Source organism: Falco peregrinus, chromosome 21 (assembly GCF_023634155.1).
Source record: "Falco peregrinus isolate bFalPer1 chromosome 21, bFalPer1.pri, whole genome shotgun sequence".
Taxonomy (NCBI): domain Eukaryota; kingdom Metazoa; phylum Chordata; class Aves; order Falconiformes; family Falconidae; genus Falco; species Falco peregrinus.
The window spans coordinates 1,880,051-2,402,550 of record NC_073742.1 but is presented as its reverse complement, the minus strand read 5'-3'; the positions used below and the strand labels follow the sequence as shown (position 1 = coordinate 2,402,550).

The 522,500-nt window shown below is 63.0% G+C and overlaps 16 protein-coding genes, 6 long non-coding RNA genes, 18 other non-coding genes and 1 pseudogene across 77 annotated transcripts; 14 read left to right on the top strand and 27 right to left on the bottom strand.

The window, feature by feature from the left end:
* Positions 1 to 72: 72 nt before the first annotated feature.
* Positions 73 to 145, bottom strand: TRNAV-AAC (transfer RNA valine (anticodon AAC)). Its single transcript has one exon. It is a non-coding gene; the product is annotated as a tRNA-Val (tRNA).
* A 1,422-nt stretch (positions 146 to 1,567) lies between these two features.
* Positions 1,568 to 1,639, bottom strand: TRNAP-UGG (transfer RNA proline (anticodon UGG)). The gene has a single exon. It is a non-coding gene; the product is annotated as a tRNA-Pro (tRNA).
* Positions 1,640 to 1,814: 175 nt separating this feature from the next.
* On the bottom strand, positions 1,815 to 1,887 carry TRNAT-UGU (transfer RNA threonine (anticodon UGU)). Its single transcript has one exon. It is a non-coding gene; the product is annotated as a tRNA-Thr (tRNA).
* Positions 1,888 to 2,527: 640 nt separating this feature from the next.
* On the bottom strand, positions 2,528 to 16,139 carry LOC101921500 (E3 ubiquitin-protein ligase TRIM7). 2 transcript variants are annotated; one of them, XM_027781916.2, is made up of 7 exons: positions 15,433 to 16,139; positions 14,496 to 14,591; positions 12,874 to 13,104; positions 10,786 to 10,808; positions 10,091 to 10,206; positions 9,238 to 9,273; positions 2,528 to 6,004 (listed from the first exon to the last, which is right to left on the bottom strand). In XM_027781916.2, the coding sequence occupies exons 1-7, from the start codon at positions 16,027 to 16,029 to the stop codon at positions 5,490 to 5,492; spliced, it is 1,614 nt and encodes a 537-aa protein (XP_027637717.1). In that variant the 5' UTR covers positions 16,030 to 16,139; the 3' UTR covers positions 2,528 to 5,489. The 2 variants fall into 2 exon arrangements, with proteins under 2 accessions (XP_027637717.1, XP_027637722.1); XM_027781921.2 differs by lacking the exon at positions 15,433 to 16,139 and adding an exon at positions 14,783 to 15,129.
* A 146-nt stretch (positions 16,140 to 16,285) lies between these two features.
* LOC129782933 (uncharacterized) lies at positions 16,286 to 17,746 on the top strand. 2 transcript variants are annotated; one of them, XR_008745036.1, is made up of 3 exons: positions 16,286 to 16,377; positions 16,494 to 17,150; positions 17,637 to 17,746. It is a non-coding gene; the product is annotated as an uncharacterized LOC129782933 (long non-coding RNA). The 2 variants fall into 2 exon arrangements; XR_008745037.1 differs by having other exon boundaries at positions 16,286 to 16,640; positions 17,062 to 17,150.
* Positions 17,747 to 24,184: 6,438 nt separating this feature from the next.
* Positions 24,185 to 24,257, bottom strand: TRNAK-CUU (transfer RNA lysine (anticodon CUU)). The gene has a single exon. It is a non-coding gene; the product is annotated as a tRNA-Lys (tRNA).
* A 311-nt stretch (positions 24,258 to 24,568) lies between these two features.
* On the bottom strand, positions 24,569 to 24,640 carry TRNAE-CUC (transfer RNA glutamic acid (anticodon CUC)). The gene has a single exon. It is a non-coding gene; the product is annotated as a tRNA-Glu (tRNA).
* Positions 24,641 to 26,708: 2,068 nt separating this feature from the next.
* On the bottom strand, positions 26,709 to 26,781 carry TRNAV-AAC (transfer RNA valine (anticodon AAC)). The gene has a single exon. It is a non-coding gene; the product is annotated as a tRNA-Val (tRNA).
* A 672-nt stretch (positions 26,782 to 27,453) lies between these two features.
* On the bottom strand, positions 27,454 to 27,527 carry TRNAV-CAC (transfer RNA valine (anticodon CAC)). The gene has a single exon. It is a non-coding gene; the product is annotated as a tRNA-Val (tRNA).
* Positions 27,528 to 28,234: 707 nt separating this feature from the next.
* TRNAV-AAC (transfer RNA valine (anticodon AAC)) lies at positions 28,235 to 28,307 on the bottom strand. The gene has a single exon. It is a non-coding gene; the product is annotated as a tRNA-Val (tRNA).
* Positions 28,308 to 28,855: 548 nt separating this feature from the next.
* TRNAE-UUC (transfer RNA glutamic acid (anticodon UUC)) lies at positions 28,856 to 28,927 on the top strand. Its single transcript has one exon. It is a non-coding gene; the product is annotated as a tRNA-Glu (tRNA).
* Positions 28,928 to 29,433: 506 nt separating this feature from the next.
* Positions 29,434 to 29,506, bottom strand: TRNAV-CAC (transfer RNA valine (anticodon CAC)). Its single transcript has one exon. It is a non-coding gene; the product is annotated as a tRNA-Val (tRNA).
* A 410-nt stretch (positions 29,507 to 29,916) lies between these two features.
* On the top strand, positions 29,917 to 29,989 carry TRNAK-CUU (transfer RNA lysine (anticodon CUU)). Its single transcript has one exon. It is a non-coding gene; the product is annotated as a tRNA-Lys (tRNA).
* A 200-nt stretch (positions 29,990 to 30,189) lies between these two features.
* Positions 30,190 to 30,297, top strand: TRNAL-CAA (transfer RNA leucine (anticodon CAA)). Its single transcript has 2 exons — positions 30,190 to 30,227; positions 30,252 to 30,297. It is a non-coding gene; the product is annotated as a tRNA-Leu (tRNA).
* A 387-nt stretch (positions 30,298 to 30,684) lies between these two features.
* On the top strand, positions 30,685 to 30,757 carry TRNAV-CAC (transfer RNA valine (anticodon CAC)). The gene has a single exon. It is a non-coding gene; the product is annotated as a tRNA-Val (tRNA).
* A 658-nt stretch (positions 30,758 to 31,415) lies between these two features.
* TRNAE-CUC (transfer RNA glutamic acid (anticodon CUC)) lies at positions 31,416 to 31,487 on the bottom strand. Its single transcript has one exon. It is a non-coding gene; the product is annotated as a tRNA-Glu (tRNA).
* A 762-nt stretch (positions 31,488 to 32,249) lies between these two features.
* On the bottom strand, positions 32,250 to 39,984 carry LOC101921152 (E3 ubiquitin-protein ligase TRIM39-like). Its single transcript, XM_027781940.2, has 6 exons — positions 38,000 to 39,984; positions 37,004 to 37,099; positions 36,037 to 36,267; positions 35,306 to 35,328; positions 34,441 to 34,556; positions 32,250 to 33,872 (listed from the first exon to the last, which is right to left on the bottom strand). Exons 1-6 carry the CDS (start codon positions 38,417 to 38,419, stop codon positions 33,358 to 33,360), a joined length of 1,401 nt encoding a protein of 466 aa, XP_027637741.2. The 5' UTR covers positions 38,420 to 39,984; the 3' UTR covers positions 32,250 to 33,357.
* A 46-nt stretch (positions 39,985 to 40,030) lies between these two features.
* LOC101920985 (E3 ubiquitin-protein ligase TRIM7-like) lies at positions 40,031 to 46,244 on the top strand. Of its 2 annotated transcripts, XM_055792496.1 has the most exons (8): positions 40,031 to 40,542; positions 42,176 to 42,708; positions 43,400 to 43,495; positions 43,833 to 44,063; positions 44,261 to 44,283; positions 44,534 to 44,649; positions 44,854 to 44,883; positions 45,439 to 46,244. In XM_055792496.1, the coding sequence occupies exons 1-8, from the start codon at positions 40,347 to 40,349 to the stop codon at positions 45,951 to 45,953; spliced, it is 1,740 nt and encodes a 579-aa protein (XP_055648471.1). In that variant the 5' UTR covers positions 40,031 to 40,346; the 3' UTR covers positions 45,954 to 46,244. The 2 variants fall into 2 exon arrangements, with proteins under 2 accessions (XP_055648471.1, XP_005234130.3); XM_005234073.4 differs by having other exon boundaries at positions 40,031 to 42,708.
* Positions 46,245 to 46,820: 576 nt separating this feature from the next.
* Positions 46,821 to 50,715, bottom strand: LOC114011242 (E3 ubiquitin-protein ligase TRIM39-like). Its single transcript, XM_055792589.1, has 6 exons — positions 50,711 to 50,715; positions 50,456 to 50,471; positions 49,904 to 50,020; positions 48,989 to 49,011; positions 48,734 to 48,849; positions 46,821 to 47,740 (listed from the first exon to the last, which is right to left on the bottom strand). Exons 1-6 carry the CDS (start codon positions 50,713 to 50,715, stop codon positions 47,220 to 47,222), a joined length of 798 nt encoding a protein of 265 aa, XP_055648564.1. The 3' UTR covers positions 46,821 to 47,219.
* A 1,880-nt stretch (positions 50,716 to 52,595) lies between these two features.
* Positions 52,596 to 57,969, bottom strand: LOC101920812 (E3 ubiquitin-protein ligase TRIM39-like). Of its 2 annotated transcripts, XM_005234072.4 has the most exons (7): positions 57,330 to 57,969; positions 56,110 to 56,202; positions 55,577 to 55,807; positions 55,298 to 55,320; positions 54,851 to 54,966; positions 54,180 to 54,209; positions 52,596 to 53,680 (listed from the first exon to the last, which is right to left on the bottom strand). In XM_005234072.4, the coding sequence occupies exons 1-7, from the start codon at positions 57,744 to 57,746 to the stop codon at positions 53,085 to 53,087; spliced, it is 1,506 nt and encodes a 501-aa protein (XP_005234129.1). In that variant the 5' UTR covers positions 57,747 to 57,969; the 3' UTR covers positions 52,596 to 53,084. The 2 variants fall into 2 exon arrangements, with proteins under 2 accessions (XP_005234129.1, XP_013152016.1); XM_013296562.3 differs by lacking the exon at positions 54,180 to 54,209.
* A 193-nt stretch (positions 57,970 to 58,162) lies between these two features.
* Positions 58,163 to 61,450, top strand: LOC129782932 (uncharacterized). The gene is made up of 3 exons (XR_008745034.1): positions 58,163 to 60,241; positions 60,949 to 61,036; positions 61,318 to 61,450. It is a non-coding gene; the product is annotated as an uncharacterized LOC129782932 (long non-coding RNA).
* LOC101920639 (E3 ubiquitin-protein ligase TRIM7) lies at positions 60,621 to 71,387 on the bottom strand. 2 transcript variants are annotated; one of them, XM_005234071.4, is made up of 8 exons: positions 71,253 to 71,387; positions 67,429 to 68,113; positions 65,661 to 65,756; positions 64,108 to 64,338; positions 63,436 to 63,458; positions 62,946 to 63,061; positions 62,251 to 62,283; positions 60,621 to 61,914 (listed from the first exon to the last, which is right to left on the bottom strand). In XM_005234071.4, exons 2-8 carry the CDS (start codon positions 67,843 to 67,845, stop codon positions 61,403 to 61,405), a joined length of 1,428 nt encoding a protein of 475 aa, XP_005234128.1. In that variant the 5' UTR covers positions 67,846 to 68,113; positions 71,253 to 71,387; the 3' UTR covers positions 60,621 to 61,402. The 2 variants fall into 2 exon arrangements, with proteins under 2 accessions (XP_005234128.1, XP_027637739.1); XM_027781938.2 differs by lacking the exon at positions 71,253 to 71,387 and having other exon boundaries at positions 64,108 to 64,335; positions 67,429 to 68,318.
* On the bottom strand, positions 70,467 to 70,539 carry TRNAK-CUU (transfer RNA lysine (anticodon CUU)). The gene has a single exon. It is a non-coding gene; the product is annotated as a tRNA-Lys (tRNA).
* Positions 70,820 to 70,892, bottom strand: TRNAV-CAC (transfer RNA valine (anticodon CAC)). Its single transcript has one exon. It is a non-coding gene; the product is annotated as a tRNA-Val (tRNA).
* Positions 71,070 to 71,142, bottom strand: TRNAK-CUU (transfer RNA lysine (anticodon CUU)). The gene has a single exon. It is a non-coding gene; the product is annotated as a tRNA-Lys (tRNA).
* Positions 71,388 to 71,856: 469 nt separating the features above from the next.
* Positions 71,857 to 79,398, top strand: TRIM41 (tripartite motif containing 41). The gene is made up of 6 exons (XM_005234096.4): positions 71,857 to 73,065; positions 74,840 to 74,935; positions 75,349 to 75,579; positions 76,269 to 76,291; positions 76,998 to 77,125; positions 77,768 to 79,398. The coding sequence occupies exons 1-6, from the start codon at positions 72,136 to 72,138 to the stop codon at positions 78,283 to 78,285; spliced, it is 1,926 nt and encodes a 641-aa protein (XP_005234153.1). The 5' UTR covers positions 71,857 to 72,135; the 3' UTR covers positions 78,286 to 79,398.
* A 953-nt stretch (positions 79,399 to 80,351) lies between these two features.
* On the bottom strand, positions 80,352 to 84,422 carry RACK1 (receptor for activated C kinase 1). Its single transcript, XM_005234070.4, has 8 exons — positions 84,207 to 84,422; positions 83,425 to 83,596; positions 82,686 to 82,833; positions 82,261 to 82,356; positions 81,958 to 82,068; positions 81,412 to 81,552; positions 80,840 to 80,950; positions 80,352 to 80,501 (listed from the first exon to the last, which is right to left on the bottom strand). Exons 1-8 carry the CDS (start codon positions 84,313 to 84,315, stop codon positions 80,436 to 80,438), a joined length of 954 nt encoding a protein of 317 aa, XP_005234127.2. The 5' UTR covers positions 84,316 to 84,422; the 3' UTR covers positions 80,352 to 80,435.
* Positions 84,423 to 84,453: 31 nt separating this feature from the next.
* Positions 84,454 to 104,079, top strand: LOC106112285 (tripartite motif-containing protein 10). Of its 23 annotated transcripts, none has more exons than XM_055792509.1 (45): positions 84,454 to 84,535; positions 86,407 to 88,390; positions 88,704 to 88,724; positions 88,988 to 89,008; positions 89,101 to 89,121; positions 89,234 to 89,254; positions 89,604 to 89,630; positions 90,294 to 90,314; positions 90,945 to 90,965; positions 91,230 to 91,250; positions 91,489 to 91,509; positions 91,813 to 91,833; positions 92,143 to 92,163; positions 92,356 to 92,376; positions 92,533 to 92,553; positions 92,987 to 93,007; positions 93,383 to 93,403; positions 93,509 to 93,529; positions 93,821 to 93,841; positions 94,177 to 94,197; positions 94,332 to 94,352; positions 94,451 to 94,471; positions 94,582 to 94,602; positions 94,928 to 94,948; positions 95,401 to 95,421; positions 96,037 to 96,057; positions 96,303 to 96,323; positions 96,864 to 96,884; positions 97,142 to 97,162; positions 97,448 to 97,471; positions 97,811 to 97,831; positions 98,176 to 98,196; positions 98,300 to 98,320; positions 98,952 to 98,972; positions 99,247 to 99,267; positions 99,557 to 99,577; positions 99,995 to 100,015; positions 100,291 to 100,311; positions 100,435 to 100,455; positions 100,595 to 100,615; positions 100,727 to 100,747; positions 101,201 to 101,221; positions 101,786 to 101,806; positions 101,906 to 101,926; positions 102,159 to 104,079. In XM_055792509.1, the coding sequence occupies exons 2-45, from the start codon at positions 88,378 to 88,380 to the stop codon at positions 102,668 to 102,670; spliced, it is 1,416 nt and encodes a 471-aa protein (XP_055648484.1). In that variant the 5' UTR covers positions 84,454 to 84,535; positions 86,407 to 88,377; the 3' UTR covers positions 102,671 to 104,079. The 23 variants fall into 23 exon arrangements, with proteins under 23 accessions (XP_055648484.1, XP_055648485.1, XP_055648506.1 ...); XM_055792510.1 differs by having other exon boundaries at positions 84,456 to 84,535; positions 88,333 to 88,390; XM_055792508.1 differs by lacking the exon at positions 84,454 to 84,535 and adding an exon at positions 84,667 to 85,693.
* A 130-nt stretch (positions 104,080 to 104,209) lies between these two features.
* Positions 104,210 to 109,745, top strand: LOC106112284 (E3 ubiquitin-protein ligase TRIM7-like). The gene is made up of 8 exons (XM_013296563.3): positions 104,210 to 105,232; positions 105,911 to 106,372; positions 106,828 to 106,923; positions 107,009 to 107,239; positions 107,356 to 107,378; positions 107,783 to 107,898; positions 108,071 to 108,130; positions 108,440 to 109,745. The coding sequence occupies exons 2-8, from the start codon at positions 105,956 to 105,958 to the stop codon at positions 108,952 to 108,954; spliced, it is 1,458 nt and encodes a 485-aa protein (XP_013152017.1). The 5' UTR covers positions 104,210 to 105,232; positions 105,911 to 105,955; the 3' UTR covers positions 108,955 to 109,745.
* Positions 109,746 to 112,573: 2,828 nt separating this feature from the next.
* Positions 112,574 to 115,588, top strand: LOC106112283 (zinc finger protein 883-like). 4 transcript variants are annotated; one of them, XM_027781913.2, is made up of 3 exons: positions 112,574 to 112,626; positions 113,191 to 113,308; positions 113,507 to 115,588. In XM_027781913.2, exons 2-3 carry the CDS (start codon positions 113,230 to 113,232, stop codon positions 115,093 to 115,095), a joined length of 1,668 nt encoding a protein of 555 aa, XP_027637714.1. In that variant the 5' UTR covers positions 112,574 to 112,626; positions 113,191 to 113,229; the 3' UTR covers positions 115,096 to 115,588. The 4 variants fall into 4 exon arrangements, with proteins under 4 accessions (XP_027637714.1, XP_027637715.1, XP_013152011.1 ...); XM_027781914.2 differs by lacking the exon at positions 112,574 to 112,626 and adding an exon at positions 112,633 to 112,809; XM_013296557.3 differs by lacking the exon at positions 112,574 to 112,626 and adding an exon at positions 112,633 to 112,839.
* On the bottom strand, positions 115,327 to 121,917 carry LOC114011223 (uncharacterized). The gene is made up of 3 exons (XR_008745038.1): positions 121,407 to 121,917; positions 117,157 to 117,302; positions 115,327 to 117,055 (listed from the first exon to the last, which is right to left on the bottom strand). It is a non-coding gene; the product is annotated as an uncharacterized LOC114011223 (long non-coding RNA).
* Positions 119,082 to 121,191, bottom strand: LOC129782572 (zinc finger protein OZF-like). Its single transcript, XM_055792538.1, is given in 3 exon segments — positions 119,082 to 120,400; positions 120,402 to 120,674; positions 120,676 to 121,191. Coding segments are annotated over 3 exon segments (1,281 nt in total). The 5' UTR covers positions 121,177 to 121,191; the 3' UTR covers positions 119,082 to 119,893.
* A 150-nt stretch (positions 121,918 to 122,067) lies between the features above and the next one.
* Positions 122,068 to 140,175, top strand: LOC101912267 (zinc finger and SCAN domain-containing protein 2-like). 6 transcript variants are annotated; one of them, XR_008745030.1, is made up of 3 exons: positions 122,068 to 122,229; positions 133,650 to 134,149; positions 134,799 to 136,954. XR_008745030.1 is itself a non-coding variant. In XM_055792502.1 (3 exons), exons 2-3 carry the CDS (start codon positions 137,714 to 137,716, stop codon positions 139,533 to 139,535), a joined length of 1,602 nt encoding a protein of 533 aa, XP_055648477.1. In that variant the 5' UTR covers positions 122,106 to 122,229; positions 137,712 to 137,713; the 3' UTR covers positions 139,536 to 140,175. The 6 variants fall into 6 exon arrangements, 4 of the variants coding, with proteins under 4 accessions (XP_055648477.1, XP_055648478.1, XP_055648476.1 ...); XR_008745031.1 differs by having other exon boundaries at positions 122,070 to 122,229; positions 133,650 to 133,896; positions 133,995 to 136,954; XM_055792502.1 differs by lacking the exons at positions 133,650 to 134,149; positions 134,799 to 136,954 and adding exons at positions 137,712 to 138,515; positions 138,736 to 140,175 and having other exon boundaries at positions 122,106 to 122,229.
* TRNAL-AAG (transfer RNA leucine (anticodon AAG)) lies at positions 123,483 to 123,565 on the bottom strand. The gene has a single exon. It is a non-coding gene; the product is annotated as a tRNA-Leu (tRNA).
* Positions 125,421 to 132,377, bottom strand: LOC114011243 (zinc finger protein 501-like; annotated as a pseudogene).
* Positions 132,983 to 137,113, bottom strand: LOC114011233 (uncharacterized). 2 transcript variants are annotated; one of them, XR_008745035.1, is made up of 3 exons: positions 136,966 to 137,111; positions 133,507 to 133,694; positions 132,983 to 133,389 (listed from the first exon to the last, which is right to left on the bottom strand). It is a non-coding gene; the product is annotated as an uncharacterized LOC114011233 (long non-coding RNA). The 2 variants fall into 2 exon arrangements; XR_003553091.2 differs by having other exon boundaries at positions 132,983 to 133,694; positions 136,966 to 137,113.
* A 1,520-nt stretch (positions 140,176 to 141,695) lies between the features above and the next one.
* LOC129782931 (uncharacterized) lies at positions 141,696 to 143,818 on the bottom strand. Its single transcript, XR_008745033.1, has 3 exons — positions 142,953 to 143,818; positions 142,356 to 142,442; positions 141,696 to 141,853 (listed from the first exon to the last, which is right to left on the bottom strand). It is a non-coding gene; the product is annotated as an uncharacterized LOC129782931 (long non-coding RNA).
* Positions 143,819 to 143,870: 52 nt separating this feature from the next.
* On the top strand, positions 143,871 to 145,507 carry LSM2 (LSM2 homolog, U6 small nuclear RNA and mRNA degradation associated). Of its 2 annotated transcripts, none has more exons than XM_055792563.1 (5): positions 143,871 to 143,971; positions 144,063 to 144,130; positions 144,359 to 144,389; positions 144,624 to 144,683; positions 145,202 to 145,507. In XM_055792563.1, the coding sequence occupies exons 1-5, from the start codon at positions 143,969 to 143,971 to the stop codon at positions 145,274 to 145,276; spliced, it is 237 nt and encodes a 78-aa protein (XP_055648538.1). In that variant the 5' UTR covers positions 143,871 to 143,968; the 3' UTR covers positions 145,277 to 145,507. The 2 variants fall into 2 exon arrangements, with proteins under 2 accessions (XP_055648538.1, XP_055648537.1); XM_055792562.1 differs by having other exon boundaries at positions 145,151 to 145,507.
* A 1,869-nt stretch (positions 145,508 to 147,376) lies between these two features.
* On the bottom strand, positions 147,377 to 161,089 carry LOC106112287 (endoplasmic reticulum-Golgi intermediate compartment protein 3-like). Its single transcript, XM_055792588.1, has 7 exons — positions 160,895 to 161,089; positions 158,583 to 158,645; positions 157,691 to 157,738; positions 157,273 to 157,453; positions 153,352 to 153,445; positions 152,062 to 152,218; positions 147,377 to 147,855 (listed from the first exon to the last, which is right to left on the bottom strand). Exons 1-7 carry the CDS (start codon positions 161,087 to 161,089, stop codon positions 147,733 to 147,735), a joined length of 861 nt encoding a protein of 286 aa, XP_055648563.1. The 3' UTR covers positions 147,377 to 147,732.
* Positions 161,090 to 161,376: 287 nt separating this feature from the next.
* LOC129782944 (uncharacterized) lies at positions 161,377 to 161,921 on the bottom strand. Its single transcript, XR_008745040.1, has 2 exons — positions 161,788 to 161,921; positions 161,377 to 161,689 (listed from the first exon to the last, which is right to left on the bottom strand). It is a non-coding gene; the product is annotated as an uncharacterized LOC129782944 (long non-coding RNA).
* Positions 161,922 to 161,951: 30 nt separating this feature from the next.
* On the top strand, positions 161,952 to 382,821 carry LOC129782996 (vigilin-like). Its single transcript, XM_055792586.1, is given in 13 exon segments — positions 161,952 to 161,970; positions 162,050 to 162,087; positions 162,648 to 162,863; positions 164,503 to 164,709; positions 165,184 to 165,399; positions 166,237 to 166,443; positions 379,155 to 379,262; positions 379,824 to 379,928; positions 380,433 to 380,512; positions 381,446 to 381,599; positions 381,905 to 382,009; positions 382,271 to 382,384; positions 382,717 to 382,821. Coding segments are annotated over 13 exon segments (1,674 nt in total).
* The last annotated feature ends 139,679 nt before the right edge of the window (positions 382,822 to 522,500 follow it).

The following is a 522,500-nucleotide window of genomic DNA, read 5'->3' as shown; positions in this document are numbered from 1 at the left end:
GTTTGTACCCACCAGGAGAGCAGGGAAAAGAGAAAGACAGACAGACAGACAGACAAAAACAAACCAGGGCGATGTTTCTGCCCGGTCTCGAACCGGGGACCTTTCGCGTGTTAGGCGAACGTGATAACCACTACACTACAGAAACCCCCACGCGGGAGCTTTTCGGCCTCCTGCACCCCAACACTCGGCAGAGGGGATTAAGCCTTATTTTGACTTTTTTTCATCCTTTTTTCGACGTGTTCCTCCCCAGCTGCCTGTTTTGGGAGGGGAAACACACATGTGCAGGCGCCTGTGCACTCACGTGGCTTGTGCGTGGACAAGTGACACCTGGGTCTCTAAAACAAGGCTCATAACATCACGCTCAGCATGGGAAAAAATGGGAATAAAATTAATTTTTCGCGTCCAGGATAAGAAATCAGCAGCTGGCATTGCCAAAAGGAGCTGCAGGGTTTGGCTGAGCTGGGGAACTCCTTGCTGCTGGGTGTAATGGAGATTCAGTGGGTTCAAGGGGCAGAAAAAAGTTTGTTAAGGTAGGATTTTTGCGTTATATCTGGCCGTAACTTTATTATTTCTCTGCAGTTTCCACCTTCCCGTGAGGCTGGTGGCAGTGAGGGTGTGCGCACAGCCATACGCAGGCACTGGGCTGTCCTTGATCCTGGGCTTTTGCTTGAGAAACAATATTCTTTATCATTCCCTGTAGATTACTTCGGAAATAATTAATAGTACATTCCGTATGGGAAGAAGAGAGGGTTCTAACGCAACTTGCTCCTGCTCATCCTTCTTTGGCAAAGCTGTTAAAACGAGTTGGATTTTTGTGTGTTTCTTGGGGGGGGGGGGGGGGGGGGAAGGAAAAACACTCTTGTTTCTCTCACATACCTCGTGTCCTGACCTTGATTCACCCCAGCTCCTGAACAATTTTTATTTCTTGAGTTACACACAGCAGGAGCTGCTTATTCACGGCTGCTATTAATAAATTTTTATTTTTATTTTTTTGCACAGGGACTGAGCCAAGATCAGCACAGGAGAGGTAACAGCCCACGAGGGAAAGATCTGAAAAGTTTCTGTGTATCCACAGTGGTTGTGCAACAGAAAATGCTGAACTTACGCTGCTGTGCACAAACTATGAGAATATTTATGCCAGAGCAGAGGCCTGGGGAGGCTGCGTGCCTCTTCTTTATGTGGTTTGGGAGGGTAATGAAAAATCTTAGCAGGGCAGAGCTGATTTACAAGCGACAGGGAAACTCAGATGCCTGCCTGAGCTGTGTAACTGCAAAAAAGGTCCTGAAACCTGGGTGGTTTGGTCCTTGCTGGGAGGTTTTTCCCAGGGAGCTGCTGAGAACGCTGCAGGTGGAATGGGACTTCAAAAAGCTGTGGAAGGATGGGGGAAAAAAATAATTACTTAAAATATTTAATTTTGAAAGTATGATAAGACACGGGGGGGAACCAAACCAAACCAAACAAAACCAAAACAACAAAAAAAAAAAAAACCTGAAACAAACACAAAAGGAAAACAAAGAAAAAAAGGGAAAAGAGAGGACGCAGGGGTGGAAGGCAGGAAGTAAAAGTAGGGCTCGTCCGGGATTTGAACCCGGGACCTCTCGCACCCAAAGCGAGAATCATACCCCTAGACCAACGAGCCGCCGTGGCGAACACTTGCTGGGTGTTGCTCTCCCTGCCCGGAGCGGGTCCGCCCGGGTCGCGGCCACCCCCGGCCGCCGTCCCTGGTTCCGCCCGGTCCCCGCCTGCAGGAAAACGGCGGCACTTTTTAGGAGAGGGGGAAATGAAATTTAATGAAAAAAGCAAAGAAACCCGCGAGGCCCCAGCGAGATTTGAACTCGCGACCCCTGGTTTACAAGACCAGTGCTCTAACCCCTGAGCTATGGAGCCAGCCCAAAAGAAACCGGCCTCGCGGTGGTCACCGGGCGGAACCCCGAAACCGGCTGCATCGCCCCAAATCGCCATCACCCCCCAAAACCCGGCCCAGGCACCAGCCTGGGCCAGCTCCGCTAAACACGAGGACAACCAGCAGCAGCAAGGAGCGCGGCACGGCCAGAAACCATCCTGCATCCCTAGAACACCAAAAGTTGGGGTTCAGCCCTTGGCACCTCCAGCATTTATTTTTTTTTTGTTGGTGTCGGTTTTGGGGGGTTTTTTGTTTTGGTTTTGCAGGAGGTTTGGCCAAAGTACGGGCAGCGAGGAAAGCTCTGCGCTGCTGCCAGAATAACCTGGGTGGTGATGCCCATTTCTCTGCTTTAAGGTTGTACCAAGGCAAAGGTCAACTCGGTTTTTATCTTCGGCTTTCTATTGCAGCCCTAATTTCAGGAATATGCAAAGGCTGGGTTTGTGCTTAACAAACAGACGTGGGGGAAAAAAACGCCAAACCCCTCCCCTATATATATACACATGCGCTTTCCCTTAAATTCTTTCTTTACACTTAAATTCCAAGCAGGACAGTCCTCCAACTCACAATCCTGATGTTCTCCAGCCTGTTAGCAGTTGGGAATAATAAACAGGAGATGAGCACAGGTAGCACCTTCACATTTTATTTCTAGCACATGGGCTAGGAACAATCTGGGAGGTTTCAAATCCACTCAGGTGATGATTTTTGCTCCCCGTGGTTTGTAGAAGACTCATTTCTCATGTACAGATAAAAAACCCCACTGAGTCACAACATAAGAAATACCGTGGCTTCTGCTAATACCTTTTTTGTTCTAGGGATTTTTATTTATTGATGTAATTTCTACAGTGGCATAGCTTCAACAATGGAGGGAGCTCAGGAAATTCAGGCATTTTGCTCACCTGTTCATGGCCTGACCTTTATAAGAGTTGCTGCAGCTTTAAATAATGTGGGTTTAAAGCCAAACTCATTAAACAAACAAAAACAAAAAGCAGACAAAGTAGGAAAGAACCCACCCACTCAAAATGGAGATTGTCACACCTAAACCAGTCACCCCCAGCTCTTTTTATGACTAATGGTATCTGAAATTCACCTGATCCTGCATTAATTCATCTCCTAGAAGATGGATTGTGCTTCATCTCCAGTAGTTCCTGGGCAGATTTCCATTATTTGGGATAGAGCTAAGGGCTCAGCCGTGCACAAAGAAAACCTTCAGCCATGCATGGGAAGATACACCTGTAACACTGGGAGTAAAGCACCTCTTCAAGTCAGCAGCATCATGACGTTCTCGCATGGATTCACCTCACTTCTGGTCGGTTTGGGTTTTGATGTCACCTTTTGCATCAGTCAGGCCACTTTCTAAGGCAGCGGTCGATGGGCAGCACGTCTTCACCACCAAGGGCACAAGCTGGTGGAAGCAATCGAAGGTGTTGGGGGCAACCACCCACCTGCACACACAGCATCTGTGGGCCCTGGGAGAGGACCACAGCCTTTTCATTTTATTCTGCTGCTGTGACACGGATTTACTGCAGAGGAGTTTAAACCCCCGAAGTGTAGGAAACGCACAGATTGCTGGAGTTGATCAGGGGTTTGCCAGTAGGTTTGGGCACGTATGAAGATTAGCTACACATAGAAATGCCTTTTTCTCATCTTAGAATCAATGAGGAAATGTTGTTCTTCATTAAAAAAAAAGCTCCCCGCCTCATCCCAACTGTGTATTTCCTTAAAAGTATTTGCATGTTCTCTAGAAAAGGTTAAGAAGCCAACCAACAACACCCCCGAACCAGAAACTGTATTTTTTATCACTTCAGACGATAATATGCCCGTTATTTTTTTAACAGCTGCTTTGTTTTGGCAAAAGCAACAGTGAACAAAGCAAGCTGCATGTTGCACTTTTGTTGTCTTGGTAGTGAGGAATTCCAGAAAAAGAAAGCAGGAGATGAAGGTAAATGCATGTTTTTTCTGAGAGCTGAGCAGTAAAGAGAGTCTGAGGAAATACAAGATTGAGCACCTAAAGTCTAGGTTACTACAGGTAAAGGACTGTAGAATAGTTTGGGTTCAAAGGGACCTTAAGGACCATCTAGTTCCGACGCCCCCACCATGGGGACACCTTCCACTAGACCAGGTTGCTCACAACTCCGTCCAACCTGGCCTTGAACACTTCCAGGGATGGGACATCCACAGCTTCCCTGGGCAGCCTCTTCCAGCACCTCACCACCCTGACGGTGAAGAGCAAATAGCCATGAGGGATTGTTTTGAAAACACCATCTTCTGCAGAGAGGGCACCTCAGGAGGAGTCACATAGGAGCACCAAATTTCAGAAACATAGTTCTTGCTCACATCCAGTAGGACAAACACACCTGAGCAACATTAATATTTGTTGCTTAAAAAAAAAAAAACCGCAAAAAAAAAAAAAAAAGCACCTTTCAGCCTTTTCCAGGGCAGCAGCAATACCTCTCCCTCCTCCCCAGAGGAGCCGTAGACAGAAAAGCAAAGTACAGAGCACTTACACAAGCTGATGGAGAGGGCAACCAAAAGTCCACAGCAACTCTTCAACCCCAACCGGACTCCAAGGCAGGCCAGATCTTGGTAGCCGTATGGTTTAGATCACTTGGGACAGCTCAGACCACCATCTCAACATTGCAAAAACAGCCTTTGAGGTCCAGCTATTACCCCAGTTTTTAGGGGCACCAGCTAGAATAAGTAACCAAGCACCCACCCTTCACTGGGGACCTTTCTTCCCAGCAGGAGCAAGAGGAAAAAGCCTGAAACTCCAGCTGAGACCTTTATAACCACCCACACAGCCCAGCACGAGGCCGTGAGCATCCTCACCAAGCATCCTGACGTGCTGAAATCCAATTACTCCCCAGGAGCAGTTAATCAGCCTAAATATCTTCTCCTAAATCTTCTAGGAGTGAAGGCACCTGGGCAGGATTTCCACTTTTGGCACAGAGATGGTGGCTATGGTTTGTTGGGAGCAACAGTATAATACAACAATGGGAAAATCCCCATTACATTCACTTCAGGAGGAACAAAACTTTGTAATTTGATTTTACTTGATCAAATACAAATGAGCTTTGCCTATTCTGGCTTTGGATGGATGTCCAAAGTGTCCTACTCGGTGTTACTCTCTCCACCTTTCCCACGGGGCATTTACCCACTAAACATTTTGGTTTTAAGTCATTGGCACTTCTAAAGAGGTGGAGGTTCCACTCCAAAACTTCCACCAGCTCTAATATTGATCCTTAGACCCACATGAGAAAAGAAAAACGCTTGTCCATTACCAGACTTGGAGCCACAAACCAACTACCAGTGGTTTCCTTCTTGCTTAAGAGGTGAGTTGGTTCAGAGATGCGTTTAAGATGGTGACCACGACCTTCTGGGGACTGCTGATGACTTCAATAGCTGTTTTAAGCTGATTGGAACACCTTCCTTGTGATATTTTGCCCTGACTACCTGGTTACCCATCTATCAGCTTGCCTATGAACCAGGCTGCATGGTTGATTGCAGCATCCCTCGTGCTCCTCGCTGCTGCCCAGGCACCATCCAGTGAAGACCACGGAGACAGGTCCTCAGCAAAGCTCACAAGAAATCAGGGGCACAGTTTAATGTAGGTGACGGTGGAGCAGACGGAAAAGAGAGGGAACACCTTCTCCTGGAAGGCGACGTTGAAGGTGAAGATGTGCTGCATGTTGTCGGCGTTGTAGAAGGAGACTTCTTCCCCTTCATAATCCAGGTACACCCTGACCTTGCTGAGTTTCTGGCTGAGGCACAGCGGAGTGCGCTGGGGCGAAGTGACCGCCCAGTAGCGACCTCCATTTTGCTGTACCGCCCAGATGCCTTCTTCGGGGGAAAACTGCGTCAGACCTTTCCTCCTGACGGACTCCTTGGCCACCCCAAAGGCCCAGCCGTCCGAGGCCCCCACCTCCACTTCCCAGTAGTGTCTTCCCGACTTGAAGCCCGTGGAAGCCAGCACCCGCGAGTTCGTGTCGAATCTCTTGGGGTTGTCAGGCAGCTCCTGTTTCCTACAACCCATCCTCACGCTCTTGAGGTCTGCAGACAGGATGAGGAGGTGGTTTGCCGAGTCGGGGTCCAGGGTCAGGTCCTCTGTTGATGACAGCAGTGACAGCGATAATAACTCAGTAAGAATGTTAACAACTTAAAGCTCAAGCTGGAGATGCTTTTATCAGTTGCTGAATCACATCCCAACCTCGATCATCATTTCCCAACCTCGATCACCGCATCCCAACCTCGATCACCACATCCCAACCTCGATCACCGCATCCCAACCTTGATCACTGCATCCCAACCTCGATCATCACATCCCAACCTCGATCATCACATCCCAACCACGATCATCACATCCCAACCACAATCATCACATCCCTATCTCCATAACTGCTCCTTTTCAGCTCCCTGGACAGCCTGTGGTGGAGGAAAGCCAAGTTCAGATATCGGCTCAGCCTGGAGGTCCTTGAGACGTCTCCTCTCACCATTGACTCTGCAGGAAACCTGAAGGCTCAGGGCTAATTTTAAGAGGAGTAATTTTAGGTGTTAACAAATGTGCTGCTTCTCTCTACCAGCACACAGGGACAAGCTACGTGTGCAAGAAAATTGGAGGTGGGTGAGGAAGGTCCCAGTTAAAGATACAGGACAAACACCTACCTCACTTTTTCACATCCTTACTAAGGGGTTAAGTCCCACCAGGTAAAGGTGAAGAAGAATACGGCAAAGCAAATCATGGCCAGTGAGGACCAAGATCTGGCTCAGGATGTCCTAGAGGGAGACCTACAACTGTTTTGTAGTCTTTGGCTCTTTGATGAGCTCGTGATCCTTCAGCAACGCCACCAGCCAGCATCCCTCAAACACTGACCAAGGGGGACTCATCTGTCCTCCCACATGGACACCCCAATTCCCTTCACGGGAGGACAAAACTCATGCTGCTGCTGCTAAGAAACGTAAGGGCATTAGGAGCAAAGAACACAATAAACCCACATGCAATTAGCAATTACATACAGTAAAAATGGACCTTAGATCGAGACTTTTCCCAAATAAATCCATTTTTTCTTTTTGTTTCTGGCTCATCTGATGCACAACACACAAGATGTGATATGCACGCCCCTCAGATTGTAAACTGCTGAGTACCTGTCCCCAAACTACCCCATGATGACAAGGTTTCATGGAAAGCCATGACCTAAGGGCATCTTTACACACCAGGTCACACTGGACAGCTCAAAAGAAACCTGCATGCAGATGGAGTTTGATACTAACATCTTGTCCTGTAGAGAGCTTCACAGGCATCGTGGCCTCCAGCACCTGCCATAAAGCTCTCTACATTGTCCCCTTCCAAAACCAGGCTCAAAAGAAGCAGCGAGCACGTTGGTGACCTCAAATTGTGGTTGTAGTCAGCAAAGTTGCCATGAATGAACGAGACCCTTGGGGGGGATCTAAGATGGGAACTTCAGAGCTGAAAAGTCTTGGATGCCACACCAGAGTTAATTTAGCTAAAGTTCTTTATGCTCTTTCAAAATCCATAGATTCAGGCCTGAAAATTGCCTATGAAGTCCAAAAGGGCCATGATGGGGCTGAAAGCTTCATGGTGTTTCAGAGGGGTCGGAAAAGCGATAGGAACCACAGGAAAGAGGAGGCCCTTTTTTCCTTCAAAACTACGCACCGTGTTCCTCCCCAAAACTGGGAGATTGGTTTTAAAAAAACATCTCCTGCATGTTGCACTATTGCACCAGGCCAAGAGATGGGTGCTTTCAAAGTGTCCATTAGCAAAAGCTAAGGAAAACAGATTGGGTGAGCAAATCTTCTTGATGCTAATCTTTAAAAGTCATTTTCCTTCCTTCCTCTTGCATCTCCAGCTGCTGGAGTCATTAGGATTTGGGTTTGAACTTCAACTCAGCTGCAGAGGTTGTGACTGATGATTTGGCTCGGTTTAAAAAATATATAAATACGACTCCAGGAGCTCAGACATCATATTAAAAAAAAAAAAAAAAGCATTCCAAGCTCTTGGAAAAGATGAACTAAGGCAGTCAGAGCAGTGGGATTCAACAACTGCTATGAGGTTTCAGGGGTCCCATCTTCACACATTGACCCCCCAGCAGCAGAAGCTGTGGCCCAACCTGCTTTCTGAGGGAGTGCTGGTATAACGCACCAGCCGAATTTTACCTCTACACATGCACACACACCACCACGGACATGCAGTGAGGGTCGTTTTGCCAATTTGCTTTTAAACGGCGGTCATCAGCCTTTCTTCTTTTGCTTTGCCAACCCCTTGGCATTTTCCAGATTGCTTTGCCAACCCCTTTTCCAGAAGGGTCTGGGGATGTTTGTGAGCAGAGCCTGGCTCCTCCTAAGCTGGATGGTCCTTGGAAAGGATCCAGCCCATGGCTTGTCCTCCTCTGCCTCCACCAAGGGCTTTGCAAACCCCGTGCTGAAGACCACCACCCTAAAAGCAAGAATAAGCCTTCTCTTCTAGAAGAGGGCTTGGCTTTGCCGGGATAACTCTGGCTGCTCTGGGCATGGCTGTGCAACCTTCACATCAAGGGAGCTGGACGATGGGGGAAGATTTTAACAGCATCTGCCCATGCCTTGCACCATCACAGCGCAAGGTCAGAGGGATCAGGCTGGCAGCAGACACGGCAGAGCCCATCGCCGTGGTTTCCTGGCTCACTGGCATTCCCGTCCCCACCACCATCGGCGAAGCAAAGCAGAAGCTTGTCCGGCACTGAAAGAGTCAAATCTGGGTTTGGGCAGTTGCAAATTCATGACTCCTTTGCCAACCCCAGAGAGCTGCGAGCAAGCCATCTCCAGCAGGGCATGATCTGAAAGCAACCGTCTGCCCCCAGCCACAGTTCCCAACAACCTTCCACAGAATTTAGGTCATCTGAGTTTGCACTGGAGCAGATTACGGAGTGCTCGCACCCCTCCATCCCAAACCCTGGTGGAAATAGGAGGCTGACCACAGGCCACAGAGCAAATCCAGCAGACTTAAAGCAAGTTGTGGCTTGAAAGGGTACAAATCCATTAGGGGGTTCAAATATCTGTTCTTTCTGTTCCGCACTGTAGTTTTGTTAAGTGCAAACAGGCAGAAAGGACCTAGCTTAGCTGTCAGATCCCCGGCGTCAGCTAGAAAAATCGTCTTTTGATTCTTGAACTGAGCAGGCTGGATCTGGAAATCATCGAGAGAGAAGAAATTAAAAAAAAAAAAATCTAGAGTGGCTTTTTTCTTTTTTTCCCCCTTTCTTTGGCTTCGCAAAACCAGCTTTGCAAAATACAACCACAATTTAAAGTCTTTGCTCCAGGGCACTATGTCTTAATTATTTTCCTTTTACCTTTTTCACCTCTTCCCAGTTCATCTTGCAGGTTTTCTGAAAAGAAGAGACAAGCGAATAAATAGCAGCACCGAGAGAGCCAGAGGGAGCCACAAAAATCCCCTTTATGGCGACTTTTACACCCACACCACATCGCCAAAGTGCCATCTTTGCCAACGGGCCTCAACAGGCAGCAAGAGCTGAGGATGGGGCAATGCCAGCTCCCACCAGCGTGTGCAATGGGGACAAGTGACAAGGGAAATTAATCCGAAATACATTTTAATATTAAAAAAAAAAAAAAAAGCTGCTGGACATCAAGAGAATGCAGGATCTGTTTAAGCCTTACTTACCATGCCCTGCCCTATTTTGTTCTCCTCGTATTATGAGTTTCCAACTTTTAGCACAACGCTTTAAGGCTATTGTCGCTCCAGCGCGCAGTTTTGCCTCCGGGATTTTTGGCGCCATCTCTGCCGCCGGGCGCCGGGGGCCTTTCCTGATCCCGCAGCGCCACCATGTGGCTGAGCCGCGTTACTGCACGCGGTTGGCTTTTACCTGCGGAGTTTTGTTATACTGGCCTCAAACTATCCCAGATGCCAAAACTTCCAGGTTTTGTTGCACTAAAGCAGGTGTTCAGGTTTTTCCCTCTTTAAAAAATCCTGCATCTGATTCTCTGCCTGGAAGGGCAAATCTCTTGTTCATGCCCATCTCCAGAAGCTCTTTCCAACACAGTTTATTCTATTTCAGTACTGCTGGCCAGGCACATGCTGAGGGACCTCAAGACATGTGCAGCATCCCCAGCACGCCTCATCCCTTTTCCCCACCACCTGCTAAAGGCCAGGCCTATTTTAAATGACCCAGCTTCATTTCCACATACCTCTGAATTTCTTTAAGACTTTCTCAAGGACGACAGTCTTGAGGGAAAAATTGCAGATGTGCATTTTCATATCTGTGCATACTGGTACAGGCTTCTGGCACTTCACATCATCACTTCTGCAAAGAAAAAAGTAAAAACAATAAGAATATTGTTGTTATTCCCGCCCTTTCTTTTTCATTTGCTGTTGACAGTACACAATGCTCCCTCCCCATCCCACCGGCACTCTGTCCAAGTGCTCGGCATCACGGCAAGGATCATACTGGGATTTCCCTCACCCTGGGCTGAGGATACCAGGATTTGCACATCAGCTTTGAAAACCTTGGCTGGTTGTTGGAAAGGGTATCTCTGCTGGGTTACCCCCACTTGGCTCTTCCTGCTGCAGCTTACATGTAATTTTGGGGGGTTACGTGGTGCCTAAACCATTGCCCTGGCTGAACTGCACATCAGGCAAATAAGATGACTTGGAGTTTCTGGTCTCACTTGACCTTTGAAGAAACTGCCTGGTAGGAAAAGACTTGGTGAGAATGCTAAGTTTTCCAAGAAGCTGGAAGAGACCCCAAAGCTTGTGCCAAGTAGGAGGCAAGCTCCATCTGCCCCGATGCCTCCCTCTGGCATCTGGACTGACAACACTGACCTTTAAACAGTGCTAGCGGAGGGAAAAAGCATGAAAGAAGGGGAGAAGCAGTGCTCCATACCTGCTGATGATGTTCATGACATCCTAGAAAGGAAAAAGAGAGACTGAGTGAAATCCCTGTGCAACATGTGCTATGTCTCCCCTGACGCAGCGTGAGAGAAATTCCCTTTGGTTAAACCCAGTCAGCACATCCATGCCTTATGGCTGGAAAAAATAGGCATGGATCCATGCCTCAGATGTTTGATTTCAGCTTTGGAAGGCCACAGTCCCACCAAATCCCACCCAACTGCTGCAGCTAAAGACCCAGACACTTCTCTGGGGTGGGGGCAAGCTTTCCAGATGGTCCTCCAGCTTTATGCCCGTAAAATAATGATGCGGTTTAGTCTGGAAGATGCCTTTGGAGGTCTCTCATCCATCCTGCTGCTCAAAGCATGTCAGGTTATCCAGCGCCTTGCCCCCGTGAGTTGGGAGTATCCTCAGGGGTGGTGACTGCAAAATGTTCTCTGATCCCTACTCCAGTGTTTGACCATTGTTGTTGTGAACCCAGGTGTAGGCATCTGGTACCCTTTGAGATGTCTGAGGGTCTCTCTGCTGGTCTCCCACTTCTGAGAAGGTCCTGTCAACCTCTCCCATGCAAAGTCTCGAGATACAGAAGGACACCTGCAAGTATCCACCTGCCTAAGAGCCAAAGGGACATCATCTACCATAATGTGGCCAGCTAGAAAGCTGGCATTAAAACTCGCACATCTAAGTCTCTGTAATATCTGGGCTCCCATGGTTTCATCACCCCCAAGAAGAGTTTAAGGTGCCTCCAAGGGGTGATTCATCCCACCCTGGGATGGATGTCCCAACAGTGAAAATTATTCGCCTTCAGGAAGGGTGGGTTATGGAGGTAACTATAGGTTAAAGTACCCTCAATAACTAGTTGTGACATGACAAAAAAAATCACTGAGATGAAACCCATGCTAAGTCCAGTCCATGCCACTATTTGCTCTTTCTGATGCCTTTAAAATAATACAAAGAAGGGCATAAACCCATGGCGAGCACATTGGACGTGGTTCAAAGGCAACACAAAGCCATACCCATCTCCCAGGGAATGGAAAAGGAGCTGGCTTCGAATTTCCAACTTGGCCTTTTAAAAGCAAATTGCCTATTGTTGCAGGATGGGTTTTGCATGCAGTGGTGATGGGTGAGCAAAGACCGCATGAAATAAACTTTCACCCATAGCCAAGTACAGAAACCACCTGCAAATATTTACCGTGCTTTCAGCCCTGCTTTGGAGGGCATTTAACTCCGTGCAGATCCGCATGCACCAGAAGCACAATCTACTTAGTTTAATCAAAGCCCTGTCAATTAAAAGAAGGTCACTCGTTTGCCTTTTGCCATTCGGTGAAGGACAGGGCTGTTCAATTTTGGGGTGGGCAGCTCGGATCTGTTTTTCCAACCCCGCTTCCTCTGCGAAGGAGAGTTTGGGAAACAGGGAGGGCTGGATGGGCTCCAGCTTCTTTCTTTGCAACGCAATCAATACCTGCACTCCATCTGCTCTCTCCCTCATACTTTCCAGCTTGGTTAATAGCTCGTTTTGACTTGAAAACCCAGCTCTGCTTTCAGGCCAACCTTCCACAGCCAGTGCTCTGCTGCAAAAATTGGCAGAGCCTTGTCCTGCTGAGTCCAGTTCCACGTGCCTCCAAACTCAACTGCATTCCAAGCCCTCGCCAACGCCTTTAAGCTGGAGGAGTGGACACCTGTGACCTGGCACGCCACAAGCCTTCTGTGTTGCAAACCCATCAAGACCTTTATTTGCAAAAGGAGTTGCTTGGTTTAAGGACTGAGCCAGTACCGCTGTGGTGGCTCTTCATGCAAGGTCTAATTCAGCTTTGAACACCTTGAAACAGAAATTTATGGGTGCTAGAAGGGTCCGGACAAATTAATGGGAGAAAAATTTATTAGAGGCTATTAAATGTGAAGAGTACATTTCTGTTTCAGGATGTCCCTGAGCCAGAGGGAGTTGCTGCATGCTGGTGTAGCAGAGCTCAGGGTGCTCAGATACTGCTATGCACCATCTACTCATTAAAGGTAGGAAAAAAAATACGGACATTTACCCTCAAAATGCCTCTACACTATCCAGAAACATATTAAAACCTCTCACCTTGAGGAATTCAAGCATGGGCTGCTGGATTTTCTCCTCCAGCTCTGTGATGAGCTTGTTGAGGAGTGTGATCTCCTTGGAGAGGTCGGTGATGTTCTCATTCTGCCTCTTGGCAATGTTCTTCTCCATCTTCTCCAGCTGCCCCAAGAGGATGTGCTCCTGGTCGTGCAGGAACTGCCGCAGCCTCTCAAACTCCAAGAGCAGCTTCTGCCGCTCGTTCTCGATGGTTTTCTGGGAATGAAATGCAGCAAAAAAAGGGTCTTAAGCTGGTGCAATGATTTTGGGGCAGAGAGGGGCCACCCGGTGAATTTGGAGCACCTGCCAGTGTCGTCACTGCTGCTTGCTGGCTTGCTTGTGAGACTGGGTGCCTTCACTTGGGGAGGGGCGAGGAGATGTTGTGTGTGGCATGCCTGGGCAAAGGCCTTGAGGAGGGGTGGGGATGGGAGGCAATTGCTGCACAAACAGCTGTTACCTTCATTGCAGCTGTGTCCCTGTGGCCCTTTTCTGGAGGTAAGAGGTACCAAACCATGCCTGAGGCAGGTACCTCACCTCCACAGCAGATCTCCAGTGGTTTCGCTCTTCTACACTGGACACACAGGCTTCCTTTTTCTCCCCTGGGGTGCTGGGCAGTTAATCAGCACTCAGCAAAGCAGAGGTGGGGACTGGTGGTCAAGAGGTTGTCCTAGTCCCTGTCATCATCTGCTGGTCCCACCACACAAACTGGGAGAAGGGGTTGTGTAGGAGAACCCGCTTGGAGCAGCATTTCTCCCTCCCTGGGAGGCATCTATATCCTCAGACAAACCCCAGTCCCTGCCTTGCTGTGATGCCCTGTTTATCACCCCTGCCAATATCCCAGGTTCTGCTTGGGTTGTATTCACAAGCAGACCAACAAGTCGCCTCTGAGACAAAGCCCAGGGGCAAATCGGAACATTTTGCCCCAGGACACGCACCCTTTGGCAGCATGGGTGAGGCTGAATGCGTTTTGGTTGCTTCACTCCACACTGCCCTTCAGCACAGGTCCAACAGGCCCACCTGGCCCTCAAAACATGGGCTTTCAGGCTTTGCCTTTTTTGTCATGTTTGAAACCATGGCTCTTGGCAGGCTGGTGCTATTTCAAGCCCTGCCGGTGGGAAAAAAAAAACCAACAAACCAGCAAATTGTGGTAAGAACCCTGTTGCACAGGGATGATAGAGCAGAAACATGGGTTGAGGGCGGCCTGGTGGTGCTTGTCTGAAGTAGGGGGGACACGAGCCACTCAAAGCGTCTTGTCTTGGGGGTGATGGTCTGGGAGAGGTGTTCTTAGCAGGGCGGACGGGGGCTTCCCTGCGGCAAATGCTGTGCTGCCTTTTGCTGACCCTGGGACAACCGGCTGAAGGAGAGCTTTATAGCCAGCCTAGGTCTCAGGGATGCTGCAGCACGTATCACTGGGGGCTGCTAAGACAGCGGCTGATGTATTGCCAGTCCCGATGGTGACAGAAGGAGAAAAACATCCGTTTCCCCTTTTCAGGCACTGGCAGAGCGGTGGCGAGGAGGAGATGGAGCAGCTTGGTGGGTCCTAACCCCCTCCATGCATCCCAACCGGGACTCCCCCCCCCCCAGACTGCTGCATTGCAGGAACGCACCAAGAGCTCCTGGGTTTTCTTATCATCATTCACTTTAAACTCCAGCAGCTCTTGCCTCTCCTTTTTCAAGAAATCCAAGCGTCCCTGGATTTTCTCCTAGGAACAAAGAAAGAAGGTATTACTGGGTTTCCTTTCTTTCTTTTGCTGCAATCAATTTCTTTTGCTGTATCACTCTGCCTGCACACGGTTTGCTCTTTTCAGCCGTGCAAAGACAAGCAGGATTGCGAGGGAACCAGCTGAGCACTCTCACTGGGAGAGCACGCTGGCTCAGCACTGCCCACACTCACCCAGTCACCCCCATCTGCAAGCCCCAAGGACTGCCACAAGCTCACAGGCATGCAGCAAACACAAAGAAAGGAGACGAGGACGGCAGGGGAGGGTACATGCACGCCTTTCGTCGGCTCTGCTGCTACCTCCCCAGCCTTTGCTCTCGGCAAAGCAAAACTCAGCCTGGCTTTAATCAGCGTAGCTTCATCTTTGGATGCTCGCTCGGACCTAGAAGAGATGTGGGTGTTTGCTCTGTCAGCTGTTACCCTGCCAGTAAGGTGGGTGCCCTCGGGTAGTCTTTGCAGCGTGACACTCACGTGGCTCAAGCCCAGGGGGTTTGCAGGAGCTTGCACAGAAGCAACTCTGTCTCGCAGCCTCCCGGCTGCCCTCCGTTTAATCCCACGCTCTCCTCAGCTGCAGAGATGATGTGAACACGTGAGGGGGTTTTGCATATCTGGAAAGCGGACAGGTTTTCCAGGTCTTTGAAAAGCTAGAAAGCAGCAGCTGGTTCTCTGCAGGGTGGTTGAGCATGAAGCTGGGCATGGGAAACGCCGGTGACCAAGCGTGCACAAATACACGGCACAACGCGTACGGCCAGGGGGCAGAAAGACCTGGGGGGTCTTCCTCGGGGCGGACAGACAGACAGACAGACAGACAGACAGACAGGTACCTTGTACTCCTCAGATGCCTCGTCCACAGGTACAACAGCATGCGGCCGGTGCTCCCGAGACCGGTCGCACACCACGCAGATGGTTCTCCGGTCGTCCTTGCAGTAGAGCTTGAGGGCTTCCCTGTGCTTTGTGCAGAGCCCTTCCTCCTCGGCACCCTTGGCCCCACGGAGGGTGAACTGGCTGATGATCTCGGACATGTTTGCCAGCTGCCGGTTGGGTCTGAAGCTCTTCTGTTGGAAGACCTCCCGGCACTGTGGGCAGGGAAAATCCATCTCTAGGTCCTTCCAACTCTTGATGATGCACGCCCGGCAGAAGTTGTGCCCGCACTCGATGGACACGGGGTCTTTGAAGAACTCCAGGCAGACAGAGCAAGTGGCTTCATCCTGGAGATTGCCAGGCAGAAACACCGCCGCCATGGCCTCTCTCCTACGGGCAAGGACTGATTTCACCAGGGCTGGACGTGGAACATGAATGCTTGGCATCCAGCCCTGAGTGGGCGTTCCTCTTCCAGGAACAAGCCTGCTGCCCAAGGTCACTTCTGCAGTGTCTGGTTTCTTTAAACCAGTAACGAAGACCTCGACATTAGGGGACAACATGTAGGTGGAAGAGGAAGAAAGCAGGAATAATCCCTACCCTCTGCTGCCCCACAAATCCTGGGCTCATGGCTCTTTTTTTTTTTCTTCAAGGAGGGAGGTGGGAAAAGGGAAATCATTTGGGATACAGCCACCAGATCTGGGTGTCATTGCCTTTTGGCTCATCATGTGCCAAAATGCAAGATCTGAGTCCTGAGGCTTGTGTTCGGCAGCTGCTCTAGGCTCTGATCCAAGTAACCATCTGAGCTCTCGTTAGAGACCCATTTCACCCTCAATGCTTCAGCTGGGGACTCAAATGACTTGGTTGAGCTCCAGAGCTCAACAGGGGCCATAAAAAGCAACAGGAGAAAGGTAATACGCAAGGACACAAAGTCCATATCAAGATCTGGGGGTGGGTTTCCCAAATCCATAAAGATTAAGCTCTGGATGGGGGTCCTGCATCTCAGAAAATACTTTTTGTCTTCCAGGAAGATTGTGTGCAGCTTTGGAGGTCTTGCATTAAATGGGAGTGATAATTAATATGTGAGGACCTTCCGTGGCTGAAGTTTGTCTATAACATGTCAGGTTGTCTCCACCTGAGCTGCTCATCACAGCTCTGGTTATGGAGATAAAAGGTGAGTGACAGTCATCTAGTTACTTGGGGAGGTCACATTACCATCAACAGAGAAATGTAGGCACTTCTGGAGACTGATTCATCTTCTCCTAATGAGGACTTGAACACAGACCATAAATGCTGGTTTCAGAGTCAGCCCAGTTATCTGACACATCCAAGTCGAGATCTTTCCCTTGGAGACATCGGGAGCTAAGGGGAGACAAATCCCGACCCCAGAGGTTGCGTTGCAGGAATTATACTAGCAAAACTAGCCTTGGCGTGCTGATGCCAGTGGTTTGCAAAGGGTTTCTGATTTCTATTACAGGTTGCATCCATCCCGATATCTTTGCAGTTGGGGAAAAAAAGTCACACGGAGGAGGGGTATCCATCCTCTACCTGAACTTCTGTTACTTGAAAACTTTTCTGGCATTTGCATTTTCTAGCATCTGCCAAACGGCAGCATCAGACTTCATGCATGCGGTTACTGCTAATCCAGACTTGCTCATTTGGGACTGGAAATGAGCTTTTTCAGGTCAGTTTAAAAACAATCCTGGGCTTGGAGAGGAATCCCTCATTTTCTCAGAGGAAAATAAAGTCTAAATACTGGCGTTTGCTATGGCCCACCATTTATGATCAGAATTAACAGGACAAAAGACTCAGGCAAGAAGCAGAATATATATATATGTATTTATATGTATATATTCAGACAGAGACTCATATATATGGAGGTCCATATATATGTACACATATATACACCAGACATGTAATTATACCCATTTATATGTACACAATTCCCTATGGGAAAGGAATTTTTCTGCAGACCACCATCTCCACCTCTGTGTAGTTTTACCTACCCACCCTTTCTCATATACAGTGATAAATATACACACATGCACGTCGGTCCCTATGGAAGGAAAATAGCTTTCTCTTCCACTTTCCACTTCTCTTGATCTGTAAATAAACACAAACTGTACGTTTTTCCTATGTCACGCATGCATTTTTCATCCCATATCTGCAGAGAGAAAGGAAGAGGTGGTGGTGTATGAGCTGGAGAGGAATCCATAAGCTATCCAGGGATGCATAAATAGCGAAGAAAGGGAGCGACACCTCAACAGAAACAATGGGCAGCCCAGTGGGAGAAGCAGGAGGGGAACAAGGTGGGTATAGGGGGAAACCCAGGACAGACGATGCCTGGACAGACAGACGAGCGCATCCCACTGCCCTCCCTGTGAGCCCAGGTGACCCCGCGTACCTCGGAGCAGAGGTGTAGGAAAGGGGCATCCTCCCAAATCGCCCAACCTTTTGCGTCGGGAGGGTGCTAGTGGGGGCCAGGTGGGGGACGAGCCTGGTGGCCGAGGGGTCCCAGCGGGAGGTAGCCCGCGGCAGTCGCTCCACCACGCTCTGACGAAGGAAACCAGCCTGAGTCCTGGGTACCTCTGACATTCTGGTGCCGCTCAAGCTCCTGCTCCTTCCTAGGCCTCCGTTGCCCCATTTGTCCCCTCTGTCACCCGTCCACCCCCACTGCATCTCACTTACCATTCCTTCCCCTCCCCCATTGCATCTATCCTGGGCACCCACCGAACTCCTGCCCTCCTCCTCCTCCTCCCCAGCCTCTTCAGCTCTGCTCTCTCCCCCTGTGCCAAAGCTCTTTTCCCTGCCCAGAGCCAGGATCACATTTCCAGCACCTCCCTCCACCTGTCTCCAAGTCCAGACCCTCTCTGCAGCCCTTTAACCCTCTCTAATGCCTCACTTCTGCTTCCAGAGGAGTAGGGCCTCAGGAAAGTGTGAAGCTTTTCATCCCTCCTCCAAAGCCATCGATGAATGATTCACCTCCCAGCTCATATTTGGGGCAGCACCTGTAGAGAAGGGCAGAAACATCTCCTGCAGGACGTCTCCTACCTACCATGGGAAGCTTGTTCAGCTAAAGAGAGGCTGGGGCACCCAAAACAGCAGGGAGGAGAGGGAAGATAAAAAATGCAACTCTAATAATGTGGTTTCTTGCCGGACTAACTGTTGGTGCCAAACCATTGATCACCCTTTGGATTCTGTCCTATGTTAGGCAAGTCCAAGAACATTCAAGCCCTCATGCCTGTGCCTCCAGGTAGGACATGGGTGAGCAATCACCATCCTGCACTGCAGGTCCCGCTGCTCACCCAAAAACTGGAGCCAGCTGCGAGGCTGCATGGACAGAGATTTGGGCTCAGCCCCAGGGCTGGGATAGGTCTCCTCCAAACTCCTCACTCCAGAAACAGGTTCGAAGTCGAACCTGGCTTCAGAAGATACCTGTACCCACACAAATTAGCAGTCCCTACAGCCCCAAGCCACACAGCAATCGCTGCAGCTATCAGTTCCTCAGCAAAACAAACTCTTCAGGAAGTAATAAAGAAAAGGACTATCCCTTCCCTCTGCTGCCCAGTGGAGTAAACAGGATTTTTTTTTATCCTCATTAAAAAATACCGTCTGTCATTTAGCTAAGTAATTTCTTGCTGCACTGAGCTTCCCAGCGGAAAATGCATCAGACAAAATAAACCCCCCTCTTGCCTTTTTTCCTCTCCCTTTTGCTGCAATAAGATGAAATAAAGTCCAGAATATCCATTTTCTTAGAGCAGGCAGTGACAACAACAGAATCAGCACCTCTACAGGATTCCCACACTTTACGCTCATGGTTTCTTCTCCTGCCATAGAAGTTTTGCCCTCAAAAATATGGGTGATGCTAAAAAAAGTCCATTTATTTGAAAACTGCCTGTAATGCATTGCTTTCTCCTCTTCAGGGCCTTTGAGCTGCAGGCAGCAGCTACAGGTGTCCTGAACAGATCAAGCTGTTCCTTTGAGTTTCATCCAAAGTCAGCAGCAGGAGTCAGATACCTCCTGAAGGACCATTTGTTGTCTACCCTAGACGGATGACTTGGCTCCTGTTGCCTGGAATTTTGGGTTAGCACAGGTGATATAAATACCTAATATCTATTAGATATACATGTTCTTTATTTCTCTTGCCTTCCAGCAGCTCCTTGATGCTTCCCTTTACAACCTTTGGTGCCAAGTTCCCAGCCAAGACTTTCCCAGCACTGCACTGTAGGGTAAAATGGGATGCAACCAGGGGAAAGCACCTTGGCTTGCCCTTGGGGCTTTAGCAGCAGGATTATGTTCAGGGCCACAAGCTGCTTCCAGACCACCAGGAATGCTGAGTCTGAAGAGCTGTTAATAGGAGCGTCTGTCTGGAGAAGGAAAACACGCGCACAAGCCAAATGTGGCTGCCAGTTATAAGCCTGCAGGTTTATTGCTAGAGCTGAAACAGAATCAGGCCAGACATAGGGGAGCCCTGCAGGGGTCCAACCATCCGAATTTAGGGGGATAACGGTTCAGGATTAAACTGAGGACTCAGAGTGTTGAAATGGCTGGACCACATCAGTGGCCCTGGTCCTGCCCCTGCTGCAGGCTAGTCCGTGGGATCCTCATCCCACTCCTCGTTGCAGAGGTCTGTCTCACAGCAGGAATACCGGGACGTCAGGCGGGACTCTGCGTCAGACGCCCGTTCTCGGCCGCAGTTCATCACGGAGGTGCAGCCTTGCTGGTAATAAAGGGTCACCTTCCCTGTAGAGGTGGTGGGGAGAGGGGACCGTGGTTAGAAGAAAGCAGCACCAAACTAAAACAAAACAAAAAAATCAGTGGTGGGCTTTGGAAAGGTGGGAAACCAGCCCCTTAAATAGCACAGCCAAATGAAGTCACACCTTGCTTGTTTTAATTAGGACAAAGAGCTCGCTGGGGCACGTGCATACAGACAAAGCTCACATGGGTTCTTCAAGTAAGAGTCTCTCCTTTGCCTAAAAAGGACCCTTTTTTTTTTAACCATACATCATGCAGCCTCCACTGAGAGAAGGAATCTGGCCCCTTGCGTTAGCCCTTTCCCCTGATCGGGTTCATTGTCCCATCCTCATTCATTCTGCAAATCAAACTAGTTTTCCAAAGGCCAGGACAACCCCTGCTGAGCCAAAGGCAACACACGGTTTTGACACCCCCCTGCCTCTGCATACCCAGGGAGGTTTTAATGATGGCACATTTCTCTCTCCGCTCACAAGTAGTTTCATTCGCTCCGCGGAAACACCCGATGAAGGGGATCTTGTACTTGCAGACTTTGCATTGAAGAGCCTGGACTGCAGCAGACAGAAGAGGCAATGAACATGAGGCTCCATTCTGCAGAGCTGTGGGCGGTTTTGCTTCAAACACCCCTACAATAAGATGGGGGTGACCCCAGAGAAGATGTAGAGCCCACCAGGGAAGGGACCAAGTATCACCATCACTAACAGACGTGGTAACGGGAGCCTTCGTCTGTCAGGAGAGGGAGATGATGGACAGTAAACACTTCTGGGCAGAGCTCTGCAGACAGACACAGCCTCTGGTGAGCAAACCAAACTACATGAATGTGGATGTGGGCTTTAGGGTGGGGTTTACCCAGATGAAATGGGGTTCATCCACAGCAAGACCATCACAACAGCTCTCTGGGGCAGAACAGGTGCGCATCCAGCCCAGGACCCAGCAACCTGCCGCTGAAGGTGCTGGCCCAGAGGAGGTCTGTTTGGGTGCAATAGCTCTCCTGGGAAGTGAAAAATTTTCATGCAAGCAATGATGAGAACAGTCGCAGAGATTTCTCGCCACTGGCTGTAGACTCAGAGCAGATGATACCCAGCTCACGCAGAGACAGCGCTGCAGACATCAAGAGCTTGGAAAGACTCATCCAACTACCATCAGATATTCCCTTTATTAAATCCTATTTAACTGTAACCCTCCACTTACCGACTCCGATGCACAAGGCAAGAGTCAGCCCCATGAAGAGCACCTTCATCTTGGGAAATGGGACAGATCCTGACCTTCCAGCTGCACTTCAGCCCAGCACAGGGTTACCTGTGAACGAGAACGGCTCATGCGGTTTATTCATCCCTGTAATGAGTTTCCTCAGTTATCAGCCTTCTAGCAGGAGGAAACCAATCAGGCAAAAACTTCACAGTACAGATGTTTCTGATCTCTGTTTTAGGGCAAAACCAGTAGAGGAACTTGAAGCACATTATTAGATAATCCTCCAGCACCTTAAAAAGCTGAAATACAGACAATTCCATCTTTTTTCTTCTATCAATTTTTACAGCCATGCATTCAAGGCAGAAATCTCCAAGTGAATAAAATGATCTTATGAGGGAAAACAACACATCTGTTTATTTCCTAAGATGCTTCCACCTCTTGCTTAGACATAGCACCAGCAATTGCGTGTATGCAGAAACAGGCAGGTTTAGGCAAATAAAGGGGAAAAATATTTGAACGCCCAACCCTGGCACTAGGAGTCTTATACTCTACCAACTGAACTAGCCAGGAAACCAAAATTATCTAGTTCCATTATTTTTCTCACAGAAAGCATAAATTGGATGCTGATTTAGCAAAATGCCCAATTTTATGAGCATAAAACAAGGGGTATTCAAGTAAGTGGAGGCCCTTTCCTGGGGGATTTAAGAGGGTGTGTTGGGATGGTGCCAGTGGATGCAAGCAGAGAACGAAGACACAGGAAAGTCCCAAAGCAAAACCCCAAGAGAAGGTCCCTTACCAGACTCTGCTTTTCCCTCGGAGCTCCAGGCATCCACGAGCCACGTGTCCCTGCTGCTTTTATTTCTCTCCTGCTCTTGGGCTGACCCAGGACCTGAATGACCTCGGAGCAGGTGGGGGATATTGTTTGGTGGGAACAATGCTTCTGCTCACACCTGGGTAAACACGGCTCCTCCTCGAGCCCAGGCAGACCTTCCATGGCATGGAGTTATTCATTACATGGGCGAGTCTGCAGGCTCTCAGGCCCTTGAATCTCATTTCAATCCCAGCACCCAACTTTGAAGTCAACTCAGGGTTAACTCTGCAGGAAAGACCCAAAGAGGCAGATTTTATAGACAAACGAGTAAGTCTATAGCCCTTCTCTGCTTGTGAAGGCAGCACCTTCACCAGTCCCCTTTTGAGACCAGCTAATTTGGGTTTTCCTCCAATAACAAGGGTAGAAGGATGTGCCTTATCCCACGTAGGAGTCCTGCCAAAAAGCACACCCTCCCATCTCCCTTCTCTATCCCCCTCCCTGTTCAGCATCATGTTTAATCACACTGATTCATCACGTTGGGTGCGGTTTTTCATGGAGCAGAGAAGAGGGAAAAAAAAAAAGCATCAAGGGATGGGAAACTTTCGCCTTATCCTGGAGCCCATTTCTCCTAAGCAAGCAGGACTTTGCAGAAGAGAAAAAGACTTTCAGTACTTCCTATTGTCCCCCCCTCATTGCTGTATTTTTCTTGTTTCGATTTTCTTATCCAGCCTTTCCCTCAGCTGAGCTACTCCAGGCATGGGACCTGGAAGAGCTAAAATGCATCTTTTCACACACCTTCAAGTCAAAGGCTCCTACAGACCAGGAGGTTGGCTTCTTTTAAGACACAGATGGGTGGCAGAGCTGCATGAACTCTTATGTTATTTCTCATGGAGCAAACCAGCTTGTGTCATGGCCTTGACGGGACACAGGTCAATCCAGTTGACAAGCCCCACGGGTGGATGCTTGCTCAACACAACAAGTGCTCCAAGAACTAACACAACCCATGGACTACACATGCTGGAGAAATATGGGTCATAAGAGGGCCTGGTGCCCACAGTCAGACCTTTTTTCTGGAGGGTTGAAGCTGCATGGTTATGGCCTGAAGTAATGACATGTTTAATTAGGACATGATTCTCAGAAACCTGCCTACCTGCCTCGAGTTATTTCCAAGTCCTTTGGCTTCACCTGTACCAACCCAACACGATGTTTATGCAGCTGTTCTTGTGCTGACAGGAGAAGTACAGATGATACCTGCATTTTCTGGAGCATGAAGCCAAGCTCAGCTCCTCCAGGCAGCCAGAACCAAAGAGCAAGTGGAAGAAGTTCCCAGAGGGCTGGGTCCTTGTATGAATTCAACACACATCCTGCTCCGGAGAACTCTGGAAAGAAGCACAGTGTAATACTTTCCCAGTCCAAAGCTCAGCTTGTTTTCATCTCTGCTGCACAGCACCGTTCACCTTGCTCTCACATACGGTGCATCCTCTGCTGTGGAGCAAAAGGCTTTGGTCTAAACCAGAAGGGATACTCTCAATCTAAGGCATTAAACACAAAAAAATAGGTTAGTAAATATTTTTTCCCTTGTGTTTAGAAATGTGCTGTAAAGTGAAGACCGTGGATTTCCTGGGACTTATCAGGCACTCTGAGAGTACCCGGGGTTGGATTTGCTCCAATTTATTACCCAGTTCCAGTCTGGAGAGGTTTACATGGCTCAAAGACTGCATCAAAGCAATAAGGAATAACGTAATGTTAGGGCTTGAGACAGGGGCAAGTAGAAATCACTCTGAAGTGCTAGAGATTGAAGGAGCCAACTTTTCTCCTTTCCGAAAAAAAGGAAAGCCACCCTGACTACCAGATGGCACTGGATTTGTTGGGAGACAGCTCCTCTCTCGGAGTTAGTGATCCACCCTGTGGCAAACATCCCTGAAATTTTGACGAGGGGGAGAAAAGAAGAAAAAAAAAAAAGACGCCCAACGTGGGGCTCGAACCCACGACCCTGAGATTAAGAGTCTCATGCTCTACCGACTGAGCTAGCCGGGCTCTGCCTGCGGCTCTGTGCGGCAGCTTCTTAGTATTATCCCAGGCGCAGGCAGTGACCTGGGGGGGGGGGCGGGGGTTCGTCTCAGGAGAGAGAACGCAGCAGGAAAAGCTCCAGGCCGGCAGCTCCCTTTTCTTTCTCCCGACGTGGTTGCTGGAGCGCCAAGTCCCCTTTGGTCTGTGCCCAACCAGACTCCGCACCCACGTCCGGGAGCACTCGGACAGCGGAGGAGGGCGGGAGGGGGGGCGGGATGCTTTGCATCGCGCAGCTGAATCTGCGAAATGTAAAAAAAAAAAAAAAAGTTAAAACTCTCTTCCCTGACCGGGAATCGAACCCGGGCCGCGGCGGTGAGAGCGCCGAATCCTAACCACTAGACCACCAGGGAACTGCGATAACGTGTTTTCCCCCAATGTGAGACCAGATACGCGGGGGCACAAACGGTTGCACAGGAGGGTGTTTTCCTCTTCCTTCCTTTAGCAGCTAAAAAGGACACCCCCACCCCCCCCCACCCCCCCCTTGTGTTTATTTTCTGCTGCCATCCAGCAGCAAGCCCTTCTCGGTGGTTTCTCCAGCACCTGGGAGTCTGAAAGTCACCAGCCACCAAATGCCTTTTTCCCCCTCCTCCTGGGGACACCTGGTCCCCAAACACATGGTTGGTTGTCTGCTCCCATCAGAACTGGAAGGTCTTCCCAACTTTCCAGCTGCTGGATTCAATCTCAATGCATTCAGCTGGGTTGAAAAGGCCCCAGAAGCCCCAAGTTCCTCCATTTCTTGGGCGCAATGGGTGAAAAAGAGCAGGTTACTGGCATCTCAGTAGCTCTATAAAAATATGCAGAGCTGCGGATGATGATGTTGCTGCAAGGGGATCAGTCTGATCCTTGAGATTCATGATAATTTCAGACCACTTACTGATTTTTAGGCGTTTTCCCCATGTTTGAACACAGTTCAGTTGTTACACAGGCCTCTTTCCCCAGCTACTGCACACAGATCTCCTGATTTTTGAGGGAATTCTCCATTTTCAGAAGAGACTCCCTTCAGCTCCTGATGTGCCACGTTACAAGTCCCATTATTTTGGCACATATCTACACACAGAATAGAAATAAGACGGGAGGAGGATGAGAACAGTTCAGTAGAAAAAGCTTTCTCCTGCCAGGTCCTTTATGGGAGTTTCTGGAAGAGTGGGAATGTGAACAGCAAAGAGCTTTAACAAAAGCTATGTGGTGATGTAGGTCAGCACAGATGCATCAAGGAGGGGAAAGACCAGATTTAACGACAGTGGGTTGTGCTCCAGAGAGTTAATTGAATGAGGAGCCCGAGATCTGGCTGCTATTCTAGGTCATGTCCCAAGAACAAATAATTCCATCCAGAAGCAGGAATGCATGACTGCAAAGTCTCCCCCTCTACACAGTCTTTTTTTTTTTTTTTTCCCCAGCTCATTCATGGGATGAACGAATGCAAAATGTTTTTTGAGGGGAAAGGAACAAACTGGTTTCTTGATTTTGAGGATAGTGGAATTATCTCTGTGGGTACAACATCCAGAAATAAAGCTAAGCCATGAGACAAGCACGGGAAGGAGCTCAACCTGGGCTAGAGACAAGCTGGATGGAGGAGTAAAGATGCAAGAGGAAGAGCCACAAAATATTTAAGCAATACTTAAGTCAAAGAAATAGCAACAACCCAGGAACAAAACCAACATCACGTAGGGACAGCACCAAAGTTGTTCACCATCATGCAGCAGAAGAACCCTACCCCCTTGGTATATAAACCCCCCATGTTGGATAATTCCCATCCTGGGCTCTCTATTCAGGGTTTGCCCTACAATATCTGAGTGAGGGCAGCAGAGAAGTCTGTGGGGCAGGAGGCAGGGCTGAGGGCAAGCTGGGAATGCAGCCCACGAGGTGGATCAGCAGTATCCATGGCCACACACAGATGCTCCTCTAAAGCAGCTTGCAAAAAGGGCTGAAATCTCCAGGACTGAGCTTAAATAGAGCTCCCAGGCATGGGCAGGGTGTCCCAGGTGGGGCTGTCCAGGGCCATTAATTAGTGCCCTCAGCTGGGCAGCTGGCCTTTCCGCTTTAGGAAGAAGGGCTGATGATTGCCACAGGCACAGCAATACCCCTCTGCATGAGCTCAGGATGTGACAGCAGAGTCTGCTTTAGCTCTCTCTAGCCTGGTGATGGAAAAAAAAAAAGAAGAGATCTCATGAAGCAGCAGGGTGTAAATGCAAATTTTTCCTCTCTATCCATGTGGAAAGCAAATGTCTAAAATTACAGATGTAAAAGATGTGCATGGTTGAAGAAGTCATCCCACCCTCTCCACGGGTCCCAGGTTGAAAACCACCCCAAAATAACCACTAAATTAAATCTCAAAGAGCACGTGGGTGTCCTGTATGAGCGCGTTGCAGAGAGGGATGGAAAATGGTAAAAAAGGGAAAAAAACCCTCAAAATAGGAGTGTTTCTGCCTGGTTTCGAACCAGGGACCTTTCGCGTGTTAGGCGAATGTGATAACCACTACACTACAGAAACCTGCCTTCTTGGAGGGGGGGGGTCATGTTTGTGGAAAACCAGAATAAAGGTTGTTCCACCGAATTTTCCCCATTCCTAGTGACGCTCCCTACATCCATTTGCCCCTTTTTTCCTCCTTTTGCTTCTTTGGGGTTTTTCACCTCATCTTCCAAGACCAACAACCACAAAAGCTTCTCTCTCTCCCTTTGCCAACACCCATCCAGGCCACTTTTCTTCACAGAATCATAGAGTTGTGGAATCATTTAGGCTGGAAAAGACCTTTGAGATCAAGTCCAATTGTTAACCCAGAGCTGTAAAGTTCATCACTAAACCATGTCCCTAAGCACAGCCTCTACGTGTCTTTTAAACGTCTCATGGTCTCCTGAGGGTGGTGAAAGCAAAGGACACAACCAAGAGAAACCCAACACATAATACTTTTTGACACCCAGAGGGAATTCTCCGATTAAAACTGCTTTTTCAGGGAGAAAATGCACTATACAATGCCTTCCTCAGATACCCCAAAGAAGGAGTTGGAGTCCCCAGCCACTGCTTTGCAATGGGCAGGGCCATGGCCCCTTCTCCAGCTGGCCAAACCAGAGCTAAATGACACTCTGTGGTCACCCATCTTCACACAGAATGACCCAACTCCTTTAATATCTGCAAGATAGGGAGGGAAAAAAACGTAAAAAGGAGTGTTCTCTGCCCGGTTTCGAACCGGGGACCTTTCGCGTGTGAGGCGAACGTGATAACCACTACACTACAGAAACGGGGTGAGGTCAGGCTTTTGCATCATACCTGGAATAGGGTGATCCCCATTCCCCTCAGCGGGTGCTCCCAGGCACCTCAAACCCCTCTGGCAAACGCACCCCCTCTCCCGTATTGCTCCCCTCAGCCAGACCCCAAACCCACTTCATCTGAACCCATTTTCTCTGCCTGTTGCTCTCCAGCTTCTGGAACATCACCCGGAAACATGGAGCTGTCCTGCTGCCTGCAAGGGGTTTGCACACTCAGTCGCACATTCGCCTCACACACAAAAGGTCCTCGGCGCACGACTGGGCAGAAACAGCCTCATCTTTTTCCTGAAAACACAAAAAAAACCCCAAGCCACTTGTTTCTGCCACACCATCCAGACAGCCTGATCAGGCATTTCACCAAATCTGGGTTTGGGTTGGGTTCCTCCACAGTAAAACCCAGGAGGAAGAAAAGGAGTCAGTTCCTTTGCTGAATATTAATGCATTTTTTTTGAAAAATCAAGGCATTTAGACGTATATTATAGATCTATTTAAAGTTATCCATAAAAGTGTGCATTGTAATATAGAAATTAAGGTTTCAACAGCAGGGACGGCCCTTCATGCTTTTTAATTTGCAGCCCTGCTGCTCTGCAGTTTGGAAGCAGTGTTTTGCTGAAGGTTACGAATGAGTGAAAAACCAAGGAGATGCTTTAAAAATACCCTAAAAAAGCCCCAAAAGCAGATGTTTCTGCCTGGTTTCGAACCAGGGACCTTTCGCGTGTTAGGCGAACGTGATAACCACTACACTACAGAAACCCGACTGTGGGGCGCGGCGGGGGACCCGCCTCTCGCAGGATGGATCTAGGTCTCTACCACCCTCTCCTAGCTCCTTTTCTATCGAAAATTCACCTCAAATTAGCCATCACCATTAGAAAATGAGCATTTTTTGTAGCCACCCGCACTCGAGGGTAAAAAGAAGAACAAGTTTGTTTGAGCCATGGCTCAACACAGAGAAGTCCTGCAGGACCCCCGAGGAAGAAAAGTTGGGTTTTTAAAGAATTAGCTTTTTTCTGGAGACACTTTCCCTGACCGGGAATCGGAACCGGGGTCACGGCGGTGGCAGCACCGGATCCTAGCCATTAGACCATCAGGGAGAGCTGGTTTGGGGGAAAACCAATGGTTTTAATTACTTTTGCTCTTTTTAAAAAAATTTTTGTCGGGTTTAATTAAGTTTGTTAATTTTTATTAGTTTTGCTGTCGAAGCAAAGCAGCTGCTGTTGGTGTGATGAGAAGCAGCAACTCCAGAACAGCCAAATGTGCCGAAATAAAAGATCAGATTGGTAGAAGTTGGGGTATTTATCAGGTCCCTGGTGGTCTAGTGGCTAGGATTCGGCGCTTTCACCGCCGCGGCCCGGGTTCGATTCCCGGTCAGGGAAAAGGTAATCAATCTTTTCTAAAAAAATTAAGTTGAATTTATAAATGCCTTCCCATCTTTGCTAGATTTCTGCCTTTCCCTAGAAAGTAAAAGACAATTCCAAATCCACGTAAGATAAGGCTGACGAACTATTTCTGCAAGAATAATCCTATGGTCTGGTGGGACTAAATCTATCAGAGCATTTTTTCTGCTCCCTTTCCCTTTGTGGGGGGGAATCTCTGGGGACACAGACACTTTAACAGATTCCTGCATGTTCCTACCCAAAAAGGAGACAGGAGCAGCGATACCTCCATGATGGAGTGAGGCTCCAGGCTGTGCTGAACCCCCTGCCCAACTTGTCACTGTGTCCCCATATAAAACTATTAATGTACAGATTAAAATAAATCCCCTTCTGCAACTTGTGCTCTAAATAAAGATTTTTTTTCAAGCGCGGGTATTCCAGACATGAGGGGGAATATTCTTCCACAAATTTAATGACAAGGACTAAAAGCGAAAAAGATTTGAGGTTGTTTCTGCCCGGTTTCGAACCGGGGACCTTTCGCGTGTGAGGCGAACGTGATAACCACTACACTACAGAAACCCTCCACATCCTCACTTTGGGGGCCCCCAGACTTCACCTGTACCCCCATCCTTAACCCCTTTTTGGTATTAAAGTAAGTGTGGGGGCAAAGAAAAAAAAAATCTTTTCCACCGAATTCACATGGAATTCCGCCCCACCCCCCCCCCCCCCCCCCCCCCCCCCCCCCCCGCTTGCTGCTGTCTCTATTATTTATCCGAGCGGGAAGCGTTTAATTTAATATGCAAAAAAATTGCATAAATGTCGCCAAAATTGCATCGGGGGCCCTGGGTGAGGAGATTTTTCAGCCTTTCCAAAAAAATCTCTCTGCTGGGGCGTTTCACTACCTTCTCAGCCAGAATGTGGGCAGAGAAGAGGGTATGGAACCACTCGAATCCCGCACCAAAATGAGGACAGAAAAGAGCTTTCCCAGGGCCCGGCTAGCTCAGTCGGTAGAGCATGAGACTCTTAATCTCAGGGTCGTGGGTTCGAGCCCCACGTTGGGCGGCCGAATTTTTTTAACCAACCCTCAAGTTAGCACGATTCGGTTGAAAATAACTCCCGATTTTTCAGTGCTCCACCGCTGATAACAACTGCAAGCGCCTCCCTTCGCACAAAAATTAAAACCACCAAAAACATACACACAAAAAGAAAAACCTTACTTTTTAGTATCGCTCTATCACTCTTTTTAACAATAGCTAGCCACCGTCAGGATGGCCGAGTGGTCTAAGGCGCCAGACTCAAGGCTCTGCCTTCCTACAGTTGGGTATTCTGGTCTCCGTGTGGAGGCGTGGGTTCAAATCCCACTCCTGACAGGTATCGTTTTATTGGGCACATTCCTGAAAAAATTCATTTTCCTCTTCGAGCTGCTCCCTCCGGCCTGAAAGCAGCCCAACGCTGTGATCACCCCTCAAAAATCATTAGACGGGTCTTTTCACCCACTTACGGAGTACGAAGACTACAGAAGGGCTACTTCTGGGGGTTTTTTTTACCGCGTCCAGGATTTTTTTTTTTTTGCACACCTCCGCGGTGAAACCAGCTTTTCTGGAAATTAGCCACGTAGCCCCCCAGAATCAGGTGGGGGGTTAGGAGCAGCCCCTTGAAAGCAGCGGGTTTGGGGTGTCTCGGCGCTCTTTGTGCAGGGAGGAATGTGCGGGCAGGTGCAGTCACAGTGAGGACAGAAAGGAGCTGCCACAGCCGGAGTTTCTGTAGTGTAGTGGTTATCACGTTCGCCTCACACGCGAAAGGTCCCCGGTTCGAAACCGGGCAGAAACACCTACGTTTTTTTCCTGTTTTCCCTTCCTTGCTCTGGCGAGCTGCTTTTCGTGGTTTTGGGGTGGTTTTTTTTGTTTATTCCTTCTTTAATTTATTCCTTTTCTAATTTATTTCTTTTTAATTTACTCCTTTTTTATTCCTTTTTTCACTTATTCCTTTTTCTACTTATTCCTTTACTTATTTTTTAATTTATCTTTTCTATTATTTATTCTATTCCTTTTTTTAAGTATTATTCCCCCCCCCCCCCCGCCCTTTTTTTTTTTTTTTTCGTAAAATACTGTCTTTCCAATTTCTCCCAGTTTTTTGCATGGTTCAGATAAATACTCCTAGGTACTATCCATATTAAAGAAAACGTCTGTCTAGTAAATAATACTCATAGAGAAATAAACAATACCCTTGCTAAATAACAGTGGCGCGGCTGGGCTGCAGCAAGCTATCAAATGGCTTTAGGGATGCCTGTAACAGGTGTGAAAGTGGGGACATCCTGCCGAGGGAGGTGTGCACGTGTGAGGAGGTATCGAAGCAAAAAGAGGCGGTAAGGAATGTTTGGGGGGGGGGGAGGGAGGGTCTTGTTATAATAGAAAAGGCTTTTTCAAAAAAAACAAGAAAGCAAAAAAAAAAAAAAAAAAAAAGCGGTCTGGTCGGGGGAAAAAGCATCTTCCCTGACCGGGAATCGAACCCGGGCCGCGGCGGTGAGAGCGCCGAATCCTAACCACTAGACCACCAGGGAGGCCGTAAACAGAGCCTCGCACACCCCTGGATCGCAACCAGGACTAACCTTTGCAATTCTTTGACCTGTCTCCCTTTTATTTTCGGTCCTTTTCCCCTGTCCTCACTGCACTCCACCTCATCCACTCATCGATGCAGCTCATGCAGAAAGGTTGGTTGTCCCAAGCAGCCACCCTGTGGCTTCCCTTCAGGGAATGATGGCCACCCCGTGATCCGATTTACCCAAATCCAGGTGTTTCTTGGAGGGAAAGGGAGCAAGGACCACCCCTTGCTCTCCTTGCATGCAGCTCATTACTGGGAACCAGTTTGGAGTTGCTCATCCTGGGTGTGCTCTCCCTGGGGTGCACCACCTCGCTGTTGCACTCTGGCTGTACTGCTCGTGCTGTGGATTCTCCTGCCTATGCAAAGCAAACAAGCGGAGCTGTTCTTTGCATTAAAAAAAATAAAATAAAATAAAATTGTGGGGTGTGCGGCAGCTTCCAGAAGGGTTTTGCATATACCTGGCTGTGTGGAGGCCTGTAAGAACATCTTCAATCATCTGCTGCTATTTAAGGCCAAGCTGCTGAAATGCATTTTGGCTCCTAATTATGAATTATGAATTTGGCTCCTAATTATGAAACTCTTGGGAATTTAAGCAGAAGTGCTACCGTGGGATGCAGGAGCACTTATCACTAACAGAAGACCTTGCCCTGCCCAGCTGGGGATTTTGCAGAGGTTCCCAGTCGCTGCCCTTGAAGTGCCAGACAAAATAACCACACCAGGCTGCAAAGGAGGCAATTCCTTATTCTCATTTCCATAGTTTGCATTTGGCAGCTGAGGCAAACAAAGCTTTTCAAGCGATCAAAGGCACATCCTTACAAGTGGTTTGGATCTCTGAAAACACTGACTCTATCCATTACGAAATGCTCCTGTGAACACCCTCCATCCCTCCCAGGTTCCTCCTTACACCCCTAAATACTCATTATCCAACAGCTCAGCCCAAAGCTGTTGCTCAATAAGAGGTTAAAGCCATCTCTGCCCTGGGGGAGATTTATTTCTCTTGGTTTTGGGCATGTCTCCATGCCACCTAGTTAATCTGGGCTCCCTCTGTAATCAGTGGGGAGAAGGAAATACTCTTACATGCACTCATTGAGCCATTTCTAGGTGAGATAAATTACAATTTGCCACCGTTCTCCACTGACCCTGGAGGGACCGTAGCCTGGATGGATGCATATGAAGAGGTGAGTCCTTGCAACGCCCAGTGGTGAGGACATCATGCAGCACCAAGCACTGATCCAACACAAGCTCACAGGGACAGAGGTACTTTGGATGATTTAAAGTACCCTTCCACCAGATCAGGTCTTGCCTGTCTCACCTGTGATTATTACCACCTTGTCCACATAAAACTAGAAGTCATCATGGAGTCCTCCAGGCTTTTGCATCGCCATCCACAGCATCTATGCTCAGTTGCACAACTGAAAGCTCAGTGAGGCAAAGAAAGGGTCCAGCAAAGAGCAGGAGTGCAGGATCAGTCAGGGAAGGCGGAGGGAGAGGAACTGGGAACCAGTGTGCTAGGCTCAGCTCTATCCCTGTCCTCCAACAGAGAGGTTTTTGGAAGGGGTTTATGGGCATGGATGCACCAGGGTGGCATTGTTGGCAGAGCTGTCTGATGACAGATGTTATTTTGGGGAGCAGAGCAGCCCCTCTCCCATACAAGCTCTGGACCAACCGATGCTTCTTGCTGACAAAAATGATGGAGAAAGGAGAATTTTCCATCCCAGGTAGCACATTCTTTGTGCTCCCAAAAGCCATCTTTGGGGTGGTGACCCCTCTACCATCTCCCTAGACCCTGGCAAGAGTGGCACCCAAGCAGATATTGTCCCATGGTTGGGTCAGGGGGAGAGTGTGAACTGGGACCCCCTCCCCAGGCAGAGCAGAGGGAGGATTTGCTCCCCTGCAAAGGATGTCAGGGGGTAGGTGAAGATTGGTGCTTCATTATTGGAGTCAAAAAACGCCACTCGCCCTGCCTCATAGTCCAGGTAAACCCCAATCACTTTGGGGGCAGCAATCAGGGAGATGGGGATGGTAGGAGAGGTGAGAGCCTGGTACTGGCTCCCACACTGCCCCACCGCCCAGATCCCCACCTTGGGGTTGATGCTGATCCGTCCTTTCCTCCTGACTGACTCCTTGGCCACCCCAACTGCCCAGGCTTCCCCATCGCCCACCTCCACCTCCCAGTAATGCCTCCCCGTGCTGAAACCCTCACAGCCCAAGACACAGCGAGATGAGTCGAAGCGCTTGGGGTTGTCAGGTACAGGTTGGCGGGTGTCTTCCCATCTCACATGCTTGCGATCCTCAGACAGGACCAGCCGGGGATGCGCTGTCTCTGGATCCAATGTCAGACTTACTGGGGATAGAGAGAAGATGAGCATTGCAAGTGCAGCTTATTCCTCAAGGGCATTAGGGACACATTTTCCCCATCTTTCCCCTTGGGATGCTCCAGCTCCCAGTCCTTGTTTGCCAGAGCTGAGCAGGAATGGTTTTATGCCTGTGAGCAAGGTTGGAATAGTAGAAAAGACAGCTGCATGAAGGGAACTTGGTTTAGAGTAAAGGTAAGGCTTTCCATTTTTGCTGGGAGTCTCCCGGCCATTGAAAAGAGGGAAGAAATCCTCAGGTGTCTCATGACTTCCCATTTGGAAATATTTGCAATTTTCATCTTTGGTCTCATTCAGAGAGGTGATTCCCAAACGTGACGCTGAGCCTTTGTGAGATCACCCAGCACCCCAGAGAGCGCTGCCGGGAGGGAAGAATGCCCTCTCTCATGTAATCAACAACAGCAGTTACTTCTTGCTATGCTAATGTGGCTATAGCTCTGCAGGGTGCATTGGGAGTCTCCCTCCACAGCAGTCCACCAGGACTTCTACCTAGCTTCCTTACGCATTCTCAAACCCTCCTCCTCCCCAGTTGCTCTGTACCTTGAAATTTCATCAGCATCTCTTTGAGGGCAATATTTTTCTGAGGAAGACCAGTGGGTTCCTCTCCCAGGTCAGGTGATGTCTCTGCTGGCTTCTGGGCACTGTCCTTCTCAAGCCTGGAAAGAAGGAAGACCTTTCTAATAATACTTCCTTCACTCATAATTGTCATTATGCACTGATCAATTTTCAGCTGGATTTTCTTAGAAGGAAATAAGTAATAGTAGGACTAAAGCAAAGGCTTGGTCCTGAGGCAGTCATTAATAAGCTCCCAGAGAAGAGTTTGTTGACCCACAGTAAGTATGTTGTTCCCAAACACCAGTGAAGAGTCCCTGGATAGTAAAGGCTTTCTCTCATGACCAGTAGCACCCTACATCACGGGGAACCACAGGCAATGAAAAATGCCTTTCCTTGCTTGCTTTTGTCTTTCCAATAACCCACCTTCTCGATCCGTGTCCAAAGAGGACATGAAAAGGTCTGCTATAGGGCTGGAAGTTCATACTGGATTCCCTTCCACCCGGATGCGTTCCTTGGCATTTAAACACCTGTGTATTTTTAGCTGCTGGCTTGCTATTTTTGGTGTGCTTGCAAGGAGTGAAAGCTCAGCCCTTCAGGAACAGGTAGTTTTGCATGGACTATAGAGAAGAAAGCAGCAGCAAGGCTGGAGGTACCATCATCCCATCTGATACCTTTCCCTGGTCTTCAGCATCCTACTTGGACCTTTTGCAGTGTCCTAGTCGTGTCCTATATGTCTCTACGGTCCCTAGCATACAGGGATCATAAGTTGCTGGGGTTTCGGAGTCCATCGGTGTCACCACCATAGAGATAAACATTAACATCACAAGAACGCATGAAAGGAGCTGCAAACCTGCTCAAGATGTTTCTGCTGTCCTACAAGGAAAAGATGAGAGATAGAGCATTAGGTCAGAGCAAAGTCATGATGGTAAACAACAAGCAGCTACCGCAGGAGTGTGGGGTGATGTACTCTAGGCACTGCTCTGTCTGAATTATGGGCCTCAGACGAGTGCCTTCACACTGGTCTGCCTGCAGAGCGTTTGCAGGTCTGCTGGGGAGTTAGGTGAGCTCATGGCAACATCACTTAAAGAGCAGCTCATCGTAGTTATCTGCCATCACCCACCACCTTTCACATCCCCACTCTTCCAGTACAGGTGTTATTACTTCTAATGCACACCACTGCTTCAGCATATTTAAATGTTTCAAAAAAGCGTTAATTAGAGCCTGGAGGTGGGTTCAGGTGATGGGTTTGGATGAAGATGAGATGAGTGCCTGAGTGTTTCTCCACTATGAAGGAACCTGGACAATTGTTTTGTATGTAGACATGTTCAATCAGATGGATGAATCTCATACCCATGTAAATAGTGATTTAAAGAGGCGGCGGTTGATTTCAAATATTCAAGTGGACAGTTGTGATCATTGCAGAAAATAATTTTAAAAAAAGGAAAAAAAAAAAAAGAAGCTTTGAAAGATACATTTTAAAAGAAAATTTTAAAAGGAGTATTTAGAATTAATTTGACTCCTGGACTGGTGACACCGGTGGTGTCCAAAGCCAGTGGTCTTCAGAGGGGCCTGAGGTCTCACCTGCAGGAATTCACACACTGGCTGCTGACACATCTCCTCCAGTTCACAGATCTGCTTGCCAATGGAAGAGATCTCTTCCAAAAGCCTGTTGATGTTCTCCTCCTGTCTCCTCATAATCTCCTGGTCCAGCTTTGTCAGCCGGTCCAAGAGGAGACGTTCCTGTCCCTCCACGAACTGGTGCAGCTCCTTGACTTCAGACACAACCTTCTGCCTCTCCGTTTCCACCTGTTCCTGCAATAAGAACCAATGCACACAAGGGAAAGGCAGGGCTGGGAACAGAAATGGTCAAGAAAAATTGCAACAGAACTGATCTGACATGATGACTCATAACACAGCCGTAAGTTCCAGTGCCCATTGCAGAGCAGAAGAATAATTAATATGATATTAATTTTTTTTATTTGTTAGGGGTTTTTTTGCCATTTCTAGGCTGAAGTTGCTGGCAAGGGACATTTTGCATGGACTACAATCTTTGTACCCGAAATGCTCCAGACCTTAGAACAACAAGGGGAGATAAACCATATCAAAATAAAACCATAAACAGATTAGTCAGAAAAAGACGTCAGGGAAAGGGAAAACAAGACAAAAAGATGCAATTGGGTGAACCCCATTTTCTGTGTGTATTAATAGGGGGAATCTAGGAACATGCCCCACTTGTGAGCAAGCTGGGGAAGAAGATGATCAGCAATAACCCGGCAAAATCCAACACATGCTCCCAGCCTGCTAATGCATACAAGAGGCAGGAAACATGGGGGAAAAGGGAATGGTTTTTAATCTACCCCAGTGACAGGCTGTCACCAGTGCCCAGACCTCACCCCAGTGGAGAGGACGTTCCGTGCATGTGCAAGTGACTGTGGAAATGTGATCTTTGGCCATGGCACATCTTGTGTCTCCACATACGTCATCATGGCCAGAGGGACAACCAAAAGGAGAGGGAGAAAGCCAATGCCGCCCAGGGATAGACACTTACGAGGAAGTCCAGGCTTTTCCTTTCTTCAGCCATCTTCAGCCCCAGCAGCTTTTCTCTCCTGTCCCTCAGGATCTGCACGTGAGCCTGGAATTTCTCCTGAGTGGAGAAGAAACAACTTGTTGGCGCATTTTCTTCCTCTAGCTGGTCTAGCCCTCTACCCTCATCTCAGCTATACAGGTTTATCCCCTACAAACTCAAATTCTTCCTTGCTTCATAACACAATAATCTGGCTCTAGGAATTCATAAACCCTGATTTCTGGCAGAGCAGGGCAGCCAGAACAGCTTGCTTTCTCCAACAACCAGGGTGAAATTCACGGCATAGATTGGAAAAGACTTGGGCAAAGGACCAACTCAGCAGAAAAGGAGCTTTAGATGGCTGGGGACACCCTGCTGGCATCTGCCCAGGTTCAGCTGCCCCAGAAGTTATAACCTCAGGCTGTTTACTCACTTCAGCTGCCCAGGAATGTGCTTATGGTCACATTCTCAAATTCTGGAGGGGACGCTCAAGCCAGTTTATGGTGAGGAGACCATACCCTCCGTCACCCTTGTGCAGTGAGACCCAGGTTACACCACACAGCTCCAGTGAGAACTGGAGCCCAGACCACCGACGTGTTGGAAAAACCAGCACTGTAAGACCAAATTCTGTCCTGTACATCTACACGCAGCATGTCCTGCGCCCCAAATGTCCGAGACAGCATAGCTGATCCTGCTTTGAGCAGGAGCTTGGGTTAGATGACCTCCTGGGCTCCTTTCCAACAGGATTTATATGAGGACACCATTATGATGCAGGAATGGAAGCTTCAAGACAGAAAGGGTGACCAGCAATGTAAATGAGGGGGTGCACAGAGCAGGTAGGGTTGAGGTCACTGTAATTCAATGCTCCAACCACGATGCAGAAAGCAGATATCCAGATTTCTGCAAGCAGAGGAACCCACAGGGCAGTTCTCTGACCTGGTCCCCTCCTCCTCCCTGATCCCCACGCCACGCACGTCCCACCTTATGCTCCTGTGCAGCCTCCTCGATGGGGACCACGGCATGGACCCGGTGAGCCTGGGACTCTCTGCAAACCAGGCAGATGGGGGTCTGATCCTCCTCACAGAAGAGTTTCAGAGCTTCCTGGTGCTTCTCGCACAGCCTCTCCCCCCCTGCCCCTCCTCTGGCTGCCTGCAAGCTCAACTGCTTGGCTATCTCAATGATTTTTGCCAGCTCCCGGTTGGGTCTCAGGTTCCTCTGTGGGGCTGTCTCTTTGCACCGAGGGCAGGCGAAATTCTCCTCAGCTTCCTCCCAGCAGCGGGTGATGCACGCCCGGCAGAAGTTGTGTCCACAATGGATGGAGACAGGGTCTTGGAAGAAGCCCAGGCAGATAGAGCAGGAGGCTTCATCACGGAAACTTTCAGCAGGGCTGTCTGCAGCCATGGTCTTGGCGGCGAGGATGACGGGGTAGCTTTCACTTTCCGCCCCAGCAGGTCTTGCCTGTTGACTGTTCCCCTTCCTGCAGGTGTCTCGGGCCCCGAGGGAGGTGAAAGCAAGCGGCAGAAGAGATTTACTGCTAAGATGCAATGAGGTTTTCTCCAGGTTATGATGGCTGTGGAGCAAAACCCTGTGCTGAGCAGCTGCAGAGGGGAAGGGAGAATCGCCTTTTCCACAGGAATCCTGGTGGGTTGAAAAGAGGTTAAATGGAAAATAAACATCCTTCGTAATTTCCTGGCTTGTTCAAGATCCACCTGCCTCTTTTGTATCACCCTTCTTCCCCCAAAAAATACTCAGGCAAACTGAGAAGAAGCCCCTGCCCCAAGCCTCCCCCATGGGGTCTGGCACTCAGAAGCCACACTGGTTTCATTGATCATTAATAAATGTGCATTAAATTTATTAATTGAAGGGCATGGCCGTGGGGATGGAGCTTAAGCAAGCCCCCTGTCACAAATAAGTCTCCTTTCTTCATGGTAAACCACTGAGGCACATCCTTCGTTGCTCATTTCAGCTCTTTATAATTTAGCACACCTCACTGCTGGCGTCACCACCAGCCCACCAGCATCCTCACTTCTGTGTGTGTATGTGCATCTATAAATACTTTTATCGTTACTTTCAATTCTCCTTTTAAACAGGATGTCATTTCTTCCACGGTTCAGGGCTGAGCCTGGAGTCAAGCAGCAGCTAATTACCATGGCACCCTCTTATTTTTAATTTTCCTTTTGCTCCAAGCTTGCCTGCAGTTAAAGAGAGGAAGGGATTTTCTTCCACGCTGTAAATGAAATAACTTCATGACCAGCTGTACCCCTCACTCAATCTGCTCAGAAACAGGTTCTCCTTCACCCAAGATCCCACTGCACTGCAGGAGAGTATCCTTCAGCCCTCAGCCACTGCATTTTGGGGAAAAAAGGTGACATTTCAGGAAAATCTTTTCAGCAATGGAAATCTCCCCTCCCATGGCTGCTTTTCAATTTGCAACGTCACTTTCCTCCAGCTGTGCTGACCTTGCACAGTCAGTTGGATGCTTTTTGTGCATCATCAGTTTTTTAAATCCTCAGCACCTCTGGTTTTCCTGCAAAGCCCCTGGCCTTGGGCTGTAGCAATGAGCCCCCAGATCCACCAAGACTTCATCCCAAACCAGGATTTATAACATCAAAGCAGTAAACGTCCTCCTTTCCTCCATCCCTCTCCTGGAGGGACAGCAACATCGTTCTCCTTCCTCTTTGACTAGAAACGCCTAAGCCATTTAATCCCACAGACCATCAAGCTATGGCATGTGGAAGACCTGCTCCTGCTCTGAAGCCCTTAGCATGCTGAAGCGAACAGAAGTTATTTGCATTGGGCTGAGGCTGAGTAACGAAGTGACACATTGTCCTGAGCAAATCAGTAAATAACACATCCACCGTTATTTGGTTACAAGTGTTTTTGGGGGTCATGATTTTCCAGTGCAGAGCTCTGTGCACACAAACACTCACACTGAAACCTGTGGTATGGTTTCATAGTCAAGGCATCTTTTTTTTTTTTTTTTTTTTTTTTTTTTGTTAATCTGGTTTTAAGGGTTGATTTAATGGGGAATGAGATCTGCAGAGAGACTGGTGTTGTGACGGATACCCCTGAGGAACTGCTTAACTTTGACTTCTGCATCTAGGACACTGGTTTCTCTCCTGCTCTTCTTCCTGCTGTCTCACAAGCCCTGGCAGCATCAGCACCTCTGCCCCAACACCAAAAGTCACGCTTCCTCCCCAGTTAAATACATGCACCACACAATTGGAGTAATCTCGTGGCAACTGCCTGCAGCAGCTTTGCTTTTTGGGGCTTGAAGCAGAGCTTGGTGTGCCCGGAAAAGGATCTCCAAACCCATCAACATAATTTGATGTTTCCAGGCCCTGGGGCCACTGATGAGCATTTAAGCAGCTCCACTTGGGATGCTCCTACCCCCTGCCCATGGCCTCTCTTTAAGCTCAGTCCTGGGGGGCAGTCCTTTTGCAAGCTGCCTTGGAGGAGGACCTATGCACAGCCGTGGACTTTGCTGATCCATCCCTTGGTGATTCTTTACTGTAGTGCCCTCGGTAAGGAAATTTTATTCCCTGAGAAAATTCAGCAGAGGCTTGGTGCTGCCAGGATGGAGAAAAGAGGGGTGTTGAGGGGGTGTGCTAAGGGAGAGACTGGGACATGGGCAAAAATTTGCTTGCTGTGTCTAGATGATGCTGAACTTGGTCTTAAATATCAACAGGATTTTTTTTTTTTTTTTTTTTTACAGTTAAAATCTTGTATTATAGCTGTCTAAGCAGTAAACTGGGCTGGTCATGAGACGAGTTAAAAATAATGACACTCCTCTCCAAACGAGCCCTTCATCGGCTGTGTGTAACCAACGGGGACTATTAATGAGTGTGGTCCCAAGGTGGAGCTGGAGGCTCTGTTTTGAAAGACAGGAGGACATTTGCTCATTGTCTTTGTGCAAGAGGAAAAAGAAAATTAGTAATCAAGGGTTTTTCTGTGACATTCTGCTGAATTGCTTCAAGGGGTAGATACGGGGCAACCAGAATTAACCATCAGGCACAAACCACCCTGTCTCAGTTTCCTCCTTTCTTGCATTGTGTGGTTTTGCTTCTGCCTCCTTTTCCCACAGCTTCAAGGTTAAATCTGGATACAGACCAGGGAAAGGGGTGTTTTTATCCCTGTAGGTCTGGCTTTCAGGGGAACAGTTTGGGCTGAAAAATAGGTCCATTGGGAAAGGTTGGGTGTTTTTTTTCAGGCTGCTTGATGCCTGACTGTGCAGAGGTTGGGGAAGGCGAGATGGTGATGGCCAAAGCTGCAAATGGGTCAGTTCAAAAGGATGGCTCAGATGTTAAAGCGGTTCAAAGCCCCACATAGTGCAGACAAGACTTCCCCAGAGGGATGCAAAGACTAAGTGCTGCCCTTCCCACCGGGGAGGCAGGAGATGAGGTTGCTCTTGGCTGTGGCATCTAGCCCCCTTTGTGCTGGAAGTGGAACCCCTGGGGTGCCGGCATCTATCAGTGCCTGGAGAAATACTATGATAATTAGCCGGGACTTGGGAATTGATCCTGATTTGGAATGCAGAAGCAGGGAGCAGTTTGAAGCCTGAAACTGGAGGGAGGTGGGATCTGACAGAAATGAGGAAGAGGTGGCTGCAGATTTCCCGTGATCAGAGGGAGCTGGATGGGCTCCCATTTCCCACCTCCTTTTTCTGCTTTTCCCCCCACCTTGGGCACCCTTTGCTGCAAAGGCAGAACCGATGCTGGCCTCATGCCTGCCAGCAGCATTGATTTGCTGCTGACGGGAGGACCAAACCCCCTCCCCACCCTGGGACCCTTCTCCCACTCCATGTGGGTGCCCATCAGCCCCCACTTCTGGCTTGGTTCCTTCTTCTTCACCCTCCCCATGACATGCAACCTCCTTCCCAAGCTACCCTTCAGCCTCACCTTTTCCATGGATGCTCTTCCCTATCTTTTCCATGTCAAGCCCCCTCCCCAAATGGTCTTTGTTTCTGTGTCCAGCTCCCTGCCAGGGTGTGGGTCTCATCTTCAGACCTGGCAGGGCTCACTTTCCCCAGCCTTCCTCCCTGCCAGGCTGGGGGTACCAGGAAACCACAGGTACCAGCTATTTTGGGGATGGGGACCACCTTGGGGGATGTAACCAGGCAGTCTTTGGCCATCACTGGCTTTCTCCCTTACCACTCAGGCTCAGCTTTGGTTCTGCCCGCCCTGGGGGTGGCAGGAAGGGAAACGCCTTTCCCTTGCTCAGAGGAAAATGAAAGTGGCTGCTGTCTCACAGCTCACATCTTCGGGGGCCCCATGGCTGTGCCAAGCCCCACCACAGGGCTCCCTAGCGAAGCCTTCTGCTCCATCTGCCTAGAGTATTTCCGAGACCCTGTCTCCATCCACTGTGGTCATAACTTCTGCCGAGCGTGCATCACCCGCTGCTGGGAGTGGTCCACGGCAAATTTCTCCTGCCCACAGTGCCACGAAACGGCACCGGAGAGAAACCTACGGCCCAGCAGAGAGCTGGCGCGGGTGCTTGAAATAGCTAAGCGGCTGAGTTCGCAGGCGGCCAGAGGGGAGACGGTTGAGGTGGAAGGATGCGAGAGGCACCAGGAACCTCTGAAAGTCTTCTGCAAAGATGATGAAGCCTTCATCTGTGTGGTCTGCCGGGAGTCCCGACTGCACCGGTCTCACACGATGCTTCCAGTGCAGGATGCTGTCCAGGAATACAAGGTAAAGAGGATTTTTTCCATCTAGGCGTGCGCTAGGAGCCAGACCAGCACCGTCAGGGCTTGATGTTCCCCTAGCAGCATGTCACCATCAGGCTGTGAAACATCTTGCCATCACCCAGGGCAGTAGGCTGGGGGCAGAAATGTTGCCCCTCCTGGGGTGTTTGCCTCCACTCTTCACCCAGAGCGAACTGGCCTTTTTCAAAATGACAGTGTAGACCACGCGCCACTGCTTCCGTGGTCTCAGTTCTCATCTAAGGGCCCGATGCTCTGTGGCTGAAGGGATGAAGTCTTAATCTTCTCTTCCCTGCTGCAAAATTCAAGCCGTTGTCCAGCTCTGGTGCTTTCTGGGTATCTGCTGATCCCAGGATGCTCTCTAAATTGGCAGGAACGTGGGCAAATAAAAAAGAACGTGTTGTCTTGCTGCATCAGTGAGTTATATCAGCTCAGAGAAAGGATCTGACGCAGGCAAGAGCTGGTGCAGAAAGCTTTCTGCACTATGTGGAATTTAAAGCATGGAAAGCTTTAAATCTTCAGCTCAGGACCCTTTCCAACCAAGAGGGACACAAGGAAAAGGTCTGGAGTTGACCACGGTGCAATCTCCTCCCCTGAGGATTTTTTTTATTTTTATTTTTTTTAGGCTATTCCAATCTCCAGTGACAAGGATTCGTTATTATTTTTTTTTCTTCCCTCAGGGACAAATCCAGGCTCGCCTTCAAGCCCTGAAAGAAGACAGAGACAAACTCCTGGGTTTTCGAGATGTTGAAATGAAGAGGAACTGGGAGTACTTGGTAAATGTTTTTATGAGGGGGGATGAGGGCCTGGATGTTTGGCTTTAGATGAGATGCTGTGTGGGAGATTGTCCTGCTTTGCCTTGGGCCTGGGGTCCTTCTCCAGGCACCAAACCAAATGCTGCCCGGCTTTTCCCTGCCTTGTAGGAAAAAAATAACAGATCAAGCTTGGAGCCCTGCCAGGGACTCAATTGCTGAGTGCAAAGCAGTATATATCTCTATAGGATATACCATACTAGAGACATTGACTCTAGATGTGCAGTCACTGGCATGCATTAGACCTTGCTGCACCCTCCCCCCCCCCCCCAATCTCTTCCCTTGTGCCCCCTCCTTGCAGGAGAAGACCAAAGCCGAGAGGCAGAGGGTTTTCTCAACATTCGAAGGGTTGCGCCTCTTCCTGGAGGACCATGCCCGTGATCTGTTGGCTCAGCTGGGAGTCCTGGAGAGGGACATTGAGAAAATGCAGGAAGAAAACATCACGAGCCTGACAAAGGAGATCTCTTGTCTAGACACATTGATCCAGGAGATGGAAGAGAAGTGCCAGCAACCAGCAAGTAAATTTCTGCAGGTGAGGGAGAAGGGAATGGAGCCAGGTTATCACAGCCTGGATCCAAGCTGTGGTCTGGCCCTGGGTATTGCCTGCTGATGCAGGCAAACCTGGACTGTGCTCTGCTCCAAAGCCAGATCCATGCTGTTGGTGTTTCAGTAGGTGTTTTGCTACCAAGACCCATTCACTGAGTTTCCTCTTCCCTCTCTCCTTTCCAGGACATCCGAAGCACCTTGAACAGGTATGGGCCTTCCTGAGCTTCTCCTCTCACCCCAGGCTGGGAAGAGCAGGTTGGACCTTGTGTTTGGCCTCACCCAGAGGCCAAATATTTTGCTTTGTGGACAGATCTCTGAGCAAAGGTGTCTCTACCCATCATTGACCATACATCAGGTTTATGAAAGCCTGCAGCACTTCCTCCAACCTACGGGTTCATTTGGTCTCCCTCAGAGGAGATGCATCCTTACCTCTTCATTCTTGGCCTCTTTCTCTAGGTTTCAAAATGAAAATTTCCAGCAGCTGCCATTGCTTCTTTCAGAGCATGAAAAGAAAATCAGTCACTTCAGGGAAAAAAATATTGCTGTAGAGGAGATTCTGAAGAGCTTCCAAGGTAGTGAGCGTGGGCTGGGGTGGGGAAATGGAGCAATACCTGTGTGAACATGAATTATATTGATTTACTTGGAGTATAAATTGTATTAAATATTATCAATGTGATTATATGTGTGATCTCAGCATGGCAGAATCTCTCTGTTTTAATGTTCATGCTGATACCTGCATGTTGTATCAACTAATGTCTCTCTTCTCCCCTCTTTAGATGTCCTGATGTTTGAGTTGCCTGAAAAGAGTAAGTCCGCACCTCCTGGACATGAGGGAGTGGGAAGGACCAAGGGAAGGCTGAGCCCAACCTGGGATGGGCCATGAGTTGGGGGGTCGTCTGGGGGAAGATGCTGCTGTGTCTGAACAAAACAATGAATGGGAGGGGAGGCCAAAACACCATTAGGGGTAAGAGAATCTTCACCATAATGTTGTTGGATTCATTCCTTTGATGGAGCTGCTAAGCTACATGAAGACTGGCTCTGCCCCTCACATCAGTATGTTCAGGGACCAATGTGTGTTTTGGCATTTTGGGCACACAAAAAAAAGCAGGGGGAGGTGTCTCCTACTCATCTGTCCTGGAGCTTGTTCTCTTGCTCTCTTGGGAAGCTTCTTCTGATGCTCACCCTGAGTCATGTGGGATGGGGAAAGCAACATCTGCCTTTGCTGCAAGGGCAGAGTGTCCCAAACCACGGGATGGGTGATGCTACAGGACCTTCCTGCTCAGCCCCAGCAGTGAAGCAGAACCTGGAGCCATGGGAAATGGTTTGGTTTCCTTTGATGCTCTACTCTCTGCCCCTTGCAGTGAAGGTGACCCTGGATCCATCCACAGCTCACCCCCAGCTTGTCGTGTCTGAAGACAGGAGGAGTGTGAGGTGGGAAGATGCCCAGCAGGACCCATCTGCTGAGGGGTTTGGCACAGATCCCTATGTGCTGGGCTGCGAGGGCATCACTTCGGGGAGATTCTGCTGGGATGTGGAGGTGTCACCCCCAGGCTCCTGGGCCGTGGGGGTGGCCAGGGAGTCCCTGAAGAGGAAGGAGGAGACTGCTGTGAGCTCTGAGATGGAGCTCTGGTCTATGGGTCTCTGTGAGGGTCAGTTTTGGGCGCTCACCTCCCTCGAGCGTATCCCGCTATACCAGATCCAGGTCCCCAGAAGGGTTCGGGTCTCCCTGGACTATGAAAAGGGTCAGGTGGCATTTTTCGATGCAGATAAGAGGGCCCTGATCTTCACTTTCCCAGCAGTCTCATTCAAAGGGGAGAGTATTCATCCCTGGTTCCTGGTGTGGAGTGAGGGGTCCCAGATCACACTGTGTCCCTGAAGCTCTCCCAAACACAAGTTTCATGTCTCAAACATCCCTATTTCCAGCACTTTGGAGGACTTCTGCCTACTGAAGTCCTAGTTGGCCTTTCTGGCCTTTCCTTCCATCCTTGGTGATGCTGAAGGGTTGAGTGTCTCTGTGGGTCAGTGTCCCACGTGGTCACCCCCAACCTGGGGTATCAGTGGCTGACAAATGGAGCCACATCTGCCCCACAGCATCTTGCACCAGCTTGACTGCTTTTCTCTCTTCTCTTACGGTTTTAGATGAAGTAAAAATATTTATGTGCTGTAACATTCTCTGTCTGGTTATTTGCTGCTTCTGGGTGTCAGGTGCAAGGGGGGGAAGCTGGACTTCTGCTTGACTAAAACTCATTCCTAATATTCACACAAAGCCTGTGAGTTGGCTGTGTCTACACCGAGAAAGGTCCACAAGCCCCGCGTAGTGACCTAGGGCCATCCCTAGAAGCCATGTGCCACACTGCTCTCCTGTCTGCTGGCAGTGCCATCCAGAGGGAAAGACACAGAGGAGAAAAATCATGTATTTTTTTATTACTTAATGGTATAGAATCATTTAGTTTGGAGAAGACTTTTGAGACCATCCAACCACACATCATAGATGTTTCAAATATAAATTGTTGGAGGAGAAGAGAGGAAACAGTTGAGGCTCAGGAACAGCTTTGCCATGCATGAACTTCCCATTAGCAGTGGTATCACCTTGGTGAGACCCCATCTTGCAGCCCTGAAGAATGGTGTTGATCTCATCTGATATGAGAAATTCATAGAGCAGATGTTTGCATCTGACCCGGTCACCACAGGATCCTTTATCAGGGAGAAACTGACTGGTTTAGGGCAGCTGCACCCACTGGGAGGTTTGGGAAAAAAAGAACAAAAAAAAGGTAATGTTTGGACCCCCTTGGTTTGGAGGTGACTGTCTCAGATGGGGACATCTATGCTTAAGTAGGCAAACCTTGGGAAAACTTGCCTTTTCCTTGCCACCACTCTAGATTTTCCCCCTTTTCCCACTATTTCACATTTCTATGCCCCAGCGTCCCCTCTCCAGAGCTTTTTCACCCTCTTTGCCTTCTTTTTCTCAGGTTTATCTCTTCTTTTATTCCCTGTGCATCAATCACCCAGTTTCATGGTGAAAAGGAAATGCAAAAGCCAAAGTCCCGATTTCTCCTGTTCCCCATGATCCCAAGGGCAGCAAGAAGGCATGTGTTTTTCCCCTGAGGCCATAAAACGTGGGGAGGACACTGCTTCCCATGTCTCAGGGACACAACCTGAGCTGGGACCTGGCCCCCACCACCCAGAGCCATGGACGGACCCTTTCACCAGTGAAGGAAGCATGAGAAAAAATGAACATGAGCCTCCCTTCATCTGCGTCAAAAAACGCCACCGTCCCTCCACCATAGTCCAGGTGGATGCTGACCCTCCGGGGCACCCAGCGGAGGGGTAGGAGGGTGACCTTGTGGGTGGTGAGTGCCCGGACTTGCCCCCCCCATTTCTCCACCCCCCAGATCCCTCCTTGGGGGCAAAGGCTGAGATGCCCCTTCCGACAAATGGACTCACGGGCCACCCCCACAGCCCAATCCCCCCCGTCCCCCACCTCCACCTCCCAGAAGTGTCGGCCAGCCATGAAACCCTGGCAACCCAGCACGAAGGGCCAGTAGTCAAATCGCTCAGGGTTATCGGGCAGGTCCCGTCGTCCTCCCCCACGTCTCACGCTCTTACAGTCCTCGGAGAGGATGAGGTCAGGATGAGCTGTGTTGGGGTCCAGGGTCATGGTGGCTGTGGGGTAGGGGACAGGGGTGTCAGAAGCAGGGCTATGCCCCCCAGGGATGCAGGGGATGTGGGGGCAGCCAGCAGAACCCAGGATAGCATCCAAGGGGCAAAAGCATCCCCAAGACAGACACATCCCCAGGATGGGGAATAGTGCTCTCCTTGAAGTAGAAAAGCTGTTTTTAACCCAAAAAGACAAGGCACACAGTAATGGTAACAGGCTCGTGCAGAAATCCCTGCAGACTTTATGCTACGTCAGGCCAAAAATAAATGCTGGGGGAAGTTAAAAAAAATGAAGGGAAGCAATCCGTGGGATGTAAACCAGTGAAATCTTGAGCTGATTGTCTCCTACAGCAACCACAGGACAAGACCAGACTGGTTTGGCTGAGCCTGTGGTTTAAAAAAAAAAAAAAAAAAAAAAAGCGCTAAAGCCTGAAGACAGGGTGATGAATTAGGTCACTCTGTTTCCATGTTTGTTTCAGGGAAATAGTTAGGTTTCAAGGCAAGGGCTCTACCCTGGGGTGGGTTTTCCTCCAGCATTATGCAGAGGCTCCAGCTGCAGGGCTTCGAAAACTTGCTGGGTTGCCCTAATTTTCATATTCTTCCCTTAGTATCTATTTTTGGCTACTTTGGGCTAGGTGCACCTTCACCTAACAGGTACGGCTGCTCTGGTGTTCCCACGCTCAGCCAAAGCCAGTTTGGGGAAAGGCTAGGCTGGAGGGGGAGACAAACCAGAGAGCAGCCCATCCATCATACATGAGCATCCTTCAGGAATTAGGGCAAAACATGCATAATTAAGAGAGTGATAAATGTGGCATTAAGCGAGTTTCAAATTGTCATTTCTTCTGACCAGGAAAAGCCCTTTGCTCTTCCTCTCCTCCATCTCAGGTATTTCTGTTCCCAAAGGATATCCAGAATGAGCTACAGGCAGCTCAGCTCTTCCAGCTAGCCCCAAAATATGGCTAGTCTATTTTTTCCTCCTCCTCAAGACCTTCTCAGTACCTTGTAGCTTCTTCAGAGTTTCCTTCAGAGCATTGTTCCTCCATGAGAAGCGACAAACTCTCTCTTCTGACTCTGAAGAAACACCTACTGGCAGCTGGAAAGTCACTTTCCCACGCCTGGGGAAAAAAAACCCAAAACCAAACAACTCACGCTTTTCAGAATGATCGTCCTCATTTCAGGAAATCTGATGCCACCAGAAATGAGGTGATGGTGTTTAAAAAGCTCATGAAAGAGCATTTCAGAGAGTCCATGTACCTGCTGATGGTGCTTTTCACATCCTAGTAAAAGAAGAGAGAAAGAGAAAAGGAAGCTCAGTGTGAGCTTTTCTCCTTAAATTGTAGCAATGCTGCAATTATTTCATTGGGGACAGACTTCTTGGGTCTCTGTTCCAACCCTTTGCTCAGCGCCGTGTCCAGGCAAAGATCTGAATATGTGGAAGGATGGAGATACCCACATCTAGAAAGACCCTGAATGAGGGAGGCACCATGCTCACAGGGAAAACATTTTTTCCCCTAAATGTAGAAAAAATTTATCTTGTTGCAACCTGTGCTAGCTGCCTCCCACCCTTTCACTGGACACCTCTGAGATGCGGGCTCTGTCTGCTCCATAATCCCATTAGACCACCGCAGATTACCAGGGCCCCCAGCAGCCTTAATAGACATTAATGACCCTCTCAGCACCACCTAAGACTCCACCCATGGCCCAGGGGCTCTCGGGTGGATCAGTCCTGGGGCATTTAGTCCTTTTGTAAGGAATGTGGCCATGGACCCTGCTTGATTCACCCTGTGGGCTGCGTTCCCAGCTCCTGCCTATGGACCTACCTGGTGCTCTGGGCTGCTCTGCTCCCCTCTCTCAGGTACTGAAAAGGTGGTGGGAAGGCTGGTGATGTTCTTACTCCCTACACTACCATGCTTAGTTCCACACACTGTAGGGAATCACCAGCCCTCACTATTCCTTCCCACAGACAGTGATTTTATTCCCTTTTTTTTCCATCTTTCCAGGTTGTAGATCTCCCTGTCCTCATGCCCTTGGGGTTTTCATATCTACAGAGGGAACAGCAGCAAGGTGGAACCAGAAAAGCCCAAGTAATTAAGCCAGCAGCTACATGGTGGGGAGGACACTCCCTACAACATTCCCTTGAAAAGCTGTAAACTGCAAAAATTTGCTCACCGATTGCTGATTCTTCTCTTCTTGCCATTGTGTCGGGGTGTCCAGCTGGGAAATCTCTGAGAGTTTGGTGGCATTTTTTGCCTGCCTCTTCTCAATCTCATTTTTCAGGTCTTCCAGCTGTGAAAGTAAGGAGAGCTTGTGTCCTCCTGGGACCTGCAGTGTCCCTAAAGTCTGAGTGCAGTCTACGAGTGCTCAGCTTCTATCCTCCCCTTTTAAGATGCAAAGGAGCAGTGGGATGGAAAAGAGCATGAGGAAAATGCCTTTCCATTTCCCACAGGACGAGATCACCCATGAACCCAAATCCCTACTAATTTGTCTTGAATTCCTGGAGAAATTTGGATTAAAAAAAAATCAAACCTGATGCAAAAAAGCAACATGTGCTGATAAAAGCCACGAACACACTTCCGTGAACTTGGGCAGAAAGCCATGATATTCCCGCACTTAAGCAGCACAGCAGTGGTGCAAAGCAACCAAAAAGGATCTAAAGAAATTACCCTAATGCCGGTTTATTACTGCCCAGGGACTTGAGAGGTCAGGGAGGTTGACACCTACCAGATCCTCCAGCTTTCTGCACTCCAGAGTAGCTGTCCCTCCTCAGAGACCTTCTCTCTCTTCCTTTAGAAAACTTAATATCTGCCTGAATTTCCTCCAAGGTGAACTTAAAAAAAAAAAAAAAAAAGAACAATCAACCAAACAAAAAAACCCTGTTGCTTCTACCCCTTTGATAGGGTTGGGTCTTTCTCTTCCTGTTCCTTCCCAGTCCTGGGTAAAACTGCGGCAGGGATGTGTTGAGTCTGAGAGACTCACGCCATGGCTCCTGGGCAGGAGGTGGTGATACCCTTGGCCTGATTTGCTGGGAGCATCATCTTTCTCCCTTGTCAGCCTTCCAGCTTTTTATTCTGGGAAGCTGCTGAGGGCTGTCACCTCATTTCTTTTGTTTGTTTGCTGGGGTTTTTTGGTTGTTTTTTTTTGAGTTGGGCACCAGGTGAAACCATCAGCCCTCCCAGAAAAGGGCTGGAGGCAAAAGAAGACATTCAGGCTGCCAGAAAGATACGGAGCTCTTTCCCACCAGGAAGAACTGTGGGGGGAGTTGCTCTCCCTGGGAACAGCAGGACTTGAAGTAAAACCACTTCCCAGGGAAGAGTGGCCTGGGGTGGACAGTTGGGAGGCAACCTGTTCTGGCAGACGCAGGAGGTGGGCGCAACCAAGTGAATGTTGGCATCTAACCAGACACCTCCATCTGAGCTGGGCTGCTTTGGTCTTCAGCGGAGATTGGCTCTGCACTGTCGGCAGAGCCTAGGGCACAGCTCCTTTCATCTCAAAATCAGGTGCCTACGGTTGGGCAAATGAGTCGCACCCTAAAATCGTCTACAGAGCCTGGAAAACCAGCTGGGGTGGAGATATCTGCATTGCATATTTCTAGAGCAAAGGGACACCCTGGAAGAAAGCTGGAGCTGGGAGGGAGCTGGATGGATATCACAGATGTGGAAGGGACCTTGTGGTCCTGAAAGAGTCAGAAAAACATTGATTTCTACCTCTAAGGAAAGCACAGATTTACTGGGACCTGGGCTTTGTGCCTTGTGTTTCTCAGGAGGTGCCTCTGAGAGGAGCATGGTGGGACCATGGTAGTTCGGGGTTTGCAGACCAGCTCAAGAGCTTTTCCCTTCATTCACCTTGGTTTTCTTCTTTGGTCCTTCCTGCACTGTCAGCCTGTCTATTTGTATTCCCTTCTGCCTTTCCCAGCTGGGTTTGGATCCATGTCTGGATGTGGACCCAGCATGCAGGATCATACTCCTTCCTGACAGAGATGTGGTAAAGGGAAAGAGGATGAGATGGGAGAAAGAGCAAAAAAATACTCAAGGCTGTTTGCTCAAAAGTGTTTCCCAGTAGCCCTGATTGCCCTTTTTTTTCATAAATACTCATGCTTGAGCTCCTGCAGTGATTTCAGGTTGGCTTTGCAGAAAGATGATGTCTATCCTGCAGCAGGATCCCCCATGTTTCCCAAATGATGTGACCAAGTGACAGCGATGCACCAGACTGAGGAGCATGGATGGAGGGGAGATGTCACAACGCAACAAAGAGCACTGAAACACCAGCCATAAGTTTGCCCCCAGTGGGACCTGTGGGGATGGTGAGATGGGGCTTCATCACAGGGTGGCCACTCATATCTCGTCTGTTATTCTGAGCCCAACATTGCCTGCGCCCTCCCACTCTTGCTTCTGGTTCCTCTTCTCGGTTCTATAATCAATAACATGTATTTATTTCAGTGATGCCTCTTCCTCTTTTGGGTTTCCTTAGAAGAAAATCAGCAGGTTTTGAGGGAATTAATCTAAGTGAGCCTGGCAATAATGCCAGAACTTGTATCTTACCAATCCACTCCACCTGCTTTTATAGTCAAGGAACATCTAACCAGGAGCCTCCTATACCACTTATCTCGGCTTGTTCCTCCTGAATACCAACAGTGAGGAACAGGCTTTTCTTAGGAATTATCCAGGAAGCTAGATGTGTATAATGGTGTGGAAAATCACATTCCAGGTGTGTTTGTTTCCCTTTGCTGCCTGCAAAGAGGGCTTGAATGGCCGGAGGTCCACAAGGTGTCATCCTGTGCAGCTTTTCTTAATCCTGCTGACCCAAAGGCTAAGAAATCCTGAACAATACAACCATAACAAGGCAGAAAGTGGAACATGCAAAAAAAAAAAAATGTTCTTTTATTTAAAATAAACATCAGAAATGTATACAGAGACCGGCTCCCCAAACCAAGCCAGTCTGTCGTAAAAGGCTACCTCCCTTGGCAGAACAGACTCTAGATGTGCTTTGCCATTGATGTCAGAAAGAAAACACTTTGGAAAGAGATATAAACCAGGGAATATTCAGTCCATTAAAGGCAAAATAATTTTAAAGAGACCACATCTCAAAGTTCTGAGTGCTCTCCACCCTTGATCAACGCCTCAATGTTCCCTTCCTTCCGATGTGCTGACTCCATCACCTTGTACTGGCTGGTTTTTCCTCTTCACTGGTGTACCCACCTCCCCATCCTCATCATACAGGTGCCGAAGCTCCCATGTCCTCCACTGGGAAAGGAGCAGCAAGTTCCTTCAGCACAATGTTTTGAGCAACCACAGCAAACAGCTGGCATCACACAGGACACGTCCCTTTTGTTAAGGTCAGTCTGGCAGATGTCTCAAGGGCAGATCCAGAGGGGAAACCTGAACCCTACCCAGTCCAGAGGGGATATCAGCTGCCTGGTCATGGACTGGTCCTCTGAGGGTGGGGTTTGGGTGATTTCTTGCAAACGAGCCCCTATCCCCATCTTGAACCAGGGGAGGACCCTCTCCCCATTGAATGACGCTCTAGTATAAACCAAGATGGGAACATCATCATCTGTGCTGAAAAATGCTACCCGCCCCCCTTCATAGTCCAAGGCAACTCGTATCCTCCTGGGAAGCTGGTTCAGGCGCAGGTTGGCACGGGGGGATGTGAGAGAATGATAAGCCTCCAGTGCCCAGACCCCCTCCTTGGGAGTGAAGCTCATCGGTCCCTTCCTCTTGACTGATGCTCGGGCCACCCCTATGGCCCAGACACCCCCCTGCCCCACCTCCACCTCCCAGAAATGCCTCCCCGAGGTGAAGCCCTGGCAGCCCAGCACACAGGGTTCAAAGTCAAATCTCTCCGGGTTGTCCAGGAGGTCCTGCTGTGTCAACTGGCCCCTGGCTTGTTTTCGGTCCTCAGAGAGGTGAAGGTTGGGGTGAGCCGTGACTGGGTCCAGGGTCACATCGGCTGCAGGACAAGGGAGAACCAGAGTACCAGAGGTAGGGCTTGGCCTTAGGAGAGGCTGGAGATGTTTCTTTTCCTCCCAGCATCTGGGACCCGCCCTGTTCTGCTTCTCCCAGCTCTGGATGTTTCATGGGGATCATGGGCCGGGCTGGGGCTGGCACTAGACTTGGGGTTCCCCAGCAGAGATGCCCCTGGGTAGAAGGAGCAGAGGGAGAGGACAAAGCATAGAGCAGAGGCATGGGAAAGGGATAGGGGGAAATTCCTGGGGAAGAAAGGGGAAGCACAAATGCTCTTCTCAGGTGTTCCCTTTCTTTGGTTCCCATGGCGGCATTTGGCTTTATTAGGACCATATCTCAGCCCCTGGATACACCAGGAGTATCAATATCAGGATGCTGTCACCCTTCCCTTCCTTCCCCCTGTGGGGATTGCATTGTTTCTTCCATGGAAATCTCTTCCACAAGCCAAAACCCCATTTTTCTCCCACCCACTACCATCGACTTACTTGGCTCTTGCAATTTAAACATCAGGCTGTCTAAAGAGGAAAGAGATTTTGTGGTATCAGGTTTGTGTGTCAGACAAACTGGCTGCAGCTTAGCTTTATCATGAAGGCTGGGGAGGCAAAACAGCTAATAGGGGACTTAGAATTGGAAATATTGAGGGTGTGAGGGCTTGGCTGGCTGCAAAGGCTCTGAGTTGGCTTGCTTTGGTGCAGGTATTGATGTTGTGATAGCTATACAACTCTCCCAAAGCCAGGGGAGATGAACCTCCTGGCCAAGCTAAGCTCATCTCATCTCCAAGAGATTCTGCAACAGATTTCTCCCCTTGTAGCATCCTCTCCCTGGCTTTGTACCCACGTGAACTTTAATTTTCCCACCAGCTTGGAAGTAATGGGAACAACTGCATAAGCAGCACTGTTTGAATTTGCTTTTCACATGAGACATGGGAGAGGAGACTCTTTTGCTGAGCTTGTTTTTTCTCTTCTCTCCACTTCCCAAGTAATTTTTCCCCAGGAAAAACTGTCAGTGTCCTTCTCCAGTTAAAAGTTTCAGCCGCATTTATTTACAATGGTTACTAGGTGGGTTTTGCATTAGCAGCCAGCACACAAGTACCCAGTTTCTCCCAGATATCAAGTACACAAGGCAACGTGCCCTCTCCTAACCCTGGTCAGTGTACCTTGGCATCTCCTCAGTGTGTCTCTCACGAGGATGTTTCTCTGAGCAAAGTCCTCAAGCCTTCTTTCCAGATCAGAGGAAATCTCCACTGGAGGGTTGAACTTCATCATCTCACAACTGCAAAGAGAGTGAAAGAGGGCCAAACCCCCCCATGTGTGATATATTTGATTGCTCATTTTGTTCTCTTCGAATAATCTGGGAGAATCTATGGGATGGGATGGGGATACTTATCCAAGCACAAATAAAACCCCGCTTTTCCCTGCCCTGTTTCTTTGCAGTTTGTTTCCCCCAGGCAATCACTGGACAGATGTTTCTGAACACAAAGCACTGTCCTGGGAGGCTGAGCTATCGACTGGATCCATCTGGTCTGAAAGCCCGACCTCAGGATTCACTCAGGTGACATCCAGACCTCTCCAAGTGTGGGTGAAGTGAAAGGGAACCACATTACCTATTCAAGAGTCTTCTGATGTCCTAGAGGTGAGAAGAGAGAGGAGAGACAGTTGAGGAAGAGGAACTACAAGTGTTGGGTGTTCTAACAAACTTTACTCTTTTTTTTTTTTTTATCACAGTGGAGTAGCAAAGAAGGACCCTACCCATGTGATGATCCCACCTGCAGCAATGCTACAAGACACCAGGGAGTTCCCATGGAGCTGAATTTGGGTTCCCAGGTCTCAGGCTTTGCTCTATCCCTCCTTTCCCCACCAGCCCTGATGCTTTGGGCTCTCACCTGCAGGAATTGGCTCGCCGGCTGCTGGAATTTGCCCTCCATCTCCCAGATCAGCGTGTCGAGGTGGGCCATCTCCTCTGAGACCTTCGCCACTGCTTCCTCCTGGACCCTGGTGATGGCCTGGTCCAAGTTTGCCAGCTGAGTCAGGAGGAGGCACTCTTGGTCCTTCAGAAATTGGTGCAATTGCTCAAATTCCCACACTATCTTCTTTCCTTCATTTTTGGTTTTCTCCTGCCAGGATCAGAGATGAGGGCAAAGGGGATGATGAGGGCAAAGGCTGTCTGTCCCCTCCCCCCATCCCCATCCCGCCCCAGCTCCCTTTGCAGAGGAGCTGCAGTGTTATCTCCCCAGTGCAGGCTCCAGCTGATGTGAAACCCCAGCAGATAAAACACACAGGGCTGACCGGTTCCCAGAGCAAATAGCACAACACTCTGCAAACCAAATAAACAAGATCCGACCTCAAAATCCACCAGTAATGCTGGGGTGGGTGGAGAGACTCCCACTCCCCCATGTTCCTGCTGGAAGGCACCTACCAGGTACAAGCTCTTCCTTACTCCAGTTTTTCTGCTTTCCAGGTATTTTTCTCTCTCCTCCTTTAAAGCCTGTAGGCAGGCTTGGATTTCTTCCTGAGGAAAAACAAAAGATGGTCTTGGAGGAACTGAGAAAAAAACCCTTTTTCCACTGAAATTCCTTCTGCCCTTATTTTAGATGGGTGAGCCTTTGCCTAAACACTGGCTCCTCTGCAAGGGGCAAAGCTGGGGGAGGAGGAAGGTCCACAAGTGACCAGCAGCGCTCTGAAGATCTGTGCAAAGCAAATGCAACCTTCAAACACCATCCTTGCTGCCAGCACTGGGAAAAACTTTTGCAGAAGAGCAAAACACCGACACTAATCAATAGTTAGCGTCCAGGGAAGCATGCAAAAGCAAGATAAGTGCCTTTTGCTTATCTCTTGCTTGAGATTTCCCTCAAAAACACTTGCAGCCTCCAGAAATTGGTAGCTCTGGGATAAATACCTCTGTACCTGATAACCCTCAGTGGATTTATTCAGTGTGCATTTACGTAAGTGTTTCTCAAACCCACAGAAACCTTTAGCATCAGCAACATCTGGCAGCAAGGAGTTCCTCCTGTTAATGCTGCACGATACTGCACTGTGTTTGTATGGCTCTGCCAAGTGCTCAACTTCTAGGTAAGAAAGATGATGAGAGCAGGTCTGGACCAGCAGGAAAAGAGGGAAGGAGCAGGGAAGGGGAAGAAATAGAAACAGTTATTTCTCTGTATTCGAAACTGAAGATACAGTGGATAGTGGAACAAATTTGCAAAATTGCCCTCAATGTAACAGTTAAAAACCAAACCAAAACAAAACAAAAACAACAAAAAACCCCAAAACAATTCTTGGGTATTTTAACATGTTTTGAATATTATCGCTATTAGTATTTCAGTTCAGCCAAGTCAACAGCAGAGTTCAAAGAAGAAAAAGACTAACAAGGTATTTTTTTTTATTTCTCCCAGGCTGTTGGTAAAGATGAATAAATTAAAGAGGGGGGAAGAAAACCCCTGATAGGAACATTGCTAAAACCAAATGTCCATGCAATAAAATGCAGGCAGGAAGCACACTGGTGACACCCAAAGATCCCTGTTTGCAGCTGTGCCACAAAGGGGCACGGAGAGTGGATGCACCCGAATGGCTGCACTTTGCCCCTGGAAATGGATTTTCCATGAGATGGGAAGATGCAAGCACATCCCTAGGCTTTACCTTATATTCCTGGGCAGCTTCTTCAACAGGGACCACAGCGTGGAAGCGGTGAGCCTGGGACCTGTCGCACACCACACAGATGGGCTGCTGGTCCTCCTTGCAGAAGAGCTTCAGAGCCTCCTGGTGCTGCTTGCACAAATTCCATCCCGCTGCTTCTCCTCCTGCCCGCAGGCTCAGCTGCCTGGTGATTTTGGCAATATTTGCCAGCTCCCTGCTAGGACGGAAAATTCTCTGCAAGGCAGTCTGCCTGCACTGTGGGCAGGAGAAAGGTGCCTCCAGCCCTTCCCAGCAGCGGGTGATGCACACACGGCAGAAGTTGTGCCCACAGTGGATGGAGACAGGGTCTTGGAAATAACCCAAGCAGATGGAGCAGGAGGCTTCACTCTGCAGGTTTTCCACCGGGTTCTGCATAGCCATGGCTCTTCCCAGCCTATCTCTGGGACAGGATCAAATAAGCTTCGCTTTGCAGGAAGAAGAGGAGGATGTTGCTCCTTCTGGCTTGGCTGGTTTCTCGTAGTGAATGGGGGAAAATCAGCTCCCAGCCCTAACACCATGCAATGACCACCACGGGAGGTGTGGAGAGGAGAGAGAAGAGGGTAAGCATGTGTGATGCTTCCTCCTCACCTCCTGTCAGCCTCCCACAAGTTTCAGATCAGTTAACTTTGAGCCAGATGTGGGTTAGCAGATAAGAGGCTGGAGGGCAGGGCTGCTCTTCAGCAGGGCTGGGATGGGCGGGAGAGGTAGCTGGGGAGGAATCTCATGTAAACTGGGGCGGGATATCCTCCCCACACCAGGACCAACTATGGAACGGGACCTCAGGGTCCTGGAGGTGACAAGCTGTCAATGGTGGTGGGATTGTGCACCAAAGGTATCAACCCCATGTGGGGCTGCATTAGCAAGAGTGGTGGTGGTGGTGGGGTTGCTCCCCTCCATCAGCACATGTGAGGACATATCTGTGTACAGGGGCCAGTTTGAGCCTTCCCAGTACAAGGCAGACAGGGTCAGGCCACCAAACTGAGGCCCAGGATAGGTGGAGAGAGACTGGGAATATCCAGCCTGGAAAAGAAAAGGATGGAATCGCTGTCTGAAGCTGCTCAAAAGGGTTAGAGAGAGGACAGAGCCAAACCACATCTCTCCATGCCTCTCATTATACCTTTTTAATTGTTTAATTACCCATTTAGGCTGCTTAAACAGACCTCCTGGGCCCATAGTCATCCTTGCCCTGCTTTTTTCGGCTTTCCTAGGCATCTACTATTGAGAAACAGGGCAAGGACTTGACGGACCTTCACCTGAACCCCTGTGTCTGTTGTATATTCTCAAGGAAAAAGTCCATTCTCCTGCTTGACTAAAATGCAGTACATCAGGGATCATGTGGAAGCACCACCAAAAGGAGCGGTCCCGAGAGGGCTCCACGCCTCCCCACCAAGAAGCACAGTGGCATTTTCCTTTCCAGACCTGCACACAAATTTCTCCATAGCCTCCTTGACAACTGCAGTTTGTGAAATCACAGAATTTCTTTTCCAGCTAAGGGGAAACATCAAGTGACTGTGAGGATGTTTCCCTCTTGTACCTGGAAGGAAAGAGGGGATGTATTTACACGTAGTTGTAGTTTGCTCCTCTGTGTTTTATCAGCAGTCGGGATTCGTGGAGGGAAGATGATGGCTCAGCACTGTATCGTGCATCTTAGCAAACTATACAATGTGATCACACATCACCCTTGCAGATGTTCACTGATCTGCTTCAGCTGTGAAAGGATGAGGTTGAGGTGGTTGTGTCAGGGTCCTAATGGCAATTAACAACCCTATGCAGATCCACTTGGGACCCCCCACCCCCACCCATGGTCCAGGGGCTCTATTTAAGTTCAGCCCTGGAGCATCCATGCATGGCTATGGTTGCTGCTGATCCACATGAGATTGAAATGCCTCTTGCTCTTATTTCAGAAGCTGCAGCTGGGTCTGAACTTGTTCCTGAGAAGAAAGAACTGAGTCCTTTGTTTAATGATATTGCTGTCTGCCATCAGATCCGGCTCATTACTATTGCAACGCCAATGATGCTTCCTGATGCACAGCTGGCTCAAAACTCATCCTGGGTCTTTCTAGCTTCTCTGTTGCAGGAAGAAAGAGATTTCAGGTTGGTCTGAGCTGCCCATAGTGGCATTATTGCTGGAAAGTACCTTGTGAGGTGTGAAGCCAGGAGATAAAAATAGCTCAATGCCAAATTAGAGCAATGCAAGCAGGCCAGCTGAAGAGTTTTCACATCTAACACCAGCCAGTCCGCAGCAGCAGGAGACAGATAGGTCTGGCACTGGCATCTGCTGCTGATGTAAGGAAGTTTCAGTCACTGGAGGATGGCATTTTGCTGCTGGGAAGTAGCAGTTAGACAGCTGGGAAGGAGGAGAATTGGAGATGCCCATCCCATATTTACCCTTTCCTGAAGGCACCGGGATTTTTCAGTCTCCAGAGCCTGTCTCTCAGATCAGTGGAGACCTGTGGATTTGATGACTTGACAGCAGCCAGAACAGGAGTTTCACACTCTACTAGCACCTAAGAGAGGTTGTGCTGCAGCTGGGGTGGGAGACAACAACTGGCTGAAAATGATTCTGAGATATCAGAAGTGACAGGACCTGGCTAGGACTTGGGAAGGACCTGGGCACCCTTCAGGACAGCATCTGTAGAGGTGTTTGGGAGGACTCAACATCTCCCGGGTGACCCTAAACATTCAAATGTACAATTCACTGCAGGGCAGGGCCTTCCTGGCTGTCAGAAGAAATTTCTGCTGCTCCTGACCCCTGGGACATCAGCTTTGCCCTTTGGGTAAGGTGGGACATCAGACTAACATCCCGCAGAGACTGCTATGGATCAAAAATGCTCACACTTCCCTGAAGACTCTTGGTGCCTCCAGAACCTTGCAAGGTACCAGCAGGTTTCTCTGACCTGCAGCAACATAGCTGAGAGCCTGGACTGATTGTCTTTCCTTTGTTTTCCTGCTCTTTAAATGCCTTTTCTTTCAAAAATTGGTGTTGTCCCTTCTTTCCAGCATCCTTCATTTCCTATGGCAAATCAACTGATTTCCAGTCCAGGTGGGTTTTCAGGCACATAGGCAGGAAGAGCTGGTGCTATTCCTTTCCATCACAGCAGCGATGAAGTAAGAAAGGCTTCATTAAGTGCTTTCATTTGAGGTTTACAAGAAAGAGGTCAAGGGAGGGCAGCAAAGCTACCAGGGTTTGCCATGCTAGCAGTGGCACAGCACCATTTTCCCAGTTTCTCTCTAACAAGAAAGAGAAAACAGCCCTTGAAATACAGAAAGAATCTTTAATACAGTCATTCTGCGTATAAAAATGTATATAAACCTGCTTACTAAGCTTCCTGTCCCAAATGTATATATATAAATTGCAGAAAGGTAGAGTTCAAGCTCTTTCTGTTCATCTTTATTCCTCCACCCTCTGATTTCTCCCACCCCACAACTGAGAAACACGGCTGAAAGCCATAGGGTTCAACACCAAAGCCTTAAAATGTGTATGTTCTTGCCAATACTGTCAGGTTTTTGGCTCCTAAGAGGTCTTGGTGAGAAAACAGCACATATTACACTTAATTCACTGATATACTCTTTTCCTTTCTAGTAACTAAACCAGGAACCAAAGTCAGCTTCTTCAGCCCCACAGGAACATCATTACTGAATGTCAACAGGCAACACCATTGAACGTCAGGGTAAGGAAAGATGGGAAAGGATGGGAGAAGAGTAGAAGAGATTTAAAGCTGTGAAATTGGTGTCCCAGGGGCTGTTGCACAAATTATAGGCTTCATTTCCCTGCTTGTCCCAGGGTGATATTCCCCAGCAAAATCTTGGAGAGTACCCAAGTGTTAACAAATCCAGAGGTCTGCCCAAGATGGTCCCTTCTTAGTCTGCTGCTCTTGAAAACCCCATGGGAATGAGATTCCAAGTGGACACCGGGACTCATTTGCTCTGCTTTATTCTTTACCATCCACAGAGTCCCAAAAAAATGGTGTGGTTTCCTGGATCAAACCAAAGGCTTGTCCAGAGCATGTGATGTCCATCTTGCTGCCCATGCTGTCTTAGGGAGCCAGCTGGATGCTGGACTCCCAAACCCAGAAGAAAGGCAGGATTTTCTCTCCATTGAAAGAAGTCAGAGGAAAAGCAAAAGCCAAGGTCTCGTTATCAGCATCAAAGAAAGCCACGTGTCCCTTCTCGTAATCGAGAGAGACCCGGATAGTCCTTGGTCTCCCATTCAGAGGCTGAACAGTTTCAAAAGAGGTGAAAGCTTGAAACTTGTCCCCACAGATGCCAACAGCCCATATCCCCTGGGAAGGGTCAAGATTAATCCAACCCTTTCTCCACGCCGAGTCTCTGGCCACCCCCACAGCCCAAAATCCCCTGCTCCCCAGCTGCACTTCCCAGTAGTGCCTCCCCACCAGGAAGCCTTCGCAACCCAAGACGGAGCAGTAGGTATCAAATCTCTGGGGATTGTTGGGCAAATTCTGGGGTGTTTCATCCCACCTCACACTCCTCCGGTCCTCGGAGAGAATGAGGTGGGGGTTTGCTGTGTCTGGATCCAGAGTCACGTTCGCTGATGGGAAGGAAAGTGCAAGAGAATAAAAACAGCATGTCAGAGGGAAGGTGGCGGATATTTCTCTCCATCTGGACCCTCCTGGTTGTTTTTTTTTTCCAGGAATGAAACCTTGGCCTGACGGAAGCCATTCAGTAAAGGCTTTCTCCATGAAATACTCCATACAGATCTATTTAAAGGCTGTAATGATTTGTGCTATTTTTACCTCCCATCAAAGGGGAATAGGAATCCATCTTGCCAGCCCACCAGGAAAGTGTGAATTCCCTGCTTTTGCTGTCTTTTTTCACTTGTGCCCCCTTTTTCACTCCAGTATACCTCCAGTCTCCCATGACTTACCCCATTGCACATCCAGTTCAACTGGGAGGCTCTCTGGAAGGAGAGAGAAGTGCTATTAGTTTGTTTAGGGGGGAGAGGAAGCGTATTAGACAGGGGTAAATAGAAGGGAGTGCTCTTTTCCTCCTGCAAAACAAGCAAAACCACCAGGTGAACAAGCCCAGCTCATGGATAGACGGACCTTCAAACCCAATATACCAGTTTTATGAGATTATTTCTTGAATTCAGAGTTCACTCCACCAATTACTAATTGGAGATCAGAGGAGGGAATGGGGCAGTTATCTGAACATGGAGAACGGTCTCAAAATAGCTCATTCAGGGTTTATCTATGCATACACCACCATCTGTCTGCAACAAGTTGGCTTTTCACGCTGACTCCCTTGCGGATGGCTAGATGCTACCTACAGCCTCTTTGGTTTAAATAGGATAGGATGGGAACCAAGAATGTGATTAATTTCCTTCTGTAGCCAAAGGGAGGGGCTTGCTCTCTTCCTTCCCGTTACTCAGGCACTCAGACCTGTGTGCCAATAGGCCTGAGAACACAGTACCCTTCCCTTTTCCAGCTCCAGCCCCAGATAAGAGGGTTACTGAGTAACTCATCGTTAGCATTCCTTAGCTGGGGCTTTATGCTGGCAACTGGCTAGTGTTCGCTCCTTTCCAGCTGCAGAATGGTGTTTAATTTTCCCCTTCTTTTGTACCTTTGAATTTCCTCAGGGCTTCCTTCAGAACAAGGTTTTTCTGAGATAAATCCTTGAGTCTCTTTTCCACTCTGGGAAACTTCTCTGTCAGTTGCTGGGAAATCCTTGCTTCACACCTGGAAGGAGAAGACTTTTGTATTCCTTTCTTGCTGAACGAGCTACGTAGAGACACTGTTTAGAAAACCTGCTGGGTAAGCTTATTTCTCCCCAGGCATCAGATTGGGTCAGTTGAGAGATTGCTGGGCATATCAGTGGTCCCAATGTCACTGTGGAGGACACCCACTTGCTCTGGATGTCCTCAGTGATGGATATTAGCTTCCTCCAGCTGAAGGGAGGAGGTGATGGGGACATGATCTCAGCCCAGGGCCATCTGCTCCCTGCTGGGGACACCGGTAGAGAGGATAACCCCTCCTGCACTCCACCTTTTGTGTCTGCTTTGTGACATTGTGCTGGGGACAACTGTCCCCTCTGGAAAGGGAGAGCCACGTACCTGGTCAAGGCACTCCTGGCATCCTAAAGGAGAAAGAAGATGGGAATTAAACTTTGTGTGATCTTCAGGCCCATTTCTATCTCCTGTCTCCCTCAGATGTTGTTTGCAAGCACATTTTGCTTGGTTTAGATTTTCTTGTGCCAGCACAGAGCAAGATCAGGGATACCTTGTGCTCATCCAATGGCCCATTTGATTGGTCCCTGGCTAGAAGAAATGCTCAGGCACAGCTGGTGGAATATCATATCCACTTCTAAACACTGCTTCTGCTGATTTACTGCCTGCCATTGTCTCTTGGGGAGGGAAAGTGTGGTCCTATGCTAGGTAGCCTCCTCGTCCTGGTCTTAAGCCAGGATTCATTTATTAGCTCTTGCCATAGTCACGCAAGATATGCATCAATCTTTCTGGCTTTGCTTGGGGTTGGGAGGGAAGCGGTGGACACTTCCAAGATGCTGAAACAATAATTCTGTGGTACTTCTCTCCATGGGTTGGATATGACATAGCATAGCTCATCAATATGGATATATGATGTACAATACTTCTTCATTAAATCAGCATCTGAAATAAACTCCTCAAAATGTCAAGGCAAAGAGGCTGAGGAGAGGGGCAGAGAGTACCGCCTCAACAGCACATTCTGAGTGCCACAAACTCTGCTGCCCAGCTCCTCGCTCTCACCTGCAGGGATTTGTTCTCTGGCTGTGGGCTCAGACCCTCCAGCTCATGGATGAGGTTGCCCAGGTGGGAGATCTCCATGGAGATTTTCCTGTCATTCTCCACCTGGGTCTGCACTATCTGCTTCTCCACATCTTCCAGCCACATCAGGAGGAGATGCTCCTGCTCATCCTGGAACTGGTGCAGCTGCTTAAACACCAACATGATTTTCCACCTCTCGGCTCTTGCCTGCTGCTACAAGGAACAGATGGGGAGGGAAGAGAATGGAACAAATCAGAGACGTACAAAACCTGGTTAAATAAAGCAGGAGCGAGGTCTTTAGCTTTGAGGCTAGTCTAAGTCCATAGCGTGTGGCTCTGGGTCCCCTCTGAGCTTCATGTGATGCCCTGTGGAGTCATAAAATACGCCCAGTCTTTTTAGGGGGTTGGTTTTATTTTACTGCTCTAGAACTACTACTGCAGGCAGTGTTGCTTCATGTTTTTCCCACAGCCTAGAAAAGACCAGGCATTGCATGCAGGCATCTGCGAGTATTTGGTGGAACAAATCCTGCTGGGAGAGTGATTGAGGGCACTGGGCTGAGAGAAGGATTCCAAAGTGGTGAGATCCTGTGGAGGCTGTTGGAAATGGTCCCTGGCATGTGCAGTTCCCCAGAACTCCCAGGTGTTGGCACTGAGGGCAGTAGCTGGATGGGATGGATCCAAATCCAGGCCAGGGACCATGAGCACGAGCAACCAGCAGCACGTTCTTGGTGCTTTCCTTCCATCCCCACTTTATTTAGCAGGAAAGCCATTGCCTATCTCTGTTCACCTTCACCCAGCAGCCCGCCTGTTCTCATGAAGCTGCAGTGAAACATCTGCCATCCTTTCTGCTTTTGAGGAACTCACCATCTCTCACTTCCTTAGAGCCACAGATACATCCCCCAACCTCTGGTAGGCCAAAACAGGGCTGGGAGGTGGTGGCCGTGGAAACCTCTGGCATGTGGTGCACTCTCCAAAGGAGATGTGTCTGTATCTGGCTGCCCCAAGGTGCCATGAGAGCCACCACCTCACCAGCACTCAGACAGCTATACAGCAGTAGAAAAGCCCCATCAGGGCCCAAGTTGGACACAAGCACCCGCATAGACCTCATGCTCAGTGTGGCTGACCCATCTCCAGGGCTGGGCTGGTAGAAAGCACTCCCAGGGTGCAGCAATCTGCAGCAGAGATGAAGTCCTGGAGCACCATCCTACCACCCCACGGTGTAAATCTCCCCAAGGGGACCCACATGCTCGTCTCCTCTGTCCCAAGGGTGGCTCGGCTGAGCTGCAAGCACCTCCCTTCAGCCATTCGGAAATCACCTCGCTCTCCATTACCCTTTTGCGGCTTCTGATTTCCCCTCAAGAAACATCTGCGTTTCGTTCACAGGGTGCCACACCAAGATGGAGTAAGTGCAAGAGGGCCCTGTCTGGGTAGAGCAGCTGGAGGCGTTTTCCTCCTCACTGCAAATTTAGGTGATGACCGAACATCTTTCAACTTGCAGAAGACTCATCCATGCATCCAGCAGTGGTAAGTACCTACCAGATACTTCTGGCTTCTCTTCTCCCTGGTCAGTTTTAATCCTTGAAGCCTTTCTCTTTCATCCTTGAGGCTCTTCAGTTTGCTTTGGATTTGCTCCTGAGCACAAAAACAAAAACCAACCAAACAAACAAAATAATCTGCAAGTTGCTGGGGAGAGGGATGCACAGCTCCAATGTTGCTGTAGCAAAATCCTGGTGTATTTGAGCATGAGGCCTCCAGAACTTGGGAATATTTAAATATTCTTCACTCTGTTGCCCTTCTTCACCCCTAAAACATTTCTATGAAGCATCTCATGAATGAAGAGTCATGTAAAGGTGATATTTAATATTGCTGCCTTGTTTATACCCCTGTTCTGGTCTTTGCCAGTTCCATCTCCCAGTCTATTTGTGGCCAGTTATTTTCTGCACTCACAGTAATCTGTTCTGTCTTCGATGACTCATTTTATCCCCTCATAAGCATAAAATCAAATTTATTTATTTTTTTAACCCTTAATTAGGTCCCCCAAATTGCTGCAACTTCCCATCATCTGCAGAACCAGTGTTTCTGCCCAAACTTCAGCTCCTTCTGCAGACCAAGGAATAACGAGTATGAATACTGTCCCCAGAGTTTGGTTTTAAGGAGGAGATAGAGCACACCTTAGGAACGCCCTTTTTTTTAACATCTGCTCCTAGAAGACCCTCCCATGACAAATACTGATGGAAGTTTGCAGTGCGCACATCCTGCCCCGACCCCCTCTTATTTTTTAGCAGCTTATTTTCTCCCTGCTGCTTATCACTTCTTCCCCACCCCCCCCACCCCCCATCGTGTTTCATGCTCACAGCATGACTAATGTCACCTTTCACCTCCCCATTCCCAGTCACTTCTTCCCCTGTGGGCAGGACAAAATGTCACTGAGCTTCCTCTGCACAAGCACTGACTCAGACTCCTCCTCCTGACCCCATCCTCCCTCAAGGGAATTAAAAATACCTCCCAGAAGCACCACAGTTATCCTGAAATAGTTGCTCAGAATAAACTTCCTTCAGGGAGAGATTTGCAGCAGAAAGAAAAACTCGTCCGGGTTTTCCAATCCAATTCTTGCACAAAAACTAGCAGCAAGAGCCCTGCCTGTGCAGAAGGGAGTGAAGGTGGGGTCCAGCCCTGCTAATTTGGGTATTTTCTATGAGCTACCAACCTCAGCTTCCTTTGTAGTTCCCTTGTAGGGTGACAGCAAATAAAGTGGTGGGTTTTTTGTGAAGGAATCCAAGCTGGGTCACCCTGAGCAGCTTAAATTTAAATCCCTCTTTGGAGATCGTGGTGAAAAAAACCAGGCTTTAATCAATTTACGCTGTCTGGGACTGACCCTGTGAGTGGATTTTGCTGGTGGGCCAGGTCTGACCCAGTAGCCTGAAGTCTCTGCTTGCCCCTGCATGCCCCCAAGCTGAGCTGTGCCCCTCACATCTGGTGCATCTGGGCACCTGCAGACCCAGGGTGGCTGCATCACATCCAGGCAGGGCTGCAGCAAAGACAGCAATGCCAAGTAACCCCAGCTAGAGGATCAGCCAGTTCAGCCCAAGCTGCTACATCCCAAATTTTGGGAAATTCTATGGGACATCTTTCCCCGTATCCTCGGGAAAGTGGAGAAGCTGCTGGCTAGCAGACCTCAGCCTCTGATGGGCCAAAAAATATACAAAATAGCCCCCCAAATGAATAAACAAACAAACAAAGCCAAAGAAAAATACCAGAAACAAAATAAAAAATGAGAGCAAAGCACAGCACTGTGATTTCTTACTTTGCACTCCTGGGCAGCTTCTTCGATGGGTGCGACGGTGTGAGCGCGGTGAGCGTGGGAGCGGTCGCACACCACGCAGATGGCCACCCGGTCCTCCTGGCAGAAGAGCTTGAGGGGTTCCTGATGCTTCTGGCACAGGCTGCCTGCTCCGGCCACGTACCCTGCCCGCGAGCTCAGCTTCTTGGCAATTTCTGCCAGGTTCCTCAGCTCACGGTTTGGTCTAAATTTTCTTTTCTGGGCAATTCCTCGGCACTGGGGGCAGGTGAAGCGCCGGTCTGATTTTCCTGAGCATCGCGTGATGCAGTCCCGGCAGAAGCTGTGTCCACAGTTGATGGACACAGGGTCACGGAAATAATCCAGGCAGATAGAGCAAGATGCTTCTTTCTGCAGACTTTCCAGTGGGTCACATTCAGCCATGGCTGAAGAAGAATGACACTGTTACTTTCACTTCATTGATTATTTTTTTTCTTTTGGCAGCAGCTGGGAGTTTTCTTCTTGATTAGCTTTTACTATCTGAACTGGGAGGTCTTGTTTGAAAAGTGCAGACTCGTAAAGGATGTAAAAGGAAGGAGGGGCGGAGAAAGGGGAATTTCAGTCTGTTTTCTGTGTGAAATGCAGATTTGCAACACCCCTCTGAAACCTGAGTCACTCCAAAAGGAGTTTCAAGGTCTTCATGAGTTTTCTGCTAAAGAGAGAAGAGGGAAAAGAAGTTCCTCTTCCTGACTCATGACCTCTGAGTCCCAAATAATGAGTTGACGACAGGGAGTGTTTGGCAGAAAGAACAGCTTATGGATGCCACGGATCTCTCCCTGCTGCTCACCAGCACCTCTGTGCAGCCAAACCACAAAATTACAACAAGGAAAGCCCTTTTTCCCCTCTTTTTCCCAGGTGTTTTTGAGCCCAGCTGTGTGGTCCACCCAGCAATACCCAAGCCCAGCCCTGCTGCATGCCCCATATCACAGCGGTCAGCATCCGCACTGCTCATTTAGGAAGTGATCCCAGCCCAGAGGAGGGCAGGATGCTCCCACATAACTACCAGGACCGGGAATAAACCCAGCCTGAGGGATCTCCAGGCCAAACCCTGCCCAAGCTGAATCAGCTCGGTGTATATTTTAATTTTCAGCCAGGGCAAATCACCCAAATCAGGTTACAGCCCTGCGACACATTTGTGCATCGTCGTGTAGCTCTTCCCTTCCTCTGTACGTGCTCAAATGAAGGAGTCGCTGGTTTAATTGCAAATGAGTAATCTAAGCTTTGCTTGCTTTGTGGCCACCTCTGCAGCTGCAAGCTGTGGCCATGCAGGACGCTTGCAGCTCCCGAGCTGCAAGAAGTGACTCGACAGAGGAAGTGAATCATGTAGCACCAAAAAAAACCCACCCCAAAACCAAAAGCCAGATTAATGCTTCAGGCATCCTCAGTGAGCTAAGTCAGGGTCACTGCAGTCGTTCCCTGCCCCGAGGTCAGGCACCAGGACTGAACCCTGCTTGACAGGGTTTTGGTTGAGATGCTTTCACGGACACCCCTGTGCTCTCCTCCAGCAATGGGCAATTTTCCACCTGGGGGAAAGGCTTTTCCTATGTCAAAAATACTCTTGCCTGCACGTTTGGGCATGGGATCTGCATTCCCTGGTACCAAATTAATGGTTGGACTTGATGATGTCAAAAGTCTTTTCCAACCTAAACGATTCCATGATTCCAAATAAATGTTCATCCAGTACCCACCCATGTTGCCCACTGATGCAAATGCTGATCCCAACCTTCAGCATCCTCCCCTGCACCCCTGACCTGTGAAGCCAACAACCCCACCTCCTTCAGCCAAAGCTTTGGGGAAGTATTAATTAACACCAGGCTCGCAACAGGCTTGTGGACAACCCAACCCTCACCAAACCTATCCAGCTGGATGCCAGGTTTCAATACTCAGCATTGAATTATCAGCAAATCCACAGTCCCCTCATTTGCTGTACGGGAGTTTCAAAATCCTGGTCCATCCAGATTTTAAAATCTCCATTTTTTTCTCCTCCCCACAAGGAAGGAACTCAATGTGCTGCAAAGCGTCCTTGGTTATTTTTCAGGTGATGAATGAATTAGCTATTTTTTCCAGTACATCGCAGGAAATGAAGCTACGCTGACCAATCTAAATTCACCGCTGTCTCCCTCCTTCCCCCTTTTTAAGATGAGCAAACTTGACACTTTTTCCCGCAGCTTCCCCACCACCCTCCACCACTCCTGATGCCACCTTGGCTGCTCCTTTGATCTCATGGCTCATTGCCATTGAAAATCTCTAGTCCAGCTGAGAAGATGCTGATTTCCTTTCCTTGTTTGCCATTGCAGCCATAATTTTGACCCCTGGTGTGGTACCTGTGGTTATTATACACGGTACCAATCAGTATCTATGGGTGGGGTAACTGTAAGATCATAGCAAGCCCTTTTCAGGAAGGCTAAAGTAAAATAAAATGCCCTTTTCCATTTTTCACAAGTGTGGTAACAATTTGGCCTCAGTTCAAGCTCTGGGGTCTCTCCAGAACAGCAGGTTTTTTGTATACCTCATATATATATATATATATATGTATGTATGTATGTATATATATAACTGCTACGACGCTGCAGCTCTTGCTTTCCTCGGGCATTGACTTTGCGCATCAGTGTGAGCTCTTTCACCTCACAACTTCTCTAAATTATGAGTGAAAAAAGCGGTATGTACCTCTAAAACTCAGAGAGGAAGATGAAGCAAAAAAAACCCCACCAAAACCCTCAGGAAATGAGTGTGGAGGAAAAAAAAGTGGCAGCAAGGGGAATTCACACTGCAGTCCTTTCTGCTTCAAAAGGGAGTAAGAAACGGGCTGTGATGGGGCCCTGATTCCCTGTGTGATGGGAAATGGGCTCGGAAAACTTATATAAAGGAAAAATGATGGAAGAAGGACTGTGATTAAAACGTATACAATGGGGAAATGGTGGAAGAAGAGCTGTGATTAAAACATATAAAGGAAAAAGGATGGAAGAGGAGTAGTTTGGTGCCCTAAGAGGGGAGAAAAATTCAAGCGCCCAACGTGGGGCTCGAACCCACGACCCTGAGATTAAGAGTCTCATGCTCTACCGACTGAGCTAGCCGGGCTGCTGCTGACCGACCTCTCTCATAAACCGTCCTGACACTGCAGCCATAACGCTGCAGCAATCGCGGGGATTTAATGGCACCGGGAGCCGGTACCGGGAACCCTCACGGCCCCGGAGCACAGCCGCTCCCCGGTGCGGGGGGAATAGCCGTGTGTCACCCAGCGGCTACCGCCCAGCCCTGCTGCAAGCCGCGAGAGCAGGGTGTGTGTAATCGTTAAAAGTGCTTGTGTGAAGGTGGGGAAGAGAGAATAAAAAGGAAGCGGGAGAAAAATAAAATTCACTGTTTCTGCCCGGTTTCGAACCGGGGACCTTTCGCGTGTGAGGCGAACGTGATAACCGCTACACTACAGAAACACGGTGAAGGATGTATCGCCCCGCGTGGCTGCGACCGTGCAGCCTGCTTCTGGTGTGGGGGCAACCGAGGGTTGTGGGTCTCGCCGGGGACTCCGCGGCTCCGTCGGAGGGAAGAGTCCAGTGTGGCAACAAAAAAAAGTATACGGGGAGGGGGGGAAATTTAAAAAGCTTTCAGGCCGCCCAACGTGGGGCTCGAACCCACGACCCTGAGATTAAGAGTCTCATGCTCTACCGACTGAGCTAGCCGGGCTCCGCGAGCATTGCGCGCTCGCACCAGAGGTACTGCCCCAAGCAGCCACGCCTCCTCCCGCGGAGGCCCTGCCCACACCCTCAGCGCCGATTCGTCCCCCGCTTCCAGACCTCCAAGAGCAACGAGATGGGTGGGCACACAAGCCCGACGCCGGGCGGAAACCACAGAGAGCGCTGGGTCGCCGTAACCTCTGTCGCCGCTTCCCTCCGCGCTAGCTGCACGGACAACGGGGCCCTCGGAGCCCCATGGCAACACGGGTGGCGGTGACAGCGACGGCCTCCCCGTACCTTAGCAACTGACTGCCCGTGCCTAGAGCGCCACTTCCGGTCATGTGGCGCTAAAGGGGCGGGCGTTGCGGTGGGAGGCCGGAAAGCGGAAGCGTTGCGGCGTTTCCCGTCTGTTGGCGAAGCCCGCACTATAGAGAGCAGCGGCGGCGGGGGCGGGAGAGGGGATAGAGCGTCTTCTCCGGGCTCGGGCCGGGGCCCGCGAGCAGCGGGGCGGGTGGCGGGGCAGCGGCCTAGCGCGGGAGGCACCTGCGGGCCCGGTTGGGCTGAGGCTGGGGCCGGGCCCCGCGGCGGGGAGCGCTGTAAGGTGTAGTGAGGCCTAGAGCCTGGCCCTGCTGGGGGGAACGGGGTGCTTGGGGCAGGAGCCGGGCCTCTACCGGGTCCCAGTTGGGCCTTGGGGGTGTTGTGGGGTGGGCAGGAGGGTCAGGCCCGGCTCCAGGGTGCCGGGGCAGGGCAGGATCGGGGCCAGCCCCCGGTTTTGGGGGGACGAAGGGGTGCTGAAGGGAAGCAGTAGCGAGGGTTAGAGCAGTGCTGGCCCTGGAAGGTGGGGAAAAATTGGAGGGGGTGAAGGAGGAAGTGGCATCTGGGTGGGGACCGGCCACCCTTCTGGGTTCGAGCTGGTGCCCACCCAAGCATAGGAGAACTTAAGGGGTCGACAAGGAGCTTAGGGTCCTGTGAGGAAGAGGTGACTCTCCTCCCCACTCTCCCCATGGCAGCCACAGCGGTTTTAGGAGATGGGGACCCTTCAGGGGGCTCCAGTGGGCAACTGAACCCAGTGGAGACACTGCAGGAGGAAGCCATCTGCGCCATCTGCTTGGACTATTTTGTAGATCCCGTTTCCATCGGTTGTGGACACAATTTCTGCCGTGTCTGCATCTCGCAGCTGTGGGGTGGTGAGGCTGAGTACGAGGTGGCCCCGGGGGCTGCAGCAGTGGGTGGCGGAGAGGTGGGGATGGGCGATGTGCTGGAAGAGGATCTGGAGGATGAGGAGGATGAGCTGGATGAGGACGAGCTGGATGTGGAGCAGGAGGAGGAGGAGGAGGATGGTGGTGCAGAGGAGGAGGAAGATGATATGTGGAGCGAAGAAGAAGATGACACTGACCTGTGGGAAGATCCCGTGGAGGAGGACATGTGGGACGGTGGGGTCGGGGGAGAGCTTTACTTTGGGGATGAGGACTATGATGAGGATGTGATGGAGGAAGATGTGGAGGAAGAGGAGGAGGTGGAAGAGGAGGAAGAAGAGGTGCAGACACCTCCTCCCCCTGTTCTGGCCACACGGCCTCGACGCCTCCAGACCTTCACCTGCCCACAATGCCGAAAAACCTTTTTCCAGAGGAATTTCCGCCCCAACCTTCAGCTGGCCAACATGGTGCAAATCATCCGCCAGCTCCACCCACACCCCCAGCGCCTTGCACCACCTGCTGCTGGTCCCTCAGTTTCAGGAGCCACAGTGGGTGTCCCAGGGGCCCTGGTAGCAGTGGGAGGTCAGGGGCCACCAAATTTGTGTGAGAAGCATCAGGAGCCTCTCAAGCTGTTCTGTGAGGTGGATGAACAAGCCATCTGCGTGGTGTGCAGGGAGTCACGGAGCCACAAGCATCACAGTGTTGTCCCTCTCGAGGAGGTCGTGCAGGATTACAAGGTATGAGGGTTTCGGTGTCAGGGTAATGGAGTGGTTTGGGTTTTTTTTGATGGGGGAGTGGGGAGGAGAGTGGGGTGGGAAACAGCTGTCAGCACCATCAGGAGCCAGTGGCACGGGCTGGGTCCTGCTGGCGGCAGGCAGATGGCGTTGGGTGGTTGGAGGCGGCATACAGGTGGGTCTCGCTGGGCTGGTTCAGTGAGCGGAGAGGGGGAAGGAGATGAACGGGCTGTGTGGGTTGGGGTGCAGGAGGCTGGGAAGCCACAAAGCTGGTGGCTGGCTTGGCTTGGATGGGAAGAGTCTGGTTAACCACGGGGAAGGAGATTTGGGGATCAGGCAGCAATGGTAGCGAAGGATCGTGGAGACATTATCCTGGTGAGGAGTGGGTGAGCTCAGCTGGTCCTGCTGGCCTGGGTTTGGGTGAAACCCCTCTGGGCTGTGGCAAGTTGAAATGAGCACCCATGTCATGGTGGCTCCACAATTTAGAAAGCTCTTCCCAGGGTCTGTCTGGCCTCCCTCAGCTTGGGTGATACCTGCCTGAGGGTCTGCAGAGCCTGACCCCAAGCGTCCAGTGGTGGAGGCCCTTCATTAGGGGTTTTGACTGAATAGCTTTGCTGTCTCAAAGGTGTCGCTTCCCACTTGGGCATGACTGGAGAACCCCCCCCAAAAAACATGGCGGGTAGACAGGGGATGGTGGTCGCTGAGCCCTTCAGGCTGCTACTTGCCCTGCTGCTTGTCGCTCTGGTTTCTCTGCAAGGTCATGTCTCGCTTTTTGGGGCCTTCTGGAAGCAAGGAGTTGGGGTTTTGGTTCCTGTAATATCCAAAGGTGTCTTGGAGGAGTTGCTGCTGCGAGGTCATGTCTCGCTTTTGTCTTCCCTCACTGGAAGCTCTCTGGTGCTCTGGTCTTGGCTGCTCCCATCAGAGTCAACACCCTTGGAGCCCCTGGAGACTTTTGGGTGGGGTTTGGTAGCCAGGAGGAGGCTTGGAGAGGTGGAGGTGGTTTGGAGGGGAAAGGACAGTGCTGGGGTGTCTCATCCCTGTGTCAGGCTGTTTTGTGGTGGGCTGTCGGAGCGTGGCCAGCAGCACTTTTTGCTTTTGGGTTGGCTCAGTCCGTTTTCGCCTTTTCTTGGCAGTAGGAAAGCTGCTGCAAACACTCAAGGAGGCAGAAAAATTAATTGCTAAAGGGAGAGCTCTTTGTGAAGGGCAGAGGGAGTGTCCTGGGAGGACAGCAAGGCAGAAACAGTTGGTTTGTGGGTTGGTGGTTTGGTTGTGTGTTTTTTTGGAAATGCCAAAGCTTATTCAGCACAGGGAGTCATGACCAATGAAGCAGGTACTGGTTTTGTCATTGGCTTAAGCTGATCTAGGACCATGCCGCTACCGAAAGGCGCAGCCTGAAAGGATGGCCTAAGTCTGTCCTAGGTCTGCACTGAGTTTAGGAGCACAGATCCCTCTCTGGGTCCTGATCCCCACCCAGTGGGACATGTGCGTGATGGCCGCAGCCGTGCAACAGACAGTAACAGTCTGTGCTTGGTGACTGTGTATCTGGCCTTTGCAGATGTTCCCTGATCTGAGCAGGGCAGGGTTTTTCACTTTCTAATTAAAAGTGGCTCCCAGAATGAGCAGTTACGGAAAGCGGAAGGGAAATGGTCTGAGATCGGGGCAGGAGGTTTTGTTTTCAGCCCTGCTGTGGAGTTGGGGACTGGAGGACTGAGAGAGGAGAGGAAGGCAGGCAGGCATTACCTGAGGCAGGGATGACAGAGATGCATTTCTTTCGCAGAATAAGCTCCAGAGCCATCTGGAGCCACTGAAGAAGAAGCTGGATGTGGTCCTGAAGCAGAAATCCAACGAGGAGGAGAAGATCACAGAGCTGAGGGTAAGAGCCGGCTGCCTCTGGCACAGCAGATCATCCTGTGCATGATTCCTTTCCACGCTTATTTATTTCCCCATTTCTCTGTCTTCCACCTTTCACGCTGCCAAAAAATAATCAGCCCTCTGCTAAAGAGTGTTTCTTGGCCCGAAGTCTGGTGAGGGGGATGAGCAGGGAAACTTTTCCCCCTCTGCCTTGCAGATTTGAGCTCTCATGGAGGCGTTGCGGTCCCTTTGCTGCAGTTGTCAGGATCACAAGGGCTGGAAGCTATTTCCCTGTTGAATTAGAGCTTAATTAAGGGGGTTTTGTACCTGAATGTGTTGTGGGAATTGGTAGCCTGGGAGAGAGAACAAATTTGTGTCCTTTGGGTCTGCTACTTGAGCTAAGGATACCTCTCCTCCCTCTTCACCACTCCGCAGGACAAGATGAAGCTGGAGATCAAGGAATTCGAGTCTGACTTCGAGCTGCTGCACCAGTTCCTCATTGGGGAGCAAGTCCTGCTCTTACACCAGCTGGAGGAACGCTATGAGAGCTTGTTGGCCCGTCAGAGCAGCAACATCAGCCAGCTGGAAGAGCAGAGCGCTGCCCTCAGCCGGCTCATCGCTGAGGCAGAGGACAAGAGCAAACAGGATGGGCTGCAACTGCTCAAGGTCTTTCCCAACCCACTCACCCCACCCCCATTCCTGGGGTGGGAAGAGGGACAGTCGCAATCGGGGATCCCAGCAGGAGGGCAGAGCCCAGGTGCCCTGCCAGGCAAGGCCTCTTGCATATGTTTTTGAATCTTCCCAAAGAGCTGTAAGCTCAGATGATTCACGTAGTTTATCTCTGGACCATGAACCCTCGCTCAAGCTCTCTGCTGGCAGCTGAGGAGCTCTGGCCCTGTTTTATAGCAAGGAGAGAATGTTAGCGGCGAGAATTAAGCAGAGCTGCCAAGAGGGGAGCAGACCTTACTTCAGAAAGGGTATTCCTCATGGGAAAGCATCCTTACCCGATTACTAGATCCTTCCCTGTCCCGCATCGTCTGTGGGACCACAGGGGGGAAATCGGGATGCCACAAGAGATTTGAGGTTTGATAGGGTGTCTGTATTAGTGGGAAAAGCCTCTACCGAGGGGTGAATCCATGGAATGTGCCTCTCTGTGGAATATTCCCCTCAGCAGACTCATGGGAGGGGACTCATCCTGGCCATCGGGGTGGTTGGCTTGATGTAGATCAGCACGGTGCTGAGCCTTGGCTGCTAAGAGGATTTAGTGCGAGCCACAGTGTGATCAGCCCCCATCCTCCCTAATCTTTTCTTTCTCGTTCTTCCTCGCTTCCAACCTGGCTGCTTCCTTTTCGCAGGACATCAAAGGCACTTTTATCAGGTCAGTGACTTTCCATTGGCATCTTCTCACTGTAAACAGCTTCGGGGGGAGGAGAGGGCAACACAAAACCAGAAAACCTTGGGCTTTTGTTTCAAGCCTCGTGTGGTGGGCGTTTTTCCAGGCTGGGGTTGGGTAATGACAAGGGACAGCTTGGTTGTGGCTGGTGCCAAAACGAATGTGATGGTGGGAACTCCTGCCTGATGGCTTAGTGGGGTATACATGGAATAACTGGGGGTGCACAGGAGAAGAGAAAGGCTGGGAAGAGATCTCAAGAGTCCCTTGCAGCACCTGGCAGCTGCTTTTTGGGAGCAGAGCTGGGTGTGCCTGTGCAGACCTCATGCCCCGAGGAAGCAGGAGCTGCTGGTAAATATGGAGGGATCATTTTGTTTCCCGTCATCTTTAAATCAAACAAGCGGCTGCTCTTCTACATCAGCCCCCAGCCACTCGTTGGCAGGTAACAGGGCTGTGCCGGAGCAGGGCCTGGCTGTCACCAGCGCTGGGTGGATGCGGCTGCACCTCTGCCAGGAGTTTGGCTGCTTCCTGCGGCTGAGACGGGGTGGGGACTGCAGCTGTGCCAGTGTAACCGGTTGGGCTGATCTCTGCCCCGCTCTGGGTTTTTTGGCTGTGTGCAGGGCACCTTGTTTCTCCTGTTGTGTCATTGCCTCCCCCTGAGCATGCTGAATCCCCATTTTCTTTCCCCTGGCAGATGCGAGAACATCAAATTTCAGGAGCCTGAGATGGTGCCGGTGGATGTGGGGAAAAAATATCGCAACTACTTTCTGCAGGATGTGGTGATGAGGAAGATGGAGAAAGTCTTCAGTAAAGTCCCTCAAGGTGAGTGAGACCTAGGTCCTCTGCCCAAGGGGACACAGCAGCTTCTTGTCGTGGTCCTAGGGAATGGACACTGGGATGTCTTGCATATCCCCAGCTGTGTTGGGTTTCCCTCTTTACCTCTGCCTTCCCAGATTTCATGCCCCCTTTTAAAGTCTGCCAGTCCCCTTAATACCAGCCTCTTCCCTTCTTCCTCCCCACGCCTTGCTCTGTCCGTTGGTCTTCATTTTCCCCTAACGTGGCTGTCACCTCTTTCCACCCTAAAAGCACAGCTGGATCCAGAGTTGCTGACAGCTCTGTGTGGGGCTGAAGCCAGACCTGCTCCAGGGTTAAAAGGGAACTGGGGGATTAAAGGGGTTAAAATGGAATTGGGGTTAAAGGAATTTGGGGTTTAAAGGGAGTTTTGGGGGTTAAAGGAGTTTGGGGAGGGGTTAAAGGGGTTGAACTCTGTTGCAGTCAAAAGCAGGCCCACAGTGGGGGCTGTCACCCACTGGTGCTGCGGGTATGGACAGGGTTGAGGATTTGGGGTTGGAAACTAAAAGGAGGGGGGGAAAAAACAGACCAACAAACCCTGGGATTGGGAGCCCAAGAGACGGGGGTGACCAGTGACACACACACCCTGTAATGTTGCCATCTCCCTTCCAGCCGACGTGACTCTGGACCCTGACACAGCCCACCCTCGCCTAAGCCTCTCCCTTGACCGACGCAGCGTCAAGCTGGGCGAACGCCGCCAGGACCTGCCCGACAACCCCAAACGTTTCGATTCGGATTACTGCGTCTTGGGTTCCCAGGGCTTCACCACTGGCCGCCACTACTGGGAGGTAGAGGTGGGAGGCCGACGAGGCTGGGCAGTGGGTGCAGCCCGTGAAACAGCTCGACGCAAAGAGAAAACCATGGGTCCTCACCAAAAACGAGAAATTTGGTGCGTGGGCACCAATGGGAAGAAGTACCAGGCATTGACAGCCACAGAGCAGACAGCCCTGTTGCCCAGTGAACGGCCCCGGCGCTTTGGCGTCTACCTGGACTACGAGCGAGGCCAGCTCTGCTTTTACAATGCCGAGAGCATGACCCACATCCACACCTTCAACGCCTCCTTCCACGAGCGCATCTTCCCTTTTTTTCGCATCTTAGCCAAGGGTACGCGCATCAAAATCTGCGCCTGACCAGCCATCCCTCACCCTCCCTGCCAGCCACCTCTACCTGTGCCAGATCCGGCATCGCCCCAGGATCCGGCCTTGCACACAGCCATGCTCTTTCCCCCTTAATCCTGCAGATCCCATCTTGGGATCCAACGCTGCACTTGTCTTCTTGCACCTGCTTGCTCACAATGCCTCTTCCTTCAGCCTCCTGTCTGCTCCTCCCCAGGATCCCACTGCTGCCACCATGCCGATCCGAATCTGGTTTTGTTTGGAATAGGGAAGGATCCACCTCAGAGGTGTAGGGGTTTTTTTTAGCGTTTTATGTCTTTTTGGAGCTCCTCTCTCCCAGTCAATGCCTAAAAGCTTTCTGGCACGCTCTCCACTCCCGGACTGCATTTTGAAGTGCATCTGCTCTCTTCGGATGCAGAGCTTGATGCCTTGGGGGCATCTCAGGGGTCTGCACAGTGGGGAGCAAGTGCTCTTGGCTTTTTGAAATCCCCATCGTCACCCTTCCAAAAATCATTGGCTTGCGTATCCCAGTTGCACCAAGGTGCCTGGATCTCTTGGAATTCACCTGACCATCTTCCAAGACCCCAGCTGGTGTTTGGACCCAGAGTCAAACCTGCTTTAATGGCCCGTGTTGTTTTTTCCTTGCTTTCCCCATCATTTTTTTGGGGGGTGGGGCCACGTCTGAGCTTTCCTGACCCCCACCCCTTCCCTTCGTAACCATTGCTTGTGGGCCTGGCACTTTACCGGGGGCAGAGGAGGGTGCAAGAGCCAGTTTCCGCCCCCCAGAGCCAGCACAACCTGGCTGCAGTGGCAGGAAGCAGCCTCCTGTTTTCCCCTCACAGCTTGAGAGCTCTCAGAGATGGGGGATATTTATTTTTTCTCCCCTTTTTTCTTTTTTCCTCAGCTGCTAAGTTTCCAGCTGAATCCTGTCCCACTCGAGAGACTCTTGACTGCACCGGTCGTGGGTTTTTTTTGTTTGTTTATTTTTGGTTGGTGGATTGTTTGTTTTTTTTTTTTCCTGTTGGCATTACAGAGCTAGTTCAAAATATTTTTGGGTAAAATGAGAATTAAATGGAGATTTAGTTTTATGAAATGTCAAGAAATAATAATAAAGAATAAGGTTGTAAACCTGAGTCTCTAGGTTATTGAGGCTTGAAAGGTCTGGGAGCTATTTCCAAATGAGTCTGGCTTAAATCACACATCAGGGTCCAGATCCCTCACAGCCTGCCTGGCCTTGCTGTCACTGCATCACCTCCTGTTAAACAGATGTGTTTTAAATCTTGCCTTGTTAATCTTGACCTAATCCTTCCTAATTAGATTAGGTCAGACCCAGAGCCACATGTCCATATCCCTTCCCAAAGCTTTTTATCGGCAAGAGGCTGTTGCCAGCATCATCCAGCGTCACTGAGGGGCCGAAGTCCCTTCCAGTTTGGTGGCAGGGGTGGCTCACAAGTCTACCAGCCAAGAAAGAGCCCCCCCCACCTCTCAAATCTGTAGAAAAGGGCAGTTTGTATGTGGACTCAGTGCCTGGAGGCTGCTGGGTTACCAAGTTTCACGTTAAAACCTCTCCTTCAACAGCACCACTGGTGGGCAACAAGGCTAACCATGGCTGCTGCTTAAATGTATCTACTTTCTGGGTTCTCTTCGGAATAGTCTTAAGTTTTCCCAGATCTGCAGCAACACCACATGTAGGAGAAAAAAAAACCAAACCACGATTCCCTCATTAGCCAGAAGGACAGAGAACATCTTTCATGTCCCACCACGCTGCCTACAGTAGAGTATCTCCATCTGCTATAATTATTCTGCCCTCAGGGGGTTTTAACTCATGAGGTGAGTACCGCTCAGGGCTCTCAAAGTTCTGCCAGTCACCCCATCCTCATCGCCAGGCCCTGTCCTACTGCGACATCTCCAACCTTGAAGGTGTGGGGACAATTACTTGCAGACATAAAGCTCTCTGCATCAGGAACACTGGGCTTTTGCCCCTCTGACGTTCCTGATGTGGCACCTGCCAGAGTAAAGCCCCGACCCCACATCTTCCATGAACCTCCAGGTTGTGGGATGACCCAACAGTGGACACAAGGTGGCTGCAAGCTCAACAGAGCATTATTTCATTGACTTTATTTTTTTTTGTACACAAAAATCTATGGTTTCTCACTACCGCATCTTCATCTGGTCCCAATGGTGACTTGCCACACCCGGACAAGGTTATCTGTGTAGCCAGCAAACAGTGTCTGTGGAGAGAAACGAGTTGGGTCACAGGAAGGGCTGGACGGGTCCAGCCTCAGGACACGAGGGCCTATGGTCCTCAGAAAGCAAATCCCAAAGCAGAGAGGGACAACTACCAGCCCCAGGGGTTAGGAAGATGAAGGAGACGAGCTCAGGGGTTGAGAAGGGACCCAGGGATGGAAGGAACCCAAGGAAGTTCTTTCCCTTGCTGGCAGAGAGCTCGAGGAGTGTGGCACAAGTGTCTCTTCATGGTTCCTGTGCCCCAAAAGCAGCAGGAAGATCCCTCCAATCCTCATTCCCCAGGGCTGGGATCCTGGGACAGCAAGGAGGGAATGGTTTTTACCTGCCCATCTGCAGACCAGGCCAGGGAAGTGCACTGGGGTGGTTCAGCTTTGCTGCTGGTGCTGATCACCTCCTGCTTCAGTTCGTCCACAATGATTTTGCCTTCCAGGTCCTGCAAGAGGAAAAAAGGAAAAAAAAAAAAAAAAAAAAAAAAAAAAACCACCATGAAGGAATGAGGGGTCCAGCACAAAGATTCCCACAACCAAATCCCAACTCTGGAACAGCACAAGGGAGCAGAGGGTCGCTCAGAAACAGCCTCTGGATTTCCACACAGAGATGCAGTCAGATGGCATTGAAATGTTTCATCATGGCATGGTGGCTCTGCCCTATGGCCACCGCAACCCTCCACGACCAAGGGATGAGGCCACAGGCACCGGTCGCTGCTGTGTAACCCAGAGAACACTCCTCCAGGAGAGCTTTTCCTCCACGATCTGTGGGCTAAGGTGAGGATCTCCACCCAGGAAGGTGACTCCAAACCCAGCACAACCCAGAAACTGAAGGTATTTGCATCTTCTGTAGGCACCCTGCCCAAATGGGACAGAGAGGGGGCTGAGGACTGGAGCGGTGACATACCCAGATCTTGATGCTGGGTCCGGTGGCAGCACAGAGCCAGTAGCGGTTGGGGCTGAAGCAGAGAGCATTGATGATGTCTCCTCCATCCAAGGTGTAGAGGTGTTTGCCTTCATTCAGGTCCCACAGCATGGCCTGGCCGTCCTGCAGAGCAGAAGGAGTTGGAACAAACCCCAGCGCTTGGCACCTGTGCCTTGATTTGTCCTGCCCTGGCAAGGCCCCTTTTCCACAACCACAGTTAAGCTGGAGTACTTTGCTACAAGCCAAGGTGGATACGGAAAAATTAAAGGACACGGAAAGAAAACACATCAAGGGCTAAAACAGAAGAGCTAAAGAGAAGTCCCTGGAACTGGGGGAGCATCTTTGCCATGGTCTTCCCTGCTCTCACTTGACATCTGCCACCAGGCCCCATTTTTAGGCTGTTACCACTCCACTCAAGCTGTGACCAAGATGAGCCCATTCGCATGGTGGGAGACAGAAATGCTGGTAGGATGCCAAGATCTCATCTCAGGGGGGGTCTCAGCTTTCCCTCCACCGCACGACAGATACCTTGCCACCAGAGGCACAGAGGGAGCCATCAGGGGAGACGGTCACTGTGTTCAGGTAGCCTGTGTGCCCGATGTGGTTAGTCTTCAGCTTGCAGTTAGCCAAATTCCAAACCTGGGTGAGGAAAAAAATGGGGGCAGAAGAAAAAGGGGTTAAACACTGCTACTGCACCCCAACTCTGGGGATACAGAGAGGAGAAAAAAACCCTTCCCCAGAGCACTCTGGCTGCTCTGATCCTCCCACTGCCATCACAGGGACCCCAGAGAAGGATGCTTGCTGTTTGGGAAGCCTTTGATCCCACCTCACCTTCACCAGCTTGTCCCAGCCGCAGGAGACTATGATGGGGTTGCTGCTGTTCGGGGAGAAACGCACACACGACACCCACTCCGAGTGACTCTCATCCTGGGGAAGAGGAACGATGCCGGGTTCATGGCGAGGAAACACGGACGAGTCTTTCCTGCCCCATCCACAGGGCACTGCAAGATCAGACCTGCTGCATCCTGTTGTTCCACAGCTTTCCCAGGCCTCCCCCATCCCTCATAATTGCAGGACTTCTCCTCAGAAACCCCCCAGGGAGAGGCTGTCAGGCAACGTCTTGCTTCTAATCATTAGGACAGGGCTGGGAGACCTGGATCCCCAATAAAAGTGGTGGGAACAGATCTAAAAGCAAGTTCACGGAGCTCCTTTCTCACAGAAGTGTGATCTGGAAGCCCACCTTCCCTGGCGCTCACCTGCACGGTGTACTTGCAGACACCCAAGGTATTCCAGAGCTTGATGGTCTTGTCCCTGGAGCCTGAAACTATCTGACGGTTGTCGGAGGAGAAGGCCACACTCAGCACGTCCTTGGTGTGACCCACGAAGCGACGGGTGGTGGTGCCACTAAAGGAAGATGAGACAATAGCAGATCTCACAAATTCCACCAAGGAGGGGGGGAATAATCAAATATTTGGAGGAAAACCCACAGTGTGGTCTACAAAAGGGTAAGGAGTGATCATTTCATTTCTCCTTCAAAAGGAGATTCTACAAAGGTAGAAGGATGGGGGGAAATCAGGATGAGTTTAGCCCGCATACATGCCTGGCTCTACAGATCCCAACCTTCTTCTCCTGGCTGTACCCCCCCCGTTCAGCCCAAAATGACCCCCAGAAAACAGTTTGATCCCCCCCTCCTGCTTCTCTCCCATCATAATTGCAGGACGTGTCTTCAGATCCCAGAGGATCAGCAGACTGTGTCAGATCTAATCATCGGAAGAGGGAGCCAAGGAAGAGCAGCCGAACACCTCCATCCAAAACTGTGGCACTGGCCACACAAAACTACCCCTGCTGCACTGGGATTTATCTTCCAGCCCAAACCCAAAATCGTTCAAGTTCCAAGGTGCATGGGTGACCTCAACCCCCCTCCCAGCACCCAAACAAAGCAGGAAGACATGCTACAGCCCTCCCACCCAAAACACCCTCATTCCCACAGCTCACGTTGTGAGGTCCCAGAGCCTCAGGGTGCCATCCCAGGAACCAGAGAGAGCAAACTGTCCATCGGAAGAGATGACCACGTCACTGACAAAGTGCGAGTGACCGCGCAAAGCTCGCTGTGGGATCCCGTAGTTGGTCTCGTCACGGGTCAGCTTCCACATGATGATGGTTTTGTCTGTGGAGGATGCAGAGAGAGGGATAAGGTGGGGGGAACCGCAGCCTTCTGCCCACACCCAGCCCATCCTTCTAACCCGCACGAATGGGGGGGCTACCAGAGAAAAGCGGGGGTCTCTAAACAGATCAGGTCTCTGCTCCTTTGCCCCCTCCTCCCCATCCCTCTGTCCTCATCGCACAGCGCAGGGCCCTGCCTCTTCCTTGCCCTGCTACACCCCAGTCCCATCCCTAGGCCAGACTGCCCTAAACGAGGGGGCTCTGGCCTGTCCCCCCCTCTAGGCCCATGGTTTCCCCTTGTCCCTCTCCCTCTGCACTCTCCCTGGGTCCCCTAAATCACGGTCTCGCCTCACGCCTCTCTCCTCCCAGGCCCCACGGCCTTCCCTGCCCCACTCCCCTCCGGCCTCAGTCTCCCCGTGCCCCTTCTCCCCCCGGCCGTCTCCCCCGGTACCCTTCCGCCTCGACCTATGTGGTCTCTCCCTGCTCCCCTCCTCACCCAGGCCAACGGCCTACCCCTACCCCGGTCCGACGGTCTCTTCCCGACACCTACGTCCCCCTTCCGATGGTCTCTCCCGACCCTCTCTCCCCCGACCCGGGCGGGATGCGGCCCTCACCGCGCGAGGCGGAGAGAATCATGTCCGGGAACTGCGGCGTGGTGGCGATCTGGGTCACCCAGCCGTTGTGGCCCTTCAGGGTGCCCCGCAGGGTCATCTGCTCTGTCATGGCGGCGGCGGGATGGGAGGATGGTGGCGGATTCAATGGAGGCCACGGCCCGGTCCCGCCCGGCCGCAAACGGCGGCCACCAACACAGCGAGAGAAAGAGACCGAGGCGGCTTCCGGCGGAAGCGGAAATAGCGTTGGAGGGGTACGGCAGCATGGCGGCGCCCAGGGATGCTGGGCAACATGGCGGCGCCCAGGGAGCTGTACGGAAAGAGGGGTAGCGGTGAGTGCTGGTAACGGGGGGGGGCATAGGGAGGATCGGGGGGGGTGCTGGCAATGGGGTAGGGGAGTTGTGGGGGACAGGGAAGGCCTTGGGGGACTGGTAGTGGGGTAGGGGGGCTGTGGGGGACGGGGCAGGCCTTGGGGGACTGGCACTGCGGCAGAGAATTAAGGAAATAAAGTGATTTTATGTTCCTACGTGCTTTAAAATCCAGGCATGCGAGAAAATTGCCTATAAAATACAACTCTACAAGTACAAACACCCTGGGGGGAATACTTTGGCTAGGTAACACCGGTGATAAAAAGCCCTCCACCACTGGTTCTCATGGCCCCCTCAGCCTGGCATCTTAAGTTTCAGCCCAGACATTCCTAACTGGTGTCGTTCAGAGGCCTGAAATGCTAAAGCTGCAGGCGCTTCAGCTCTTCATGCCAAAGAAATGCCTCCTGGCACATCGCATGGATTGCCTTTGGAGGATTTGCTTATCAACGCCAGTGAGCAGTTTAGGAGCCTTTGCCAAGGTGCAGCTGGTGAACAACTTCAAAATGTCTTGGAGGTGCTGCTGACCTTCCTGGATGTACCGTTGTCGTGTTGCAAGGTTTCTCTTTTGGCAGAACCCTCGGGAGCACACTGGTTATTTTGTCTTCTCCAAATACCAGACCTCTGATGCCAAGAAAGAATGGCATCTCCTTCACCATGATCCCCTTTTCCCTTGCTCAGGTTTCCTGAGACAAGCACTGTCTGTTTCTTTACCCTGTGGCTGTATTTGTGGGTTTTTTTTCCTCTTGCAAATCCAGAGGATTTAGTCACTGGAGTTTGGTGTCAGGTCGTGGTCTCTTATCTTCAGCTTTAACCTTAACCCTCATCCTCTCCCATCCTCAGCATTGCCTGCACTTTTCACAGCTCGAAACCAGGGTGGCCGATGCGGCGATGCCCCGTTATTCCAGGGGGGAGCTCTCCTACATTTCCCTTCTTAGCATCATTGCAAGCCTTTTGCCATCAGCCTGTGGCCTTTGACGGGGTTTGGAGATCAAGGAGACCTCTCTGAATTTCACGTGTTGTTCATGTCTTCTTACCTCCTTCATTTTCAAGCTTTGGAAAAGAAGCTGCCAGCCTGCGTGTCTTGGCAGACAGAGCTCCCGGCAAAGATACTATGTCCTTAAGGTTCAAGAACTGGCTTTTACTTCTCCAAGCCTCTGAGCGGGGTGGGGTTTTTGTTTTAGTTTAGCGCATTTTCTCAGCATTTCTGGTGGGAAATACAACTTGGCAGAAGCCAAGCCCAGAATGCTCCTTCCTAGTTAGACATCTGCCCCAGTCTGTGTCGTAATACCATTGAAGTATCTTATTTCTCTTCGTTAACCATCCTGAGAGTTTAGGCAACTGACTCAGATCTGAGAGAGATCACATGAACAGCACCATCTAAAACTATTTTCTCTCTGTTGACTATTAAAAAGAAGTGCCGGGTGACTAATTCGGGGAGAGATCAACAATTTTAGATGTCTTTCACTAACTTCCTGCTGCTTTAAGCCAGTTAACTGGCAAAAATGAGTCTTCTAGGGATATATCTATGGGAGTGGTCTGTGTTTTAATGCTTATTTGTCTGGTTTAAGGAAAAATCATTGCAGAGCTTTTGTAAAAAAAAAAAAATTCAAATCTGTCTCTTGTAGCTGTGGGGAGCTGTGTCTTTGAAGCAAATGAGAGAGTATGGGGAGAGGCATTTGATGAGCTGGCTTTTTGTTTTCTTTTTTAAAATAACCCAAAGTGATGAGAAATCCTGGCCTCAGGAGAAGACTTGCTCTTGCTTGGTCCTGGTGAGCAGGAGCGACAGAAAGGAGGGAGAAACGTACAAGCTTATTTCAAGTCTCTTTTTATTTTAGGGCAATACAAACCAGAAATCAACCCTGTCTCCCTTCAGAGAGGGAAGATTTCTGCACAAACAGAAGCTCCTCAGGATCGCTGCGCATCCAAAATGCTCAGTGTTGTTCACACACTATCTCAAGATGCTGAACCCACAGGTCATTGCTCGCAGACCCAGCTACCACGTCCTCTAAAGAACCCATGTGAGGTGCTGGCACCTCTGGAGGGTGGCCAAGTGTGACCAGGTCACACCTCTGTTTCTATTCCTCTCCTGAAGGATCCCGTTCCTACATTGACTATATAGGGATTCACCACCCCCCGCTTCCATCTCGGCATTTAAACTGGCTAAAATTAGGCAGTGGAAAGGTCCCCTCCCCGCTGCTAGCACAGCTGTCGTACCCGCGACGGCTCTTCCAGCTCAGTGCAGACCCACAAAGCCTCCAGCGCGTCTGGGTTCCTGCTTCCCAGGGCACCACAGTCCCAGGACGAGCTTGGACCTGCCAAAATTTTTAGCACGGACAACCCCCACATACGCAACCATCGCAGCTCGTGTGCCCTGGGAGCAGAACAGCCCCAGTTAGGCCAACTTCAGCATTACAGAAAATCAACTGCAGGTCTCGGTAAGCCTTTTTTTCTTTCCACAAGCACCAGAGAGGCGGGGAAAACATAATTTGTGGGTATCCTATTCCTGGATAGGAAAGGCTGGGAGATGCCTTTAGAAAGCAGAAGAAACATGATATGTTTGTGATAGCTGGAAGGAGCCTAGAACGAAATGATTTTTTTTTTACTCCTATATGTGAATCTGACAATACTGAAAAACAGGAAAAGGATTAAAAGAATGAATTGTATTCAACTTTTTTTCCTCTTAGGAAAATATTGTACAGAAACGATTGGTGCCACTTTCCTTGCTCTGTTTATCCAGTTCTCCATAAATTTATGTCCTTATAACAGTGTTTTTCTAACTTAGCTCCTAATACCACCTGCAGTTTATGGAAGGTGTTAATATAGCACAGGAGAAGCATTCGATAATTTCCTTTCCGATACAATCCGATGCCTTTTCCCGCGCTGGTTTTGGACTGGTCCTTTTTGCCTTTCCACAGCTGCAGCTCAGTTCCTCCAGGAAGGCTTACTGTATTCAGCACATTGGATTATGAACATGAAAATGAAATTATAATGATATCCCTGGCCAGTATGAGTGATTTTGGGGAAGAAAAATTACATTATGCAGTCTGCCCTCTTTGGTGTATCAATAATGAGCAAGACAATGGCACAAAATCTGCATCCCTTCACTCAGCCTATGACATCTCCTGTGGCAATCTAATCCTTTTTTTGTTTTTTAATTAATAAGAATCAGTGCAAAACATTAGCGTGGACTAGAAATCACCACATCTACAGTGACAAGAAACAGAGCAGTAACACAACAGAGGAGAGAAGCTCTTAGTATAAAATTCAGTTCAAAACAGTTTCTGTGGTTTTGGCCAAAAGAGATGGTAACGCCAAGTTCTCCACATATGGGGCTGCCTATAGCAGTGATAAACGTCATTATCAAATAATATATGAGACAGAGAGGGGAAATGAAGCTCACGCTACTTCAGACAACTAAAGTTAGATGTTTTTAAGACTGAGCTATTTGCCCTGGACCCCTTCTGTGATCATTGGGGTGACAGATGCCAAGGGAGGTTCATCGCACCTACAGTAGATCCTTCTTTCCTACCATTCGCCCAGAAAATGTCTCAAGTCACGCAGTCTAATGACTGGGGGAAAATGAGAAATAGCCTCTGTGACTCCACACATTTCTCCCTTATTGTGTTTACTCACATGGGCAAAAATATTCCCGGATCAGCAGGTTTCCTTAGAAAACACTTTTTCCTTCATGCTGCATCACTGTGAAGGCCTGGGTTTCCCTGGACATGATGTTTCAACACTGTTCCCTCTTGTCCCATCAGGTTGCCAAAGCTCTTGAAGGAGGTTCCAGTTAGGAAGCAAACGTGATGATGGAGTCAGGTACGTGAGAACATCTTTATTAACAAAGCATGTGCCAAGTCCTGGCTCCTTTGGCACCCAAAACCCCAGCTTTGCCGTGCTTGAGTGTGTTCAGTCCATGCTCTGCTTGCTTTTGGGCTGGTTTGTGATTGTTTCCCAAAGCCAGCATTTCTAGTTCGATGCTCTTCCTGGCTGTCAATGGGTTGTGCTCATTCAAGAAAGCAATATTAATGTTTAGTCTCAGAGGGATGCAGCTAGGCTAGAGAGCCACTTCAGTTGTAACCAGTGCAGAAAAAAATTTACCCCTTCTTTTTCCCCTTTTCTTCTTTTTAAGGGAGAAGTAATGCAGATCTTGGTAAGTGATTTTCCTTCTGTCAAAACAAGTTTCATTAATATGCATCTGCTATGGCCTTTCTTAGCTGGATGTGTAGGCTTATTAATATTATCATATATTCTAGACCACATTAGATAAACTCATAACCAGTATAATTTTTTGAATGTTATGATCAAAAAAAAGTCAGTACATAATCATGTTTTAATACACCTCCTATAGTACAAACCAAAAATACCACCAAAGGACCCACTAGGGGCTAAATTCTCTCTCTGTCTCTCTTTTAGAAGGATGGAATGCAAAAATCAGTAAGTGTCATCTGTTTCTTTTTTCCTTCCCCTTCCTCCTGATGGTAAAACTTTGGTGCTTAAGGCTTGAACTAATATTAATTTATTTTAAGGGAAGTTAACAGAAGAATTTGGTAAGTCATTTTACCTTCCTTACTCATGCCTGAGTTTGAATGTGTGTGTTTCTGCAGCTGTAGCATTAGCCGTGACCAACATGTCTGTCTGTTATTTTTCTGTTCCATTTAGAAGAAAGCGACACAGAACTTGGTAAGTGGTGTTTTAGGCTTGTTCGGGTGTGGTTTTTTGCTGCTACTGAAGATGGAAAAAGTTATTTTGTATAGAGGATGGACTTATTGAAGCAGATGTGATTCTTCAGATCTGAAATTTATACCCAGATACAGTCAAGGCACACAATTTAAGAAGGGGCCCAAAACGCTCACGCAGTATAATCTATCCCTGTTACGCAAGGCATCCCACTTTGGAGGAGACACGCTGTCTCCCTGCAATCCAGCAGCATTCTCTAATCTCTTCTTCAGGCTCCTGGTCGCTTGTAGAAGCATGTCAGAGGTGGAGAGCTCTTATGACTGACCTGTATTTATTTCTCTCTTATTTTTAGAGGAATGTGACACAGAAAATGGTAAGTGTCTTTCTACAATTTAAAAATTATTCTAAATAATAGTGCCCCTCAAATCAGCCTCAATCACACATTGTTGGAATGAAATATTTTTTTACAATACATACTCTTTTTGTTTTTAAATAAATACTTTTCTCTGTATTTGGGAATTTTTCCTGTGATGCTCCATGAGTCATATTCCTTCCCCAAAGTGCTTTGGGCAGGGCTGCTGATAGAAAGTTGCAGTTTGTTTGTATTTTTTCATTTTGGCTTCATTGTGGAAGGTCTTAAAAGATAAAACTGATTGGCAGTGCCCATTATAAAGAGAATATGCCCAGACAGAGATGAGTAAGAACAAAATAAATAGATGGAAGTGATGCAAAATAACTTAAAGCCATTTCCCTTCTCTTTCTCTTCTTTTTTGGGGGGGATAAAATGCAGAAATAGGTAAGTATCGCTTTCTTATCTTTTGCAAATTGATTCCAATAAGGGAATTTCTTGTTTAACAAACCCTGCGTGAGTACCCAGGATGCCACATATATCTGCAATCCCATCAGCTCTGCTCTAGGGTCTCCCCTTGACCCTGTGTTGTTAGTTAATGCCAAATCTGTAAATGGCAAGCTGAAGGCCAGCCAGAGAACAGATTCAAGCAGTCCTTTAACATGCATCCTGGTTTATTTCTCTGTTTTTAAGGTGAACTTACAGCAGAAATTGGTAAGTCATGATTTACCTCCCATCAAATGTATTTCTGTATAGCTTTGGGTCATGTTTTAGCTGATTTGCCTTGGGTTTCTTCCCTTTCTCTTGCCTGTTTTTAAAAAAGCAGGAGATGTATTCATTTTTTACAAGAACTAATATTTTAAAACAAGAGATTTACAGAAAACAGGGGGCTTGCAGGTTGCTCTGGCTAGGAAGAGAATAAGTAATGAATAAATAAAAATAACTTTAAATAATGAAAATAAATATAACAATGAATAATAATAAAGAGAATAAAGGGAATTTCTAAGCCAAGCCATGTATGAGCATAGATGGTGTGCAGCCCTGCAACATAAGAGACAGCCGTGCTGGATTTGGGGCTGTTGAGATCCAGCATCTGCAGAATATAGGATTTAATCCCTCTCAAGATACTTAAATTTTGCAAAAATGCCTTTTCCAGTTCCAGTTGTCCCATCTTTCATGGTAGGTGTTGCAAATGGGGGAAATGTGTCAAGTGTTGGATGCAGGATAGCTTTATTTTCTGAGCAAGTGAGGGTGAAATCAGGTATGGTACATCCCTGGTGCCAAGAGGTCCTTGTGAAAACCAATATTTATTTTTCTCTTGTTTCCTTTTTTGTTTTCTTTCAGACAATCTGACTGGGGAGCTTGGTAAGTGGCTTCCTTCCTTTTTGTCTTTATTTCACTGTGGGATTTAGGGGGAAGAGGTGGTTATTCCCCCCTCAAAAGGCACATACATCCAATCTGGGCTAGAAATAAAGTCAATGAATTAAAGAAAAAAGTTTATTTTCAAATTATAATCACCAGTAAAAACACAATTTGGAGGCAGAGAATGATGTGAGGTTCACAAGCGTGATGGAGAACGGGCAAGCACTTGTTGACCATAAATGTTTTCTCTTTATTTTTTTCTTTTAGAGGAACGTGACAGAAGAATTAGTAAGTGTCATTTTCCTTTTCTGGTAGAAGTAAAAGCCTTGGACAATGCCAGATCGCCCTGAGGGCGCTTGTGTGTTTCAGATCCAGTTATTAAATTGTTTTTGGAATATGTGGGAGGTTTGGGGTTTGCACCAAGCTGCAGAATTTGAAGCTCAAACCACGTTATCAGCTAGGTGATGTTCATGGAGAAATAAAGGTTCATTTAAAGCTAATATTCATTTATTTCTTTTTATTTAAGGCAAGCTTACATCAGACCTTGGTAAGAAGTTTTATTTCCTTAAAATGGAAATTATCCGTAATTATGCAACAGTGCTGGCTATAAAAAAAAATAAATTAAAAATAGAACATTTTGAGGTTTTGTGAGTTTTTAAGAATGGATGGCTTATGGGGGATTTCTTCCTTAACAAACCTTATTTTTAAAATATTATAGGGGAAGGTGGAATAAAATTTCCATCAGGTTTACATTTTATGGTGTGAAGGCAAAGCGCTGCAGGAGGGGATCGGGTGCAGGAGGAGTTGCTTTGCATTTCTCTGTATTTATTGATTATTTCATGTTTTTTAGGTGAATGCGATGCAAAAATCAGTAAGTAAATTCCTCTTTGGATGGGTGCTGAGGAGCATACGTGCCTGCTGTTTTGTCTTTGAAAATGGGAGCAGAGAGGGAGTTTCCTGCTGAAAACCTTAGAGTTTTTTTCTAGATCGAATAACATTCACAACAAAGTGTAATTTCAAAGTATAATCATCAGTATAGAGGCAGTATTGGGCGGGAAAAACCCAACATTTCTGATCTGAGCACTCTAGGGATGCTGTAGAGCCATGCAGAGGAAAGAAGGAGAAATTTAATAATCATTTTTCTGGTTGTTTTTTTTTTCTCCTCTCCTTTTCTTTCCAGAGGAACGTGATAGAAAAATTAGTAAGTGTCATTCTTCATTGTGCTTTTGGGGTAAAAATTCCTTGTTTTGGGGGAGGAGAAGCCTCTCTGATGCCCTGTCCTTGAAAAGTGGCAAATAAAACGTTTTTCCCCCAAGCTGCGGCCTGGGCTTGTGCATTTCCTGCAGAGAAAAACCACCCAAATAAACACAAATATTATTTTTTCTCTTTGCAGCCAAGCTTGCAGCAGAAACACGTAAGTCCTTTTTCTTGCTTTTCAAAACCAAACCAATGGGTTTGGGGCTTTAGAAACCTCTTTTCTAGGGTAAATTTTTGTCGCTTCACTTCAATTAATACCTCTCTTCCCGCCCCCCCCCCCCCCCCCCCCCCCCCCCCCCCCTTACTTTAAAAGGTAGACTCACTGCACTGCTTGGTAAGTCTGATTTTTGTACAGAACCTTCTGTGAAGTTTGTTGTAATTAAATCTTTGCATGATTTTATGCAATTACGTTGGAGGAACCTCTAGAGGTCCTAGGTCCAGCCTCCTGGTGCTCACCAGGGCTCCTGGCAGGGTAAGACCACATTCCTTGGGGACAACCTCAGCTGGACATCTCCAGTTTCTCCCCAACCTGGGCTGTGTGTTTCTGTTGTTCCTTAAAAAATGTGAACTCAACATGCAGATTTTTGTTTGTTTGTTTGTTTGTTTAAATAAAGTATAATTAGAAAAGTGAGCAAAATCAGTTTTGCAGCAGAAACTTTTTGAGTTTTGGCTTCAGGACCTATTGTCCTGGGGAAGAGGACAAAAAACCCAACAAACAACAAAACAAATGCTGACTTTTCTTCTTTTTCTTTATTTTTTTCATTCAGGGGACCGCGACTCAAGGCTTCGTAAGTAGTGTTCTCCTGACACATAAAATCTTGGTCTAAAAGTGGATCTTCCTCAGTGGGCTGGTGTGTTTCCAAAAGTGTCTTTCATCCTGGGCACCCATTTTCTCCTTTTTCCTGCATTTCTGAATTCAACACCTTATATCTCTCCTAAATATATGTATTGTCCAAATTGGTGGTTTCCCCTATTATATTATATAATAAAATTCCTTACATTCACTACTAAAATACATATGAATTTTGTTATACTACTATAGTACACATTATATTATTTTATAAAACACTGTGTAAGCTTAAACTGGAGAATTATTTACATTGTGTCCAGGGAGGAGAGAGAAACATCTCTTTTAAAATAAACTTATATTTCTCTCTTTTTAGGGAAGCTCACTGCAGAACTTGGTAAGTAAATTTCTTTCCTGTATTAGAGGGAAGAAGGGGGAAAGGGTAGCCAGAGGCACTGAAAACTGATTGATATCTATTTTTTTCTATTATTATTGTTTTTAGCAAAATGTGATACAACGATTAGTAAGTGGCATTTCCTCTTCATACACCTCAGGATGGTTTGGTTGGCATTTCAGCATTGAAGGCATGCAAGAATTTCTTAATTAAACTAAATGTGGGTTGTGGGAAGAAATGATCCCTTGGTTTGCCAGGGTTGGGGGAGCCTGAAGCCAAAGTTCAAGGGGAAAAAGGAAAATATAATGGGCAGGAAAACTGCCATAGGAAGAACTGGGATGGGTTGGAGACGTGAAGGTTTGATTTGTGTTGCGGTGTTTGGGAAATCTAACGGGAACAAATGTTATTTTCTGCTTTAAGGATTATTTACAGTAGAGCTTGGTGAGTCCATTTTCTTTCTTCTGCATTTTTTAATGAATTATTTTTAATTATTAAATTTTTGATAACTATTAAATTGCAAATAAATCATTAGATTGTATTTTTAAAATGCAATTATAGAAGCAAAACTCAGAAGTTGTTTCTGCCTGTTTCCCTGGTGAAAACCAGTGTCTTAAAGGTAGTAGAGAAGTTTTAAACCCCAAAATAATTAGAAACAAGAATAAGATGGGCTACATGGGCTTACTTCGTATTCCAAACTATGCAGACAGGTAAAGATGTGAAAGGCAGAAACCATGAGAAATAACACACACTTGTGGGTTTTTTTCACTCATTTTTAGGAGAGCGGCACACAAAAATAGGTAGGTTTTCTGTTCCTCTGCCCTGAAAATCTCTGAATTAATTTCTGGGGAGGAAATCTGACTCAGAAATCACCATCCATTCCATTTTTTGCTGGAAAATTAAAAAGCTAACTTCCCTCCCTTCTTTTTTTCAGGTGAACTTACTGCAGACATCGGTAAGTCATTTTTCATGTTAATCTCGATTGAGGTGGAAATGATACATGCAGACAGGAACTGAGCGATGCAATAATCATTTATTTCTGTTTATTTTCAGGGGACTGCAACAGAAAACTTCGTAAGTGCCTTTTTTAAATCCTGAGAATTAACCCAAGAATTTTGTCATCTGTTCTGTCATTGAGAAATGTCGCAAAATTCCTGTTTTGTTGTGTTTTTCTTTATTTTAAGGAATGCATGCAGCAGAACTTGGTAAGGAATTTCTCTGTTTTGCTCAAAATGATTTTTTTTACAGTTATCTCTGAATAGCTGAAGTTTTTAAGGGGATAATGACTATTTTGTTCAAGGTTAGCAGCATGTATGCGAAAGCTAAGATATAATATATATTGTAATATGATAGATTCCATGATAGATTCCACAATACATTAAATATATAATATATATTTCACAAAATACAACTTCCAAGCAATTATAGATAGTATAACAGCTCCAGAATGAACCCTAGGCAGAGCTTGACTTCAACACTTGTAGAATGCAACTACATGCTAATTTATTTTTATTTCTTTACCATTTTTAGAGGAACGGGATGTGAAAATCAGTAAGTATCCCCCTGCTTTGCAAGCCATGCAGCCAGGCTTGATGTTTGCTATTTTTATGGATGAGCTCATAGGCAATACAAGATGTAACTGCCCAGCAGGAAGGGAATAAATATAAAATACTGACTGCAGAAAGCAACAATCAGATCTGCAGAGCAGAAAAACCCAAGAGCCAATCAATACTTGCTTTTTTTCCTAGATATGGCATTTTCTTTCCTCCTGTAAAAAAACACATTTGGATGCTTATTGCATCATATTTGGATTTGTGGGATTGCTTGAGCCTATTTTTCTGCTGCAAATACTAATTTCACCAAGGCTAGAGGCACTTTTAAACAGCAGGTGGTAATGGAAATAAAATAAAGACCCAAAGATGTTGCACTGATAATATAGGGATATGATGTGAAGACAAAATCAGTGATTCTGTTATTTATTCCCTTTTTATTTTTCTTTTTAGGGGAAAATGAAGCAGAGATAAGTAAGTGTCATTTTTCCATACCCCACAGTATGGGGAGTCTCTTGCTTAACCCAAATGCTGAACAAGCTGTTGATTTAAAATCCTGCATACAGAATAGAAAAGGATTCTCCCTGCAGAAATTCCCCTAGAAACCCATATATAAGAGTGAAGAAAGCAAGAATTTGGGGCTTTAATGGTCCAAGCTGTTTCAGTTCCTTGCTGAAGAGTAAAAGTGAATGGAAGGGGGGGGGGAATAAAAATTACGGTTTTTCCATGACCGTGTCATGGGATGGGGTTGGGGCTACACGTGGGACCCCAAATTCTGCCGCTGTCAGATTGCCTTCGGGCTCAGCTGAGGAACAACTCCACTATGTCCGAGACCTTTTTAATCTATATTATATAAAAATCATATTTATATTTTATAGAATATATTTGTATTGCTGTTTATATTATTATTTCTATACTATAAATATAGTGTTTCTGTTATAAATGTATGGTTCTCACAATATATTTTTATATTTTTTTTATATATATATACATACACAATAATACTTTTATATTACAAATTGTATAATATGTATAATTCTGGTGTTAAAAAGTTCTGCTTGGAAGTAATACATGTTTTTCTGCTTAAAGGGCGCCTTACTGAGCTGCTTGGTGAGTGGATTCCCTGTCAATAAATCCAGCATGTAGGCAGCACAGCTGGTGCCCTGGGTTATTTGGTTGCACCCCTTTTTTGACGTACTGCTACGCTCAAAAGCAGCTATAATTTATTAAAATGTAATTTGGAAAAAATAACAGCTAGGAAATACAAGATGGTGGGAGTCAGGGCTTTAAGAAAGGTGCTTTAGCAAAATCCCACAGGAAAAAATGGTGAAATAATTTCTATTTTCTGTTTGCAGAGGACCGGGATTCGGAAGTTCGTAAGTCTATTTGTGCACCTTGGAGAAGTGAATCCTCCAAGGGAAGCAGGATCCCCTAAAACAAGTTGTGCTGGTGCTCACTTTCACCAAAGAAGTATGTTCAATTTAATTACTAATTAAAAAAAAAAAATATATATATATATTTGGAGAAAACACTCCGTGAAATACATTGGGTGTTAGAGGAAAATGTCCTGGAGATCTGATTCTCTGTCCTGAATCACTGTAAGAGTTTCTATTTGTTTTTCACTTGCAAGACTCTTATCTCGGAAATTTTTTTTCTTGCCCTTCCATGGAGTGATACGCACAAGTCTCCCCCCACAAATGTCCTGGATGCTAAAAGAAAAAGAGAAACACTTGTAGTTGCATGTGTGGAACCAGTACTTTGGTTTTGTTTTGGTTTGGTTTAGGCTTTTTTTTGCTAAACTGGGTGACTTTCTTCTGCAGAGCTCCTATGTAGTGAAAATCTAATATTGAAGCGAAAAAGTGTTTTATTTCTATATTTGTTATTCACTTCTATTCCTTTTTTTGTTTTATTTTTAGGAAAACAGGATGCTGTCATTAGTAAGTGTCATTCTTATTTTCTGAGAAATGTAATCTCTTGGGGGTCATAAGCAGGATGATGTTGCTGCTGTGGTTTTGGCTTAGTATTTTAGTCAAAATACTGTAAATTAATCAAATTGTTTAAAAAAAAATAATTAAGCATAAAGTATCTGCCCATCTTAGAGGATCTGAGTACCTTGAGTACCCATCAAGTCTCTCTCATATCTTTGGGAAGGAAAAGCCCTGATTAAAACAAATTTTATTTTCTCCTTTTTAAGGAAAATTGACGACAAGGCTTGGTAAGCTACTTTTATTCCTTTTGCAAAACTGATCTGGGGTTTTGGTGGTTTTTTTTGTTTTTTCCCAGAATTCTGGTTAACTGGTTGTATATAGTTTTTGAGATAACTGTAGAAGCAGACGGAAAAAGGACTAGTGCAGGTGACTTCTAAAATAATAACAGATAACAGTAAGGCACAGAAAAAAAAAATAGCAATGGAATAGAAATGAGCTTGTATCCAAATACAAAAAAATCTGGGGTACAATAGGTGTTCCACCTTTTTCTTTTTCTTTTTTCTTTTTCTTAGAGGAATTCAATGACCAGGAAGCTGGTAAGTGATGTTTTCCTTCCCTTCTCAAAAAATTTAGAAAGTTCAAGGGAGTTTGTAATTATGTATTTTAAAATTTATTAATATTTATAATATTTATTATGTATGTATGTTATATATATTTTAAAAGTATGTGTGTATTTATGTATATACACACACATGCATATATAAGTTTCGAGACTAAAATCTAATGTAGTTATGGGACTGAAGCAAAAACTGTAGGAGTCATGATTATTGTGGTTTTTTTAAATGCCTACTAAGTGTTAGGACATAAAAGGCTCGAAGGAAGGTGCGTGTCCAGGGCTGGTGATGCCAAATTCATTCGTCTCATTCCTTTTGCAGATGAATCTTCTGAGGAGCTTGGTAAACCTTTGTTTTCCTTTTAATTTGATAAAAAAGGGATGGATCAGGTTTTGGGTTATAAATCTTGTTACATGCATGTTAGGTTGGTGTGGCTGGACTATTTTCTCTTTATAAAAAAATAAATGGGGTGTGTTTAATTCGAAATGAGTTTGCAACTTAGTAATAAATGGAAATAATATTTGTCAGAAGGATGCAGCTTAAAGGATAGAGGCTAGTAAAAGTTCTGAATTTTTTTCTTCTCTTCGCCCCCCCTTTTCTGCCTTTTTTTTCCTCCTTTCTTTTCCTTTTCCCTTTCTTTCTCTCTTCCCTAACTCCCCTGCTCTGCCCCACCCCCCTCCCCGCAGGGGAGAGTGCTCTGGAAAGGGGTAAGCATTGTTTTCCTTCCTGCCAAGGCAGAAAAACCTTTTGATTTGAAGAAATCCCCCTTCAGTGTGCCACTGTGACAATTTTTTATTTTTCTCTTTTAAGATGAACTCAACAAAGAACTTGGTAAGTCACTTCCTTCCTTTGCCAACACCAAATACCCAACATTTCAATTTTTCTGTTGAATTTTGTTGAGTTTGGTCAGAAGCTTTGTAGTCTGTTGTCACAACAAATAAATGAGGCAAACGTCAGCAAAATTAGCTACTGAAAATTTAAAAAAGAAACTGATTTTACTTCATCATCAGAAGCAGTTTTTTGCATTTCTCCATGTTTTAACTGCAGAAGTGGAGGAAATTTGGGTCTTCTAATAATGAAGGAGATGGATAATAGTAGAGATGGAGAAAATATGTGGGGAATAAACAGATCCTGATGGAAATCTATGTTTTTCTCTCTCTTAAGATGAAGTCGCTGAAGGACTTGATACGTGGGGTTTTTGGTTGGTTTTTTTTTTTGCTTTTTAACCTTTAACAAAAGCTTTTCTAAAGCTTTCTGAAGTTTTATTGTTGCCCAGATACTAACTTTAACACAACAAGAAAATAGAGGCTTGGATAGAGGGTAATGAGTGCCCACAGGCAATGTAATTTCATATAATAAACAACTAACAAAAAAATCCATTTGGGAGAAGTCCTATCTCTGATACAATATCAGCAGATACTTTTAAATTATTTTAATCTTGGTTTTTCCTTCCTTTTTTTAGGGGAACGTGACAGAAAAATAGGTGAGTTTTGTTCTCATTTTCCAGGTCCTTTTGGGCATATTTTGGGTGCTCTGGTGCTCTTCTCAGAGTGGAGGAGTGGTGGCTGTGTTATCCCAGTCCCCAGAAGAGCTCAGGGAGTGGCTTTTCCACCCATAAATACCAAATTTCCCTACAGTTCTTTGAATACTGGGAGAGTTCATGAGATTTCTGTTGAGATCTCGTATTTTTTCAGCCCTCCTGAGGTACCAGTCGAGCAAAGAAATCCTAATTTTTTCATTTATTTCCTTCCTTTAAGAGGAAATCACTGAAGAGCTTGGTAAGTAATTTCTTTCCTTTCCCCCCTCATTTATTTCCGCCCCCCTTCTTACTCTTCTACATACTTTTTAAGTTTTGTCTTTTCTTCTTTATCTCAGTTTAGTGGGGAAAAAATCATGGGCAAAGTGAAAAAAAAAAAATAGTAATAACCAACAGTAAAGCTTACTGGGAAATTGTCAAGTTGCAATCTGTAGGTGATGCAAAGTGACAAAAGCCTATGGAGGACACTTCTGGGATATTGAAATTTAAAGATATTTTTCCTTCTTTTTTTTTTTTTTTTCCTTTTTCAGCGGAACGGACTGCACAGATTGGTAAGCATTTTTTTCTCTCTGAGCCTTCTGACTTTCATAGGATGGGAAAGCATGTAGAGGTGCAAATATTTCTCAGAAATAGAGGTCATCTTATTTAAGATGAGATAAAAAGCCTGTTCCAAAACTTCACGTCCTTGGATGCTACTTGTTTGCTTCTCTCTGTTCTCCCTGGGCAGCCCAGATGCCCTTCTGTATTACATTTTGGATAATAAGGAGCTGTTTTGGTTTGGTTTTCTGTTGCCAAGGTCTCTCTTCAAATCAGTGATGCTTAACTCCACTGAGAGCAATTAAAATTAAAAATCTACACATGTGTTCTTGAAAAGAAATGTAGAAACCCCCAATGAACCCTTAAGTGTGTCTCTATAAGGGTAAAAAAATACTCATAATTAAACCCAGTTTTCCTTTCACTCTTTCTAGATGAACTCAATACAGAGCTGGGTAAGTCCTTTTAAAAAAATAAAATGTGTGTGAATATCTTGTTTCTATTTAGTTTGAGGTTTGGTTGTGATCTTTGCTGTAAGATTCGGAAAGTCAAATAGGGGATGAGTTAATCTATACAAAATCTGAGGCAAAATGGATATTACAATTATAATTCTCTATATGGAATGGAAAAATATCAGATTTATCTCTAGATGATGAACGCACACAGAGAAGGGGGAGTACTTAGGAATAACTTTTTTTTTCCACTTTCCTTTCTATTTTTCCTTTCTTAGGAGAACGTGATACCAAAATTGGTATGTGTCCACCTCCTTCCTGAATCCCATGGAACTTGGTACATGGAATCACAACTTTTGTTTTAATTATTATAATGAAAATCAGTTGGTTTTGGTTGTGGTTTTTTTTTTTTTCCTTTTAAGATGAACTGTCTGCAGAAATTGGTAAGTGTTTTTTCTTTACTTCCAGCAAAACAAATATACAAAGTTTATGGTCTGTATTTTGGTTTTATTTTTTATATGAAAGGAAAAAATAGATTATAACAACTTTGATATTCTTTTTTTCTTCTTTTCCTTTATCTAGAAAAACGCAATAGAAAAATTGGTGAGTATCAAACTTCTTCCCGAGACATGAACTTTGTCTGTTTGTAATATCAGTAAGATCCACCTTGGTGTGAACTGGGATGGAAATCCTTTCTTTTTTTTCTCTTTTCAGATGAACTCACTGCAGAGCTTGGTAAGTCACTTTAATTGCAAGAAAGAAAGATATAAAAGTCTTATGTTTGTCTCCTAGATATACGTATGTATTTATTAAGCCTTTTTCTGAGCTACTTTGGGAGTTTTATGGAAACTTGGTCTAAAGAGGATGAAGTATAAAAGATACATGCATTATAATTTTTTATATATACATGCACACAAATATATAGTAAATTATATGTATTGTATGTTATATATAGCAATTGTATATATCTGTTTTATATTTTAATATATTATATATGTGTATATCTACGTATTTCAAAATATTTTTAATAAGTATTTAATATCATAATAATAATCAGTGCTAACAATAATAATCACTAGGCACAGAAATACATATTTTTTGCTTTGGGAGCCAAGAAAGTCTTAGCAAGCTGTAACACAAAAAGGAAGAGAAATGTGCACTAACCATTTCTATCATTTCTCTTTTCAGAGGAATACAAAGCAAAAATGCGTGAGTGTTCTTCTCCTCACCTTCTGGAGCAGTAAAGCACCTATGAGCTTTTAGGGGTCTTTTGGAATAGGTGGGCTGTGAGATTTTTGTCTCTTTAACCCCCATGGGCTTCAGCATCACAGAGATCACCCGCAAAAGGTGAAAATATTGGTCATGATTTCCCAGAGCACCCATGCACCTTCCTCCCCATGCAAAGTATACAAGCGATGCCCTCTAATTGGAGCAGAAATTCCTGTATGACCTGTTAGAGCTTTTTTTTCTGTGTGGTGACCTCCCTGTTAGTTTTAAGCATCTGTGTTTTTTTCCTGAGGTTTAATCTGAATTATTTAAGTTATTTATCGCATCATTTGTTTATTAGGTTAACATTTTATCTGGTCAAGTTACAGACACAAGTCTCAAGGAGGTCTTATTTTGCAACAGTTGAATTTCATGCTAGAAAAAAACCAAAACACTTTTTTGGGGGAAGAAAGGAAATTAAAAAGTTAGCATGAACTGGAGGCATCTTTGGAATAAAAAAACCCCTCATTAAAATGGCTTTTAAATTTTTAATTATTTTTTTTTAAGGAAAATGCATCAAAGAGCACAGTAAGTGCATTTTTCTCCCTTCTACAAATACCCCTTTGGCTTTTGGATTTAAGTTTACGTCATTGCTAATATTTTTTTATTATTATTGTGCATTTTTAGGGAAAGAGGAAGAAAAAATGGGTAAGTAATTTAGAGAAAGATGAAGGAAAAAAATTGGTAAGTAATTTTGTATGCTGGTTTGCTGAATTGTGTCGTGTCTATGCGTAGTGAAAGCTCCATACCAAGTTATTGAGCCTTGAACTACAGAATGACAAAACACCCTTATTAGATTTCCAAGAGTATCAGTCCCCAGGCAAAAGGAGTGTTAAATAAATTTAATTCTCATTCTCACCCTCTTTTTCTTCTTCCACAGCAAGTGTGACACTGGACCCAGAGACAGCACACCCCCGCCTCATCCTCTCCAAGGACCAGAAGAGCGTGAGATGGGAATACATGCTGCAGGAGTCTCCCGACAGCCCTGAGCGGTTTGACGCCGATCCTTGTGTGCTGGGTTGCGAAGCCTTCACCTCTGGAAGACACTACTGGGTGGTGGATCTAGCTGAGGGACAGTACTGCGCGGTTGGGGTTAGCAAAGAGTCTCTGCGGAGGAAGGGACCCATCAACTTTAATCCCGAGGAAGGGATCTGGGCAGTGCAGCAATGGGGATTTAAGAACCGTGCCCTCACTTCTCCTCCAACCCTCCTTAACCTGCCACGGGTCCCCAGAAAGATCCGGATCTCTCTTGACTACGAATGGGGAGAGGTGGCATTTTTTGATGTGGAGAACAAAATACCAATCTTCACCTTTCCTTCGGCTTCCTTTGCTGGGGAGCGGATCCGGCCGTGGTTCTGGGTGGAGCTGGGCTCACTGTCTCTGGTCCGATGACCCTTGCATGCCTCCTTGCACAGAGAGCTCAGCACTGGTGGTGAGCAGGTGGCTTGAGGGGCAGGAGGAGCGGTGGAAGCACATTACTCCATCCAGACACCAACAGCTAGGTGGTAAACTGCAGCAGGGTAGAGACCAGAATAGAAACACTCTCGGGAAGAGCAGCATCTCGTTCGCCCCCATTCCCAATCGAGTGCCTTAGCCATCATCGTGCAAAGGAAAGACAGCCCATCCTGAGTGTCCTTAACATTAGGTGGCAGAAGGTCTGCCCAGCCTCAGCCCTTGGCTCGGTTGTCTCATGGTTGCAGTTCCAGTGTAGAAGAACATCAAATGACCTGCAGAGAGACCTAGGTTCCTCCTTCATCTGATGGAAAGAGGTGGGCACCAGCGTATGTCACTGTTCATGCTGCCTGCATCACCTGAGTGGGAGCGCAGGCTCCCACCAGCGTTTTCTTCTCATCAGATGGTGGTTGATGTGTAGATTTCAATCATTTGCACCACTTGGATAGCAGGCAGATGGAAAGAAACATTTTTCATGGGCAACTCATCCAGACATAGACATCAAAATAGGACAGGCAAATCATGCTTTCTGTGTGCCTATCTCTCATCACCAACTGTTGGAGGACTCTACACTTGGAAGAGATTAAAAAACTCCCCTTTGCCCAACCTGCATACAAATTCAGGCCCTTTTCCCTTGGCCAGAGAAAGAATGTGGCAAACCCTCCATGACTGTCCACAGAGCTCCCAAGCACCTGGTCAATGCACCAACAGCTCCACAGGTGAAGATACTCCAGCCACCGTGCTGCTGGTCAAAGTATTGGTGCCATAATCCTTTATACTGGAGCTGCGTGCAGCCAGGTCCTTTGGCAGGACTAAATTTGACTCAAATCTGGCCTGGGCAGATGATCTTTTTCCAGATGTGTTAGCCAGAGTCCATGAGTTTTGCTCAGCCTTTGGGAGAAGAGATAAGCCTGGATTCAAGACCAAGCTGGCATGATGCCCTTGGGTGAAAATTGAGGTGACAAACATCCAGACCATATGGATTAAAGGTTTGAAGAGGCTAACACCAGCAAGGAGCTCTGCATCATGTTGCCATAAAGCTTCCAGTGAGGGTACTGGGAGCTCTAAATAGATTAATGGAGGGGATCACGCCAGTGCTTGAGATCAGCATGGGGCCAGCCATGCTGGAAGGTGGGTGATTAACGACATCACTGAAGCTGCTCGAGGGGATGGACACCATGGTCTTCACCTTTCACGACATCTCACTGCGCTTTAATAGCATTGGTGAATTCCTCTTTCATCCCTGCTTGCTCTTAGCCACCTGTAAAGCCTTAAATCTTGTCTTTTGCCCCACCATGGGATGGACAGCTGGTAGTTTCCAGCTGACAATAAACCACTTGAGACTCTTACAGAGTATTTGATTTCTTTTTCCAGCCAGGTCATTCAACATGGGGTCATCCTGGCCCTTTCAGATCTCTCCTTGCAGCATCTTGCCCCACTTTCCCTCATTTTTAGGAGAGTTAGTTGAGGTGGATCCCAGTGTGTGATCCCACTGGGGAGGGATGCTATCATCTCCCACCCATGAGCAATGGTTGGAGCATCTCAGGGTCTCAGCCCTGTGATTTTAAGGTTTTCTTCCTGCAGTTTATTGGACCAGAAACCTTTGTTACTGCCCTTGTAACCCGTATTTGTGGTGGCACTGGTGCAGGGTAGGCAGGAGAAGACCCAAGCAGGGGGAAGAGGGAGGAAAGGGACAGATTATTCATGTTCGAGGGCCTCAAGATGATACCAGCTAAGAAAGCACGTTTGCTGTAGCAGTTCAAAGTACCATTCCTTCTGTCAGCAGACAGAAATTGCAGGGGGAAATATATAATAATATATTAATTTTTTTTAATCCTCTTTTTTAAGTACCTATCAAGGTGGGAAGCACCACAGACAAGAAACTGCCCTTCCTCCATGTTGGAAATCACCACCAGTGACTTTGAAGCACAAGTTTATAAAGCTGTTTTTGCTATAATTAAAAGTAGTGATCAGGAAGGTGTTCCTGTGCTGCTTTTAACCCATGAAAGAGGCTGGACGGAAGATGAGAAAGCTGCCCAGCTCTTTATTTAAAGCAATTGGATGACCACTGTGCTTATTTTTTGCCCTGGTGATGGCCAAGGCAGGTCATGAACCCCTGGGAAGTATCTGTGCTGGCATGAGCCCTGTGTTGCATGGTGGGAGATGCCCCATCTTGCCCAGTAGCCAAAAAATAATTTATCCTATACTATAGCTGAAAACGAGAAAGTATTTTCAACCCAAGCTTTATCTTATATTGAAAAATCCCAGTTCAGGACACTAATCTGCAGCAGGATGTAAATGAGCCTGTCCCTGGCAGGGAGACACCAGGCAGCACATTCCTCTGCATGTTTCCTTAAATAGGGCTGGTATTTTCTCTCTGTCTTCCATGTGATCCAACTTCAAGTTCAAACAGCCCCGGGGTGGCTGGAGAAGGAGCCCTGTGGACTGAATTACCCAACTCTTAAAAAAAGCCTGCAGGGACCCTGTGCTGCTGCCTAATGGGTAAGTGCCTCTTTGGGGACAGTCGGGGGACATCCTGGCACTGCAGAGATGTTTTTCCAAGTGTAAAGATGAAGGGCTATTAAATTTGGGGTTGCTGTGGTCTGTCCTTGAAATGCAAGTTGTCAAGGGGGAGTCGTGTTGTGGAGCCTGCTTCAGGAATGTTTTTAGGTTCTGCATCTCCTGTGTTAATTGATTAAAATTGGTTCCAAATAAAAGGAAAGCAGCAAGAAGAGACAAGAGCTGCCTTCCAGCACAGTTTCTGAACACATCTGCAACATTGGAGGGTTTCTGCGTTGGCCCTTAAGCTTTGGTCCATGCTTTGAAGGGTGGGAAGCAGATGTGGGGGGATGTCAGGTCATGTACCAGCAAGGGAGCAGGTTACAGCCTGAGCTTTGGGGACAAAATGTCAGTTCCTACCAGGTGGGAAGGTTGGCTCCGTCTCCTTTGGCCATCCCAGGAGTGGAGATGCCAACCTGAGGTGGCAGTGCCCATAATGTAGACTTGAACGTAGGCAAGACAAACCTTGATGCCTAAGAGATGGGTGTTAAAGTCCAAGGCTGGCTAGACGGCAACTCATCCCTTCCTAAAATTAACATCTAAAAGAGATTAGAGGTCTCCTCCACTGCTCCTCCTTCCTCCACCCATGCTGAGACCTTTTATGTCTTCACTCCACTGCAGGCAGCAAGGGGAAGAGGAAGCAGGGAGACTGGAGAACGTGTTGCCATGGCTTCTGGTTCATCTAGAGCAAGGGAAGGGGGAAAAGAAAGCACTCACCACACTGTCCTACAGCATTGGCTGGATGGTGGCCATCTGGGCTGTGACCCCACCAGCTGCAGAGGAAGCACAGCCCAATCCCAGCTGCAGCAAGGAAGGCTTGGAGATGCCCAGGCAGCCAGCCACCGAAGCCGGCTCAGGAAAGGAAATTTCCAGCCGAAACAGCATTTGGAGCATTTAGCGGAGAAGCTGAAGCTCTTGGGTTTGGAAGGAGGCAGGGAGGAGAAGGAGCAACTCTGTGTGTGGAGCAAGAGGACAGTCACCTTCAAGGGTGATGCAAAAGCATCTGGCTCCAGCTGTGATGGACCAAGGGCTCATGGAGGTCCCACTACAGCCTGTGTAGAGGAATCTACCCAGGAGGACAGGGTCAGATCCATGACTGAGCTTGCATTAGTCCTTTTCTCAATTTTTTTTCTAACCACCTGAAGGGCTGCTCTGGTTTCTTTGAGCTTCTCAGGATCATGGGCTTCAAGCCAGCTTTGAAGTTCTCTTAGCTGGGGTTTTCTTTGTTCATGAAAATAAATAAATGGAAATAATTGGGGAGAGCTAAATAAAAACAACATGTAACTCCTTTTGGCTAAAAATATGAAAATATTAATTTTGAGACTAAACCCTTTGCCCCAAATCAGTCAACAGGTATTTTCCAATTTATTTCATATGAGAATGAAGCTGGCTGCTCTGTCCTCCTGCATTTGCTCCATCCTCATGCCCATGCTGCATTTTTTTTTTCCCCCAAATTGGGGGAGGAATATTTCTAATCATCCCTCAGCCCTTCCCCACTCCCCCCTGAATACCCTTCCAAATAATTTTTCTTCTTCCAGGACCAAATACGCAGTGACCTGGAGAAGCTCAAGAAACAAAGGAAAGAGATTTTGGAATGGAAAACAAGTGGAGAGAGGCGATGCCAGGACTATTTGGTAAGTAGCTGTTGCCATCACCCAGAAAAAATATAAAAGTGTTGGACCAGTGTGGTCCATGCTGTTGTCTTTCCATGTTCTGCAGACACAGACAGAGGTCGAGAGGCAGAAGATTGTGTCTGAATTTCGGCAGCTGCGCCGGTTTCTGAAGGACCAAGAGCTTGTCTTCCTGGCTCGGTTGGGAGAGCTGGACAGAGAGATGATGAGAAGGCAGGAGGAAGAGGAGACCAAGATGTCTGGTGAGATTGCTCTCCTTGATGTCCTGATCTGCGAGATGGAGAAGAAGCTTGAGCAACCTGTGAGCAGATTCCTGCAGGTCAGGTGTTCTACCAGGCAAGATGGAAGAGGGTCCCATGTCGCCTTGGCTGGAGTCTTCCCCCAATTTTGGAACAGGAGGCTGAGGCTATTTCTCTCTCTCTTTTTCTATTCCAGAATGCCCGAAGCACTGTGGACAGGTACGTGTTCTTCAAGGGTTGGGGGCCGGGGGGGAAAGGGGGGGAGGAGGGCTCACAGGCAGCATCCCCATGGTTTCTACAACAGAGATGGAAATTTTGGCTGTTCAGGCAGGGCTTGAAGTGAGGCTTGGAGAGGTATGGAGACAAGAAGGTGCCTTGAACCCCAGTGTGGGGATGCCACAAGAAGAAGCACCCTAAGACTGCAGGTCTTCTTGGCCATTAAGGCATCAGGGACCACGTGTCCTCCTGTACAGAGCGGGTTGGCATCTCTGAGCCTGGGACAGAGGGGACAGCCAGCTCATCCACCATCCCCAAATTGCCTGGGGGGCAGGGGTTGGAGGAATGGTCCCAGCATCTCCTGCCATTACAAGTCCCATATCTAAGGGGAAAAGGTTTGCATCCAGGTGGGAGATGGGCAGTGCCCGGAGGATGACTGAGACCTTCTTGGACCTGGAAAGGACGCTCCATGTTATTTCTCGACAAAACTCTGTCCTCAGAGAGACGCTGGGGAGATTTCAAGGTACGGTGGAGCATGGCTGGGCTGATGGGGGTTATGCCCCCATTATGGGAAGGGGCAGCTCTACGTGCTGCTGTCTTTCCTTTCTTCCCAGGAAAAACATGGCAGGGGCATGAGTGAGCAGAATTACCAGCCAGAGAGCATGATGTCCAACCTTTGTTCTTTATCTTCCTAGACATTTTGCCATCTGAACTGGAGAAAGAGCAAGGACCATCTCCAGGAGGAGATGGAAAAGGTGAGGCTCTTTGGAGGAGCAGCTGCAAGGGAAGGCTCCAGCAAAGTCAGTTTTAACCCAAATAGTGTTTAAAATGGTTGGGAAATGATGAGCTGAGCTTGCTTTGGGGTTCCTGAATGTACAAAGGAGCTCTGCCCAGTTCTCCAGCATGAGGCAAGGCTTTCCCAAGCAGGAAGATGTAGAGACATCTCTGCTCCCAAGCTCAAGACACAGGCAGACATGTGATGCTGGGGCTTGTCCCAGCCCAGAGCAGGGCTTTTTTTGGGGGGTGATGTCCTCCAACACCACTTTCTTCTCCATCCCCGATAGTGTTTGTGACTCTGGACCCTGACACTGCAAACGCCCAGCTTGTCCTCTCCCGGGACCGGCGGGGGGTGAGATGGACAGATGCAGGGCAGGATCTGCCCACCACCCCGCAGCGATTTGACATCTCCTCCTGTGTACTGGGCTGTCAAGGCTTCACCATGGGGAGACACTGCTGGGAGGTGGAGGTGGCCGGAGGCAGGACCTGGGCACTGGGGGTGGCCCAACGTTCTGTGTCCAGGAAGGGTTGGCTTGAGTTTCAACCAGAGAAGGGAATCTGGGTAATGGGGCGCTGTGGGAGTCAGTACCGCGTCTTCACTTCCCCCATCACCACTTTCCCTGCCACTGGGAAAACTGGGAGGGTGTGGGTGACTCTGGACTGTGGAGAGGGGAAAGTGGCATTTTACCTCGCCAAGCATGAGCCCCCCATCTTTACCTTTCAACAAGTCTCATTTGGTGGGGAGAGCATCTTCCCTTTCTTCTGGGTGGGGAGAGGCTCCCATCTCCGTCTCTGCCCATGAGCTTTCCCTGCCCTCACCCCCAGTCCAGCTGTTCTTCTGCTCATTGTGCACCTTTTTCCTTTTCTATGATGTTGCAAAAGAATCTCTTCCACCAGAATGCACTAAAAAAAAAAAAAAAAAAAAAAAGCAATTTTCTTTCCTTTTTTAATGTTGTCCAGCAGCTCCTGGGGCTGTGGGAAGGGTTCAATAATGGTTTGTAAGCAAATGTGGGGTCTGGCCACTGTGGTTCCTGGGGCCTTTTTCGTCCTGACTCCTTGCTGCCTGTAACAGGGGGTTTGCAGCAGGGTGGGAGCAGGAGCCTGGGGGCGCTCAGAACTCGGGCACACCTCTGCCTTCATTCTGGAGAGCCCTAAACTTTGCCAGCACCATGCGTCCCCTGGGATGCCCCTGCTCCCTGAGCATCCCTCTAGACCACACAGTTCCTTTCTGACCAACACCGATTTTATTTTTATTTTTTAATTTTATTTCTATAATCCCCTTCCTAACCGGCTGCTGGGATGCTGCTGGGGCCGGGAGTGGCCGAGCCCAGAGGGACGCGGGAAGGGGTGGGGGACGCGCAAGAAGGAGCTGGGGCTGCGCAAAGCGAGCGGAAAACGAAACCCGGGTAAGAGGCGGAGGATGCTCTGGGCTGGGTACGGGACATCATGCCCCACCCCCCGGGGCTGGGTACCGGCTCCCCGACAGCCCTCGCGGGAGAGATAGGGTTGCCCTGGTCCCCCTCCTCAGGTCTGGCTGCGGCCCCCACTGGTACTCAGACCTTGCTATAGCTCCAGCCCCCCGCCCCCCGCCCCCCTTCTACTGGGGGGGGCGCCCCCGGTGCGCCCCGTCCCGCGCCCCTTCTGTCGGGAACGGCGCCTCCTGCCGGAGGCCGGGGCGCTGGAGACAGCCCCACCCCCCACCCCGCGGGTGACAGGGAGTGTGGGGGGGGTGTCCCCCTCCCTCCCCAAAGCCCCTGGCTGTGGCACGGCGGCCAGGGACGCCGCCAGCTCCTCTCCGACCTCCAGGAACCGTAACGAACCTCTGAGTTGTACGGGGTCACCCACACGGACATCCTCATTCCTTCCTTCCTCTTTCCTTCCTCCTTCCTTTCTTCCTCCTTCCTCCCTCCTGTTTTCCTCCTTTCCTTTCTTCCTCTTTTCTTCCTCCTTTCCTTTCTTCCTCCTTCTTTCTTCTCTCCTTCCTCCTTTCTCTCCTTTTCTTGCTTTGTCCCCCAGGACCGACAGGCTGCCACATTCTGTTACAGACCACCCTGAAGCACCCAGACAAGCCCCCACCCAGGGGACGGACTGGCTGCAGGTGTGGAAGGTCATTCAGCATCAGATCCTGCCTAGTTAAATGCTGGAAGTCATGTGTGGGATGCAGATGTATAGGATACCCAAAAGCACACACGTTCAAATGTACGAAGAACCTTTTGTAGGTGTGTTTGCACCTATGAAAGCTGGGAAAATCATTCAATAAAAATTATACCCTGCCAAAAATGAGCTGGTCTGCACACAAGCGGAGCTATTAAATACCTCAGAGGTAGGTCACCGAGGAAGCGGAGTTGCTAATTGCCATGTGTAGAGCAGTTGGGCTCACAAAGTGCAGTGGGTTTTGTACAACCTGTGTGGATTTCATACGGAAATAAGCCAGATGACCTGTGGAAAACCAGCTCTTTTTGGTGGTCTTCATCACATTCCTCACAATGGTTTGGCCAGTTGATGCATCTCCTCTTGCATCTGAACCCCTCTGAGTGATGCTGGTAGGGAGCTGGATTTGAGGTGAACTAACAAAAGACAGGGGAAAAAACCCAAGAAACCACAATCTGCAGCCTACGTGTGACTCAGGAGCTGCAGAGCTGGAAAAAACCGTGTGTGTTTCCTGTTTTTTCACTGCAGGAAGCCTCAGGCAGGCAGCACCCTCACCATGGTCCGAGGTGCAAGTGTGATGCAGGAGGAAATGAAACACACAGGCTCGTGCCTGTGCTCCTTAGGCTGTTGTAGCTCTTGCTGTATCAGAAATGTCTTGGAAAGACCTTTTTTGGTTGAAAACCAGGATAATGAATGGTGGGGACCTCCTAAGCAGGCGTAGCCCCAGCATCTCCCTAGGGAAGGAGCAGTCCTGGTATGTCCAGATGCTGCGACCCCCCCTGCGAGGGTTAGAGGAGGAGGCATTTGCTATGGGCCAGGCAGGAGGACAACCACACCATCCAAGGGCAAGAACAAAGACCTCTGGGAACATTTGAGGTTGCACCATGCAGCTGTTTGTTATTTTCCTCTAGATTCCCCCCCAAAAAATTCCCAGAAAGCACAAAAGAAGGTTATTTCCTCCAGTACAGATCCTTGCCTTTCTGCGGGTGTGTGTTGTCTTGCATCGCTGAGCATCTCAAAGATAGAAGGGTTTTCACAGCATGGGCGAGACCACATCTGGGCACTGGGTCCAGTTTGGGGCTCTGCAGTGCAGGGAACCCTGTGGATGCTCAGAGCAGGGCTACCGCTACCCCAGATTCCTATCCAGCCTGAATTTATTCTCTGGTTCCATTCATAGCAACTTCAAGATGACTTCTAACGCTTTCCTTATCTCACGGGGTCCCACCTTCCACTGTGGTGGGCCTCTGGGGTGCTGGCATGTCTCCAGCAGCCACCATGCATGAAGAAGACCAGCTGAAGCTTTGTATGGGCGGGTGGGAGTCCCAGTTGTACAGGATTGACACACTGCATCACGTCAGACCCCTGTGGCGTGGACACCAGCAGCTGGGTGAGCATCAACCCTGCTTGGGTGGTAACTTCTATCCCTCCTCCAGGAGCGGGTGGGAAGAAACAGCGAACGCACAACTGTTATAAATTGAGACCACAACGGATCATAATCCAATTAAAATTTTATTAATTATAGCAAGTAGAATATGAGCAAAACCAGCGCTGGACGACAGGGGAGTCTGCGCTCCGCCAACTGCCGTCCTGAGCAGTTCAAACAGTCCCTTTTTATACATCTTTACTCCCGTGTTCATGAGGTAGTGGAGGTACTCTGCGCATGCTTCAGTTGTTGTTAGGGGGTCGTTTTCTGCCTCCTGGTGGTCGTTGAGGCCGAAGTAAGAAGTCTTCCTCCTTCGTCCCATAGTTGACCCCTCACTCATGTGTCCTTATATGGGGTCGTTTGTCCTGTTTCTGTCGGTTCCTAGACATCTGGCGGTTATCTTGCACAAGCGGTATCTGGTTTAGTTTGTGTAAGCGATTGCGGTTATCTTATCTTACACAAGCGGTGTCTGGTAGCTGTTTGCATAAGCGTTTTCATACCTTTTGTTGCCTAACCTTTACATTGAGCTTAACATAAATCTTAATAAACAATACCCTGGCCCATAGTTTCTCACACAACCCTAACCCTCCACCCCACCCCGCGCTGCTGCTCAGCCACGAAATCCCTTCCGGAGAATATTAATGAGAAGGGGGTGGGGAGAATATAATGTTTTTTAAAAAAAGCCCCGAAGCCTACCCGGGGCTGCTGGTGGCCTCTGGAGCTTCCTTCCCCAGTTTCCCGCTCCCTCCGCCGCACCTTCAGCGCCACGCGAGTTTTCCCCCCGTGGACGCCCGGCCGGTGATGCTCCGGGAGCGAGCACGGGTCGGGGGGGGGGCGGTGCGCAGGAAGGGGCGGGAGCAGCGCGGAGCGGCCGCGGGCAGCGCCGGCGGAGGGGCCGGGGTAGGAGAGGGACGGGACCGGGGCGGGGACCGGGGATAACACGGCCCGGGGAGCAGCGGGATCGCGGAACAGAGGCCGGGGCAGCACCGGGAGCAGCGCTGGGGACGGTACCAGGGCGGTACCGGGGGCAGCACCGGAGGCAGCCGGGAACGGAACCCGGGCACGGGGACATGCGGAGCGACTGTCAGGAGCAGCACCGGGGACCGTGCCGGGGTTGGGGCGGGGGGTAGCGCGGAGGGGATGCGGAGGGGCGGCCCAAGGGCCACCGGGGACGGTTGGGTGGGCGACACTGGGACCGTGGAGGGGCAACTGGGGGCAGCCAGGACTAGAAACTGGGGGGGGGGGACGGACGGGGGACGGGACACGGGGAGATGCGGAGGGGCAGCCTGGGGGGCACCGGGGCCATGAAGGCATGGGTGGGAGCAGCACCAGGGGTAGGTAGCGGGGCATCGCTGTGGGTCGGTGCCAGGGGCTGTGGGGGGCTCTGCCTGCCAAGGGCCAAGGTGGGCTGGGTGCTTGCTGCTGTGGTGATACCAGGGCTGGGGGGGTCTCTGTTGATTCTAGCCCTTGGAGCAGGGGTTCCCTTTCCTGAAGCTGCCTTGGATGGAGCGAGCCAACGAGCTGCTGGACCCCAATCCTCAGCCAGGAAAAGAAGGGGAGACCCTGGGAGACCCCCTTGCAGGTGAGGAGCTCATTCCCATGGTGGAAGGACCACCCAAGCCCCACCACCATGTCTCTCCCCCCACTTTCATCCTCCCTGAATCTGTTGGGGTTGAGGGTGAAGAAGTGGCGGAGCTCCGCACCTGCCCTTCACCATCCCCTGCCATGACATGGTTTCCCTTCAAGAAATCAAGACATTGCTCTTGTTTGCAACCCATAGCAGCATGTGCCGCCAGAATGAAGGAAGAGCCGAACCTGAAGCGAGAAAGTTCTGAGCGAGGGCACGGAGTTGCAAAACAGGAAGGAAATGAGAGCAAGACGAGGCTGGGAGAGGATAAACTCATCACTCACGGAGGAAACCAAAAAATCACCAAAGAATCCAAAGCCCAGTACAGAACCGCAACCAGGGATAAGAAGTACATGTGCAACGAGTGTGGAAAAAGCTTCGGGCAGAGCTCCAACCTTATTGTGCATCAGCGGATCCACACCGGAGAGAAACCTTATAAATGCCACGAATGTGGGAAGTGCTTCAGGCAGAGCTCAAACCTCATCGTCCACCAGAAGACTCACACAGGAGAAAAGCTCTACGAGTGCCCCAAGTGCCAGAAGTGCTTCCCAGACAGGTCACTGCTTATCAGGCACAAGAGGGTCCACATAGGAGAAAAACCTTTTAAATGCCAGCAGTGCAGGAAAAGCTTCCTTCACCAGTCGAGACTTCTTGTCCACGAGAAGGTGCATGTAGGAGAACAACTCTGCCAGTGTACTGAGTGCGGGAAACACTTCAGGGAAAAATCCAAGTTGCTGCAGCATCAGCGGCAGCACATGGGAGAGCGACGCTACAAGTGCTATGAGTGCGGGGAGGAGTTTGGGCAGAGCTCGGACCTCAACCTCCATCAGAGGATCCACGTGGAGGAGAAGCTCTACCAGTGCTCCACGTGCAAGAAGTGCTTCAAGGACAGGTCCACCCTCATCAGGCATGAGACGGTGCACACAGGGGAAAAGCCCTACAAATGCCACGAGTGTGGGAAGAGGTTCACCCGCAGCTCGGACATCATTGTCCACCAGCGGACACACACCGGGGAGAAACCCTTCCAGTGTCCCGAGTGCGGGAAGAGTTTCAGCCACCGGTCAAATCTTTTCCGACACCAGAGGATGCACACAGGGGAGAAGCCGTATAAGTGTGAAGAGTGTGGGAAGCGATTCGGGCAAAGCTCAGAGCTTATCGTCCACCAGCGGACCCACACCGGGGAGAAGCCCTACCACTGCTCTGAGTGCGAGAAGTTCTTCAGAGGAAGGTCAACCCTCTTCAGGCACGAGAGGCTGCACACAGGAATCAAGCCATACGAATGCAGTGAGTGCGGGAAAAGCTTCGGGCAGAGCGGAGACCTCATCGCACACCAGCGCTTCCATACAGGTGAGAAGCCCTACCAGTGCTCCCAGTGCCGAAAGTTCTTCAGCAACAGGTCCAGCCTCGTGCGGCACCAGCGGCTCCATGCTGGTGAGAAGCCCTACAAGTGCCACGAGTGCGAGAAGAGCTTTGGGCAGAGCTCAGACCTCATCGCCCATCTGCGGACTCACACTGGGGAGAAGCCCTACCCCTGCCCGGCCTGTGGGAAGAGCTTCAGCAGGAAATCCAACCTCATCGTGCATCAGAGGGTGCACAGAGGGCTTTGCAAGTGCCAGAAATGCGGGAGAAGCTTCCAGCCCAACTCACATTTTGGCATGACAGTGGGGAAGGACTCTCGCCAGTGCCCCCAGTGTGCAGAGGGTTTTGAGAAGGGATCAAACCCCATCGAACACCAGAGATAACACCAGGGAGAAACAGCTTTGCGAGTGCTCCAAGCAGTGAAGGAGTTTTGGGAAGAGTTGAGATGCTGTACATGAAAGAGAAAAAATCAGCGCTTCTCCTAAATAAAATTCTTCAAAGACTGCAAAAGTGGGGAAAAAAAAATAACCCCACCCCATGCAAATGATCTAAAGTAGGCTGATGACTAAATAATGTACTTTTTTTTAATGCTAATTATTTCCTCTTATTATTGAGTTTACTCAATAGGTCCATGATCCACTCACTCCCACCACTCCTCAGTCAAACCATCTCCTGTTTCAGGCTTTACGTCATCCCATCATCTGTCTTTAAAGCCTTTAAATCACCCTTCCTTAAATCCTTTGACATTTTCCAGGCTGGGTACCTTTCAGCACCTCAAAGATACTGTAGAAGTCCATCTTCCTCTGCACATCCTTCCCTCGCCTTTGTATGTATGCACCTCAATAAAAAAGGGCCCTCTGTTCCTAAGGAATATCATCTTTTCCTTGTATTTTTCTGCTAGCTAAATAGCTAGATATTACATTATTATTTGCTCTTGCACAGCAGGGAGAAGTTGCTGCTGTTAAAAAGCGAAGAGGGGAAAACTGCAAAGAGCTTCATAAAAGATGTTGGTGACCAGGGGATAGGAGCTGCCTGTTTATAAAGTAGGAGAAAACAGTGAGATCTTGGTGAAACCCAGTGTCTGGGAACTGGCCTGGGGCTGGTCCTTGTCCCTTCCAGTTTTGCATCCTGGAGGAAAGCAAGCTTTGGGGAAATTGCACTTTCCCAATAGGTTTTGGGGGAGTTGGGGGTGTGTGGGTGTGGGGGTATGTGAAGGAGTCAGGTGGGTTTCTCTTGTTCCTGAGCTGGGGTTGAGCTTGGAAGCTGCTCAGATTTGGTTAGTGGAGCCAAAACAAGCCTTGGTGCAGGAAGCTCCAACTAAAGCCTGACCACGACTGGGAAATCTGGTCTCTTTGGCCAGACTATTTCTGCCTTGGTTTCCAGAAGAGCCAGCAGCTGCTTGGCTTTGCCGTGCCAGACACAGGCTCACAGGGATGAAGACCACCTTCAAGTCCTTTACCAGGCTTTCATGACCTAGCATGAGAGACGGCCCATAGCCATTGGGGTGCTCCAGGTATTTTATGAAGAGCTTGGTTCTTTGGTTTCATCTTCCTCTTCCCTTTCCTCTTCTTTGTGCAGTGGGACCTACTTCCCATTCCCTTTTCTCTCCTTATCTCCTGCTTTCCTCCGAAATACTTAGAGCTGCCCATGGTGGCCACCACAGCAAAGATCTGCAGGAACACCATAGAAATGGTATCACCGCTGCTTGCTGGCGTGGTTGTTGCCACCTTTTCTGTTGATGTAGCTGCCCTATAACTTTCTGACCTTAAACCAGCACTAATCTCCAATGCATTTAGAACCCAGGTGGTCTGTTGGGGCAGTCAATGTATCACTGATAGCCAAAACTGAGTATCTAAGCTGTAATTGTTACACCACAGTGCTGCTTTGATATAAGATGGTAGTTGGTTTCTCCCGTGCCACTCTGCAGGGTTGGGTTAGAGTTGCATTAATAATGTCCTGGCTGTGAACTGGTGGTGAGGGTCACATCACACAGTTTCTGAATGTTGTGAATGGATAGATGGTCCAGAAGAGGTTTATCTAGGGTTTGGATAGAGAAGTGAGAGTATCACTATCACTTCTTGGCCAAATTCAGGTCTGTGGCTACTTATGTGTCATCACGGCCACCCTAGACCTTAAAGTGGTCTCTGGCAAGCCCAGGCACCTTCCCAGTAGGGATCTCCCCATCTCCTGGGCACCAGCTGACAAGGTGATGGGACCATTCCATATAGCAATGGGTCACCTAGCTGAAAGCAAGAGGACAGGGTTGTCCAGCCACAGCCCTCCTGGATGCAGACAAGGAGATCAGGGTGTCCCTGCTCTCATTCCTACTCTCCATCCCATGTCCTGCAGGGTTAGAAGTAATAATATCATTTACAAGCAGACAGTGCAGCAGAAAGGGGAAAAGACAGAAGATAAAAGATGGGACCCTGGGGTGCAGCTCTCACCTCTGCAAGGGTCTCCTGGGGTCTCCGGTTCCTCTGTTGGGGATTGGCTTTCTGTTACTCCATCCCGTCAGCTCAGTCTGGCTCTGGAGCAGCTGGCTAGAGTGGGCAGGGTCGCTGCCATCCTTGGGAGGAAGAAAACTGCTTCTCTAAGGGGAGAGAAAACAAATATATGATAAATCCTTCTCACACATGAGATGCTGCTGTGTGGTAACACTCCACGTCATCGTACCCACCACACAAATAGCATTTGGGACAATTAATAGGTGGATTTCTTGCAGCAGTAGGAAATCCTGGAGTAGTTCAACCTGGAGGGCATCCCTGGACCATCCCCATGCTCAAAGGCAGAGCCAACACCTTCGCTTCGCTCCGAGCTGTGTCCAGGTGAGGGCTGAACCTCTCCAAGGACAGAGACACCCCCTCCCCATAATCTGGGGAGGTCTCATACATGATGATATTTTTTCCCCTTTGCCATAATTTTCCCTTGGTGAAGGGTGAGGGATCCATCCATGTGCCCCCCGCACCCCTGGCCCCTTCCCCCGAGTGGATGCAAAAAGTGTTGCCCCCCCCCCACTTTCGTCTTCTCTCCAGGCTGTAAAACAGCCGTAAGAAGCTAAAAAACCACCCACCCCCCAATATTTTTTTTTAAACAAAAAAACCACCCTGGAAAAGGTTTCATTTTTTTGCAAGGGGAACTTTTCCCGGCTCTATCCCGGGCCGGGGTGAGCGGGACCACTGGTGCTAAGTGTCCTAGGAGCAGTGCCGAAGACGGCCCTCTCCACACACACCCCCGTCCCCGGTACCAGAGCAGACAGCGATGCCCAGGCAGCTCTGGCGCTGCCTCAGTCCTTCTCCACCTGGGCCCACAACAGCTCCATGAATGCTTCTGCACCTTCCTGTCTGCCACGTCCCCAGCCACCTGGCTACCCCCCTTCACATCCCTGGGTCCCCCCCCTTGGATGCCTGGGTCCCCACCACTGGATCTCTGGATCTCCGCCCAGACATCTGGGTGCCCCCCCACCCCAAACACCTGAGTCCCCATCCCAGCTCCCATCCCAGCTCATTGCAACCCAGGTGTGGACCTCTGTGGTCACAGGAGGGTGGGTTTTGAAGGGGTTGGTGTACCCCACCCCACCTGGGACCACCCTTCACCTGCTGCCATGTGGCTCAGGGACTGCATGTGGCCTTAGCAGGACCTTACCATCCCTCCATGATGACCCTTTTACCATCATGGAGCATCTACAGAGCGGGGGGATCCACCCTATCCTCTTGCCGCGACCTGCTGCTGGATGGGGACAGTACTAGGATGTTGGCGCATCCCTTGGACACTCCCCACTCCAAAAGCCTTCAAGCCTGCTGCAGGCCCACCAGCCTGGTTCTGCTGGAGCAGCACCAGTGTCCAGCTCAACCCTAGATGTTCCCCCACCCCATGGGCTGCCCTCCCGGCTTCTTCCCCACCATATAATCCTTCAGTATCAGTGGGATTGGAGATGTTGGATGCCCACCAAAGTCAAGGGAAAAACCAACCTGCACTGTGGGTCTGAAGATGTAGGTGAGGGTCCACCCAGAATTTTGGGCACAGGCATGGAACTTTTTGGACCGGTACCATCACTGTGGTCTCTGGGCTGTGCCACAGAGCAGCTTCACACCACCAGAAGCTGAAGCTGGTTGCACACTCCAGCCATAACACCAGTACTGGGACCAGTTTGACCCCAAGGTGACAAGAGGCAGGCACAGAGGGTGCCTGGGATGGGGAGAGTGGAGACCTGCATCCCGAGACTGCCACATCCTCCCAGTAAAAACCACCAGCCCCAACACAGAGCTCTCACTGGTGTTTCTCATGGTGGCACGGTTATCCCACCCATGGCACCAGCACAGATGACCACCCTCCTGCAAGCCACAATGATGACCCAGAGCATGCCACCAAAGGCAAGAAACAGGTTATTTATTGAATATTTGATATAAATTGCCTCCAATGGTTTCCTTTTGGGCCACTAATCCTTTTAGTTCATGCTCTTTTCACTGAAATCTCACTCTTATCCCTTGGATTGCCTGGAGGATGCCCTCTCCTGTCCCCAGCAATGACAGTTGTTTTAATTTTCTCCACCATTTAAAACATCTACACCTGCCAGAGGAAAAATGCTTATTCCTCTAATACTCCTCTAGCAATATAAACTTTCCTTATATTTTTATCATATGCACAAATATCTAGTATGAAAATAAAAATCTCCTTAGGAACAGCCAACCCATTTTTTTTAAGTTGAGGTTTAATGCATCAAGGCTGGATGTGTGACAGACACTTGGACAGGAGCATGGACCATGTCTCAGCTAACCTTAAAAAAATGCAACAGCAAGGTGTTAGGGAAAAAAAAGAAGGAATAGGATGATAGAAGGGCTCTCACCATGGAGAAAACAGTTTGGATGAAGCTTCTGGGGGAGCTAAGTGAAGGCTACTGAATGATCTACATGATAATGTGAGGAATTAGGAGGAACTGGCCTTTTTCCATCACTGATGAACCCATGCTGTAGTGTTGAACTCTTTTTTTCTTCCCCTGAGTAGTCTCTGACTTAAAAAAAAAAAAAAAAAAAAAAAAAAAAAGGTTAAATCTCACACAGGAAGATGTCCCACGCTCCTCTCATTTCTTCTTCTTTTGTGTGATCTTGGCGCCAAGCCAAGCCAAGATAAGCCAAGCCATTTCTCCTCTTCCAGGCACTTGGGAGGATTTTTTTCTCCTCTGCATCACCTCTGCTGATCAAGGAGGCCTGATGCCTCCTCGAGGGGCTTTGTACACTCGGAGCACAGGGACAAGCTGTCCTCCATGCCCACGTTCCTGGCAGCACCAGTGCTAGAGTCTTCCTCTGAGCTCTTCCCACATTTTGAGCGTTCTCCAGTTCTGTGTCTTCTGTGTCCCTGCTGATGAACGATGAGGCTGGATTTCCTGGTGAATCTCTTCCCGCACTCGGCACAGGGGTAGGGCTTCTCACCTGTGTGGGTCCGCTGGTGAGCGATGAGGTCTGAGCTCTGCCCGAAGCTCTTCCCACAGTCGTGGCATTTGTAGGGCTTCTCCCCCAGATGCCATTTCTGGTGTTTAACGAGGCTGGATTTATTGCAGAAGAACTTTCCACACTGTGAGCAGTGGTAGGGCTTCTCTCCTGTGTGAAAACGTTGGTGGGTGATAAGGTCCCCACTCTGGCCAAAGCTCTTCCCGCACTCAGAGCACTCATAGGGTTTCTCTCCTGTGTGTAAACCGCTCATGCCTGAAGAGCCCATACCTCCCCCGGAAGGATTTTTCACACTGGGAGCACTGGTAGGGCTTCTCCTCAGTGTGCGTTCGCTGATGGATGGTGAGCTCTGATCTCCGGGCGAAGGTTTTCCCGCACTCGTGGCAGGTGAAGGGTTTCTCCCCAGTATGTACAATCTGATGGGTGAAGAGGTTGGACCGTTGGCTGAACCTCTTCCCGCACTCAGAGCACTCAAAGGGTTTCTCTCCTGTGTGAATCCGCTGATGGACAATGATGTCCGAGGCTGCGGGTGAACCTCTTCCCGCACTCTAGACACTTGTAGGGCTTCTCTCCCGTGTGCACTCTCTCGTGTCTGATGAGGGTCGACCTGTCCTTGAAGAACTTCTCACATGTTGAGCACTGGTAGGGCTTTTCCACCATGTGACTTTTCTGATGGGAACTAAGGTCTGAGCTTTCCCCAAACTCCTTTCTGCACTCTTGGCATTTAAAAGTCTTTACTCCTCTGTGCAACCTCTGATGGCAAATGAGCTCTGACCTGTCCTGGAAGCATTTCTTGCAGTGGGAACATTCATAGAGACTTTCTTCTGCAAAAAGCTGCTGATCTCCCTTGCCATGGGTGAATTCATCCTTCTGCTCCATCCCCAGGCATCCCTCCATCCCCTGGTTGCTCTCAGAAGCTCTTCCATGGTTATTCCCTTTAGATTTTACCACAGTTTCACCCTCTTCAGCTCCACCAGGACATCCCTGGTCTGCACGGTGCCCTTCACCCTCCATCTGCATCTGTCTCCTGCTGGATTAGATGGAAATTGAGTTATGTTTTGCCCCAGGATGGAAACAGTACCCAAATACATTGGTGGCTGTTTCCAGGGTCCACTGAGTTGTGGGCTGGAGGATGACTGCAGAGGGATGATTTTCAAAGGAGCACCCCACCAATATGACCCTCACCCACTGATGGGAGTGAAATGAAAGGAACACCTGGTGGCTCCTCTCCCGTTACCCCAATTTCTCACCTGCATGGATGCGCCCAGAGCCGCCCATCTCCTCTCTCACCATGGGACCAGGTGCCACCGTCTCTCCCCCTTCTTCCATGCAGAGGCCGATTTGGGGCCAGAAAGCCCTATTTTGGGGGCAGATACACTGCTGTCAGTGCTCCCTTCCCCAGGAGTGCACAGCCAAATCACGGGTGGGACACCCGCTCTTCCCCAGGGTGGGAGGATGGTTTTCCACGACCCCTTTGATTGCGATGCCGTCTCCCCCACACCCGAAATCACACAGCACAGCACCCCTGGGCCACTCTTTATCCTCCCCTTGGGGTAAGCGATGCTGTGGGTCGCCTGACCCCTGGGGCTGGGCGATGCGGTCCTGTCCCGCCAGGGTCCAGGATGCTCCGCTCAGCTCTGCCCGCAGCAGCCGCAGCCGCTCTGCGTTGCTGGCCGGGTTGCTGTGCTGAGGCACAGGAAAAAGCCAAGGGGGAGGTGCGGGGGAGGGGAGACAGTTCCGGCTGTGCTGAGGCTGTTTGGGAGATGCCTGTGTTTATTTACCAGCTCCCTTCATGCCTGGCTGATCTCCATCCCTTGGTGGCAGATGTGAGAGGAAATGAGGACCGTCAAGACGGAAGCCTGAAAAAATTTTAAAAAATAAATTGGGGGGTAAGAGGGGGTGGGGGGTGGAAACATGGTAAAGGCTTCTTCCTCTTCCTTGCTGCAGCGTGGGGGGTGTGTGCCGTGCAACAGGGCTTTTGTTCACGGATAAACCGTATGGGCTTTCTCCGGGACCCTTGGTTTTCTGGAAGTGATGAAGATCCCTGTCCCAGACCCTGAGGCTTGGATCAAGGTACAGTGGTAGCTTGCTCGATTCCCAGCGTGCAGTCCACCGACTGGGCTGGTAATGAGTAGATTTCTGTAACTCCTCTCCCAGAGGCATGCCATCGAGGAGAGGCAGGACCAAAAGCATTACGTCTAAATATGTGTGTGCAGGACATGGCTGCTGTTGGCTTCTGCTCTCTCCAGAGGCCAGTTTTTTATAGCACTTGCTTTGTTTTGCACTTATTTAGGATGACCCAGGCTCCTGCCTGTGCTTATCAAAAATGCCTCAGGGCTCCTGAACCAGCAGACATCTCCTGTCAGTGTTTTTCCCCATTATAACCATGTTGTCTTTATGGCTGCTCCCATTGCAGGGGACCCCCCTGCATGTTCCCTGCTCCCCACATCTCCAGGTGGTCCTGGCACTGTCCTGAGCACGTAAGGTGCTCTCAGCTGGCAAAAAGATGAGCTGCACTGGAGGCTGAGCATGCACAAGGGGTACGTGCATGGGGGCATCGTCCTGGGGAGCCACCTGCACGCCAGCCAAAAGCTGGAGAACCTGGTGGAGCTGGGACTGGAGGGCTGGAGGCCCCTGACGGTGGAGCTGGAGGGGATGTGCCCTGCAGGTGGGGTGGCCTTGGGGTGTTCCTGCATGTGGGGAGGGCTGTGATGGGCCCGAATTCCCATGTATCCCTGCATCAAGGGCACGTTGGGTTTGCAGGATGGTGGGGATGGGGTCTGGGATGGCTTCTGCACTGCTGTGGGTCCCACCGTGTGGGACCAGGCACTGAGTCTGTTGTGCTTCCCTTCTCCAGGACATCAGGAGCACCATGAGTGAGTACGTCCCATCCTGGGCACCCTTACTGTGGGATGCCATGGGTGGGCTCCCGGGGAGGTCTTAAAGGGACCCCAAGGTGGGCAGAGGCAGGGTGGTAGGCACCGCGCTGTGGGGATGGGCGAGGGGGGTTTGGGGAAGGTGGGATCTGCTGCGTGGGGGTGGTGTGACAACCACCCATCGTGGTGCCCTGGAGTGTTGCACCCCACCATTGGCAGAGCTCAAAATGAGTTCCCCTAAAATCCTCTGGAGCCAGAAGAATGAACGTGGGGGGAGCAAAGAGGGGAAGGCCCCAGCACACCGGTGCCTCTCTGGTACTGGGAAAGCCCCCAAACTAGCATACAGTACTCCCTCCAGATGTCAGCCTCCCCCCTCCACACACAGGCCTCTGCAGATGTGGCACCACCCCGTGCTGCAGCTGTGCTCCCTGTGGAGCCCAAAAAAGCATCTGGCAGCGGTGGGATTCGAACCCACGCCCCCGAAGAGACTGGAGCCTTAATCCAGCGCCTTAGGACCGCTCGGCCACACTACCCTGCTGGAAAAAGTTCAACTCATTACATGAAACAGGAAGACAAAAATTGGTGAATCCCACAAAATTCTTAGGGGGTTGTGAGATGGGAATGAGTTCTCAGCCCTTTCCTGCCACCCTGGGGGTCACGCTATCCTTGGGTTCATTATGGAAATAATACGAAAAGAAATCGGGAATTCTGCAAAATTCGTAATGGGGGGTTTTAAAGCGAGTTGGGAAATGGGGTCTCAGCCCTGTCCTGCCACCCTGGGGGGTCCCGCTCAGCTCCTTGTCCCTTTGGAAGCCAAAGGACAGAGCTCTGGCTAGGTAACACGAACAAGGGAGCTTGGGGACAGTTCCCAGATGCCCAGAACCTCCTGGTTTTGGTCTTGTCCCCAGTTTTCTGCCCAGCTTCACTGCTGCAACTTACACAAACCCTGGCAGCCTTTTTTTTTTGTTGTTGTTTTTTTTTTTTTTTTAATCAATAAAAACTCTGGCATTTCCAAAGAAAGGATAGTGGATGTTTGTAGAAAATTTATCCCAAACACCCATGGGTTGGGTTTTTTTTTTTTCCTCAAATACAGGTGAATCAAAATTCCATTGACACTCCCAGGGGGAAAAAGCCATTATTTTCTGCAGTGGTCCAGCTGTCATCCTTTTTGGGGATATACAATTGCTCTAACCCTCAAATTCCCCCAACGATGGACTTGGATTTGGATTTGGATTTGCAGGTGGGGACAGGCAGCTGGCTGCCCTCATCCCCACTCCATGGCTAGGCAGACCATGGGGGGCTCAGCATCGCTCCCTCCCTGGGTCAAGCCAAGGATGAAGAAGGATCACAGGATGCCAGCGGAGGCCCCACTGTTGGTGTAGAGGTGGGTCTGGTCGGTGGCATTGCAGAAGTTCATTTATCCACCTTTGCAATCCAGGTAGATCTCCACTCGTTCTCATACAGGAGGAAGCTGGGATAAACAGAGGCTGGGTCCAAGGTCAAGTCCACTGGAAGGAAGAGAAGGTGGTCACAGTTAGGGTATATTGATGCTATGTGATGCCCAGCACCATGTGCCACGCTCGTCCAAAATCCTGCGAGACAACACGAAACTACCTTGATGGGGACATCCGCACAAATGGTTGTGCATCTGCAACCCTTACCTGGTCCAGATGAGTGGAAGCACATCTGGAGCACCATACAGGTGAAAGCACATCTGGAGCTTCGCAGGATACATCTAGAGCACAATGTCATGCCACATCTGGAGTGACCTGGGTTGAGGTGACATCTTGGATGTTGCGTGTTGCCATATCTGGAGTGTGTGGAGGGGTGAGGCCACATCTGGAGAGCTCTGACCACTTCTGGGCAGCCCAGTACCAGACCAGCACTGGCATGCTGAATCCCGGTGGAATGTTGGACCCAGCCACTCTTCCCACTGACATCCAGGGGAAGGATCCAAAAAAAAAACAAACCCAGATCCATCTCTTGCCTCTGCCCCAGTCTTCCTCACTTCCTCCATGTTCTTCTGGCTCCAGAGGATTTTAGGGGAACTCATTTTGAGCTCTGCCAATGGTGGGGTTGCAACACTCCAGGGCACCACGATGGGTGGTTGTCACACCACCCCACGCAGCAGATCCCACCTTCCCCAAACCCCCCCTCGCCCAATCCCCACAGCGCGGTGCCTACCACCCTGCCTCTGCCCACCTTGGGGTCCCTTTAAGACCTCCCCGGGAGCCCACCCATGGCATCCCACAGTAAGGGTGCCCAGGATGGGACGTACTCACTCATGGTGCTCCTGATGTCCTGGAGAAGGGAAGCACAACAGACTCAGTGGCCTGGTCCCCACACGGTGGGACCCACAGCAGTGCAGAAGCCATCCCAGACCCCATCCCCACCATCCTGCAAACCCAACGTGCCCTTGATGCAGGGATACATGGGAATTCGGGCCCATCACAGCCCTCCCCACATGCAGGAACACCCCAAGGCCACCCCACCTGCAGGCACATCCCCTCCAGCTCCACTGTCAGGGGCCTCCAGCCCTCCAGTCCCAGCTCCACCAGGTTCTCCAGCTTTTGGCTGGCGTGCAGGTGGCTCCCCAGGACGATGCCCCCATGCACGTACCCCTTGTGCATGCTCAGCCTCCAGTGCAGCTCATCTTTTTGCCAGCTGAGAGCATCTTACGTGCTCAGGACAGTGCCAGGACCACCTGGAGATGTGGGGAGCAGGGAACATGCAGGGGGGTCCCTCACCCCTGCCTCCAGTTTCCCAACTGAGCAGTCAAATTATGGTCCTGCACTCCCTGAAACCCAGTTCCACTTTAATGTACCTCATTTGAAAGCAGGTACCCACAAACAACGTGTCACAGCCAGGCCAAATTCACATTGTGGTGTATTTTGAAGGTGGCAGTAGAAAAGTCAGGTGAGAGACAGTGAGCACAAGGGGGAAATTGGGGAAGAAACTGTGTTTTTGGAAAATGCTCTATCCGACAAAAGCAATGATCCAAACAGACCAAACCTTCTGGGTATGGCGACCCCTCGCTTTCAGGGTGGGGCCTTTTCTTAACATATTTAAATGTCTTTGAAGGTGGGAGGCCAAAAAGAGGCTTTTTAGCCTTTATAGGAGGACCCTAGATTTCTACTCCAGCAGGTTCCTAATGTGTGAGCCATGTCAAGTGGTCCCTAAACCCCAGGCTCCATACCATCAGGCATCTACGTCCCTGCAGCCAGCCCAGGGGTTGGGGACTGAGCAGCCCAGCGCTGTGCCTCAACCCACTGCTGCATGCCTGGTCCAGAGAACACCCACTGCCACTAAACGTGTGTGGAAGAAGGGTGTGAAAATTATGCTGAAATGCATTTCTGGGATGGATGAGCTGTGGGAAGGGGTATACACCCGTCCATCCATCCATCGCTGAGGTGGGCACCCCTAAGGCTCCTTGAAGAGATTGGGAAAAACAAGTCATTGATTCGGACTCACCAGCAGCTCCTTGCGGAGATGCGTCTGCAGATGCTTCATGAGGGAAGAGCTGGACACGAAGCACTTGGTGCATTTGGTGCATTTATAAGGTTTCTCTCCGGTGTGGATCCTTTGGTGGATGATGAGGGTGGACCTGGCCCGAAAGCTCTTCTCACAGTAAGAACAGTGGTAGGGTTTCTCACCCGTATGAATACGCTGGTGCCTACGGAGTGTGGTGTTCTCTCGAAAAGCTTTCCCACAGTCGGAGCAGACATAGGGCCTAGGTCCTACATGGCTCTTCTGATGGAGGAGGAGGGGCCGACTGGACAGTGAAGCTGATCCCACAGTCAGAGCACTGGTAGGGTTTCTTTTACCAAGTGTTTTTCCTCCGGTGTTGTTTTAGAGCTGAGCTTTCAAAGAAGGCTTCACCACAGTCGGAGCACACATAGCCAGGCTTGTTGTCCCTGTGGGGTACTGAGATGGGGCTATGAAGACTGAGTGTTTGGGGAAGGTTTCCCCACACTCAGGACACTTATAGATCCTCTCCTCTGTATGAGTCTTGCGATGCTTGTTGAGGGGATTTGTTGGCCATGAAGCTTTTCCCACAGTCGGGGGCATTCATAGGGGTCTCTCCCCAGTGTGTATCCTCTGGTGGATGATGAGAGTGGACTTGGAATTGAGTTTCTTCCCAGCAGTCTGGACAGATGAAGACTGCATCTTCTGTGTGTATCTTGCGATGCTTGTTGAGGGATTTGTTGGCCATGAAGGTTTTCCCACAGTCAGGGCACTTGTAGGGTCTCTCCCCGGTGTGTATCCTCCGGTGGATGATAAGAGTTGAGTTGGAAGTGAGATTTTTCCCACAGTCAGAGCACCGGTGCAGCCCATTCTCCAGGTGGAGCTTGCGATGTTTTCCAAGAGACTTGGCAGAAACAAAGTGTTTCTCGCAGCTGGGGCATTTGTAGGGTTTCTCCTGGCAGGGGGTCTTCTGATGGTCCTTTAGTGTGGAGCTGCACGTGAAACTTCTCCTGCAGTTGGAGCAGGTGAAAGGTTTCTCCCCCACATGGACCCTTTTGATGCCGGCTGAGGGACGAACTACGGCTGAAGTTCTTCCCACACTTGCTGCAAGCGTGCTTGTGGTGCCCCAGCTGTCTTCCTGAGGGGCTCTTGGTGTTGGGTTTTCTCTCATTGTGGCTGGAAGAAGCAGATCTCCTTCGCGAGTTGCTCTTGTGGTACTTGTAGCCCAGGGAGATGTCACCTTTGGGTTTCCTCACCAAGCCACCCTGCAGCTCTTTGTCTTCCTCCTGGGAACTCTCCTCTGTCTCACTAGTCCATCCATTGGCTGCCAAGGGAAAAAAAAAAAAACAACAAACCCAAACAACCCAAAAATGAAAGGGAATCCACCTCTGCCTCCACCCTGAATGTGCTGGGGAGGGAGCATGAGGAGGGCTGGAGAGAAGGACCCAAAAAAGTGACTGATTTCATCCCTCAGTCCTACCTGGATCCACAAGAAACAGCACCCTCCTGCCAGGAGAAGCGTTTTGTTACCTCTGGCTGCTGATGCCCAAATGTGTCCTTGCAGCCCTGAACCACCCTCCTCCCAGTCACACCAGTTTGCAGTAGCACCTTGCTTGGTGGAGGCAAGGAGCTATGACTGGCATCTCCATTTTGGGGTGTAAAACAAGTCCCTTACCTGAGTGAGAGAAGTTGGAGCCAGAGGAGCTCCCAGAGTCTTGGCAGCTTCTCCACCATTTCTTTCTCCTTGTCTGTAACCTCAAGAGGGGTCTCACCAGTTGTTCCTCCTCCTCTGAGCTCTGTATGTCGGGGATCCAAGCCTCCTCCTCTTGCTTCAGCTGAGCGAGCAGGTCAGGCTTATTATACATGGGGAAGCCTGCTCAGGTAGACAGTGTTGGATTACTGGGTAGATAATGACCAGTCTGTGATGCTTCATCACAGGAGACAGAGGTGTGACCTCAAAACTCATCCCTCTTCAAAAAGAGAAAGAAAATCCAGGTGCTCAGGTCTCCTGAGGAGGGAAGTCCTAGCAGGGTTTCCTGAGGGTATCTACAGGAGCTTTCCAGGTGATGGAGAAGTCATCCCAGGCAATAAGTGGCTTGAACCAGAGAGGAATCAGCCCCAAGACCACTTTGAGAAGACAGAAAAGCCCAGTGAGATGAGGAGCATTTGAGAAAGGCAGAGATTGTCCATCTGGAAAGACTCGGGGAATATGGAGCAGGAGGAAAAAAAGGAAGGCTGGAAAAACTGAGAAGTAAAACCACACATGCCAACTGTACAGCTTGGATGTGTCTGGCCCAAGTGACCTGCTCCCTGATTTTACTTTCAGAAAAATCTTAGTTCGGGGCACAGTGCACAAGCCATGCTCTCAAATTAAGGGGTTGCAACCTGGTAAATCAGACACTTGGGTCCATTGGAACATCTACTCCAAGAGCAGGATGTTGGAGAAGGAGCATGTGAAGGAGGAGATTATGCTCAAGGACCGAGGCTGCGTGTCAAAGCACGACTTTTATTAGTGCCCTTCAAGGCTGAATCGTTGGCATTAATTATTTCTTAGATGGAGTGGTGCAGCATGCCCGAGGATGGCATGGTCTTCTCACAGGCATCCTCTAGGAAATCAGCACTAACCTGAAAGGTTAAGCTGAAAAGGTTTAAATACTGGTGCTACCCAGACCCAGAATTAAATCAGATTAGAAAAGAGCAAGAAGGACCATTAAAAAAATGGGAAACCTGTGGTACAGTGAGATTAAGTTGATATAAATTCATCTTATGATCAAGCCACTCAAAGTTGTATGAACCAGACCCCCCAAAGCATTCCCCCCCCACCGAAGCACCCTAAAAACTCAACTGGAGAGTCAACGTTCCATCTTGCCTGCTCCCCTCCTGGATCCACAACTCACCATCTCAGGGCTGGAGGAGACCTGGGTAGTTCTCCATCCCCGTGGATGTCCCTTTTCAGATGGGCAGCAGCCATCAGGAGAGGGCACTGTGAGCCTGAAGGAGCTGCCGAGCCCCACCTCCCAGCCAGACATCCCTCTATCAAGTTGCCTCCTGTATTTTAACTAATTACTGGCAGTTTTACTCGTGGCGTAGGTGGGAGAAGAGCATCCATCTGCCCAGGCTGGGATGCTTGGAGCACCTCAGTGGGTGTCTTGAGGGACGTGGGTGTTGAGGAGAGTACCCCGTGATCTCGTTCATCTCCTGTTGAGGATGAAGACAAGGCTTGGGCATTTAAACTAAGTTCTCAGCTAAATTTCTTGGACAGTATTAATTAAAACCACCTAATTATAGAGCATCAAAGCACTGAAAAAGTCAAGAAAGCTCCATGAGTTGCCTCCCAGGGCAGAACAAGGAAAACCTGACAGGATTTAAGGTTGGTCCCACCACTCCCATGACCACTAGCATTACCTTCCCTTTCACTGGTGTTCATATACATCATATCCTGGGGAAAAATTACATTTATCCCAGGAACTGAGGTGGGAAGAGCAAACACAAGCAATTATCTTGGGCATGTGAAGTGGCATGAAACCTGGAAGCCCACCATGACTCTCTGATAGAGACACACGACCTCTGAAACATGAGAAATGAGGAGAAAAAGATTAGTTTCTTTTAAAAGGAGTCTTGTTGGTTGAAAGCAGGAGCTCCTGGAAAAGGCACGCAGGGAACGCCAGTGCTGGGAGAGGGGCTGGAGGGGTCCTCCTGCCCCACGGCCCATGAAGAGCTACGGGGCAGACCACCATGATGTCCCAGAAACTATGGGTGGGGGATGACGTCCTTACCTGCTGGGAGGGCAGGGGGTTGGTTGGAGAATGGCCACGGCTTCCCAGTGGTGGTGACAGTCACCTCCTGGAGAGCCTCGGGCACCTGGGAGGGTTGTGTGTGTTTGTGTGAAAGGAATTAAATGGGCAACAAAGCAGCTACGTTTTAAAAACCAAAAATCTAAAATAAAGTAAGAACCAAAATTTTAAAAAAAGACCCCAAACCCCAAAATATAAAAGAACCCAAATTAAAAAAAAACCCAAACACAAAGAACCAAAATAAGAAAATCACAGAGAAACAAAGAATCACAAAGTAAAAATGAAGAATTAAAGATCAAAAAAACAGTAAGAACTAAATATTTTTTTAAAAAAACCGAAGAACTAAAATAAAAAAAATCAAGTAGGAACTAAAGAAAGCAAGGTAAGAAAGAAAATCTTACAAAAGAAATAAAAATTTAGAAAGAAATAAAAAGTAAGAGATAACATAAAAACCAAAGAAATAAAATAAAAAACCCCAAAAGAAACACATAACCCCCCCAAAGAAATACAATCTTTAAAACCACAGACATAAAAAGTAAGAAATAAACTAAAAAAGACATAAAAATAAAGTAATAAAATAAAAAACTCATTAAAAAACAAAGAAATTAGGAAGAACAAAGAAATAAACAGAAAACACAGACACAAACCCCCATACAAATAAGCCAAATAAATAAAATTTTAAAAACTAATGTAAGAAATTAAAAACTAAAAACCAAAGTAAGAAATAAAATTTTAAAAAACACAAAGTAAGCCATTAAACTCAAACAAAGCAAGAAAAAATTTCAAAAAGCAAAGTGAGAAATAAATTCTACAAAACTACTTTAAAAAAGCAGTGGAAGGTGAGCAGCCCCCGCCCCGTGCGAGATCCCAGCCCTCTGGGCCGGCTCCAGCGCGGCCATGGCCGGTGCCCCGCGGAGATCCCTGGCCCTGCGCATCCCCGGCGGTACCTGCGCGCCCGCCGCTGCCTCCCGCGGGCGGGGAGGGTCGGCCCGAGCCAACCCCGGCACCGCGGGGTGGGCGGGGATGGAGTCGGCCCGCGCCCCCCCGGCACCCCTTTTAGGGAGAAAAACGCCTTTTCCACCTATTCCCCGCTTTTGTCCTTTTGGCCCTTTTTTTCCTTCCCCCCCCCCTTTATCCTTTTCTCCCTTTTTTGGCTCCTCTTTCTAACTTTTTTTTCGCTTTTTTCCACCTTTTTGCTCCTCTTTTACCTTTTTTCCTTTTTCTTTTCCTTCCCCCCCCCCCCCGCTCTTTTTCCTGTGTTTTTCCTTTTTTCCCTTTCTCCCCTTTTTCTCTTTTAACTTTCTCTTTTTTTAATTCTTCCTTTTCCCCTTTTATCTTTTTTTCCTGTTTCCTTCCCCCTTTTTCTTTTTTCCCTTTCTCCCCCTTTTTTCCCTACTTTTTTCCTTTTTTTTTTCTCCTCTCCCTTTTTTCTTCTTTTGTAACTGCAGCGCCTGAAGTTTCTCTTCAGAAATAAGAAATCTGGGGCTAAGAAACCCAATTCGAGCCCAAAATCCACCCGTGGCCAAGGAGGGAAGAAATAAAAATTGAGAAAATATTATTTTGCAGCTAAAAAAAAAAAAAGTGTCAGCCTGGGGATAGATTGCAGTTATTTTAAATCTAAAATGGGGTTTTGTTCCCACACTTCTGTTCTGACAATGAAAATATCCAAAGAAAAGAAAAGAAATTGAAAACAAAATAATCTGTTTCTCAAGCAATTTTTTCATGTCCCTGTGGGATACTCAGTGCAGGATCCAAAGAAATTGTGGAGGAAAAAACCAAAATTTTGGGTTTACAGCGAATTTTTATTTCACCTGGGATTCGCAGTGCAGGATGGGATGTGATGCAGCTCCAAGCAGCAAAAACTCCCTAAAGAAATTACCAAAGGAAATTTATTTATTCCATGCAAGAAAAAAAAAAAATCTTTAAAAAATGTGTAACTGTTCTGCTCCAAATCTTTTCTCCAAGAAAATAAATGCACATTGCTGAAAGTTGGTTGAAAAAAATGAAATTTAGGTCTGCAGAGGGAGATTTTAAATTGCATTGTGGAGTTAAAGGGTTATTTGGGATCTTCCTTCACCCGCCCGCCCCCGCCCCCCCCCCCCCCCCCCCTTTTTTAACACCTTCTTCAGCAGGGCCTACCCTTTTTTTCCCTGAAAAAAGAAAGAAAATCCCCGACAAATGTTTGTCATCGGGAAATGCGGTAATTTCTTTATCCCCTTTGATGAATGGGAGCTGTGGTTTCCCCCCCAGCTCCATTTCCTCCCCCACCACCTGAAAAAAAAAAAAGGGGCCGATCTTTAGATTTTCACTCAAATTTAGGAACAAAACATCCCCATGCACTTCCAACAATGAAGAAAACAGCTTAGAAAAAATATATTTCTCGAGACATGTATGTTCCTTAGATAGAGGCTTAATCAGACATGTATGTTCCTTAGAGGCTTAATCAGACCTCATCCACCTCAAACTGCATAAAAGTATTGCAGCCGCAGAAAGACTAACAAATAATAATATGACACTATAAGAATCCAATAATGTAATAATAAATATTAATATATCATACAAGCATAATTGAAATATAAGGATATAATTAATTATAAAACCTAAGATTCTAATACAATAATAAAAGTAATATTAAATATGTAATATATAAACTTAAGTATATAACAAAATAATAAATAACTTTTCATCATCCTACATTCATGTCAATAAATTCTTTATTCACCATATGAGAAGCTTTTCCATTATTTACCCCAAAATCAAATTAGAAAAGAACACCTCTGTTTAATTTTCAAAGCCCACCCTTTACTAATTGAATAAATTTATTTACCCAAATAAAGTGGTTTGGATTCGTTGCCCATGGTCCAGATTGGTTTCTCCTCATCCTTTTCCAGCTGTAACTATTTATGGAACATTTCTCCCCCATCCAGACCTTAGATCATTATGGCATCACGACTGCACTCATTATATGTCTTTAGGTTGGCCTCCTGGATCAAAAAGAGTCCACAAAGGACCGTCTAACCACCAAGCCATCCCTGGTGGGATGAGGGAGGAGAAAAGCCAGGAGCAGCTCTGTGTTTGAGGTGATGGAGGAGGTAAACCTGAAAGAGGAGCAAAGCAGAATAAGACTTCCCAGGACTGAAAATCAGACCCAACTCCATCCTGTCCTTCTCTGGGATGGTTTGAGGCATTATCATCTCTGTAACAGGGCTGGAGACCTTCATTTGTGGAGAACACATCCCGATAGAGACACTTCTTGCTAAAAGCATGGGAGATGGAGTCTATGCATAACCAGGTTCTCATGCGTGGGAATGTCAATCCATGCCACATTGCTCCACTCATCATCTCCTCATATCCACAGGTGGAGAGCTGATGGTGCAAGAGCCTGCCCTGGAGATGCTCATCCCTGGGGAAACAGGACCAGTCAACACGGAAATCAAAGCCACAGGGAAGAGGGGAACTGGTTTGGGAGGCTAGAGATGGGACATGATGAAGCAAGACCCTCCTCATCAGGGTGTAGGCCATGAGAGATGACCCAGGATGGGTCCGCCTAAAGGAATAAACACCCAGAGAATAGGAGTCAAAACCAAAAAGGAAATCTGAGCTCTGTAAGATGTCCCTTCTCCTGTATCTTGCTGGAAAACCTCCTCCTTTTCCCTGAGGGGAGGAAAACAAATGTATCCACCTTATCACCCCTGGTATCCAGGACCACCCTGCAGGTGCCAACTACCCTTTCTTCCCAAGATCACCCATCTGATGCATCCCTAATTCAGCCATTCAGCTGGAAAGTCTCCAGAGGCTTATTCCAGGGCCAAGGGGAGGGATCTGCACCTGCTCTTCCCCACCCCGCCTCCAGTTAAGGTAAAGTGTACAAAATCCCTCCTGGTTAGATTATTTTCCACCATCAACTACCCCAGAGCAACAAGCATCTTGATTACCTTTAAATAAGGTTAATTTAATTCCTTAAGGAGGCCCTTACAGACACTGTAACTCTTATTTAACATTATTTATCAGCATATTCATCATCATCACAAGATGCTGGGGTGAGATCTTCACCCAATGCACAAGGAAAATCCTCATAACTACATCCCTTCCCTGATGACTATTAATTAATTAGTAGTAAAGCAGCAGAGAAACCCCTCTCCCACCTACCAGAGCTGGGGTTTGACTATTTCAGGATGGGCCATGGGATGCGTTGCGTCGCACGGGGTCTCCAAACCATGATACTCCCCCATGAGATAAACCCACACTCCCATGTTCGCAGAGGCTTAATCCCCTTGCTTTGGTTGCAATTTAAGGACAAGCAGCAGGGGGGACAGGGATGTTTACCTGCATCAGGGTGAGAAGTTGCGGCTGCAGAGCATCTGCACCCCTAAAATCCCTTCCCCAGCTCCCAAAATGAACATGCCCACCCCCTAGAACAGGGTTGATGGAGCTGAATGATTTATTGGGAAGAAAACCTGGGATGATCAACCCCCTGGGATTTTTTTTTTTCTTTTTTTTTTGGCAGGTGGTGATGTCTCTGCCAAATCCCCAAAGCATCCCAGGGACCCCAACACCTCAAGAGTTGTGGGGTTGGGATCACAGGCGGTTTCTACCCCCTCTTGGTGGGGGTCATTACCCCACAGGGGGTAAATCTGCCATCCATCTGGGATATTCCTGCCCATTGTGCAAAGCAAGAGCCCCATTAACCCTCCCAGTAGTCCCTCCGGGAGGGAATGGCCTTAACCCCTTTCCTCCCAGCCAGGATGGTAGGAAAACATCATTGCAACAGCAATCAAATGTGATATCCTTCTGCTCCTCAAAAGAAAAAAAAAAAAAAGCTGCTTTTACCTCAAAATGAGTCCCAGATGCAGCCCCTACCCCAAAGACAAACCCTCCTCTCCCCAAACTAACCTTAATCTCATCCCCTTGGCACAAAAGTATTCACCTGACATGGCTGGGAAAAACAAATCTGGAGATAAACCTATAAATTTAATTACTCCCCTCCATCCATTTACCCTCTCCCATTTCCAATATATATAAAATTATTTGCCCAAATAGCTATATTTTGGCCTGTCCCCACTGCCCCTCTCCTGACATGCAGGGATTTGTCCCTCTAGTAGGAGATGGAGCCAAGAACGAACGAGCATGGAGATGGAGAGAGAAATAGGGATGGAAGGAGAAATAAATAGGGATGGAAGGAGGTTTCTAAGTCCTGAAGAGGGAAAAAAAGTCTCGATTCTTTCAATTTATAGAGGCAGCAGGTTTATTTTCCCTGCAACAGAAATCTGCACTTGACCATGAGAATCCTCTTCTGCAGCCAAGGCTGGAATGGGATTTAACACAACTTGGGAATCAAGTTTGAAAGCTGATGGAATATTCTGTTTTATTATTTATCCCTCCTAAGCGCATTCTTTTCAGCAATTAACTAGGCAGAAAAAAAGCATTCCCTAAAATAACTTCAAAAGACTTAATCATCTACTTCAGACCTTTATTATAAAGTGAAATTACATTTTCTCAGGCAGCAATAATATGAAAGATTTTACAATTTATCTTTACACGATGGCTTCACAGCTATTGAAACGTTTTTATGTGTTATTAAAAGCTTTTCCTACATACTTAGATTTCATCTTCCTGTTGAGGAGGATGGGGTTAACAGAGATGAGAAGGATATTTCCATAAGAATTGAGGATCCTCAACAGTAACTGCAGGCCTGCAGGTGGGTTCCAGCACATCCATTTGAAATACGAAATACTTGAGTTAAAAGGTAAAAAAAAAACCAAAACCACAAACCAGTTTCCTTCCACAAAGTGGGGGATACCTGCCTGAGCCCCAAACCTGCCCTGCTCATGGTTGGCAGCCAAGGAAATACCTGGGCTCTAGAAAAGAAAGCGAGACTCCTCAACTGAGAGGCAGAAGAACCTGTGCTCCCCCCTTTGGATTAGACCATTTCCCCCTGATTTTACACCAAAACATAGGTCTGATGCACAGGTGCAGGGTGAGACTCTCAGGTTCTTGCGCTTAAATCTTCAAATACCTCGCTTGTGGTGGCTTTGCTTCTGGGGTTTATTGTCCAGGAGACAAATTTATTTCCATCAGGCTGGAGAAAAAAAAAAAATATCTCTATTTTGCCTGGGTTTAGCAATTATTTTTTTTCTGGGATTCCCTAGGGGTCTGGCTGCCTCCTGTCAGCAGGACATGGATGGGAGATGTGACCAGCAAAGGGTGTTTTGGGGATGGAGGCACCAAAGATGATTTACCCCAAGTGGGATCCCTCAGGGACGCTGCACGCCCGGGGCGGGGGTGATGCTCTCCTGGGGGATTATACACCCAAAAATGGATCAAGACACCCAGCCGTGGGCTGCATCCTCAGTGGGCTCGCTGCGCCCGTGGGAGATGCTCCACTCTGGCTGTGGGATGCTCCCCCGGGGATGCTGCACGCCCGGGGGTGATGCTCCTCTGGGGATGCTGCACGCCCGGGGGTGATGCTCCCCGAGGGATGCTGCACGCCCGGGGAGGGGGTGATGCTCTCCCGGGGGATGATGTTCTCCCGGGGCTGATGCTCCCCCAGGGATGACGCTTTCCTGGGGGACGATGCCCCTCCGGGGATGCAGGGATGCAGCTCGCCCGGAGGCTGCTGCTGCTCTGCTCGGGGTGGGGGGATGCTGCTACTGCTCCCCCCGCATCCCGCCTACCTTCGTTCCGGGGGTGGAGGGCAGAGCGAGGAAGGGGGGATGCTCCAACCTTCCCCTCTTCAGCTGGAGACCCCCCCGCTCGGCCCCGGCCCCCGCCGCGGCTCGGGGCCGGTTGCAGCCCGGCTGCCTGTGCGGAGACACAGGAAGGGGCTGGGACAAGTGCCGGCGGTGGGAGGGGGTGGCGGTGGCAGCGCTGGGGACCCCCCCGGGCTGCGCAGGGCGGTGAGGACCGGCCCGTGGGCTCGGGGCTGGGGCGGGGGGCGCCCAGCACCCGGGGTCCGCATGCCCCCTAGCGCGGCAGGGGGTGTGGTGGTGGTGGTGAATGCGCAGCCCCCCCACCTGGCGTGGAAAAATCCTTTTACCCCTTTTTTTTGGGGGGTGGGCGCAAAGCTGAAGGCACCTTAGAAGCAAGCGCTAAGGTGGAGCGGGTGGGTTGTTGGGGGGTGGGTTGTGTGCAGGCAGCGGGGGTCGGGCAGCAGCATGGGCAGGGAAATGTGAAACGGTGGGAAGGTCCCTTCTGCCCAGTGGTCTCTAGAGCCAGGGTTTTCCTTAGGGATGTGCCCTCTCCCCCCCCATAGGGGTAGGCCTTCCATCATTGCGGTTCCATCCATCCCATGGTGGCATCCGCCTCACGATGGGGCAGGTTGGATAAGAGCTCTTCTTTATCCCCGGCGTGTGTTGGGTGTTGAAGAGTGGCTGTGACGGTACTGATGACCCTCCTCCCCCGCCCCACATTGTCCCCACAGGTATGGGGTGGGCAAGCAAGGAGAAGGAGGACCCCGAGAAGGTCCAGGTGAAGGTGGAGCAAGACACAGGGGCAGCGGATGATGACGATGAGGAGGCAACACGAGACAAAGGCTGCCAGAACTGGAGGCTGGAAGGACACAGAGCTGGGGAGCACTGGGGAGAAGCCACCAGCCATGGAAATCTCGATGATCTGAGTGAGAGTGAGTCCCAGCCGAAACCGAAATCCAAGAGGAAGCCCCACAAGTGCGAGGAATGTGGCCGGATTTTCAACTGGAGGAACCACCTCATCCGCCACCAACGCCTGCACACGGGTGAGAGGCCCTACAAGTGTTCCATCTGTGGGAAGGGCTTCAACGATGGCTCACCATTGCTCATCCACGAGATGCTCCATCGGGGTGAGAAGCCCTACAAGTGTTTGGATTGCGGGAAGAGCTTCAGCCAAAGTTCCCACCTCATCTCCCACCAAGTGGTCCACACCAATGAGAAACCCTATGTCTGTCCTGACTGCGGGAAGAGCTTCGCCCGGCAGCAATATCTCCTCATGCATCGCCGGGTCCATACGGGTGAGAGACCCTATGAGTGCCGGGATTGTGGGAAAAGCTTCCGGAAGAGCTCTGACCTGGTCAGACACAAGACAGTCCATACAGGCGAGAAGCCCTTCAAGTGTCCCATCTGTGGGAAGGGTTTCACCCAAAACTTCCGCTGTAATGCCCATAAAAAGGCTCACAGCAAGGAGGTCAGCCAGCCAACACCTCCATCCCAGGACACCCAGCAGAGCAGCTGTGGGACCACAGCCCCACCAGGTAACCTTGACTTACTCTAGGTCCTTGCTCCATCCCCTGGTTTGGGTCCATCCATGAAAACATCCATGGGTTGTGTTGGGTTAAAGCTGTGCCGGGCATGGGGTAGGAAGGTCCTCGGGGTGTGGAGGCCCCTATTTTTCCATCTGGAGACATCCCCCACAGTTGTTCCTCCCCCCGTTTTCTGTTGGGGCTGTCACATATTGGCCCTCTTGTCTATCAGCAGGTGATGGTGGCTACCAAGAGGAGAATCCCCAGCCTGGAGACTCCTGGCAAGGAGAACCAAACAGATCCAGCTTGAGGATGGAGAAATGTGGGGGCTGTTGGGCTCTTGAGGAGGACAAAGTCCTAAAAGAGCAGTCAAGAGCAGAGTCTTGGCCCGAGGAGAGGCAGGAGCAGTGGTGTCCTCATGAGGACATCTTGGAGGACCCCAAGGAGACGGTCTGTGCCAAAGAGCGGGTGTATGAATTCCAGAAAACCTTTGATTGTAGGAACAGCCTGAGCCAATACCAGCAGCTTCATGCCCAGGAGCAGCCCCGCAAGTGCCCTGACTGTGGGAAGAGCTTCAGCAACTGCTCTGCCCTCACGTCCCACCAGCAGATTCACCAGCTGGAGAAGCCCAGTGAGCAACCCAGCACATTCATGATAAGCGCGGAGCTCTTCCACCAGGGCCCGCACAAGTCTGAGAAGTCTCACCTCTGCTCCGAGTGTGGGAAGAGCTTCACACGGAGGTTCAACCTCAAGCTCCACAAGAAGCTCCACACCGGGGAGCGACCCCACAAATGCCCTGAGTGTGGCTTGAGTTTCACGAACACCTCCCACCTGATCGTCCACCAGCGGATCCACACTGGGGAAAGACCCTATAGATGCCACGTATGTGGGAAGGGCTTCACCATGAGCTCCAAATGCCTGGAACATGAGAGGACCCACACAGGTGAAGCTCCGTACCGATGCTCTGAGTGTGGGAATTGCTACAGGACCAAGGTCTCCTTGATGTCCCACATGAAGATGCACATGGATTAGGAGGTGGGAGGGTTGGGACCTGCTGAGACCAGTGCCTGCTTGCTCCACCTGAAGACAGGCTGCAAGGTTCTGGCTGAGGTGTCCAGACGCAGAGGTGGACACCCATCTTGCTTTCCTTCCATGAGACAGGAGAAGGGCTGAAGAGAAACCTCAGAGAGTTCCACACAGAGAGAGGACATTTTTCATCTTGACCAAGGGTCTGAGCTGCTTTGCAAGGCAAAGAGCATGTCTTCATCGATGTGGTCCTCACTGCCATGGCCATGCTGTCCCCATCCCGCCCCAGGATGCCAGTCCTCCCACAGAAGCCATGGCCACCCAACGAGGATGTTGCAGAAGAATCACATTCACTGGCACATCTTCCTCACCTTTCTTTGGGGCATTTCTAGGCCAAAAAAAAAAAGGCAGATTTGAGTAACATTCTCCTCTTCCCATCCTCTGACTGAGACAAAACCTCACAGGTACGGCTAATTCTGGAAATCCTGGGCACTGGGGGCAATTTTCCTCTTGCTCCCCGGCAGAAGCCAGGTCCCACGCCCTCAACAGTGCTCAGAGGGGAAGGCTCACTGTTTTTTTTTTCTTTCCTTCTTTTTCCTTGATCATTTTACATGTTTTTTACATTTAATAAAAATCACCAAGAGCATCCATGGGTGTTGGCATGGCTCCTGTGCCCGGAGGGAGTTGAAGCTCTCCAAGTCCTGCTGGGAAGTGGGATAGGGATGGGATAAGGATGAGGATTAGGATGGAATGAGGATGGGATGGAGATTGGGATGATGATGATGAGCAGGATAGGATGAGGATTGGGATGGGATGAGGAGGGGAATTTCTTGGGTGGAAAAACCTGAGAACTTTTTTTTTTTTTTTTTTTTTTTTTTTTGTCCAGCCCCAGGTTCCTGCCATATCTTTGTCCAGCTTCTTTGCCTCCTAATTTCCTCCCATGCCCCTTCCAGCCCCACCTGTGCCCCCTCTTACCCTTGTCCAGCACCAGTCTTGGCAGCAACACAGGTGACCTTGGGGTGCCCCCCCCCTCAACCACCCAGTTCTGGCTGAACTTCTGTCCTGGGGTCAGGGGTCACAGTCAGGGGGGTCTGGCTGAATGTCTGTCCTGAGCTCAGGGGCCATGGTCAGGGTGGTCTGGCCCTGGGGATCCCTCCCTGGCACTTCCCTGTGTCTGAGACCACTCTTGTGTCCGGACACCCACTCCCCACCTGAGACCCACCCACCCCCGGGACCCCCTTTTTCCAGGAGCCCTGCCACACCCACACCCCTCCCGCCAGTGCCCCTCCATGTTGGGGACCCCCAGCAGGACCCCCGTGTTACTGGGATTTGCCCATGTCCAAGACCCCCCGGTGTCCGAGACCCCCTGCCTCCATCTAAGGACCCCTCACTTGCTGGGACCCTCTGTACCTCTCCATCGCCAATCGCCATGGGGCTGCGGGTGCTGCCGGGCCCAGGGGTCTCTGGGCGGGACCCCAGTGACGGGGCACGAAGGGGTTGGTGAGAGGGGCTTGGGGTGTCCCTGTGTCCCGTGAGGGGAGAGGCGTGTGAGGGGGTCTTTGCGCTCCAGGCAGTGGGGAGAGTCTGGGGGTGTTGCATGGGGGTCCCTGTGTCCAAAGTAGGGTGTCGTGGGAGGGGGTCGAGGCCTGGTGGGTTTCCCTTTGTCTGAGTGTCCAAGGTGGGGTGCGGGGGGCTCCAGGCGTCCATAGGGGGTCCCTGTGTCCGATGAGGGGGTAGTGGGGGGGACCCCTTGTGTCCGTAGGCTCCTCGTTGTTGTCAGGCTGAGGGGGCAGTGCCAGTGCCCGAATGGCGCATAAATAAGGTCTGGGGAGGTGACCCCCGCGGGGGGGCTGTAACCCCTTGCCTGCCTGCCCTGTCCCCTCAACTACCACCGAAACTGTGGGGAAACTGAGGCACGGGAGGGTGGTGGTGGGGGGGATCCTCAGCGGGCACCGCTTAGCTCAGGGGAACAGCGTGTGGGGGTGTGGGGCGTGCCCACCCCTACTGGCCACCCCCGTGGGGGGGCGGAGGGGGGAAGGGGGGTGAAAAGGGAGGTGGGGGGCAGACGCCTGGATCCCCGGAGTGGAGTCTCAACCCCCCGCAAAGACAGACACACACCCCCTCCCAAAAAAAGACAGATCGACCCTCCCCAAAGACAGACATGGCCACGGTGTCAAGGTCATTTATTCAGCTGGGGAGTGGGGTGGGGGTCTGGGGAGCCGGTATTGAGGGTCCTCGGGGTGTCCAGGAGGATGTTTGGGGGTCTCAGTCCTCTTTGCCAGGAACCAGTGTTGTCCTCTCAGCTGGTGGGTGCGGGGGGCTCACTGCGGGGGGGGGGGGGGGGGGGGGGCAGGGGGAAGGGAGGTGTGTACCATTGGTGACCTTTGACCCCTGCCCCCCAGCGAGGTGTGTATCATTGGTGACCTTTGACCCCTCCCCCCCCCAGCTGGGCGGGTCGGGCAGCTGGTGTGGGCAGGAAGCGGGGACCCAGGTGTCCTGGCCCTGCCCACACCCCCACTGTCCCCCTGGGGACATGGGTGTCACCCCCTCCTCGCCACAACCAGCTTCCCTGCAGCCCCCCCACCCCCCACCTGTGGGTCCTGCGCACCCTCCATGTGCCCCGCCATCAGACCCAGGTGGCCCTGGTGGGTGTTGCGATCCCCCCGTGTCCCTGTGCCCCCCCCATGGGTGCCGTGCCCCCTGCGTGGGTCCCAGGTGCCCCCCCCCATGGGACCCATACCCCCCTCCATGGGTGCCATACCACCCCATGTCCCCATACTCCCCATGGGTTCCGTGCCCCCCACACGCCCCTGGGGTGCTCCTTACCGCTGTGCCCCCCAAAGAGGCCCCGCAGGACCCCCCAGGCCCAGCGCAGCAGGTTCAGCAGACACTGGGCACCCGCACACATCCTGCCTGGAGCCAGGGGTCAGGGTCAGGGTGGGACACACAGGGTGGGCCAACAGGCCCCAGCCCCCTCGTCCCTTCTCCATACCCCGGTGTCCACATGTCCCCCCAGCATGTCCCTATCCCCACATCCCTGTCCCTGTGTCTGTCCCCCCCATGGTCTCTTCTGTCCCGGCGTCCCCATCCCTGTCCCTGTGCCTCCCTCCTCCTGTCTCCAGATCCCTGTTCCCCCCATGTCCCCCCCCGACTCGCATCCCAATACCTCTGTCCCTGCATACTCATCCTTGTCCTCTTCCCACATGCCTGTCCCCCTCCATGTCCCTGTCCCCCCATGTCCTCTTCTGTCCCTGAGCCCCCATCCCTGTCCCTGTGCCCCCCATCCCTGCATCCCTGTCCCCGTGTCCCCATCCCTGTCCCCGTGTCCCCACATCCCCATCCTTGTACCCATGTCCCCCTCCTGTCCCCTCATCCCTGTCCCCATCCCCATGTCCCCATCCCCGTCCCCATGTCCCCACTCACCACACGCTCCTGTCAGTGCTGTGGGGCTGCGGAACTGCCCTTAAATCCCCAGGGATGGGGGGGACGGTGACAGGGACAGTGACAGGTGACAATGTCGTCATGGGGCTGCACGGCCGGTCTGCCCGGTCCCCACCCGGCCCCAGCCCAGCGTGGGTGGTGGTGGCCTGGGAGGCGACACAGGGATGGGGGACACGGGACACGGGACACACATGGGCTGTAGGGACATGGGTGCCTGTGGGGCATGGGGACAGGGGGTTGTGGGGACACAGCGATAAGGGTACAGGGGGATCTGGGGATGGGGGACATGGGGATGTGAGGACATGCGGATGTGGGGCTAGGGGGACACGGAGCATACGGGATGGGGATGTGGGGACAGGGGGACGAGGGGACATGGAGGACATGGGACAGGGGGATGTGGGACTAGGGGGACATGGGGACAGTGGGGATGTGCGGATGTGGGGACAGGGTGATGTGGGGGCACGAGGACAGTGGGATGTGGATGCGGGGACATGTGGATGTGGAGACGGGGATGTGGGGACGGGGACACAGAGCACATGGGATAGGGATATGGGGACAGCGAAACGAGGGGACACGTGGACGTGGGGCTAGAAGGAATGGGACAGGAGATGAGGGGACGTGGGGACAGCGGGGCTAGGGCAATGCGCGGACACAGGGGTGTGGGGCTAGTGGGACACGAGCACATGAAATGGGAATGTGGGGACAGTGGGAGGTGGGAACAGGGAGCCCAGAGACAGGGGGATGTGGGGACAAGGCGACGAGAGGACATGGATGGCCATGTGACGGCCGGGGGGGGCACACGGGGCACGCAGCACAGTGCTGCCCCTGGCCCCGCCCCTTGACCTTTGGCCCAGCGCGAGGGCGGGTGAGTCACTTCCGTCCCGCTGCCCCCGCGGGGTGGGCGGGGCCTCGGCGGTGTCTCCGGGCGGGGTAGGCGGGATTGAGGTCACGCGGCGGAAGGGGCGAGGCGTCCAGCGCGCGCGCTCCGGGCGGCCGCAATGGTGAGAGCGGGAGGGGGGGTGGGGGTGATACGGGGTCCCCTGACCGCCCCGACCCCCCCCGTGGCCTCTGACCCCCCTGTCTGCCCCCCAGCTGTTCTACTCCTTCTTTAAATCCCTGGTGGGGAAGGACGTGGTGGTGGAGCTGAAGAACGACCTCAGGTGAGGGCCCCCCCGGAACCCCCTCACCCCGTGGGTCGCCCCCAGGGGCTCCTCCAAAGACCCCCCCCCCCCCCAGGATCCCCCCTGGGGCTCACGGACCCGCCAGGGATTCACTCCATGGACCCCCTATGGATCCCCCCTTTAGACTCCCCTCCCACCCACTCCCCGCCATGAACCCCCCCGGGACCCCCCCAGCCCCCCCCCCATGAGCCCCATTTCTCTCTCCAGCATCTGCGGGACTCTGCACTCGGTGGATCAGGTGAGGGGGGCAGGGGGCTGTGGGGCATCTGTGGGGCTGAGTGGGCTCTGTGGGGTAGGGAGAGGGGGCTGGGGGGCGTCCGGGGGGCTTTTGGATCTGTTGGGCATGGGGCTTTGTGCGGCACCTATGGGGCCGGGGGGGACGACTGGGGGGAGGGGGGCTCTGTGGGATATCTATGGGGTCAGGGGTTCTGTGGGGGCTCTGACGGCCCCCCCCTTCCCTGTGCCCTCCCAGTACCTGAATATCAAACTGACAGACATCAGCGTCACTGACCCTGAGAAGTACCCCCACATGGTATGGCCCCCCCAACGCACATGTGGAGGGCAGACTTGGGGGGGGTCGGGGGTCCCACCTGGACACGGATGTGGGTCTGATGTGGGTCTTGGGGGTGGCTTACCTGGACTTGAGGGTCCTGGAGGTTTGGATATGGGGGTCTGGGGCATTCTGGGAGGGTCCCATGTGGGTCTGGAGGTGGTGGTGTTCTTGGGGGGTGTGATGTGGGTTCTGGAGGGTCCCTGGGGGTTGGATACAGGTCTGGGGGGTTCTTGCGGGGTGTGATGTGGGTTCTGGAGGGTCCCTGGGGGTTGGATACAGGTCTGGGGGGTTCTTGCGGGGTCTGACACGGGTCCTGGAGGGTCCCTGGGGCTCTGGGAGGGTTGGATGTGGGTCTGGGGCAGTCCCTTGGAGTCGGGGTGGGGGTGGGGGAAGTGTGTCAGATGTGGGTCCAGGCCCCCCATGGGGCATGCTGACGCGGGGCACAGCTGTCGGTGAAGAACTGCTTCATCCGGGGTTCGGTGGTGCGCTACGTCCAGCTGCCAGCTGACGAGGTGGACACGCAGCTGCTACAGGATGCAGCACGCAAGGAGGCCCTGCAGCAGAAGCAGTGACCCATGGAACCCCTGCAGTCACCCACAGCACATATGGGGACCCATGGGACCCCCCCAGTACCCACCAGGGACCCCAACAGGACACCTAGTGACCCACAGGGACCCCAACAGGGACCCATGCTACCCCCCAGGACCCACATGGGACCTGCAGTGACCCACGGGATCCCCCTGGCCCCCGATATCCATGTCTAGGGGACTCAATAAACCCAATGGCCCCTGCGCTGTGCCAGATGCTTGAGTTCCCTTTCAATGGGGGAAGGGGGGTGGGGTGGCGGACGGGACTTGGGGGGCTGGGAGGGGTTGGGGGGCCCAAACGCCTGGCGCCTTGCCTGTGGGAGCTGAGGTGTTTGCATTTGTGGCTGAGGGTCTCTGGTAGAGCCAAGAACACACTGCGGCCGCTCCCTCAGCTCAGGAGCCAGGCAGCCCAAGCCTTGATGTGCCAGGTTCATCCCTAGAGTCCTTGCCCTTGCTCTGGGTCTGTCCCGGAAGTGAACCGTCTGCATTCTGTGAGGCTGAACAAGAACCAATGAATCCCCATCTGCCTGCATGCAGCATTTAAAGGTCACTGCCAGGAAACAGGGTAATCTGGACCCTGGAAAGCCAGAAGCGTCTGTTCAGTTAGCTCCCATCTTTATGGGACTCAGTCCCAGACAGAAGAAACTTCAAAAGTTAAAAGGGGTGGACTCAAGGGATTTGGGAAAGACATTCGAGGTAGCGTGGACTGTTTTTAATGCCAGGGAAAAGGAAAAGGAGACATGACGCCTCTGAAGGGAAAACCTAAGAGGGGAGATGGATCACTGCTTCCACAAGGGCTCCTGCGGGAACCTACGGTGGCACAGGATGGGGGTACTGAGGAGTGGGAAAAAAGCGGGGTCAGGGGAAAATGACCCACTTCTGTGCAGCCCTGTCTTACCTGCAGAGAGGGGGCACTGGAAAAGGGAATGTACTCAGGCTGGAACCTTGGAACTGGCCCTGCAGCCATCAAGCTGATGAACACAGGACAATGAAACCTGGAAGGGATTGGGGAAATCTACCCTGGTAGAACCCCTGGTTACACAAAGGCTGGGAAACAAGGAGGTAGAATTTCTAGTTGATAGAGGAGTCACTTACTCTGTACTTAATGCTTGTAGAGAAAACCTCAGCCATGAAACTAAGGGAAGTGAGCAAATCAGCCCTTTTTACAGCCGTTAAATTTTAAGCTATGGAAACAATGGGCAACTTTACCAATTTTTATATATGCCTGCATGTCTGATACCCTTGATGGGAAGGGATTTATTGTGTAAATTAGACGTGCAGATAACTTATAATAGAGAGGTGCAACCACTAATACCTGAACCAAAAGCTGTGGAAGCGAGAATTTTTATGTTACAGAACACACAAAAACCAGATTCCTGCAGATGCAGAGGATGCAGTAACACCCTTGGTACAGGCTAGTGGAATCCCAGCTTGGTTTAAATTGGTGAAACCAGCAAAGCTGTTCCAAAATCTGGAACTAAACTGTTAGGACAAAACCAGTAGCCTATTAAAAGTGGGAGGCTTGAAAGGGATTGCAAGAATTAATAACAAACATTTTTGAATTATGGGTTGTAGAGTGCGAATCAGAATATGAACACCCTGATAGTAGCAGTGAAAAAACAACATGGCAAGGAATATAGATTAGTTCAGGATTTAAGAGCCATGGGTCAGATTGTTCAAGATACCAACCCAACAGAGGCTAACCCATATATATTGCTGACATTCTTGAAGGAAAAGCATAAATGGTTTATTGTACTTGATCTAAAGGATGCTTTTTTTCTGCATACCTGTAGACAAAGGCAGGCAGTAGCCAACTTTGAATGAGAAAGCCCCACCACTGGACGCAAAATACAACTTACCTGGATGGTGCTACCTCTAGGGTTCAAAAATAGTCCATCAATATTTGGCAACCAGTTGGCAGAAGAGCTGGAATTGTGGAAAAAGGAAAACCCACAAGGAACAATACAGCAATAAGTAGATGACATTTAGTTGGCTGCAGAGACTCTGGGAGAGCGTCTGCAGATGACTATAAGGCTGTTAAAATTTCTTAGGACAAGAAGGATCTTGTGTATTAAAAAGCAAAGCTCAGGTGGTAAAAATACTGATTTATTTAGATTTTGAGATTTCACGTGGACAACAGAGACAGTGAGCTGACAGAAAATACGTGATCTGCCAAACTCCAGAAGCAAGAACTGAACAAGAGCAGAGGGCATTTTGGGGTGTGGTCGGGTGGTGCAGACTGAATTCTTAACTATGGATTATTGGTAAAACCCCTTTGTGAAACCTCAAAGGGGTCAAAAGAGAACCCTAAATGCCAAGTAGCCTTTAAGGACTTAAAAAAAGGCTCCGATGCCTGCATCTGCATTGGGACCGCTCAGTTTGTCTAAGCCCTCTGAGCTGTTTGTACCTGAATGACAACACCTTGCCCTGGGTTTGAACACTCAAAGACTGGGAACATAGAGAACAGCTGTGGGGTCTTTCTCCAAACAACTGGGCAATGTGAAAAAAGGATGGCCAGGATGTTTGCAGGCTGTAAGCACAACTGTTCTTTTAATCCAAGAAGCCTGAAAATTAAAAATAGGACAGAGAATCATGGCGCGTGTTCTGCATATGGGGATTTCTGTCTTTAGAGCAAAAGGGAGGGCATTAGCTGTCTCCAAGTCACATGCTTAAATATCAAGTTATCTTGTTGGAACAGGAAGATGTGGAACTTAAAACCAGCACAGCCATCAACCCAGTGATGTTTTTGAATTCAGAAGTGAGGGACTCCGAACCCTTGTACTGTGACTGTCTGCAAACTATCAAAGACTTATATTTGAGCAGACAGGATCTAAGAGGTGAAACATTAACTAATCCTGATTTGGAGCTATTTACAGATGGTAGCAGCTTTCTTCAAGATGGGAAAGAGATGGCTGTGTATGCAGCAGTCACAGCTACACAGATAATAGAGGCTGGAGCCCTATCCATTGACACATCAGCCCAGAAGCTGGAACTGGTAGCACTGAGACAAGCCCTGAAGTTAGCTGAAGGGAAAAAAGTAAATATATGGACCAATTCAAAGTATACATTTGGAATAGTCCATGCACATGGGGCTATCTGAAAGAAGAGAGGATTGTTGTCGGCTCAGGGTTCAGCTATTAAATACAAGGAAGAAATTCTCCAACTTCTACAGCATATTAAAAAACTTAAGGAGGTGGCAGTAATGCATTGCAAAACACATCAGTTCGGGCAAACCACAGTAAACGTGGGTAATCGATCGGCTTACAAAACTGCTAAAGAGGTGGCTGAACAAAGCATCCTTGCATTGGTACCACTAAACCAGGTGAAGCTCCCCGTTCTGAAACCTAATTATAGTGAGGCAGATCAACATTTGGCATCACTGTTAAAGCAACCACAGAGAGGGTTGGTTAGTAACTCCCACGGAACGAGTCATTGTTCCACCACAGATAATGCCTGAGATTGTAGAAAAGAGGCATGAGGAAACACTGCGGTAGTGAGGCTATGATTTCTAGTCTTCAGAATTTGATTATATGTGTAGGGATGACTGGAGTAGTAAGGTCTGTAATAACAAAATGCCCCATTTGTTTAAAAAATAATCCCATGAACATGGAAAGATTGTCCCCAGGGGCCGCTAGGCAAAGAAATTCCCCCAGAGATTACAGAGAAATTAATTTTTCTGAATTGCCAACACAAAATGGTTATAGGTATCTCCTGGTATTGGTTGACACCTTCTCTGGATGGCCACAAGCTCTCCTCTGTCGTACCAACAAAGCCAGGGAAGTAACTAAGCTACTACTCAAAGTAGTAATACCAGGGTCTGGGGTACCCATAGGAATGTCGGGATACAGGCCTGCATATTGTGGCAGATTTAGTCCAACAGTTAAGTAAAATCCTTGGCATGAAGTGGAATTTACATATTCCCTAGAGGCCTCAGTTGAGTAGGAAGGTAGAAAAAAAATGAACCAAACCCTGAGCAGCAGATTATTAAAACATGCCAAGAAACTTCTTTAAAGTGGCCACGGGCCCTCCCACTAGCCCTTTTGAGAATCAGAATACAACCAAGGTCGAGGAGTATAATTAGCCCTTACGAGGTATCATATGGAAAACCAAATCGTCTACCTTTAATTGTGTCAGGTTGTACCCAACCGCACATACTGCAAAGCTGAAGATACTATCAGAATTAGGCAATTTAGGTGAGGCTCCCAAAGAAATCTTACTTTGGAAGTCTCAAAGAGGGGAACTGTTACAAGTCAAAGTCACCCATATGTAAATATGTGGTCAAAACTCTGACCATTTAGCAATGCTTAAGGGATATGCTAGCTATACTAACCTTGAGAAGGAGGGCCTGGTATGTTAACAAGGAAGATACGGATGAACATTTGGCCAATGTGGTTGGAAAACATTCAAGCAAGGAAGTTCTGGCCACAAGAGGAGACGAGCTGATAAGGTGTCGTAGTCCACAGCAAGTTAGTTGAGAGTAGGACAAAGGTTAACTGTGGTAGTGGGAGATTTTGTTAGAGAGGTTTAGAACCATCATGAACAAAGAGGAAAGTGTTTTCTGAAGGTGCTGCCACATGGGTGTGGGAGAACCCGCAATTCAAAACAGCCCCTCCAAGAAAGGGCAAGCCCCTGCTTGGGGAGCATGTGGAGTTAGCAAATACTTCACCAGTGCTGTCTAAGGATGCATGCTAGTTTGCATTAGAAGCAAGAAACTTGTAACCAATCCTGTGTCTGAATGAAACTGAAACTGTGTGTAATGCACTATGAATATGCAAGTACTCTACTGCATATAAGGTAAACCCTCAAGTAACTTGGTGTGCACATTGGGTGAAGTGAACCCCTGTGCATCCAGCACTGCAATAAAGAGGATGTCTGTTTCTGAATACTAGACTGGAGTTAAGGGATTTATTCCTGATGTTGGTGACAGGCCCACATCAAGCCCACAATCGCCCTGGAATTTTAAAATCATCTGTTACGAATCCTGTAAAACCCTATTTAAAAAGCTTGCACGGGAAAGTCTGATTGAACACAGTGCACAATCAAATGTACGTGGGGAATATGTTTTTGTTAATTTTTGTGAATCGCCAATATGTTCCCATACCACTATTATTCTGGCCACTGTCTATTTATATATACTTGAGGAAGTCCTTCACAATGGAAATTCTACTACAAAAGTTCTGAATTGCTTTAAAATTCTCACGAGGTTTTCTCCAAGATATCCCTTCCAGACATACTGATACTCAGGTCCTGGACCGAACACCGTACCTGAGGTTGTTTTACAGCAGGGCAGCAAAGTTTTGTAGAACAAGTGAGGCCGAGAGACTGCCCAGACACGTTCTCCTCCATGTTCTCCCACACCCACGTGGCAGCACCTTCAGAAAACACTTTCCTCTTTGTTCATGATGGTTCTAAACCTCTCTAACAAAATTTCCCCAACATCCTCCCCCCTGAAGCAGTGCTGCTGTTATCACGGATAGCAATGCAAAGATATTCAAGGAAAATGGCCACAAACACTTGGAATCTAAAGGTCACAATAAGCAGGAAAAGAAAATACTTTACCATGTACATGAGACTGTTGGAAACTTTTTCCCAGTGCAAAGTGGAAATTTCCAGCTACCTGCTGGAGACAGTATATGGATATTAGATGTCAGTCCTCCCTGACACTTGCTAGCAATCATACACACCCTCCCCTGGAAGATTTCAATGCATCAAGCTCACACGCTACATTACACCTCTGAATGTCCGTGCAAACCTATCGCGTATGTTAACTGCAGACCCGATGAGAATGGAGATGTGCAAAAGTCCAAGTGCCTAACAATGGCCCCCAGAAATTTCCCTAGTGACGCCCACCCACCCTTGGACCCTTGCTACCCACAGCACTCCCCCTTGAATCTCTCCTGCTCATCACGCTTTGTGACAAAGGGTCCTGTAATGGTTCGGCACCCATGATGATGCTCAAAGCACAATGTCTGGCTTCATGAGTGAAAGGGTGGGGTGTGTTTTGGTTTGATTTTTTTTTTTGTTTGTTTTGTTTTTTCTTCCCAGAAATAAAGAATATTGCCTCCAGGAATAGTACACAAAGTTGTAAAAAAACCTTCAGATTTTGAAATAAAAAAATAAAATTAAAAAAACTAGCCTGGGCCTGAGTGCTAGAATGTACTTGGGTACGTGACCTGCACATGCAAGTGTTTTGAGCTCGGTAACCTGCCAAATGACAGGGTAGTTACATAGTCATCTGGTGTATCTTGTACTACATTTTCACGCACCAGTTGCAAAACCTACCGCTTTGAACATCTTCAACCTTGAAAATCAACTCCAAGTCTTGCTTCCACTGGTTTTCTAAAGAAGGGAACATTTCACTCCCTCCAGCACCTCTGCTGACAAGTTGCTGGCTACTGTTATCTCCAGCACCCACAGGTGGTCTCTGTTTTGAGACTAGACGGGCAGATGGGATGACCTAACCTCAAAGAAGCTGCCTCTCCTCTTCCAGAAACCTCGGTAAAAAGACTCACTAGCTAGATGGTAGAAAAGGCTAAGCTTCTCCAGCCAGCCCACCTCATGAAACAGGGAATTAGCCCCTTCCCACCCTTTTCCTGGCCCTCCTACTGAACCCCCCTACAGGCACAGGTACCTCGCTGAGCCCAGGGGTTATTACAGTCCTGTGAACACCTAAAGCTGGAAAAGGAGCGGAATGCCCCGACTGTGCCTTCTGATGCTCATCACCACCATGCAACAGGCTCTTGGTAAAACCCAGCTCTCGCCTTGTTGACCTCTAGGGAACCATACACTTGGCAGCCCTCGTTCTTCCACTCTTGCATTTTCTGGCAAAATCCCTCCCTCTTGCACAGCTTTACGCTATCCAGGTTCTCAAAGGCCCAGCCTCGTCGCCTGTATGCTTCTCTGACATCATCACAAGTATTACACCACCTGCAAAAGCACAAACATCACCTTATCATCTTTACAGCGATACAGAGACACTCCAGCTCAGGATTTGAATCCCTGGTGGATCTTATTTTAACAAATCAATGAAGCAAACATAAGGGACTGACAATGAAAGGTGGTCTAATGCTCCTGAAGGAGCTTAAGCTTCCTGAAGTACTTGCTGAGATTTTGGCACGAGGATACAAGCTGTTTTAATGCAGCCCTTAAATCTGAAGAGGGCTTTAGCTGTCCATTCAGACAGCCAAGTCAATCCTCAGCAAAGAAACTTGCTACAGAAACAACATCAGTGTCCCACAGTTCTGAGCAGCTTGGAACTTCCTCATGTGAACAAAGCATCTACCTGTTTCTATTCCTCCCTTCCTCTGTTCTTAGGGCAAGACTGCCAACATCAGAGGCAGGGTTAACAGCAAACTTCCTTTGTTTCTGGCCAACATCTCGGTCACCAGAAAAAACAATTGTCTATCTCTGTTCCGTGTTGTGCTGGACAAAACAAAAAGTTGAAGGTTCGCATCATGAATCCCTCAAGATGGAAACATCTCTGGGGAAGGATGCAACTTGACAGATGTGACAAACTAAGTTACTACAGAGACAATAATAGCAAAGGATAGTCCAGAACCTGTGGACTATCGTGAATCCATTCTTACACAAATTTGCAGGTAGAAGGAATGAGAAACACCGAATGACACCCGTCATTTGTCTGAGTGATAGGTGTCTGGTCTTTGCTCCCATAAGGACGCAAAGTCTGCAGCAGAAGTGAGAAGGCAAAGTCATAACCGGGTTTTATTCTGAGACAGCTCACAGAACCGTGAAATAATTTACACAGCTCCCCTCTGGACACCAAGTAATCCCAGAAAAGGTTCTGTTTGCTAAGATACAATCTTTGTGCTACTGCCCTTAAACAGGCACGCAGACAAAATAGACAACCTAACTGTGCACGCTCTTTAACAATCGTGAGCGCAGCACAGGCGTACGATAACACAACAGCTCTCACCATTCTCTGAACAGGTGCTCAGGAGGATTTCACTGTACGGACCTTCACAGACATTTTGGAATAAAAGCTCCAACCATATGCCACATTGACTGTACCGATTCAAGCACTAAGAAGATGTAAAGGTTACCGAATGTCCTCTGACTCTGCCCCGTAACAGCTTTCACAGCGATCGGCATCCAAAGCATTTGGATCGAACACCTTTTCTTCTTCTTTCCCCAGTTCTAAGACAAAAGAGGATTCAAAGTGACGAGGCACATCCAGAAACACTATCTTGTATTTCTGCTCTACGCACAGAAACTGTTCTACACATGAATAAAATGATTTTGTGTCAGAATCTGCGCATCCTGCACCCGAAGTTCACCTGAAAGAATGCGCAGGGCCTGTTGAGCTGCAAAGTAAGATCAAGAAGCAGAGTAGCATTTGTCGTCTGAAGAACGCCCTCCACAGAAAGAACCAGCCACCTGTAAGCCTTGCCGGAGCGCCGATCAGATGTTACTTGCACAAAGGCTTCGTTAAAACTTTGTCTAAAGCAGGCCCAAACAGCAAACTGCTACTGATACAGGACCTGTTAGACAAACAACATTTTAGATAGCAGACAGCAGCGCATAGCACATAATCCTGTCCCAAGGTATGTAGGGAACACAGTTATACATTGCTGTGAAACTAGATCACAGCGGGAATCTCCCAAGCGGAAAACTGACACTCAGCTCTCCAGTACAACGATGCTGACAATGCACACACGTTAACCACTGGCTTACTAGAAATCTCCAAGGAATTTCTATCTTTGTCACGATTTTACAATTCTGCAAGTGTCTGTGCCACCTGTGTGTTGAATGCACAGCTGCAGTACAGCTGGGGCACAAACTCATGGAGTTTTATGTTCTTAAATGCAGAAGGCTGCAGAGGGACTCTTAACAGAGGAGATGAGAGCTGGTGACAGCTGAAACCTGCCAAAGGGCAAGACATGCCTCCAGAAAACTCAAACAGGACCTTTGTTTTCCCAAAAACCAAAACAAATATGAAAGGTCTGCAAACTTTGGAGTTCAGAATAAGCAAGCCAAGGAACTGCATGTCTAAAATTTTCAGAAACATGGGTTCTTATTAGAAGAGGCCCCTTAAAAACAGGCTGTTTCGCTCAAATCCTGAAGGACAGGACCAAGTCTGCTGGGTTACAGAAGCCCTCTAAGGCTCACTGTCTAGGCACTGCCGCACTACCCTCTTACGAGCCTCGAAAAGGTGGATTCTTGGATAACTAAGGCCGGGGCAGGTGATAAGTCAGACACTGCTGAGGGGACAAAATGTTATCGGGACCCTCTCTGCTGAGATTGGGAGGTATACCAGGTGGACAGAAATGAGTATTAAAGACATCTGTATTAGCCACAGAAAAAAGAAAGAGATTTTAATTAGAAAGACTGAAACATGCATGAAAATCAATCATTAACCTTGCTTCTTTAATCAAATACTTCATGGTAGTTATGATCAAGCAAATAAAAACTTTCAGGAAAATATACCCATTCTTAAACCACTGTATGAGACTTACTTTCTACAGCTTACAACACTCAAACAAGTTGAAAGTACACTTAAGAATTCAACCAGTATGGGTTTTGATCCTGTAATTACACTAAGAGATAGCGTCAGGAAGAATGCAGCTTAATTCCTACGCTTTGTCAAAGCCATGGTTCCTGCCATTTGAAGAAGAACACCTGTACAACACATGGAGTCTTTCAAGATACAGCAACTAGTAACAGCTTTCTGAATGTAATCGGTAGCCGCCTGTCGAGTCATCTCAGAGAGCACCCAGAGGTACTGCACACAGCTTGGATACTATAAAGAAACCGCAGTACATAAAACCCCACATGCAAAGTTTCGTGCTGTTAACATGGTCCTCGACTTGCATGCAGATATGACACATGACGCTGGAAAACTCGGCCCATGTTAAAAAGGAAGGAAACAGTAAATAATAATAATAATAAAAAAATTAAAAAATTCAATCCTCTATCGCCATCCAATGGAAGTTAATGAGATGACATCCCAGCACAGAATGCAACCTACCATAGAAATCATTAAGCTATTAACTATTTTAATGTAACTATGATCAGGAAATGCCTCCACATACTACTCCATAATATTTATGTATGCTTTACTAAATTTAAGGTTAATGTTAGACAAAATGTATTTTTAACTAAGAAATTTAAAGTGCCGAAGCAGCTAAGTGGCAGAACCAGGCCCCGTCCCTAGCATAGCCCTAATCCAAGGCTGGTTTAAAACCCAGCCCAGTTAATCGGTGGGAGAACAGAGAAGCAACAGATGTTCAATTTGTGGACACAGGTGGTCTCAGAAACACAGGTGTTTCGAGAAAAACTGGTATATGCGAATAGGAACTGCTTGTTCAAAGACTAAGCGTGCTTGAAGGAGCATGCGAGTTAAATCAGGCAGAAAGAAGATCACGATCCAAGGAGGAGCTTGGAACCGAGGCAGACTGGAACAGAGCAGGTGAATCAACTGGGACAGTCAGGTGATGGATTCACAGAACCAACAGGACCAAAGGAAACGCCTAAAAACTTCAGACATTGACTAATGATCTGGTAAGTGTATATAACCTACGCTGTATGCCTTGGTTCTCTGTCACCCACTGGGGGGGTGGCCCAGCTCTGAGTCGTGACTAAAGCAAGCCCGGCGGTAACCACGTCTGTGTGGATTTTCCCTTTACCAGACAATACTGCTATAGTTGCCATTTAAATAACTGACTGAACATCAAGTGCTACTAACAGAAACTGATAATCATAGAGTTTCACAAAGGTGGGTGGACACTTCCAATTTAACTTGCCACACGTGTGGTGGAAATCAAACTAGCCATACACTTTTTCCAGACAGCAGAAGAAATTGCTTGTTGCATGCAATGCAATTTGATCGCTTTCAAAATGCCTCTCCTGGATGAGACTGTTTGCTCCCTGCAAGTTTCTCTTCCTCTCCCTTGATAATATAAGGAGCGAGAGCAACCGGTTCAGACCGAGTAATCCCAGTGGAGGCTGGCAACACAAGTAAGGCAGGAGGCCTACAGGTGTTAACGGAGAATTAGATACAGAAAAGCGGGGTTTGACCCCAGACATTACATTCGTCACGCCACAGCCTCTGAATACAGAAAGGCTGCTAAGTGACACAACAGTAAGAACGCTATCACCTCACTTCTGTGACACCAGGAGAAGGTCTTGGCTTAGCTTACCTACTCACTGTTCAGCTCTTGGCTTAGTTTAGTCTTTCAGCTTTTAAGAAGAGAAAAGTTAAATCTGAGTTACAACAAATCAGCAAATTTGTTCATGCCAATACACAGAACTACACTATCTCCCAGAACAGATAACAAGGAGCTCACATGTTAGGAAAACAAAGTCGGGACAGCATTACTGTTTGACTGCAACACTACCAGAATCGTTCCCAGTTTGTATTAAGTACAACAGTAAGTCATAACATGTAAAAAAACGCAGAGGAGAGGTTTATGTGGCCAAGGACCACTTACTCCAACTTGTAACTGATAAATAACTGAAATCTATTAATTGGGTATGCATTAACACACACAAAGCAAACGTAGGAAGAAACAAGTTTAGGCTTAAGGGTCAAGTCAGCGGAGCCTTCCCTGGAAAGGCTCTTTCCTCTAACCAGCTCGTCCCATTGTCAGCCTCCTAGGATTTAAAGATGCAACCAAAGTCAAGTTCTGCCAGAGTAGCTGCTTGATTTCTAGTAGAAAAAGCCTGTTCACTCAGCAGCTTTGCTCCTGAAATGCATCCATGAGTCCTTGTCCCAGTTTCAGAGGGACCAGGCAAAGACTTGCCTCGCAAAAATTCTGAGTGTAATATATATACACACACACACAGAGGAGCTTGTCTGATCTACCAGTGTAATAGATTTGTGTCCTATAAACTCTTCAAGAGTTTGTGGTGTTTAAAACGCTGTGAATTCAGCCATCCCTTGTTCCCATGAATATCATAGCAGGGATACCGTGATGAAAGACTATGAGAGCATCCATCCAAGAATGGCCAGAATAGCATCTTACCGTGTGTCGCGGCTTCTGGAGTCACAGGACTGGCAGCTTTATCCAAGCGTTGTTTAAATGGCTTGTGCTCTACGTCCTGCTGCTGCTCTCCTGGTACGTCCATGGCAGAGATGCTCAAATCTGAAAGCAGCGAGCAAGGAAAGCGGTCTATGAACACACAAGTGTTATGGCCTGTGGCAAACTGAGGAAGTGAAAAGACAGAATCTTTCAGCCAGCAGGGTAAGAACATGCCAAACCTGGAGAGCACGTACAGCTAGTGTCAAGTGACCGACAGGGAATAAAACACACAGTGCAGCACCCTAAACGGCCCTCCCAGGTACGGGGTTTGGTTTGGTGTTCAAAAAGGACAGTTTCCAACTTCCAAGAAAGCGTTACCCTGAAAGGTAGACGCGCTTAAGGCAAAAACATCTCGACTGACCTTCAGTTCAGCTCCCCTTGACTTGTCAACGTACGATTCTGGACGAACCTAGGAACAAAGGGAAAACAAAAGGCCCCGGTTTCGCGGGGAAGCAAACCAAAAGGCCTCTTCCCCTCGGCTGCTCCGGCCCCGGAGCTGACTGTCACGACACAAGACCAGCCAGACACCTGAGCTGCTGCTGCCTCCCAGCCCTCCCCGGCAGTTAAAAGGCTTGCGGAGAAAGCAGCAGTCGGGGGCGACGGCTGGGGATTCCGCTGCCGGCTGCCTTTTCTTGCTCTGGCCCGCTGGCAGGGGCGGGAAGAGGCTCCTGAGCCACCCCCCCCCCCCGCGACAGCGTTACCGCAGGCCCCGAGGCAGCCTCTCTGCGGCCCGCGGGAGCCGGCAGCCCCAGCCGGCTGCCACGGCTCAGGCCAGCGGCTGGGGGAAAGACAAAGCCCCGCGCAGAGCTGCGGCGGCTGCCCGGGCAGCCCGGAGGCGGCGGCGGGTGGGCGGCGGGGCGGCGCGGCCCGACCCCTCTCCCGGGCGCCGCCGCCACAAGCGAGCACCGGGGCCGCCCCGCCGCCGCTCCTCGCCGAGGTAGCGGCGCGGCTCCGAGAGAAAAAAAAAAAACCCACCCAAAAAAAGGGCAGCCCCGTGAGGAGCCCGCTGACCACCGTCCCTGCCGGCGAGACGAGAACCGGCGGCAGCCCCGCCGGTGCCGGGCCGGGCCGCCCGCCTGCCTCAGCCCGCCCGCCGCCGGCACCAGGCGCTCCCTGCCGCGGCCGAGCGCCGGGCCGCCACATCCCCCCCGACCGGGCCGCTGCCCGCCGGCCCCCGGCCGCCCTTCAGCCCGAGCGCGCCGCCGCACGTCCCGGCCCGAAAGTCTCCCGGGCTCCCGGCGAAGGCTCCGCACCTCCACGGCCGCTCCAGCGCGCCGCGCGGGCCGGCAGTGAACCCGCCTTTCCCGGGCCGGATGCGTCCTCTGCCCCTACGCACGAGGCCGGAAGCCCCGCCCCTAGGGGGGGTCAAAGCCGCTTCTGCGCATGCGCCGCCCTCCGTCGGCCAGCAAGGCTTCTGCGCATGCGCCAAAGCGGGATTGCGTCATCGGCCCGGACGCACGGGGCCGGAAGCCCCGCCCCTGAGGGTCAAAGCCGCTTCTGCGCATGCGCTGCCCTGTTGATGGAGCGCTGCTGCCATCTAGCGAAATATATTTGGGTACTGCAGCCGGCCCTGTTGGTGGAGCGCTGCTGCCATCTAGCGAAATATATTTGGATACTGCAGCCGGCCCTGTTGGTGGAGCGCTGCTGCCATCTAGCGAAATATAAATGGGTACTGCAGCCGGCCCTGTTGGTGGAGCGCTGCTGCCATCTAGCGAAATTTAAATGGGTACTGCAGCCGGCCCTGTTGATGGAGCGCTGCTGCCACCTAGTGAAATATAAATGGGTACTGCAGCCGGCCCTGTTGGTGGAGCGCTGCTGCCATCTAGCGAAATATAAAGGGTACTGCAGCCGCCCGGTTGCTGGAGCGCTGCTGCCACCTAGCGAAATTTAAATGGGTACTGCAGCCGGCCCTGTTGGTGGAGCGCTGCTGCCACCTAGCGAAATTTAAATGGGTACTGCAGTCGGTCCTTTCGGAGGAGCCGCGCGCCGCGCGGGCCGGAAGTGAACCCTCCTTTCCCGGGCCGGATGCGTCATATGCCCCTACGCACGAGGCCGGAAGCCCCGCCCCTAGGGGTCAAAGCCGCTTCTGCGCATGCGCTGCCCTTGGTTTGCCAGGAAGCCTTCTGCGCATGCGTCAAAGCGGGATTGCGTCATATGCATACGACGTGCCCGGAAGCCCCGCCCCTTTGGCGTCAAGCCGTTTCTGCGCATGCGCTGCCCTGTTGGTGGAGCGCTGCTGCCATCTAGCGAAATATATTTGGGTACTGCAGCCGCCCGGTTGGTGGAGCGCTGCTGCCATCTAGCGAAATATAATTGGGTACTGCAGCCGGCCCTGTTGGTGGAGCGCTGCTGCCATCTAGCGAAATATATTTGGGTACTGCAGCCGGCCCTGTTGGTGGAGCGCTGCTGCCATCTAGCGAAATATTTTTGGGTACTGCAGCCGGCCCTGTTGATGGAGCGCTGCTGCCACCTAGCGAAATATATTTGGGTACTGCAGCCGGCCCTGTTGGTGGAGCGCTGCTGCCACCTAGCGAAATTTAAATGGGTACTGCAGCCGGCCCTGTTGATGGAGCGCTGCTGCCACCTAGCGAAATATAAATGGGTACTGCAGCCGGCCCTGTTGGTGGAGCGCTGCTGCCATCTAGCGAAATATTTTTGGGTACTGCAGCCGGCCCTGTTGATGGAGCGCTGCTGCCATCTAGCGAAATATATTTGGGTACTGCAGCCGCCCGGTTGGTGGAGCGCTGCTGCCATCTAGCGAAATATAATTGGGTACTGCAGCCGGCCCTGTTGGTGGAGCGCTGCTGCCATCTAGCGAAATATAATGGGTACTGCAGCCGGCCCTGTTGGTGGAGCGCTGCTGCCACCTAGCGAAACATATTTGGGTACTGCAGCCGCCCGGTTGGTGGAGCGCTGCTGCCATCTAGCGAAATATTTTTGGGTACTGCAGCCGGCCCTGTTGATGGAGCGCTGCTGCCATCTAGCGAAATATATTTGGGTACTGCAGCCGCCCGGTTGGTGGAGCGCTGCTGCCATCTAGCGAAATATAATTGGGTACTGCAGCCGGCCCTGTTGGTGGAGCGCTGCTGCCATCTAGCGAAATATAATGGGTACTGCAGCCGGCCCTGTTGGTGGAGCGCTGCTGCCACCTAGCGAAACATATTTGGGTACTGCAGCCGCCCGGTTGGTGGAGCGCTGCTGCCATCTAGCGAAATATTTTTGGGTACTGCAGCCGGCCCTGTTGATGGAGCGCTGCTGCCATCTAGCGAAATATATTTGGGTACTGCAGCCGCCCGGTTGGTGGAGCGCTGCTGCCATCTAGCGAAATATAATTGGGTACTGCAGCCGGCCCTGTTGGTGGAGCGCTCCTGCCATCTAGCGAAATATAATGGGTACTGCAGCCGGCCCTGTTGGTGGAGCGCTGCTGCCACCTAGCGAAATTTAAATGGGTACTGCAGCCGGCCCTGTTGGTGGAGCGCTGCTGCCATCTAGTGAAATATAAATGGGTACTGCAGCCGGTTCTTTTGGAGGAGCCGCGCGCCTCGCGGGCCGGAAATGAACCCACTTTCCGGGGCCGTATGCGTAGCCCATACGCACGAGGCCGGAAGCCCCGCCCCTTTGGCGTCAAGCCGTTTCTGCGCATGCGCTGCCCCTGGTTTGCCAGGAAGCCTTCTGCGCATGCGTCAAAGCGGGATTGCGTCATATGCATACGACGTGCCCGGAAGCCCCGCCCCTTTGGCGTCAAGCCGTTTCTGCGCATGCCCTGCCCTTACTCCGCATGGGGCGGTGCTGCCGCCTGGCGAAAACAATTGGGTACTGCAGCCCGTCTATCTAACAGACTGCACAGTTTATTATAGGAATGGAATCAATAAGGGAACTCTGCCCACGGCCCGTTAGGAAGTTGCCTGGCTTCACATCTCGGTGGATGAAGGTCTTAGAGCGAACATATTCGATTCAACTAGTCTAGAGAAAAAGAAAGAAAAACAAAAAAAATCACTCAAGAGACTAGGCAGACGCTTTTTTTTCCTTATAAAAAGACTAGCAACATTGTCTTAACGAGAAAAGAGGTCATGAAACTTTTTATTGTAAAATGTAAGGGCATGAAAGAGAACATAATTCGATAGACAATACATAAACCTCTCCAGCTCTTTCCCCATGCCTATTTGACATTTCTTTCCAAAAACTTTCTCTGGTGAACGTCTTTTGTCTTTGAGCAGTGCAACAGATGGTTTGCAAACAGCACAAGTCTGCTTTTTAACAATCATTTAAGACTTTGTAATCACTTTAGATGGGGCACTTTGTACTTAAGAGAAACAAAACCCATTTTGAGTCTTTCCTTTAATGATACAGGCCTATTCACCTTTACATTAGAGAAACAACCTATTTGGTTCTGATCTCTCAAGGAATCTTAATATTCCAACATACTGTGTCGTCAACATCAACAAAGCAGGTTCCTACCATTTTGCCAGCGAGCAATAGGACTGTCTCGAGACTAAGTTTCCTTGAACAAAAACCGAAGAGATCTTCAAGACTCAGTCCAAATGGCTCCATCACCGTTAAATCGCAGTCCCCTTCGGCTCCACACCACTTCGTTGTGGCTCAGACTATTCCTATGTAGCCGAATGGTTCTTTTTTGCCTGCGTAATAGGTTACGACGTGTGAGATGATTCCAAAGCCGGGAAGGATTGAGATGTAAACTTCTGGGTGGCCAAAGAATCAGAACAGGTGCAGCCAATAAAGGCTTCTGTCATCACTCAGGTTGGTGGGAGTGGGTGTCTTATGTCCCTCCTTTTCATCCCTCCAAAAAGTAGGTGAAGTGAAGCTTTCCCTGGAGTATGAAATCCCTTAGTGTGTCAGAGTAACTGCCTCTTTGCTGTACTTTGCCCTGAGGCACAAGGAAGACCGCAGCTGAATGCTAGGACTGCTCCGGAGGGGGAGGGATGTGTTGAAAAACTGCCCAGAAGAAGCTCTGCATCCCTGTTCCACAGATAGCTGGAACAGGCCTGAAGGGAGGATTGCAGAATTCAAGGGGTGAGTGCTAATGCATTGAAGTGTTCCCCCTCCTCCCCCCCCCCCCCCCCCCCCCCCCAACAGCATGTTCTTTAGGAGAGCACTCAGTTTGGGACACACTGCCTGCTGCCGTGCCCTTGTACTGCAGCTGGTGTCTCCACTGGAAAGGCTGATGGGTCGCCTAAATCTGGGAACTTAGTACACCAGTGAAGTCCTCCTGTATGGCAGTAAGAGAGGGAGACACTGATAATCAAAAGCACACTGGGACCTTGCTGTGCCCTGCTTTTGTCTGTCCCGTGGCTGAGCAGGTGTTCCATGTGCCACTGGAGGAGAGGAAATACAAGGACATGAATCAGTTTGGAGAAGGCGAGCAGGCCAAGATCTGCCTTGACATCATGCAGAAGACAGGGGCTCACCTGGAGCTGTCTCTCGCAAAGGACCAGGGCCTTTCGATCGTGGTCTCTGGCAAGCCGGAAGCAGTCACGAAGGCTCGGAAGCAGATTGTCGCTTGACTGCAGACTCAGGTGAGGGCATCTAACTGTTTCTGCCTTCGTCTTTGCTCTTCCCCAAGACTCGCAAATGCTCTGAGACCCTTGGGCCCGTGTGCTTGTAAGCCAAAGAGGTATGCTGTTACGTGACTAATTCAGCTTCGCCATACGTTTTCAAAGCACCCAATTGGCAATTTGGAATGGGAATGAGGCTTCAAATAGGGTTCCAAGTTAATTACAGGCCGTGGTGTTGCATGAAGCGTGGAGTCTGCCATCTCTGGAACATTTGAGTTGCAACCAGTGACTTTGTGCTGAGGTGCTGGTGCAGGAGCCTCACACACAAAGCTAGTAGTGTGTGAGAACGGGACTGTGCTTTTCCTGAAGTCCTTCAGAGGAGAACGTGGAAGGCTGGGAGAAAGAAAAGTAGAGAAAAGGAAGTCCTGCCAAAAGCCAAAAGCTTCGGGTCAGGGTTCTGCCTTGTGTAACTCAAGGCACACTGGTAAGGAGCCACAACCCTGTTGTTTCGGTTGCTTCAGTCCTCTAGGTTTTGATCTCTTCCCTTATGGTTCTTGAGCTCATAGTCAAGGTGGTAGCTCTTGTTAGGATGTATCGCAGCCAGGTGTTGCAGTGTGTTTTAAAGTATAATGCCAAAGGTAGGTAATGCGATGTTAATACCATGTCTGCTTAGCGCTGTTCAGCCCCTGTGTCATACCCTGCCAGAGGAAAGAGAAAGGAACGAAACCCTACATCCACAATGTGCATCTGAAAAAACAGTTCAGGTTGTGCCGCCACAGATCCATGAGCCACTGTTCTCAAATATACCTCCTAGTGCCCTGGCCCCAGGTCTGGAAGCTGTGTCTCTGTTCCAGCTTCTCTTAGGCTTGGCTGGCTTCAGGACAGGAACACAGAGCTGAAAAGTCACACCGAGTGATCTTTTCTTCACCTTTTATTTTTCCATTATAGCTTGCATTTTCATTGTCTGATTGCTGTTAGTGGTTACCTAATCAGAGGGATCAGGAGCACGATAGCAGTCATCAGCTACCAGACCTGCAAAAACTCAATTAGAAGGGAAGAAGTCGGGAAGCCCTTGTATAGAGCATCCCTTTAATGGTAGATTGAGAAGGACCCCTTTTGCATGCGGGGCCTTCTAGAAGCAGTCCCAGGAGCCGCATGTGCTACGCTTGAAGACGCCTTAGCACTTAAGTAGCGGTAAGCATGTGCTAGCTGCCTGCCTCCTGCAGTAGGTTTCTGGTGTTGAATTTCTCTTTCCTAGGAGTCATACTGTATGTCTTGTTCTCTGTAGCCTTGGCAGCAGATGTCAGAGTTCAGATAAACTCCAGCTGTGCGCTGCCATCTCAGTTGTTGTCCGGTGTCTTACAGTGGAGGAGAGGCACCTCCTCGTCTGTGTTGGAAGGCCTTTGCTAATTCAGAGTACTGCTCCTGTGCAAACAGAAGGGTTTTGAGGGAAAGGTGGGGTTTATACGCCTGGCATGGAGGCACTGTAGATCAGCTGGTACAGTGTCAGCCCTCGGACAGAATGTGCTGGGAAGGCGTTGTGTTTGCTCTGAGGAGCAGTACCGCTGAGCAGCGTCTACCTTGCTTTCCCTGGCTCTGTTCCTGTGGATCTGCCAGTGCAGGCAAGGCTTTTCACAGACGCTTGGTTCTTCTGCCGCAGGCTTCAGCAACAGTTGCCATCCCCAAGGAGCACCACTGTTTTGTCATTGGAAAGAAGGGTGAGAGGCTGCAGGACCTGAAGCTCAAAACTGCAACCAAAATGCAGGTCCCCCGCCCAGATGACCCCAGCAACCAGATCAAGATCAGCGGCACTAAAGAAGGGATTGAGAAGGCCCGGCACGAGATCCTGCTTATCTCCGCTGAGCAGGTACCTCAGTATGATCTCTCTCATGGCATTAGCTGGTCAGCCATTGTGCTTCCCCACGGTATAGTCGGAGTGTGCAGCCACCGTGGCTACAGTCAGTGGCTAACGTTAGCCTGAACAGAGTGGTATACTGTGCCACTCGCCGGCTGTATGAGCACCGCTGCCAGGTCCTGAAACTTCTTGTGCTGCGTTTTGTCCATCTCTGAGGCCAAAACAAGCATTTGATAGTTGAAGCGACGCGTCTTAGGTGCCAGCTGAGATAAGGCAGGAGATCACAGGGGTGAATATCGTAAACAAGGAGCAGCAGCAGCAACCATATTTGTAGATGGAAAGAGGTGGAGATCTACAAGCCCGCAAACTGAGAAGGTTGCTTGGGCCAGAGTGTCAGGCAGGAAACCCCTGGGAACTTAGCTGTGCCTGGCAGAGACTGTAATACAGAGGGCAGTTCCCACCAAGGTCTGTTGTGGGCTCTTCCAGGATAAGCGTGCCGTGGAGCGGCTGGACGTGGAGCAAGTGTACCACCCTTTCATTGCCGGCCCTTACAACAAGCTGGTGAGGGAGCTCATGAAGGACACAGGGACGCGCATCGACATTCCTCCACCCAGTGTCAACAAGACCGAGATAGTCTTCAGCGGAGAAAAGGAGCAACTAGCCCAGGCTGTGGCTCGAGTTAAGAAGATCTATGAGGAGAAGGTACGGATGGTCCATAAAGCTTCCCACCTTCCCCTGGCACCCGCTCCTAGGCACTCTTCCCTTCGTGTTCTACTTTTGTGCATCCCTCTGTTGCACCTGGCTCAGCAGCCCTTGCAGTACATGACCCCGAATCCTACCGTTTCCTCACTCGGCAGAGTGGGAGCTGGGCTGATACTATCCGGGAGGTGACAGATTTCTCGCTTTTCTGTATCGTGGGACTTAGCAGGCCACCAAGAGCTCTTGTTCACACCGGTGCTACTAAGGAAGGAAAGAAGCGTGAAGTCTACAGTGGTGGCCAGCTGACAGTATCAAAGTTGCTACCTAAGTAGAAGCTGCTGAAGAGTGAATGTCACTCCAGTTTATTTCCCACAGCCAACGCTGCTGTGAATATCCTTGTTGTGGGTTGCTGGGCTGTTTTTCCTCGTGGTTAGGTCTGTATTTGTACCAGTCCGGATTTCAACAATCGGCTTATAGCCTGCACAGTGTTGCATCACAGCACTGCCTGGGAGACGGCTGGGAGTTGAACCCTGTTGTCCAATGGGGGGGACGGGGACGACGACAACGACATGCCTCTGTGTGTGTGTGGTCTCTTGCATGCCGTGTCCCAGGGAGCTTGACCCAGCATGCTAGTTTTGTACTTGCCCTGTGAATTTTTGAGCACAAGGCTTTCTGTAGGCAGGGGTCCAAGGGGTGCTAGGGTGCTGCCGAGCCACTGTGCTCAGCTTGGCTTTGCTCTTTGCTGGGTGCAGAGTTTGACTGCATCTTGTGCCTCTTCCTGTCGCTCTTGTCCTTCCCCGCCCCCTTGTGATTGATGCCTCAGTGTCTCTGCCCCTACAGAAAAAGAAGACTACTACTCTTGCAGTGGAGGTGAAGAAGTCCCAGCACAAGTATGTCATCGGCCCCAAGGGGAATTCCCTGCAGGAGATCTTGGAGAAGACTGGAGTCTCTGTCGAGATCCCACCCACTGACAGGAGCTCGGAGACGGTGATACTGCGAGGCGAGCCTGAAAAACTTGGGCAAGCATTGACTGACGTCTATGCAAAGGTACTGACAAGATGGGCTAGGCCTCCTCTGAAGGTCCCATGAAGATCCATTTGTGAGCACTGACAGGTGTAGCGGGGGTGCTCTCTCTTGGGCCATTAGAGGTGCAGCTTAGAAGTCAATACCGGAGGTGCAGCGTGGGAATTGGAACTGAATTGTTGTGAAGGCCTCTTCCAGTTTGTCCATCAAACAGCTTCTCTGTTTTTCTGTCTCTCAGGCCAACAGTTTTACCATCTCCTCGGTCTCTGCCCCCTCTTGGCTTCATCGTTTCATTATTGGAAAGAAAGGACAGAACCTGGCCAAAATAACTCAGCAGATGCCAAAGGTATGGATGAGATGGTTAGCTTAGCACCCCCGGCGTAGAAAAAGGTTTAGTCCAGATCACTCGTCACGGAAGAGAGAGGTGTCTTCTAGCATGGGTAAAACCAGGGGGAAATGACACAGATCTTTGCTGTTCAAGGGAACCCTCTCTTTTACTGCTGCAAACACTGCTCCTCCTATGTTATTGTCATGGGTTGAGCCCTTCCAAGGAAGCTTTATGTGGTGCTGTTTTGAGAACTGATGTAGTAGGATACCTGGAAATGGCGAGTGCAGCAAGGCTTCTCCCTGGGGAGTTAGACGGTATCTAGATAAAGGCTAGATGAGTAAACTTCTCCAAAGCCGTTGCAGAAACCGGGGCAGCACCAGAGCCTTGGGCTCTAGGCACTGCCATATGGCCGAAATTGTTAAGTTACTGACTTGTAAAATTGTGGGGATTTGGTCTGGGCTTTTTGGGAAGGAGCACATCTCTCAGTGGCAGGGATCGATGGTGTAGGCCTGACCAAGAGCATTGGCCTGGCTTGGATCTTGGCAAATTCTTAAGAGATTCATTGTCTTTCACCTCAAGGTTCACATCAAATTCACTGGAGGAGAGGATAACATCACTTTGGAAGGACCTACAGAAGATGTGCATGTGGCTCAGGAACAGATTGAAGCCATGCTCAAGGAACTGGTGAGCTGCAGTTACTAGTTCCAGTAAGAAACTGGGGGAAGAAGGGGCAACAGAGCAGAGGTGATGAGGTGTTTGTCACATCCATAGGATGTCTTGGCATGCTTAATCGAACTTGCAGGAGACAAATTGTGTGGCAGGTGGATGACGCCCCTTGGTTATGAAACTCATCCATAGCATCCTTGAAAAGTCAGCATTAATTTTTTTGGTGCAGAGAAGGAAGGATTCTCTTTGTTATAGCTGGAGAGGCATAGAAGTAAGTCTTTTCAATGTTTCATGAGCACAATGCTCTCTTCTCAAAGCAGAGGAATGCTTGTGCTCTGCTGAAGAGCAGAAGTGCTTGTAGCTGACCGCTGGTGAGTCAGTGCCAATACTGGCAGTAGGCAGTTACTTAGGGCACGAGACAGAAGCGGTGGCCTGTCCTACCTGGCCCTATATAATATAATATATAATATTGGACATACATACATATATAGATATAGATATAAAAATATAATTCTTTTTAGATCCACGGGATGGATTACGCAATAATCAAGGCTGACCACCAGTTCCACCGACACCTCATTGGCAAGAACGCAGCTAAACGGTAAGTGGAGTGCCTTTCTAGTCCTTCCCATGCTCACACTCTTCGTGTTTAGTAGATGGTATCAGGGGCTCTGTAGCTCACCCAGTGTGCTGTCTCCATCACATTTCCTCTGCTTTTCTGGAGTGGTGGTGGTACAAGGAGAGAAATGGGCCGTGAGGCCTTGCGATGGCTTTAACGTGTGAAAGTACCTTGGGAGCCTGAACAGTAGTGGAATTACTTTGATGTGTCCTGGAGGAATTTTTTTTTTTTCCACACGTTGCTCTGTGCGAATGACATTTTAGCAGCCAGTTGTGGGTGGTGGAAATGTGCTTGGTGAGCTTCTCCCTGTAGAGGAATGAAGGCGGTGGGTTGATTAGCATTGATGACACGCAGCTGTGGCCTTGCCTCAGAGGCAGTGGGTTGATTGACATGGACGACGTGCAGGTGTAGCTGGTTCCCGCTAAGGGGTTAAATAGCCCTGTGGCTTGTGGGAGAGGGTGTCAGCTGGAGGAGGAGCAGTGTGGTCTGGCCTCTGGAGGAAGGTGCTACAGCACCGGCAGTAGAATATGACCAATGGTAAAGCCTTGTTGCGGTCTGCTAGTTTGATAGCGCTGCAACATGTCCCCATGGTGAGTGAGTAGGATGTGATGTTTGGGAGACTGCAGGGTTTGGGCTCTCGTGTTCCCTTGTAACCTTCTGGTGCGAGTGTGTGCCCCTTGCCCACCGAGCACTTAGATCTCAGGACAAGTGCAAGTTCCTCTTCACAAATGTCTTCCTCTGTTCCCTCGGGTAGCCCTTCTCTGTCAACGCAGAGTGAATTTGGTCTGGAGAAAAGAGGGACAGTGCTGGCAAGTAAACCGTCGGGCAGCAAACCGCTAAGTCAAAGTAGATGGCTCTCCGGCTGAACACTCAGTGTGCCCTCTGTTCCCATCAGGAAAATGAACACGCTGCGGACCTAATCGTTGAGCAGAAATTCCACCGGACCATCATTGGGCAGAAGGCTGAGCGGGTCTGGGAAATCCGGGAGCAATTCCCAGAGGTAAGGCTTTGTAGGAGAGGAGGAATCCAGAGGGGTTATTTCCTACATGGGTAGTAGGCCTGTCGTCACAGAAGTCGTAACTTTAGTGGCTCTGTAGCGCAAGTGTCTGAGAAGATAGTTCTTTTAGCCAGAGGCCGCTAACACGGTTCCCCTTTTCTGAATGGGAAAAGGGCATGTGTAGGATCCCCCCAACCTTTGCATGTGTCTGACACAAGGGTTCTTGCTTTTGCTTGAGCTAACTATAAATGACCGCTCCTGCAGGTTATCATCAACTTCCCAGGCCCTGCACACAAGAGTGACATTGCCCAACTCCGAGGTCCCAAAAACGAGGTGAAGTGCACCGAGTACATGCAAAAGATGGTGGCAGACCTGGTAAGGAGGTCTCTGCCTGCTCTTCCCTCCTACATGCCTGGATAACCCTGGGGCAAAGCAGAGCTCTACTGGCTTGGGTAGAGCTAAAACACCTCAAGAGGAGGGAGCTGTCGGCGCTGTTTTGGCTGAATGGAGGCAGGGGGATAGTACCTGTTATGTGAAGGCTATAGGGGACCGTCCTTGCCTTTGTTTAGTCTTACAAAAGTCCCTCGTATAGAGAACTTCCTTGGGTCTAAGCCTGTTTTCAAAAGCTCGTTTATCAGAGCTCCTGAAGTCGGGCCTCCCTTGCCACGACAGTGTAATCTTCAGTTCTCCCTTCCTTTCTCCCTTAGGTTGAAAACAGCTTTTCTATTTCTGTCCCCATCTGCAAAGAGTTCCACAAGAACATCGTAGCGAAAGGAGGTGCCAAAATCAAGAAGGTGAGATACTGTTCCTAACACAGGTGGTCCGTGGCGGGCCGGGCCAGGCCGTGGCGGGCTGGGACGGTCTTTGATGGGCCGTGGTGGGCTGGGATGGGCCGTGGTGGGCTGGGATGGGCCGTGGTGGGCCGGGACGAGCCGGGGCGTGCCGTGGCGGGCCGGGACGAGCCGTGGCGGGCCGGGACGAGCTGTGGCGTGCCGTGGCGGGCCAGGACAAGCCGTGGCGGGCCGGGACGAGCCGTGGCGTGCCGTGTTGGGCCGGGACGAGCCGTGGCGTGCCGTGGCGGGCCGGGACGAGCCGTGGCGTGCCGTGGCGGGCCGGGACGAGCCGTGGCGTGCCGTGGTGAGCTAAGACGGGGGTGTGACGGCCCAGGATGGGCTCTGGTGGTCTGGGACGGGCCGGGGCGGGCTGTGGTGGGCCGGGGCGGGCCAGCACGGGCTGTGGTGAGCTAAGACGGGGTGGGACGGCCCAGGACGGGCTCTGGTGGTCTGGGCCGGGCCGGGCTCTGGGGGGCCGGGACGGGCCGTCGTGGGCCGGGCCGGGCTCTGGGGGGCCGGGACGGGCCGTCGTGGGCCGGGACGAGCCGTGGTGGGTTGTGGTAGGCTAGGACAAGCTGTGTCTAGGCGGGGACGGGCCGTGGTGGGCCCGGCGGGGACGGGCCGTGGTGGGCCGTGGTGGGCCCGGCCGGGATGGGCCGTGGTGGGCCGGGACGGGCCGTGGTGGGCTGTGGTGAGCTGAGACGGGCTGTGGTGGGCTGGGACCATCTGGGATGGGCTGTGGTGGGCGGGGGGCGGGCCGGCGCGAGCCGGGGCGGGCCGGCACGGGCTGTGGTGAGCTAAGACGGGGTGGGCCGGGCCGGGCTCTGGTGGTCTGGGACGGGCCGGGACGAGCTGTGGTGGGCCGGGATGGTCTGTGGTGGGCCGGGACCGGCTGGGATGGTCTGTGGTGGGCAGGGACCGGCTGGGATGGTCTGTGGTGGGCCGGGACCGGCTGGGACGGTCTGTGGTGGGCCGGGACGGGCTCTGGTGGTCTGTGATGGGCTGGGACGAGCTGTGACGGGCTGGGAAGAACTGTGGTGGGATGGGACGGGCTGGGACGGGTTGTGGTAGTCTAGGACAAGCCATGGTGGGCGGGGGACGGGCTGTGGTGGGCGGGGATGGGCTGTGGTGAGCCGTGGTGGGCCAGGACGGGCTGTGGTGGGCTGTGGTGAGCTGAGACGGGCTGTGTTAGGCTGGGACCATCTGGGACGGGCCGTGGTGGGCGGGGCCGGGCTGCGACGGGCCGCGACAGTCTGTGGCGAGCTGGGACGGGATGTGGTGGGCCGGGCCGGGATGTGGTGGGCCGTGGCCTGCCGCGACGGCCCATGGCGGGCTGTAATGGGCCGTAGTGGGCCGTGGCAAGCCGTGGTGGGCCGTGGTGGGCTGGGACGGGCCGTGGTGTGCTCTGGCGGGCCGTGGCAGGCAGGGAGGGGCCGTGGCAGGCAGGGAGGGGCCGTGGCGGGCAGGGAGGGGCCGTGGTGGGCTGGGACGGGCCGTGGAGGGCTGTAGTGGTCCGGGACAAGCTGTGGTGGGCTGGGATGGGCTATGTCGTGCTGTGGTGGGCTGTTTTGGGCTATGTCGTGCTGTGGTGGGCTGGGACGGGACGTGGTGGGCTCTGGCACGGAGTGGCGGGCCGGGGCGGGCCGTGGAGGGCTGGGACGGGCTGTGGAGGGCTTTGGGGGGCTGTGACGGGCTGTGACGGGGCGTGGTGGGTCGTGGCGGGCCAGGACGGGCAGTGGCGGGCCGTGGTGGGCTACGGTGGGCCGGGACGGGCCGTGGTGGGCCGGGACGGGCCAGGACGGGCCGCCACCGTCTGTGATGGGCCGGGACGGACCGTGGAGGGCTGTGGTGGGCCGGGCCGGGCCGCCACCGTCTGTGATGGGCCGGGACGGACCGTGGAGGGCTGTGGTGGGCCGTGGCGGGCCGGGCCGTGGCGGGCCGGGCCGTGGCGTGCCGGGCCGGGCTGCGGTGGGCTGCCACCGTCTGTGATGGGCTGGGACGGGCTGCGGTGGGCTGGGACGGGCTGGGATGGGCTGTGGCGTGCCAAGACGGGCTGTGGCGGTCTGGGACGGCCTGTGGTGGGATCTGGTGGGCTGGGACGGGCTGTGGTGGGCTGGGACGGGCTGTGGTGGGCTGGGACGGGCTGTGGTGGGCTGGGACGGGCTGCGGTTGGCTGCCACCGTCTGTGATGGGCTGTGGAGGGCTGTGGAGGGCTGTGGCGGGCCGGGATGGCCGGCCTGTGGCAGGACGGGCCCGGACGGGCTGTGGCGGCCTGGGCCGGGCCGGGCTGTGGCGTGCCAAGATGGGCTGTGACAGGTCGTGGAGGGGTCTGGCCGGCCATGGTAGGCCGTGGCGGGCCGGGCAGTGGCGGGCCGTGGCGGGCTGGGATGGGCCGTGGAGGGCTGTGGAGGGCCGTGGTGGGTTGTGGTCGGCTGTGACGGGCTGTGGTGGGCGGGGACGGGCTGTGGTGGGCTGGGACGGGCTGTGTTGGGCTGCGATAAGGTGTGGTGGGCTGGGACGGGCTCTGGTGGGCCGTGGTGGGCTGGGACGTGCCGTGGAGGGCAGTGGTGGGCCGGGACGGGCATTGGAGGGCTGTGGAGGGCTGTGGAGGGCTGGGACAAGCTGTGGTGGGCTGTGGCGGGCTGGGGCGGGCCGGGCCGTGGCGGGCTCTGGCGGGCCGTGGCGGGCTGGGACGGGCCGAGGTGGGCTGCAGTGGGCCGAGGTGGGCTGTGGTGGGATGGGATGAGGTGTGGTCGGCTTGGACAGTCTGTGGTGGGCTGGCACAGGCTGTGGTGGGCTGGGACGGGCTGTGGTGTACTGTGGAGGGCTGGGATCGGCTGTAGTGGGCCGTGTTGGGCTGGGATGGGCCGTGGCGGGCTGTGGTGGGCCGTGGTTGCCTGGGACGGGCCGTGGTGGGCCGTGGTAAGCTGTGACAGGCTGTGGTGGGTGGGGACAGGCTGTGGTGGGTGGGGACAGGCTGTGGTGGGTGGGGACAGGCTATGGTGGGTGGGGACAGGCTGTGGTGGGCTCTTCTGGGCTGGGACGGGCCGTGCTGGGCTGGGACGGGCCGTGCTGGGCTGGGACGGGCCGTGCTGGGCTGGGACGGGCCGTGCTGGGCTGGGACGGGCCGTGCTGGGCCGTGGTGGGCTGGGACAAGCTGTGGTGGGCTGGGTCGGGCTGTGGTGGGCTTGGACAGTCCGTGGCGGGCTGCGGTGGCCTGTGGCGGGCTGCGGTGGCCTGGGACGGGCTGCTGTAGGCTGGGACGGGTTGGGAAGGGCTGGGACGGGCCGTGGTGGGCTAGGACGACTCGTGGTGGGCTGGGACGGGCCGTGGTGGGCTGGATCGGGCTGGGACATGCCGTGGTGGGCTGGGACATGCCGTGGTGGGCTGGGACGGGCTGCGGTGGGCTGGGACGGGCTGCGGTGGGCTGCAACGAGCTGCGACGGGCTGGGACGGGCTGTGGTGGGCTCGGATGGGCTGTGGTGGGCTGTGGTGTACTGGGACGGGCTGTGGTGGTTTGTGGTGAGCTTAGACGGGCTGGGACGGGCTGAAACGGGCTGGTACAGGCTCTGGTGGTCTGGGACGGGCTGGGACGGGCTGTGGTGGGCTGTGGTGGGTTGTGGTGAGCTGAGACAGGCTGTGGTGGGCCGGGACGGCCTGTGGTGGGCCGGGACGGCCTGTGGTGGGCCGGGACGGCCTGTGGTGGGCCGGGACGGCCTGTGGTGGGCTGGGACGGGCCGTGGTGGGCCGGGCCGGGCCGCCACCGTCTGTGATGGGCCGGGACGGACCGTGGAGGGCTGTTGTGGGCTGTGGTGGGCCGGGCCGGGCCGCCACCGTCTGTGATGGGCTGGGACGGACCGTGGAGGGCTGTGGTGGGCCGTGGCATGCCGGGACGGGCTGTGGCGTGCCGGGACGGGCTGTGGCGTGCCGGGACAGGCCGGGACGGGCTGCGGTGGGCTGCCACCGTCTGTGGTGGGCTGGGATGGGCTGTGGTGGGCTGGGACGGGCTGTGGTGGGCTGGGACGGGCTGCGGTTGGCTGCCACCGTCTGTGGAGGGCTGTGATGGGCTGTGGAGGGCTGTGGAGGGCTGTGGCGGTCCGGGACGGCCGGCCTGTGGCGGGACAGGCCGGGACGGGCTGTGGCGGCCTGGGCCGGGCCGGGCCGGGCTGTGGCGGGCTGTGGCGTGCCAAGATGGGCTGTGACAGGTCGTGGAGGGGTCTGGCCGGCCGTGGTAGGCCGTGGCGGGCCGGGCAGTGGCGGGCCGTGGCGGGCTGGGATAGGCCGTGGAGGGCTGTGGAGGGCCGTGGTGGGCTGTGGTCGGCTGTGACGGGTTGTGGTGGGCGGGGACGGGCTGTGGTGGCCTGGGACGGGCTGGGACGGGCTGTGTTGGGCTGGGATAAGGTGTGGTGGGCTGGGACGGGCTGGGACGGGCCGTGGCGGGCCGTGGCGGGCCGTGGTGGGCTGGGATGTGCCGTGGAGGGCAGTGGTGGGCCGGGCCGGGCAGTGGTGGGCCGGGCCGGGCATTGGAGGGCTGTGGAGGGCTGGGACAAGCTGTGGTGGGCTGTGGCGGGCTGTGGCGGGCCGGGCCGTGGCGGGCTCTGGCAGGCCGTGGCGGGCTGGGACGGGCCGTGGCGGGCTGCAGTGGGCCGAGGTGGGCTGTGGTGGGATGGGATGAGGTGTGGTCGGCTTGGACAGGCTGTGGTGGGCTGTGGTGGGCTGGGACGGGCTGTGGTGTACTGTGGTGGGCTGGGATCGGCTGTAGTGGGCCGTGTTGGGCTGGGATGGGCCGTGGCGGGCTGTGGTGGGCCGTGGTTGCCTGGGACGGGCCGTGGTGGGCCGTGGTAAGCTGTGACAGGCTGTGGTGGGTGGGGACAGGCTATGGTGGGTGGGGACAGGCTGTGGTGGGCTCTGCTGGGCTGGGACGGGCCGTGCTGGGCTGGGACGGGCCGTGCTGGGCTGGGACGGGCCGTGCTGGGCTGGGACGGGCCGTGCTGGGCCGTGGTGGGCTGGGACAAGCTGTGGTGGGCTGGGTCGGGCTGTGGTGGGCTTGGACAGTCCGTGGCGGGCTGCGGTGGCCTGTGGCGGGCTGCGGTGGCCTGTGGCGGGCTGCGGTGGCCTGTGGCGGGCTGCGGTGGCCTGTGGCGGGCTGGGAAGGGCTGGGACGGGCCGTGATGGGCTGGGACGGGCCGTGGTGGGCTGGGTCGGGCCGCGGTGGGCTGGGACGGGCTGCGGTGGGCTGGGACGGGCTGCGGTGGGCCGGGCCGGGCTGCGGTGGGCCGGGCCGGGCTGGGCTGTGGTCGGTTGGGACGGGCTGGGACGGGCTGGGACGGGCTGGGACGGGCTGGGACGGGCTGGGACGGGCTGTGGTGGGCCGTGGTGGGTTGGGACTGGCCGTGGTGAACTGTGGTGGGCTGTGATGGGCCGTGGTGGGCTGTGGCTGGCTGTGGTGGGCTGGGACAGGCTGTGGTGGGCTGGGATTGTCTGGGACGGCCTGGGACGGGCTTTGGTAAGCTGGGACAGGCTCTGGTGGGCTGGCAGGGGCTGTGGTGGGCTGGGCCGTGGTGGGCTGGGACTGGCCGTGGAGAACTGTGGTGGGCCGTGGTGGGCTGTGGCTGGCCGTGGTGGGCTGGGCTGGGCCGTGCTGGGCTGGGCTGGGCCGTGCTGGGACGGGCCGTGGTGGGATGGGACGGGCCGTGGTGAGCTGGGACGGGCCGTGGTGGGCTGGGACGGGCCGTGGTGGGCTGTGGTGAGCCGTGGTGGTCCGGGACGGGCCTTGGTGGGCCGTGGTGGGCTGTGGTAAGCTGGGACAGGCTGTGGTGGGCTGGGACAGGCTGTGGTGGGCTGGGACAGGCTGAGATGGGCTGGGACAGGCTGAGATGGGCTGTGGTGGTCTGGGACGTGCTGTGGTGGGCTGGGACAGGCTGGGATGGGCTGGGGCGGGCTGTGGCGGCTGGGACGGGCTGTGGTGGGCCGTGCTGGGCCGTGGTGGGCTGTGGTAAGCTGGGAGGGGCTGTGGTGGGTAGGGACGGGCTGGGACGGGTTGGCACGGGCTGGGACTTGCTGTGACGGGCTGGGACGGCCTGCGGTGGTCTGGGACGGGCTCTGGTGGTCTGGGAAGGGCTCTGGTGGTCTGAGACGGGCTGTGGTGGGCTGGGACGGGCTGTGGTGGGCTGGGACCAGCTGGCATGGGCTGGGACGGGCCGTGGTGGGCTGTGGTGGGCGTTGATGGGCTGGGACGGGCTGTGATGGGCTGCAACAAGCTGTGGTGGGCTGGGGCGGGCTGGGACGGGCTGCGGTGGGCTGGGACGGGCTGCGGTGGGCTGGGACGGGCTGCGATGAACTGTGGTGGGCTGGGATGGTCTGCAGTGTGCCGGGACGGGCTGCGGTGGGCTGGGACGGGTTGGGACGGGCTGGGACGGGCTGTGGTGGGCTGGGACGGGCTGTGGTGGGCTGGGACGGGCTGTGGTGGGCTGGGACGGGCTGTGGTGGGCTGGGACGGGCTTTTATTGGCTGGGACTGTCTGGGACAGGCTGGGATGGGTTGTGGTGGACTGGTACGGGCTGTGGTGGGCTGGGACCAGATGGGACGGGCTGGGACGGGCTGTGGTGGGCTGGGATGGGCTGTCGTGAGCTGGGACGGGCTTTGGTGAGCTGCGACAAGCTGTGGTGGGCTGGGACGGGCTGTGGTAGGCTGGGATAAGATGTGGTGGGCTGGGACAGGCTTTGGTGGGCCGTGGCGGGCTGGGACGGGCCGTGGCGGGCTGGGACGGGCCGTGGCGGGCTGTGGTGGGCTTTTTTGAGCTGGGACGGGCTGTGGTGGCCTTGGACCGGCTGGGACGGGCTGTGGTGGGCTGGGATAAAGTCTGGTGGGCTGGGACGGCCTGTGGCGGGGTGTAATGGGCCGTGGTGGGCCGTGGCAGGCCGGGACGGGCCGTGGTGGGCTGTGGTGGGCTATGTCGGGCTGGGACGGGCTATGTCGGGCTGGGACGGGCTGTGGTGGGCTGGGACGGGCTGTGGTGGGCTGGGACGGGCTGTGGTGGGCTGGGACGGGCTGTGGTGGGCTGGGACGGGCTGTGGTGGGCTGGGATAAGCTGTAGCGGGCTGGGACGGTCTGTGGTGGGCTGTGGTGGGCTGGGATGGGCTGTGGTGGGCTGGGACGAGCTGTGATGGGCTGTGACGGGCTGTGATGGGTTGTGGTGGACTTGGACGGGCTGTGGTTGGCTGTGGCGGGCTGTGGTGAGATGTGGTAGGCTGGGACGGGCTGTGGTAAGCTTGGACGGGCAGTGGTGGGCTGGGACGGGCTGTGGTGGGCTGTGGTGGGCAGTGGTAGGCTGTGGTGGGCTGGGAATGGCTGTTGTGGGTTGTGGTGGGCTGGGACGGTCTGTGGTGGGCTGTGGTGGGCAGTGGTAGGCTGTGGTGGGCTGGGAATGGCTGTTGTGGGCTGTTGTGGGCTGTTGTGGGCTGTGGTGGGCTGTGGTGGGCTGTGGTGAGCTGTGGTGGGCTGGGATGGTCTGGGGCGGGCCGTGGTGGGCCGTGGCTAGTCGTGGCGGGCCGTGGTGGGCTGTGGTGGTCTGTGACGGGCCGTGGTGGGCTCTGGTGGGCTGTGGTAGGCCGTGGCGGGCTCTGGTGGGCTGTGGTAGGCCGTGGCGGGCCCTGGTGGGCCGTGGTGGGCCGCTGTGGGCTTGGACGGGCCGTGGTGGGCTCTAGTGGGCCGTGGTGGGCTGTGGTGGGTCGTGGTGTGCTGTGGTGGGTTGTGGTGGGCCGTGGTGGGCTGGGACGGGCTATGAAGGGCTGTGGTGGGCTGGGACGGGCTGTGGTGGGCTGTGACGGGCTGTGGTGCCTGGGACGGGCTGTGGTGGGCTGTGGTGAGCTGTGGCGGGCTGTGGTGCGCTTTGTTAGGCTGGAAGGGGCTGTGGTAAGCTGGGACGGGCTGTGGTGGGCTGTGGAGGGCTCTGACGGGCTGTGCTGGGCTGTGACGGGATGTGCTGGGCTGTGGTAAGCTGTAGTGGGCTGTGGTGGGCTGTGGTGGGCTGGGACGGGTTATGGTGGGCTGGGACGGGCTGTGGTGGGCTGAGACCGGCTTTGGCGGGCTGGGACGGTCTGTGGCGGGCTGGGACGGGGTTTGGTGGGCTATAGTGGGCCGTGGTGGGCTGTGGTGGGTTGTGGAGGGCTGTGGAGGGCTGTGGAGGGCTGGGACTAGGTTTGGTGGGCTGGGACTAGCTGTGGTGGGCTGGGACTAGCTGTGGCGGGCTGGGTCGGGCTGCGGCGGGCTGGGATGGGCTTTGGTGGGCTGGGACGGACTGTGGCGGGCCGTGGTGGGCCGTGTTGGTCCGTTGCGGGCCGTGGTGTGCCGCGACGGCCCGTGGCGGGCTGTAATGGGCCGTAGTGGGCCGTGGTGGGCCGTGGTGGGCTGGGACGGGCCGTGGTGAGCTGGGTCGGGCTTTGGTGAGCTGCGACAGGCTGTGGTGGCCTGGGACGGGCTGAGACGGGCTGTGGTGGGCTGGGACGGGCTGTGGTGGGCTGTGGTGGGCTGTGGTGGGCTGGGACGGGCTGTGGCGGTCTGGGACGGCCTGTGACGGGCTGTAGTGGGGCCTGGCGGGTAGTGGTGGGCCGTAGTGGGCCGTGGTGGGCTGGGACGGGCTGTGGTGGGCTGGGACGGGCTGTGGTGGGCTGGGACGGGCTGTGGAGGGCTGTAGCGAGCTGGGACAAGCTGTGGTGGGCTGGGATGATGGGCTGTGGTGGGCTGTGTCGAGCTGTGGTGGGCTGTAATGGGCCGTGTTGGGCTGTGGCGGGCTGGGACGGGCTGTGACAGGCCGTGGTGGGCTGTGTCGGGCTGTGGTGGGCTGTGGCGGGCTCGGATGGGCTTTGACGGGCCGTGGTGGGCTGTGGCAAGGTGTGGTGGGCCGTGGTAGGCAGTGGCGGGTCAGGGTGGGCCGTGGTGGGCATGGACGGGCAGTGGTGGGCTGTGGTGGGCCGTGGTGGGCAGGGACGGGCTGTGGTAAGCTTGGACGGGCAGTGGTGGGCTGGGACGGGCTGTAGTGAGATGTGGTAGGCTGGGACGGGCTGTGGTAAGCTGGGACGGGCTGTGGTGGGCTGGGACGGGCTGTGGTGGGCTGTGGTGGGCAGTGGTAGGCTGTGGTGGGCTGGGATCGGCTGTTGTGGGTTGTGGTGGGCTGTTGTGGGCTGTGGTGGGCTGGGACGGTCTGTGGTGGTCTGTGGTGGGCTTTGGTGGGCTGTGGTGGGCTGGGATGGTCTGGGGCGGGCCGTGGTGGGCCGTGGCTAGTCGTGGTGGTCTGTGACGGGCCGTGGTGGGCTGTGGTGGTCTGTGACGGGCCGTGGTGGGCTCTGGTGGGCTGTGGCAGGCCGTGGCGGGCCCTGGTGGGCCGTGGTGGGCCGCTGTGGGCTTGGACGGGCTGTGGTGGGCTCTAGTGGGCCGTGGTGTGCTGTGGTGGGTTGTGGTGGGCCGTGGTGGTCTGGGACGGGCTGTGAAGGGCTGTGGTGGGCTGGGACGGGCTTTGATAGGCTGGGACGGGCTGTGGTGGGCTTGGACGGGCTGTGGTGGGCTGGGACGGGCTGTGGTGGGCTGGGACGGGCTGTGGTGGGCTGGGACGGGCTGTGGAGGGCTGTGGTGGGCTGGGATGGGCTGTGGTGGGCTGTGTCGAGCTGTGGTGGGCTGTAATGGGCCGTGGTGGGCTGTGTTAGGCTGTGGTGGGCTGTGGCGGGCTCGGATGGGCTTTGACGGGCCGTGGTGGGCTGTGGCAAGGCGTGGTGGGCCGTGGTAGGCAGTGGCGGGTCAGGGTGGGCCGTGGCGGGCATGGACGGGCAGTGGTGGGCTGTGGTGGGCCGTGGTGGGCAGGGACGGGCTGTGGTAAGCTTGGACGGGCAGTGGTGGGCTGGGACGGGCTGTGGTGAGATGTGGTAGGCTGGGACGGGCTGTGGTAAGCTTGGACGGGCAGTGGTGGGCTGGGACGGGCTGTGGTGGGCTGTGGTGGGCAGTGGTAGGCTGTGGTGGGCTGGGATCGGCTGTTGTGGGTTGTGGTGGGCTGTTGTGGGCTGTGGTGGGCTGGGACGGTCTGTGGTGGGCTGTGGTGGGCTTTGGTGAGCTGTGGTGGGCTGGGATGGTCTGGGGCGGGCCGTGGTGGGTAGTGGCTAGTCGTGGTGGTCTGTGACGGGCCGTGGTGGGCTGTGGTGGTCTGTGACGGGCCGTGGTGGGCTCTGGTGGGCTGTGGCAGGCCGTGGCGGGCCCTGGTGGGCCGTGGTGGGCCGCTGTGGGCTTGGACGGGCTTTGGTGGGCTCTAGTGGGCTGTGGTGGGTCGTGGTGTGCTGTGGTGGGTTGTGGTGGGCCGTGGTGGTCTGGGACGGGCTGTGAAGGGCTGTGGTGGGCTGGGACGGGCTTTGATAGGCTGGGACGGGCTGTGGTGGGCTTGGACGGGCTGTAGTGGGCTGTGACGGGCTGTGGTGCCTGGGACGGGCTGTGGTGAGCTGTGGCGGGCTGTGGTGCGCTTTGTTAGGCTGGAAGGGGCTGTGGTAAGCTGGGACGGGCTGTGGTGGACTGTGGAGGGCTTTGATGGGCTGTGCTGGGCTGTGACGGGATGTGCTGGGCTGTGGTAAGCTGTAGTGGGCTGTGGTGGGCTGGGACGGGTTATGGTGGGCTGGGACGGGCTGTGGTGGGCTGAGACCGGCTTTGGCAGGCTGGGACGGTCTGTGGCGGGCTGGGACGGGGTTTGGTGGGCTATAGTGGGCCGTGGCGGGCCTGGACGGGCCGTGGTGGGCCGTGGTGGGCTGTGGTGGTGTGGGACGGGCTGTGGCGGGCCGTTTTGGGCTGTGGTGGTTTGTAGTGGGCTGTGGCGGGCCGGGACGGGCTGTGGTGAGCCGGGACGGGCTGTGGTGAGCCGGGACGGGCTGTGGTGAGCCGGGACGGGCTGTGGTGAGCCGGGACGGGCTGTGGTGGGCTGTGACGGGCTGTGGTGGGCTGTGACGGGCTGTGGTGGGCTTTGGTTGGCTGTGGTGAGCTGGGATAGGCTGTGGTGGGCTGTGGTAGGCTGTGACGGGCCGTGGTGGGCTGTGGCGGGCCTTGGTTGGCCATGGTGGGCCGGGATGGGCTGTGCTGGGCTGTGGTGGGCTGTGGTTGGCTGGGACGGGCTGTGGTGGGATGGGATAAGCTGTGGTGGGCTGGGACGGGATGTGGTGGGCTGTAGTGGGCTGGGGCGGGCTGTGGTGGGCTGTGACGGGCTGTGGTGAGTTGGGACGGGCTGGGACGGGCTGTGGTGGGCTGGGATAAGGTGTGGTGGGCTGTGACGGGCTGTTGTGGGCTGTGGTGGGCTGGGATGGGCTATGACGGGCTGGGAAGGGCTGTGGTGGGCTGGGACGTGCTGTGGAGGGCTGTGGTGGGCTGGGCTGGGCTGTGGTGGGCGGGGACGGGCTGTGGAGGGCTGTAGTGGGCTGGGACAAGCTGTGGTGGGCTGTGGCGGGCTGGGACGGGCCGTGGTGGGCCGTGGTGGGCTGTGTCGGGCTGTGTCGGGCTTTGACGGGCCATGGTGGGCTCTGACAAGGTGTGGCGGTCCGTGGTAGGCTGTGGCGGGTCAGGGTGGGCTGTGGCGGGCATGGACGGGCAGTGGTGGGCCGTGGTGGGCCGTGGCGGGCCGTGGTGGGCCGTGGCGGGCTGTGGTGGGCCGTGGCGGGCAGGGACGGGCAGTGGTGGGCTGTGACGGGCTGTGGTGGGCTGTGGTGGGCAGTGGTAGGCTGTGGTGGGCTGGGATCGGCTGTTGTGGGTTGTGGTGGGCTGTTGTGGGCTGTGGTGGGCTGGGACGGTCTGTGGTGGGCTGTGGTGGGCTGGGACGGGCTGTGGTGGGCTGGGACGAGCTGTGGTGGGCTGGGACGGGCTGTGGTTTGCTGGTATCATCTGTGATGGGCTGGGACGGGGTGTGGTGGGCTGTGGTGGGCTGTGGTGGGCCGGGACGAGCTGTGGTTGGCTGGGACGGGCTTTGCTGGGCTGGGAAAGGCTGTGGTGAGCTGGGACGGGCTGTGGTGAGCTGGGACGGGCTGTGGTGAGCTGGGACGGGCTGTGGTGAGCTGGGACGGGCTGTGGTGAGCTGGGACGGGCTGTGGTGAGCTGGGACGGGCTGTGGTGGGCTGGGACGGGCTGTGGCGGTCTTGGATGGGCTGTGGCGTGCCAAGACGGGCTGTGGCGGTCTGGGACGGCCTGTGACGAGCTGTGGTGGGGTCTGGCGGGCCGTGGTGGGCCGTGGTGGGCTGGGACAGGCTGTGGAGGGCTGTGGAGGGCTGTGGAGGGCTGTGGTGGGCTGGGACGGGCTGTGGTGGGCTGGGACGGGCCGTGGCGGGCCGTGGCGGGCCGTGGCGGGCCGTGGCGGGCCGTGGCGGGCCGTGGCGGGCTGTGGCGGGCCGTGGCGGGCTGTAGTGTGCTGGGCTGGGCTGTGGCGGGCCGTGGCGGGCTGTAGTGGGGCCGTGACGGGCTTTGGTGGGCTGGGACGGTCTGTGGCGGTCTTGGATGGGCTGTGGCATGCCAAGACGGGGCTGTGGCGGTCTGGGACGGCCTGTGACGGGCTGTGGTGGGGTCTGGTGGACCGTGATGCGTTGTGGCGGGCCGTGGCGGGCCGGGACGGGCAGTGGTGGGCCGTGGTGGGCCTTGGCGGGCCGTGGTGGGCCGTGGAGGGACTGTGCAGGGCTGTGGTGGGCTGTGGTGGGCTGGGACTAGCTGTGGCAGGCTGGGACGGGCTGTGGTGGGCTGTAGTGGGCTGGGACGGGCTGTGGTGGGCTGTATTGGGCTGGGACGGGCTGTGGCGGTCTGGGACGGCCTGTGACGGGCTGTAGTGGGGCCTGGCGGGTAGTGGTGGGCCGTAGTGGGCCGTGGTGGGCCGTGGTGGGCTGGGACGGGCTGTGGTGGGCTGGGACGGGCTGTGGTGGGCTGGGACGGGCTGTGGAGGGCTGTAGCGAGCTGGGACAAGCTGTGGTGGGCTGGGATGATGGGCTGTGGTGGGCTGTGTCGAGCTGTGGTGGGCTGTAATGGGCCGTGTTGGGCTGTGGCGGGCTGGGACGGGCTGTGACAGGCCGTGGTGGGCTGTGGCGGGCTGTGGTGGGCTGTGGCGGGCTCGGATGGGCTTTGACGGGCCGTGGTGGGCTGTGGCAAGGTGTGGTGGGCCGTGGTAGGCAGTGGCGGGTCAGGGTGGGCCGTGGTGGGCATGGACGGGCAGTGGTGGGCTGTGGTGGGCCGTGGTGGGCAGGGACGGGCTGTGGTAAGCTTGGACGGGCAGTGGTGGGCTGGGACGGGCTGTGGTGAGATGTGGTAGGCTGGGACGGGCTGTGGTAAGCTTGGACGGGCTGTGGTGGGCTGGGACGGGCTGTGGTGGGCTGTGGTGGGCAGTGGTAGGCTGTGGTGGGCTGGGATCGGCTGTTGTGGGTTGTGGTGGGCTGTTGTGGGCTGTGGTGGGCTGGGACGGTCTGTGGTGGTCTGTGGTGGGCTTTGGTGGGCTGTGGTGGGCTGGGATGGTCTGGGGCGGGCCGTGGTGGGCCGTGGCTAGTCGTGGTGGTCTGTGACGGGCCGTGGTGGGCTGTGGTGGTCTGTGACGGGCCGTGGTGGGCTCTGGTGGGCTGTGGCAGGCCGTGGCGGGCCCTGGTGGGCCGTGGTGGGCCGCTGTGGGCTTGGACGGGCTGTGGTGGGCTCTAGTGGGCCGTGGTGTGCTGTGGTGGGTTGTGGTGGGCCGTGGTGGTCTGGGACGGGCTGTGAAGGGCTGTGGTGGGCTGGGACGGGCTTTGATAGGCTGGGACGGGCTGTGGTGGGCTTGGACGGGCTGTGGTGGGCTTGGACGGGCTGTGGTGGGCTGTGGTGGGCTGGGACGGGCTGTGGTGGGCTGGGACGGGCTGTGGAGGGCTGTAGCGAGCTGGGACAAGCTGTGGTGGGCTGGGATGGGCTGTGGTGGGCTGTGTCGAGCTGTGGTGGGCTGTAATGGGCCGTGGTGGGCTGTGTTGGGCTGTGGTGGGCTGTGGCGGGCTTGGATGGGCTTTGACGGGCCGTGGTGGGCTGTGGCAAGGCGTGGTGGGCCGTGGTAGGCAGTGGCGGGTCAGGGTGGGCCGTGGCGGGCATGGACGGGCAGTGGTGGGCTGTGGTGGGCCGTGGTGGGCAGGGACGGGCTGTGGTAAGCTTGGACGGGCAGTGGTGGGCTGGGACGGGCTGTGGTGAGATGTGGTAGGCTGGGACGGGCTGTGGTAAGCTTGGACGGGCAGTGGTGGGCTGGGACGGGCTGTGGTGGGCTGTGGTGGGCAGTGGTAGGCTGTGGTGGGCTGGGATCGGCTGTTGTGGGTTGTGGTGGGCTGTGGTGGGCTTTGGTGAGCTGTGGTGGGCTGGGATGGTCTGGGGCGGGCCGTGGTGGGTAGTGGCTAGTCGTGGTGGTCTGTGACGGGCCGTGGTGGGCTGTGGTGGTCTGTGACGGGCCGTGGTGGGCTCTGGTGGGCTGTGGCAGGCCGTGGCGGGCCCTGGTGGGCCGTGGTGGGCCGCTGTGGGCTTGGACGGGCTTTGGTGGGCTCTAGTGGGCTGTGGTGGGTCGTGGTGTGCTGTGGTGGGTTGTGGTGGGCCGTGGTGGTCTGGGACGGGCTGTGAAGGGCTGTGGTGGGCTGGGACGGGCTTTGATAGGCTGGGACGGGCTGTGGTGGGCTTGGACGGGCTGTAGTGGGCTGTGACGGGCTGTGGTGCCTGGGACGGGCTGTGGTGAGCTGTGGCGGGCTGTGGTGCGCTTTGTTAGGCTGGAAGGGGCTGTGGTAAGCTGGGACGGGCTGTGGTGGACTGTGGAGGGCTTTGATGGGCTGTGCTGGGCTGTGACGGGATGTGCTGGGCTGTGGTAAGCTGTAGTGGGCTGTGGTGGGCTGGGACGGGTTATGGTGGGCTGGGACGGGCTGTGGTGGGCTGAGACCGGCTTTGGCAGGCTGGGACGGTCTGTGGCGGGCTGGGACGGGGTTTGGTGGGCTATAGTGGGCCGTGGCGGGCCTGGACGGGCCGTGGTGGGCCGTGGTGGGCTGTGGTGGTGTGGGACGGGCTGTGGCGGGCCGTTTTGGGCTGTGGTGGTTTGTAGTGGGCTGTGGCGGGCTGGGACGGGCTGTGGTGAGCCGGGACGGGCTGTGGTGAGCCGGGACGGGCTGTGGTGGGCTGTGACGGGCTGTGGTGGGCTGTGACGGGCTGTGGTGGGCTGTGACGGGCTGTGGTGGGCTTTGGTTGGCTGTGGTGAGCTGGGATAGGCTGTGGTGGGCTGTGGTAGGCTGTGACGGGCCGTGGTGGGCTGTGGCGGGCCTTGGTTGGCCATGGTGGGCCGGGATGGGCTGTGCTGGGCTGTTGTGGGCTGTGGTGGGCTGTGGTTGGCTGGGACGGGCTGTGGTGGGATGGGATAAGCTGTGGTGGGCTGGGACGGGATGTGGTGGGCTGTAGTGGGCTGGGGCGGGCTGTGGTGGGCTGTGACGGGCTGTGGTGAGTTGGGACGGGCTGGGACGGGCTGTGGTGGGCTGGGATAAGGTGTGGTGGGCTGTGACGGGCTGTTGTGGGCTGTGGTGGGCTGGGATGGGCTATGACGGGCTGGGAAGGGCTGTGGTGGGCTGGGACGTGCTGTGGAGGGCTGTGGTGGGCTGGGCTGGGCTGTGGTGGGCGGGGACGGGCTGTGGAGGGCTGTAGTGGGCTGGGACAAGCTGTGGTGGGCTGTGGCGGGCTGGAACGGGCCGTGGTGGGCCGTGGTGGGCTGTGTCGGGCTGTGTCGGGCTTTGACGGGCCATGGTGGGCTCTGACAAGGTGTGGCGGTCCGTGGTAGGCTGTGGCGGGTCAGGGTGGGCTGTGGCGGGCATGGACGGGCAGTGGTGGGCTGTGGTGGGCTGTGGTGGGCCGTGGCGGGCTGTGGTGGGCCGTGGCGGGCTGTGGTGGGCCGTGGCGGGCAGGGACGGGCAGTGGTGGGCTGTGACGGGCTGTGGTGGGCTGTGGTGGGCAGTGGTAGGCTGTGGTGGGCTGGGATCGGCTGTTGTGGGTTGTGGTGGGCTGTTGTGGGCTGTGGTGGGCTGGGACGGTCTGTGGTGGGCTGTGGTGGGCTGGGACGGGCTGTGGTGGGCTGGGACGAGCTGTGGTGGGCTGGGACGGGCTGTGGTTTGCTGGTATCATCTGTGATGGGCTGGGACGGGGTGTGGTGGGCTGTGGTGGGCTGTGGTGGGCCGGGACGAGCTGTGGTTGGCTGGGACGGGCTTTGCTGGGCTGGGAAAGGCTGTGGTGAGCTGGGACGGGCTGTGGTGAGCTGGGACGGGCTGTGGTGAGCTGGGACGGGCTGTGGTGAGCTGGGACGGGCTGTGGTGGGCTGGGACGGGCTGTGGCGGTCTTGGATGGGCTGTGGCGTGCCAAGACGGGCTGTGGCGGTCTGGGACGGCCTGTGACGAGCTGTGGTGGGGTCTGGCGGGCCGTGGTGGGCCGTGGTGGGCTGGGACAGGCTGTGGAGGGCTGTGGAGGGCTGTGGAGGGCTGTGGAGGGCTGTGGAGGGCTGTGGAGGGCTGTGGAGGGCTGTGGTGGGCTGGGACGGGCTGTGGTGGGCTGGGACGGGCTGTGGTGGGCTGGGACGGGCTGTGGTGGGCTGGGACGGGCCGTGGCGGGCCGTGGCGGGCCGTGGCGGGCCGTGGCGGGCCGTGGCGGGCTGTGGCGGGCCGTGGCGGGCTGTAGTGTGCTGGGCCGGGCTGTGGCGGGCCGTGGCGGGCTGTAGTGGGCCGTGACGGGCTGTGGTGGGCTGGGACGGTCTGTGGCGGTCTTGGATGGGCTGTGGCATGCCAAGACGGGCTGTGGCGGTCTGGGACGGCCTGTGACGGGCTGTGGTGGGGTCTGGTGGACCGTGGTGCGTTGTGGCGGGCCGTGGCGGGCCGGGACGGGCAGTGGTGGGCCGTGGTGGGCCTTGGCGGGCCGTGGTGGGCCGTGGAGGGACTGTGCAGGGCTGTGGTGGGCTGTGGTGGGCTGGGACTAGCTGTGGCAGGCTGGGACGGGCTGTGGTGGGCTGTAGTGGGCTGGGACGGGCTGTGGTGGGCTGTATTGGGCTGGGACGGGCTGTGGCGGTCTGGGACGGCCTGTGACGGGCTGTAGTGGGGCCTGGCGGGTAGTGGTGGGCCGTAGTGGGCCGTGGTGGGCCGTGGTGGGCTGGGACGGGCTGTGGTGGGCTGGGACGGGCTGTGGTGGGCTGGGACGGGCTGTGGAGGGCTGTAGCGAGCTGGGACAAGCTGTGGTGGGCTGGGATGATGGGCTGTGGTGGGCTGTGTCGAGCTGTGGTGGGCTGTAATGGGCCGTGTTGGGCTGTGGCGGGCTGGGACGGGCTGTGACAGGCCGTGGTGGGCTGTGGCGGGCTGTGGTGGGCTGTGGCGGGCTCGGATGGGCTTTGACGGGCCGTGGTGGGCTGTGGCAAGGTGTGGTGGGCCGTGGTAGGCAGTGGCGGGTCAGGGTGGGCCGTGGTGGGCATGGACGGGCAGTGGTGGGCTGTGGTGGGCCGTGGTGGGCAGGGACGGGCTGTGGTAAGCTTGGACGGGCAGTGGTGGGCTGGGACGGGCTGTGGTGAGATGTGGTAGGCTGGGACGGGCTGTGGTAAGCTGGGACGGGCTGTGGTGGGCTGGGACGGGCTGTGGTGGGCAGTGGTAGGCTGTGGTGGGCTGGGATCGGCTGTTGTGGGTTGTGGTGGGCTGTTGTGGGCTGTGGTGGGCTGGGACGGTCTGTGGTGGTCTGTGGTGGGCTTTGGTGGGCTGTGGTGGGCTGGGATGGTCTGGGGCGGGCCGTGGTGGGCCGTGGCTAGTCGTGGTGGTCTGTGACGGGCCGTGGTGGGCTGTGGTGGTCTGTGACGGGCCGTGGTGGGCTCTGGTGGGCTGTGGCAGGCCGTGGCGGGCCCTGGTGGGCCGTGGTGGGCCGCTGTGGGCTTGGACGGGCTGTGGTGGGCTCTAGTGGGCCGTGGTGTGCTGTGGTGGGTTGTGGTGGGCCGTGGTGGTCTGGGACGGGCTGTGAAGGGCTGTGGTGGGCTGGGACGGGCTTTGATAGGCTGGGACGGGCTTTGGTGGGCTTGGACGGGCTGTGGTGGGCTTGGACGGGCTGTGGTGGGCTGTGGTGGGCTGGGACGGGCTGTGGTGGGCTGGGACGGGCTGTGGAGGGCTGTAGCGAGCTGGGACAAGCTGTGGTGGGCTGGGATGGGCTGTGGTGGGCTGTGTCGAGCTGTGGTGGGCTGTAATGGGCCGTGGTGGGCTGTGTCGGGCTGTGGTGGGCTGTGGCGGGCTCGGATGGGCTTTGACGGGCCGTGGTGGGCTGTGGCAAGGCGTGGTGGGCCGTGGTAGGCAGTGGCGGGTCAGGGTGGGCCGTGGCGGGCATGGACGGGCAGTGGTGGGCTGTGGTGGGCCGTGGTGGGCAGGGTCGGGCTGTGGTAAGCTTGGACGGGCAGTGGTGGGCTGGGACGGGCTGTGGTGAGATGTGGTAGGCTGGGACGGGCTGTGGTAAGCTTGGACGGGCAGTGGTGGGCTGGGACGGGCTGTGGTGGGCTGTGGTGGGCAGTGGTAGGCTGTGGTGGGCTGGGATCGGCTGTTGTGGGTTGTGGTGGGCTGGGACGGTCTGTGGTGGGCTGTGGTGGGCTTTGGTGAGCTGTGGTGGGCTGGGATGGTCTGGGGCGGGCCGTGGTGGGTAGTGGCTAGTCGTGGTGGTCTGTGACGGGCCGTGGTGGGCTGTGGTGGTCTGTGACGGGCCGTGGTGGGCTCTGGTGGGCTGTGGCAGGCCGTGGCGGGCCCTGGTGGGCCGTGGTGGGCCGCTGTGGGCTTGGACGGGCTTTGGTGGGCTCTAGTGGGCTGTGGTGGGTCGTGGTGTGCTGTGGTGGGTTGTGGTGGGCCGTGGTGGTCTGGGACGGGCTGTGAAGGGCTGTGGTGGGCTGGGACGGGCTTTGATAGGCTGGGACGGGCTGTGGTGGGCTTGGACGGGCTGTAGTGGGCTGTGACGGGCTGTGGTGCCTGGGACGGGCTGTGGTGAGCTGTGGCGGGCTGTGGTGCGCTTTGTTAGGCTGGAAGGGGCTGTGGTAAGCTGGGACGGGCTGTGGTGGACTGTGGAGGGCTTTGATGGGCTGTGCTGGGCTGTGACGGGATGTGCTGGGCTGTGGTAAGCTGTAGTGGGCTGTGGTGGGCTGGGACGGGTTATGGTGGGCTGGGACGGGCTGTGGTGGGCTGAGACCGGCTTTGGCGGGCTGGGACGGTCTGTGGCGGGCTGGGACGGGGTTTGGTGGGCTATAGTGGGCCGTGGCGGGCCTGGACGGGCCGTGGTGGGCCGTGGTGGGCTGTGGTGGTGTGGGACGGGCTGTGGCGGGCCGTTTTGGGCTGTGGTGGTTTGTAGTGGGCTGTGGCGGGCTGGGACGGGCTGTGGTGAGCCGGGACGGGCTGTGGTGAGCCGGGACGGGCTGTGGTGGGCTGTGACGGGCTGTGGTGGGCTGTGACGGGCTGTGGTGGGCTGTGACGGGCTGTGGTGGGCTTTGGTTGGCTGTGGTGAGCTGGGATAGGCTGTGGTGGGCTGTGGTAGGCTGTGACGGGCCGTGGTGGGCTGTGGCGGGCCTTGGTTGGCCATGGTGGGCCGGGATGGGCTGTGCTGGGCTGTTGTGGGCTGTGGTGGGCTGTGGTTGGCTGGGACGGGCTGTGGTGGGATGGGATAAGCTGTGGTGGGCTGGGACGGGATGTGGTGGGCTGTAGTGGGCTGGGGCGGGCTGTGGTGGGCTGTGACGGGCTGTGGTGAGTTGGGACGGGCTGGGACGGGCTGTGGTGGGCTGGGATAAGGTGTGGTGGGCTGTGACGGGCTGTTGTGGGCTGTGGTGGGCTGGGATGGGCTATGACGGGCTGGGAAGGGCTGTGGTGGGCTGGGACGTGCTGTGGAGGGCTGTGGTGGGCTGGGCTGGGCTGTGGTGGGCGGGGACGGGCTGTGGAGGGCTGTAGTGGGCTGGGACAAGCTGTGGTGGGCTGTGGCGGGCTGGGACGGGCCGTGGTGGGCCGTGGTGGGCTGTGTCGGGCTGTGTCGGGCTTTGACGGGCCATGGTGGGCTCTGACAAGGTGTGGCGGTCCGTGGTAGGCTGTGGCGGGTCAGGGTGGGCTGTGGCGGGCATGGACGGGCAGTGGTGGGCTGTGGTGGGCTGTGGTGGGCCGTGGCGGGCTGTGGTGGGCCGTGGCGGGCTGTGGTGGGCCGTGGCGGGCAGGGACGGGCAGTGGTGGGCTGTGACGGGCTGTGGTGGGCTGTGGTGGGCAGTGGTAGGCTGTGGTGGGCTGGGATCGGCTGTTGTGGGTTGTGGTGGGCTGTTGTGGGCTGTGGTGGGCTGGGACGGTCTGTGGTGGGCTGTGGTGGGCTGGGACGGGCTGTGGTGGGCTGGGACGAGCTGTGGTGGGCTGGGACGGGCTGTGGTTTGCTGGTATCATCTGTGATGGGCTGGGACGGGGTGTGGTGGGCTGTGGTGGGCTGTGGTGGGCCGGGACGAGCTGTGGTTGGCTGGGACGGGCTTTGCTGGGCTGGGAAAGGCTGTGGTGAGCTGGGACGGGCTGTGGTGAGCTGGGACGGGCTGTGGTGAGCTGGGACGGGCTGTGGTGAGCTGGGACGGGCTGTGGTGGGCTGGGACGGGCTGTGGCGGTCTTGGATGGGCTGTGGCGTGCCAAGACGGGCTGTGGCGGTCTGGGACGGCCTGTGACGAGCTGTGGTGGGGTCTGGCGGGCCGTGGTGGGCCGTGGTGGGCTGGGACAGGCTGTGGAGGGCTGTGGATGGGCTGTGGAGGGCTGTGGAGGGCTGTGGTGGGCTGGGACGGGCTGTGGTGGGCTGGGACGGGCTGTGGTGGGCTGGGACGGGCCGTGGCGGGCCGTGGCGGGCCGTGGCGGGCCGTGGCGGGCCGTGGCGGGCTGTAGTGTGCTGGGCCGGGCTGTGGCGGGCCGTGGCGGGCTGTAGTGGGCCGTGACGGGCTGTGGTGGGCTGGGACGGTCTGTGGCGGTCTTGGATGGGCTGTGGCATGCCAAGACGGGCTGTGGCGGTCTGGGACGGCCTGTGACGGGCTGTGGTGGGGTCTGGTGGACCGTGGTGCGTTGTGGCGGGCCGTGGCGGGCCGGGACGGGCAGTGGTGGGCCGTGGTGGGCCTTGGCGGGCCGTGGTGGGCCGTGGAGGGACTGTGCAGGGCTGTGGTGGGCTGTGGTGGGCTGGGACTAGCTGTGGCAGGCTGGGACGGGCTGTGGTGGGCTGTAGTGGGCTGGGACGGGCTGTGGTGGGCTGTATTGGGCTGGGACGGGCTGTGGCGGTCTGGGACGGCCTGTGACGGGCTGTAGTGGGGCCTGGCGGGTAGTGGTGGGCCGTAGTGGGCCGTGGTGGGCTGGGACGGGCTGTGGTGGGCTGGGACGGGCTGTGGTGGGCTGGGACGGGCTGTGGAGGGCTGTAGCGAGCTGGGACAAGCTGTGGTGGGCTGGGATGATGGGCTGTGGTGGGCTGTGTCGAGCTGTGGTGGGCTGTAATGGGCCGTGTTGGGCTGTGGCGGGCTGGGACGGGCTGTGACAGGCCGTGGTGGGCTGTGTCGGGCTGTGGTGGGCTGTGGCGGGCTCGGATGGGCTTTGACGGGCCGTGGTGGGCTGTGGCAAGGTGTGGTGGGCCGTGGTAGGCAGTGGCGGGTCAGGGTGGGCCGTGGTGGGCATGGACGGGCAGTGGTGGGCTGTGGTGGGCCGTGGTGGGCAGGGACGGGCTGTGGTAAGCTTGGACGGGCAGTGGTGGGCTGGGACGGGCTGTGGTGAGATGTGGTAGGCTGGGACGGGCTGTGGTAAGCTTGGACGGGCTGTGGTGGGCTGGGACGGGCTGTGGTGGGCTGTGGTGGGCAGTGGTAGGCTGTGGTGGGCTGGGATCGGCTGTTGTGGGTTGTGGTGGGCTGTTGTGGGCTGTGGTGGGCTGGGACGGTCTGTGGTGGTCTGTGGTGGGCTTTGGTGGGCTGTGGTGGGCTGGGATGGTCTGGGGCGGGCCGTGGTGGGCCGTGGCTAGTCGTGGTGGTCTGTGACGGGCCGTGGTGGGCTGTGGTGGTCTGTGACGGGCCGTGGTGGGCTCTGGTGGGCTGTGGCAGGCCGTGGCGGGCCCTGGTGGGCCGTGGTGGGCCGCTGTGGGCTTGGACGGGCTGTGGTGGGCTCTAGTGGGCCGTGGTGTGCTGTGGTGGGTTGTGGTGGGCCGTGGTGGTCTGGGACGGGCTGTGAAGGGCTGTGGTGGGCTGGGACGGGCTGTGGTGGGCTTGGACGGGCTGTGGTGGGCTTGGACGGGCTGTGGTGGGCTTGGACGGGCTGTGGTGGGCTTGGACGGGCTGTGGTGGGCTGTGGTGGGCTGGGACGGGCTGTGGTGGGCTGGGACGGGCTGTGGAGGGCTGTAGCGAGCTGGGACAAGCTGTGGTGGGCTGGGATGGGCTGTGGTGGGCTGTGTCGAGCTGTGGTGGGCTGTAATGGGCCGTGGTGGGCTGTGTTAGGCTGTGGTGGGCTGTGGCGGGCTCGGATGGGCTTTGACGGGCCGTGGTGGGCTGTGGCAAGGCGTGGTGGGCCGTGGTAGGCAGTGGCGGGTCAGGGTGGGCCGTGGCGGGCATGGACGGGCAGTGGTGGGCTGTGGTGGGCCGTGGTGGGCAGGGACGGGCTGTGGTAAGCTTGGACGGGCAGTGGTGGGCTGGGACGGGCTGTGGTGAGATGTGGTAGGCTGGGACGGGCTGTGGTAAGCTTGGACGGGCAGTGGTGGGCTGGGACGGGCTGTGGTGGGCTGTGGTGGGCAGTGGTAGGCTGTGGTGGGCTGGGATCGGCTGTTGTGGGTTGTGGTGGGCTGTTGTGGGCTGTGGTTGGCTGGGACGGGCTGTGGTGGGATGGGATAAGCTGTGGTGGGCTGGGACGGGATGTGGTGGGCTGTAGTGGGCTGGGGCAGGCTGTGGTGGGCTGTGATGGGCTGTGGTGAGTTGGGACGGGCTGGGACGGGCTGTGGTGGGCTGGGATAAGGTGTGGTGGGCTGTGACGGGCTGTTGTGGGCTGTGGTGGGCTGGGATGGGCTATGACGGGCTGGGAAGGGCTGTGGTGGGCTGGGACGTGCTGTGGTGGGCTGGGCTGGGCTGTGGTGGGCGGACACGGGCTGTGGAGGGCTGTAGTGGGCTGGGACAAGCTGTGGTGGGCTGTGGCGGGCTGGGACGGGCCGTGGTGGGCCGTGGTGGGCTGTGTCGGGCTGTGTCGGGCTTTGACGGGCCATGGTGGGCTCTGACAAGGTGTGGCGGTCCGTGGTAGGCTGTGGCGGGTCAGGGTGGGCTGTGGCGGGCATGGACGGGCAGTGGTGGGCTGTGGTGGGCTGTGGTGGGCCGTGGCGGGCTGTGGTGGGCCGTGGCGGGCTGTGGTGGGCCGTGGCAAGCAGGGACGGGCAGTGGTGGGCTGTGACGGGCTGTGGTGGGCTGTGGCGGGCCGTGGTGGGCCGTGGTGGGCTGGGATCGGCTGTAGTGGGTTGTGGTGGGCTGTGGAGGGCTGTGGAGGGCTGTGGAGGGCTGTGGAGGGCTGTGGTGGGCTGGGACGGGCTGTGGTGGGCTGGGACGGGCTATGGCGGGCTGGGACGGGCCGTGGCGGGCCGTGGCGGGCCGTGGCGGGCCGTGGCGGGCTGTAGTGTGCTGGGCCGGGCTGTGGCGGGCCGTGGCGGGCTGTAGTGGGCCGGGACGGGCTGTGGTGGGCTGGGACGGTCTGTGGCGGTCTTGGATGGGCTGTGGCATGCCAAGACGGGCTGTGGCGGTCTGGGACGGCCTGTGACGGGCTGTGGTGGGGTCTGGTGGACCGTGGTGCATTGTGGCGGGCTGTGGCGGGCCGGGACGGGCAGTGGTGGGCCGTGGTGGGCCTTGGCGGGCCGTGGTGGGCCGTGGAGGGACTGTGCAGGGCTGTGGTGGGCTGTGGTGGGCTGGGACTAGCTGTGGCAGGCTGGGACGGGCTGTGGTGGGCTGTAGTGGGCTGGGACGGGCTGTGGTGGGCTGTATTGGGCTGGGACGGGCTGTGGTGGGCTTGGACGGGCTTTGGTGAGCTGGGTCGGGCTATGGTGGGCTGGGATAGGCTGGGATGGTCTGTGGTGGGCTGGAATAAGCTGTGGTGGGCTGGGACGGGCTGTGTTGGGCTGGGACGGGCTGTGTTGGGCTGGGAGTGGCTTTGGTGAGCTGGGACGGGCTGTGTTGGGCTGGGAGTGGCTTTGGTGAGCTGGGACGGGCTGTGTTGGGTGGGGTGGGCTGGGACGGGCTGTGGTGGGCTGGGACGGGCTGTGGTGGGCTGTGGTGTGCTGTGGTGGGCTAGGACGGGCTGTGGTGGGCTAGGACGGGCTGTGGTGGGCTAGGACGGGCTGTGGTGGGCTGGGACGGGCTGTGGTGGGCTGGGACGGGCTGTGGTGGGCTGGGACGAGCTGTGGTGGGCTGTGATGAGCTGTGATGGGCCGTGGTGGGCTCTGGCGGGCCATTATGGGTCGTGGCGGGCCGTGGTGGTCCGGGACAGGCCGTGGTGGGCTGGGACGGGCTGTGGCGGACTGTGGCGGGCTTTGGCGGGCCGTGGTGGGCTGGGACGGGCCGTGGTGGGCTGGGACGGGCCGTGGTGGGCTGGGACTGGCTTTGGTGAGCTGGGACGGGCTGGGACAGGCTGGGACAGGCTGTGGTGGGCTGGGACAGGCTGTGGTGGGCTGGGACAGGCTGTGGTGGGCTGGGATAAGCTGTGGTTGGCTGGGACGGTCTGTGGTCGGCTGGGACGGGCGGTGGTGTGGTGTGGTGGGCTGTGGTAGTCTGGGACGGGCTGTGGTGGGCTGTGGTGGCTTTGGTGAGCTGGGATGGGCTTTGGTGGGCTGGGACGGGCTGTGGTTGACTGGGACCCTCTGTGATGGGCTGGGTCGGGCTTTGACGGGCTGTGGTGGGGTGTGGTGGGCTGCGGAGGGCTGGGACGGGCCGTGGTGGGCTCTGGCGGGCCGTGGTGGGCCGTGGCAGGTAGTGGCGGGTATTGGCGGGCCGGGACGGGCCGTGGTGGGCCGTGGCGGGCTGTGGGGGGCCGTGGTGGGTTGGGAAAGGCTTTGTTGAGGTGGGACGGGCTGTGGTGGGCTGGGACGGGCTGGGATAGGCTGTGTTGGGCTGGGATTAGGTGTGGTGGGCTGGGACGGGCTGTGGTGGGCTGTAGTGGGCTGTCGTGGTCCGGGACGGTCTGTCATGGTCCGGGGTGGTCTGTCGTGGTCCGGGACAGCCTGTGGTGGGCTGGGATAAGCTGTGGTGGGCTGGGACGGGCTGTGGTGGGCTGTAGTGGGCTGGGACAGGCTTTGTTGAGATGGGACGGGCTGTGGTGGCCTGGGACGGGCTGGGACGGGCTGTGTTGGGCTGGGATAAGGTGTGGCGGGCTGTGGCGGGCTGTGGCGGGCTGGGACTGGCTCTGGCGGGCTGTGGTGGGCTGGGACGGGCTGTGGTGGGCTGGGACGGGCTGTGGTGGGCGGGGACGGGCCGTGGTGGGCCGTGGTGGGCCGTGGCGGGCCGTGGTTGGCCGTGGCGTGCCGCGACGGCCCGTGGCGGGCTGTAATGGGCCGTGGTGGGCCATGGCGGGCCATGGCGGACTGTGGTGGGCCGGGACGTGCTGTGGAGGGCTGTGGTGGGCTGTGGTTGGCTGGGACGGGCTGTGGTTGGCTGGGACGGGCTGTGGTGGGATGGGATAAGCTGTGGTGGGCTGGGACAGTCTGTGGAGGGCTGTAGCGAGCTGGGACAAGCTGTGGTGGGCTGGGATGGGCTGTGGTGGGTTGTGTCAAGCTGTGGTGGGCTGGGACGGGCTGTGGAGGGCTGTAGTGAGCTGGGACAAGCTGTGGTGGGCTGGGATGGGCTGTGGTGGGCTGTGTCGAGCTGTGGTGGGCTGTAATGGGCCGTGGTGGGCTGTGGCGGGCTGGGACGGGCTTTGACGGGCCGTGGTGGGCTCTGGCAAGGCGTGGTGGGCCGTGGTAGGCAGTGGCGGGTCAGGGTGGGCCGTGGCGGGCATGGACGGGCAGTGGTGGGCTGTGGTGGGCCGTGGTGGGCAGGGACGGGCTGTGGTAAGCTTGGACGGGCAGTGGTGGGCTGGGACGGGCTGTGGTGGGCTGTGGTGGGCTGGGACGGGCTGTGGGGGCCTGGGACGGGCTGTGGTGGGCTGGGACGGGCTGTGGTGGGCTGGGACGGGCTGTGGTGGGCTGGGACGGGCTGTGGTGGGCTGGGACAGGCTGTGGTGTGCTGGGACGGCCTGTGGCGGGTAGGGATGGGATGTGGCGGGTAGGTACAGGCCGTGGTGGGCCGTGGTGGGCCATGGTGGGCTGTGACGGGCTGTGGTGGGCTGCGGTGGGCTGTGGTGGGCTGGGACAAGCAGTGGTGGGCCGTGGTGGGTTGGGACGGGCTGGGACGGGCTGTGGTGGGCCGTGGTGGGCTGGGATGGGCTCTGGTGGTCTGGAACGGGCTGTGGTGGGCTGGGATGGGCTGTGGTGGGCTGTGGTGGGCTGGGACGGGCTGTTGTGGGCTGGGACAGTCTGTGGTGGGCTGTTGTGGGCTGGGACGGGCTTTGGTGAGCTGCGACAGGCTGTGGTGGCCTGGGTCGGGCTGGGATGGGCTGTGGTGGGCTGGGATAAGATGTGGTGGGCTGGGACGGGCTGTGGTGGTCTGTGGTGGACTGTGGTGGGCTGGGACGGGCTGTGGTGGTCTTGGATGGGCTGTGGCGTGCCAAGACGGGCTGTGGCGGTCTGTGATGGCCTGTGACGGGCTGTGGTGGGGTCTGGTGGACCGTGGTGCGTTGTGGCGAGCCAGGACAGGCAGTGGTGGGCCGTGGAGGGACTGTGCAGGGCTGTGGTGGGCTGTGGTGGGCTGGGACGGGCTGTGGTGGGCTGTAGTGGGTTGGGACGGGCTGTGGTGGGCTTGGACGGGCTGTGGTGGGCCGTGGTGGGCTGGGACGGGCCGTGGTGGGCTGGGACGGGCTGTGGTGGGCTGTGGTCGTTTCTGGTGAGTTTGAGACGGGCTGTGGTGGGCTGGGACAGGCTGGGACGGGCTCTGGTGGTCTGGAACGGGCTGTGGTGGTCTGTGTTGGGCTGGGACGGGCTGTGGTGGGCTGGGACGAGCTGTGGTGGGCTGTGGTGGGCTGTGGTGGGCTAAGACTAGCTGTGGTGGGCTGTGGTGGGCTGGGACGGGCTGTGGTGGGCTGGGACGGGCTGTGGTGGCCTGGGACGGGCTTTGGTGGCCTGGGACGGTCTGTGGTGGCCTGTGGTGGGCTGTGGTGGACTGGGACGGGCTGTGGTGGGCCGTGGTGGGCTGGGACGGGTCGCGGTGGGCTATGGTGGGCTGTGGTTGGCGGGGATGGGCTGTGGTTGGCTGTGGTGGGTTCTGGTGAGCTTGAGACGGGCTGTGGTGGGCTGGGACGGGCTGTGGTGGGCTGTGGTGGGCCGTGGTGGGCTGGGATGGGCTCTGGTGGTCTGGAACGGGCTGTGGTGGGCTGGGACGGGCTGGGACGGGCTGTGGTGAGCTGGGACGGGCTGTTGTGGGCTGGGACAGTCTGTGGTGGGCTGTTGTGGGCTGCGACGGGCTTTGGTGAGCTGCGACAGGCTGTGGTGGCCTGGGTCGGGCTGGGATGGGCTGTGGTGGGCTGGGATAAGATGTGGTGGGCTGGGACAGGCTGTGGTGGTCTGTGGTGGACTGTGGTGGGCTGGGACGGGCTGTGGTGGTCTTGGATGGGCTGTGGCGTGCCAAGACGGGCTGTGGCGGTCTGTGACGGCCTGTGACGGGCTGTGGTGGGGTCTGGTGGACCGTGGTGCGTTGTGGCGAGCCAGGACGGGCAGTGGTGGGCCGTGGAGGGACTGTGCAGGGCTGTGGTGGGCTGTGGTGGGCTGGGACTAGCTGTGGCAGGCTGGGACGGGCTGTGGTGGGCTGTAGTGGGTTGGGACGGGCTGTGGTGGGCTTGGACGGGCTGTGGTGGGCTGTGGTGGGCTGGGAAGGGCTGTGGTGGGCTGGGACGGGCTGTGGTGGGTGGGGACGGGCTTTGATGAGCTGGGACGGGCTGTGGTGGGCTGGGATAAGGTGTGGTGGGCTGGGATAAGGTTTGGTGGGCTGGGACGTTTTGTGGTGGGCTGTGGTGGGTTGGGACGGGCTGTGGTGGGCTATGACGGGCTGTGGTGGGCTGGGATAAGCTGCGGAAGGCTCGGCCGGGCTGTGGCGGGCTGTGGCAGTCTGGGACGGGCTGTGGCGGTCTGGGACGGGCTGTGGCGGTCTGGGATGGGCTGTGGTTGTCTGGGATGGGCTGTGGCGGTCTGGGACGGGCTATGGCGGGCTGGGACGGGCTGTGGTGGGCCGTGGCGGGCTGTAGTGGGCTGGGACGGGCTGTGGTGGGCTAGGATAAGGTGTGGTGGGCTGGGACGGGCTGTGGTGGGTTATGGTGGGTTGTAGTGGGCTGGGCCGGGCTGTGGTGGGCCGTGGCAGGCTGTAGTGTGCTGGGGCGGGCTGTGGAGGTCTTGGATGAGCTGTGGCGGGCCGAAACGGGCTGTGGCGGTCTAGGACAACCTGTGACGGGCAGTGGAGGGCTGTGGAGGGCTGTGGAGGGCTGTGGAGGGCTGGGACGGGCTGGGACGGGCTGGGACGGGCTGTGGAGGGGTGGGACGGCCTGTGGTGGGCTGGGACGGGCTTTTTTGAGCTGGGACGGGCTGTGGTGGCCTTGGACGGGCTGGGACGGGCTGTGGTGGACTGGGATAAGGTGTGGTGGGCTGGGACGGTCTGTGGCGGGTCATGGTGGGCCGTGGCGGACAGTCGTGGGCCATGGCGTGCCGGGACGGCCCGTGGCGGGGCGTAATGGGCCGTGGTGGGCCGTGGCGGTCCGTGGCAGGCCGGGACGGGCCGTGGTGGGCTGTGGTGGGCTATGTCGGGCCGGGCCGGGCCGTGGTGGGCTGTGGTGGGCTGGGACGGGCTGTGGTGGGCTGGGATAAGCTGTGGTGGGCTGGGACGGGCTGTGGAGGGCTGGGATAAGCTGTGGTGGGCTGGGACGGGCTGTGGTGGGCTGGGACGAGCTGTGGTGGGCTGGGACGGGCTGTGGTTTGCTGGGATCATCTGTGATGGGTTGGAACGGGGTGTGGTGGGCTGTGGTGGGCTTTGGTAGGCTGGGACAAGCTTTGGCGGGTTTGGACAGCCTGTGGTGGGCTGGGACGGGTTGTGTGGGCTGTGGTGGGCTGTGGTGGGCTGGGACGGGCTGTGGTCGGCTGGGACGGGCTTTGGTGGGCTGGGAAAGGCTGTGGTGAGCTGGGACGGGCTTTGGTGAGCTGCGACAGGCTGTGGTGGCCTGGGTCGGGCTGGGACGGGCTGTTTTGGGCTGGGATAAGGTGTGGTGGGCTGGGACGGGCTGTGGTGGGCTGGGACGGGCTGTGGCGGTCTTGGATGGGCTGTGGCATGCCAAGACGGGCTGTGGCGGTCTGGGACGGCCTGTGACGGGCTGTGGTGGGGTCTGGTGGACCGTGGTGCGTTGTGGCGGGCTGTGGCGGGCCGGGACGGGCAGTGGTGGGCCGTGGTGGGCCTTGGCGGGCCGTGGTGGGCCGTGGAGGGACTGTGCAGGGCTGTGGTGGGCTGTGGTGGGCTGGGACTAGCTGTGGCAGGCTGGGACGGGCTGTGGTGGGCTGTAGTGGGCTGGGACGGGCTGTGGTGGGCTGTATTGGGCTGGGACGGGCTGTGGTGGGCTTGGACGGGCTTTGGTGAGCTGGGTCGGGCTATGGTGGGCTGGGATAGGCTGGGATGGTCTGTGGTGGGCTGGAATAAGCTGTGGTGGGCTGGGACGGGCTGTGTTGGGCTGGGACGGGCTGTGTTGGGCTGGGAGTGGCTTTGGTGAGCTGGGACGGGCTGTGTTGGGCTGGGAGTGGCTTTGGTGAGCTGGGACGGGCTGTGTTGGGTGGGGTGGGCTGGGACGGGCTGTGGTGGGCTGGGACGGGCTGTGGTGGGCTGTGGTGTGCTGTGGTGGGCTAGGACGGGCTGTGGTGGGCTAGGACGGGCTGTGGTGGGCTGGGACGGGCTGTGGTGGGCTGTGATGAGCTGTGATGGGCCGTGGTGGGCTCTGGCGGGCCATTATGGGTCGTGGCGGGCCGTGGTGGTCCGGGACAGGCCGTGGTGGGCTGGGACGGGCTGTGGCGGACTGTGGCGGGCTTTGGCGGGCCGTGGTGGGCTGGGACGGGCCGTGGTGGGCTGGGACGGGCCGTGGTGGGCTGGGACGGGCCGTGGTGGGCTGGGACGGGCTGTGGTGGGCTGGGACGGGCTTTGGTGAGCTGGGACGGGCTGTGGTGGGACGGGCTGGGACAGGCTGGGACAGGCTGTGGTGGGCTGGGACTGGCTGTGGTGGGCTGGGACAGGCTGTGGTGGGCTGGGACAAGCTGTGGTTGGCTGGGACGGTCTGTGGTCGGCTGGGACGGGCGGTGGTGTGGTGTGGTGGGCTGTGGTAGTCTGGGACGGGCTGTGGTGGGCTGTGGTGGCTTTGGTGAGCTGGGATGGGCTTTGGTGGGCTGGGACGGGCTGTGGTTGACTGGGACCCTCTGTGATGGGCTGGGTCGGGCTGTGACGGGCTGTGGTGGGGTGTGGTGGGCTGCGGAGGGCTGGGACGGGCCGTGGTGGGCTCTGGCGGGCCGTGGTGGGCCGTGGCAGGTAGTGGCGGGTATTGGCGGGCCGGGACGGGCAGTGGTGGGCCGTGGTGGGCCGTGGCGGGCTGTGGGGGGCCGTGGTGGGTTGGGACAGGCTTTGTTGAGGTGGGACGGGCTGTGGTGGGCTGGGACGGGCTGGGACAGGCTGTGTTGGGCTGGGATTAGGTGTGGTGGGCTGGGACGGGCTGTGGTGGGCTGTAGTGGGCTGTCGTGGTCCGGGACGGTCTGTCATGGTCCGGGGTGGTCTGTCGTGGTCCGGGACAGCCTGTGGTGGGCTGGGATAAGCTGTGGTGGGCTGGGACGGGCTGTGGTGGGCTGTAGTGGGCTGGGACAGGCTTTGTTGAGATGGGACGGGCTGTGGTGGCCTGGGACGGGCTGGGACGGGCTGTGTTGGGCTGGGATAAGGTGTGGCGGGCTGTGGCGGGCTGTGGCGGGCTGTGGCGGGCTGGGACTGGCTCTGGCGGGCTGTGGTGGGGTGGGACTGGCTGTGGTGGGCTGGGACTTGCTGTGGTGGGCTGGGACTGGCTGTGGTGGGCTGGGACGGGCTGTGGTGGGCTGGGACGGGCTGTGGTGGGCGGGGACGGGCCGTGGTGGGCCGTGGCGGGCCGTGGTTGGCCGTGGCGTGCCGCGACGGCCCGTGGCGGGCTGTAATGGGCCGTGGTGGGCCATGGCGGGCCATGGCGGACTGTGGTGGGCCGGGACGTGCTGTGGAGGGCTGTGGTGGGCTGTGGTTGGCTGGGACGGGCTGTGGTGGGATGGGATAAGCTGTGGTGGGCTGGGACAGTCTGTGGAGGGCTGTAGCGAGCTGGGACAAGCTGTGGTGGGCTGGGATGGGCTGTGGTGGGCTGTGTCAAGCTGTGGTGGGCTGGGACGGGCTGTGGAGGGCTGTAGTGAGCTGGGACAAGCTGTGGTGGGCTGGGATGGGCTGTGGTGGGCTGTGTCGAGCTGTGGTGGGCTGTAATGGGCCGTGGTGGGCTGTGGCGGGCTGGGACGGGCTTTGACGGGCCGTGGTGGGCTCTGGCAAGGCGTGGTGGGCCGTGGTAGGCAGTGGCGGGTCAGGGTGGGCCGTGGCGGGCATGGACGGGCAGTGGTGGGCTGTGGTGGGCCGTGGTGGGCAGGGACGGGCTGTGGTAAGCTTGGACGGGCAGTGGTGGGCTGGGACGGGCTGTGGTGGGCTGTGGTGGGCTGGGACGGGTTGTGGGGGGCTGGGACGGGCTGTGGTGGGCTGGGACGGGCTGTGGTGGGCTGGGACGGGCTGTGGTGGGCTGGGACGGGCTGTGGTGGGCTGGGACGGGCTGTGGTGGTCTGTGGTGGGCTGTGGTGTGCTGGGACGGCCTGTGGCGGGTAGGGATGGGATGTGGCGGGTAGGTACAGGCCGTGGTGGGCCATGGTGGGCTGTGACGGGCTGTGGTGGGCTGCGGTGGGCTGTGGTGGGCTGGGACGGGCTGTGGTGGGCCGTGGTGGGTTGGGACGGGCTGGGACGGGCTGTGGTGGGCCGTGGTGGGCTGGGATGGGCTCTGGTGGTCTGGAACGGGCTGTGGTGGGCTGGGATGGGCTGTGGTGGGCTGTGGTGGGCTGGGACGGGCTGTTGTGGGCTGGGACAGTCTGTGGTGGGCTGTTGTGGGCTGGGACGGGCTTTGGTGAGCTGCGACAGGCTGTGGTGGCCTGGGTCGGGCTGGGATGGGCTGTGGTGGGCTGGGATAAGATGTGGTGGGCTGGGACGGGCTGTGGTGGTCTGTGGTGGACTGTGGTGGGCTGGGACGGGCTGTGGTGGTCTTGGATGGGCTGTGGCGTGCCAAGACGGGCTGTGGTGGTCTGTGACGGCCTGTGACGGGCTGTGGTGGGGTCTGGTGGACCGTGGTGTGTTGTGGCGAGCCAGGACAGGCAGTGGTGGGCCGTGGAGGGACTGTGCAGGGCTGTGGTGGGCTGTGGTGGGCTGGGACAAGCAGTGGTGGGCCGTGGTGGGTTGGGACGGGCTGGGACGGGCTGTGGTGGGCCGTGGTGGGCTGGGATGGGCTCTGGTGGTCTGGAACGGGCTGTGGTGGGCTGGGATGGGCTGTGGTGGGCTGTGGTGGGCTGGGACGGGCTGTTGTGGGCTGGGACAGTCTGTGGTGGGCTGTTGTGGGCTGGGACGGGCTTTGGTGAGCTGCGACAGGCTGTGGTGGCCTGGGTCGGGCTGGGATGGGCTGTGGTGGGCTGGGATAAGATGTGGTGGGCTGGGACGGGCTGTGGTGGTCTGTGGTGGACTGTGGTGGGCTGGGACGGGCTGTGGTGGTCTTGGATGGGCTGTGGCGTGCCAAGACGGGCTGTGGCGGTCTGTGATGGCCTGTGACGGGCTGTGGTGGGGTCTGGTGGACCGTGGTGCGTTGTGGCGAGCCAGGACAGGCAGTGGTGGGCCGTGGAGGGACTGTGCAGGGCTGTGGTGGGCTGGGACGGGCTGTGGTGGGCTGTAGTGGGTTGGGACGGGCTGTGGTGGGCTTGGACGGGCTGTGGTGGGCCGTGGTGGGCTGGGACGGGCCGTGGTGGGCTGGGACGGGCTGTGGTGGGCTGTGGTCGTTTCTGGTGAGTTTGAGACGGGCTGTGGTGGGCTGGGACAGGCTGGGACGGGCTCTGGTGGTCTGGAACGGGCTGTGGTGGTCTGTGGCGGGCTGGGACGGGCTGTGGTGGGCTGGGACGAGCTGTGGTGGGCTGTGGTGGGCTGTGGTGGGCTAAGACTAGCTGTGGTGGGCTGTGGTGGGCTGGGACGGGCTGTGGTGGGCTGGGACGGGCTGTGGTGGGCTGGGACGGGCTGTGGTGGCCTGTGGTGGGCTGTGGTGGACTGGGACGGGCTGTGGTGGGCCGTGGTGGGCTGGGATGGGTCGCGGTGGGCTATGGTGGGCTGTGGTTGGCGGGGATGGGCTGTGGTTGGCTGTGGTGGGTTCTGGTGAGCTTGAGACGGGCTGTGGTGGGCTGGGACGGGCTGTGGTGGGCTGTGGTGGGCCGTGGTGGGCTGGGATGGGCTCTGGTGGTCTGGAACGGGCTGTGGTGGGCTGGGACGGGCTGTAGTGGGCTGGGACGGGCTGTTGTGGGCTGGGACAGTCTGTGGTGGGCTGTTGTGGGCTGCGACGGGCTTTGGTGAGCTGCAACAGGCTGTGGTGGCCTGGGTCGGGCTGGGATGGGCTGTGGTGGGCTGGGATAAGATGTGGTGGGCTGGGACAGGCTGTGGTGGTCTGTGGTGGACTGTGGTGGGCTGGGACGGGCTGTGGTGGTCTTGGATGGGCTGTGGCGTGCCAAGACGGGCTGTGGCGGTCTGTGACGGCCTGTGACGGGCTGTGGTGGGGTCTGGTGGACCGTGGTGCGTTGTGGCGAGCCAGGACGGGCAGTGGTGGGCCGTGGAGGGACTGTGCAGGGCTGTGGTGGGCTGTGGTGGGCTGGGACTAGCTGTGGCAGGCTGGGACGGGCTGTGGTGGGCTGTAGTGGGTTGGGACGGGCTGTGGTGGGCTTGGACGGGCTGTGGTGGGCTGTGGTGGGCTGGGAAGGGCTGTGGTGGGCCGTGGTAGGCCGTGGTGTGCCGTGGCGGGCCGTGGTGGGCCGTGGCGGGCCGTGGTGGGCTGTGGTGGGCCGTGGTGGGCCGTGGCCGGCTGTGGTGGGCCGTGGCGGGCCGTGGTTGGCTGCAGTGGGCTTGGACGGGCTGGGATGGGCTGTGGTGTGATGGGATAAGCTGTGGCGGGCTGGGACCGTCTGTGGTGGGCTGTGGTGGGCTGGGACAAGCTGTGGTGGGCTGGGTTGGGCTGTGGTGGGCTGGGACCGTCTGTGATGGGCTGGGACGGGCTGTGGTGGGCTGGGACGGGCTGTGGCGGTCTGGGACGGCCTGTGACGGGTGGGTTGTGGTGGGCCGTGGTGGGTTGTGGCCGGCCGTGGTGGGCTGTGGCGGGCCGTGACGGGCCGGGCCGGGCAGTGGTGGGGTGTGGTGGGCCGTGGTGGGCTGTGGTGGGCCTTGGCGGCCCATGGTGGGCTAGTGGTGGGCCTTGGCGGGCCATGGTGGGGTAGTGGTGAGCCGTGGTGGGCCGTGGTTGGCTGTGGAGGGCTGTGGTGGGCTGGGACTAGCTGTGGCGGGCTGGGATAAGCTGTGGTGGGCTGGTATGGGCTGTGGTGGGCTGGGTCTGGCTGTGGCGGGCTGGGATGGGCTTTGGCGGGCTGGGACACTGTGTGGCGGGCTGGGACGGGCAGTGGTGGGCCGTGGTGGGCCGTGTTGGGCCGTGGCGGGCAGTGGTGGGCCGTGGTGTGCCGCGACGGCCCATGGCGGGCTGTAATGGGCTGTGGCGGGCCGTAGTGGGCCGTGGAGGGCCGTGGTGGGCCGTGGTGAGCTGTGGTGGGCTGGGACGTGCTGTGGTGAGCTGGGACGGGCTTCGGTGAGCTGCGACAGGCTGTGGTGGTCTGTGACGGGCTGGGATGGGCTGTGGTGGGCTGTGGTGGGCTGTGGTGGGCTGGGACGGGCTATTGTGAGCTGTGGTGGGCTGTGACGGGCTGTGGCGGTCTTGGATGGGCTGTGGCGTGCCAAGACGGGCTGTGGTGGGCTTTGACGGGCTGTGGCGGTCTTGGATGGGCTGTGGCGTGCCAAGACGGGCTGTGGTGGTCTGGGACGGTCTGTGACGGGCTGTTGTGGGGTCTGCGGGCCGTGGTGGGTTGTGGTGGGCTGGCACGGGCTGTGGAGGGCTGGGACGGGTTGTGGCGGGCTGTGACGGGCTGTGACGGGCTGTGGTGGGCCGTGGCGGGCCGTGGTGGGCTGTTGAAGGTTGTAGTGAGCTGGGACGGGCTGTGGTGGGCTGGGACGGGCTGTGGAGAGCTGGGACGAGCTGTGGCGGGCTGGGACGGGCTGTGGTGAGCTGGGATGTGCTGTGGTGAGCTGGGATGGGCTGTGGCGAGCTGGGACGGGCTGTGGCGGGCTGGGACGGGCTGTGGTGGGCTGGGACGGGTTGTGGTTGGCTGGGACCGTCTGCGATGGGCTGGGACAGGCTGTGGTGGGCTGTGGTGGGCTATGGTGGGCTGTGATGGGCTGGAACATGCTGTGGTGGGCTGTGGTGGTCTGTGGCGGGCTGCGACAGGCTGTGGTGGGCTGGGCTGGGTTGTGGCGGGCTTGGACGGGCTTTGGCCAGCTGTGGTGGACTGTGGTGGGCTGGAATGGGCTGTGGCGGGCCGTGGCCAGCCGTGGCGGGCCGTGGTGGGCTTCTGTGGGCTGTGACGGGCGGTGGTGGGCTCTGGTGGGCTGTGGTGGGCCTTGGCAGGCCGTGGTGGACCGTGGTGTGCTGGGACGGGCTGTGGTGGGCTGGGACGGGCTGTGGTGGTCGGTGGTGGGCTGTAGTGGGCTGGGACGGGCTGTGGTGACCTGGGACGGGCTGCGGTGGGCTGGGATAAGGTGTCTGGGCTGGGATGGGCTGTGGTGGGCTGGGACGGGCTGTGGTTGGCTGGGACCGTCTGTGATGGGCTGGGATGGGCTGTGGTGGGCTGTGGTTGGCTGTGGTGGGCTGTGGTGGGTTGTGATGGGCCGTGGTGGGCTGGGACGGGCTGCGGTGGGTGAGGACGGGATGGGACGGGCTGGGACAGGCTGGGACGGGCTGTGCTGGGCTGGGACGGGCTGTGGTGGGCTGGGACATGCTGTGGTGCGCTGAGGCTGGCTGTGGTGGGCTGTGGTGGGTTCTGGTGAGCTTGAGACGGGCTGCGGTGGGCTGTGGTGGGCTGGGACATTCTGTGGTGGGCTGGGACGGGCTCTGGTGGTCTGGAACAGGCGGTGGTGGGCTGGGACGGGCAGGGACGGGCTGTGGTGGGCTGGGACGGGCTGGGACGGGCTGTGGTGGGCTGGGACGGGCTATGGTGGGATGGGATGAGCTGTGGCAAGCTCTGGTGGGCTGTGGTGGGCTGTGGTGGGCTGGGACTAGGTGTGGCGGGCTGGGATGGTCTGTGGCGGGCTATGACGGGCTGTGGTGGGTAGTGACAGGCTGTGGTGTGCTGGGACAGCCTGTGACAGGCCGTGGTGGGCTCTGGCGGGCCGTGGTGGGCTCTGGCGGGCTGTGGTGTGCCGTTCCAGGCCGTGGTGGGCCGTGGTGGGCCGGGACGGGCAGTGGTGGGCTGTGGTGGGCTGTGGCGGGCTGTGGCGGGCCTTGGCGGGCCGTGGTGGGCCGTGCTGCGTAGTGGTTGGCTGAGACGGGCTGTGGAGGGCTGTGACGGGTTATGGTGGGCTGTGGTGGGCTGTGGTGGGCTGGGACAGGCTGTGGTGCCGTGGGACGGGCTGAGACGGGCCGTGGTGGGCTCTGGCAAGGCGTGGCAGGCCGTGGTAGGCTGTGACGGGCCAGGGTGGGCCGTGGTGGGCTGTGGCAGGCCGGGGTGGGCTGTGGCGGGCCATGGCGGACAGGAACGGGCAGTGGTGGGCTGTGGTGGGCCGTGGTGGGCTATGGTGGGCGGCGACGGGCTGTGGTGGGCCGTGGTAGGCTGGGATGTGCTGTGGTGGGCTGTGACGGGCTGTGGTGGGATGTGACGGGATGTGGAGGGTTGTAGTGGGCTGGGACAAGCTGTGGTGGGCTGGGACGGGCTGTGGTGGGCTGTGACAGGCAGTGGTGGGCTGGGACGAGATGTGGAGGGCTGTAGTGCGCTGGGACGGGCTGTGGTGGGCTGTGGTGGGCCGTGACGAGCCAGGACGGGCAGTGGTGGGCTGTGTTGGGCCGCGGTGGGCCGTGGCGGGCTGTGGTGGGCCGTGGCGCGCTGTGGTGGGCTGGGACGGGCTGTCGTGGGCTGGGAGGGGCTGTGGTGGGCTGGGACAGGCTGTGGTAAGCTGTGGTGGGTTGTGGTGATCTGAGACGGGCTGTGGTGGGCTGTGTTGCGTTGGGATAGGCTGGGACGGGCTGGGACGGGCTGTGGTGGGCTGGGACGGGCTGAGGTGGGCTGGGACGGGCTGTGGTGGGCTGGGACGGGCTGAGGTGGGCTGGGACGGGCTGTGGAGGACTGTAGTGGGCTGGGATGGACTGTGGTGGGCTGGGACGGGCTGTATTGGGCTGTAGTGGGCTGTGACGGGCTGTGGTGGGCTGTAGTGGGCTGGGACAGGCTGTGTTGGGCTGGGACAGGCTGTGGTGGGCTGTGGTGAGCTGTGGTGGGCTGTGACAGGCTGTGGTGGTCTGTGACGGGCTGTGGTGGGCTTTGGTGGGCTGTGGTATTCTGTGGCGGGCTGGGATGGGCTGTGGAGGGCTGTGGTGGGCTGGGACGGGTTGTGGCGGGCTGGGACGGGCTGTGGTGGTCTGTGGCGGGCCGTGGTGGGCCGTTGCATGCTGTAGTGGGCTGGGACGGGCTGTTGTAGGCTGGGATGGGCTGAGGTGGGCTGGGACGGGTTATGGTGGGCTGGGACGGGCTGTGGTGGGCTATGGTGGGCTGTGGTGGGCTGGGACGGGCTGTGGTGGGCGGGGACGGGCTGTGGTGGGCTGGGACAGGCTGGGACGGGCTGTCCTGGGCTGGGATGGCCTGTGGTGTGCTGGGATGGTCTGTGGTGGGCTGTAGAGGGATGGGACGGGCTGTGGTGGGCTGTGGTGGGCTGTACTGGGCTGGGAAGGCCTGTGGTGGCCTGGGACAGGCTGGGACGGGCAGTGGTAAGCTGGGATATGCTGTGGTGGGCTGTGACGGGATGTGGAGGGCTGTAGTGGGCTGGGACAAGCTGTGGTGGGCTTGGACGGGCTGTGGTTTGCTTGGACCGGCTGTGGTGGGCTGGGGAGGGCTGTGGTGGGCTGAGACGAGCTGTGGTTGGCTGGGACCATTTTTGATGGTTTGGGACGGGTTGTGGTGGGCTGTGGTAGACTGGGATGGGCTGTGGTGGGCTGGGACAGGCTGTGGTGGGCTGTGGTGGACTGGGACAGGCTGTGGTGGGCTGGGACGGGCTGTGGTGGGCTGGGACGGGCTGTGGAGGGCTGTAGTGGGCTGGGATGGACTGTGGTGGGCTGGGACGGGCTCTGGTGGGCTGTGGTGGGCTGGGACGGGCTGTGGTGGGCTGCGACGGGCTGTGGTGGGCTGGGACAGGCTGTGGTAGGCCGTGGTGGGCTGGGACGGCCTGTGGTGGGCTGGGACAGGCTCTGGTGGGCTGGGCTGGGCTGGGACAGGCTGTGCTGGGCTGCGACGGTCTGTGGTTGGCTGGGACGGGCTGTGGTCGTCTGGAACGGGCTGTGGTGGGCTGGGACGGGCTGGGACTTGCTGGGACGGCCTTTGGTGGGCTGTGGTGGGCTGGGACGGGCTGTGGTGATCTGTGGTGTGCTGTCGTGGCCTGTGGTGGCCTGGGACGGGCTGTGGTGGGCTGGGCTGGGCTGGGAAAGGGTGGGAAGGGTTGAGAGAGGCTGTGTTGGGCTGTGGTGGCCTGGGACATGCTGTGGTGGGCTGGGACGGGCTCTGGTGGTCTGGAACGGGCTGTGGAGGTCTGGGACGGGCTATGGTGGGCTGGGTCAAGTTGTGGAGGGCGGGGACGGGCTGTGGTGGGCTGGGACAAGCTGTGGTGGGTGGGAACAGGCTGGGACCGGCGGGGACGGGCTGGGACGGGCGGGGACGGGCTGTGGTGGGCGGGGACAGGCTGTGGTGGGCGGGGACGGGCTGTGGCGAGCTGGGACACGCTGTGGCGGGTGGGGACGGGCTGTGGTGGGCGGGGACGGGCCGTGGTGGGCTGGGACAGGTCGTGATGGGCTGGGACGGGCTGTGGTGGGCGAGGACGGGCTGTGGTGGGCTGGGACAGGCTGTGGTGGGCTGGGACGGGCTGGGATCGACTCTGGTGGTCTGGAACGGGCTGTGGTGGGCTGGGACGGGCTGGGACGGGCTGTGGTGAGCTGGGATGGGCTGTGGTGGGCTGTGATGGGCTGTGGTGGGCAGGGGCGGGCTGTGGTGTACTGGGACGGGCTGTGGTTGGCGGGGACGGGCTGTGGTGTGCTGGGACGGGCTGTGGTGGGCTGGGACGGGCTGGGACGGGCTGTGGTTTGCGGGGACGGGCTGTGGTGTGCTGTGGTGTGCTGTGGTGGGCTGGGACAGCCTGTGGTGGGCGAGGACAGGCTGTGGTGGGCAGGGACAGGCTGTGGTGGGCTGGGACGGGCTGTGGTGGGCTGGGACGTGCTGGCACGGGCTGGGATGGGCTGTGGTGGGCTGGGACGGGCTGTGGTGGGCTGTGACCGGATGGGATGGGGTGGGACGGGGTGGTTCGGGGTGGTACAGTCTGTGGTGGGCTGTGGTGGGCTGTGGTGGGCTGTGGTGGCCTGTGGTGAGCTGTGACAGGCTGTGGTGGGTGCGGACAGGCTGTGGTGGGCTGGGACAGGCTGGGACAGGCTGAGATAGGCTGTGGTGGGCTGTGGTGGGCTGTGGAGGCCTGGGACATGCTGTGGTGGGCTGTGGTGGGCTGTGGTGGGCTGTGGTGGGCTGGGACGGACTCTGGTGGTCTGGAACAAGCTGTGGTGGGCTGGGACGGGCTGGGACGGGCTGGGCTGGGCTTGGACGGGCTGTGGTGGGCGGGGACGGGCTGTGGTGGGCTGGGACGGGCTGTGGTGGGCTGTGGTGGGCCGTGGTAGGCTGTGGTGGGCCGTGGTTCGCTGTGGTGGGCCGTGGTGGGCTGGGACGGGCCGTGGTGGGCTGTGGTGGGCCGTGGTGTGCTGGAACGGGCTGTGGTGGGCTGTGGTGGGCTGGGACGGGCGGTGGTGGGCGGGGACGGGCTGTGGTGAGCTGGGACGGGCTGTGGTGGGCCGTGGTGGGCGGGGACGGGCCGTGGTGAACCGTGGTGGGCCGTGGTGGGCCGTTTTGGGCCCGGATGGGAAGGGGTGGGCGGTGGTGGGCCGTGGTGGACTGGGACAGGTCGTGATGGGCTGGGACGGGCCGTGGTGGGCTGGGACGAGATGTGCTGGGCTGGGACGGGCTGTGGTTTGCTGGGATCATCTGTGATGGGCTAGGATGGGCTGTGGTGGCCTGTGACAGGCTCTGGTGGGCTTTGGTGGGCTGTGGTGGGCTGGGACAAGCTTTGGCGGGTTTGGACAGCCTGTGGTGGGCTAGGACGGGTTGTGGTGGGCTGGGACGGGCTGTGGTGCGCTGGGACGGGCTGTGGTGGGCTGTGGCGAGCTGGGACGAGCTCTGGCGAGCTGGGACGAGCTGTGGCGGGCTGGGACGGGATGTGGCAGGCTATGGCGGGTTGTGGCAGTACGTGGTGTACTGGGACGGGCTGTGGTGGGCTGGGACGGGCAGTGGTGGGCTGGGATGGTCTGTGGTGGGCTGGGACGGGCTGTGGTGGGCTGTGGTGGGCTGGGACAGGCTGTGGTGGGCTGTTGTGGGCTGGGACGGGCTGGGACGGTCGGTGGTGGGCTGTGGTGGGCTGGGACGGACTGTGGTGGGCTGTGGTGGGCTAAGACGGGCTGTGGTGGGCTGTGACGGGCTGTGATGGGCTGTGACGGGCTGTGGTGGGCTGTGACGGGCTGTGGTGGGCTGTGACGGGCTGTGGTGGGTTGGGACGGGCTGGGACATGCTGGGACGGTCTGTGGTGTGCTGGGACGGTCTGTGGTGTGCTGGGACGGGCTGTGGTGGGCGGGGACGGGCTGTGGTGGGCGGGAACGGGCTGTGGTGGGCGGGGAAGGGCTGTGGTGGGCGGAGACGGGATGGAACTGGCAGTAGTATGGTGGGACGGGCTGCGGTGGGCTGGGACGGGCTGTGATGGGCTGGGACGGGCTCTTGTGGTCGGGCGGGGACGCGCTGGGACGGGCTGGGACAGGCTGTTACGGGCTGGGACGACCTGTGGTGGGCTGTGGTGGGCTAGGATGGGCTGTGGTGGGCTGGGACGGGCTGGGAAGGGCTGTGGTGGGCTGGGACGGGCTGTGGTGTGCTGGGACGGGCTGGGACGGGGTGGGATGGGCTGTTGTGGGATGGGACGGACTGTGGTGGGCTGGGACGGGCTGTGGTGGGCCGTGGTGGGCTGGGACGGGCCGTGGTGAACTGTGGTGGGCCGTGGTGGGCTGTGGTGGAGCGTAGTGGGTCGTTTTGGGCCGGGATGGGAAGGGGTGGGCTGTGGTGGGCCGTGGTGGGCTGGGACGTGCCGTGGTGAACTGTGGTGGGCTGTGGTGGGCCGTGGTGGGCTGTGGTGGGCCGTGGTGGGCTGGGATGGGCTCTGGTGGTCTGGAACGGGCTGTGGTGGGCTGGGACGGGCTGTGGTGGGCTGGGACGGGCTGTTGTGGGCTGGGACAGTCTGTGGTGGGCTGTTGTGGGCTGCGACGGGCTTTGGTGAGCTGCGACAGGCTGTGGTGGCCTGGGTCGGGCTGGGATGGGCTGTGGTGGGCTGGGATAAGATGTGGTGGGCTGGGACAGGCTGTGGTGGTCTGTGGTGGACTGTGGTGGGCTGGGACGGGCTGTGGTGGTCTTGGATGGGCTGTGGCGTGCCAAGACGGGCTGTGGCGGTCTGTGACGGCCTGTGACGGGCTGTGGTGGGGTCTGGTGGACCGTGGTGCGTTGTGGCGAGCCAGGACGGGCAGTGGTGGGCCGTGGAGGGACTGTGCAGGGCTGTGGTGGGCTGTGGTGGGCTGGGACTAGCTGTGGCAGGCTGGGACGGGCTGTGGTGGGCTGTAGTGGGTTGGGACGGGCTGTGGTGGGCTTGGACGGGCTGTGGTGGGCTGTGGTGGGCTGGGAAGGGCTGTGGTGGGCTGGGACGGGCTGTGGTGGGTGGGGACGGGCTTTGATGAGCTGGGACGGGCTGTGGTGGGCTGGGATAAGGTGTGGTGGGCTGGGATAAGGTTTGGTGGGCTGGGACGTTTTGTGGTGGGCTGTGGTGGGTTGGGACGGGCTGTGGTGGGCTATGACGGGCTGTGGTGGGCTGGGATAAGCTGCGGAAGGCTCGGCCGGGCTGTGGCGGGCTGTGGCAGTCTGGGACGGGCTGTGGCGGTCTGGGATGGGCTGTGGTTGTCTGGGATGGGCTGTGGCGGTCTGGGACGGGTTATGGCGGGCTGGGACGGGCTGTGGTGGGCCGTGGCGGGCTGTGGTGGGCTAGGATAAGGTGTGGTGGGCTGGGACGGGCTGTGGTGGGATATGGTGGGTTGTAGTGGGCTGGGCCGGGCTGTGGTGGGCCGTGGCAGGCTGTAGTGTGCTGGGGCGGGCTGTGGTTGGCTGGGATAAGGTGTGGTGGGCTGGGACGGGCTGTGGTGGGCTATGGTGGGTTGTAGTGGGCTGGGACGGGCTGTGGAGGTCTTGGATGAGCTGTGGCGGGCCGAAACGGGCTGTGGCGGTCTAGGACAACCTGTGACGGGCAGTGGAGGGCTGTGGAGGGCTGTGGAGGGCTGTGGAGGGCTGGGACGGGCTGGGACGGGCTGGGACGGGCTGTGGAGGGGTGGGACGGCCTGTGGTGGGCTGGGACGGGCTTTTTTGAGCTGGGACGGGCTGTGGTGGCCTTGGACGGGCTGGGACGGGCTGTGGTGGACTGGGATAAGGTGTGGTGGGCTGGGACGGTCTGTGGCGGGTCATGGTGGGCCGTGGCGGACAGTCGTGGGCCATGGCGTGCCGGGACGGCCCGTGGCGGGGCGTAATGGGCCGTGGTGGGCCGTGGCGGTCCGTGGCAGGCCGGGACGGGCCGTGGTGGGCTGTGGTGGGCTATGTCGGGCCGGGCCGGGCCGTGGTGGGCTGTGGTGGGCTGGGACGGGCTGTGGTGGGCTGGGATAAGCTGTGGTGGGCTGGGACGGGCTGTGGAGGGCTGGGATAAGCTGTGGTGGGCTGGGACGGGCTGTGGTGGGCTGGGACGAGCTGTGGTGGGCTGGGACGGGCTGTGGTTTGCTGGGATCATCTGTGATGGGTTGGAACGGGGGTGTGGTGGGCTGTGGTGGGCTTTGGTAGGCTGGGACAAGCTTTGGCGGGTTTGGACAGCCTGTGGTGGGCTGGGACGGGTTGTGTGGGCTGTGGTGGGCTGTGGTGGGCTGGGACGGGCTGTGGTCGGCTGGGACGGGCTTTGGTGGGCTGGGAAAGGCTGTGGTGAGCTGGGACGGGCTTTGGTGAGCTGCGACAGGCTGTGGTGGCCTGGGTCGGGCTGGGACGGGCTGTTTTGGGCTGGGATAAGGTGTGGTGGGCTGGGACGGGCTGTGGTGGGCTGGGACGGGCTGTGGCGGTCTTGGATGGGCTGTGGCATGCCAAGACGGGCTGTGGCGGTCTGGGACGGCCTGTGACGGGCTGTGGTGGGGTCTGGTGGACCGTGGTGCATTGTGGCGGGCTGTGGCGGGCCGGGACGGGCAGTGGTGGGCCGTGGTGGGCCTTGGCGGGCCGTGGTGGGCCGTGGAGGGACTGTGCAGGGCTGTGGTGGGCTGTGGTGGGCTGGGACTAGCTGTGGCAGGCTGGGACGGGCTGTGGTGGGCTGTAGTGGGCTGGGACGGGCTGTGGTGGGCTGTATTGGGCTGGGACGGGCTGTGGTGGGCTTGGACGGGCTTTGGTGAGCTGGGTCGGGCTATGGTGGGCTGGGATAGGCTGGGATGGTCTGTGGTGGGCTGGAATAAGCTGTGGTGGGCTGGGACGGGCTGTGTTGGGCTGGGACGGGCTGTGTTGGGCTGGGAGTGGCTTTGGTGAGCTGGGACGGGCTGTGTTGGGCTGGGAGTGGCTTTGGTGAGCTGGGACGGGCTGTGTTGGGTGGGGTGGGCTGGGACGGGCTGTGGTGGGCTGGGACGGGCTGTGGTGGGCTGTGGTGTGCTGTGGTGGGCTAGGACGGGCTGTGGTGGGCTAGGACGGGCTGTGGTGGGCTAGGACGGGCTGTGGTGGGCTGGGACGGGCTGTGGTGGGCTGTGATGAGCTGTGATGGGCCGTGGTGGGCTCTGGCGGGCCATTATGGGTCGTGGCGGGCCGTGGTGGTCCGGGACAGGCCGTGGTGGGCTGGGACGGGCTGTGGCGGACTGTGGCGGGCTTTGGCGGGCCGTGGTGGGCTGGGACGGGCCGTGGTGGGCTGGGACGGGCCGTGGTGGGCTGGGACGGGCCGTGGTGGGCTGGGACGGGCCGTGGTGGGCTGGGACGGGCTGTGGTGGGCTGGGACGGGCTTTGGTGAGCTGGGACGGGCTGTGGTGGGACGGGCTGGGACAGGCTGGGACAGGCTGTGGTGGGCTGGGACTGGCTGTGGTGGGCTGGGACAGGCTGTGGTGGGCTGGGACAAGCTGTGGTTGGCTGGGACGGTCTGTGGTCGGCTGGGACAGGCGGTGGTGTGGTGTGGTGGGCTGTGGTAGTCTGGGACGGGCTGTGGTGGGCTGTGGTGGCTTTGGTGAGCTGGGATGGGCTTTGGTGGGCTGGGACGGGCTGTGGTTGACTGGGACCCTCTGTGATGGGCTGGGTCGGGCTGTGACGGGCTGTGGTGGGGTGTGGTGGGCTGCGGAGGGCTGGGACGGGCCGTGGTGGGCCGTGGCAGGTAGTGGCGGGTATTGGCGGGCCGGGACGGGCAGTGGTGGGCCGTGGTGGGCCGTGGCGGGCTGTGGGGGGCCGTGGTGGGTTGGGACAGGCTTTGTTGAGGTGGGACGGGCTGTGGTGGGCTGGGATGGGCTGGGACAGGCTGTGTTGGGCTGGGATTAGGTGTGGTGGGCTGGGACGGGCTGTGGTGGGCTGTAGTGGGCTGTCGTGGTCCGGGACGGTCTGTCATGGTCCGGGGTGGTCTGTCGTGGTCCGGGACAGCCTGTGGTGGGCTGGGATAAGCTGTGGTGGGCTGGGACGGGCTGTGGTGGGCTGTAGTGGGCTGGGACAGGCTTTGTTGAGATGGGACGGGCTGTGGTGGCCTGGGACGGGCTGGGACGGGCTGTGTTGGGCTGGGATAAGGTGTGGCGGGCTGTGGCGGGCTGTGGCGGGCTGGGACTGGCTCTGGCGGGCTGTGGTGGGCTGGGACTGGCTGTGGTGGGCTGGGACTTGCTGTGGTGGGCTGGGACTGGCTGTGGTGGGCTGGGACGGGCTGTGGTGGGCTGGGACGGGCTGTGGTGGGCGGGGACGGGCCGTGGTGGGCCGTGGCGGGCCGTGGTTGGCCGTGGCGTGCCGCGACGGCCCGTGGCGGGCTGTAATGGGCCGTGGTGGGCCGTGGTGGGCCATGGCGGGCCATGGCGGACTGTGGTGGGCCGGGATGTGCTGTGGAGGGCTGTGGTGGGCTGTGGTTGGCTGGGACGGGCTGTAGTTGGCTGGGACGGGCTGTGGTGGGATGGGATAAGCTGTGGTGGGCTGGGACAGTCTGTGGAGGGCTGTAGCGAGCTGGGACAAGCTGTGGTGGGCTGGGATGGGCTGTGGTGGGCTGTGTCAAGCTGTGGTGGGCTGGGACGGGCTGTGGAGGGCTGTAGTGAGCTGGGACAAGCTGTGGTGGGCTGGGATGGGCTGTGGTGGGCTGTGTCGAGCTGTGGTGGGCTGTAATGGGCCGTGGTGGGCTGTGGCGGGCTGGGACGGGCTTTGACGGGCCGTGGTGGGCTCTGGCAAGGCGTGGTGGGCCGTGGTAGGCAGTGGCGGGTCAGGGTGGGCCGTGGCGGGCATGGACGGGCAGTGGTGGGCTGTGGTGGGCCGTGGTGGGCAGGGACGGGCTGTGGTAAGCTTGGACGGGCAGTGGTGGGCTGGGACGGGCTGTGGTGGGCTGTGGTGGGCTGGGACGGGTTGTGGGGGGCTGGGACGGGCTGTGGTGGGCTGGGACGGGCTGTGGTGGGCTGGGACGGGCTGTGGTGGGCTGGGACGGGCTGTGGTGGGCTGGGACGGCCTGTGGCGGGTAGGGATGGGATGTGGCGGGTAGGTACAGGCCGTGGTGGGCCATGGTGGGCTGTGACGGGCTGTGGTGGGCTGCGGTGGGCTGTGGTGGGCTGGGACGGGCAGTGGTGGGCCGTGGTGGGTTGGGACGGGCTGGGACGGGCTGTGGTGGGCCGTGGTGGGCTGGGATGGGCTCTGGTGGTCTGGAACGGGCTGGGATGGGCTGTGGTGGGCTGTGGTGGGCTGGGACGGGCTGTTGTGGGCTGGGACAGTCTGTGGTGGGCTGTTGTGGGCTGGGACGGGCTTTGGTGAGCTGCGGCAGGCTGTGGTGGCCTGGGTCGGGCTGGGATGGGCTGTGGTGGGCTGGGATAAGATGTGGTGGGCTGGGACGGGCTGTGGTGGTCTGTGGTGGACTGTGGTGGGCTGGGACGGGCTGTGGTGGTCTTGGATGGGCTGTGGCGTGCCAAGACGGGCTGTGGTGGTCTGTGACGGCCTGTGACGGGCTGTGGTGGGGTCTGGTGGACCGTGGTGCGTTGTGGCTAGCCAGGACAGGCAGTGGTGGGCCGTGGAGGGACTGTGCAGGGCTGTGGTGGGCTGTGGTGGGCTGGGACAAGCAGTGGTGGGCCGTGGTGGGTTGGGACGGGCTGGGACGGGCTGTGGTGGGCCGTGGTGGGCTGGGATGGGCTCTGGTGGTCTGGAACGGGCTGTGGTGGGCTGGGATGGGCTGTGGTGGGCTGTGGTGGGCTGGGACGGGCTGTTGTGGGCTGGGACAGTCTGTGGTGGGCTGTTGTGGGCTGGGACGGGCTTTGGTGAGCTGCGACAGGCTGTGGTGGCCTGGGTCGGGCTGGGATGGGCTGTGGTGGGCTGGGATAAGATGTGGTGGGCTGGGACGGGCTGTGGTGGTCTGTGGTGGACTGTGGTGGGCTGGGACGGGCTGTGGTGGTCTTGGATGGGCTGTGGCGTGCCAAGACGGGCTGTGGCGGTCTGTGATGGCCTGTGACGGGCTGTGGTGGGGTCTGGTGGACCGTGGTGCGTTGTGGCGAGCCAGGACAGGCAGTGGTGGGCCGTGGAGGGACTGTGCAGGGCTGTGGTGGGCTGGGACGGGCTGTGGTGGGCTGTAGTGGGTTGGGACGGGCTGTGGTGGGCTTGGACGGGCTGTGGTGGGCCGTGGTGGGCTGGGACGGGCCGTGGTGGGCTGGGACGGGCTGTGGTGGGCTGTGGTCGTTTCTGGTGAGTTTGAGACGGGCTGTGGTGGGCTGGGACAGGCTGGGACGGGCTCTGGTGGTCTGGAATGGGCTGTGGTGGTCTGTGGCGGGCTGGGACGGGCTGTGGTGGGCTGGGACGAGCTGTGGTGGGCTGTGGTGGGCTGTGGTGGGCTAAGACTAGCTGTGGTGGGCTGTGGTGGGCTGGGACGGGCTGTGGTGGACTGGGACGGGCTGTGGTGGGCTGGGACGGGCTGTGGTGGGCTGGGACGGTCTGTGGTGGCCTGTGGTGGGCTGTGGTGGACTGGGACGGGCTGTGGTGGGCCGTGGTGGGCTGGGACGGGTCGCGGTGGGCTATGGTGGGCTGTGGTTGGCGGGGATGGGCTGTGGTTGGCTGTGGTGGGTTCTGGTGAGCTTGAGACGGGCTGTGGTGGGCTGGGACGGGCTGTGGTGGGCTGTGGTGGGCCGTGGTGGGCTGGGATGGGCTCTGGTGGTCTGGAACGGGCTGTGGTGGGCTGGGACGGGCTGTGGTGGGCTGGGACGGGCTGTGGTGGGCTGGGACGGGCTGTTGTGGGCTGGGACAGTCTGTGGTGGGCTGTTGTGGGCTGGGACGGGCTTTGGTGAGCTGCGACAGGCTGTGGTGGCCTGGGTCGGGCTGGGATGGGCTGTGGTGGGCTGGGATAAGATGTGGTGGGCTGGGACAGGCTGTGGTGGTCTGTGGTGGACTGTGGTGGGCTGGGACAGGCTGTGGTGGTCTTGGATGGGCTGTGGCGTGCCAAGACGGGCTGTGGCGGTCTGTGACGGCCTGTGACGGGCTGTGGTGGGGTCTGGTGGACCGTGGTGCGTTGTGGCGAGCCAGGACGGGCAGTGGTGGGCCGTGGAGGGACTGTGCAGGGCTGTGGTGGGCTGTGGTGGGCTGGGACTAGCTGTGGCAGGCTGGGACGGGCTGTGGTGGGCTGTAGTGGGTTGGGACGGGCTGTGGTGGGCTTGGACGGGCTGTGGTGGGCTGTGGTGGGCTGGGAAGGGCTGTGGTGGGCTGGGACGGGCTGTGGTGGGTGGGGACGGGCTTTGATGAGCTGGGACGGGCTGTGGTGGGCTGGGATAAGGTGTGGTGGGCTGGGATAAGGTTTGGTGGGCTGGGACGTTTTGTGGTGGGCTGTGGTGGGTTGGGACGGGCTGTGGTGGGCTATGACGGGCTGTGGTGGGCTGGGATAAGCTGCGGAAGGCTCGGCCGGGCTGTGGCGGGCTGTGGCAGTCTGGGACGGGCTGTGGCGGTCTGGGATGGGCTGTGGTTGTCTGGGATGGGCTGTGGCGGTCTGGGACGGGCTGTGGTGGGCCGTGGCGGGCTGTAGTGGGCTGGGACGGGCTGTGGTGGGCTAGGATAAGGTGTGGTGGGCTGGGACGGGCTGTGGTGGGTTATGGTGGGTTGTAGTGGGCTGGGCCGGGCTGTGGTGGGCCGTGGCAGGCTGTAGTGTGCTGGGGCGGGCTGTGGTTGGCTGGGATAAGGTGTGGTGGGCTGGGACGGGCTGTGGTGGGCTATGGTGGGTTGTAGTGGGCTGGGACGGGCTGTGGAGGTCTTGGATGAGCTGTGGCGGGCCGAAACGGGCTGTGGCGGTCTAGGACAACCTGTGACGGGCAGTGGAGGGCTGTGGAGGGCTGTGGAGGGCTGTGGAGGGCTGGGACGGGCTGGGACGGGCTGTGGAGGGGTGGGACGGCCTGTGGTGGGCTGGGACGGGCTTTTTTGAGCTGGGACGGGCTGTGGTGGCCTTGGACGGGCTGGGACGGGCTGTGGTGGACTGGGATAAGGTGTGGTGGGCTGGGACGGTCTGTGGCGGGTCATGGTGGGCCGTGGCGGACAGTCGTGGGCCATGGCGTGCCGGGACGGCCCGTGGCGGGGCGTAATGGGCCGTGGTGGGCCGTGGCGGTCCGTGGCAGGCCGGGACGGGCCGTGGTGGGCTGTGGTGGGCTATGTCGGGCCGGGCCGGGCCGTGGTGGGCTGTGGTGGGCTGGGACGGGCTGTGGTGGGCTGGGATAAGCTGTGGTGGGCTGGGACGGGCTGTGGAGGGCTGGGATAAGCTGTGGTGGGCTGGGACGGGCTGTGGTGGGCTGGGACGAGCTGTGGTGGGCTGGGACGGGCTGTGGTTTGCTGGGATCATCTGTGATGGGTTGGAACGGGGTGTGGTGGGCTGTGGTGGGCTTTGGTAGGCTGGGACAAGCTTTGGCGGGTTTGGACAGCCTGTGGTGGGCTGGGACGGGTTGTGTGGGCTGTGGTGGGCTGTGGTGGGCTGGGACGGGCTGTGGTCGGCTGGGACGGGCTTTGGTGGGCTGGGAAAGGCTGTGGTGAGCTGGGACGGGCTTTGGTGAGCTGCGACAGGCTGTGGTGGCCTGGGTCGGGCTGGGACGGGCTGTTTTGGGCTGGGATAAGGTGTGGTGGGCTGGGACGGGCTGTGGTGGGCTGGGACGGGCTGTGGCGGTCTTGGATGGGCTGTGGCATGCCAAGACGGGCTGTGGCGGTCTGGGACGGCCTGTGACGGGCTGTGGTGGGGTCTGGTGGACCGTGGTGCATTGTGGCGGGCTGTGGCGGGCCGGGACGGGCAGTGGTGGGCCGTGGTGGGCCTTGGCGGGCCGTGGTGGGCCGTGGAGGGACTGTGCAGGGCTGTGGTGGGCTGTGGTGGGCTGGGACTAGCTGTGGCAGGCTGGGACGGGCTGTGGTGGGCTGTAGTGGGCTGGGACGGGCTGTGGTGGGCTGTATTGGGCTGGGACGGGCTGTGGTGGGCTTGGACGGGCTTTGGTGAGCTGGGATGGGCTATGGTGGGCTGGGATAGGCTGGGATGGTCTGCGGTGGGCTGGAATAAGCTGTGGTGGGCTGGGACGGGCTGTGTTGGGCTGGGACGGGCTGTGTTGGGCTGGGAGTGGCTTTGGTGAGCTGGGACGGGCTGTGTTGGGCTGGGAGTGGCTTTGGTGAGCTGGGACGGGCTGTGTTGGGTGGGGTGGGCTGGGACGGGCTGTGGTGGGCTGGGACGGGCTGTGGTGGGCTGTGGTGTGCTGTGGTGGGCTAGGACGGGCTGTGTTGGGCTAGGACGGGCTGTGGTGGGCTAGGACGGGCTGTGGTGGGCTGGGACGGGCTGTGGTGGGCTGGGACGGGCTGTGGTGGGCTGGGACGGGCTGTGGTGGGCTGGGACGGGCTGTGGTGGGCTGTGGTGGGCTGGGACGGGCTGTGGTGGGCTGGGACGGGCTGTGGAGGGCTGTAGCGAGCTGGGACAAGCCGTGGTGGGCTGGGATGGGCTGTGGTGGGCTGTGTCGAGCTGTGGTGGGCTGTAATGGGCCGTGGTGGGCTGTGTCGGGCTGTGGTGGGCTGTGGCGGGCTCGGATGGGCTTTGACGGGCCGTGGTGGGCTGTGGCAAGGCGTGGTGGGCCGTGGTAGGCAGTGGCGGGTCAGGGTGGGCCGTGGCGGGCATGGACGGGCAGTGGTGGGCTGTGGTGGGCCGTGGTGGGCAGGGACGGGCTGTGGTAAGCTTGGACGGGCAGTGGTGGGCTGGGACGGGCTGTGGTGAGATGTGGTAGGCTGGGACGGGCTGTGGTAAGCTTGGACGGGCAGTGGTGGGCTGGGACGGGCTGTGGTGGGCTCTGGTGGGCAGTGGTAGGCTGTGGTGGGCTGGGATCGGCTGTTGTGGGTTGTGGTGGGCTGTTGTGGGCTGGGACGGTCTGTGGTGGGCTGTGGTGGGCTTTGGTGAGCTGTGGTGGGCTGGGATGGTCTGGGGCGGGCCGTGGTGGGTAGTGGCTAGTCGTGGTGGTCTGTGACGGGCCGTGGTGGGCTGTGGTGGTCTGTGACGGGCCGTGGTGGGCTCTGGTGGGCTGTGGCAGGCCGTGGCGGGCCCTGGTGGGCCGTGGTGGGCCGCTGTGGGCTTGGACGGGCTTTGGTGGGCTCTAGTGGGCTGTGGTGGGTCGTGGTGTGCTGTGGTGGGTTGTGGTGGGCCGTGGTGGTCTGGGACGGGCTGTGAAGGGCTATGGCGGGCTGGGACGGGCTTTGATAGGCTGGGACGGGCTGTGGTGGGCTTGGACGGGCTGTAGTGGGCTGTGACGGGCTGTGGTGCCTGGGACGGGCTGTGGTGAGCTGTGGCGGGCTGTGGTGCGCTTTGTTAGGCTGGAAGGGGCTGTGGTAAGCTGGGACGGGCTGTGGTGGACTGTGGAGGGCTTTGATGGGCTGTGCTGGGCTGTGACGGGATGTGCTGGGCTGTGGTAAGCTGTAGTGGGCTGTGGTGGGCTGGGACGGGTTATGGTGGGCTGGGACGGGCTGTGGTGGGCTGAGACCGGCTTTGGCGGGCTGGGACGGTCTGTGGCGGGCTGGGACGGGGTTTGGTGGGCTATAGTGGGCCGTGGCGGGCCTGGACGGGCCGTGGTGGGCCGTGGTGGGCTGTGGTGGTGTGGGACGGGCTGTGGCGGGCCGTTTTGGGCTGTGGTGGTTTGTAGTGGGCTGTGGCGGGCTGGGACGGGCTGTGGTGAGCCGGGACGGGCTGTGGTGAGCCGGGACGGGCTGTGGTGGGCTGTGACGGGCTGTGGTGGGCTGTGACGGGCTGTGGTGGGCTGTGACGGGCTGTGGTGGGCTTTGGTTGGCTGTGGTGAGCTGGGATAGGCTGTGGTGGGCTGTGGTAGGCTGTGACGGGCCGTGGTGGGCTGTGGCGGGCCTTGGTTGGCCATGGTGGGCCGGGATGGGCTGTGCTGGGCTGTTGTGGGCTGTGGTGGGCTGTGGTTGGCTGGGACGGGCTGTGGTGGGATGGGATAAGCTGTGGTGGGCTGGGACGGGATGTGGTGGGCTGTAGTGGGCTGGGGCGGGCTGTGGTGGGCTGTGACGGGCTGTGGTGAGTTGGGACGGGCTGGGACGGGCTGTGGTGGGCTGGGATAAGGTGTGGTGGGCTGTGACGGGCTGTTGTGGGCTGTGGTGGGCTGGGATGGGCTATGACGGGCTGGGAAGGGCTGTGGTGGGCTGGGACGTGCTGTGGAGGGCTGTGGTGGGCTGGGCTGGGCTGTGGTGGGCGGGGACGGGCTGTGGAGGGCTGTAGTGGGCTGGGACAAGCTGTGGTGGGCTGTGGCGGGCTGGGACGGGCCGTGGTGGGCCGTGGTGGGCTGTGTCGGGCTGTGTCGGGCTTTGACGGGCCATGGTGGGCTCTGACAAGGTGTGGCGGTCCGTGGTAGGCTGTGGCGGGTCAGGGTGGGCTGTGGCGGGCATGGACGGGCAGTGGTGGGCTGTGGTGGGCTGTGGTGGGCCGTGGCGGGCTGTGGTGGGCCGTGGCGGGCTGTGGTGGGCCGTGGCGGGCAGGGACGGGCAGTGGTGGGCTGTGACGGGCTGTGGTGGGCTGTGGTGGGCAGTGGTAGGCTGTGGTGGGCTGGGACGGGCTGTGGTGAGCTGGGACGGGCTGTGGTGAGCTGGGACGGGCTGTGGTGAGCTGGGACGGGCTGTGGTGAGCTGGGACGGGCTGTGGTGAGCTGGGACGGGCTGTGGCGGTCTTGGATGGGCTGTGGCGTGCCAAGACGGGCTGTGGCGGTCTGGGACGGCCTGTGACGAGCTGTGGTGGGGTCTGGCGGGCCGTGGTGGGCCGTGGTGGGCTGGGACAGGCTGTGGAGGGCTGTGGAGGGCTGTGGAGGGCTGTGGAGGGCTGTGGAGGGCTGTGGAGGGCTGTGGTGGGCTGGGACGGGCTGTGGTGGGCTGGGACGGGCTGTGGTGGGCTGGGACGGGCTATGGCGGGCTGGGACGGGCTGTGGCGGGCCGTGGCGGGCCGTGGCGGGCCGTGGCGGGCCGTGGCGGGCTGTGGCGGGCCGTGGCGGGCTGTAGTGTGCTGGGCCGGGCTGTGGCGGGCCGTGGCGGGCTGTAGTGGGCCGGGACGGGCTGTGGTGGGCTGGGACGGTCTGTGGCGGTCTTGGATGGGCTGTGGCATGCCAAGACGGGCTGTGGCGGTCTGGGACGGCCTGTGACGGGCTGTGGTGGGGTCTGGTGGACCGTGGTGCGTTGTGGCGGGCCGGGACGGGCAGTGGTGGGCCGTGGTGGGCCTTGGCGGGCCGTGGTGGGCCGTGGAGGGACTGTGCAGGGCTGTGGTGGGCTGTGGTGGGCTGGGACTAGCTGTGGCAGGCTGGGACGGGCTGTGGTGGGCTGTAGTGGGCTGGGACGGGCTGTGGTGGGCTGTATTGGGCTGGGACGGGCTTTGGTGAGCTGGGACGGGCTATGGTGGGCTGGGATAGGCTGGGATGGTCTGTGGTGGGCTGGAATAAGCTGTGGTGGGCTGGGACGGGCTGTGTTGGGCTGGGACGGGCTGTGTTGGGCTGGGAGTGGCTTTGGTGAGCTGGGACGGGCTGTGTTGGGCTGGGAGTGGCTTTGGTGAGCTGGGACGGGCTGTGTTGGGTGGGGTGGGCTGGGACGGGCTGTGGTGGGCTGGGACGGGCTGTGGTGGGCTGTGGTGTGCTGTGGTGGGCTAGGACGGGCTGTGGTGGGCTAGGACGGGCTGTGGTGGGCTGGGACGGGCTGTGGTGGGCTGGGACGGGCTGTGGTGGGCTGGGACGGGCTGTGGTGGGCTGTGATGAGCTGTGATGGGCCGTGGTGGGCTCTGGCGGGCCATTATGGGTCGTGGCGGGCCGTGGTGGTCCGGGACAGGCCGTGGTGGGCTGGGACGGGCTGTGGCGGACTGTGGCGGGCTTTGGCGGGCCGTGGTGGGCTGGGACGGGCCGTGGTGGGCTGGGACGGGCCGTGGTGGGCTGGGACGGGCTTTGGTGAGCTGGGACGGGCTGGGACAGGCTGGGACAGGCTGTGGTGGGCTGGGACAGGCTGTGGTGGGCTGGGACAGGCTGTGGTGGGCTGGGATAAGCTGTGGTTGGCTGGGACGGTCTGTGGTCGGCTGGGACGGGCGGGTGGTGTGGTGTGGTGGGCTGTGGTAGTCTGGGACGGGCTGTGGTGGGCTGTGGTGGCTTTGGTGAGCTGGGATGGGCTTTGGTGGGCTGGGACGGGCTGTGGTTGACTGGGACCCTCTGTGATGGGCTGGGTCGGGCTGTGACGGGCTGTGGTGGGGTGTGGTGGGCTGCGGAGGGCTGGGACGGGCCGTGGTGGGCTCTGGCGGGCCGTGGTGGGCCGTGGCAGGTAGTGGCGGGTATTGGCGGGCCGGGACGGGCAGTGGTGGGCCGTGGTGGGCCGTGGCGGGCTGTGGGGGGCCGTGGTGGGTTGGGACAGGCTTTGTTGAGGTGGGACGGGCTGTGGTGGGCTGGGACGGGCTGGGATAGGCTGTGTTGGGCTGGGATTAGGTGTGGTGGGCTGGGACGGGCTGTGGTGGGCTGTAGTGGGCTGTCGTGGTCCGGGACGGTCTGTCATGGTCCGGGGTGGTCTGTCGTGGTCCGGGACAGCCTGTGGTGGGCTGGGATAAGCTGTGGTGGGCTGGGACGGGCTGTGGTGGGCTGTAGTGGGCTGGGACAGGCTTTGTTGAGATGGGACGGGCTGTGGTGGCCTGGGACGGGCTGGGACGGGCTGTGTTGGGCTGGGATAAGGTGTGGCGGGCTGTGGCGGGCTGTGGCGGGCTGTGGCGGGCTGGGACTGGCTCTGGCGGGCTGTGGTGGGCTGGGACGGGCTGTGGTGGGCTGGGACGGGCTGTGGTGGGCTGGGACGGGCTGTGGTGGGCTGGGACGGGCTGTGGTGGGCGGGGACGGGCCGTGGTGGGCCGTGGTGGGCCGTGGCGGGCCGTGGTTGGCCGTGGCGTGCCGCGACGGCCCGTGGCGGGCTGTAATGGGCCGTGGTGGGCCGTGGTGGGCCATGGCGGGCCATGGCGGACTGTGGTGGGCCGGGACGTGCTGTGGAGGGCTGTGGTGGGCTGTGGTTGGCTGGGACGGGCTGTGGTTGGCTGGGACAAGCTGTGGTGGGATGGGATAAGCTGTGGTGGGCTGGGACAGTCTGTGGAGGGCTGTAGCGAGCTGGGACAAGCTGTGGTGGGCTGGGATGGGCTGTGGTGGGCTGTGTCAAGGCTGTGGTGGGCTGGGACGGGCTGTGGAGGGCTGTAGTGAGCTGGGACAAGCTGTGGTGGGCTGGGATGGGCTGTGGTGGGCTGTGTCGAGCTGTGGTGGGCTGTAATGGGCCGTGGTGGGCTGTGGCGGGCTGGGACGGGCTTTGACGGGCCGTGGTGGGCTGTGGCAAGGCGTGGTGGGCCGTGGTAGGCAGTGGCGGGTCAGGGTGGGCCGTGGCGGGTATGGACGGGCAGTGGTGGGCTGTGGTGGGCCGTGGTGGGCAGGGACGGGCTGTGGTAAGCTTGGACGGGCAGTGGTGGGCTGGGACGGGCTGTGGTGGGCTGTGGTGGGCTGGGACGGGTTGTGGGGGGCTGGGACGGGCTGTGGTGGGCTGGGACGGGCTGTGGTGGGCTGGGACGGGCTGTGGTGGGCTGGGACGGGCTGTGGTGGGCTGGGACGGGCTGTGGTGGGCTGGGACAGGCTGTGGTGTGCTGGGACGGCCTGTGGCGGGTAGGGATGGGATGTGGCGGGTAGGTACAGGCCGTGGTGGGCCGTGGTGGGCCATGGTGGGCTGTGACGGGCTGTGGTGGGCTGCGGTGGGCTGTGGTGGGCTGGGACAGGCAGTGGTGGGCCGTGGTGGGTTGGGACGGGCTGGGACGGGCTGTGGTGGGCCGTGGTGGGCTGGGATGGGCTCTGGTGGTCTGGAACGGGCTGTGGTGGGCTGGGATGGGCTGTGGTGGGCTGTGGTGGGCTGGGACGGGCTGTTGTGGGCTGGGACAGTGTGTGGTGGGCTGTTGTGGGCTGGGACGGGCTTTGGTGAGCTGCGACAGGCTGTGGTGGCCTGGGTCGGGCTGGGATGGGCTGTGGTGGGCTGGGATAAGATGTGGTGGGCTGGGACGGGCTGTGGTGGTCTGTGTTGGACTGTGGTGGGCTGGGACGGGCTGTGGTGGTCTTGGATGGGCTGTGGCGTGCCAAGACGGGCTGTGGTGGTCTGTGATGGCCTGTGACGGGCTGTGGTGGGGTCTGGTGGACCGTGGTGCGTTGTGGCGAGCCAGGACAGGCAGTGGTGGGCCGTGGAGGGACTGTGCAGGGCTGTGGTGGGCTGTGGTGGGCTGGGACGGGCTGTGGTGGGCTGTAGTGGGTTGGGACGGGCTGTGGTGGGCTTGGACGGGCTGTGGTGGGCCGTGGTGGGCTGGGACGGGCCGTGGTGGGCTGGGACGGGCTGTGGTGGGCTGTGGTCGTTTCTGGTGAGTTTGAGACGGGCTGTGGTGGGCTGGGACAGGCTGGGACGGGCTCTGGTGGTCTGGAACGGGCTGTGGTGGTCTGTGGCGGGCTGGGACGGGCTGTGGTGGGCTGGGACGAGCTGTGGTGGGCTGTGGTGGGCTGTGGTGGGCTAAGACTAGCTGTGGTGGGCTGTGGTGGGCTGGGACGGGCTGTGGTGGGCTGGGACGGGCTGTGGTGGCCTGGGACGGGCTTTGGTGGCCTGGGACGGTCTGTGGTGGCCTGTGGTGGGCTGTGGTGGACTGGGACGGGCTGTGGTGGGCCGTGGTGGGCTGGGACGGGTCGCGGTGGGCTATGGTGGGCTGTGGTTGGCGGGGATGGGCTGTGGTTGGCTGTGGTGGGTTCTGGTGAGCTTGAGACGGGCTGTGGTGGGCTGGGACGGGCTGTGGTGGGCTGTGGTGGGCCGTGGTGGGCTGGGATGGGCTCTGGTGGTCTGGAACGGGCTGTGGTGGGCTGGGACGGGCTGGGACGGGCTGTGGTGGGCTGGGACGGGCTGTTGTGGGCTGGGACAGTCTGTGGTGGGCTGTTGTGGGCTGCGACGGGCTTTGGTGAGCTGCGACAGGCTGTGGTGGCCTGGGTCGGGCTGGGATGGGCTGTGGTGGGCTGGGATAAGATGTGGTGGGCTGGGACAGGCTGTGGTGGTCTGTGGTGGACTGTGGTGGGCTGGGACAGGCTGTGGTGGTCTTGGATGGGCTGTGGCGTGCCAAGACGGGCTGTGGCGGTCTGTGATGGCCTGTGACGGGCTGTGGTGGGGTCTGGTGGACCGTGGTGCGTTGTGGCGAGCCAGGACGGGCAGTGGTGGGCCGTGGAGGGACTGTGCAGGGCTGTGGTGGGCTGTGGTGGGCTGGGACTAGCTGTGGCAGGCTGGGACGGGCTGTGGTGGGCTGTAGTGGGTTGGGACGGGCCGTGGTGGGCTTGGACGGGCTGTGGTGGGCTGTGGTGGGCTGGGAAGGGCTGTGGTGGGCTGGGACGGGCTGTGGTGGGTGGGGACGGGCTTTGATGAGCTGGGACGGGCTGTGGTGGGCTGGGATAAGGTGTGGTGGGCTGGGATAAGGTTTGGTGGGCTGGGACGTTTTGTGGTGGGCTGTGGTGGGTTGGGACGGGCTGTGGTGGGCTATGACGGGCTGTGGTGGGCTGGGATAAGCTGCGGAAGGCTCGGCCGGGCTGTGGCGGGCTGTGGCAGTCTGGGACGGGCTGTGGCGGTCTGGGATGGGCTGTGGTTGTCTGGGATGGGCTGTGGCGGTCTGGGACGGGCTATGGCGGGCTGGGCCGGGCTGTGGTGGGCCGTGGCGGGCTGTAGTGGGCTGGGACGGGCTGTGATGGGCTAGGATAAGGTGTGGTGGGCTGGGACGGGCTGTGGTGGGTTATGGTGGGTTGTAGTGGGCTGGGCCGGGCTGTGGTGGGCCGTGGCAGGCTGTAGTGTGCTGGGGCGGGCTGTGGTTGGCTGGGATAAGGTGTGGTGGGCTGGGACGGGCTGTGGTGGGCTATGGTGGGTTGTAGTGGGCTGGGACGGGCTGTGGAGGTCTTGGATGAGCTGTGGCGGGCCGAAACGGGCTGTGGCGGTCTAGGACAACCTGTGACGGGCAGTGGAGGGCTGTGGAGGGCTGTCGAGGGCTGTGGAGGGCTGGGACGGGCTGGGACGGGCTGTGGAGGGGTGGGACGGCCTGTGGTGGGCTGGGACGGGCTTTTTTGAGCTGGGACGGGCTGTGGTGGCCTTGGACGGGCTGGGACGGGCTGTGGTGGACTGGGATAAGGTGTGGTGGGCTGGGACGGTCTGTGGCGGGTCATGGTGGGCCGTGGCGGACAGTCGTGGGCCATGGCGTGCCGGGACGGCCCGTGGCGGGGCGTAATGGGCCGTGGTGGGCCGTGGCGGTCCGTGGCAGGCCGGGACGGGCCGTGGTGGGCTGTGGTGGGCTATGTCGGGCCGGGCCGGGCCGTGGTGGGCTGTGGTGGGCTGGGACGGGCTGTGGTGGGCTGGGATAAGCTGTGGTGGGCTGGGACGGGCTGTGGAGGGCTGGGATAAGCTGTGGTGGGCTGGGACGGGCTGTGGTGGGCTGGGACGAGCTGTGGTGGGCTGGGACGGGCTGTGGTTTGCTGGGATCATCTGTGATGGGTTGGAACGGGGTGTGGTGGGCTGTGGTGGGCTTTGGTAGGCTGGGACAAGCTTTGGCGGGTTTGGACAGCCTGTGGTGGGCTGGGACGGGTTGTGTGGGCTGTGGTGGGCTGTGGTGGGCTGGGACGGGCTGTGGTCGGCTGGGACGGGCTTTGGTGGGCTGGGAAAGGCTGTGGTGAGCTGGGACGGGCTTTGGTGAGCTGCGACAGGCTGTGGTGGCCTGGGTCGGGCTGGGACGGGCTGTTTTGGGCTGGGATAAGGTGTGGTGGGCTGGGACGGGCTGTGGTGGGCTGGGACGGGCTGTGGCGGTCTTGGATGGGCTGTGGCATGCCAAGACGGGCTGTGGCGGTCTGGGACGGCCTGTGACGGGCTGTGGTGGGGTCTGGTGGACCGTGGTGCATTGTGGCGGGCTGTGGCGGGCCGGGACGGGCAGTGGTGGGCCGTGGTGGGCCTTGGCGGGCCGTGGTGGGCCGTGGAGGGACTGTGCAGGGCTGTGGTGGGCTGTGGTGGGCTGGGACTAGCTGTGGCAGGCTGGGACGGGCTGTGGTGGGCTGTAGTGGGCTGGGACGGGCTGTGGTGGGCTGTATTGGGCTGGGACGGGCTGTGGTGGGCTTGGACGGGCTTTGGTGAGCTGGGTCGGGCTATGGTGGGCTGGGATAGGCTGGGATGGTCTGTGGTGGGCTGGAATAAGCTGTGGTGGGCTGGGACGGGCTGTGTTGGGCTGGGACGGGCTGTGTTGGGCTGGGAGTGGCTTTGGTGAGCTGGGACGGGCTGTGTTGGGCTGGGAGTGGCTTTGGTTAGCTGGGACGGGCTGTGTTGGGTGGGGTGGGCTGGGACGGGCTGTGGTGGGCTGGGACGGGCTGTGGTGGGCTGTGGTGTGCTGTGGTGGGCTAGGACGGGCTGTGGTGGGCTAGGACGGGCTGTGGTGGGCTGGGACGGGCTGTGGTGGGCTGTGATGAGCTGTGATGGGCCGTGGTGGGCTCTGGCGGGCCATTATGGGTCGTGGCGGGCCGTGGTGGACCGGGACAGGCCGTGGTGGGCTGGGACGGGCTGTGGCGGACTGTGGCGGGCTTTGGCGGGCCGTGGTGGGCTGGGACGGGCCGTGGTGGGCTGGGACGGGCCGTGGTGGGCTGGGACGGGCTGTGGTGGGCTGGGACGGGCTTTGGTGAGCTGGGACGGGCTGTGGTGGGACGGGCTGGGACAGGCTGGGACAGGCTGTGGTGGGCTGGGACTGGCTGTGGTGGGCTGGGACAGGCTGTGGTGGGCTGGGACAAGCTGTGGTTGGCTGGGACGGTCTGTGGTCGGCTGGGACGGGCGGTGGTGTGGTGTGGTGGGCTGTGGTAGTCTGGGACGGGCTGTGGTGGGCTGTGGTGGCTTTGGTGAGCTGGGATGGGCTTTGGTGGGCTGGGACGGGCTGTGGTTGACTGGGACCCTCTGTGATGGGCTGGGTCGGGCTGTGACGGGCTGTGGTGGGGTGTGGTGGGTTGCGGAGGGCTGGGACGGGCCGTGGTGGGCTCTGGCGGGCCGTGGTGGGCCGTGGCAGGTAGTGGCGGGTATTGGCGGGCCGGGACGGGCAGTGGTGGGCCGTGGTGGGCCGTGGCGGGCTGTGGGGGGCCGTGGTGGGTTGGGACAGGCTTTGTTGAGGTGGGACGGGCTGTGGTGGGCTGGGACGGGCTGGGACAGGCTGTGTTGGGCTGGGATTAGGTGTGGTGGGCTGGGACGGGCTGTGGTGGGCTGTAGTGGGCTGTCGTGGTCCGGGACGGTCTGTCATGGTCCGGGGTGGTCTGTCGTGGTCCGGGACAGCCTGTGGTGGGCTGGGATAAGCTGTGGTGGGCTGGGACGGGCTGTGGTGGGCTGTAGTGGGCTGGGACAGGCTTTGTTGAGATGGGACGGGCTGTGGTGGCCTGGGACGGGCTGGGACGGGCTGTGTTGGGCTGGGATAAGGTGTGGCGGGCTGTGGCGGGCTGTGGCGGGCTGTGGCGGGCTGGGACTGGCTCTGGCGGGCTGTGGTGGGCTGGGACTGGCTGTGGTGGGCTGGGACTTGCTGTGGTGGGCTGGGACTGGCTGTGGTGGGCTGGGACGGGCTGTGGTGGGCTGGGACGGGCTGTGGTGGGCGGGGACGGGCCGTGGTGGGCCGTGGTGGGCCGTGGCGGGCCGTGGTTGGCCGTGGCGTGCCGCGACGGCCCGTGGCGGGCTGTAATGGGCCGTGGTGGGCCGTGGTGGGCCATGGCGGGCCATGGCGGACTGTGGTGGGCCGGGACGTGCTGTGGAGGGCTGTGGTGGGCTGTGGTTGGCTGGGACGGGCTGTGGTGGGATGGGATAAGCTGTGGTGGGCTGGGACAGTCTGTGGAGGGCTGTAGCGAGCTGGGACAAGCTGTGGTGGGCTGGGATGGGCTGTGGTGGGCTGTGTCAAGCTGTGGTGGGCTGGGACGGGCTGTGGTGGTCTGTGGTGGACTGTGGTGGGCTGGGACAGGCTGTGGTGGTCTTGGATGGGCTGTGGCGTGCCAAGACGGGCTGTGGCGGTCTGTGACGGCCTGTGACGGGCTGTGGTGGGGTCTGGTGGACCGTGGTGCGTTGTGGCGAGCCAGGACGGGCAGTGGTGGGCCGTGGAGGGACTGTGCAGGGCTGTGGTGGGCTGTGGTGGGCTGGGACTAGCTGTGGCAGGCTGGGACGGGCTGTGGTGGGCTGTAGTGGGTTGGGACGGGCCGTGGTGGGCTTGGACGGGCTGTGGTGGGCTGTGGTGGGCTGGGAAGGGCTGTGGTGGGCTGGGACGGGCTGTGGTGGGTGGGGACGGGCTTTGATGAGCTGGGACGGGCTGTGGTGGGCTGGGATAAGGTGTGGTGGGCTGGGATAAGGTTTGGTGGGCTGGGACGTTTTGTGGTGGGCTGTGGTGGGTTGGGACGGGCTGTGGTGGGCTGGGGTAAGCTGCGGAAGGCTCGGCCGGGCTGTGGCGGGCTGTGGCAGTCTGGGACGGGCTGTGGCGGTCTGGGATGGGCTGTGGCGGTCTGGGTTGGGCTGTGGCGGTCTGGGACGGGCTGTGGCGAGCTGGGATGGGCTTTAGTGAGCTGGGACAGGCTGTGGTGGCTTGGGACAAGCTGGGAGGGCCTGTGGCGGGCTGGGATAAGGTGTGGTGGGCTGGAACAGGCTGTGGTGGGCTGGGACGGGCTGTGGTGGGCTGGGACGGGCTGTGGTGGGCTGGGACGGGCTGTGGCGGGCTATGGCGGGTTGTGGCAGACCGTCGTGTACTGGGATGGGCTGTGGTAGTCTGGGATGGGCTGTGGTTCCTGGGACGGGCTGTGGTGGGCTGGGACAGGCTGTGGTGGGCTGGGCTGGGATGTCGTGGGCCGTGGTGGGCTGTGGTGGGCCGTGGTGGGCTGTGGTGGGCTGGGACGGGCCGTGGTGGGCTGTGGTGGGCCGTGGTGGTCTGGGAAGGGCTGTGGTGGGCTGTGGGGGGTTCTGGTGAACTTGAGACGGGCTGTGGTGAGGTGTGACGGGCTGGGACGGGTTCTGGTGGTCTGGGACGGGTTCTGGTGGGCTGGGACGGGCTGTGGTGGGCGGGGACGTGCTCTGGTGGGCGGGGACGTGCTGTGGTGGGCGGGGACGGGCTGTGGTGGGCTGGGGCGGGCTGTGACGTGCTGTGGTGGGCTGTGGCGGGCTGGGACGGGCTGTGGCTGGCTGGGACGGTCTGAGGCGGGCCGTGGTGGGCTGGGACGGGCCGTGGTGGGCTGGGACGGGCCGTGTTGGATTGGGACGGCCTCTGGTGAGCCTGTGACGGGTTGTGGTGGCTGGGACGGGCTGTGGTGGGCTGTGGTCGCCTTTGGTGAGCTGGGACGGGCTGTGGTGGGCTGGGATGGGCTGTGGTGGGCTGTGGCGGGCTGGTACGGGCTGTGGTGCGGTGTGGCGGGTTGGGACGGGCTATGGTCGGCTGGGACGGGCTGGGACGGGCTGGGACGGGCCGTGGTGGGCCGTGGTGGGCTGTGGCGTGCCATGGCGGGCCGTGGCAATCTGTGGCAGGCGGGGACAGGCCATGGTGGGCTGGGATGGACTGTGTCGGGCTGGGACAGTCTGTGGTGGGCTGTAGTGGGCTGGGACAATTTGTGGTGGGCTGGGACAGGCTTTGTTGAGCTGGGACGGGCTATGGTGGCCTGGGACGGGCTGTGGTGGCTTGGGATAAGCTGCGGTGGGCTGGGACGGGCTTTGGTGAGCTGCGACAGGCTGTGGTGGCCTGGGTCGGGCTGGGACGGGCTGTGGTGGGCTGGGACGGGCTGTGGTGGGCTGGGACGGGCTGTGGTGGACTCTGGTGGGCTGGGACGGGCTGTGGTGGGCTGGGACGGGCTGTGGTGGTCTTGGATGGGCTGTGGCGTGCCAAGACGGGCTGTGGCGGTCTGTGACGGCCTGTGACGGGCTGTGGTGGGGTCTGGTGGACCGTGGTGCGTTGTGGCGAGCCGGGACGGGCAGTGGTGGGCCGTGGTGGGCCATGGTGGTCCTTGGCGGGCCGTGGCGGGCCGTGGTGGGCCGTGGAGGGACTGTGCAGGGCTGTGGTGGGCTGTGGTGGGCTGGGACTAGCTGTGGCAGGCTGGGACGGGCTGTGGTGGGCTGTAGTGGGCTGGGACGGGCTGTGGTGGGCTTGGACGGGCTTTGGTGAGCTGGGACGGGCTGTGCTGCGGTCTGGCGGGCCGTGGTGGGTTGTGGCGGGCCGTGGTGGGTTATGGCGGACAGTGGTGGGCCGTGGCGGGCTGTGGTGGGCCGTGGTGGGTTGAGACGAGCTGTGGTGGGCCGTGGCGGGCTGTGGTGGGCCGTGGTGGGCCAAGGCGGGCTGGGACGGGCTGTGGAGGGCTGTGGTGGGCTGGGACGGGCTGTGGTGGGCCGTGGCGGGCTGTAGTGTGCTGGGACGGGCTGTGGAGGTCTTGGATGGGCTGTGGCGGGCCGAAACGGGCTGTGGCGGTCTGGGACAACCTGTGACGGGCAGTGGTGGGCCTTGGCGGGCTGTGGTGGGTAGTGGTGGGCTGTGGTTCGCTGGGACGGGCTGTGGTGGGCTGGGACGGGCTGTGGTGGGCTGTAGTGGGCTGTGGTGGGCTGTAGCGGGCTCTGGCGAGCTCTGGCAGGCTGGGACGGGCTGTGACGGGCCGTGGTGGGTCGTGGTGGACCGTGGCGGGCCAGGACGGGCTGTGGTGGGCCGTTGTGGGCTGTGGTAGGCCGTGGCGGGCTGTGGTGGGCCGTGGCAGGATGTAGTGGCTGGGACGGGCTGTGGTGGGATGGGACAAGCTGTGGTGGGCTGGGACTGGCTGTGGTGGGCTGTGGTGGGCTGGGACGAGCTGTGCTGGGCTGCGACCGTCTGTGATGGGCTGGGACTGGCTGTGGTGGGCTGTGGTGGGCTGGGACTGGCTGTGGCAGTCTGGGACAGGCTGTGGTGGGCTTTGGTGGGCTGTGGTCGGTTGTGAACGGGCTGTGGTGGGCTGTGGAGGGCTTTGGTGGGCTGGGATAAGGTGTGGTCGGCTGGGACGGGCTGTGGCGGGCTGGGACGGGCTTTGGTGAGCTGCGACAGGCTGTGGTGGCCTGGGACAGGCTGTGGTAGGCTGGGATAAGATGTGGTGGGCTGGGACAAGCTGTTGTGGGCTGTGGCGGTCTTGGATGGGCTGTGGCGTTCTGGGACGGCCTGTGACTGGCTGTGGTGGGGTCTTGTGGGCCGTGGTGCGTTGTGGCGGGCCATGGTGGGCCGTGGTGGGCCGGGACAGGCAGTGGTGGGCTGTGGTGGGCTGTGGTGGGCCTTGGCGGGCCGTGGTCGGCCGTGGTGGGTCAAGACAGGCAGTGGTGGGCTGTGGTGGGCCGTGGTGGGCCGGGACGGGCTGTGGTGTGCTGGGACGGGCTGGGCCGTGCTGGGACCGGCTGGGACGGGCTTGGACAGGCTGGGACAGTCTGTGGCGGGCTGGGATGGGCTGTGGCGGGTCGTGGCGTGTCGTGGTGGGCCGTGGCGGGCCGTGGCAGACATTGGTGGGCCGTGGTGTGCCGGGACGGCCCGTGGCGGGGCGTAATGGGCTGTGGTGGGCCGTGGCAGGCTGGAACGGGCCGTGGTGGGCTGTGTCAGGCTGGGGCGGTCTGTGGTGGGCTGTGGTGGGCTGGGACGGGCTGTGGTGTGCTGGGACGGGCTGTGGTGGGCTGGGACGAGCTGTGGTGGGCTGGGACGGGCTGTGGTTTGCTGGGATCATCTGTGATGGGCTGGGACGGGCTGTGGTGGGCTGTAGTGGGCTTTGGTAGGCTGGGACGGGCTGTGGTGGGCTGTGGTGTGCTGTAGTGGGCTGTGGTGAGCTGTAGTTGGCTGTGACAGGCTGTGGTGGGCTTTGGTGGGCTGTGGTGGGCTGGGACAAGCTTTGGTGGGTTTGGACAGCCTGTGGTGGGCTGGGACGGGTTGTGGTGGGCTGTGGTGGGCTGTGGTGGGCTGGTACGGGCTGTGGTGGGCTGGTACGGGCTGTGGTGGGCTGTGACGGGCTGTGGTGGGCAGGGACGGGCTGTGGTTGACTGGGACCCTCTGTGATGGACTGGGTTGGGCTGTGGTGGGCTGTGGTGGGCTGTGGAGGGCCTTGGCGGGCCGTGGTGGGCCGTGGGGGGCCTTAGTGGGCCGTGGTAGGCTGGGACGGGCTGTGGAGGGCTGTGGGGGGCTGTGGTGGGCTGTGGCGGGCTGGGATGGGCTGTGGTGGGCTGGTACGGGCTGTGGTGGGCTGGGTTGGGCTGTGGTGGGCTAGGATGGGCTGTGGTGGGCTGGGACAGTCTGTGGTGGGCTGGGACGGTCTGTGGCAAGCCGTGGTGGGCCGTGGTGGGCCGTGGCGGGCAGTGGTGGGCCGTAGTGGCCTGTGGTGGGCCGTGGCGGGAAGTGGTGGGCCGTGGCGTGCCGCGACGGCCCGTGGCAGGCTTTAATGGTCCGTGGCGGGCCGTGGTGGGCCGTAGTGGCCTGTGGTGGGCCGTGGTGGGCCGTGGTGGGCTGTGGAGGGCTGTGGTGGGCTGGGACGGGCCGTGGTGGGCTGGGAAGGGCCGTGGTGTGCTCTGGCGGCGCGTGGTGGGCCGTGGTAGGCCGTGGTGGGCCGTGGCAGGCCAGGACAGGCACTGGTGGGCTGTGGTGGGCCGTGGCGGGCTGTGGTGGGCCGTGGCGGGCTGTGGTGGGGCGGTGGCGGGCCTTGGTGGGCTGTGGTGGGCTGTGGTGGGCTTTGGTGGGCTGTGGTGGGCTGGGATAAGCTGTGGTAGGCTGGGACGGGCTGTGGCGGGCTGTGGTGGGCTGTGGCGGGCTGGGACGGGCTGTGACGGGCTGTGGTGGGCCGTGGTGGACCGTGTTGGGCCGTGGCGGGCAGTGGTGGGCCGTGACGTGCTGCGACGGCCCGTGGCGAAGTAGTAATGGCCGTGGCTGGCAGTGGTGGGCCGTGGTGGGCCGTGGTGGGCTGTGGTGGGCTGGGACGGGCTGTGGTGAGCTGGGATGGGCTGGGACAGGCTTTGGTGGGCTGGGATAAGGTGTGGTGGGCTGGGACGAGCTGTGGTGGGCTGTTGTGGGCTGGGACGGGCTGTGGTGGGCTGGGACGGGCTGTGGCTGTCTTGGACGGGCTGTGGTGGGCTGGGATAAGGTGTGGTGGGCTGGGACGGGCTGTTGTGGGCTGTGGTGGGTTGCGACGGGCTGTGGCTGTCTTGGATGGGCTGTGGCGTGCCAAGACGGGCTGTGGCGGTCTGGGACGGCCTGTGACGGGCTGTGGTGGGGTCTGGCGGGCCATGGTGGGTTGTGGCGTGCCGTGGTGGGCCGTGGTGGGCCGGGACGGGCAGTGGTGGGCTGTGGTGGGCCTTGGCGGGCCGTGGTCGGCCGTGGCGGGTCAAGACAGGCAGTGGTGGGCTGTGGTGGGCCGTGGTGGGCCGTGGCAGGCCGGGATGGGTAGTGGTGGGCCGTGGCAGGCTGTGGTGGACTGTGGTGTGCTGGGATGTGCTGTGGAGGGCTGTGGTGGGCTGTGGTGGGCTGGGACGGGCTGTGGTGGGCTGGGACGGGCTGTGCAGGGCTGGGACGAGCTGTGGAGGGCTGTAGTGGGTTGGGACATGCTGTGGAGGGCTGTGGTGGGCTGTGGTGGGCTGGGACGGGCTGTGGTGGGCTGTGATGGGCTGTGGTGGGTTGGGAAGGGCTGTGGATGGCTGTAGTGGGCTGGGACGTGCTGTGGAGGGCTGTGGAGGGCTGTGGCTGGCTGTGGTGGGCTGGGACGTGCTGTGGAGGGCTGTGGCTGGCTGTGGTGGGCTGGGACGGGCTGTGGTGGGCTGGGATGGGCTGCGGTGGGCTGGGACGTGCTGTGGAGGGCTGTAGTGGGCTGTGGTGGGCTGGGACGTGCTGTGGAGGGCTGTAGTGGGCTGTGGTGGGCTGGGACGGGCTGTGGTGGGCTGGGACGGGCTGTGGTGGGCTGTGGTGGGCTGGGACGGGCTGTGGTGGGCTGGGACAGGCTGTGGTGGGCTGTGGTGGGCTGGGACGGGCTGTGGTGGGCTGTGAGGGTCTGTGATGGGGTGGGACGGGCTGTGGTGGGCTGGGACCCGCTGTGGCGGTCTTGGATGGGCTGTGGCGTTCCAAGACGGGCTGTGGCGGTCTGGGACGGCCTGTGGTAGGCTGTGGTGGGGTCTGGCGGGCCGTGGTGGGTTGTGGCAAGCCGTGGTGGGCCGTGGTGGGCTGTGGAGGGCTGTGGAGGGCTGTGGAGGGCTGTGGTGGGCTGGGACTAGCTGTGGTGGGCTGGGACTAGCTGTGGTGGGCTGGGACTAGCTGTGGTGGGCTGGGACGGGCTTTGGTGAGCTGCGACAGGCTCTGGTGGCCTAGGACGGGCTGGGGCGGGCTGTGCTGGGCTGGGATAAGGTGTGGTGGGCTGGGACGGGCTGTTGTGTGCTGTGGTGGGCTGGGACGGGCTGTGGCGGTCTCGGACGGCCTGTGACGGGCTGTGGTGGGGTCTGGCGGGCCGTGGTGGGTTGTGGCGGGCCGTGGTGGGCCGTGGCGGGCCGGGACGGACTGTGGTGGGCCGTGGTGGGCTGAGATGGGTTGTGGTGGGCTGGGACGGGCTGTGGTGGGCTGGGACAGGCTGTGGAGGGCGGTAGTGGGCTGGGACAAGCTGTGGTGGTCTGGGACGGGCTGTGGTGGGCTCTGGCGGGGCGTGGTGGGCCGTGGCGGGCCGTGGCGGGCCAGGACAGGCAGTGGTGGGTTCTGTTGGGCCGCGGTGGGCTGTGGTGGGCCGTGGTGGGCTGCAGTGGGCTTGGACGGGCTGGGACGGGCTGTGGTGGGATGGGATAAGCTGTGGTGGGCTGGGACATTCTGTGGTGGGCTGTGGTGGGCTGGGACAAGCTGTGGTGGGCTGGGCTGGGCTGTGGTGGGCTGGGACCGTCTGTGATGGGCTGGGACGGGCTGTGGTGGGCTGTTGTGTGCTGCGACGGGCTGTGGCGGTCTTGGATGGGCTGTGGCATGCCAAGATGGGCTGTGGCAGTCTGGGACGGCCTGTGAAGGGCTGTGGTGGGTTGTGGCAGGCTGTGGTGGTCTGTGGCGGGCCGGGCCGGGCAGTGGAGGGCTGTGGTGGGCCATGGTGGCCCGTGGTGGGCCATGGTGGGCCTTGCTGGGTTGGGATGGGCTGTGGAGGGCTGTGGAGGGCTGTGGTGGGCTGGGACTGTCTGTGATGGGCTGGGACGGTCTGTGGTGGGCTGTGACGGGCTGTGGCAGCCTGGGACGGCCTGTGGTGGGCTGTGGTGGGTTGTGGCGTGCTGTGGTGGGCCGTGGTGGGCTGTGGTGGGCCGTGGTGGGCTGGGATGGGCTGTGGTGGGCTGGGACCGTCTGTGATGGGCTGGGACGGGCTGTGGTGGGCTGCGGTGGGCTGGGACGGGCTGTGGCAGTCTTGGATGGGCTGTGGCGTGTCAAGATGGGCTGTGGCGGTCTGGGACAGCCTGTGACGGGCTGTGGTGGGGTCTGGCGGGCCGTTGTGGGTTGTGGTGGGCCGTGGTGGGCCGTGGCGGGCCGTGGTGGGCCTTGGCGGGCTGTGGTGGGCTGTGGTGGGCTGTGGTGGGCTGTGGAGGGCTGTGGAGGGCTGTGGAGGGCTGTGGAGGGCTGTGGTGGGCTGTGGTGGGCTGTGGTGGGCTGGGTCGGGCTGTGGCGGGCTGGAAGGGCTGTGGTGGGCTGGTACGGGCTGTGGTGTGCTGGGTCGCGCTTTGGCGGGCTGGGACAGTCTGTGGCGGGCCGTGGCATGACGCGACGGATCGTGGCGAGCTGTAATGGGCCGTGGCGCGCCGTGGTGGGCCGTCGTGGGCCGTGGCGGGCTGTGGTGGGCCGTCGTGGGCTGTGGTGGGCTGGGACGGGCTGTGGTGACTTGGGACGGGCTGGGACGGGCTCTGGTGGGCTGTGGTGGGCTGGGACGGGCTGCGCATGGCCTGGACCGTCTGTGATGGGCTGGGACGGGCTGTGGTAGGCTGTGGTGGGCTGGGACGGGCTGTGGTGGGCTGGGTCGCGCTTTGGCGGGCTGGGACAGTCTGTGGCGGGCCGTGGCGTGACGCGACGGATCGTGGCGAGCTGTAATGGGCCGTGGCGTGCCGTGGTGGGCCGTCGTGGGCCGTGGCGGGCTGTGGTGGGCCGTCGTGGGCTGTGGTGGGCTGGGACAGGCTGTGGTGACCTGGGACGGGTTGGGACAGGCTCTGGTGGGCTGTGGTGGGCTGGGACGGGCTGTGGTGGGCTGGGACGGGCTGCGCATGGCCTGGACCGTCTGTGATGGGCTGGGATGGGCTGTGGTAGGCTGTGGTGGGCTGGGACGGGCTGTGGTCGGCTGGGACAGGCTGTGGGAGGCTGTGGTGGGCTTTGGCGGCTGTGTTGGGCTGTGGTGGGCCGTGGCGGGCCGTGGTTGGCCGTGGTGGGCTGTGACGGGCTGTGGTGGGCTTTGGCAGCTGTGTTGGGCTGTGGTGGGCCGTGGCGGGCCGTGGTTGGCCGTGGTGGGCTGTGACGGGCTGTGGTGGGCTTTGGTGGGCTGTGGTGGTCTGGGATAAGCTGTGGTAGGCTGTGGCAAGCCGTGGTGGGCCGTGGCATGCTGGGACGGGCCGTGGTGGGCTGTGGTGGGCTGTGACGGGCTGTGGTGGGCTTTGGTGGTCTGTGGTGGTCTGTGGTGGGCTGGGACAGGCTGTGGTGGGCTGTGGTGGGCTGGGACGGGCTGTGGTGGGCTTTGACGGGCTGTGGTGAGCTGTGACGGGCTGTGGTGGGCTTTGGCGGGCTGGGATAAGCTGTGGCAGGCTGGGACGGGCTGTGACGGGCCGTGGTGGGCTCTGGCAAGCCGTGGTGGGCCGTGGCGGGCCGTGGTGGGCCGTGGTGGGCCGTGGTGGGCTGGGACGTGCTGTGGAGGGCTGTGGTGGGCTGGGTCTAGCTGTGGCGGGCTGGAAGGGCTGTGGTGGGCTGGTACGGGCTGTGGTGGGCTGGGTCGCGCTTTGGCGGGCTGGGACAGTCTGTGGCGGGCCGTGGCGTGACGCGACGGATCGTGGCGAGCTGTAATGGGCCGTGGCGCGCCGTGGTGGGCCGTCGTGGGCCGTGGTGGGCTGTGGTGGGCCGTCGTGGGCTGTGGTGGGCTGGGACGGGCTGGGACGGGCTCTGGTGGGCTGTGGTGGGCTGGGACGGGCTGTGGTGGGCTGGGACGGGCTGCGCATGGTTTGGACCGTCTGTGATGGGCTGGGATGGGCTGTGGTAGGCTGTGGTGGGCTGGGACGGGCTGTGGTCGGCTGGGTCGCGCTTTGGCGGGCTGGGACAGTCTGTGGCGGGCCGTGGCGTGACGCGACGGATTGTGGCGAGCTGTAATGGGCCGTGGTGGGCCGTCGTGGGCCGTGGCGGGCTGTGGTGGGCCGTCGTGGGCTGTGGTGGGCTGGGACGGGCTGTGGTGACCTGGGACGGGCTGGGACGGGCTCTGGTGGGCTGTGGTGGGCTGGGACGGGCTGTGGTGGGCTGGGACAGGCTGCGCATGGCCTGGACCGTCTGTGATGGGCTGGGATGGGCTGTGGTAGGCTGTGGTGGGCTGGGACGGGCTGTGGTCGGCTGGGACAGGCTGTGGTAGGCTGTGGTGGGCTTTGGCGGCTGTGTTGGGCTGTGGTGGGCCGTGGCGAGCTGTGGTTGGCTGTGGTGGGCTGTGACGGGCTGTGGTGGGCTTTGGTGGGCTGTGGTGGGCTGGGATAAGCTGTGGTAGGCTGTGGGGGGCCGTGGTGGGCCGTGGCAGGCCGGGACGGGCCGTGGTGGGCCGTGGTGGGCTGTGACGGGCTGTGGTGGGCTGTGGTGGGCTGTGGTGGGCTGGGACAGGCTGTGGTGGGCTGTGGTGGGCTGTGACGGGCTGTGGTGGGCTGTGACGGGCTGTGGTGGGCTTTGACGGGCTGTGGTGGGCTGTGACGGGCTGTGGTGGGCTTTGGTGGGCTGGGATAAGCTGTGGCAGGCTTGGACGGGCTGTGACGGGCCGTGGTGGGCTCTGGCAAGCCGTGGTGGGCCGTGGCGGGCCGTGGTGGGCCGTGGTGGGCCGTGGTGGGCTGGGACGTGCTGTGGAGGGCTGTGGTGGGCTGTGGTGGGCTGGGACGGGCTGTGGTGGGCTGTGGCGGGCTCTGGCGGGCCGTGGTGGGCTGTGGCAGGCCATGGTGAGTTGTGGCAAGTAGGGACGGGCCGTGGTGGGCTGTGGCGGGCTGGGACGGGCTGTGGTGGGCTGGGAAGGGCTGTGGTGAGCTGGGACGGGCTGTGGTGGGCTGGGACGGGCTGTGGTGGGCTGGGACGGGCTGTGGTGGGCTGGGACGGGCTGTGGTGGGCTGGGACGGGCTTTGGTGAGCTGGGACGGGCTGTGGTGGGATGGGCTGGGCTGTGGTGGGCTGGGACGGGCTTTGGTGGGCTGGGACAGGCTGTGGTGGCTCGGACGGGCTGGGACGGGCTATGTTCGGCTGGGAAGGGCTGTTGTGGGCTGTGGTGGGCTGGGACTAGCTGTGGTTGGCTGGGACGGGCTGTGGTGGGCTTCGGTGGGCTGTGGTCTGCTGGGATAAGGTGTGGTAGGCTGGGACGGGCTGTGGCGGGCCAGGATGGGCTGTGGCGGGCTGGGACGGGATATGACGGGCCGGGGTGGGCTCTGGCGGGCCGTGGTGGGCCGGGACGGGCAGTGGTGGGCTGTGGTGGGCCGTGGTGGGCTGTGGTGGGCTGGGACGGGCTGTGTTAGGCTGGGACGGGCTGTGGGCGGCTGGGACGGACTGTGGTGGGCTGGGACGGGCTTTGGTGAGCTGGGACGGGCTGTGGTGGGATGGGCTGGGCTGTGGTGGGCTGGGACGGGCTTTGGTGGGCTGGGACAGGCTGTGGTGGCTCGGACGGGCTGGGACGGGCTATGTTCGGCTGGGAAGGGCTGTTGTGGGCTGTGGTGGGCTGGGACTAGCTGTGGTTGGCTGGGACGGGCTGTGGTGGGCTTCGGTGGGCTGTGGTCTGCTGGGATAAGGTGTGGTAGGCTGGGACGGGCTGTGGCGGGCCAGGATGGGCTGTGGCGGGCTGGGACGGGATATGACGGGCCGGGGTGGGCTCTGGCGGGCCGTGGTGGGCCGGGACGGGCAGTGGTGGGCTGTGGTGGGCCGTGGTGGGCTGTGGTGGGCTGGGACGGGCTGTGTTAGGCTGTGGTGGGCTGGGATGGGCTGTGGCGGGCTGGGACAGGCTTTGGTGGGCTGTGGTGGGTTGTGGTGGGCTGGAATGGGCTGTGGCGGGCCGTGGCCAGCCATGGCGGGCCGTGGTGGGTTTTTGTGGGCTGTGACGGGCGGTGGTGGGCTCTGGTGGGCTGTGGTGGGCCTTGGCGGGCCGTGGTGGGCCATGGTGTGCTGGGACGGGCTGTGGAGGGCTGTGGTGGGCTGTGGTGGTCGATGGTGGGCTGTAGTGGGCTGGGACGGGCTGTGGTGACCTGGAACGGGCTGCGGTGGGCTAGGATAAGGTGTGGTGGGCTGGGACGGGCTGTGGTGGGCTGGGACGGGCTGTGGTTGACTGGGACCGTCTGTGGTGGGCTGGGGTGGGCTGGGACGGGCTGTGGTGGGCTGTAGTGGGCTGGGACAAGTTGTGGTGGGCTGGGACGGGCTGTGGTGGGCTGTGGTGGGATGGGACGCGCTGTGGTGAGCTGGGACGGGCTGTGGTCGGCTGGGACGGGCTTTGGTGGGCTGGGAAAGGCTGTGGTGAGCTGGGACGGGCTTTGGTGAGCTGCGACAGGCTGTGGTGGCCTGCGTCGGGCTGGGACGGGCTGTGGTGGGCTGGGATAAGATGTGGTGGGCTGGGACGGGCTGTGGTGTTCTGTGGTGGACTGTGGTGGGCTGGGACGGGCTGTGGTGGGCTGGGACGGGCTGTGGCGGGCTGTGGTGGGCTGTGGTGGTTTGTGGCGGGCTGGGATGGGCTGTGGAGGGCTGGGATGGGCTGTGGCGGGCTGGGACGGGTTGTGGCAGGCTGGGACGGGCTGTGATGGGCTGTAGTGGGCTGGGACGGGCTGTGGTGGGCTGTGGCGGGCTGTGGCGGGCTGGGACGGGCTGTAGCGAGCTGGGACGAGCTGTGGCGGGCTGGGACGGGCTGTGGCGGGCTATGGCGGGTTGTGGCAGAGCGTGGTGTACTGGGATGGGCTGTGGTAGTCTGGGATGGGCTGTGGTTCCTGGGACGGGCTGTGGTGGGCTGGGACGGGATGTGGTGGGCCGTGGTGGGCTGTGGTGGTCTGTGGCGGGCTGCGACAGGCTGTGGCGGGCTGGGACAGGCTTTGGCGGGCTGTGGTGGGTTGTGGTGGGCTGGAATGGGCTGTGGCGGGCTATTGGGGGGTTCTGGTGAGCTTGAGACGGGCTGTGGTGGGCTATGACGGGCTGGGACGGGTTCTGGTGTTCTGGGACGGGTTCTGGTGGTCTGGGACAGGCTGGGACGGGCTGTGGTGGGCTGGGACGGGCTGTGGTGGGCAGGGATGGGCTGTGGTGGGCGGGCACGGGCTGTGGTCAGATGGGACGGGCTGTGGCGGGCTGGGACGGGCTGTGGTGAGCTGGGACGGGCTTGGACAGGCTGGGACAGGCTGGGACAGGCTGAGACAGGCTATGGTGGGCTGTGGTGGGCTGTGGTGACCTGGGACATGCTGTGGTGGACTGTGGTGGGCTGTGGTTGGCTGGGACGGGCTGTGGTGGGCTGGGACGGGCTGGGACGGGCTGTGGTGGGCTGTTGTGGGCTGGGACGGGATGTGGTGGGCTGGGACGGGATGTGGTGGGCCGTGGTGGGCTGTGGTGGGCCGTGGTGGGCTGGGACGGGCCGTGGTGGGCCGTGGTGGTCTGGGACGGGCTGTGGTGGGCTATTGGGGGGTTCTGGTGAGCTTGAGACGGGCTGTGGTGGGCTATGACGGGCTGGGACGGGTTCTGGTGTTCTGGGACGGGTTCTGGTGGTCTGGGACAGGCTGGGACGGGCTGTGGTGGGCTGGGACGGGCTGTGGTGATCTGTGGTGTGCTGTGGTGGCCTGTGGTGGGCTGTGACAGGCTGTGGTGGGCAGGGATGGGTTGTGGTGGGCGGGCACGGGCTGTGGTCAGATGGGACGGGCTGTGGCGGGCTGGGACGGGCTGTGGTGAGCTGGGACGGGCTTGGACAGGCTGGGACAGGCTGAAACAGGCTATGGTGGGCTGTGGTGGGCTGTGGTGACCTGGGACATGCTGTGGTGGACTGTGGTGGGCTGTGGTTGGCTGGGACGGGCTGTGGTGGGCTGTGCTGGGCTGTTGTGGGCTGTGGTGGGCTGTGGTTGGCTGGGACGGGCTGTGGTGGGCTGGGACGGGCTGGGACGGGCTGGGACGGGCTGTGGTGGGCTGTAGTGGGCTGGGACGGGCTGTGGTGGGCTTGGATGGGCTTTGGTGAGCTGGGACGGGCTGTGGTGGGCTGGGATAGGCCGGGATGGGCTGTGGTGGGCTGGGACGAGCTGTGGTGGGCTGGGATGGGCTGTGGTGGGCTGGAACGGGCTGTGTTGGGCTGGGAGTGGCTTTGATGAGCTGGGACGGGCTGTGGTGGGTGGGCTAGGCTGTGGTGGGCTGTGGTGGGCTGGGACGGGCTGTGGTGGGCTGGGACGGGCTGTGGTGGGCTGGGATAGGCTGGGATGGGCTGTGGTGGGCTGGAACGGGCTGTGTTGGGCTGGGAGTGGCTTTGATGAGCTGGGACGGGCTGTGGTGGGCTGTGAGGGGCTGGGACGCGCTGTGGTGGGCTGGGACGGGCTGTGGTGGGCTGGGACGGGCTGTGGTGGGCTGGGATAGGCTGGGATGGGCTGTGGTGGGCTGTGGTGGGCTGCGGTGGGCTGGGCTGGGTTGCGGTGGGCTGTGGTGTGCTGTGGTGGGCTGGGACGGGCTGTGGTGGGCTGTGAGGGGCTGTGGTGGGCGGTAGTGGTCTGGGACGAGCTGTGGTGGGCTGGGACAGGCTGTGACGGGCCGTCGTGGGCTCTGGCAGGCCATTATGGGCCGTGGAGGGCCATGGTGGGCCGTGGTGGGCCGGGACAGGCAGTGGTGGTCTGTGGCGGGCTGGGGTGGGCTGTGGTAGTCTGGGACGGGCTGTGGTGGGCTGGGACGAGCTTTGGTGAGCTGGGACAGGCTGTGGTGGGCTGGGACGGTCTGAGGCGGGCTGGGACAGTCTGAGGCAGGCTGGGACGGGCTGTGGTGCCTGGGATGGGCTGTGGTGGGCTGGGACGGGCAGGGACAGGCTGGGACGGGCTGTTGTGGGCTGGGACAGGCTGTGGTGGGCTGGGACAAGCTGTGGTTGGCTGGGACGGTCTGTGGTGGGCTGGGACGGGCTGTGGTGTGGTGTGGTGGGCTATGTCGGGCTGGGACGGGCTGTGGTGGGCTGGGATAAGCTGTGGTGGGCTGGGACGGGCTGTGGTGGGCTGGGATAAGCTGTGGTGGGCTGGGACGGTCTGTGGTGGGCTGTGGTGGGCTGGGACGGGCTGTGGTGGGCCGTGGTGTGCTGGGACGGGCTGTGGTGGGCTGGACGGGCTGGGACGGGCCGTGGTGGGCTGGGACGGGCAGCGGTGGTCTGGGACGGGCTGTGGTGTGGTGGGACGGGCAGCGGTGGGCTGGGACGGGCTGTGGTGGGCTGGGACGGGCTGTGGTGAGCTGGGACGGGCTGTGGTGCGCTGGGGCGGTCTGTGGTGGTCTGGGACGGGCTGTGGTGGGCTGTGACAAGCTGGAACGGGCTGTGGTGGGCTGGGACGGGCCATGGTGGGCTGGGACGGGCTGTGGTGGGATTGGACGGGCTGGGACGGGCCGTGGTGAGCTGGGACAGGCCGTGGTCGGCTGGGATAGGCCGTGGTGGGCTGTTATGGGTTGTGGTGGGATGGGACGGGCCGTGGTGGGCCGTGGCGGGCTGTGGTGGGCTGTGGTGGGACGGGTTGTGGTGGGCTGGGACGGGCTTTTGTGGGATGGGACGGTCTGGGACGGGCTGTGGTGGGCTGGGACGGACTCTGGTGTGCTGGGACGGGCTGTGGTGCGCTGGGACAGGCTGTGGTGGGCTGGGGCGAGCTGGGACGGGCTGGGATGGGCTGTGGGGGGCTGGGACGGGCTGTGGTGGGCTGGGATGGGCTGGGACGGTCTGTGGGGGGCTGGGATAAGGTGTTGTGGACTGGAACGGGCTGTGGTGGGCTGGGACGGGCTGTGGTGGGCTGGGACAGGCTGTGGTGGGCTGGGACGGGCTGGGATAGGCTGTGGTGGCCTGTGGCGGGCTGGGACGTGCTGTGGCGGTCTGGGACGGGCTGTGGTGGGCTGTGGTGGTCTGTGGCGGGCTGGGACGGGCTGTGGAGGGCTGGGACGGGTTGTGGCGGGCTGGGACGGGTTGTGGCAAGCTGGGACGGGCTGGGACGGGCTGTGGTGGGCTGTGGTGGGCTGTGGCGGGCTGGGACGGGCTGTGGCGAGCTGGGACGTGCTATGGTGGGCTGGGACGGGCTGTGGCGGGCTATGGCGGTTTGTGGCAGACCGTGGTGTACTGGGATGGGCTGTGGTAGTCTGGGATGGGCTGTGGTTCCTGGGACAGGCTGTGGTGGCCTGGGACGGGCTGTGGTGGGCTGGGACGGGCCGTGGTGGGCTGGGACGGGCTGTGGTGGGCTGTGGTGGGCTGGGACGGGCTGTGGTGAACTGTGGTGGGCTGTGGTTGGCTGGGACGTGCTGTGGTGGGCTGGGACGGGCTGTTGTGGGCTGGGATGGGCTGTGACGGGCCATGGTGGGCTCTGGCGGGGCATGGTGGGCTGTGGTAGGCCGTGGCAGGCCAGGGTGGGCCGTGGTGGGCTGGGACGGGCTTTGGTGGGCTGCGGTGGAAAAGATGGTGGCAGACCTGGTAAGGAGGTCTGCCTGCTCTTCACTCCTACGTGCCTGGATAACCCTGGGGCAAAGCAGAGCTCTGCTGGCTTGGGTAGAGCTAAAACACCTCAAGAGGAGGGAGCTGTCGGCGCTGTTTTGGCTGAATGGAGGCAGGGGGATAGTACCTGTTATGTGAAGGCTATAGGGGACCGTCCTTGCCTTTGTTTAGTCTTACAAAAGTCCCTCGTATAGAGAACTTCCTTGGGTCGAAGCCTGTTTTCAAAAGCTCGTTTATCAGAGCTCCTGAAGTCGGGCCTCCCTTGCCACGACAGTGTAATCTTCAGTTCTCCCTTCCTTTCTCCCTTAGGTTGAAAACAGCTTTTCTATTTCTGTCCCCATCTGCAAACAGTTCCACAAGAACATCGTAGGGAAAGGAGGTGCCAACATCAAGAAGGTGAGATATTGTTCCTAACACAGGTGGGCTGGGACAGGCTGTGGTGGGCCAGGACGGGCCGTGGTGGGCTGGGACGTGCTGTGGAGGGCTGTGGTGGGCTGTGGTTGGCTGTGACGGGCTGTGGTGGGCTCGGGCGGGCTGTGGTGGGCTGTGGCGGGCCGTGGAGGGCCGTGGTGGGCTGTGGTGAGCCGTGGCAAGTAGGGACGGGCCGTGGTGGGCTGTGGTGGGCTGGGACGGGCTGTGGCGGCTTGGGACAGGCTGTGGCGGGATTGTGGTGGGCCGTGGCGGGCCGTGTTGGGCTGTGGCGGACAGTGGTGGGCCATGGCATGCCGGGACGGCCCGTGGCGGGGCGTAATGTGCCGTGGTGGGCCGTGGTGGGCCGTGGCAGGCCGGGACGGGCTGTGTCGGGCTGGGACGGGCTGTGGTGGGCTATGGTGTGCTGGAACGGGCTGTGGTGGGCTGGGATAAGCTGTGGTGGGCTGGGACGGGCTGTGACGGGCTGTGGTAGGCTGCAATGGGCTGTGGTAGGCTGCAATAAGCTGTGGTGGGCTGGGACGGTCTGTGGTGGGCTGTGGTGGGCTGGGACGGGCTGCGGTGGGCTGGGACGGGCTGTGGTGAACTGTGGTGGGCTGTGGTGGGCTGGGACGTGCTGTGGTGGGCTGGGACGGGCTGTTGTGGGCTGGGATGGGCTGTGACGGGCCATGGTGGGCTCTGGCGGGGCATGGTGGGCTGTGGTAGGCCGTGGCAGGCCAGGGTGGGCCGTGGTGGGCTGGGACGGGCTTTGGTGGGCTGCGGTGGAAAAGATGGTGGCAGACCTGGTAAGGAGGTCTGCCTGCTCTTCACTCCTACGTGCCTGGATAACCCTGGGGCAAAGCAGAGCTCTACTGGCTTGGGTAGAGCTAAAACACCTCAAGAGGAGGGAGCTGTCGGCGCTGTTTTGGCTGAATGGAGGCAGGGGGATAGTACCTGTTATGTGAAGGCTATAGGGGACCGTCCTTGCCTTTGTTTAGTCTTACAAAAGTCCCTCGTATAGAGAACTTCCTTGGGTCGAAGCCTGTTTTCAAAAGCTCGTTTATCAGAGCTCCTGAAGTCGGGCCTCCCTTGCCACGACAGTGTAATCTTCAGTTCTCCCTTCCTTTCTCCCTTAGGTTGAAAACAGCTTTTCTATTTCTGTCCCCATCTGCAAACAGTTCCACGAGAACATCGTAGGGAAAGGAGGTGCCAACATCAAGAAGGTGAGATATTGTTCCTAACACAGGTGGGCTGGGACAGGCTGTGGTGGGCCAGGACGGGCCGTGGTGGGCTGGGACGTGCTGTGGAGGGCTGTGGTGGGCTGTGGTTGGCTGTGACGGGCTGTGGTGGGCTCGGGCGGGCTGTGGCGGGCCGTGGAGGGCCGTGGTGGGCTGTGGTGAGCCGTGGCAAGTAGGGACGGGCCGTGGTGGGCTGTGGTGGGCTGGGACGGGCTGTGGCGGCTTGGGACAGGCTGTGGCGGGATTGTGGTGGGCCGTGGCGGGCCGTGTTGGGCTGTGGCGGACAGTGGTGGGCCATGGCATGCCGGGACGGCCCGTGGCGGGGCGTAATGTGCCGTGGTGGGCCGTGGTGGGCCGTGGCAGGCCGGGACGGGCTGTGTCGGGCTGGGACCGGCTGTGGTGGGCTATGGTGTGCTGGAATGGGCTGTGGTGGGCTGGGATAAGCTGTGGTGGGCTGGGACGGGCTGTGACGGGCTGTGGTAGGCTGCAATGGGCTGTGGTAGGCTGCAATAAGCTGTGGTGGGCTGGGACGGTCTGTGGTGGGCTGTAGTGGGCTGGGACGGGCTGTGGTGGGCTGGGACGGGCTGTGGTGGGCTGGGACGGGCTGTGGTGGGCTGGGCTGGGCTGTGGTGGGCTGGGACGAGCTGTGGTGGGCTGGGACGGGCTGTGGTTTGCTGGGATCATCTGTGATGGGCTAGGACGGGCTGTGGTGGGCTGTGGTGGGCTGTGGTAGGCTGGGACGGGCTGTGGTGGGCTGTGGTGAGCTGTGGTGGGCTGTGACAGGCTGTGGTGGCCTGTGACATGCTCTGGTGGGCTTTGGTGGGCTGTGGTGGGCTGGGACAAGCTTTGGCGGGTTTGGACAGTCTGTGGTGGACTGGGACGGGTTGTGGTGGGCTGTGACAGGCTGTGGTGGGCTGGTACGGGCTGGTACGGGCTGTGGCGGGCTGGGACGGGCTGTGGCGGGCTGGGACGGGTTGTGGCGAGCTGGGACGGGCTGTGGCGGGCTGTGGTGGGCTGTGGTGGTTTGTGGCGGGCTGGGATGGGCTGTGGAGGGCTGGGATGGGCTGTGGCGGGCTGGGACGGGTTTTGGCAGGCTGGGACGGGCTGTGACGGGCTGTAGTGGGCTGGGACGGGCTGTGGTGGGCTGTGGTGGGCTGTGGCGGGCTGGGACGGGCTGTAGCGAGCTGGGACGAGCTGTGGCGTGCTGGGACGGGCTGTGGCGGGCTATGGCGGGTTGTGGCAGAGCGTGGTGTACTGGGATGGGCTGTGGTAGTCTGGGATGGGCTGTGGTTCCTGGGACGGGCTGTGGTGGGCTGGGACGGGCTGTGGTGGGCTGGGACGGGATGTGGTGGGCCGTGGTGGGCTGTGGTGGGCCGGGACGGGCTGTGGTGGGCTGGGACGGGCTGTGGTGGGCTGTGGTGGGCTGTGGTAAGCTGGGACTAGCTGTGGTCGGCTCGGACGCGCCGTGGTGGGCTGGGACGGGCTCTGGTGGGCTGTAGTGGTCTGGGACGGGCTGTGGTGGTCTGGGACGGGCTTTGGTGGGCTGGGACAGGCTGTGGTGGCCTGGGATGGGCTGTGGTGGGCCGTGGTGGGCCGTGGTGGGCTGTGACGGGCCGTGGTGGGCTGGGACAGGCCGTGGTGGGCCGTGGTGGGCTGTGGCGGTCCTGGGTGGGCTGTGGCGGGCCGTGGTGGGCCGTGGCGGGCAGGGACAGGCTGTGGTGGGCTGTGTCAAGCTGTGGTGGGCTGTGGTGGGCTGTGGCGGGCAGGGATGGGCTGTGGTGGGCTGTGTCAAGCTGTGGTGGGCTGTGGTGGGCTGTGGCGGGCTGGGACTGGCTGTGACGACCTGGGGTGTGCTCTGGCAAGGCGTGGCGGGCCGTGGCGCCCCGGGGTGGGCTGTGGCGGGCCGTGGCGGGCTGTGGTGGGCCATGGTGGGCTGTGGTGGGCTGGGACGGGCTGTGGTGAGCTGGGACGGGCTTCGGTGAGCTGCGACAGGCTGTGGTGGTCTGTGACAGGCTGGGACGGGCTGTGGTGGGCTGGGATAAGGTGTGGTGGGCTGGGACGGGCTGTGGCGGTCTTGGATGGGCTGTGGCGTGCCAAGACGGTCTGTGGTGGTCTGGGACGGTCTGTGACGGGCTGTTGTGGGGTCTGCGGGCCGTGGTGGGTTGTGGCAGGCTGGCACGGGCTGTGGAGGGCTTGGACGGGCTGTGGCGGACTGGGACGGGTTGTGGCGGGCTGTGACGGGCTGTGGTGGGCTGTGGCAGGCCGTGGTGGGCCGTTGAAGGCTGTAGTGGGCTGGGACGGGCTGTGGTGGGCTGGGACGGGCTGTGGCGAGCTGGGATGAGCTGTGGCAGGCTGGGACGGGCTGTGGCGGGCTATGGCGGGTTGTGGCAGACTGTGGTGTGCTGGGGTGGGCTGTGGTAGTCTGGGATGGGCTGTGGTGACTGGGACAGGCTGTGGTGGGCTGTGGTGGGCTATGGTGGGCTGTGATGGGCTGGAACAGGCTGTGGTGGGCTGTGGTGGTCTGTGGCGGGCTGCGACAGGCTGTGGTGGGCTGGGATGGGCTGTGGCGGGCTGGGACAGGCTTTGGCGGGCTGTGGTGGGTTGTGGTGGGCTGGAATGGGCTGTGGCGGGCTATTGGGGGGTTCTGGTGAGCTTGAGACGGGCTGTGGTGGGCTATGACGGGCTGGGACGGGTTCTGGTGTTCTGGGACGGGTACTGGTGGTCTGGGACAGGCTGGGACGGGCTGTGGTGGGCTGGGACGGGCTGTGGTGGGCAGGGATGGGCTGTGGTGGGCGGGCACGGGCTGTGGTCAGATGGGACGGGCTGTGGCGGGCTGGGACGGGCTGTGGTGAGCTGGGACGGGCTTGGACAGGCTGGGACAGGCTGGGACAGGCTGAGACAGGCTATGGTGGGCTGTGGTGGGCTGTGGTGACCTGGGACATGCTGTGGTGGACTGTGGTGGGCTGTGGTTGGCTGGGACGGGCTGTGGTGGGCTGGGACGGGCTGGGACGGGCTGTGGCTGGCTGTAGTGGGCTGGGACGGGATGTGGTGGGCTGGGACGGGATGTGGTGGGCCGTGGTGGGCTGTGGTGGGCCGTGGTGGGCTGGGACGGGCCGTGGTGGGCCATGGTGGTCTGGGACGGGCTGTGGTGGGCTATTGGGGGGTTCTGGTGAGCTTGAGACGGGCTGTGGTGGGCTATGACGGGCTGGGACGGGTTCTGGTGTTCTGGGACGGGTTCTGGTGGTCTGGGACAGGCTGGGACGGGCTGTGGTGGGCTGGGACGGGCTGTGGTGATCTGTGGTGTGCTGTGGTGGCCTGTGGTGGGCTGTGACAGGCTGTGGTGGGCAGGGATGGGCTGTGGTGGGCGGGCATGGGCTGTGGTCAGATGGGACGGGCTGTGGCGGGCTGGGACGGGCTGTGGTGAGCTGGGACGGGCTTGGACAGGCTGGGACAGGCTGAAACAGGCTATGGTGGGCTGTGGTGGGCTGTGGTGACCTGGGACATGCTGTGGTGGACTGTGGTGGGCTGTGGTTGGCTGGGACGGGCTGTGGTGGGCTGTGCTGGGCTGTTGTGGGCTGTGGTGGGCTGTGGTTGGCTGGGACGGGCTGTGGTGGGCTGGGACGGGCTGGGACGGGCTGGGACGGGCTGTGGTGGGCTGTAGTGGGCTGGGACGGGCTGTGGTGGGCTTGGATGGGCTTTGGTGAGCTGGGACGGGCTGTGGTGGGCTGGGATAGGCCGGGATGGGCTGTGGTGGGCTGGGACGAGCTGTGGTGGGCTGGGATGGGCTGTGGTGGGCTGGAACGGGCTGTGTTGGGCTGGGAGTGGCTTTGATGAGCTGGGACGGGCTGTGGTGGGTGGGCTAGGCTGTGGTGGGCTGTGGTGGGCTGGGACGGGCTGTGGTGGGCTGGGACGGGCTGTGGTGGGCTGGGATAGGCTGGGATGGGCTGTGGTGGTCTGGAACGGGCTGTGTTGGGCTGGGAGTGGCTTTGATGAGCTGGGACGGGCTGTGGTGGGCTGTGAGGGGCTGGGACACGCTGTGGTGGGCTGGGACGGGCTGTGGTGGGCTGGGATAGGCTGGGATGGGCTGTGGTGGGCTGTGGTGGGCTGCGGTGGGCTGGGCTGGGTTGCGGTGGGCTGTGGTGTGCTGTGGTGGGCTGGGACGGGCTGTGGTGGGCTGTGAGGGGCTGTGGTGGGCGGTAGTGGTCTGGGACGAGCTGTGGTGGGCTGGGACAGGCTGTGACGGGCCGTCGTGGGCTCTGGCGGGCCATTATGGGCCGTGGAGGGCCATGGTGGGCCGTGGTGGGCCGGGACAGGCAGTGGTGGTCTGTGGCGGGCTGTGGTGGGCTGTGGTAGTCTGGGACGGGCTGTGGTGGGCTGGGACGAGCTTTGGTGAGCTGGGACAGGCTGTGGTGGGCTGGGACGGTCTGAGGCGGGCTGGGACAGTCTGAGGCAGGCTGGGACGGGCTGTGGTGCCTGGGATGGGCTGTGGTGGGCTGGGACGGGCAGGGACAGGCTGGGACGGGCTGTTGTGGGCTGGGACAGGCTGTGGTGGGCTGGGACAAGCTGTGGTTGGCTGGGACGGTCTGTGGTGGGCTGGGACGGGCTGTGGTGTGGTGTGGTGGGCTATGTCGGGCTGGGACGGGCTGTGGTGGGCTGGGATAAGCTGTGGTGGGCTGGGACGGGCTGTGGTGGGCTGGGATAAGCTGTGGTGGGCTGGGACGGTCTGTGGTGGGCTGTGGTGGGCTGGGACGGGCTGTGGTGGGCCGTGGTGTGCTGGGACGGGCTGTGGTGGGCTGGACGGGCTGGGACGGGCCGTGGTGGGCTGGGACGGGCAGCGGTGGTCTGGGACGGGCTGTGGTGTGGTGGGACAGGCAGCGGTGGGCTGGGACGGGCTGTGGTGGGCTGGGACGGGCTGTGGTGAGCTGGGACGGGCTGTGGTGCGCTGGGGCGGTCTGTGGTGGTCTGGGACGGGCTGTGGTGGGCTGTGACAAGCTGGAACGGGCTGTGGTGGGCTGGGACGGGCCGTGGTGGGCTGGGACGGGCTGTGGTGGGATTGGACGGGCTGGGACGGGCCGTGGTGAGCTGGGACAGGCCGTGGTCGGCTGGGATAGGCCGTGGTGGGCTGTTATGGGTTGTGGTGGGATGGGACGGGCCGTGGTGGGCCGTGGCGGGCTGTGGTGGGCTGTGGTGGGACGGGTTGTGGTGGGCTGGGACGGGCTTTTGTGGGATGGGACGGTCTGGGACGGGCTGTGGTGGGCTGGGACGGACTCTGGTGTGCTGGGACGGGCTGTGGTGCGCTGGGACAGGCTGTGGTGGGCTGGGACGAGCTGGGACGGGCTGGGACGGGCTGTGGGGGGCCGGGACGGGCTGTGGTGGGCTGGGATGGGCTGGGACGGTCTGTGGGGGGCTGGGACCGGCTGTGGGGGGCTGTGGTGGGCTGGGACGGGCTGTCGTGGGCTTTGGTGAGCTGAGACGGGCTGTGGTGAGCTGTGGTGGGCTGGGATGGGCCGGGACGGGTTGAGGCGTGCTGTGTAAGGCTGGGACAGGCTGTGGTGGGCTGGGACGGGTTGTAGTGGGCCGTCGTGGCCCGTGGTGGGCCGTGGTAGCCCGTGGTGGGCTGGGACGGTCTGTGGTGGGCTGGGACGGGCCGTGGTGGGCTGGGACGGGCCGTGGTGGGCTGTGGTGGGCCGTGGTGGGCTGGGACGGGCTGTGGTGGGCTGGACGGGCTGGGACGGGCCGTGGTGGGCCGTGGTGGGCTGGGACTGGCCGTGGTGAACTGTGGTGGGCTGTGATGGGCCGTGGTGGGCTGTGGTGGGCTATGGCTGGCGGCGGTGGGCTGGGACGGGTGTGGTGGGCTGGGACTGGCTGTGGTGGGCTGGGACTGGCTGTGGTGGGCTGGGACTGGCTGTGGTGGGCTGGGATCAGCTGCGATGGGCTGGGATGGGCTGTGATGGACTGGAAAGGGCTGGGACGGGCTGTGGTGGGCTGGGACGAGCTGTGGTGGGCTGGGATAGGCTGTGTTGGGCTGGAACGGGCTCTGTTGAGCCGTGGTGGGCTGTGGTGGGTTGGGGTGGGCCGTGGTGGGTCGTGGTGGGCTGTGTTGGGCTGGGACGAGCTGTGGTGGGCTGGGACGGGCTGTGGTGCATAGGGACGGGCTGTGGTGGGCTGGCACCGTCTGTACCGGGCTGTGGTGGTCTGGGACGGGCTGGGATGGGCTGGGACGTGCTGTGGTGGGCTGGGACGGGCCGTGGTGGGCTGGGACGGGCCGTGGTGGGCTGGGACGGGCCGTGGTGGGCCGTGGCGGGCCGTACTGGGCTGTGGTAAGTTGAAAGGGGCTGTGGTGGGTAGGGACGGGCTGGGACAGGTTGGCACGGGCTGGGACTTGCTGTGACGGGCTGGGACGGGCTGTGGGGGTGTGGGACGGGCTGTGGTGGGCTGGCACCGTCTGTACCGGGCTGTGGTGGTCTGGGACGGGCTGGGATGGGCTGGGACGTGCTGTGGTGGGCTGGGACGGGCCGTGGTGGGCTGGGACGGGCCGTGGTGGGCTGGGACGGGCCGTGGTGGGCCGTGGCGGGCCGTACTGGGCTGTGGTAAGTTGAAAGGGGCTGTGGTGGGTAGGGACGGGCTGGGACAGGTTGGCACGGGCTGGGACTTGCTGTGACGGGCTGGGACGGGCTGTGGGGGTGTGGGACGGGCTGTGGTGCGCTGTGGCTGGCGGTGAAGTGCTGTGGTGGGCTGGGACGGGCTGGGACGGGCTGTGGTGGTCTGTGGTGGGCTGGGACAAGCTGTGGTGGGCTGCGGTGGGCTGCCATGGGCTGGGATGGGCTGGGATGGGCTGGGACGGGCTGGAATGGGCTGGGACGGGCTGTGGTGGGCTGGGACGGGCTGAGACGGGCTGTGGTGAGTTGAGATAGGCTGTGGTGGGCCGTGGTGGTCTGGGCCGGGCTGTGGTGGGCTCGGACATGCTGTGGTAGGCTGGGACGGGCTGTGGTGGGCTGTGGTGGGCTGGGACGAGCTGTGGTGGGCTGGGATGGGCTGTGGTGGGCTGGGACGTGCCGTGGTGGGCTGTGGTGGGCCGTAGTTGGCCGGGATGGGCTGTGGTGAACTGTGGTGGGTTGTGGTGGGCCGTGGTGGGCTTTCGTGGGCCGTGGTTTGCTGGGACGGGCTGTGGTGGGCTGGGACGGGCTGTGGTGGGCTGGGACGGGCCGCGTTGGGCCGGGACAGGCTCTGGTGGGCTGGGACGGGCTGAAATGGGCTGTGATGGGCTGGGACAAGCTGTGGTGGTCTGTGGTGGGCTGGGACGGGCTGTGGTGGGCTGCGGTGGGCTGTGGTGGGCTGGAACGGGCTGGGATGGGCTGTGGTGGGCTGTGGTGACCTGAGATGGGCTGTGGTGGGCTGGGCTGGGCTGCGACAGGCTGGGATGGGCTGGGATGTGCTGTGGTCGGCTGGGACGGGCTGTGGTGGGCTGAGACGGGCTGTGGTGAGTTGAGATGGGCTGGGACGGGCTGTGGTGGGCTGGGACATGCTGTGGTGGGCTGGGACAGGCTGTGGTGGGCTGGGACAGGCTGGGACGGGCTGTGGTGGCCTGTGGCGGGCTGGGACGTGCTGTGGCGGTCTGGGACGGGCTGTGGTGGGCTGTGGTGGTCTGTGGCGGGCTGGGACGGGCTGTGGCGGGCTGGGACGGGTTGTGGCAAGCTGGGACGGGCTGGGACGGGCTGTGGTGGGCTGGGACGGGCTGTGGTGGGCTGTGGCGGGCTGGGACGGGCTGTGGCGAGCTGGGACAGGTTTTGGTGGGCGGGGACGGGCTTTGATGGGCTGGGACGGGCTGTGGTGGGCTGGGATAAGGTGTGGTGGGCTGGGATAAGGTTTGGTGGGCTGGGACGTTTTGTGGAGGGCTGGGACGGGCTGTGGTGGGCTGTGACGGGCTGTGGTGGGCTGGGACGAGCTGCGGCAGGCTCGGCCGGGCTGTGGCGGGCTGTGGCGGTCTGGGACGGGCTGTGGCGGTCTGGGACGGGCTGTGGCTGTCTGGGATGGGCTGTGGCGGTCTGGGACGGGCTGTGTCGGTCTGGGACGGGCTGTGGCGGTCTGGGATGGTCTGTGGTGAGCTGGAACTGGCTTTGGTGAGCTGGGACAGGCTGTGGTGGTTTGGGACAAGCTGGGAGGGCCTGTGGCGGGCTGGGATAAGGTGTTGTGGACTGGAACGGGCTGTGGTGGGCTGGGACGGGCTGTGGTGGGCTGGGACAGGCTGTGGTGGTTTGGGACAAGCTGGGAGGGCCTGTGGCGGGCTGGGATAAGGTGTTGTGGACTGGAACGGGCTGTGGTGGGCTGGGACGGGCTGTGGTGGGCTGGGACAGGCTGTGGTGGGCTGGGACGGGCTGGGATAGGCTGTGGTGGCCTGTGGCGGGCTGGGACGTGCTGTGGCGGTCTGGGACGGGCTGTGGTGGGCTGTGGTGGTCTGTGGCGGGCTGGGACGGGCTGTGGAGGGCTGGGACGGGTTGTGGCGGGCTGGGACGGGTTGTGGCAAGCTGGGACGGGCTGGGACGGGCTGTGGTGGGCTGTGGCGGGCTGGGACGGGCTGTGGCGAGCTGGGACGTGCTATGGTGGGCTGGGACGGGCTGTGGCGGGCTATGGCGGTTTGTGGCAGACCGTGGTGTACTGGGATGGGCTGTGGTAGTCTGGGATGGGCTGTGGTTCCTGGGACAGGCTGTGGTGGCCTGGGACGGGCTGTGGTGGGCTGGGACGGGCCGTGGTGGGCTGGGACGGGCTGTGGTGGGCTGTGGTGGGCTGGGACGGGCTGTGGTGAACTGTGGTGGGCTGTGGTTGGCTGGGACGTGCTGTGGTGGGCTGGGACGGGCTGTTGTGGGCTGGGATGGGCTGTGACGGGCCATGGTGGGCTCTGGCGGGGCATGGTGGGCTGTGGTAGGCCGTGGCAGGCCAGGGTGGGCCGTGGTGGGCTGGGACGGGCTTTGGTGGGCTGCGGTGGAAAAGATGGTGGCAGACCTGGTAAGGAGGTCTGCCTGCTCTTCACTCCTACGTGCCTGGATAACCCTGGGGCAAAGCAGAGCTCTGCTGGCTTGGGTAGAGCTAAAACACCTCAAGAGGAGGGAGCTGTCGGCGCTGTTTTGGCTGAATGGAGGCAGGGGGATAGTACCTGTTATGTGAAGGCTATAGGGGACCGTCCTTGCCTTTGTTTAGTCTTACAAAAGTCCCTCGTATAGAGAACTTCCTTGGGTCGAAGCCTGTTTTCAAAAGCTCGTTTATCAGAGCTCCTGAAGTCGGGCCTCCCTTGCCACGACAGTGTAATCTTCAGTTCTCCCTTCCTTTCTCCCTTAGGTTGAAAACAGCTTTTCTATTTCTGTCCCCATCTGCAAAGAGTTCCACAAGAACATCGTAGGGAAAGGAGGTGCCAACATCAAGAAGGTGAGATATTGTTCCTAACACAGGTGGGCTGGGACAGGCTGTGGTGGGCCAGGACGGGCCGTGGTGGGCTGGGACGTGCTGTGGAGGGCTGTGGTGGGCTGTGGTTGGCTGTGACGGGCTGTGGTGGGCTCGGGCGGGCTGTGGTGGGCTGTGGCGGGCCGTGGAGGGCCGTGGTGGGCTGTGGTGAGCCGTGGCAAGTAGGGACGGGCCGTGGTGGGCTGTGGTGGGCTGGGACGGGCTGTGGCGGGTTGGGACAGGCTGTGGCGGGATTGTGGTGGGCCGTGGCGGGCCGTGTTGGGCTGTGGCGGACAGTGGTGGGCCATGGCATGCCGGGACGGCCCGTGGCGGGGCGTAATGTGCCGTGGTGGGCCGTGGTGGGCCGTGGCAGGCCGGGACGGGCTGTGTCGGGCTGGGACGGGCTGTGGTGGGCTATGGTGTGCTGGAACGGGCTGTGGTGGGCTGGGATAAGCTGTGGTGGGCTGGGACGGGCTGTGACGGGCTGTGGTAGGCTGCAATGGGCTGTGGTAGGCTGCAATAAGCTGTGGTGGGCTGGGACGGTCTGTGGTGGGCTGTGGTGGGCTGGGACGGGCTGTGGTGGGCTGGGACGGGCTGTGGTGGGCTGGGACGGGCTGTGGTGGGCTGGGCTGGGCTGTGGTGGGCTGGGACGAGCTGTGGTGGGCTGGGACGGGCTGTGGTTTGCTGGGATCATCTGTGATGGGCTAGGACGGGCTGTGGTGGGCTGTGGTGGGCTGTGGTAGGCTGGGACGGGCTGTGGTGGGCTGTGGTGAGCTGTGGTGGGCTGTGACAGGCTGTGGTGGCCTGTGACATGCTCTGGTGGGCTTTGGTGGGCTGTGGTGGGCTGGGACAAGCTTTGGCGGGTTTGGACAGTCTGTGGTGGACTGGGACGGGTTGTGGTGGGCTGTGACAGGCTGTGGTGGGCTGGTACGGGCTGGTACGGGCTGTGGCGGGCTGGGACGGGCTGTGGCGGGCTGGGACGGGTTGTGGCGAGCTGGGACGGGCTGTGGCGGGCTGTGGTGGGCTGTGGTGGTTTGTGGCGGGCTGGGATGGGCTGTGGAGGGCTGGGATGGGCTGTGGCGGGCTGGGACGGGTTTTGGCAGGCTGGGACGGGCTGTGACGGGCTGTAGTGGGCTGGGACGGGCTGTGGTGGGCTGTGGTGGGCTGTGGCGGGCTGGGACGGGCTGTAGCGAGCTGGGACGAGCTGTGGCGTGCTGGGACGGGCTGTGGCGGGCTATGGCGGGTTGTGGCAGAGCGTGGTGTACTGGGATGGGCTGTGGTAGTCTGGGATGGGCTGTGGTTCCTGGGATGGGCTGTGGTGGGCTGGGACGGGCTGTGGTGGGCTGGGACGGGATGTGGTGGGCCGTGGTGGGCTGTGGTGGGCCGGGACGGGCTGTGGTGGGCTGGGACGGGCTGTGGTGGGCTGTGGTGGGCTGTGGTAAGCTGGGACTAGCTGTGGTCGGCTCGGACGCGCCGTGGTGGGCTGGGACGGGCTCTGGTGGGCTGTAGTGGTCTAGGACAGGCTGTGGTGGTCTGGGACGGGCTTTGGTGGGCTGGGACAGGCTGTGGTGGCCTGGGATGGGCTGTGGTGGGCCGTGGTGGGCCGTGGTGGGCTGTGACGGGCCGTGGTGGGCTGGGACAGGCCGTGGTGGGCCGTGGTGGGCTGTGGCGGTCCTGGGTGGGCTGTGGCGGGCCGTGGTGGGCCGTGGCGGGCAGGGACAGGCTGTGGTGGGCTGTGTCAAGCTGTGGTGGGCTGTGGTGGGCTGTGGCGGGCAGGGATGGGCTGTGGTGGGCTGTGTCAAGCTGTGGTGGGCTGTGGTGGGCTGTGGCGGGCTGGGACTGGCTGTGACGACCTGGGGTGTGCTCTGGCAAGGCGTGGCGGGCCGTGGCGCCCCGGGGTGGGCTGTGGCGGGCCGTGGCGGGCTGTGGTGGGCCATGGTGGGCTGTGGTGGGCTGGGACGGGCTGTGGTGAGCTGGGACGGGCTTCGGTGAGCTGCGACAGGCTGTGGTGGTCTGTGACAGGCTGGGACGGGCTGTGGTGGGCTGGGATAAGGTGTGGTGGGCTGGGACGGGCTGTGGCGGTCTTGGATGGGCTGTGGCGTGCCAAGACGGTCTGTGGTGGTCTGGGACGGTCTGTGACGGGCTGTTGTGGGGTCTGCGGGCCGTGGTGGGTTGTGGCAGGCTGGCACGGGCTGTGGAGGGCTTGGACGGGCTGTGGCGGACTGGGACGGGTTGTGGCGGGCTGTGACGGGCTGTGGTGGGCTGTGGCAGGCCGTGGTGGGCCGTTGAAGGCTGTAGTGGGCTGGGACGGGCTGTGGTGGGCTGGGACGGGCTGTGGCGAGCTGGGATGAGCTGTGGCAGGCTGGGACGGGCTGTGGCGGGCTATGGCGGGTTGTGGCAGACTGTGGTGTGCTGGGGTGGGCTGTGGTAGTCTGGGATGGGCTGTGGTGACTGGGACAGGCTGTGGTGGGCTGTGGTGGGCTATGGTGGGCTGTGATGGGCTGGAACAGGCTGTGGTGGGCTGTGGTGGTCTGTGGCGGGCTGCGACAGGCTGTGGTGGGCTGGGATGGGCTGTGGCGGGCTGGGACAGGCTTTGGCGGGCTGTGGTGGGTTGTGGTGGGCTGGAATGGGCTGTGGCGGGCTATTGGGGGGTTCTGGTGAGCTTGAGACGGGCTGTGGTGGGCTATGACGGGCTGGGACGGGTTCTGGTGTTCTGGGACGGGTACTGGTGGTCTGGGACAGGCTGGGACGGGCTGTGGTGGGCTGGGACGGGCTGTGGTGGGCAGGGATGGGCTGTGGTGGGCGGGCACGGGCTGTGGTCAGATGGGACGGGCTGTGGCGGGCTGGGACGGGCTGTGGTGAGCTGGGACGGGCTTGGACAGGCTGGGACAGGCTGGGACAGGCTGAGACAGGCTATGGTGGGCTGTGGTGGGCTGTGGTGACCTGGGACATGCTGTGGTGGACTGTGGTGGGCTGTGGTTGGCTGGGACGGGCTGTGGTGGGCTGGGACGGGCTGGGACGGGCTGTGGCTGGCTGTAGTGGGCTGGGACGGGATGTGGTGGGCTGGGACGGGATGTGGTGGGCCGTGGTGGGCTGTGGTGGGCCGTGGTGGGCTGGGACGGGCCGTGGTGGGCCATGGTGGTCTGGGACGGGCTGTGGTGGGCTATTGGGGGGTTCTGGTGAGCTTGAGACGGGCTGTGGTGGGCTATGACGGGCTGGGACGGGTTCTGGTGTTCTGGGACGGGTTCTGGTGGTCTGGGACAGGCTGGGACGGGCTGTGGTGGGCTGGGACGGGCTGTGGTGATCTGTGGTGTGCTGTGGTGGCCTGTGGTGGGCTGTGACAGGCTGTGGTGGGCAGGGATGGGCTGTGGTGGGCGGGCATGGGCTGTGGTCAGATGGGACGGGCTGTGGCGGGCTGGGACGGGCTGTGGTGAGCTGGGACGGGCTTGGACAGGCTGGGACAGGCTGAAACAGGCTATGGTGGGCTGTGGTGGGCTGTGGTGACCTGGGACATGCTGTGGTGGACTGTGGTGGGCTGTGGTTGGCTGGGACGGGCTGTGGTGGGCTGTGCTGGGCTGTTGTGGGCTGTGGTGGGCTGTGGTTGGCTGGGACGGGCTGTGGTGGGCTGGGACGGGCTGGGACGGGCTGTGGTGGGCTGTAGTGGGCTGGGACGGGCTGTGGTGGGCTTGGATGGGCTTTGGTGAGCTGGGACGGGCTGTGGTGGGCTGGGATAGGCCGGGATGGGCTGTGGTGGGCTGGGACGAGCTGTGGTGGGCTGGGATGGGCTGTGGTGGGCTGGAACGGGCTGTGTTGGGCTGGGAGTGGCTTTGATGAGCTGGGACGGGCTGTGGTGGGTGGGCTAGGCTGTGGTGGGCTGTGGTGGGCTGGGACGGGCTGTGGTGGGCTGGGACGGGCTGTGGTGGGCTGGGATAGGCTGGGATGGGCTGTGGTGGGCTGGAACGGGCTGTGTTGGGCTGGGAGTGGCTTTGATGAGCTGGGACGGGCTGTGGTGGGCTGTGAGGGGCTGGGACACGCTGTGGTGGGCTGGGACGGGCTGTGGTGGGCTGGGACGGGCTGTGGTGGGCTGGGATAGGCTGGGATGGGCTGTGGTGGGCTGTGGTGGGCTGCGGTGGGCTGGGCTGGGTTGCGGTGGGCTGTGGTGTGCTGTGGTGGGCTGGGACGGGCTGTGGTGGGCTGTGAGGGGCTGTGGTGGGCGGTAGTGGTCTGGGACGAGCTGTGGTGGGCTGGGACAGGCTGTGACGGGCCGTCGTGGGCTCTGGCGGGCCATTATGGGCCGTGGAGGGCCATGGTGGGCCGTGGTGGGCCGGGACAGGCAGTGGTGGTCTGTGGCGGGCTGGGGTGGGCTGTGGTAGTCTGGGACGGGCTGTGGTGGGCTGGGACGAGCTTTGGTGAGCTGGGACAGGCTGTGGTGGGCTGGGACGGTCTGAGGCGGGCTGGGACAGTCTGAGGCAGGCTGGGACGGGCTGTGGTGCCTGGGATGGGCTGTGGTGGGCTGGGACGGGCAGGGACAGGCTGGGACGGGCTGTTGTGGGCTGGGACAGGCTGTGGTGGGCTGGGACAAGCTGTGGTTGGCTGGGACGGTCTGTGGTGGGCTGGGACGGGCTGTGGTGTGGTGTGGTGGGCTATGTCGGGCTGGGACGGGCTGTGGTGGGCTGGGATAAGCTGTGGTGGGCTGGGACGGGCTGTGGTGGGCTGGGATAAGCTGTGGTGGGCTGGGACGGTCTGTGGTGGGCTGTGGTGGGCTGGGACGGGCTGTGGTGGGCCGTGGTGTGCTGGGACGGGCTGTGGTGGGCTGGACGGGCTGGGACGGGCCGTGGTGGGCTGGGACGGGCAGCGGTGGTCTGGGACGGGCTGTGGTGTGGTGGGACGGGCAGCGGTGGGCTGGGACGGGCTGTGGTGGGCTGGGACGGGCTGTGGTGAGCTGGGACGGGCTGTGGTGCGCTGGGGCGGTCTGGGATAGGCTGTGGTGGCCTGTGGCGGGCTGGGACGTGCTGTGGCGGTCTGGGACGGGCTGTGGTGGGCTGTGGTGGTCTGTGGCGGGCTGGGACGGGCTGTGGAGGGCTGGGACGGGTTGTGGCGGGCTGGGACGGGTTGTGGCAAGCTGGGACGGGCTGGGACGGGCTGTGGTGGGCTGTGGTGGGCTGTGGCGGGCTGGGACGGGCTGTGGCGAGCTGGGACGTGCTATGGTGGGCTGGGACGGGCTGTGGCGGGCTATGGCGGTTTGTGGCAGACCGTGGTGTACTGGGATGGGCTGTGGTAGTCTGGGATGGGCTGTGGTTCCTGGGACAGGCTGTGGTGGCCTGGGACGGGCTGTGGTGGGCTGGGACGGGCCGTGGTGGGCTGGGACGGGCTGTGGTGGGCTGTGGTGGGCTGGGACGGGCTGTGGTGAACTGTGGTGGGCTGTGGTTGGCTGGGACGTGCTGTGGTGGGCTGGGACGGGCTGTTGTGGGCTGGGATGGGCTGTGACGGGCCATGGTGGGCTCTGGCGGGGCATGGTGGGCTGTGGTAGGCCGTGGCAGGCCAGGGTGGGCCGTGGTGGGCTGGGACGGGCTTTGGTGGGCTGCGGTGGAAAAGATGGTGGCAGACCTGGTAAGGAGGTCTGCCTGCTCTTCACTCCTACGTGCCTGGATAACCCTGGGGCAAAGCAGAGCTCTGCTGGCTTGGGTAGAGCTAAAACACCTCAAGAGGAGGGAGCTGTCGGCGCTGTTTTGGCTGAATGGAGGCAGGGGGATAGTACCTGTTATGTGAAGGCTATAGGGGACCGTCCTTGCCTTTGTTTAGTCTTACAAAAGTCCCTCGTATAGAGAACTTCCTTGGGTCGAAGCCTGTTTTCAAAAGCTCGTTTATCAGAGCTCCTGAAGTCGGGCCTCCCTTGCCACGACAGTGTAATCTTCAGTTCTCCCTTCCTTTCTCCCTTAGGTTGAAAACAGCTTTTCTATTTCTGTCCCCATCTGCAAAGAGTTCCACAAGAACATCGTAGGGAAAGGAGGTGCCAACATCAAGAAGGTGAGATATTGTTCCTAACACAGGTGGGCTGGGACAGGCTGTGGTGGGCCAGGACGGGCCGTGGTGGGCTGGGACGTGCTGTGGAGGGCTGTGGTGGGCTGTGGTTGGCTGTGACGGGCTGTGGTGGGCTCGGGCGGGCTGTGGTGGGCTGTGGCGGGCCGTGGAGGGCCGTGGTGGGCTGTGGTGAGCCGTGGCAAGTAGGGACGGGCCGTGGTGGGCTGTGGTGGGCTGGGACGGGCTGTGGCGGGTTGGGACAGGCTGTGGCGGGATTGTGGTGGGCCGTGGCGGGCCGTGTTGGGCTGTGGCGGACAGTGGTGGGCCATGGCATGCCGGGACGGCCCGTGGCGGGGCGTAATGTGCCGTGGTGGGCCGTGGTGGGCCGTGGCAGGCCGGGACGGGCTGTGTCGGGCTGGGACGGGCTGTGGTGGGCTATGGTGTGCTGGAACGGGCTGTGGTGGGCTGGGATAAGCTGTGGTGGGCTGGGACGGGCTGTGACGGGCTGTGGTAGGCTGCAATGGGCTGTGGTAGGCTGCAATAAGCTGTGGTGGGCTGGGACGGTCTGTGGTGGGCTGTGGTGGGCTGGGACGGGCTGCGGTGGGCTGGGACGGGCTGTGGTGAACTGTGGTGGGCTGTGGTGGGCTGGGACGTGCTGTGGTGGGCTGGGACGGGCTGTTGTGGGCTGGGATGGGCTGTGACGGGCCATGGTGGGCTCTGGCGGGGCATGGTGGGCTGTGGTAGGCCGTGGCAGGCCAGGGTGGGCCGTGGTGGGCTGGGACGGGCTTTGGTGGGCTGCGGTGGAAAAGATGGTGGCAGACCTGGTAAGGAGGTCTGCCTGCTCTTCACTCCTACGGGCCTGGATAACCCTGGGGCAAAGCAGAGCTCTACTGGCTTGGGTAGAGCTAAAACACCTCAAGAGGAGGGAGCTGTCGGCGCTGTTTTGGCTGAATGGAGGCAGGGGGATAGTACCTGTTATGTGAAGGCTATAGGGGACCGTCCTTGCCTTTGTTTAGTCTTACAAAAGTCCCTCGTATAGAGAACTTCCTTGGGTCGAAGCCTGTTTTCAAAAGCTCGTTTATCAGAGCTCCTGAAGTCGGGCCTCCCTTGCCACGACAGTGTAATCTTCAGTTCTCCCTTCCTTTCTCCCTTAGGTTGAAAACAGCTTTTCTATTTCTGTCCCCATCTGCAAACAGTTCCACGAGAACATCGTAGGGAAAGGAGGTGCCAACATCAAGAAGGTGAGATATTGTTCCTAACACAGGTGGGCTGGGACAGGCTGTGGTGGGCCAGGACGGGCCGTGGTGGGCTGGGACGTGCTGTGGAGGGCTGTGGTGGGCTGTGGTTGGCTGTGACGGGCTGTGGTGGGCTCGGGCGGGCTGTGGCGGGCCGTGGAGGGCCGTGGTGGGCTGTGGTGAGCCGTGGCAAGTAGGGACGGGCCGTGGTGGGCTGTGGTGGGCTGGGACGGGCTGTGGCGGGTTGGGACAGGCTGTGGCGGGATTGTGGTGGGCCGTGGCGGGCCGTGTTGGGCTGTGGCGGACAGTGGTGGGCCATGGCATGCCGGGACGGCCCGTGGCGGGGCGTAATGTGCCGTGGTGGGCCGTGGCAGGCCGGGACGGGCTGTGTCGGGCTGGGACCGGCTGTGGTGGGCTATGGTGTGCTGGAATGGGCTGTGGTGGGCTGGGATAAGCTGTGGTGGGCTGGGACGGGCTGTGACGGGCTGTGGTAGGCTGCAATGGGCTGTGGTAGGCTGCAATAAGCTGTGGTGGGCTGGGACGGTCTGTGGTGGGCTGTAGTGGGCTGGGACGGGCTGTGGTGGGCTGGGACGGGCTGTGGTGGGCTGGGACGGGCTGTGGTGGGATGGCTGGGCTGTGGTAGGGTTGGGACGAGCTGTGGTGGGCTGGGACGGGCTGTGGTTTGCTGGGATCATCTGTGATGGGCTAGGACGGGCTGTGGTGGGCTGTGGTGGGCTGTGGTAGGCTGGGACGGGCTGTGGTGGGCTGTGGTGAGCTGTGGTGGGCTGTGACAGGCTGTGGTGGCCTGTGACATGCTCTGGTGGGCTTTGGTGGGCTGTGGTGGGCTGGGACAAGCTTTGGCGGGTTTGGACAGTCTGTGGTGGACTGGGACGGGTTGTGGTGGGCTGTGACAGGCTGTGGTGGGCTGGTACGGGCTGGTACGGGCTGTGGCGGGCTGGGACGGGCTGTGGCGGGCTGGGACGGGTTGTGGCGAGCTGGGACGGGCTGTGGCGGGCTGTGGTGGGCTGTGGTGGTTTGTGGCGGGCTGGGATGGGCTGTGGAGGGCTGGGATGGGCTGTGGCGGGCTGGGACGGGTTTTGGCAGGCTGGGTCGGGCTGTGACGGGCTGTAGTGGGCTGGGACGGGCTGTGGTGGGCTGTGGTGGGCTGTGGCGGGCTGGGACGGGCTGTAGCGAGCTGGGACGAGCTGTGGCGTGCTGGGACGGGCTGTGGCGGGCTATGGCGGGTTGTGGCAGAGCGTGGTGTACTGGGATGGGCTGTGGTAGTCTGGGATGGGCTGTGGTTCCTGGGACGGGCTGTGGTGGGCTGGGACGGGCTGTGGTGGGCTGGGACGGGATGTGGTGGGCCGTGGTGGGCTGTGGTGGGCCGGGACGGGCTGTGGTGGGCTGGGACGGGCTGTGGTGGGCTGTGGTGGGCTGTGGTAAGCTGGGACTAGCTGTGGTCGGCTCGGACGCGCCGTGGTGGGCTGGGACGGGCTCTGGTGGGCTGTAGTGGTCTGGGACGGGCTGTGGTGGTCTGGGACGGGCTTTGGTGGGCTGGGACAGGCTGTGGTGGCCTGGGATGGGCTGTGGTGGGCTGGGATGGGCTGTGGTGGGCTGGGACGGGCTGTTGTGGGCTGGGATGGGCTGTGACGGGCCATGGTGGGCTCTGGCGGGGCATGGTGGGCTGTGGTAGGCCGTGGCAGGCCAGGGTGGGCCGTGGTGGGCTGGGACGGGCTTTGGTGGGCTGCGGTGGAAAAGATGGTGGCAGACCTGGTAAGGAGGTCTGCCTGCTCTTCACTCCTACGTGCCTGGATAACCCTGGGGCAAAGCAGAGCTCTACTGGCTTGGGTAGAGCTAAAACACCTCAAGAGGAGGGAGCTGTCGGCGCTGTTTTGGCTGAATGGAGGCAGGGGGATAGTACCTGTTATGTGAAGGCTATAGGGGACCGTCCTTGCCTTTGTTTAGTCTTACAAAAGTCCCTCGTATAGAGAACTTCCTTGGGTCGAAGCCTGTTTTCAAAAGCTCGTTTATCAGAGCTCCTGAAGTCGGGCCTCCCTTGCCACGACAGTGTAATCTTCAGTTCTCCCTTCCTTTCTCCCTTAGGTTGAAAACAGCTTTTCTATTTCTGTCCCCATCTGCAAAGAGTTCCACAAGAACATCGTAGGGAAAGGAGGTGCCAACATCAAGAAGGTGAGATATTGTTCCTAACACAGGTGGGCTGGGACAGGTTGTGGTGGGCCAGGACGGGCCGTGGTGGGCTGGGACGTGCTGTGGAGGGCTGTGGTGGGCTGTGGTTGGCTGTGACGGGCTGTGGTGGGCTCGGGCGGGCTGTGGTGGGCTGTGGCGGGCCGTGGAGGGCCGTGGTGGGCTGTGGTGAGCCGTGGCAAGTAGGGACGGGCCGTGGTGGGCTGTGGTGGGCTGGGACGGGCTGTGGCGGGTTGGGACAGGCTGTGGCGGGATTGTGGTGGGCCGTGGCGGGCCGTGTTGGGCTGTGGCGGACAGTGGTGGGCCATGGCATGCCGGGACGGCCCGTGGCGGGGCGTAATGTGCCGTGGTGGGCCGTGGTGGGCCGTGGCAGGCCGGGACGGGCTGTGTCGGGCTGGGACGGGCTGTGGTGGGCTATGGTGTGCTGGAACGGGCTGTGGTGGGCTGGGATAAGCTGTGGTGGGCTGTGACGGGCTGTGACGGGCTGTGGTAGGCTGCAATGGGCTGTGGTAGGCTGCAATAAGCTGTGGTGGGCTGGGACGGTCTGTGGTGGGCTGTGGTGGGCTGGGACGGGCTGTGGTGGGCTGGGACGGGCTGTGGTGAACTGTGGTGGGCTGTGGTGGGCTGGGACGTGCTGTGGTGGGCTGGGACGGGCTGTTGTGGGCTGGGATGGGCTGTGACGGGCCATGGTGGGCTCTGGCGGGGCATGGTGGGCTGTGGTAGGCCGTGGCAGGCCAGGGTGGGCCGTGGTGGGCTGGGACGGGCTTTGGTGGGCTGCGGTGGAAAAGATGGTGGCAGACCTGGTAAGGAGGTCTGCCTGCTCTTCACTCCTACGTGCCTGGATAACCCTGGGGCAAAGCAGAGCTCTACTGGCTTGGGTAGAGCTAAAACACCTCAAGAGGAGGGAGCTGTCGGCGCTGTTTTGGCTGAATGGAGGCAGGGGGATAGTACCTGTTATGTGAAGGCTATAGGGGACCGTCCTTGCCTTTGTTTAGTCTTACAAAAGTCCCTCGTATAGAGAACTTCCTTGGGTCGAAGCCTGTTTTCAAAAGCTCGTTTATCAGAGCTCCTGAAGTCGGGCCTCCCTTGCCACGACAGTGTAATCTTCAGTTCTCCCTTCCTTTCTCCCTTAGGTTGAAAACAGCTTTTCTATTTCTGTCCCCATCTGCAAAGAGTTCCACAAGAACATCGTAGGGAAAGGAGGTGCCAACATCAAGAAGGTGAGATATTGTTCCTAACACAGGTGGGCTGGGACAGGCTGTGGTGGGCCAGGACGGGCCGTGGTGGGCTGGGACGTGCTGTGGAGGGCTGTGGTGGGCTGTGGTTGGCTGTGACGGGCTGTGGTGGGCTCGGGCGGGCTGTGGTGGGCTGTGGCGGGCCGTGGAGGGCCGTGGTGGGCTGTGGTGAGCCGTGGCAAGTAGGGACGGGCCGTGGTGGGCTGTGGTGGGCTGGGACGGGCTGTGGCGGGTTGGGACAGGCTGTGGCGGGATTGTGGTGGGCCGTGGCGGGCCGTGTTGGGCTGTGGCGGACAGTGGTGGGCCATGGCATGCCGGGACGGCCCGTGGCGGGGCGTAATGTGCCGTGGTGGGCCGTGGTGGGCCGTGGCAGGCCGGGACGGGCTGTGTCGGGCTGGGACGGGCTGTGGTGGGCTATGGTGTGCTGGAACGGGCTGTGGTGGGCTGGGATAAGCTGTGGTGGGCTGGGACGGGCTGTGACGGGCTGTGGTAGGCTGCAATGGGCTGTGGTAGGCTGCAATAAGCTGTGGTGGGCTGGGACGGTCTGTGGTGGGCTGTGGTGGGCTGGGACGGGCTGTGGTGGGCTGGGACGGGCTGTGGTGGGCTGGGACGGGCTGTGGTGGGCTGGGACGAGCTGTGGTGGGCTGGGACGGGCTGTGGTTTGCTGGGATCATCTGTGATGGGCTAGGACGGGCTGTGGTGGGCTGTGGTAGGCTGGGACGGGCTGTGGTGGGCTGTGGTGAGCTGTGGTGGGCTGTGACAGGCTGTGGTGGCCTGTGACATGCTCTGGTGGGCTTTGGTGGGCTGTGGTGGGCTGGGACAAGCTTTGGCGGGTTTGGACAGTCTGTGGTGGACTGGGACGGGTTGTGGTGGGCTGTGACAGGCTGTGGTGGGCTGGTACGGGCTGGGACGGGCTGTGGCGGGCTGGGACGGGCTGTGGCGGGCTGGGACGGGTTGTGGCGAGCTGGGACGGGCTGTGGCGGGCTGTGGTGGGCTGTGGTGGTTTGTGGCGGGCTGGGATGGGCTGTGGAGGGCTGGGATGGGCTGTGGCGGGCTGGGACGGGTTTTGGCAGGCTGGGACGGGCTGTGACGGGCTGTAGTGGGCTGGGACGGGCTGTGGTGGGCTGTGGTGGGCTGTGGCGGGCTGGGACGGGCTGTAGCGAGCTGGGACGAGCTGTGGCGTGCTGGGACGGGCTGTGGCGGGCTATGGCGGGTTGTGGCAGAGCGTGGTGTACTGGGATGGGCTGTGGTAGTCTGGGATGGGCTGTGGTTCCTGGGACAGGCTGTGGTGGGCTGGGACGGGCTGTGGTGGGCTGGGACGGGATGTGGTGGGCCGTGGTGGGCTGTGGTGGGCCGGGACGGGCTGTGGTGGGCTGGGACGGGCTGTGGTGGGCTGTGGTGGGCTGTTGGTAAGGTGGGACTAGCTGTGGTCGGCTCGGACGCGCCGTGGTGGGCTGGGACGGGCTCTGGTGGGCTGTAGTGGTCTGGGACGGGCTGTGGTGGTCTGGGACGGGCTTTGGTGGGCTGGGACAGGCTGTGGTGGCCTGGGATGGGCTGTGGTGGGCCGTGGTGGGCCGTGGTGGGCTGTGACGGGCCGTGGTGGGCTGGGACAGGCCGTGGTGGGCCGTGGTGGGCTGTGGCGGTCCTGGGTGGGCTGTGGCGGGCCGTGGTGGGCCGTGGCGGGCAGGGACAGGCTGTGGTGGGCTGTGTCAAGCTGTGGTGGGCTGTGGTGGGCTGTGGCGGGCAGGGATGGGCTGTGGTGGGCTGTGTCAAGCTGTGGTGGGCTGTGGTGGGCTGTGGTGCGCTGTGGCGGGCTGGGACGGGCTGTGACGACCCGTGGTGTGCTCTGGCAAGGCGTGGCGGGCCGTGGCGCCCCGGGGTGGGCTGTGGCGGGCCGTGGCGGGCTGTGGTGGGCCATGGTGGGCTGTGGTGGGCTGGGACGGGCTGTGGTGAGCTGGGACGGGCTTCGGTGAGCTGCGACAGGCTGTGGTGGTCTGTGACAGGCTGGGACGGGCTGTGGTGGGCTGGGATAAGGTGTGGTGGGCTGGGACGGGCTGTGGCGGTCTTGGATGGGCTGTGGCGTGCCAAGACGGTCTGTGGTGGTCTGGGACGGTCTGTGACGGGCTGTTGTGGGGTCTGCGGGCCGTGGTGGGTTGTGGCAGGCTGGCACGGGCTGTGGAGGGCTTGGACGGGCTGTGGCGGACTGGGACGGGTTGTGGCGGGCTGTGACGGGCTGTGGTGGGCTGTGGCAGGCCGTGGTGGGCCGTTGAAGGCTGTAGTGGGCTGGGACGGGCTGTGGTGGGCTGGGACGGGCTGTGGCGAGCTGGGATGAGCTGTGGCAGGCTGGGACGGGCTGTGGCGGGCTATGGCGGGTTGTGGCAGACTGTGGTGTGCTGGGGTGGGCTGTGGTAGTCTGGGATGGGCTGTGGTGACTGGGACAGGCTGTGGTGGGCTGTGGTGGGCTATGGTGGGCTGTGATGGGCTGGAACAGGCTGTGGTGGGCTGTGGTGGTCTGTGGCGGGCTGCGACAGGCTGTGGTGGGCTGGGATGGGCTGTGGCGGGCTGGGACAGGCTTTGGCGGGCTGTGGTGGGTTGTGGTGGGCTGGAATGGGCTGTGGCGGGCTATTGGGGGGTTCTGGTGAGCTTGAGACGGGCTGTGGTGGGCTATGACGGGCTGGGACGGGTTCTGGTGTTCTGGGACGGGTACTGGTGGTCTGGGACAGGCTGGGACGGGCTGTGGTGGGCTGGGACGGGCTGTGGTGGGCAGGGATGGGCTGTGGTGGGCGGGCACGGGCTGTGGTCAGATGGGACGGGCTGTGGCGGGCTGGGACGGGCTGTGGTGACCTGGGACGGGCTTGGACAAGCTGGGACAGGCTGGGACAGGCTGAGACAGGCTATGGTGGGCTGTGGTGGGCTGTGGTGACCTGGGACATGCTGTGGTGGACTGTGGTGGGCTGTGGTTGGCTGGGACGGGCTGTGGTGGGCTGGGACGGGCTGGGACGGGCTGTGGTGGGCTGTAGTGGGCTGGGACGGGCTGTGGTAAGCTTGGACGGGCTTTGGTGAGCTGGGACGGGCTGTGGTGGGCTGGGATAGGCCGGGATGGGCTGTGGTGGGCTGGGATAAGCTGTGGTGGGCTGGGATGGGCTGTGGTGGGCTGGGACGGGCTGTGTTGGGCTGGGAGTGGCTTTGATGAGCTGGGACGGGCTGTGGTGGGTGGGCTAGGCTGTGGTGGGCTGTGGTGGGCTGGGACGGGCTGTGGTGGGCTGGGACGGGCTGTGGTGGGCTGGGACGGGTTGTGGTGGGCTGTGAGGGGCTGTGGTGGGCTGTAGTGGGCTGTGACGGGCTGTGGTTGGCTGGGACGGGCTGTGGTGGTCTGGGACGGGCTGTGACGGGCCGTGGTGGGCTCTGGCGGGCCATTATATGCTGTAGCGGGCCGTGGTGGGCGGACAGGCAGTGGTGGTCTGTGGAGGGCTGTGGCGGGCTGTGGTAGTCTGGGACGGGCTGTGGTGGGCTGGGACGGGCTTTGGTGAGCTGGGACGGGCTGTGGTGGGCTGGGACGGGCTTTGGTGAGCTGGGATGGGCTGTGGTGGGCTGGGACGGGCTTTGGTGAGCTGGGACGGGCTGTGGTGGGCTGGGATGGGCTGTGGTGGGCTGGGACGGGCTGGGACAGGCTGTGGTGGGCTGGGACTGGCTGTGGTGGGCTGGGACAAGCTGTGGTTGGCTGGGACGGTCTGTGGTGGGCTAGGACGGGCTGTGGTGTGGTGTGGTGGGCTGTGGTTGACTGGGACGTGCTGTGGTGGGCTGTGGTGGGCTGTGGTAGGCTGGGATGGGCTGTGGTGGGCTGGGACGGGCTTTGGTGAGCTGGGAAGGGCTATGGTGGGCTGGGATGGGCTGTGGTGGGCTGGGACGGGCTGGGACAGGCTGGGATAGGCTGGGATGGGCCGTGGCAGGATGTACTGGCTGGGATGGGCTGTAGTGGGCTGGGACGGGCCGTGGTGGGCTGTGGTGGTCTGGGACAGGCTGTGGTGGGCTTTGGTGGGTTCTGGTGAGCTTGAGATGGGGGCTGTGGTGGGCTAGGACGGGCTGGGACGGGCTCTGGTGGGCTGTGGTGTGCTGGGACGGGCTGTTGTGTGCTGGGACGGGCTGTGGTGTGCTGGGACAGGCTGGGACGGGCTTGGACGGGCTGGGATGGGCTGTGGTGGGCTGGGACGGGCTGTGGTGGGCCGTGGTCGGCGGGGACGGGCCGTGGTGAACCGTGGTGGGCTGTTTTAAGCCGGGATGGGAAGGGGTGGGCTGTGGTGGGCTGTGGTGGGCTGGAAGAGGTCGTGGTGGGCTGGTACGGGCCGTGGTGGGCTGAGACGGCCCGTGGTTCGCTGTGGTGGGCCGTGGTGGGCTGTGGTGGGCTGTGGTTTGCTGGGACAGGCTGTGGTGGGCTTTGGTGGGTTCTGGTGAGCTTGAGATGGGCTGTGGTGGGCTGGGACGGGCTGGGACGAGCTCTGGTGGTCTGGGACGGGCTGTGGTGGGCTCGGACGGGCTGGGACGGGCCGTAGTTGGCCGTGGTGGGCTGGGACGTGCTGGGATGGACTGGGACGGGCTGTGGTGGGCTGGGACGGCCTGTGGTGAGCTGGGACGGGCTGTGGTGGGGCGTGGTGGGCTGTGTCGGACCGTGGTGAACCGTGGTGGGCCGTGGTGGGCCGTTTTGGGCCGGTATGGGAAGGGATGGGCTGTGGTGGGCCGTGGTGGGCTGGGACAGGTCATGGTGGGCTGAGACGGCTTGTGGTGAACTGTGGTGGGCTGTGGTGGGCCGTGGTGGGCTGTGGTGGGCTGGGACGGGCCGTGGTGGGCTGTGGTGGGCCGTGGTGGTCTGGGACAGGCTGTGGTGGGCTTTGGTGGGTTCTGGTGAGCTTGAGATGGGCTGTGGTGGGCTGGGACGGGCTGGGACGGGCTGTGGTGGGCTGGGACGGGGTGTGGTGGAATGGGACGGGCTGTGGTGGGCTGGGACGGGCTGGGAAAGGCTGGGACGGGCTGTGGTGGGCCGGGATGGGCTGTGGTGGGCCGTGGTGGGCTGGGACAGGCCGTGGTGAACCGTGGTGGGCCGTGGTGGGCCATTTTGGGCCGGGATGGGAAGGGGTGGGCTGTGTTGGGCCGTGGTGGGCTGGGACGGGCCGTGGTGGGCTGTGGTGGGCCGTGGCTCGCTGTGGTGGGCCGTGGTGGGCTGGGATGGGCCGTGGTCGGCCGTGGTGGGCTGGGACGGGCTGGGACGGGCTGTGGTGGGCTGTGGTGTGCTGGGATGGGCTGTGGTGTGCTGGGATGGGCTGTGGTGGGCTGGGACGGGCTGTGGTGTGCTGGGACGGGCTGTGGTGTTCTGGGACGGGCTGGCACAGGCTGGGACGGGCTGTGGTGGGCTGGGACAGGCTGGGACGGGCTGTGGTGGACTGGGACGGTCTGTGGTGGGCTGGGACAGTCTGTGGTGGGCTGGAACGGGCTGTGGTGGGCGGGGACGGGCTGGGACGGGCTGGGACAGGCTGGGACGGGCTGGGACGGGCTGGGACGAGCTGTGGTGGGCTGTGGTGGGCTGGGACGGGCTGTGGTGGGTTGTTACGGGCTGTGGTGTGCTGGGACGGGCTGGGACAGGCTGTGATGGGCTGGGACGGGTTCTGGGGGGCTGTGGTGATCTCTGGTGTACTGTGGTGGCCTGTGGTTGGCTGGGACAGGCTGGGAGGGGCTGGTACAGGCTGGGACAGGCTGGGATATGCTGGGATAGGCTGAGACAGGCTGTGGTGGCCTGGGACATTCTGTGGTGGGCTGTGGTGGGCTCTGGTGGTCTGGAACGGGCTGTGGTGGGCTGGGACGGGCTGGGACAGGCTGTGGTGGGCTGTGATGGGCTGTGGTGTGCTGGGACGGGCTGTGGTGGGCTGGGACAGGCTGTAGTGTTCTGGGACGAGCTGGGACGGGCTGGGCTGGGCTGTGGTGGGCGGGGACGGGCTGTGGTGGGCTGGGCCGTGGTGGGACAGGCTGGGACGGGCTGTGGCGGGCGGGGACGGGCTGTGGTGTACTGGGATGGGCTGGGACGGGCTGTGGTGGGCGGGGACGGGCTGGGATGGGCTGGGACAAGCTGTGGTGGGCTGTGGTGTGCTGGGACGGGCTGTGGTGTGCTGGGACGGGCTGGGACGGGCTGTGGTGGGCGGGGACAGGCTGTGGTGGGCTGGGACGGTCTGGGAAAGGCTGGGACGGGCTGTGGTGGGCCGGGACGGGCTGTGGTGGTCTGGGATGGGCTGGAACGGCCTGGGACGGGCTGTGGTGGGCTGTGATGGGCTGTGGTGTGCTGGGATGGGCTGTGGTGGGCTGGGACGGGCTGTGGTGTTCTGGGACGAGCTGGGACGGGCTGGGATGGGCTGTGGTGGGCGGGGACGGGCTGTGACGGGCTGTGACGGGCTGTGGTGGGCCGTGGTGGGCTGGGACGGGCCGTGGTGAACTGTGGTGGGCCGTGGTGGGCTGTGGTGGGCCATGGTGGGCCGTTTTGGGCCGGTATGGGAAGGGATGGTCTGTGTTGGGCCATGGTGGGCTGGGACAGGTCATGGTGGGCTGAGACGGCACGTGGTGAACTGTGGTAGGCTGTGGTGGGCCGTGGTGGGCTGGGACGGGCCGTGGTGGGCTGTGGTGGGCCGTGGTGGTCTGGGACAGGCTGTGGTGGGCTTTGGTGGGTTCTGGTGAGCTTGAGATGGGCTGTGGTGGGGTGGGACGGGCTCTGGTGGTCTGGAACGGGCTGTGGTGTTCTGGGACGGGCTGGGACGTGCTGGGACGGGCTGTGGTGGGCTGGGACGGGGTGTGGTGGAATGGGACGGGCTGGGACAGGCTCTGGTTGGCTGGGACGGGCTCTGGTGGGCTGGGACGGGCTGTGGTGTGCTAGGACGAGCTGTGGTGTGCTGGGACGGGCTGGGACAGGCTGGGACGGGCTGTGGCGGGCGGGGACGAGCTGTGGTGGGCGGGGACGGGCTGTGGTGGGTGGGGACGGGCTGTGGTGGGCTGGGACGGGCTGTGGTGGAATGGGACGGGCTGGGACGGGCTGTGGTGTGCTGGGACAGACTGTGGTGGGCTGGGACGGGCTGTGGTGTGCTGGGACGGGCTGGGACGGGGTGGGACAAGCTGGGACGAGCTGTGGTGGGCGGGGACGGGCTGTGGTGGGCGGGGACGGGCTGTGGTGGGCGGGGACGGGCTGTGGTGTGCTGGGACGGGCTGTGGTGTTCTGGGACGGGCTGTGGTGGGCGGGGGCGGGCTGTGGTGGGCTGGGACAGGCTGGGACGGGCTGGGACGAGCTGTGGTGGGCTGTGGTGTGCTGGGACGAGTTCTGGGGGGCTGTGGTGATCTCTGGTGTGCTGTGGTGGCCTGTGGTTGGCTGGGACAGGCTGGGATAGGCTGGGATAGGCTGAGACAGGCTGTGGTGGCCTGGGACATTCTGTGGTGGGCTGTGCTGGGCTCTGGTGGTCTGGAACGGGCTGTGGTGGGCTGGGACGGACTGTGGTGGGCTGGAACGGGCTGGGACGGGCTGTGGTGTGCTGGGACGGGCTGTGGTGTGCTGGGACGGGCTGTGGTGTGCTGGGACGGGCTGTGGTGCTCTGGGACGAACTGGGACGGGCTGGGACGGGCTGGGATGGGCTGTGGTGGGCGGGGACGGGCTGTGGTGGGCTGGGACGGGCTGTGGTGGGCCATGGTGGGCTGGGACGGACCGTGGTGAACTGTGGTGGGCCGTGGTGGGCTGTGGTGGGCCATGGTGGGCCGTTTTGGGCCGGTATGGGAAGGGATGGTCTGTGTTGGGCCGTGGTGGGCTGGGACAGGTCATGGTGGGCTGAGACGGCCTGTGGTGGGCCGTGGTGGGCTGGGACGGGCCGTGGTGGGCTGTGGTGGGCTGGGACGGGCCGTGGTGAACTGTGGTGGGCCGTGGTGGGCTGTGGTGGGCCATGGTGGGCCGTTTTGGGCCGGTATGGGAAGGGATGGTCTGTGGTGGGCCGTGGTGGGCTGGGACAGGTCATGGTGGGCTGAGACGGCCCATGGTGAACTGTGGTAGGCTGTGGTGGGCCGTGGTGGGCTGGGACGGGCCGTGGTGGGATGTGGTGGGCCGTGGTGGTCTGGGACAGGCTGTGGTGGGCTTTGGTGTTCTGGAACGGGCTGTGGTGGGCTGGGACGGGCTGTGCTGGGCTGTGGTGGGCTGTGCTGGGCTGTGGTGTGCTGGGACGGGCTGTGGTGGGCTGGGACGGGCTGTGGTGTGCTGGGACGGGCTGTGGTGTTCTGGGACAGGCTGGCACGGGCTGGGACGGGCTGTGGTGGGCGGGGACGGGCTGTGGTGTGCTGGGCCGTGGTGGGACAGGCTGGGACGGGCTGTGGCGGGCGGGGACGAGCTGTGGCGGGCGGGATTGGGCTGTGGTGGGCGGGGACGGGCTGTGGTGGGCGGGGACGGGCTGGGACATGTTGGGACGGGCTGTGGTGGGCTGGGACGTGTTGTGGTGGAATGGGACGGGCTGGGACGGGCTGTGGTGTGCTGGGACAGACTGTGGTGGGCTGGGACGGGCTTTGGTGTGCTGGGACGGGCTGTGGTGTGCTGGGATGGGCTGGGACGGGCTGGGACGAGCTGTGGTGGGCGGGGACGGGCTGTGGTGGGCGGGGACGGGCTGTGGTGGGCGGGGACGGGCTGTGGTGTGCTGGGACGGGCTGGGACGGGCTGGGACAAGCTGTGGTGGGCTGTGGTGGGCTGGGACGGGCTGTGGTGTGCTGGCATGGGCTGTGGTGTGCTGAGACGGGCTGTGGTGTGCTGGGACGGGCTGTGGTGGGCGGGGACGGTCTGGGAAAGGCTGGGACGGGCTGTGGTGGGCTGGGACGGGCTGTGGTGGTCTGGGATGGGCTGTGACGGGCTGTGGTGGGCTGGAACAGGCTGGGACGGGCTGTGGTGGGCTGTGATGGGCTGTGGTGTGCTGGGATGGGCTGTGGTGGGCTGGGACGGGCTGTGGTGTTCTGGGACGAGCTGGGACGGGCTGGGATGGGCTGTGGTGGGCGGGGACGGGCTGTGACGGGCTGTGACGGGCTGTGGTGGGCCGTGGTGGGCTTGGACGGGCCATGGTGAACTGTGGTGGGCCGTGGTGGGCTGTAGTGGGCCGTGGTGGGCCGTTTTGTCCCGGTATGGGAAGGGATGGTCTGTGTTGGGCCATGGTGGGCTGGGACAGGTCATGGTGGGCTGAGACGGCACGTGGTGAACTGTGGTGGGCCGTGGTGGGATGTGGTGGGCCGTGGTGGGCTGTGGTGGGCCGTGGTGGGCTGTGGTGGGCTGTGGTGGTCTGGGACGGGCTGTGTTGGCTTTGGTGGGTTCTGGTGAGCTTGAGATGGGCTGTGGTGGGCTGGGACAGGGTGGGACGGGCTCTGGTGGTCTGGAACGGGCTGTGGTGTTCTGGGACGGGCTGGGACGTGCTGGGACGGGCTGTGGTGGGCTGGACGGGGTGTGGTGGAATGGGACGGGCTGGGACAGGTTCTGGTGGGCTGGGACGGGCTCTGGTGGGCTGGGACGGGCTGTGGTGTGCTGGGACGAGCTGTGGTGTGCTGGGACGGGCTGGGACAGGCTGGGACGGGCTGTGGCGGGCGGGGGACGAGCTGTGGCGGGCGGGGACGAGCTGTGGCGGGCGGGGACGGGCTGTGGCGGGCTGGGACGTGTTGGGACGGGCTGTGGTGTGCTGGGACGGGCTGTGGTGTGCTGGGACGGGCTGTGGTGTGCTGGGACGGGCTGTGGAGGGCTGGGACGGACTGTGGTGTGCTGGGACGGGCTGTGGTGGGCTGGGACGGGCTGGAAAAGGCTGGGACGGGCTGTGGTGGGCTGGGACGGGCTGTGGTGTGCCGGGACTGGCTGTGGTTGGCCGTGGTGGGTAGGGACGGGCCGCGGTGAACCGTGGTGGGCTGTGGTGGGCCGTTTTGGGCCGGGATGGGAAGGGGTGGGCTGTGGTGGGCCGTGGTGGGCTGGGACATGTCGTGGTGGGCTGGGACGGGCCGTGGTGGGCTGTGGTGGCCCGTGGCTCGCTGTGGTGGGCCGTGGTGGGCTGGGACGGGCTGTGGTGGGCTGTGGTGGGCCGTGGTGGTCTGGGACAGGCTGTGGTGGGCTTTGGTGGGTTCTGGTGAGCTTGAGATGGGCTGTGGTGGGCTGGGACGGGGTGGGACGGGCTCTGGTGGTCTGGAACGGGCTGTGGTGTTCTGGGACGGGCTGGGACGTGCTGGGACGGGCTGTGGTGGGCTGGGACGGGGTGTGGTGGAATGGGACCGGCTGGGACAGGTTCTGGTTGGCTGGGACGGGCTCTGGTGGGCTGGGACGGGCTGTGGTGTGCTGGGACGAGCTGTGGTGTGCTGGGACGGGCTGGGACAGGCTGGGACGGGCTGTGGCGGGCTGGGACGGGCTGTGGTGTGCTGGTACGAGCTGTGGTGTGCTGGGACGGGCTGGGACAGACTGGGACGGGCTGGGACGGGCTGGGACGAGCTGTGGTGGGCGGGGACGGGCTCTGGTGGGCGGGGACGGGCTGTGGTGGGCGGGGACGGGCTGTGGTGGGCTGGGACGGGCTGTGGTGGGCGGCGACGGGCTGGGACGGGCTGTGGTGGGCGGGGATGGTCTGTGCTGGGCTGTGGTGGGCTGGGATTGGCTGTGGTGGGCTGGGACGGGCTGGAAAAGGCTGGGACGGGCTGTGGTTGGCCGGGACGGGCTCTTGTGGGCTGTGGTGGGTAGGGACGGTCCGTGGTGAACCGTGGTGGGCTGTGGTGGGCCGTTTTGGGCCGGGATAAGAAGGGGTGGACTGTGGTGGGCTGTGGTGGGCTGTGGAGGGCTTTGGTGGGCTTTGGTGGGCTCGGATAAGCTGTGGTAGGCTGGGACGGGCTGTGGCGGGCTGTGATGGGCTGTGGTGCGCTGGGACGGGCTGTGGTGGCCTCTGGTAGGCTAGGACTGGCTCTGGTAGTCTGGAATAATGTGTGATGGGCTGGGACGGGCTGTGGTGTGCTGGGACGGGCCGTGGTGGGCTGGGACGGGCCATGGTGGGCTCTGGTGGGCTGGGACTGGGTGCGGTGGGCTGGGACGGGCTTTGGTGAGCTGCGACAAGCTGTGGTGGGCTGGGACGGGCTGTGGTAGGCTGGGATAAGATGTGGTGGGCTGGGACGGGCTGTGGTGAGCTGGCACTAGTTGTGGAGGGCTGGGACGGGCTGTGATGGGCTGGGACGGGCTTTTTTGAGGTGGGACGGGCTGTGCTGGCCTTGGACAAGCTGTGACGGGATGTGGTGGGCTGGGATAAGGTGTGGTGGGCTGGGATGGGCTGTGGCGGGTCGTGGTGGGCCGTGGCGGACAGTCGTGGGCCATGGCGTGCCGGGACGGCCCGTGGCGGGGCGTAATGGGCCGTGGTGTGCCGTGGCGGTCCGTGGCAGGCCGGGACAGGCCGTGGTGGGCTGTGGTGGGCTATGTCGGGCTGGGACGGGCTGTGGTGGGCTGTGGTGGGCTGGGATAAGCTGTGGTGGGCTGGTACGGGATGGGACGGTCTGTGGTGGGCTGGGACGGTCTGTGGTGGGCTGGGACGGTGTGTGGTGGGCTGGGACGGTCTGTGGTGGGCTGGGTTGGGCTGTGGTGGGCTGGGTTGGGCTGTGGTGGGCTGGGTTGGGCTGTGGTGGGCTGGGTTGGGCTGTGGTGGGCTGGGACGGGCTGTGGTGGGCTGTGACGGGCTGTGGTGGGCTGTGACGGGCTGTGGTGGGCTTCGGTGGGCTGTGGTCTGCTGGGAGAAGCTGTTGTAGGCTGGGACGGGCTGTGGCGGGCCAGGATGGGCTGTGGCGGGCCGGGCCGGGCTGTGACGGGCCAGGGTGGGCTCTGGTGGGCCGTGGCCGGCCAGGGTGGGTCGTGGCGGGCCGTGGTGGGCCGTGGTGGGCTGTGGTGGGCTGTGGCGGGCCGTGGTCGGCCGTGGCAGGCCGAGATGGGCTGTGTTGTATGGGACGGGCCGTGGTAGACTTGGACGGGCTGTGGTGGGCTGTGGCGGGCCGTGGTGGGCCATGACAGGCCTTGTTGGGCCGTGGCGGGCAGTGGTGGGCCGTGGCTTGTCGCGACGGCCTGTTGTGGCGCGTAATGGGCCGTGGCAGGCCGTGGTGGGCTGTGGGGGGCCGTATTGGGTTGTGGCGGGCCATGGTGCTCCGTGGCAGGCCGAGACGGGCCGTGGTGGGCTGTGTCGGGCTGGGACGGGCTGTGGTGGGCTGTTGTGGGCTGTGGTGGGCTGGGACGGGTTGTGGGGGGCTGTGGTGATCTCTGGTGTGCTGTGGTGGCCTGTGGTTGGCTGGTACGGGCTGTGGTGTGCTGGGACGGGCTGTGACGGGCTGTGGTGGGCTGGGACAAGCTGTGGTGGGCGGGGACGGGCTGTGGTGGGCGGGGACGGGCTGTGGTGGGCTGGGACGGGCCGTGGTGGGCTGGGACAGTCTGTGGCGGCCTGGAGCAGGCTGTGGCGGGCTGTGGCGGGTAGCGGCGGGTTGTGTTGGGCCGTGGCAGACAGTGGTGGGCCGTGGCGGCCCGTGGCGTGCCCTAATGGGCTTTGGCGGGCCGTGGTGGGCTGTGGGGGTCCGTGGCGGGACGTGCTGGGCCGTGGCAGGCTGGGACGGGCCGTGGTGGGCTGTGGTGGGTTGGGACGGGCTGTGGTGGGCTGTAGTGGGCTGGAAAGGGCTGTGGTGGCCTGGGACGGGCTGGGACGTGCTGTTGTGGGCTGGGATAAGCTGTGGTGGGCTGGGACGGGCTTTGGTGGGCTGTGGTGTGCTGGGACGGGCTGTGGTGGGCTGTGGTGTGCTGGGACGGGCTGTGGTGGGCTGGGACGGGCTGTGGTGGGCTGGGACGGGCTGTGGTGGGCTGGGACGGGCTTTGGTGGGCTGGGATAGGCTGTGGTCTGCTCGGACGGGCTGGGACGGGCTGTGTTCGGCTGGGAAGGGCTGTTGTGGGCTGTGGCAGGCTGGGACTAGCTGTGGTGGGCTGGGACGGGTTGTGGGGGGTTCGGTGGGCTGTGGTCTGCTGGGATAAGCTGTGGTAGGCTGGGACGGGCTGTGGCGGGCCAGGATGGGCTGTGGCGGGCTGGGACGGGAAGTGACGGGCCGGGGTGGGCTCTGGCGGGCCGTGGTGGGCCATGGTGGGCCGGGACGTGCAGTGGTGGGCTGTGGTGGGCCGTGGTGGGCTGTGGTTGGCTGGGACGGGCTGTGGTGGGCTGTGGCGGGCCGTGTTGGGCCGTGGTGGGCTGCAGTGGGCTTGGACGGGCTGGGATGGGCTGTGGTGGGATGGGATAAGCTGTGGCGGGCTGGGACCGTCTGTGGTGGGCTGTGGTGGGCTGGGACAAGCTGTAGTGGGCTGAGATGGGCTGTGGTGGGCTGGGACTGTCTGTGATGGGCTGGGACGGGCTGTGGTAGGCTGTGGCGGGCTGGGACGGGCTGTGGCAGTCTTGGATGGGCTGTGGCGTGCCAAGACTAGCTGTGGAGGTCTGGGACGGCCTGTGACGGGCTGTGGTGGGTTGTAATGGGCCGTTGTGGGTTGTGGCGGGCCGTGGTGGGCCGTGGCGGGCCGTGGCAGGCCGGGACGGGCAGTGGTGGGCTGTGGTGGGCTGCGGTGGGCCTTGGCGGGCGATGATGGGCTGTGGTGAGCCGTGGTGGGCTGTGGTTGGCTGTGGAGGGCTGTGGAGGGCTGTGGTGGGCTGGGTCGGGCTGTGGCGGGCTGGGATGGGCTTTGGCGGGCTGGGACACTCTGTGGCGGGCTGGGACGGGCTGTGGTGGGCTGTGGTGGGCTGTGGTGGGCTGTGACAGGCTGTGACAGGCTGTGGTGGGCTGTGGTGGGCTTTGGTGGGCTGTGGTGGGCTGGGACAAGCTTTGGTGAGTTTGGACAGCCTGTGGTGGGCTGGGACGAGTTGTGGTGGGTTGTGACGGGCTGTGGTGGGCTTGGACGGGCTGTGGTGGGCTGTGGTGGGCTGTGGTGGTCTGTGGCGGGCTGGGATGGGCAGTGGAGGGCTGGGACGGGCTGTGGCGGGCTTTGGTGGGCCGTGGTGGGCTGGGACGGGCTGTGGAGGGCTGGGACGGGCTGTGGTGGGCTGGGACGGGTTGTCGTGGGGTGGGACGGGCTGCGGTGGGCTTGGACGGGCTGTGGTTGGCTGTGGCGGGCTGGGACGGGTTGTGGTGGGATGTGATAAGCTGTGGTGGGCTGGGACGGTCTGTGGTGGGCTGTGGTGGGCTGGGATGGGTTGTGGTGGGATGTGATAAGTTGTGGTGGGCTGGGACGGTCTGTGGTGGGCTGTGGTGGGCTGGGATGGGCTGTGGTGGGCTGGGAAGAGCTGTGATGGGCTGGGACGGGCTGTGGATTGCTGGGATCATCTGTGATGGGTTGGGACGGGCTGTGGTGGGCTGTAGTGGGCTGTGGTGAGCTGGGACGCGCTGTGGTGGGCTGGAACAGGCTGTGGTGGGCTAGGACGAGCTGTGGTGGGCTGTGGTGGGCTGTGGTGGGCTGTGGTGGGCTGTAACAGGCTGTGGTGGGCTGTGACGGGCTGTGCTGGGCTGTGATGGGCTGTGGTGGGCTTTGGTGGGCTGTGGTGGGCTGGGACAAGCTTTGGTGAGGTTGGACAGCCTGTGGTGGGCTGGGATGACTTGTGGTGGGCTGGGACGGGCTGTGGTGGGCTTGGACGGGCTGGGGCGGGCTGTGGTGGTCTGTGGCGGGCTGGGATGGGCTGTGGAGGGCTGGGACGGGCTTTGGTGGGCTGGGATGGGCTGTGGTGGGCTGGGACGGGCTATGGTGGGCTGGAACGGGCTGTGGTGCCTGGGACGGGGTGTGGTGGGCTGTGGCGGGCTATGGTGGGCTTTGTTAGGCTGGAACGGGCTGTGGTGGGATGGGACGGGCTGTGGTGTTCTGAAACGGGCTGTGGCGGGCTGTGGTGGGATGTGACGGGCTCTGCTGGATTGTGACGGGCTGTGCTGGGCTGTGGTAAGCTGTACTGGGCTGTGGTTGGCTGGGACTGGCTGTGGTGGGCTGTGGTGAGCTGTGGTGGGCTGGGACGGGCTGTGGCGAGCTGGGACGGTCTGTGGCGGGCTGTGGTGGGCTGTTGTGGGCTGGGACGGGCTGTGGCGGGCTGGGACAGGCTGTGGCGGGCCGTGTTGGGCCGTGGCGGACAGTGGTGGGCCATGGCGTGCTGGGACGTCCCGTGGCAGGGCGTAATGGGCCGTGGCGAGCCGTGGTTGGCAGTGGTGAGCTCTGGCGGGCTGGAATGGGCTGTGGCGGGCTGGGACAGTCTGTGGCGGGCTGGGATGGGCTGTGACAAGCCGTGTTGGGCCGTGGCGGACAGTGGTTGGCCTTGGCATGCTGGGACGGCCCGTGGCGGGGCGTAATGGGCCGTGGTGGGCCATGGCGGTCCGTGGTGGGCCGTGGCAGGCTGGGAGGGGCCGTGGTGGGCTGTGGTGGGCTGTGTCGGGCTGAGACGGGCTGTGGTGGGCTATGGTGTGCTGGGACGGGCTGTGGTGGGCTGGGATAAGCTGTGGTGGGCTGTGGTGGGCTGTGACGGGCTGTGGTGGGATGTGATAAGCTGTGGTGGGCTGTGACGGTCTGTGGTGGGCTGTGACGGGCTGTGGTGGGCTGGGACAAGCTTTGGTGGGTTTGGACAGCCTGTGGTGGGCTGGGACGAGTTGTGGTGGGCTGTGACGGGCTGCGGTGGGCTGGGACGGGCTGGGACGGGCTGTGGTGGGCTGTGGTGGTCTGTGGCAGGCTGGGATGTGCTGTGGAGCGCAGGGACGGGCTGTGGTGGGCTGGGACGGGCTGTGGAGGGCTGTGGTGGGCTGTGGCAGGCTGGGACGGGTTGTGGTGGGCGGGGACGGGCTGTGGTGGGCTGGGACGGGCTGGGACGCGCTGTGGTTGGCTGGGACCGTCTGTGGTGGGCTGGGACAGGCTTTGGTGGCCTGTGGTGGGCTGTGGTGGGCTGGGACGCGCTGTGGTGGGCTGGAACAGGCTGTGGTGGGCTGTGGTGGGCTAGGACGGGCTGTGGTGGGCTGGGACAGGCTGTGGTGGGCTGTGGGGGGCTGTGATGGGCTATGATGGGCTGTGGTGGGCTGTGACGGGCTGTGGTGGGCTGTGGTGGGCTGTGACGGGCTGTGCTGGGCTGTGACGGGATGTGGTGGGCTGTGGTGGGCTGTGGTGGGCTGTGGTGGGCTGTGACGGGCTGTGACGGGATGTGGTGGGCTGTGGTGGGCTGTGACGGGCTGTGCTGGGCTGTGACGGGATGTGGTGGGCTGTGGTGGGCTGTGGTGGGCTGTGACGGGCTGTGCTGGGCTGTGACGGGCTGTGGTGGGCTGTGCTGGGCTGTGACGGGCTGTGCTGGGCTGTGACAGGCTGTGCTGGGCTGTGACGGGCCGTGGTGGGCTGTGGTGGGCCGTGGTGGGCTGTGGTGGGCCCTGGTGGGCTGTGGTGGGCTGTGGTTGGCTGGGACGGGCTGTGGTGGGATGGGATAAGCTTTGGTGGGCTGGGACGGGATGGGGCGGGCTGTGGTGGGCTGTGACGGGCCGTGGTGGTCTGGGACGGGCTGGGACGTGCTGTGGTGGGCTGGGATAAGGTGTGGTGGGCTGGGACGGGGTGTTGTGGGCTGTGGCGGGCTGGGATGGGCTATGACGGGCTGTGACGGGCTGTGGTGGGCTGGGACGTGCTGTGGAGGGCTGTGGTGGGCTGTGGTGGGCTGGGATGGGCTGTGGTGGGCGGGGACGGGCTGTGGAGGGCTGTAGTGGGCTGGGACAAGCTGTGGTGGGCTGTGGCGGGCTGGGACGGGCCGTGGTGGGCCGTGGTGGGCTGTGGCGGGCTGTGGCGGGCTAGGACGGGCTGTGACAGGCCGTGGTGGGCTGTGTCGGGCTGTGGTGGGCTGTGGCGGGCTGGGACGGGCTTTGACGGGCCGTGGTGGGCTCTGGCAAGGCGTGGTGGGCCGTGGTAGGCAGTGGCAGGTCAGGGTGGGCCGTGGCGGGCATGGACGGGCAGTGGTGGGCTGTGGTGGGCCGTGGTGGGCAGGGACGGGCCGTGGTGAGCTGGGTCGGGCTGTGGTGGGCTGTGACGGGCTGTGATGGGTTGTGGTGGACTTGGACGGGCTGTGGTTGGCTGTGGCGGGCTGTGGTGAGATGTGGTAGGCTGGGACGGGCTATGGTAAGCTTGGACGGGCAGTGGTGGGCTGGGACGGGCTGTGGTGAGATGTGGTAGGCTGGGACGGGCTGTGGTAAGCTTGGACGGGCAGTGGTGGGCTGGGACGGGCTGTGGTGGGCTGTGGTGGGCAGTGGTAGGCTGTGGTGGGCTGGGATCGGCTGTTGTGGGTTGTGGTGGGCTGTTGTGGGCTGTGGTGGGCTGGGACGGTCTGTGGTGGGCTGTGGTGGGCTTTGGTGGGCTGTGGTGAGCTGTGGTGGGCTGGGATGGTCTGGGGCGGGCCGTGGTGGGCCGTGGCTAGTCGTGGTGGTCTGTGACGGGCCGTGGTGGGCTGTGGTGGGCCGTGGTGGGTTTGGACGGGCTGTGGTGGACTGGGACGGGATGTGGTGGGCTGGAGTGGGCTGGGACGGGATGTGGTGGGCTGGAGTGGGCTGGGGCGGGCTGTGGTGGGCTGGGACGGGCTGTGGTAGAGCTGGGACGGGCTGTGGTGGGCTGGGATAAGGTGTGGTGGGCTGGGACGGGCTGTGGTGGTCTGTGGCGGACTTGGATGGGCTGTGGCGGGCCGAGACGGGACGTGGCGGTCTGGGATGGCCTGTGACGGTTCGTGGTGGGCTCTGGCGGGCCGTGGTGGGATCTGGCAAGCCGTGGTCGGCCGTGGCTGGCCGTGGTGGGCCGTGGTGGGTCGTGGAGGGCCGTGGCAGGCCGTGGTGGGATGTGGCAGGCTGGGACGAGCTGTGGTGGGCTGGGACGGGCTGTGGTGGGCTGTGGTTGGCAGGGATGGGCTGTGGTGGGCTGGGCTGCGTTGTTGTGGGCTGGGACGGGCTGTGGTGGGCTGTGACGGGCTGTGGTGGGCTGGGATAAGGTGTGGTGGGCTGGGACAAGCTGTGGTGGGCTCTGGTGGGCTGGGCTGGGCTATGACGGGCTGTGACGGGCTGTGGTGGGCTGGGACGTGCTGTGGAGGGCTGTGGTGGGCTGTGGTGGGCTGAGACGGGCTGTGGTGGGCGGGGACGGGCTGTGGAGGGCTGTAGTGGGCTGGGACAAGCTGTGGTGGGCTGTGGTGGGCTGGGACGGGCTGTGGTGGGCCGTGGTGGGCTCTGTCGGGCTGTGTCGGGCTGGGACGGGCTTTGACGGGCCGTGGTGGGCTTTGGTGGGCTGTGGTGGGCTGGGATTGGCCGTGGTGGGCTGTGGTTGGCTGTGGTGGGCTGTGGTGGGCTGGGACGGGCTGTGGTGGGCTGGGACAGGCTGTTGTGGGCTGGGACGGGCTGTGGTGCGCTGGGATGGGCTGTGGTGGGCTGTGGTGGGCTGTCGTTAGCTGGGACAGGCTGTGGTGGGCTGTGGTGGGCTGTGGTGGGCTGGGACGGTCTGTGGTGTGCTGGGATGGGCTGTGGTGGGCTGGGACGGGATGGGACGGGCTGTGACGGGCTGTGGTGGGCTGGGACGGGCTGTGGTGGGCTGGGACGAGCTGGGACGGGCTGTGGTGGCCTGGGACTGGCTGTGGTGGCCTGGTACGGGCTGTAGTGGGCTGTGGTGGGCTGTGGTTGGTTGGGATGGGCTGTGGTGGGCCGTGGTGGGTTGGGATGGGCCGTGGTGAACATTGGTGGGCCGTGGTGGGCTGGGACGGGTCGTGGTGGGTTGGGACGGTCCGTGGTGGGCCATGGTGGGCTGTGGTGGGCCGTGGTGGGCTGGGAGGGGCTGTGGTGGGCTATGGTGGGCTGTGGTGGGCTGGGACGGGCTGTGGTGGGTTGTGGTAGGTTCTGGTGAGCTTGAGACGGGCTGTGGTGGGCTGTGGTGGGCCGCGGTGGGCCGTGGTGGGCTGGCACCGGCTGTGGAGGGCTGTGGTGGGCTGTGGTAGGCTGGGACGAGCTGTGGTGGGCTGTGGCAGGCCGTGACGGGCTGTGTCGGGCCGGGACGGGATGTGGTGGGCTATGGTGTGCTGGGACGGGCTGTGGTGGGCTGGGATAAGCTGTGGTGGGCTGTGACGGGCTGTGGTGGGCTGTTGTGGGCTGGGACGGGCTGTGGTGTGCTGGGACGGGCTGTGGTGGGCTGGGACGGGCTGTGGTAAGCTCTAACGGGTTGTGGTGGGCTGTGGTGGGCCGTGGTGGGCTGGGACAGGCCGTGGTGAGCTGTGGTGCCCTGTGGCTGGCTGGGACGGGCCGTGGAGGGCTGGGACGAGTTGTGGCGAGCTGGGACGGGCTGGGACGGGCTGTGGTGGGCCGTGGCAGGCCGTGGTGGGCCGTTGCAGTCTGTAGTGGGCTGGGACGGGCTGTGGTGGGCCGTGGCGGGCTGGGACGGGCTGTGGTGGGCTAGTGGTGGGCTGGGACGGGCTAGTGGTAAGATGTAGCGGGCTGGGACAAGCTGTGGCGGACTGGGATGGGCTGTGGTGGGCTATGGCGGGTTGTGGCAGACCGTGGTGTACTGGGATGGGCTGTGGTCGTCTGGGATGGGCTGTGGTGCCTGGGACAGGCTGGGATGGGCTGTGGTGGGCTGGGATGGGCTGTGGTGGGCTGGGACGGGCTGTGGTTGGCTGGGACGGGCTGTTGTTGGCTGGGACGTGCTGTGGTGGGCTGGGACGTGCTGTGGCCGGCTGGGACGTGCTGTGGAGGGCTGTGGTGGGCTGTGGTGGGCAGGGACTGGCAGTGGTGGGCTGGGACGGGCTGTGGCAGGCTGTGGTGGGTTGTGGTGGGCTGGGACGGGCCGTGGTGGGCCGTGGTGGGCTTTTGTGGGCTGTGACGGTCGGTGGTGGGCTGTGGTGGGCTGTGGTGGGACTTGGCGGGCCGTGGTGGTCGGTGGTGGGCTGTGGTGGTCGGTGGTGGGCTGTGGTGGGCTGGGACGGGCTGTGGTGGGTTGTGGTAGGTTCTGGTGAGCTTGAGACGGGCTGTGGTGGGCTGTGGTGGGCCGCGGTGGGCCGTGGTGGGCTGGCACCGGCTGTGGAGGGCTGTGGTGGGCTGTGGTAGGCTGGGACGAGCTGTGGTGGGCTGTGGCAGGCCGTGACGGGCTGTGTCGGGCCGGGACGGGATGTGGTGGGCTATGGTGTGCTGGGACGGGCTGTGGTGGGCTGGGATAAGCTGTGGTGGGCTGTGACGGGCTGTGGTGGGCTGTTGTGGGCTGGGACGGGCTGTGGTGTGCTGGGACGGGCTGTGGTGGGCTGGGACGGGCTGTGGTAAGCTCTAACGGGTTGTGGTGGGCTGTGGTGGGCCGTGGTGGGCTGGGACAGGCCGTGGTGAGCTGTGGTGCCCTGTGGCTGGCTGGGACGGGCCGTGGAGGGCTGGGACGAGTTGTGGCGAGCTGGGACGGGCTGGGACGGGCTGTGGTGGGCCGTGGCAGGCCGTGGTGGGCCGTTGCAGTCTGTAGTGGGCTGGGACGGGCTGTGGTGGGCCGTGGCGGGCTGGGACGGGCTGTGGTGGGCTAGTGGTGGGCTGGGACGGGCTAGTGGTAAGATGTAGCGGGCTGGGACAAGCTGTGGCGGACTGGGATGGGCTGTGGTGGGCTATGGCGGGTTGTGGCAGACCGTGGTGTACTGGGATGGGCTGTGGTCGTCTGGGATGGGCTGTGGTGCCTGGGACAGGCTGGGATGGGCTGTGGTGGTCTGGGATGGGCTGTGGTGGGCTGGGACGGGCTGTGGTTGGCTGGGACGGGCTGTTGTTGGCTGGGACGTGCTGTGGTGGGCTGGGACGTGCTGTGGCCGGCTGGGACGTGCTGTGGAGGGCTGTGGTGGGCTGTGGTGGGCAGGGACTGGCAGTGGTGGGCTGGGACGGGCTGTGGCGGGCTGTGGTGGGTTGTGGTGGGCTGGGACGGGCCGTGGTGGGCCGTGGTGGGCTTTTGTGGGCTGTGACGGTCGGTGGTGGGCTGTGGTGGGACTTGGCGGGCCGTGGTGGTCGGTGGTGGGCTGTGGTGGTCGGTGGTGGGCTGTGGTGGTCGGTGGTGGGCTGTGGTGACTTGGGACGGGCTGTGGTGGGCTGTGTCGGGCTGTGGTGGGCTGGGACGGGCTGTGGTGGGCTGGGACGGGCTGTGGTGGGCTGGGACGGGCTGTGGTGGGCTGGGACGGGCTGTGGTGGGCTGGGACGGGCTGTGGTGGCCTGGGATGGGCTGTGGTGGGCTGGGACGGGCTGTGGTGGCCTGGGATGGGCTGTGGTTTGCTGGGACGGGCTGTGGTTGGCTGGGACTGTCTGTGATAGGCTGTGGTGGCCTGTGGTAAGCTGTGGTGGGCTGTGGTGGGCTGGAACAAGCTGGGGTGAGCTGGGACGGGCTGTGGTGGGCCGAGACAGACTGTGGTAGGCTGTGGTGGGCTGTGGTGGGCCGGGACGGGCTGTGGTGGGCCGGGAGAGGCTGTGGTGGGCTGTGGTGGGTTGGGACGGGCTGTGGTGGGCCGGGACAGGCTGTGGATGGCCGGGACGGGCTGTGGTAGGCCGGTACGGGCTGTGGTGGGCTTGGACGGGCTGTGGTGGGCTGGGACGGGCTGTGGTGCCTGGGACGGGCTGTGGTGGGCTGTGGTGAGCTGTGGTGGGCTGGGATAAGGTGTGGTGGGATGGGACAGGCTGTTGTGGGCTGTGGTGGACTGTGGTGGGCTGGGACGGGCTGTGGTGGGCTGGGACGGCCTGTGACGGGCTGTAGTGGGGTCTGGCGGGCCGTGGTGGGCCGTAGTGGGCCGTGGCGGGCTGCGGTGGGCTGTGGTGGGCTGGGACGGGCCGTGGTGGGCTCTGGCAGGCCGTGGTGGGCCATGGTGGGCCGTGGCGGGCATGGACGGGCTGTGGTGGGCTGGGACGGGCTGGGACGTGCTGTGGAGGGCTGTGGTGGGCTGTGGTGGGCTGGGACGGGCTGTGGTGGGCTGGGACAGGCCGTGGTGGGCTGGGACGGGCTGTGGTTTGCTGGGATCATCTGTGATGGCCTGGGACGGGTTGTGGTGGGCTGTAGTGGGCTTTGGTAGGCTGGGACGGGCTGTGGTGGGCTGGGACGGGCTGTGGTGGGCTGGGACGGGCGGTGGTGGGCTGTGGTGTTCTGTGGCGGGCTGAGATGGGCTGTGGAGGGCTGGGACAGGCTGGGACGGGCTGTGGTGGGATGGGATAAGCTGTGGTGTGCTGGACAGTCTGTGGAGGGCTGTAGCGAGCTGGGACAGGCCGTGGTGGGCTGGGATGGGCTGTGGTGGGCTGGGCTGGGCTGGGACGGGCTGTGGTGTCCTGGGACGGGCAGTGGTGGGCCGTGGTGGGCCGTGGTGGGTTTGGACGGGCTGTGGTGGGCTGGGACGGGATGTGGTGGGCTGGAGTGGGCTGGGGCGGGCTGTGGTGGGCTGGGACGGGCTGTGGTAGAGCTGGGACGGGCTGTGGTGGGCTGGGATAAGGTGTGGTGGGCTGGGACGGGCTGTGGTGGTCTGTGGCGGACTTGGATGGGCTGTGGCGGGCCGAGACGGGACGTGGCGGTCTGGGATGGCCTGTGACGGTTCGTGGTGGGCTCTGGCGGGCCGTGGTGGGATCTGGCAAGCCGTGGTCGGCCGTGGCTGGCCGTGGTGGGCCGTGGTGGGTCGTGGAGGGCCGTGGCAGGCTGTGGTGGGATGTGGCAGGCTGGGACGAGCTGTGGTGGGCTGGGACGGGCTGTGGTGGGCTGTGGTTGGCAGGGATGGGCTGTGGTGGGCTGGGCTGCGTTGTTGTGGGCTGTGACGGGCTGTGGTGGGCTGTGACGGGCTGTGGTGGGCTGGGATAAGGTGTGGTGGGCTGGGACAAGCTGTGGTGGGCTCTGGTGGGCTGGGATGGGCTATGACGGGCTGTGACGGGCTGTGGTGGGCTGGGATGTGCTGTGGAGGGCTGTGGTGGGCTGTGGTGGGCTGAGACGGGCTGTGGTGGGCGGGGACGGGCTGTGGAGGGCTGTAGTGGGCTGGGACAAGCTGTGGTGGGCTGTGGTGGGCTGGGACGGGCTGTGGTGGGCCGTGGTGGGCTCTGTCGGGCTGTGTCGGGCTGGGACGGGCTTTGACGGGCCGTGGTGGGCTCTGGCAAGGCGTGGCAGGCGGTGGTATGCTGTGGCGGGTCAGGGTGGGCTGTGGCGGGCATGGACGGGCAGTGGTGGGCTGTGGTGGGCTGTGGTGGGCCGTTGCGGGCTGTGGTGGGCCGTGGCGGGCAGGGACGGGCAGTGGTGGGCTGGGACGGGCTGTGGCGGGCTGTGACGGGCTGTGACGGGCCGTGGTGGGCTCTGGCGAGGCGTGGTGGGCCGTGGTAGGCCGTGGTGTGCCGTGGTGGGCCGTGGCGGGCCGTGGTGGGCCGTGGCGGGCTGGGGTTGGCCACGGTGGGCTGTGGTGGGCCGTGGCGGGCTGTGGTGGGCCGTGGCGGGCCGTGGTGGGCTGCAGTGGGCTTGGACAGGCTGGGACGGGCTGTGGTGGGCTGGGACAAGCTGTGGTGGGCTGGGATGGGCGGTGGTGGGCTGGGACCGTCTGCGATGGGCTGGGACAGGCTGTGGAGGGCTGTAGTGAGCTGGGACAAGCTGTGGTGGGCTGGGTTGGGCTGTGGTGGGCTGTGTCGGGCTGGGACGGGCTGTGACGAGCCATGGTGGGCTCTGGCAAGGCGTGGCGGGCCGTGGTAGGCTGTGGCGTGTCAGGGTGGGCTGTGGCGGGCCATGGCGGGCTGTGGTGGGCCGTGGTGGGCTGAGATGTACTGTGGAGGGCTGTGGTGGGCTGTGGCGGGCTGGGACGGGCTGTGACGGGCCGTGGTGGGCTCTGGCGGGGCGTGGTGGGCCGTGGTGGGCCGTGCCGGCTGTGGTGGGCTGCGGTGGGCTGTGGTGGGCCGTGGCGGGCTGTGGTGGGCCGTGGCGTGCCGTGGTGGGCTGCAGTGGGCTTGGACGGGCTGGGACGGGCTGTGTTGGGCTGGGATAAGCTGTGGTGGGCTGGGATGGGCTGTGGTGGGCTGGGACGGGCTGTAATGGGCTGGGACGGGCTGTGTTGGGCTGGGACGGGCTGTGGTGGGCTGGGACGGGCTTTGATAGGCTGGGTTGGGCTGTGGTGGGCTGTGAAGGGCTGTGGTGGGCTGGGACGGGCTTTGATAGGCTGGGACGGGCTGTGGTGGGCTTCGACGGGCTGTGGTGGGCTGTGACGCGCTGTGGTGCCTGGGACGGGCTGTGGTGAGCTGTGGCGGGCTGTGGTGCGCTTTGTTAGGCTGGAAGGGGCTGTGGTAAGCTGGGACTTGCTGTGGCGGGCTGTGGTGGGCTGTGGAGGGCTCTGACGGGCTGTGCTGGGCTGTGACGGGATGTGCTGGGCTGTGGTAAGCTGTAGTGGGCTGTGGTGGGCTGTGGTGGGCTGGGACGGGTTATGGTGGGCTGGGACGGGCTGTGGTGGGCTGAGACCGGCTTTGGCGGGCTGGGACGGTCTGTGGCGGGCTGGGACGGGGTTTGGTGGGCTATAGTGGGCCGTGGCGGGCTGGGACGGGCCGTGGTTGGGCCGTGGTGGGCCGTGGCGGGCTGTGGTGGGCCGTGGTGGGCTGTGGTGGGCTGTGGTGGGCTGTGGTGGTGTTGGACATGCTGTGGCGGGCCGTTTTGGGCTGTGCTGGTTTGTAGTGGGCTGTGGCGGGCTGGGACGGTCTGTCGTTGGCTGGGACGGTCTGTGGTGGGCAGGGCCGGGCATTGGTGGGCTGTGACGGGCTGTGGTGGGCTGTGACGGGCTGTGGTGGGCTTTGGTTGGCTGTGGTGAGCTGGGACAGGCTGTGGTGGGCTGTGGTAGGCTGTGACGGGCTGTGGTGGGCCGTGGCGGGCCTTGGTTGGCCATGGTGGGCCGGGATGGGCTGTGCTGGGCTGTTGTGGGCTGTGGTGGGCTGTGGTTGGCTGGGACGGGCTGTGGTGGGATGGGATAAGCTGTGGTGGGCTGGGACGGGATGTGGTGGGCTGTAGTGGGCTGGGGCGGGCTGTGGTGGGCTGTGACGGGCTGTGGTGAGTTAGGACGGGCTGGGACGGGCTGTGGTGGGCTGGGATAAGGTGTGGTGGGCTGGGACGGGCTGTGGTGGTCTGTGGCGGACTTGGATGGGCTGTGGTGGGCCGAGACAGGCTGTGGCGGTCTGGGATGACCTGTGACGGGTCGTGGTGGGCTCTGGCGGGCCGTGGTGGACTCTGGCAAGCCGTGGTCGTCCGTGGCTGGCCGTGGTAGGCCGTGGTGGGTCATGGAGGGCCGTGGCGGGCCGTGGTGGGATGTGGCAGGCTGGGACGGGCTGTGGTGCGCTTGGACGGGCTGTGGTGGGCTGGTACGGGCTGTGGTGGGCAGTCATAGGCTGTGGTGGGCTGGGATCGGCTGTTGTGGGTTGTGGTGGGCTGTTGTGGGCTGTGGTGGGCTGGGACGGTCTGTGGTGGGCTGTGGTGGGCTTTGGTGGGCTGTGGTGAGCTGTGGTGGGCTGGGATGGTCTGGGGCGGGCCGTGGTGGGCCGTGGCTAGTCGTGGCGGGCCGTGGTGGGCCGTGGTGGGCTGTGGTGGTCTGTGGCAGGCCGTGGCGGGCCGTGGTGGGCCGCTGTGGGCTTGGACGGGCTGTGGTGGGCTCTAGTGGGCCGTGGTGGACTGTGGTGGGTCGTGGTGTGCTGTGGTGGGTTGTGGTGGGCCGTGGTGGGCTGTGAAGGGCTGTGGTGGGCTGTGGTGGTCTGGGCGGGCTTTGATAGGCTGGGACGGGCTGTGGTGGGCTTGGACGGGCTGTGGTGGGCTGTGACGGGCTGTGGTGCCTGGGACGGGCTGTGGTGAGCTGTGGCGGGCTGTGGTGCGCTTTGTTAGGCTGGAAGGGGCTGTGGTAAGCTGGGACGGGCTGTGGCGGGCTGTGGTGGGCTGTGGAGGGCTCTGACGGGCTGTGCTGGGCTGTGACGGGATGTGCTGGGCTGTGGTAAGCTGTAGTGGGCTGTGGTGGGCTGGGACGGGTTATGGTGGGCCGTGGCGGGCCTTGGTTGGCCATGGTGGGCCGGGATCGGCTGTGCTGGGTTGTTGTGGGCTGTGGTGGGCTGTGGTTGGCTGGGACGGGCTGTGGTGGGATGGGATGAGCTGTGGTGGGCTGGGACGGGATGTGGTGGGCTGTAGTGGGCTGGGGCGGGCTGTGGTGGGCTGTGACGGGCTGTGGTGAGTTGGGACGGGCTGGGACGGGCTGTGGTGGGCTGGGATAAGGTGTGGTGGGCTGGGACGGGCTGTGGTGGGCTGGGATAAGGTGTTGTGGGCTGGGACGGGCTGTGGTCGTCTGTGGCGGACTTGGATGGGCTGTGGTGGGCCGAGACGGGCCGTGGCGGTCTGGGATGGCCTGTGACGGGTCGTGGTGGGCTCTGGCGGGCCGTGGTGGGCTCTGGCAAGCCGTGGTCGGCTGTGGCTGACCGTGGTGGGTCGTGGAGGGCCGTGGCGGGCCGTGGTGAGATGTGGTAGGCTGGGATGGGCTGTGGTAAGCTTGGACGGGCAGTGATGGGCTGGGACGGGCTGTGGTGAGATGTGGTAGGCTGGGACGGGCTGTGGTAAGCTTGGACGGGCAGTGGTGGGCTGGGACGGGCTGTGGTGGGCTGTGGTGGGCAGTGGTAGGCTGTGGTGGGCTGGGATCGGCTGTTGTGGGTTGTGGTGGGCTGTTGTGGGCTGTGGTGGGCTGGGATAGTCTGTGGTGGGCTGTGGTGGGCTTTGGTGGGCTGTGGTGGGCTGGGATGGTCTGGGGCGGGCCGTGGTGGGCCGTGGCTAGTCGTAGCGGGCCGTGGTGGGCTGTGGTGGTCTGTGACGGGCCGTGGTGGGCTCTGGTGGGCTGTGGCAGGCCGTGGCGGGCCCTGGTGGGCCGTGGTGGGCCGCTGTGGGCTTGGACGGGCTGTGGTGGGCTCTAGTGGGCCGTGGTGGGCTGTGGTGGGTCGTGGTGTGCTGTGGTGGGTTGTGGTGGGTAGTGGTGGGCTGGGACGGGCTGTGAAGGGCTGTGGTGGGCTGTGGTGGGCTGGGACCGGCATTGATAGGCTGGGACGGGCTGTGGTGGGCTTGGACGGGCTGTGGTGGGCTGTGACGGGCTGTGGTGCCTGGGACGGGCTGTGGTGGGCTGTGGTGAGCTGTGGCGGGCTGTGGTGCGCTTTGTTAGGCTGGAACGGGCTGTGGTAAGCTGGGACGGGCTGTGGCGGGCTGTGGTGGGCTGTGGAGGGCTTTGACGGGCTGTGCTGGGCTGTGACGTGATGTGCTGCGCTGTGGTAAGCTGTAGTGGGCTGTGGTGGGCTGTTCTGGGCTGTGACGGGATGTGCTGGGCTGTGGTAAGCTGTAGTGGGCTGTGGTGGGCTGTGGTGGGCTGGGACGGGTTATGGTGGGCTGGGACGGGCTGTGGTGGGCTGAGACCGGCTTTGGCGGGCTGGGATGGTCTGTGGCAGGCTGGGACGGGGTTTGGTGGGCTATAGTGGGCCGTGGCAGGCCTGGACGGGCCGTGGTGGGCTGTGGTGGGCCGTGGTGGGCTGTGGTGGGCTGTGGTTGGCTGGGACGGGCTGTGGTGGGATGGGATAAGCTTTGGTGGGCTGGGACGGGATGGGGCGGGCTGTGGTGGGCTGTGACGGGCCGTGGTGGTCTGGGACGGGCTGGGACGGGCTGTGGTAGGCTGGGATAAGGTGTGGTGGGCTGGGACGGGCTGTTGTGGGCTGTGGCGGGCTGGGATGGGCTATGACGGGCTGTGACGGGCTGTGGTGGGCTGGGACGTGCTGTGGAGGGCTGTGGTGGGCTGTGGTGGGCTGGGATGGGCTGTGGTGGGCGGGGACGGGCTGTGGAGGGCTGTAGTGGGCTGGGACAAGCTGTGGTGGGCTGTGGCGGGCTGGGACGGGCCGTGGTGGGCCGTGGTGGGCTGTGGCGGGCTGTGGCGGGCTGGGACGGGCTGTGACAGGCCGTGGTGGGCTGTGTCAGGCTGTGGTGGGCTGTGGCGGGCTGGGACGGGCTTTGACGGGCCGTGGTGGGCTCTGGCAAGGCGTGGTGGGCCGTGGTAGGCAGTGGCAGGTCAGGGTGGGCCGTGGCGGGCATGGACGGGCAGTGGTGGGCTGTGGTGGGCCGTGGTGGGCAGGGACGGGCCGTGGTGAGCTGGGTCGGGCTGTGGTGGGCTGTGACGGGCTGTGATGGGTTGTGGTGGACTTGGACGGGCTGTGGTTGGCTGTGGCGGGCTGTGGTGAGATGTGGTAGGCTGGGACGGGCTATGGTAAGCTTGGACGGGCAGTGGTGGGCTGGGACGGGCTGTGGTGAGATGTGGTAGGCTGGGACGGGCTGTGGTAAGCTTGGACGGGCAGTGGTGGGCTGGGACGGGCTGTGGTGGGCTGTGGTGGGCAGTGGTAGGCTGTGGTGGGCTGGGATCGGCTGTTGTGGGTTGTGGTGGGCTGTTGTGGGCTGTGGTGGGCTGGGACGGTCTGTGGTGGGCTGTGGTGGGCTTTGGTGGGCTGTGGTGAGCTGTGGTGGGCTGGGATGGTCTGGGGCGGGCCGTGGTGGGCCGTGGCTAGTCGTGGTGGTCTGTGACGGGCCGTGGTGGGCTGTGGTGGTCTGTGACGGGCCGTGGTGGGCTGTGGTGGGCTGTGGCAGGCCGTGGCGGGCCCTGGTGGGCCGTGGTGGGCCGCTGTGGGCTTGGACGGGCTGTGGTGGGCTCTAGTGGGCCATGGTGGGCTGTGGTGGGTCGTGGTGTGCTGTGGTGGGTTGTGGTGGGCCGTGGTGGGCTGGGACGGGCTGTGAAGGGCTGTGGTGGGCTGGGACGGGCTTTGATAGGCTGGGACGGGCTGTGGTGGGCTTGGACGGGCTGTGGTGGGCTGTGACGGGCTGTGGTGCCTGGGACGGGCTGTGGTGGGCTGTGGTGAGCTGTGGCGGGCTGTGGTGCGCTTTGTTAGGCTGGAAGGGGCTGTTTTAAGCTGGGACGGGCTGTGGCGGGCTGTGGTGGGCTGTGGAGGGCTCTGACGGGCTGTGCTGGGCTGTGACGGGATGTGCTGGGCTGTGGTAAGCTGTAGTGGGCTGTGGTGGGCTGTGGTGGGCTGGGACGGGTTATGGTGGGCTGTGACGGGCTGTGGTGGGCTGTGACGGGCTGTGGTGGGCTTTGGTTGGCTGTGGTGAGCTGGGACAGGCTGTGGTGGGCTGTGGTAGGCTGTGACGGGCTGTGGTGGGCCGTGGCGGGCCTTGGTTAGTCATGGTGGGCCGGGATGGGCTGTGCTGGGCTGTTGTGGGCTGTGGTGGGCTGTGGTTGGCTGGGACGGGCTGTGGTGGGCTGGGATAAGCTGTGGTGGGCTGGGACGGGCTGTGGTGGGCTGGGACGGGCCGTGGTGGGCTCTGGTGGGCTGTGGCAGGCCGTGGCGGGCCCTGGTGGGCCGTGGTGGGCTGCTGTGGGCTTGGACGGGCTATGGTGGGCCGTGGTGGGCTCTGGTGGGTCGTGGTGTGCTGTGGTGGGTTGTGGTGGGCCGTGGTGGGCTGGGAAGGGCTGTGGTGGGCTGTGATGGGCTGGGACTAGCTGTGGCAGGCTGGGTCGGGCTGTGGTGGTCTGGGTCGGGCTGTGGCGGTCTGGGACGGGCTGTGACGGTCTGGGACGGGCTGTGGCGAGCTGGGACGGGCTTTGGTGAGCTGGGACAGGCTGTGGTGGCTTGGGACAAGCTGGGAGGGCCTGTGGCGGGCTGGGATAAGGTGTGGTGGGCTGGAACGGGCTGTGGTGGGCTGGGACGGGCTGTGGTGGGCTGGGACGGGCTGTGGTGGGCTGGGACAGGCTGTGGTGGGCTGGGACGCGCTGTGGCGGGCTATGGCGGGTTGCGGCAGACCGTGGTGTACTAGGATGGGCTGTGGTAGTCTGGGATGGGTTGTGGTTGTGGGACGGGCTGTGGTGGGCTGGGACGGGCTGTGGTGGGCTGGGACGGGCTGTGGTGGGCTGAGATGGGATGTCGTGGGCCGTGGTGGGCTGTGGTGGGCCGTGGTGGGCTGTGGTGGGCTGGGACGGGCCGTGGTGGGCTGTGGTGGGCCGTGGTGGTCTGGGAAGGGCTGTGGTGGGCTGTGGGGGGTTCTGGTGAGCTTGAGACGGGCTGTGGTGGGCTGTGGCGGGCTGGGACGGGTTCTGGTGGTCTGGGACGGGTTCTGGTGGTCTGGGACGGGCTGTGGTGGGCTGGGACGGGCTGTGGTGGGCGGGGACGTGCTGTGGTGGGCGGGGATGGGCTGTGGTGGGCTTGGACGGGCTGTGGTGGGCTGTGGTGGGCTGGGACAGGCTGTGACGTGCTGTGGTGGGCTGTGGTGGGCTGGGACGGGCTGTGGCGGGCTGTGACGGGCTGTGATGGTCTGAGGCGGGCTGGGACAGTCTGAGGCGGGCTGGGAGAGTCTGAGGCGGGCCGTGGTGGGCTGGGACGGGCCGTGGTGGGCTGGGACGGGCCGTGTTGGGTTGGGACGGCCTCTGGTGAGCCTGTGACGTGTTGTGGTGGGCTGGGACGGGCTGTGGTGGGCTGTGGTCGCCTTTGGTGAGCTGGGACGGGCTGTGGTGGGCTGGGATGGGCTGTGGTGGGCTGTGGCGGGCTGGTACGGGCTGTGGTGCGGTGTGGCGGGCGGGGACGGGCTGGGAAGGGCCGTGGTGGGCCGTGGTGGGCCGTGGCTTGCCGTGGCGGGCCGTGGCAAGCTGTGGCGGGCGGGGACAGGCCGTGGTGGGCTGGGATGGGCTGTGTCGGGCTGGGACAGTCTGTGGTGGGCTGTAGTGGGCTGGGACAGGCTTTGTTGAGCTGGGAAGGGCTATGGTGGCCTGGGACGGGCTGTGGTGGCTTGGGATAAGCTGTGGGGGGCTGGGATGGGCTGTGGTGGGCTGTGGTGGGCTGGGACGGGCTGTGGTGGGCTGGGACGGGCTGTGGTGGGCTGGGACGGGCTGTGGTGGGCTGGGACGGGCTGTGGTGGGCTGTAGTGGGCTGGGACGGGCTGTGGTAGGCTTGGACGGGCTTTGGTGAGCTGGGACGGGCTGTGGTGGGGTCTGGCGGGCCGTGGTGGGTTGTGGCGGGCCGTGGTGGGCCGTGGCGGGCTGTGGTGGGCCGTGGTGGGCCATGGTGGGCTGGGACGAGCTGTGGAGGGCTGTGGTGGGCTGTGGTGGGCTGGGACGGGCTATGGCTGGCTGGGCCGGGCTGTGGTGGGCCGTGGCGGGTTGTAGTGTGCTGGGACGGGCTGTGGCAGTCTTGGATGGGCTGTGGCAGGCTGAAACGGGCTGTGGCGGTCTGGGACAACCTGTGACGGGCAGTGGTGGGCCTTGGCGGGCTGTGGTGGGTAGCGGTGGGCTGTGGAGGGCTGTGGAGGGCTGTGGAGGGCTGTGGAGGGCTGTGGTGGGCCGTGGCGGGCTGTGGTGGGCCGTGGTAGGCCGTGGTGTGCCGTGGCGGGCCGTGGTGGGCCGTGGCGGGCCGTGGTGGGCTGTGGTGGGCCGTGGTGGGCCGTGGCCGGCTGTGGTGGGCCGTGGCGGGCCGTGGTTGGCTGCAGTGGGCTTGGACGGGCTGGGATGGGCTGTGGTGTGATGGGATAAGCTGTGGCGGGCTGGGACCGTCTGTGGTGGGCTGTGGTGGGCTGGGACAAGCTGTGGTGGGCTGGGTTGGGCTGTGGTGGGCTGGGACCGTCTGTGATGGGCTGGGACGGGCTGTGGTGGGCTGGGACGGGCTGTGGCGGTCTGGGACGGCCTGTGACGGGTGGGTTGTGGTGGGCCGTGGTGGGTTGTGGCCGGCCGTGGTGGGCTGTGGCGGGCCGTGGCGGGCCGGGCCGGGCAGTGGTGGGGTGTGGTGGGCCGTGGTGGGCTGTGGTGGGCCTTGGCGGCCCATGGTGGGCTAGTGGTGGGCCTTGGCGGGCCATGGTGGGGTAGTGGTGAGCCGTGGTGGGCCGTGGTTGGCTGTGGAGGGCTGTGGTGGGCTGGGACTAGCTGTGGCGGGCTGGGATAAGCTGTGGTGGGCTGGTATGGGCTGTGGTGGGCTGGGTCTGGCTGTGGCGGGCTGGGATGGGCTTTGGCGGGCTGGGACACTGTGTGGCGGGCTGGGACGGGCAGTGGTGGGCCATGGTGGGCCGTGTTGGGCCGTGGCAGGCAGTGGTGGGCCGTGGTGTGCCGCGACGGCCCATGGCGGGCTGTAATGGGCTGTGGCGGGCCGTAGTGGGCCGTGGAGGGCCGTGGTGGGCCGTGGTGAGCTGTGGTGGGCTGGGACGTGCTGTGGTGAGCTGGGACGGGCTTCGGTGAGCTGCGACAGGCTGTGGTGGTCTGTGACGGGCTGGGATGGGCTGTGGTGGGCTGTGGTGGGCTGTGGTGGGCTGGGACGGGCTATTGTGAGCTGTGGTGGGCTGTGACGGGCTGTGGCGGTCTTGGATGGGCTGTGGCGTGCCAAGACGGGCTGTGGTGGGCTTTGACGGGCTGTGGCGGTCTTGGATGGGCTGTGGCGTGCCAAGACGGGCTGTGGTGGTCTGGGACGGTCTGTGACGGGCTGTTGTGGGGTCTGCGGGCCGTGGTGGGTTGTGGTGGGCTGGCACGGGCTGTGGAGGGCTGGGACGAACTGTGGTGGGCTGGGAAGGGCTCTGTTGGGCTGAGGCGGGCTGTGGTGGGCTGGGACAGTCTGTGGCGGGCTGGGACATGCTGTGGTGGGCTGGGACAGGCTGTGGAGGGCTTGGACGGGCTGTGGAGGGCTGGGACGGGTTGTGGCGGGCTGTGACGGGCTGTGACGGGCTGTGGTGGGCCGTGGCGGGCCGTGGTGGGCTGTTGAAGGTTGTAGTGAGCTGGGACGGGCTGTGGTGGGCTGGGACGGGCTGTGGGGAGCTGGGACGAGCTGTGGCGGGCTGGGACGGGCTGTGGTGAGCTGGGATGTGCTGTGGTGAGCTGGGATGGGCTGTGGCGAGCTGGGACGGGCTGTGGCGGGCTGGGACGGGCTGTGGTGGGCTGGGACGGGTTGTGGTTGGCTGGGACCGTCTGCGATGGGCTGGGACAGGCTGTGGTGGGCTGTGGTGGGCTATGGTGGGCTGTGATGGGCTGGAACATGCTGTGGTGGGCTGTGGTGGTCTGTGGCGGGCTGCGACAGGCTGTGGTGGGCTGGGATGGGTTGTGGCGGGCTTGGACGGGCTTTGGCCAGCTGTGGTGGACTGTGGTGGGCTGGAATGGGCTGTGGCGGGCCGTGGCCAGCCGTGGCGGGCCGTGGTGGGCTTCTGTGGGCTGTGACGGGCGGTGGTGGGCTCTGGTGGGCTGTGGTGGGCCTTGGCAGGCCGTGGTGGACCGTGGTGTGCTGGGACGGGCTGTGGTGGGCTGGGACGGGCTGTGGTGGTCGGTGGTGGGCTGTAGTGGGCTGGGACGGGCTGTGGTGACCTGGGACGGGCTGCGGTGGGCTGGGATAAGGTGTCTGGGCTGGGATGGGCTGTGGTGGGCTGGGACGGGCTGTGGTTGGCTGGGACCGTCTGTGATGGGCTGGGATGGGCTGTGGTGGGCTGTGGTTGGCTGTGGTGGGCTGTGGTGGGTTGTGATGGGCCGTGGTGGGCTGGGACGGGCTGCGGTGGGTGAGGACGGGATGGGACGGGCTGGGACAGGCTGGGACGGGCTGTGCTGGGCTGGGACGGGCTGTGGTGGGCTGGGACATGCTGTGGTGCGCTGAGGCTGGCTGTGGTGGGCTGTGGTGGGTTCTGGTGAGCTTGAGACGGGCTGCGGTGGGCTGTGGTGGGCTGGGACATTCTGTGGTGGGCTGGGACGGGCTCTGGTGGTCTGGAACAGGCGGTGGTGGGCTGGGACGGGCAGGGACGGGCTGTGGTGGGCTGGGACGGGCTGGGACGGGCTGTGGTGGGCTGGGACGGGCTATGGTGGGATGGGATGAGCTGTGGCAAGCTCTGGTGGGCTGTGGTGGGCTGTGGTGGGCTGGGACTAGGTGTGGCGGGCTGGGATGGTCTGTGGCGGGCTATGACGGGCTGTGGTGGGTAGTGACAGGCTGTGGTGTGCTGGGACAGCCTGTGACAGGCCGTGGTGGGCTCTGGCGGGCCGTGGTGGGCTCTGGCGGGCTGTGGTGTGCCGTTCCAGGCCGTGGTGGGCCGTGGTGGGCCGGGACGGGCAGTGGTGGGCTGTGGTGGGCTGTGGCGGGCTGTGGCGGGCCTTGGCGGGCCGTGGTGGGCCGTGCTGCGTAGTGGTTGGCTGAGACGGGCTGTGGAGGGCTGTGACGGGTTATGGTGGGCTGTGGTGGGCTGTGGTGGGCTGGGACAGGCTGTGGTGCCGTGGGACGGGCTGAGACGGGCCGTGGTGGGCTCTGGCAAGGCGTGGCAGGCCGTGGTAGGCTGTGACGGGCCAGGGTGGGCCGTGGTGGGCTGTGGCAGGCCGGGGTGGGCTGTGGCGGGCCATGGCGGACAGGAACGGGCAGTGGTGGGCTGTGGTGGGCCGTGGTGGGCTATGGTGGGCGGCGACGGGCTGTGGTGGGCCGTGGTAGGCTGGGATGTGCTGTGGTGGGCTGTGACGGGCTGTGGTGGGATGTGACGGGATGTGGAGGGTTGTAGTGGGCTGGGACAAGCTGTGGTGGGCTGGGACGGGCTGTGGTGGGCTGTGACAGGCAGTGGTGGGCTGGGACGGGATGTGGAGGGCTGTAGTGCGCTGGGACGGGCTGTGGTGGGCCGTGGTGGGCCGTGACGAGCCAGGACGGGCAGTGGTGGGCTGTGTTGGGCCGCGGTGGGCCGTGGCGGGCTGTGGTGGGCCGTGGCGCGCTGTGGTGGGCTGGGACGGGCTGTCGTGGGCTGGGAGGGGCTGTGGTGGGCTGGGACAGGCTGTGGTAAGCTGTGGTGGTTGTGGTGATCTGAGACGGGCTGTGGTGGGCTGTGTTGCGTTGGGATAGGCTGGGACGGGCTGGGACGGGCTGTGGTGGGCTGGGACGGGCTGAGGTGGGCTGGGACGGGCTGTGGTGGGCTGGGACGGGCTTAGGTGGGCTGGGACGGGCTGTGGAGGACTGTAGTGGGCTGGGATGGACTGTGGTGGGCTGGGACGGGCTGTATTGGGCTGTAGTGGGCTGTGACGGGCTGTGGTGGGCTGTAGTGGGCTGGGACAGGCTGTGTTGGGCTGGGACAGGCTGTGGTGGGCTGTGGTGAGCTGTGGTGGGCTGTGACAGGCTGTGGTGGTCTGTGACGGGCTGTGGTGGGCTTTGGTGGGCTGTGGTATTCTGTGGCGGGCTGGGATGGGCTGTGGAGGGCTGTGGTGGGCTGGGACGGGTTGTGGCGGGCTGGGACGGGCTGTGGTGGTCTGTGGCGGGCAGTGGTGGGCCGTTGCATGCTGTAGTGGGCTGGGACGGGCTGTTGTAGGCTGGGATGGGCTGAGGTGGGCTGGGACGGGTTATGGTGGGCTGGGACGGGCTGTGGTGGGCTATGGTGGGCTGTGGTGGGCTGGGACGGGCTGTGGTGGGCGGGGACGGGCTGTGGTGGGCTGGGACAGGCTGGGACGGGCTGTCCTGGGCTGGGATGGCCTGTGGTGTGCTGGGATGGTCTGTGGTGGGCTGTAGAGGGATGGGACGGGCTGTGGTGGGCTGTGGTGGGCTGTACTGGGCTGGGAAGGCCTGTGGTGGCCTGGGACAGGCTGGGACGGGCAGTGGTAAGCTGGGATATGCTGTGGTGGGCTGTGACGGGATGTGGAGGGCTGTAGTGGGCTGGGACAAGCTGTGGTGGGCTTGGACGGGCTGTGGTTTGCTTGGACCGGCTGTGGTGGGCTGGGGAGGGCTGTGGTGGGCTGAGACGAGCTGTGGTTGGCTGGGACCATTTTTGATGGTTTGGGACGGGTTGTGGTGGGCTGTGGTAGACTGGGATGGGCTGTGGTGGGCTGGGACAGGCTGTGGTGGGCTGTGGTGGACTGGGACAGGCTGTGGTGGGCTGGGACGGGCTGTGGTGGGCTGGGACGGGCTGTGGAGGGCTGTAGTGGGCTGGGATGGACTGTGGTGGGCTGGGACGGGCTCTGGTGGGCTGTGGTGGGCTGGGACGGGCTGTGGTGGGCTGCGACGGGCTGTGGTGGGCTGGGACAGGCTGTGGTAGGCCGTGGTGGGCTGGGACGGCCTGTGGTGGGCTGGGACAGGCTCTGGTGGGCTGGGCTGGGCTGGGACAGGCTGTGCTGGGCTGCGACGGTCTGTGGTTGGCTGGGACGGGCTGTGGTCGTCTGGAACGGGCTGTGGTGGGCTGGGACGGGCTGGGACTTGCTGGGACGGCCTTTGGTGGGCTGTGGTGGGCTGGGACGGGCTGTGGTGATCTGTGGTGTGCTGTCGTGGCCTGTGGTGGCCTGGGACGGGCTGTGGTGGGCTGGGCTGGGCTGGGAAAGGGTGGGAAGGGTTGAGAGAGGCTGTGTTGGGCTGTGGTGGCCTGGGACATGCTGTGGTGGGCTGGGACGGGCTCTGGTGGTCTGGAACGGGCTGTGGAGGTCTGGGACGGGCTATGGTGGGCTGGGTCAAGTTGTGGAGGGCGGGGACGGGCTGTGGTGGGCTGGGACAAGCTGTGGTGGGTGGGAACAGGCTGGGACCGGCGGGGACGGGCTGGGACGGGCGGGGGACGGGCTGTGGTGGGCGGGGACAGGCTGTGGTGGGCGGGGACGGGCTGTGGCGAGCTGGGACACGCTGTGGCGGGTGGGGACGGGCTGTGGTGGGCGGGGACGGGCCGTGGTGGGCTGGGACAGGTCGTGGTGGGCTGGGACGGGCTGTGGTGGGCGAGGACGGGCTGTGGTGGGCTGGGACAGGCTGTGGTGGGCTGGGACGGGCTGGGATCGACTCTGGTGGTCTGGAACGGGCTGTGGTGGGCTGGGACGGGCTGTGGTGAGCTGGGATGGGCTGTGGTGGGCTGTGATGGGCTGTGGTGGGCAGGGGCGGGCTGTGGTGTACTGGGACGGGCTGTGGTTGGCGGGGACGGGCTGTGGTGTGCTGGGACGGGCTGTGGTGGGCTGGGACGGGCTGGGACGGGCTGTGGTTTGCGGGGACGGGCTGTGGTGTGCTGTGGTGTGCTGTGGTGGGCTGGGACAGCCTGTGGTGGGCGAGGACAGGCTGTGGTGGGCAGGGACAGGCTGTGGTGGGCTGGGACGGGCTGTGGTGGGCTGGGACGTGCTGGCACGGGCTGGGATGGGCTGTGGTGGGCTGGGACGGGCTGTGGTGGGCTGTGACCGGATGGGATGGGGTGGGACGGGGTGGTTCGGGGGTGGTACAGTCTGTGGTGGGCTGTGGTGGGCTGTGGTGGCCTGTGGTGAGCTGTGACAGGCTGTGGTGGGTGCGGACAGGCTGTGGTGGGCTGGGACAGGCTGGGACAGGCTGAGATAGGCTGTGGTGGGCTGTGGTGGGCTGTGGAGGCCTGGGACATGCTGTGGTGGGCTGTGGTGGGCTGTGGTGGGCTGTGGTGGGCTGGGACGGACTCTGGTGGTCTGGAACAAGCTGTGGTGGGCTGGGACGGGCTGGGACGGGCTGGGCTGGGCTTGGACGGGCTGTGGTGGGCGGGGGACGGGCTGTGGTGGGCTGGGACGGGCTGTGGTGGGCTGGGACGGGCCGTGGTAGGCTGTGGTGGGCCGTGGTTCGCTGTGGTGGGCCGTGGTGGGCTGGGACGGGCCGTGGTGGGCTGTGGTGGGCCGTGGTGTGCTGGAACGGGCTGTGGTGGGCTGTGGTGGGCTGGGACGGGCGGTGGTGGGCGGGGACGGGCTGTGGTGAGCTGGGACGGGCTGTGGTGGGCCGTGGTGGGCGGGGACGGGCCGTGGTGAACCGTGGTGGGCCGTGGTGGGCCGTTTTGGGCCCGGATGGGAAGGGGTGGGCGGTGGTGGGCCGTGGTGGGCTGGGACAGGTCGTGGTGGGCTGGGACGGGCCGTGGTGGGCTGGGACGAGATGTGCTGGGCTGGGACGGGCTGTGGTTTGCTGGGATCATCTGTGATGGGCTAGGATGGGCTGTGGTGGCCTGTGACAGGCTCTGGTGGGCTTTGGTGGGCTGTGGTGGGCTGGGACAAGCTTTGGCGGGTTTGGACAGCCTGTGGTGGGCTAGGACGGGTTGTGGTGGGCTGGGACGGGCTGTGGTGCGCTGGGACGGGCTGTGGTGGGCTGTGGCGAGCTGGGACGAGCTCTGGCGAGCTGGGACGAGCTGTGGCGGGCTGGGACGGGATGTGGCAGGCTATGGCGGGTTGTGGCAGTACGTGGTGTACTGGGACGGGCTGTGGTGGGCTGGGACGGGCAGTGGTGGGCTGGGATGGTCTGTGGTGGGCTGGGACGGGCTGTGGTGGGCTGTGGTGGGCTGGGACAGGCTGTGGTGGGCTGAGATGGGATGTCGTGGGCCGTGGTGGGCTGTGGTGGGCCGTGGTGGGCTGTGGTGGGCTGGGACGGGCCGTGGTGGGCTGTGGTGGGCCGTGGTGGTCTGGGAAGGGCTGTGGTGGGCTGTGGGGGGTTCTGGTGAGCTTGAGACGGGCTGTGGTGGGCTGTGGCGGGCTGGGACGGGTTCTGGTGGTCTGGGACGGGTTCTGGTGGTCTGGGACGGGCTGTGGTGGGCTGGGACGGGCTGTGGTGGGCGGGGACGTGCTGTGGTGGGCGGGGATGGGCTGTGGTGGGCTTGGACGGGCTGTGGTGGGCTGTGGTGGGCTGGGACAGGCTGTGACGTGCTGTGGTGGGCTGTGGTGGGCTGGGACGGGCTGTGGCGGGCTGTGACGGGCTGTGATGGTCTGAGGCGGGCTGGGACAGTCTGAGGCGGGCTGGGAGAGTCTGAGGCGGGCCGTGGTGGGCTGGGACGGGCCGTGGTGGGCTGGGACGGGCCGTGTTGGGTTGGGACGGCCTCTGGTGAGCCTGTGACGTGTTGTGGTGGGCTGGGACGGGCTGTGGTGGGCTGTGGTCGCCTTTGGTGAGCTGGGACGGGCTGTGGTGGGCTGGGATGGGCTGTGGTGGGCTGTGGCGGGCTGGTACGGGCTGTGGTGCGGTGTGGCGGGCGGGGACGGGCTGGGAAGGGCCGTGGTGGGCCGTGGTGGGCCGTGGCTTGCCGTGGCGGGCCGTGGCAAGCTGTGGCGGGCGGGGACAGGCCGTGGTGGGCTGGGATGGGCTGTGTCGGGCTGGGACAGTCTGTGGTGGGCTGTAGTGGGCTGGGACAGGCTTTGTTGAGCTGGGAAGGGCTATGGTGGCCTGGGACGGGCTGTGGTGGCTTGGGATAAGCTGTGGGGGGCTGGGATGGGCTGTGGTGGGCTGTGGTGGGCTGGGACGGGCTGTGGTGGGCTGGGACGGGCTGTGGTGGGCTGGGACGGGCTGTGGTGGGCTGTAGTGGGCTGGGACGGGCTGTGGTAGGCTTGGACGGGCTTTGGTGAGCTGGGACGGGCTGTGGTGGGGTCTGGCGGGCCGTGGTGGGTTGTGGCGGGCCGTGGTGGGCCGTGGCGGGCTGTGGTGGGCCGTGGTGGGCCATGGTGGGCTGGGACGAGCTGTGGAGGGCTGTGGTGGGCTGTGGTGGGCTGGGACGGGCTATGGCTGGCTGGGCCGGGCTGTGGTGGGCCGTGGCGGGTTGTAGTGTGCTGGGACGGGCTGTGGCAGTCTTGGATGGGCTGTGGCAGGCTGAAACGGGCTGTGGCGGTCTGGGACAACCTGTGACGGGCAGTGGTGGGCCTTGGCGGGCTGTGGTGGGTAGCGGTGGGCTGTGGAGGGCTGTGGAGGGCTGTGGAGGGCTGTGGAGGGCTGTGGTGGGCCGTGGCGGGCTGTGGTGGGCCGTGGTAGGCCGTGGTGTGCCGTGGCGGGCCGTGGTGGGCCGTGGCGGGCCGTGGTGGGCTGTGGTGGGCCGTGGTGGGCCGTGGCCGGCTGTGGTGGGCCGTGGCGGGCCGTGGTTGGCTGCAGTGGGCTTGGACGGGCTGGGATGGGCTGTGGTGTGATGGGATAAGCTGTGGCGGGCTGGGACCGTCTGTGGTGGGCTGTGGTGGGCTGGGACAAGCTGTGGTGGGCTGGGTTGGGCTGTGGTGGGCTGGGACCGTCTGTGATGGGCTGGGACGGGCTGTGGTGGGCTGGGACGGGCTGTGGCGGTCTGGGACGGCCTGTGACGGGTGGGTTGTGGTGGGCCGTGGTGGGTTGTGGCCGGCCGTGGTGGGCTGTGGCGGGCCGTGGCGGGCCGGGCCGGGCAGTGGTGGGGTGTGGTGGGCCGTGGTGGGCTGTGGTGGGCCTTGGCGGCCCATGGTGGGCTAGTGGTGGGCCTTGGCGGGCCATGGTGGGGTAGTGGTGAGCCGTGGTGGGCCGTGGTTGGCTGTGGAGGGCTGTGGTGGGCTGGGACTAGCTGTGGCGGGCTGGGATAAGCTGTGGTGGGCTGGTATGGGCTGTGGTGGGCTGGGTCTGGCTGTGGCGGGCTGGGATGGGCTTTGGCGGGCTGGGACACTGTGTGGCGGGCTGGGACGGGCAGTGGTGGGCCATGGTGGGCCGTGTTGGGCCGTGGCAGGCAGTGGTGGGCCGTGGTGTGCCGCGACGGCCCATGGCGGGCTGTAATGGGCTGTGGCGGGCCGTAGTGGGCCGTGGAGGGCCGTGGTGGGCCGTGGTGAGCTGTGGTGGGCTGGGACGTGCTGTGGTGAGCTGGGACGGGCTTCGGTGAGCTGCGACAGGCTGTGGTGGTCTGTGACGGGCTGGGATGGGCTGTAGTGGGCTGTGGTGGGCTGTGGTGGGCTGGGACGGGCTATTGTGAGCTGTGGTGGGCTGTGACGGGCTGTGGCGGTCTTGGATGGGCTGTGGCGTGCCAAGACGGGCTGTGGTGGGCTTTGACGGGCTGTGGCGGTCTTGGATGGGCTGTGGCGTGCCAAGACGGGCTGTGGTGGTCTGGGACGGTCTGTGACGGGCTGTTGTGGGGTCTGCGGGCCGTGGTGGGTTGTGGTGGGCTGGCACGGGCTGTGGAGGGCTGGGACGAACTGTGGTGGGCTGGGAAGGGCTCTGTTGGGCTGAGGCGGGCTGTGGTGGGCTGGGACAGTCTGTGGCGGGCTGGGACATGCTGTGGTGGGCTGGGACAGGCTGTGGAGGGCTTGGACGGGCTGTGGAGGGCTGGGACGGGTTGTGGCGGGCTGTGACGGGCTGTGACGGGCTGTGGTGGGCCGTGGCGGGCCGTGGTGGGCTGTTGAAGGTTGTAGTGAGCTGGGACGGGCTGTGGTGGGCTGGGACGGGCTGTGGGGAGCTGGGACGAGCTGTGGCGGGCTGGGACGGGCTGTGGTGAGCTGGGATGTGCTGTGGTGAGCTGGGATGGGCTGTGGCGAGCTGGGACGGGCTGTGGCGGGCTGGGACGGGCTGTGGTGGGCTGGGACGGGTTGTGGTTGGCTGGGACCGTCTGCGATGGGCTGGGACAGGCTGTGGTGGGCTGTGGTGGGCTATGGTGGGCTGTGATGGGCTGGAACATGCTGTGGTGGGCTGTGGTGGTCTGTGGCGGGCTGCGACAGGCTGTGGTGGGCTGGGATGGGTTGTGGCGGGCTTGGACGGGCTTTGGCCAGCTGTGGTGGACTGTGGTGGGCTGGAATGGGCTGTGGCGGGCCGTGGCCAGCCGTGGCGGGCCGTGGTGGGCTTCTGTGGGCTGTGACGGGCGGTGGTGGGCTCTGGTGGGCTGTGGTGGGCCTTGGCAGGCCGTGGTGGACCGTGGTGTGCTGGGACGGGCTGTGGTGGGCTGGGACGGGCTGTGGTGGTCGGTGGTGGGCTGTAGTGGGCTGGGACGGGCTGTGGTGACCTGGGACGGGCTGCGGTGGGCTGGGATAAGGTGTCTGGGCTGGGATGGGCTGTGGTGGGCTGGGACGGGCTGTGGTTGGCTGGGACCGTCTGTGATGGGCTGGGATGGGCTGTGGTGGGCTGTGGTTGGCTGTGGTGGGCTGTGGTGGGTTGTGATGGGCCGTGGTGGGCTGGGACGGGCTGCGGTGGGTGAGGACGGGATGGGACGGGCTGGGACAGGCTGGGACGGGCTGTGCTGGGCTGGGACGGGCTGTGGTGGGCTGGGACATGCTGTGGTGCGCTGAGGCTGGCTGTGGTGGGCTGTGGTGGGTTCTGGTGAGCTTGAGACGGGCTGCGGTGGGCTGTGGTGGGCTGGGACATTCTGTGGTGGGCTGGGACGGGCTCTGGTGGTCTGGAACAGGCGGTGGTGGGCTGGGACGGGCAGGGACGGGCTGTGGTGGGCTGGGACGGGCTGGGACGGGCTGTGGTGGGCTGGGACGGGCTATGGTGGGATGGGATGAGCTGTGGCAAGCTCTGGTGGGCTGTGGTGGGCTGTGGTGGGCTGGGACTAGGTGTGGCGGGCTGGGATGGTCTGTGGCGGGCTATGACGGGCTGTGGTGGGTAGTGACAGGCTGTGGTGTGCTGGGACAGCCTGTGACAGGCCGTGGTGGGCTCTGGCGGGCCGTGGTGGGCTCTGGCGGGCTGTGGTGTGCCGTTCCAGGCCGTGGTGGGCCGTGGTGGGCCGGGACGGGCAGTGGTGGGCTGTGGTGGGCTGTGGCGGGCTGTGGCGGGCCTTGGCGGGCCGTGGTGGGCCGTGCTGCGTAGTGGTTGGCTGAGACGGGCTGTGGAGGGCTGTGACGGGTTATGGTGGGCTGTGGTGGGCTGTGGTGGGCTGGGACAGGCTGTGGTGCCGTGGGACGGGCTGAGACGGGCCGTGGTGGGCTCTGGCAAGGCGTGGCAGGCCGTGGTAGGCTGTGACGGGCCAGGGTGGGCCGTGGTGGGCTGTGGCAGGCCGGGGTGGGCTGTGGCGGGCCATGGCGGACAGGAACGGGCAGTGGTGGGCTGTGGTGGGCCGTGGTGGGCTATGGTGGGCGGCGACGGGCTGTGGTGGGCCGTGGTAGGCTGGGATGTGCTGTGGTGGGCTGTGACGGGCTGTGGTGGGATGTGACGGGATGTGGAGGGTTGTAGTGGGCTGGGACAAGCTGTGGTGGGCTGGGACGGGCTGTGGTGGGCTGTGACAGGCAGTGGTGGGCTGGGACGGGATGTGGAGGGCTGTAGTGCGCTGGGACGGGCTGTGGTGGGCCGTGGTGGGCCGTGACGAGCCAGGACGGGCAGTGGTGGGCTGTGTTGGGCCGCGGTGGGCCGTGGCGGGCTGTGGTGGGCCGTGGCGCGCTGTGGTGGGCTGGGACGGGCTGTCGTGGGCTGGGAGGGGCTGTGGTGGGCTGGGACAGGCTGTGGTAAGCTGTGGTGGTTGTGGTGATCTGAGACGGGCTGTGGTGGGCTGTGTTGTGTTGGGATAGGCTGGGACGGGCTGGGACGGGCTGTGGTGGGCTGGGACGGGCTGAGGTGGGCTGGGACGGGCTGTGGTGGGCTGGGACGGGCTTAGGTGGGCTGGGACGGGCTGTGGAGGACTGTAGTGGGCTGGGATGGACTGTGGTGGGCTGGGACGGGCTGTATTGGGCTGTAGTGGGCTGTGACGGGCTGTGGTGGGCTGTAGTGGGCTGGGACAGGCTGTGTTGGGCTGGGACAGGCTGTGGTGGGCTGTGGTGAGCTGTGGTGGGCTGTGACAGGCTGTGGTGGTCTGTGACGGGCTGTGGTGGGCTTTGGTGGGCTGTGGTATTCTGTGGCGGGCTGGGATGGGCTGTGGAGGGCTGTGGTGGGCTGGGACGGGTTGTGGCGGGCTGGGACGGGCTGTGGTGGTCTGTGGCGGGCAGTGGTGGGCCGTTGCATGCTGTAGTGGGCTGGGACGGGCTGTTGTAGGCTGGGATGGGCTGAGGTGGGCTGGGACGGGTTATGGTGGGCTGGGACGGGCTGTGGTGGGCTATGGTGGGCTGTGGTGGGCTGGGACGGGCTGTGGTGGGCGGGGACGGGCTGTGGTGGGCTGGGACAGGCTGGGACGGGCTGTCCTGGGCTGGGATGGCCTGTGGTGTGCTGGGATGGTCTGTGGTGGGCTGTAGAGGGATGGGACGGGCTGTGGTGGGCTGTGGTGGGCTGTACTGGGCTGGGAAGGCCTGTGGTGGCCTGGGACAGGCTGGGACGGGCAGTGGTAAGCTGGGATATGCTGTGGTGGGCTGTGACGGGATGTGGAGGGCTGTAGTGGGCTGGGACAAGCTGTGGTGGGCTTGGACGGGCTGTGGTTTGCTTGGACCGGCTGTGGTGGGCTGGGGAGGGCTGTGGTGGGCTGAGACGAGCTGTGGTTGGCTGGGACCATTTTTGATGGTTTGGGACGGGTTGTGGTGGGCTGTGGTAGACTGGGATGGGCTGTGGTGGGCTGGGACAGGCTGTGGTGGGCTGTGGTGGACTGGGACAGGCTGTGGTGGGCTGGGACGGGCTGTGGTGGGCTGGGACGGGCTGTGGAGGGCTGTAGTGGGCTGGGATGGACTGTGGTGGGCTGGGACGGGCTCTGGTGGGCTGTGGTGGGCTGGGACGGGCTGTGGTGGGCTGCGACGGGCTGTGGTGGGCTGGGACAGGCTGTGGTAGGCCGTGGTGGGCTGGGACGGCCTGTGGTGGGCTGGGACAGGCTCTGGTGGGCTGGGCTGGGCTGGGACAGGCTGTGCTGGGCTGCGACGGTCTGTGGTTGGCTGGGACGGGCTGTGGTCGTCTGGAACGGGCTGTGGTGGGCTGGGACGGGCTGGGACTTGCTGGGACGGCCTTTGGTGGGCTGTGGTGGGCTGGGACGGGCTGTGGTGATCTGTGGTGTGCTGTCGTGGCCTGTGGTGGCCTGGGACGGGCTGTGGTGGGCTGGGCTGGGCTGGGAAAGGGTGGGAAGGGTTGAGAGAGGCTGTGTTGGGCTGTGGTGGCCTGGGACATGCTGTGGTGGGCTGGGACGGGCTCTGGTGGTCTGGAACGGGCTGTGGAGGTCTGGGACGGGCTATGGTGGGCTGGGTCAAGTTGTGGAGGGCGGGGACGGGCTGTGGTGGGCTGGGACAAGCTGTGGTGGGTGGGAACAGGCTGGGACCGGCGGGGACGGGCTGGGACGGGCGGGGACGGGCTGTGGTGGGCGGGGACAGGCTGTGGTGGGCGGGGACGGGCTGTGGCGAGCTGGGACACGCTGTGGCGGGTGGGGACGGGCTGTGGTGGGCGGGGACGGGCCGTGGTGGGCTGGGACAGGTCGTGGTGGGCTGGGACGGGCTGTGGTGGGCGAGGACGGGCTGTGGTGGGCTGGGACAGGCTGTGGTGGGCTGGGACGGGCTGGGATCGACTCTGGTGGTCTGGAACGGGCTGTGGTGGGCTGGGACGGGCTGTGGTGAGCTGGGATGGGCTGTGGTGGGCTGTGATGGGCTGTGGTGGGCAGGGGCGGGCTGTGGTGTACTGGGACGGGCTGTGGTTGGCGGGGACGGGCTGTGGTGTGCTGGGACGGGCTGTGGTGGGCTGGGACGGGCTGGGACGGGCTGTGGTTTGCGGGGACGGGCTGTGGTGTGCTGTGGTGTGCTGTGGTGGGCTGGGACAGCCTGTGGTGGGCGAGGACAGGCTGTGGTGGGCAGGGACAGGCTGTGGTGGGCTGGGACGGGCTGTGGTGGGCTGGGACGTGCTGGCACGGGCTGGGATGGGCTGTGGTGGGCTGGGACGGGCTGTGGTGGGCTGTGACCGGATGGGATGGGGTGGGACGGGGTGGTTCGGGGTGGTACAGTCTGTGGTGGGCTGTGGTGGGCTGTGGTGGCCTGTGGTGAGCTGTGACAGGCTGTGGTGGGTGCGGACAGGCTGTGGTGGGCTGGGACAGGCTGGGACAGGCTGAGATAGGCTGTGGTGGGCTGTGGTGGGCTGTGGAGGCCTGGGACATGCTGTGGTGGGCTGTGGTGGGCTGTGGTGGGCTGTGGTGGGCTGGGACGGACTCTGGTGGTCTGGAACAAGCTGTGGTGGGCTGGGACGGGCTGGGACGGGCTGGGCTGGGCTTGGACGGGCTGTGGTGGGCGGGGACGGGCTGTGGTGGGCTGGGACGGGCTGTGGTGGGCTGGGACGGGCCGTGGTAGGCTGTGGTGGGCCGTGGTTCGCTGTGGTGGGCCGTGGTGGGCTGGGACGGGCCGTGGTGGGCTGTGGTGGGCCGTGGTGTGCTGGAACGGGCTGTGGTGGGCTGTGGTGGGCTGGGACGGGCGGTGGTGGGCGGGGACGGGCTGTGGTGAGCTGGGACGGGCTGTGGTGGGCCGTGGTGGGCGGGGACGGGCCGTGGTGAACCGTGGTGGGCCGTGGTGGGCCGTTTTGGGCCCGGATGGGAAGGGGTGGGCGGTGGTGGGCCGTGGTGGGCTGGGACAGGTCGTGGTGGGCTGGGACGGGCCGTGGTGGGCTGGGACGAGATGTGCTGGGCTGGGACGGGCTGTGGTTTGCTGGGATCATCTGTGATGGGCTAGGATGGGCTGTGGTGGCCTGTGACAGGCTCTGGTGGGCTTTGGTGGGCTGTGGTGGGCTGGGACAAGCTTTGGCGGGTTTGGACAGCCTGTGGTGGGCTAGGACGGGTTGTGGTGGGCTGGGACGGGCTGTGGTGCGCTGGGACGGGCTGTGGTGGGCTGTGGCGAGCTGGGACGAGCTCTGGCGAGCTGGGACGAGCTGTGGCGGGCTGGGACGGGATGTGGCAGGCTATGGCGGGTTGTGGCAGTACGTGGTGTACTGGGACGGGCTGTGGTGGGCTGGGACGGGCAGTGGTGGGCTGGGATGGTCTGTGGTGGGCTGGGACGGGCTGTGGTGGGCTGTGGTGGGCTGGGACAGGCTGTGGTGGGCTGTTGTGGGCTGGGACGGGCTGGGACGGTCGGTGGTGGGCTGTGGTGGGCTGGGACGGACTGTGGTGGGCTGTAGTGGGCTGGGATGGACTGTGGTGGGCTGGGACGGGCTCTGGTGGGCTGTGGTGGGCTGGGACGGGCTGTGGTGGGCTGCGACGGGCTGTGGTGGGCTGGGACAGGCTGTGGTAGGCCGTGGTGGGCTGGGACGGCCTGTGGTGGGCTGGGACAGGCTCTGGTGGGCTGGGCTGGGCTGGGACAGGCTGTGCTGGGCTGCGACGGTCTGTGGTTGGCTGGGACGGGCTGTGGTCGTCTGGAACGGGCTGTGGTGGGCTGGGACGGGCTGGGACTTGCTGGGACGGCCTTTGGTGGGCTGTGGTGGGCTGGGACGGGCTGTGGTGATCTGTGGTGTGCTGTCGTGGCCTGTGGTGGCCTGGGACGGGCTGTGGTGGGCTGGGCTGGGCTGGGAAAGGGTGGGAAGGGTTGAGAGAGGCTGTGTTGGGCTGTGGTGGCCTGGGACATGCTGTGGTGGGCTGGGACGGGCTCTGGTGGTCTGGAACGGGCTGTGGAGGTCTGGGACGGGCTATGGTGGGCTGGGTCAAGTTGTGGAGGGCGGGGACGGGCTGTGGTGGGCTGGGACAAGCTGTGGTGGGTGGGAACAGGCTGGGACCGGCGGGGACGGGCTGGGACGGGCGGGGACGGGCTGTGGTGGGCGGGGACAGGCTGTGGTGGGCGGGGACGGGCTGTGGCGAGCTGGGACACGCTGTGGCGGGTGGGGACGGGCTGTGGTGGGCGGGGACGGGCCGTGGTGGGCTGGGACAGGTCGTGGTGGGCTGGGACGGGCTGTGGTGGGCGAGGACGGGCTGTGGTGGGCTGGGACAGGCTGTGGTGGGCTGGGACGGGCTGGGATCGACTCTGGTGGTCTGGAACGGGCTGTGGTGGGCTGGGACGGGCTGTGGTGAGCTGGGATGGGCTGTGGTGGGCTGTGATGGGCTGTGGTGGGCAGGGGCGGGCTGTGGTGTACTGGGACGGGCTGTGGTTGGCGGGGACGGGCTGTGGTGTGCTGGGACGGGCTGTGGTGGGCTGGGACGGGCTGGGACGGGCTGTGGTTTGCGGGGACGGGCTGTGGTGTGCTGTGGTGTGCTGTGGTGGGCTGGGACAGCCTGTGGTGGGCGAGGACAGGCTGTGGTGGGCAGGGACAGGCTGTGGTGGGCTGGGACGGGCTGTGGTGGGCTGGGACGTGCTGGCACGGGCTGGGATGGGCTGTGGTGGGCTGGGACGGGCTGTGGTGGGCTGTGACCGGATGGGATGGGGTGGGACGGGGTGGTTCGGGGTGGTACAGTCTGTGGTGGGCTGTGGTGGGCTGTGGTGGCCTGTGGTGAGCTGTGACAGGCTGTGGTGGGTGCGGACAGGCTGTGGTGGGCTGGGACAGGCTGGGACAGGCTGAGATAGGCTGTGGTGGGCTGTGGTGGGCTGTGGAGGCCTGGGACATGCTGTGGTGGGCTGTGGTGGGCTGTGGTGGGCTGTGGTGGGCTGGGACGGACTCTGGTGGTCTGGAACAAGCTGTGGTGGGCTGGGACGGGCTGGGACGGGCTGGGCTGGGCTTGGACGGGCTGTGGTGGGCGGGGACGGGCTGTGGTGGGCTGGGACGGGCTGTGGTGGGCTGGGACGGGCCGTGGTAGGCTGTGGTGGGCCGTGGTTCGCTGTGGTGGGCCGTGGTGGGCTGGGACGGGCCGTGGTGGGCTGTGGTGGGCCGTGGTGTGCTGGAACGGGCTGTGGTGGGCTGTGGTGGGCTGGGACGGGCGGTGGTGGGCGGGGACGGGCTGTGGTGAGCTGGGACGGGCTGTGGTGGGCCGTGGTGGGCGGGGACGGGCCGTGGTGAACCGTGGTGGGCCGTGGTGGGCCGTTTTGGGCCCGGATGGGAAGGGGTGGGCGGTGGTGGGCCGTGGTGGGCTGGGACAGGTCGTGGTGGGCTGGGACGGGCCGTGGTGGGCTGGGACGAGATGTGCTGGGCTGGGACGGGCTGTGGTTTGCTGGGATCATCTGTGATGGGCTAGGATGGGCTGTGGTGGCCTGTGACAGGCTCTGGTGGGCTTTGGTGGGCTGTGGTGGGCTGGGACAAGCTTTGGCGGGTTTGGACAGCCTGTGGTGGGCTAGGACGGGTTGTGGTGGGCTGGGACGGGCTGTGGTGCGCTGGGACGGGCTGTGGTGGGCTGTGGCGAGCTGGGACGAGCTCTGGCGAGCTGGGACGAGCTGTGGCGGGCTGGGACGGGATGTGGCAGGCTATGGCGGGTTGTGGCAGTACGTGGTGTACTGGGACGGGCTGTGGTGGGCTGGGACGGGCAGTGGTGGGCTGGGATGGTCTGTGGTGGGCTGGGACGGGCTGTGGTGGGCTGTGGTGGGCTGGGACAGGCTGTGGTGGGCTGTTGTGGGCTGGGACGGGCTGGGACGGTCGGTGGTGGGCTGTGGTGGGCTGGGACGGACTGTGGTGGGCTGTGGTGGGCTAAGACGGGCTGTGGTGGGCTGTGACGGGCTGTGATGGGCTGTGACGGGCTGTGGTGGGCTGTGACGGGCTGTGGTGGGCTGTGACGGGCTGTGGTGGGTTGGGACGGGCTGGGACATGCTGGGACGGTCTGTGGTGTGCTGGGACGGTCTGTGGTGTGCTGGGACGGGCTGTGGTGGGCGGGGACGGGCTGTGGTGGGCGGGAACGGGCTGTGGTGGGCGGGGAAGGGCTGTGGTGGGCGGAGACGGGATGGAACTGGCAGTAGTATGGTGGGACGGGCTGCGGTGGGCTGGGACGGGCTGTGATGGGCTGGGACGGGCTCTTGTGGTCGGGCGGGGACGCGCTGGGACGGGCTGGGACAGGCTGTTACGGGCTGGGACGACCTGTGGTGGGCTGTGGTGGGCTAGGATGGGCTGTGGTGGGCTGGGACGGGCTGGGAAGGGCTGTGGTGGGCTGGGACGGGCTGTGGTGTGCTGGGACGGGCTTGGACCGGGTGGGATGGGCTGTTGTGGGATGGGACGGACTGTGGTGGGCTGGGACGGGCTGTGGTGGGCCGTGGTGGGCTGGGACGGGCCGTGGTGAACTGTGGTGGGCCGTGGTGGGCTGTGGTGGAGCGTAGTGGGTCGTTTTGGGCCGGGATGGGAAGGGGTGGGCTGTGGTGGGCCGTGGTGGGCTGGGACGGGTCGTGGTGGGCTGGGACGTGCCGTGGTGAACTGTGGTGGGCTGTGGTGGGCCGTGGTGGGCTGTGGTGGGCCGTGGTGGGCTGGGATGGGCTGTGGTGGGTTCTGCTGAGCTTGAGACGGGCTGTGGTGGGCTGGGACAGGCTGAGGCGAGTTCTGGTGTTCAGGAACGAGGTGGGACGGGCTGGGAAAGGCTGCAGTGGGCTGGGACGGGCTGCAGTGGGCTGGGACGGGCTGTGGTGGGCTGTGGTTGGCTGGGATGGGCTGTGGTGGGCTGTGGTGGGCCGTGGCGGGCTGTGGTGGGCTGGGACGGGCTGTGGTGGGCTGTGGTGGGCTGGGACGGGATGTGGTGGGTTGGGACGGGCTGTGGTGGGCTGGGACGGGCTGTGGTGGGCCGTGGCGGGCTGTGGTGGGCTGGGACGGGCTGTGGTGGGCTGTGGTGGGCTGGGACAGGATGTGGTGGGTTGGGACGGGCTGTGGTGGGCTGGGACGGGCTGTGGTGGACCGGGACGGGCTGTGGTGGGCTGTGGTGGGCTGGGACGGGCTGTGGTGGGCTGGGACGGGCGGGGACGGGCTGGGACGGGCTGGGACGGGCTGGGACGGGCTGGGACGGGCTGTGGTGGGCTGGGACGGGCTGTCGTGTCTGTGGTGGGTTCTGCTGAGCTTGAGACGGGCTGTGGTGGGCTGCGACGGGCTGTGGTGGGCTGGGACGGGCTGTGGTGGGTTGGGACGGGCTGGGACGGGCTGGGACGGGCTGGGACGGGCTGTGGTGGGCTGGGACGGGCTGTGGTGGGCTGGGACGGGCTGTGGTGGACCAGGACGGGCTGTGGTGGGCTGTGGTGGGCTGGGACGGGCTGTGGTGGACTGGGACGGGCTGTGGTGTCTGTGGTGGGTTCTGCTGAGCTTGAGACGGGCTGTGGTGGGCTGGGATGGGCTGTGGTGAGCGGGGAAGGGCTGGGACAGGCTGGGACGGGCTGTGGTGGGCGGGGGACGTGCCTTGGTGGGCTGGGACGTGCTGTGGTGGGCTGTGGTTAGCTGAGACGGACTGGGATAAGCTGGGACAGGCTGTGGTGGGCTGGGACGGGCTGTGGTGGGCTGGGATGGGCTGTGGTGGGCTGTGACGGGCTGTGGTGGGCTGTGACGGGCTGTGGCGGGCTGTGGCAGGCTGTGACGGGCTGTGGTGGGCTGTGACGGGCTGTGGTGGGCTGGGACGTGTTGTGGTAGGCTGAGACGGGCTGTGGTGTTTAGGGACGGGCTGTGGTGTTTAGGGACGGGCTGTGGTGGGCTGTGGTGGGCTGAGACGGGTTGTGGTGGGCTTTGGTAAGCTGGGACGGGCTGTCGTGTGCTGGGATGGTGTGTGGTGGGCTGGGACGGGCTGTGGTGGGCTGGGACGGGTCGTGGTGGGCTGTGGTGGGCTGTGGTGCGTTGCGGTGAGGTGAAACGGGCTGAGACGGGCTGGGACCGGCTGGGACGGGCTGTGGTGGTCTGGGACGAGCTGCGACGTGCTGTGGTGGGATGGGACGGGCTGTGGTGGGCCTTGGTGGGCTGGGACGGGCTTTGGTGGGCTGGGACGGGCTGTGGTGGGCTGGGACGTCCGTGATGGGCCTTGGTGGGCTGGGACGGGCCGTGGTGGGTTGTGGTGGGCCGTGGTGGGCTGTGGTCAACCGTGGGGGGTGGGATGGGCCGTGATGGGCTGAGACGGGCCGTGGTGGGCCGTGGTGGGCTGTGGTGGGCAGGGACAGGCTGTGGTGGGCAGGGACGGGCTGTGGTGGGCAGGGACGGCCTGTGACAGGTTGTGTTGGGGTCTGGTGGGTCGTGGCGGGCCGTGGCGGGCAGGGACAGGCAGTGGCTGGCTATGGTGGGCCGTGGCGGCTGTGGTGGACCGTGGCGGGCTGGGACGTGCTGTGGAGGGTTGTGGTGGGCTGGGACGGGCTGTGGTGGGCTGCGACGGGTTCTGGTGGGCTGGGACAAGCTGTGGAGGGCTGTAGTGGGCTGGGACAAGTTGTGGTTGGCTGGGATGGGCTGTGATGGGCTGTGGTGGGCTGTGTCGGGCTGTGATGGGCCGTGGCTGTGGCGGGCCGTGGTGGGCCGTTGCAGGCTGTACTGGGCTGGGACGGGCTGTGGTAGGCTGGGATGGGTTGTGGTGGGCTGGGACGGGCTGTGGTGGGCTGTGACGAGCTGTGGCGGGCTGGGACGGGCTGTGGCGGGGTATGGCGGGTTGTGGCAGACCGTCGTGCGCTGGGATGGGCTGTGGTAGTCTGGGATGGGCTGTGGTGCCTGGGACAGGCTGTGGTGGGCCGTGGCGGGACGTGGTGGGCCGTGGCATGCCGGGACGGGCCGTGGTGGGCTGTGGGTGGCTGTGACGGGCTGTGGTGTGCTGTGGAGGGCTGTAGTGGGCTGGGAAGGGCTGTGGTGGCCTGGGACGGGCTGAGACGGGCAGTGGTGGGCTGGGACAGGCTGTGGTGGGCTGTGGTGGGCTTTGGCGGGCCGTGGTGGGCCGTGGTTTGCTGGGACGAGCTGTGGTTGGCCGTGGTGGGTAGTGGCAGGCCGTGGTGGGCCGTGGTGGGCAGTGGTGGGCTCTCGTGGGCCGTGGTGGGTCGTGGTGGGCCGTGGCGGGCCGGGACGTGCAGTGGTAGGCTTTGGTGGGCATTGGCGGGCTGTGGTGGGCTGTGGTGGGCCGCGGTGGGCTGGGACGGGCTGTGAAGGGTTGTGGTGGGCTGTGGTGGGCTGTGACCGGCTATGGTGGGCTGTGGTGTGCTGAGACGGGCTGTGGTGGACCGGGAAAGGCTGTGGCGGGCTGTGGTGGGCTGTGGTGGGCTGGGACGGGCTGTGGCGGGCTGGGACGGTCTGTGGCAGGCTAGGATGGGCTGTGGTGGGTAGGGACAGGCTGTGGTGGGCTGGGACGGCCTGTGACGGGCCGTGGTGGGCTCTGGCGGGCCGTGGTGTGTTGTGGCGGGCTGTGGTGTGCCGTGGTGGGCAGTGGTGGGCTGTGGTGGGCCGTGGTGGGCTGTGGTGGGCCTTGGCGGGCTGCGGTGGGTAGTGGTGGGCTGAGACGGGCCGTGGTGGGCTGTGGGTGGCTGGGACGGGCTGTGGTGGGCTGTGGTGGGCTGTGGTGAGCTGGGACAGGCTGCGGTGGCCTGGGACGTGCTGGGACAGGTTGTGGTGGTCTGGGATGGGTTGTTGTGGTCAGCGACGCGCTGTGGTGGGCCGGGACGGGCTGTGGTGGGCTGTGGTGAGCTGAGACGGGTTGTGGTGGGCTGTGGTGGGCTGTGGTGGGCTGGGACGGGCTGTGGTGTGCTGGGATGGGCTGTGGTGGGCTGTGGTGGGCTGGGACGGGCTGTGGTGGGCTGTGGTAGGTTGTGGTGAGCTGAGATGGGCTGAGACGGGCTGGGAGGGGCTGGGACGGGCTGTGGTGGTCTGGGACGGGCTGGGACGAGCTGGGCAAGCTGTGGTATGTTGGGCCGGGCTGGCACGTGCTGTGGTGGGCTGGGGTGGGCTGTGGTGGCCTGTGGCGGGCTGTGGCTGGATGGGACGTGCTGTGGTGTGCTGGGACAAGCTGTGGTGGTCTGGGACGGGCTGTGGTGGTCTGGGTTGGGCTGTGGTGGGCTGGGACAGGCTGTGGTGGGCTGGGACGTGCCGTGGTGGGCTGTGGTGGTCCGTGGTGGGCTGTGACGGGCCGTGGTGAACTGTGGTGGGCTGTGGTGGGCCGTGGTGTGCTGGGACGGGCTGTGGTGGGCCGTGGTGTGCTGGGAGGGGCTGTGGTGGACCGTGGTGGGCTGGGACGGGCTGTGGTGGGCTGGGACGGGCCGTGGTGGACTGGGATGGGCTGTGATGGGCTGTGGTGGGCTGGGACGGGCTGTGGTGGGCTGGCACGGGCTGTGGTGGGCTGGGACGGGCTGTGGTGAGCTGGGACAGGCTGCGGTGGCCTGGGACGTGCTGGGACAGGTTGTGGTGGTCTGGGATGGGTTGTTGTGGTCAGCGACGCGCTGTGGTGGGCCGGGACGGGCTGTGGTGGGCTGTGGTGAGCTGAGACGGGTTGTGGTGGGCTGTGGTGGGCTGTGGTGGGCTGGGACGGGCTGTGGTGTGCTGGGATGGGCTGTGGTGGGCTGTGGTGGGCTGGGACGGGCCGTGGTGTGCTGCAACGGGCCGTGGTGGGCGGTGGTGCGCTGTGTTGGGCTATAGTGGGCCGTGGTGCGGTGTGTTGGGCTGTGGTGTGCTGTGGTGTGCTGTGGTGGGCTGTGGTAAGCTGGGACGGGCTGTGGTGGGCTGTGACGGGCTGTGGTGGGCTGGGACGGGCTGTGCTGCGCTGGGACGGGCTGTGGTAGGCCGGGACGGGCTGTGGTGGGCTGTGGTGAGCTGAGACGGGCTGTTGTGGGCTGGGACTGGCTGTGGTGGGTTCTGGTGAGCTTGAGACGGGCTGTGGTGGGCTGGGACGGGCTGGGACGGGCTGTGGTGGGCGGGGACAGGCTGTGGTGTTCTGGGACGGGCTGTGGTGAGCTGGGACGGGCTAGAAGGTTGGCTGGGACAGGCTGGGACGGGCTGGGGCAGACTGTGGTGGGCTGGGACAAGCTGTGGTAGGCTGTGGTGGGCTGGGACGGGCTGTGGTGAGCGGGGAAGGGCTGGGACAGGCTGGGACGGGCTCTGGTGGTCTGGAATGGGCTGTGGTGGGCTGGGATGGCCTGTGACGGGCCGTAGTGGGCTCTGGCGGGCTGTGGTGTGCCTTGGTGGGCAGTGGTGTGCCGTGGTGGGCTGTGGTGGGCCTTGGCGGGCTGCGGTGGGTAGTGGTGGGCTGTGGTGGGCTGTGGTGGGCTGTGGTGGGCTGTGGTGGGCTGTGGTGGGCTGTGACGGGCTGTGACGGGCTGTGACGGGCTGTGGTGGGCTGTGACGGGCTGTGGCGAGCTTTGGTGGGCTGTGGTGGGCTTTGGTGGGCTGTGGTGGGCTTTGGTGGGCTGTGGTGGGCTTTGGTGGGCTGTGGTGGGCTGGGACGGGCTGTGGTTGGCTGTGGTGGGCTGTGGTGAGCTGGGACGGGCTTTGGTGAGCTGGGACAGGCTGCGGTGGCCTGGGACTGGCTGGGACGGGCTGGGACAGGCTGGGATGGGCTGTGCTGGGAAGGGACGGGACGGGCTGTGGTGGGCCGGGACGGGCTGTGGTGGGCTGTGGTGGGCTCTGGCGGGGCGTGTTGGGCCGCGGTAGGTTGTGGTGGGCCGGGGTGGGCTGGGACGGGCCGTGGTGGGCTAGGACGGGCCGTGGTGGGCTGGGACGGGCCGTGGTGGGCTGGGACGGGCTCTGGTGGGCTGTGGTGGGCTGGTACTTGCTGTGGTGTGCTGGGACATGCTGTGGTGGGTTGGGACAGGCTTTGTTGAGCTGGGACGGGCTGTGGTGGCCTGGGACGGGCTGTGGTGGGCTGGCACGGGCTGTGGTGGGCTGTGGTGGGCTGTAGTGGTCTGGGACGGGCTGTGGAGGTCTTGGACGGGCTGTGGCGGGCCGAAACGGGCTGTGGCGGTCTGGGACAACCTGTGACGGGCAGTGGTGGGCCTTGGCGGGCTGTGGAGGGCTGTGGCGAGCTGTGGAAGGCTGTGGTGGGCCTTGGAGGGCTGTGGAGGGCTGTGGCGGGCTGTAACGGGCTGTTGTGGGCTGGCACTACCTGTGGCGGCCTGGGACGGGCTATGGTGGTCTGGGACGGGCTATGGTGGGCTGGCACGGGCTGTGGTGGGCTGGGACGGCCTGGGACGGGTTGGGACGGGCTGTGGTGGGCTGGGACGGGCTGTGGCGTGCTGGGACGGGCTGTGGTGGCTCGTGGTGGGCTGGGACGGGCCGTGGTGAATTGTGGTGGGCCGTGGTGGACTGTGGTGGATCGTGGTGGGTCGTTTTGGGCTGGGATGGGAAGGGGTTGGCTGTGGTGGGCCGTGGTGGGCTGGGACGAGTCGTGGTGGGCTGGGACGGGCCGTGGTGAACTGTCGTGGGCTGTGATGGGCCGTGGTGGGCTGTGGTGGGCCGTGGTGTGCTGGGAGGGGCCGTGGTGGGATGTGGTGGGATGTGGTGGGTTCTGGTGAGCTTGAGACGGGCTCGGACGGGCTGGGACGGGCTGGGACAGGCTGGGACTGGCTGTGGTGGGCCGGGACGGGCTGTGGTGGGCGAGGACGGGCTGTGGCGGGCCGTGGTGTGCTGGGACGGGCTGGGCTGGGCCGTGGTGGGCTGGGACGGGCCGTGGTTGGCAGGGACGGGCCGTGGTTGGCAGGGACGAGCCGTGGTGGGCTGTGGTGGGCCGTAGTGGGCTGTGGTGGGCTGGGACAGGCCGTGGTGGGCTGTGGTGGGTTCTGGTGAGCTTGAGACGGGCTGTGGTGGGATGGGACGGGCTGGGACGGGCTCTGGTGGTCTGCAACGGGCTCTGGTGAACTGGGACGGGCTGGGACGGGCTGTGGTGGTCTGCAACGGGCTCTGGTGAGCTGGGACGGGCCGTGGTGGACTGGGACGAGCTGTGGTGGCCTGGGACCCTCTGTGATGGTCTGGGACGGGCTGGGATGGCCTATGGTGGGCTGTGGTAGGCTGGGACGGGCTGGGACGGGCTGTGGTGGGCTGTGGTGGGCTGTGGTGTGCTGGGATAAGCTGTGGTGAGCTGTGGAGGGCTGTGTCGAGCTGGGACGGGCTGTGTCGGGCTGGGACGGGCCGTGGCGGGCTGGGACGGGCCGTGTCGGGCTGGGACGGGCCGTGGTGGGCTGGGACGGGCCACGTCGGGCTGGGACGGGCCGTGGCGGGCTGGGACAAGCCGTGGTGGGCTCGGACGGGCCGTGGCGGGCTGGGATCATCTGTGATGGGCTGGGACGGGCTATGGTGGGCCGTGGAGGGCTGGGACGGGCCGTGGTGGGCCGTGGTGGGCTGGGACGGGCCGTGGTGGGCCGTGGTGGGCTGGGACGGGCCGTGGTGGGCCGTGGTGGGCTGGGACGGGCCGTGATGGGCTGGGACGGGACGGGACGAGCTGGGACGAGCTGGGATGGGCTGGGACGGGACGGGACAGGCTGGGATGGGCTGTGCTGGGAAGGGACGGGACGGGCTGTGCTGGGACGGGACGGGCTGTGGTGTGCTGGGACGGGCTGTGATGGGCTGTGGTGGGCTCTGGCGGGGCGTGTTGGGCCGCGGTAGGCCGTGGTGGGCCGGGGTGGGCTGGGGCGAGCCGTGGTGGGCTGGTACTTGCTGTGGTGTACTGGGACATGCTGTGGTGTGCTGGGACATGCTGTGGTGGGTTGGGACAGGCTTTGTTGAGCTGGGACGGGCTGTGGTGGCCTGGGACGGGCTGTGGTGGGCTGGCACGGGCTGTGGTGGGCTGTGGTGGGCTGGTACAGGCTGTGGTGGGCTGGGATAAGGTGAGGTGGATTGGGACGGGCTGTGGTGGGCTATGGTGGGCTGTAGTGGGCTGGGACGGGCTGTGGAGGTCTTGGACGGGCTGTGGCGGGCCGAAACGGGCTGTGGCGGTCTGGGACAACCTGTGACGGGCAGTGGTGGGCCTTGGCGGGCTGTGGAGGGCTGTGGCGAGCTGTGGAAGGCTGTGGTGGGCCTTGGAGGGCTGTGGAGGGCTGTGGCGGGCTGTGACGGGCTGTTGTGGGCTGGCACTACCTGTGGCGGCCTGGGACGGGCTATGGTGGTCTGGGACGGGCTATGGTGGGCTGGCACGGGCTGTGGTGGGCTGGGACGGCCTGGGACGGGTTGGGACGGGCTGTGGTGGGCTGGGACGGGCTGTGGCGTGCTGGGACGGGCTGTGGTGGCTCGTGGTGGGCTGGGACGGGCCGTGGTGAATTGTGGTGGGCCGTGGTGGACTGTGGTGGATCGTGGTGGGTCGTTTTGGGCTGGGATGGGAAGGGGTGGGCTGTGGTGGGCCGTGGTGGGCTGGGACGAGTCGTGGTGGGCTGGGACGGGCCGTGGTGAACTGTCGTGGGCTGTGATGGGCCGTGGTGGGCTGTGGTGGGCCGTGGTGTGCTGGGAGGGGCCGTGGTGGGATGTGGTGGGATGTGGTGGGTTCTGGTGAGCTTGAGACGGGCTCGGACGGGCTGGGACGGGCTGGGACAGGCTGGGACTGGCTGTGGTGGGCCGGGACGGGCTGTGGTGGGCGAGGACGGGCTGTGGCGGGCCGTGGTGTGCTGGGACGGGCTGGGCTGGGCCGTGGTGGGCTGGGACGGGCCGTGGTTGGCAGGGACGGGCCGTGGTTGGCAGGGACGAGCCGTGGTGGGCTGTGGTGGGCCGTAGTGGGCTGTGGTGGGCTGGGACAGGCCGTGGTGGGCTGTGGTGGGTTCTGGTGAGCTTGAGACGGGCTGTGGTGGGATGGGACGGGCTGGGACGGGCTCTGGTGGTCTGCAACGGGCTCTGGTGAACTGGGACGGGCTGGGACGGGCTGTGGTGGTCTGCAACGGGCTCTGGTGAGCTGGGACGGGCCGTGGTGGACTGGGACGAGCTGTGGTGGCCTGGGACCCTCTGTGATGGTCTGGGACGGGCTGGGATGGCCTATGGTGGGCTGTGGTAGGCTGGGACGGGCTGGGACGGGCTGTGGTGGGCTGTGGTGGGCTGTGGTGTGCTGGGATAAGCTGTGGTGAGCTGTGGAGGGCTGTGTCGAGCTGGGACGGGCTGTGTCGGGCTGGGACGGGCCGTGGCGGGCTGGGACGGGCCGTGTCGGGCTGGGACGGGCCGTGGTGGGCTGGGACGGGCCACGTCGGGCTGGGACGGGCCGTGGCGGGCTGGGACAAGCCGTGGTGGGCTCGGACGGGCCGTGGCGGGCTGGGATCATCTGTGATGGGCTGGGACGGGCTATGGTGGGCCGTGGAGGGCTGGGACGGGCCGTGGTGGGCCGTGGTGGGCTGGGACGGGCCGTGGTGGGCCGTGGTGGGCTGGGACGGGCCGTGGTGGGCCGTGGTGGGCTGGGACGGGCCGTGATGGGCTGGGACGGGACGGGACGAGCTGGGACGAGCTGGGATGGGCTGGGACGGGACGGGACAGGCTGGGATGGGCTGTGCTGGGAAGGGACGGGACGGGCTGTGCTGGGACGGGACGGGCTGTGGTGTGCTGGGACGGGCTGTGATGGGCTGTGGTGGGCTCTGGCGGGGCGTGTTGGGCCGCGGTAGGCCGTGGTGGGCCGGGGTGGGCTGGGGCGAGCCGTGGTGGGCTGGTACTTGCTGTGGTGTACTGGGACATGCTGTGGTGTGCTGGGACATGCTGTGGTGGGTTGGGACAGGCTTTGTTGAGCTGGGACGGGCTGTGGTGGCCTGGGACGGGCTGTGGTGGGCTGGCACGGGCTGTGGTGGGCTGTGGTGGGCTGGTACAGGCTGTGGTGGGCTGGGATAAGGTGAGGTGGATTGGGACGGGCTGTGGTGGGCTATGGTGGGCTGTAGTGGGCTGGGACGGGCTGTGGAGGTCTTGGACGGGCTGTGGCGGGCCGAAACGGGCTGTGGCGGTCTGGGACAACCTGTGACGGGCAGTGGTGGGCCTTGGCTGGCTGTGGAGGGCTGTGGCGAGCTGTGGAAGGCTGTGGTGGGCCTTGGCGGGCTGTGGAGGGCTGTGGCGAGCTGTGGAAGGCTGTGGAGGGCTGTGGCGGGCTGTGACGGGCTGTTGTGGGCTGGCACTACCTGTGGCGGCCTGGGACGGGCTATGGTGGTCTGGGACGGGCTATGGTGGGCTGGCACGGGCTGTGGTGGGCTGGGACGGCCTGGGACGGGTTGGGACAGGCTGTGGTGGGCTGGGACGGGCTGTGGTGTGCTGGGACGGGCTGTGGTGGCCCGTGGTGGGCTGGAACGGGCCGTGGTGAATTGTGGTAGGCCGTGGTGGACTGTGGTGGATCGTGGTGGGTCGTTTTGGGCTGGGATGGGAAGGGGTGGGCTGTGGTGGGCCGTGGTGGGCTGGGACAAGTCGTGGTGGGCTGGGACGGGCCGTGGTGAACTGTCGTGGGCTGTGATGGGCCGTGGTGGGCTGTGGTGGGCTCTGGTGAGCTTGAGACGGGTTGTGGTGGGCTGGGACGGGCTCTGGTGGTCTGGAACGGGCTGTGGTGGGCTGGGATGGGCTGGGACAAGCTGTGGTGGGCTGGGACGGGCTGTGGTGGGCTCTGGTGTGCTGTGGTGGCCTGTGGTTGGCTGGTACGGGCTGTGGTGGGCTGGGCTGGGCTGTGACGGGCTGTGGTGGGCGGGTACGGCCTGTGACGGGCTGGCACGGGGTGGGATGGGCTTTGGTGGGCTGGGACGGGCTGTGGTGGGCTGGGACGGGCTGTGGTGGGCCGTGGTGGGCTGGGACGGGCTGTGGTGAACTGTGGTGGGCCGTGGTGGGGTGTGGTGGATCGTGGTGGGTCCTTTTGGGCCTGGATGGGAAGGGGTGGGCTGTGGTGGGCTGTGGTGGGCTGGGACGGGTCGTGGTGGGCTGGGACGGGCCGTGGTGAACTGTGGTGGGCTGTGGTGAGCCGTGGTGGGCCGTGGTGGGCTGGGACGGGCCGTGGTGGGCTGTGGTGGGCCGTGGTGGGTTGTGGTGAGCTTGAGACAGGCTGTGGTGGGCTGGGATGGGCTGAGACGAGTACTGGTGTTCTGGAACGAGCTGGGATGGGCTGGGACGAGCTGGGATGGGCTGTGGTGGGCTGGGACGGGCTGTGGAGGGCTGGGTCGGGCTGAGACGAGTTCTGGTGGCCTGGAACAAGCTGGGACGGGCTGGGACGGGCTGTGGTGGGCTGGGACGGGCTGTGGTGGGCGGGGACGGGCTGTGGTGGGCGGGGACGGGCTCTGGTGGTCTGGAACGGGCTGTGGTGGGCTGGGACGGGCTGTGGTGGGCTGGGACATTCTGTGGTAGGCTGGGACGGGCTGTGGTGGGCTGGGACGGGCTGTGGTGGGCTGGGACGGGCTGTGGTGTGCTGGGACGGCCTGTGGTGGGTGGGGAAGGGCTGTGGTGGGCAGAGATGGGCTGGAACTGGCAGTAGTATGGTGGGACGGGCTGCAGTAGGCTGGGACAGGCTGTGGTGGGCTGGGACGGGCTGTGGTGGGCCGTGGCGGGGACGGGCTGTTACGGGCTGGGACAGGCTGTTACGGGCTGAGACAAGCTGTGGTGGGCTGTGTTGGGCTAGGATGTGCTGTGGTGGGCTGGGACGGGCTGGGACGGGCTGTGGTGGGTTGGGACGGGCTGTGGTGGGCTGGGACGGGCTGTGGTGGGCTGGGACGGGCTGTGGTGGGCGGGGACGGGCTGGGACAGGGTGGGATGTGCTGTTGTGGGATGGGACGGACTGTGGTGGGCTAGGACGGGCTGTGGTGGGCCGTGGTGGGCTGGGACGGGCCGTGGTGAACTGTGGTGGGCCGTGGTGGGCTGTGGTGGATCGTGGTGCGTCGTTTTGGGACGGGATGGGAAGGGGTGGGCTGTGGTGGGCCGTGGTGGGCTGGGACGGGCCGTGGTGGGCTGGGACGGGCTGTGGTGGGCTGGGACGGGCTGTGGTAGGCTGTGCTGTGCTGGGACGGGCTGTGGTAGGCTGTAATGGGCTGTGGTGGGCCGTGGTGGGCGGGGACGCGCTGTGGCAGGCCGTGGTGGGCTGTCGTGGGCCGTGGTGGGCTGGGACGGGTCGTGGTGGGCTGGGCTGGGCTGTCGTGGGCTGGGACGGGCCGTGGTGGGCTGTGGTGGGCTCTGGTGAGCTTGAGACGGGTTGTGGTGGGCTGGGACGGGCTCTGGTGGTCTGGAACGGGCTGTGGTGGGCTGGGATGGGCTGGGACAAGCTGTGGTGGGCTGGGACGGGCTGTAGTGGGCTCTGGTGTGCTGTGGTGGCCTGTGGTTGGCTGGTACGGGCTGTGGTGGGCGGGTACGGCCTGTGACGGGCTGGCACGGGGTGGGATGGGCTTTGGTGGGCTGGGACGGGCTGTGGTGGGCTGGGACGGGCTGTGGTGGGCCGTGGTGGGCTGGGACGGGCTGTGGTGAACTGTGGTGGGCCGTGGTGGGGTGTGGTGGATCGTGGTGGGTCCTTTTGGGCCGGGATGGGAAGGGGTGGGCTGTGGTGGGTTGGGACGGGTCGTGGTGGGCTGGGACGGGCCGTGGTGAACTGTGGTGGGCTGTGGTGAGCCGTGGTGGGCTGGGACGGGCCGTGGTGGGCTGTGGTGGGCCGTGGTGGGTTCTGGTGAGCTTGAGACAGGCTGTGGTGGGCTGGGATGTGCTGAGACGAGTACTGGTGTTCTGGAACGAGCTGGGATGGGCTGGGACGAGCTGGGACGGGCTGTGGTGGGCTGGGACGGGCTGTGGTGGGCTGGGACGGTCTGTGGTGGGCTGGGATAAGCTGTGGTGGGCTGGGACGGGCTGTGGAGGGCTGGGATAAGCTGTGGTGGGCTGGGACGGGCTGTGGTGGGCTGGGACGGGCTGTGGAGGGCTGGGACGGGCTTAGACAATTTCTGGTGGCCTGGAACGAGCTGGGACGGGCTGTGGTGGGCTGTGGTGGGCTGGGCTGGGCTGTGGTGGGCGGGGATGGGCTCTGGTGGTCTGGAACGGGCTGTGGTGGGCTGGGACGGGCTGTGGTGGGCTGTGGTGGGCTGTGGTGGGCTGGGACATTCTGTGGTGGGCTGGGACGGGCTGTGATGGGCTGGGACGGGCTGTGGTGGGCTGGGACGGGCTGTGGTGTGCTGGGACGGCGTGTGGTGGGTGGGGAAGGGCTGTGGTGGGCAGAGACGGGCTGGAACTGGCAGTGGTATGGTGGGACGGGCTGCAGTAGGCTGGGACAGGCTGTGGTGGGCTGGGACGGGCTCTTGTAGTCGGGCGGGGACGGGCCGGGACGGGCTGGGACAGGCTGTTACGGGCTGGGACAAGCTGTGGTGGGCTGTGTTGGGCTAGTATGTGCTGTGGTGGGCTGTGGTGGGCTGGGACGGGCTGTGGTGGGTTGGGACGGGCTGCGGTGGGCTGGGACGGGCTGCGGTGGGCTGGGACGGGCTGTGGTGGGCTGGGACGGGCTGTGGTGGGTGGGGACGGGCTGGGACAGGGTGGGATGGGCTGTTGTGGGATGGGACGGACTGTGGTGGGCTAGGACGGGCTGTGGTGGGCCGTGGTGGGATGGGACGGGCCGTGGTGTGCTGTGACGGGCCGTGGTGGGCTGTGGTGGATCGTGGTGGATCGTTTTGGGCCGCGATGGGAAGGGGTGGGCTGTGGTGGGCCGTGGTGGGCTGGGACGGGTCGTGGTGGGCTGGGACGGGCCGTGGTGAATTGTGGTGGGCTGTGGTGGGCCGTGGTGGTCTGGGACGGGCTGTGGTGGGCTGTGGTGGGTTCTGGTGAGCTTGAGACGGGCTGTGGTGGGCTGGGATGGGCTGAGACGAGTTCTGGTGTTCCGGAACGAGCTGGGACGGGCTGGGACGGGCTGGGACAGGCTGTGGTGGGCTGGGTGGGCTGGGACGGTCTGTGGTGGGCTGTGGAGGGCTGGGACGGGCTGTGGTGGGCTGGGAAGGGATGTGGTGGGCTGGGACGGGCTGTGGTGGGCTGGGACGGGCTGTGGTGGGCTGGGACGGGCCGTGGTGGACGGGGACGGGCCATGGTGGGCGGGGACGGGCCGTGGTGGGCGGGGACGGGCCGTGGTGTGCTGGGAAGGGCCGTGGTGGGCTGGGACGGGCTGGGACGGGCTGTGGTGGGCTGTGATGGGCTGAGACGAGTTCTGGTGGTCTGGAACGAGCTGGGACGAGCTGGGACGGGCTGTGGTGGGCTGGGACGGGCTGTCGTGGGCGGAGACGGGCTGGGACTGGCTGTAGTGTGGTGGGACGGGCTGTGGTGGGCTGGGACGGGCTGTGGTGGGCTGGGACATGCTGGGACGGGCTGTGACGGGCTGGGACGGGTTGTAGGGGGCTGTGGTGATCTCTGGTGTGCTGTGGTGACCTGTGGTTGGCTGGGAAGGGCTGTGGTGAGCTGTTACGGGCTGTGACGGACTGTGGTGGGCTGGGACAAGATGTGGTTGGCGGGGACGGGCTGTGGTGGGCTGTGACGGGCTGTGGTGGGCTGGGACATTCTGTGGTGGGCTGGGACGGGCTGTGGTGGGCTGGGACGGTCTGTGGTGGGCCGTGGTGTGTTGGGACGGGCTGTAGTGAAGTGTGGTGGGCCGTGGTGGGCTGGGACGGGCTGTGGTGGGCTGCGACGGGCTCTGGTGGGCTGGGACAAGCTGTGGAGGGCTGTAGTGGGCTGGGACAAGTTGTGGTTGGCTGGGATGGGCTGTGATGGGCTGTGGTGGGCTGTGTCGGGCTGTGATGGGCCGTGGATGTGGCGGGCCGTGGTGGGCCGTTGCAGGCTGTACTGGGCTGGGACGGGCTGTGGTAGGCTGGGATGGGTTGTGGTGGGCTGGGACGGGCTGTGGTGGGCTGTGGCGGGCTGGGACAGGCTGTGGCGGGGTATGGCGGGTTGTGGCAGACCGTCGTGCGCTGGGATGGGCTGTGGTAGTCTGGGATGGGCTGTGGTGCCTGGGACAGGCTGTGGTGGGCCGTGGCGGGACGTGGTGGGCCGTGGCATGCCGGGACGGGCCGTGGTGGGCTGTGGGTGGCTGTGACGGGCTGTGGTGTGCTGTGGAGGGCTGTAGCGGGCTGGGAAGGGCTGTGGTGGCCTGGGACGGGCTGAGACGGGCAGTGGTGGGCTGGGACAGGCTGTGGTGGGCTGTGGTGGGCTTTGGCGGGCCGTGCTGGGCCGTGGTTTGCTGGGACGAGCTGTGGTTGGCCGTGGTGGGTAGTGGCAGGCCGTGGTGGGCCGTGGTGGGCAGTGGTGGGCTCTCGTGGGCCGTGGCGGGCCGGGACGTGCAGTGGTAGGCTTTGGTGGGCATTGGCGGGCTGTGGTGGGCTGTGGCGGGCCGCGGTGGGCTGGGACGGGCTGTGAAGGGTTGTGGTGGGCTGTGACCGGCTATGGTGGGCTGTGGTGTGCTGAGACGGGCTGTGGTGGACCGGGAAAGGCTGTGGCGGGCTGTGGTGGGCTGTGGTGGGCTGTGGTGGGCTGTGGCGGGCTGGGACGGTCTGTGGCAGGCTAGGACGGGCTGTGGTGGGTAGGGACAGGCTGTGGTGGGCTGGGACGGCCTGTGACGGGCCGTGGTGGGCTCTGGCGGGCCGTGGTGTGTCGTGGCGGGCTGTGGTGTGCCGTGGTGGGCAGTGGTGGGCTGTGGTGGGCCGTGGTGGGCTGTGGTGGGCCTTGGCGGGCTGCGGTGGGTAGTGGTGGGCTGAGACGGGCCGTGGTGGGCTGTGGGTGGCTGGGATGGGCTGTGGTGGGCTGTGGGTGGCTGTGGTGGGCTGTGGTGGGCTGTGGTAGGCTGTGGTGGGCTGTGGTGGGCTGGGACAGGCTGTGGTGGGCTGGGACGGGCTGTGGTTGGCTGGGACGGGCTGTGGTTGGCTGGGACGGGCTGTGGTGAGCTGGGACGGTCTGTGGTGAGCTGGGACAGGCTGCGGTGGCGTGGGACGGGCTGGGACGGGCTGGGACAGCTTGTGGTGGTCTGGGATGGGTTGTTGTGGTCAGCGACGCGCTGTGGTGGGCCGGGACGGGCTGTGGTGGGCTGTGGTGAGCTGAGACGGGTTGTGGTGGGCTGTGGTGGGCTGGGACAAGCTGTGGTGTGCTGGGATGGGCTGTGGTGGGCTGTGGTGGGCTGGGACGGGCTGTGGTGGGCTGTGGTGGGTTGTGGTGAGCTGAGAGGGGCTGGGAGGGGCTGGGACGGGCTGTGGTGGTCTGGGACGGGCTGGGACGAGCTGGGCAAGCTGTGGTATGTTGGGCCGGGCTGGCACGTGCTGTGGTGGGCTGGGACAGGCTGTGGTGGGCTGGGACGTGCCGTGGTGGGCTGTGGTGGTCCGTGGTGGGCTGTGACGGGCCGTGGTGATCTGTGGTGGGCTGTGGTGGGCCATGGTGTGCTGGGACGGGCTGTGGTGGGCCGTGGTGTGCTGGGACGGGCTGTGGTGGGCCGTGGTAGCCTGGGACGGGCCGTGGTGGGCTGGGACGGGCCGTGGTGTGCTGCGACGGGCCGTGGTGGGCGGTGGTGCGCTGTGTTGGGCTATAGTGGGCCGTGGTGCGGTGTGTTGGGCTGTGGTGTGCTGTGGTGTGCTGTGGTGGGCTGTGGTAAGCTGGGACGGGCTGTGGTGGGCTGTGACGGGCTGTGGTGGGCTGGGAGGGGCTGTGGTGGGCTGGGATGGGCTGTGGTGGGCTGGGACGGGCTCTGGTGGGATGGGACGGTCTGTGGTGTGCTCTGGTTGGTTAGGACGGACTGTGATGGATGGGTCAGGCTGTGGTGGGCTGTGGTGGGCTGGGACGGGCTGTGGTGGGCTGGAACGGGCTGTGGTGGGCCGGAACGGGCTGTGGTGGGCCGGAACGGGCTGTGGTGGGCCGTGGTGGGCTGTAGTTGGCAGTGGTAAGCTGGGATGGACTGTGGTGGCCTGGGACGGACCGTGGTGGGCCAGGACGGGTTGTGGTGGCCTGGGACGGGCTGTGGTGGGTGGGGACGAGCTGTGGTGGTTTGTGGTGAGCTGGGACGGGCTGTGGTGCGCTGTGGTGGGCTGTGATGAGCTGAGACGGGCTGTGGTGGGCCGAGACGGGCTGTGGTGGGACGGGATGGGCTGTGGTGTGCCGGGACAGGATGTAGTGGGACGGGACGGGCTGTGGTGGGCTGTGGTGGGCTGGGACGGGCTGGGACGGGCTGTGGTGGGCTGGGACGGGCTGTGGTGGGCCGGGACGGGCTGTGGTGGGCTGGGACGAGCTGTGGTGGGCCGGGACGGGCCGTGGTGGGCTGTGGTGCGCCGTGTTTAGCTGGGACAGGCTATGGTGGGCCGTGGTGTGCTGTGGTGGGCAATGGCGGGCCGTGGTTGGCCGTGGTGGGCCGGGATGGGCTGTGGTTGAGTCGTGGTGGGCTGAAACAGGCTTGGATGGGCTGTGGTGGGCTGCGGTGGGCGGGGACGGGTTGCGGTGGGCGGGGACGGGCTGCGGTGGGCAGGGATGGGCTGCGGTGAGCCGGGACGGGCTGCGGTGGCCTGGGACAGGCTGTGATAAGCTGTAACCGGCTGTGGTGGGCTGTGGTGGTCTGGGACGGGTTGTTGTGAGCAGGGACGGGCCGTGGTGGGCTGGGACGGGCCGTGGTGGGCTGGGACGGGCCGTGGTGGGCTGGGACGGGCTGGGACGGGCTGTGGTGGTCTGGGACGAGCTGGGAAAAGCTGTGGGGGGCTGGGACGGGCTGTGATGGTTTGGGACGGGCTGTGGTGGTCTGTGGCGGGCTGGGACGGGCTGCAGTGGGCTGCGGTGGGCTGGGACGGGCTGTGGTGGGCTGGGACGGGCTGTGGTGGGCTGGGACGGGCTGTGGTTGGCTGGGACGGGCTGTGGTGGGCTGTGGTGCACTGGGACGGGCTTTGGTGGGCTGGAAAGGGCTAGGACGAGTTGTGGTGGGTGTGGTGGGCTAGGACGGGCTGGGACAAGCTGTGGTGGGCTGGGACGGGCTGGGACGAGCTGTGGTGGGCCATTGTGGGCCGGGACGTGCCGTGGTGGGCTGTGGTGCGCCGTGTTTGGCTGGGATGGGCCGTGGTGTGCTGTGGTGGGCCATGTCAGGCCGTGGTTGGCCGTGGTGGGCCGAAACGGGCTGGGACGGGCTGTGGTGGGCCGGGACAGGCTCTGGTGGGCTGGGGCGGGCTGGGGCGGGCTGGGGTGGGCTGGGGCGGGCTGGGGCGGGCTAGGACGGGCTGGGACGGGCTGGAACGGGCTGTGGTGGGCTGGGACGGGCTGTGGTGGGCTGTGGTGCACTGGGACGGGCTGTGGTGGGCTGGGACGGGCCGTGGTGTGCGGGGACGGGCCGTGGTTGGCCGTTCTGGGCCGTGGTGGGCCGTGATGGGCTGGGACGGGCTATGGTGGGCTGTGGTGAGCTGAGACGGGCTGTGGTGCGCTGTGGTAAGCTGGGGCAGGCTGTGGTGGGCTGGGACGGTTTGTGGTTGGCTGTGGTGGGCTGGGATGGGCTGTGGTGGGCTGGGACGGGCTCTGGTGGTGTGGAACGGGCAGTGTTGGGCTGTGCTGGGCTGTGGTGGGCTGTGGTGAGCTGGGGCGGCCTGTGGTGAGCTGGGACGTTCTGTGGTGGGCTGGGACGGGCTGTGGTGGGCTGTGTTGAGCTGGGGTGGCCTGTGGTGAGCTGGGACGTTCTGTGGTGGGCTGGGACGGGCTGTGGTGGGCTGGGACATGCCGTGATGGGTCGTGGTGGGCTGGGACAGGCCGTGGTGAACTGTGGTGGGCCGTGGATGGCTGTGGTGGGCCGTGGATGGCCGTGGTGGGCTGTGGAAGGCTGTGACGAGCTGTGGTGGGCTGGGACAGGCCGTGGTGGGCTGGGACGGGCTGTGGTCAGTCGTGGTGGGCTGGGACGGGCCGTAATGGCTCGGGACGGACTTTGGTGGGCCGGGACAAGCTCTGGTGGCCTGTGACGGGCTGGGACGGGCTGGGATGGGCTGTGGTAAGCTGGGACGGGCTGTGTTGGCCTGGGACGGGCTGTGGTGGCCTGGGACGGGTTTTGGTGGGACGGGGACGAGCTGTGGTGGGCACGGACGGGCTGGGGTGGGCTGGGAGGGGCTGGGGTGGGCTGGGAGGGGCTGGGGTGGGCTGGGACGGGCTGTGGTGGGCCGGGACGGGCTGTGGTGGGCTGTGGTGGGCTGAGACGGGTTGTGGTGGGCTGTGGTAAGCTGGGACGGGCTGTTTTGTGCTGGGATGGTCTGTGGTGGGCTGTGGTGGGCTGGGACGGGCTGTGGTGAGCTGAGACGGGCTGAGACGGGCTGGGACCGGCTGGGACGGGCTGTGGTGGTCTGGGACGAGCTGCGACGTGCTGTGGTGGGCTGGGATGGGCTGTGGTGGGCTGTGGTGGGCTGGGACGGGCTGTGGTGGGCTGGGACGTGCCGTGATGGGCCTTGGTGGGCTGGGACGGGCCGTGGTGGGTTGTGGTGGGTCGTGGTGGGCTGTGGTCAGCCGTGGGGGGTGGGATGGGCCGTGATGGGCTTGGATGGTCCGTGGTGGGCTGTGGTGGGCTGTGGAGTGCTGGGAGAAGCTGTGGTGGGCAGGGACGGGCTGTGGGGGGCAGGGACGGGCTGTGGGGGGCAGGGACGGGCTGTGGTGGGCAGGGACAGGCTGTGACAGGCCGTGGTGGGGTCTGGTGGGCCGTGGAGGGCCGTGGCGCGCCATGTTGGGCCGTGTTGGGCTGTGTTGTGCCGTGGCGTGCTGGGACAGCCCGTGGTGGGCTGTGGAGGGCTGTGGTGTGCTGGGACGGGCTGTGGTGGCCTGGGACGGGCTGGGACGGGCTGTGGTGGACTGGGATAAGCTGTGGTGGGCTGGGACGGGCTGTGGTGGGCTGTGGTGGGCTGTGGTAGGCTGGGACGGGTTGTGGCGGTCTGGGACAGGCTGTGACGGTCTGTGGTAGGCTGTCACGGGCTGTGGTGGGCTTTGGTGGGCTGTGGTGTGCTGGGATAAGCTGTGGCGGTCTGGGACGGGCTGTGGCGGTCTGGGACCGTCTGTGGTGGGCTGTGGTGGGCTGTGGTGGGCTATGGTGGGCTGGGACGGGCTGTGGTGGGTTGGGACAGGCTGTGGTGGGCTGGGACGGGCTGTGGTGGGCTGGGATGGGCTGCGCTTGGCTGGGACCGGCTGTGGTGGGCCGTGGTGGGCTGCGGTGGGCTGCGGTGGGCTGGGACTAGCTGTGGTGGGCCGTGGTTGGCTGGGACGGGCTTTGGTGAGCTGCGACAGGCTGTGGTGGCCTGGGACGGGCTGGGACAGGCTGTGGTGGGCTGGGATAAAGTGTGGTGGGCTGGGACAGGCTCTTGTGGGCTGTGGTGGGCTGGGACGGGCTGTGGCAGTCTTGGATGGGCTGTGGCGTGCCATGACGGGCTGTGGCAGTCTGGGATGGCCTGTGGCGGGCTGTGGTGGGTTGTGGCGGGCCGTGGCGGGCTGGGACGGGCAGTGGTGGGCCGTGGTGGGCCGTGGTGGGCCTTGACGGGCTGTGGTGGGCTGTGGTGGGCTGGGACGGGCTGTGGTGTGCTAAGGACGGGCTGTGGTGGGCTGGGATAAGGTAGTGGTGGCCTGGGACGGGCTGTGGAGGTCTTGGATGGGCTGTGGCGTGCCATGACGGGATGTGGCAGTCTGGGATGGCCTGTGGCATGCCGTGGCAGGCCGTGGCGGGCCGTGGCGGGCTGCGACGGGCCATGGTGGGCCGTGGTGGGCCGTGGTGGGCCTTGACGGGCTGTGGTGGGCTGTGGTAAGCTGGGACGGGCTGTGGTGGGCTGGGACGGGCTGTGGTGGGCTGTGGTGTGCTAAGGACGGGCTGTGGTGGGCTGGGACAAGCTGTGGTGGGCTGTGGTGGGTTGTGGTGAGCTTAGACGGGCTCTGGTGGGCTGTGGTGGGCTCGGAAGGGCTGTGGTGGGCTGGGACGGGCTGTGGTGGGCTGTGGTGGGCTGTGGTGGTTAGGGACGGGCTGTGGTGGGCCGGGACGGGCTGTGGTGGGCTGTGGTGGGCTGAGACGGGTTGTGGTGGGCTGTGGTAAGCTGGGACGGGCTGTTTTGTGCTGGGATGGTCTGTGGTGGGCTGGGACGGGCTGTGGTGGGCTGGGATGGGCTGTGGTGGGCTGGGACGAGCTGCGACGTGCTGTGGTGGGCTGGGACAGGCTGTGGTGGGCTGGTACGGGCTGTGGTGGGCTGTGGTGGGCTGGGACGGGCTGTGGTGGGCTGGGACGTGCCGTGATGGGCTGTGGTGGGCTGGGACGGGCCCTGGTGGGTTGTGGTGGGCCGTGGTGGGCTGTGGTCAGCCGTGGGGGGTGGGACGGGCCATGATGGGCTGGGACGGGCCGTGGTGGGCTGTGGTGGGCTGTGGAGTGCTGGGAGAAGCTGTGGTGGGCAGGGACGGGCTGTGGGGGGCAGGGACGGGCTGTGGGGGGCAGGGACGGGCTGTGACAGGCCGTGGTGGGGTCTGGTGGGCCGTGGCGGGCCGTGGTGGGCCGTGGCGGGCCGTAGTGGGCTGTGGTGGGCTGGGACGGGCTGAGACGGGCTTTGGTGGGCTGTGGTTGGTTGGGACGGGCTGTGGTGCTCTGGAACGGGTTGTGGCGGGTTGTGGCGGGCTGTGGCGGGATGTGGTGGGCTGTGGTGGGCTGGCACTAGCTGTGGTGGGCTGGGAAGGGCTTTGGCGAGCCAGGACAGTCTGTCATGGGCTGTGACAGGCCGTGGCGCGCCATGTTGGGCCGTGGCGGGCTGTGTTGTGTTGTGGCGTGCTGGGACAGCCCGTGGTGGGCTGTGGAGGGCTGTGGTGTGCTGGGACGGGCTGTGGTGGCCTGGGACGGGCTGTGACAGGCTGTGGTGGACTGGGATAAGCTGTGGTGGGCTGTGGTAGGCTGGGACGGGTTGTGGCAGTCTGGGATAGGTTGTGATGGGCTGTGGTGGGCTGTCACGGGCTGTGGTGGGCTTTGGTGGGCTGTGGTGTGCTGGGATAAGCTGTGGCGGTCTGGGACGGGCTGCGCTTGGCTTGGACCGTCTGTGATGGGCTGTGGTGGGCTGGGACGGGCTGTGGTGGGCTGTGGTAGGCTGGGACGGGTTGTGGCGGGCTGTGGTGGGCTGGGATGGGCTGTGGTGGGCTGGGACGGGCTGTGGTGGGCTGCGGTGGGCTGTGGTGGGCTGTGGTGGGCTGTGGTGGGCTGCGCTTGGCTGGGACCGGCTGTGGTGGGCTGTGGTGGGCTGTGGTGGGCTGTGGTGGGCTGCGCTTGGCTGGGACCGGCTGTGGTGGGCTGTGGTGGGCCGTGGTGGGCTGGGACAAGCTGTGGTGGGCTGGGACTAGCTGTGGTGGGCCGTGGCGGGCTGTGGTGGGCTGGGACGGGCTGTGTTTAGCTGGGACGGGCTTTGGTGAGCTGCGACAGGCTGTGGCGGTCTGGGACGGGCTGGGACAGGCTGTGGTTCGCTGGGATAAGGTGTGGTGGGCTGGGACAGGCTGTTGTGGGCTGTGGTGGGCTGGGATGGGCTGTGGCGGTCTTGGATGGGCTGTGGCGTGCCATGACGGGCTGTGGCAGTCTGGGATGGCCTGTGACGGGCTGTTGTGGGTTGTGGCGGGCTGGGACGGGCAGTGGTGGGCCGTGGTGGGCCTTGACGGGCTGTGGTGGGCTGTGTTAAGCTGGGACGGGTTGTGGTGGGCTGGGACGGGCTGTGGTGGGCTGTGGTGTGCTAAGGACGGGCTGTGGTGGGCTGGGATAAGGTAGTGGTGGCCTGGGACGGGCTGTGGAGGTCTTGGATGGGCTGTGGCGTGCCATGACGGGCTGTGGCAGTCTGGGATGGCCTGTGGCGGGCCGTGGCGGGTTGTGGCGGGCCGTGGCAAGCTGGGACGGGCCGTGGTGGGCCGTGGTGGGCCTTGACGGGCTGTGGGGGGCTGTGGTAAGCTGGGACGGGCTGTGGTGGGCTGGGACGGGCTGTGGTGGGCTGTGGTGTGCTAAGGACGGGCTGTGGTGGGCTGGGACGGGCTGTGGTGGGTTGTGGTGAGCTTAGACGGGCTCTGGTGGGCTGTGGTGGGGTCGGAAGGGCTGTGGTGGGCTGGGACGGGCTGTGGTGGGATGTGGTGGGCTGGGACGGGTTGTGGTAGGCTGAGACGGGCTGTGGTGGTTAGGGACGGGCTGTGGTGGGCCGGGACGGGCTGTGGTGGGCTGTGGTGGGCTGAGACGGGTTGTGGTGGGCTGTGGTAAGCTGGGACGGGCTGTTTTGTGCTGGGATGGTCTGTGGTGGGCTGGGCCGGGCTGTGGTGGGCTGGGCCGGGCTGTGGTGGGCTGTGGTGGGTTGCGGTGAGCTGAGACGGGCTGGGACCGGCTGGGACGGGGTGTGGTGGTCTGCGACGAGCTGCGACGTGCTGTGGTGGAATGGGACGGGCTGTGGTGGGCTGGGATGGGCTGTGGTGGGCTGGGACGGGCTGTGGTGGGCTGGGACGTGCCGTGATGGGCCTTGGTGGGCTGGGACGGGCCGTGGTGGGTTGTGGTGGGCCGTGGTGGGCTGTGGTCAAGCCATGGGGGGTTGGATGGGCCGTGATGGGCTGGGACGGGCCGTGGTGGGCTGTGGTGGGCTATGGAGTGCTGGGAGAAGCTGTGGTTGGCAGGGACGGGCTGTGGTGGGCAGGGACGGGCTGTGGTGGGCAGGGACGGGCTGTGGGGGGCAGGGACGGGCTGTGGGAGGCAGGGACGGGCTGTGGGGGGCAGGGACGGGCTGTGGTGGGCTGGGACGGGCTGTGGTGGGCTGTGGTGGGTTGTGGTGAGCTTAGACGGGCTCTGGTGGGCTGAAGTGGGCTAGGAAGGGCTGTGGTGGGCTTAGACGGGCTGTGGTGGGATGTGGTGAGCTGGGACGGGCTGTGGTGAGCTGGGACGGGCTGTGGTGGGCTGGGACGGGCTGTGGTGGGCTGTGGTGGGCTGTGGTGGTTAGGGACGGGCTGTGGTGGGCCGGGACGGGCTGTGGTGGGCTGTGGTGGGCTGAGACGGGTTGTGGTGGGCTGTGGTAAGCTGGGACGGGCTGTTTTGTGCTGGGATGGTCTGTGGTGGGCTGGGACGAGCTGTGGTGTGCTGGGACGGGCTGTGGTGGGCTGGGAAGAGCTGCGACGTGCTGTGGTGGGCTGGGACGTGCCGTGATGGGCCGTGGTGGGTTGTGGTGGGCTGGGGCGGGCTGTGGGGGGTGGGATGGGCCGTGATGGGCCAGGACGGGCCGGGACGGGCTGTGGTGGGCTGTGGAGTGCTGGGAGAAGCTGTGGTGGGCAGGGACGGGCTGTGGTGGGCAGGGACGGGCTGTGGGGGGCAAGGACGGGCTGTGGTGGGCAGGGACGGGCTGTGGTGGGCAGGGACGGGCTGTGGTGGGCAGGGACTGGCTGTGGTGGGCCGTGGTGGGGTCTGGTGGGCCGTGGCGGGCCGTGGCGGGCCGTAGTGGGCTGTGGTGGGCTGGGACGGGCTGGGACGGGCTGTGGTGGGCTGTGGTTGGTTGGGACGGGCTGTGGTGGTCTGGGACGGGTTGTGGCGGGCTGTGGCGGGTTGTGGTGGGCTGTGGTGGGCTGGCACTAGCTGTGGTGGGCTGGGAAGGGCTTTGGCGGGCCAGGACAGTCTGTCATGGGCTGTGACGAGCCGTGGCGCGCCATGTTGGGCCGTGGCGAGCTGTGTTGTGCCGTGGCGTGCTGGGACAGCCCGTGGTGGGCTGTGGAGGGCTGTGGTGTGCTGGGACGGGCTGTGGTGGCCTGGGACGGGCTGGGACGGGCTGTGGTGGACTGGGATAAGCTGTGGTGGGCTGGGACGGGCTGTGGTGGGCTGTGGTGGGCTGTGGTAGGCTGGGACGGGTTGTGGCGGTCTGGGACAGGCTGTGACGGTCTGTGGTAGGCTGTCACGGGCTGTGGTGGGCTTTGGTGGGCTGTGGTGTGCTGGGATAAGCTGTGGCGGTCTGGGACGGGCTGTGGCGGTCTGGGACCGTCTGTGGTGGGCTGTGGTGGGCTGTGGTGGGCTATGGTGGGCTGGGACGGGCTGTGGTGGGTTGGGACAGGCTGTGGTGGGCTGGGACGGGCTGTGGTGGGCTGGGATGGGCTGCGCTTGGCTGGGACCGGCTGTGGTGGGCCGTGGTGGGCTGCGGTGGGCTGCGGTGGGCTGGGACTAGCTGTGGTGGGCCGTGGTTGGCTGGGACGGGCTTTGGTGAGCTGCGACAGGCTGTGGTGGCCTGGGACGGGCTGGGACAGGCTGTGGTGGGCTGGGATAAAGTGTGGTGGGCTGGGACAGGCTCTTGTGGGCTGTGGTGGGCTGGGACGGGCTGTGGCAGTCTTGGATGGGCTGTGGCGTGCCATGACGGGCTGTGGCAGTCTGGGATGGCCTGTGGCGGGCTGTGGTGGGTTGTGGCGGGCCGTGGCGGGCTGGGACGGGCAGTGGTGGGCCGTGGTGGGCCGTGGTGGGCCTTGACGGGCTGTGGTGGGCTGTGGTAAGCTGGGACGGGCTGTGGTGTGCTAAGGACGGGCTGTGGTGGGCTGGGATAAGGTAGTGGTGGCCTGGGACGGGCTGTGGAGGTCTTGGATGGGCTGTGGCGTGCCATGACGGGATGTGGCAGTCTGGGATGGCCTGTGGCATGCCGTGGCAGGCCGTGGCGGGCCGTGGCGGGCTGCGACGGGCCATGGTGGGCCGTGGTGGGCCGTGGTGGGCCTTGACGGGCTGTGGTGGGCTGTGGTAAGCTGGGACGGGCTGTGGTGGGCTGGGACGGGCTGTGGTGGGCTGTGGTGTGCTAAGGACGGGCTGTGGTGGGCTGGGACAAGCTGTGGTGGGCTGTGGTGGGTTGTGGTGAGCTTAGACGGGCTCTGGTGGGCTGTGGTGGGCTCGGAAGGGCTGTGGTGGGCTGGGACGGGCTGTGGTGGGCTGTGGTGGGCTGTGGTGGTTAGGGACGGGCTGTGGTGGGCCGGGACGGGCTGTGGTGGGCTGTGGTGGGCTGAGACGGGTTGTGGTGGGCTGTGGTAAGCTGGGACGGGCTGTTTTGTGCTGGGATGGTCTGTGGTGGGCTGGGACGGGCTGTGGTGGGCTGGGATGGGCTGTGGTGGGCTGGGACGAGCTGCGACGTGCTGTGGTGGGCTGGGACAGGCTGTGGTGGGCTGGTACGGGCTGTGGTGGGCTGTGGTGGGCTGGGACGGGCTGTGGTGGGCTGGGACGTGCCGTGATGGGCCGTGGTGGGCTGGGACGGGCCCTGGTGGGTTGTGGTGGGCCGTGGTGGGCTGTGGTCAGCCGTGGGGGGTGGGACGGGCCATGATGGGCTGGGACGGGCCGTGGTGGGCTGTGGTGGGCTGTGGAGTGCTGGGAGAAGCTGTGGTGGGCAGGGACGGGCTGTGGGGGGCAGGGACGGGCTGTGGGGGGCAGGGACGGGCTGTGACAGGCCGTGGTGGGGTCTGGTGGGCCGTGGCGGGCCGTGGTGGGCCGTGGCGGGCCGTAGTGGGCTGTGGTGGGCTGGGACGGGCTGAGACGGGCTTTGGTGGGCTGTGGTTGGTTGGGACGGGCTGTGGTGCTCTGGAACGGGTTGTGGCGGGTTGTGGCGGGCTGTGGCGGGATGTGGTGGGCTGTGGTGGGCTGGCACTAGCTGTGGTGGGCTGGGAAGGGCTTTGGCGGGCCAGGACAGTCTGTCATGGGCTGTGACAGGCCGTGGCGCGCCATGTTGGGCCGTGGCGGGCTGTGTTGTGTTGTGGCGTGCTGGGACAGCCCGTGGTGGGCTGTGGAGGGCTGTGGTGTGCTGGGACGGGCTGTGGTGGCCTGGGACGGGCTGTGACAGGCTGTGGTGGACTGGGATAAGCTGTGGTGGGCTGTGGTAGGCTGGGACGGGTTGTGGCAGTCTGGGATAGGTTGTGATGGGCTGTGGTGGGCTGTCACGGGCTGTGGTGGGCTTTGGTGGGCTGTGGTGTGCTGGGATAAGCTGTGGCGGTCTGGGACGGGCTGCGCTTGGCTGGGACCGTCTGTGATGGGCTGTGGTGGGCTGGGACGGGCTGTGGTGGGCTGTGGTAGGCTGGGACGGGTTGTGGCGGGCTGTGGTGGGCTGGGATGGGCTGTGGTGGGCTGGGACGGGCTGTGGTGGGCTGCGGTGGGCTGTGGTGGGCTGTGGTGGGCTGTGGTGGGCTGCGCTTGGCTGGGACCGGCTGTGGTGGGCTGTGGTGGGCTGTGGTGGGCTGTGGTGGGCTGCGCTTGGCTGGGACCGGCTGTGGTGGGCTGTGGTGGGCCGTGGTGGGCTGGGACGAGCTGTGGTGGGCTGGGACTAGCTGTGGTGGGCCGTGGCGGGCTGTGGTGGGCTGGGACGGGCTGTGTTTAGCTGGGACGGGCTTTGGTGAGCTGCGACAGGCTGTGGCGGTCTGGGACGGGCTGGGACAGGCTGTGGTTCGCTGGGATAAGGTGTGGTGGGCTGGGACAGGCTGTTGTGGGCTGTGGTGGGCTGGGATGGGCTGTGGCGGTCTTGGATGGGCTGTGGCGTGCCATGACGGGCTGTGGCAGTCTGGGATGGCCTGTGACGGGCTGTTGTGGGTTGTGGCGGGCTGGGACGGGCAGTGGTGGGCCGTGGTGGGCCTTGACGGGCTGTGGTGGGCTGTGTTAAGCTGGGACGGGTTGTGGTGAGCTGGGACGGGCTGTGGTGGGCTGTGGTGTGCTAAGGACGGGCTGTGGTGGGCTGGGATAAGGTAGTGGTGGCCTGGGACGGGCTGTGGAGGTCTTGGATGGGCTGTGGCGTGCCATGACGGGCTGTGGCAGTCTGGGATGGCCTGTGGCGGGCCGTGGCGGGTTGTGGCGGGCCGTGGCAAGCTGGGACGGGCCGTGGTGGGCCGTGGTGGGCCTTGACGGGCTGTGGGGGGCTGTGGTAAGCTGGGACGGGCTGTGGTGGGCTGGGACGGGCTGTGGTGGGCTGTGGTGTGCTAAGGACGGGCTGTGGTGGGCTGGGACGGGCTGTGGTGGGTTGTGGTGAGCTTAGACGGGCTCTGGTGGGCTGTGGTGGGGTCGGAAGGGCTGTGGTGGGCTGGGACGGGCTGTGGTGGGATGTGGTGGGCTGGGACGGGTTGTGGTAGGCTGAGACGGGCTGTGGTGGTTAGGGACGGGCTGTGGTGGGCCGGGACGGGCTGTGGTGGGCTGTGGTGGGCTGAGACGGGTTGTGGTGGGCTGTGGTAAGCTGGGACGGGCTGTTTTGTGCTGGGATGGTCTGTGGTGGGCTGGGCCGGGCTGTGGTGGGCTGGGCCGGGCTGTGGTGGGCTGTGGTGGGTTGCGGTGAGCTGAGACGGGCTGGGACCGGCTGGGACGGGGTGTGGTGGTCTGCGACGAGCTGCGACGTGCTGTGGTGGAATGGGACGGGCTGTGGTGGGCTGGGATGGGCTGTGGTGGGCTGGGACGGGCTGTGGTGGGCTGGGACGTGCCGTGATGGGCCTTGGTGGGCTGGGACGGGCCGTGGTGGGTTGTGGTGGGCCGTGGTGGGCTGTGGTCAAGCCATGGGGGGTTGGATGGGCCGTGATGGGCTGGGACGGGCCGTGGTGGGCTGTGGTGGGCTATGGAGTGCTGGGAGAAGCTGTGGTTGGCAGGGACGGGCTGTGGTGGGCAGGGACGGGCTGTGGTGGGCAGGGACGGGCTGTGGGGGGCAGGGACGGGCTGTGGGAGGCAGGGACGGGCTGTGGGGGGCAGGGACGGGCTGTGGTGGGCTGGGACGGGCTGTGGTGGGCTGTGGTGGGTTGTGGTGAGCTTAGACGGGCTCTGGTGGGCTGTGGTGGGCTAGGAAGGGCTGTGGTGGGCTTAGACGGGCTGTGGTGGGATGTGGTGAGCTGGGACGGGCTGTGGTGAGCTGGGACGGGCTGTGGTGGGCTGGGACGGGCTGTGGTGGGCTGTGGTGGGCTGTGGTGGTTAGGGACGGGCTGTGGTGGGCCGGGACGGGCTGTGGTGGGCTGTGGTGGGCTGAGACGGGTTGTGGTGGGCTGTGGTAAGCTGGGACGGGCTGTTTTGTGCTGGGATGGTCTGTGGTGGGCTGGGACGAGCTGTGGTGTGCTGGGACGGGCTGTGGTGGGCTGGGAAGAGCTGCGACGTGCTGTGGTGGGCTGGGACGTGCCGTGATGGGCCGTGGTGGGTTGTGGTGGGCTGGGGCGGGCTGTGGGGGGTGGGATGGGCCGTGATGGGCCAGGACGGGCCGGGACGGGCTGTGGTGGGCTGTGGAGTGCTGGGAGAAGCTGTGGTGGGCAGGGACGGGCTGTGGTGGGCAGGGACGGGCTGTGGGGGGCAAGGACGGGCTGTGGTGGGCAGGGACGGGCTGTGGTGGGCAGGGACGGGCTGTGGGGGGCAGGGACTGGCTGTGGTGGGCCGTGGTGGGGTCTGGTGGGCCGTGGCGGGCCGTGGCGGGCCGTAGTGGGCTGTGGTGGGCTGGGACGGGCTGGGACGGGCTGTGGTGGGCTGTGGTTGGTTGGGACGGGCTGTGGTGGTCTGGGACGGGTTGTGGCGGGCTGTGGCGGGTTGTGGTGGGCTGTGGTGGGCTGGCACTAGCTGTGGTGGGCTGGGAAGGGCTTTGGCGGGCCAGGACAGTCTGTCATGGGCTGTGACGAGCCGTGGCGCGCCATGTTGGGCCGTGGCGAGCTGTGTTGTGCCGTGGCGTGCTGGGACAGCCCGTGGTGGGCTGTGGAGGGCTGTGGTGTGCTGGGACGGGCTGTGGTGGCCTGGGACGGGCTGGGACGGGCTGTGGTGGACTGGGATAAGCTGTGGTGGGCTGGGACGGGCTGTGGTGGGCTGTGGTAGGCTGGGACGGGTTGTGGCGGTCTGGGACAGGCTGTGACGGGCTGTGGTGGGCTTTGGTGGGCTGTGGTGTGCTGGGATAAGCTGTGGCGGTCTGTGACGGGCTGTGGCGGTCTGGGACGGGCTGCGCTTTGCTGGGACCGTCTGTGGTGGGCTGTGGTGGGCTGTGGTGGGCTGTGGTGGGATGTGGTGGGCTGTGGTGGGCTGTGGTGGGCTGGGACGGGCTGTGGTGGGCTGGGACCGGCTGTGGTGGGCTGGGATGGGCTGCGCTTTGCTGGGACCGGCTGTGGTGGGCTGTGGTGGGCCGTGGTGGGCTGCGGTGGGCTGCGGTGGGCTGGGACTAGCTGTGGTGGGCCGTGGAAGGCTGGGACGAGCCGTGGTGGGCCGTGGTGGGCTGTGATGGGCCGTGGTGGGCTGGGGTGGGCCGTGGTGTGCTGGGAAGGGCCGTGGTGGGCTGGGACAGGCTGTGATGGGCTGTGGTGGACCGTGGTGGGCTGGGACGGGCCGTGGTGGGCGGGGACGGGCTGTGGTGAGCTGCGACGGGCTGTTGTGAGCTGCGAAGGGCTGTGGTGGGCTGTGGTAAGCTGGGACGGACTGCGGTGGGCTGGGACGGGCTGCGGTGGGCTGGGACGGGCTGTGGTGGGCTGGGATAAGCTGTGTTGGGCTGGGACGGGCTGTGGTAGGCTGGGATGAGCTGTGGAGGGTTGGGACGGGCTGTGGAGAGCTGTGGAGGGCTGTGGTGGGCTTGGACAGGCTGTGGTGGGCTGAGATGGGCCGTGGTGGTCCGTGGTGGGCTGGGACGGGCCGTGGTGGGCTGGGACGAGCCGTGGTGAACTGTGGTGGGCTGTGATGGGCCGTGGTGGGCTGGGGTGGGCTGTGGTGGGCTGGGAAGGGCCGTGGTGGGCTGGGACAGGCTGTGGTGGGCTGTGGTGGACTGGGAAGGGCCGTGGTGTGCTGTGGTGGGCCATGGTGGGCCGTGGTTGGCCATGGTAGGCCGTGGTGGGCTGAAACAGGCTGGGACGGGCTGTGGTGGGCTGGGACGGGCTGTGGTGGGCTGGGACGGGTTATGGTGAGCTGAGATGGGCTGTGGTGGGCTTTGGTGGGCCGTGGTGGGCTGGGACGGGCTGGTACTTGCTGTGGTGGGCTGGGACAGGCTGTGGTGGGCTGGGACGGGCTGTGGTGGGCCGTAGTGGGCTGTGGTGGGCCGTAGTGGGCTGTGGTGGGCTGGGACGGGCCGTGGCGGGCTGGGACAAGCTCTTGTGGGCTGTGGTGGGCTGGGACGAGCTGTGGTGGGCTCTGGTGGTCTGGGACGGGCTGTGGTGGGCTGGGACGGGCTGTGTTTAGCTGGGACGGGCTTTGGTGAGCTGCGACAGGCTGTGGCGGTCTGGGACGGGCTGGGACAGGCTGTGGTTGGCTGGGATAAGGTGTGGTGGGCTGGGACAGGCTGTTGTGGGCTGTGGTGGGCTGGGATGGGCTGTGGCGGTCTTGGATGGGCTGTGGCGTGCCATGACGGGCTGTGGCAGTCTGGGATGGCCTGTGACGGGCTGTTGTGGGTTGTGGCGGGCTGGGACGGGCAGTGGTGGGCCGTGGTGGGCCGTGGTGGGCCTTGACGGGCTGTGGTGGGCTGTGTTAAGCTGGGACGGGTTGTGGTGGGCTGGGACGGGCTGTGGTGGGCTGTGGTGTGCTAATGACGGGCTGTGGTGGGCTGGGATAAGGTAGTGGTGGCCTGGGACGGGCTGTGGAGGTCTTGGATGGGCTGTGGCGTGCCATGACGGGCTGTGGCAGTCTGGGATGGCCTGTGGCGGGCCGTGGCGGGTTGTGGCGGGCCGTGGCAAGCTGGTACGGGCTGTGGTGGGCCGTGGTGGGCCTTGACGGGCTGTGGTGGGCTGTGGTAAGCTGGGACGGGCTGTGGTGGGCTGGGACGAGCTGTGGTGGGCTGGGACTAGCTGTGGTGGGCCGTGGCGGGCTGTGGTGGGCTGGGACGGGCTGTGTTTAGCTGGGACGGGCTTTGGTGAGCTGCGACAGGCTGTGGCGGTCTGGGACGGGCTGGGACAGGCTGTGGTTGGCTGGGATAAGGTGTGGTGGGCTGGGACAGGCTGTTGTGGGCTGTGGTGGGCTGGGATGGGCTGTGGCGGTCTTGGATGGGCTGTGGCGTGCCATGACGGGCTGTGGCAGTCTGGGATGGCCTGTGACGGGCTGTTGTGGGTTGTGGCGGGCTGGGACGGGCAGTGGTGGGCCGTGGTGGGCCGTGGTGGGCCTTGACGGGCTGTGGTGGGCTGTGTTAAGCTGGGACGGGTTGTGGTGGGCTGGGACGGGCTGTGGTGGGCTGTGGTGTGCTAATGACGGGCTGTGGTGGGCTGGGATAAGGTAGTGGTGGCCTGGGACGGGCTGTGGAGGTCTTGGATGGGCTGTGGCGTGCCATGACGGGCTGTGGCAGTCTGGGATGGCCTGTGGCGGGCCGTGGCGGGTTGTGGCGGGCCGTGGCAAGCTGGTACGGGCTGTGGTGGGCCGTGGTGGGCCTTGACGGGCTGTGGTGGGCTGTGGTAAGCTGGGACGGGCTGTGGTGGGCTGGGACGGGCTGTGGTGGGCTGTGGTGTGCTAAGGACGGGCTGTGGTGGGCTGTGGTGGGTTGTGGTGAGCTTAGACGGGCTCTGGTGGGCTGTGGTGGGCTCGGAAGGGCTGTGGTGGGCTGGGACGGGCTGTGGTGGGATGTGGTGAGCTTGGACGGGCTGTGGTGGGCTGGGACGGGTTGTGGTAGGCTGAGACGGGCTGTGGTGGTTAGGGACGGGCTGTGGTGGGCCGGGACGGGCTGTGGTGGGCTGTGGTGGGCTGAGACAGGTTGTGGTGGGCTGTTTTGTGCTGGGATGGTCTGTGGTGGGCTGGGCCGGGCTGTGATGGGCTGGGCCGGGCTGTGGTGGGCTGTGGTGGGTTGCGGTGAGCTGAGACGGGCTGGGACCGGCTGGGACGGGGTGTGGTGGTCTGCGACGAGCTGCGACATGCTGTGGTGGAATGGGACGGGCTGTGGTGGGCTGGGATGGGCTGTGGTGGGCTGTGGTGGGCTGGGACAGGCTGTGGTGGGCTGGGACGTGCCGTGATGGGCCTTGGTGGGCTGGGACGGGCCGTGGTGGGTTGTGGTGGGCCGTGGTGGGCTGTGGTCAAGCCATGGGGGGTTGGATGGGCCGTGATGGGCTGGGACGGGCCGTGGTGCGCTGTGGTGGGCTATGGAGTGCTGGGAGAAGCTGTGGTTGGCAGGGACGGGCTGTGGTGGGCAGGGACGGGCTGTGGTGGGCAGGGACGGGCTGTGGGAGGCAGGGACGGGCTGTGGGGGGCAGGGACGGGCTGTGGTGGGCTGGGACGGGCTGTGGTGGGCTGTGGTGGGTTGTGGTGAGCTTAGACGGGCTCTGGTGGGCTGTGGTGGGCTAGGAAGGGCTGTGGTGGGCTGGGACGGGCTGTGGTGGGATGTGGTGAGCTGGGACGGGCTGTGGTGAGCTGGGACGGGCTGTGGTGGGCTGGGACGGGCTGTGGTGGGCTGTGGTGGGCTGTGGTGGTTAGGGACGGGCTGTGGTGGGCCGGGACGGGCTGTGGTGGGCTGTGGAAGGCTGAGACGGGTTGTGGTGGGCTGTGGTGGGCTGAGACAGGTTGTGGTGGGCTGTGGTAAGCTGGGACGGGCTGTTTTGTGCTGGGATGGTCTGTGGTGGGCTGGGCCGGGCTGTGGTGGGCTTGGACGGGCTGTGGTGGGCCGTGGTGGGGTCTGGTGGGCCGTGGCGGGCCGTAGTGGGCTGTGGTGGGCTGGGACGGGCTGTGGTGGGCTTGGACGGGCTGTGGTGGTCCGGGACGGGCTGTGGTAGTCTGGGACGGGTTGTGGCGGGCTGTGGCGGGTTGTGGTGGGCTGTGGTGGGCTGGCACTAGCTGTGGTGGGCTGGGAAGGGCATTGGCGGGCCAGGACAGTCTGTCATGGGCTGTGACGGGCCGTGGCGCGCCATGTTGGGCCGTGGCGAACTGTGTTGTGCTGTGGCGTGCTGGGACAGCCCGTGGTGGGCTGTGGAGGGCTGTGGTGTGCTGGGACGGGCTGTGGTGGCGTGGGACGGGCTGTGACGGGCTGTGGTGGACTGGGATAAGCTGTGGTGGGCTGGGACGGGCTGTGGTGGGCTTTGGTGGGCTGTGGTGTGCTGGGATAAGCTGTGGCGGTCTGGGACGGGCTGTGGCGGTCTGGGACGGGCTGCGCTTTGCTGGGACCGTCTGTGATGGGCTGTGGTGGGCTGTGGTGGGCTGTGGTGGCATGTGGTGGGCTGTGGTGGGCTGTGGTGGGCTGGGACGGGCTGTGGTGGGCTGGGACTGGCTGTGGTGGGCTGGGACGGGCTCCGGTAGTCTGGAACGGGCTGTGGTGGGCTGTGGTGGGCCGTGGTGGGCTGTGGTGGGCTGCGGTGGGCTGGGACTAGCTGTGGTGGGCCGTGGAAGGCTGGGACGAGCCGTGGTGAACTGTGGTGGGCTGTGATGGGCCGTGGTGGGCTGGGGTGGGCCGTGGTGTGCTGGGAAGGGCCCTGGTGGGCTGGGACAGGCTGTGGTGGGCTGTGGTGGACGGTGGTGGGCTGGGACGGGCCGTGGTGGGCGGGGACGGGCTGTGGTGAGCTGCGACGGGCTGTTGTGAGCTGCGAAGGGCTGTGGTGGGCTGTGGTAAGCTGGGACGGACTGCGGTGGGCTGGGACGGGCTGCGGTGGGCTGGGACGGGCTGTGGTGAGCTGGGATGGGCTGCGGTGGGCTGGGACGGGCTGCGGTGGGCTGGGACGGGCTGTGGTGGGCTGGGACGACCCATGGTGAACTGTGGTGGGCTGTGATGGGCCGTGGTGGGCTGGGACGGGTTGTGGTGGGCTGGGAAGGGCCGTGGTGGGCTGGTACTGGCTGGGACGGGCTGTGGTGGGCTGTGGTGGGCCGTGGTGGGCTGGGACGGGCTGCAGTGGGCTGGGACGGGCTGCGGTGGGCTGGGACGGGCTGTGGTGGGCTGGGATAAGCTGTGTTGGACTGGGATGGGCTGTGGTAGGCTGGGATGAGCTGTGGAGGGTTTGGACGGGCTGTGGAGAGCTGTGGAGGGCTGTGGTGGACTGGGAAGGGCCGTGGCAGGCTGGGACGAGCTCTTGTGGGCTGTGGTGGGCTGTGGTGGGCTGGGACGAGCTGTGGTGGGCTCTGGTGGGCTCTGGTGGGCTGCGGTGGGCTGGGACGGGCTGTGGTGGGCTGTGGTGTTCCATGGTGGGCTGGGATGGGCTGTGGTGGGCTGGGACGGGCTGTCGTGGGCTTGGACGGGCTGAGACGGGCTGTGGTGGTCCGGGACAGGCTGTGGTGGGCTTGGACAGGCTGTGGTGGGCTGTGGTGGGCTGGGACGGGCTGTGGTGGGCTGTGGTTCGATGGGACGTCCTGGGACAGACTGGGATGGGCTGTGGTGGGCTGCGACGGGCTGTGGTGTTCCATGGTGGGCTGGGATGGGCTGTGGTGGGCTGGGACGGGCTGTGGGTGGCTGGGACGGGCTGAGACGGGCTGTGGTTGTCCGGGACGGGCTGCGCTGGGCTTGGACGGGCTGTGGTGGGCTGTGGTGGGCTGGGACGGGCTGTGGTGGGCCGGGACGGGCTGTGGTGGGCCGGGACGGGCTGTGGTGGGCCGGGACGGGCTGTGGTGGGTTGTGGTGGGTTGTGGTGAGCTGGGACGGGCTGGGACGGGCTGTGGTGCACTGGGACAAATTGTGGTGGGCTGGGACGGGATGTCCTGGTCCGGGTCGGGCTCTGTTGGGCTGGGACGGGCTGTGGTGGGCTGTGGTGAGCTGAGACGGGCTTTGGTGGGCTGGGATGTTCCGTGGTGGACTGTGGTGGGCCGTTCTGTCCTCGGACAGGCCGTGGTGGGCCGTGGTGGGCTGGGACGGGCCGTGGTGGGCTGGGACGGGCCGTGGTGGGCTGGGACGGGCTGTGGTGGACTGGGACGGGCTGGTACTTGATGTGGTGGGCTGGTACGGGCTGGGATGGACTGTGACAGGCTGTGGTGGTCTGGGACGGGCTGTGGTGGGCTGCGACGGGCTGTGGCAGGCTGGGACATGCAGGGACGGGCTGTAGTGGACTGGGACGGGCTGTGGTGGGCTGGGACGAGCTGGGGTGGGCCGTGGTGTGCCTGGACGGGCTGTGGTGGGCTGTAGTGCGCCGTGTTTAGCTGGGACGGGCCGTGGTGAACCGTGGTGTGCTGTGGTGGGCCATGGCGGGCCGTGGTTGGCCGTGGTGGGCCGGGACGGGCCATGGTTAGCCGTGGTGGGCTGAAACAGGCTGGGACGGGCTGTCGTGGGCTGGGACGGGCTGTGGTGGTCTGGGACGGGCTGTGGTGGGCTGGGACGGGCTGTGTTTAGCTGGGACGGGCTTTGGTGAGCTGCGACAGGCTGTGGCGGTCTGGGACGGGCTGGGACAGGCTGTGGTTGGCTGGGATAAGGTGTGGTGGGCTGGGACAGGCTGTTGTGGGCTGTGGTGGGCTGGGATGGGCTGTGGCGGTCTTGGATGGGCTGTGGCGTGCCATGACGGGCTGTGGCAGTCTGGGATGGCCTGTGACGGGCTGTTGTGGGTTGTGGCGGGCTGGGACGGGCAGTGGTGGGCCGTGGTGGGCCGTGGTGGGCCTTGACGGGCTGTGGTGGGCTGTGTTAAGCTGGGACGGGTTGTGGTGGGCTGGGACGGGCTGTGGTGGGCTGTGGTGTGCTAATGACGGGCTGTGGTGGGCTGGGATAAGGTAGTGGTGGCCTGGGACGGGCTGTGGCGGTCTGGAACGGGCTGCGCTTTGCTGGGACCGTCTGTGATGGGCTGTGGTGGGCTGTGGTGGGCTGTGGTGGGCTGTGGTGGCATGTGGTGGGCTGTGGTGGGCTGTGGTGGGCTGGGACGGGCTGTGGTGGGCTGGGACTGGCTGTGGTGGGCTGGGACGGGCTCCGGTAGTCTGGAACGGGCTGTGGTGGGCTGTGGTGGGCCGTGGTGGGCTGTGGTGGGCTGCGGTGGGCTGGGACTAGCTGTGGTGGGCCGTGGAAGGCTGGGACGAGCCGTGGTGAACTGTGGTGGGCTGTGATGGGCCGTGGTGGGCTGGGGTGGGCCGTGGTGTGCTGGGAAGGGCCCTGGTGGGCTGGGACAGGCTGTGGTGGGCTGTGGTGGACGGTGGTGGGCTGGGACGGGCCGTGGTGGGCGGGGACGGGCTGTGGTGAGCTGCGACGGGCTGTTGTGAGCTGCGAAGGGCTGTGGTGGGCTGTGGTAAGCTGGGACGGACTGCGGTGGGCTGGGACGGGCTGCGGTGGGCTGGGACGGGCTGTGGTGAGCTGGGATGGGCTGCGGTGGGCTGGGACGGGCTGCGGTGGGCTGGGACGGGCTGTGGTGGGCTGGGACGACCCATGGTGAACTGTGGTGGGCTGTGATGGGCCGTGGTGGGCTGGGACGGGTTGTGGTGGGCTGGGAAGGGCCGTGGTGGGCTGGTACTGGCTGGGACGGGCTGTGGTGGGCTGTGGTGGGCCGTGGTGGGCTGGGACGGGCTGCAGTGGGCTGGGACGGGCTGCGGTGGGCTGGGACGGGCTGTGGTGGGCTGGGATAAGCTGTGTTGGACTGGGACGGGCTGTGGTAGGCTGGGATGAGCTGTGGAGGGTTTGGACGGGCTGTGGAGAGCTGTGGAGGGCTGTGGTGGACTGGGAAGGGCCGTGGCAGGCTGGGACGAGCTCTTGTGGGCTGTGGTGGGCTGTGGTGGGCTGGGACGAGCTGTGGTGGGCTCTGGTGGGCTCTGGTGGGCTGCGGTGGGCTGGGACGGGCTGTGGTGGGCTGTGGTGTTCCATGGTGGGCTGGGATGGGCTGTGGTGGGCTGGGACGGGCTGTCGTGGGCTTGGACGGGCTGAGACGGGCTGTGGTGGTCCGGGACAGGCTGTGGTGGGCTTGGACAGGCTGTGGTGGGCTGTGGTGGGCTGGGACGGGCTGTGGTGGGCTGTGGTTCGATGGGACGTCCTGGGACAGACTGGGACGGGCTGTGGTGGGCTGCGACGGGCTGTGGTGTTCCATGGTGGGCTGGGATGGGCTGTGGTGGGCTGGGACGGGCTGTGGGTGGCTGGGACGGGCTGAGACGGGCTGTGGTTGTCCGGGACGGGCTGCGCTGGGCTTGGACGGGCTGTGGTGGGCTGTGGTGGGCTGGGACGGGCTGTGGTGGGCCGGGACGGGCTGTGGTGGGCCGGGACGGGCTGTGGTGGGCCGGGACGGGCTGTGGTGGGTTGTGGTGGGTTGTGGTGAGCTGGGACGGGCTGGGACGGGCTGTGGTGCACTGGGACAAATTGTGGTGGGCTGGGACGGGATGTCCTGGTCCGGGTCGGGCTCTGTTGGGCTGGGACGGGCTGTGGTGGGCTGTGGTGAGCTGAGACGGGCTTTGGTGGGCTGGGATGTTCCGTGGTGGACTGTGGTGGGCCGTTCTGTCCTCGGACAGGCCGTGGTGGGCCGTGGTGGGCTGGGACGGGCCGTGGTGGGCTGGGACGGGCCGTGGTGGGCTGGGACGGGCTGTGGTGGACTGGGACGGGCTGGTACTTGATGTGGTGGGCTGGTACGGGCTGGGATGGACTGTGACAGGCTGTGGTGGTCTGGGACGGGCTGTGGTGGGCTGCGACGGGCTGTGGCAGGCTGGGACATGCAGGGACGGGCTGTAGTGGACTGGGACGGGCTGTGGTGGGCTGGGACGAGCTGGGGTGGGCCGTGGTGGGCCTGGACGGGCTGTGGTGGGCTGTAGTGCGCCGTGTTTAGCTGGGACGGGCCGTGGTGAACCGTGGTGTGCTGTGGTGGGACGGGACGGGCCATGGTTAGCCGTGGTGGGCTGAAACAGGCTGGGACGGGCTGTCGTGGGCTGGGACGGGCTGTGGTGGTCTGGGACGGGCTGTGGTGGGCTGGGACGGGCTGGGACGGGCTGCGGTGGGCTGGGACGGGCTGTGGTGAGCTGCGACGGGCTGTGGAGAGCTGCGACGGGCTGCGGTGGGCTGGGACGGGCTGGGACAGCCTGAGACAGGCTGCGGTGGGCTGGCACGGGTTGTGGTGGGCTGGTACGGGCTGCGGTGGGCAGGGACAAACTGCGGTGGGCTGTGTCGGGCTGCGGTGGGCTGGGACGGGCTGTGGTCGGTGGGGACAGGCTGTGGTAGGCTGGGACGGGCTGGTACGCGCTGTGGTGAGCGGAGACGAGCTGTGGTGGGCTGTGACGGGCTGTGGTGGGCTGGGAAGGGCTGTGGTGGGCTGGGACAGGCTGGGACAGGCTGTGGTGGGCTGTGGTGGGCTGGGACGGGCCGTGGTGGGCCGGGACGGGCCGTGGTGGGCCGTTCTGGGCCGTGGTGGGCCGTGATGTGCTGGAACGGGTTGTGGTGGGCCGGGATGGGCTGTGTTGGGCCGGGACAGGCTGTGGTGGGCCTGGATGAGCTGTGGTGGGTCGGGACCGGCTGTGGTGTGCTGTGGTGGGTTCTGGTGAGCTGAGATGGGCTGTGGTGGGCCGGGACGGGCTGTGGTTGGCCATGGTAGGCCGTGGTGGGCTGAAACAGGCTGGGATGGGCTGGGGTGGGCTGGGACGGGCTCTGGTGGGCTGTGGTGGGCTGGGACGGGCTGTGGTGGGCTGGGACGGGTTATGGTGAGCTGAGACGGGCAGTGGTAGGCTTTGGTGGGCCGTGGTGGGCTGCGACGGGCTGGTACTTGCTGTGGTGGGTTGTTACGGGCTGTGGTGGGCTGTGACGGGCTGTGGTAGGCTGGGACGAGCTGGGACGGGCTGTGGTGGGTTGGGACGGGCTGTGGTGGGCTGGGACGGGCTGTGGTGGGCTGGGACGAGCTGTGGTGGGCTGGGACGGGCTGTGGCGGGCTGGGACGGGCTGTGGCGGGCTGGGACGGGCTGTGGTGGGCTGGGACGGGCTGTGGTGGGCTGAGGTGGGCCGTGTTAGGCGGGGACGGGCCGTGGTGGGCCAGGACGTGCCGTGGTGGGCCAGGACGTGCCGTGGTGGGCCGGGACGGTCTGTGGTAATCTGGGACGGGCCGTGGTGGGCTGGGACGGGCTGTGGTGGGCTGGGACAGGCTGGGACGGGCTGTGGTGGGCTGGGTTGGGCTGAGACTAGCTGTGGTGGGCTGGGACGAGCTGTGGTGGGCTATGGTGGGATGGGACGGGCTGGGACGGGATGTGGTGGGCCACAACGGGCTGTGGTGGGCTGGGACGGGCTGTGGTGGGCTGTGGTGGGCTGGGACGGGTTATGGTGAGCTGAGACGGGCTGTGGTGGGCTTTGGTGGGCCGTGGTGGGCTGGGACGGGCTGGTACTTGCTGTGGTGGGCTGGGACGGGATGTGGTGGGCCATAGTGGGCTGTGGTGGGCCGTAGTGTGCTGTGGTGGGCTGGGATGGGCCGTGGCCGGCTGGGACGAGCTCTTGTGGGCTGTGGTGGGCTGTGGTGGGCTGGGACGAGCTGTGGTGGGCTCTGGTGGGCTCTGGTGTGCTGCGGTGGGCTGGGACGGGCTCTGGTGGGCTGTGGTGTTCCATGGTGGGCTGGGACGGGCTGTCGTGGGCTGGGATGAGCTGTGGTGGGCTGGGACGGGCTCTGGTGGGCTGTGGTGGGCTGGGACGGGCTGGGACAGGCTGTGGTGGGCCGGGACGGGCTGTGGCGAGCTGGGACGGGCTGTGGTGGGCAAGGACGGACTGTGGAGGGGGGGGACGGGCTGTGGTGGGCTGGGACGGAGTGTGGTGATCTCGGATGGGGTGTGGTGATCTGGGACGGGCTGTGGTGGGCCGTGGCGGGCTGGCATGGGCTAGGGTGGGCTGGGCCGGGCTGTGGAGGGCTGGGACGTGCTGTGGTGGGCTGGGACAGGCTCTGCTGTGCTGAGGTGTGCCGTGGTGGGAGGGGATGGGCCGTGGTGGTCGGGGACGGGCCGTGGTGGACTGGGAAGGGTTGGGACGGGCTGGAACGGGCGGTGGTGTGAGGCGACGGGCTGTGGTAAGCTGTAATGGGCTGTGGTGGGCTGTGGTGAGCTGGGAAGGTCTGTGGTGGGCTGTGGTAAGCTGGGACTGGCTCTGGTTGGCTGGGACGGTCTGTGGTGGGCTGTTGTGGGCTGGGACGGGCTGTGGTGGGCTGGGACGGGCTGTGGTGGGCTGGGACGGGCTGTGGTGGGCTGGGACGGGCTATGGTGAGTCTGGGACGGGCTGTGGTGGGCTTGGACGGGCTGTGGTGGGTTGTGGTGAGCTGGGACGGGCTGGGACGGGCTCTGGTGGGCTGGGAAGGGCTCTCGTGGGCTGTGACGGGCTGTGACGGGCTGTGGTGGGCTGGGACAGGCTCTGCTGGGCTGAGGTGGGCCTTGGTGGGCGGGGACAGGCCGTGGTGGGCGGGGACAGGCCGTGGTGGGCGGGGACAGGCCGTGGTGGGCTGGGACAGGCCGCGGTGGGCGGGGACGGGCCGTGGTGGGCTGGTACTGGCCGTGGTGGGCTGGGACGGGCTGTGGTGGGTTGGGACGGGCCGCGGTGGGCCGTGGTGGGCCGTGTTGGGCCGTGGTGGGTCGTGGTGGGTCGTGGCGCGCCGTGCTGGGCTAGGACGGAGCGTGGTGGGCCTGACAGGCCATGGTGGTCTGTGGTGGGCAGAGGTTGTCTGTGGTGGGCCATAGTGAGCTGTGGTGGGCCGTTGTGAGCTGGGACGGGCTGTGGTGGGCAGGGACGGCCTGTGGTGGGCTGTGGTGGGCTGGGACGGGTTGTGGTGAGCTGGGACGGGCTGTGGTGGGCTGGGACAGACTCTGGTGAGTCTGGGACGGGTTGTGGTGTGCTTGGACGGGCTGTGGTGTGCTGGGATGGGCCGTGGTGCGCTGGGACGGATTGTGGTGGGCTGGGACGGGGTGTTGTGGGCTGTGGTGAGCTGAGACGGGCTGTGGTGGGCTGAGATGTGCCGTGGGGGGCTGTGGCGTGCCGTTGTGGTCTGGGACGGGCTGTGGTGGGCTGTGGTGTGCTGGGATGTGCTGGAATGGGCTGGGACAGGCTGTGGTCGGCTGGGACGTGCTGGGACGGGCTGTGGTGGGCTGGGACGGGCTGTGGTGGGCTGTAGTCACTGGGACGGGCTGTGGTGGGCCGTGGCGGTCCGTGATAATCTGTGACGGGCTGTGGTGGGCTGGGACGAGCTCTGGTGGGCTGTGGTGGGCTGGGACGGGTTCTGACAGGCTGTGGTGGGCTGGGACGGGCCGTGGTGGACCGGGACGGGCCGTGGTGGACCGGGACGGGCCGTGGTGGACCGGGACGGGCCGTGGTGGGCGGGGACGTGCCGTTGTGGGTGGGGACAGGCCGTGGTGGGTTGGGACGGGCCGTGGTGGGCCGAGGTGTGCCGTGTTGGGCTGTGGTAAGCTGGGACGAGTTGTGGTAGGCTGAGACGGGCTTTCGTGGGATGGGACGGTCTGGGACGGGTTGTGGTGGGATTGGACGGGCTCTGGTGTGCTGGGACGAGCTTGGACGGGTTGGGACGGTCTGTGGGGGGCTAGGACGGGCTGTGGTGGGCTGGGACGGTCTGTGGTGGGCTGGGAGGGGCTATGGGGGGCTGTGATGGGCTGTGGTGGGCTGGGATGGGCCGTGGTGGGCTGTGGTGGGCTGTGGCTGGCTGTGGTGGGCCGGGACGGGCTGGGACGGGCTGTGGTGGGCTGGACGGGCTGGGACGAGCCGTGGTGGGCCCTGGTGCGCTGGGACTGGCCGTGGTGAACTGTGGTGGGCTGTGATGGGCCGTGGTGGGCTGTGGTGGGCTTTGGCTGGCTGTGGCGGGCTGGGACGGGCTGTGGTGGGCTGGGACGGGCTCTGGTGGGCTGGGACGGGCTGTGGTGGGCTGGAACGGGTTGTGGTGAACTGGGACAGTCTCCGGTGGGCCGGGACGGGCTCTGGTGGGTTGGGACTGGCCGTGGTGGGCCGTGTTCGGCCAGGACGGGCCGTGGTGGGCCAGGACGGGCCGTGGTGGGCGGGCACAGGCTGTGGTGAGCTGGACAGGCTCTGGTGGGCTGGGAAGGGCTGTGGTGGGCTGGGACGGCCTGGGAAGGGCTGTGGTGGGCTGGGACGCGCTGTGGTGGGCTGGAACGGGCTGTGGCGGTCTGGGACAGCCTGTGACGGGCTCTGGTGGGGTCTGGCCGGCCGTTGTGGGTTGTGGCGGGCCGTGGTGGGCCGTGGCGGGCCGAGACGAGCTGTGGAGGGCTGTGGTGGGCTGTGGTGGGCTGGGACGGGCTGTCGTGGCCTGGGATAAGGTGTGGTTGGCTGGGACGGGCTGTGGTGGGCTGGGACGGGCTCTGGTGGGCTGTGGTGTGCTGTGGCGGGATGTGGCGGGCTGTGTAGGGCTGTGGTTGGCTGACACGGTCTGTGGTGGGCTGTGGTGGGCCGTGGTGAGCTGTGGAGGGCTGTGGTGACCTGGGAAGGGCTGGGATGGGCTGTGGTGGGCTGGGACGGGCTGTGGTGGGTTGGGACGGTCTGTGGTGGGCTGTGGTGGGCCGTGGTGAGCTATGGTGGGCTGTGGTGGGCCGGGACGGGCTCTGGTGGGCTGTGGTGTGCTGTGGCGGGATGTGGCGGGCTGTGTAGGGCTGTGGTTGGCTGACACGGTCTGTGGTGGGCTGTGGTGGGCCGTGGTGAGCTGTGGAGGGCTGTGGTGACCTGGGAAGGGCTGGGATGGGCTGTGGTGCGCTGGGACGGGCTGTGGTGGGTTGGGACGGTCTGTGGTGGGCTGTGGTGGGCCGTGGTGAGCTGTGGTGGGCTGTGGTGGGCCGGGACGGGCTGTGGTGACCTGGGACGGGCTGGGTTTGGCTGTGGTGGGCTGGGATGGGCTGTGGTGGGCTGTGGAGGGCTGTGGTGGGCTGTGGTGCGCTGTGACGGGCTGTGGTGGGCTGGGACGGGCTGTGGTGGGTTGGGACGGTCTGTGGTGGGCTGTGGTGGGCCGTGGTGGGCTGTGGTGGGCTGTGGTGGGCCGGGACGGGCTGTGGTGACCTGGGACGGGCTGGGATTGGCTGTGGTGGGCTGGGACGGGCTCTGGTGGGCTGGTACGGGCTGTCGTGGGCTGGGTCAGACTGTGGCAGGCTGGGATGCGCTTTGGCGGGCTGGGACAGTCTGTGGCGAGCTGGGACGGGCTATGGTGGGCCGTGGTGGGCCGTGGCATGCCGCGACAGCCCGTGGTGGGCTGTAATGGGCCGTGGCAGGCCGTGGCAGGCCGTGGTGGGCTGTGGTGGGCTGGGATGGGCTGTGGTGACCTGGGACGGGCTGGGATGGGATGTGGTGGGCTGTGGTGGGCTGGGACGAGCTGTGGTGGGCCGAGATGGGCCGTGGCGGTCTGGGACGGCCTGTGACGGGCCATGGTGGGCTCTGGCAGGCCGTGGTGGGATCTGGCAAGCCGTGGTGGGCCGTGGCTGGCTAGTGGTGGGCCGTGGGGGGCCGTAGTGGGCCGTGGCAGGCCTTGGTGGGCCGTGGCAGGCCAAGACGGGCCGTGTTATCTGGGACAGGCTGTGGTAGACTTGGACGGGCTCTGGCAGGCTGGGACGGGCTTTGGTGGGCCGTGGAAGGCTGTAGTGGGCTGGGACGGGCTGTGGTGGGCTGGGATAAGGTGTGGTGGGCTGTGGTGGGCTGGGACGGGCTTTGGAGGGCTGTGGTGGGCTGTGGAGGGCTGTGGAGGGCTGAAATAAGGTGTGGTGGGCTGGGACAGGCTGTGGTGGGCTGTGGTGGGCCGTGGCGTGCCGGGACGGCCCGTGGTGGGCTGTGGTGGGATGTTTCGGGCTGGGACGGGCTGTGGTGGGCTGGGACGGGCTGTGGTGGGCTGGGACGGGCTGTGGTGGGCTGGGACGGGCTGCAGTGGGCTGGGACGGGCTGTGGTTTCCTGGGATCGTCTGTGATGGGCTGGGACGGGCTGTGGTGGGCTGTAGTAGGCTGAGACGGGCTGTGGTGGCCTGTGGTGGGCTGTGGTGGTCTGTGACGGGCTGTGGTGGGCTTTGGTGGGCTGTGGTGGGCTGGGATAAGCTGTGGTAGGCTGGGATGGGCTGTGGAGGGCTGTGGCGGACTGTGGTGAGGTGTCGTGACCTGTGGTGAGCTGTGGTGGGCTGTGAAAGGCTGTGGTGGTCTGTGACGGGCTGTGGTGGGCTTTGGTGGGCTGTGGTGGGCTGGGATAAGCTGTGCTAGGCTGGGATGGGCTGTGGTGGGCTGGGACGGGCTGTGGTGGGCTGTGGCGGGCTAAGATGGGCTGTGAAGGGCCGTGGTGGGCAGTGGTGGTCTGTGGTGGGCAGTGGTGGTCTGTGGTGTGCTGTGGTGGGCTGTGGTTGGCTGGGATGGGCTGTGGTGGGCTGGGACGGGCTGTGGTGGGCTGTGAAGGGCCGTGGTGGGCAGTGGTGGTCTGTGGTGGTCTGTGGTGTGCTGTGGTGGGCTGTGGTTGGCTGGGATGGGCTGTGGTGGGCTGGGACGGGCTGTGGTGGGCTGGGACGGGCTGTGGTGGGCTGTGGAGGGCCATGGTGTGCTGGGACGGGCTCTGGTGGTGTGGAACGGGTAGTCGCGGGCTGGGACTGGCTGGTACAGGCTGGGGAGGGCTGTGGTGGGCTGGGACGGGCTGTGGTGGGCGGGGACGGGCTGTATTCGGCGGGGACGGGCGGGGACGGGCTATGGTGGGCGGGGACGGGCTGGCACGGGCTGGGACGGGTCGTGGTGGACTGGGACAGCCTGTGGTGGGCGGGGGACGGGCTGTGGTGGGCTAAGGTGGTCCGTGGTGGGCTGGGACAGGCCGTGGTGGGCTGGGACAGGCTGTGGTGGGCTGGGACGGGCTATGGTGGGCTGTTACAAGCTGTGGTGGGCGGAGACGGGCTTTAGTCGGTGGGGATGGGCTGTGGTGGGCGGTGATGGGCTGTGGTGGGCTGGGACGGGCTGTGGTGGGCAGAGACAGGCTGTGGTGGGCGGGGACGGGCTGTGGTGGTCTAAGGTGGGTCGTGGTGGGCTGGGACAGGCCGTGGTGGGCCGTGGTGGGCTGGGACGGGCCGTGGAGGGCTGGGACGGGTCGTGGTGGGCTGGGACGGGCTGTGGTGGGCTGTGGTGGGCTGGGACGAGCTGTGGTGGACTGGGACGGGCTAGGACGGGCTGTGGTGGGCTGGGACGGGCTGTGGTGGGCTGGGACGGGCTGGGATGGGCTGTGGTGGCCTGGGATAAGGTGTGATGGGCTGGGACGGGCTGTGGTGGGCTGGGACAAGCTGTGGTGGGCTGTGGTGTGCTGTGGTGGGCTGCGGTGGCTTGTGGCGGGCTGTGGTGGGCTGGGACGGTCCGTGGTGGGCTGCAGTGGGCTGGGACGGGCTGTGGTGGGATGGGATAAGCTGTGGTCGGCTGGGACAGTCTGTGGTGGGTTGTGGTGGGCTGGAACGGGCTGTGGTGGGCTGGGACGGGCTGGGATGGGCTGTGGTGGCCTGGGATAAGGTGTGATGGGCTGGGACGGGCTGTGGTGGGCTGGGACAAGCTGTGGTGGGCTGTGGTGTGCTGTGGTGGGCCGCGGTGGCTTGTGGTGGGCTGTGGTGGGCTGGGACGGTCCGTGGTGGGCTGCAGTGGGCTGGAAAGGGCTCTGGTGGGCTGGGACGGGCTGGGACGGGCTCTGGTGGTCTGGAACGGGCTCTGGTGAACTGGGACGGGCCGTGGTGGGCCGGGCTGGGCCGTGGTGGGCGGGGGACAAGTCGTGGTGGGCTGTGGTGGGCCGTGGTGGGCTGGGACGGGCTGTGGTGAACTGGAAGGGCTCTGGTGGTCTGGAATGGGCTGTGGTGGGCTGGGACGGGCCGTGGCGGGCTGCGGTGGGCTGGGATGGGCTGTGGTGGGCTGGGACTGGCTCTGGTGGGCCGGGACAGACTCTGATGCGCTGTGGTGGGTTATGGTGAGCTAGAACGTGTTGTGGTGGGCTGGGACGGGCTGTAGTGGGCTGGGACGGGATTGTGGTGGGCTGGGACGGGCTGTGGTGGGTTGGGACGGGCTGTGGTGGGTTGGGACGGTCTGTGGTGGGCTTTGGTGGGCCGTGGTGAGCTGTTGTGGGCTGTGGTGGGCCGGGACGGGCTGTGGTGACCTGGGACGGGCTGGGATTGGCTGTGGTGGGCTGGGATGGGCTGTGGTGGGCTGTGGAGGCCTGTGGTGGGCTGTGGTGCGCTGTGACTGGCTGTGGTGGGCTGGGACGGGCTGTGGTGGGTTGGGACGGTCTGTGGTGGGCTGTGGTGGGCCGGGACGGGCTGTGGTGACCTGGGACGGGCTGGGATTGGCTGTGGTGGGCTGGGACGGGCTCTGGTGGGCTGGTACGGGCTGTCGTGGACTCGGTCAGACTGTGGCAGGCTGGGATGCACTTTGGCGGGCTGGGACAGTCTGTGGCGGGCTGGGACGGGCTATGGCGGGCCGTGGTGGGCTCTGGCAGGCCGTGGTGGGATCTGGCAAGCCGTGGTGGGCCGTGGCTGGCTAGTGGTGGGCCGTGGGGGGCCGTAGTGGGCCGTGGCAGGCCTTGGTGGGCCGTGGCAGGCCAAGACGGGCCGTGTTATCTGGGACAGGCTGTGGTAGACTTGGACGGGCTCTGGCAGGCTGGGACGGGCTTTGGTGGGCCGTGGAAGGCTGTAGTGGGCTTGGACGGGCTGTGGTGGGCTGGGATAAGGTGTGGTGGGCTGTGGTGGGCTGTGGTGGGCTGGGACGGGCTTTGGAGGGCTGTGGTGGGCTGTGGAGGGCTGTGGAGGGCTGAAATAAGGTGTGGTGGGCTGGGACAGGCTGTGGTGGGCTGTGGTGGGCCGTGGCGTGCCGGGACGGCCCGTGGTGGGCTGTGGTGGGATGTTTCGGGCTGGGACGGGCTGTGGTGGGCTGGGACGGGCTGTGGTGGGCTGGGACGGGCTGTGGTGGGCTGGGACGGGCTGCAGTGGGCTGGGACGGGCTGTGGTGGGCTGTGAAGGGCCGTGGTGGGCAGTGGTGGTCTGTGGTGGGCAGTGGTGGTCTGTGGTGTGCTGTGGTGGGCTGTGGTTGGCTGGGATGGGCTGTGGTGGGCTTGGGACGGGCTGTGGTGGGCTGGGACGGGCTGTGGTGGGCTGTGGAGGGCCATGGTGTGCTGGGACGGGCTCTGGTGGTGTGGAACGGGTAGTCGCGGGCTGGGACTGGCTGGTACAGGCTGGGGAGGGCTGTGGTGGGCTGGGACGGGCTGTGGTGGGCGGGGACGGGCTGTATTCGGCGGGGACGGGCGGGGACGGGCTATGGTGGGCGGGGACGGGCTGGCACGGGCTGGGACGGGTCGTGGTGGACTGGGACAGCCTGTGGTGGGCGGGGACGGGCTGTGGTGGGCTAAGGTGGTCCGTGGTGGGCTGGGACAGGCCGTGGTGGGCTGGGACAGGCTGTGGTGGGCTGGGACGGGCTATGGTGGGCTGTTACAAGCTGTGGTGGGCGGAGACGGGCTTTAGTCGGTGGGGATGGGCTGTGGTGGGCGGTGATGGGCTGTGGTGGGCTGGGACGGGCTGTGGTGGGCAGAGACAGGCTGTGGTGGGCGGGGACGGGCTGTGGTGGTCTAAGGTGGGTCGTGGTGGGCTGGGACAGGCCGTGGTGGGCCGTGGTGGGCTGGGACGGGCCGTGGAGGGCTGGGACGGGTCGTGGTGGGCTGGGACGGGCTGTGGTGGGCTGTGGTGGGCTGGGACGAGCTGTGGTGGACTGGGACGGGCTAGGACGGGCTGTGGTGGGCTGGGACGGGCTGTGGTGGGCTGGGACGGGCTGGGATGGGCTGTGGTGGCCTGGGATAAGGTGTGATGGGCTGGGACGGGCTGTGGTGGGCTGGGACAAGCTGTGGTGGGCTGTGGTGTGCTGTGGTGGGCTGTGGTGGCCTGGGGCGGGCTTTGGTGGGTTGGGACGAGCTGTGGTGGGCTGCAGTGGGCTGGGACGGGCTGTGGTGGGATGGGATAAGCTGTGGTCGGCTGGGACAGTCTGTGGTGGGTTGTGGTGGGCTGGAACGGGCTGTGGTGGGCTGGGACGGGCTGGGATGGGCTGTGGTGGCCTGGGGTAAGGTGTGATGGGCTGGGACGGGCTGTGGTGGGCTGGGACAAGCTGTGGTGGGCTGTGGTGTGCTGTGGTGGGCCGCGGTGGCTTGTGGTGGGCTGTGGTGGGCTGGGACGGTCCGTGGTGGGCTGCAGTGGGCTGGAAAGGGCTCTGGTGGGCTGGGACGGGCTGGGACGGGCTCTGGTGGTCTGGAACGGGCTCTGGTGAACTGGGACGGGCCGTGGTGGGCCGGGCTGGGCCGTGGTGGGCGGGGACAAGTCGTGGTGGGCTGTGGTGGGCCGTGGTGGGCTGGGACGGGCTGTGGTGAACTGGAAGGGCTCTGGTGGTCTGGAATGGGCTGTGGTGGGCTGGGACGGGCCGTGGCGGGCTGCGGTGGGCTGGGATGGGCTGTGGTGGGCTGGGACTGGCTCTGGTGGGCCGGGACAGACTCTGATGCGCTGTGGTGGGTTATGGTGAGCTAGAACGTGTTGTGGTGGGCTGGGACGGGCTGTAGTGGGCTGGGACGGGATTGTGGTGGGCTGGGACGGGCTGTGGTGGGTTGGGACGGGCTGTGGTGGGTTGGGACGGTCTGTGGTGGGCTTTGGTGGGCCGTGGTGAGCTGTTGTGGGCTGTGGTGGGCCGGGACGGGCTGTGGTGACCTGGGACGGGCTGGGATTGGCTGTGGTGGGCTGGGATGGGCTGTGGTGGGCTGTGGAGGCCTGTGGTGGGCTGTGGTGCGCTGTGACTGGCTGTGGTGGGCTGGGACGGGCTGTGGTGGGTTGGGACGGTCTGTGGTGGGCTGTGGTGGGCCGGGACGGGCTGTGGTGACCTGGGACGGGCTGGGATTGGCTGTGGTGGGCTGGGACGGGCTCTGGTGGGCTGGTACGGGCTGTCGTGGACTCGGTCAGACTGTGGCAGGCTGGGATGCGCTTTGGCGGGCTGGGACAGTCTGTGGCGGGCTGGGACGGGCTATGGCGGGCCGTGGTGGGCTCTGGCAGGCCGTGGTGGGATCTGGCAAGCCGTGGTGGGCCGTGGCTGGCTAGTGGTGGGCCGTGGGGGGCCGTAGTGGGCCGTGGCAGGCCTTGGTGGGCCGTGGCAGGCCAAGACGGGCCGTGTTATCTGGGACAGGCTGTGGTAGACTTGGACGGGCTCTGGCAGGCTGGGACGGGCTTTGGTGGGCCGTGGAAGGCTGTAGTGGGCTTGGACGGGCTGTGGTGGGCTGGGATAAGGTGTGGTGGGCTGTGGTGGGCTGTGGTGGGCTGGGACGGGCTTTGGAGGGCTGTGGTGGGCTGTGGAGGGCTGTGGAGGGCTGAAATAAGGTGTGGTGGGCTGGGACAGGCTGTGGTGGGCTGTGGTGGGCCGTGGCGTGCCGGGACGGCCCGTGGTGGGCTGTGGTGGGATGTTTCGGGCTGGGACGGGCTGTGGTGGGCTGGGACGGGCTGTGGTGGGCTGGGACGGGCTGTGGTGGGCTGGGACGGGCTGCAGTGGGCTGGGACGGGCTGTGGTTTCCGGGGATCATCTGTGATGGGCTGGGACGGGCTGTGGTGGGCTGTAGTAGGCTGAGATGGGCTGTGGTGGCCTGTGGTGGGCTGTGGTGGTCTGTGACGGGCTGTGGTGGGCTTTGGTGGGCTGTGGTGGGCTGGGATAAGCTGTGGTAGGCTGGGATGGGCTGTGGAGGGCTGTGGCGGACTGTGGTGGGGTGTCGTGACCTGTGGTGAGCTGTGGTGGGCTGTGAAAGGCTGTGGTGGTCTGTGACGGGCTGTGGTGGGCTTTGGTGGGCTGTGGTGGGCTGGGATAAGCTGTGCTAGGCTGGGATGGGCTGTGGTGGGCTGGGACGGGCTGTGGTGGGCTGTGGCGGGCTAAGATGGGCTGTGAAGGGCCGTGGTGGGCAGTGGTGGTCTGTGGTGGGCAGTGGTGGTCTGTGGTGTGCTGTGGTGGGCTGTGGTTGGCTGGGATGGGCTGTGGTGGGCTGGGACGGGCTGTGGTGGGCTGTGGAGGGCCATGGTGTGCTGGGACGGGCTCTGGTGGTCTGGAACGGGTAGTCGTGGGCTGGGACTGGCTGGTACAGGCTGGGGAGGGCTGTGGTGGGCTGGGACGGGCTGTGGTGGGCGGGGACGGGCTGTGGTCGGCGGGGACGGGCGGGGACGGGCTATGGTGGGCGGGGACGGGCTGGCACGGGCTGGGACGGGTCGTGGTGGACTGGGACAGCCTGTGGTGGGCGGGGACGGGCTGTGGTGGGCTAAGGTGGTCCGTGGTGGGCTGGGACAGGCCGTGGTGGGCTGGGACAGGCTGTGGTGGGCTGGGACGGGCTATGGTGGGCTGTTACAAGCTGTGGTGGGCGGAGACGGGCTTTAGTCGGTGGGGATGGGCTGTGGTTGGCTGGGGTGGGCTGTGGTGGGCGGTGATGGGCTGTGGTGGGCTGGGACGGGCTGTGGTGGGCAGAGACAGGCTGTGGTGGGCGGGGACAGGCTGTGGTGGTCTAAGGTGGGTTGTGGTGGGCTGGGACAGGCCGTCATGGGCCGTGGTGGGCTGGGATGGGCCGTGGAGGGCTGGGACGGGCCGTGGTGGGCTGGGACGGGCTGTGGTGGGCTGTGGTGGGCTGGGACGAGCTGTGGTGGACTGGGACGGGCTAGGACGGGCTGTGGTGGGCTGGGACGGGCTGTGGTGGGCTGGGACGGGCTGGGATGGGCTGTGGTGGCCTGGGATAAGGTGTGATGGGCTGGGACGGGCTGTGGTGGGCTGGGACAAGCTGTGGTGGGCTGTGGTGTGCTGTGGTGGGCCGCAGTGGCTTGTGGCGGGCTGTTGTGGGCTGGGACGGTCCGTGGTGGGCTGCAGTGGGCTGGGACGGGCTGTGGTGGGATGGGATAAGCTGTGGTCGGCTGGGACAGTCTGTGGTGGGTTGTGGTGGGCTGGAACGGGCTGTGGTGGGCTGGGACGGGCTGGGATGGGCTGTGTTGGCCTGGGATAAGGTGTGATGGGCTGGGACGGGCTGTGGTGGGCTGGGACAAGCTGTGGTGGGCTGTGGTGTGCTGTGGTGGGCCGCGGTGGCTTGTGGCGGGCTGTGGTGGGCTGGGACGGTCCGTGGTGGGCTGCAGTGGGCTGGGACGGGCTGTGGTGGGATGGGATAAGCTGTGGTCGGCTGGGACAGTCTGTGGTGGGTTGTGGTGGGCTGGAACGGGCTGTGGTGGGCTGGGACGGGCTGGGATGGGCTGTGGTGGCCTGGGATAAGGTGTGATGGGCTGGGATGGGCTGTGGTGGGGTGGGACGGGATGGGACGGGCTGTGGTGACCTGGGACGGGCTGGGACGGGCTGTGGTGGGCTGGGACGGGCTTTGGTGAGCTGTTACAGGCTGTGGTGGCCTGGGACAGGCTGGGACGAGCTGTAGTGGGCTGTGGTGGGCTGTGGTGGGCTTTGACGGGCTGGGATAGGCTGTGGCGGGCTGTGGTGGGCTGGGACGGGCTGCGGTGGGCTGGGACGGGCTGTGGAGGTCTTGGATGGGCTGTGGCGGGCCGATACAGCTGTGGCGGACTGGGACAACCTGTGATGGGCCGTGGTGGGCTCTGGTGGGCCGTGGCAGGCTGTGATGGGCCGTGGCGGGCCGTGGTGGGCTGGGACGTGCTGTGGACGGCTGGGACAGGCTGTGGTGGGCTGGGAAGGGCTGTGGTGGGCTTGGACAAGTTGTAGTGGGCGGGGACAGGCTTTAGTCGGTGGGGATGGGCTGTGGTGGGCGGTGATGGGCTGTGGTGGGCTGGGACGGGCTGTGGTGGGCGGAGACAGGCTTTGGTGGGCGGGGACGAACTGTGGTGGGCTAAGGTGGGTTGTGGTGGGCTGGGACAGGCCGTGGTGGGCCGTGGTGGGCTGGGACGGGCTGTGGTGGGCTGGGACAAGCTGTGGTGGACTGGGACGGGCTGGGACGGTCTTTGGTGGGCTGTGGTGTGATGGGACTGGCTGTGGTGTGCTGGGACTGGCTGTGGTGTGCTGGGAGGGGCTATAGTGGGCTGGGACGGGCTGGGACCGGCTAGGACGGGGTTGGATGGGCCGTGGTGGGCTAGGACGAGATATGGTGGACTGGGACGGGCTGGGACATGCTGGGACGGGCTGTGGTGGGCTGGGACGGGCTGGGACGGGCTGTGGTCTGCTGTGGTGGGCTGGGACGGGCTGTGGTGGGCTAGGACGGGCTGTGGTGGGCTGGGACGGCCTGTGGTGGGTTGTGGTGAGCTGAGACGGGCTGGGACGGGCTGTGGTGGGCTGGGATGGGATCTGGTGGGCTGGGACAGGCTGGGACGGCCTGTGGTGGGCTGGGACGGCCTGTGGTGGGCTGGGACGGCCTGTGGTGGGCTGGGACAGGCTGCGGTGGGCTGGGACGGGCTGCGGTGGGCTGCGACGGGCTCTAGTGGGCTGTGGTGTGCTGGGACAGGCTGGGAAAAGCTGTGGTGGGCTGGGACGGGCTGTGGTGGGCTGGGACGGGCTGGCACGGGCTGTGGTTGCCTGGGATGGGCTGTGGTGGGCTGGGAAGGGCTGTGGTGGGCTGGGACAGGCTGTGGTGGGCTGGGACGGGCTGAGGTGGGCTGGGACGGGCTGGCACGGGCTGTGGTTGCCTGGGACGTGCTGTGGTGGGCTGGGACGGGCTGTGGTGAGCTGAGACGGGCTGTGGTGGGCTGTAGTGGGCTGGGACGGGCTGTGCTGCGCTGTGGTGGCCTGGGACGGGCTGTGGTGGTCTGGAACGGGCTGTAGTGGGCGGGGACGTGCTGTGGTGGGCTGTGGTGAGCTGAGACGGGCTGTGATGGGCTGGGACGGGCTGTGGTGGGCTGGGACGCGTTGTGGTGGGCTGTGGTGGGCTGTGACGAGCTGGGACTAGCAGTGGCGGGCTGGGACGGGCTCTGGTGTGCTTGTACGGGCTGTGGTGGGCTGCGACGGGCTGTGGTAAGCTGTAATGGGCTGTGGTGGGCTGTGGTGAGCTGGGAAGGGCTGTGGTGGGCTGGGACAGGCACTGCTGGGCTGAGGTGGGCCGTGGTGGGTGGGGACGGGCCGTGGTGGGCAGGGACAAGTTGTGGTGAGCTGGGACGTACTGGGACGGTCTGTAGTGGACTGTGGTGGGCTGGGAAAAGCTGTGGTGGGCTTGGACGATCTGTGGTGGGCTGCTACGTGCTGTGGTGGGCTGGGACGGGCTGTGGTGGGCTGGGACGGTCTGCGGTGGGCTGGGACGATTTGGGACGGGATGCGGTGGGTTGGGACGGGCTGGAACGGACTGCGGTGAGCTAGTACGGGCTGACACGGGGTGGGACGGGCTGTGGTGTGCTGGGACGGGCTGTGGTGGGCTGGGACGGGCTGTGGTGGGCTGGGAAGGGCTGTGGTGAGCTGGGACGGGCTGTGGTGGGCTGGGACGGGCTGTGCTGGGCTGGGACGGACTCTGGTGAGTCTGGGACGGGCTGTGGTGGGCTGGGACGGGCTGTGGTGGGCTGTATGTGCTGTGGTGGGTTGTGGTGAGCTGAGACGGGCTGGGACGGGCTGTGGTGGGCTGGGATGGGCTCTGGTGGGCTGGGACAGGCTGGGACGGCCTGTGGTGGGCTGGGACGGCCTGTGGTGGGCTGGGACGGCCTGCGGTGGGCTGGGACGGGCTGCGGTGGGCTGCGACGGGCTCTAGTGGGCTGTGGTGTGCTGGGACGGGCTGGGAAAAGCTGTGGTGGGCTGGGACGGGCTGTGGTGGGCTGGAATGGACTCTGGTGGGCTGGGACGGGCTGGCACGGGATTTGGTTGCCTGGGACGGGCTGTGGTGGGCTGGGAAGGGCTGTGTTGGGCTGGGACGGGCTGTGGTGAGCTGGGATGGGCTGGCACGGGCTGTGGTGGCCTGGGACGGGCTGTGGTGGGCTGGGACGGGCTGTGGTGAGCTGAGACGGGCTGTGGTGGGCTGTAGTGGGCTGGGACGGGCTGTGCTGCGCTGTGGTGGCCTGGGACGGGCTGTGGTGGTCTGGAACGGGCTGTAGTGGGCGGGGACGTGCTGTGGTGGGCTGTGGTGAGCTGAGACGGGCTGTAATGGGCGGGGACGGGCTCTGGTGGTCTGTGACGGGCTTGGACGAGCTGGGACGGGCTGGGACGGGCTGTGGTGGGCTGGGACGCGTTGTGGTGGGCTGTGACGAGCTGGGACTAGCAGTGGCGGGCTGGGACGGGCTCTGGTGTGCTTGTACGGGCTGTGGTGGGCTGGGTCAGACTGTGGAGGGCTGGGATGGGCTATGGTGGGCTGTGGCGGGCCGTGGTGGGCCATGGTGGGCTGTGGTGGGCTGTGGTGACCTGGGACGGGCTGTGGTGACCTGGGAGGGGCTGGGATGGGCTGTGGTGGGCTGTGGTGGGCTGGTACGGGCTGTGGTGGGCTGGTACGGGCTGTGGTGGGCTGGGACGGGCTGTGGTGGGCTGGTACGGGCTATGATCGGCTGGGTTGGGCTGTGGCAGGCTTGGATTGGCTTTGGCGGGCCGGGACAGTCTGTGGTGGGCTGTGGCGGGCAGTGGTAGGCTGTGGCGTACTGTGACGGCGGGTGGCGGGCTGTAATGGGCCGTGGCGGGCTGCGGCAGGCAGTGGTGTACTGTGGAGGGCTGGGACGGGCTGGGGTTAGCTGGCACGGGCTTTGGTGAACTGCAACAGGCTGTGGTGGCCTAGGACGGGCTGGGACGGGCTGTGGTGGCCTGGGATAAGGTGTGGTGGGCTGGGACGGGCTGTGGTGGGCTGGGACGGGCTGTGGTGGGCTGGGACGGGCTGTGGTGGGCTGGGATGGGCTGTGGTGGGCTGGTACGGGCTATGATCGGCTGGGTTGGGCTGTGGCAGGCTTGGATTGGCTTTGGCGGGCCGGGACAGTCTGTGGTGGGCTGTGGCGGGCAGTGGTAGGCTGTGGCGTACTGTGACGGCGGGTGGCGGGCTGTAATGGGCTGTGGCGGGCTGCGGCAGGCAGTGGTGTACTGTGGAGGGCTGGGACGGGCTGGGGTTAGCTGGCACGGGCTTTAGTGAGCTGCAACAGGCTGTGGTGGCCTAGGACGGGCTGGGACGGGCTGTGGTGGCCTGGGATAAGGTGTGGTGGGCTGGGACGGGCTGTGGTGGGCTGGGACGGGCTGTGGTGGGCTGTGGTGTGCTGTGGTGGGCTGTGGCGGGATGTGGCGGGCTGTGTAGGGCTGTGGTGGGCTGGGACGGTCTGTGGTGGGCTGTGGTGGGCTGTGGTGGGCTGGGACGGGCTGTGGTGACCTGGGACGGGCTGGGATGGGCTGTGGTGGGCTGGGACAGGCTGTGGTGGGCGGAGACGGGCTGTGGTAGGCTGGGACAGGCTGGGACGGGCTGTGGTGGGCTGCAACGGGCTGTGGTGGGCCGTGGTGGGCTGTGGTGGGCCGTGGTGGGCTGTGGTGGGCCGCGGTGGGCTTGGATGGGCTGTGGTGTGCTGGGACGGGCTGTGGTGGGCTGGGACGGCCTGTGGTGTGCTGGGACGGCCTGTGGTGGGCTGGGACGGGCTGTGGTGCGCTGGGACGGGCTGTGCTGGGCTGGGACGGGCTGTGGTGTTCTGGGACGGGCTGGGACGGACTCTGGTGGTCTGGAACGGGTTGTAGTGGGCTGGGACGGGCTGGGACATGCTGGGACGGGCTGTGGTGGACTGGCACGGGCTGTGGTGGGCTGGGACGGGCGCGGACGGGCTGGGACAGGCTGTGGTGGGCTGGGAACCGGTTGAGGCAGGCTGTGGTGTGCTGGGACGGACTGTGGTGGGCTGTGGTGGGCTCTGGAGGGCTGGGACGGGCTGTGGAGGGCTGGGACCGGCTGTGGCGGGCTGGGACGGGATTTGGTGGGTTGGGACATGCTGTGGTGGGCTCTGGTGGGCTGGGACGTGCTGTGGAGGGCTGGGACAGGCTGTGGTGGGCTGGGACGGGCTGTGGTGTGCTGTGGTGTGCTGTGGTGGGCTGTGTTGGGCCGGGACGGGCTGTGGTGACCTGTGACGGGCTGGGACGGGCTGTGGTGGGCTGGGACGGGCTGTGGTTGGCTGGGGCGGGCTGTGGTGGGCTGGGACGGGCTGCGCTTGGCTGGGACCGTCTCTGATGGGCTGGGATGGGCTGTGGTGGGCTGTGGTGGGCTGGGACAGTCTGTGGTTGGCTGGGACCGTCTCTTTTGGGCTGGGATGGACTGTGGTGGTCTGGGACGGGCTGGACGGGCTGTGGTGGTCTGTGGTGGGTTCTGGTGAGCTTGAGACGGGCTGTGATGGGCTGGGACGGGCTCTGGTGGGCTGTGGTGGGCCATGGTGGGCTGGGACGGGCTCTGGTGGTCTGGAACGGGCTGTGGTGGGCTGGGACGAGATGGGACGGGCTGTGGTGGTCTGTGGTTGGTTCTGGTGAGCTTGAGACGTGCTGTGATGGGCTGGGACGGGCTCTGGTGGGCTGTGGTGGGCCATGGTGGGCTGGGACGGGCTGTGGTGGTCTGGAACGGGCTGTGGTGGGCTGGGACGAGCTGGAACAGGCTGTGGTGGGCTGGGACGGTCTGTGGTGGGCTGGGACAAGCTGTGGTGGGCTGGGACAGGCTTTGATGAGCTGGGACAGGCTGTGGTGGGCTGTGGTGGGCTGCGACATGCTGGGACTGTCTGTGGTGGACTGGGACGGGCTGTGGTGGGCTGGGACGGGCTCTGGTGGGCTGTGGTGGGCCATGGTGGGCTGGGACGGGCTCTGGTGGTCTGGAACGGGCTGTGGTGGGCTGGGACGAGCTGGAACAGGCTGTGGTGGGCTGGGACGGTCTGTGGAGGGCTGGGACAAGCTGTGGTGGGCTGGGACAGGCTTTGATGAGCTGGGACAGGCTGTGGTGGGCTGGGACGTGCTGTGACATGCTGGGACTGTCTGTGGTGGACTGGGACGGGCTGTGGTGGGCTGGGAGAGGCTGTGGTGTGCTGGGACGGGCTGTGGTGTGCTGGGACGGGCTGTGGTGGGCTGGGACGGGCTGTGGTGGGCTGTGGTGGGCTGGGACGGACTGTGGTGGGCTGGGACAGGCTGTGGTGGGCTGTGGTGGGCTGGGACGGGCTGAGGTGGGCTATGGTGGGCTGGGACGGGCTGTGGTGCGCCGTGGTGAGCCGTGGTGGGCCATGGTGGGCTGTGGTGGGCCTTGGCGGGCTGTGGTGGGCCGTGGTGGGTAGTGGTGGGCTGGAACAAGCCGAGGTGGGCTGGGACAAGCCGTGGTGGGCTGTGGTGACCTGAGACGGGCTGTGGTGGGATGTGGTAAGGTGGGACAGGCTGTGGTGGGCTGAAACAGGCTATGGTGGTCTGGAACGGGCTCTGGTGGGCTGGGACAGGGTGTTGTGGGCTGGGACAGGCTGGGACGGGCTGTGGTGGGCGGGGACGGGCTGTGGTGGGCGGGGACAGGCTGTGGTGGGCTGTGGTGGGCTGGGACGGGCTGTGGTGGGCTGGGACAGGCTGGGACGGTCTGTGGTGGGCTGGGACGGGCTGTGGTGTGTTCTGGTGACCTGAGACCGGCTGGGAAGGGCTCTAGTGTTCTGGGACGAGCTGGGATGAGCTGGGACGGGCTGTGGGGGGCCGGGAAAGCTGGGGCAAGCTGTGGTGGGCTGGGATGGGCCGTGGCGGGCTGGGACAGGCCGTGGTGGGCTGGGATGGGCTCTAGTGGTCTGGAACGGGCTGTGGTGGGCTGGGATGGGCTGGGGCGCACTGGGACGGGCTGTACTGGTCTGTGGTGGGCTGTGGTGGGCTGGGACGGGCTGTGGTGGGCCGGGACGGACTGTGTTTGGCTGGGACGGGCCGTGGTGGGCCGGGACGGGCCGTGGTGGGTGGGACGGGATGTGGTGCGCTGGGATGGGCTGTGGTGGGCTTGGACGGGTAGTGGTGGGCTGGGACGAGATGTCGTGTTCCGGGACGGGCTGTGGTGGTCTGGGACGGGCTGTGGTGGGGTGTGGTGGGCTGTGGTGGGCTGAGACGGGCTGTGGTGGGGTGTGGTGGGCTGTGGTGGGCTGTGGTGGGCTGAGACGGGCTGTGGTGGGCTGGGACTAGCTGTGGTGGGCTGGGACTAGCTGTGGTGGGCTGGGACGGGCTGTGGTGGGCTGTGGTGGGATGGGACGGGCTGTGGTGGGCTTGGACCTGCTGTGGTGGTCAGGGACAGGCTGTCGTGGTCCGGGACGGGCTCTGGTGGGTTGGGACGGGCTGGGAAGGGCTGGGATGTGCTGTGGTGGGCTGGGATGGGCTGTGGTGGGTTGTGGTGAGCTGGGACGGGCTGGTACGGGCTGATACGGGCTGTGGTGGGCTGGGACGGGCTGGGACGGGCTGGGTCGGGCCGTGGTGGGCGGCGACGGGCTGTGGTGGGCGGGGACGGGCTATGGTGCGTGGTGACGGGTTTTGGTTGGCGGGGAAGGGATTTGGTGGGCGGGGACAAGCTGGGACGGGCGGGGACGGGCTGGGACGGGCTGGGACGGGCTCTGGTGGTCTGGAACCGGCTGTGGTGGGCTGGGACAGGCTCTGGTGGTATTGAACGGCCTGTGGGGGGGGACTGGGACGGGCTGTGGGGGGCTGGGACGGGCTGTGGGGGGCTGGGACGGGTTGTTGTGGACTGGGACAGTCTGGGACGGGCTGTGGTGGGCTGGGACGGGCTGTGGTGGGCTGGGACGGGCTGTGGTGGGCTGGGACGGGCTGAGATGGGCTGTGGTTGTCTGGAACCGGTTGTGATGGGCTGGGACAGGCTGTGGTGGGCTGGGACGGGCTGTGGTGGGCTTGGACCTGCTGTGGTGGTCACACACGGGCTGTCGTGGTCCGGGACGGGCTGTCATGGTCCGGGACGGGCTGTGGTGGGCTGGGAAGGGCTGGGACTGGCTGGGGAGGGCTGGGATGTGCTGTGGTGGCCTGGGATGGGCTGTGGTGGGCTGGGACGGGCTGTGGTGGGCTGGGACGGGCTGTGGTGGGCTGGGACGGGCTGTGGTGGGCTCGGACGGGCTGTGGTGGGCTGTGGTGGGCTTTGGTGGGCTGGGACGGGCTGTGGTGGGCTGGGACGGGCTGTGGTGGCCTGGGACAGGCTGTGGTGGGCTCGGACGGGCTGTGGTGGGCTGTGGTGGGCCGTGGTCGGCTGGAACGTGCCGTGGTTGCCCGTGGTGGGCTGTGGTGGGCTGGGACGGGCTGGGACGGGCTGTGGTGGTCCGGGACGGGCTTTGGTGGGCTGTGGTGGGCTGGGACGGGCTGCAACAAGCTGGGACGGGCTGTGACAAGCTGTGGTGGGCTGGGACGAGCTGTGGTGGGCGGGGACGGGCTGTGGTGGGCTGGGACAGGCTGGGACGGGCTCGGACGGGCTGGGACGAGCTCTGGTGGTCTGGAACCGGCTGTGGTGGGCTGGGACAGGCTCTGATGGGCTTGGACGGGCTGTGGTGGGCTGTGGGGGGCTGGTACGGGCTGTGGTGGGCGAGGACGAGCTGTGGTGGGCAGGGATGGGCTGTGGTGGGCAGGGATGGGCTGTGGTGGCCTGGGACGGGCTGTGGTGGGCTGGGACGGGCTGTGGTGGTTGGGACGGGCTGTGGTGCGCTGGGATGGGCTGTGGTGGGCTGGGACATGTAGTGGTGGGCTGGGATGGGATGTCGTGTTCCGGGGCGGGCTGTGGTGGTCTGGGACAGGCTGTGGTGGGGTGTCGTGGGCTGAGACGGGCTGTGGTGGTCTGGGACGGGCTGTAGTGGGCTGTGGTGGGCTGAGACGTGCTGTGGTGGGCTCGGATGGGCTGTGGTGGGCTGTGGTGGGCTGGGACGGGCTCTGGTGGGATGGGATGGGCTCTGGTGGGCTGGGACGGGCTGTGGTGGGCTGTGGTGGGCTGGGACGGGCTCTGGTGGGCTGGGACGGGCTGTGATGGGCTGGGACGGGCTGTGGTGAGCTGTGAACGGCTGGGACAGGCTGAGGAGGGCTGGGATGTGCTGTGGTGGCCTGGGATGGGCTGTGGTGGGTTGTGGTGAGCTGGGACGGGCTGGGACGGGCTGACACGGGCTGTGGTGGGCTGTGGTAAGCTGGGACGGGCTGTGGTGGCCTGGGATGGGTTGTGGTGGGTTGGGATAAGCTGTGGTGGGCTGGGACGGGCTGTGGTGGGCTGGGACGGGCCGTGGTCGGCTGGGACAAGCTGTGGGGGGCTGGGACGGGTTGTTGTGGGCTGGGACAGTCTGGTACGGGTTGTGGTGGGCGGGGACGGACTGTGTTGGGCGGGGACGGGCTGTGGTGGGCTGGAACGGGCTGTGGTGGTTCGGGACGGGCTCTGGTGGGCTGTGGTGGGGTGGGACAGGCTGTGGTGGGCTGGGACTTGCTGTGGTGTGCTGTGGTTTGTCCATCAAACAGCTTCTCTGTTTTTCTGTCTCTCAGGCCAACAGTTTTACCGTCTCCTCGGTCTCTGCCCCCTCTTGGCTTCATCGTTTCATTATTGGAAAGAAAGGACAGAACCTGGCCAAAATAACTCAGCAGATGCCAAAGGTATGGATGAGCTGGTTAGCTTAGCACCCCCGGCGTAGAAAAAGGTTTAGTCCAGATCACTCGTCACGAAAGAGAGAGGTGTATTCTAGCGTGGGTAAAACCAGGGGGAAATGACACAGATCTTTGCCGTTCAAGGGAACCCTCTCTTTTACTGCTGCAAACACTGCTCCTCCTATGTTATTGTCATGGGTTGAGCCCTTCCAAGGAAGCTTTATGTGGTGCTGTTTTGAGAACTGATGTAGTAGGATACCTGGAAATGGCGAGTGCAGCGAGGCTTCTCCCTGGGGAGTTAGACGGTATCTAGATAAAGGCTAGATGAGTAAACTTCTCCAAAGCCCTTGCAGAAACCGGGACGGCACCAGAGCCTTGGGCTCTAGGCACTGCCATATGGCCGAAATTGTTAAGTTTCTGACTTGTAAAATTGTGGGGATTTGGTCTGGGCTTTTTGGGAAGGAGCACATCTCTCAGTGGCAGGGATCGATGGTGTAGGCCTGACCAAAAGCATTGGCCTGGCTTGGATCTTGGCAAATTCTGAAGAGATTCATTGTCCTTCACCTCAAGGTTCACATCAAATTCACTGGAGGAGAGGATAACATCACTTTGGAAGGACCTACAGAAGATGTGCATGTGGCTCAGGAACAGATTGAAGCCATGCTCAAGGAACTGGTGAGCTGCAGTTACTAGTTCCAGTAAGAAACTGGGGGAAGAAGGGGCAACAGAGCAGAGGTGATGAGGTGTTTGTCACATCCATAGGATGTCTTGGCATGCTTAATCGAACTTGCAGGAGACAAATTGTGTGGCAGGTGGATGACACCCCTTGGTTATGAAACTCATCCATAGCATCCTTGAAAAGTCAGCGTTAATTTTTTTTGGTGCAGAGAAGGAAGGATTCTCTTGGTTATAGCTGGAGAGGCATAGAAGTGAGTCTTTTCAATGTTTCATGAGCACAATGCTCTCTTCTCAAAGCAGAGGAATGCTTGTGCTCTGCTTAAGAGCAGAAGTGCTTGTAGCTGACCGCTGGTGAGTCAGTGCCAATACTGGCAGTAGGCAGTTACTTAGGGCACGAGACAGAAGCGGTGGCCTGTCCTACCTGGCCCTATATAATATAATATATAATATTGGACATACATACATATATAGATATAGATATAAAAATATAATTCTTTTTAGATCCACGGGATGGATTACGCAATAATCAAGGCTGACCACCAATTCCACCGACACCTCATTGGCAAGAACGCAGCTAAACGGTAAGTGGAGTGCCTTTCTAGTCCTTCCCATGCTCACACTCTTCGTGTTTAGTAGATGGTATCAGGGGCTCTGTAGCTCACCCAGTGTGCTGTCTCCATCACGTTTCCTCTGCTTTCCTGGAGTGGTGGTGGTACAAGGAGAGAAATGGGCCGTGAGGCCTTGCGATGGCTTTAACGTGTGAAAGTACCTTGGGAGCCTGAACAGTAGTGGAATTACTTTGATGTGTCCTGGAGGAATTTTTTTTTTTTTTTTTTTTTTTTTCCACACGTTGCTCTGTGCGAATGACATTTTAGCAGCCAGTTGTGGGTGGTGGAAATGTGCTTGGTGAGCTTCTCCCTGTAGAGGAATGAAGGCGGTGGGTTGATTAGCATTGATAACACGCAGCTGTGGCCTTGCCTCAGAGGCAGTGGGTTGATTGACGTGGACGACGTGCAGGTGTAGCTGGTTCCCGCTAAGGGGTTAAATAGCCCTGTGGCTTGTGGGAGAGGGTGTCAGCTGGAGGAGGAGCAGTGTGGTCTGGCCTCTGGAGGAAGGTGCTACAGCACCGGCAGTAGAATATGGCCAACGCTAAAGCCTTGTTGCGGTCTGCTAGTTTGATAGCACTGCAACGTGTCCCCAGCCAAGAGTTTGGGGTAGAAAGGAACGATTATCCTCTGCTCTAAATGTGATACTGTTTGGGGAAGAAACACGCCTCGCTCTGACAAGGGAACAATGGGCTCTGTAGATGCCACGGTATATTTACTTGGACAGGCTCTTGTGTGGCACAGGTCTGCTCTCGCTGAACTCCAGGGTGAAGAGGCAATTTCCCCTGTCTCAACCCTACCCCGCTGAGTCCTTCCCAGAGGCGGCTTTCCTTCTTCAACAGCCTCTGAGCAGTGATAATCAAGGTGCCTTGCTTCCAGGTCTTTGCCTAGCAGACGGCGTCACCACAGTCCTTGCCTCGAAGTGAACAGGATGAAGGATCTGTACAAGGTGTCTGTGCGCATTCCCCCGGACAACGAGAAGAGCAACCCGATCAGAATGGAAGGAGACCCACAGGGGGTCCCACAGGCCAAGAAAGAGCTGCTGGAACTCGCTTCCCGTATGGTGAGTGGGTAGGACGTGATGTTTGGGAGACTGCAGGGTTTGGGCTCTCGTGTTCCCTTGTAACCTTCTGACGCGAGTGTGTGCCCCTTGCCCACGGAGCACTTGGATCTCATGACAAGTGCAAGTTCCTCTTCACAAATGTCTTCCCCTGTTCCCTCGGGTAGCCCTTCTCTGTCAACGCAGAGTGAATTTGGTCTGGAGAAAAGAGGGACAGTGCTGGCAAGTAAACCGTCGGGCAGCAAACCGCTAAGTCAAAGTAGATGGCTCTCCGGCTGAACACTCAGTGTGCCCTCTGTTCCCATCAGGAAAATGAACACGCTGCGGACCTAATCGTTGAGCAGAAATTCCACCGGACCATCATTGGGCAGAAGGCTGAGCGGGTCTGGGAAATCCGGGAGCAATTCCCAGAGGTAAGGCTTTGTAGGAGAGGAGGAATCCAGAGGGGTTCTTTCCTACATGGGTAGTAGGCCTGTCGTCACAGAAGTCGTAACTTTAGTGGCTCTGTAGCGCAAGTGTCTGAGAAGATAGTTCTTTTAGCCAGAGGCCGCTAACACGGTTCCCCTTTTCTGAATGGGAAAAGGGCATGTGTAGGATCCCCCCAACCTTTGCATGTGTCTGACACAAGGGTTCTTGCTTTTGCTTGAGCTAACTATAAATGACCGCTCCTGCAGGTTATCATCAACTTCCCAGACCCTGCACACAAGAGTGACATCGTCCAACTCCGAGGTCCCAAAAACGAGGTGGAGAAGTGCACCGAGTACATGCAAAAGATGGTGGCAGACCTGGTAAGGAGGTCTTCTGCCTGCTCTTCCCTCCTGCGTGCCTGGATAACCCTGGGGCAAAGCAGAGCTCTACTGGCTTGGGTAGAGCTAAAACACCTCAAGAGGAGGGAGCTGTCGACGCTGTTTTGGCTGAATGGAGGCAGGGGGTAGTACCTGTTATGTGAAGGCTATAGGGGAACGTCCTTGCCTTTGTTTAGTCTTACAAAAGTCCCTCGTATAGAGAACTTCCTTGGGTCGAAGCCTGTTTTCAAAAGCTCGTTTATCAGAGCTCCTGAAGTCGGGCCTCCCTTGCCACGACAGTGTAATCTTGGGTTCTCCCTTCCTTTCTCCCTTAGGTTGAAAACAGCTTTTCTATTTCTGTCCCCATCTGCAAACAGTTCCACAAGAACATCATAGCGAAAGGAGGTGCCAAAATCAAAAAGGTGAGATGTTGTTCCTAACACAGGTGGGCCAAGCCGGGACGCGCAGTGGTGGGCCGGGACGGGCCAGGACGGGCTGCGGTGGGCTCGTATTGGCTGGCAGGGGCTGGCAGGGGCTGGCAGGGGCTGGCAGGGGCTGGCAGGGGCGGGGACGGCCCGTGGTGGGCGGGGACGGCCCGTGGTGGGCGGGGACGGCCCGTGGTGGGCGGGGACGGCCCGTGGTGGGCGGGGACGGGCTGTGGTGGGTTGTAGTGAGCTGAGACGGGCTGGGACGGCCTGCGGTGGGCTGGGACGGCCTGCGGTGGGCTGGGACGGCCTGCGGTGGGCTGGGACGGCCTGCGGTGGGCTGGGACGGGCTGGGACGAGCTGCGGTGGGCTGGGAAGGGTTGGGACGGGCTGCAACGGGCTGTGGTGTGAGGCGACGGGCTGTGGTAAGCTGTAATGGGCTGTGGTGGGCTGAGGTGAGCTGGGAAGGTCTGTGGTGGGCTGTGGTAAGCTGGGACTGGCACTGGTGGGCTGGGACGGTCTGTGGTGGGCTGGGACGGGCTGTGGTGGGCTGGGACGGGCTGTGGTGGGCTGGGACGGGCTGTGGTGGGCTGGGACGGGCCGTGGTGGGTTGTGGTGAGCTGAGACGGGCTGGGACGGGCCGTGGTGGGCTGGGACGGGCCGTGGTGGGCCGTGGTGGGTCGTGGCGCGCCGTAGTGGGCTAGGACGGAGCGTGGTGGGCCTGACAGGCCCTGGTGGTCTGTGGTGGGCAGGGGTTGTCTGTGGTGGGCCGTAGTGAGCTGGGACGGCCTGTGGTGGGCGGGGACGGCCTGTGGTGGGCTGGGACGGGCTGTGATGAGCTGGGACGGCCTGTGGTGGGCCGTGGTGGGCCGTGACAGGCCTTGGTGGGCCGTGGAGGGCTGGGACGGGCTCTGGTGGGCTGGGACGGACTTGGACGCACTGTGGTGGGATGGGACGGGCTGGGATGGCCTGTGGTGGGCTGGGACGGGCTGTGGTTGGCTATGGTGGGCTGGGACGGACTGTGGTGGTCTGGGACGGACTGGGATGGGCTGGGACGGGCTGTGGTGGGCTGGGACAGGCACTGCTGGGCTGAGGTGGGCTGCGGTGGGCGGGGATGGGCCGTGGTGGGCAGGGACAAGTTGTGGTGAGCTGGGACGTATTGGGAAGGTCTGTAATGGGCTGTGGTGGGCTGGGAAAAGCTGTGGTGGGCTTGGACGATCTGTGGTGGGCTGGTACACGCTGTGGTGGGCTGGGACGGGCTGGGACGGGCTGCAGTGGGCTGGGACGATTTGGGACGGGATGCGGTGGGCTAGGACGGGCTGGCACGGACTGTGGTGAGCTAGTACGGGCTGACACGGGCTGGGACGGGCTGTGGTGGGCTGGGACGGGCTGTGGTAAGCTGGGACGGGATGTGGTGGGCCGCAACGGGCTGAGATGGGCTGGGACGGGCTGGGATAGGCTGGGACGGGCTGTGGTGGGCTGGGACGAGCTGTGGTGGGCTGGGACGAGTTGTGGTGGGCTGTGGTGGGCCGTGGTGGTCTGTGGTGAGTTGAGACGAGCTGTGGTGGGCTGGGACGGGCTGTGGTGGGCTGGGATGGGCTGTGATGGGCTGTGGTGGGCTGTGATGTGCTGTGGTGGGCTGGGACGGGCTGTGGTGGGCTGGGATGGGCCGTGGTGGTCTGGAAAGTGCTGTGGTGGGCTGGGATGTCATGTGACTGGCTGTGGTGGGCTGGGCTGGGCTGGGACGTGTTGTGGTGGGCTGTGGTGGGCTGGGACGGGCCGTGGTGGTCTGGAAAGTGCTGTGGTGGGCTGGGATGGCATGTGACTGGCTCTGGTGGGCTGGGACAGGCTATGGTGGTCTGGGACAGGCTGTGGTGCGTAGGACGGGCTGTGGTAAGCTGGGACGGGCTGTAGTGGGCTGGGACAGGCCGTGGCGGGCTGTGGTGAGCTGGGACGGGCTGTGGTGGGCTGGGACGGGCTGTGGTGGGCTGGGACAGGCTGTGGTTTCCTGGGATCGTCTGTGATGGGCTGGGACGGGCAGTGGTGGGCTGTGGTGTGCTGTGGTGGGCTGTGGTGTGCTGTGGTGGGCTGTGGTGGGCTGGGACGGGCTGTGGTGGGCTGGGACGGGCTGTGGTGGGCTGGGACGGGCTGTGGTGGGCTGGGACGGGCTGTGGTGGGCTGGGACGGGCTGTGGTGGGCTGGGACGGGCCGTGGTGGGCTGGGACGGGCCGTGGTGGGCTGGGACGGGCCGTGGTGAGCTGGGACGTGCCGTGGTGGGCTGAGACGTACCGTGGTGGGCTGGGACGGGCTGTGGTAAGCCGGGACGGGCTTTGTTGGGCCGGGCCGGGCTGTGGTGGGATTGGACGGGCTGTGGTGGGTTGTGGTGAGCTGGGACGGGCTGGGACGGGCTGGGACAGGCTGGGACGGCCTGCGGTGGGCTGGGACAGGCTGGGACGGCCTGCGGTGGGCTGGGACGGCCTGCGGTGGGCTGGGACGGCCTGCGGTGGGCTGGGACGGCCTGCGGTGGGCTGGGACGGGCTGCGGTGGGCTGGGACGGGCTGCGGTGGGCTGGGACGGGCTGTGCTTGGCTATGGTGGTCTGGGATGGGCTGGGATGGGCTGGGACGGGCTGGGATGGGCTATGGTGGGCTGGGACGGGCTGTGGTATGCTGGGACGGGCTGTGGTGGGCTTTGTTGGGCTGGGAAGGCCTGTTGTGGTTTGGGATGGGCTGGGACAGGCTGTGGTTTGCTATGGTGGGCTGGGAAGGCCTGTGGTGGTCTGGGACGGGCTGGGATGGGCTGGGACGGGCTGGGATGGGCTATGGTGGGCTGGGACGGGCTGTGGTATGCTGGGACGGGCTGTGGTGGGCTGTGTTGGGCTGGGAAGGCCTGTTGTGGTTTGGGATGGGCTGGGACAGGCTTTGGTTGGCTATGGTGGGCTGGGACTGGCTTTGGTGGGCTGGGACGGGCTGGGACGGGCTGTGGTGAGTGGGGACGGGCTTTGGTGGGCTGTGTTGTGCTGGAACGGGCTGTGGCGGTCTGGAACGGGCTGTGGTGGGTTGTGGTGAGCTCGGACGGTCTGGTATGGGCTGACACGGGCTGTGGTGGGCTGGGATGGACAGGCACGAGCTGTGGTGGGCTTGGACGTGGTGTGGTGGGCTGGGACTGGTTCTGGTGGGCCGTGGTGGGCTGTGGTGGGCCGGTATGGGCTGTGGTGGGCCGGGACACGCTGTGGTGGGCCGTGGTGGGCCGGGATGGGATGTGGTGGGCCCGGACGAGCTGTGACGGGCTGTGGTGGGCTGTGGTGGGCTCTCGTGGGCTGAGACAGGCTGTGGTGCACTGGGACGGGCTGTGGTGGGCTGTGGTGGCCCGGGATGGGCTGTGGTGGGCTGTGGTGGCCCGGGATGGGCTGTGGTGGGCAGTGGTGGGCTGGGACGGGCTGTGGTGGGCTGTGGTGGGCTGGGACGCGCTGTGGTGTACTGTGGTGGGCTGGGACAGGCTCTGGTGGGCTGGGACGGGCTGTGGTGGGCTGTGGTGTGCTCTGGTGGGCTGGAGCGGGCTGTTGTGGATTGTGGTGAGCTGGGACGGGCTGACACGGGCTGTGGTGGGCTGGGACGGGCTGTGGTGATCTGGGAAGGCCTGGGACGGGCGGGGACGGGCTTTGGTGGGCGGGGTCGGGCTGTGGTGGGCAGGGATGGGTTCTGGTGGGCTGTGGTGGCCTGGGACGGGCTGTGGTGGCCTGGGACGGGCTGTGGTGGCCTGGGACGGGCTGTGGTGGCCTGGGACGTGCTGTGGTGGGCTGGGACGAGCTGTGGTGGGCTGGGACAGGCCGTGGTCAGTCGTGGTGTGCTGGGACGGTTCGTGGTGGTTCGGGACAGACTCTGGTGGGCCGGGACAAGCTCTGGTGGGCTGTGGTGTGCTGGGACGGGCTGTGGTGGGCTGGAAATGGCTGGGACGGGCTGGGACGGGCTGTGGTTGGCTTGGACAGGCTGTGGTGGGCTGTGGTGGGCTGGGACGGGCTGTGGTGGGCTGGGACGGGCTGTGGTGGGCTGGGACGGGCTGGGACGGGCTGGGACGGGCTGGGACGGGCTGGGACGGGCTGGGACGGGCTATGGTGGGCTGGGACTGGCTAGTGGTGGGCTGGCACGGGCTAGTGGTGGGCTGGGACGGGCCGTGGTGGGCTGGGACGGGCCGTGGTGGGCTGGGACGGGCCGTGGTGGGCTGGGACGTGCCGTGGTGGGCTGGGACGTGCCGTGGTGGGCTGGGACGGGCCGCGGTGGGCTGGGACGGGCCGCGGTGGGCTGGGACGGGCCGCGGTGGGCTGGGACGGGCCGCGGTGGGCTGGGACGGGCCGCGGTGGGCTGGGACGGGCTGTGTTGGGCCGTGGTGGGCTGGGACGGGCTGTGGTCTGCTGGCACGGGCTGTGGTGGGCTGGGACGGGCTCTGGTGGGCCGTGGTGGTCTGTGGTGGGATGGGATGGGCTGTGGTGAACTGTGGTGGGCTGGGACGGGCTGTGGTGGGCTGTGGTGGGCTGGGACGGGCTGTGGTGGGCTGTGTTGGGCTGGGACGGCCTGTGGTGGTTTAGGATGGGCTGGGACAGGCTGTGGTGGGCTCTGTTGGGTTCTGGTGGGCTGGGACGGGCTGCGGTGGGCCGGCACATGCTGCGGTGAGCCGGCACGGGCTGCGGTGGGTGGGGCGGGGCTGCGGTGGGCCGGGCCGCGCTGTGGTGGGCTGTGGTAAGCTGGGACGGGCTGTGGTGGGCTGGGTTGGGCTGTGATAAGCTGGGACGGGCTCCGGTAGTCTGGAACGGGCCGTGGTGGGCTGGGACGGGCCGTGGTGGGCTGGGAGGGGCTGTGGTGGGCTGTGGTGGGCTAGGACGGGCTGTGGTGGGCTGGGACGGGCTGTGGTGGGCTGGGACAGGCTGGGATGGGTTGTGGTGGGCTGGGACGGGCTGTGGTTGGCTATGGTGGGCTGGGACGGACTGGGACGGGCTGGGACGGGCTGGGACAGGCTGGGACAGGCTGGGACGGGCTGTGGTGGGCTGGTACGGGCTGTGGTGGGCTGGTACGGGCTGTGGTGGGCTGGGACGTGCCGTGGTGGGCTGGGACGGGCTTTGACGGGGTGTGGTGGGCTGGGACAGGCTCTGGTGGGCTTGGACGGGCTGTGTTGGGCCGTGGTCTGCTGGGACGGGCCGTGGTCTGCTGGCACGGGCTGTGGTGGGCTGGGACGCGCCGTGGTGGGCTGGGACGCGCCGTGGTGGGCCGGGACGGGCCGTGGTGGGCTGGGACGGGTTGGGAGGGTCTGGGATGGGCTGTGGTGGGCCGTGGTGGCCTAGGACGGGCTGTGGTGGTCTGGGACGGGCTGTGGTGGTCTGGGACGGGCTGTGGTGGGCTGGGACGGGCTGTGGTGGGCTGGGGCGGGCTCTGGTGGGCTGGGACAGGCTGTGGTTGGCTGTGGTGGCCTGGGAAGGCCTGTGGTAGTCTGGGACGGGCTGGGATGGGCTGGGACGGGCTGGGATGGGCTATGGTGGGCTGGGACGGGCTGTGGTATGCTGGGACGGGCTGTGGTGGGCTGTGTTGGGCTGGGAAGGCCTGTTGTGGTTTGGGATGGGCTGGGACAGGCTTTGGTTGGCTATGGTGGGCTGGGACTGGCTTTGGTGGTCTGGGACGGGCTGGGACGGGCTGTGGTGAGTGGGGACGGGCTTTGGTGGGCTGTGGTGTGCTGGAACGGGCTGTGGCGGTCTGGAACGGGCTGTGGTGGGTTGTGGTGAGCTCGGACGGTCTGGTATGGGTTGACACGGGCTGTGGTGGGCTGCGATGGACAGGCACGAGCTGTGGTGGGCTTGGACGGGGTGTGGTGGGCTGGGACTGGTTCTGGTGGGCCGTGGTGGGCTGTGGTGGGCCGGTATGGGCTGTGGTGGGCCGGGACACGCTGTGGTGGGCCGTGGTGGGCCGGGACGGGATGTGGTGGGCCCGGACGAGCAGTGACGGGCTGTGGTGGGCTCTCGTGGGCTGAGACAGGCTGTGGTGCACTGGGACGTGCTGTGGTGGGCTGTGGTGGCCCGGGATGGGCTGTGGTGGGCTGGGACGGGCTGTGGTGGGCTGTGGTGGGCTGGGACGCGCTGTGGTGTACTGTGGTGGGCTGGGACGGGCTGTGGTGGGCTGTGGTGTGCTCTGGTGGGCTGGAGCGGGCTGTTGTGGATTGTGGTGAGCTGGGACGGGCTGACACGGGCTGTGGTGGGCTGGGACGGGCTGTGGTGATCTGGGAAGGCCTGGGACGGGCTGGGACGGGCTGTGGTGGGCGGGGTCGGGCTGTGGTGGGCGGGGATGGGTTCTGGTGGGCTGCGGTGGCCTGGGACGGGCTGTGGTGGCCTGGGACGGGCTGTGGTGGCCTGGGACGGGCTGTGGTGGCCTGGGACGGGCTGTGGTGGCCTGGGACGTGCTGTGGTGGGCTGGGACGAGCTGTGGTGGGCTGGGACGGGCCGTGGTCAGTCGTGGTGTGCTGGGACGGTTCGTGGTGGTTCGGGACAGACTCTGGTGGGCCGGGACAAGCTCTGGTGGGCTGTGGTGTGCTGGGACGGGCTGTGGTGTGCTGGAACAGGCTGTGGTGTGCTGGGACGGGCTGTGGGCGGCTGGGACGGGCTGTGGTGGGCTGGGACGGGCTGTGGTGGGCTGGGAAGGCCTGGGACGGGCTGTGCTGGGCGGGGAAGGGCTGTGGTGGGCAGGGACAGGCTGTGGTGGGCGGGGACGGGCTGTGGCGGTCTGGAACGGGCTGTGGTGGGTTGTGGTGAGCTCGGACGGTTTGGGACGGGCTGAGACGGGCTGTGGTGGGCTGGGATGGACAGGCACGAGCTGTGGTGGGCTTGGACGGGTTCTGGTGGGCTGGGACTGGTTCTGGTGGGCCGTGGTGGGCTGTGGTGGGCCGGAATGGGCTATGGTGGGCCGGGAGGGGCTGTGGTGGGCCGTGGTGGGCCGCGACGGGATTTGGTGGGCCCGGACGAGCTTTGACGGGCTGTGGTGGGCTGTGTTGGGCTGGGACGGGCTGTGGTGGGCTGTGGTGGGCTCTCGTGGGCTGAGACAGGCTGTGGTGCACTGGGACGGGCTGTGGTGGGCTGTGGTGGGCTGGGACGGGCTGTGGTGGGCTGGGACGCGCTGTGGTGGGCAGTGGTAGGCTGGGACGGGCTGTGGGGGGCTGGGACGGGCTGTGGTGAGCAGTGGTAGGCTGGGACGGGCTTTGGTGGCCTGGGACATGCTGTGGTGGGCTGGGACGAGCTGTGGTGGGCCTGGACAGGCCGTGGTCAGTCGTGGTGTGCTGGGACGGTTCGTGGTGGTTCGGGACAGACTCTGGTGGGCCGGGACAAGCTCTGGTGGGCTGTGGTGTGCTGGGACGGGCTGTGGTGGGCTGGAAATGGCTGGGACGGGCTGGGACGGGCTGTGGTTGGCTTGGACAGGCTGTGGTGGGCTGTGGTGGGCTGGGACGGGCTGTGGTGGGCTGGGACGGGCTGTGGTGGGCTGGGAAGGCCTGTGGTGGGCTGGGACGGGCTGTGGTTGGCTATGGTGGGCTGGGAAGGCCTGTGGTGGGCTGGGACGGGCTGGGACGGGCTGGGACGGGCTGGGATGGGCTGGGACGGGCTGGTATGGGCTATGGTGGGCTGGGACGGGCTAGTGGTGGGCTGGCACGGGCTGTGGTGGGCTGGCACGGGCTGTGGTGGGCTGGGACGGGCCGCGGTGGGCTGGGACGGGCCGCGGTGGGCTGGGACGGGCCGCGGTGGGCTGGGACGGGCCGCGGTGGGCTGGGACGGGCTGTGTTGGGCCGTGGTGGGCTGGGACGGGCTGTGGTCCGCTGGCACTGGCTGTGGTGGGCTGGGACGGGCTCTGGTGGGCCGTGGTGGTCTGTGGTGGGATGGGATGGGCTGTGGTGAACTGTGGTGGGCTGGGACGGGCTGTGGTGGGCCATGGTGGGCTGTGACGGGCTGTGGTGGGCTGTGTTGGGCTGGGACGGGCTGTGGTGGGCTGGGACGGGCTGTGGTGGGCTGGGACAGGCTGGGATGGGTTGTGGTGGGCTGGGACGGGCTGTGGTTGGCTATGGTGGGCTGGGAAGGACTGTGGTGGGCTGGGACGGGCTGGGACGGGCTGGGACGGGCTGTGGTGGGTTCTGGTGGGCTGGGAAGGGCTCTGGTTGGCTGGGACGGGCTGCGGTGAGACGGCACGGGCTGCGGTGGGCCGGGCGGGGCTGCGGTGGGCCGGGCCGCGCTGTGGTGGGCTGTGGTAAGCTGGGACGGGCTGTGGTGGGCTGGGATGGGCTGTGATAAGCTGGGACGGGCTCCGGTAGTCTGGAACGGGCCGTGGTGGGCTGGGACGGGCCGTGGTGGGCTGGGACGGGCTGTGGTGGGCTGTGGTGGGCTAGGACGAGCTGTGGTGGGCTGGGACGGGCTGTGGTGGGCTGGGACAGGCTGGGATGGGTTGTGGTGGGCTGGGACGGGCTGTGGTTGGCTATGGTGGGCTGGGAAGGACTGTGGTGGGCTGGGACGGGCTGGGACGGGCTGGGACGGGCTGGGACGGGCTGGGACGGGCCGTGGTGGGCTGGGACGTGCCGTGGTGGGCTGGGACGGGCTGGGACGGGCTGGGACGGGCTGGGACGGGCTGTGGTGGGCTGGGACAGGCTCTGGTGGGCTTGGACGGGCTGTGTTGGGCCGTGGTGGGCTGGGACGGGCTGTGGTCTGCTGGCACGGGCTGTGGTGGGCTGTGGCGCGCCGTGGTGGGCTGGGACGCGCCGTGGTGGGCCGGGACGGGCCGTGGTGGGCTGGGACGGGTTGGGAGGGTCTGGGATGGGCTGTGGTGGGCCGTGGTGGGCTGGGACGGGCTGTGGTGGGCTGGGACGGGCTGTGGTGGGCTGGGACAGGCTGTGGTTGGCTATGGTGGGCTGGGAAGGCCTGTGGTGGTCTGGGACGGGCTGGGATGGGCTGGGACGGGCTGGGATGGGCTATGGTGGGCTGGGACGGGCTGTGGTATGCTGGGACGGGCTGTGGTGGGCTGTGTTTGGCTGGGATGGCCTGTTGTGGTTTGGGATGGGCTGGGACAGGCTTTGGTTGGCTATGGTGGGCTGGGACTGGCTTTGGTGGGCTGGGACGGGCTGGGACGGGCTGTGGTGAGTGGGGACGGGCTTTGGTGGGCTGTGGTGTGCTGGAACGGGCTGTGGCGGTCTGGAACGGGCTGTGGTGGGTTGTGGTGAGCTCGGACGGTCTGGTATGGGTTGACACGGGCTGTGGTGGGCTGGGATGGACAGGCACGAGCTGTGGTGGGCTTGGACAAGGTGTGGTGGGCTGGGACTGGTTCTGGTGGGCTGTGGTGGGCTGTTGTGGGCCGGTATGGGCTGTGGTGGGCCGGGACACGCTGTGGTGGGCCGTGGTGGGCCGGGACGGGATGTGGTGGGCCCGGACGAGCTGTGACGGGCTGTGGTGGGCTGTGGTGGGCTCTCGTGGGCTGAGACAGGCTGTGGTGCACTGGGACGTGCTGTGGTGGGCTGTGGCGGCCCGGGATGGGCTGTGGTGGGCTGTGGTGGGCTGGGACGGGCTGTGGTGGGCTGTGGTGGGCTGGGACGCGCTGTGGTGTACTGTGGTGGGCTGGGACGGGCTGTGGTGGGCTGTGGTGGGCTGGAGCGGGCTGTTGTGGATTGTGGTGAGCTGGGACGGGCTGACACGGGCTGTGGTGGGCTGGGACGGGCTGTGGTGATCTGGGAAGGCCTGGGACGGGCTGGGACGGGCTTTGGTGGGCGGGGACGGGCTTTGGTGAGCGGGGTCGGGCTGTGGTGGGCGGGTATGGTTTCTGGTGGGCTGCGGTGGGCTGGGACGGGCTGTGGTGGGCTGGGACGGGCTGTGGTGGCCTGGGACGTGCTGTGGTGGCCTGGGACGTGCTGTGGTGGCCTGGGACGTGCTGTGGTGGGCTGGGACGAGCTGTGGTGGGCTGGGACAGGCCGTGGTCAGTCGTGGTGTGCTGGGACGGTTCGTGGTGGTTCGGGACAGACTCTGGTGGGCCGGGACAAGCTCTGGTGGGCTGTGGTGGGCTGGGACGGGCTGTGGTGGGCTGGGACGGGCTGTGGTGGGCTGGGGCGGGCTGTGGTGGGCTGGGACAAGCTGTGGTTGGCTATGGTGGGCTGGGAACGCCTGTGGTGGTCTGGGACGGGCTGGGATGGGCTGGGACGGGCTGGGATGGGCTATGGTGGGCTGGGACGGGCTGTGGTATGCTGGGACGGGCTGTGGTGGGCTGTGTTGGGCTGGGAAGGCCTGTTGTAGTTTGGGATGGGCTGGGACAGGCTTTGGTTGGCTATGGTGGGCTGGGACTGGCTTTGGTGGGCTGGGACGGGCTGGGACGGGCTGTGGTGAGTGGGGACGGGCTTTGGTGGGCTGTGGTGTGCTGGAACGTGCTGTGGCGGTCTGGAACGGGCTGTGGTGGGCCGTGGTGGGCCGGGACGGGATGTGGTGGGCCCGGACGAGCTGTGACGGGCTGTGGTGGGCTGTGGTGGGCTCTCGTAGGCTGAGACAGGCTGTGGTGCACTGGGACGTGCTGTGGTGGGCTGTGGTGGCCCGGGATGGGCTGTGGTGGGCTGTGGTGGGCTGAGACGGGCTGTGGTGGGCTGGGACGCGCTGTGGTGTACTGTGGTGGGCTGGGACAGGCTCTGGTGGGCTGGGACGGGCTGTGGTGGGCTGTGGTGTGCTCTGGTGGGCTGGAGCGGGCTGTTGTGGATTGTGGTGAGCTGGGACGGGCTGACACGGGCTGTGGTGGGCTGGGACGGGCTGTGGTGATCTGGGAAGGCCTGGGACGGGCTGGGACGGGCTGTGGTGGGCGGGGACGGGCTTTGGTGGGTGGGGTCGGGCTGTGGTGGGCGGGGATGGGTTCTGGTGGGCTGCGGTGGGCTGGGACGGGCTGTGGTGGGCTGGGACGGACTGTGGTGGCCTGGGACGTGCTGTGGTGGGCTGGGACAAGCTGTGGTGGGCTGGGACAGGCCGTGGTCAGTCGTGGTGTGCTGGGACGGTTCGTGGTGGTTCGGGAAAAGCTCTGGTGGGCTGTGGTGTGCTGGGACGGGCTGTGGTGTGCTGGTACGGGCTGTGGTGTGCTGGAACAGGCTGTGATGTGCTGGGACGGGCTGTGGGCGGCTGGGACGGGCTGTGGGCGGCTGGGACGGGCTGTGGTGGGCTGTGGTGGGTTGGGACGGGCTGTGGTGGGCTGGGAAGGCCTGGGACGGGCTGTGCTGGGCGGGGACGGGCTGTGGTGGGCAGGGACGGGCTGTGGTGGGCGGGGACGGGCTGTGGCGGTCTGGAACGGGCTGTGGTGGGTTGTGGTGAGCTCGGACGGTCTGGGACGGGCTGACACGGGCTGTGGTGGGCTGGGACGGGTTGTGGTGGGCTGAGACGGGCTGTGGTGCTTCAGGGACGGGCTGTGGTGGGCCGGGACGGGCTGTGGTGGGCTGTGGTGGGCTGGGACGAGTTGTAGTGGGCCGGGACGGACTGTGGTGGGCCGGGACGGACTGTGGTGAGCCGGGACGAGCTGTGGTGAGCCGGGATGGGCTGTGGTGGGTTGGGACGGGCTGTGGTGGGCTGGGACAGACTCTGGTGGGCCGGGACAAGCTCTGGTGGGCACTGGTGTGCTGGGACGGGCTGTGGTGTGCTGGGACGGGCTGTGGGCGGCTGGGACGGGCTGTGGTGGGCTGGGACGGGCTGTGGTGGGCTGGGACGGGCTGTGGTGGGCTGGGAAGGCCTGGGACGGGTTGTGCTGGGCGGGGACGGGCTGTGCTGGGCGGGGACGGGCTGTGGTGGGCAGGGATGGGCTGTGGTGGGCGGGGACGGGCTGTGGCGGTCTGGAACGTGCTGTGGTGGGATGTGGTGATCTCGGACGGTCTGGGACGGGCTGACACGGGCTGTGGTGGGCTGGGATGGACAGGCACGAGCTGTGGTGGGCTTGGACGGGTTGTGGTGGGCTGGGACTGGTTCTGGTGGGCTGTGGTGGGCCGTGGTGGGCTGTGGTGGGCCGGAATGGGCTATGGTAGGCCGGGAGGGGCTGTGGTGGGCTGTGGTGGGCCGGGATGGGCTGTGGTGGGCTTGGACGGGCTGTGGTGGGCTGTGGTGGGCTGGGACGGGCTGTGGTGGGCTGGCACGCGCTGTGGTGGGCAGTGGTAGGCTGGGACGGGCTGTGGGGGGCTGGGACGGGCTGTGGTGAGCAGTGGTAGGCTGGGACGGGCTGTGGTGTACTGTGGTGGGGTGGGACAGGCTCTGGTGGGCTGGGACGGGCTGTGGTGGGCTGTGGTGTGCTGTGGTGGGCTGTGGTGTGCTGTGGTGGGCTGTGGTGTGCTGTGGTGGGCTGGGACGGGCTGTGGTGAGCTGGTACGGGCTGTGTGCGGCTGGGACGGGCTGTGGGCGGCTGGGACGGGCTGTGGGCGGCTGGGACGGGCTGTGGGCGGCTGGGACGGGCTGTGGGCGGCTGGGACGGGCTGTGGGCGGCTGGGACGGGCTGTGGGCGGCTGGGACGGGCTGTGGGCGGCTGGGACGAGCTGTGGTGGGCTGGGACGGGCTGTGGTGGGCTGGGACGGGCTGTGGTGGGCTGGGACGAGCTGTGGTGGGCTGGGACGAGCTGTGGTGGGCTGGGACGAGCTGTGGTGGGCTGGGACGGGTTGTGGTGGGCTGGGACGGGCTTTGGTTCGCTGGGACGGTCTGAGGTGCGCTGGGACGGGCTGTGGTGGGCTATGGTGGGTTCTGGTGAATTTGAGGCGGGCTGTGGTGGGCTGGGACTGTCTGTGGTGGGCTGGGACGGGCTGTGGTGGGCCAGGACGGGCTGTGGTGGGTCGTGGAAGGCTGGGACGGGCCGTGGTGGGCTGGGACGGCCTGGGACGACCTGGGATAGGCGGGGACGGGCTGTGGCGGGCTGGAACATGCTGTGGTGGGCTGGGACGGCCTGTGGTGGGCTGGAGCGGGCTGTGGTGGGTTGTGGTGAGCTGGGACGGGCTGTGTTGGGCGGGGCCGGGCTGTGGCGGGCCGGGACGGGCTGTGGTGGGCCGGGACGGGCTGTGGTGGGCCGGGACGGGCTGTGGTGGGCTGGGACGGGCCACGGTGGGCTGGGATGGGCCGTGGTGGGCCGGGACGGGCTGTGGTGGGCTGTGGTGGGCTGTGGTGGGCCGTGGTGGGCTGTGGTGAGTTGAGACGAGCTGTGGTGGGCTGGGACGGCCTGTGGTGGGCTGGGATGGGCTGTGACGGGCTGTGGTGGGCTCTGATGGGCTGTGGTGGGCTGGGACGGGCTGTGGTGGGCTGGGACGAGCCGTGGTGCTCTGGAAAGTGCTATGGTGGGCTGGGATGGCCTGTGACTGGCTGTGGTGGGCTGGGATGGGCTGGGATGTGTTGTGGTGGGCTGTTACGGGCTGTGGTGGGCTGTTACGGGCTGTGGTGGGCTGGGACGGGCTGTGGTGGGCTGGGACGGGCTGTGGTGGGCTGGGACGGGCTGTGGTGGGCTGGGACGGGCTGTGGTGGGCTGGGACGGGCTGTGGTGGGCCGTGGTGGGCTGGGACGGGCTGTGGTCTGCTGGCACGGGCTGTGGAGGGCTGGGACGGGCTCTGGTGGGCCGTGGTGGTCTGTGGTGGGATGGGATGGGCTGTGGTGAACTGTGGTGGGCTGGGACGGGCTGTGGTGGGCCGTGGTGGGCTGGGACGGGCTGTGGTGGGCTGTGTTGGGCTGGGACGGCCTGTGGTGGTTTAGGATGGGCTGGGACAGGCTGTGGTGGGCTCTGGTGGGTTCTGGTGGGCTGGGAAGGGCTCTGGTTGGCTGGGACGGGCTGCGGTGGGCCGGCACAGGCTGCGGTGAGCCGGCACGGGCTGCGGTGGGCCGGGCGGGGCTGCGGTGGGCCGGGCCGCGCTGTGGTGGGCTGTGGTAAGCTGGGACGGGCTGTGGTGGGCTGGGATGGGCTGTGATAAGCTGGGACGGGCTCCGGTAGTCTGGAACGGGCTGTGGTGGGCTGGGACGGGCCGTGGTAGGCTGGGATGGGCTGTGGTGGGTTGTGGTAGGCTAGGACGGACTGTGGTGGGCTGGGACGGGCTGTGGTGGGCTGGGACAGGCTGGGATGGGTTGTGGTGGGCTGGGACGGGCTGTGGTTGGCTATGGTCGGCTGGGAAGGACTGTGGTGGTCTGGGACGGACTGGGATGGGCTGGGACGGGCTGTGGTGGGCTGGGACAGGCTGTGGTGGGCTGGCACGGGCTGTGGTGGGCTGGGACGGGCTGTGGTGGGCTGGGACGGGCTCTGGTGGGCTGGCACGGGCTGTGGTGGGCTGGGACGTGCCGTGGTGGGCTGGGACGGGCTGTGGTGGCCCGGGACGGGCTGTGGTGGGCCGCAACGGGCTGTGGTGGGCCGTGGTGGGCTGTGGTGGGCCGTGGTGGGCTGTGGTGAGTTGAGACGAGCTGTGGTGGGCTGGGACGGCCTGTGGTGGGCTGGGATGGGCTGTGACGGGCTGTGGTGGGCTCTGATGGGCTGTGGTGTGCTGGGACGGGCTGTGGTGGGCTGTTACGAGCCGTGGTGCTCTGGAAAGTGCTATGGTGGGCTGGGATGGCCTGTGACTGGCTGTGGTGGGCTGGGATGGGCTGTGACGTGTTGTGGTGGGCTGTTACGGGCTGTGGTGGGCTGGGACGGGCTGTGGTCTGCTGGCACGGGCTGTGGTGGGCTGGGACGGGCTCTGGTGGGCCGTGGTGGTCTGTGGTGGGATGGGATGGGCTGTGGTGAACTGTGGTGGGCTGGGACGGGCTGTGGTGGGCCGTGGTGGGCTGGGACGGGCTGTGGTGGGCTGTGTTGGGCTGGGACGGCCTGTGGTGGTTTAGGATGGGCTGGGACAGGCTGTGGTGGGCTCTGGTGGGTTCTGGCGGGCTGGGAAGGGCTCTGGTTGGCTGGGACGGGCTGCGGTGGGCCGGCACAGGCTGCGGTGAGCCGGCACGGGCTGCGGTGGGCGGGGCGGGGCTGCGGTGGGCCGGGCCGCGCTGTGGTGGGCTGTGGTAAGCTGGGACGGGCTGTGGTGGGCTGGGATGGGCTGTGATAAGCTGGGACGGGCTCCGGTAGTCTGGAACGGGCTGTGGTGGGCTGGGACGGGCTCTGGTGGGCCGTGGTGGTCTGTGGTGGAATGAGATGGGCTGTGGTGAACTGTGGTGGGCTGGGACATGCTGGGACGGGCTGTGGTGGGCTGGGACGGGCTGTGGTGGGCTGGGATGGGCTGTGGTGGGCTGGGACAGGCTCTGCTGTGCTGAGGTGGGTTGTGGTGGGCGGGGACGGGCCGTGGTGGACTGGGAAGGGTTGGGATGGGCTGGAACGGGCTGTGGTGTGAGGCGACGGGCTGTGGTAAGCTGTAATGGGCTGTGGTGGGCTGGGAAGGTCTGTGGTGGGCTGTAGTAAGCTGGGACTGGCACTGGTTGGCTGGGACGGTCTGTGGTGGGCTGTGGTGGGCTGGGACGGGCTGTGGTGGGCTGGGACGGGCTATGGTGGTCTGGGACGGGCTGTGTTGGGCTGGGACGGGCTGTGGTGGGCTGGGACGGGCTGGGAAAAGTTGTGGTGGGCTGGGACGGGCTGTGGTGGGCCGGTACGGGCTGGCACGGGCTGTGGTTGCCTGGGACGGGCTGTGGTGGGCTGGGACGGGCTGTGGTGGGCTGGGACAGGCTGGGACGGGCTATGGTGGGCTGGGACGAGCTGGGACGGGATGCGGTGGGCTGGGATGAGCTGGCACGGACTGCGCTGGGCTAGTACGGGCTGACACGGGCTGGGCCGGGCTGTGGTGGGCTGGGCCGGGCTGTGCCGGGCTGGGACGAGCTGTGGTGGGCTGGGACGGGCTGTGGTGGGCTGGGACGGGCTGTAATGTTCGGGGACGGGCTGTGGTGGGCTGTGGTGGGCTTGGACGGGCTGTGGTGGGTTGTGGTGAGCTGAGACGGGCTGGGACGGGCTGTGGTGGGCTGGGACAGGCACTGCTGGGCTGAGGTGGGCCGCGGTGGGCGGGGACGGGCCGTGGTGGGCAGGGACAAGTTGTGGTGAGCTGGGACGTATTGGGACGGTCTGTAATGGGCTGTGGTGGGCTGGGAAAAGCTGTGGTGGGCTTGGACGATCTGTGGTGGGCTGGTACACGCTGTGGTGGGCTGGGATGGGCTGGGACGGGCTGCAGTGGGCTGGGACGATTTGGGACGGGATGCGGTGGGCTAGGACGGGCTGGCACGGACTGTGGTGAGCTAGTACGGGCTGACACGGGCTGGGACGGGCTGTGGTGGGCTGGGACGGGCTGTGGTAAGCTGGGACGGGATGTGGTGGGCCGCAACGGGCTGGGACGGGCTGAGATGGGCTGGGACGGGCTGGGATAAGCTGGGACGGGCTGTGGTGGGCTGGGACGAGCTGTGGTGGGCTGGGACGAGTTGTGGTGGGCTGTGGTGGTCCGTGGTGGGCTGTGGTGAGTTGAGACGAGCTGTGGTGGGCTGGGACGGGCTGTGGTGCGCTGTGGTGGGTTGTGGTGTGCTGAGACGTGCTGTGGTGGCCTGGGACGGGTTGTGGTGGGCTGGGATGGGCTGTGACGGGCTGTGGTGGGCTGTGATGGGCTGTGGTGGGCTGGGACGGGCTGTGGTGGGCTGGGATGGGCCGTGGTGGTCTGGAAAGTGCTGTGGTGGGCTGGGATGTCATGTGACTGGCTGTGGTGGGCTGGGATGGGCTGGGACGTGTTGTGGTGGGCTGAGGTGGGCTGGGACGGGCCGTGGTGGTCTGGAAAGTGCTGTGGTGGGCTGGGATGGCATGTGACTGGCTCTGGTGGGCTGGGACAGGCTGTGGTGGTCTGGGACAGGCTGTGGTGCGTAGGACGGGCTGTGGTAAGCTGGGACGGGCTGTAGTGGGCTGGGACAGGCCGTGGTGGGCTGTGGTGGGCTGGGACAAGCTCTGGTGGGCTGGAACGGGCTGTGGTGGGCTGGGACGGGCTGTGGTGGGCTGGAACGGGCGGGGACGGGCTGTGGTGGTCGGGGACGGGCTGTGGTGGGCTGGGACGGGCTGTGGTCGTCTGGGAAGGGCTGGGACGGGCTGTGGTGGGCTGTGACGGTCTGTGGTGTGCTGGGACGGGCTGTGGTGGGCTGGGACGGGCTGTGGTGGGCTGGGACGGGCGGGGACGGGCTGGCACGGGCTCTGGTGCGCGGGGATGGGTTGTGGTGGGCTGTGGTGGGCTGGGACAAGTTGTGGTGGCTGTGGTGCGCTGCGACTGGCTGTGGTGGGCTGGGACGGTCTGTGGTCGGCTGCGATGGGCTATGGTGGGCTGGGCTGGGCTCTGGTGGTCTGGAACGGGCTGTGGTGGGCTGGGACATGCTGGGACGGGCTGTGGTGGGCTGGGACGGGCTGTGGTGGGCTGGGAGGGGCCGTGGTTGGCCCGGATCGGCCGTGGTGGGCCGGGACGGGCCATTGTGGGCTGGGACAGGCCGTGGTGGGCCGGGACGAGCTCTGGTGGGCCTGGACAATCTGTGGTGGGCCCGGACAATCTGTGGTGGGCCGCTGGTGGGCTGTAGTGGGCTGTGGTGCACTGGGACGGGCTGTGGTGGGCTTTTGCGGGCTGTGGTGGGCTGGGACGGGCTGTGGTGGGCTATGGTGGGCTGTGGTGGGCTTTCGTAGGCTGGGACAGTCATTGGCGGGCCGTGGTAGGCTGGGACAGGCTGTGGCGGGCCGTGGTGAGCCGTGGTGGGCTGTGGTGTGTCGTGGTGGGCCGTGGTGGGCTTGGACGGGCCGTGGTGGGCTGGGACGGGCCGTGGTGGGCTGGGACGGGCCGTGGTGGGCTGGGACGGGCCGTGGTGGGCTGTGGTGGGCTTGGACGGGCTGTGGTGGGCTGGGACGGGCTGTGGTGGGCTGGGACAGGCTGGGACGGGCTGTGGTGGGCTGGGACGGGCTGTGGTGGGCTATGGTGGGCTGTGGTGGGCTGTGGTGGGCTTTAGTAGGCTGGGTCAGCCTTTGGCGGGCCGTGGTAGGCTGGGACAGGCTGTGGCTGGCCGTGGTGAGTTGTGGTGGGCCGTCGTGGGCTGGGACGGGCCGTGGTGGGCTAGGACGGGCCGTGGTGGGCTGGGACGGGCCGTGGTAGGCTGGGACGGGTTGGGAGGGTCTGGGATGGGCTGTGGTGGGCCGTGGTGGGCTGGGACGAGCCGTGGTGGGCCGTGGCGGGCTGTGGTAAGCTGGGATGGGCTGTGGTGCGTAGGGACAGGCTGTGTTGGGCTGCGACAGGTTGGCATGGGCTGGGACTTGCTGTGACGGGCTGGGACGGGCTGTGGTGGGCTGGGAATGGCTGGGACGGGCTGGGACGGGCTGTGGTTGGCTTGGACAGGCTGTGGTGGGTTGTGGTGGGCTGGGACGGGCTGTGGTGGGCTGGGACAAGCTGTGGTGGTCTGGGACGGGCTGGGATGGGCTGGGACGGGCCGTGGTGGGCTGGGACGGGTTGGGAGGGTCTGGGATGGTCTGTGGTGGGCCGTGGTGGGCTGGGACGAGCCGTGGTGGGCTGGGATGGGTTGTGGTGGGCTGGTACGGCTGTGGTGGGCTGGGACAGGCTGTGCTTGGCTATGGTGGTCTGGGATGGGCTGGGATGGGCTGGGACGGGCTGGGATGGGCTATGGTGGGCTGGGACGGGCTGTGGTATGCTGGGACGGGCTGTGGTGGGCTGTGTTGGGCTGGGAAGGCCTGTTGTGGTTTGGGATGGGCTGGGACAGGCTTTGGTTGGCTATGGTGGGCTGGGACTGGCTGTGGTGGGCTGGGACGGGCTGGGACTGGCTGTGGTGGGCTGGGACAGGCTGGGACTGGCTTTGGTGGGCTGGGACGCGTTGTGGTGGGCTATGGTGGGCTGTGGTGGGCTTTCGTAAGCTGGGACAGTCTTGGGCGGGCCGTGGTGGTCTGGGACAGGCTGTGGCGGGCCGTGGTGAGCCGTGGTGGGCTGTGGTGTGTCGTGGTGGGCCGTGGTGGGCTGGGACGGGCCGTGGTGGGCTGGGACGGGCTGTGGTGGGTTGTGGTGGGCTAGGATGGGCTGTGGTGGGCTGGGACGGGCTGTGGTGGGCTGGGACAGGCTGGGATGGGCTGTGGTGGGCTGGGACGGGCTGTGGTTGGCTATGGTGGGCTGGGAAGGACTGTGGTGGTCTGGGACGGGCTGGGATGGGCTGGGACGGGCTGGGATGGGCTGTGGTGGGCTGGGACGGGCTTTGGTATGCTGGGACGGGCTGTGGTGGGCTGTGTTGGGCTGGGAAAGCCTGTTGTGGTTTGGGATGGGCTGGGACAGGCTTTGGTTGGCTATGGTGGGCTGGGACGGGCTGGGACGGGCTGTGGTGGGCTGGGACGCGCTGTGGTGGGCTATGGTGGGCTGTTGTGGGCTTTCGTAGGCTGGGACAGTCTTTGGCGGGCCGTGGTAGGCTGGGACAGGCTGTGGCGGGCCGTGGTGAGCCGTGGTGGGCCGTGGTGGGCTGGGACGGGCCGTGGTGGGCTGGGACGGGCCGTGGTGGGCTGGGACGGGTTGGGAGGGGCTGGGATGGGCTGGGATGGGCTGTGGTGGGCCGTGGTGGGCTGGGACAAGCTGTGGTGGGCCGTGGCGGGCTGTGGTAAGCTGGGATGGGCTGTGGTGCGTAGGGACAGGCTGTGTTGGGCTGGGACGGGTTGGCATGGGCTGGGACTTGCTGTGACGGGCTGTGACGGGCTGTGGTGGGCTGGAAATGGCTGGGACAGGCTGGGACGGGCTGTGGTTGGCTTGGACAGGCTGTGGTGGGTTGTGGTGGGCTGTGACGGGCTGTGGTGGGCTGGGACGGCCTGTGGTGGGCTGGGAAGGCCTGTGGTGGGCTGGGACGGGCTGTGCTTGGCTATGGTGGGCTGGGACGGGCTGGGACGGGCTATGGTGGGCTGGGACGGGCTGGGACGGGCTGGGACGGGCTGGGACGGGCTATGGTGGGCTGGGACGGGCTGTGCTGGGCTGGGCCGGGCTGTGGTGGGCTGGGACGGGCTGTGGTGGGCTGGGACGAGCTGTGGTGGGCTGGGACAGGCTGTGGTGGGCTGGGATGTTCTGTGCTGGGCAGGGACGGGCTGTAATGTTCGGGGACGGGCTGTGGTGGGCTGTGGTGGGCTTGGACGGGCTGTGGTGGGTTGTGGTGAGCTGAGACGGGCTGGGACGGGCTGTGGTGGGCTGGGACAGGCACTGCTGGGCTGAGGTGGGCCGCGGTGGGCGGGGACGGGCCGTGGTGGGCAGGGACAAGTTGTGGTGAGCTGGGACGTATTGGGACGGTCTGTAATGGGCTGTGGTGGGCTGGGAAAAGCTGTGGTGGGCTTGGACGATCTGTGGTGGGCTGGTACACGCTGTGGTGGGATGGGACGGGCTGGGACGGGCTGCAGTGGGTTGGGACGATTTGGGACGGGATGCGGTGGGCTAGGACGGGCTGGCACAGACTGTGGTGAGCTAGTACGGGCTGACACGGGCTGGGACGGGCTGTGGTGGGCTGGGACGGGCTGTGGTAAGCTGGGACGGGATGTGGTGGGCCGCAACGGGCTGGGACGGGCTGAGATGGGCTGGGACGGGCTGGGATAGGCTGGGACGGGCTGTGGTGGGCTGGGACGAGTTGTGGTGGGCTGTGGTGGGCCGTGGTGGGCTGTGGTGAGTTGAGACGAGCTGTGGTGGGCTGGGACGGGCTGTGGTGCGCTGTGGTGGGTTGTGGTGTGCTGAGACGTGCTGTGGTGGCCTGGGACGGGTTGTGGTGGGCTGGGACGGGCTGTGACGGGCTGTGGTGGGCTGTGATGGGCTGTGGTGGGCTGGGACGGGCTGTGGTGGGCTGGGATGGGCCGTGGTGGTCTGGAAAGTGCTGTGGTGGGCTGGGATGTCATGTGACTGGCTGTGGTGGGCTGGGATGGGCTGGGACGTGTTGTGGTGGGCTGCGGTGGGCTGGGACGGGCCGTGGTGGTCTGGAAAGTGCTGTGGTGGGCTGGGATGTCATGTGACTGGCTCTGGTGGGCTGGGACAGGCTGTGGTGGTCTGGGACAGGCTGTGGTGCGTAGGACGGGCTGTGGTAAGCTGGGACGGGCTGTAGTGGGCTGGGACAGGACGTGGCGGGCTGTGGTGGGCTGGAACGGGCTGTGGTGGGCTGGGACGGGCTGTGGTGGGCTGGGACGGGCGGGGACGGGCTGTAATGTTCGGGGACGGGCTGTGGTGGGCTGGGACGGGCTGGGACGGGCTGGGACGGGCTGTGGTGGGCTGGGACGATTTGGGACAAGATGCGGTGGGCTAGGACGGGCTGGCACAGACTGTGGTGAGCTAGTACGGGCTGACACGGGCTGGGACGGGCTGTGGTGGGCTGGGACGGGCTGTGGTAAGCTGGGACGGGCCGTGGTGGGCTGGGACGGGCCGTGGTGGGCCGGGACGGGCCATTGTGGGCTGGGACAGGCCGTGGTGGGCCGGGACGAGCTCTGGTGTGCCTGGACAATCTGTGGTGGGCCCGGACAATCTGTGGTGGGCCGCTGGTGGGCTGTAGTGGGCTGTGGTGCACTGGGACGGGCTGTGGTGGGCTTTTGCGGGCTGTGGTGGGCTGGGACGGGCTGTGGTGGGCTATGGTGGGCTGTGGTGGGCTTTCGTAGGCTGGGACAGTCATTGGCGGGCCGTGGTAGGCTGGGACAGGCTGTGGCGGGCCGTGGTGAGCCGTGGTGGGCTGTGGTGTGTCGTGGTGGGCCGTGGTGGGCTTGGACGGGCCGTGGTGGGCTGGGACGGGCCGTGGTGGGCTGGGACGGGCCGTGGTGGGCTGGGACGGGCTGTGGTGGGCTGTGGTGGGCTTGGACGGGCTGTGGTGGGCTTGGACGGGCTGTGGTGGGCTGGGACAGGCTGGGACGGGCTGTGGTGGGCTGGGACGGGCTGTGGTGGGCTATGGTGGGCTGTGGTGGGCTTTAGTAGGCTGGGTCAGTCTTTGGCGGGCCGTGGTAGGCTGGGACAGGCTGTGGCTGGCCGTGGTGAGTTGTGGTGGGCCGTGGTGGGCTGGGACGGGCCGTGGTGGGCTAGGACGGGCCGTGGTGGGCTGGGACGGGCCGTGGTAGGCTGGGACGGGTTGGGAGGGTCTGGGATGGGCTGTGGTGGGCCGTGGTGGGCTGGGACGAGCCGTGGTGGGCCGTGGCGGGCTGTGGTAAGCTGGGATGGGCTGTGGTGCGTAGGGACAGGCTGTGTTGGGCTGCGACAGGTTGGCATGGGCTGGGACTTGCTGTGACGGGCTGGGACGGGCTGTGGTGGGCTGGGAATGGCTGGGACGGGCTGGGACGGGCTGTGGTTGGCTTGGACAGGCTGTGGTGGGTTGTGGTGGGCTGGGACGGGCTGTGGTGGGCTGGGACAAGCTGTGGTGGTCTGGGACGGGCTGGGATGGGCTGGGACGGGCCGTGGTGGGCTGGGACGGGTTGGGAGGGTCTGGGATGGGCTGGGATGGGCTGTGGTGGGCCGTGGTGGGCTGGGACAAGCTGTGGTGGGCCGTGGCGGGCTGTGGTAAGCTGGGATGGGCTGTGGTGCGTAGGGACAGGCTGTGTTGGGCTGGGACGGGTTGGCATGGGCTGGGACTTGCTGTGACGGGCTGTGACGGGCTGTGGTGGGCTGGAAATGGCTGGGACGGGCTGGGACGGGCTGTGGTTGGCTTGGACAGGCTGTGGTGGGTTGTGGTGGGCTGTGACGGGCTGTGGTGGGCTGGGACGGGCTGTGGTGGGCTGGGAAGGCCTGTGGTGGGCTGGGACGGGCTGTGGTTGGCTATGGTGGGCTGGGACGGGCTGGGACAGGCTGGGACGGGCTATGGTGGGCTGGGACGGGCTGGGACGGGCTGGGACGGGCTGGGACGGGCTATGGTGGGCTGGGACGGGCTGTGCTGGGCTGGGCCGGGCTGTGGTGGGCTGGGACGAGCTGTGTTGGGCTGGGACAGGCTGTGGTGGGCTGGGATGTTCTGTGGTGGGCAGGGACGGGCTGTAATGTTCGGGGACGGGCTGTGGTGGGCTGTGGTGGGCTTGGACGGGCTGTGGTGGGTTGTGGTGAGCTGAGACGGGCTGGGACGGGCTGTGGTGGGCTGGGACAGGCACTGCTGGGCTGAGGTGGGCCGCGGTGGGCGGGGACGGGCCGTGGTGGGCAGGGACAAGTTGTGGTGAGCTGGGACGTATTGGGACGGTCTGTAATGGGCTGTGGTGGGCTGGGAAAAGCTGTGGTGGGCTTGGACGATCTGTGGTGGGCTGGTACACGCTGTGGTGGGCTGGGACGGGCTGGGACGGGCTGCAGTGGGCTGGGACGATTTGGGACGGGATGCGGTGGGCTAGGACGGGCTGGCACAGACTGTGGTGAGCTAGTACGGGCTGACACGGGCTGGGACGGGCTGTGGTGGGCTGGGACGGGCTGTGGTAAGCTGGGACGGGATGTGGTGGGCCGCAACGGGCTGGGACGGGCTGAGATGGGCTGGGACGGGCTGGGATAGGCTGGGACGGGCTGTGGTGGGCTGGGACGAGCTGTGGTGGGCTGGGACGAGTTGTGGTGGGCTGTGGTGGTCCGTGGTGGGCTGTGGTGAGTTGAGACGAGCTGTGGTGGGCTGGGACGGGCTGTGGTGCGCTGTGGTGGGTTGTGGTGTGCTGAGACGTGCTGTGGTGGCCTGGGACGGGTTGTGGTGGGCTGGGATGGGCTGTGACGGGCTGTGGTGGGCTGTGATGGGCTGTGGTGGGCTGGGACGGGCTGTGGTGGGCTGGGATGGGCCGTGGTGGTCTGGAAAGTGCTGTGGTGGGCTGGGATGTCATGTGACTGGCTGTGGTGGGCTGGGATGGGCTGGGACGTGTTGTGGTGGGCTGCGGTGGGCTGGGACGGGCCGTGGTGGTCTGGAAAGTGCTGTGGTGGGCTGGGATGGCATGTGACTGGCTCTGGTGGGCTGGGACAGGCTGTGGTGGTCTGGGACAGGCTGTGGTGCGTAGGACGGGCTGTGGTAAGCTGGGACGGGCTGTAGTGGGCTGGGACAGGACGTGGCGGGCTGTGGTGGGCTGGAACGGGCTGTGGTGGGCTGGGACGGGCTGTGGTGGGCTGGGACGGGCGGGGACGGGCTGTAATGTTCGGGGACGGGCTGTGGTGGGCTGTGGTGGGCTGGGACGGGCTGGGACGGGCTGTGGTGGGCTGGGACGATTTGGGACAAGATGCAGTGGGCTAGGACGGGCTGGCACAGACTGTGGTGAGCTAGTACGGGCTGACACGGGCTGGGACGGGCTGTGGTGGGCTGGGACGGGCTGTGGTAAGCTGGGACGGGATGTGGTGGGCCGCAACGGGCTGGGACGGGCTGAGATGGGCTGGGACGGGCTGGGATAGGCTGGGACGGGCTGTGGTGGGCTGGGACGAGCTGTGGTGGGCTGGGACGAGTTGTGGTGGGCTGTGGTGGGCCGTGGTGGGCTGTGGTGAGTTGAGACGAGCTGTGGTGGCCTGGGACGGGCTGTGGTGCGCTGTGGTGGGTTGTGGTGTGCTGAGACGTGCTGTGGTGGCCTGGGACGGGTTGTGGTGGGCTGGGATGGGCTGTGACGGGCTGTGGTGGGCTGTGATGGGCTGTGGTGGGCTGGGACGGGCTGTGGTGGGCTGGGACAGGCTGGGACGGGCTGTGGTGGGCTGGGACGGGCTGTGGTGGGCTATGGTGGGCTGTGGTGGGCTTTAGTAGGCTGGGTCAGTCTTTGGCGGGCCGTGGTAGGCTGGGAGAGGCTGTGGCTGGCCGTGGTGAGTTGTGGTGGGCCGTGGTGGGCTGGGACGGGCCGTGGTGGGCTGGGACGGGCCGTGGTGGGCTGGGACGGGCCGTGGTAGGCTGGGACGGGTTGGGAGGGTCTGGGATGGGCTGTGGTGGGCCGTGGTGGGCTGGGACGAGCCGTGGTGGGCCGTGGCGGGCTGTGGTAAGCTGGGATGGGCTGTGGTGCGTAGGGACAGGCTGTGTTGGGCTGGGACGGGTTGGCATGGGCTGGGACTTGCTGTGACGGGCTGGGACGGGCTGTGGTGGGCTGGAAATGGCTGGGACGGGCTGGGACGGGCTGTGGTTGGCTTGGACAGGCTGTGGTGGGTTGTGGTGGGCTGGGACGGGCTGTGGTGGGCTGGGAAGGCCTGTGGTGGGCTGGGACGGGCTGTGGTTGGCTATGGTGGGCTGGGACGGGCTGGGACGGGCTGGGACGGGCTGGGACGGGCTGGGATGGGCTGGGACGTGTTGTGGTGGGCTGTGGTGGGCTGGGACAGGCCGTGGCGGGCTGTGGTGGGCTGGGACAAGCTCTGGTGGGCTGGAATGGGCTGTGGTGGGCTGGGACGGGCTGTGGTGGTCTGGGACGGGCGGGGACGGGCTGTAATGTTCGGGGACGGGCTGTGGTGGGCTGGGACGGGCTGGGACGGGCTGCAGTGGGCTGGGACGATTTGGGACGGGATGCGGTGGGCTAGGACGGGCTGGCACAGACTGTGGTGAGCTAGTACGGGCTGACACGGGCTGGGACGGGCTGTGGTGGGCTGGGACGGGCTGTGGTAAGCTGGGACGGGCTGTGGTAAGCTGGGACGGGATGTGGTGGGCCGCAACGGGCTGGGACGGGCTGAGATGGGCTGGGACGGGCTGGGATAGGCTGGGACGGGCTGTGGTGGGCTGGGACGAGCTGTGGTGGGCTGGGACGAGTTGTGGTGGGCTGTGGTGGTCCGTGGTGGGCTGTGGTGAGTTGAGACGAGCTGTGGTGGGCTGGGACGGGCTGTGGTGCGCTGTGGTGGGTTGTGGTGTGCTGAGACGTGCTGTGGTGGCCTGGGACGGGTTGTGGTGGGCTGTGATGGGCTGTGGTGGGCTGTGATGGGCTGTGGTGGGCTGGGACGGGCTGTGGTGGGCTGGGATGGGCCGTGGTGGTCTGGAAAGTGCTGTGGTGGGCTGGGATGTCATGTGACTGGCTGTGGTGGGCTGGGATGGGCTGGGACGTGTTGTGGTGGGCTGTGGTGGGCTGGGACGGGCCGTGGTGGTCTGGAAAGTGCTGTGGTGGGCTGGGATGGCATGTGACTGGCTCTGGTGGGCTGGGACGGGCTGTGGTGGTCTGGGACAGGCTGTGGTGCGCAGGACGGGCTGTGGTAAGCTGGGACGGGCTGTATTGGGCTGGGACAGGCCGTGGCGGTCTGTGGTGGGCTGGGACAAGCTCTGGTGGGCTGGAACGGGCTGTGGTGGGCTGGGACGGGCTGTGGTGGGCTGGGACGGGCGGGGACGGGCTGTGGTGGTCGGGGACGGGCTGTGGTGGGCTGGGACGGGCTGTGGTGGTCTGGGAAGGGCTGGGACGGGCTGTGGTGGGCTGTGACGGTCTGTGGTGTGCTGGGACGGGCTGTGGTGGGCTGGGACGGGCGGGGACGGGCTGGCACGGGCTCTGGTGCGCGGGGACGGGTTGTGGTGGGCTGTGGTGGGCTGGGACAAGTTGTGGTGGCTGTGGTGCGCTGCGACTGGCTGTGGTGGGCTGGGACGGTCTGTGGTCGGCTGCGATGGGCTATGGTGGGCTGGGCTGGGCTCTGGTGGTCTGGAACGGGCTGTGGTGGGCTGGGACATGCTGGGACGGGCTGTGGTGGGCTGGGACGGGCTGTGGTGGGCTGGGAGGGGCCGTGGTTGGCCCGGATCGGCCGTGGTGGGCCGGGACGGGCCATTGTGGGCTGGGACAGGCCGTGGTGGGCCGGGACGAGCTCTGGTGGGCCTGGACAATCTGTGGTGGGCCCGGACAATCTGTGGTGGGCCGCTGGTGGGCTGTAGTGGGCTGTGGTGCACTGGGACGGGCTGTGGTGGGCTTTTGCGGGCTGTGGTGGGCTGGGACGGGCTGTGGTGGGCTATGGTGGGCTGTGGTGGGCTTTCGTAGGCTGGGACAGTCATTGGCGGGCCGTGGTAGGCTGGGACAGGCTGTGGCGGGCCGTGGTAGGCTGGGACAGGCTGTGGCAGGCCGTGGTGAGCCGTGGTGGGCTGTGGTGTGTCGTGGTGGGCCGTGGTGGGCTTGGACGGGCCGTGGTGGGCTGGGACGGGCCGTGGTGGGCTGGGACGGGCCGTGGTGGGCTGGGACGGGCCGTGGTGGGCTGGGACGGGCTGTGGTGGGCTGTGGTGGGCTTGGACGGGCTGTGGTGGGCTGGGACGGGCTGTGGTGGGCTGGGACAGGCTGGGACGGGCTGTGGTGGGCTGGGACGGGCTGTGGTGGGCTATGGTGGGCTGTGGTGGGCTTTAGTAGGCTGGGTCAGTCTTTGGCGGGCCGTGGTAGGCTGGGAGAGGCTGTGGCTGGCCGTGGTGAGTTGTGGTGGGCCGTGGTGGGCTGGGACGGGCCGTGGTGGGCTGGGACGGGCCGTGGTGGGCTGGGACGGGCCGTGGTAGGCTGGGACGGGTTGGGAGGGTCTGGGATGGGCTGTGGTGGGCCGTGGTGGGCTGGGACGAGCCGTGGTGGGCCGTGGCGGGCTGTGGTAAGCTGGGATGGGCTGTGGTGCGTAGGGACAGGCTGTGTTGGGCTGGGACGGGTTGGCATGGGCTGGGACTTGCTGTGACGGGCTGGGACGGGCTGTGGTGGGCTGGAAATGGCTGGGACGGGCTGGGACGGGCTGTGGTTGGCTTGGACAGGCTGTGGTGGGTTGTGGTGGGCTGGGACGGGCTGTGGTGGGCTGGGACGGGCTGTGGTGGGCTGGGAAGGCCTGTGGTGGGCTGGGACGGGCTGTGGTTGGCTATGGTGGGCTGGGACGGGCTGGGACGGGCTGGGACGGGCTGGGACGGGCTGGGATGGGCTGGGATGGGCTGGGACGTGTTGTGGTGGGCTGTGGTGGGCTGGGACGGGCCGTGGTGGTCTGGAAAGTGCTGTGGCGGGCTGGGATGGCATGTGACTGGCTCTGGTGGGCTGGGACAGGCTGTGGTGGTCTGGGACAGGCTGTGGTGCGTAGGACGGGCTGTGGTAAGCTGGGACGGGCTGTAGTGGGCTGGGACAGGCCGTGGCAGGCTGTGGTGGGCTGGGACAAGCTCTGGTGGGCTGGAACGGGCTGTGGTGGGCTGGGACGGGCTGTGGTGGGCTGGGACGGGCGGGGACGGGCTGTAATGTTCGGGGACGGGCTGTGGTGGGCTGGGACGGGCTGGGACGGGCTGTAATGTTCGGGGACGGGCTGTGGTCTGCTGGCACGGGCTGTGGTGGGCTGGGACGGGCTCTGGTGGGTTGTGGTGGTCTGTGGTGGGATGGGATGGGCTGTGGTGAACTGTGGTGGGCTGGGACGGGCTGTGGTGGGCCGTGGTGGGCTGGGACGGGCTGTGGTGGGCTGTGTTGGGCTGGGACGGCCTGTGGTGGTTTAGGATGGGCTGGGACAGGCTGTGGTGGGCTCTGGTGGGTTCTGGTGGGCTGGGAAGGGCTCTGGTTGGCTGGGACGGGCTGCGGTGGGCCGGCACAGGCTGCGGTGAGCCGGCACGGGCTGCGGTGGGCCGGGCGGGGCTGCGGTGGGCCGGGCCGCGCTGTGGTGGGCTGTGGTAAGCTGGGACGGGCTGTGGTGGGCTTTTGCGGGCTGTGGTGGGCTGGGACGGGCTGCGGTGGGCTATGGTGGGCTGGGACGGGCTGGGACGGGCTGGGATGGGCTGGGACGGGCTGGGACGGGCTATGGTGGGCTGGGACGGGCTGTGGTGGGCTGGGACGGGCCGTGGTGGGCTGGGACGGGCCGCGGTGGGCTGGGACGGGCTGCGGTGGGCTGGGACGGGCCGCGGTGGGCTGGGACGGGCTCTGGTGGGCTGGGATGTTCTGTGGTGGGCAGGGACGGGCTGTAATGTTCGGGGACGGGCTGTGGTGGGCTGTGGTGGGCTTGGACGGGCTGTGGTGGGTTGTGGTGAGCTGAGACGGGCTGGGACGGGCTGTGGTGGGCTGGGACAGGCACTGCTGGGCTGAGGTGGGCCGCGGTGGGCGGGGACGGGCCGTGGTGGGCAGGGACAAGTTGTGGTGAGCTGGGACGTATTGGGACGGTCTGTAATGGGCTGTGGTGGGCTGGGAAAAGCTGTGGTGGGCTTGGACGATCTGTGGTGGGCTGGTACACGCTGTGGTGGGCTGGGACGGGCTGGGACGGGCTGCAGTGGGCTGGGACGATTTGGGAGGGGTTCGGTGGGCTAGGACGGGCTGGCACAGACTGTGGTGAGCTAGTACGGGCTGACACGGGCTGGGACGGGCTGTGGTGGGCTGGGACGGGCTGTGGTAAGCTGGGACGGGCTGTGGTAAGCTGGGACGGGATGTGGTGGGCCGCAACGGGCTGGGACGGGCTGGGACGGGCTGGGATAGGCTGGGACGGGCTGTGGTGGGCTGGGACGGGCTGTGGTGGGCTGGGACGAGCTGTGGTGGGCTGGGACGAGTTGTGGTTCGCTGTGGTGGTCCGTGGTGGGCTGTGGTGAGTTGAGACGAGCTGTGGTGGGCTGGGACGGGCTGTGGTGCGCTGTGGTGGGTTGTGGTGTGCTGAGACGTGCTGTGGTGGCCTGGGACGGGTTGTGGTGGGCTGGGATGGGCTGTGATGGGCTGTGGTGGGCTGTGATGGGCTGTGGTGGGCTGGGACGGGCTGTGGTGGGCTGGGATGGGCCGTGGTGGTCTGGAAAGTGCTGTGGTGGGCTGGGATGTCATGTGACTGGCTGTGGTGGGCTGGGATGGGCTGGGACGTGTTGTGGTGGGCTGTGGTGGGCTGGGACGGGCCGTGGTGGTCTGGAAAGTGCTGTGGTGGGCTGGGATGGCATGTGACTGGCTCTGGTGGGCTGGGACAGGCTGTGGTGGTCTGGGACAGGCTGTGGTGCGTAGGACGGGCTGTGGTAAGCTGGGACGGGCTGTAGTGGGCTGGGACAGGCCGTGGCGGGCTGTGGTGGGCTGGGACAAGCTCTGGTGGGCTGGAACGGGCTGTGGTGGGCTGGGACGGGCTGCGGTGGGCCGGCACAGGCTGCGGTGAGCCGGCACGGGCTGCGGTGGGCCGGGCGGGGCTGCGGTGGGCCGGGCCGTGCTGTGGTGGGCTGTGGTGCACTGGGACGGGCTGTGGTGGGCTTTTGCGGGCTGTGGTGGGCTGGGACGGGCTGTGGTGGGCTATGGTGGGCTGTGGTGGGCTTTCGTAGGCTGGGACAGTCATTGGCGGGCCGTGGTAGGCTGGGACAGGCTGTGGCGGGCCGTGGTAGGCTGGGACAGGCTGTGGCAGGCCGTGGTGAGCCGTGGTGGGCTGTGGTGTGTCGTGGTGGGCTTGGACGGGCCGTGGTGGGCTGGGACGGGCCGTGGTGCTCTGGAAAGTGCTATGGTGGGCTGGGATGGCCTGTGACTGGCTGTGGTGGGCTGGGATGGGCTGGGACGTGTTGTGGTGGGCTGTTACGGGCTGTGGTGGGCTGTTACGGGCTGTGGTGGGCGGGACGGGCTGTGGTGGGCTGGGACGGGCTGTGGTGGGCTGGGACGGGCTGTGGTGGGCTGGGATGGGCTGTGGTGGGCTGGGACGGGCTGTGTTGGGCCGTGGTGGGCTGGGACGGGCTGTGGTCTGCTGGCACGGGCTGTGGTGGGCTGGGACGGGCTCTGGCGGGCCGTGGTGGTCTGTGGTGGGATGGGATGGGCTGTGGTGAACTGTGGTGGGCTGGGACGGGCTGTGGTGGGCCGTGGTGGGCTGTGACGGGCTGTGGTGGGCTGTGATGGGCTGTGGTGGGCTGGGACGGGCTGTGGTGGGCTGGGATGGGCCGTGGTGGTCTGGAAAGTGCTGTGGTGGGCTGGGATGTCATGTGACTGGCTGTGGTGGGCTGGGATGGGCTGGGACGTGTTGTGGTGGGCTGTGGTGGGCTGGGACGGGCCGTGGTGGTCTGGAAAGTGCCGTGGTGGGCTGGGATGGCATGTGACTGGCTCTGGTGGGCTGGGACAGGCTGTGGTGGTCTGGGACAGGCTGTGGTGCGTAGGACGGGCTGTGGTAAGCTGGGACGGGCTGTAGTGGGCTGGGACAGGCCGTGGCGGTCTGTGGTGGGCTGGGACAAGCTCTGGTGGGCTGGAACGGGCTGTGGTGGGCTGGGACGGGCTGTGGTGGGCTGGGACGGGCGGGGACGGGCTGTGGTGGTCGGGGACGGGCTGTGGTGGGCTGGGACGGGCTGTGGTGGTCTGGGAAGGGCTGGGACGGGCTGTGGTGGGCTGTGACGGTCTGTGGTGTGCTGGGACGGGCTGTGGTGGGCTGGGACGGGCGGGGACGGGCTGGCACGGGCTCTGGTGCGCGGGGACGGGTTGTGGTGGGCTGTGGTGGGCTGGGACAAGTTGTGGTGGCTGTGGTGCGCTGCGACTGGCTGTGGTGGGCTGGGACGGTCTGTGGTCGGCTGCGATGGGCTATGGTGGGCTGGGATGGGCTCTGGTGGTCTGGAACGGGCTGTGGTGGGCTGGGACATGCTGGGACGGGCTGTGGTGGGCTGGGACGGGCTGTGGTGGGCTGGGAGGGGCTGTGGTGGGCTGTGGTGGGCTTGGACGGGCTGTGGTGGGCTGGGACGGGCTGTGGTGGGCTGGGACAGGCTGGGACGGGCTGCGGTGGGCCGGGCCGCGCTGTGGTGGGCTGTGGTGCACTGGGACGGGCTGTGGTGGGCTTTTGCATGCTGTGGTGGGCTGGGACGGGCTGTGGTGGGCTATGGTGGGCTGTGGTGGGCTTTCGTAGGCTGGGACAGTCATTGGCGGGCCGTGGTAGGCTGGGACAGGCTGTGGCGGGCCGTGGTAGGCTGGGACAGGCTGTGGCAGGCCGTGGTGAGCCGTGGTGGGCTGTGGTGTGTCGTGGTGGGCCGTGGTGGGCTTTGACGGCCCGTGGTGGGCTGGGACGGGCCGTGGTGGGCTGGGACGGGCCGTGGTGGGCTGGGACGGGCCGTGGTGGGCTGGGACGGGCCATGGTGGGCTGGGACGGGCCGTGGTGGGCTGGGACAGGCTGGGACGGGCTGTGGTGGGCTGGGACGGGCTGTGGTGGGCTATGGTGGGCTGTGGTGGGCTTTAGTAGGCTGGGTCAGTCTTTGGCGGGCCGTGGTAGGCTGGCACAGGCTGTGGCTGGCCGTGGTGAGTCGTGGTGGGCCGTGGTGGGCTGGGACGGGCCGTGGTGGGCTGGGACGGGCCGTGGTAGGCTGGGACGGGTTGGGAGGGTCTGGGATGGTCTGTGGTGGGCCGTGGTGGGCTGGGACGAGCCGTGGTGGGCCGTGGCGGGCTGTGGTAAGCTGGGATGGGCTGTGGTGCGTAGGGACAGGCTGTGTTGGGCTGCGACAGGTTGGCATGGGCTGGGACTTGCTGTGACGGGCTGGGACGGGCTGTGGTGGGCTGGGAATGGCTGGGACGGGCTGGGACGGGCTGTGGTTGGCTTGGACAGGCTGTGGTGGGTTGTGGTGGGCTGGGACGGGCTGTGGTGGGCTGGGACGGGCTGTGGTGGGCTGGGGCGGGCTGTGGTGGGCTGGGACAGGCTGTGGTTGGCTATGGTGGTCTGGGAAGGCCTGTGGTGGTCTGGGACGGGCTGGGATGGGCTGGGACGGGCTGGGATGGGCTATGGTGGGCTGGGACGGGCTGTGGTATGCTGGGACGGGCTGTGGTGGGCTGTGTTGGGCTGGGAAATCCTTTTGTGGTTTGGGATGGGCTGGGACAGGCTTTGGTTGGCTATTGTTGGCTGGGATGGACTGTGGTGGGCTGGGACGCGCTGTGGTGGTCTATGGTGGGCTGTGGTGGGCTTTCGTAGGCTGGGACAGTCATTGGCGGGCCGTGGTAGGCTGGGACAGGCTGTGGCGGGCCGTGGTAGGCTGGGAGAGGCTGTGGCAGGCCGTGGTGAGCCGTGGTGGGCTGTGGTGTGTCGCGGTAGGCCGTGGTGGGCTGGGACGGGCCGTGGTGGGCTGGGACGGGCCGTGGTGGGCTGGGACGGGCCGTGGTGGGCTGGGACGGGCCGTGGTTGGCTGGGACAGGCTGGGACGGGCCGTGGTGGGCTGGGACGGGCTGTGGTGGGCTTAAGTAGGCTGGGACAGTCTTTGGCGGGCCGTGGTAGGCTGGGACAGGCTGTGGCTGGCCGTGGTGAGTCGTGGTGGGCCGTGGTGGGCTGGGACGGGCCGTGGTGGGCTGGGACGGGCCGTGGTGGGCTGGGACGGGCCGTGGTGGGCTGGGACGGGTTGGGAGGGTCTGGGATGGTCTGTGGTGGGCCGTGGTGGGCTGGGACGAGCCGTGGTGGGCCGTGGCGGGCTGTGGTTAAGCTGGGATGGGCTGTGGTGCGTAGGGACAGGCTGTGTTGGGCTGCGACAGGTTGGCATGGGCTGGGACTTGCTGGGACGGGCTGGGACGGGCTGGGACGGGCTGTGGTTGGCTTGGACAGGCTGTGGTGGGTTGTGGTGGGCTGGGACAAGCTGTGGTGGTCTGGGACGGGCTGGGATGGGCTGGGAGGGGCTGTGGTGGGCTGGGACGGGTTGGGAGGGTCTGGGATGGTCTGTGGTGGGCCGTGGTGGGCTGGGACGAGCCGTGGTGGGCTGGGATGGGCTGTGGTGGGCTGGTACGGCTGTGGTGGGCTGGGACAGGCTGTGCTTGGCTATGGTGGTCTGGGATGGGCTCGGATGGGCTGGGACGGGCTGGGATGGGCTATGGTGGGCTGGGACGGGCTGTGGTATGCTGGGACGGGCTGTGGTGGGCTGTGTTGGGCTGGGAAGGCCTGTTGTAGTTTGGGATGGGCTGGGACAGGCTTTGGTTGGCTATGGTGGGCTGGGACTGGCTGTGGTGGGCTGGGACAGGCTGGGACGGGCTGTGGTGGGCTGGGACGCGTTGTGGTGGGCTATGGTGGGCTTTGGTGGGCTTTCGTAGGCTGGGACAGTCTTGGGCGGGCCGTGGTAGGCTGGGACAGGCTGTGGCGGGCTGTGGTGTGTCGTGGTGGGCTGGGACGGGCCGTGGTGGGCTGGGACGGGCCGTGGTGGGCTGGGACGGGCCGTGGTGGGCCGGGACGAGCTCTGGTGGGCCTGGACAATCTGTGGTGGGCCCGGACAATCTGTGGTGGGCCGCTGGTGGGCTGTAGTGGGCTGTGGTGCACTGGGATGGGCTGTGGTGGGCTTTTGCGGGCTGTGGTGGGCTGGGACGGGCTGTGGTGGGCTATGGTGGGCTGTGGTGGGCTTTCGTAGGCTGGGACAGTCATTGGCGGGCCGTGGTAGGCTGGGACAGGCTGTGGCGGGCCGTGGTAGGCTGGGACAGGCTGTGGCAGGCCGTGGTGAGCCGTGGTGGGCTGTGGTGTGTCGTGGTGGGCCGTGGTGGGCTGGACGGGCCGTGGTGGGCTGGGACGGGCCGTGGTGGGCTGGGACGGGCCGTGGTGGGCTGGGACGGGCCGTGGTGGGCTGGGACGGGCTGTGGTGGGCTGTGGTGGGCTTGGACGGGCTGTGGTGGGCTGGGACGGGCTGTGGTGGGCTGGGACAGGCTGGGACGGGCTGCGGTGGGCCGGGCCGCGCTGTGGTGGGCTGTGGTGCACTGGGACGGGCTGTGGTGGGCTTTTGCATGCTGTGGTGGGCTGGGACGGGCTGTGGTGGGCTATGGTGGGCTGTGGTGGGCTTTCGTAGGCTGGGACAGTCATTGGCGGGCCGTGGTAGGCTGGGACAGGCTGTGGCGGGCCGTGGTAGGCTGGGACAGGCTGTGGCAGGCCGTGGTGAGCCGTGGTGGGCTGTGGTGTGTCGTGGTGGGCCGTGGTGGGCTTTGACGGCCCGTGGTGGGCTGGGACGGGCCGTGGTGGGCTGGGACGGGCCGTGGTGGGCTGGGACAGGCCGTGGTGGGCTGGGACGGGCCATGGTGGGCTGGGACGGGCCGTGGTGGGCTGGGACAGGCTGGGACGGGCTGTGGTGGGCTGGGACGGGCTGTGGTGGGCTATGGTGGGCTGTGGTGGGCTTTAGTAGGCTGGGTCAGTCTTTGGCGGGCCGTGGTAGGCTGGCACAGGCTGTGGCTGGCCGTGGTGAGTCGTGGTGGGCCGTGGTGGGCTGGGACGGGCCGTGGTGGGCTGGGACGGGCCGTGGTAGGCTGGGACGGGTTGGGAGGGTCTGGGATGGTCTGTGGTGGGCCGTGGTGGGCTGGGACGAGCCGTGGTGGGCCGTGGCGGGCTGTGGTAAGCTGGGATGGGCTGTGGTGCGTAGGGACAGGCTGTGTTGGGCTGCGACAGGTTGGCATGGGCTGGGACTTGCTGTGACGGGCTGGGACGGGCTGTGGTGGGCTGGGAATGGCTGGGACGGGCTGGGACGGGCTGTGGTTGGCTTGGACAGGCTGTGGTGGGTTGTGGTGGGCTGGGACGGGCTGTGGTGGGCTGGGACGGGCTGTGGTGGGATGGGACGGGCTGTGGTGGGCTGGGGCGGGCTCTGGTGGGCTGGGACAGGCTGTGGTTGGCTATGGTGGTCTGGGAAGGCCTGTGGTGGTCTGGGACGGGCTGGGATGGGCTGGGACGGGCTGGGATGGGCTATGGTGGGCTGGGACGGGCTGTGGTATGCTGGGACGGGCTGTGGTGGGCTGTGTTGGGCTGGGAAATCCTTTTGTGGTTTGGGATGGGCTGGGACAGGCTTTGGTTGGCTATTGTTGGCTGGGATGGACTGTGGTGGGCTGGGACGCGCTGTGGTGGTCTATGGTGGGCTGTGGTGGGCTTTCGTAGGCTGGGACAGTCATTGGCGGGCCGTGGTAGGCTGGGACAGGCTGTGGCGGGCCGTGGTAGGCTGGGAGAGGCTGTGGCAGGCCGTGGTGAGCCGTGGTGGGCTGTGGTGTGTCGCGGTAGGCCGTGGTGGGCTGGGACGGGCCGTGGTGGGCTGGGACGGGCCGTGGTGGGCTGGGACGGGCTGGGACGGGCCGTGGTTGGCTGGGACAGGCTGGGACGGGCCGTGGTGGGCTGGGACGGGCTGTGGTGGGCTTTAGTAGGCTGGGACAGTCTTTGGCGGGCCGTGGTAGGCTGGGAAAGGCTGTGGCTGGCCGTGGTGAGTCGTGGTGGGCCGTGGTGGGCTGGGACGGGCCGTGGTGGGCTGGGACGGGCCGTGGTGGGCTGGGACGGGCCGTGGTGGGCTGGGACGGGTTGGGAGGGTCTGGGATGGTCTGTGGTGGGCCGTGGTGGGCTGGGACGAGCCGTGGTGGGCCGTGGCGGGCTGTGGTTAAGCTGGGATGGGCTGTGGTGCGTAGGGACAGGCTGTGTTGGGCTGCGACAGGTTGGCATGGGCTGGGACTTGCTGGGACGGGCTGGGACGGGCTGGGACGGGCTGTGGTTGGCTTGGACAGGCTGTGGTGGGTTGTGGTGGGCTGGGACAAGCTGTGGTGGTCTGGGACGGGCTGGGATGGGCTGGGAGGGGCTGTGGTGGGCTGGGACGGGTTGGGAGGGTCTGGGATGGTCTGTGGTGGGCCGTGGTGGGCTGGGACGAGCCGTGGTGGGCTGGGATGGGCTGTGGTGGGCTGGTACGGCTGTGGTGGGCTGGGACAGGCTGTGCTTGGCTATGGTGGTCTGGGATGGGCTCGGATGGGCTGGGACGGGCTGGGATGGGCTATGGTGGGCTGGGACGGGCTGTGGTGGGCTGTGTTGGGCTGGGAAGGCCTGTTGTAGTTTGGGATGGGCTGGGACAGGCTTTGGTTGGCTATGGTGGGCTGGGACTGGCTGTGGTGGGCTGGGACAGGCTGGGACGGGCTGTGGTGGGCTGGGACGCGTTGTGGTGGGCTATGGTGGGCTGTGGTGGGCTTTCGTAGGCTGGGACAGTCTTGGGCGGGCCGTGGTAGGCTGGGACAGGCTGTGGCGGGCTGTGGTGTGTCGTGGTGGGCTGGGACGGGCCGTGGTTGGCTGGGACGGGCCGTGGTGGGCTGGGACGGGCTGTGGTGGGCTGTGGTGGGCTGGGACGGGCTGTGGTGGGCTGGGACAGGCTGGGATGGGCTGTGGTGGGCTGGGACGGGCTGTGGTTGGCTATGGTGGGCTGGGACGGACTGTGGTGGTCTGGGACGGACTGGGATGGGCTGGCACGGGCTGTGGTGGGCTGGCACGGGCTGTGGTGGGCCGGGACGTGCCGTGGTGGGCTGGGACGGGCTGGGACGGGCTGGGACGGGCTGTGGTGGGCTTGGACGGGCTGTGTTGGGCCGTGGTGGGCTGGGACGGGCTGTGGTCTGCTGGGACGGGCTGTGGTCTGCTGGGACGGCCTGCGGTGGGCTGGGACGGCCTGCGGTGGGCTGGGACGGCCTGCGGTGGGCTGGGACGGTCTGGGACGGGCTGCGGTGGGCTGGGATGGGCTGTGGTTGGCTGGGACAGGCTCTGCTGGGCTGAGGTGGGCCTTGGTTGGCGGGGACGGGCCGTGGTGGGCGGAGACGGGCCGTGGTGTACTGGGAAGGGTTGGGACGGGCTGGAACGGGCTGTGGTGGGCTGTGACGGGCTGTGGTAAGCTGTAATGGGCTGTGGTGGGCTGTGGTGGGCTGTGGTGAGCTGGGAAGGACTGTGGTGGGCTGTGGTAAGCTGGAACTGGCTCCGGTTGGCTGGGACGGTCTGGGGTGGGCTGGGGTGGGCTGGGACGGTCTGTGGTGGGCTGGGACGGTCTGTGGTGGGCCGTGGTGGGCTGGGACGGGCCGTGGTGGGCTGGGACGGGCCGTGGTGGGCTGGGACGGGCCGTGGTGGGCTGGGACAGGCTGGGACGGGCTGTGGTGGGCTGGGACAGGCTGGGACGGGCTGTGGTAAGCTGGGACGGGCTGTGGTGGGCTATGGTGGGCTGTGGTGGGCTTTAGTAGGCTGGGACAGTCTTTGGCGGGCCGTGGTAGGCTGGGACAGGCTGTGGCTGGCCGTGGTGAGTCGTGGTGGGCCGTGGTGGGCTGGGACGGGCCGTGGTGGGCTGGGACGGGCCGTGGTGGGCTGGGACGGGCCGTGGTGGGCTGGGACGGGTTGGGAGGGTCTGGGATGGTCTGTGGTGGGCCGTGGTGGGCTGGGACGAGCCGTGGTGGGCCGTGGCGGGCTGTGGTAAGCTGGGATGGGCTGTGGTGCGTAGGGACGGGCTGTGTTGGGCTACGACAGGTTGGCATGGGTAGGGACTTGCTGTGACGGGCTGGGACGGGCTGTGGTGGGCTGGGAATGGCTGGGACGGGCTGGGACGGGCTGTGGTTGGCTTGGACAGGCTGTGGTGGGTTGTGGTGGGCTGTGACAAGCTGTGGTGGTCTGGGACGGGCTGGGATGGGCTGGGAGGGGCCGTGGTGGGCTGGGACGGGTTGGGAGGGTCTGGGATGGTCTGTGGTGGGCCGTGGTGGGCTGGGACGAGCCGTGGTGGGCTGGGACGAGCCGTGGTGGGCTGGGATGGGCTGTGGTGGGCTGGTACGGCTGTGGTGGGCTGGGACAGGCTGTGCTTGGCTATGGTGGTCTGGGATGGGCTGGGATGGGCTGGGACGGGCTGGGATGGGCTATGGTGGGCTGGGACGGGCTGTGGTATGCTGGGACTGGCTGTGGTGGGCTGTGTTGGGCTGGGAAGGCCTGTTGTGGTGTGGGATGGGCTGGGACAGGCTTTGGTTGGCTATGGTGGGCTGGGATTGGCTGTGGTGGGCTGGGACAGGCTGGGACGGGCTGTGGTGGGCTGGGACGCGTTGTGGTGGGCTATGGTGGGCTGTGGTGGGCTTTCGTAGGCTGGGACAGTCTTGGGCGGGCCGTGGTAAACTGGGACAGGCTGTGGCGGGCCGTGGTGAGCCGTGGTGGGCTGTGGTGTGTCGTGGTGGGCTGGGACGGGCCGTGGTGGGCTGGGACGGGCCGTGGTGGGCTGGGACGGGCTGTGGTGGGCTGTGGTGGGCTGGGACGGGCTGTGGTGGGCTGGGACAGGCTGGGATGGGCTGTGGTGGGCTGGGACGGGCTGTGGTTGGCTATGGTGGTCTGGGACGGACTGGGATGGGCTGGGACGTGCCGTGGTGGGCCGGGACGTGCCGTGGTGGGCCGGGACGTGCTGTGGTGGGCTGGGACGGGCTGGGACGGGCTGGGACGGGCTGGGACGGGCTGTGGTGACCTGGGAAGGGCTGTGGTGGGCTGGGACAGGCTCTGGTGGGCTTGGACGGGCTGTGTTGGGCCGTGGTGGGCTGGGACGGCCTGCGGTGGGCTGGGACGGCCTGCGGTGGGCTGGGACGGCCTGCGGTGGGCTGGGACGGTCTGGGACGGGCTGTGGTGGGCTGGGATGGGCTGTGGTTGGCTGGGACAGGCTCTGCTGGGCTGAGGTGGGCCTTGGTTGGCGGGGACGGGCCGTGGTGGGCGGAGACGGGCCGTGGTGTACTGGGAAGGGTTGGGACGGGCTGGAACGGGCTGTGGTGGGCTGCGACGGGCTGTGGTAAGCTGTAATGGGCTGTGGTGGGCTGTGGTGGGCTGTGGTGAGCTGGGAAGGACTGTGGTGGGCTGTGGTAAGCTGGAACTGGCTCCGGGTTGGCTGGGACGGTCTGGGGTGGGCTGGGGTGGGCTGGGACGGGCTGGGGTGGGCTGGGACGGGCTGGGACGGGCTGTGGTGGGTTGGGGTGAGCTGAGACGGGCTGGGACGGCCTGTGGTGGGCTGGGACGGCCTGTGGTGGGCTGGGACGGCCTGTGGTGGGCTGGGACGGTCTGGGACGGGCTGTGGTGGGCTGGGACGGCCAGTGGTGGGCTGGGACGGTCTGGGGCGGGCCGTGGTGGGTTGGGACGGGCTGTGGTGAGCTGGGACAGGCTCTGCTGGGCCTAGGTGGGCCTTGGTGGGCGGGGACGGGCCGTGGTGGGCTGGGATGGGCTCTGGGGGGCTGTGGTGTGCTGGGACGGGCTGGGAAAAGTTGTGGTGGGCTGGGACGGGCTGTGGTGGGCCGGACGGGCTGGCACGGGCTGTGGTTGCCTGGGACGGGCTGTGGTGGGCTAGGACGGGCTGTGGTGGGCTGGGACAGGCTGGGACGGGGCTATGGTGGGCTGGGACGAGCTGGCACGGACTGTGCTGGGCTAGTACGGGCTGACACGGGCTGGGACGGGCTGTGCTGGGCTGGGACGGGCTGTGCTGGGCTGGGACGGGCTGTGGTGGGCTGGGCCGGGCTGTGGTGGGCTGGGACGAGCTGTGGTGGGCTGGGACGGGCTGTGGTGGGCTGGGATGTTCTGTGGTGGGCAGGGACGGGCTGTAATGTTCGGGGACGGGCTGTGGTGGGCTGTGGTGGGCTTGGACGGGCTGTGGTGGGTTGTGGTGAGCTGAGACGGGCTGGGACGGGCTGTGGTGGGCTGGGACAGGCACTGCTGGGCTGAGGTGGGCCGCGGTGGGCGGGGACGGGCCGTGGTGGGCAGGGACAAGTTGTGGTGAGCTGGGACGTATTGGGACGGTCTGTAATGGGCTGTGGTGGGCTGGGAAAAGCTGTGGTGGGCTTGGACGATCTGTGGTGGGCTGGTACACGCTGTGGTGGGCTGGGACGGCTGCAGTGGGCTGGGACGATTTGGGACGGGATGCGGTGGGCTAGGACGGGCTGGCACAGACTGTGGTGAGCTAGTACGGGCTGACACGGGCTGGGACGGGCTGTGGTGGGCTGGGACGGGCTGTGGTAAGCTGGGACGGGATGTGGTGGGCCGCAACGGGCTGGGACGGGCTGAGATGGGCTGGGACGGGCTGGATAGGCTGGGACGGGCTGTGGTGGGCTGGGATGAGCTGTGGTGGGCTGGGACGAGTTGTGGTGGGCTGTGGTGGTCCGTGGTGGGCTGTGGTGAGTTGAGACGAGCTGTGGTGGGCTGGGATGGGCTGTGGTGCGCTGTGGTGGGTTGTGGTGTGCTGAGACGTGCTGTGGTGGCCTGGGACGGGTTGTGGTGGGCTGGGATGGGCTGTGACGGGCTGTGGTGGGCTGTGATGGGCTGTGGTGGGCTGGGACGGGCTGTGGTGGGCTGGGATGGGCCGTGGTGGTCTGGAAAGTGCTGTGGTGGGCTGGGATGTCATGTGACTGGCTGTGGTGGGCTGGGATGGGCTGGGACGTGTTGTGGTGGGCTGTGGTGGGCTGGGACGGGCCGTGGTGGTCTGGAAAGTGCCGTGGTGGGCTGGGATGGCATGTGACTGGCTCTGGTGGGCTGGGACAGGCTGTGGTGGTCTGGGACAGGCTGTGGTGCGTAGGACGGGCTGTGGTAAGCTGGGACGGGCTGTAGTGGGCTGGGACAGGCCGTGGCGGTCTGTGGTGGGCTGGGACAAGCTCTGGTGGGCTGGGACGGGCTGTGGTGGGATGGGACGGGCGGGGACGGGCTGTGGTGGGCTGGGACGGGCTGTGGTGGTCTGGGAAGGGCCGTGGTGGGCTGGGACAGGCCGTGGTGGGCTGGGACGTGCCGTGGTGGGCTGGGACGGGTTGGGAGGGGCTGGGATGGGCTGTGGTGGGCCGTGGTGTGTCGAGGTGGGCCGTGGTGGTCTGGGACGGGCTGTGGTGGGCTGGGAATGGCTGGGATGGGCTGGGATGGGCTGTGGTTGGCTTGGACAGGCTATGGTGGGCCGTGGTGGGCCGGGCCGGGCCTTGGTGGGCCGGGCCGGGCCGTGGTGGGCTGGGACGGGCCGTGGTGGGCTGGGACGGGCCGTGGTGGGCTGGGACGGGCCGTGGTGGGCTGGGACGGGCCGTGGTGGGCTGTGGTGGGCTGGGACGGGCTGTGGTGGGCTGGGACGGGCTGTGGTGGGCTGGGACAGGCTGGGACGGGCTGTGGTGGGCTGGGACGGGCTGTGGTGGGCTTTAGTAGGCTGGGACAGTCTTTGGCGGGCCGTGGTAGGCTGGGACAGGCTGTGGCTGGCCGTGGTGAGTCGTGGTGGGCCGTGGTGGGCTGGGACGGGCCGTGGTGGGCTGGGACGGGCCGTGGTGGGCTGGGACGGGTTGGGAGGGTCTGGGATGGTCTGTGGTGGGCCGTGGTGGGCTGGGACGAGCCGTGGTGGGCCGTGGCGGGCTGTGGTAAGCTGGGATGGGCTGTGGTGCGTAGGGACAGGCTGTGTTGGGCTGCGACAGGTTGGCATGGGCTGGGACTTGCTGTGACGGGCTGGGACGGGCTGTGGTGGGCTGGGAATGGCTGGGACGGGCTGGGACGGGCTGTGGTTGGCTTGGACAGGCTGTGGTGGGTTGTGGTTGGCTGGGACGGGCTGTGGTGGGCTGGGACAAGCTGTGGTGGTCTGGGACGGGCTGGGATTCGCTTGGACGGGCCGTGGTGGGCTGGGACGGGTTGGGAGGGTCTGGGATGGTCTGTGGTGGGCCGTGGTGGGCTGGGACGAGCCGTGGTGGGCTGGGATGGGCTGTGGTGGGCTGGTACGGCTGTGGTGGGCTGGGACAGGCTGTGCTTGGCTATGGTGGTCTGGGATGGGCTGGGACGGGCTGGGATGGGCTATGGTGGGCTGGGACGGGCTGTGGTATGCTGGGACGGGCTGTGGTGGGCTGTGTTGGGCTGGGAAGGCCTGTTGTGGTTTGGGATGGGCTGGGACAGGCTTTGGTTGGCTATGGTGGGCTGGGACTGGCTGTGGTGGGCTGGGACGGGCTGGGACTGGCTGTGGTGGGCTGGGACAGGCTGGGACGGGCTGTGGTGGGCTGGGACGCGTTGTGGTGGGCTATGGTGGGCTGTGGTGGGCTTTCGTAGGCTGGGACAGTCTTGGGCGGGCCGTGGTAGGCTGGGACAGGCTGTGGCGGGCCGTGGTGAGCCGTGGTGGGCTGTGGTGTGTCATGGTGGGCCGTGGTGGGCTGGGACGGGCCGTGGTGGGCTGGGACGGGCTGTGGTGGGCTAGGATGGGCTGTGGTGGGCTGGGACAGGCTGGGATGGGCTGTGGTGGGCTGGGACGGGCTGTGGTTGGCTATGGTGTGCTGGGAAGGCCTGTGGTGGGCTGGGACGGGCTGGGACGGCCTGGGATGGGCTGTGGTGGGCTGGGACGGGCTTTGGTATGCTGGGACGGGCTGTGGTGGGCTGGAACGGGCCGTGGTGGGCTGGGACGGGCCGTGGTGGGCTGGGACGGGCTGTGGTGGGCTGTGGTGGGCTAGGACGGGCTGTGGTGGGCTGGGACAGGCTGGGATGGGCTGGGACAGGCTGGGATGGGTTGTGGTGGGCTGGGACGGGCTGTGGTTGTCTATGGTGGGCTGGGAAGGACTGTGGTGGGCTGGGACGGACTGGGACGTGCTGGGACGTGCTGGGACGTGCTGGGACGGGCTGGGACGGGCTGGGACGGGCTGTGGTGGGCTGGGACGGGCTGTGGTGGGCTGGGACGGGCTGTGCTGGGCTGGCACGGGCTGTGCTGGGCTGGGACGTGCCGTGGTGGGCTGTGGTGGGCTGGGACGGGCTGTGGTGGGCTGGGACGGGCTGTGGTGGGCTGGGACGGGCTGTGGTGGGCTGGGACGGACTGTGGTGGTCTGGGACGGACTGGGATGGGCTGGGACGGGCTGTGGTGGGCTGCCACAGGCTGTTCTGGGCCGGGACGTGCCGTGGTGTGCTGGGACGGGCTGGGACGGGCTGGGACGGGCTGTGGTGGGCTGGGACGGGCTGGGACAGGCTCTGGTGGGCTTGGACGGGCTGTGTTGGGCCGTGGTGGGCTGGGACGGGCTGTGGTCTGCTGGGACGGCCTGCGGTGGGCTGGGACGGCCTGCGGTGGGCTGGGACGGCCTGCGGTGGGCTGGGACGGCCTGCGGTGGGCTGGGACGGCCTGCGGTGGGCTGGGACGGGCTGTGGTGGGCTGGGACGGGCTGTGGTTGGCTGGGACAGGCTCTGCTGGGCTGAGGTGGGCCTTGGTTGGCGGGGACGGGCCGTGGTGGGCGGAGACGAGCCGTGGTGTACTGGGAAGGGTTGGGACGGGCTGGAACGGGCTGTGGTGGGCTGCGACAGGCTGTGGTAAGCTGTAATGGGCTGTGGTGGGCTGTGGTGGGCTGTGGTGAGCTGGGAAGGACTGTGGTGGGCTGTGGTAAGCTGGAACTGGCTCCGGTTGCCTGGGACGGTCTGGGGTGGGCTGGGGTGGGCTGGGACGGGCTGGGGTGGGCTGGGACGGGCTGTGGTGGGCTGGGACGGGCTGTGGTGGGCTGGGACGGGCTGGGACGGGCCGTGGTGGGCTGGGACGGGCCGTGGTGGGCTGGGACAGGCTCTGCTGGGCCTAGGTGGGCCTTGGTGGGCGGGGACGGGCCGTGGTGGGCTGGGATGGGCTCTGGGGGGCTGTGGTGTGCTGGGACGGGCTGGGAAAAGTTGTGGTGGGCTGGGACGGGCTGTGGTGGGCCGGGACGGGCTGGCACGGGCTGTGGTTGCCTGGGACGGGCTGTGGTGGGCTGGGACGGGCTGTGTTGGGCTCGGACAGGCTGGGACGGGCTATGGTGGGCTGGGACGAGCTGGCACGGACTGTGCTGGGCTAGTACGGGCTGTGCTGGGCTGGGACGGGCTGTGCTGGGCTGGGACGGGCTGTGGTGGGCTGGGACGGGCTGTGGTAAGCTGGGACGGGATGTGGTGGGCCGCAACGGGCTGGGACGGGCTGAGATGGGCTGGGACGGGCTGGGATAGGCTGGGACGGGCTGTGGTGGGCTGGGATGAGCTGTGGTGGGCTGGGACGAGTTGTGGTGGGCTGTGGTGGTCCGTGGTGGGCTGTGGTGAGTTGAGACGAGCTGTGGTGGGCTGGGACGGGCTGTGGTGCGCTGTGGTGGGTTGTGGTGTGCTGAGACGTGCTGTGGTGGCCTGGGACGGGTTGTGGTGGGCTGGGATGGGCTGTGACGGGCTGTGGTGGGCTGTGACGGGCTGTGGTGGGCTGGGACGGGCTGTGGTGGGCTGGGATGGGCCGTGGTGGTCTGGAAAGTGCTGTGGTGGGCTGGGATGTCATGTGACTGGCTGTGGTGGGCTGGGATGGGCTGGGACGTGTTGTGGTGGGCTGTGGTGGGCTGGGACGGGCCGTGGTGGTCTGGAAAGTGCCGTGGTGGGCTGGGATGGCATGTGACTGGCTCTGGTGGGCTGGGACAGGCTGTGGTGGTCTGGGACAGGCTGTGGTGCGTAGGACGGGCTGTGGTAAGCTGGGACGGGCTGTAGTGGGCAGGGACAGGCCGTGGCGGTCTGTGGTGGGCTGGGACAAGCTCTGGTGGGCTGGGACGGGCTGTGGTGGGCTGGGACGGGCTGTGGTGGGATGGGACGGGCGGGGACGGGCTGTGGTGGTCGGGGACGGGCCGTGGTGGTCTGGGAAGGGCCGTGGTGGTCTGGGAAGGGCCGTGGTGGGCTGGGACAGGCCGTGGTGGGCTGGGACGTGCCGTGGTGGGCTGGGACGGGTTGGGAGGGGCTGGGATGGGCTGTGGTGGGCCGTGGTGGGCTGGGACGAGCCGTGGTGGGCCGGGACGGGATTTGGTGGGCCCGGACGAGCTTTGACGGGCTGTGGTGGGCTGTGTTGGGCTGGGACGGGCTGTGGTGGGCTGTGGTGGGCTCTCGTGGGCTGAGACAGGCTGTGGTGCACTGGGACGGGCTGTGGCGGGCTGTGGTGGCCCGGGACGGGCTGTGGTGGGCTGTGGTGGGCTGGGACTGGCTGTGGTGGGCTGGGATGCGCTGTGGTGGGCAGTGGTAGGCTGGGACGGGCTGTGGGGGGCTGGGACGGGCTGTGGTGGGCTGGGACGAGCTGTGGTGGGCTGGGACAGGCCGTGGTCAGTCGTGGTGTGCTGGGACGGTTCGTGGTGGGCCGGGACAAGCTCTGGTGGGCTGTGGTGTGCTGGGACGGGCTGTGGTGTGCTGGGACGGGCTGTGGTGGGCTGGAAATGGCTGGGACGGGCTGGGACGGGCTGTGGTTGGCTTGGACAGGCTGTGGTGGGTTGTGGTGGGCTGGGACGGGCTGTGGTGGGCTGGGAAGGCCTGTGGTGGGCTGGGACGGGCTGTGGTTGGCTATGGTGGGCTGGGAAGGCCTGTGGTGGGCTGGGACGGGCTGGGACGGGCTGGGACGGGCTGGGACGGGCTAGTGGTGGGCTGGGACGGGCTAGTGGTGGGCTGGCACGGGCTGTGGTGGGCTGGGACGGGCCGCGGTGGGCTGGGACGGGCCGCGGTGGGCTGGGACGGGCCGCGGTGGGCTGGGACGGGCCGCGGTGGGCTGGGACGGGCTGTGTTGGGCCGTGGTGGGCTGGGACGGGCTGTGGTCCGCTGGCACGGGCTGTGGTGGGCTGGGACGGGCTCTGGTGGGCCGTGGTGGTCTGTGGTGGGATGGGATGGGCTGTGGTGAACTGTGGTGGGCTGGGACGGGCTGTGGTGGGCCGTGGTGGGCTGGGACGGGCTGTGGTGGGCTGTGTTGGGCTGGGACGGCCTGTGGTGGTTTAGGATGGGCTGGGGACAGGCCGTGGTGGGCTCTGGTGGGTTCTGGTGGGCTGGGAAGGGCTCTGGTTGGCTGGGACGGGCTGCGGTAGAGCCGGCACGGGCTGCGGTGGGCCGGGCGGGGCTGCGGTGGGCCGGGCCGCGCTGTGGTGGGCTGTGGTAAGCTGGGACGGGCTGTGGTGGGCTGGGATGGGCTGTGATAAGCTGGGACGGGCTCCGGTAGTCTGGAACGGGCCGTGGTGGGCTGGGACGGGCCGTGGTGGGCTGGGACGGGCTGTGGTGGGCTGTGGTGGGCTAGGACGGGCTGTGGTGGGCTGGGACGGGCTGTGGTGGGCTGGGACAGGCTGGGATGGGTTGTGGTGGGCTGGGACGGGCTGTGGTTGGCTATGGTGGGCTGGGAAGGACTGTGGTGGGCTGGGACGGGCTGGGACGGGCTGAGACGGGCTGGGACGGGCTGTGGTGGGCTGGGACGGGCTGTGGTGGGCTGGCACGGGCTGTGGTGGGCTGGGACGTGCCGTGGTGGGCTGGGACGGGCTGGGACGGGCTGTGGTGGGCTGGGACGGGCTGTGGTGGGCTGGGACGGGCTGTGGTGGGCTTGGACGGGCTGTGTTGGGCCGTGGTGGGCTGGCACGGGCTGTGGTCTGCTGGCACGGGCCGTGGTGGGCTGGGACGCGCCGTGGTTGGCTGGGACGCGCCGTGGTGGGCCGGGACGGGCCGTGGTGGGCTGGGACGGGTTGGGAGGGTCTGGGATGGGCTGTGGTGGGCCGTGGTGGGCTAGGACGGGCTGTGGTGGGCTGGGACGGGCTGTGGTGGGATGGGACGGGCTGTGGTTGGCTATGGTGGGCTGGGAAGGCCTGTGGTGGTCTGGGACGGGCTGGGATGGGCTGGGACGGGCTGGGATTGGCTATGGTGGGCTGGGACGGGCTGTGGTATGCTGGGACGGGCTGTGGTGGGCTGTGTTGGGCTGGGAAGGCCTGTTGTGGTTTGGGATGGGCTGGGACAGGCTTTGGTTGGCTATGGTGGGCTGGGACTGGCTTTGGTGGGCTGGGACGGGCTGGGACGGGCTGTGGTGAGTGGGGACGGGCTTTGGTGGGCTGTGGTGTGCTGGAACGGGCTGTGGCGGTCTGGAACGGGCTGTGGTGGGTTGTGGTGAGCTCGGAGGGTCTGGTATGGGTTGACACGGGCTGTGGTGGGCTGGGATGGAAAGGCACGAGCTGTGGTGGGCTTGGACGGAGTGTGGTGGGCTAGGACTGGTTCTGGTGGGCCGTGGTGGGCTGTGGTGGGCCGGTATGGGCTGTGGTGGGCCGGGACACGCTGTGGTGGGCCGTGGTGGGCCGGGACGTGATGTGGTGGGCCCGGACGAGCTGTGACGGGCTGTGGTGGGCTGTGGTGGGCTCTCGTGGGCTGAGACAGGCTGTGGTGCACTGGGACGTGCTGTGGTGGGCTGTGGTGGCCCGGGATGGGCTGTGGTGGGCTGTGGTGGGCTGGGACGGGCTGTGGTGGGCTGTGGTGTGCTCTGGTGGGCTGGAGCGGGCTGTTGTGGATTGTGGTGAGCTGGGACGGGCTGACACGGGCTGTGGTGGGCTGGGACGGGCTGTGGTGATCTGGGAAGGCCTGGGACGGGCTGGGACGGGCTGTGGTGGGCGGGGACGGGCTTTGGTGGGCGGGGGTCGGGCTGTGGTGGGCGGGGATGGGTTCTGGTGGGCTGCGGTGGGCTGGGACGGGCTGTGGTGGCCTGGGACGGGCTGTGGTGGCCTGGGACGTGCTGTGGTGGGCTGGGACGAGCTGTGGTGGGCTGGGACGAGCTGTGGTGGGCTGGGACGGGTTGTGGTGGGCTGGGACGGGCTTTGGTTCGCTGGGACGGTCTGAGGTGCGCTGGGACGGGCTGTGGTGGGCTATGGTGGGTTCTGGTGAATTTGAGACGGGCTGTGGTTGGCTGAGACGGGCTGTGGTTGGCTGGGACGGGCTGTGGGCGGCTGGGACGGGCTGTGGTGGACCGGGACGGGCTGTGGTGGGTCGTGGTAGGCTGGGACGGGCCGTGGTGGGCTGGGACAGCCTGGGACGACCTGGGATAGGCGGGGACGGGCTGTGGTGGGCTGGAACGTGCTGTGGTGGGCTGGGACGGCCTGTGGTGGGCTGGAGCGGGCTGTGGTGGGTTGTGGTGAGCTGGGACGGGCTGTGGCGGGCCGGGCCGGGCTGTGGCGGGCCGGGCCGGGCTGTGGTGGGCTGGGACGGGTTGTGGTGGGCTGAGACGGGCTGTGGTGCTTCAGGGACGGGCTGTGGTGGGCTGTGGTGGGCTGGGACGAGTTGTAGTGGGCCGGGACGGACTGTGGTGGGCCGGGACGGGCTGTGGTGGGCTGTGGTGGCCCGGGATGGGCTGTGGTGGGCTTGGACGGGCTGTTGTGGGCTGTGGTTGGCTGGGACGGGCTGTGGTGGGGTGGGACGTGCTATGGTGGGCAGTGGTAGGCTGGGACGGGCTGTGGGGGGCTGGGACGGGCTGTGGGGGGCTGGGACGGGCTGTGGTGAGCAGTGGTAAGCTGGGAAGGGCTGTGGTGTACTGTGGTGGGCTGGGAGAGGCTCTGGTGGGCTGGGACGGGCTGTGGTCAGTCGTGGTGTGCTGGGACGGTTCGTGGTGGTTCGGGACAGACTCTGGTGGGCCGGGACAAGCTCTGGTGGGCTGTGGTGTGCTGAGACGGGCTGTGGTGTGCTGGGACGGGCTGTGGTGTGCTGGGACGGGCTGTGGTGTGCTGGAACAGGCTGTGGTGTGCTGGGACGGGCTGTGGGCGGCTGGGACGGGCTGTGGGCGGCTGGGACGGGCTGTGGGCGGCTGGGACGGGCTGTGGTGGGCTGGGACGGGCTGTGGTGGGCTGGGAAGGCCTGGGACGGGCTGTGCTGGGCGGGGACGGGCTGTGGTGGGCAGGGACGGGCTGTGGTGGGCGGGGACGGGCTGTGGTGGGCTGGGGCGGGCTCTGGTGGGCTGGGACAGGCTGTGGTTGGCTGGGAAGGCCTGGGACGGGCTGTGGGGGGGCTGGGATGGGCTGTGGTGGGCGGGGACGGGCTGTGGTGGTCTGGAACGTGCTGTGCTGGGTTGTGGTGAGCTCGGACGGTCTGGGACGGGCTGACACGGGCTGTGGTGGGCTGGGATGGACAGGCACGAGCTGTGGTGGGCTTGGACGGGTTGTGGTGGGCTGGGACTGGTTCTGGTGGGCCGTGGAGGGCTGTGGTGGGCCGTGGTGGGCTGTGGTGGGCCGGAATGGGCTATGGTGGGCCGGGAGGGACTGTGGTGGGCCGTGGTGGGCCGCGACGGGATTTGGTGGGCCCGGACGAGCTTTGACGGGCTGTGTTGGGCTGGGACGGGCTGTGGTGGGCTGTGGTGGGCTCTCGTGGGCTGAGACAGGCTGTGGTGCACTGGGACGGGCTGTGGTGGGCTGTGGTGGGCTTGGACGGGCTGTGGTGGGCTGTGGTGGGCTGGGACGCGCTGTGGTGGGCAGTGGTAGGCTGGGAAGGGCTGTGGTAGGCTGGGACAGGCTGTGGTGTACTGTGGTGGGCTGGGACGGGCTGTGGTGTACTGTGGTGGGCTGGGACGGGCTGTGGTGTACTGTGGTGGGCTGGGACGGGCTGTGGTGTGCTGGGACGGGCTGTGGTGTGCTGGGACGGGCTGTGGTGTGCTGGGACGGGCTGTGGTGGGCTGGGACGGGCTGGGACGGGCTGTGGTGGGCTGGGACGGGCTGGGATGGGCTGTGGTGGGCTGGGACGGGTTGTGGTGGGCTGGGACGGGTTGTGGTGGGCTGGGACGGGCTTTGGTGCGCTGGGACGGGCTGTGGTGCGCTGGGACGGGCTGTGGTGGGCTATGGTGGGTTCTGGTGAATTTGAGACGGGCTGTGGTTGGCTGGGACGGGCTGTGGAGGGCTGGGACGGCCTGGGACGACCTGGGATAGGCGGGGACGGGCTGTGGTGGGCTGTGGTGGGCTGGAACGTGCTGTGGTGGGCTGGGACGGCCTGTGGTGGGCTGGAGCGGGCTGTGGTGGGTTGTGGTAAGCTGGGACGGGTTGTGTTGGGCCGGTCCGGGCTGTGGCGGGCCGGGCCGGGCTGTGGCGGGCCGGGCCGGGCTGTGGCGGGACGGGACGGGCTGTGGTGGGCCGGGACGGGCTGTGGTGGGCTGGGACGGGTTGTGGTGCGCTGAGACGGGCTGTGGTGATTCAGGGACGGGCTGTGGTGGGCCGGGACGGGCTGTGGTGGGCTGTGGTGGGCTGGGGCGAGTTGTAGTGGGCCGGGACGGACTGTGGTGGGCCGGGACGGGCTTTGGTAGGCTGGGACGGGCTGTGGTGGGCTGGGACAGGCTGTGGTGGGTTGGGACGGGCTGGGACGGGCCGCGGTGAGCTGAGACGGGCCGCGGAGGGCTGGGACGGGCCGTGGTGGGCTGTGGTGGGCTGGGACGGGCTGTGGTGGGCTGGGACGGGCTGTGGTGGGCTGGGACGGGCTGTGGTGATCTGGGAAGGCCTGGGACGGGCTGGGACGGGCTGTGGTGGGCGGGGACATGCTGCGGTGGGCTGTGGTGTGCTCTGGTGGGCTGGAGCGGGCTGTTGTGGATTGTGGTGAGCTGGGACGGGCGGACACGGGCTGTGGTGGGCTGGGACGGGCTGTGGTGATCTGGGAAGGCCTGGGACGGGCTGGGACGGGCTGTGGTGGGCGGGGACGGGCTTTGGTGGGCGGGGTCGGGCTGTGGTGGGCGGGGATGGGTTCTGGTGGGCTGCGATGGGCTGGGACGGGCTGTGATGGGCTGGGACGGACTGTGGTGGCTTGGGACGTGCTGTGGTGGGCTGGGACGAGCTGTGGTGGGCTGGGACAGGCCGTGGTCAGTCGTGGTGTGCTGGGACGGTTCGTGGTGGTTCGGGACAGACTCTGGTGGGCCGGGACAAGCTCCGGTGGGCTGTGGTGTGCTGGGACGGGCTGTGGTGTGCTGGGACGGGCTGTGGTGTGCTGGAACAGGCTGTGGTGTGCTGGGACTGGCTGTGGTGGGCTGGGACGGGCTGTGGTGGGCTGGGACGGGCTGTGGTGGTCTGGGACGGGCTGTGGTGGGCTGGGAAGGCCTGGGACGGGCTGTGCTGGGCAGGGACGGGCTGTGGTGGGCGGGGACGGGCTGTGGCGGTCTGGAACGTGCTGTGCTGGGTTGTGGTGAGCTCGGACGGTCTGGGACGGGCTGACACGGGCTGTGGTGGGCTGGGATGGACAGGCACGAGCTGTGGTGGGCTTGGACGGGTTGTTGTGGGCTGGGACTGGTTCTGGTGGGCTGTGGTGGGCCGTGGTGGGCTGTGGTGGGCCGGAATGGGCTATGGTGGGCCGGGAGGGGCTGTGGTGGGCCGTGGTGGGCCGCGACGGGATTTGGTGGGCCCGGACGAGCTTTGACGGGCTGTGTTGGGCTGGGACGGGCTGTGGTGGGCTGTGGTGGGCTCTTGTGGGCTGAGACAGGCTGTGGTGCACTGGGACGGGCTGTGGTGGGCTGTGGTGGGCTTGGACGGGCTGTGGTGGGCTGTGGTGGGCTGGGACGCGCTGTGGTGGGCAGTGGTAGGCTGGGAAGGGCTGTGGTAGGCTGGGACGGGCTAGTGGGGGGCTGGGACGGGCTGTGGTGAGCAGTGGTAGGCTGGGACGGGCTGTGGTGTACTGTGGTGGGCTGGGACGGGCTGTGGTGGGCTGGGACGGGCTGTGGTGGGCTGGGACGGGCTGTGGTGGGCTGGGACGGGCTGTGGTGGGCTGGGACGAGCTGTGGTGGGCTGGGACGGGCTGGGACGGGCTGTGGTGGGCTGGGACGAGCTGTGGTGCGCTGGGACGGGCTGTGGTGGGCTATGGTGGGTTCTGGTGAATTTGAGACGGGCTGTGGTTGGCTGGGACGGGCTGTGGAGGGCTGGGACGACCTGGGATAGGCGGGGACGGGCTGTGGTGGGCTGTGGTGGGCTGGAACGTGCTGTGGTGGGCTGGGACGGCCTGTGGTGGGCTGGAGCGGGCGGTGGTGGGTTGTGGTGAGCTGGGACGGGTTGTGTTGGGCGGGGCCGGGCTGTGGTGGGCCGGGCCGGGCTGTGGCGGGCCGGGCCGGGCTGTGGCGGGCCGGGCCGGGCTGTGGTGGGCCGGGACGGGCTGTGGTGGGCTGGGACGGGTTGTGGTGCGCTGAGACGGGCTGTGGTGCTTCAGGGACGGGCTGTGGTGGGCCGGGACGGGCTGTGGTGGGCTGTGGTGGGCTGGGACGAGTTGTAGTGGGCCGGGACGGACTGTGGTGGGCCGGGGCGGGCTGTGGTAGGCTGGGACGGGCTGTGGTGGGCTGGGAACAGGCTGTGGTGGGTTGGGACGGGCTGGGACGGGCCGCGGTGAGCTGAGACGGGCCGTGGAGGGCTGGGACGGGACGTGGAGGGCTGGGACGGGCTGTGGTGGGCTGGGACGGGCTGTGGTGGGCTGGGACGGGCTGTGGTGGGCTGGGACGGGCTGTGTTGGGCCGTGGTGGGCTGGGACGGGCTGTGGTCTGCTGGCACGGGCTGTGGTGGGCTGGGACGGGCTGTGGTGGGCCGTGGTGGGCTGGGACGGGCTGTGGTGGGCTGTGTTGGGCTGGGACGGCCTGTGGTGGTTTAGGATGGGCTGGGACAGGCTGTGGTGGGCCGGCACAGGCTGCGGTGAGCCGGCACGGGCTGCGGTGGGCCGGGCAGGGCTGCGGTGGGCCGGGCCGCGCTGTGGTGGGCTGTGGTGGGCTGGGATGGGCTGTGATAAGCTGGGACGGGCTCCGGTAGTCTGGAACGGGCTGTGGTGGACTGGGACGGGCCGTGGTGGGCTGGGATGGGCTGTGGTGGGTTGTGGTGGGCTAGGACGGGCTGTGGTGGGCTGGGACAAGCTGGGATGGGTTGTGGTGGGCTGGGACGGGCTGTGGTTGGCTATGGTGGGCTGGGAAGGACTGTGGTGGTCTGGGACGGACTGGGATGGGCTGGGATGGGCTGTGGTGGGCTGGCACGGGGTCTGGTGGGCTGGGACATGCCGTGGTGGGCTGGGACGGGCTGGGACGGGCTGTGGTGGGCTGGGACGGGCTGTGGTGGGCTGAGACAGGCTCTGGTGGGCTTGGACGGGCTGTGTTGGGCCGTGGTGGGCTGGGACGCGCCGTGGTGGGCTGGGACGCGCCGTGGTGGGCCGGGACGGGCCATGGTGGGCTGGGACGGGTTGGGAGGGTCTGGGATGGGCTGTGGTGGGCCGTGGTAGGCTGGGACGGGCTGTGGTGGGCTGGGCCGGGCTAGTGGTGTGTTGGGACGGGCTCTGGTGCGCTGTGGTGGGTAGTGGTGAGCTGAGACAGTCTGTGGTGTACTGGGACGGGCTGTGGTGTGCTCGGACAAGCTGTGGTGGGATGGGACGGGCTGTGGTGGGCTGTGGTGGGCTCTCGTGGGCTGAGACAGGCTGTGGTGCACTGGGACGGGCTGTGGTGGGCTGTGGTGGCCCGGGACGGGCTGTGGTGGGCCGCAACGGGCTGTGGTGTGCTGGGACAGACTGTGGTGGGCTGGGACAGGCTGGGACGGGCTGTGGTGGGCTGGGACCAGCTGTGGTGGGCTGGGACGAGTTGTGGTGGGGTGGGACGGGCTGGGACGGGCTGGGATGCTTTGGACGGGCTGTGGTGGTCGGGGATGGGCTGTGGTGGGCCGGGACGGGCTGTGGTGGGCCGGGATGGGCTGTGGTGGGCCGGGACGGGCCGTGGTGGGCCGTGGTGGGCTGTGGTGGGCCGTGGTGGGCTGTGGTGAGTTGAGACGAGCTGTGGTGGGCTGGGACGAGCTGTGACGGGCTGTGGTGGGCTCTGATGGGCTGTGGTGGGCTGGGACGGGCTGTGGTGGGCTGGGACGAGCCGTGGTGGTCTGGAAAGTGCTGTGGTGGGCTGGGATGGCCTGTGACTGGCTGTGGTGGGCTGGGATGGGCTGGGATGTGTTGTGGTGGGCTGTGGTGGGCTGGGACGGGCTGTGGTGGGCTGTTACGGGCTGTGGTGGGGTGTTACGGGCTGTGGTGGGCTGGGACGGGCTGGGACAGGCTGTGGTGGGCTGGGACGGGCTGTTGTGGATTGTGGTGAGCTGGGACGGGCTGACACGGGCTGTGGTGGGCTGGGACGGGCTGTGGTGATCTGGGAAGGCCTGGGACGGGCTGGGACGGGCTGTGGTGGGCGGGGGACGGGCTTTGGTGGGCGGGGTCGGGCTGTGGTGGGCGGGGATGGGTTCTGGTGGGCTGCGATGGGCTGGGACGGGCTGTGATGGGCTGGGACGGACTGTGGTGGCTTGGGACGTGCTGTGGTGGGCTGGGACGAGCTGTGGTGGGCTGGGACAGGCCGTGGTCAGTCGTGGTGTGCTGGGACGGTTCGTGGTGGTTCGGGACAGACTCTGGTGGGCCGGGACAAGCTCCGGTGGGCTGTGGTGGGCCGGGACGGGCTGTGGTGGGCCGGGATGGGCTGTGGTGGGCCGGGACGGGCTGTGGTGGGCCGTGGTGGGCCGTGGTGGGCTGTGGTGGGCCGTGGTGGGCTGTGGTGAGTTGAGACGAGCTGTGGTGGGCTGGGACGGCCTGTGCTGGGCTGGGATGGGCTGTGACGGGCTGTGGTGGGCTCTGATGGGCTGTGGTGGGCTGGGACGGGCTGTGGTGGGCTGGGACGAGCCGTGGTGGTCTGGAAAGTGCTGTGGTGGGATGGGATGGCCTGTGACTGGCTGTGGTGGGCTGGGATGGGCTGTGGTGGGTTGTGGTGAGCTGAGACGGGCTGGGACGGGCTGTGGTGGGCTGTTACGGGCTGTGGTGGGCTGTTACGGGCTGTGGTGGGCTGGGACGGGCTGGGACAGGCTGTGGTGGGCTGGGACAAGCTCTGGTGGGCTGGGACAGGCCGTGGTGGGCCGGACCGGGCTCTGGTGGGCCGGGACGGGCTCTGGTGGGCCGGGACGGGCTCTGGTGGGCTGGGACGGGCTGTGGTGGGCTGGGACAGGCTTTGCTGGTCCGTGGTGGGCGGGGACGGGCCGTGGTGGGCCGGGACGGCCTGTGGTGGGCCGGGACGGCCTGTGGTGGGCTGGGACGGGCCGTGGTGGGCTGTGGTGGGCTCTGACAGGCTCTGCTGGCCTGAGGTGGGCCGTGGTGGGCGGGGACGGGCCGTGGTGGGCGGGGACGGGCCGTGGTGGACTGGGAAGGGTTGGGACGGGCTGGAATGGGCTGTGGTGTATGGCGACGGGCTGTGGTAAGCTGTAATGGGCTGTGGTGGGCTGTGGTGAGCTGGGAAGGTCTGTTGTGGGCTGTGGCAAGCTGGGACTGGCACTGGTTGGCTGGGACGGTCTGTGGTGGGCTGTGGTGGGGTGGGACAAGCTCTGGTGGGCTGGGACGGGCCGTGGTGGGCCGGGACCGGCTCTGGTGGGCCGGGACGGGCTCTAATGGGCTGGGACGGGCTGGGACGGTCTGTGGTGGGCTGGGACAGGCTCTGCTGGGCCGTGGTGGGCTGGGACGGGCCGTGGTGGGCCGTGGTGGGTCGTGGCGGGCCGTGGTGGGTCGTGGCACGCCGTAGTGGGCTAGGACGGAGCGTGGTGGGCCTGACAGGCCGTGGTGGTCTGTGGTGGGCTGTAGTGAGCTGTGGTGGGCCGTTGTAAGCTGGGACGGGCTGTGGTGGGCGGGGACGGCCTGTGGTGGACTGGGACGGGCTGTGATGAGCTGGGATGGGCTGTGGTGGGCCGTGGTGGGCCGGGACAGGCCCTGGTGGGCTGTGGAGTGCTGGGACGGGCTCTGGTGGGCTGGGATGGACTTTGACGCACTGTGGTGGGATGGGACGGGCTGGGACGGCCTGTGGTGGGCTGGGACGGGCTGTGGTAGGCTGGGACAAGCTGGGACCCTCTGTGGTGAGCTGGGACGGGCTGCGACGGGCTGTGGTGGGCTGGGACGGGCTGGGACGAGCTGTGGTGGGCTGGGACGAGCTGTGGTGGTCTGCAGTAGGCTGTGGTGGGCTGGGACGGGGTGTGGAGGGCTGGGACGGGCTTTGGTGGGCTGCAACGGGCTGTGGTGGGCTGGGACGGGCTGTGGTGGGCCGGGACAGGCCGTGGTGGGCTGTGGTGCACCGTGTTTGGCTGGGATAGGCTGTGGTGGGCTGTGTTGGGCCGTGGTGGGCTGGGACGGGCTGTGGTCTGCTGGCACGGGCTGTGGTGGGCTGGGACGGGCTCTGGTGGGCCGTGGTGGTCTGTGGTGGGATGGGATGGGCTGTGGTGAACTGTGGTGGGCTGGGACGGGCTGTGGTGGGCTGGGACGGGCTGTGGTGGGCTGTGTTGGGCTGGGACGGCCTGTGGTGGTTTAGGATGGGCTGGGACAGGCTGTGGTGGGCTCTGGTGGGTTCTGGTGGGCTGGGAAGGGCTCTGGATGGCTGGGACGGGCTGCGGTGGGCCGGCACAGGCTGCGGTGAGCCGGCACGGGCTGCGGTGGGCCGGGCGGGGCTGCGGTGGGCCGGGCCGCGCTGTGGCGGGCTGTGGTAAGCTGGGACGGGCTGTGGTGGGCTGGGATGGGCTGTGATAAGCTGGGACGGGCTCCGGTAGTCTGGAACGGGCTGTGGTGGGCTGGGACGGGCCGTGGTGGGCTGGGATGGGCTGTGGTGGGTTGTGGTAGGCTAGGACGTGCTGTGGTGGGCTGGGACGGGCTGTGGTGGGCTGGGACAGGCTGGGATGGGTTGTGGTGGGCTGGGACGGGCTGTGGTTGGCTATGGTGGGCTGGGAAGGACTGTGGTGGTCTGGGACGGACTGGGATGGGCTGGGACGGGCTGGGACGGGCTGTGGTGGGCTGGGACGGGCTGTGATAAGCTGGGACGGGCTCCGGTAGTCTGGAACGGGCTGTGGTGGGCTGGGACGGGCCGTGGTGGGCTGGGATGGGCTGTGGTGGGTTGTGGTAGGCTAGGACGGGCTGTGGTGGGCTGGGACGGGCTGTGGTGGGCTGGGACAGGCTGGGATGGGTTGTGGTGGGCTGGGACGGGCTGTGGTTGGCTATGGTGGGCTGGGAAGGACTGTGGTGGTCTGGGATGGACTGGGATGGGCTGGGACGGGCTGGGACGGGCTGTGGTGGGCTGGGACGGGCTGTGGTCTGCTGGCACGGGCTGTGGTGGGCTGGGACGTGCCGTGGTGGGCTGGGACGGGCTGTGGGGGGCTGGGACGGGCTGTGGTGGGCTGGGACGGGCTGTGGTGGGCTTGGACGGGCTGTGTTGGGCCGTGGTGGGCTGGGACGGGCTGTGGTCTGCTGGCACGGGCTGTGGTGGGCTGGGACGCGCCGTGGTGGGCTAGGACCCGCCGTGGTGGGCCGGGCCGGGCCGTGGTGGGCTGGGACGTGTTGGGAGGGTCTGGGATGGGCTGTGGTGGGCCGTGGTGGGTTGGGACGGGCTGTGGTGGGCTGGGACAGGCTGTGGTTGGCTATGGTGGGCTGGGAAGGCCTGTGGTGGTCTGGGACGGGCTGGGATGGGCTGGGACGGGCTGTGGTGGGCTGGGACGGGCTGTGCTGGGCTGGGACAGGCTCTGGTGGGCTTGGACGGGCTGTGTTGGGCCGTGATGGGCTGGGACGGGCTGTGGTCTGCTGGCACGGGCTGTGGTGGGCTGGGACGAGCTGTGGTGGGCTGGGACGCGCCGTGGTGGGCCGGGACGGGCCGTGGTGGGCTGGGACGGGTTGGGAGGGTCTGGGATGGGCTGTGGTGGGCCGTGGTCGGCTGGGACGGGCTGTGGTGGGCTGGGAAGGGCTGTGGTATGCTGGGACGGGCTGTGGTTGGCTATGGTGGGCTGGGAAGGCCTGTTGTGGGCTGGGACGGGCTGGGACGGGCTGTGACGGGCTGGGACGGGCTATGGTGGGCTGGGACGGGCTGGGACGGGCTGGGACGGGCCATGGTGGGCTGGGACGGGCCGTGGTGGGCTGGGATGGGCCGTGGTGGGCTGGGACGGGCCGCGGTGGGCTGGGACGGGCCGCGGTGGCCTGGGACGGGCCGCGGTGGGCTGGGACGGGCCGCGGTGGGCTGGGACGGGCCGCGGTGGGCTGGGACGGGCTGCGGTGGGCTGGGACGGGCCGCGGTGGGCTGGGACGGGCTCTGGTGGGCCGTGGTGGTCTGTGGTGGGATGGGATGGGCTGTGGTGAACTGTGGTGGGCTGGGACGGGCTGTGGTGGGCCGTGGTGGGCTGGGACGGGCTGTGGTGGGCTGTGTTGGGCTGGGACGGCCTGTGGTGGTTTAGGATGGGCTGGGACAGGCTGTGGTGGGCTCTGGTGGGTTCTGGTGGGCTGGGAAGGGCTCTGGTTGGCTGGGACGGGCTGCGGTGGGCCGGCACAGGCTGCGGTGAGCCGGCACGGGCTGCGGTGGGCCGGGCCGCGCTGTGGTGGGCTGTGGTGCACTGGGACGGGCTGTGGTGGGCTTTTGCATGCTGTGGTGGGCTGGGACGGGCTGTGGTGGGCTATGGTGGGCTGTGGTGGGCTTTCGTAGGCTGGGACAGTCATTGGCGGGCCGTGGTAGGCTGGGACAGGCTGTGGCGGGCCGTGGTAGGCTGGGACAGGCTGTGGCAGGCCGTGGTGAGCCGTGGTGGGCTGTGGTGTGTCGTGGTGGGCCGTGGTGGGCTTGGACGGGCCGTGGTGGGCTGGGACGGGCCGTGGTGGGCTGGGACGGGCCGTGGTGGGCTGGGACGGGCCGTGGTGGGCTGTGGTGGGCTTGGACGGGCTGTGGTGGGCTGGGACGGGCTGTGGTGGGCTGGGACAGGCTGGGACGGGCTGTGGTGGGCTGGGATGGGCTGTGGTGGGCTATGGTGGGCTGTGGTGGGCTTTAGTAGGCTGGGTCAGTCTTTGGCGGGCCGTGGTAGGCTGGGACAGGCTGTGGCTGGCCGTGGTGAGTCGTGGTGGGCCGTGGTGGGCTGGGACGGGCCGTGGTGGGCTGGGACGGGCCGTGGTGGGCTGGGACGGGCCGTGGTGGGCTGGGACGGGCCGTGGTAGGCTGGGACGGGTTGGGAGGGTCTGGGATGGGCTGTGGTGGGCCGTGGTGGGCTGGGACGAGCCGTGGTGGGCCGTGGCGGGCTGTGGTAAGCTGGGATGGGCTGTGGTGCGTAGGGACAGGCTGTGTTGGGCTGCGACAGGTTGGCATGGGCTAGGACTTGCTGTGACGGGCTGGGACGGGCTGTGGTGGGCTGGGAATGGCTGGGATGGGCTGGGACGGGCTGTGGTTGGCTTGGACAGGCTGTGGTGGGTTGTGGTGGGCTGGGACGGGCTGTGGTGGGCTGGGACAAGCTGTGGTGGTCTGGGACGGGCTGGGATGGGCTGGGAGGGGCCGTGGTGGGCTGGGACGGGTTGGGAGGGTCTGGGATGGTCTGTGGTGGGCCGTGGTGGGCTGGGACGAGCCGTGGTGGGCTGGGATGGGCTGTGGTGGGCTGGTACGGCTGTGGTGGGCTGGGACAGGCTGTGCTTGGCTATGGTGGTCTGGGATGGGCTGGGATGGGCTGGGACGGGCTCTGGTTGGCTATGGTGGGCTGGGAAGGCCTGTGGTGGTCTGGGACGGGCTGGGATGGGCTGGGACGGGCTGGGATGGGCTATGGTGGGCTGGGACGGGCTGTGGTATGCTGGGACGGGCTGTGGTGGGCTGTGTTGGGCTGGGAAGGCCTGTTGTGGTTTGGGATGGGCTGGGACAGGCTTTGGTTGGCTATGGTGGGCTGGGACTGGCTTTGGTGGTCTGGGACGGGCTGGGACGGGCTGTGGTGAGTGGGGACGGGCTTTGGTGGGCTGTGGTGTGCTGGAACGGGCTGTGGCGGTCTGGAACGGGCTGTGGTGGGTTGTGGTGAGCTCGGACGGTCTGGTATGGGCTGACACGGGCTGTGGTGGGCTGGGATGGACAGGCACGAGCTGTGGTGGGCTTGGACGGGGTGTGGTGGGCTGGGACTGGTTCTGGTGGGCCGTGGTGGGCTGTGGTGGGCCGGTATGGGCTGTGGTGGGCCGGGACACGCTGTGGTGGGCCGTGGTGGGCCGGGACGGGATGTGGTGGGCCCGGACGAGCTGTGACGGGCTGTGGTGGGCTGTGGTGGGCTCTCGTGGGCTGAGACAGGCTGTGGTGCACTGGGACGTGCTGTGGTGGGCTGTGGTGGTCTGTGGTGGGCTGTGGTGGGCTGGGACGCGCTGTGGTGTACTGTGGTGGGCTGGGACAGGCTCTGGTGGGCTGGGACTGGCTGTGGTGGGCTGTGGTGTGCTCTGGTGGGCTGGAGCGGGCTGTTGTGGATTGTGGTAAGCTGGGACGGGCTGACACGGGCTGTGGTGGGCTGGGACGGGCTGTGGTGATCTGGGAAGGCCTGGGACGGGCTGGGACGGGCTGTGGTGGGCGGGGACGGGCTTTGGTGGGTGGGGTCGGGCTGTGGTGGGCGGGGATGGGTTCTGGTGGGCTGCGGTGGGCTGGGACGGGCTGTGGTGGGCTGGGACGGACTGTGGTGGCCTGGGACGGGCTGTGGTGGCCTGGGACGTGCTGTGGTGGGCTGGGACGAGCTGTGGTGGGTTGGGACAGGCCGTGGTCAGTCGTGGTGTGCTGGGACGGTTCGTGGTGGTTTGGGACAGACTCTGGTGGGCCGGGACAAGCTCTGGTGGGCTGTGGTGTGCTGGGACAGGCTGTGGTGTGCTGGGACGGGCTGTGGTGTGCTGGGACGGGCTGTGGTGTGCTGGAACAGGCTGTGGTGTGCTGGGACGGGCTGTGGGCGGCTGGGACGGGCTGTGGGCGGCTGGGACGGGCTGTGGTGGTCTGTGGTGGGCTGGGACGGGCTGTGGTGGGCTGGGAAGGCCTGGGACGGGCTGTGCTGGGCGGGGACGCGCTGTGGTGGGCAGGGACGGGCTGTGGTGGGCGGGGACGGGCTGTGGCGGTCTGGAACGGGCTGTGGTGGGTTGTGGTGAGCTCGGAGGGTCTGGGACGGGCTGACACGGGCTGTGGTGGGCTGGGATGGACAGGCACGAGCTGTGGTGGGCTTGGACGGGTTGTGGTGGGCTGGGACTGGTTCTGGTGGGCCGTGGTGGGCTGTGGTGGGCCGTGGTGGGCTGTGGTGGGCCGGAATGGGCTATGGTGGGCCGGGAGGGGCTGTGGTGGGCCGTGGTGGGCCGGGACGGGATTTGGTGGGCCCGGACGAGCTTTGACGGGCTGTGGTGGGCTGTGTTGGGCTGGGACGGGCTGTGGTGGGCTGTGGTGGGCTCTCGTGGGCTGAGACAGGCTGTGGTGCACTGGGACGGGCTGTGGTGGGCTGTGGTGGCCCGGGACGGGCTGTGGTGGGCTGTGGTGGGCTGGGACGAGCTGTGGTGGGCTGGGACGCGCTGTGGTGGGCAGTGGTAGGCTGGGACGGGCTGTGGGGGGCTGGGACGGGCTGTGGGGGGCTGGGACGGGCTGTGGTGAGCAGCGGTAGGCTGGGACGGGCTGTGGTTGGCTATGGTGGGCTGGGAAGGCCTGTGGTGGTCTGGGACGGGCTGGGATGGGCTGGGACGGGCTGGGATGGGCTATGGTGGGCTGGGACGGGCTGTGGTATGCTGGGACGGGCTGTGGTGGGCTGTGTTGGGCTGGGAAGGCCTGTTGTGGTTTGGGATGGGCTGGGACAGGCTTTGGTTGGCTATGGTGGGCTGGGACTGGCTTTGGTGGTCTGGGACGGGCTGGGACGGGCTGTGGTGAGTGGGGACGGGCTTTGGTGGGCTGTGGTGTGCTGGAACGGGCTGTGGCGGTCTGGAACGGGCTGTGGTGGGTTGTGGTGAGCTCGGACGGTCTGGTATGGGCTGACACGGGCTGTGGTGGGCTGGGATGGACAGGCACGAGCTGTGGTGGGCTTGGACGGGGTGTGGTGGGCTGGGACTGGTTCTGGTGGGCCGTGGTGGGCTGTGGTGGGCCGGTATGGGCTGTGGTGGGCCGGGACACGCTGTGGTGGGCCGTGGTGGGCCGGGACGGGATGTGGTGGGCCCGGACGAGCTGTGACGGGCTGTGGTGGGCTGTGGTGGGCTCTCATGGGCTGAGACAGGCTGTGGTGCACTGGGACGTGCTGTGGTGGGCTGTGGTGGTCTGTGGTGGGCTGTGGTGGGCTGGGACGCGCTGTGGTGTACTGTGGTGGGCTGGGACAGGCTCTGGTGGGCTGGGACTGGCTGTGGTGGGCTGTGGTGTGCTCTGGTGGGCTGGAGCGGGCTGTTGTGGATTGTGGTAAGCTGGGACGGGCTGACACGGGCTGTGGTGGGCTGGGACGGGCTGTGGTGATCTGGGAAGGCCTGGGACGGGCTGGGACGGGCTGTGGTGGGCGGGGACGGGCTTTGGTGGGTGGGGTCGGGCTGTGGTGGGTGGGGATGGGTTCTGGTGGGCTGCGGTGGGCTGGGACGGGCTGTGGTGGGCTGGGACGGACTGTGGTGGCCTGGGACGGGCTGTGGTGGCCTGGGACGTGCTGTGGTGGGCTGGGACGAGCTGTGGTGGGTTGGGACAGGCCGTGGTCAGTCGTGGTGTGCTGGGACGGTTCGTGGTGGTTTGGGACAGACTCTGGTGGGCCGGGACAAGCTCTGGTGGGCTGTGGTGTGCTGGGACGGGCTGTGGTGTGCTGGAACGAGCTGTGGTGGGCTGGGACGAGCTGTGGTGGGCTGGGACGGATTGTGGTGGGCTGGGACGGGCTTTGGTTCGCTGGGACGGTCTGAGGTGCGCTGGGACGGGCTGTGGTGGGCTATGGTGGGTTCTGGTGAATTTGAGACGGGCTGTGGTTGGCTGAGACGGGCTGTGGTTGGCTGGGACGGGCTGTGGAGGGCTGGGACGTGCTGTGGTGGGTTGTGGTGAGCTGGTACGGGCTGTGTTGGGCGGGGTCGGGCTGTGGCGGGCCGGGCCGGGCTGTGGCGGGCCGGGCCGGGCTGTGGTTGGCCGGGCCGGGCTGTGGTGGGCTGGGACGGGTTGTGGTGGGCTGAGACGGGCTGTGGTGCTTCAGGGACGGGCTGTGGTGGGCCGGGACGGGCTGTGGTGGGCCGGGACGGACTGTGGTGAGCCGGGATGGGCTGTGGTGGGCTGGGACAGGCTGTGGTGGGTTGGGACGGGCTGTGGTTTGCTGGGACAGACTCTGGTGGGCCGGGACAAGCTCTGGTGGGCTGTGGTGTGCTGGGACGGGCTGTGGTGTGCTGGGACGGGCTGTGGTGTGCTGGGACGGGCTGTGGGCGGCTGGGACGGGCTGTGGTGGGCTGGGACGGGCTGTGGTGGGCTGTGGTGGGCTGGGACGGGCTGTGGTGGGCTGGGAAGGCCTGGGACGGGTTGTGCTGGGCGGGGACGGGCTGTGCTGGGCGGGGACGGGCTGTGCTGGGCGGGGACGGGCTGTGGTGGGCAGGGATGGGCTGTGGTGGGCTGGGACGGGCTGTGGCGGTCTGGAACGTGCTGTGGTGGGTTGTGGTGAGCTCGGACGGTCTGGGACGGGCTGACACGGGCTGTGGTGGGCTGGGATGGACAGGCACGAGCTGTGGTGGGCTTGGACGGGTTGTGGTGGGCTGGGACTGGTTCTGGTGGGCTGGGACTGGTTCTGGTGGGCTGTGGTGGGCCGTGGTGGGCTGTGGTGGGCCGGGAGGGGCTGTGGTGGGCCGTGGTGGGCCGGGATGGGCTGTGGTGGGCTTGGACGAGTTGTGGTGGGCTGTGGTGGGCTGGGACGGGCTGTGGTGGGCTGGGATGCGCTGTGGTGGGCAGTGGTAGGCTGGGACGGGCTGTGGGGGGCTGGGACGGGCTGTGGTGAGCAGTGGTAGGCTGGGACGGGCTGTGGTGGACTGGGACGGGCTGTGGTGGGCTGTGGTGTGCTGTGGTGGGCTGGGACGGGCTGTGGTGTGCTGGGACGGGCTGTGGGCGGCTGGGACGGGCTGTGTGCGGCTGGGACGGGCTGTGTGCGGCTGGGACGGGCTGTGGGCGGCTGGGACGGGCTGTGGTGGGCTGGGACGGGCTGTGTTGGGCTGGGACGGGCTGTGTTGGGCTGGGACGGGCTGTGGTGGGCTGGGACGGGCTGTGGTGGGCTGGGACGGGCTGTGGTGGGCTGGGACGAGCTGTGGTGGGCTGGGACGAGCTGTGGTGGGCTGGGACGGGCTGTGGTGGGCTGGGACGGGTTGTGGTGTGCTGGGACGGGCTTTGGTTCACTGGGACGGTCTGAGGTGCGCTGGGACGGGCTGTGGTGGGCTATGGTGGGTTCTGGTGAATTTGAGACGGGCTGTGGTTGGCTGGGACGGGCTGTGGAGGGCTGGGACTGTCTGTGGTGGGCTGGGACGGGCTGTGGTGGGCCAGGACGGGCTGTGGTGGGTCGTGGTAGGCTGGGACGGGCCGTGGTGGGCTGGGACGGCCTGGGACGACCTGGGATAGGCGGGGGACGGGCTGTGGTGGGCTGGAACATGCTGTGGTGGGCTGGGACGGCCTGTGGTGGGCTGGAGCGGGCTGTGGTGGGTTGTGGTGAGCTGGGACGGGCTGTGTTGGGCGGGGCCGGGCTGTGGCGGGCCGGGCCGGGCTGTGGTGGGCCGGGCCGGGCTGTGGTGGGCCGGGCCGGGCTGTGGTGGGCTGTGGTGGCCCGGGATGGGCTGTGGTGGGCTTGGACGGGCTTTGGTGGGCTGTGGTGGGCTGGGACGGGCTGTGGTGGGGTGGGACGCGCTGTGGTGGGCAGTGGTAGGCTGGGACGGGCTGTGGGGGGCTGGGACGGGCTGTGGGGGGCTGGGACGGGCTGTGGTGAGCAGTGGTAGGCTGGGAAGGGCTGTGGTGTACTGTGGTGGGCTGGGACAGGCTCTGGTGGGCTGGGACGGGCTGTGGTGGGCTGTGGTGTGCTGTGGTGGGCTGGGATGGGCTGTGGGCGGCTGGGACGGGCTGTGGGCGGCTGGGATGGGCTGTGGTTGGCTGGGACGGGCTGTGGTGGGCTGGGACGGGCTGTGGTGGGCTGGGATGGGCTGTGGTGGGCTGGGACGGGCTGTGGTGGGCTGGGACGGGCTGTGGTGGGCTGGGACGGGCTGTGGCGGGCCGGGCCGGGCTGTGGCGGGCCGGGCCGGCCTGTGGCGGGCCGGGACGGGCTGTGGCGGGCCGGGCCGGGTTGTGGTGGGAAGAGACGGGCTGTGGTGCTTCAGGGACGGGCTGTGGTGGGCCGGGACGGGCTGTGGTGGGCTGTGGTGGGCTGGGACGAGTTGTAGTGGGCCGGGACGGACTGTGGTGGGCCGGGACGAACTGTGGTGGGCTGGGACGGGCTGTGGTGGGCTGGGACAGGCTGTGGTGGGTTGGGACGGGCTGGGACGGGCCGTGGTGAGCTGAGACGGGCCGTGGAGGACTGGGACGGGCTGTGGTGGGCTGTGGTGGGCTGGGACGGGCTGTGGTGGGCTGGGACGGGCTGTTGTAGGCTGGGACGGGCTGTGGTGGGCTGGGATGGGCTGGGACAGACTGGGACGGGCTGTGGTGGTCAGTGGTTGCCTGGGACATGCTGTGGTGGGCTGGGACAAGCTGTGGTGGGCTCTGGTGTGCTGGGACGGGCTGTGGCGGGCTGGGACGAGCTGGCACGGGCTGGGACGAGCTGGCACGGGCTGGAACGAGCTGGCACGGGCTGGAACGAGCTGGCACGGACTGGGACAGGCTGGCACGGGCTGTGGTGGGCTGGAACGGGCTGTGGTGGGCTTGGACGGGCTGTGGTGGGCTGGGACGAGCTATGGTGGGCTGGAAAAGGCTGTGGTGGGCTGACACGGGCTGTGGTGGGCTGGGATGGACAGGCACGAGCTGTGGTGGGCTTGGACGGGTTGTGGTGGGCTGGGACTGGTTCTGGTGGGCTGTGGTGGGCCGTGGTGGGCTGTGGTGGGCCGGGAGGGGCTGTGGTGGGCCGTGGTGGGCCGGGATGGGCTGTGGTGGGCTTGGACGAGTTGTGGTGGGCTGTGGTGGGCTGGGACGGGCTGTGGTGGGCTGGGACGCGCTGTGGTGGGCAGTGGTAGGCTGGGACGGGCTGTGGTGGGCGGGGACGGGCTGTGGCGGTCTGGAACGGGCTGTGGTGGGTTGTGGTGAGCTCGGAGGGTCTGGGACGGGCTGACACGGGCTGTGGTGGGCTGGGATGGACAGGCACGAGCTGTGGTGGGCTTGGACGGGTTGTGGTGGGCTGGGACTGGTTCTGGTGGGCCGTGGTGGGCTGTGGTGGGCCGTGGTGGGGCTGTGGTGGGCCGGAATGGGCTATGGTGGGCCGGGAGGGGCTGTGGTGGGCCGTGGTGGGCCGGGACGGGATTTGGTGGGCCCGGACGAGCTTTGACGGGCTGTGGTGGGCTGTGTTGGGCTGGGACGGGCTGTGGTGGGCTGTGGTGGGCTCTCGTGGGCTGAGACAGGCTGTGGTGCACTGGGACGGGCTGTGGTGGGCTGTGGTGGCCCGGGACGGGCTGTGGTGGGCTGTGGTGGGCTGGGACGGGCTGTGGTGGGCTGGGACGCGCTGTGGTGGGCAGTGGTAGGCTGGGACGGGCTGTGGGGGGCTGGGACGGGCTGTGGGGGGCTGGGACGGGCTGTGGTGAGCAGCGGTAGGCTGGGACGGGCTGTGGTGTACTGTGGTGGGCTTGGAGAGGCTCTGGTGGTCTGGGACGGGCTGTGGTGGGCTGTGGTGTGCTGTGGTGGGCTGGGACGGGCTGTGGTGTGCTGGGACGGGCTGTGGGCGGCTGGGACGGGCTGTGGGCGGCTGGGACGGGCTGTGGTGGGCTGGGACGGGCTGTGGTGGGCTGGGACGGGCTGTGGTGGGCTGGGACGGGCTGTGGTGGGCTGGGACGAGCTGTGGTGGGCTGGGACGAGCTGTGGTGGGCTGGGACGGATTGTGGTGGGCTGGGACGGGCTTTGGTTCGCTGGGACGGTCTGAGGTGCGCTGGGACGGGCTGTGGTGGGCTATGGTGGGTTCTGGTGAATTTGAGACGGGCTGTGGTTGGCTGAGACGGGCTGTGGTTGGCTGGGACGGGCTGTGGAGGGCTGGGACGTGCTGTGGTGGGTTGTGGTGAGCTGGTACGGGCTGTATTGGGCGGGGTTGGGCTGTGGCGGGCCGGGCCGGGCTGTGGTGGGCTGTGGTGGGCTGGGACGAGTTGTAGTGGGCCGGGACGAACTGTGGTGGGCCGGGACGGACTGTGGTGGGCCGGGACGGACTGTGGTGAGCCGGGATGGGCTGTGGTGGGCTGGGACAGGCTGTGGTGGGTTGGGACGGGCTGTGGTTTGCTGGGACAGACTCTGGTGGGCCGGGACAAGCTCTGGTGGGCTGTGGTGTGCTGGGACGGGCTGTGGTGTGCTGGGACGGGCTGTGGTGTGCTGGGACGGGCTGTGGTGTGCTGGGACGGGCTGTGGGCGGCTGGGACGGGCTGTGGTGGGCTGGGACGGGCTGTGGTGGGCTGGGACGGGCTGTGGTGGGCTGGGAAGGCCTGGGACGGGTTGTGCTGGGCGGGGACGGGCTGTGCTGGGCGGGGACGGGCTGTGGTGGGCAGGGATGGGCTGTGGTGGGCTGGGACGGGCTGTGGCGGTCTGGAACGTGCTGTGGTGGGTTGTGGTGAGCTCGGACGGTCTGGGACGGGCTGACACGGGCTGTGGTGGGCTGGGATGGACAGGCACGAGCTGTGGTGGGCTTGGACGGGTTGTGGTGGGCTGGGACTGGTTCTGGTGGGCTGTGGTGGGCCGTGGTGGGCTGTGGTGGGCCGGGAGGGGCTGTGGTGGGCCGTGGTGGGCCGGGATGGGCTGTGGTGGGCTTGGACGAGTTGTGGTGGGCTGTGGTGGGCTGGGACGGGCTGTGGTGGGCTGGGACGGGCTGTGGTGGGCTGGGACGCGCTGTGGTGGGCAGTGGTAGGCTGGGACGGGCTGTGGGGGGCTGGGACGGGCTGTGGTGAGCAGTGGTAGGCTGGGACGGGCTGTGGTGGACTGGGACGGGCTGTGGTGGGCTGTGGTGTGCTGTGGTGGGCTGGGACGGGCTGTGGTGTGCTGGGACGGGCTGTGGGCGGCTGGGACGGGCTGTGTGCGGCTGGGACGGGCTGTGTGCGGCTGGGACGGGCTGTGGTGGGCTGGGACGGGCTGTGGTGGGCTGGGACGGGCTGTGGTGGGCTGGGACGGGCTGTGTTGGGCTGGGACGGGCTGTGGTGGGCTGGGACGGGCTGTGGTGGGCTGGGACGGGCTGTGGTGGGCTGGGACGAGCTGTGGTGGGCTGGGACGAGCTGTGGTGGGCTGGGACGGGCTGTGGTGGGCTGGGACGGGTTGTGGTGTGCTGGGACGGGCTTTGGTTCGCTGGGACGGTCTGAGGTGCGCTGGGACGGGCTGTGGTGGGCTATGGTGGGTTCTGGTGAATTTGAGACGGGCTGTGGTTGGCTGGGACGGGCTGTGGAGGGCTGGGACGGTCTGTGGTGGGCTGGGACGGGCTGTGGTGGGCCAGGACGGGCTGTGGTGGGTCGTGGTAGGCTGGGACAGGCCATGGTTGGCTGGGACGGCCTGGGACGACCTGGGATAGGCGGGGACGGGCTGTGGTGGGCTGGAACATGCTGTGGTGGGCTGGGACGGCCTGTGGTGGGCTGGAGCGGGCTGTGGTGGGTTGTGGTGAGCTGGGACGGGCTGTGTTGGGCGGGGCCGGGCTGTGGCGGGCCGGGCCGGGCTGTGGCGGGCCGGGCCGGGCTGTGGCGGGCCGGGCCGGGCTGTGGTGGGCTGTGGTGGCCCGGGATGGGCTGTGGTGGGCTTGTACGGGCTGTGGTGGGCTGTGGTGGGCTGGGACGGGCTGTGGTGGGGTGGGACGCGCTGTGGTGGGCAGTGGTAGGCTGGGACGGGCTGTGGGGGGCTGGGACGGGCTGTGGGGGGCTGGGACGGGCTGTGGTGAGCAGTGGTAGGCTGGGAAGGGCTGTGGTGTACTGTGGTGGGCTGGGACAGGCTCTGGTGGGCTGGGACGGGCTGTGGTGGGCTGTGGTGTGCTGTGGTGGGCTGGGACGGGCTGTGGGCGGCTGGGACGGGCTGTGGGCGGCTGGGACGGGCTGTGGTTGGCTGGGACGGGCTGTGGTGGGCTGGGACGGGCTGTGGTGGGCTGGGACGGGCTGTGGTGGGCTGGGACGAGCTGTGGTGGGCTGGGACGGGCTGTGGTGGGCCGGGACGGGCTGTGGCGGGCCGGGACGGGCTGTGGCGGGCCGGGACGGGCTGTGGCGGGCCGGGCCGGGTTGTGGTGGGAAGAGACGGGCTGTGGTGCTTCAGGGATGGGCTGTGGTGGGCCGGGACGGGCTGTGGTGGGCTGTGGTGGGCTGGGACGAGTTGTAGTGGGCCGGGACGGACTGTGGTGGGCCGGGACGGACTGTGGTGGGCTGGGACGGGCTGTGGTGGGCTGGGATGGACAGGCACGAGCTGTGGTGGGCTTGGACGGGGTGTGGTGGGCTGGGACTGGTTCTGTTGGGCTGTGGTGGGCCGTGGTGGGCCGGTATGGGCTGTGGTGGGCCGGGACACGCTGTGGTGGGCCGTGGTGGGCCAGGACGGGATGTGGTGGGCCCGGACGAGCTGTGACGGGCTGTGGTGGGCTGTGGTGGGCTCTCGTGGGCTGAGACAGGCTGTGGTGCACTGGGACGTGCTGTGGTGGGCTGTGGTGGTCTGTGGTGGGCTGTGTTGGGCTGGGACGGGCTGTGGTGGGCTGGGACGGGCTGTGGTGGGCTGGGACGAGCTGTGGTGGGCTGGGACGGGCTGTGGTGGGCTGGGACAGGCTCTGGTGGGCTGGGACTGGCTGTGGTGGGCTGTGGTGTGCTCTGGTGGGCTGGAGCGGGCTGTTGTGGATTGTGGTAAGCTGGGACGGGCTGACACGGGCTGTGGTGGGCTGGGACGGGCTGTGGTGATCTGGGAAGGCCTGGGACGGGCTGGGACGGGCTGTGGTGGGCGGGGACGGGCTTTGGTGGGTGGGGTCGGGGCTGTGGTGGGTGGGGATGGGTTCTGGTGGGCTGCGGTGGGCTGGGACGGGCTGTGGTGGGCTGGGACGGACTGTGGTGGCCTGGGACGGGCTGTGGTGGCCTGGGACGTGCTGTGGTGGGCTGGGACGAGCTGTGGTGGGTTGGGACAGGCCGTGGTCAGTCGTGGTGTGCTGGGACGGTTCGTGGTGGTTTGGGACAGACTCTGGTGGGCCGGGACAAGCTCTGGTGGGCTGTGGTGTGCTGGGACGGGCTGTGGTGTGCTGGGACGAGCTGTGGTGGGCTGGGACGAGCTGTGGTGGGCTGGGACGGATTGTGGTGGGCTGGGACGGGCTTTGGTTCGCTGGGACGGTCTGAGGTGCGCTGGGACGGGCTGTGGTGGGCTATGGTGGGTTCTGGTGAATTTGAGACGGGCTGTGGTTGGCTGAGACGGGCTGTGGTTGGCTGGGACGGGCTGTGGAGGGCTGGGACGTGCTGTGGTGGGTTGTGGTGAGCTGGTACGGGCTGTGTTGGGCGGGGTCGGGCTGTGGCGGGCCGGGCCGGGCTGTGGCGGGCCGGGCCGGGCTGTGGTTGGCCGGGCCGGGCTGTGGTGGGCTGGGACGGGTTGTGGTGGGCTGAGACGGGCTGTGGTGCTTCAGGGACGGGCTGTGGTGGGCCGGGACGGGCTGTGGTGGGCCGGGACGGACTGTGGTGAGCCGGGGATGGGCTGTGGTGGGCTGGGACAGGCTGTGGTGGGTTGGGACGGGCTGTGGTTTGCTGGGACAGACTCTGGTGGGCCGGGACAAGCTCTGGTGGGCTGTGGTGTGCTGGGACGGGCTGTGGTGTGCTGGGACGGGCTGTGGTGTGCTGGGACGGGCTGTGGTGTGCTGGGACGGGCTGTGGGCGGCTGGGACGGGCTGTGGTGGGCTGGGACGGGCTGTGGTGGGCTGTGGTGAGCTGGGACGGGCTGTGGTGGGCTGGGAAGGCCTGGGACGGGTTGTGCTGGGCGGGGGACGGGCTGTGCTGGGCGGGGACGGGCTGTGCTGGGTGGGGACGGGCTGTGGTGGGCAGGGATGGGCTGTGGTGGGCTGGGACGGGCTGTGGCGGTCTGGAACGTGCTGTGGTGGGTTGTGGTGAGCTCGGACGGTCTGGGACGGGCTGACACGGGCTGTGGTGGGCTGGGATGGACAGGCACGAGCTGTGGTGGGCTTGGACGGGTTGTGGTGGGCTGGGACTGGTTCTGGTGGGCTGGGACTGGTTCTGGTGGGCTGTGGTGGGCCGTGGTGGGCTGTGGTGGGCCGGGAGGGGCTGTGGTGGGCCGTGGTGGGCCGGGATGGGCTGTGGTGGGCTTGGACGAGTTGTGGTGGGCTGTGGTGGGCTGGGACGGGCTGTGGTGGGCTGGGACGCGCTGTGGTGGGCAGTGGTAGGCTGGGACGGGCTGTGGGGGGCTGGGACGGGCTGTGGTGAGCAGTGGTAGGCTGGGACGGGCTGTGGTGGACTGGGACGGGCTGTGGTGGGCTGTGGTGTGCTGTGGTGGGCTGGGACGGGCTGTGGTGTGCTGGGACGGGCTGTGGGCGGCTGGGACGGGCTGTGTGCGGCTGGGACGGGCTGTGTGCGGCTGGGACGGGCTGTGGTGGGCTGGGACGGGCTGTGGTGGGCTGGGACGGGCTGTGGTGGGCTGGGACGGGCTGTGTTGGGCTGGGACGGGCTGTGGTGGGCTGGGACGGGCTGTGGTGGGCTGGGACGGGCTGTGGTGGGCTGGGACGAGCTGTGGTGGGCTGGGACGAGCTGTGGTGGGCTGGGACGGGCTGTGGTGGGCTGGGACGGGTTGTGGTGTGCTGGGACGGGCTTTGGTTCACTGGGACGGTCTGAGGTGCGCTGGGACGGGCTGTGGTGGGCTATGGTGGGTTCTGGTGAATTTGAGACGGGCTGTGGTTGGCTGGGACGGGCTGTGGAGGGCTGGGACTGTCTGTGGTGGGCTGGGACGGGCTGTGGTGGGCCAGGACGGGCTGTGGTGGGTCGTGGTAGGCTGGGACGGGCCGTGGTGGGCTGGGACGGCCTGGGACGACCTGGGATAGGCGGGGACGGGCTGTGGTGGGCTGGAACATGCTGTGGTGGGCTGGGACGGCCTGTGGTGGGCTGGAGCGGGCTGTGGTGGGTTGTGGTGAGCTGGGACGGGCTGTGTTGGGCGGGGCCGGGCTGTGGCGGGCCGGGCCGGGCTGTGGTGGGCCGGGCCGGGCTGTGGTGGGCTGTGGTGGCCCGGGATGGGCTGTGGTGGGCTTGGACGGGCTTTGGTGGGCTGTGGTGGGCTGGGACGGGGCTGTGGTGGGGTGGGACGCGCTGTGGTGGGCAGTGGTAGGCTGGGACGGGCTGTGGGGGGCTGGGACGGGCTGTGGGGGGCTGGGACGGGCTGTGGTGAGCAGTGGTAGGCTGGGAAGGGCTGTGGTGTACTGTGGTGGGCTGGGACAGGCTCTGGTGGGCTGGGACGGGCTGTGGTGGGCTGTGGTGTGCTGTGGTGGGCTGGGACGGGCTGTGGGCGGCTGGGACGGGCTGTGGGCGGCTGGGATGGGCTGTGGTTGGCTGGGACGGGCTGTGGTGGGCTGGGACGGGCTGTGGTGGGCTGGGATGGGCTGTGGTGGGCTGGGACGGGCTGTGGTGGGCTGGGACGGGCTGTGGTGGGCTGGGACGGGCTGTGGTGGGCCGGGACGGGCTGTGGCGGGCCGGGCCGGGCTGTGGCGGGCCGGGCCGGGCTGTGGCGGGCCGGGCCGGGTTGTGGTGGGAAGAGACGGGCTGTGGTGCTTCAGGGACGGGCTGTGGTGGGCCGGGACGGGCTGTGGTGGGCTGTGGTGGGCTGGGACGAGTTGTAGTGGGCCGGGACGGACTGTGGTGGGCCGGGACGAACTGTGGTGGGCTGGGACGGGCTGTGGTGGGCTGGGACAGGCTGTGGTGGGTTGGGACGGGCTGGGACGGGCCGTGGTGAGCTGAGACGGGCCGTGGAGGACTGGGACGGGCTGTGGTGGGCTGTGGTGGGCTGGGACGGGCTGTGGTGGGCTGGGACGGGCTGTTGTAGGCTGGGACGGGCTGTGGTGGGCTGGGATGGGCTGGGACAGACTGGGACGGGCTGTGGTGGTCAGTGGTTGCCTGGGACATGCTGTGGTGGGCTGGGACAAGCTGTGGTGGGCTCTGGTGTGCTGGGACGGGCTGTGGTGGGCTGGGACGAGCTGGCACGGGCTGGGACGAGCTGGCACGGGCTGGAACGAGCTGGCACGGGCTGGAACGAGCTGGCACGGACTGGGACAGGCTGGCACGGGCTGTGGTGGGCTGGAACGGGCTGTGGTGGGCTTGGACGGGCTGTGGTGGGCTGGGACGAGCTATGGTGGGCTGGAAAAGGCTGTGGTGGGCTGACACGGGCTGTGGTGGGCTGGGATGGACAGGCACGAGCTGTGGTGGGCTTGGACGGGTTGTGGTGGGCTGGGACTGGTTCTGGTGGGCTGTGGTGGGCCGTGGTGGGCTGTGGTGGGCCGGGAGGGGCTGTGGTGGGCCGTGGTGGGCCGGGATGGGCTGTGGTGGGCTTGGACGAGTTGTGGTGGGCTGTGGTGGGCTGGGACGGGCTGTGGTGGGCTGGGACGCGCTGTGGTGGGCAGTGGTAGGCTGGGACGGGCTGTGGTGGGCGGGGGACGGGCTGTGGCGGTCTGGAACGGGCTGTGGTGGGTTGTGGTGAGCTCGGAGGGTCTGGGACGGGCTGACACGGGCTGTGGTGGGCTGGGATGGACAGGCACGAGCTGTGGTGGGCTTGGACGGGTTGTGGTGGGCTGGGACTGGTTCTGGTGGGCCGTGGTGGGCCGTGGCGGGCCGTAGCGCGCCGTAGTGGGCTAGGACGGAGTGTGGTGGGCCTGACAGGCCGTGGTGGTCTGTGGTGGGCCGTAGTGAGCTCTGGTGGGCCGTAGTGAGCTGTGGTGGGCCATAGTGAGCTGTGGTGGGCCGTAGTGAGCTGTGGTGGGCCGTTGTGAGCTGGGACGGGCTGTGGTGGGCTGGGACGGGCTGTGATGAGCTGGGACGGGCTGTGGTGGGCCATGGTGGGCCGGGACAGGCCCTGGTGGGCTGTGGAGGGCTGGGACAAGCTCTGGTGGGCTGGGACGGACTTGGACGCACTGTGGTGGGATGGGACGGGCTGGGACGGCCTGTGGTGGGCTGGGACGGGCTGTGGTGGGCTGGGACAAGCTGGGACGGGCTGTGGTGGGCTGGGACGGGCTGGGACGAGCTGTGGTGGTCCGTGGTAAGCCGTGGTGGGCTGTGGTGTACTGTGGTGGGACGTGGTGGGCTGGGACAAGCTGTGGTGGGCTGGGACGGGCTTTGGTGGGCTGGGATGGGCTGTGGTGGGCCGTGGTGGGCCGGGACAGGCCATGGTGGGCTGTGGTGCACCGTGTTTGGCTGGGATGGGCCGTGGTGGGCTGTGGTGGGCCGTGGTGGGCTGGGACGAGCTGTGGTTAGCTGTGGTGGGCTGGGACGGGCTGTGGTGGGCTGGGACGGGCTGGGACGGGTCGTGGTGGGCTGGGACGGGCTGGAACGAGCTGTGGTGGGCTGGGACGGGCTGGGACAGACTATAGTAGGGTGGGACGGGCTGTGGTGTGCTGGGACGGGCTGGGACGAGCTGTGACAGGCTGTGGTGGGCTGGGATGGACTGCGGTAGGCTGTGGTGGGCTGGGACGAGCTGGGACGGGCTGTGGTAAGCTGCAACGGGCTGTGGTGGGCTGTGGTGGGCTGTGGTGAGCTGGGACGTGCTGTGGTGGGCTGAGACGTACTGTGTTGGGCTGTGGTGTGCTGTGGTGTGCTGTGCTTGGCTGGGACGGGCTGTGGAGGGCTGGGACGGGCTGTAATGGTCGGGGACGGGCTGTGGTGGGCTTGGACGGGCTGTGGTGGGTTGTGGTGAGCTGAGACGGGCTGGGACGGGCTGTGGTGGGCTGGGATGGGCTCTGCTGGGCTGGGACGGGCTGGGTCAGGCTGGGACGGGCTGGGACGGGCTGTGGTGGGCTGGGACGGGCTCTGCTGGGCTGGTACAGTCTGACACGGGCTGGGATGGGCTGTGGTGGGCTGGGAAGAGCTGTGTTGGGCTGAAGCGGGCTGTGGTGGGCCGGGACGGGCTGTGGTGGGCTGGGACGGGCTGTGGTGGGCTGGGACGGGCTGGGACGGGCTGTGGTGGGCTGGGACAGGCTCTGCTGTGCTGAAGTGGGCCGTGGTGGGCGGGGGACAGGCTGTGGTGGGCGGGGACGGGCTGTGGTTGACTGGGAAGGGTTGGGACGGGCTGGAACGGGCTATGGTGTGAGGCGACGGGCTGTGGTAAGCTGTAATGGGCTGTGTTTTGGCTGAGGTGAGCTGGGAAGGTCTGTGGTGGGCTGTGGTAAGCTGGGACTGGCACTGGTTGGCTGGGACGGTCTGTGGTGGGCTGTGGTGGGCTGGGACAGGCTGTGGTGGGCTGGGACGGGCTGTGGTGGGCTGTGTTGGGCTGGGACGGGCTGTGGTGGGCTGGGACGGGCTGTGTTGGGCTGGGACGGGCTGGGACAGGTGCTGGTGAGTCTGGGATGGGCTGTGGTGGGCTGGGACGAGCTGTGGTGGGCTGGGACGGTCTGGGACGAGCTGTGGTGGGCTGGGACGGGCTGTGGTGGGCTGGGACGGGCTATGGTGTGTTGGGACGGGCTTTGGTGGGCCGTGGTGGGCTGGGACGGGCCGTGGTGGGCCGTGGCGGGCCGTAGCGCGCCGTAGTGGGCTAGGACGGAGTGTGGTGGGCCTGACAGGCCGTGGTGGTCTGTGGTGGGCTGTAGTGAGCTGTGGTGGGCTGTAGTGAGCTGTGGTGGGCCGTAGTGAGCTGTGGTGGGCCGTTGTGAGCTGGGACGGGCTGTGGTGGGCGGGGACGGGCTGTGGTGGGCTGGGACGGGCTGTGATCAGCTGGGACGGGCTGTGGTGGGCCATGGTGGGCCGGGACAGGCCTTGGTGGGCTGTGGAGGGCTGGGACAAGCTCTGGTGGGCTGGGACGGACTTGGACGCACTGTGGTGGGATGGGACGGGCTGGGACGGCCTGTGGTGGGCTGGGACGGGCTGTGGTGGGCTGGGACAAGCTGGGACGGGCTGTGGTGAGCTGGGATGGGCTCGGACGGGCTGTGGTGGGCTGGGACGGGCTGTGACAGGCTGTGGTGGGCTGGGATGGACTGCGGTAGGCTGTGGTGGGCTGTGGTGGGCTGGGACGAGCTGGGACGGGCTGTAGTGGGCTGGGACGGGCTGTGGTAAGCTGCAACGGGCTGTGGTGGGCTGTGGTGGGCTGTGGTGAGCTGGGACGTGCTGTGGTGGGCTGAGACGTACTGTGTTGGGCTGTGGTGGGCTTGGACGGGCTGTGGTGGGCTGGGACGGGCCGTGGTGGGCTGGGACGGGCTGTGGTGGGCTGTGGTGGGCTTGGACGGGCTGTGGTGGGCTGGGACGGGCTGTGGTGGGCTGGGACAGGCTGGGACGGGCTGTGGTGGGCTGGGACGGGCTGTGGTGGGCTATGGTGGGCTGTGGTGGGCTTTAGTAGGCTGGGTCAGTCTTTGGCGGGCCGTGGTAGGCTGGGAGAGGCTGTGGCTGGCCGTGGTGAGTCGTGGTGGGCCGTGGTGGGCTGGGACGGGCCGTGGTGGGCTGGGACGGGCCGTGGTGGGCTGGGACGGGCCGTGGTAGGCTGGGACGGGTTGGGAGGGTCTGGGATGGGCTGTGGTGGGCCGTGGTGGGCTGGGACGAGCCGTGGTGGGCCGTGGCGGGCTGTGGTAAGCTGGGATGGGCTGTGGTGCGTAGGGACAGGCTGTGTTGGGCTGCGACAGGTTGGCATGGGCTGGGACTTGCTGTGACAGGCTGGGACGGGCTGTGGTGGGCTGGGAATGGCTGGGACGGGCTGGGACGGGCTGTGGTTGGCTTGGACAGGCTGTGGTGGGTTGTGGTGGGCTGGGACGGGCTGTGGTGGGCTGGGACAAGCTGTGGTGGTCTGGGACGGGCTGGGATGGGCTGGGACGGGCCGTGGTGGGCTGGGACGGGTTGGGAGGGTCTGGGATGGTCTGTGGTGGGCCGTGGTGGGCTGGGACGAGCCGTGGTGGGCTGGGATGGGCTGTGGTGGGCTGGTACGGCTGTGGTGGGCTGGGACAGGCTGTGCTTGGCTATGGTGGTCTGGGATGGGCTGGGACGGGCTGTGGTTGGCTATGGTGGGCTGGGAAGGCCTGTGGTGGTCTGGGACGGGCTGGGATGGGCTGGGACGGGCTGGGATGGGCTATGGTGGGCTGGGACGGGCTGTGGTATGCTGGGACGGGCTGTGGTGGGCTGTGTTGGGCTGGGAATGCCTGTTGTGGTTTGGGATGGGCTGGGACAGGCTTTGGTTGGCTATGGTGGGCTGGGAGTGGCTTTGGTGGGCTGGGACGGGCTGGGACGGGCTGTGGTGAGTGGGGACGGGCTTTGGTGGGCTGTGGTGTGCTGGAACGGGCTGTGGCGGTCTGGAACGGGCTGTGGTGGGTTGTGGTGAGCTCGGACAGTCTGGTATGGGCTGACACGGGCTGTGGTGGGCTGGGATGGACAGGCACGAGCTGTGGTGGGCTTGGACGGGGTGTGGTGGGCTGGGACTGGTTCTGGTGGGCCGTGGTGGGCCGTGGTGGGCCGGAATGGGCTGTGGTGGGCCGGGACACGCTGTGGTGGGCCGTGGTGGGCCGGGACGGGATGTGGTGGGCCCGGACGAGCTGTGACGGGCTGTGGTGGGCTGTGGTGGGCTCTCGTGGGCTGAGACAGGCTGTGGTGCACTGGGACGTGCTGTGGTGGGCTGTGGTGGCCCGGGATGGGCTGTGGTGGTCTGTGGTGGGCTGTGGTGGGCTGGGACGCGCTGTGGTGTACTGTGGTGGGCTGGGACAGGCTCTGGTGGGCTGGGACTGGCTGTGGTGGGCTGTGGTGTGCTCTGGTGGGCTGGAGCGGGCTGTTGTGGATTGTGGTAAGCTGGGACGGGCTGACACGGGCTGTGGTGGGCTGGGACGGGCTGTGGTGATCTGGGAAGGCCTGGGACGGGCTGGGACGGGCTGTGGTGGGCGGGGACGGGCTTTGGTGGGCGGGGTCGGGCTGTGGTGGGCGGGGATGGGTTCTGGTGGGCTGCGGTGGGCGGGGACGGGCTGTGGTGGGCTGGGACGGACTGTGGTGGCCTGGGACGGGCTGTGGTGGCCTGGGACGTGCTGTGGTGGGCTGGGACGAGCTGTGGTGGACTGGGACAGGCCGTGGTCAGTCGTGGTGTGCTGGGACGGTTCGTGGTGGTTCGGGACAGACTCTGGTGGGCCGGGACAAGCTCTGGTGGGCTGTGGTGTGCTGGGACGGGCTGTGGTGTGCTGGGACGGGCTGTGGTGTGCTGGGACGGGCTGTGGTGTGCTGGAACAGGCTGTGGTGTGCTGGGACGGGCTGTGGGCGGCTGGGACGGGCTGTGGGCGGCTGGGACGGGCTGTGGTGGTCTGTGGTGGGCTGGGACGGGCTGTGGTGGGCTGGGAAGGCCTGGGACGGGCTGTGCTGGGCGGGGACGGGCTGTGGTGGGCAGGGACGGGCTGTGGTGGGCGGGGACGGGCTGTGGTGGGTTGTGGTGAGCTCAGAGGGTCTGGGACGGGCTGACACGGGCTGTGGTGGGCTGGGATGGACAGGCACGAGCTGTGGTGGGCTTGGACGGGTTGTGGTGGGCTGGGACTGGTTCTGGTGGGCTGTGGTGGGCTGTGGTGGGCCGTGGTGGGCTGTGGTGGGCTGGAATGGGCTATGGTGGGCCGGGAGGGGCTGTGGTGGGCCGTGGTGGGCCGGGACGGGATTTGGTGGGCCCGGACGAGCTTTGACGGGCTGTGGTGGGCTGTGTTGGGCTGGGACGGGCTGTGGTGGGCTGTGGTGGGCTCTCGTGGGCTGAGACAGGCTGTGGTGCACTGGGACGGGCTGTGGTGGCCCGGGACGGGCTGTGGTGGGCTGTGGTGGGCTGGGACGGGCTGTGGTGGGCTGGGATGCGCTGTGGTGGGCAGTGGTAGGCTGGGACGGGCTGTGGGGGGCTGGGACGGGCTGTGGGGGGGCTGGGACGGGCTGTGGTGAGCAGCGGTAGGCTGGGACGGGCTGTGGTGTACTGTGGTGGGCTGGGAGAGGCTCTGGTGGGCTGGGACGGGCTGTGGTGCGCTGTGGTGGGCTGTGGTGGGCTGGGACGGGCTGTGGTGTGCTGGGACGGGCTGTGGGCGGCTGGGACGGGCTGTGGGCGGCTGGGACGGGCTGTGGGCGGCTGGGACGGGCTGTGGTGGGCTGGGACGGGCTGTGGTGGGCTGGGACGGGCTGTGGTGGGCTGGGACGAGCTGTGGTGGGCTGGGACGAGCTGTGGTGGGCTGGGACGGATAGTGGTGGGCTGGGACGGGCTTTGGTTCGCTGGGACGGTCTGAGGTGCGCTGGGACGGGCTGTGGTGTGCTATGGTGGGTTCTGGTGAATTTGAGACGGGCTGTGGTTGGCTGAGACGGGCTGTGGTTGGCTGGGACGGGCTGTGGTTGGCTGGGACGGGCTGTGGAGGGCTGGGACGTGCTGTGGTGGGTTGTGGTGAGCTGGTGCGGGCTGTGTTGATCGGGGCCGGGCTGTGGCGGGCCGGGCCGGGCTGTGGCGGGCCGGGCTGGGCTGTGGTGGGCCGGGACGGGCTGTGGTGGGCTGGGACGGGTTGTGGTGGGCTGAGACGGGCTGTGGTGCTTCAGGGACGGGCTGTGGTGGGCCGAGACGGGCTGTGGTGGGCTGGGACGCGCTGTGGTGGGCAGTGGTAGGCTGGGACGGGCTGTGGGGGGCTGGGACGGGCTGTGGTGAGCAGTGGTAGGCTGGGACGGGCTGTGGTGTACTGTGGTGGGCTGGGACAGGCTCTGGTGGGCTGGGACGGGCTGTGGTGGGCTGTGGTGTGCTGTGGTGGGCTGGGACGGGCTGTGGTGTGCTGGGACGGGCTGTGGGCGGCTGGGACGGGCTGTGTGCGGCTGGGACGGGCTGTGTGCGGCTGGGACGGGCTGTGGTGGGCTGGGACGGGCTGTGGTGGGCTGGGACGGGCTGTGGTGGGCTGGGACGGGCTGTGGTGGGCTGGGACGGGCTGTGGTGGGCTGGGACGAGCTGTGGTGGGCTGGGACGAGCTGTGGTGGGCTGGGACGGGCTGTGTTGGGCTGGGACGGGTTGTGGTGTGCTGGGACGGGCTTTGGTTCACTGGGACGGTCTGAGGTGCGCTGGGACGGGCTGTGGTGGGCTATGGTGGGTTCTGGTGAATTTGAGACGGGCTGTGGTTGGCTGGGACGGGCTGTGGAGGGCTGGGACTGTCTGTGGTGGGCTGGGACGGGCTGTGGTGGGCCAGGACGGGCTGTGGTGGGACGTGGTGGGCTGGGATGGGCTGTGGTGGGCTGGACGGGCTGTGATGACCTGGGACGGGCTGTGATGACCTGGGACGGGCTGTGGTGGGCCGTTGTGAGCTGGGACAAGCTGTGGTGGCGGGGACGGGCTTTGCTGGGCTGGGACGGGCTGTGATGAGCTGGGACGGGCTGTGGTGGGCCGTGGTGGGCCGGGACAGGCCTTGGTGGGCTGTGGAGGGCTGGGACGTGCTCTGGTGGGCTGGGATGGACTTGGACGCACTGTGGTGGGATGGGACGGGCTGGGACGGCCTGTGGTGGTCTGGGACGGGCTGTGGTGGGCTGGGACAAGCTGGGACGGGCTGTGGTAGAGCTGGGACAGGCTCGGACGGGCTGTGGTGGGCTGGGATGGGCTGTGGTGGTCCGTGGTGTACTGTGGTGGTCCGTGGTGTACTCTGGTGGGACGTGGTGGGCTGGGACAAGCTGTGGTGGGCTGGGACGGCCTGTGGTGGGCCGGGACGGCCTGTGGTGGGCCGTTGTGAGCCGGGACAGGCCGTGGTGGGCTGTGGTGCACCGTGTTTGGCTGGGATGGGCCGTGGTGGGCTGTGGTGGGCCGTGGTGGGCTGGGACGGGCTGTGGTTAGCTGTGGTGGGCTGAAACGGGCTGGGACGGGCTGTGGTGGGCTGGGACGTGCTGGGACAGGCTGGGATGGGCTGGGACAGACTGTAGTAGGGTGGGACGGGCTGTGGTGGGCTGGGACGGGTTGTGGTGGACTGGGACGAGCTGGGACGGGCTGTAGTGGGCTGAGACGGCCTGTGGTAAGCTGCAACGGGCTGTGGTGGGCTGTGGTGTGCTGTGGTGAGCTGGGACGGGCTGTAATGGTCGGGGACGGGCTGTGGTGGGCTTGGACGGGCTGTGGTGGATTGTGGTGAGCTGAGACGGGCTGGGACGGGCTGTGGTGGGCTGGGATGGACTCTGCTGGACTGGGACGGGCTGGGTCAGGCTGGGACGGGCTGTGGTGGGCTGGGACGTGCTATGGTGGGCTGGTACAGTCTGACACGGGCTGGGACGGGCTGGGACGGGCTGTGGTGGGCTGGGACGGGCTGTGGTGGGCTGGGACGGACTGTGGTGGGCTGGGACGGGCTGTGGTGGGCTGGGACGGGCTGTGGTGGGCTGGGAAGAGCTGTGTTGGGCTGAGGCGGGCTGTGGTGGGCTGGGACGGGATGTGGTGGGCTGTGCTGGGCTTGGACAGGCTGTGTTGGGCTGGGATGGGCTGTGGTTGGCTGGGACGGGCTGTGGTCGTCTGGAACGGGCTGTGGTGGGCTGGGATGGCCTGGGACGTGCTGGGACGGCCTGTGGTTGGCTGGGACGGGCTGTGGTGGGCTGTGACGGGTTGCACGGGCTGTGGTGGGCTGGGACGGGCTGTGGTGGGCTGGGACGGGCTGTGGTGGGCTGGGACGGGCTGTGGTGGGCTGGGACGGGCTGTGGTGGTCTGGGAAGGGCTGGGACGGGCTGTGGCGGACTGGGAATGGCCGTGGTGGGCTGAGGTGGGCCATGGTGGGCCGCGACGGGCCGTGGTGGGCCGCGACGAGCCGTGGTGGGCCGCGACGGGCCGTGGTGGGCCGCGACGGGCTGTGGTGGGCCGGGACGGGGCTGTGGTGGGCCGGGACGGGCTGTGGTGGGCCGCGACGGGCTGTGGTGGGCTGCGACGGGCTGTGGTGGGCTGGGACGGGCTGTGGTGGGCTGGGACGGGCTGGGGCGGGCTGTGGTGGGCTGGGACAAGCTCTGCTGTGCTGAAGTGGGCCGTGGTGGGGCGGGGACAGGCTGTGGTGGGCGGGGGACGGGCTGTGGTGGACTGGGAAGGGTTGGGACGGGCTGGAACGGGCTGTGGTGTGAGGCGACGGGCTGTGGTAAGCTGTAATGGGCTGTGTTTTGGCTGAGGTGAGCTGGGAAGGTCTGTGGTGGGCTGTGGTAAGCTGGGACTGGCACTGGTTGGCTGGGACGGTCTGTGGTGGGCTGTGGTGGGCTGGGACAGGCTGTGGTGGGCTGGGACGGGCTGTGGTGGGCTGTGTTGGGCTGGGACGGGCTGTGGTGGGCTGGGACGGGCTGTGTTGGGCTGGGACGGGCTGGGACAGGCGCTGGTGAGTCTGGGATGGGCTGTGGTGGGCTGGGACGAGCTGTGGTGGGCTGGGACGGTCTGGGACGGGCTGTGGTGGGCTGGGACGGGCTTTGGTGGGCTTTGGTGGGCCGTGGTGGGCTGGGACGGGCCGTAGTGGGCCGTGGCGGGCCGTAGCGCGCCGTAGTGGGCTAGGACGGAGTGTGGTGGGCCTGACAGGCCGTGGTGGTCTGTGTTGGGCCGTAGTGAGCTCTGGTGGGCCGTAGTGAGCTGTGGTGGGCCGTAGTGAGCTGTGGTGGGCCGTAGTGAGCTGTGGTGGGCCGTTGTGAGCTGGGACGGGCTGTGGTGGGCTGGGACGGGCTGTGATGAGCTGGGACGGGCTGTGGTGGGCCATGGTGGGCCGGGACAGGCCCTGGTGGGCTGTGGAGGGCTGGGACAAGCTCTGGTGGGCTGGGACGGACTTGGACGCACTGTGGTGGGATGGGACGGGCTGGGACGGCCTGTGGTGGGCTGGGACGGGCTGTGGTGGGCTGGGACAAGCTGGGACGGGCTGTGGTGGGCTGGGACGGGCTGGGACGAGCTGTGGTGGTCCGTGGTAAGCCGTGGTGGGCTGTGGTGTACTGTGGTGGGACGTGGTGGGCTGGGACAAGCTGTGGTGGGCTGGGACGGGCTTTGGTGGGCTGGGATGGGCTGTGGTGGGCCGTGGTGGGCCGGGACAGGCCATGGTGGGCTGTGGTGCACCGTGTTTGGCTGGGATGGGCCGTGGTGGGCTGTGGTGGGCCGTGGTGGGCTGGGACGAGCTGTGGTTAGCTGTGGTGGGCTGAAACGGGCTGGGACGGGCTGTGGTGGGCTGGGACGGGCTGGGACAGGCTGTGGTGGGCTGGGATGGGCTGGGACAGACTGTAGTAGGGTGGGACGGGCTGTGGTGGGCTGGGACGGGTTGTGGTGGACTGGGACGAGCTGGGACGGGCTGTAGTGGGCTGAGACGGCCTGTGGTAAGCTGCAACGGGCTGTGGTGGGCTGTGGTGTGCTGTGGTGAGCTGGGACGGGCTGTAATGGTCAGGGACGGGCTGTGGTGGGCTTGGACGGGCTGTGGTGGATTGTGGTGAGCTGAGACGGGCTGGGACGGGCTGTGGTGGGCTGGGATGGACTCTGCTGGACTGGGACGGGCTGGGTCAGGCTGGGACGGGCTGTGGTGGGCTGGGACGGGCTGTGGTGGGCTGGTACAGTCTGACACGGGCTGGGACGGGCTGTGGTGGGCTGGGACGGGCTGTGGTGGGCTGGGACGGACTGTGGTGGGCTGGGACGGGCTGTGGTGGGCTGGGACGGGCTGTGGTGAGCTGGGAAGAGCTGTGTTGGGCTGAGGCGGGCTGTGGTGGGCTGGGACGGGATGTGGTGGGCTGTGGTGGGCTTGGACAGGCTGTGTTGGGCTGGGATGGGCTGTGGTTGGCTGGGACGGGCTGTGGTCGTCTGGAACGGGCTGTGGTGGGCTGGGATGGCCTGGGACGTGCTGGGACGGCCTGTGGTGGGCTGGGACGGGCTGTGCTGGCTGTGACGGCTTGCACGGGCTGTGGTGGGCTTGCACGGGCTGTGGTGGGCTGGGACGGGCTGTGGTGGGCTGGGACGGGATGTGGTGGGCTGGGACGGGCTGTGGTGGTCTGGGAAGGGCTGGGACGGGCCGTGGCGGACTGGGAATGGCCGTGGTGGGCTGAGGTGGGCCATGGTGGGCCGCGACGGGCCGTGGTGGGCCGCGACGAGCCGTGGTGGGCCGCGACGGGCCGTGGTGGGCCGCGACGCGCTGTGGTGGGCCGGGACGGGCTGTGGTGGGCCGGGACGGGCTGTGGTGGGCCGCGACGGGCTGTGGTGGGCTGCGACGGGCTGTGGTGGGCTGGGACGGGCTGTGGTGGGCTGGGACGGGCTGGGACGGGCTGTGGTGGGCTGGGACAGGCTCTGCTGTGCTGAAGTGGGCCGTGGTGGGCGGGGACAGGCTGTGGTGGGCGGGGGACGGGCTGTGGGGGACTGGGAAGGGTTGGGACGGGCTGGAACGGGCTATGGTGTGAGGCGACGGGCTGTGGTAAGCTGTAATGGGCTGTGTTTTGGCTGAGGTGAGCTGGGAAGGTCTGTGGTGGGCTGTGGTAAGCTGGGACTGGCACTGGTTGGCTGGGACGGTCTGTGGTGGTCTGTGGTGGGCTGGGACAGGCTGTGGTGGGCTGGGACGGGCTGTGGTGGGCTGTGTTGGGCTGGGACGGGCTGTGGTGGGCTGGGACGGGCTGTGTTGGGCTGGGACGGGCTGGGACAGGCGCTGGTGAGTCTGGGATGGGCTGTGGTGGGCTGGGACGAGCTGTGGTGGGCTGGGACGGTCTGGGACGGGCTGTGGTGGGCTGGGACGGGCTTTGGTGGGCTTTGGTGGGCCGTGGTGGGCTGGGACGGGCCGTAGTGGGCCGTGGCGGGCCGTGGCGGGTCGTGGCGCGCCGTAGTGGGCTAGGAAGGAGCGTGGTGGGCCTGACAGGCCGTGGTGGTCTGTGGGTGGGCAGAGGTTGACTGTGGTGGGCCATAGTGAGCTGGGACGGGCTGTGGTGGGCTGGGACGGGCTGTGGTGGGCTGGGACGGGCTGTGGTGGGCGGGGGACGGGCAGTGGTGGGCGGGGACGGGTAGTGGTGGGCGGGGACGGGCTGTGGTGGGCGGGGACGGGCTGTGGTGGGCTGCGACGGGCTGTGATGAGCTGGGACGGCCTGTGGTGGGCCGTGGTGGGCCGGGACAGGCCCTGGTGGGCTGTGGAGGGCTGGGACGGGCTCTGGTGGGCTGGGACGGACTTGGACGCACTGTGGTGGGATGGAACGGGCTGGGACGGCCTGTGATAGGCTGGGACGGGCTGTGGTGGGCTGGGACAAGCTGGGACGGCCTGTGGTAGAGCTGGGACGGGCTCGGACGGGCTGTGGTGGTCTGGGAAGGGCTGGGACGGGCTGTGGCGGACTGGGAAGGGCCGTGGTGGGCCGCGATGGGCCGTGGTGGGCTGCGATGGGCCGTGGTGGGCCGCGATGGGCTGTGGTGTGCCGGGACGGGCTGTGCTGGACCGGGACGGGCTGTGGTGGGCCAGGACGGGCTGTGGTGGGCCCGGGACGGGCTGTGGTGGGCCGGCTCGAGCTGTGGTGGGCTGTGGTGTGCTGTGGTGAGCTGGGACGGGCTGTGGTTGGCTGGGACGGGCTGTGGTGGACTGGGACGGGCTGTGGTAGAGCTGGGACGGGCTCGGACGGGCTGTGGTGGTCTGGGACAAGCTGGGACGAGCTGTGGTGGGCTGGGACGGGCTGTGGTGGTCTGCGGTAGGCTGTGGTGGTCTGGGACGGGCTTTGCTGGTCTGGGACGGGCTGTGGTGGGCCGTGGTGGGCCGGGACAGGCCGTGGTGGGCTGTGGTGCACCGTGTTTGGCTGGGATGGGCCGTGGTGGGCTGTGGTGGGCCGTGGTGGGCTGGGACGAGCTGTGGTTAGCTGTGGTGGGCTGAAACGGGCTGGGACGGGCTGTGGTGGGCTGGGACAAGCTGGGACAGGCTGTGGTGGGCTGGGACGGGCTGGGACAGACTGTAGTAGGGTGGGACGGGCAGTGGTGGGCTGGGACGAGCTATTGACAGACTGTGGTAGGCTGTGGTGGCCTGTGGTGGCCTGGGACAAGCTGGGACGGGCTGTAGTGGGCTGGGACGGGCTGTGGTAAACTGCAACGGGCTGTGGTGGGCTGTGATGGGCTGTGGTGAGCTGGGACGTGCCGTGGTGGGCTGAGACGTACTGTGGTGGGCTGTGGTGGACTGTGGTGTGCTGTGCTTGGCTGGGACGGGCTGCGGTGGCCTGTGGTTGGCTGGGACGGGCCGTGGTGGGCTGGGACGGGCCCTGGAGGGCTGTGGTGGGCTGTGGTGGGCTGGGACGGGCCGCGGTGGGCTGGGACGGGCCGCGGTGTGCTGGGACGGGCCGCGGTGGGCTGGGACGGGCCGCGGTGTGCTGGCACGGGCCGCGGTGGGCTGGGACGGACTCTGGTGAGTCTGGGACGGGCTGTGGTGGGCTTGGACGGGCTGTGGTGGGTTGTGGTGAGCTGAGATGGGCTGGGATGGGCTCTGGTGGGCTGGGACGGGCTGTGGTGGGCTGGGACGGGCTGTGGTGGGATGAGACGGGCTGTGGTGGGCTGGGACGGGCTGTGGTGGGCTGGGACGGACTCTGGTGAGTCTGGGACGGGCTGTGGTGGGATTGGACGGGCTGTGGTGGGTTGTGGTGAGCTGAGATGGGCTGGGATGGGCTCTGGTGGGCTGGGACGGGCTGTGGTGGGCTGGGACGGGCTGTGGTGGGATGAGACGGGCTGTGGTGGGCTGGGACGGGCTGTGGTGGGCTGGGACGGGCTGTGGTGGGCTGGGACGGGCTGTGGTGGGCTGAGGTGGGCCGTAGTGGCCGGGGACAGGCCGTGGTGGACTGGGAACGGTTGGGACGGGCTGGGACAGGCTGTCGTGTGAGGCGACGGGCTGTGGTAAGCTGTAATGGGCTGTGGTGGGCTGTGGTGAGCTGGGAAGGCATGTGGTGGGCTGTGGTAAGCTGGGACTGGCACTGGTTGGCTGGGACGGTCTGTGGTGGGCTGGGACGGGCTGTGGTGGACTGGGTCGGGCTGTGGTGGGCTGGGACGGGCTATGGTGTGCTGGGACGGGCTGGGACGGGCGCTGGTGAGCCTGGGACGAGCTGTGGTGAGCTGGGACGGAGTCTGGTGAGTCTGGGACGGGCTGTGGTGGGCTTGGACGGGCTGTGGGGGGTTGTGGTGAGCTGAGACGGGCTGGGACGGGCTGTGGTGGGCTGGGACGGGCTGTGGTGGGCTGGGACGGGCTGTGGTGGGCTGGGACGGGCTGTGGTGGGCTGTGGTGGGCTGGGACGGGCTGTGGTGGGTTGGGACGGGCTGTGGTGGGCTGAGGTGGGCCGTGGTGGTCGGGGACGGGCCGTGGTGGGCGGGGACGGGCCGTGGTGGGCTGGGACGGGCTATGGTGGGTTGGGATGGGCTGTGGTGGGCTTTGGTGGGCCGTGGTGGGCTGGGACGGGCCGTGGTGGGCCGTGGCGTGCCGTGGCGGGTCGTGGCGCGCCGTAGTGGGCTAGGACGGAGCGTGGTGGGCCTGACAGGCCGTGGTGGTCTGTGGGTGGGCAGAGGTTGACTGTGGTGGGCCATAGTGAGCTGGGACGGGCTGTGGTGGGCTGGGACGGGCAGTGGTGGGCGGGGACGGGCTGTGGTGGGCGGGGACGGGCTGTGGTGGGCGGGGACGGGCTGTGGTGAGCTGGGACGGGCTGTGGTGGGCCGTGGTGTGCCGGGACAGGCCTTGGTGGGCTGTGGAGGGCTGGGATGGGCTCTGGTGGGCTGGGACGGACTTGGACGCACTGTGGTGGGATGGGACGGGCTGTGACGGCCTGTGATAGGCTGGGACGGGCTGTGGTGGGCTGGGACAAGCTGGGACGGGCTGTGGTAGAGCTGGGACGGGCTCGGACGGGCTGTGGTGGTCTGGGACAAGCTGGGACGAGCTGTGGTGGGCTGGGACGGGCTGTGGTGGTCTGCGGTAGGCTGTGGTGGTCTGGGACGGGCTTTGCTGGTCTGGGACGGGCTGTGGTGGGCCGTGGTGGGCCGGGACAGGCCGTGGTGGGCTGTGGTGCACCGTGTTTGGCTGGGATGGGCCGTGGTGGGCTGTGGTGGGCCGTGGTGGGCTGGGACGAGCTGTGGTTAGCTGTGGTGGGCTGAAACGGGCTGGGACGGGCTGTGGTGGGCTGGGACAAGCTGGGACAGGCTGTGGTGGGCTGGGACGGGCTGGGACAGACTGTAGTAGGGTGGGACGGGCAGTGGTGGGCTGGGACGAGCTATTGACAGACTGTGGTAGGCTGTGGTGGCCTGTGGTGGCCTGGGACAAGCTGGGACGGGCTGTAGTGGGCTGGGATGGGCTGTGGTAAACTGCAACGGGCTGTGGTGGGCTGTGATGGGCTGTGGTGAGCTGGGACGTGCCGTGGTGGGCTGAGACGTACTGTGGTGGGCTGTGGTGGACTGTGGTGTGCTGTGCTTGGCTGGGACGGGCTGCGGTGGCCTGTGGTTGGCTGGGACGGGCCGTGGTGGGCTGGGACGGGCCCTGGAGGGCTGTGGTGGGCTGTGGTGGGCTGGGACGGGCCGCGGTGTGCTGGCACGGGCCGCGGTGGGCTGGGACGGACTCTGGTGAGTCTGGGACGGGCTGTGGTGGGCTTGGACGGGCTGTGGTGGGTTGTGGTGAGCTGAGATGGGCTGGGATGGGCTCTGGTGGGCTGGGACGGGCTGTGGTGGGCTGGGACGGGCTGTGGTGGGATGAGACGGGCTGTGGTGGGCTGGGACGGGCTGTGGTGGGCTGGGACGGGCTGTGGTGGGCTGGGACGGGCTGTGGTGGGCTGAGGTGGGCCGTAGTGGGCGGGGACAGGCCGTGGTGGACTGGGAACGGTTGGGACGGGCTGGGACAGGCTGTCGTGTGAGGCGACGGGCTGTGGTAAGCTGTAATGGGCTGTGGTGGGCTGTGGTGAGCTGGGAAGGCATGTGGTGGGCTGTGGTAAGCTGGGACTGGCACTGGTTGGCTGGGACGGTCTGTGGTGGGCTGGGACGGGCTGTGGTGGACTGGGTCGGGCTGTGGTGGGCTGGGACGGGCTATGGTGTGCTGGGACGGGCTGGGACGGGCGCTGGTGAGCCTGGGACGAGCTGTGGTGAGCTGGGACGGAGTCTGGTGAGTCTGGGACGGGCTGTGGTGGGCTTGGACGGGCTGTGGGGGGTTGTGGTGAGCTGAGACGGGCTGGGACGGGCTGTGGTGGGCTGGGACGGGCTGTGGTGGGCTGGGACGGGCTGTGGTGGGCTGGGACGGGCTGTGGTGGGCTGTGGTGGGCTGGGACGGGCTGTGGTGGGTTGGGACGGGCTGTGGTGGGCTGAGGTGGGCCGTGGTGGTCGGGGACGGGCCGTGGTGGGCGGGGACGGGCCGTGGTGGGCTGGGACGGGCTATGGTGGGTTGGGATGGGCTGTGGTGGGCTTTGGTGGGCCGTGGTGGGCTGGGACGGGCCGTGGTGGGCCGTGGCGTGCCGTGGCGGGTCGTGGCGCGCCGTAGTGGGCTAGGACGGAGCGTGGTGGGCCTGACAGGCCGTGGTGGTCTGTGGGTGGGCAGAGGTTGACTGTGGTGGGCCATAGTGAGCTGGGACGGGCTGTGGTGGGCTGGGACGGGCAGTGGTGGGCGGGGGACGGGCTGTGGTGGGCGGGGACGGGCTGTGGTGGGCGGGGACGGGCTGTGGTGAGCTGGGACGGGCTGTGGTGGGCCGTGGTGTGCCGGGACAGGCCTTGGTGGGCTGTGGAGGGCTGGGATGGGCTCTGGTGGGCTGGGACGGACTTGGACGCACTGTGGTGGGATGGGACGGGCTGTGACGGCCTGTGATAGGCTGGGACGGGCTGTGGTGGGCTGGGACAAGCTGGGACGGGCTGTGGTAGAGCTGGGACGGGCTCGGACGGGCTGTGGTGGTCTGGGAAGGGCTGGGACGGGCTGTAGCGGACTGGGAAGGGCCGTGGTGGGCCGCGATGGGCCGTGGTGGCCCGCGACGGGCTGTGGTGTGCCGGGACGGGCTGTGGTGGGCCGGGCCGGGCTGTGGTGGGCCGGGCCGGGCTGTGGTGGGCCGGGACGGGCTGTGGTGGGCCGGCTCGGGCTGTGGTGGGCCGGCTCGGGCTGTGGTGAGCCGGGACGGGCTGTGGTGGGCTGGGACGGGCTGTGGTGGACGGGGACGGGCTGTGGTAGAGCTGGGACGGGCTCGGACGGGCTGTGGTGGTCTGGGACAAGCTGGGACGAGCTGTGGTGGGCTGGGACGGCCTGTGGTGGTCTGCGGTAGGCTGTGGTGGGCTGGGACGGTACGTGGTGGGCTGGGACGGGCTTTGGTGGGCTGCAACGGGCTGTGGTGGGCTGGGACGGGCTGTGGTGGGCCGGGACAGGCCGTGGTGGGCTTTGGTGCACCGTGTTTGGCTGGGATGGGCCGTGGTGGGCTGTGGTGGGCCGTGGTGGGCTGGGACGAGCTGTGGTTAGCTGTGGTGGGCTGAAACGGGCTGGGACGGGCTGTGGTGGGCTGGGACAAGCTGGGACAGGCTGTGGTGGGCTGGGACGGGCTGGGACAGACTGTAGTAGGGTGGGACGGGCAGTGGTGGGCTGAGACGAGCTATTGACAGACTGTGGTAGGCTGTGGTGGCCTGTGGTGGCCTGGGACAAGCTGGGACGGGCTGTAGTGGGCTGGGACGGGCTGTGGTAAACTGCAACGGGCTGTGGTGGGCTGTGATGGGCTGTGGTGAGCTGGGACGTGCCGTAGTGGGCTGAGACGTACTGTGGTGGGCTGTGGTGGACTGTGGTGTGCTGTGCTTGGCTGGGACGGGCTGCGGTGGCCTGTGGTTGGCTGGGACGGGCCGTGGTGGGCTGGGACGGGCCCTGGAGGGCTGTGGTGGGCTGGGACGGGCTGTGGTGGACTGGGACAGGCTGTGGTGGGCTGGGACAGGCTCTGCTGGGCTGAGGTGGGACTTGGTGGGCAGGGACGGGCCATGGTGGGCGGGGACGGGCCGTGGTGGGCTGGGACGGGCTGTGGTGGGCTGGGACGGGCTGTGGTGGGCTGGTACAGTCTGACACGGGCTGGGATGGGCTGTGGTGGGCTGGGAAGAGCTGTGTTGGGCTGATGCGGGCTGTGGTGGGTTGGGACGGGATGTGGTGGGCTGTGGTGGGCTTGGACAGGCTGTGTTGGGCTGTGGTGGGCTGTGGTGGGCTGGGACGGGCTGTGGTCGTCTGGAATGGGCTGTGGTGGGCTGGGACGGGCTGGGACGGGCTGGGACGGCCTGTGGTGGGCTGTGGTGGGGTGGGACGGGACAGGCTGGGACGGGCTGTTGTGGGCTGGGACGGGCTGTAGTGGGCTGGGACGGGCTGTGGTGGGCTGGGACGGGCTGTGGTGGTCTGGGAAGGGCTGGGACGGGCTGTGGTGGTCTGGGAAGGGCTGGGACGGGCTGTGGTGGTCTGGGAAGGGCTGGGACGGGCCGTGGTGGGCTGAGGTGAGCCATGGTGGGCCGCGACTGGCTGTGGTGGGTTGTGGTGGGCCGCGCCGGGCTGTGGTGGGCCGTGGTGCGCTGTGGTGGGCCGGGACGGGCTGTGGTGGGCCGGGCCGGGCTGTGGTGGACCGGGACGGGCTGTGGTGGGCTGGGACAGGCTCTGCTGGGCTGAGGTGGGCCTTGGTGGGCAGGGACGGGTCATGGTGGGCTGGGACAGGCCGTGGTGGGTGGGGACGGGCTATGTTAAGCTGGGACGGACTCTGATGAGTCTGGGACGGGCTGTGGTGGGCTGGGACGGACTCTGGTGAGTCTGGGACGGGCTGTGGTGGGCTGTGACGGGCTGTGGTGGGTTGTGGTGAGCTGAGACGGGCTGGGACGGGCTGGGACAGGCTGGGACGGGCTGCGGTGGGCTGGGACGGCCTGCGGTGGGCTGGGACGGCCTGCGGTGGGCTGGGACGTGCTGCGGTGGGCTGGGACGGGCTGCGGTGGGCTGGGACAAGCTGCGGTGGGCTGGGACGGGCTGTGGTGGGCTGGGACGGTCTGTGGTGGGCTGGGACGGGCTGCGGTGGGCTGGGACAGTCTCTGCTGTGCTGAGGTGGGCCGTAGTGGGCGAGGACAGGCCGTGGTGGACTGGGAACGGTTGGGACGGGCTGGAACGGGCCGTCGTGTGAGGCGACGGGCTGTGGTAAGCTGTAATGGGCTGTGGTGGGCTGTGGTGAGCTGGGAAGGCATGTGGTGGGCTGTGGTAAGCTGGGACTGGCACTGGTTGGCTGGGACGGTCTGTGGTGGGCTGGGACGGGCTGTGGTGGACTGGGTCGGGCTGTGGTGGGCTGGGACGGGCTATGGTGGGCTGGGACGGGCTGTGGTGGGCTGGGACGGGCTGGGACGGGCGCTGGTGAGCCTGGGACGGACTCTGGTGAGTCTGGGACGGGCTGTGGTGGGCTTGGCCGGGCTGTGGTGGGTTGTGGTGAGCTGAGACGGGCTGGGACGGGCTGTGGTGGGCTGGGACGGGCTCTGGTGGGCTGGGACGGCCTGTGGTGGGCTGGGACGGGCTGTGGTGGGCTGGGACGGTCTGGGACGGGCTGAGGTGGGCCGTGGTGGGCGGAGACGGGCCGTGGTGGGCGGGGACGGGCTGTGGTGGGCTGGGACGGGCTATGGTGGGTTGGGATGGGCTGTGGTGGGCTTTGGTGGGCCGTGGTGGGCTGGGACGGGCCGTGGTGGGCCGTGGCGGGCCGTGGCGGGTCATGGCGCGCCGTAGTGGGCTAGGACGGAGCGTGGTGGGCCTGACAGGCCGTGGTGGTCTGTGGGTGGGCAGAGGTTGACTGTGGTGGGCCATAGTGAGCTGGGAAGGGCTGTGGTGGGCTGGGACGGGCTGTGGAGGGCTGTGGTGGGCTGTGACGTTCTGTGGTGGGCTGTGGTGGGCTGGGATGGGCCGTGGTGGGCTGTGGTGGGCTGGGACAAGCTGTGGCGGTCTTGGATGGGCTGTGGCGTGCCAAGACGGGCCGTGGCGGTCTGGGACGGCCTGTGACGGGCCGTGGTGGGCCGTGGCAGGCCGTGGTGGGCCGTGGCGGGCCCTGGTGGGCCGTGGCGGGCTGGGCCGGGCAGTGGTGGGTTGTGGTGGGCCGTGGCGGGCCGTGGTGGACCGTGGTGGGCTGGGACGAGCTGTGGAGGGCTGTGGTGGGCTGTGGTGGGCTGTGACGTGCTGGGATAAGCTGTGGTGGGCTGGGACGGGCTGTGGTGGGCCGTGGCGGGCTGTGTTGGGCCGTGGCGGGCCGTGGTGGGCTGTGGAGTGCCGTGGTGGGCCATGGCGGGCCGTGGTGGGCGATGGCGGGCCGTGGTGGGCCGTGGCAGGTCGGGACGGGCAGTGGTGGGCTGTGGAGGGCTGTGGTGGGCTGGGACTAGCTGTGGTGGGCTGGGACGGGCTGTTGTGGGCTGTGGTGGGCTGTGTTGGGCCGTGGCGGGCCGTGGTGGGCTGTGGCGTGCCGTGGTGGGCCGTGGCGAGCCGTGGCGGGCCGTGGTGGGCCGTGGCAGGCCGGGACGGGCTGTGGTGGGCTGTGGAGGGCTGTGGAGGACTGTGGTGGGCTGGGACTAGCTGTGGTGGGCTGGGACTAGCTGTGGCGGGCTGGAACGGGCTGTGGTGGGCTGTGGTGGGCTGTGGTGGGCTGTGGTTGGCTGTGGTGGGCCGTGGTGGGCTGTGGTGGGCTGGGACGGGCTGTGGTGGGCTGTGGTGCGCTGTGGTGCGCTGTGGTGGGCTGGGACGGGCCGTGGTGGGCTGGGACAGGCTGTGGTGGGCCATGGTGGGCCGTGGCAGGCCTGGGTGGGCTGTGGTGGGCCGTGGCGGGCAGGGACGGGCTGTGGTGGGCTGTGGTGGGCCGTGGTGCGCCGTGGCGGGCTGTGGTGGGCCGTGGTGGTGTGGGATGGGCTGTGGCAGGCCATTTTGGGCTGTGGTGGTTTGTAGTGGGCTGTGGTTGGCTGGGACGGGCTGTGGTTGGCTGGGACGGTCTGTGGTGAGCTGGGACGGGCTGTGGTGGGCAGGGCCGGGCTGTGACAGGCTGTGACGGGCTGTGACGGGCTGTGACGGGCTGGGCTGGGCTGGGACAAGCTGTGGTGGGCTGGGACGGGCTGTGGAGTGCTGTGGAGGGCTGTGAAGCGCTGTGGTGGGCTGTGGTGGGCTGGGACTAGCTGTGGCGGGCCGTGGTGGGCCGTGGCGGGCAGTGGTGGGGCGTGGCGTTCCGCGACGGCCCGTGGCGGGCTGTAATGGGCCGTGGCTGGCAGTGGTGGTCTGTGGCGGGCCGTGGTGGGCCGTGGTGGGCTGTGGTGGGCTGTGGTGGGCTGGGATGGGCTGTGGCGGCTGTGGTGGACCGTGGTGGGCTGGGACGTGCTGTGGACGGTTGTGGTGGGCTGGGACGAGCTGTGGTGGGCTGCGACGGGCTGTGGTGGGCTGGGACGTTCCGTGGTGGGCTGTGACGTTCCGTGGTGGGCTCTGGTGGGCCGTGGTAGGCTGTGGTGGGCTGTGATGGGCTGTGGTGGGCTGTGTCGGGCTGTGTCGGGCTGTGATGCGCCGTGGCTGTGGTGGGCCGTTGCAGGCTGTACTGGGCTGGGACGGGCTGTGGTAGGCTGGGATGGCCTGTGGTGGGCTGGGACGGGCTGTGGTGGGCTGTGGTGGGCTGGGACGGGCTCTGATGGGCTGGGACGGGCTGTGGTGGCCTGGGACGGGCTGTGGTGGGCTGGGACGGGCTGTGGTTGGCTGGGACGGTCTGTGGTGAGCTGGGACGGGCTGTGGTGGGCAGGGCCGGGCTGTGACGGGCTGTGACGGGCTGTGACGGGCTGGGCTGGGCTGGGACAAGCTGTGGTGGGCTGGGACGGGCTGTGGAGGGCTGTGAAGCGCTGTGGTGGGCTGTGGTGGGCTGTGGTGGGCTGGGACTAGTCGTGGCGGGCCGTGGTGGGCCGTGGCGGGCAGTGGTGGGCCGTGGCGTTCCGCGACGGCCCGTGGCGGGCTGTAATGGGCCGTGGCTGGCAGTGGTGGTCTGTGGCGGGCCGTGGTGGGCCGTGGTGGGCTGTGTTGGGCTGTGGTGGGCTGGGATGGGCTGTGGTAGAGGTGGGACAGGCTTCGGTGAGCTGCGACAGGCTGTGGTGGTCTGGGACGGGCTGGGACGGGCTCTGGTGGGCTGGGACTAGCTGAGGCGGGCTGGGGCGGGCTGTGGTGGGCTGGGACAGTCTGTGGCGGGATGGGGCGGGCCGTGGCGGGCCGTGGAGGGCCGTGGCGGGCTGTGGAGGGCCGTGGCGGGCAGGGACAGGCAGTGGTTGGCTATGGTGGGCCGTGGTGGGCTGTGGTGGGCCGTGGCGGCTGTGGTGGACCGTGGTGGGCTGGGACGTGCTGTGGACGGTTGTGGTGGGCTGGGACGAGCTGTGGTGGGCTGCGACGGGCTGTGGTGGGCTGGGACGTTCCGTGGTGGGCTGGGACGTTCCGTGGTGGGCTGGGACGTTCCGTGGTGGGCTGTGGTGGGCCGTTGTAGGCTGTGGTGGGCTGTGATGGGCTGTGGTGGGCTGTGTCGGGCTGTGTCGGGCTGTGATGCGCCGTGGCTGTGGTGGGCCGTGGTGGGCCGTTGCAGGCTGTACTGGGCTGGGACGGGCTGTGGTAGGCTGGGATGGCCTGTGGTGGGCTGGGACGGGCTGTGGTGGGCTGTGGTGGGCTGGGAAGGGCTCTGATGGCCTGGGACGGGCTGTGGTGGGCTGGGACGGGCTGTGGTGGGCTGGGACGGGCTGGGACGGGCTGTGGCGGGCTGGGACGAGCTGTGGCGGGCTAGGACAGGCTGTGGCGGGGTATGGCGTGTTGTGGCAGACCGTGGTGCGCTGGGATGGGCTGTGGTAGTCTGGGATGGGCTGTGGTGCCTGGGACAGGCTGTGGTGGGCCGTGGCGGGCCGTGGTGGGCCGTGGCAGGCCGGGACGGGCCGTGGTGGGCTGTGGGTGGCTGGGACGGGCTGTGGTGTGCTGTGGAGGGCTGTAGTGGGCTGGGAAGGGCTGTGGTGGCCTGGGACGGGCTGAGACGGGCAGTGGTGGGCTGGGACAGGCTGTGGTGGGCTGTGGTGGGCCTTGGCGGGCCATGATGGGCTGTGGTTGGCTGGGACGAGCTGTGGTGGGCCGTGGTGGGTAGTGGCGGGCTGTGGTGGGCTCTGGTGGGCCGTGGTGGGTCGTGGCGGGCCGTGGTGGGCCGTGGCGGGCCGGGACATGCAGTGGTGGGCTTTGGTGGGCATTGGCGGGCTGTGAAGGGTTGTGGTGGGCTGTGGTGGGCTGTGGTGGGCTGTGGTGTGCTTGGACGGGCTGTGGTGGACCGGGAAAGGCTGTGGCGGGCTGGGACGGGCTGTGGCTAGCTGGGACTAGCTGTGGCGGGCTGGGACGGTCTGTGGCAGGCTAGGACGGGCTGTGGTGCGTAGGGACAGGCTGTGGTGGGCTGGGACGGCCTGTGACGGCCCGTGGTGGGCTCTGGCAAGCCGTGGTGGGTCGTGGCGGGCTGTGGTGTGACGTGGTGGGCAGTGGTGGGCCGTGGTGGGCTGTGGTGGGCCTTGGCGGGCTGTGGTGGGTAGTGGTGGGCTGAGACGGGCTGTGGTGGGCTGGGACGGGCTGTGGTGGGCTGGGACGGGCTCTGGTTGGCTGGGATGGGCTGCGGTGGGCCGGCACGGGCTGCGGTGTGCCAGGCGGGGCTGCGGTAGGCCAGGCCGGGTCGTGGTGGGCCGAGACATGCTGTGGTGGGCTGTGGTAAGTTGAGACGGGCCGTGGTGGGCGGGGACGGGCCGTGGTGGGCTGGGACAGGCCGTGGTGGGCTGGGACGGGCTATGGTGGGTGAGGACGGGCTGCGGTGGGCCGGGACAGGCTGTGGTGGGCTGGGACAGGCTGTGGTGGGCTGTGGTAAGCTGGGACGGGCTGTGGTGGGCTTGGACGGGCTATGGTGGGCTGGGACGGGCTGGGACGGGCTGTGGTAGGTAGGGATGGGCTGTGGTGGGATGGCATGGGCTGTGGTGCTCTGGGACGGGCTCTGGTGGTCTAGAATGTGCTCTGTTGGGCTGGGACGGGCTGTGGTGGGCTGTGGTGTGCCGTGGTGGGTCATGGTGGGCCGTGGTGTACTGTGGTGAGCTGGGACGGGCTGTAGTGGGCTAGGACAGGCTGTGGTGGGTAGGGACGGGCTGTGGTGAGCTGAGACGGGCTGTGGTGGCCTGGGACGGGCTGTGGTGGCCTGGGACGGGCTGTGGTGTGCTGTGGTGGGCTGGGACGGGCTGTGGTGGGCTGGGACTAACTGTGGTGGGCTGGGACGGGCTGTGGTGTGCTGTGGTGGGCTGGGACGGGCTGTGGTGGGCTGGGACGGGCAGTGGTGGGCTGGGACTGGTTGGGATGAACTGGGACGGGCTGTAGTGGGCTGGGACGAGCTGTGGTGGGCTGGGACGGTCTGTGGTGGGCTGGGACGGGCTGTGGTGGGCAGGGACGGGCTGGGACGGGCTGGGACGGGCTGTGGTGGGCTGCGGTAGGCTGTGGTGTTCTGTAGTGGTCTGTGGTGTTCTGTAGTGGTCTGTGGTGGGCTGGGACGGGCTGTGGTGGGCTGGCACGGGCTGTGGTGGGCTGGGACGGGCTGTGGTGAGCTGGGACGGGCTGTGGTGGGCTGGGACGGGCTGTCGTGGGCTGGGATGGGCTGTCGTGGGCTGGGAAGGGCTGTCGTGGGCTGTGGGGGCCTGGGACATGCTGGGGTGGGCTGGGAAGGGCTGTGGTGGGCTGGGACGGGCTGGGACGAGCTGTGACGGGCTATGGTGTGTTGTAGTGGCCTGTGGTGTGCTGTAGTGTCCTGTGGTGGGCTGGGACGGGCTGTGGTGGGCTGGGACAAACTGTGGTGGGCTGTGATGGGCTAGGATGAGCTGGGACGGGCTGGGACGGGCTGGGACGGGCTGTGGTGGGCTGTGGTGGGCTGGGACGGGCTGTGGTGGGCTGGGGCGGGCTGTGGTGGGCTGGGGCGGGCTGTGGTGGGCTGGGGCGGGCTGTGGTGGGCTGGGGCGGGCTGTGGTGGGCTGGGGCGGGCTGTGGTAGGCTGCGACGGGCTGTGGTGGGCTGCGACGGGCTGGGATGGGCTGCGACGGGCTGGGACTGGCTGTGGTGTGCTGGGACGGGCTGTGGTGGGTTGGGACGGGCTGTGGTGGGCTGGGACGGGCTGGGACGGGCCGTGGTGGGCTGGGACGGGCCGTGGTTGGCTGGGACGGGCTCTGGTGGGCTTGGACAGGCTGTGGTGGGCTGGGACGAGACGTAGTAGGCTGGGACGAACCGTGGTGGGTTGTTATGGGCCGTGGTGGGCTGGGACGGGCTGTGGTGGGCTGTGGTGGACTATGGTGGGCTGTGATGGGCTGTGGTAAGCTGTGACGGGATGTGGTAAGCTGGGACGGGCTTTCGTGGGCTGGGACGGGTTGTCGTGGGCTGGGATGGGCTGGGACGGGCCGTGGTGAGCTGGGACGGGCCGTGGTGGGCTGGGAAGGGCTGTGGTAGGCTGTGGTGGGCTGCGACGGGCTGTGGAGGGCTGGGACAGGCCGTGGTGGGCTGTGGTGCGCCGTGTTTATCTGGGACGAGCTGTGGTGGGCCATGGTGGGCCGTGGTGGGCCGGGACGGGCCGTGGTTAGCTGTGGTGGGCTGAAACAGGCTGGGACGGGCTGTGGTGGGCTGTGGTGACCTGTGGTTGGCTGTGGTGACCTGTGGTGTGCTGTGGTGGGCTGGGACGGGTTGCGGTGGGCTGGGACGGGTTGCGGTGGGCTGGGACAGGCTGCGGTGGGCTGGGACGGGCTGCGGTGGGCTGGGATAAGCTGTGTTGGGCTGCGACGGGCTGTGGTAGGCTGGGATGAGCTGTGGAGGGTTGGGACGGGCTGTGGAGGGTTGTGGAGGGCTGTGCTGGGCTTGGACAGGCTGTGGTGGGCTGAGATGGGCCGTGGTGGTCCGTGGTGGGCTGGGACGGGCCGTGCTGGGCTAGGACGGGCTGTGGTGAACTGTGGTGGGCTGGGACGGGCCGTGGTGGGCTGGGATGGGCCGTGGTGGGCTGGGACGGGCCGTGGTGGGCTGGGACGGGCCGTGGTGGGCTGGGGTGGGCTGTGGTGGTCTGGGATGGGCTGTGGTGGGTTGTGGTCAACTGAGACAGGCTAGGACGGGCTGGGACTGGCTCTGGTGGCCTGGGACGAGCTGGGACGGGCTGTGGCAGGCTGTGGTGGGCTGGGACGGGTTTTGGTGGGCTGCGACGGGCTGGGACGGGTTGTGGTGGACTGGGTTGGGCTGTGGTGGGTTATGGTGGGCTGGGACGGGCTGTGGTTGGCTGGGACGGGCTGTGGTGGGCTGGGACGGGCTGGGACGGGTTATGGTGGGCTGGGATGGAATGTGGTGGGTTATAGTGGGCTGGGACGGGCTGCGGTGGGCTGGGACGGGCTGCGGTGGGCTGGGACGGGCTGTGGTGGGCTAACACGGGCTGCGGTGGGTTGGGACGGGCTGCGGTGGGCTGGGACGGGCTGCGGTGGTCTTGGACGGGCTCTGCTGTGCTGAGGTGGGCCGTGGTGGGCTGGGCAGGCTGCGGTGGGCTGAGACGGGCTGTGGTGGGCCGGGACGGGCTCTGGTGAGCTGTGGTGGGTTGAGAGAAGCTGTGGTGGGCAGCAATGGGCTGTGGTGGGCTGGGACGGGCCGTGGTGGGCCGGGACAGGCCGTAGTGGGCGGAGAGAAGTTATGGTGGGCGGGAACGGGCTGTGGTGGGCGGGGAAGGGCTGTGGTAGGCGGGGACGGGCTGTGGTGGACTGTGGTGAGCTGGAACGGGCTGGGACGAGCTGTGGTAAGCTGTGGTGGGCTGTGGTGGGCTGGGACGGGCTGTGGTGGGTTGTGGTGAACTGAGACAGGCTGGGACGGGCTTGGACGGGCTCTGGTGTCCTGGGACGAGCTGGGACGGGCTGTGGGGTCTGTGGTGGGCTGGGACGGGTTTTGGTGGGCTGGGACGGTCTGTAGTGGGCTGGGACGAGCTGTGGTGGGCTGGGACTGTCTGTAGTGTGCTGGGACGGGTTTGGATGGGCTGTAGTGGGCTGGGACGGGCTGCGGTGGGCTGGGACGGGCTGGGACGGGCTGGCACGGGCTCTGGTTGCTTGAGACGGGCTGTGGCGGGCTAACACGGGTTGCGGTGCGTTGGGACGGGCTGGGACGGGCTGGGACGGGCTGGGACGGGCTGGGACAGGCTGGGACGGGCTGTGGTGGGCTGGGACGGGCTGTGGTGGGCTGTGGTGGGCTGTGGTGGGTTGAGAGAAGCTGTAGTGGGCGGGAACGGGCTGTGATGGGCTTCGACGATCTGTGGTGGGCGGGGACGGGCCGTGGTGGGCGGGGACGGGCCGTGGTGGGCGGGGACGGGCCGTGGTGGGCGGGGACGGGCTGCGACGGGATGTGGTATGCTGGGACGGGCTGGGACGGGCTGTGGTGGGCTGCGACGAGCTGGGACGGGCTGCGACGGGCTGCAACGGGCTGGGACAAGCTGTGGTGGGCGGGGACGGGCTGTGGTGGGCTGTGGCGGGCTGGGACGGGCTGGTACGGGCTCTGGTTGCTTGAGACGGGCTGTGGCGGGCTGGGACGGGCTGTGGTGGTCTGGGACGGGGTGCGGTTGGCTGGGACGGGCTTGCACGGGCTGTGGTGGGCTAGTAAGGGCTGACACGGGCCGGGACGGGCCGTGGTGGGCCGGGCCGTCGTGGGCAGGGACGGGCTTTGGTGGGCGGGGACGGGCCGTGGTGGGCTGTGGTGGGCTGGGACGGGCTCTGGTGGGTTGTGGTGGGCTGGGACAAATTGTGGTGGGCGGGGATGTGCTGTGGTGGGCTGTGGTGTGCTGGGACGGGCTGGAAAAAGGTATGGTGGGCTGGGACGGGCTGTGGTGGGCTGGGACGGGCTGGCACGGGCTGCGGTGGGCTGGGACGGACTCTGGTGAGTCTGGGATGTGATGTGGTGGGCGGGGACGGGCTGTGGTGGGTTGTGGTGAGCTGAGACGGGCTGGGACGGGCTCTGGTGGGCTGGGATGGGCTGTGGTGGGCTGGGACGGGCTGTGGTGGGCTGAGAGGGGCAGAGGTGCACTGGGACGGTCTGGGATGGGCTGTAGTGGGCTGGGACGGGCTGGCACGGGCTGTGGTTGCTGGTACGGACTGACACGGGCTGGGACGGGCTGTGGTGGGCTAGGACGTGCTGTGGTTGGCTGTGGTGGGCTGGGACGGGCTGTGGAGGGCTGTGGTGGGCTGTGGTGGGCTGGGACGGGCTGTGGCGGTCTTGGATGGGCTGTGGCGTGCCAAGACGGGCTGTGGCGGTCTGGGACGGCCTGTGACTGGCCGTGGTGGGTTGTGGCGGGCCATGGTGGGCCGTGGTGGGCCCTGGTGTGCCGTGGCGGGCTGGGCCGGGCAGTGGTGGGTTGTGGTGTGCCGTGGCGGGCCGTGGTGGACCGTGGTGGGCCGTGGTGAGCTGGGACGGGCTGAGAAGGGCTGCGGTGGGCTGTGGTGGGCTGTGACGTGCTGGGATGGGCTGTGGTGGGCCGTGGCGGGCTGTGTTGGGCCGTGGCGGGCCGTGGTGGGCTGTGGAGTGCCGTGGTGGGCCGTGGCGAGCCGTGGCGGGCCGTGGTGGGCCGTGGCAGGCCGGGACGGGCAGTGGTGGGCTGTGGAGGGCTGTGGAGGGCTGTGGTGGGCTGGGACTAGCTGTGGTGGGCTGGGACTAGCTGTGGTGGGCTGGGAGTAGCTGTGGCGGGCTGGAACGGGCTGTGGTGGGCTGTGGTTGGCTGTGGTGGGCTGGGACGGGGTGTGGTTGTCTTGGATGGGCTGTGGCGTGCCAAGATGGGCTGTGGTGGTCTGGGATGGTCTGGGACGGGCTGTTGTGGGGTCTGCGGCCTGTGGTGGTTTGTGGCGGGCCGTGGTGGGCCGTGGCGGGCCGGGATGGGCTGTGGAGGTCTGTGGTGGGCTGTGGTGGGCTGGGATGGACTATGGTGGGCTGTGGTGGGCTGTGGTGGGCTGTGGTGCGCTGTGGTAGGCTGGGACGGGCCGTGGTGGGCTGGGACAGGCTGTGGTGGGCCATGGTGGGCCGTGGCGGGCAGGGACGGGCTGTGGTGGGCTGTGGCGGGCAGGGTCGGGCAGTGGTGGGCTGTGGTGGGCCGTGGTGCGCCGTGGCGGGCTGTGGCGGGCCATGGTAAGCTGGGACGGGCTGTGGCGGGCCATTTTGGGCTGTGGTGGTTTGTAGTGGGCTGTGGCGGGCTGGGACGGGCTGTGGTGGGCTGTGGTGGTTTGTGGTAAGCTGTGGTGGGCTGGGACGGTCTGTGGTGCGCTGGGACGGGCTGTGGTGGGCTGGGACGGGCTGTGGTGGGCTGGGACGGGCTGTGGTGGGCTGGGACGGTCTGTGGTGGGCTGGGACGGGCTGTGGTGGGCTGGGACGGGCTGTGGTGGGCTGGGACGGGCTGGGACGGGCCCTGGTGGTCTGGAACGGGCTGTGGTGGGCTGGGACGGGCTAGGACGTGCTGGGACGGCCTGTAGTGAGCTGTGGTGGGCTGGGACGGGCTGTGGCGGTCTTGGACGGGCTGTGGTGGGCTGGGACGGGCTGTGGTGGGCTGTGGTGGGATGGGAAAGGCTGTGGTGGGCTCTGGTTGGCTGGGATGGGCTGGGACTAGCTGAGGTCGGCTGGGACGGGCTGCGGTGAGCTGGGACAGGCTACGGTGGGCTGGGACGGGCTGTGGTGGGCGGGGACAGGCTTTGGTGGTCTGGAATGGGATGTGGTGGGCTGGGACAGGCTGGCACGTGCTGGGATGGGTTGGGACATGCTGGGACTGTTTGTAGTGGGCTGCGGTGGGCCGTGGTGGGCTGGGTCGGGCCGTGGTGGGCTGGGTCGGGCCGTGGTGGGCTGGGTCGGGCCGTGGTGGGCTGGGACGGGCCGTGGTGGGCTGGGACGGGCTGTGGTGGGCTGTGGTGGACTGGGAAGGGCTGTGGTGGGCCATGGTGGGCCGTGTTGGGCCGGGACAGGCCGTGGTGGGCTGGGACAGGCCGTGGTGGGCTGTGACAGGCCGTGGTGGGCAGTAGTGGGCTGTGGTGGGCCGTAGTGGGCTGTGGTGGGCCGTGGTGGGCTGTGGTGGGCCGGGACGGGCTGTGGTGGGCTGTGGTGCGCTGTGGTGGGTTGTGGTGAGCTGGGACGGGCTGTGGTGGGCTGGGATGGGCTGTGGTGGGCTGTGGTGGGCTGGGATGGGCTGAGATAGGCTGTGGTGGGCTGGGACGGGCTGCGGTGGTCTGGGACGGGCTGCGGTGGGCTGTGGTGGGCTGGGACGGGCTGTGGTGGGCTGGGCTGGGCTGTGGTGGGCTGGAACGGTCTGGGACGCGTTGTGGTGGGTGTGGTGGGCTGGGACTGACTGGGACGGACTATGTTTGGCTGGGACGGTCTGTGGTGGGCCGTGGTGGTCTGGGACAGGCTGTGGTGAGCTGAGACAGGCTGTCGTGGGCTGGGACGTGCCGTGGTGGGCTAGGACGGGCTAGGACAGGCTATGGTGGGCCGTGGTGGGCTGGGACAGGCTGTGGTGAGCTGAGACGGGCTGTGGTGGGCTATGGTGGGCTAGGACGAGCTGTGACGGGCTGTGATGGTCTGCGGTAGGCTGTGGTGTGCTGTAGTGGTCTGTGAAGGGCTGGGGTGGGCTGGGACAGGCTGTGGTGGGCTTGGGACGGGCTGTGGTGGGCTGGGACGGGCTGTGGTGAGCTGAGACGGGCTGTGGGGGGCTGTGGTGGGCTGGGAAGTGCCGTGGTTGGCCGTGGTGGGCAGGGACGGGCTGTGGTGTGCTGGGACGGGCCGTGATGGGATGGGACAGGCCGTGGTGGGCTGGGACGGGCCGTGGTGGGCTGGGACGGGCCGTGGTGGGTTGGGACGGGCCGTGGTGGGCTGGGACGGGCCGTGGTGGGCTGGGACGGGCCGTGGTGGGCTGGGACGGGCTGTGGTGGGCTGGGACGGGCTGTGGTGGTCTGGGACGGGCTGTGGTGGGCTGGGACTGGCTGTGGTGGGCTGGGACGGGCTGTGGTGGGCTGGGATGGGCTGTGGTGGGCTGGGTCGGGCCGTGGTGGGCTGGGACAGGCCATGGTGGGCGGTAGTGGGCTGTGGTGGGCCGTGACGGGCTGTGGTGGGCCGGGACGGGCTGTGGTGGGCCTTGGCGGGCTGTGGTGGGCCGAAACGGGCTGTGGTGGGCCGGGCCGGACTGTGGTGGGCCGAGACGGGCTGTGGTGGGGTGGGACGGGCTGTGGTGGGCTGGGATGGGCTGAGATAGGCTGTGGTGGGCTGGGCTGGGCTGTGACGGGCTGTGGTGCGCTGTGGCGAGTTTTGGTGAGCTGAGACGGGCTGGGACGGGCTGTGGTGGGCTGGGACGGGCTGTGGTGGGCTGTGGTTTGTCCATCAAACAGCTTCTCTGTTTTTCTGTCTCTCAGGCCAACAGTTTTACCGTCTCTTCGGTCTCTGCCCCCTCTTGGCTTCATCGTTTCATTATTGGAAAGAAAGGACAGAACCTGGCCAAAATAACTCAGCAGATGCCAAAGGTATGGATGAGTTGGTTAGCTTAGCACCCCCGGCGTAGAAAAAGGTTTAGTCCAGATCACTCGTCACGAAAGAGAGAGGTGTATTCTAGCGTGGGTAAAACCCAGGGGGAAATGACACAGATCTTTGCTGTTCAAGGGAACCCTCTCTTTTACTGCTGCAAACACTGCTCCTCCTATGTTATTGTCATGGGTTGAGCCCTTCCAAGGAAGCTTTATGTGGTGCTGTTTTGAGAACTGATGTAGTAGGATACCTGGAAATGGCGAGTGCAGCAAGGCTTCTCCCTGGGGAGTTAGACGGTATCTAGATAAAGGCTAGATGAGTAAACTTCTCCAAAGCCCTTGCAGAAACCGGGGCGGCACCAGAGCCTTGGGCTCTAGGCACTGCCATATGGCCGAAATTGTTAAGTTACTGACTTGTAAAATTGTGGGGATTTGGTCTGGGCTTTTTGGGAAGGAGCACATCTCTCAGTGGCAGGGATCGATGGTGTAGGCCTGACCAAGAGCATTGGCCTGGCTTGGATCTTGGCAAATTCTTAAGAGATTCATTGTCTTTCACCTCAAGGTTCACATCAAATTCACTGGAGGAGAGGATAACATCACTTTGGAAGGACCTACAGAAGATGTGCATGTGGCTCAGGAACAGATTGAAGCCATGCTCAAGGAACTGGTGAGCTGCAGTTACTAGTTCCAGTAAGAAACTGGGGGAAGAAGGGGCAACAGAGCAGAGGTGATGAGGTGTTTGTCACATCCATAGGATGTCTTGGCATGCTTAATCGAACTTGCAGCAGACAAATTGTGTGGCAGGTGGATGACGCCCCTTGGTTATGAAACTCATCCATAGCATCCTTGAAAAGTCAGCATTAATTTTTTTGGTGCGGAGAAGGAAGGATTCTCTTTGTTATAGCTGGAGAGGCATAGAAGTCAGTCTTTTCAATGTTTCATGAGCACAGTGCTCTCTTCTCAAAGCAGAGGAATGCTTGTGCTCTGCTTAAGAGCAGAAGTGCTTGTAGCTGACCGCTGGTGAGTCAGTGCCAATACTGGCAGTAGGCAGTTACTTAGGGCACGAGACAGAAGCGGTGGCCTGTCCTACCTGGCCCTATATAATATAATATATAATATTGGACATACATACATATATAGATATAGATATAAAAATATAATTCTTTTTAGATCCACGGGATGGATTACGCAATAATCAAGGCTGACCACCAATTCCACCGACACCTCCTTGGCAAGAACGCAGCTAAACGGTAAGTGGAGTGCCTTTCTAGTCCTTCCCATGCTCACACTCTTCGTGTTTAGCAGATCATATCAGGGGCTCTGTAGCTCACCCAGTGTGCTGTCTCCATCACGTTTCCTCTGCTTTCCTGGAGTGGTGGTGGTACAAGGAGAGAAATGGGCCGTGAGGCCTTGCGATGGCTTTAACGTGTGAAAGTACCTTGGGAGCCTGAACAGTAGTGGAATTACTTCTCTGTGCGAATGACATTTTAGCAGCCAGTTGTGGGTGGTGGAAATGTGCTTGGTGAGCTTCTCCCTGTAGAGGAATGAAGGCGGTGGGTTGATTAGCATTGATAACACGCAGCTGTGGCCTTGCCTCAGAGGCAGTGGGTTGATTGACGTGGACGACGTGCAGGTGTAGCTGGTTCCCGCTAAGGGGTTAAATAGCCCTGTGGCTTGTGGGAGAGGGTGTCAGCTGGAGGAGGAGCAGTGTGGTCTGGCCTCTGGAGGAAGGCGCTACAGCACCGGCAGTAGAATATGGCCAACGGTAAAGCCTTGTTGCGGTCTGCTAGTTTGATAGCTCTGCAACGTGTCCCCAGCCAAGAGTTTGGGGTAGAAAGGAACGATTATCCTCTGCTCTAAATGTGATACTGTTTGGGGAAGAAACACGCCTCGCTCTGACAAGGGAACAATGGGCTCTGTAGATGCCACGGTATATTTACTTGGACAGGCTCTCGTGTGGCACAGGTCTGCTCTCGCTGAACTCCAGGGTGAAGAGGCAATTTCCCCTGTCTCAACCCTACCCCACTGAGCCCTTCCCAGAGGCGGCTTTCCTTCTTCAACAGCCTCTGAGCAGTGATAATCAAGGTGCCTTGCTTCCAGGTCTTTGCCTAGCAGACGGCGTCACCACAGTCCTTGCCTCGAAGTGAACAGGATGAAGGATCTGTACAAGGTGTCTGTGCGCATTCCCCCGGACAACGAGAAGAGCAACCCGATCAGAATGGAAGGAGACCCACAGGGGGTCCCACAGGCCAAGAAAGAGCTGCTGGAACTCGCTTCCCGTATGGTGAGTGGGTAGGACGTGATGTTTGGGAGACTGCAGGGTTTGGGCTCTCGTGTTCCCTTGTAACCTTCTGACGCGAGTGTGTGCCCCTTGCCCACCGAGCACTTGGATCTCATGACAAGTGCAAGTTCCTCTTCACAAATGTCTTCCTCTGTTCCCTCGGGTAGCCCTTCTCTGTCAACGCAGAGTGAATTTGGTCTGGAGAAAAGAGGGACAGTGCTGGCAAGTAAACCGTCGGGCAGCAAACCGCTAAGTCAAAGTAGATGGCTCTCCGGCTGAACACTCAGCGTGCCCTCTGTTCCCATCAGGAAAATGAACACGCTGCGGACCTAATCGTTGAGCAGAAATTCCACCGGACCATCATTGGGCAGAAGGCTGAGCGGGTCTGGGAAATCCGGGAGCAATTCCCAGAGGTAAGGCTTTGTAGGAGAGGAGGAATCCAGAGGGGTTATTTCCTACATGGGTAGTAGGCCTGTCGTCACAGAAGTCGTAACTTTAGTGGCTCTGTAGCGCAAGTGTCTGAGAAGATAGTTCTTTTAGCCAGAGGCCGCTAACACGGTTCCCTGTTTCTGAATGGGAAGAGGGCATGTGTAGGATCCCCCCAACCTTTGCATGTGTCTGACACAAGGGTTCTTGCTTTTGCTTGAGCTAACTATAAATGACCGCTCCTGCAGGTTATCATCAACTTCCCAGACCCTGCACACAAGAGTGACATCGTCCAACTCCGAGGTCCCAAAAACGAGGTGGAGAAGTGCACCGAGTACATGCAAAAGATGGTGGCAGACCTGGTAAGGAGGTCTCTGCCTGCTCTTCCCTCCTACGTGCCTGGATAACCCTGAGGCAAAGGAGAGCTCTACTGGCTTGGGTAGAGCTAAAACACCTCAAGAGGAGGGAGCTGTCGACGCTGTTTTGGCTGAATGGAGGCAGGGGGTAGTACCTGTTATGTGAAGGCTATAGGGGAACGTCCTTGCCTTTGTTTAGTCTTACAAAAGTCCCTCGTATAGAGAACTTCCTTGGGTCTAAGCCTGTTTTCAAAAGCTCGTTTATCAGAGCTCCTGAAGTCGGGCCTCCCTTGCCACGACAGTGTAATCTTGGGTTCTCCCTTCCTTTCTCCCTTAGGTTGAAAACAGCTTTTCTATTTCTGTCCCCATCTGCAAACAGTTCCACAAGAACATCATAGAGAAAGGAGGTGCCAAAATCAAGAAGGTGAGATATTGTTCCTAACACAGGTGGGCCGTGGCGGGCTGGGACGGGCCGTGGCGGGCCGTGGTAAGCTGTAATGGGCTGTGGTGGGCTGTGGTGAGCTGGGAAGGGCTGTGGTGGGCTGGGACGGGCTGTGGTGGGCTGCGGTGTGCCATGGTGGGCTGGCCCGGGCTGGGACATACTGTGGTGGTCGGGGACGGGCTGTGGTGGGCTGGGATGGGCTGGCACATACTGTGGTGGGCGGGGACGGGCTGTGGTGGTCCGGGACGGGCTGAGATGGGCTGTGGTGGGCGGGGACGGGCTGTGGTGGGCGGGGACGGGCTGTGGTGGGCGGGGACGGGCTGTGGTGGGCGGGGAAGGCCTGGGACGGGCTGTGGTGGGCTGTGGTGGGTTGAGAGAAGCTGTAGTGGGCGGGGACGGGCCGTGGTGGGCGGGGATGGGCCGTGGTGGGCGGGGACGGGCCGTGGTGAGCTGGAACGGGTTGTGGTGGGCTGGGACGGGCTGTGGTAAGCTGTGGTGGGCTGGGACGGGCTGTGGTGGGTTGTGGTGAACTGAGACAGGCTGGGACGGGCTTGGACGGGCTCTGGTGGCCTGGGACGAGCTGGGACGGGCTGTGGCAGGCTGTGGTGGGCTGGGACGGTTTGTAGTGGGCTGGGACGAGCTGTGGTGGGCTGGGACTGGCTGTAGTGGGCTGGGACGGGTTTGGACGGGCTGTGGTGGGCTGGGACCGTCTGGGACGGGCTGTGGTGGGCTGTGGTGGGCTGCGGTGGGCGGTTACGGGCTGCGGTGGGCTGGGATGAGCTGGGACGGGCCGTGGTGGGCGGGGACGGGCCGTGGTGGGCGGGGACGGGCTGTGGTGGGCGGAAACGGGCCGTGGTGGGCTGGGACGGGCCGTGGTCGGCTGGGACGGGCCGTGATGGGCTGGGACGGGCTCGGACGGGCCCTGGTGGTCTGGAACGGGCTGTGGTGGGCTGGGACGGGCTAGGACGTGCTGGGACGGCCTGTAGTGAGCTGTGGTGGGCTGGGACGGGCTGTGGCGGTCTTGGACGGGCTGTGGTGGGCTGGGACGGGCTGTGGTGGGCTGTGGTGGGATGGGAAAGGCTGTGGTGGGCTCTGGTTGGCTGGGATGGGCTGGGACTAGCTGAGGTCGGCTGGGACGGGCTGCGGTGAGCTGGGACAGGCTACGGTGGGCTGGGACGGGCTGTGGTGGGCGGGGACAGGCTTTGGTGGTCTGGAATGGGATGTGGTGGGCTGGGACAGGCTGGCACGTGCTGGGATGGGTTGGGACATGCTGGGACTGTTTGTAGTGGGCTGCGGTGGGCCGTGGTGGGCTGGGTCGGGCCGTGGTGGGCTGGGTCGGGCCGTGGTGGGCTGGGTCGGGCCGTGGTGGGCTGGGACGGGCCGTGGTGGGCTGGGACGGGCTGTGGTGGGCTGTGGTGGACTGGGAAGGGCTGTGGTGGGCCATGGTGGGCCGTGTTGGGCCGGGACAGGCCGTGGTGGGCTGGGACAGGCCGTGGTGGGCTGTGACAGGCCGTGGTGGGCAGTAGTGGGCTGTGGTGGGCCGTAGTGGGCTGTGGTGGGCCGTGGTGGGCTGTGGTGGGCCGGGACGGGCTGTGGTGGGCTGTGGTGCGCTGTGGTGGGTTGTGGTGAGCTGGGACGGGCTGTGGTGGGCTGGGATGGGCTGTGGTGGGCTGTGGTGGGCTGGGATGGGCTGAGATAGGCTGTGGTGGGCTGGGACGGGCTGCGGTGGTCTGGGACGGGCTGCGGTGGGCTGTGGTGGGCTGGGACGGGCTGTGGTGGGCTGGGCTGGGCTGTGGTGGGCTGGAACGGTCTGGGACGCGTTGTGGTGGGTGTGGTGGGCTGGGACTGACTGGGACGGACTATGTTTGGCTGGGACGGTCTGTGGTGGGCCGTGGTGGTCTGGGACAGGCTGTGGTGAGCTGAGACAGGCTGTCGTGGGCTGGGACGTGCCGTGGTGGGCTAGGACGGGCTAGGACAGGCTATGGTGGGCCGTGGTGGGCTGGGACAGGCTGTGGTGAGCTGAGACGGGCTGTGGTGGGCTATGGTGGGCTAGGACGAGCTGTGACGGGCTGTGATGGTCTGCGGTAGGCTGTGGTGTGCTGTAGTGGTCTGTGAAGGGCTGGGGTGGGCTGGGACAGGCTGTGGTGGGCTTGGGACGGGCTGTGGTGGGCTGGGACGGGCTGTGGTGAGCTGAGACGGGCTGTGGGGGGCTGTGGTGGGCTGGGAAGTGCCGTGGTTGGCCGTGGTGGGCAGGGACGGGCTGTGGTGTGCTGGGACGGGCCGTGATGGGATGGGACAGGCCGTGGTGGGCTGGGACGGGCCGTGGTGGGCTGGGACGGGCCGTGGTGGGCTGGGACGGGCCGTGGTGGGCTGGGACGGGCCGTGGTGGGCTGGGACGGGCCGTGGTGGGCTGGGACGGGCTGTGGTGGTCTGGGACGGGCTGTGGTGGGCTGGGACTGGCTGTGGTGGGCTGGGACGGGCTGTGGTGGGCTGGGATGGGCTGTGGTGGGCTGGGTCGGGCCGTGGTGGGCTGGGACAGGCCATGGTGGGCGGTAGTGGGCTGTGGTGGGCCGTGACGGGCTGTGGTGGGCCGGGACGGGCTGTGGTGGGCCTTGGCGGGCTGTGGTGGGCCGAAACGGGCTGTGGTGGGCCGGGCCGGACTGTGGTGGGCCGAGACGGGCTGTGGTGGGGTGGGACGGGCTGTGGTGGGCTGGGATGGGCTGAGATAGGCTGTGGTGGGCTGGGCTGGGCTGTGACGGGCTGTGGTGCGCTGTGGCGAGTTTTGGTGAGCTGAGACGGGCTGGGACGGGCTGTGGTGGGCTGGGACGGGCTGTGGTGGGCTGTGGTTTGTCCATCAAACAGCTTCTCTGTTTTTCTGTCTCTCAGGCCAACAGTTTTACCGTCTCCTCGGTCTCTGCCCCCTCTTGGCTTCATCGTTTCATTATTGGAAAGAAAGGACAGAACCTGGCCAAAATAACTCAGCAGATGCCAAAGGTATGGATGAGTTGGTTAGCTTAGCACCCCCGGCGTAGAAAAAGGTTTAGTCCAGATCACTCGTCACGAAAGAGAGAGGTGTATTCTAGCGTGGGTAAAACCCAGGGGGAAATGACACAGATCTTTGCTGTTCAAGGGAACCCTCTCTTTTACTGCTGCAAACACTGCTCCTCCTATGTTATTGTCATGGGTTGAGCCCTTCCAAGGAAGCTTTATGTGGTGCTGTTTTGAGAACTGATGTAGTAGGATACCTGGAAATGGCGAGTGCAGCAAGGCTTCTCCCTGGGGAGTTAGACGGTATCTAGATAAAGGCTAGATGAGTAAACTTCTCCAAAGCCCTTGCAGAAACCGGGGCGGCACCAGAGCCTTGGGCTCTAGGCACTGCCATATGGCCGAAATTGTTAAGTTACTGACTTGTAAAATTGTGGGGATTTGGTCTGGGCTTTTTGGGAAGGAGCACATCTCTCAGTGGCAGGGATCGATGGTGTAGGCCTGACCAAGAGCATTGGCCTGGCTTGGATCTTGGCAAATTCTTAAGAGATTCATTGTCTTTCACCTCAAGGTTCACATCAAATTCACTGGAGGAGAGGATAACATCACTTTGGAAGGACCTACAGAAGATGTGCATGTGGCTCAGGAACAGATTGAAGCCATGCTCAAGGAACTGGTGAGCTGCAGTTACTAGTTCCAGTAAGAAACTGGGGGAAGAAGGGGCAACAGAGCAGAGGTGATGAGGTGTTTGTCACATCCATAGGATGTCTTGGCATGCTTAATCGAACTTGCAGCAGACAAATTGTGTGGCAGGTGGATGACGCCCCTTGGTTATGAAACTCATCCATAGCATCCTTGAAAAGTCAGCATTAATTTTTTTGGTGCGGAGAAGGAAGGATTCTCTTTGTTATAGCTGGAGAGGCATAGAAGTCAGTCTTTTCAATGTTTCATGAGCACAGTGCTCTCTTCTCAAAGCAGAGGAATGCTTGTGCTCTGCTTAAGAGCAGAAGTGCTTGTAGCTGACCGCTGGTGAGTCAGTGCCAATACTGGCAGTAGGCAGTTACTTAGGGCACGAGACAGAAGCGGTGGCCTGTCCTACCTGGCCCTATATAATATAATATATAATATTGGACATACATACATATATAGATATAGATATAAAAATATAATTCTTTTTAGATCCACGGGATGGATTACGCAATAATCAAGGCTGACCACCAATTCCACCGACACCTCCTTGGCAAGAACGCAGCTAAACGGTAAGTGGAGTGCCTTTCTAGTCCTTCCCATGCTCACACTCTTCGTGTTTAGTAGATGGTATCAGGGGCTCTGTAGCTCACCCAGTGTGCTGTCTCCATCACGTTTCCTCTGCTTTCCTGGAGTGGTGGTGGTACAAGGAGAGAAATGGGCCGTGAGGCCTTGCGATGGCTTTAACGTGTGAAAGTACCTTGGGAGCCTGAACAGTAGTGGAATTACTTCTCTGTGCGAATGACATTTTAGCAGCCAGTTGTGGGTGGTGGAAATGTGCTTGGTGAGCTTCTCCCTGTAGAGGAATGAAGGCGGTGGGTTGATTAGCATTGATAACACGCAGCTGTGGCCTTGCCTCAGAGGCAGTGGGTTGATTGACGTGGACGACGTGCAGGTGTAGCTGGTTCCCGCTAAGGGGTTAAATAGCCCTGTGGCTTGTGGGAGAGGGTGTCAGCTGGAGGAGGAGCAGTGTGGTCTGGCCTCTGGAGGAAGGCGCTACAGCACCGGCAGTAGAATATGGCCAACGGTAAAGCCTTGTTGCGGTCTGCTAGTTTGATAGCTCTGCAACGTGTCCCCAGCCAAGAGTTTGGGGTAGAAAGGAACGATTATCCTCTGCTCTAAATGTGATACTGTTTGGGGAAGAAACACGCCTCGCTCTGACAAGGGAACAATGGGCTCTGTAGATGCCACGGTATATTTACTTGGACAGGCTCTCGTGTGGCACAGGTCTGCTCTCGCTGAACTCCAGGGTGAAGAGGCAATTTCCCCTGTCTCAACCCTACCCCACTGAGCCCTTCCCAGAGGCGGCTTTCCTTCTTCAACAGCCTCTGAGCAGTGATAATCAAGGTGCCTTGCTTCCAGGTCTTTGCCTAGCAGACGGCGTCACCACAGTCCTTGCCTCGAAGTGAACAGGATGAAGGATCTGTACAAGGTGTCTGTGCGCATTCCCCCGGACAACGAGAAGAGCAACCCGATCAGAATGGAAGGAGACCCACAGGGGGTCCCACAGGCCAAGAAAGAGCTGCTGGAACTCGCTTCCCGTATGGTGAGTGGGTAGGACGTGATGTTTGGGAGACTGCAGGGTTTGGGCTCTCGTGTTCCCTTGTAACCTTCTGACGCGAGTGTGTGCCCCTTGCCCACCGAGCACTTGGATCTCATGACAAGTGCAAGTTCCTCTTCACAAATGTCTTCCTCTGTTCCCTCGGGTAGCCCTTCTCTGTCAACGCAGAGTGAATTTGGTCTGGAGAAAAGAGGGACAGTGCTGGCAAGTAAACCGTCGGGCAGCAAACCGCTAAGTCAAAGTAGATGGCTCTCCGGCTGAACACTCAGCGTGCCCTCTGTTCCCATCAGGAAAATGAACACGCTGCGGACCTAATCGTTGAGCAGAAATTCCACCGGACCATCATTGGGCAGAAGGCTGAGCGGGTCTGGGAAATCCGGGAGCAATTCCCAGAGGTAAGGCTTTGTAGGAGAGGAGGAATCCAGAGGGGTTATTTCCTACATGGGTAGTAGGCCTGTCGTCACAGAAGTCGTAACTTTAGTGGCTCTGTAGCGCAAGTGTCTGAGAAGATAGTTCTTTTAGCCAGAGGCCGCTAACACGGTTCCCTGTTTCTGAATGGGAAGAGGGCATGTGTAGGATCCCCCCAACCTTTGCATGTGTCTGACACAAGGGTTCTTGCTTTTGCTTGAGCTAACTATAAATGACCGCTCCTGCAGGTTATCATCAGCTTCCCAGACCCTGCACACAAGAGTGACATCGTCCAACTCCGAGGTCCCAAAAACGAGGTGGAGAAGTGCACCGAGTACATGCAAAAGATGGTGGCAGACCTGGTAAGGAGGTCTCTGCCTGCTCTTCCCTCCTACGGGCCTGGATAACCCTGGGGCAAAGCAGAGCTCTACTGGCTTGGGTAGAGCTAAAACACCTCAAGAGGAGGGAGCTGTCGACGCTGTTTTGGCTGAATGGAGGCAGGGGGTAGTACCTGTTATGTGAAGGCTATAGGGGACCGTCCTTGCCTTTGTTTAGTCTTACAAAAGTCCCTCGTATAGAGAACTTCCTTGGGTCTAAGCCTGTTTTCAAAAGCTCGTTTATCAGAGCTCCTGAAGTCGGGCCTCCCTTGCCACGACAGTGTAATCTTGGGTTCTCCCTTCCTTTCTCCCTTAGGTTGAAAACAGCTTTTCTATTTCTGTCCCCATCTGCAAACAGTTCCACAAGAACATCATAGAGAAAGGAGGTGCCAAAATCAAGAAGGTGAGATATTGTTCCTAACACAGGTGGGCCGTGGCGGGCTGGGACGGGCCGTGGCGGGCCGTGGTAAGCTGTAATGGGCTGTGGTGGGCTGTGGTGAGCTGGGAAGGGCTGTGGTGGGCTGGGACGGGCTGTGGTGGGCTGCGGTGTGCCATGGTGGGCTGGCCCGGGCTGGGACATACTGTGGTGGTCGGGGACGGGCTGTGGTGGGCTGGGATGGGCTGGCACATACTGTGGTGGGCGGGGACGGGCTGTGGTGGTCCGGGACGGGCTGAGATGGGCTGTGGTGGGCGGGGGACGGGCTGTGGTGGGCGGGGACGGGCTGTGGTGGGCGGGGACGGGCTGTGGTGGGCGGGGAAGGCCTGGGACGGGCTGTGGTGGGCTGTGGTGGGTTGAGAGAAGCTGTAGTGGGCGGGGACGGGCCGTGGTGGGCGGGGATGGGCCGTGGTGGGCGGGGACGGGCCGTGGTGAGCTGGAACGGGTTGTGGTGGGCTGGGACGGGCTGTGGTAAGCTGTGGTGGGCTGGGACGGGCTGTGGTGGGTTGTGGTGAACTGAGACAGGCTGGGACGGGCTTGGACGGGCTCTGGTGGCCTGGGACGAGCTGGGACGGGCTGTGGCAGGCTGTGGTGGGCTGGGACGGTTTGTAGTGGGCTGGGACGAGCTGTGGTGGGCTGGGACTGGCTGTAGTGGGCTGGGACGGGTTTGGACGGGCTGTGGTGGGCTGGGACCGTCTGGGACGGGCTGTGGTGGGCTGTGGTGGGCTGCGGTGGGCGGTTACGGGCTGCGGTGGGCTGGGATGAGCTGGGACGGGCCGTGGTGGGCGGGGACGGGCCGTGGTGGGCGGGGACGGGCTGTGGTGGGCGGAAACGGGCCGTGGTGGGCTGGGACGGGCCGTGGTCGGCTGGGACGGGCCGTGATGGGCTGGGACGGGCTCGGACGGGCTGGCACGGGCCGCGGTGGGCTGGGACGGGCCGTGGTGGGCTATGGTGTTCCGTGGTGGGCTGGGACGTACTGTGTTGGGCTGTGGTGGGCTGGGACGGGCTGTGGTGGGCTGGGACGGGCTGTGGTGGGCAGTGGTAGGCTGGGACGGGCTGTGGGGGGCTGGGACGGGCTGTGGGGGGCTGGGACGGGCCGTGGTGGCCTGGGACGGGCCGTGGTGGCCTGGGATGGGCCCTGGTGGTCTGGAACGGGCCCTGGTGGTCTGGAACGGGCTGTGGTGGGCTGGGACGGGCTAGGACGTCTTGGGACGAGCTGTAGTGGGCTGGGACGAGCTGGGACGGACTGGGACGTGCTGGGACGGTCTGTAGTGGGCTGTGGTGGGCTGGGACGTGCTGGGACGGCCTGTAGCGAGCTGTGGTGGGCTGGTACGGGCTGTGGTGGGCTGGGACGGGTGCTGGTTGGCTGGGATGGGTCGTTGTGGGCTGAAGTGGGCCGTGGTGGGCTGGGACGGACCGTGGTGGGCCGGTATGGGCTGGCATGGGCTGGGACGAGCTGGGATGGGCTTGGTGGGCTGGGACGGGCTGTGGTGGGCTGTGGTAAGCTGGGATAGTCTGTGGTGGGCCTGGACGGGCTGTGGTGGGCTGTGGTGGGCTGCGGCGGGCCGTGGAGGGCCGTGGCGGGCCATGGTAATCTGGGACGGGCTGTGTTGGGCTGGGACGGGCTGTGTTGGGCTGGGACGGGCTGTGTTGGGCTGGGACGGGCTGTGTTGGGCTGGGACGGGCTGTGGTGGGCTGGGACGGGCTGTGGTGGGCTGGGACGGGCTGTGGTGGGCTGGGACGGTCTGGGACGGGCTGGGACGGGCTGTGGTGGGCTGGGACGGGCTGTGGTGGGCTGGGACGGGCTGTGGTGGGCTGGGACGGGCTGTGGTGGGTTGGGACGGGCTGTGGTGGGCTGGGACGGGCTGTGGTGGGCTGGGACGGGCAGTGGTGGGCTGGGGCAAACTGTGGTGGGCTGTGGTGGGCTAGGATGAGCTGGGACAGGCTGGGACGGGCTGGGACGGGCTGTGGTGGGCTGTGTTGGGCCGTGGCGGGCCGTGGTGGGCTGTGGCGTGCCGTGGTGGGCCGTGGCGAGCCGTGGTGGGCCGTGGCAGGCCGGGACGGGCTGTGGTGGGCTGTGGAGGGCTGTGGAGGACTGTGGTGGGCTGGGACTAGCTGTGGTGGGCTGGGACTAGCTGTGGCGGGCTGGAACGGGCTGTGGTTGGCTGTGGTGGGCCGTGGTGGGCTGTGGTGGGCTGGGACGGGCTGTGGTGGGCTGTGGTGGGCTGGGACGGGTTGTGGTGGGCTGGGATGGGCTGTGGTGGACTGGGACGGGCTGTGGTGGGCTGGGACGGGCTGTGGTGGGCTGGGACGGGCTGTGGTGGGCGGGGACGGGCTGTGGTGGGCGGGGACGGGCTGTGGTGGGCTGGGACGGGCTGTGGTGGGCTGTGGTGGGCTGTCGTGGGCTGGGAAGGGCTGTCGTGGGCTGTGGGGGCCTGGGACATGCTGGGGTGGGCTGGGAAGGGCTGGGACGGTCTGGAACGAGCTGGGACGAGCTGTGATGGGCTGTGGTGTGTTGTAGTGGCCTGTGGTGTGCTGTAGTGTCCTGTGGTGGGCTGGGACGGGCTGTAGTGGGCTGGGGCAAACTGTGGTGGGCTGTGGTGGGCTAGGATGAGCTGGGACAGGCTGGGACGGGCTGGGACGGGCTGTGGTGGGCTGTGTTGGGCCGTGGCGGGCCGTGGTGGGCTGTGGCGTGCCGTGGTGGGCCGTGGCGAGCCGTGGCGGGCCGTGGTGGGCCGTGGCAGGCTGGAACGGGCTGTGGTGGGCTGTGGTTGGCTGTGGTGGGCTGTGGTGGGCTGGGACGGGCTGGCACGGGCTGTGGTGGGCTGTGGTGCGCTGTGGTGCGCTGTGGTGGGCTGGGACGGGCCGTGGTGGGCTGGGACAGGCTGTGGTGGGCCATGGTGGGCCGTGGCGGGCCTGGGTGGGCTGTGGTGGGCCGTGGTGGGCCGTGGCGGGCAGGGACGGGCTGTGGTGGGCCGTGGTGCGCCATGGCAGGCTGTGTTGGGCCGTGGTGGTGTGGGATGGGCTGTGGCGGGCCATTTTGGGCTGTGGTGGTTTGTAGTGGGCTGTGGTGAGCTGGGACGGGCTGTGGTGGGCAGGGCCGGGCTGTGACGGGCTGTGACGGGCTGTGACGGGCTGGGCTGGGCTGGGACAAGCTGTGGTGGGCTGGGACGGGCTGTGGTGGGCTGTGAAGCGCTGTGGTGGGCTGTGGTGGGCTGTGGTGGGCTGTGACTAGCTGTGGCGGGCTAGGACAGGCTGTGGCGGGGTATGGCGGGTTGTGGCAGACCGTGGTGCACTGGGATGGGCTGTGGTAGTCTGGGATGGGCTGTGGTGCCTGGGATGGGCTGTGGTGGGCCGTGGCGGGCCGTGGTGGGCCGTGGCAGGCTGGGACGGGCCGTGGTGGGCTGTGGGTGGCTGGGACGGGCTGTGGTGTGCTGTGGAGGGCTGTAGTGGGCTGGGAAGGGCTGTGGTGGCCTGGGACGGGCTGAGACGGGCAGTGGTGGGCTGGGACAGGCTGTGACGGGCTGTGGCGCGCCATGGTGGGCTGTGGCGGGACGTGGTGGGCCGTGGCAGGCCGGGATGGGCCGTGGTGGGCTGTGGGTGGCTGGGACGGGCTGTGGTGGGCTGTGGTAGGCTGGGACGGGCTGTGGTAGGCTAGGACGGGCTGTGGTGGGCTGGGACAGGCTGTGGTGGGCTGTGGTGGGCTGTGATGGGCTGTGGTGGGCTTTGGTGGGCTCTGGTGGGCTGTGACAGGCTGTGGTGGGCTGGGACGGGCTGTGGTTAGCTGGGAAGGGCTGTGGTGAGCTGGGACGGGCTTTGGTGAGCTGGGACAGGCTGCGGTGGCCTGGGACGGGCTGGGACGGGCTGGGACAGGTTGTGGTGGGCTGGGACGGGTTGTTGTGGTCAGGGACGCGCTGTGGTGGGCTGGGACGGGCTGTGGTGGGCTGTGGTGAGCTGAGACGGGTTGTGGTGGGCTGTGGTGGGCTGGGACGGGCTGTGGTGGGCTGTGGTGGGTTGTGGTGAGCTGAGACGGGCTGAGACGGGCTGGGAGGGTCTGGGATGGGCTGTGGTGGTCTGGGACGGGCTGTGGTGGGCTATGGTGGGCTTGGAAGGGCTGTTGTGGTCTGGGACGGGCTGGGACGGGCTGTGGTGGGCTGTGGTAAGCTGGGACGGGCTGTGGTGGGCTTTAACGGGCTGTGGTGGGCCGTGGTGGGCTGGGACGGGCCGTGGTGGGCTGGGACGGGCCGTGGTGAACTGTGGTGGGCCGTGGTGGGCTGGGACGGGCTGTGGTGGGCTGTGGTGGGCTGTAGTGGGCTGGGAAGGGCTGTGGTGGCCTGGGACGGGCTGAGACGGGCAGTGGTGGGCTGGGACAGGCTGTGGTGGGCTGTGGTGGGCCTTGGCGGGCCATGATGGGCTGTGGTTGGCTGGGACGAGCTGTGGTGGGCCGTGGTGGGTAGTGGCGGGCCGTGGTGGGCTCTGGTGGGCCGTGGTGGGTCGTGGCGGGCCGTGGTGGGCCGTGGCGGGCCGGGACGTGCAGTGGTGGGCTTTGGTGGGCATTGGAGGGCTGTGAAGGGTTGTGGTGGGCTGTGGTGGGCTGTGACCGGCTGTGGTGGGCTGTGGTGTGCTTGGACGGGCTGTGGTGGACCGGGAAAGGCTGTGGCGGGCTGGGACGGGCTGTGGCTAGCTGGGACTAGCTGTGGCGGGCTGGGACGGTCTGTGGCAGGTTAGGACGGGCTGTGGTGCGTAGGGACAGGCTGTGGTGGGCTGGGACGGCCTGTGACGGCCCGTGGTGGGCTCTGGCAAGCCGTGGTGGGTCGTGGCGGGCTGTGGTGTGCCGTGGTGGGCAGTGGTGGGCCGTGGTGGGCTGTGGTGGGCCTTGGCGGGCTGTGGTGGGTAGTGGTGGGCTGGGACGAGCTGTGGTGGGCTGTGGTGGTCTGGGACAGGCTGTGGTGGGCTGGCGCTAGCTGTGGCGGGCTGGGATGGGATTTTGCAGGCCGGGATAGTCTGTGATGGTCTGTGACGGGCTGTGGCGCGCCATGGTGGGCTGTGGCGGGACGTGGTGGGCCGTGGCAGGCCGGGATGGGCTGTGGTGGGCTGTGGGTGGCTGGGACGGGCTGTGGTGGGCTGTGGTAGGCTGGGACGGGCTGTGGTAGGCTAGGACGGGCTGTGGTGGGCTGGGACAGGCTGTGGTGGGCTGTGACGGGCTGTGGTGGGCTGTGATGGGCTGTGGTGGGCTTTGGTGGGCTCTGGTGGGCTGTGATGGGCTGTGGTGGGCTGGGACGGGCTGTGGTTAGCTGGGAAGGGCTGTGGTGAGCTGGGACGGGCTTTGGTGAGCTGGGACAGGCTGCGGTGGCCTGGGACGGGCTGGGACGGGCTGGGACGGGTTGTTGTGGTCAGGGACGCGCTGTGGTGGTCTGGGACGGGCTGTGGTGGGCTGTGGTGAGCTGAGACGGGTTGTGGTGGGCTGTGGTGGGCTGAGACGGGTTGTGGTGGGCTGTGGTGGGCTGGGACGGGCTGTGGTGTGCTGCGATGGGCTGTGGTGGGCTGTGGTGGGTTGTGGTGAGCTGAGACGGGCTGGGAGGGTCTGGGATGGGCTGTGGTGGTCTGGGACGGGCTGTGGTGGGCTATGGTGGGCTTGGAAGGGCTGTTGTGGTCTGGGACGGGCTGGGACGGGCTGTGGTGGGCTGTGGTAAGCTGGGACGGGCTGCGGTGGGCTTTGACGGGCTGTGGTGGGCCGTGGTGGGCTGGGACGGGCCGTGGTGGGCTGGGACGGGCCGTGGTGAACTGTGGTGGGCCGTGGTGGGCTGGGACGGGCTGTGGTGGGCTGTGGTGGGCTGGGACGGGCAGAGGTGCACTGGGACGGTCTGGGACGGTCTGTGGTGGGCTGAGACGGGCTGTAGTGGGTTTGGACGGGCTCTGCTGGGCTGGGATGGGCTGTGGTGGGCTGGGACGTGCTGTGGTGGGCTGGGACGAGCTGGGACGGGCTGCGGTTGGCTGGGACGGGCTGGCACGGGCTGTGGTTGCTGGTACGGTCTGACACGGGCTGGGACGGGCTGCGGTGGGCTGGGACGGGCTGTGGTGGGCTGGGACGGGCCGTGGTGGGCTGGGACGGGCTGTGGTGGGCTGGGACAGGGTGGGACGGGCTGTGGTGGGCTATGGCGGGCTGTGGTGGGATGGGACGGGCCGTGGTGGGCCGGGACAGGCAGTGGTGCGCCGTGGTGGGCTGGGATGGGCCGTGGTGGGCCGTTCTGGGCCGTGGTGGGCCGTGATGGGCTGGGCCGTGGTGTGCTGGGATGGGACGGGCTGTGGTAGGCCGGGACGGGCTGTGGTGGGCTGTGGTAAGCTGGGACGTGCTGGGACGGGCTGTGGTGGGCTGTGGTGGGATGGGACGGGCTGTGGTGGGCTCTGGTGGGATGGGACGGGCTGGGACTAGCTGAGGTCGGCTGGGACGGGCTGCGGTGAGCTGGGACGGGCTACGGTGGGCTGGGACGGGCTGCGGTGGTCTGGGACGGGCCGTGGTGGGCTGGGTCGGGCCGTGGTGGGCTGGGACGGGCCGTGGTGGGCTGGGTCGGGCCGTGGTGGGCTGGGACGGGCCGTGGTGGGCGGGGACGGGCCGTGGTGGGCTGGGACGGACTGTGGTGGGCTGTGGTGGACTGGGAAGGTCTGTGGTGGGCCATGGTGGGCCGTGTTGGGCCGGGACGGGTTGTGGTGGGCTGGGACAGGCCGTGGTGGGCTGGGACAGGCCGTGAAGGGCCGTAGTGGGCTGTGGTGGGCCGTAGTGGGCTGTGATGGGCTGTGACGGGCTGTGATGGGCTGTGACGGGCTGTGGTGGGCTGGGACGGGCTGGGACGGGCTGGGACGGGCTGCGACGGGCTGCGACGGGCTGGGACGGGCTGCGATGGGCTGGGACGGGCTGCGACGGGCTGCAACGGGCTGGGACGGGCTGTGGTGGGCTGGGACAAGCTGTGGTGGGCTGGCACGGGCTGTGGTTTCCTGGGACGGGCTGTGGTGGGCGGGGACGGGCTGGGACAGGCTGTGGCGGGCTGGGACGGGCTGGCACGGGCTGTGGTTGCCTGAGACGGGCTGTGGTGGGCTGGGACGGGCTGCGGTGGTCTGGGACAGGCTGCAGTGAGCTGGGACGGGCCGTTGTGGGCCGGGACGGGCCGTGGTGGGCAGGGACAGGCTTTGGTGGGCGGGAACGGGCCGTGGCGGGTTGTGGTGAGCTGAGAAGGGCTGTGGTGGGTTGTGGTGGGCTGGGACAGGCTGTGGTGGGCCGGGCCGGGCTGTGGTGGGCTGGGAAGGGGTGGGACGGGCCGTGGTGGGCTGGGACGGGCCGTGGTGGGCTGGGACCGGCTGTGGTGGGCTGAGATGGGCTGCGGTGGGCTGGGACGAACTGTGGCGGGCTGTGGTGGGCTGGGACAAGCTGTGGTGGGCTGGCACGGGCTGGCACGGGCTGGCACGGGCTGTGGTTGCCTGGGACGGGCTGTGGTGGGCGGGGACGGGCTGGGACAGGCTGTGGCGGGCTGTGGTGGGCTGGGACGGGCTGCGGTGAGCTGGGACGGGCCGTCGTGGGCCGGGACGGGCCGTGGTGAGCAGGGACAGGCTTTGGTGGGCGGGAACGGGCCGTGGCGGGTTGTGGTGAGCTGAGAAGGGCTGTGGTGGGGTGTGGTAAGCTGGGATGGGCTGTGGTGGGCTGTGGTGGGCTGGGACAAATTGTGGTGGGCTGGGATGTGCTCTGGTTGGCTGTGGTGTGCTGGGACGGGCTGGAAAAAGCTGTGGTGGGATGGGACGGGCTGTGGTGGGCGGGGACGGGCTGGGACAGGCTGTGGCGGGCTGGGACGGGCTGGCACGGGCTGTGGTTGCCTGAGACGGGCTGTGGTGGGCTGGGACGGGCTGCGGTGGTCTGGGACAGGCTGCAGTGAGCTGGGACGGGCCGTTGTGGGCCGGGACGGGCCGTGGTGGGCAGGGACAGGCTTTGGTGGGCGGGAACGGGCCGTGGCGGGTTGTGGTGAGCTGAGAAGGGCTGTGGTGGGCTGTGGTGGGCTGGGACAGGCTGTGGTGGGCCGGGCCGGGCTGTGGTGGGCTGGGAAGGGGTGGGACGGGCCGTGGTGGGCTGGGACGGGCCGTGGTGGGCTGGGACCGGCTGTGGTGGGCTGAGATGGGCTGTGGTGGGCTGGGACGAACTGTGGCGGGCTGTGGTGGGCTGGGACAAGCTGTGGTGGGCTGGCACGGGCTGGCACGGGCTGGCACGGGCTGTGGTTGCCTGGGACGGGCTGTGGTGGGCGGGGACGGGCTGCGGTGGTCTGGGACAGGCTGCAGTGAGCTGGGACGGGCCGTTGTGGGCCGGGACGGGCCGTGGTGGGCAGGGACAGGCTTTGGTGGGCGGGAACGGGCCGTGGCGGGTTGTGGTGAGCTGAGAAGGGCTGTGGTGGGCTGTGGTGGGCTGGGACAGGCTGTGGTGGGCCGGGCCGGGCTGTGGTGGGCTGGGAAGGGGTGGGACGGGCCGTGGTGGGCTGGGACGGGCCGTGGTGGGCTGGGACCGGCTGTGGTGGGCTGAGATGGGCTGTGGTGGGCTGGGACGAACTGTGGCGGGCTGTGGTGGGCTGGGACAAGCTGTGGTGGGCTGGCACGGGCTGGCACGGGCTGGCACGGGCTGTGGTTGCCTGGGACGGGCTGTGGTGGGCGGGGACGGGCTGGGACAGGCTGTGGCGGGCTGTGGTGGGCTGGGACGGGCTGCGGTGAGCTGGGACGGGCCGTCGTGGGCCGGGACGGGCCGTGGTGAGCAGGGACAGGCTTTGGTGGGCGGGAACGGGCCGTGGCGGGTTGTGGTGAGCTGAGAAGGGCTGTGGTGGGGTGTGGTAAGCTGGGATGGGCTGTGGTGGGCTGTGGTGGGCTGGGACAAATTGTGGTGGGCTGGGATGTGCTCTGGTGGGCTGTGGTGTGCTGGGACGGGCTGGAAAAAGCTGTGGTGGGATGGGACGGGCTGTGGTGGGCGGGGACGGGCTGGGACAGGCTGTGGCGGGCTGGGACGGGCTGGCACGGGCTGTGGTTGCCTGAGACGGGCTGTGGTGGGCTGGGACGGGCTGCGGTGGTCTGGGACAGGCTGCAGTGAGCTGGGACGGGCCGTTGTGGGCCGGGACGGGCCGTGGTGGGCAGGGACAGGCTTTGGTGGGCGGGAACGGGCCGTGGCGGGTTGTGGTGAGCTAGAGAAGGGCTGTGGTGGGCTGTGGTGGGCTGGGACAGGCTGTGGTGGGCCGGGCCGGGCTGTGGTGGGCTGGGAAGGGGTGGGACGGGCCGTGGTGGGCTGGGACGGGCCGTGGTGGGCTGGGACCGGCTGTGGTGGGCTGAGATGGGCTGTGGTGGGCTGGGACGAACTGTGGCGGGCTGTGGTGGGCTGGGACAAGCTGTGGTGGGCTGGCACGGGCTGGCACGGGCTGGCACGGGCTGTGGTTGCCTGGGACGGGCTGTGGTGGGCGGGGACGGGCTGGGACAGGCTGTGGCGGGCTGTGGTGGGCTGGGACGGGCTGCGGTGAGCTGGGACGGGCCGTCGTGGGCCGGGACGGGCCGTGGTGAGCAGGGACAGGCTTTGGTGGGCGGGAACAGGCCGTGGCGGGTTGTGGTGAGCTGAGAAGGGCTGTGGTGGGGTGTGGTAAGCTGGGATGGGCTGTGGTGGGCTGTGGTGGGCTGGGACAAATTGTGGTGGGCTGGGATGTGCTCTGGTTGGCTGTGGTGTGCTGGGACGGGCTGGAAAAAGCTGTGGTGGGCTGGTACGGGCTGTGGTGGGCGGGGACGGGCTGGGACGGGCGCTGGTTGGCTGGGACGGGCCGTAGTGGTCTGAGGTGGGCTGTGGTGGGCTGGGACGGGCCGTGGTGGGCCGGGATGGGCTGGCATGGGTTGGGACGAGCTGGGATGGGCTTGGTGGTCTGGGACGGGCTGTGGTGGGCTGTGGTAAGCTGGGACGGGCAGTGGTGGGCCTGGACGGGTTGTGGTGGGCTGTGGTGGGCTGCGGCGGGCCGTGGTGGGCCATGGTAAGCTGGGATGGGCTGTGTTGGGCTGGGACGGGCTGTGGTGGGCGGGGACGGGCTGCGTTGGGCTGGGACAAGCTAGGACGGTCTGTGGTGGGCTATGGTGGGCTTGGAAGGGCTGTGGTCGGGCAGTGGTGGGCTGGGATAAGCTGTGGTGGGCTGGGACAGGCTGTGGTGGGCTGTGGTGGGCTGTGGTGGAATGGGACAAGCTGTGGTGGACTATGGTGGGCTGTGGTGGGCTGTGGGGGGCTGGGACTAGATGTGGTGGGCTGGGACGGTCTCTGGCGGGCTAGGACGGGCTGTGGTGGGTAGGGACAGCCTGTGGTGGGCTGGGACGGGCTGTGGTGTGCTGGGACGGGCCGTGATGGGCTGGGACGGGCCGTGGTGGGCTGGGACGGGCAGTGCTTGGCTGTGACGGGCTGGGACGGGCCGTGGTGGGCTGGGACGGGCTGTGATGGTCTGGGACGGGCTGGGACAGGCTGCGGTGGGCTGGGACGGGCTGTGGTGGGCTGGGACAGACTGTGGTGAGCTGAGACGGGCTGTGGTGGGCTGTGGTGGGCTGGGAAGTGCCGTGGTGGGCCGTGGTGGGCTGGGACAGGCCGTGGTGGGCCGTAGTGGGCTGTGGTGGGCCGTAGTGGGCTGTGGTGGGCTGTGGTGAGCTGGGACAGGCTGTGGTGGGCCGGGACGGGCTGTGGTGAGCTGCGCCGGGCTGTGGTGAGCTGCGCCGGGCTGTGGTGAGCTGTGACTGGCTGTGGTGGGCCGCGCCGGGCTGTGGTGAGCCGAGACGGGCTGTGGTGGGCTGGGACGGGCTGTAGTGGGCTGTGGTAGGCTGGGATGGGCTGAGATGGGCTGTGGTGGGCTGGGACGGGCTGTGGTGGGCTGGGACGGGCCGTGGTGGGCTGGGACGGGCTGTGGTGGGCTGGGACAGGGTGGGACGGGCTGTGGTGGGCTATGGCGGGCTGTGGTGGGATGGGACGGGCCGTGGTGGGCCGGGACAGGCAGTGGTGCGCCGTGGTGGGCTGGGATGGGCCGTGTTGGGCCGTTCTGGGCCGTGGTGGGCCGTGATGGGCTGGGCCGTGGTGTGCTGGGATGGGACGGGCTGTGGGGGGCTGGGACATGCTGTGGTGGGCTGTGGTAAGCTGGGACGTGCTGGGACGGGCTGTGGTGGGCTGTGGTGGGATGGGACGGGCTGTGGTGGGCTCTGGTGGGATGGGACGGGCTGGGACTAGCTGAGGTCGGCTGGGACGGGCTGCGGTAAGCTGGGACGGGCTACGGTGGGCTGGGACGGGCTGCGGTGGTCTGGGACGGGTAGCGGTGGGCTGGGTCGGGCCGTGGTGGGCTGGGACGGGCCGTGGTGGGCTGGGTCGGGCCGTGGTGGGCTGGGACGGGCCGTGGTGGGCGGGGACGGGCCGTGGTGGGCTGGGACGGACTGTGGTGGGCTGTGGTGGACTGGGAAGGTCTGTGGTGGGCCATGGTGGGCCGTGTTGGGCCGGGCCGGGTTGTGGTGGGCTGGGACAGGCCGTGGTGGGCTGGGACAGGCCGTGAAGGGCCGTAGTGGGCTGTGGTGGGCCGTAGTGGGCTGTGATGGGCTGTGACGGGCTGTGGTGGGCTGGGACGGGCTGGGACGGGCTGTGATGGTCTGGGACGGGCTGCGACGGGCTGGGACGGGCTGCGATGGGCTGGGACGGGCTGCGACGGGCTGCAACGGGCTGGGACGGGCTGTGGTGGGCTGGGACAAGCTGTGGTGGGCTGGCACGGGCTGTGGTGGGCTGGTACGGGCTGTGGTGGGCGGGGACGGGCTGGGACAGGCTGTGGCGGGCTGGGACGGGCTGGCACGAGCTGTGGTTGCCTGAGACGGGCTGTGGTGGGCTGGGACGGGCTGCGGTGGTCTGGGACAGGCTGCAGTGAGCTGGGACGGGCCGTTGTGGGCCGGGACGGGCCGTGGTGGGCAGGGACAGGCTTTGGTGGGCGGGAACGGGCCGTGGCGGGTTGTGGTGAGCTGAGAAGGGCTGTGGTGGGCTGTGGTGGGCTGGGACGGGCTGTGGTGGGCCGGGCCGGGCTGTGGTGGGCCGTGGTGGGCTGGGACGGGCCGTGGTGGGCTGGGACGGGCCGTGGTGGGCTGGGACCGGCTGTGGTGGGCTGAGATGGGCTGTGGTGGGCTGGGACGAACTGTGGCGGGCTGTGGTGGGCTGGGACAAGCTGTGGTGGGCTGGCACGGGCTGGCACGGGCTGGCACGGGCTGTGGTTGCCTGGGACGGGCTGTGGTGGGCGGGGACGGGCTGGGACAGGCTGTGGCGGGCTGTGGTGGGCTGGGACGGGCTGCGGTGAGCTGGGACGGGCCGTCATGGGCCGGGCCGGGCCGTGGTGAGCAGGGACAGGCTTTGGTGGGCGGGAACGGGCCGTGGCGGGTTGTGGTGAGCTGAGAAGGGCTGTGGTGGGGTGTGGTAAGCTGGGATGGGCTGTGGTGGGCTGTGGTGGGCTGGGACAAATTGTGGTGGGCTGGGATGTGCTCTGGTGGGCTGTGGTGTGCTGGGACGGGCTGGAAAAAGCTGTGGTGGGCGGGGACGGGCTGGGACGGGCGCTGGTTGGCTGGGACGGGCCGTAGTGGTCTGAGGTGGGCTGTGGTGGGCTGGGACGGGCCGTGGTGGGCCGGGATGGGCTGGCATGGGTTGGGACGAGCTGGGATGGGCTTGGTGGGCTGGGACGGGCTGTGGTGGGCTGTGGTAAGCTGGGACGGGCTGTGTTGGGCTGGGACGGGCTGTGGTGGGCGGGGACGGGCTGTGGTGGGCGGGGACGGGCTGCGTTGGGCTGGGACAAGCTAGGACGGTCTGTGGTGGGCTATGGTGGGCTTGGAAGGGCTGTGGTCGGGCAGTGGTGGGCTGGGATAAGCTGTGGTGGGCTAGGACAGGCTGTGGTGGGCTGTGGTGGGCTGTGGTGGAATGGGACAAGCTGTGGTGGACTATGGTGGGCTGTGGTGGGCTGTGGGGGGCTGGGACTAGATGTGGTGGGCTGGGACGGTCTGTGGCGGGCTAGGACGGGCTGTGGTGGGTAGGGACAGCCTGTGGTGGGCTGGGACGGGCTGTGGTGTGCTGGGACGGGCCGTGGTGGGCTGGGACGGGCTGTGGTGGGCTGGGACGGGATGTTGTGAGCTGGGATGAGCTGTGGTGGGCTGGGACGGGCTGTGGTGGGTTGGGACGGGCTGTGGTGGGCTGTGACGGGCTGTGGTGGGCCGTGGTGGGCTGGGACAGGCTCTGGTGGTTTGGAACGGGCTGTGGTGGGTTGGGACGGGCTGGGACGGGCTGTGGTGGGCAGTGGTGGGCTGTGGTGGGCTGGGACAGACTGTGGTGAGCTGAGACGGGCTGTGGTGGGCTGTGGTGGGCTGGGAAGTGCCGTGGTGGGCCGTGGTGGGCTGGGACAGGCCGTGGTGGGCCGTAGTGGGCTGTGGTGGGCTGTGGTGAGCTGGGACAGGCTGTGGTGGGCCGGGACGGGCTGTGGTGAGCTGCGCCGGGCTGTGGTGAGCTGCGCCGGGCTGTGGTGAGCTGTTACTGGCTGTGGTGGGCCGAGACGGGCTGTGGTGGGCTGGGACGGGCAGTAGTGGGCTGTGGTAGGCTGTGGTGGGCTGAGATAGGCTGTGGTGGGCTGGGACGGGCTTTGGTGGGCTGGGCTGGGTAGTGGTGGGCTGGAACGGGCTGGGACAGGCTGTGGTGGGCTGGATCGGGCTGGGACGGGCTGTGGTGGGCTGGGACGGGCTGTGGTGGGCTGGGACGGGCTGTGGTGGGATGGGACGACCTGTGACGGGCTGTGGTGGGCTGGGATGGGCTGTGACGGGCTGTGGTGGGCTGTGACAGTCTGTGGTGGGCTGTGACTAGCTGTGGTGGGCTGTGACGGGCTGGGACGGGCGTTGACGGGCTGTGGTGGGCCGGGACGGGCCGTGCTAGGCAAGGACGGGCCGTGGTTAGCTGGGACAGGCTGTGGTGGGCTGGGACGGGCAATGGTTGGCTGTGACAGGCTGTGATGGGCTGGGACGGGCTGTGGTGGTCTGCGGTAGGCTGTGGTGTGCTGTAGTGGCCTGTGGTGGGCTGGGACGGGCTGTGGTGGGCTGGGACAGGCTGTGGTGAGCTGAGACGGGCTGTGGTGGACTGGGAAGGGCTGTGGTGGGCCATGGTGGGCCTTGTTGGGCCGGGCCGGGTTGTGGTGGGCTGGGACAGGCCGTGGTGGGCTGGGACAGGCCGTGAAGGGCCGTAGTGGGCTGTGGTGGGCCGTAGTGGCTGGGACGGGCTGCGACGGGCTGGGACGGGCTGCGACGGGCTGGGACGGGCTGGGACGGGCTGCAACGGTCTGGGACGGGCTGTGGTGGGCTGGGACGGGCTGTGGTGGGCTGGGACAAGCTGTGGTGGGCTGGCACGGGCTGGCACGGGCTGGCAAGGGCTGTGGTTTCCTGGGACGGGCTGTGGTGGGCGGGGACGGGCTGGGACAGGCTGTGGCGGGCTGGGACGGGCTGGCACGGGCTGTGGTTGCCTGAGACGGGCTGTGGTGGGCTGGGACGGGCTGCGGTGGTCTGGGACAGGCTGCAGTGAGCTGGGACGGGCCGTTGTGGGCCGGGACGGGCCGTGGTGGGCAGGGATAGGCTTTGGTGGGCGGGAACGGGCCGTGGCGGGTTGTGGTGAGCTGAGAAGGGCTGTGGTGGGCTGTGGTGGGCTGGGACAGGCTGTGGTGGGCCGGGCCGGGCTGTGGTGGGCTGGGAAGGGGTGGGACGGGCCGTGGTGGGCTGGGACGGGCCGTGGTGGGCTGGGACCGGCTGTGGTGGGCTGAGATGGGCTGTGGTGGGCTGGGACGAACTGTGGCGGGCTGTGGTGGGCTGGGACAAGCTGTGGTGGGCTGGCACGGGCTGGCACGGGCTGTGGTTGCCTGGGACGGGCTCTGGTGGGCGGGGACGGGCTGGGACAGGCTGTGGCGGGCTGTGGTGGGCTGGGACGGGCTGCGGTGAGCTGGGACGGGCCGTCGTGGGCCGGGACGGGCCGTGGTGAGCAGGGACAGGCTTTGGTGGGCGGGAACGGGCCGTGGCGGGTTGTGGTGAGCTGAGAAGGGCTGTGGTGGGGTGTGGTAAGCTGGGATGGGCTGTGGTGGGCTGTGGTGGGCTGGGACAAATTGTGGTGGGCTGGGATGTGCTCTGGTTGGCTGTGGTGTGCTGGGACGGGCTGGAAAAAGCTGTGGTGGGATGGGACGGGCTGTGGTGGGCGGGGACGGGCTGGGACAGGCTGTGGCGGGCTGGGACGGGCTGGCACGGGCTGTGGTTGCCTGAGACGGGCTGTGGTGGGCTGGGACGGGCTGCGGTGGTCTGGGACAGGCTGCAGTGAGCTGGGACGGGCCGTTGTGGGCCGGGACGGGCCGTGGTGGGCAGGGACAGGCTTTGGTGGGCGGGAACGGGCCGTGGCGGGTTGTGGTGAGCTAGAGAAGGGCTGTGGTGGGCTGTGGTGGGCTGGGACAGGCTGTGGTGGGCCGGGCCGGGCTGTGGTGGGCTGGGAAGGGGTGGGACGGGCCGTGGTGGGCTGGGACGGGCCGTGGTGGGCTGGGACCGGCTGTGGTGGGCTGAGATGGGCTGTGGTGGGCTGGGACGAACTGTGGCGGGCTGTGGTGGGCTGGGACAAGCTGTGGTGGGCTGGCACGGGCTGGCACGGGCTGGCACGGGCTGTGGTTGCCTGGGACGGGCTGTGGTGGGCGGGGACGGGCTGGGACAGGCTGTGGCGGGCTGTGGTGGGCTGGGACGGGCTGCGGTGAGCTGGGACGGGCCGTCGTGGGCCGGGACGGGCCGTGGTGAGCAGGGACAGGCTTTGGTGGGCGGGAACGGGCCGTGGCGGGTTGTGGTGAGCTGAGAAGGGCTGTGGTGGGGTGTGGTAAGCTGGGATGGGCTGTGGTGGGCTGTGGTGGGCTGGGACAAATTGTGGTGGGCTGGGATGTGCTCTGGTGGGCTGTGGTGTGCTGGGACGGGCTGGAAAAAGCTGTGGTGGGCTGGTACGGGCTGTGGTGGGCGGGGACGGGCTGGGACGGGCGCTGGTTGGCTGGGACGGGCCGTAGTGGTCTGAGGTGGGCTGTGGTGGGCTGGGACGGGCCGTGGTGGGCCGGGATGGGCTGGCATGGGTTGGGACGAGCTGGGATGGGCTTGGTGGGCTGGGACGGGCTGTGGTGGGCTGTGGTAAGCTGGGACGGGCAGTGGTGGGCCTGGACGGGTTGTGGTGGGCTGTGGTGGGCTGCGGCGGGCCGTGGTGGGCCATGGTAAGCTGGGATGGGCTGTGTTGGGCTGGGACGGGCTGTGGTGGGCGGGGACGGGCTGCGTTGGGCTGGGACAAGCTAGGACGGTCTGTGGTGGGCTATGGTGGGCTTGGAAGGGCTGTGGTCGGGCAGTGGTGGGCTGGGATAAGCTGTGGTGGGCTGGGACAGGCTGTGGTGGGCTGTGGTGGGCTGTGGTGGAATGGGACAAGCTGTGGTGGACTATGGTGGGCTGTGGTGGGCTGTGGGGGGCTGGGACTAGATGTGGTGGGCTGGGACGGTCTGTGGCGGGCTAGGACGGGCTGTGGTGGGTAGGGACAGCCTGTGGTGGGCTGGGACGGGCTGTGGTGGGCTGGGACGGGCCGTGATGGGCTGGGACGGGCCGTGGTGGGCTGGGACGGGCAATGCTTGGCTGTGACGGGCTGGGACGGGCCGTGGTGGGCTGGGACGGGCTGTGATGGTCTGGGACGGGCTGGGACAGGCTGCGGTGGGCTGGGACGGGCTGTGGTGGGCTGGGACAGACTGTGGTGAGCTGAGACGGGCTGTGGTGGGCTGTGGTGGGCTGGGAAGTGCCGTGGTGGGCCGTGGTGGGCTGGGACAGGCCGTGGTGGGCCGTAGTGGGCTGTGGTGGGCCGTAGTGGGCTGTGGTGGGCTGTGGTGAGCTGGGACAGGCTGTGGTGGGCCGGGACGGGCTGTGGTGAGCTGCGCCGGGCTGTGGTGAGCTGCGCCGGGCTGTGGTGAGCTGTGACTGGCTGTGGTGGGCCGCGCCGGGCTGTGGTGAGCCGAGACGGGCTGTGGTGGGCTGGGACGGGCTGTAGTGGGCTGTGGTAGGCTGGGATGGGCTGAGATGGGCTGTGGTGGGCTGGGACGGGCTGTGGTGGGCTGGGACGGGCCGTGGTGGGCTGGGACGGGCTGTGGTGGGCTGGGACAGGGTGGGACGGGCTGTGGTGGGCTATGGCGGGCTGTGGTGGGATGGGACGGGCCGTGGTGGGCCGGGACAGGCAGTGGTGCGCCGTGGTGGGCTGGGATGGGCCGTGTTGGGCCGTTCTGGGCCGTGGTGGGCCGTGATGGGCTGGGCCGTGGTGTGCTGGGATGGGACGGGCTGTGGGGGGCTGGGACATGCTGTGGTGGGCTGTGGTAAGCTGGGACGTGCTGGGACGGGCTGTGGTGGGCTGTGGTGGGATGGGACGGGCTGTGGTGGGCTCTGGTGGGATGGGACGGGCTGGGACTAGCTGAGGTCGGCTGGGACGGGCTGCGGTAAGCTGGGACGGGCTACGGTGGGCTGGGACGGGCTGCGGTGGTCTGGGACGGGTAGCGGTGGGCTGGGTCGGGCCGTGGTGGGCTGGGTCGGGCCGTGGTGGGCTGGGTCGGGCCGTGGTGGGCTGGGACGGGCCGTGGTGGGCGGGGACGGGCCGTGGTGGGCTGGGACGGACTGTGGTGGGCTGTGGTGGACTGGGAAGGTCTGTGGTGGGCCATGGTGGGCCGTGTTGGGCCGGGAAGGGTTGTGGTGGGCTGGGACAGGCCGTGGTGGGCTGGGACAGGCCGTGAAGGGCCGTAGTGGGCTGTGGTGGGCCGTAGTGGGCTGTGATGGGCTGTGACGGGCTGTGGTGGGCTGGGACGGGCTGGGACGGGCTGTGATGGTCTGGGACGGGCTGCGACGGGCTGGGACGGGCTGCGACGGGCTGCAACGGGCTGGGACGGGCTGTGGTGGGCTGGGACAAGCTGTGGTGGGCTGGCACGGGCTGTGGTTTCCTGGGACGGGCTGTGGTGGGCTGGGACGGTCTGTGGTGGGCTGTGGTGGGCTGGGACGGGCTGGCACGGGCTGTGGTTGCCTGAGACGGGCTGTGGTGGGCTGGGACGGGCTGCGGTGGTCTGGGACAGGCTGCAGTGAGCTGGGACGGGCCGTTGTGGGCCGGGACGGGCCGTGGTGGGCAGGGACAGGCTTTGGTGGGCGGGAACGGGCCGTGGCGGGTTGTGGTGAGCTGAGAAGGGCTGTGGTGGGCTGTGGTGGGCTGGGACGGGCTGTGGTGGGCCGGGCCGGGCTGTGGTGGGCTGGGAAGGGGTGGGACGGGCCGTGGTGGGCTGGGACGGGCCGTGGTGGGCTGGGACCGGCTGTGGTGGGCTGAGATGGGCTGTGGTGGGCTGGGACGAACTGTGGCGGGCTGTGGTGGGCTGGGACAAGCTGTGGTGGGCTGGCACGGGCTGGCACGGGCTGGCACGGGCTGTGGTTGCCTGGGACGGGCTGTGGTGGGCGGGGACGGGCTGGGACAGGCTGTGGCGGGCTGTGGTGGGCTGGGACGGGCTGCGGTGAGCTGGGACGGGCCGTCGTGGGCCGGGCTGGGCCGTGGTGAGCAGGGACAGGCTTTGGTGGGCGGGAACGGGCCGTGGCGGGTTGTGGTGAGCTGAGAAGGGCTGTGGTGGGGTGTGGTAAGCTGGGATGGGCTGTGGTGGGCTGTGGTGGGCTGGGACAAATTGTGGTGGGCTGGGATGTGCTCTGGTGGGCTGTGGTGTGCTGGGACGGGCTGGAAAAAGCTGTGGTGGGCTGGTACGGGCTGTGGTGGGCGGGGACGGGCTGGGACGGGCGCTGGTTGGCTGGGACGGGCCGTAGTGGTCTGAGGTGGGCTGTGGTGGGCTGGGACGGGCCGTGGTGGGCCGGGATGGGCTGGCATGGGTTGGGACGAGCTGGGATGGGCTTGGTGGGCTGGGACGGGCTGTGGTGGGCTGTGGTAAGCTGGGACGGGCTGTGTTGGGCTGGGACGGGCTGTGGTGGGCGGGGACGGGCTGTGGTGGGCGGGGACGGGCTGCGTTGGGCTGGGACAAGCTAGGACGGTCTGTGGTGGGCTATGGTGGGCTTGGAAGGGCTGTGGTCGGGCAGTGGTGGGCTGGGATAAGCTGTGGTGGGCTAGGACAGGCTGTGGTGGGCTGTGGTGGGCTGTGGTGGAATGGGACAAGCTGTGGTGGACTATGGTGGGCTGTGGTGGGCTGTGGGGGGCTGGGACTAGATGTGGTGGGCTGGGACGGTCTGTGGCGGGCTAGGACGGGCTGTGGTGGGTAGGGACAGCCTGTGGTGGGCTGGGACGGGCTGTGGTGTGCTGGGACGGGCCGTGGTGGGCTGGGACGGGCTGTGGTGGGCTGGGACGGGATGTTGTGAACTGGGATGAGCTGTGGTGGGCTGGGACGGGCTGTGGTGGGTTGGGACGGGCTGTGGTGGGCTGTGACGGGCTGTGGTGGGCCGTGGTGGGCTGGGACAGGCTCTGGTGGTTTGGAACGGGCTGTGGTGGGTTGGGACGGGCTGGGACGGGCTGTGGTGGGCAGTGGTGGGCTGTGGTGGGCTGGGACAGACTGTGGTGAGCTGAGACGGGCTGTGGTGGGCTGTGGTGGGCTGGGAAGTGCCGTGGTGGGCCGTGGTGGGCTGGGACAGGCCGTGGTGGGCCGTAGTGGGCTGTGGTGGGCCGTAGTGGGCTGTGGTGGGCTGTGGTGAGCTGGGACAGGCTGTGGTGGGCCGGGACGGGCTGTGGTGAGCTGCGCCGGGCTGTGGTGAGCTGCGCCGGGCTGTGGTGAGCTGTTACTGGCTGTGGTGGGCCGAGACGGGCTGTGGTGGGCTGGGACGGGCAGTAGTGGGCTGTGGTAGGCTGTGGTGGGCTGAGATAGGCTGTGGTGGGCTGGGACGGGCTTTGGTGGGCTGGGCTGGGTAGTGGTGGGCTGGAACGGGCTGGGACAGGCTGTGGTGGGCTGGATCGGGCTGGGACGGGCTGTGGTGGGCTGGGACGGGCTGTGGTGGGCTGGGACGGGCTGTGGTGGGATGGGACGACCTGTGACGGGCTGTGGTGGGCTGGGATGGGCTGTGACGGGCTGTGGTGGGCTGTGACAGTCTGTGGTGGGCTGTGACTAGCTGTGGTGGGCTGTGACGGGCTGGGACGGGCGTTGACGGGCTGTGGTGGACCGGGACGGGCCGTGCTAGGCAAGGACGGGCCGTGGTTAGCTGGGACAGGCTGTGGTGGGCTGGGACGGGCAATGGTTGGCTGTGACAGGCTGTGATGGGCTGGGACGGGCTGTGGTGGTCTGCGGTAGGCTGTGGTGTGCTGTAGTGGCCTGTGGTGGGCTGGGACGGGCTGTGGTGGGCTGGGACAGGCTGTGGTGAGCTGAGACGGGCTGTGGTGGACTGGGAAGGGCTGTGGTGGGCCATGGTGGGCCTTGTTGGGCCGGGCCGGGTTGTGGTGGGCTGGGACAGGCCGTGGTGGGCTGGGACAGGCCGTGAAGGGCCGTAGTGGGCTGTGGTGGGCCGTAGTGGCTGGGACGGGCTGCGACGGGCTGGGACGGGCTGCGACGGGCTGGGACGGGCTGGGACGGGCTGCAACGGTCTGGGACGGGCTGTGGTGGGCTGGGACGGGCTGTGGTGGGCTGGGACAAGCTGTGGTGGGCTGGCACGGGCTGGCACGGGCTGGCAAGGGCTGTGGTTTCCTGGGACGGGCTGTGGTGGGCGGGGACGGGCTGGGACAGGCTGTGGCGGGCTGGGACGGGCTGGCACGGGCTGTGGTTGCCTGAGACGGGCTGTGGTGGGCTGGGACGGGCTGCGGTGGTCTGGGACAGGCTGCAGTGAGCTGGGACGGGCCGTTGTGGGCCGGGACGGGCCGTGGTGGGCAGGGACAGGCTTTGGTGGGCGGGAACGGGCCGTGGCGGGTTGTGGTGAGCTGAGAAGGGCTGTGGTGGGCTGTGGTGGGCTGGGACAGGCTGTGGTGGGCCGGGCCGGGCTGTGGTGGGCTGGGAAGGGGTGGGACGGGCCGTGGTGGGCTGGGACGGGCCGTGGTGGGCTGGGACCGGCTGTGGTGGGCTGAGATGGGCTGTGGTGGGCTGGGACGAACTGTGGCGGGCTGTGGTGGGCTGGGACAAGCTGTGGTGGGCTGGCACGGGCTGGCACGGGCTGTGGTTGCCTGGGACGGGCTCTGGTGGGCGGGGACGGGCTGGGACAGGCTGTGGCGGGCTGTGGTGGGCTGGGACGGGCTGCGGTGAGCTGGGACGGGCCGTCGTGGGCCGGGACGGGCCGTGGTGAGCAGGGACAGGCTTTGGTGGGCGGGAACGGGCCGTGGCGGGTTGTGGTGAGCTGAGAAGGGCTGTGGTGGGGTGTGGTAAGCTGGGATGGGCTGTGGTGGGCTGTGGTGGGCTGGGACAAATTGTGGTGGGCTGGGATGTGCTCTGGTTGGCTGTGGTGTGCTGGGACGGGCTGGAAAAAGCTGTGGTGGGATGGGACGGGCTGTGGTGGGCGGGGACGGGCTGGGACAGGCTGTGGCGGGCTGGGACGGGCTGGCACGGGCTGTGGTTGCCTGAGACAGGCTGTGGTGGGCTGGGACGGGCTGCGGTGGTCTGGGACAGGCTGCAGTGAGCTGGGACGGGCCGTTGTGGGCCGGGACGGGCCGTGGTGGGCAGGGACAGGCTTTGGTGGGCGGGAACGGGCCGTGGCGGGTTGTGGTGAGCTAGAGAAGGGCTGTGGTGGGCTGTGGTGGGCTGGGACAGGCTGTGGTGGGCCGGGCCGGGCTGTGGTGGGCTGGGAAGGGGTGGGACGGGCCGTGGTGGGCTGGGACGGGCCGTGGTGGGCTGGGACCGGCTGTGGTGGGCTGAGATGGGCTGTGGTGGGCTGGGACGAACTGTGGCGGGCTGTGGTGGGCTGGGACAAGCTGTGGTGGGCTGGCACGGGCTGGCACGGGCTGGCACGGGCTGTGGTTGCCTGGGACGGGCTGTGGTGGGCGGGGACGGGCTGGGACAGGCTGTGGCGGGCTGTGGTGGGCTGGGACGGGCTGCGGTGAGCTGGGACGGGCCGTCGTGGGCCGGGACGGGCCGTGGTGAGCAGGGACAGGCTTTGGTGGGCGGGAACGGGCCGTGGCGGGTTGTGGTGAGCTGAGAAGGGCTGTGGTGGGGTGTGGTAAGCTGGGATGGGCTGTGGTGGGCTGTGGTGGGCTGGGACAAATTGTGGTGGGCTGGGATGTGCTCTGGTGGGCTGTGGTGTGCTGGGACGGGCTGGAAAAAGCTGTGGTGGGCTGGTACGGGCTGTGGTGGGCGGGGACGGGCTGGGACGGGCGCTGGTTGGCTGGGACGGGCCGTAGTGGTCTGAGGTGGGCTGTGGCGGGCTGGGGACGGGCCGTGGTGGGCCGGGATGGGCTGGCATGGGTTGGGACGAGCTGGGATGGGCTTGGTGGGCTGGGACGGGCTGTGGTGGGCTGTGGTAAGCTGGGACGGGCAGTGGTGGGCCTGGACGGGTTGTGGTGGGCTGTGGTGGGCTGCGGCGGGCCGTGGTGGGCCATGGTAAGCTGGGATGGGCTGTGTTGGGCTGGGACGGGCTGTGGTGGGCGGGGACGGGCTGCGTTGGGCTGGGACAAGCTAGGACGGTCTGTGGTGGGCTATGGTGGGCTTGGAAGGGCTGTGGTCGGGCAGTGGTGGGCTGGGATAAGCTGTGGTGGGCTGGGACAGGCTGTGGTGGGCTGTGGTGGGCTGTGGTGGAATGGGACAAGCTGTGGTGGACTATGGTGGGCTGTGGTGAGCTGTGGGGGGCTGGGACTAGATGTGGTGGGCTGGGACGGTCTGTGGCGGGCTAGGACGGGGCTGTGGTGGGTAGGGACAGCCTGTGGTGGGCTGGGACGGGCTGTGGTGTGCTGGGACGGGCCGTGATGGGCTGGGACGGGCCGTGGTGGGCTGGGACGGGCAGTGCTTGGCTGTGACGGGCTGGGACGGGCCGTGGTGGGCTGGGACGGGCTGTGATGGTCTGGGACGGGCTGGGACAGGCTGGGACAGGCTGGGACAGGCTGCGGTGGGCTGGGACGGGCTGTGGTGGGCTGGGACAGACTGTGGTGAGCTGAGACGGGCTGTGGTGGGCTGTGGTGGGCTGGGAAGTGCCGTGGTGGGCCGTGGTGGGCTGGGACAGGCCGTGGTGGGCCGTAGTGGGCTGTGGTGGGCCGTAGTGGGCTGTGGTGGGCTGTGGTGAGCTGGGACAGGCTGTGGTGGGCCGGGACGGGCTGTGGTGAGCTGCGCCGGGCTGTGGTGAGCTGCGCCGGGCTGTGGTGAGCTGTGACTGGCTGTGGTGGGCCGCGCCGGGCTGTGGTGAGCCGAGACGGGCTGTGGTGGGCTGGGACGGGCTGTAGTGGGCTGTGGTAGGCTGGGATGGGCTGAGATGGGCTGTGGTGGGCTGGGACGGGCTGTGGTGGGCTGGGACGGGCCGTGGTGGGCTGGGACGGGCTGTGGTGGGCTGGGACAGGGTGGGACGGGCTGTGGTGGGCTATGGCGGGCTGTGGTGGGATGGGACGGGCCGTGGTGGGCCGGGACAGGCAGTGGTGCGCCGTGGTGGGCTGGGATGGGCCGTGTTGGGCCGTTCTGGGCCGTGGTGGGCCGTGATGGGCTGGGCCGTGGTGTGCTGGGATGGGACGGGCTGTGGGGGGCTGGGACATGCTGTGGTGGGCTGTGGTAAGCTGGGACGTGCTGGGACAGGCTGTGGTGGGCTGTGGTGGGATGGGACGGGCTGTGGTGGGCTCTGGTGGGATGGGACGGGCTGGGACTAGCTGAGGTCGGCTGGGACGGGCTGCGGTAAGCTGGGACGGGCTACGGTGGGCTGGGACGGGCTGCGGTGGTCTGGGACGGGTAGCGGTGGGCTGGGTCGGGCCCGTGGTGGGCTGGGACGGGCCGTGGTGGGCTGGGTCGGGCCGTGGTGGGCTGGGACGGGCCGTGGTGGGCGGGGACGGGCCGTGGTGGGCTGGGACGGACTGTGGTGGGCTGTGGTGGACTGGGAAGGTCTGTGGTGGGCCATGGTGGGCCGTGTTGGGCCGGGCCGGGTTGTGGTGGGCTGGGACAGGCCGTGGTGGGCTGGGACAGGCCGTGAAGGGCCGTAGTGGGCTGTGGTGGGCCGTAGTGGGCTGTGATGGGCTGTGACGGGCTGTGGTGGGCTGGGACGGGCTGGGACGGGCTGTGATGGTCTGGGACGGGCTGCGACGGGCTGGGACGGGCTGCGATGGGCTGGGACGGGCTGCGACGGGCTGCAACGGGCTGGGACGGGCTGTGGTGGGCTGGGACAAGCTGTGGTGGGCTGGCACGGGCTGTGGTTTCCTGGGACGGGCTGTGGTGGGCGGGGACGGGCTGGGACAGGCTGTGGCGGGCTGGGACGGGCTGGCACGGGCTGTGGTTGCCTGAGACGGGCTGTGGTGGGCTGGGACGGGCTGCGGTGGTCTGGGACAGGCTGCAGTGAGCTGGGACGGGCCGTTGTGGGCCGGGACGGGCCGTGGTGGGCAGGGACAGGCTTTGGTGGGCGGGAACGGGCCGTGGCGGGTTGTGGTGAGCTAGAGAAGGGCTGTGGTGGGCTGTGGTGGGCTGGGACAGGCTGTGGTGGGCCGGGCCGGGCTGTGGTGGGCTGGGAAGGGGTGGGACGGGCCGTGGTGGGCTGGGACGGGCCGTGGTGGGCTGGGACCGGCTGTGGTGGGCTGAGATGGGCTGTGGTGGGCTGGGACGAACTGTGGCGGGCTGTGGTGGGCTGGGACAAGCTGTGGTGGGCTGGCACGGGCTGGCACGGGCTGGCACGGGCTGTGGTTGCCTGGGACGGGCTGTGGTGGGCGGGGACGGGCTGGGACAGGCTGTGGCGGGCTGTGGTGGGCTGGGACGGGCTGCGGTGAGCTGGGACGGGCCGTCGTGGGCCGGGCCGGGCCGTGGTGAGCAGGGACAGGCTTTGGTGGGCGGGAACGGGCCGTGGCGGGTTGTGGTGAGCTGAGAAGGGCTGTGGTGGGGTGTGGTAAGCTGGGATGGGCTGTGGTGGGCTGGGACA

Bases quoted from the DNA above. Each gene is read 5' to 3' on its own strand.
- LOC101921500 (XM_027781916.2), bottom strand. From the start codon at position 16,029: ATGTTGTCCCCTAATGTCGAGGTCTTCGTTACTGGTTTAAAGAAACCA. The intron at 13,105-14,495 runs GTGCGTTCCTGC...TTTCATTCCCAG, and splicing joins AGAAAACCCAGGAGCTCTTG to AAAACCATCGAGAACGAGCG. The intron at 9,274-10,090 runs GTATGTGGAAAT...TCTTCTTTTCAG, and splicing joins AGTCTTAAAGAAATTCAGAG to AAAACCTGCAAGATGAACTG.
- LOC101921152 (XM_027781940.2), bottom strand. From the start codon at position 38,419: ATGGCTGCAGACAGCCCTGCTGAAAGTTTCCGTGATGAAGCCTCCTGC. The intron at 36,268-37,003 runs GTAAGTGTCTAT...TTCTTATTGCAG, and splicing joins GGAAAAGCCTGGACTTCCTC to GAACAGGTGGAAACGGAGAG. The intron at 33,873-34,440 runs GTACAGAGCAAC...CTCTATCCCCAG, and splicing joins GATGCTGATGAAATTTCAAG to TAAGTCTGACATTGGATCCA.
- LOC101920985 (XM_005234073.4), top strand. From the start codon at position 41,881: ATGCAACCTCCTTCCCAAGCTACCCTTCAGCCTCACCTTTTCCATGGA. The intron at 42,709-43,399 runs GTAAAGAGGATT...TTCTTCCCTCAG, and splicing joins ATGCTGTCCAGGAATACAAG to GGACAAATCCAGGCTCGCCT. The intron at 44,064-44,260 runs GTGAGGGAGAAG...TCTCCTTTCCAG, and splicing joins CAGCAAGTAAATTTCTGCAG to GACATCCGAAGCACCTTGAA.
- LOC114011242 (XM_055792589.1), bottom strand. The intron at 49,012-49,903 runs GTGAGCAAATTT...TTCTTTTACTAG, and splicing joins AAGAGAAGAATCAGCAATCG to GATGTGAAAAGCACCATCAG. The intron at 48,850-48,988 runs GTACATGGACTC...TTTTTTCCCCAG, and splicing joins GTGAAAAGCACCATCAGCAG to GCGTGGGAAAGTGACTTTCC.
- LOC101920812 (XM_005234072.4), bottom strand. From the start codon at position 57,746: ATGGCTATGCAGAACCCGGTGGAAAACCTGCAGAGTGAAGCCTCCTGC. The intron at 55,321-55,576 runs GTGAGAGCCCAA...TCTCACCTCTAG, and splicing joins CGGCGAGCCAATTCCTGCAG to GACATCAGAAGACTCTTGAA. The intron at 53,681-54,179 runs GTAAGTCGATGG...CTTGTCCTGCAG, and splicing joins GTTTAAATTGCAAGAGCCAA to CCGATGTGACCCTGGACCCA.
- LOC101920639 (XM_005234071.4), bottom strand. From the start codon at position 67,845: ATGGCTGAATGTGACCCACTGGAAAGTCTGCAGAAAGAAGCATCTTGC. The intron at 63,062-63,435 runs GTACGTGGCTCT...TTCTCCTTCCAG, and splicing joins GCCAGGAGTGCCTTGACCAG to GTGTGAAGCAAGGATTTCCC. The intron at 61,915-62,250 runs GTAAGTCATGGG...CCTTCCCATCAG, and splicing joins TGAACTGGATGTGCAATGGG to CGAACGTGACTCTGGATCCA.
- TRIM41 (XM_005234096.4), top strand. From the start codon at position 72,136: ATGGCAGCCACAGCGGTTTTAGGAGATGGGGACCCTTCAGGGGGCTCC. The intron at 75,580-76,268 runs GTCTTTCCCAAC...TCCTTTTCGCAG, and splicing joins ATGGGCTGCAACTGCTCAAG to GACATCAAAGGCACTTTTAT. The intron at 77,126-77,767 runs GTGAGTGAGACC...TCTCCCTTCCAG, and splicing joins CTTCAGTAAAGTCCCTCAAG to CCGACGTGACTCTGGACCCT.
- RACK1 (XM_005234070.4), bottom strand. From the start codon at position 84,315: ATGACAGAGCAGATGACCCTGCGGGGCACCCTGAAGGGCCACAACGGC. The intron at 83,597-84,206 runs GTGAGGGCCGCA...CATCCTCCACAG, and splicing joins GATTCTCTCCGCCTCGCGCG to ACAAAACCATCATCATGTGG. The intron at 80,502-80,839 runs GTAAAAACCATT...TTCTCTCCACAG, and splicing joins CCTGGTCTGCAGATGGGCAG to ACACTGTTTGCTGGCTACAC.
- LOC106112285 (XM_055792509.1), top strand. The intron at 91,510-91,812 runs GTAAGAAGTTTT...CATGTTTTTTAG, and splicing joins CAAGCTTACATCAGACCTTG to GTGAATGCGATGCAAAAATC. The intron at 96,058-96,302 runs GTGAGTGGATTC...TTCTGTTTGCAG, and splicing joins GCGCCTTACTGAGCTGCTTG to AGGACCGGGATTCGGAAGTT.
- LOC106112284 (XM_013296563.3), top strand. From the start codon at position 105,956: ATGGCTTCTGGTTCATCTAGAGCAAGGGAAGGGGGAAAAGAAAGCACT. The intron at 106,373-106,827 runs GTCAGATCCATG...TTCTTCTTCCAG, and splicing joins AATCTACCCAGGAGGACAGG to GACCAAATACGCAGTGACCT. The intron at 106,924-107,008 runs GTAAGTAGCTGT...CATGTTCTGCAG, and splicing joins GGCGATGCCAGGACTATTTG to ACACAGACAGAGGTCGAGAG.
- LOC106112283 (XM_027781913.2), top strand. From the start codon at position 113,230: ATGGAGCGAGCCAACGAGCTGCTGGACCCCAATCCTCAGCCAGGAAAA. The intron at 113,309-113,506 runs GTGAGGAGCTCA...TGCAACCCATAG, and splicing joins CCTGGGAGACCCCCTTGCAG to CAGCATGTGCCGCCAGAATG.
- LOC101912267 (XM_055792502.1), top strand. From the start codon at position 137,714: ATGGGGTGGGCAAGCAAGGAGAAGGAGGACCCCGAGAAGGTCCAGGTG. The intron at 138,516-138,735 runs GTAACCTTGACT...CTTGTCTATCAG, and splicing joins TGGGACCACAGCCCCACCAG to CAGGTGATGGTGGCTACCAA.
- LSM2 (XM_055792562.1), top strand. The intron at 144,131-144,358 runs GTGAGGGCCCCC...TTCTCTCTCCAG, and splicing joins GAGCTGAAGAACGACCTCAG to CATCTGCGGGACTCTGCACT. The intron at 144,390-144,623 runs GTGAGGGGGGCA...GTGCCCTCCCAG, and splicing joins CTCTGCACTCGGTGGATCAG to TACCTGAATATCAAACTGAC.
- LOC106112287 (XM_055792588.1), bottom strand. From the start codon at position 161,089: ATGCGCAGAAACGGCTTGACGCCAAAGGGGCGGGGCTTCCGGGCACGT. The intron at 158,646-160,894 runs GTGGGTTCATTT...GGGCAGAGGACG, and splicing joins TACGCATACGGCCCCGGAAA to CATCCGGCCCGGGAAAGGCG. The intron at 157,454-157,690 runs GTCAGTCGAGAT...TCACTTCCTCAG, and splicing joins CAAGGGGAGCTGAACTGAAG to TTTGCCACAGGCCATAACAC.